Source organism: Canis lupus, chromosome 24 (assembly GCF_003254725.2).
Source record: "Canis lupus dingo isolate Sandy chromosome 24, ASM325472v2, whole genome shotgun sequence".
In the NCBI taxonomy this organism is placed as follows: domain Eukaryota; kingdom Metazoa; phylum Chordata; class Mammalia; order Carnivora; family Canidae; genus Canis; species Canis lupus.
This window is the reverse complement of record NC_064266.1, coordinates 23,818,819-24,329,873: the sequence shown is the minus strand read 5'-3', so window position 1 is coordinate 24,329,873 and position 511,055 is coordinate 23,818,819. Positions and strand designations below refer to the sequence as shown.

The 511,055-nt window shown below is 43.7% G+C and overlaps 14 protein-coding genes, 5 long non-coding RNA genes and 2 pseudogenes across 56 annotated transcripts in view; 12 read left to right on the top strand and 9 right to left on the bottom strand.

Annotated features, from left to right (window-relative positions):
- The first annotated feature begins 10,373 nt into the window (after positions 1-10,373).
- On the top strand, positions 10,374-17,498 carry FAM83C (family with sequence similarity 83 member C). 2 transcript variants are annotated; one of them, XM_049100560.1, is made up of 5 exons: positions 10,374-11,172; positions 13,574-13,741; positions 13,954-14,078; positions 14,603-14,733; positions 14,896-17,498. In XM_049100560.1, the coding sequence occupies exons 1-5, from the start codon at positions 10,660-10,662 to the stop codon at positions 16,191-16,193; spliced, it is 2,235 nt and encodes a 744-aa protein (XP_048956517.1). In that variant the 5' UTR covers positions 10,374-10,659; the 3' UTR covers positions 16,194-17,498. The 2 variants fall into 2 exon arrangements, with proteins under 2 accessions (XP_048956517.1, XP_025325612.1); XM_025469827.3 differs by having other exon boundaries at positions 14,603-17,498.
- Positions 17,499-18,437: 939 nt separating this feature from the next.
- On the top strand, positions 18,438-25,261 carry EIF6 (eukaryotic translation initiation factor 6). 2 transcript variants are annotated; one of them, XM_049100564.1, is made up of 6 exons: positions 18,438-18,724; positions 19,134-19,219; positions 21,487-21,662; positions 22,213-22,389; positions 22,814-22,995; positions 24,980-25,261. In XM_049100564.1, the coding sequence occupies exons 1-6, from the start codon at positions 18,453-18,455 to the stop codon at positions 24,987-24,989; spliced, it is 903 nt and encodes a 300-aa protein (XP_048956521.1). In that variant the 5' UTR covers positions 18,438-18,452; the 3' UTR covers positions 24,990-25,261. The 2 variants fall into 2 exon arrangements, with proteins under 2 accessions (XP_048956521.1, XP_025325616.1); XM_025469831.3 differs by having other exon boundaries at positions 18,530-18,994.
- On the bottom strand, positions 22,419-25,712 carry LOC125753542 (uncharacterized). The gene is made up of 2 exons (XR_007405626.1): positions 25,330-25,712; positions 22,419-23,300 (listed from the first exon to the last, which is right to left on the bottom strand). It is a non-coding gene; the product is annotated as an uncharacterized LOC125753542 (long non-coding RNA).
- A 25-nt stretch (positions 25,713-25,737) lies between these two features.
- On the top strand, positions 25,738-26,867 carry MMP24OS (MMP24 opposite strand). The gene is made up of 2 exons (XM_025469832.3): positions 25,738-25,854; positions 25,932-26,867. Exon 2 carries the CDS (start codon positions 25,935-25,937, stop codon positions 26,124-26,126), a length of 192 nt encoding a protein of 63 aa, XP_025325617.1. The 5' UTR covers positions 25,738-25,854; positions 25,932-25,934; the 3' UTR covers positions 26,127-26,867.
- Positions 26,803-69,483, bottom strand: MMP24 (matrix metallopeptidase 24). Its single transcript, XM_025469829.1, has 9 exons — positions 69,283-69,483; positions 51,295-51,443; positions 47,245-47,361; positions 44,928-45,232; positions 37,241-37,402; positions 35,295-35,509; positions 33,131-33,269; positions 31,449-31,715; positions 26,803-29,496 (listed from the first exon to the last, which is right to left on the bottom strand). The coding sequence occupies exons 1-9, from the start codon at positions 69,481-69,483 to the stop codon at positions 29,159-29,161; spliced, it is 1,893 nt and encodes a 630-aa protein (XP_025325614.1). The 3' UTR covers positions 26,803-29,158.
- On the top strand, positions 37,964-54,221 carry LOC125753541 (uncharacterized). The gene is made up of 3 exons (XR_007405625.1): positions 37,964-38,037; positions 40,866-40,977; positions 46,443-54,221. It is a non-coding gene; the product is annotated as an uncharacterized LOC125753541 (long non-coding RNA).
- Positions 69,484-96,434: 26,951 nt separating the features above from the next.
- Positions 96,435-120,026, bottom strand: PROCR (protein C receptor). Of its 3 annotated transcripts, none has more exons than XM_035705973.2 (5): positions 119,351-120,026; positions 100,369-100,517; positions 98,024-98,275; positions 97,339-97,617; positions 96,435-97,092 (listed from the first exon to the last, which is right to left on the bottom strand). In XM_035705973.2, exons 2-5 carry the CDS (start codon positions 100,445-100,447, stop codon positions 96,977-96,979), a joined length of 726 nt encoding a protein of 241 aa, XP_035561866.1. In that variant the 5' UTR covers positions 100,448-100,517; positions 119,351-120,026; the 3' UTR covers positions 96,435-96,976. The 3 variants fall into 3 exon arrangements, with proteins under 3 accessions (XP_035561866.1, XP_025325610.1, XP_025325611.1); XM_025469825.3 differs by lacking the exon at positions 119,351-120,026 and adding an exon at positions 100,719-100,803; XM_025469826.3 differs by lacking the exon at positions 119,351-120,026 and adding an exon at positions 100,638-100,721.
- On the top strand, positions 118,866-147,630 carry EDEM2 (ER degradation enhancing alpha-mannosidase like protein 2). Its single transcript, XM_025469824.3, has 11 exons — positions 118,866-119,071; positions 119,267-119,377; positions 121,203-121,242; positions 124,901-125,006; positions 130,894-131,019; positions 133,521-133,732; positions 135,483-135,624; positions 136,906-137,030; positions 141,990-142,134; positions 145,089-145,210; positions 147,072-147,630. Exons 1-11 carry the CDS (start codon positions 118,965-118,967, stop codon positions 147,567-147,569), a joined length of 1,734 nt encoding a protein of 577 aa, XP_025325609.1. The 5' UTR covers positions 118,866-118,964; the 3' UTR covers positions 147,570-147,630.
- An 8,744-nt stretch (positions 147,631-156,374) lies between these two features.
- Positions 156,375-157,646, top strand: LOC112673384 (60S ribosomal protein L21-like). The gene has a single exon (XM_035705981.2). It carries the CDS (start codon positions 157,144-157,146, stop codon positions 157,624-157,626), a length of 483 nt encoding a protein of 160 aa, XP_035561874.1. The 5' UTR covers positions 156,375-157,143; the 3' UTR covers positions 157,627-157,646.
- A 303-nt stretch (positions 157,647-157,949) lies between these two features.
- On the bottom strand, positions 157,950-174,352 carry LOC118352286 (uncharacterized). 2 transcript variants are annotated; one of them, XR_004809187.2, is made up of 3 exons: positions 174,077-174,352; positions 164,135-164,646; positions 157,950-158,706 (listed from the first exon to the last, which is right to left on the bottom strand). It is a non-coding gene; the product is annotated as an uncharacterized LOC118352286 (long non-coding RNA). The 2 variants fall into 2 exon arrangements; XR_007405624.1 differs by having other exon boundaries at positions 158,051-158,703.
- A 43-nt stretch (positions 174,353-174,395) lies between these two features.
- On the top strand, positions 174,396-243,641 carry LOC112673852 (transient receptor potential cation channel subfamily C member 4 associated protein). Of its 2 annotated transcripts, none has more exons than XM_025469815.3 (19): positions 174,396-174,734; positions 187,670-187,798; positions 191,088-191,204; positions 197,710-197,767; positions 200,003-200,058; positions 202,478-202,606; positions 209,127-209,334; positions 216,370-216,555; positions 227,965-228,131; positions 232,188-232,319; positions 234,300-234,358; positions 236,338-236,439; positions 237,520-237,603; positions 238,572-238,662; positions 239,663-239,803; positions 240,534-240,642; positions 241,269-241,381; positions 242,315-242,521; positions 242,732-243,641. In XM_025469815.3, the coding sequence occupies exons 1-19, from the start codon at positions 174,567-174,569 to the stop codon at positions 242,867-242,869; spliced, it is 2,394 nt and encodes a 797-aa protein (XP_025325600.1). In that variant the 5' UTR covers positions 174,396-174,566; the 3' UTR covers positions 242,870-243,641. The 2 variants fall into 2 exon arrangements, with proteins under 2 accessions (XP_025325600.1, XP_025325601.1); XM_025469816.3 differs by having other exon boundaries at positions 174,519-174,734; positions 227,989-228,131.
- On the bottom strand, positions 198,575-199,236 carry LOC118352294 (40S ribosomal protein S29-like; annotated as a pseudogene).
- MYH7B (myosin heavy chain 7B) lies at positions 243,605-284,517 on the bottom strand. Of its 10 annotated transcripts, none has more exons than XM_025469806.3 (43): positions 284,386-284,517; positions 282,594-282,708; positions 266,367-266,531; positions 264,968-265,074; positions 264,643-264,786; positions 264,067-264,223; positions 263,735-263,762; positions 262,594-262,690; positions 260,361-260,384; positions 260,094-260,186; positions 259,905-259,968; positions 258,853-258,951; positions 258,249-258,352; positions 257,971-258,109; positions 257,549-257,667; positions 257,308-257,457; positions 256,977-257,147; positions 255,578-255,757; positions 255,357-255,489; positions 255,193-255,269; positions 254,676-254,763; positions 254,358-254,475; positions 252,674-252,797; positions 252,432-252,568; positions 251,485-251,740; positions 250,364-250,606; positions 249,625-249,801; positions 249,374-249,519; positions 248,940-249,030; positions 248,471-248,860; positions 247,716-247,842; positions 247,504-247,622; positions 247,216-247,412; positions 246,736-247,085; positions 246,445-246,569; positions 246,214-246,329; positions 245,359-245,755; positions 245,154-245,279; positions 244,882-245,052; positions 244,693-244,797; positions 244,515-244,610; positions 243,910-244,047; positions 243,605-243,828 (listed from the first exon to the last, which is right to left on the bottom strand). In XM_025469806.3, the coding sequence occupies exons 3-43, from the start codon at positions 266,455-266,457 to the stop codon at positions 243,817-243,819; spliced, it is 5,826 nt and encodes a 1,941-aa protein (XP_025325591.3). In that variant the 5' UTR covers positions 266,458-266,531; positions 282,594-282,708; positions 284,386-284,517; the 3' UTR covers positions 243,605-243,816. The 10 variants fall into 10 exon arrangements, with proteins under 10 accessions (XP_025325591.3, XP_025325592.3, XP_025325593.3 ...); XM_025469807.3 differs by having other exon boundaries at positions 284,376-284,438; XM_025469808.3 differs by lacking the exons at positions 282,594-282,708; positions 284,386-284,517 and adding an exon at positions 266,780-266,804.
- Positions 284,453-311,034, top strand: GSS (glutathione synthetase). Of its 3 annotated transcripts, none has more exons than XM_025469820.3 (13): positions 284,453-284,558; positions 287,555-287,689; positions 292,967-293,112; positions 295,779-295,854; positions 296,143-296,282; positions 296,967-297,083; positions 300,510-300,590; positions 300,691-300,768; positions 303,385-303,451; positions 306,808-307,002; positions 307,504-307,585; positions 309,320-309,509; positions 310,485-311,034. In XM_025469820.3, exons 2-13 carry the CDS (start codon positions 287,561-287,563, stop codon positions 310,606-310,608), a joined length of 1,425 nt encoding a protein of 474 aa, XP_025325605.3. In that variant the 5' UTR covers positions 284,453-284,558; positions 287,555-287,560; the 3' UTR covers positions 310,609-311,034. The 3 variants fall into 3 exon arrangements, with proteins under 3 accessions (XP_025325605.3, XP_025325606.3, XP_025325607.3); XM_025469821.3 differs by having other exon boundaries at positions 284,534-284,796; XM_025469822.3 differs by lacking the exon at positions 284,453-284,558 and adding an exon at positions 284,834-285,106.
- Positions 301,633-303,388, bottom strand: LOC112673856 (ubiquitin-conjugating enzyme E2 N-like; annotated as a pseudogene).
- Positions 311,035-311,457: 423 nt separating the features above from the next.
- ACSS2 (acyl-CoA synthetase short chain family member 2) lies at positions 311,458-356,034 on the bottom strand. 3 transcript variants are annotated; one of them, XM_025469818.3, is made up of 19 exons: positions 355,762-356,034; positions 350,287-350,482; positions 325,728-325,819; positions 325,429-325,532; positions 325,096-325,168; positions 324,737-324,812; positions 324,463-324,577; positions 323,574-323,612; positions 318,795-318,932; positions 317,680-317,850; positions 317,241-317,374; positions 316,915-317,047; positions 316,777-316,833; positions 316,509-316,589; positions 315,272-315,380; positions 313,672-313,740; positions 313,157-313,333; positions 312,481-312,555; positions 311,458-312,335 (listed from the first exon to the last, which is right to left on the bottom strand). In XM_025469818.3, the coding sequence occupies exons 1-19, from the start codon at positions 355,937-355,939 to the stop codon at positions 312,208-312,210; spliced, it is 2,145 nt and encodes a 714-aa protein (XP_025325603.1). In that variant the 5' UTR covers positions 355,940-356,034; the 3' UTR covers positions 311,458-312,207. The 3 variants fall into 3 exon arrangements, with proteins under 3 accessions (XP_025325603.1, XP_048956516.1, XP_025325604.1); XM_049100559.1 differs by lacking the exon at positions 355,762-356,034 and adding an exon at positions 355,245-355,264; XM_025469819.2 differs by lacking the exon at positions 323,574-323,612 and having other exon boundaries at positions 355,762-356,032.
- Positions 356,035-360,296: 4,262 nt separating this feature from the next.
- On the top strand, positions 360,297-384,414 carry GGT7 (gamma-glutamyltransferase 7). 6 transcript variants are annotated; one of them, XM_025469805.3, is made up of 15 exons: positions 360,297-360,516; positions 367,911-368,146; positions 368,506-368,657; positions 369,864-369,981; positions 370,844-370,911; positions 371,124-371,197; positions 371,501-371,697; positions 373,718-373,805; positions 375,345-375,472; positions 375,646-375,734; positions 378,146-378,295; positions 378,414-378,531; positions 379,242-379,379; positions 380,529-380,621; positions 383,638-383,700. In XM_025469805.3, the coding sequence occupies exons 1-15, from the start codon at positions 360,348-360,350 to the stop codon at positions 383,698-383,700; spliced, it is 1,881 nt and encodes a 626-aa protein (XP_025325590.1). In that variant the 5' UTR covers positions 360,297-360,347. The 6 variants fall into 6 exon arrangements, with proteins under 6 accessions (XP_025325590.1, XP_025325588.1, XP_025325587.1 ...); XM_025469803.3 differs by having other exon boundaries at positions 360,298-360,516; positions 380,529-380,628; positions 383,638-384,414; XM_025469802.3 differs by having other exon boundaries at positions 360,298-360,516; positions 369,864-369,993; positions 380,529-380,628; positions 383,638-384,414.
- Positions 384,415-391,912: 7,498 nt separating this feature from the next.
- Positions 391,913-483,055, top strand: NCOA6 (nuclear receptor coactivator 6). 11 transcript variants are annotated; one of them, XM_025469793.3, is made up of 17 exons: positions 391,915-392,104; positions 406,860-406,934; positions 418,610-418,712; positions 420,257-420,329; positions 423,967-424,248; positions 429,596-429,751; positions 434,743-434,865; positions 447,414-447,542; positions 448,229-449,092; positions 451,153-451,263; positions 453,625-454,741; positions 457,587-457,708; positions 461,319-464,309; positions 467,253-467,321; positions 470,389-470,425; positions 474,265-474,413; positions 482,485-483,055. In XM_025469793.3, exons 5-17 carry the CDS (start codon positions 424,014-424,016, stop codon positions 482,526-482,528), a joined length of 6,147 nt encoding a protein of 2,048 aa, XP_025325578.1. In that variant the 5' UTR covers positions 391,915-392,104; positions 406,860-406,934; positions 418,610-418,712; positions 420,257-420,329; positions 423,967-424,013; the 3' UTR covers positions 482,529-483,055. The 11 variants fall into 11 exon arrangements, with proteins under 11 accessions (XP_025325581.1, XP_025325578.1, XP_025325575.1 ...); XM_025469790.3 differs by having other exon boundaries at positions 451,117-451,263; positions 474,268-474,413; XM_025469786.3 differs by having other exon boundaries at positions 451,117-451,263.
- Positions 483,056-484,148: 1,093 nt separating this feature from the next.
- Positions 484,149-511,055, bottom strand: part of TP53INP2 (tumor protein p53 inducible nuclear protein 2) — a 32,981-nt gene continuing 6,074 nt past the window's right edge. The window contains exons 2-4 of one of the 2 annotated variants that reach the window (XM_025469797.3): positions 488,654-488,828; positions 487,999-488,287; positions 484,149-487,499 (exon numbers count right to left, since the gene is read on the bottom strand). In XM_025469797.3, coding sequence (XP_025325582.1) covers positions 487,247-487,499; positions 487,999-488,287; positions 488,654-488,777 — 666 coding nt within the window. In that variant the 5' untranslated portion in view covers positions 488,778-488,828 and the 3' untranslated portion in view covers positions 484,149-487,246. Of the gene's footprint in view, positions 487,500-487,998; positions 488,288-488,653; positions 488,829-511,055 lie in introns of those variants that run through there. The other variant, XM_025469798.3, reaches the window with a different exon arrangement.
- On the top strand, positions 487,880-510,211 carry LOC112673849 (uncharacterized). 3 transcript variants are annotated; one of them, XR_004809188.2, is made up of 3 exons: positions 487,880-488,009; positions 503,655-503,820; positions 509,995-510,211. It is a non-coding gene; the product is annotated as an uncharacterized LOC112673849 (long non-coding RNA). The 3 variants fall into 3 exon arrangements; XR_003145077.3 differs by lacking the exon at positions 487,880-488,009 and adding an exon at positions 488,818-488,956; XR_004809189.2 differs by lacking the exon at positions 487,880-488,009 and adding an exon at positions 498,802-501,829.
- On the top strand, positions 492,663-494,979 carry LOC112673847 (uncharacterized). Its single transcript, XR_003145074.3, has 2 exons — positions 492,663-493,088; positions 494,736-494,979. It is a non-coding gene; the product is annotated as an uncharacterized LOC112673847 (long non-coding RNA).

The window sequence follows — 511,055 nt, the reverse complement described above, 5'->3', positions numbered from 1 at the left end:
AGAAGCAGGCTCCATGCAGGGAGCCCGACGTGGGATTCGATCCCGGGTCTCCAGGATCGCGCCCTGGGCCAAAGGCAGGTGCTAACCCGCTGCGCCACCCAGGGATCCCCCAGAATTGCAGATTTAGAAGAAACTTTAGAGGTCACTTAGTCCAGCTCAGGTCCTGAACTTGACTCCTCTTCTCAGCATTTCAGCTGGCCTATGTCCATACAGGCCGTTTTTTAATACCTCTGCCTGCAGAGCCAAATCCTGTCTCCATAAGCTGAGTAATCATCAAACGGTGCAATTTGCAATATGGAGCTGCCTTTTAGAGAGCCGAATTGTATCTATCAGGTGGGGGATGTCCCAAAGCCCTCAATTCCAGCTGTCAGCATCTTTCACCCACTACACACCCCCTTCCCTTTCAAGATAAAATCCAGGTCCCTGGAGGCTGCAAGGCTCTTCTTAATTTGACCTGTGTTTGTTTCTGAGTCTCTAATTAATTTTTTCTCTGAGCAAACTGAACCGCTTAGGGTTACCTGAAAAGATCACGCTGTATGTTTCCTCCACCTGGCATCCTCACTTCCCCTTCTGACTAGAGAAATCCTATGTGTGCTCAAATACCCACCCCCATTACGTCTTGTCTGCCCCAGGTGGAAACTATTATTTTTTATACCCACTCTCCATCCTGCATTGTGAGCTCCTTCAGAGTGGGCACTGTGTTTGGGTCAATCGCCTTTGTTTTTCTAGTGCCCTAGGAGTGCCTGGCTCACAGTAGGCATCAGTATAAACTTTGACAAATGGAAGAAGGAATGAATAATTAGATCATCAGTCATTATCAGTACAAGCCCTATGAAAAAATCCCTTTCTGGATCATTCTCTGACCTATAGTTCAGCTTATTTTAGCAGTTCAGTATGAAGTACCTCCATTGACCTTTGCATAGAAATGAAAGCTAAATGTTCATTCTGTAGCTGCTTTTTTCTTTCACTCTCTCTTTTTTTAAGTAGTCTTTACACCAACATGGGGGTTGAACTCGGCGACCCTGAGACCAAGAGTCACGAGTCACATGCTCCACTGCCTGGGCCAGCAAGGTGCCCCTCTAGCTACATATATTTCTACTGTAAGTTGTTATTATACAAAACAAGTGAAGGATATTTCTTGCTCTCAGGGAGATTGCTCTTTAGAAATAATTGTAATTTATTTATATTCTGTATACGTCCATAAAGGATCACAGCAAATTAAAAGACACCATTCTAATAAAACTGCAAAGTGATTAAAACAAAATTTAAGGGGATCCCTGGGTGGCTCAGCGGTTTGGCGCCTGCCTTTGGCCCAGGGCGTGATCCTGGAGTCCTGGGATCGAGTCCCGCGTCAGGCTCTCGGCATGGAGCCTGCTTCTCCCTCCTCCTGTGTCTCTGCCTCTCTCTTTCTCTCTGTGTCTATCATAAATAAAAATAAATAAATCTTAAAAAAAAAACAACTTAAAAGATAAGATGCAAGTATTAGGAAGTGGGGAGAGAAGTAATCATGTCAGAAAACCTATACTGCTAATAACCAACTTTCACAGGATTTTTGGGGTAATTTATAAAGTAGTTTTAACACATTGTCTCACAGCAGTCCTGTAAAATAGGTATCCTCATCGTTCTTACCGCTTTTCCATGGGTGAGGGACTAAGGCTCACGTCATCTGGGCACAGGAAGAACCGGCTCAGAGTGCCCCAGTTTCCATCTTCCAACCCCGGGGCCCTTGCTCTCTCCCCATCCCACACTGCCCCCCACAGGCCAGTGAGGAAATCTGCAACTGAGTGTAAAACCTTGCTCTGAGTTTCCTGGGAGCCAAAGACAGAAATGGGAGTCAAGGTTCTAAGTATCTTGTTACATAAAAGGAAGTATACTTATTCATCAGAAGAAAGAAATGTTTCAGAGAAGAATATATTACAGGGGTTTTAAATGAGATACACTGAACAATGCAGTGAATAGTACCTCTAAGATTGCAGTTTTGCCCAAAAGTTTGAGAACTGTAAGTATTGCTGTTTCTTACATCAAGCTGAGATTAAAGCCAAGGCCCCAGTTCAGCTGGATTTTTTTTTTTTTTTTTTGCGTTTCTGTTCTGTATTAGACACTGCTTAGTATTTTTACTTGCTATCTCTTAATCTTCAGTGACAAATCTGTGTGGTGGTATTAAATTCCTGTTACCATTGAGGGAAACTACATGAAGCTCAGGGTGGCCCAAACTGACTCTGCATGCAGACTCAAGTGGTTCTGAGACCAAGTCCGATGCATTTAGTTTTAGAGAAGTACCAGATGGGGAAAGGGGCCGTTGTGCCACGGTTAAAAAGTAATAGGAAGCCTTAATTGATATTCCAGCTGCATGGGCTTGTGTGGACAGATTCCCAAACTAACAGGAAAAATCAGAACAAGGGGGTTAGACATCAGAAAAGCCCTGAAGGGACTCAGGACATAAAAGGAGGGACAAAGTTTAGGAAGGTGGAAAGAAAAACAGGAAATGAGCTACCTAGAGGAAGGCACGGAATAGGAAGCTTCTTCAGACTCAAGTGGACCAGCTGAGTGGTTTGTTAAAGGCAGATAAAGGTTGCAGAGAGCCTAGTGGGGGACAGCCTGGGTAATGCTGCACCTGGTAGGCATTCTGGGTAAGGACTGTGACCCTCTGGGAGTGAAGATGTACAGCAGTGTGCAAGGTAGATTGGCTCAGTCAAGAACTAGCCATCTAGGTTTGGGAGCCTGGGGGGTGATTGTAGGGATTCAAAGGGAAGCTCAAACCCCAGAGGTGTTTCAGAGAAATCATGAAGACTTGATGCCTCCTGGCATGTGGAGCCTGAAGAGAGCAGCCTAGAGCTCTCCTGGGAACAGGGGATGGCGAAGTCAGGCAGAAGAGGGAAGCTCAAAGAGAAGAATCCTCTGTAGTGTTTTTTTTTTTTTTTTTCTTCCAAGTGCTAATTATATTATGGGATAGACAGGGCAGGGATTATTGCCCCATCATGCAATAGGAGGACAGGTCCACTGATAAGCAGCCACAAATTGATGCAAGGTGACCCTGTGGCAAAGCCAAACAATCTCCTGTCTTTTGAACCCTACTCCATTGCTTTTGGTGTATGTAGGTTGTATCTGTATGGGAGCCAGTCTGGTGGAAGGTGCTCCAGGGAAGGCAAGAGAGGGACTGGACTTCAGGGGATGATTAGGAGGGAGGGGTCTTTAAGGGCTTTGGTCTTGTCTTGGGTGTAGTGTAGAAGGGGCACTTGAAATCATGAAAATGGATGAGCTTCCAGAGGTGAAATGTAGGGAGTGAAATGACCCACTACCAGTCAGCGACTGGGGTGGGTGTGGGAGAAAGCATTCCAGGGTGGGGTGGGGTGGGGCAGGTGGCAGCAAGTGTTGGGGAGGGAGGAGTAGGAGAAGTAGGAACTATGGTAGGAAGTAGAGGCTGGAGGAGAAGTCAGGGGAGAGGAGAGCTTCTAGAAGGAGGAGGTTCTTAATGCTGCATCCTGCAGAGTAGGGGCCAGGGAGTAAGTGAATGAGGCTTAAGGGCTTTAGAGATTATGAAGAGTTAAGAAAGGGTATGGCAGCAGCTGTGATATCTTGGTATGTGGCTAGCTGAAGAGAAATGGAGAAAAATTGGGCAGGAGTTAGGAGAGTAGGTAAGAAGGTGTTTTCAGCACAGAAAAGAATAGGGTAAGAACTAAGGTGTTTTCAGCACAGAAAAAAGCTGAAGATGCACATGGGGGTGAGAGGGAGCCTGATTAAATGTAAAGCACTCAGTGGAGTAGGAAACTTCCTTTTTTTTTTTTTTTCATGTTAAGTAGGAAACTTCTTGTAAATGTTAGGAATTATTAGATCCCTCTGGACATGGGAGCCTGGTCTTGAGAGCAAGGGCCTGCCTTTGGAGGGGAGGAGGGAACTCTTTTCTGAAACCAGATATTGGAATATAGACGGGGACAAGGGGTTTCTGAGGTGAGGGCTGAGAGGGAAAGGCCAGCCCTTTCTGGTCTCGGTGCCCAGGAAACCTAGAGTTATCAGCTGTTGGGGTGAAGGGGAAAGGAAGGGGGGAGCCTGGCAAGTTTGTGGACAGAGAATGAGATAGTCACAAAATGTTTGAACTCTTCCCTTGGGAGCAGTCCTCCTGTACTTGTTGCCCTGTTTCTATCCACTTCTAGCCTTCCCACAGCATCCCACTATGGCTTGCCCACCCCCACCACTGGGTTTGGCCTTAGGGAGGGGTAAACCAGACCCCAGGCCCCCCAGCCATGATCCTCTACCCACTCACCCTTGCTCCAGTGTTAACCACCCATCACAAGTCATCTGTGGCTTCCAGGAGACTTCCCCTGAGCCATGCTGGTGAGCCTAGGACCTGACATTACAGGTCAGGTCCTAGAGATCCTAACTGGAGAAGTCCCAGGAAGGGAGGCTTCAAGTACTGACTTGTAATGTTAAGAAGTGATGGGGGAAAAAAACAAAAGGTAATGGAATATGTGAGTGCTAGAAGAGACTTGGTGACCTCCAACTCAGCCTTCTTACTTTACACATGAGAGGCTGAGGTCCTGAGAGGCTGACTCAAGGTTTCACAGTTGCAAACCAGAACCATAGGTCTTGCTGGCTTGTTTCTTTCCTAGTTTTATCTCTCCTTGTGACCAGAAATGGCTCCTTCACCTCCCAGTCACCATCTGAGAAAAAGCCTGCCTCAGGGCTGTACACTAGTTGGGGACAGGGGAATGGAGACATGGTTCCTCTAAGGTTCCAGATTGGGTCATGAGCTCTAAACCCCAAAGCACTTGGTTTATACGTTGGTTTAACCTGTGGCTTATAATTATTTATGAGTCTGCCTTCCCCACTAAACTGCGAGTTCCTCCAGGGCAGAGACCAAGTCTTACTCATTTTTGTGACCACAGTCCTGGCCTAAAGGAGGCATTAAATACATGTTGGGTAAACTGGATGGACTGGGGGGGGGGGGTGCTGGATAGGTTGGGGAGGGTGAGGTAGCTGGACCAATTATGTTGGGGGCTTAAGAGATCACCAGATAATTCCTCCTTCTCTCAGTTCAAAATAAATTGAGAAATAAGACATAAAAGACAGACATGAAAAAGTGGTTTTACCAGTATTTCTGACAAAGCTGATTAGAGAATGTGGCCAAATGTGCTTGTTAATGATCTAAAACGTGGGGCACCTGGGTGGCTCAGTCGGTTGAGCATCTGACTCGATTTCAGCTCAGGTCACGATCTCGGGGTTGCGCGATTGAGCCCACATCAGGCTCCACACTCAGCTGGGAGTCTGCTTCTCTCCTTCCTCTCTATCTGTCCCTCCCCTGGCTCTTGTACATATGCACTCTCTTTCTCTAAAATGAATAAATAAATCTTTAAAAAAAATAATCTAAAACTAACCATGCTGACCTCCACCCCCAAAAAGAGCAGACCTCTCACTCCCTGGTACAGGGGCAGAACTTTATCTGGAAGTTTACCATGTAGATCAATGAAGAATATGCTACCTTTGCTACAACAGAACCAAAAAAGAGAGGGAGGTCGGTGGAAAGATTCAGCCCAGCTCCTCCTAAGCCACCAATCAGACAAGCCTCCTCCCTTGGAAAGGAAGGGTGAGTGAAGAGAAAAGAGGGGGGTGGTCTCACATTTCACCCTGAAGGAAAGTAGAGTGGGAATTCCCTTCCTGTATGGAAACATTAGTGAGGACAGATCTCCCACCATTAGATGGAATGAGGTGGATGAATGGGTAGAAGGGAGGTTGAGTGAAGGGAAACCCCATCATCACAGTGTCTGTGATACACAGCCAGCTTTCCAAAATAGAATGCTCAAATTCTTATTCTTGTGGTCTGCCTGCCAGAAGGCTCACCTGTGTGTGGAGGTGAGGAGAGGCCATTGCCTCCTATGAGCTGAAATAAGAGGCCAAATCTCAGAGCCACAGTCCACTGACACAACCGGAGGGCCATGTTCACATTCAGGGCCAGCCTTTGGTCTAGAAAGGGCCCAAGACTGACTGAGGAGAGCTTCCCTTGCTGGTTCATTTGTCTTCAGTGTCACCGAGCCCCTGCCCTTTTGTGCTTGAGAAAGCTCTAGAATCCAGCATGTACTAAACTACTGTTCCTCTCAGTCAGGCACTTGCCATAGAATAGCCCATTTATTCCTTATAAAAACCTGGTGAAGGAAATGATGTTGGTCCCATTTTACAGATTAAGCCACTGTGACTTGACTGTTGAATTTACCCATTAAGTCACAGAGCCAGTGGGACCTCCTGAAGGCCTGTGTGGGTGCTCAAGAACTGAACCACACCCATCTGGGTTGTTTCTAGGAGTCTAGTGCTTTGGGCCTCTCCCCCTGGGAGGTGGGGGGAGGGTTGCTTCCTAAGTTACCCTAAAACACTGCTCTAGGAATCTTGCCAACCTTGTGCTGTCGTCCGTACAACAAGAACCAGCAACTTAGCAAGGCCCTCTCCAGTGTGGCTCCAGATGGCCTTTCCACCAGTTCTTCCTCTGCGCCACAGCCCCCATCTTCCTTCGATAGTCACAGCCTCAGCCTTCTAGTCCTCCCGCTGGGAATACCCTGCTTGCCATTTTGCACACCCGTAAGTCTTTCTCATCCTTTGATCGCCAGCACTGGGAACATTCACTGCTTCTTCCAGTGTCTCTAGGTCATATGTCACTTCACCTTGATTTAAAGGATTGGGTATACCCTGGCTCTCCTACTACCCCTGGCTGCTCCTCCCAGGAGTATTGTCTCCCCTGACCCAGAAGTGCCACATAAAAGGTGTGTGGCAGTGTTGGCATCAGAGCAGCCTGCAACTGAGGGGCTGCAGCTCAACCTTTGCTCCTACTGTCCCCACATGACAGTCACCTGCCCAGGTACCACTTGGCTTATAAGAGACAACAGACAGGGCTAAGTGCCCCCCAGGATGGCAGAATGATGCCCAGCAGGCGCTGACACATCTCCTGGACATGACATCTTTCTTCCTTTTAATAACAGTTATTAAGGGGCCTGTGCCAACACACTGAAGTGAGGGGCTGGGCTTTGCTATCTGTATGGCTCGTATCGCACTGGGTCTCCACCCCTAGGCCCAGCCCCAAGGCCAGGATACATCGGTTGTTTGTATTGGCCTTGGATTGCCCTTTACCCGTTCAGCCCATAGAAGGGGCAGCCAGTCTTGCAACCTGGGGAATTTGATTTGATTTACACACTTTTGTGATCAGGACATCAGGGATACCTTAGAGCCTTTTCCACTTCAGTTCAGTCTGCCCATCCCTGCTTCCTCAGTTGATCTCCTTGTATATACACCCAGTACTGCACTCCAGAGTTAAGGTCAGAGACTTCCGAGGCTGCCCAGACACTCCCGAGGCTGCCCAGACACTCATGCACACAAATAGATCTGTACCCAGACATGCACACAAGTACACCTAGACACATGCATACTTTGGTAAGCATACACTGATATATGATTATTTAGACAGCCAGGCAGACATACAAACATCACAGATAGTATGTTCATGTACCTACATGCACAGGTAGTTCTGCATGGGCATGTGTAGGTACATTGAGTTGAGCCATATGAAATTACTAGTATTCAGTGTTGTTGTTTTCTTCCAAAAATAGAATCTAGAAGTGCCTGGCTAACTCAGTTGGTAGAGCATGCGATTCCTGATCTCAGGGTTGTGAGTTCAAGTCCCACACTGGTGTAGAACTTACTTAAAAAAGGGGGCACCTGGGTAGCTCAGTTGGTTAAGTGTCTGCCCTCAGCTCAGGTCATGATCCTGGGGTCCTAGGATCAAGCCCTGCATCAGGCTCTCTGCTCAGTGAGGCGTCTGCTTGTCCCTCTCTCTCTGTCCTTTCCCCCTATGTGTGCTCTCTCTCAAATAAAATCTTAGAGAATCTGCAGCCTCAGTGGTGCAGCAGTTTAGCGCCGCCTGCAGCCCAGGGTGTGATCCTGGAGACCCGGGATCGAGTCCCACATCAGGCTCCTTGCATGGAGCCTGCTTCTCCCTCTGCCTGTGTCTCTGCCTCTCTCTCTCTCTCTCTGTGGTTCTCATGAATCAATCAATCAATCAATCAATCAATCTTTAAAAAAAAATCTTAGAGAATCTAATACAAAGTGGGCATGGAGAGAAATATAAAAAAATCTAGAGCCAAATTGTACACTCCTGTTTAAGCAGTATTATTCACAATAGCCAAAAAGTGGAAACAACCCAAGTGTCCATCAGTGGAAGAATGGATAAGCAATGGGGTATATACACACAATAGAATATTCAGCCTTAAAAAGGAAGGAAATTCTCACTCATGCTCCCACATGGATGAACCTGGAGGACACTGTGCTAAGTAAAATATGCTAGTCATTAAAAGACGAATACTGTTTGATTCCACTTACATGAGATGCTTAGAGTGGTCATATTTATAGAGTCAGAAAGTAGAATGGTGGTTACAAGAGGCTGGGGGAGAGCTGTTGTTTAATTAAGGGTACAGAGTTTCGACTGAGGAAGATGAAAAAGTTCTGGAGATGGATGGTGGTGATTGTTGCACAACAATATGAATGTACTTAATTATACTGAACTGTATACTTAAAAATGGTTAAGATGGTAAACTTTATATGTATTTTACCACAATTAAAAATGATTTTTAAAAAGCCAAAAATATGTATCATCAGATAGATGTGTAAATACTGAGGGACAAACAGGAACACAACAACGCAGGAAACATGCTGCCTCCCCTCCCAGGAGCACATCTCCAACCCAGATAAGGCCCTGGTTCTCCCGCTAAACAAATCTGGAGATAAGGCCCTAATGAAGGCCCTGCCTCCTTGGATATCCCCACAGCTCATTACCCTCCCACAGTCTGGCTCTGCTTATTCAACCTCCTGCCCCTCATGCAGCCTCCCCTCCCCTAGGGAAGGGCCTCTTTAGAGTACCCAGTGTTCTAATTTCTGCCCCTGCCCCTGGAATGCAATAGAATGGCCCAGCATTTCACCTTTTGGCCTTACCCTGACCCCTGGACTCCTCACTTCTAGGCTCCTCAAAGACAAAGCACCAGTCCCATTCATCTTTGGTCCCAGGACCCAGCTCAACATGGGAACCCCTAAATCCCTCTGCCCCCTGCCATGAATGTGTTAGGCCCTGTGTGAAGCTCTGTGGACATAGGACCTGTGTTTGGTCTGAACATGATCACAGACCACATAAAGCAAGTGCAATCAGTATGATACAAGGTTGTGAGACATGGTCTTTGGTCTCCTGCTCTCCAGGCCATCCTCATCAGAGCTCGTTTCTCCTTAGAAGAGGAACACCTTGAGCTGGCACTGTGCACCATTGTGACCACTTCTACCTGGCCTGCCTCCCTAACTAACTGCCATCCGCTGACCTCTCTTCTCCAGAACAAATGCTTTTACTTATGCTACTGAGTACTCTGCAACTGTGGCCTTTCTTGGAGGCAAAGAACAGAAACCTGCCTGCTCTTTTTGCCTTCTGACCTTGCAGTGTGGCCCCTACATCCTCTGAAACCTTTCTTACTAACATTTAATACTCAGCCCCTGAGTTGGGGAGGAAGGCTGCGGTGTGGCCCACACAAGGCCAAGAGCTTCCCTGGAGTTGAAGGTGTTAGAAACATAGCTATCTGGAACAGCATTTCTCCGGGGTGGGCCTTGGCCCACTGCCCCCTGTGCACTGGGGTATGTATAAAAAGCAGGGTCCAGAAACCTACTCAGACTTTCTGGATTTGAATCTCAGATGCGTGGAGCCTGGAGATCTGCATTTTAACTCTTCCCGGCTATTCTCGGGGCCTAGGGTGAAAGCCACTGCTCTAGATCCTTGGAGGATGGCCTCAGAGCCAGGGTGGGGCTTGGGCAGGGAACTGTGTCAGTTATGGAGGTAGAGAGTGGCAGAGCCACTATGGGAGCAGAGAGGCCCAGATGGGGTCAGATAGGTGATGATGTCCTTGACAGTTCTGTGTGACACTCTGTTGAGTTCTTACTTAGGGCCTGTGTGCAGGTTGTGCCAAGGTTTGTGATATCCACCATGGTTTGGGGTTATGGTTAGTCTCTGAATTAGCATTTGAATCTGCTTACATGAATTTAATCAAAATGTGTGGTCTGCATATGTCAGCCTATGCTCTATGTCTATGTGTCAACTGTCAGTATGTCAGCCTGTCTGCTTGTGTTTTCACATCTTTATCTCCCATGTCTTGAGTCATTTATCCACTCTGGTGTGTATGTGTGTGCATACTTGTGTGTGTGTGTGTGTGTGTGTGTGTGTGCATTTGTGTCCCTGAGCAGGCCTGGGTCCCTCTGGACCATAACCCAACCTCCATGGGGGCTCTGGAAGGTCAGGGTTTGGAGGGAACTTGTTCCAAGCCTGGTGGGGATGGGGCAGGTGATACTGGGGTGGGGCAGGGTGGGGGGTGGGGGCAAGAGTGTGTGCTAAGGGCCTAGCACCACCATTTCCCTGGGCGGGCGAGTCTCAACAGCAGGCAGACAGGTGAGGCTGACCTGACAAGTTCTAGAGGCCAGGGGCAATGGGGCGGAGCATGGCTCTGACTTAGGGTGGCAACAGGTTGGGGGCCCTGGCACATTCAGGGCCGGTAGGCAGGCAGACGGTGGTTCTACTGGTGTCTCTCCTACTACAGCCAACCCTAGGGTGCAGGCCATGGAGCCTGCGGGAGGGTGAGGACAGCCAGGTGGGCAGGCATGTTTGGAAGCCTAGGGCCGGGGGACTTGGGAGCCCAGGGCATGGCAGGACCCCTGAGGGGCCGGGTGGAGGAGCTAAAGAGGCCATGGTGGCGGGAGGCCTCACCATTGGTACTCCAGCACAGTGAGGCTGCTAGGCTGGCAGCTGATGCCCTCCTGGAGCGGGGCAAAGCTGCCTACCTGCAGGTCATCTCTGAGGAGCGGGAGCTGCCCTTCCTGAGTGCTCTGGATGTGGACTACATGACCAGCCATGTGCATGGGAGCCCTGAGCTCAATGAGGCCCAGGGATTGGACGGCTCAGGGCCTGACCGCCTCAGCCTGCTCTCTGAAGTCACTTCAGGCACTTACTTTCCCATGGCCTCCGACATAGAGCCCCCGGACCTGGACTTGGGCTGGCCTGAGGTTCCACAGGCCACGGGCTTCAGCCCCACCCAGGCTGTTGTCCACTTCCAGCGGGACAAGGCCAAGAACATCAAGGACCTTCTGCGTTTTCTCTTCAGCCAGGCCCGCACGGTAAGGACTTTATCTCTTCAAGCATTCATTTCACAGATGTGGAAACTGAAGCCCATGGAGGGAAGGGGACCAACCCAAGGCCATACAGCAGTTTAGCGGCAGCATTGGGAGTAGAACCTCTGCCCTGGAGGGTAGGTGTGTATTTTATTTACCTTGGTAACCCCTTGACACTCAAGAACATTAGTCTACAAACACCACAGAAATGCATGCAAAATTGTGCATATGGCAGGGAAGGATCTTCAGTATCTTTCTTGGGAGAGGGTCCATGGCCTTCATGAGATTCTCAAAAAGGTTTATGATCCCAGACTAAGAACTCCAACCTTGGTGAACATTTGAGTCACTTCCTTGACTTGCAGGGGAGGAAACTGAGGCCAGAGAGAGGCTAGAACTTGCTCAGGTATGTCCAGTCAGTAGGTGAAATAGAGCTCAGGGGGAGAGAAAAGGGGCCCTGACTCAGGGCTGGGCGCATGTTCGGCCCTGCCTCCTGGTGCATGTTCCCAGCCGCACCTCACCCCTTGCCTACTGCATCTCCAGCTGGGCCTGAAGCAGGAAAAGGGCACTGGTGCCTGGGCTCAGCATGGCATTTGAGGGCTGGGCTTTTAGTTTTGCACCAAAAGGGAAGGGGAATGAAGGCTTCTGGGCTCAAGGATGGGGAGTAGGGGCTCAGGAGAAAGAGACGCAGGAGAGCTGGTACAGGTGGTCAGTACCTGGGAAGTCTCCAGCCACAGACTAACACAGCTCTGTTCCTGAACCCTGATCTCTGACTCAAGAGGCAGGGTATGGATCAGATGACCCCAGGAAGGATTTGAGGTGAGTTAGACTCAGTGTCTTTGTCTGGGAGAGCAACCCAGAGGGTGCCTGCTGCAGAGATCAGGAGCCAGCATGCTGCGATCTCACGGGTACCTCCAGAGCCTCCCTGGTAAACCTGCCTGTGCCCCAGGCAGGGGAGGGCCAGGCCTGATTGGCACTGGGAATGCGGTTATTAGTGAGGTGGCTGCTGTCATCACTCCTGCCCCTTTGATGTTTCCTGCCTGACCTTGTTCCCCCTGTTCCTGGCCAGGCCTGTGCCAAGGAATAGGGCATCCTCCACTATACTATACCTGCACTTTGCCTCCTTATTCCCATCTAGACCCCACCACCACCCCCTGGGCCAGGAGCCATGCTTCCACTCTGGGCTGCCACTGACTCTCAGAGTGACCTTGGGAAGTACTTCCTTTTCCTGTGAGCCAATATCCTTGTTTGTTAAGCAGGCAGGAGGAAAGGAACATTTATTGAGTGCCTGTCATGTGTTGAGTATTTTCACATCTAATCACAGAATGAGGACATATAGGTATCATTGTCCTCATTTAACAGATGAAGAGATTGAGGCCTGCAGAGGTAAAGCCACTCACCCTGGGCCACATCACTAGGAAGTAGCAGAGTGCAGATTCGAACCCCATTCTGTCTGGCTCCAGAACTGGAGTGCTTTGCCTTGTACCTCTTGCCTCTCAGCCTGGATAAGGAGAGGCGGTTCTTTTTTTTTTTTTTTTTTTTTAATTTAATTTATTTATGATAGTCACGGAGAGAGAGAGAGAGGGGGGCAGAGACACAGGCAGAGGGAGAAGCAGGCTCCATGCACCGGGAGCCCGACGTGGGATTCGATCCCGGGTCTCCAGGATCGCGCCCTGGGCCAAAGGCAGGCGCCAAACCGCTGCGCCACCCAGGGATCCCAGGAGAGGCGGTTCTTACAGCACATATATGCAAGGGAAAGAAGGAGCAGTTGGGGGCTTGACAGTGGGAGGAGTTTTTCAGGGCTTCTCTGAGGCAGCCCATTATATGAGGAGACCACAAGCCCCAGCCCCACAACTGAGCAGAAAACTGGGTTCCACCTGTCGTGGATGGAAGTGAGGGAGTCTGTGGGTATAAGATACCACACCAGACCTCTGCAGCTTCACAGGGAAACTGAGGCAGGTCTAGCAGAGGGTTTGAGGATCCCAATAACTGGCTTGTAGCTCCAATTCTTGAGGAAGGAACCTCTGACAGAGTAGGACTGGAACTAGTGGGAGAGTATGAGGGCCTGCGCTGGGAATCGGGGTCTGGCTTCTGCTCTGACTCCCTTCCCACCCTGGGCCTCAGTCTATCCACAGATATCTTTGAGAAGCTCGTGACAGATAAACACTCTGTCCTCAAAAATATGCACACTGAAACTTTCAAACATATCCTGGGTGTTCAAGACAGTGGAATCTCCCTGTGTCTAAATTAAGAACCCCTGAGCTAGGTTATTGCTAAAAGCCCTTCCAGTCCAGATGTTCTCATAGGCTCCAGCCTTCTGATTTTAAGCCCAGGTCTCTTTTCCTGGGACCCCAGCTCCTACCCCTGGGCAATGTCCCGGGCAGGGCTGAGTTTCCCCTACGTCCCCCAGGTGATAGCTGTGGTGATGGATGTATTCACTGACATGGAGCTTCTGTGTGACCTCATGGAGGCCTCGAGCCGGCGTGGTGTCCCCGTCTACCTGCTTCTGGCTCAGGAGCACCTAAGGCACTTCCTGGAGATGTGCTACAAGATGGACCTCAATGGGGGACACCTGCCGGTTAGTGAGGGACGGGGCAGTAACAAGGGAGTGGGGCGGGGATCAGGGAGGGCAGAAGAGTCAGGTGCCCAGGAAGCATTGGGGGTCGATGGGAGTGGGCAGCTGAGTTCCTTTAGCTGTTTAACAAAGTTAGAGACTGCATGGGATTTGGACATGGCTTGAGCCCCATTCTCTCAAGGTCACCACCCAACTTCCCTTTCTCCTTGGCCCAGAATATGCGTGTGCGGAGCACGTGTGGGGACACGTACTGCAGCAAGGCAGGCCGCCGCTTCACAGGGCAAGCCCTGGAGAAGTTTGTTGTCATCGACTGCGAGCAGGTGGTGGCAGGCAACTACAGGTGAGCATGTGGGACAAGGGGCTGCCACCAGCTGGTGAGGGCACCTGGGATCTGGCAGCTTGAACTTGCCTCCATCCACCCATCCCTTCCAACAGGGACTGAGCACCTGCCACGTGCCAGGCACTGTGCAGGGCTCAAGGGATAGTGTGGGAAACAAGACAGCCCCAGGCAGGGCCCTGGAGGAGTTCTGTGGAAGGATTGCTTTAATGCCTTTGGCATAGAAAATGCCTATGGCACCTGAGAACTTGAGGGACTTTGGGGAATCTTGCCCCCGGTCCACTTTATAGATGAGCAAGTTGAAGCCCTGAGATGGGAAACCATGGACCCAAGTCCTCTGAGCTGAGCTTGGACAAGCACAGACTCTGAAGTCAGGGCTCTCCACTGCCCCCCCCCCCCCACCCCGCACCCCCCTCACTTGGGTCCTCATGGTGGTGGAGTTGTCTTGGTATGCTCCCGTGGTTGTGACCTCTGAATAGCCCCAGGGTCCTGCACTTTGCCTTCTGACCCTGACCCTCTGCCCCCAGCTTCACCTGGCTTTGCAGCCAGGCCCACACTAGCATGGTGCTGCAGCTAAGGGGCCGCATCGTGGAAGACTTTGACCGGGAGTTCCGCTGTCTGTATGCCGAGTCTCGGCCTGTGGAGGGCTTCTGTGGTGGTGAGGATCTTGTATCTCCTAGGGTACTGTGTCCTCCTCCAGTGGCCTTGGGATTTGGGCCCGGTGTGCCAAGCCCCCCCTCATCCTCACCCTCCAGCATCAGCCTCAGCAGCATCAAACGCTCACCTCTAATGGGCCACTCTTCTTATCTCGCTCCACCAGGTGGTAGTGGCCTCAGTGATACGGGTAGGGGGTCCTCATCCCTGAACCCTGCCCGCCTTGAGGCCAGTGGCCAGACCTCTCTGCAACGCCAGCTGTCAGACCCGAAGCATGCCTCCCTACTGGGGCCCTACAGATCCAATCTAGGCAAGCTGGGGGCATCCCCATGGTCACAGTCCTCTCCTGCCCTCAACCACAATGGTCACAGCCCCTTGACCCTAGCAGTGGGGTCACCTCTGCTTGCTCGCCAACGCCCTCTCCTCCCCTTCCCCCAGGGTGTTGCCACCCTGTCCCGGGTCCCAGAGAATGGGCTTCTGGGAAGCCAGGAGTCTAACCCCCAACGAGATCGCTGGGTACCTAGCACAACCCTGGAGACAGTGCAGGAGAAGAAGGTGTCTTTGAGTCAGAGCCATAGCCAATTGGATCTCCTTGTCCCCTTCCCCAGAGCCAGAGAAGCTGGAGACCCTGATTCTGGGGTTAACCCCAACTCAGACTCCCTCTGGCCTAGAGAGCAGGCCCCAGAGGACAGGAGGTTGTCCCCAAACCAGAGACACAACCAGCTGGATCTCCTGCCCCAGTCCCAGGGTGCTGGGAGTATCTCTGAGTCAGGTTCCCCCAGACCTGGCAATCAAACTCCAGAGGATAAGAGGCTGTCCTCAAAGCACAGTCATGGCCAAATGGACCTCCTGGTACAGTACCCCAAGGCTGGGGGCTCCAGAGCATCCCCTGGAGCCAACTCCTCAGCTAGGGCTGGCAAGCAGGGTCAAGATGAGCAACGACGGACCCTGGGCCACAGCCAGCTGGACCTCATCACAAAGTTTGGCCCATTCCGAGGCGAGGGGCCTGGGCCCAGTGGTCTCCCCATACCAAGTCCTGCTCGAAAGGCTGGAGTAGGCTCTGGGGATGAGAAGCGGCTGACCTTGGGCCACAGCAAGCTGGACCTCATCACCAAGTATCATCAGTTGCAGGGCACTAGGCAAAGACCTGAGCCTGGCCTCCCTGAGGGCCCCACAGGTGGACATCACAATGGCAGTAACAATGGCCCATTTGGGGATGAGAAGCGGCTGACCTTGGGCCACAGCAAGCTGGACCTCATCACCAAGTATCATCAGTTGCAGGGCACTAGGCAAAGACCTGAGCCTGGCCTCCCTGAGGGCCCCACAGGTGGACATCACAATGGCAGTAACAATGGCCCATTTGGGGATGAGAAGCGGCTGACCCTGGGCCACAGCAAACTGGACCTCATCACTAAGTACAACAAATCCAAGTTCAAGCTGCTCCGAAGCCGCTTTGAGTCCTAGTCCTGCTCCCAGCAGGGACATATCCTTCTTCCATCTACTTGGACTTTAGGTTTACTGAGGTTCCAGACTCTAGGGTGTTCAAACAGGGGCTGCATGGGGAGCATTTAGTGTCTAGAAGCCCATATTAGACATTCATGGGGCTCAGGAGTCTTGCTTATGAACACACCTGCACACACACACACACACACACACACACACACACAGATGGAACCCACAATATTTACCATTTGCCACTGCTGGGCACTTCACACTGGCTAATTCTCATTCTTCGTCCTCACAACCTCTTACAAGATAGACCTCTATTAGGTAGACATTTCTAAGGTCACAGGTATTATATTTTCTATTTTATAAATGTGGAAGCTGAGGCCCAGAGAGTTTGATGACTTGCTTGGGATCAAATCCAAGTCAATGGCAGAGCCAGGGCCCAAACCCATGTCTTTGACTCTTAAGATTGTGTTTTTGCACACCATTGTCAACAGTTCACATGTCCCCATGTACACAAAATACACCACAGAGATGCCCCAAATGCCTACACAATACACTGACAGGGTTCACACTCACAGACACACACTAAGTACACAAAGGTCCATGTGATAACACTCAGAATTCTAGTTATACTCAATAAATGTTATATGACTAAATGAATGGCTACACAACATATATGCATTCAGTGCACACTGAAGAACCCTCAGGATCCACAAACAATAAATATGTATATAACCACACACATAAACACAGAGGCATGCACACACCAACCAGTGTCTTCTTTGATCTTAGCTGTGTACCTGGCCCTGTACTGAGCACACCACAGGACTGATAAGTGAATCAGGCGCAGTCCCTGGGAGACACGGATTAAAAGCATAAACCAAGTCAAGATAGAACTGTATCTCAACAGAGGCTAATCAGTGACAGGGTGGTAGAGAAGGGCAGAGAGTGGTGGTGGTGGTGGAGTGGTGAGCAGTTTCAAAGTGGTGAGCAGCTTTTGAGGCAGGCCTTGAAGTATGGGGAGGATTGGACAGATGAAGAAGAGGAATTCCTGGCATATGGAAGCAGATGAAGAGAGGCCAGGGAGAGGACTGGAGGAGGGGATCTGAGATGAACTGGGGATGATGTAGAGGGCATGGATACTCAGACTCTGACACGTGCACATGCATGCGTGCACACGCACACACACTCATCATCATTTTGCTGAGTGTCCCTAGAAGCACAGGCTCTGACAGGTTGTATGTTCTTTTCCTGAGCTCATCACCTGCCTGGGACAATCTACACGGTACAAATCAATAAAAGCAGACATGCTGTGACCTAGCAGCAGCCTGGTGTGTGCTGAAAAAGGTGGAGTTTTGAAGCTGCATGTTGAGGGCGGAGAAAAGGCACCATTTGGTCCAATTATGGAGGGCTCCCTGAGGGAGAGTGGATGGCTGCTGAAGGGCTAGGGGGAGGACAAGGGCTCCAGGACCCCTCTATCTTCATTGTAACTTTTTTAAAAAGTTTTTTAAAAACTTATTTATTAATGAGAGACACACACACAGAGAAAGGCAGAGACACAGGCAGAGGGAGAAGCAGGCTCCATGCAGGGACTCGATCCATCCGGGGTCTCCGGGATCACACCCCGGGCTGAAGGCGGCGCTAAACCGCTAAGCCACAGGGGCTGCCCCATTGTGACTTTCTAAGAGGCCCAGGGGCATTTTGTGGATACAAAATGTAGATCAAGTTCATCTCATCGATGAGAGCAGGTCCCTTGACTGCCACCATTTATCTTGGGGGCAGAAAGTGGTGCATGTGATCAAGCACATGCAAGGGGCAACACACCATTGTCCATCTGGCCTCTCCCTAAGACCCGGTTTCATCCGTCCTCCCCTCTCTTCAATACCTTCTTCAGCCTGGTTTCTTCTACTTCACTGGCCACGCCTCCTCTCCAGCCTTTGTCTTGGTCTCATTTCTCCCCACTAGACACCTCCACGGGTGACCTCGTCCACCCCAGGCTTCGGCCCCAAATATCAGCCCTTTACTGTCCCCTGGGCTCTAGATCTGGCCTCGACGTCTGTCTCGCACCTCACACTAGGCACGTCACCTTCCTCACCCCTGCCCTTCCTCTTAGCCTTTACTTCAACAGATACCTCCATCATCCACTCGTCAGGTATCTGCCGGGCATCCCTGGCTCCTCCTCTCTTACGCCTCGCATCCAACCAGCCACAGGTCTCGGTCAGTTGTATCTCCGAAAAAGCTCCCGAATGAATGAACGAATGAACCGCGGGATGGATGAATGAAGAGCGTGCTTGGGGCGGGGCCGAGGTGGGGTCCCGACCCGACCGCTCGAGACCTTCGAGTCCTCCTAGGGGGTGGGGCTACGGTGGCCGCCTGCGTGGCCGGGGCGCCGAGCTCTCCCGGAAGTCTCCCTGGGCGGAGGCGGAAACGGAAACCTGCTCAGGACCGAGCCGAAGCTGTAGCCGCGTGCGGGGGCTGCGTCGGCTGGCGAGCTGGTGTGGAGGGACGCCGGAAGGGACGGGTCCCGGCTCCCCGCGTCGCGAGTGGTAGGGGCCGGAGGATTCGGGGCTACAGAGCCCAGAAGGGCCCAGTGGGCGGGACCCGAGGTTTGAGGGGCCCAGAGGGGCGTGGTCGCAGCGGGGCCGAAGGGGCCGAGGCCGGGGAACCCGGATCCGGGGCCGGGAGAGGATCCGCAGCCCCTTAGGCCTCATGGCGGTCCGAGCGTCTTTCGAGAACAACTGTGAGATCGGCTGCTTTGCCAAACTCACCAACACCTACTGCCTAGTGGCCATCGGAGGGTCAGAGAACTTCTACAGGTGCGACGGGAGCGCCGGGACCCGCGCGCGGGCCAGCGGGGTGGCTGGATGGGAGGGAGGTTGCTGGGAGTCGGGGGCTCTGGCAGAGTGCGGGCTCACGCCCCCCAGCCCCGTGACCGCTGAGTCCATGTCCCCACAGTGTGTTCGAGGGTGAGCTCGCCGATACCATCCCCGTGGTGCACGCGTCCATTGCCGGCTGCCGCATCATCGGGCGCATGTGTGTGGGTAAGCCGACTGGAGCCTACGAGAGTCTTTATTGTAGCCTCGGAGGGGACCCCGAGTGACCCTTTGATTTCCAGGTTTTCATTCACTATCTCCAGATAGTGACTAGAGAATCCCCCAGACCTGGGCCAGACGCAGTTTAAGTGTTAGCAGATGAGGGACCATCACTGGAGATGGCTTCTGGATCATAGAATAACATTAAGTGTTTTCACTCTTACACTTGATTTCTCTCCTTCTTCACGAAGACCCTGGCAGGTAGGCATTATTGCCTAATCTGATTAATGATGAAGCTAAGATTCAAAGAACCCAAGTGACTCACCAGGTTCCACACCTAGTTTGAGGGAACACTGAAATGTCATTTCTCCCTTGCCATTGACTCTGGGCAAGTTGCTTCCTCTTTCTGAGGATCCAGTTCTGCAACTACAAAATGACAAGCTAAAATTCTGGGTCATCCTAGAATTTCAGCTATCCATTTAAATCTTAAATTCTCATTACCGTTTCTCTGAGTGGCATCCCTATCCTATTCCCCACAGTCTCATCACTGTTGACTCTGGCCTTTGGTCCTTTCTTTGAGCTGGATCAGTCTCACTGTCTCTCCTTATTTCCTTATTGTCACCTGTCACTCCTTCTGGCTAGTTCTGCTCATTGCGGGGTCATATAAGTTTGTTTTTATTTTTTATCAAAGCCTGATGACCTTTGCCTCTGAGTAACACTCTGGTCCCTTATCATGACCTTTGGACTTTCTGCTTGGTGGGTTTTTTTTGTTTTTTTTTTTTTTGTTTTGTTTTTTTTTAAATGATGTGTGTAACTGAGAGTTCAAAAGTTCAGAGTTATGTTCTTGCAGAGGTAGGCAGAGGTTTAGTTATTGTCACAATATAACTGTAGTTCTTTTTTTTTTTTTTAAGATTTTATTTGAGTGAAAGAGCACAGGAGTGCGGAGGGTCAGAAGGAGAAGCAGACTCCTTGCTGAGCCAGGAGCCCAATGTGGGGCTCCATCCCAGGATTCTGAGATCATGACCCAAGCCTAAGGCATTTGCCTAACTTCCTGAGCCACCCAGGCACCCCTGTAGTTTGTTGTTCCTCCTCCTCCTCCTCCTCCTCCTCCTCCTTCTTCTTCTTCTTCTTCTTTCTTCTTCTTTCTTCTTCTTCTTCTTCTTCTTCTTCTTCTTCTTCTTCTTCTTCTTCTTCTTCTTCTTCTTCTTCTTTCTTCTTCTTTCTTCTTCTTCTTTCTTCTTCTTCTTCTTTTCTTTCTTCTTTCTTCTTTTTTTTTTTAATAAATTCCTGAGAGAGAGAGGCAGAGACAAAGGCAGAGGAAGAAGCAGGCTCCATGCAGTGAGCCCGACACGGGACTCGATCCCGGGTCTCCAGGATCAGGCCCTGGGCCGAAGGCAGCGCTAAATCGCTGAGCCACCTGGGCTGCCCAGTTTGTTCATTCTTATTGCACTTTGTAGAAGTATACCACAGTTATTCATCCATTGTGTTGACAGTTGGCATTTGGGTAGTTTTCAGTTCTATCCTGAATAGTGTTGCCAAATCTTTCAGTGACACATGGACATGTTTCCATTGGATATATAATACCTAGGAGAGGAATGGTTTGGTCACAGGGTATGTGAATATTCTGTATGGTAGGTGATATTAGATAATTATCTGAAGTGGTCGACCAATTTATACTCCTGTTGGTTGTTTGTATAGTTTTACCAACACTCAGTATTGGCATTCTTTTTAAAATTTTAGCCATTCTGGGAGGTATGTAGTGTTACTTGAATTTTTTTTTTTTTTTTTTAAGATTTTATTTATTTGTTCATGAGAGATACAGAGAGAGAGGCAGGACATAGGCAGATGGAGAAGGAGAAGCAGGCTCCCTCCGGGAAGCCTGATACAGACTCGATCCTGGGACCCTGGGATCACACTCTGAGCTAAAGGCAGACGCTCAACCACTGAGCCACCCAGGTGTCCCTCAGTTTTTAAGTAGCAAAGTATACAACCAATGCCAAGAATTTTTCTTGCTGGTCCTCGTTCCCCCTGGTTGATGATGGCAAAGTGGGTGGGGTATGGTGGGATAGATTCTTGGGCTCTCTCTGGCCTGCCCAGTGAAACTCCTGGTCCCCCTGGGTGTTGCATGGATCAATAGGTTGGTGGGCCGGGATCTGGGCCTAAAGCTCCTGGGAAAGCTAACTGGGCTGGATTGTATCTTCAGCCCCCAGAGTTCAGCAGGCATCATGTGTATTTGTGGTCCATCCTTGCCCCACCCCTAATTTGGATCTCTGTAGGGAATAGACATGGCCTTCTGGTGCCCAACAATACCACCGACCAGGAACTGCAGCACATTCGCAACTGTCTCCCAGACTCAGTGCAGATTCGGCGGGTGGAGGAGCGGCTCTCAGCCCTAGGCAATGTTACCACGTGCAACGACTATGTGGCCTTGGTCCACCCAGACCTGGACAGGGTAAGGTAGCCCGATTTGGCCCAGGATTCAGAGGTCCAGCCTAGTCAATGGTTAGTCACTGTTCTTGCCTATGAGGCAGGACTTAGGGGTGTCTTTTGTGGTTTGTCTTTATACTTGGGCTCTCGCATTTCAGGCACTCACTGGATAGTGATGATAGAGGCCTTCCATGGTGTGGTCAGTGCCAGAAAGAAGCTGAGGAGGGTATTAATCCTTCAGAATCAGGAAGATGGACCCATCCTATCCTGCAGCCAATGCCAGAGAGATAATTGACAGTTGAACTCTTGAGTGTGGGTTGAAGGGAAGAGAGTGATGTAGAGACCAGCCCCTGTGTACTCAGGGCATGCACAGATATTAGGGGGCTCTGTAGCTGGTCTCTACTCTGCTCCAAGCTATATTCCCTCCTTTTTCTGTGAGAAGCTTCCATATGCAGCTACCTAGCAGAGGAGTGAGGGGCTTAGGAAGTCAGGCCATGGGTGCTTCTGAGCATGGAGGGCCCTGGTTCCTTGACCTGCAAGTTCCGGGTCCTGAGTACCGTGCCTTTGGCTAACAGGAAACAGAAGAAATCCTGGCTGATGTGCTCAAGGTGGAAGTCTTTAGACAGACCGTGGCTGACCAGGTGCTAGTAGGCAGCTACTCTGTGTTCAGCAATCAGGGAGGGCTGGTACATCCCAAGACTTCAATTGAAGACCAAGACGAGCTGTCCTCTCTTCTTCAGGTTCCTCTTGTGGTAAGCATTCCTTTCTCTGACCTCTGTCTCCTGTTGAGATAGCTCCTTTGCCCAAGTGTTAAGGATCTGAGTTTTTTTTTTTTTTTAAAGTAAAGAACTTTATTTTTTTTAATTTTTATTTATTTATGATAGTCACAGAGAGAGAGAGAGAGGCAGAGACACAGGCAGAGGGAGAAGCAGGCTCCATGCACCGGGAGCCCGATGTGGGATTCGATCCCGGGTCTCCAGGATCGTGCCCTGGGCCAAAGGCAGGCGCCAAACCGCTGCGCCACCCAGGGATCCCCAAGGATCGGAGTTATTACCTGTCACAATTTGCAGTTGGGGCTGCAGGTCAGGGAGCAGGTTTTGGGGGAGAGTCCTCATGAGAGAGTGGCAAGACATTGGTTTTTGGTGCCATGATCCACACCGAGCCATCCCTTGGCAGGCAGGCACTGTGAACCGAGGCAGCGAGGTGATTGCCGCTGGGATGGTGGTGAATGACTGGTGTGCCTTCTGTGGCCTGGACACAACCAGCACAGAGCTGTCAGTGGTGGAGAGTGTCTTCAAGCTGAACGAAGCCCAGCCAAGCACCATCGCTACCAGCATGCGGGATTCCCTCATTGACAGGTGTGTGGGCCTCTCTTCTGCCTTTTGAGGGTAGGGGAAGGAGATGCCACCCGGAATGGGAGCCACAGTGCATTCATACTGGTAGGTTTTCCTCCTATGGGAGGGCCCACCCGCACACTACTGAGCAGTCACCGGGTACGGTCAGCAAGCACCGCCAGAAAATCTGGTCATCCTCAGCTTTGAAGATTCAGCTTAATGTCCCCTCTCTGGGCAGAGCTTCCCTTTGGGCCATCTTATTTTCTCACCACATTGTTTTGTAGTTTGTGTCTGCTTGTGTGTCTTGTCCCCAGCCGGCAGCCCAGAGCCTGTGACAGAAAGGGGCTGTTTACAGAGGAAAGGAGGGGTCCCTGAGGGACTTGTTGGGGGTGGGGATTGCATCAAAATCACAATCATCTGGATTTTTGTGGGTTAAGGAAAAGTGGGTTCTTCAGCCCTAACCCTGGAGAGTCAGGTGTGAGGCTCTGGAATCTCTTTCTCCTTTAGAGGAGCAGCAGATGTGGATATTCACCCTTCCCATTGAAGATTCTATTCTTGTCAAGGCATGCCACACCCGAGGATCAAGGGAGTCTTTATGAGGATAGAAACCCCATAGTAGAGCAAGTACCCAGTAACAGACCCTGTACTTACCCACAGGCAAAATTACTGTTCTTCATTCATTTATTTACCTAATGTGCACTGAGCCCTGTTCCCTAAGTGGCTCAGGAAGCTCCATTGAGACACTCTGGTATCCTGGAAGGTTTTGTGGAGGACAGATCATTTAGTCTGGGCCTTGGGGGAATACAGTCTTGGCCTGTATTTGAATACGCAGAGATGCAGTGGGGAGGCCCTTCAGACAGACCCTGAGATGGGAAAGTCTAGGGAGTTTGAAGGGGAAAGGTTGTACTGTTGTAGTGGCAAAGACCCTGAATGCCCGCATCAAGAAGTTTTGACTGTAGGGCTGTGATTTTGACCTTTAGACTATGTTGCAATACTTGTTAACGTAGATTCCTGGCATCTCTCCTCACTTAGTGATTGCCTAGGTCTGGAGTGAGACCCAGCCATGTGTGGTTTATTTTAATAAGTTTCTCTGGGTGATTCTGATGGGGAATCAGAATTGGGAGAGCAGTTGAAAGGGTCTGAATAGGAAAGCGGTACCAGTAGTTTTTTCATTTGTTCAGTAACTTTGTTTTGAACATCTGTACCAGGCACGATGTTATGATAAGTAAAATATACCCTCCCTGTCCTTGTGGAATATAGCTTGCAATGACAGTTTGTACACAGTCATTTAATTAAATAACAAACAAAAAACCTCTTAGCAGGCTAAGAACAGAAAAATTTCTGCAACATATTTGGTACCTCCTAAAAAACTATAGCAAATGTCATATTTAATGGTGAAGCTTCAGAAACTGCTCTTAAAGTCAGGCAGAACTGCCCACAGTCCCCAGCACAGGTCAGCATTCTGGTGTCCTAGCTCATGCAGTTAGATAAGGTAAAGAACTGCGTACTGGAAAAGAAGAGCCAAAACTCACTGGCCTCCTTTGGTTTTGAACCCATTGATTTGAGAGCTCACAATGACTGGGTCGGATAGGTGATTAGAAATACATACTCTTTTATAATTGTACACATAATTACTGCCTCCAGGAAGAATGTCCTGGTCCCATTCCTGCCACTGGGGGATTTGTGGTCTGGGCATGTCCCTTCTCTTTTGAATCCCCTTACTGCCTCCTCTGATGTTTGTTGGACTTGACCTGAGGTTCTGGTTTATGATCAGTAAGTTTGATTAAATTACTGAATTGAGTGGGGAAGGAGTTACTTTTAGTTTTTAAGTACTGAGAGCTCTACACTGGATTGTAACTCAAGGAAGCAGCGTAATCTGGGGCTCTGAGTGTGGCTCTTTGGGGCTGAGCTGGAACAAAGGGGTAAGGGTGGAGGCAAGCATCTTAAGAATAAAGGGTGAGGTGTGCTCTGAGAAGCACCTACTGACAATGTTCCTTCTTCTCTCTAGCCTCACCTGAGTCACCTTCCATGCTGTTCTGTGGGCTCGTGGCGCTGGACTTGGAATCCCTCTGTGCCCCACCCAATCTGTTTTGGATGCTGACAGGGAGTTGGCAGAGAGCTCACTGTGACTGAGTGGCTGGATGCCCAGCTCTTCACCTGTGCCCATCTCCTGAACCTACAGTTACTGTAAAAATCTGCCATATTGTGCTGTCAGGCCTTAAAGGCTCCTGACTGCTCTGTTTCCTGCACTACCCCCATTAAAGGGCAGCTGCCTCTGGCTATTCTTGAATGTGTTGTTTGGTCAACCCTCCTTCTGTAGCATTGTTCTGGGGGAAAGTAGGTAGGATGCACACACACCCTTCAGTTGCAGTCGCCCACCCTCCTTTCCCCACGATCAGGATGGGTGGCTCCCTCCCAGGGCAAGAAGAAGCACTCTCCACTGGAGTTCTCTCATTTTCCACAGAACTTCAGCCTCATACTTCTGGGCTTCAAGGGATGGGGATCTGTTCCAGCTCTCCTCTGGGCGGGATGAGGAACTGTAGGGAGTCTGGGGCACCGGGCTACACGGCAGTCTTGTCTTCTTGGGCCGAGATGGAGAGAGGTTGCCGGCCTGGCCGCCCGGTGCCCTGGACGTCCTCTGAACAACTTACTTCAGTAGCTCCAGTGGGTCTGGAGCCGGAAGCGCCCGGATGAGTCATTTGTGTCTCGGGGCGGGGCCCCCGGGACGGAGGAGCCGTGCTGGCTGGTGGCTGGTGGGCGGGGCCGGCGCGTGGTGAGGTCACACGTCAGGCGTTCCCGGCGGCGGCGGCGGGTTAGCGCAACACGGACCGACGCTGGGCGCGGCGCTGGGATACCGGGAGACCCGCGGCTCGGCGACGCGAGGTGAGGGACCGGACGGGGTGGGGCGGGGCGAATGGGTGGTGTGCGGCTGACCTGCACCTGACGACCTCTCTTTACAGACCATGGGCGCTCGGCTGAGCGGCGGCCAGGGCGCCCCGGAGCCGGTGCAACCCCAGCCCGAGCCCCAGCTCCAGCCCCAGCCCCAGCCCCAGCCCGGGGCGCCCGAGGCTCCTGAGCGGCCTCAGCCTGAGCCCGGTCCCTGGGGGCCGCTGGACGATGTGCGCTTCCTCATCGCCTGCACCTCCTGGTATTGACAAGCCGCCCTCCGCAATTCCTGCCTGCCGTCAACTGTCGTTCTGTCCGCCTCACCTGGCTCATCTCTGTGTCTCTTTCCACCCCCGGCGCCCAGGAGACCCTCGGAGAGTCGAGGAGGTCACGGAGAACCATAGGCCACTGGCTCGCCTCTAGCTCCCCCCAAATTTGTTCACTTCCCGGCCTGCACCCAAACTTTCGTGTTCACCCCCACTCCGCAGCTTCTTCAGTGGTCTGGGTCCTGGGGCAGCCCTCCCTGGCCCTGGCTTCCAGATCCAGGCCAGGACTCCTGGTAAGACCTCAAGACTGCCAACCTGACCTCCTCTGGTCTGTCCCTTATTGCTGAGAATGAAGCTTATGCTTTTGTCTTTAATTATGGCACCATGTGCCTTGGCTTCAGAGAACACCTAGTTACAGTGACCCTCCCCATACTCCTCCTAGGAGACGTTGCTCTGTCATCCTGGATCCCAGTGAGGCATTATCGCGCTGTGTTCCAGGAACCCCAGTAACTCTGGGGTCAGCCTTTTAGAGAGAGGAGATATCTGATCACTGACCTGGCAGATGAGAAGTGTGGGACAGAGTGTGTCCCAAAGCACCCTGTTCCCCTTTTCCCAGAAGCTTCTTAAGGCCACTCCCAGAACCTGATCCTTGTTTTCACATCCCAGAGAAACAACACACTCTGTATTTTTGTTTTATTTAGAAATGATTTAAAAAACATTATACAAAGGCTGATCAGTTTAAAATGTGACTGACACTGAAATGCTGTGATGTTCCCCAGGCCGAGGGGAAGCTGGACTCTGGGGTCCCCAGTGCTGTGCCCCTCTGTCTGTCTGCCCTGTCCTGGGGTGATGGACAAACAGATGACCACAAGACAGGAGAATCCGAGATTGGAAACCTCCAGGCTGAGCCCTCTCCGGGCCTGGCCCTGCATCCCTCACATCTGCAGCCTGCGCTGCCTGCCTCCATCTCCTGCTCTTTCTCAGCTGGCCTTGGTAGTACCAGGAGCCAGTGGGGAGCCTGGGGAGCCTAGAGCTTTCAAGAAGTGAGAGCACCAACCTGAGGAGTGGAGAGGGACTTAAAAGGGGAGAAAGGAGGCCAGGAAGAGATGGATAAAAGAGACCCTTCTGATCTCATCTTGGACCCTAGAGGCGTCCATAGGTGGGGACCCAAGGCCCAACCAGCCCACCCGATGGCCTGGGCGAGAAATAACCTCTCTGTGCTTTATTTGAGGGCACGGTGAGAGTTACCCTAGGCTTCCCAGGGCCTGCACGAGTTTCATGTGAGTGGACAGGTATGAGCTAATAAAGTGCTTTGCAAAGTATAAAACACTATACAAACCTATGAATCACTAATATCTCTGCAGTTGTTCCCCACCCGCCCCAGGGAGCCCGCCCTTGGCCAAAATGAGAAAAAACAGAAAGATGATGACAGGGAACACAGTGGACCCACAGAGGTGCCTCTGGGACAAGAGAGATTTTGCTCAAGACAGCTCCCAGGGCAACAGTAGTCCCTGTCTGCTACAGGTTAAGCCAACCCAAAACCCAGAGGCCACAGGGTAGGAGCAAGGTCCATGCAGACTCAGAGGGCCAGGATGGCATCTGAGGCTCCGCCAGCACCCTGAGGACTGATTCCTCCTTTTGGCTTTGGCAGAGGGCCAGTGGGCACCACTGAACCCATTGGTCTTGCCTAGGGCTTTTCAGAGGCAAAAAGGCTGCCTCCACCAGGTTGGAGAGAGGCAAGCTGAGCCCTAGGAATTTCTGCCAGAGACGGTGAAAGGTGGGCCCCAAGCACTGGGACTGCTACCAGTTGGGGTGCCCTTTGCAAAGAGCAGTGCAGGATGGGCCCAGTGAGCTAGGTCAAGCAAGGGCCAAGCTTGTATAAACACTGCTTCCAGGCTGAGATATTGAGTTGGCCTCAGGGTACCTGGGAGTTTGGGCTCTGAACACTTGAGAAGGCTGCCCTGGGCCCATTACCCCAAAGCCATGAGAATGTTGGTCTGGAGCCATTTCTGCCTAACCTACCTAGTCAGGTTGAGCCCCAGGCCATAAGCAACAGAGCTGGGGACTGGGGGAGTGGGGAGAGGGACAGGGGAGTGGAGGATGGTCACAACTCAAATCAGCCTCCAGAAATGGGGTCAGCTCTTGCCCAGCCCTTCAGCCTCATGAGCAGAATCCAGCTCCTGGGGTGTCTGGGCACTAGAGTGGCCTTAGCAGCACCTTGGTCCTTATCTCCTGGGGGAGGGCCAGCCATGCTGGCCTCATCACCAAGATAGTCACCTCTAATTCACCTAACGCCTCAAGCAGCCTTTGCAGAATGGGACTTTTAAAACAGTAGTGACAAGACATTTAAATATTCACGATGTGACTGCTGGGTCCTTGTCAGACCCAGCTGGGCCACAGCACTGCCTGCAACATGTGACCCTAAATCCTAGGTCTCAGAGGAGACCCTGATGTGTGGAGCAGGTTTCCTGAGGGATCTGCTGAATGCCAGCAGGGGAAACCCAGGCTTTTTGCCCACCATGTTGGCAGCAGGAGTCTTATAGCCTTGGAGGACAGTGGGGTGGGGGTAGGGGGACATCTGACCAGCAGGTGTTGGCAAAAGGGGACCAGGATTGGTGGCATCTCCCAGATGGGGCTGAGAGTGCTAGTGCTGGCTTCCACAGAAGGTGCTGGGTCCAGCCAGGAACGGAGCCGTGGTGCCTCATTGATATACCACAGGATTCAGTGACCACAGGGCCTCCTCCTGGCATGGTCCCTGCCTCCTAATGGGGCCTGGCCTATTCCCTCGGGTAGGGAGCAGTTTACCCAGGACAGAAGGCTGGCAGCTGGGTGCCAGACACCCACCCTGGGGCACAGCCACCATCACTCCCTGCCCCACGCTCAGCCTAGGCCAACATACCTACCACTTCAGCTGCATGACCCCTGGCCTAGGGCCCTGCTGGCCCAGGTGGGCAGTGGCCAGAGCTGTGCCTCAGACCCTGATGAGGAAGGGTCTGGCTGGCCAGACCGAGTGGACAGAGAGGGCTCTGGGCTGCTCACACCCACTCCTGGACTGGCCGCTTATAGTAGGTGACAGGCTGAGGGCCTGCCTTGTTCTTGAACTGGAAAATGGTGTAGACCAGCACCAGGATGCAGAGGGACAGGATGCAGGGGATGACCACGGCCACGGCATTCACAGAGCCTGGTACGTCGTTGATGGTCACCATGATGTCCACATCATCCTGGGGCAGCCGCCGCTCCTTCCGCCGCTCCACCTCCTTCTGGTTGCAGCCCATCCAATCACGAAGGATGTTGCGTGGGTAACCAGGCTCCACACTCAGTTTCTGGTTGTCAAACTTCCAGTAGTCCCGGCCCTTGTAGAAGTAGGTGTAATCTGCAGAAACATGGCCAGCATCACCACTCCCAGACACTTCCCTGCACCTACTCTGACCCATTGTGAGAGGGCTTAGGGTGCTATAGCAGCATGGGAGAAGGGCATCTCTCCTGCCCTGGAGTCACAAGAGGAACTCTGAAGGAGGATGGCCATATCAAGGGGTGGGAGCAGCATGTTGGAAGGCTTGAAGTTGGGAGGAGGAGAGTGCTTGGCACACTCTGCAAGAGTGTGGCAGGGTCACAGAGTTGCAGAGAGGTGTGCCCAGGACCTGGAGCAATCTAGCCTGTCATCTCAAAGGTGCTAAGAGGCCACTGAGGGCTTTATGTAGAATTGATAAGTCCCAATTTGTGCCTCCCTGCCTTAGCTTGGGATCACACTGTGCCTATACCATCCCCCACTGCTGCCCACACACGCAGGGGTGAGAGCAGCTCCCAAACTATGGCTTGGACAGCACTGCCTTCATAGTTCTAGGGCCTCAGTCCAGCTTCTGCTTGAGGCAAGGGAGGCAGGGAGCAAGGTTTCTCATTTTGCTGACAGCGGACACCACCTTGTCACAGTTATCATGGATTTTCTTTGGTTTGTCACACATTACAATACAGGTGCAGGGTGTCTGGGACCCTGCTGGGGAAGGGCCTAGAAAGAAAAGAGGTGGAGGGGCTGGGCAGGCTCCCAGCAACAGCCTTCAGGGCCCAGCCAGTCTACAGATAGCAAAGCAACTCACTCAGACTCTCCTATTGGACAGCTCCCCACCCTGGGACTTTGACTGGCCAAAGTCCTTGATGTCACCTGTCTCTGAGGCTCCCAGAAAGTGAGAACACGTGTGAAGCATCAGGTACACAGAAGACCCACCAAGTAGCAGCTCTGCCCCTGAGACTTCTGGCTTTCTTACCAGTGACATCTCCTTGGAAAGCCCTTCCCAACAATGCTCTCTAACACGCCCTCTCCCCTCTCACCGTCCCGCCCCAACAAGCTCTTCCACTGCACTCCCTTCCCTTAGAGCGTTTGTTGCCACCTTAGTTCTTTTCTGCCTCTAGACTAGGAGCCAGGGATGCAATGCAAGTGTTGTTCTCTGCTCCTTCCCCAGCTCTCCCACACAAGCTTGCTCTCAGTAATTACTGTGCAGTGAGTGAATGACTCCTGTTGTTCTACATAAAATAAAACACACCAACAAGATGATGTCAATGATAATAGCAGCTAAAACTCACGTGGCAGGGACCATGTACTAGGTGTTTGTCTAAGTGCTCTACTTAATTTATCTTATTTAATTCTTATAAATGCTGTCGAGATAGGTACTATTATTACCCCCCATCTGATAGATGAGGATGCTGGGAAAACTTAAGTGGTTTGCCCAAACTCCTAGTGAGTGGTGGAGGCGGGACGTGAAACCAGCCAGGCTCCAGAGTCTGTGCTTTTGACCAGATCAGGGGAAATGTATTTAACAAACATTCATGAACTCCCACTCTGCACCTGGCAACACCCAGCCCCTCTTCTGGAGAAGCTTGTAGTCTGGTGGGAAGCTCCCAGCCTAGCCTCCAGGAGGAACTTAGGAAATGTCTCATAAATAGAAAAAGGCTTCTCTCTCCATCTGCCTGCCCTAAAGCCTTATAAACAAGCACCTTTGAAAGCACCCATATCCATCATTGCTTTTCAGATTTGATAACTCAAGGAACCCCTAGAGTACATCTGAGCACCACTACTTGAGAAACGCTGTCTGAAGGGGTGAAGTCAGTCTGTGAAAACATCTCTCAAATGTGAGTCACCCCTGCAGCTGAGAAGTGTGACTTGGTAGCTGGTAAGAGAATGAATTGACTGTGTGAACCTGGGTAGATATGAGGCAGTTGTCTTTAACATCAGGCACCTTTCTCAAAGATGCCCTGAGAGTATGCCCATGGGCCCTGTTGAGACCCACATAAAATCACACCACCCCCCAACACAGCCAGGTCCTTACGTACATCCTTCCTTGCTGATGAAAGCCCCTTGGGGAGCCTGTGGGATGCCCTTCCAAACAGTGATGGGCTTCGGGTAGCCAGGGTCTGTGGCCCGCCGCTCCTCGCTGTAGCGCCAGTACCGTTCACCTTTGAAAAAGTAGGTCTTCCCCACAGGTTCCCAGCGCAGAGCCGTATCAATGCCTTCTCGGGGCAGACAGCTCCCCAGTTCTCCCAGGCTGTGGGGATACCCCGGCTCCACCGTCACCTCCTTAAACACCCAGTACTTGTCACCTGTAGCCAAGAGAAGCCCAGGATCAGCTTTCCCTGGTCACCTAGCACCAGAGGTCATGGTTAGTGCCACATGTCCATTTTCTAGGACTGAAATCATTCATAGCCAGAGTGTCGGAAACAACTGAGGCCTGCTCCACAGCCTCTGTCTCCCACAGAGCAAGGAGGCAAGAAGCCAGAAGCCAGCCACCACAGATGCTGGGCAACTGGCCTCCTGCTGCCCAGCCTCCGTGCCCCACCCCACTGTTCGCTCATGTGACTTGTCCTCTCTGGGGTATCCTCAGCCACTGCGGTGGCTTCACACATATTAGTACTCCCCAACCTTCCATCAGTGACACCCAGCTCTGAGGGCTCACAGCCACTTCCACCAGACCTGAGCCCCACACCCAGGATCCCTGATCCCAAGCACACCAGCCTCTGAGCATTTCCACATTGGCTTCCTAGAATTCCTCATCACCTCCACAGGGAGGTGTGCTACTTCTCTCATCACCTTTCTGCCTCCTGGTCCCCAATGAGAAGCCCTGGCCTCACCTTTGACTCTTTCTTTCCTTCTCTTCTCAGTGTTCAGCCTCTCATGACGTCTTTTGCATCTTAACTGTCCCCACTCTGGCCTCACTGGTCTTCCCCAGTGTGGGCCTTGTCAACTTGCTCCCCTCCTGTGCAGCAGCTGACTCAGAAATGGCCTCCCCACCTCTGCCCTCTGGCTCTCCACTGCTCAGAAACATCTAGTGGGTCAAGACTGCATTCTGGCCTAGAAACCAAGACTCCTCAGGATGCTCCCCAACTTTCCTTTCCAGGCCACTGCTCACCACTCTCCAATATGGGGCTCCATGGCTGGTCAGTGGAACTTCTAAGCTCTTCCAATGTACATGCACATTCCCACACTACTCTGTTACCCAAGCTGTCCCTTCCCCTTGGATTGCTTTCTTCACATCTCAGTATCTGTATCTTACCCTTCTGAGGCTGGGCCCACCTCAAGATAATCAAAATGAAGCAACCTAGCACCAGATGGGCATGCCATACAAGCTAGCTCCTCAACCCCCTTCCCTGACCCCTTCAGCCTGTGACCTCCTCCCAACCAACTCTTACATAACTGCGGAGATGGCCTCCGATGGAGTACTGCATGGTCTTTAGGTGTCTGGACCATCCTCTGCTTCATGTGGGTGAGCCTCATTATCCCACCAGCTGGGCACACACAGACCCTTAGCAATCACTTTGTGACTCGATTCCCCCCAGACTGCGCTTCACCTGCCTGCACCTTCATCTGTCCTGTCAGAAGCCAGTGTCTCTGTTAGGGCTAAAGAGGTCCTTGGAGAGCATCTGCTTTTGACCCCACCCCTTCCAGTGTACAGATGGGGCAAGGAGGTCCCAAAAAAGTCAGGGAACTGTCCCAGGTCTCTCAGCACAGGCTGTATTACCTTTGAAGAAGACAAATCTTCCATCAGCCCTTTCATAGGCTGCATCTATCCGGGCAGGCAGGCCCTTCCAGAACTGCTCTATCTGCATCGGGTAGCCTTCTTGTACCCGGTTATTGCGCAGGCGCCAGAACCATCGATCCTGGGGATTAACAGGAGGAGAAAAAGGCATAGCAGGCCCTGCCTCAACCTAGTGATCTCTGCCCTGGGGCTCAAGCCTCAGTAACCCCAAAGCTTCCCGTGGGCCCAGCCTTGGAACCCTCTGTGATGTCTATCCATCTACTACTAGCTTCCAGTGCCCTGAGGAAGACAGGATGCCCATTAACTCTTTTCATATAAGCCTCCTGATGGCTCTGATGCCTGAGGGGCCATGAGACAGACAACAGACAGGCCTGGTACAGGGATGAGGTGTGGAGGAGCTGGAAGGGATGATGCCCAGGCCTGGAGTGGCCACATGAGGGCAGCAGAGAGTCACTGACATCAGCCAGCCCCTCCCCAGGCTGGCCACTCCTCACCAGCGGGCTCCACCCAGCAGTGCGGGGACCCTGGGAAGCAAGCTGTGGGAATCCCTCAAGACCTGGGTGTGAATTTGGATTCCTCCACTCAGAGCCACATGACCGTGAGCACAGCACTTCAAGCGCCTCACCTTCAAATGGGGGTAATGATGGGGATCAGATGAGAGATTATGGATCAAGTGCCTAGAACAGCACAGGGTACATAGCTGATGTTGAATAAATGGCAGCTCAGTAGGCCAAGAGTCTCATAAAGCCCTCTTCTCGAAACTAGTGTCTTGTGTGTGTGCAGCACAGTAGGCAGTCTGGGAAAGGCCTATTATCACCTACCAGGACCTCAGTTTTCACGTTTGTAAATGGGGATGATAAAACCCAGACTTGCCTAGGAACAGTTCAGTGCAGGGGATCAGAATGCAGAATAATGAATGTGATTCGTAAAAGCTGGCATAAAACCTAGGAAAGTTTATTTTTTAAGGTGTTTTACAGAGTGTTCACACTGAGTTTTTTAAATCTTAGTTTGACTTTCACAAATCTGCCAGTAGATCTGAAATATACAGCATATTAAGGAAAGCCAAATGACTTTCCTAGATCTATGCTGTGAAAGGCAGGATTGACGTTGGCCCAGGTTGCTTGATTCTTGATCAGCACTCAAAGCTTGCTTAGAAAACTTGAGAGGAGTGGGGCAGCCCCCCACAGCCAAGCAGTGTGATGGAGAGGCTCTGGCCTCTTCAGTGGAGGATTCATTGTCCTCGTGGCCAGTGTGTGGTCACCAGGCTGTTTTCAACTGCCAGCCTCTCTGGGGATGGCCTCGACCTCACAGAGCTCTCCCAAGGTCATACCCTTTCTCATCCAATGACTGAATGAAACAGGGGGTACCAAGCCTCAGCTATTTGGGGCTGGATGTGGGAGGACTCTGATGGGCCATTCCAGCTCCAGAACTCTCTGTGGGAGCAGCCAACTCTGCAGTGAACCTAGTTGCTGCTTATTTTCTCCTTCCGCCCAATTTGCTTTCTTCCCTCCTTCCCACAAATGTTGATCCCAAAGGTGCTTCCTAATCAAAATCCTGCATTCCAAATACGGTCTCAGAATCTGCAACACACCAACCAAACAGGCTGCCACCTGGTCTGTCCATGGCTGAAGTGACAGGAATAGGACAAGTGACAAGACATAGCCTGGCCAGCTTTCTATCAGGTATCCCTCAGTACTGGCCTCTCAGCCCTGCCAGGATCCAGAGACAGACTCAGTCACCCCGTGCCAGCCCCTACACCAAGCTGCTATCTTCACTGTCCTGTGCTCCTTCGATCTTCATACATCCTTCATTAGAGAAATGACTCCCAGCTTTCAGATGGAGAAACTGAAGTCCCTAAAGGAGGTGACTTGCTGAAAGTCACAAACCAAAAGCAGGTCTCCAGCACTTACTTTCCCCCAGCATTACCCCTGGGAAGGTGTAGGATTATCAGTTGACCTGCCTCCCTCTTAGAAACAAGTCAATTCACCTGGCAGCACCAGAAAGGGACCCCATGTCCTGGCCACTGGGCCAGCTGCCATCCAGGCCCCAAATGGGCCTAATCCCAGAGCGTCCACCTTCTCCTGCTCTGCAAAAGGGGAAGGAGTGGGAGGGGACCATCCAGGTGTTGCCAGTCAACTGGCCTTACCTTAAACACAAACATCTCACCACGGAAGAGTGCCACCGTGTTGAAGTTGCCATCACAGATGTTGGGTTTGGCACCCGGTGTGGATGGCCGGTCCCCCAGGGGCGGCCGAGGGGGCCTGGGCTGGCGTTCATGCTTCCTCTCGCTCGGTGAGTGGATCCTGCGGACCGGGAGTGTGGGGAGTGGTCTTGTGGGCTCCAAGGGCTCGGCTGGAGGTCCTGGAGAGAGGGACTGCATTTTAGACAGAGCCGGCCATTCCCTGCCTCCCCTGTCAGGGCCTTGTCACCACCCAGGCAGCTTTGGGATCTGTCTCCCTCCGGCCCCCTGTTCCTTCTCCCATTTTTTTTACTCTCCCCCAATCTTTGAGAAAATAGATGAAAATCACCATTAAATGGAACTCTCATCTTTCCACCTCTAAATCTCGTGTCTTCTATTATATGAGAGAGCATGTCCTTTCTTAGGTTCTGTGTCCCATACCATCTTCCTCTGCCCTCTTCACACATGCCAGCCTCATTCTCTCTCCCCTTCTTCCTTATGCTGCTCCAAGACACCTTCTGCCCTGTCTGTCAAGATCTCCAGTGACCTCCATGTTGCCAGATCCAAGGGTTACTGACTCAAACTCTGATATGCATCTGAATTATTCAGGGATCTTGATAAAATTCAGATTATGACTCAGAGGGTCTGGGGGTGGCTTGCAATTCTGCATTTCTTCAGGCTCTCAGGTGATGCCAGCGTTGCTGGTCTGAGGCCCACACTTGGAGTAGCAAGATCATAGAAGCACTTTTCCAGGAGCCTGTACTGACTTAGGTTTCTTTCTACTTCATGGGCTGTTCCTTCTCTACCTCCTTTGCTGGCAGCCTTTCCTCACCCACCCTACTCTAAAGGTGAGAGTGCTTCTGGGTCCTCTTCTCTCTGTATTTGTCCTAGGTCAATGTTCTCACTTGGGCGGCAAAATAAGATCACCAGGAGAGCTTTTAAAACTCTTGATGCTTAGAAGGCACTCCAGACCAATTAGAACCCGGTCTCTGAGAATGTGGGCACTTTTTACTGAAATTCCAAGGTAATTCCAACAAGTCCCCTAGTTAAGAATCACCACCCTGAGTGATGTCACCTAGGTTCATGGCTCCTCTATGTTGGAGCTGTCCAATGGGACGTTCAATGATGGTAGAAATATTCTATATCTGTACTGCCCAATACAGTACCCTCCAGCCATACGTGGCTGTTGAGCACTTGCAATGACTAGTTGTTAGTGTGACAGAGGAACTGGATTGTTATTTAATTCTAACTAATATAAATTTAGTTAATATAAGTTTAAACTTCAGTAGTCACATGTGGCTAGTGGTTAAAAATTGGACACCAAAGATTCCAAATCAATATCCCAGCCCAGATCTCTGAGCAACAGACTAGTAAATCCTTTCGCCCTCACAATTAGAAAAGCCAGAAATCTTGGTGTTGTCCTTGACCCTTACCCCCATATTTGATCTATCAGCAAATCCTGTCCAGTCTACTTTCAAAATCCCTCCAGTCCCTACCTCCCCTGTTTGGTCCTCCACTGCTTCACTTAGAAGATCCTGCTCATCCTCCACGGTTCTGGTTGGGGCCATCTGTTCTGTGAGGTTCTCAGGGCCTCCAGAGGGAGCCTGGGGGCTGAGGTGCCTGTGCTAGGCTGCAGTGCATTTGCTCAAGTAAACTGGTCTTCCCATTCAACTGACTTGATAAGAACAAGACCTTCGCATACCAGTGTGAACCAAGAGCTAGGAGGGAGGCATAATAGCAGGACTTTCATATCTTATCAAGATACCAGTCTATTTCTAGTTCTGTCTTGTTTATGAAAAAAACTCTGTGGTGTGCTGATGGATGTCTGTGCCCCCCACACCCCACCCCTCAGGCAGGTCATCACAGTCCATCCCCAAAGAAGGAGCCATGGCTCCCTCTCCCCTGCCACGCACCATAGATCTTCTGGATGCCCTGGAGATCATCCTGAGGCAGTTTGAAGTTGTGTGTCTCCATGTACTGGTAGAAGGGCGCCATGATGGCGCTGGGGTCATTGGAGTGCTCCAGTCCCAGCGCGTGGCCCAGCTCATGCACAGCCACCAGGAAGAGGTCATTCCCTGTGGAGAGGGGGGTGGAGAGGTGCCCAGGGCACCCACTCGTATCAGTCAATCCACTGCTTCAGCAAACACTAAGCAAAAAAGGCTTTGTGCCAGGCTCTGTGCCAGACACTGGGATCTAACAGAAATCATACACAGTCCTGCCTTTTGGAACTCTCCATATAGGGGGTGGATTTGGAGAGAGAAACAAAATAAGTGCGATTCATGTTCCAGGTACTTTAATAGTAAGGGTCAAGAGAGGATTCTGAAAAGGGAGGAGTGACTTAAAGATATTCAGGGAAAGCTTCAAAAGGGTGAAGTTTAAGTCGAGTCTTAGAAGGTAAAAAGTTAGGAGAATGGATTCAGAGTAGGAGAGGGAGGGGTGGGGGTGGCATTCCTGGCAGAAGGAACTCTATAAACAAGATCCAGGGACAAGCAGGCTCATTCCACTTGGCTCTGGAACAAAGCACAAGGGGAGGGCAGAGAGAGATGAGGTCAGCCAGGCTGGCAAGTGGGGCTCTGTGATGCCACGCAAAGGAATTTGGACTGGCTTCTTAGCCAGTGGGGGGTTTAAGCAAGAGTGGGGGTGGCAACATGATGAGTCATTCTGGCTGCTCTGTGGCTGGAGGAGGAATGAGAGGAGAGGGAGACCAGAGGTAGGGCGTCGGTGGGGCTGGTTTGGAAGCTGGTGGAAAGGTCTGGGTGAGAGATGAAGAGGGCCAAGCCAGGGGAGGGAGTAGGACAAGCAGAGGGGAGGTCTGGGGGTGGCAGGCTGACAGTCTGCGTCAGGAGGTCCAGGGGCAGGCAGGCCTGAGTGCGGGGCCCTTGGCCCAGTCCAGCAAGACCTCAGTCCTGAAAGAACTGAACCATGGCCAAGATCAAGGCAGGGACTCAAATGTGAGTGAAAACAACAAGATCCAGGTGCTGAAAGTGGGACACGGGATCCTGAGCACAAAGCTAAAGTGGCAACATGGCACAGTGGTAGTGAGTGTGGGCCCCTGAGCCAGATGGACTCCTTCATTCCCAACTCTATCTACCCCCACTAGCTCTGTGAGCTTGGCCAGAAGGTCTACCCTCTGAGCTTCAATGTCTTCATTTGTAAAATGAAGAGATCATACCTACTTCATAGGGTTTTTTGAGGATTGGATAAGATAATATGTGTAAAGGGCATGGTGCTGCATAGTAGCTGTTGTTAGCATACATAAGATGGAAGCTTGGTGCCTGGAATAAGCCCATTGACCAGAAAGGAAGCACAAGGCCAGTGGGGTTCCAGCTACCAGATATTCTTAGGCCAACTCCTCGGAGCCTCTGGATCGGGCTTGGGACAGAACAAGGCCTGATATTGAGGAAGGGGATTAAGTAACTCCAACTTTGGGGAAGGAACAAGGAACAGGAAGTTGGGTGGGCTGTTATACCAATAGTCCTGATCCATGTCTGTCTAGTTACAAACTCTTGCTTGCCTTGACCTCTGGTATTTGAGCTCTGCCTCTCATTGCCCAGCCCTAAGGCAGGTTGCAGCTCATTCCTGCCACCTTAAAGTCCAGGGGAGGTTGCCAAGAGCCCAGGAGGTGGTCAGGAGTTCTGGTGCCTACTTTGGCTCCAGTGTCACTGGCAAAGTTGCCCAGTCCAGCCCAGTTGAGGGCCCTGTAAGGGTCAGATGGGGCTGGGAATTGTCTCTGGCCTTTCTGGTTAAGGTCTTGGGAAGAGAGAAGGGTTTTATGGGGCAGAACCAGACGTGTGCATGCCTGCCTCTCTGCTGACACCACTAGTGTCTTCAGTGAAGTTGGGATGGGCAAGATCAGTGCAAGGTTGGCCAAGAGCCTGGGGCTGGCCTTCTGCTGGGGAAGGGCAAGCTGGCAGGAGGAGACCAGGCCGCCCCCAGTTCCTTCCTCAGGTCCTGATTTCTCTGGCTGCGGGGAAGGGTGAGCTCATCTCTCAGCTCCATCCCAAACAAAGGCAGCTACTAGAGCCAGCGGAAGGCAGCTCTGCTTCCTGGGGGCTGGTCCTGCCTGGCTCAGCTCCTGGCCTGTTCTTTGACCTGGGACAAGCTGTTCGGGCCTCTTGTCTCCTGACCAGTCTCTTTCTCAGGGGGCATCCACAGGGATCTCCGCTGGGAACCAGGGAACAGGGCTCTGAGAAATTGGCAAGACTCTAAACCTTTGTCCTCAGCCTGTGTCTATTACTCTGGTAGCCTCTGTGCCTGGGTCTCTGCAGAGAACAGGAGGAAGCCCTTGAAGGGAAGAGGATTGTCGGTTTATTCCAGGGACCAAAAGGCAGAGAGGAGCTGGGGAACTGGCATCCCAGTGCACCTGTTCTGTGGGGGCTACTCTGGGGAGATGGAAAGAAAGGAGAGAGAGGCAGGGAAAAAAAAAAAAAACAAAACCCTGGAGCTTGTGAGGGGAAGAGCATAGGGATGGAGAAGATCCCAGTACTTAGTGGGCAGGAGACTGTTAGGGTCTTCGCCCTCCAAGAGGGTGAGAAGCAAGGAAGCAGAGTAGTCAGAAGTGCAGTCTGAGGGAGCCAGACTGATGTGAATCCTAGCACCGTCATGTTGCGGCAGTGGGACATTTTAAATCTCTTCCTCTGTGAAATGCAGGGAATATCTGTAGCTTCATCCTAAGAATGGGGGTAAAGTCAGTGAGGCAAGGTCTGTAAAACACTCAGAACTACAGGTCACTATTAACTAGCAGGGTCACATTGAACTGTGTGTAAGGATCACCATCCCCAATAGGGAGTGCTCCTATAGGTTGGAAGCTCAGGTCCTAGGGCCTCCTAGCAAGTACCCAAAACTCCTCTTCAGCTACTCAAGCATACCTTGTCTTTGCTTCATTTCCTTTGCTTGGATCTCCATATTTGGTAAACCCTATCTCATTGACCCCTCCAATGCTGAAAGGTTATAACATTTCCCTTGGCCTCTATTCTTTTGCCAATGCTGTCCCCTCCACCCAGAATAACCTTACTTTTCCTTCAAAGTTCAGCTTATTGCCACATCTTCCAGGAAGACTTCCTTGATCTCCCCCACTGGCAGTGCGTGCATCCTCCTTTACTCTCTCAGTTTATCTGAACCACCTTTATGGCACTGACCCTTTTCCACTGTACGTTACAGCCACTAGCACACACTCTCTTCTGCCCCAGGACTGTGAGCTCCTTGAGGGCAAGTCTTGTGCTTGACAGGGCTAGGTGACAGCAGCCAGATGGAACAGTGCCAAATGGTCAGTAATTTTCCATATGTGGTCCTTGGACCACCTGCAGCAGAATCACATGGGGCAATTATTAAAAATTCAGACTCCTGGGTTCACACCTGGCTCTGCCACTTACTGTGTGAATTTTTATGACCACTTTGAACTTTACTTTCCTCATCTGTTAAAGGGAGATTATGGTCCCTGCCTGGTCTAATTCCGGGTGGGAAGAGTCATAGAAGTCACTGCAGACGGACTCTACTCTGTGAAGGGCTGGTTTCAATGACTCTTCCTATCTTCCTCAGGGCTGGGCTCCCTTTTCACCAGAGCTTAGTGAACTCAAATATCAGTGCTTGACTCAATGAAGCAGATGAGGACCGAAGGTGCCTGGAAGCAGCCCCTGAGATCAGCTAGAAGGTACAGTGGGCCAGACTTTGCCAGACATTGCCCTTCACAGAGACTCCAATGACATGGAGAATCAGAATCACCCCTCTACCCTTACAATCCAGTGGTTCTCCAGGAGAGCCTTTTAAACATAGATGGAGGAGCTTCTGATTCAGAAGTTTGGGGTTAGGACTTAGGCAACATTTTTTTCTTTTTTTTTTTAATAAAGTCCCACAGAGGATCCCTGGGTGGCTCAGCGGTTTAGCTCCTGCCTTTGGCCCAGGGCGCTATCCTGGAGTCCTGGGATCGAGTCCCACGTCCGGCTCCCCGCGTGGAGTCTGCTTCTCCCTCTGCCTGTGTCTCTGCCTCTCTCTCTCTCTCTCTCTCTATGTCTATCATAAATAAATAAATAAATAAATAAATAAATAAATAAATAAATAAATACATCTTAAAAAAAAATAAAGTCCCGCAGGTGAATATTATAGTGATTGGATCAGGCTGACCCATCTGGAGCAGCTGCTCAACCTTAGAGCCTCTAACAGTGGGACAGCCTGCATCATCTGTGCCTCCTGATGGCAGTGCAAGAGGGAGGACATGGACCTCTTAGGAAGCTCTTGCCAAAAAGTGAGTCTAGTCACGCCTGTAGGTCTATTGGCCAATATTCAAGATATAGGAGGAAGGGAGATGTGTTAAAAGTGAATCCGAATCTCATCGAGCCAAATGACTACTCAGGACAAGTGACCTGGTTTCTTCAGCAAATATTAGCAGAGTCGGGGGGGGGGAAGCAAGCTGACTGCTGTAAATGAAAATGGCTTAAGAGACATGTCAACCATGTGTGACATGTGGATATTATCTGGATCTGGATGCAAGCAATCAGCTTAAGGACATTTTTGAGGTAATTTTTGGAAAAAGACCCAAACTGGGAATTGGATTTTAAGAAATTATTGATAATTTTGTTGGTTTTGGTAATATTTTTGTGGTTGTGTTAAAAATAACCCATTAGATGTATATCCTAGAGTATTTACAGGTGAAATGATATTGTGCCAAGGATTTTCTTTAAAATATATCAGCCAGGAAATAACAGTGGCAGGGGGAGGGTAAGGTGAGATGGTAGTGACATCATATGGGTAATTGCCAAAGCAAGGCAGTGGGTGCCTGGGGGTTCACATTATCATTCTCCCTTCTTTTGTGAGTTTGAAGTTTTCCATATGGAAATTTAGAAGAGAGAAGCAAACCAATAAACACAAAGTTCCCAGGAGGCTCCGCTTACTCCCGGGCTGAATTTATGTGGAAATTAAATGAGATAATATTCAGGTGCTCCATAAATCTTGATTCCTTTCATCTCCTTCCAGAAACTGTCCTAGGGCAACCCTCTGCATTCCATTTTACCTGTCAGGGGCCCATTGCTGTGGTCAGGAGCTGCATCTGAACAGTTCATGTTTGGCTTTCCAGGACATGGAAAAGTCCTGACCCTTGTCCAAAGAAGACATGGGCCATCTTGGATGATCTATCAGAATTGGCAGCTGTCCATCAGGATGTGGTGGGACAGACAAGAGGATGCTGGGATAGCATCCATCTACAGGTCCCAGCTCCTTTCCACATAGACCACCAGAAATTCTTAGGATTTTGAGACTGGGCCCAAGGTCTTCAACAGCAAGGAAGCCTTGCAGGCTGTACAAACCTCAGAGCTGGGAAGGGGACAGGGTTGTTAGGAGTGTCTTTCCAGTGCCTCCTCCAGCCAATATCCCTTCAAGAAAGAAGTCATTTGCCTCTATAAGGGATATAACTAAAATCCTGTCAGCTGACAGTGCCTGGCACATAACAGGACTCAAAAAGGTTAGTTTCTTCTCCTTGCACTTTATCAGCACAGACAGCCATTCATTGACACGGATTCAAGAATCAAAAAGGGGAGAAAGAATAGCTGTTCAGAAAGCCAAGAAGCACACAAGAAAAGAGATAACCAGACAGAGGAAATGGTCCTGGATAGGAAAGAGGACCAGCATTTGAAGAGGGCAAGGGACAAAGAGAAATTTAGCAGTTTCATATCTTTGCTGAGGCTGAGCCTTGGTCAAACCACAGATAAGCCAAGAGCTGCCGATCCCTGATCTACACAATGGTCTAAAATGTTCTCAAGGAGGCTGTCCCCATCCACAGACACCAGACTCAGCCTCTGAAGAAATGCGCCTGTAAGTGTCTGCTCTCACCCCGAAGCACAGCCAAGGAAAAAGAACTTGTGTTTCCCAAACGTGCCTAAGTTTAAAAATCAGAATGCTCAGGGGAAGGGCCTAGGAATCTGTTTATAACAAGAACCCCAGGTGATTCTTATGATCAGGCAAGTTAGGGAGATTCTGGGGACCAAGACAGTGTTGCTCAAGGTGATGGGACACTTATATCAGAAGTCCCTGGGGAATTTATTACACCAAGTGCAAATTCTCCAGCCTGACCCCAGAATCAGAGAATCTGATTAGCAAGAGGTTAGGGGCCTGGAACCTGGAATGTGCATTCTTTAAAGTTCTGAGTGATTCTGGTGTGCCCTGCAGTTTGAGAACCATGGAAACTTAGCTTGGTAGCTAAGAGTGTGCTCCAGAGGTGCCTGGCTGGCTTAGTCAGTAGAACATGCAATCTTGATCTTAGGATCATGAGTTTGAGCCCCACATTGGGTGTAGAGGTTACTTTAAAAAAAAATAAAATAAATAAAAATTAAGAAGTGCTCTGGAGTCATAATGCCTGGGTTCAAAGCCTTATTTCACCATTCACAGACTATGGGACTATAGGAAGACTATTTAATGTTTCTACATACCTTGGTTTACCTATATGTAAAATGCGGTTGATAATAATAATATATACATATTACATAGTATGTGGAAAGCACTTGACATGGGCCTTAGAATATAACTTGCTAATCGTTATCTCTTTCATCTAAAAGCCAGAATCCTCTATCCCTTTCTCCTCCAGCCTCCCTCTGCATTTTCTTATTTTCTTGTTATCTCTGCCACATCCTTCAGTAGTCCGCTTTGTGACAGAGTTACTTATGTACACATTGTTTCCCCCACTCAACTGTGGACTATCAGAGGGTAGAGACTATGTCTTTTTTATTTAAATGTTTGGATACCCACCTCCACCCGAGCCCCAGGCTGTGTATCATGTTACACTAGTGTTGGAGGGGGTCTTAGAGATCACCTAATCCAGTCCCTCACTTTATATACAAGGAGACTGAAAGTGAATCATTTGCCCCTTACTCACACAGCCAAGTAGTTGAGCTGTGGTTTGAGACCTAGTGCTGTCTGCTACCAGCTATGCCACTTCAGTCCCAAGCCCTTTATCTTAAAAATGGGCGTAATCATGTACACTTGCCTCCTTACTGATGTACTAATGATGTACACTTGCCTCCAAGTGCCTTAGGAGGAAATACTGATGAGGAACTCTTTTGCAAGCTGAAGAGTATTATTACTAGTACTGTACAATAGGACTCTGGCTCCATATAACATTCATTGAGTTACAGTGGTGAATAGCAAGTTATCCAAGAATACTAGAGTGATTACGGGGCCCATTATTCAACCGAGAAGTTGACATAAAGGAGAGAGAGTCATGTCATCTTGTAAGATGGTCTTTGAAGCTGTTACCAGTCAGGCCAGAGCCTACCACTTTGAGACCCCCACTCTCAGCTTTAATGATATTTTTACCTTTTTTCTCCAGCTTCTGATCCATTACTTCTTCTTATTCATGGCCTAACCCCTTCCTTTTGACTCACCCCCCCCCCCCCTTTAGATCATTTACTAAGTGATCTGACCCATCTCCATGGATGGATCAGTGTTGAATATTATCAGAGAGCTTAGTTCCCACCCTCTTAGGTTCTTAGTTCTTGAACATGAATCTCCAGAGCAGGAAACTCATCTATGGCATCCCCAGCTCTTCCTCAGGGCTTCCTTCCCTGGCAACTGAATAATCCAGGACTGACCCCCTGTCCCCAGTCATGGCCTTACCATCATGGTTGGCATTTCCTAGTGTCCACGGCTCATCTGAGTCAAAGTGAGTGTCTCCTCCAATCCCTGGGCCAGGAAAGTAAGCATGGGCTAGGAATCCCCCTTCTCCATCAAACGGGGAGCTGTCACCATGGAAACCAGAAGCAAAGAAGATCATGATGTCTGCCTCCTTTCGGTCACTTTTGATCTCATGGTAGGGCACTTCTTCAAAGGTCAGCGGGGTCACCTTCTGCCACACATCAAAAGCCTGGCGAATCGCTTTCCGTGTGTCTAGCTCACCCACTTTTGGAGTGTAGTTGTGAATGCTGGTGAGAGAGGGGAGGGTCATTAGGGAGGAACAGTCAGAATCAGAGGCTTGTAGAGTTAAAAGGGACACCAGGGACCATATGGCCTACTCATCTATAAATTTTGAACCCTAGGATTCTGCTGAAGTACCCCTGGGGTTGAAGAAGACGCTGGGTGGGCAAGGCTCTGGGTCTCCACTCCTGCCTCAGTCAGAGCAGCTTCGCTCTAATTGATGTTTTATATGTGATCTCTCACAAAATTTGTGTTAAATACAGAATTCCTTTCCAATGTGCAGAAAAAAGTTGGTGGGTAGCATTTTCTAAATTTTAAGTTTTTCTCCAAATACATAAAATATATTTATAAAACACTTATAAAAGTTATAGAAATATTTAAACATAGTCCCAGTCTAAAAGTTCTAGAGTTTGAGTGAAACATCCCTTTAAAAAATATTTGGTACTAATTACTTTGCTTGTCTACTTCTTGTATAAGCTACTGTTTGTCTATCTGGGAAGTTGGTATAGGTGGTATCTGATTTAGTTAGTTATAGACTTAGTGATTTAAGTTTACAATAACTGTATTGAATGGTTCTCCATAACAGAGCATCACTACTGAATGCTCTGCCCCATGAGCACCTGGGTAAGGATTATTCACCCATTCTATAGGTAAGGAAACTGAGGCTCAGAGAGGTCAAGTGATAGAAGCTAAGGTTTGAAGCCAGTTTCTCTCTTAATTCATTTTGTGTCTTCAGGAGAACTTAAGAGTCTATCCAGTTTCATGTGTGTATATATATATATATATATTTTTAATTGGAGTTCGATTTGCCAACATATAGTATAACACCCACTGCTCATCCTGTCAAGTGCCCCCCTTGGTGCCGTCACCCAGTCTCCGCAACCCCCCGCCCACCTCCCCTTTCACTATCCCTTGTTCATTTCCCAGAGTTAGGAATCTCTCATGGTCTGTCACCCTGTCTGATATTTCCCACTCATTTTCTCTCCTTTCCCCTTTATTCCCTTTCACTATTTTTTATATTCCCTGAATGAATGAAACCATATAATGTTTGTCCTTCTCCAATTGACTTATGTCACTCAGCATAATACCCTCCAGTTCTATCCACGTTGAGGAAAATGGTGGGTATTTGTGGTTTCTAATGGCTGAGTAATATTCCATTGTATATTAGTCTATCCAGTTTCTAATTCAGATTTTTCTTATGTTTCTTTCTCTTGTCAGATTTCTGAAAAAACTCCAGTTCTGGTCTCTATAGCTCATCAGCAGAAGAGCCTTTCATCTTCAGCTTTCAGAATTTCTGTCTTAGATCCTACCCCTGAGTCAAGGGCATCTACCTGAGATGGAATCAGAGCCTTAAGATGTGCCAAGCAGAGCCCACCTGAGCCTGCTCTATGCCTGGCCTTTGCCTCAGCCCCACTCTGAACCCTGATGTCTGAAACTGCTGTGTGGGACTCTATCATCCCTGTCCTTGGTCGCTGGTCTGACTTGGAGACTGATCCTCCTCCACCCTTGGTTTCCCCAGACAGTTCAGGAGTTACACTGTTATAATTCAGTTCCCAGTTCTTTATATTCCTTAGGAAACAATGGGAACTCAGCTGGGAAGTTCAGGTGAAGTCCATCAGGCTAAGTGGAGAAGGGATCCAGGTCAAAGGAAGTGAGGTTTGGCAAACAGTCATCGGGAGAGTAAGTTCAGTCCCGTTTTTTTTTTTTTTTTTTTTTTTTTTTAATCACAGCTGAAAGTTGCTGAACAATCCCTACCCCACTTTCTAAAAACTGTAGGAAACAAGACACAACTAATAAGCCCCCAAAGGACCAAATAAACCTAAGTTGGAGACACAGCATCCTCTGGAAACCACAAGGGTACAAAGTCCTGGGCTCTCAGCCCCTGGTCCTGATGCCCACATACCTGGCTCTCACCCTGATCTCAGACCCACTGACAGTGTGAGCCTCTGAAACTCAGGCAGGGACAAAATTGAGTGTGGGTGGGGCCAAAGCCAGAGAGGAGAAGAGGGAGTCTAAGCACCTGTAGGTGATGTGTTTTTGCCTCCACTTCTGTCCAGTCAGGGCATAGCGCTTGTTCCTCCGCCTACGGCTTAAGTGGGGGTGATCAGGGACACCACATCGGGGCTTCTTCATCCACCTGGGCAGAGAGAGGACACACACACACATATACTGTGGTCACTGAACACTCTAGGAAGGCATTGCAGAGTTCCCAGTCCCAAGCTAAATGGTAGTGTGCAGCTGCATCCTGGATTCTGGGGCCCTGGCTCCGATGGGTTCCCCCATAGGAGCACAATCAGCTGATTACTCAATTCATTCACTTACAACTGACTATGAAAGCACAGGGCTTTCAAAGCACATATTCAAGCCTGGGGTTTGGAGACTTGCACTTGATAGTTACAGTCCCACCATTCATCATAGGAACCCAGGCAAAGGAATCCTTGTGAACCTCAGTTTCCCCATCTACAACATGAGAATTCTAGCTCTCACTGTTAGGTTGTAGTGAGCCTTAAGGGAAGGAGTATATGTGCAAATACCCTGTAAATGGGATTAGATCACCTGAGTCCCTGGTTTAAAAGTTTCCAATGATTTCCCCGAAACCTTAGAATATTTTATTGCGAGCTCCTCACATTGGCCCCCAGCAATCCACATGATCAAGCCCCTGTCTCTGGGTGGACATCTATATTCCCCCTCCCCCCATACAGTCAGCCCCAGAGATCCTGCTGTGCCTTGCACACGCTAAGATTATTCCCACTTCAGGATCTTTGTTCTCTTTGCTTGCAGTGCTCTTCTTCACATGGTCTGTTCCCTTACTTCTTTAAAGTCTCGCTCTGATGTTACCCCTTCAGAGAGGACTTCCCACCCTACCTGAAATAGCTTCTCCCTCCCATCCTATCACTATCTGTTTATCCTGCTTAATGTTTCCTCTTAGCATTGATCATTGCCTGAAATAGTATCACATATTAGCTTTTTTGCTTATTCTTTGTCTCTTTTAAGAGATTCTAAGTTCCATGAAGCTAGGAACCTTGCCTGTACAAGTGCCTCATGCAGATGTTCAATAATGATTTGCTGAATGAATGAGTGAATGAATCAGAACTTCTCAACAGTAGAATGGCATAGCTCATAAGACAGCAAATTCCCTTTCACTAGAGTTGTTCAGAAAGTGACTAAACAACTGTAGGACTTGGAATGGAATTCTCTGCAGTGCTCAGTACTCTGTGTTGTGATTTTAAATCTATTTCGTCTATTGCCTCTAACAAATGGCAAATTCTTTGAGGACTCGGATGGCATCCTATTCATCTTTGCGTCCCCAGAAGCTAGCCCAATGCCTGGAACTAAGTAAATCCTGATAACTGTTTGTTGTCAGGTTAAGTTCACATGAGGGAACGGTAAGCCTGGGACATTACTGGGGATATATAATGGGGTCCAGGCCATCCTTGCATTTTATGTTGGGCTGGCCTAATGACCAACTCACTAAACTACTGCTGGAGATTACTGCAAGGGGAAACAGTCTGTCTCTATGCAATTGTTGAAAGCAGTTGCCATTGGCAATATAGACAAAAGGAGACAAACTATTTTAACCAAATATTAAAAGCCCCTTGAGGGACTTAACCAGGTCTTACTCATCTTTGCAGGTATCATATTGCCTCAAGTGCCTCTACTCAGAAATCAATACTAAAAAACATAATAATAACAATATCATGTATGGTATAAACATTTCTAATTTTTAGTGTTTGGGGTTCTTTTAAAGAAATTTTTTGATCCTCAAAGCAACTCTGTGAGGTGACCAGAAATGATTTATCCTAGTTTTTGCAGGTGAGGGCAAAGATATACAGATAAATGGAGTAACTTGAGGATTATAGCAATGAGGCAGGACTGGGACTTAGTTGAATGAATAAAATAGTAATTAATGCAACTTAAACAAAACAAGCAAACAGAAGCTGGGGCTTTTCTTTTCTCATGCTTAGCCCAAGTTTGGGCTCAAGGATTTGTTGAATGAAGGAATGTGTGGCATTTCCCAAGGTAGGCACTCAAAATGTAGTACTTTAAATAGTTGCTCTGGCTTTCTTTCCTTGGCAGTCCTTGGGAAGAACTAGGAGCCACCCCTGCTACAGCAGCTAGGCCTGGAAGGGCCCCCAGGGAGGAAACAGGCCCAGAGCAAGACAGTGACTGCCCAAGGTCACAGAGCTGGAACAGAAACGAGTCTCTAAATTCTACCCCCAAACAGCCTCTCCACTCAGGTCTGGGTTTAAGTGTGAGTGACTTTTCCCTTCTCGTGCCTCTGAGACAGCATTCCCTGCCTTCCTACAAAAAAGTGGGAGCAGAACTGCAAGTGGGAAATGCCATTCTCCTCCCTCAGATCATTCCCTCTGCCTCCTCCTCTCTCCGTCCACCTGCTACTCTCTGAACCCTGTCCAACAGGCCTGGGGCTTTCTGGAACAGAGTAAAACCCAAGGCCAGGTGGTGCCTCAGCAGAGACACCAGTGCTCCTGCCCCAGGATGCACTGCCATGAGGCCTGCACAAAGCCCTCAAAATAACCTCTGTTTTGAATATGGCTGGGATCTTTGCAACCAGCTCACTCCTGAGACCACAGAGCCATGGCATCCACTGTCCTCATGCCATCAGAGCAGCAGTCGAACATACTGTCTCAGAAGTTCACAATCTCGCAATCAGAGAATCTAAGGAATAGAAAATGTTCATATACAATTATAAAATCCTAAAACCTCAGACTCAAGTCAATTTTAACAGCTTAGAATAATGGGATCTAGAATTTGAGAGTCGTAATCCAGCACTCCCCTTCATAACTGAACAAGCTAAGGCCCAGAGGGATAAGTCTCTCAAGGAGTGACTCACCCACAGGGTGAATCTGTCCTGAATCCACAATCCCCTACTACCTCCCAGCACCCCACCTTGGGGCCCTGCTCCCTGCTTTCACCTGGGCTCAGGACCCCAGCCCTCACTGCCTCCTTGGGACCCTTCCCCAGCTTACTTCCATGCCTTCCAGGCAATGGCAATGGCTTTCCTTGTGTAGCTTTAATGACTTTTATGGCTACTTCTCAAACAAAAGTAAAGATGCTTAATTCTCTCCCATCTTCAAACAAGTAAAAATCTATCCACTTCTAGCTACCCTCTATTCCTCCTTCACTGTTAAGCTTCTAGAAAGTTTTGCCTCCACTTGCCATCTCTACTCTTCATCTCCCCTCCTCCCCACTGCAGTCTGACATTGTCTCCACTGTTTCAGAGAGCCTACAATGGTCCCCTCACTGCCAAACTTGGCCGACATTTTTCGGTCTCCTAACTGATCACTCTGCAGCAGCTGGCCCATTGACCATCCCCAACTTCTGTACCATGACACAGAGCCCCTGGTTTCCTCCACCACTCTGGCTGCTTATTTTTAGCCTGCATCCTGGGTTCCATTCCCAGAGCTCATCTCTTCCTCCTCTTTGTACTCTCACCAAGGAAACTTGACAGCCTCAAGGCCTGGCTTCTTTGTTCACCTCCTGAGCATCTCCCTGAAAATTAGTGTTTCCTTCTGAGTTCTCGACTTCTGCAACCAGATGGTTGTATCTTTCACAACGTGGTGAGCCTCTGGAGAGCAGAAATCATAGGATCAAGTCCAATGCCTGGCACAAGTAGATATTTGGCAATATTTGATAAATGGAAAAAGTAGAATGAGTTGCCAACTCATTATCATTCAGGAGCTCTTTGTATCAAGTGAGATGTGTACATCTCAGAGAAAGCCAGAGGGGTGACTTGAAGAGCCAAACGCTATTAGAGTCAGAGGAGATTTAAGACCATCTCTAACTAAACCCTCTCATTGTGCTGACAAGGAAACTGAGGTCCAGAAGGATTAAGAGACTTATTCAAGGTCACACAGCAAATTTAGGGCCGAGTAACCTCCGCAGCTCACCCAGGAAAAGGAGCTTTGGGGTATTCCCTCCCAGGATGATACTGCTGGAGTGAAAGATAGGAGGGCAGGATGGGCATGGTATATCCACGGGGCTGTGACAAATATAAACCCAAATGTAAGTCTGGAAAATTCAAAGGCACAATGCCCTATGCAGTTCTTACTCGATTGTTGTCTGATCCAATACACCGGTGACTGGGATCCCATAAAACTGCTGCATAGTGGAGACTGCTGACTGTAAGGCCTTCCCTGAGTGCAGCGCGGATGCCCGTGAGTCATAGGGAAGCAGATAGCCATATGACTTTAACCAGTTCTGAAAGACACATGAAAGAGAAGGACGCATTATACTGGGGAAGGCTCTGTTCTACCTGGGCAGAGATTTGCCCTTGAAACTAGGGATCATTTTACTGAGGGGACCTATGGACTCATGCTCTGATTGCTTCCTCCTGCATTCCCTCCTGCACACACTGGTAAATTAATCTCCAGAAAACCCGGCTCTCGTTGGCTTTCTCCCTCGCTGTAAAGCTTTCATCGGATCTCTACTGGCTACAGAATAGAGATTAAATTTGCATTCAAGTCTTTCCAGTACCCTGCCTCTTTACTCATTTATTTATTTTTTTTCTCTTGACTCATTTATGCAGTGGTTTCCACTGATATGGGACTAGACATGTAAGAACACAAGAATGCTTCTTTCTCTGAAGCAGAGTGGCCTGTTAAAAATATGTCATCCAGAAACCATTGTGTCTAAAGTCAGTCTGTTGAAGAATCATATTGTAGAATACTTACTGGCATGAGATTATATACAATCTTTATTGCTAACCCCTTCAAAAGAGCAAAGCATCATAAATAAGTATAAACAAAACAATGCATTATTTAATTTAAATGTAAATACATAAATGTATACATAGAAAAAAGCAGAGAAGGGCATACATAAAAAATAAAAAAAAATAATAGCATGGTTATGTAAGAGAATTTCTTGTTTTTAGGAAATATCCACTGAAGTTTTTTGGCTTATATAATGGTGCACGTCTGCCACTTTTTCTTAAACAGATTCAGAAAAGAAAGAGAGAGAGGAGGGAGGGAGAGGAAACAAATGTAGTAAAATGTTAAGAATTGGGGAATCCAGGTGAAGGGTATTCAGGAATTCTTTGTCTTATCCTGGAAACTTTTATGAAAGTCTGAAATGATATCCAAAAAAAATTTTTTTTAATAAAAAAAGAATTCACCATGAACATCCTCTGTTACAGTATCATGGGAGAGCATTTTTGTTTTCTAAGTTTTATGCATGGAGTCATTTCAAAAGGGGAGGGACACTTTAAAAGTGCAAGAGCATCTGAAAGTAGCTTGAATGAAGAAGCTCAAACAGACAATGACTCTAAAGGATAGCAGAGTAGAGATAATTATTCCCACTGACGTGTGGGGGATGGAAGAAACCAGAGCACCGGGAAATATCTGTGACATCAGTTGGAAAATGAGGCAAGCATCCATGGATCTCCTGAACCCATAAGCACTTACAGGAGCACCCCTATGCTGGTCTCTGAGCCAGATAGAAGCTACAGTCCATCCTCAGAGGATTATCCTAAACACCAAGTGATTTAATGAGGGAGAAAGAATTTAGGAAACAGTATTATTCCCTTTGTAATTTTTGCTTCTTGTTTCTATATGAAGTCTTCTTGTGGATGTGCCTGTTATTACAAGTCAAAGCAAACAGTTTGGGGGAGGAAGCAGACCAGAAACTATAAATAAGTTATTATTTATTTCATCTAAGGTGACTATAACATTTTTACTGCCTTGTGATAAAATGCACCTGACCAATTAAAAACGAAACAGAATAAAGTCTTAACAGCAACAGCAGCACGACAACCTTACCTCTTTCATACTGATACCTAGAATGGGTTTTTCACTACAAATTATGGGACAGGATATCAATACTTCTTGTACTTTTCCAAACATTGAATCTCTTTGATGCTTTTGTATATTTTTCTCTGGCCCTGGCATACTGCTTAGTTAGGGGAAAATCTTTCATCATTTTAAGGTTCAGCTCATAAATTACTATCTCCGGAAGACTTCCCTCACTCCCCAAACTAAGTTATTTTCTTCCTCTTTTGTGCTTCTCAAATTCTCTATTATAGATAGTACAGATCTTACAATATTGGGCTCTAATCATTACCTGATGTGTCAGACTCTGAGTGCCTTGAGGGAAGGGTCTGTGTTCTACTCATTTCTTTATATCCAGTGCCCAGAAGTGCCTGACACACAGTGCCACTCATCATGTCTGCTCAACAAACATTATTGTGCACTTACTACATGCCAGGCACCGTGCAAGGCTCTGGGGATACAAAGATGCATAGGGAACTCACAGACCAAGAAGTAAACCCACCATGAAAACACAGCCCTCAAAGTCAGGTGTGTACAGGGTTCTATGGGAGAACAAAAGAGAGATATCTTCTCCCCATGGGGGTGGGGATGAGGAGAGAAGGGAACTCAGGGGAGACTTCCAGGTGGAGAGGGATGGGAGCAGTATTGAGGGACACTGCATGTGCAGTTGTGGGAGGGGAGTACGGCACATTCTGAGAAGTGTTTCAAATGACAATTGGGGGAGAGGAGTATAGTGATGGGGGGGAGGCTGGAAGTAGGGAGTGGAAGGAGAGGATATGTAATTATTTATTCACAAAGTAGGCAAATTACACAGAATCACTTGTGACTTGACTATGGCCTAGGATCAGCCAAAAAGCTCAAGTAAATCACCTAGAAATGGATATGACAGGGCAGCTAAGTTACTCATTGTTCATCCAGGCGCTCCAGCTTCTACTCCCGGGTTAAATTATGTCATCAAAGCATTACACCCATGCACCATATCCTCTCAGCCAGAATGGCACATTATGTTCCCTTTTTTAATGAAGAATTATTGGGTTGAATAAACAGGGCATATAGTGGGAAAGAAGCACCCAGTCCTGAGACCGAATCTTGACTTCACTGCAGCTGGATGATACCGGCTAAACTGAATTGCACTTTCCTTGTCTGTAAAATGTAAACAATGATTCCTCCTCCACAGGATTGTTGTTAAAATAAAATGAACAAATGCACTTGACCTATAATCACTCAAAGGTGTTTGCTATTGCTTGGGATGGGGTCCTTGTTATGTTTTGTAAACTCAAGGTGGAAAACTTGGTCTTTGACTCCTTTGCCTTGAATTCTAGTCATCCCAACCTCCCACATTCTCCCTGGACCAAGGGCCAGTCTTGATGGGTCCCATGGTGGGCAGTAGGTGTTATGGTCAAGTCTGCTTGCCACTAGTAGGCCTGTGGCCACGACCATCTCTCACACCACACAGGGAACACTACTGTCAGAGAACTGACAGCTGGCTTGACTTGTGTACTCTTCACTCTTCACTCAACTTTCTTAGGCCCAAACACAATTGCTTTCTGTCAAGTTTTAGCTTGAGAAAAATGTTTTCCCTATAGGAGATTTGGTATGTTTTCTGGATTCAGAAAGTGGACATTGGGTGAGCCAGTGATTTTCCCTCTTGGCCTTTTCCCCAAGAATCCATCAGCCAATTGTATGGCTTCAATGTGGATTGCAGTGATACTGGGAAGTAACACTTTTTTCATCTTTCCTACCACCAAGTTATGTCTCATCCTTAAAAGTCTTACTTAAAAACTTTGTTTCAACCTATAAGCTATCTCAGACCCTTCCAGAAAGGGGGGTGGTACAAATCTAAACTAAATCGACTTCCTCCTTATCTGTGGAGTCTATCCTCTAGAAACCCAATGAAGATGAATTAAGGCATTTGGGAAATGGCTGAGGATCTTTGGACAGATCCCACTGACAAACCAGGCAGCCAACTGAGGAATTTTTTGAGCACCCACTTCTGAACTACCATAGGAATTCAGAACCTTCTCCCCTCTTGCCCTCATTACTGTTTATGGTAAAAGATAAGAAACAGGGAACTCTGAGTATAAACCTACTCCAGCCTTTGAACACTTTGGGGAATTGAAAGTAGATCCTCCTCAGTGAAGGGCAACCTGGTTTACCCAGCTCCTTTTCTGGGATACACAAGCAAGGAGGCACTCAGGGCCGAATAGGATGTGCTATGAAGGTCACAGAGTCCAGCTCAGCAGCATCAGGAGTTAGGCTCTAAGGATTCAGGTCCTAGGCAGATGTCTGGGTCAGGACTAAACACTAAAATGGATCAGCCTTCTCTAGGCTCTGCTTCCCTCCCAGGTTCACTAGAAACAGTCCTCAGAGCTCAGGGGTAGACCTCTAAGAAGGGAAATGGGATGGGGAGGGGCTGGTCAAAGGTCCAGGCCAGGGAATAGGGCATTGAGATTGGATCTGTACATGCGTGCATGAGAGGCTGAGAAGCTAGGGACCAGATAATTCCAACTTCTGCTGCTTAAGCCAGTCTCTGCCACTCACTTGCTTCTGCCACTGTGTGACCCAGGCAGTCCATCTGACTTCTCTGGGCAGAAGCCCCTGGTATTGGTACAAGTCTTATATACTCCAGCCATACCAATTCCAAAATATTCCTTGCCCTTGCATACTTGCAGGCTGTTTCTGCTGCCTACAAAGCCCATTCTCTGTATGTGTGTTAGCAAATTCATCCTTCAAGGTCTAGCTGAAATGTTGCCTCCTTTGGTAAATCTTCCTGAACTCTCCCTAAAGAACTAGTGGGTATCCTCCTTACTCCTGCAGTGCTTTCTTCTCTACCACTCTGAACACAGCTACCACAGTGTATCCTACCTGTTGCATGATATGTTCTCCCCACTAGATTGAGTTCTTGAGAAGCAGACTGTTATGTTTATTTTTGTATCTGCTGCAACACTTAGAACAGTGCCTGGCACAACAAATCATCACTGGATGAACGAATGAATGAATGAATGAACAAACAAACGAACAAACAGTTGGTCCAGGAGGCATTGCCTGGGTACCAAGGAAGGGATTTCATCTTGGGAAGGCTTCCTGAGTAATACATATAAAAAAACAACAAGCACAGTTCTTGGTATCTGTTAGAGGTTGAAAAAAACATTTGCTGAAATTCAGTCTATTGTGGTTTGAACTTCTTTGTTTGATGAGGCAATAGGCTCCATTGTCCCATCTGAAAAAAAAGATAAAATTCACTAAAGGAAAAAAGCCTCATTCAGTTTTAAACACAATGACCTACCTTCCGTCTTTTTACACCTGGATCCATTAACCTATCACCAGCCATGTCATAAGTCTGACCTTTATAGCTCAGTTAACCAACTCTAAGATGTCTGTCACCCTTTAAGTGCTGAAAAAGGTGTAAACCCAGAGAAGAGTGAGAAAAATCTCAGAGTGTGAGCAGGGACCAAAATAGCTGGGCTGAACCAAAGATTTAGAGATGGCAGACAATACGTGTGATTGATTTGCTGGCCAGAAGGCGGGATTTCAGTTCCTGAGAAGCCAATGCTGAGATATTCGGTAGTGGCAGGCAAAGGAGAGAGCAGAAAATAACAAGGAGAAAAAACATAGCCCGAAGAGGAAAGAGAGCGGCAGACAGCAGAGGCGGTGGTGACATTAGAAGTGGCATTGGGGGCAGCAAGAAGCAGATCAGCTGGCGGTGCTGCTGTTCACTCTTGGGAAACAGAGAAAGTGGTGGAAGAGGAGAGAAAGATGGATCTGTTAAACCAGCATGGCCTCCGGGGGCTATTCAGGAGCATTGCACCTGTATAGGTGTGATGCCAATTCAGACTGCACAGATCTGGAGAAGGAGCAGGAGAATGATTAGGATCAGATGTTTGGTCAGGATCACAGCAGGCTGGAAGGTATTATCAGAAAGGCCAGAGAGGAAGTCCACAAAGAAGGACCAGGCAAGAAGCGTTAAATTTGGAAACATGAGCAAGAATGAGGAAGAAAGAATAAAAGACCCTGATCAAAGAATCTGGGTAGCTGAGGTCATAATCTAAGATGATGACTGAGTAACAGGAACAAGGCATGACCTCAACACTCATAGGAGGTCCAAGTCCCATCCTAGAGGCTGTATATGCAGAAGGACAGTGACAAACAGGAGTGTGACTAAGGGAGAGTGGCTGGGAGAATGAAGGAACCACTCATGTGAACCCTGTCCTAGGAGGGAAAAATGAGGGATGTTAAGACTGGAAAAGGAGGAACGGCAGGGGACATGCCAGTCTTCGTAAAGCCAACTGACTACGGATGAAGGAGATTTATTCTGGTTGACACATTGGGCAAACCAGCACAGGAGATTATAGGACATAGATCTTGACTCATGATAGGAAACAACTTTTAAACAAAAGTGTTATAATTATAGCAGCAATGATTATAGCAGCTATTACCATTGCTGCTATAATTAGAATGCCAACTATATACCTGTATTAGAATGCCAACTATATACCTAGCATTGCACTGGCACTCTAGAATGTAATGACCCCACAAGATAGGAATTCCCCCCAATTTGCAGATGAGGAAACAAGTTCAGAGAAGTAATCATTCAGAGTCACAAAGCTAATAAGTTGCAGGATTCAAACCCAGATGTGTTTGAAACCAGGCATTCCATATTGTCGGACAACTTAGACAGGCACCTCTTTCCCCTCCCAGGACATCCTACAACTCACAGTCCTAAAGAGTGATGTCTTATCTCACATCGTAGTGAGCTCCATACCCTTCTGCCATGACCCAGGTGCCAGAGCACCACCACGTACCCAGTTATCCAACCAGAAGCCTCATATGACCCATGACTCTACCCTCTCCTTCACAGCCCACATCCATCTTTTACCAAAGAACTATTGGTTCTACTTCCTAAACATCAGATGGGCTCCGTTCATTCGTTCATTCATTCATTCATTCATTCAAATATTCAAGGACCTACTACTATATACACAGTGCCTGGTACACAGTGCTTGTGTGTTGGCTCTGGGATAGAACAGCAAACAAAAACATTCTTGTTAATTTCTAGTTACAGTCTAGTGGAAGAGCCATGGGGCAATAAGTGCTATGAAAAATAAAAGCGGTTGAGGAGCTAAGAGGGATGAGACAACCATTTTATAAAGGATGGTCAGGGAAGGTGGCCCCATGAATAGAAAGTGTCATTACCCACAAGTCTTCAAGGGCTTTCCATCAAGAGCTTTCCAGGGAGAGGGAACCAGAGGTATAGTGAAAGGGTACAATGTTTCACAAGATTAATAAGTTCTAGAGATCTACTACTATACAGCGTAGTGCCTATAGGTAATGATATACTTTAAAATTTTGCTAAGAGGGCAGATCTTAAGTGTTCTTAGCACAAAATAATAATAACAAATAATGAGGACAGGAGGAAATCTCTGGAGGGGATGGATTTGTTTATGGCATAGATTGTGGTGATGGTTTCATGGGTGTTTATCTTCAAACTTGTTAAGCTGCCTACATTAAATATGTACAGCTTTTTGGGTGTCAATTATACCTCAGTAAAGTGATTTTTAAGAAACAAGAGCCTTAGTGACTTGGTCCCTGACTACTCCTGCCACCTTTTTTACCATTCCCCACCTGGCACTCTGTGTTCCAGTGTGTTCCAATCTTCCAGATACTTCCATACATTGTTCTATCTGAATCACACTCCTCTCCCTGGGGAGGCCTTCTTTGACCCCTTACTTATCACAGTTCTTATCATGCAATGTTGTTATCACATGCTGTTAACTGGTCTCCTTTTATTGACTACACAGTGCCAGAGAGCAGGGCCCATAGTCTGTCTTCCCTACAGTACCCCTACACCTAGCACAAGGCCTGGCTTGGATACATATTTATTGAATGAAAATGAGTAGAAGTGTTCAGGGAGAGGGGAAACACTACTATAAAAAGATTTCCATATAGAGCTGCCTTGACTATTCTCTAAGGGTCCGTTCAATGCTATATTTTGTTTTAGGGAAAGCACAAGGCATCAGTCAGTAGTCTTCCAGGTTGAGGATCAGAGTGAGCTGGTTTCCTCATCTGGGCAGGTAGACAGAAATGGCCTTGACTGCTGAGCAGTGAGGAGTAAGGCAGCTCGAGAGGACATGTAGGATCATGGTTAAGAATGTATGCTTACGGGACAAACTCTACTCGGTTCAAATCCTAATTCTTTCATTTTCTTGTTATATGACCTTAGGCAAATTATTCAACCTCCCTTCTGCTTACTTTTTCCATCTGCATCATGTCATTAGCATGTGCCTCATGGAGTGGTTCTGGAGATAAAATAACAATATATGGTATTAAGTCCTCCGTAAAAGATAGCAATAATAATTACTATTGTCTTCCTAGTAGATGACAAGCAACTCTAAACACCTCACTGTATGTAGCCCCATCACCAAGGCTGTGTCCCTCAGTGTACAGTTCTTGAGTGTCATGGGCTGTCAGCATTGCAGGATTCAGGGAGCTTGTTAAAAGTGCATATTCCTAAAAAAAAATAGTGAAAGGGAATAAAGGGGAAAGGAGAAAAAATGAGTGGGAAATATCAGAAAGGGAGACAGAACATGAAAGACTCCTAACTCTGGGAAACGAACTGGGGGTGGTGGAAGGGGAGGTGGGCGGGGGGTGGGGGTGACTGGGTTACGGGCATTGAGGTGGGCACTTGATGGGATGAGCATTGGGTGTTATTCTATATGTTGGCAAATTGAACACCAATAAAAAATAAATTTATAAAAATAAAAAAAATAAAAGTGCATATTCCCAGCTCTGAACGTAGACCCTACAAAACCAGTGTGAGGCTGGAAACTGGGAATCTGCATTTTTAAAACATGAACACCTAAGGTGACTCAGTTGCCTGCTAAAGTGTAGAACCACTGCAGTAAGGACCCATCATTGTCAGGAGTGATGACCTTGTGCCAGGAAGGAATGGGCATGCTGTGTGCACTATCACCTCTAATGTACCAAGGCAGGAAGCATGTCACCCATTTATAAAAGCCTTCTATTAAAATTAGCTCAATAGCCAGGACCTGCTCTCTGTGACTTGGCTCTGCCATCATCTCTGGGTTCTTCACCTGACATCTCCAGGCTAATCCTAACTTCAGGGTTCATCAGCACCCCAACATTGCGATTCCATTGTGTTGTTGTATATTCACATCAAGAGTGGTCTAAGATCATCCTTCCCCATCCATTGCTGTTAGTTCAGTCCTCACATCTGGGTTTTTGCCTTGGTTTCCCTGTCTACCAGACAGGGTAGATCCCAAGCTGAGATTCCTAGGACCCTAATCTGTTTCTCAAGGTCTCAGATTCCTTGCCTGGTTCTCAGTCTTCTCCAGAGAGTGAGAATCTAGTACCCGTACACCTGGGAGTTGGGTAGAATCCTATCTGAAAAGATAGGTCACTTGGGGCCAAGATATCACTACATGCCAAGTATTACCTAACTTTGCTCTTTCCAGCTGAGCGTCCTTGAACAAATGACCTCACTTCTTTAAGGTTCATTTTCTTCATTTGTTAAACAGAGGATGATAAGAGAAGGCTTGTAAGGAGGATCCAGTGAGATGATGCACTGTGGTAGGTAAAATAATGGCCCTCCAGAGATGGCTACATCCTCATCCCTGGACCCCATGACTATGTAACCTCACATGGCAAAGGAGTCTTTACAGATGTGATGAAGGTAAGGATCTTCAGGTGGGGACAGTATCCTAGATTATCCAAGTGGGCTCGATGTAATCACAAGCTTCCTTGTAAGAGGGAGGCTAGAGGGTCGTGGTCAGAGAAGGAGAGGTGCCAACAGAAGCAAGAGTCAGAGTGGCATCGTTCTGGAAGGGGCCGCCAGCCGAGGAATATGGGCAGCCTCAAAAAGCTGAGAAAGGCCAGGTACAAGTTCCCTCTTGAGCCTCCAGAAGGAAGCCAGCCCTCCAGAGACCTTGCTTTTAGTTCTGGTAAGTCCTGTTTCAGACTTCTCACCTCCAGAAGATGAGAAATCTCTGTTACAAGCCACCAAGTTTGTGGGAATTTGTTTCAGCAGCAATAGGAAATGAAAACACGAATGCGAAGCATTTAGCAAATTCTGGCTGGTAGCAGGCATTCTCACAATATTGTTGTCTGTCTTCTGGCTCCCATACTCTCTGGCCAGAGATGGACCACCATCCTTGGCACTGCTGCTAGCCCAGTCATGGAGTGGTGATGCCTCAGAGATCAGCCCCTACCATCAAGTCAATCCCCCAGCTCCTATCTCACCAGAGCCCTGTTTCCTTTCCACCATACAGCTGAGGTCCTAGCCTGGCCTCTGAGCCGACCTCGATTACAACTAATTTTTTAAAATTTCAAACTTGAAGGTTTAACCATTCAGGTATCTAGAAAATGCACTGGTCAACATACTTTGAAACCATCTGATTTAATACACTTGTTTTGCAGAAGAGCAAGATAAAACACAAAGGGAGAAATGACTTTTATCCAAAAACCACAGAGCAAGTTGATGGAGGAAATGCAGCTAGCATCCCTGTCTCCTAGGGAGGGTTCTCTCTGTCATGCTACACCCTCCACGCTGGCTCTGATTTGCCTCCAAGCACTGTCTGTTTTTTGGTTTTGTTGTTGTTGTTGTTTTTGCACTTACAGCCAGTCTAAAAAGGGCGCTCAGGATCGCCCACAATGCCCAGCTTAGCTTCTTGACAAACACCTTAATGGTGCAGCGTTACCTCTTGGCTGCCACCAGCTCTTGAGTGGGTGGTAAGTGCACTAGCGGGAACTCCCTGGCGCTCTGCTCCATGTCCTTGGCCCATTCCCAGGAGGCCACCACAAGCCAGACAATCACCATACCCAAGGAGATGGCACATTTGGGGTTTTGGGTCAGCACTGGGTTGTCCAAGTTTTCCAATTTTGAGGAGGCCTCCTCCCAACACCAGGAGAGGGACCCTGCTCTTATTCACTCTCTGAGGAAGGAGGAGGCCTCACCTTCCTCACCCGTTCCAGGGCCTTCCTGCCAATCTGCCAGAGTTTTCTGTCCCCTGGGGTTTGACATACTGATGAGTTGAGAAAAGGGAAGAGGGAAAAGAAAGATCATGGTCAGGCCTCAGTTTTTCAACTGTAGCAGGCAGATGCTGAAGTAGATAACCCCTAAATAATTATATAGAGTATAAAATATATAGTAATTTCAATTTGATTGGATTGAGCATGGAGACTGTCTCTGGTTCCTTGCTGTCAGTTTTAAATCTAGGCTCCTTAGCACAGAACTCAACAAGCTTCACAGTCTGACCCAACAACAACAGTATGTACCTTTCTAGCCTTATCTTCTGTCATGCATGCCCTACCCTTTTAGTGCCCACCGCAAAGACTCCCCCTGTAGCTGCTGATGATCTTCTTGTGTCGACTACACACATTCTGTGCCTCTTTCTGTCCTTCTCCATAGAATGCCTTTCCCACATGGCCTCTCCAAGATGAACTATTAAATATCCTTCAAAATGCAACTTGATTGCCACTTCATCTGGGAGGACTATCCAGGGCATGTGAGGTCTTCCTCTGGGCTCCCAGTGGCACTCTAGGCACCCCTCACTCACACTGTCTTTCACATTACATTGTAAATACTGTTTTACCTGCCTGGGGGCCCCACTAACTCTGTGACTTACAGCCTGGTGAGGGAGACAGACCCTGAAAGACTCAGTGTTTCACTGAGTGGAATGAAGGAGAAAGAGAAGACATTGTGGATGCATTTGACAGGAGATCCAGGCTGTGATGTCAGGGACAGCCTCCCTGGGGATGTCACACCTCAGTGGAGAACATGTGTTTGAGCAGAAGAGAACTAGGTGAAGGTGGAAGAACGAGCACCCCAGAAGAAAGAATGTCTTATTGAATTCCTGAGATGGGAAGGAGCCTGCCCATTAGAAAAAGAGGAAGAAGGCCAAGGTGGCCAGACTTGAGTCAGAAGGTGCCATATGTAGAAAGAAGCTAGCAAAATGGGAAGGATTCGGTCATGTAGGCCCTCACAGGCCTTTTTAGGCAGCTTGGTGGGTGCCAGATATAAGGGGGTTCATAATACCGTTCATTCTACTTTCATGGGTGTTTGAGATTTCCCATAATAAGAATCAAAAGGAGGAAATGGTAGTAGAGGAGTAATAGTAGCTAGTCTTCATCCTAAAAGCCATTTTAAGCGAGGTGAGTGTGAGAGTAGCATGATCAGATTTAAAAAAAATTTTTTTTTATTATTAAATACTTCCAGCACTCAGAAAGGCATAAAAATAATAAAACATATCTTAGATAATCGTCAACCAGCTTTGTTAAATCTTAGCTCTGGCCACATTTGCTTCGGAGATAACTGACCCCTGGGTGGATTTATTTTTAAAAGGTCACTCTGGCTGCCATTTGAGGAAGGATTAGAGGCAGGCAAGAGAGGCTGAGCAGGTGGGAAATTTCTGAAGTCTAGATGGGATAAAATAGAAGTTCAGACTACGAAGGAGGACGTGGAGGTAGAGAGAAGTGGATGCACAGAAGATCTGTGCAGGAAGAGGGACCGCTGGGGCTTGGTCATTGATTCTGTTGAGGCAGGTGAGATGAGGAAGGGCTGGCAGATGACCCCTATCTCTCTGGCCCAGAGCTTTTGGGGCACAGAGAACAGTGTGCCCATGAGTGTGTATGGTACAGAATTGAGTTTTTAAATTATTATGGCTAACAAAGATTATTAATCACAGTGCCTGTTTTTCTCTATCTACTTTGTTATAACAGCCCATATGATCTTTGAGAAAATGTTGCCTTTTATATATATGGCTTTGCCGTTTTGTATATGTCATTAAAGCGTAGTTCAAAGTTGCCTTTCAAAATGAATGCATGGAATAATGATGAAGGAAAACTAGCAAAGGATGTGGATAGAATCAATCCTGAGGTCCAGAGAAACCAAAAGCTTTGTTCCAAAATCTCTCAGTTGGGGAGGGAGCTGGAGCTGGGGTTTGCAACTTCTATACATACAGACACTATTCCCTAAGACAGGTACGCAGATCTAAGGTATGCTCGGAAAAAGCTAAAGGCATGTGGTCAGAGCCAGCACCCAGCTGGCTCAGGAATGGGCCTCAGTCCCTCCACCTCTCTACCGGGCTCCGAGCAGGTCACTTTTCTGCTCAGAAACCTTTAATGACTCCCCTCAGCCTCTGGACAAAAGCCAGTTTCACAATCTGCTCTCAGCCTCCCTGTCCAGCCTCTTCTCATACACTCTTACTGGAAATAGCAAGTAACGCGATGCCTCGGGCACATCAAGTTATCTGCTGTTTCCTGAACATGCCATGCACTTTTGTGCAGCTTTGGTTCGTGGTTTTCCTTCTGTCTGGACTGTTCCCTCACCATTGTCTGTCCTTCTCTTCCCTCAACGGTTCATCTTTAATACCAGCCTTCTTCCTACAACATTCTCTGAGAGCTTCATCTCCTCCCCACATGGTGCTCCCCAGCCCTCATTTACGCCTCTAGCATGCATTCATTTGTTCTTCAAAAAAAGGCACTGACTTTTGTGTATGAAGCATGATTGAGAGAAGCTGGTGGGGGCACAGACAATAAAATCAATTTTAAAATATTTAGAATGTGCCAAGGGCTGTTCCAGATACTGAGGAGATACTGGCTGCAGTCTATTAAGAACCAGTTCCTTTCATTTTGAGTTCAAACTATACCATATGATAAGGCTAGGCATGTCCGAAGATCAGTCTCTTTAGTACAGTTATAATTAGTTTTCTTTGCCCGGAAACTACCCCTTTCAAAGACAAGTGGGACAACCCTGAAAGTGGGAAAGATTGGCAACAAAGGTATTGCAGTAATCTATAACAAGCATGCAGACTAAGGACAGAAAATCCAGCTTCTAGTCCTAGCCTCTTTATTAGCTACATGTGGGTCCCTGGGCAAGATGTGGATAGGTCACATAATTTCACTGAGTCTCTATTTGCTCATGTATAAAATGAGGACAATATTTTCCCTATCTTACTCGTGGTGTTACCAGGATCAAGTGGGGCCACACATATGACAGCATCTGCAAAGTGCAAAGCACCTTTCAGATTCAGTTATGAGACTGTTAAAGTAATAGGAAAAACCACAATAATAATAAGAGAAATGAATTTAAAAAGCAGCAGATGAGATTCAGGTTAGGTAAAAGGGAGAACTTCCTAAAAGTGAGAATTTTGGTTTTTTTTCCAGACAAGAATGAACCTATCCTGGGAGGCCATGATCATATTGAAAGAAATGTTTGGTGTAGGAATCTGTTAGTGTTTCTTAATGGACCTGCTCCACTGCTAGACACATCGGGGCTCTAACTTGTCTTGACTATAGGTACAAACCAAAGAATGCTCTCCATCTACAGCAGATCCCTCAAAACTGGTCTAGAGGGTAGGAGTCCATGATGCCTTCCATCCAGGCGTCACACTACAATACTTGTGTGACCCATGCTGATCAGCTTGTCTCTTTCTCCCTGTACTGACCTTCCTCAGAATCGCATTGGAAAAAAGGAGGACCAAAACGCTATTTGTGAGATATTCTACTCAGCTAATAATAAGAGAAAGGGATGCTTTAAATAAACCAAACACAGAAAGCCAATTAGAGAATCAGTGGGGTCCCCTAATGTGCAAAATACAAAAGAAAGACTCAGAATGCAAAGGAGAAAACAGACTGAATGAGGTGGGGATTTTTTTTTTCATTTTGTCTTTTGGTAATGTTAGATCAGAGATGTAAAATCAAAAGCCAAAGATAGTGAAAATGCTTTCAACTAAGAAGTCAGGAGACCAGAGAAAAGTTTCAAGTTCTGAATCATCTACTCTTAGATTTAGAGTCCTTGGGTAACTCATGGTAATTCAAGAAATGTCTATTAAGTACTAGTATGTGCTTATTTGGTGACCTCTAAGATCATGGCCACCCCTTGGTTCCTCCTTTTAGTATGTCACTACCACTAGATGACAACCTACTGAGCAGGTTTTCAAGGGTGAAATTGTGGGATCACTGCCACCTCTATTTCCCTTTTTTTTTTGGCCACCTCTATTTCCAATGAAGGAAGGACAGGTGGGCAATGAGTCCTATCCCTAAGAAGCTTTTTAGAAGGGACCTTAAGACCCACCTGTCCATAAGCATCTATTTCAGATTCATGTAACTTTTTGGCACAAGGGATAAAGAGTAGAATCACCAGATGCTCATTGAATAATTGACGATGAGCATTGGAGATTGTGTTATATGTAAAAACATAAGATGTTTTTAGGCCCTGCCTAAGAACTGCAACTTTTCCTCCCAAATAATGTTTACGTATTAAAAAAAAAAAATTAAATGGCAAACTGGCTGGGTCTGCTTCAAAGTGTTGCCCTAAAGAGAGAGGAATAAATAACTAGAGAAGTCAGGGAGTTTCCTAAAGAAGTGGGATTGGGATGAAACTGTAAGGAAAGGTCACAGATGGATGTGTGGAGGTACAGGTACAAATGGCATGTGGATGTGCAGAGAACCATGGGTAATTTGTCTTAGGATAAAGGAGAGACAAACTTGTCTGGAGTAAGAATGTGTACCTATGAGCAGTGGGAAAGGCAGCCTTCTAGAGAGGAGGTTGTTTGGGTTCAGACTCCAGAGGACTTAAAAAAAAACAGCAAGAGGAGTTAAACATTATCTGCTGGCTGAAAAGCAACCATATTTCTGTAAGGTTTCAATCATGTGAGCCATTAGTATTCAATGAAGGGATAATTAGGTGCAAATTGTTGAGAGAAGCAGTGGATATATTCTTCTATCTTTTAGAAATTTTTGGACAATATATTAGACATTGAAAATGGAGTCATCATGGAATTAAGGGTGTTTTTTTTTTTTTTAAATCAGGTCACTTGGAGATAGGAAACAATAGAAATAAAAGGTCACTTCTCTGAATGAAAGGAAATTAAGAGTTCAGGGGGCCCCAGGAGACCATGCTGGGACTTGTCTGATTTAAATTTTTTATAAGTGATCCAGAAGTAGAGCAAAGTGAAAATTTCAAAACTGCAGATCATCTTAAACCTTTTCAGGTAGAGAAATGCTCTGCCAAAGGAGAGAGAATCGAAGGAAGATACTGAGTGGGATGCAAAATGGTAGATAAACATCAATGTGAGGAAACGTAAGGTAATGCACTCTGATAAAAATAATCCACGTACAGGGTGTTGGGTTCCAGGCTATCAGTTTTGACACAGGAAAGGGATCGGAGAGCTACTGCAGATTGTTTCCTAAAGGCAGTGTCCTAACGTGTCCGGGTCAGGAAGGCTGACAAAGATATAGACAGAAGCGGGAATGGACCTCAAAACCAAAGAAGAAATCATCCTTCCTTTGTGCAAGACTACAGAGTCCCACATCTGGGACAGTGGTCAGGTTTACATCTATTGAAAACGAGGGCCCAAGGATATCTAAAAAAAGGCAACTACAATGACCCAGAGGATGAATGTGGCTTTTCTATGGGTGGCTGGTCATAGGGGGTAAGCTCAAGCATGAAAAGACAAAGGCTAAGAGAGGTGGAATAATCAAAGCCTGTAAAGCTGATAAGGATAAGGTGTGGGTATACATAACCTTTCCTCCACATCCTGACATACTTAAGCAAATAGCCTCCTCTTAATGCTTGAAATATCACAGGAATAAAAGGGTTTCAGAGTTAAGATCAACTAGCCCTATCTCTACATCAGAGATGATAGAATTCAAGCCTAGAGAGGGCAAGGAAATGGCCGCAGGTCAAGAAGCCACCAGAGGGCAAGGTCAGATTAAAGCCCAGGCCTCCTAAAGTCCAGGCCAGGGTCTTCCTACCTCACCCGTTGCACTCAGGAAGACTAAGGGAATCTGGCATTTTATAGGGTATAAACTTATGAAACACATTACTTTGAGATATAATAAAGCTGAAAACACAAACAGGCGAGAGAAAGTTTCCACTAAAAGTCAACCAGCAATAAGATCTTTGAAAGACAACTACCAACTGGGGCAAAAGAGACTTTTTTACACCCCCTAATTTTTTGGGATCATGTACCCGTTTGACAATCTGAAGAAATATAGGTATTCTTTCCTAGAAATATACATATGCATGCATAAACACAATCTTGCACAAAATTTCCAGCCCCCTGAGTCCCATGCCCAATTAAGAATCCCTGTTCTGGCATATTCTTCTGAACAGACTGCCTGCTTCAACAAATGCACTCCATCTCTCAGGATAACTGAGGCAATCACTAATTTTCCTCAGCAAAGAACTCTGTCCTAACTTACTACTTATCATGTATTAGAATGGCAGACCTCCAGGTTGGAAGAGACCAGAAAAATGATCTAGTCCTACTGCCCCCCAAGCCCCTCCTCTGTGATATAGAATAGCGTCATGGTTAAATATGTGGTGACTAGAGTAAGCCTGTCTAGGCCAGAATTCCAACTCCATGGCTCCATAGCTGTGTGACCTTGGGCAAGTTACTGAAGTTCTCTGAGTGCGTACCCTCACCTGTAAAGGGGGATCATAGAGTAGTCATGAGGATGAAATGAAATTATTAACATAAATCATAGCACCAGACCTGGCTCATAGTGAGTGCTCTGTAAATGCTAGCTGGCATTGTTGTTGTTATTATGCGTGTAACCGTGCAGGTTTTATGCATGTATCCATCCAAGCCCCTCCCGGAGGTTTTGCTTGCACATGTCAGTGATGAGCAGCTCACCGCCTCCTAAGCTGGTTGAGCAGCTCTGATTGTTACAAACTTCTAATATTCAGCTGACATTTGTCTTCTTGCAACCCCTACCCCCACCCCTGTTGACCCTAATTCTGCCCTGTGGGGCCACTCGGAGCGAGTCTATCCTCCCTCCACGTGACAGCCCTTCAGATACGAAGACAGTGATCGCAGCGATCGAGTCCTTCCCCCGCCCTCCCGTCCCCCACCCCCCATCCTCTCTTCTCCAGCTTGAACATCCTTGGTTTCTTCTCCCAGCCCACAACATACTGGCTGCGCTTACTATTTACTCCGAGGCGTCGTACGGTTTCCCTCACACATAGTCATGCAGGCCACACACCCCACCGCCACACAGCAATCCCGACCCTCCTGCTCCGCCCCCGCCCGCCGCCCCTGTCCGTGGTGCTGAAGCAGCTCCCGGCCCCGCGGCCCTTCCCGGCCCCTGCGGCGGGCAACCCCCGGCCCGGCCCCCGGCGCCGACCCCGCGCGCCACCCCCGCGCCCCCGGCTGCAGGCGCGGCCCGGCCCGGCCCAGGCCCGGCCCCGGCGCCGCCCCCCGCCCTGCCCGGAGGCCCCGCGCCCGCGCCCCGGCCCGGCGCGCCAGCCCCACCTGCCCGGCGAAGGGCGCCTCCGCCTCGGCCGCCCGCGCCGCCGCCGCCGCCGCCGCCGCCGCCCGCGCGGCGCCCGGGAGGCAGCAGAGCGCGGGCAGCAGCAGCAGCAGCCGCCCGGGGACCCGCCAGCGGCTCCAGCGCGGGGCACGGCCCGGCGGCGGCGGCCCCGGCGCGGCGCGGCCGCCCCGGCTCCTCGGCATCCCCGCGGCGGGGCCCGGCCGCCCGGCTGCGATGGCGGCGGCGGCGGCGGCGGCGGCGGCTCCGGCTCCGGCCGGGTCCTCCCGCTGCAGCCGCTGCGGAGCCGCCGAGTCACGGCGCCGCGGACACGCGCCCGGCCCGCCTGTCTTCGCCGCCGCCGCCGCCTCGGCCGCCAGCGCGCCCCCGCCTCCGCGCGCCCCGCCCCGGCGGGGGGCGGCCAGGGGCACCGGGGCAGCGCCCGGGCCGGACCGCGGGGGCGGCGGCTCCAGGCCAGCCCTGGGGCACCGGCCGGGGAGCGGCGCGGGGGAGGGGTCTCAGCGGCCAGAAGCACAGCTCGGGAGGGAGGGTCCGAAGGGGTGGGGACGGAGCAGGGGTCTAAAGGCAGCCCTGAGGGAGGGGGAAGGGGCTAAAAAGCAGTCCCGGAGCCAGAACTACGCGATGGCTCCGAGGGAGATATACTGGGTTGGGGGTCCCAGGCCAAAAGACTAGCCCTGGAGGAGGGGGGCCCTGGAGGAGGGGGTCTGGGAGACAGCCCTGGGGGAGGGGACTGAGGAGACGCCCTGGGTAACCGAGGCGGGGGAGGGCGGTGGCCCCGGAGGAGAGAGTCTGGGAGGGTGGTCTTGAAAGGAGGGCAGGGGTGGGGGCGGGGATTAAGGAATAGATTTGAGGGGTGTTTGGGGGGAGCAGCCCGGGGAGACATTAGGTGAAATTAAGGTGAAGCTCAATCTCTCACCGCCCCCCTCAGTTGGAGAGAGATCAACTAGTTGGGAAGATCATCTTTCATCCAAAACAACCCATATGTATTGAACACTTTCTATATATACGTAGGGCTCTGGGCTACTTGGGACTTAAAAAAAAAAAAAGGCTGATTTCCTGAACTGTAGAGGTTTATAGCTTGGTGAGAAAACATAAGTGCAAAGAAACACAAGGGCAGCAAACACCAAGTGTCTAAAAGGATACAAGCAGGTGCTCCAGGGGTCAGGAGACATGTGATGGGGGACAGGGAAGTCAGGACAGGTGTTACCAATGGGGTGGAGGGACTCTAGCCGGGCCTTGAGGAAAGGCTGGATTTAAATAAGTAAAAGGGAATGGTGAGGGCCTGTCAGGTAGGAGGATGACCCTGTTCGGGATGTGTCTGGGGCAGTAGATAATTTCCCTGGAGCACAGGGATCCTATAGGAAAGTGCTAGGGAAGTCAAGGAAGTAGAAGACTATGAATTCTAGGATAATGAATTTGGGAAGAAAAATGGGGCTGGCGGTGGTTGAAGGCTTTTTAAAACAGGATGGTGGGGATCCCTCTGTGGCTCAGTGGTTTAGCACCTGCCTTCCACCCAGGGTGTGATCCTGGAGTCTCCGGATTGAGCCCTACATCAGGATCCCTGCATGGAGCGTGCTTCTCCCTCTGCCTGTGTCTCTGCCTCTCTCTGTGTGTTTTTCATGCATAAATAAATTAACATCTTTAAAATAAAAAAATTAATTAACATCTTTCAAAGAAAGAAAGAAAGAAAGAAAGAAAGAAAGAAAGAAAGAAAGAAAGAAAGAAAGAAAAAGAAAGATGGTGTGTGGAAAATGGTGCTTTGTGGTTACCTGGTCATTTGGAGACGTGGAAAGGGAAGAAGCTTTAGAATCAGACCTATGTTCAAATATTGGCTCTGTTCCATTTTTACAAAGTGATGCTGATATTACTCCATAAGGTTGTTCTAAAGATGATGTGCTTGGTATTTAATAAATGTCCCTAAATATTAGTGCCCTTTTCAGTGTACAGAATAATGACCAGAGGAAGCAGAGAAATGAGTTGGGGATGACTACAATAGTTTAGATATAAAGAAATAATGATGACAGTAATAATTAACATTTATTAAATGCCTAGTATATACCAAACATTGGGCTAAGCCCTTTACTGTGTTATAGCTCACTTAATCCTCATAAACAAACCCTATGAAACAAATACTATTATTACCTCCAATCTAGAATAAGGAGGTAGAGGCTCTGAATAAGTGCCAAATTTGCATAATTCATAAGTGGGAGAGCGGAAAGCAATCTGACCTCAGAATACATTTTTTCTAGGATAGAATGGGGGAAGAGATTTAAGAGATACTGGACCAAAAAGGAGGAAAGGAGTTTGGAGTGATGACAAGTCCAGGAAGACGGTAGTGTCTTCACAGAAATGGAGGTATCATAAGGAGAAAGATGGCAAAGAGTTTTAGGCTTGCTGAGACTGAGGCAACCATAAGATCCCTGAGATGGGTATAGGAATGAGTTCAGATGAGAGTGGAGAATGGATATTTTAGAAACCTCAAAGTCAATATGATAGTTGAAACTGAAAGATTGGAGAAAAAAAAGCAAAAGGCTGCAGACCCTGTGTTGAGACATATATATTCAGTCTAAAGAGTGCTCAAGACTGAGCAACTGGGGTTGTGGAGTATAAGGGAACAGGGAGGAGCATTTCAAGGAGATGAAGAGGGTTTGGCAGTATCAGGGAAATCACAGAGATTGAAGACTGCATACACACCATTGACTTTCCTGCTCGCAGTCTAGCAGGGAGATAGGGACATAACTAGGCATGTGATTTCATGCTAAATTATGACAGAGATGGGAAGGAAGTGTTATGGAAACATTAAAGAAAGAGCAACAAATTACTCAACGTTGGAATCTTTGGGAGAGGGTACATTTCAGGAGGAAATACTACATTCATACTGGATATCAAGGATGGTAGACATGGGTGGCAGTAGGTAATTAATGATAAAGAAGGAAGAGATTGGTATAAGCAAATGGATGCTTATAGAATGTAATCCTGGGATCCCTGGGTGGCGCAGCGGTTTGGTGCCTGCCTTTGGCCCAGGGCGCGATCCTGGAGACCCGGGATCGAATCCCACGTCGGGCTCCCGGTGCATGGAGCCTGCTTCTCCCTCTGCCTGTGTCTCTGTCTCTCTCTCTCTGTGTGTGTGACTATCATTCATAAAAAAAAAAAAAAAAAAAGAATGTAATCCTAAGATAGCTTAAGATAGGTCTCTAGTAGAAAAGGTCTAGAGACCATTGTGAAACCAGACCAAGAGGAGGTTTAGAGGCTTCAGAGTAACACTGTAAGATGGACTACTTGGGCACTGACTGCTCTTTTTCCTTTGCTCATGGAAAAGGCACAGGACTTAGAGTCAAATACCAGGATTCAGTATTGGCTGTCAGCAGTTTGTAGTGCACCTTTGGGCAAGTCATTTAATCTCTTTAAGCCTCAGTTTCCTCATTTGTAAAGTAAAACTAGTGACCCTTCCCTCTCCGCTTTATTAGGAGGACTCCACAAATGGTTGGGATTCACTTTGTAAACTATATAGTTAACTGAGCAGATGTTAGGAGAAACTTAGATCTTGATCATTTTGTCAGGATGCATTATACCAGTACCAGAGCTTGCCATAGGGAAACTAGGTTCCTTCTCTCTTCACCTCCCATCTTATTTCTTTATTCAACACATATTTATTAAGTATCTTTTGGGTGCTAGCTGAGCTGGGGATATAAAGATTAGGTTACAGTTGCCTTTTTTAGAAAGATAGTCAACTGGGGAGATAGACACTTATATAGATAGCAAGAAGATAGCATGATATGTGTATAAGAGAAAAGAAAAGTATGATGAAAATAAAGAGGAGGGAACAGCTAGTTGTCTAGAGATGGCAGGAGGTGAGATGGGCCTTGGATGACCAGAAATTTGCTATTATAGAGTGCAAAAGGAACTGTATACCCAAAGGCACAGAGATCTATATCTATATATCTATATCTACATCTATAAGCCATGGTAAGGAGTTTGGGCTTTATGTTCTAGGCTAGCAATTCTCAGAGTGTGGTTGAAAACTTTTCAGGGGGTCTGTGAGATCAAAACTATTTTCCTAACAATACTAAGCATTGTTTGTCTTTTTAACTCTCATTCCCTCATGAGTGGACTGTGTGGTTTTCCTGAGGCTACAGAACAAATTGCAGAGGTAGACATGAGACTAAAACTACCTTCTAGTAAGTCAGATGGTAAACAGCTTTTCAAAAATATAAAGAACTACCACTCTTGGGACACCTGGGTGGCTCAATGGTTTGAGTGTCTGCCTTTAGCTCAGGGCGTGATCCCAGGATCTGGGATGTAGTCCCACATCTGGCTCCCTGCATGGAGCCTGCTTCTCCCTCTGCCTGTGTCTCTGCCTCTCTCTCTCTCTCTCTCTGTGTGTGTCTCTCATGAATAAATAAACCTTTTTTAAAAAAAAGAACTACCACTCTTCTCACTAATTTTTTTTTTGTTTTGGAAATCAGCTATTTTTCATAAAAGTGTTATTTATGTCAACCGTTTGTTACTGTTATTGTTATTTTATTTTTAAGATTTTATTTATTTACTCATAGAGACAGAGAGAGAGAGGCAGAGACACAGGCAGAGGGAGAAGCAGGCTCCACGCAAAGAGCCGACATGGGACTCGATCCAGGGTCTCCAGGATCACGCCCTGGGCTGCAGGTGGCGCTAAACCGGGGCTACCCCTGTTATTGTTATTTTAAATGAATTAATATGTATATTTAAACATTTCTCAGCTTTGATTCCTAGTGTGGTAATGATCAATAGATTTAATTCACATAAACACAAGCTCTTTGGAGTCCTCAATAATTTTTAAGAGTGTAAAGGTAATCCTGAGACTAAAAGGTTTGAAAGCTCTGTTCTGGGCACCTGGACCTCACCAAAGGGTTTTGAATAAAGGAGTGATATGATAACATTTCACCAAATTGTCCAACAGATATTTATTAAACACCCTGATGTGCCTGGAATGATTTGAGGTGCCAGGATAGAGCAGTAAATAAATCAAATCAAGCTCTCTGCTTTCACAGAACTACATTGTACTAGTGTGACAGACAACAAACAAAATAATTAATATATAGTATATTAGATAGTAGTAACTGTTGAGAAAAGCAGGGAACTAAGATATGAAAGCTGACAGGTGTGTGTGTGTGTGTGTGTGTGTGTGTGTGTGTGTGTGATTTTTGGATAGAGTGGCCAGGGAAAGTCTCAGTAAGTAAGAGGGTTTTCAATAAAGGCCCGAGGAATAAGAGAGTGGACTATGCAGGTAAGTGGGAGAAATGAACTCAGGCAGAGAGAACAGCAAGGGGAAAAGTTCTGAAGCAAGAGCATGGCTAGCAAGTTTGAGGAACAACATGGAGACCAGTGTGGTTGGAGTGGAAGAAGGACGAGAGTACTAGGAGATGAAGGTTATGAAAAGGAGGGTACATTACTTGAAATTAAAAAAAAAAAAACAATGGAAGGTTTTGAGAACAGAAGAGACATCTTCTGACTTACCTTTAAGAGAATCACTTTGGAAAAAAAAAAAAAAAGAGAATCACTTTGGTTGCTGCACTGAGAGCGGGTTGAAAGGCCACAAGTAGAAAAGCTAACTGGCAGTCATTGCAATAGTCTTGATGCGGGATGATGGTGGCTTGGACCAGGGTCCAAGTGGGGATGGGAAATGTAGCTGGATTCTCGATAGATTTTGAAAGTTGAGTTGACAGAATGTGGCAACGGATGGATATGAGGTATGAGGAAAAAATGACACCAAACATTTGAGTAACTGGAAGAGAGGAGTTGCTATTATCTGACACAAAGAAGACTGCAGGAGGGACAGGTTTGAAGAGAACTATCAAGAGCTTGGTTTTGGACACATGAAATGGGACATTTCTATTATACACTCAAGCGGATGTGGCAAGTAGGGGGTCATATGTGGGTCTGACTTCAGGAAAGAGGTCTAGACTGGAATATGGACTTGAGGGTTCTCAGAATAAAGATAGTATTTTTTTGTATATTTTTTATTGGAGTTCAATATGCCAACATATAGCATAACCCCAGTGCTCATCCCATCAAGTGCCCCCCTCAGTGCCCATCACCCAGTCACCCCATCCCCCCGCCCACCTCCCCTTCCACTACCCCTTGTTCGTTTCCCAGAGTTAGGTGTCTCTCATGGTCTGTCACCCTCACTAATATTTTCACTCATTTTCTCTCCTTTCCCCTTTATTCCCTTTCACTATTTTTTATATTCCCCAAATGAAGGAGGCCATGTAATGTTTGTCCTTCTCCAATTGACTTATGTCACTCAGCATAATACCCTCTAGTTTTGGGGATTCCTGGGTGGCTCAGTGGTTTAGCGCCTGCCTTTGACCCAGGGGCGATCCTGGAGTCCCGGGATCGAGTCCCGCGTCGCGCTCCTTGCGTGGAGCCTGCTTCTCCCTCCTCCTGTGTCTCTGCCTGCCTCTCTCTCTATGTCTATCATAAGTAAATAAATATTTTTAAAAAATACCCTCTAGTTTTATCCACGTTGAAGCAAATGGTGGGTATTTGTCATTTCTAATGACTGAGTAATATTCCATTGTATATATGGACCACATCTTCTTTATCCATTCATCTTTTGTTGGACACCGAGGCTCCTTCCACAGTTTGGCTTTTATGGATATTACTGCTATGAACATTGGGGTGCAGGTGTCATGCCATTTCACTGCATCTGTATCTTTGGGGTAAATCCCCGGCAGTGCAATTGCTGGGTTATAGGGCAGACTTATTTTTAACTCTTTGGGGAAGCTCCACAGTTTTCCAGAGTGGTTGCACCATTTCACATTCCCACCAACAGTGTAAGAGGGTTCCCTTTTCTCCGCATCCTCTCCAACATTTGTGGTTTCCTGCCTTGTTAATTTTCCCCATTCTCACTGGTGTGAGGTGGTATCTCATTGTGGTTTTGATTTGTATTTCCCTGATGGCAAGTGATGCGAAGCATTTTCTCATGTGCTTGTTGGCCATGTCTATGATGGAAAAATATTCCATACTCATGGATTGGAAGAATTAATATTGTGAAAATGTCAATGCTACCCAGGGCAATTTACACTTTAATGCAATCCCTATCAAAATACCATGGACTTTTTTTTTTTTTTTTTTTTTTACCATGGACTTTCTTCAGACAGTTGGAACAAATAATCTTAAGATTTGTGTGGAATCAGAAAAGATCCTGAATAGCCAGGGGAATATTGAAAAAGAAAACCAGAGCTGGGGGCATCACAATGCTGGATTTCAAGTTGTACTACAAAGCTGTGATCATCAAGACAGTATGGTACTGGCACAAAAAACAGACACATAGATCAATGGAACAGAATAGAAACCCAGAAATGGGCCCTCAACTCAGGTTCAACTAATATTTGACAAAGCAGGAAAGACTATCCACTGGAAAAAGACAGTCTCTTCAATAAATGGTGCTGGGAAAATTGGACATCCACATGCAGAAGAATGAACCTAGACCACTCTCTTGTACCATACACAAAGATAAACTCAAAATGGATGAAAGATCTAAATGTGAGACAAGAATCCATCAAAATCCTAGAGGAGAACACAGGCAACATCCTTTTTGAACTTGGCCACAGCAACTTCTTGCAAGATACATCTATGAAGGCAAGGGAAACAAAAGCAAAAATGAATTATTGGGACTTAATCAAGATAAAAGCTTCTGCACAGCAAAAGAAACAGTCAACAAAACCAAAAGACAACCTACAGAATGGGAGAAGATATTTGCAAATGACATGTCAGGTAAAGGACTAGTATCCATGATCTATAAAGAACTTATTAAACTCAACAGCAAAGAAACAATCCAACCATGAAATGGGCAAAAGACATGAACAGAAATTTCACTAAAGATAGTATTTAAAAGCTGAGAGATCAGAAGCAATTACCCAGGAAATGAGTGTTCTGGTGACTACATCCTGAGGGCAATTCTAATATGTCGAGGTTGGGAAAATGAAGAGGAATCAAAAAGACACTGAGAAGGAACAGGCAAAAAAAGAAAACCAGAATTGTGAAAAATCTTGGAGACCAAGTGAAGAAAGTGTTTTTTTTTTTTAATTTTTATTTATTTATGATAGTCACACACACACACACACACAGAGTCAGAGACACAGGCAGAGGAAGAAGCAGGCTCCATGCACCGAGAGCCTGACGTGGGATTCGATCCTGGGTCTCCCGGATCGCGCCCTGGGCCAAAGGCAGGTGCCAAACCGCTGAGCCACCCAGGGATCCCAAGAAAGTGTTTTAAGGAGAAGAGAGTAATCAACTGTACTAAATGCTGCTTACAGATTGAAACATGAAGATTAAGAAATGGTAATTGGATTGACCAATGGTGAGCTATTGGCAATTTTGAGATGAGCAATTTCGGTGACTTGTAGGGGTCAAAAATCTGGAGTAAATTCAAGGGGTAAATTCACAGTAAAGGAATTGAAAATGTTGAGTACAAACATCCTTTGCAAGGAATTTTGCTACAAAGGGAAGGAGAACATGTGGCAGCTGGAGGAGGAGTAGAGTCAGAAGAGGGTTGTTTTTGTTTGTTTTTGTGATGGCTGAGAAACTGGCTGAGAAAGATCCAGGAGAGAGGGGGAATCGCTGCTGCAGGAGAGACAGGAGAATTGCAGAAGCGAAGTCCATGAGTATGCAAGTGTACAAGTGGAGAGGTTGACTATAAGTTAGGAGAATTCATCCACAGTAAGAGGGGTGGAAGAGGGCCTTTAGGAGTATAAATTTGATACCAGTGTGGCGTAGGGATTAGAGGGGAACTTGCATTTGTTGGTTACTTACTTTTTATCCAGCATGTGGGGGATATTTTCCTCACAACAGTCCTCATGTATGAGGGAGGTAAATTATAAAGCTGTTGCAACAAGGCAAGAAAAGTTGAGGATTGAATTAACGTTCCTGAAGTCCAAGACACCGTGTTCTTTATGGTCCAGTGGAATTTTGTTTCTAGATCACATTAGTGATATCAGAATGCCTTCTACTCAATGACAAAGATTCTTTGCTTGACCAAACTTTCGTCAGGCTTCTAAACCTCCTAGGCCCATCTGTGCACTTGTAAAAATATAGTCTTAGTAAGAACTTTGCTAACTCAATTTATCCAGAACCCCTCCCCCTTCAATATTCTGGTCACCTTGATATCTGATCAGGTCCCTCATCCTCTACCATCTCCCAGATGATGTCTGATCACCCTGGCCTGTCTTTAGCAAGAATCCTGTTAGGTCTGCTTAGCAGAATCCTCCTTATCCCTGATGTTTCTTCTTAGTAATTTTCCATCACCTGATCCCCACCCTGCTCCTTGACTATAAATCCCCCCTTTGCTCATGCTATATTCATATTTGAGCCTAATTTCTCTCCCCCACTGCAAAATTCTATTGCAGTGGACCCTATACCTATGATGATACTCCCTCTCCCACAAATAAAGTTTTCCCTGTGTCATTGAATTTTTTTTCTTTAACACTGGGTATGAAGAAACTAAACTGCTAGGCCAACCATAGGGTAGAGATCGTTGCTTCTCATAAGGCAGGAAACAGTTGAGCAAGAGTCTGCAGCACTGGGCAACCCTTGGTGTTGGAGTGCCCTACACGTGAAGCCAGACAAATTTCCCCAAGAGATAAAGACAAAAAGAAAATACAGGAATAAAAAAAAAGTGAACTTCTCATTTGGGATCTGAAAGGAAATACAGACATGAGGGTGGAGAGCACTATCCAGCTCAAGCAGTCTCCTTGGCTTCTCTCCTTCCTCTGAATTCCCACTATGGCAGCTAATATGTAATGAGGGCCCATTACTCACAACACAATTTATCTAGGTTACATCACTTAATCCTCACAACTGTCCTATGACGTGGATTCTAAGGAAGAGGTGAAAAGAAAACTGGTTAACCCAATGACACACCCAGAAAACAGGAAAACTAAGGAAAAATCCCAAACGTCTGACACAAGAGTTTATGTCTGTAACTCCTTGTACATTTGCTTATTCATTAATTATGTCAAAGATTCTATAAACATTACTAAGCAGCCATTCTGGAAGGTACTGGGGTGAGTAAGACAGTGTTCAGGTAAAAGAGCTAAGACTTGAGCACATATAAGATGTGACAAATAACCACAACACATTACAAATGTCATACAGGATTTCAGAAGAGGGCGAGGTTGCTCTGGCTGGGGAAAATCACAGAACTCAAGGAAGGCTTCACAAAGGAAGTAGCACTTGAGATGAGCTTATACAAGCAGATAATGTTTTAAAACTAATTGTTTTTTTTTTTTAATATTTATTTATTTGAGAGAGAGAGGGAGCTTGCGAACAGGAGTTGGGGGAGGGGCAGAGGGACAGAGAAAATCAGCAGACTCCATGCCCAGCATGGAGCCTGACTCCGGTCTTGATCTCACAACCCTGAGATCACTACCTGAGTCAAAACCGAAAGTCAGACCCTTAACCACCTGAGCCACCCAGGCACCCCTAAACTAATTTTTTTGTCTGCAATATACACCGCACATTACCACGCATAAACAATGGAAGACCGTGTAAAGTTTCAGCTGTCAGAGATGGGAAGGTAAAGGCACAGAGGAAGGAAAGAGTCTGATTGTTCAGGATGCAAGGAAGGCCCAGTTCAATTCCCCACCTCTGTCTCAAAATCCAGCCTCAAGTCCAATGACTTAGGGGTATTTTCCCCTTACAAATGTATTCAGAATGATATACATTCAGTGAAACGCTGTGAGGCCATTTTTTAAAAAATGAATTACTTTATGAACTGATGGGAAATTATTTCCAAAATGTAATATTAAATGAAAAAAAAAAAAAAAAAAAAAAACCAGGTGCAGAATCCAGTGTAGAGCATGCCATTATTTGTGTGATAATGGGGAACAAATGTGTGTATGTGCGCTCTTGCCTGTTTACATGTAAAATATGGAAGGATACCCAAGGGCACTGATCACGGTAATTGCCTTCCTGGAGGGGAACTATGTGTCTGGAGGGCAAGATAATAGGGAAATTTGTCGCTGTCTACATTCTTGTGTCCTTTGACTTTTTAACCATGTGGATGTTTTACTTATTGAAAAATCAACAAATATGAGTTGAACTTTTAAAAAAGTAAGTATAATAGGGGCACCTCGGTGGCTCAGTGATTAAGTGTCTGCCTTTGGCTCAGATTGCGATCCCGAGGTCCTGGGATCGAGTCCTGTATCGGGCTCCCCAAAGGGAGGCTGCTTCTCCCTCTGCCTATGTCTCTGCCTCTCTCTCTGTGACTCTCATGAAGAAATAAATAAAATCTTAAAAAAAAAAAAAAAAAGTAAGTGTAATAGTCTCTAAAGGCCATTCTCTGAAAAGAGGGCATATATTATAATATGAAGGTAGAAATTAAAGCAATTCACTTAGGTGAGCAATTTCAAGACTTCAGGACCTGATCTGCATGGCAAAAATTTTATATATATATAAACATATATATAAACATATATATATATATATATATCTCAAATAAACAAACAACAAAATAGGTCATATATTTACTATTAATTTTCTTAACATAAGACAGCTCTTAGAAACCAGTAAGAGAAGAGCCTATAACCCAGTTAAAAAATGGCAAAGGATAAAAATGTGTTTGATGTTAACAAAATATAAACAGAGTTATACTCTATTTTTTTAATGACCAACCTCATTTGTAATTAAAGAAAGGCAAATGAGAACAATGAGCTCTAGCTTTCTCACCAACAAGACTGCAAATATTAAAAAATTGGATGTTACAAAGTGTTAATGAGGGTATAATAAAAGTACCTTTGGAAGGGATATAAATTGGTACGCTTTCTTTGGAGTGCAAATTAGCAATGCCTGACGACCTTGAAAATGAGCATACCTTTTGGCCCATCAATTCTAATTTTGAGAATTGATCCCAGATAGATAATCCTCATACATATACAAGGACAAATGTACAAAATTATTCATTGCATCGGTCTTTGTAATCACAAGAGATCAAAATCACCCTAAATATTTTACAATTGGAGAACCTGCTGCATCTAAACAGAGGATACTAGGTAGGTGTTGAAAAGAACAATGTGGATCCCTATTGCTGTTGTGACAAGATGATCTTAATTTAGCCCCTCATTATCTCTTATTTGGATAACAGGAATAGCTTCTCCACAGGTCTCACCACTTTCATCTTGTCCCCTTGCAGGACCTGCTACATAATTGGCAAGGCCCAGTGCAAAACGAAAATGCAGGGCCCTTGATTAACCAAAATGCTAAGAATTCCAGGAGAGTGACAGCAGAGCATTGGAACAAGGATGGGGGCCCTTCTAAGAGTGAGCCCCTGGCTGACTGCCGAGGTCAAGCACCACTTCAACACTGGCCACAAACATGCATGCTGCTCTTTCTGCCTAAACCAGCTTTCCACTACCCTCTCTTTTTCTAACTGATGCACTGTCTGCTTGTCAAGAAATAATTCAAATGTGACCTGCTTTGAGGTTTCCTTGACCCCTCTTACCCAAGACTCTCTTTCTTCATTGCTCCCCCAGCTCTTGCACAGAGCCTTATTCACTCTTCCTTAACAATGAATCACCACTATTTGTTTAAAAGTCTCTCCCCAAGCTTCTCCAGAGCTTGGCCTGTGGCTTATGATTTTGTGGTAACCCCAGCACCTCACCCATTAGCACATGGGGTTTGAGAGAATGAATGAATGGGAGTGGATAAATTTGGGTGGGTGCACTAAAAAATCAGTCACATCGCTTCCCAGTTACACCTTACCTGCATGTTGCTAAATCTGTCTGGACTCTAATCTCCCTGAGGGCAGCAGGCCCTGATGGCTGGCTCTTGCTTCTAAGAGTCATAATATAGTTTAAAGATGGTCCTCTGGAGTGATGGCAGTTGCCTGAGCCTGAAAGCCCTTGGAGGATCCCCCAAAGCGCCCACACCTACCTCTGAATCTCCTTATACAAGTTCAGGTATTTAAAATGGGGATCTATAAATAGAAAAAATAAAATAATAAAATAAAATAAAATAAAATAAAATAAAATAAAATAAAATAAAATCGGGGTCTGATTTCATCAGGGCCAGCTGGCTCCATTAGTCAGTTCCAGGTTCCAAGAAACTGATAGTTTTAGATTGTCCCTAATCCTTTGCAAATCTGGCTTTCAAATGGAGGGATGCAATATCCCTATGATATATGAAGATTTTCCAAGAGGTAGTTATGCACTGGTACTTTTTTTTTTTAAGATTATATTTATTTATTTATGAGAGTCACAGAGAGAGAGGCAGAGGCATAAGCAGGAGAAGCAGGCTCCCTGTGGGGAGCTTGATGCAGGACTCTACCCCAGGACCCTGGGATCAAGACCTGAACCAAAGCAGATGCTCAACCACTGAGCCATTCAGGTGCCCCTGCACTGGTACTTTCAAGGGAATTAATTTCCATATCTTCAACTTCCATATGTACTCTACCTGAGGAAGTTCCTTGGAATGAGGCTCAAAGCTGGCTTCTCCTCCCCCCCCCGACTTTTTTTAAAAAAGATTTTATTTATTTATTTATTTATTTATTTATTTGAGAGAAAGATTGTGTGTGACCATGAGTAGGGGAAGGGGCAGAGGGAGAAGTGGGCTCCCTGCTGAGTGGGGAGCTCACTGGCTACTGTGGAGCTCGATCCCAGGACCTGGGATCTGACCTGAGCCGAACCAGATGCTTAACTAACTGAGCCACCCAGGTGCCCCACAGGCTTTTCCTTCCTAACTGTAGTTCTACTAGTTTTCACAAGAAAGGTATATTCCTGGCCCATCCTGAATCTTAATACAGTACATTGCCTGAGGCAATAAAAAAAATCCTGGAGGTAACAAAGGGACTTTTAAAAATATCAGTTTCAGGGTACCTGAATGGCTTAGTAAGTTAAGCGTCTGCCTTCAGCTCAGACGAGGAGTCCTCGGCCCCTCCCTCAGTTTGTGTGTGTACGCTCTATCTCTCTCAAATAAATAAATAAATAAATAAATAAATAAATAAATAAATAAAATCTTTAAAAATATATCAGTTTCAGGAAAACATCTTGTAATTATAGGGTGACATCATTTATCAAAATTATTTTGGGTGGTATGTGAAAAAAAAGAGTGTGAGGACTACTTGTCCAAGGCAACACTACAGTGGCCTCTGGAGTGTTTTCTAGGAGATCCTGAAACTCCAGGCCTCTGAAACTGGGCCTCGATTTCACCAGGCCAGCCAGGTAAATAACTCCTACTTGATTTGATCATAACTTTCACCACACAGTTGGTAGTCTACCTCTTGAAACACACTCTCCTCTTGGCTTTGGGATTATCACACTCTCCTCATCTTCCTCCCTGCCTCTCTGGCTCCTCATCCCAAGCTTCCTGGTCTCATTCCATCCCCTCCAACTGAACTTTTAAATCTAGGAGTTCCTCATGGCAGTGATAAGACTTCTTCTTACCTCCTGTTCTTTTCTTCCTAAGAGATTTCACCTATTACCACAGTTTTTTTTTTTTTAAGATTTATTTATTTATTCATGAGAGACACATACAGAGAGAGAGAGGCAGAAACACAGGCAGAGGGAGAAGCAGGCTCCATGCAGGGACCCCGACGTGGGACTCGATCCCGAAGGCAGGTGGTAAACCGCGGAGCCACCCAGGGATCCCCCATTACCACAGTTTTAAATACCATTTGCTTATTCCACATCTATACCTGAATGTCTCACAGGGTTTCCAAACTAAAAAAGGCCAAAGGCAAGCTCATGTTCTTCTCCCTCCCCCCCTTTTTTAAGATTGTATTTATTTATTTATTTATTTATTTATTTATTTATTTATTTATTTGAGAGAGAGAGAGAGCAAGCGCATGAGTGGGAGGAGGGGCAGAGGGAGAGGGAGAGGACTCCCGCTGAGGAAGGAGCCCAAAGCAGGGCTGGATCCTAGGACCCTGGGATCATGACCTGAGCTGAGGGCAGATACTTAACCAACTGAGCCACCCAGGCATCCCCCCCCAAGCTCATGTCTTCCCATGCAAAATCCCATCTGCCCAGTTGGTGCCAAAGGCCTGAGAGGCATCCCAGATACCTCCAAGCCAATGAATAATCTACTCCTATGGATTACACTTCATGCTAGATTTCCCTGATCCTCCAGACGAGGCTACACACCCCTAGTCTACACTCCACTACAGCACCTCCTATTTCATGGTGCTTATCCAAATTGTAATTACATAATTATTTGTGTAATTATATCTCCCCCCCTACATCATAAGCTCCATATGCACAAGGATCATGTCTGTCTTTTTTCTTTTTCTGGCACATGATAAGATCTCAATAAACATTTTAAGTTAACAAATGTAAACAAACTCTCAGATTGGGACACAACTGTGTGATTGTCCTGGCAGTTTAGCACCTAATGCTGTGTGCACTGTAGGGGGCAGCAGAGTATAGGTAATGGAGAAAGTTCAGGCCTCCATAGGAAAAAAAGTAACTGGATACATCACTTAACCTTTCTGAGACTTTATTTCCTTCTCGGAAATCAGAGTTAATTATCTTTTTCTTGGACCAAAAGAGATAAGTAGATATCAAAGGGCTTTAGTGCTGTTCAAAGAGAAGGGAATGTTATTAGACTCAGTTATGATAAATATTTGTTGAATAAATGGAGGCAAAGAAAGAGGATCTTATTTACACTGTGGAACAGATGTGAGCAGAGACTTGACAGGTTCAGAAGGGAGAAAATGAAAGCTCAAGAAGACACTGGCTTACATCCAGAGCCAGCCAGAGGCAAAGCTGTGAAGTCAGCACAGTGTGTTCTTGGCGCGCTCTCAGCTCTGCTCCCGGATCGCTGTCCTCCCGCTGCCCGCTTCAGCCTCTCGTGCCCGGTGGCTGTGCTGGCCTGCAGGACTTTCTTTCCCTTCCCTCCTATCAGAGCACATCTGTCCTGAGTCCTGACCCCTCAGAGGCCTGCTCACTGCCATCTGCAATGACAGCTAGGTAACACAGTGAGTAGATCCTACTAAAGTGCTAACGGCAGGTAGTATGTTATTTTACCACTCCCAGTAATAGGAGGTGGATGTTCCTGAGACAGAAACATAAGTGGCTGATGATAAAACTTCAAGTTCTATGGAATCAGATGAAATGAAAAGTTAACAGGGATTATGGCAGGACTTAATCTTGGGCTCAAGAAAAATAATTCTACAGATACAGAACCTGTTAGATGTGACTTGATAGTAATAGGAGGAGAAAAACTTTAAAAATTCATATATATATATATATACATATACATATATATTTATATAAATTAATTGTAATTTACATTAGTAAAACTTACTTTTTGGTGTAGAATTCTGTGAGTTTTGACAAATACAGTCATATAACCACCACAACCAAAATACAAGATAGTCCATCATTCCCTAAAGATGTCCATGTGGTACCCTTTGGGAGTCAAGACCTTCTTCTGCCCTGAAGTCCTGCAACACTAATGTGTTCCCTATCCCTATGGTCCAATTTATCACGTGTTCCTTGTATGAATTTCACTTTAATGTTGCATTTAAAAATTCTGTCTAACCTAAGGTGACAAGGATTTTTCTCTTTTGCTATCTTCTAAAAGTTTCATAGGTTCACGTTGAGGTCTATATCCATTTCAACTGAATTTTTATTTTTTATTTATTTTTAAATATTTTATTTAAATTCAATTTGCCAACATGTAGTATACCAACTGAATTTTTATTATTTTTTATTTTTTTCCCAACTGAATTTTTAAAATAGAAAATATGAGGACGAAAATGTCAAGGTTTACATTTTTGCATAAGAATGTCCAGTTACTCCAGCATCATTTATTGAAAAGACAATAATTCCCCATTGCACTTTTGTAAAATAATCAATTGGCCATATTTGTGCCAATCTATTTCTGGACTCTATTCTGTTCTATTGATCCATGTGTCTACCCTTTTGCCAATACCACACTCTCTTTATTAGTGTATAAGTGTAGTAAGTCTTGAAATCAGATAGGGTGAGTTCTCTACTTTTCCAAAACTGTTTTAGCTTTCTAGTTCTTTTGCATTTCCGTATACATTTTAGAATCAACTTATTGATATCTATTAAAAAAAACTCTGCTGGGATTTCATCTGGGGCTGTTTTGAATCTGTATTCCAATTTGGAGAGAATTGACATCCTAACAAAAACTGAACCATGTTCAATTAATAGAATAAATTGAGTAATAGAACAATTAATTATGTTCTATTACTCCATTTATTTAGGTCTTCCTTGATTTCCTTCATTGGTATTTTATAGTTATCAGCATAAGGATCCATCATATATTTTGTTATATTTATCCCTACGTATTTCATTACTTTGGTGCAGTTATAAATTATATTGTTTATTTTTTTATTTTTTTAATTTATTTTTAAAAAGATTTTATTTACTTATTCATGAGAGACAGAGAGGACGCAGAGACATAGGCAGAGGGAGAGGCAGGCTCCATGCCTGGATCGCGCCGCGGGACTCGATCCTAGGACTCCAGGATCACACCCTGGGCCAAAGGCAGGCGCTGAACCGCTGAGCCACCCAGGGATCCCACATTCACTGATTTTTGATTGTTGCAATTTGGGACCAGTAAACTAGGGTGAAACCATAGGCAAGTCAGGAGAACAAAGGAGAGGAATGGTACTTTACAGAGAAAAGAGGAGGAAGTTGGGAGGGATTACTTTGAAGGAAAGTCCATTTGAGCAAAGTGAGAGTTCAGGGTGGTGATGGCTTCTCATTGGGGGAGTTGTGGCAGTTTCTTATTGGCCTGGTTATTCTTGGGCCAGGAGAAAATCTTCCAGCCTCTTGCCTGGAGCAGTAAAGCAGGCTTTCTCTTGCTGGGAATGCAAGATCTGTTTCTTCACGTTAGGATCCGCAATGGACAGTGTTGGTAATGGGTGAGTGCTCCCCCTGCTGGCCTCCCGGTCCATTTTTAAAAAGAAATAAATTTGGGCAGCCCGGGTGGCTCAGCGGTTTAGCACCGCCTTCCGCCCAGAGTGTGATCCTGGAGACCCAGGATCGAGTCTCGCGTCGGGCTCCCTGCATGGAGCCTGCTTCTCCCTCTGCCTGTGTCTCTGCCTCTCTCTCTGTCTCTCGTGAATAAATAAATAGGATCTTTAAAAATAAATAAATATTTATTTATTATTTACTATAAATTTATTTATTTGTTTGTTTGTTTTATTTTTAAAATATTTTATTTATTTATTCATGAGAAACACAGAGAAGCAGACATAGGCCGAGTGAGAAGTAGGATCCCCGCCGTGAGGCCGATACAGGACTCCATCTGGGACCCTGGGATCACGCCCAGAACCGAAGGCAGTAGCTCAACCGCTAAACCTCTCAGGCATCCCTATTTACTTATTTTTAAAGACTCCTTTTTTTTTTTTTTTTTTTTAATTTTAGAGGGAGAGAGTGAATGAGCAGGGGAGAGAGGCGGGGGGGGGGGGAGGTGTGGAGAGAATCCTAAGCAGACTCCGCACTGAGCATAGAGCCCTACCTGGGGATGGATCTCATAACCCAGAGATCAGGGCCTGAGCCAGAACCAAGAGTAAGACCCCGTTAGCCCACAGAATCACCCAGGTGACCCCCCTCCACCCCCTCCCATCATTTTGAATGAGATTTCCTTCATTCAGTTTCACAAGATTGGCCAGGAAATGAGAATAACATCTGCCCTTCTTTCCCGATGAACTTGTTGGGTGGATCAGCCAAATTTTTAACGAGATAATAGAATAAAAATATTTCTATAACTTTTCTAAACTTTTCTAAAACTGCATATAAAACTTTTTCTAAAAACTTTTTCTAAAATTGCAAGTGAAGGATTAGTAGTAGTAAGAACCTGAGATAGGATGAAATAACTTCCTTTCTCAAAAGTCTTTAGTTCATTCATTAATCTAGCCATTTGTTGTCTATCTTCTAAATCCCTGTGGCTGTTCTAGATATTAAGAATATGAAGTTGAACAAAGGTATTATTTCCCTAGACAAAGAAATGGATAACCTATAGTTAGCCTATATAATTAAGTATAACTTCTTAGCCTGCCATTTTTTTAAGATTTTATTTATTTATTAATAAGAGACAGAGAGAGAGAGAGAGAGAGAGAGAGAGAGAGAGAAGCAGGCTCCATGCAGGGAGCCCAATGTGGGACTCGATCCTGGGTCTCCAGGATCACACCCTGGGCTGAAGGCAGCGCTAAACCGCTGAGCCACCCGGGCTGCCCTCAGCCTACCATTCTTAATCTGATACCCAAGTGTTTCATCTCATCTCCCACATTTTCTTCCATAAACTTATTTCAGAGCAGCCCCATCAGACCATTTACCATTCCCCAAATATACAGTGTACTTTCACCCCTTGGACTTTGTGCAAGAACCCACTCATTATTCACTTACTGAACAAAGATGTACTGGGCTCTTTCCTTGAGTTAGGTATTATGCTCAGTGTCAGGAACATGTTAATAAATAAGATATTATTCTTCCCTCAAAGATCTTAGCCTAAGAGGGAGAAACCATCTTTCTCCTTTCCACCTAGTAAAATTCTCTTTCTTCAAGGCCCAAATGAAATATATGACCTCTCTGCAGCTTTCCCTGATCCTTTCCCTCAATACATAGCTCATAATTACTTTGTACCTTTTTCATTTCTTGTACATATCTTCCTCTAGACCATAAGCTCCTGGGCAGGGATCATGTTTTACCCCTTTCTGCATCCCTGAGAGCAGTTAGAACGCTTTGCATCAAATTAAGCCCCAGCAACAGTTAGCTGTATTGGGTACAAAACTCTAAACCTCAGGCTGCCTGACAGGAGGCATAAAATCAAAAGATAAACATTAAACTGAATTACAAGGTAGAGGAACACAGAAATACAAGCCACACAGAAGGAGATTTTTAGAATACACTGCAGAGCCACTTGTTTATATTTATTCCAGATTTGTTTAATTCTTGTGTAAACTCCAACATGACCTCCAGGAGTCTGTCAGGGGACAGGCCTAAGCCAAATATTCTGAGGTTATTCCGAGAACAAGGGCACTTTTAGGACACTTCTAGTTGCCCAAGTGCCAGCAGTCTGGACTTAGGGACTTAGAATCCTGGTTATCAGAGCAGGAAGGTATCTTAGAAATTACACATTCCCTTTCAGAAAGGAGCACTGACTTATCAACCAAGGTCGCACAGCTATGAACAAACATTCACATGGATAAGCATGAGCACATGAGCTTTCTTTCTTTCTTTTTTTTTTTATGATAGTCACACACAGAGAGAGAGAGAGAGAGGCAGAGACACAGGCAGAGGGAGAAGCATGCTCCATGCACCGGGACCCCGATGCGGGACTCGATCCCAGGTCCCCAGGATCGCGCCCTGGGCCAAAGGCAGGCGCCAAACCGCTGCGCCACCCAGGGATCCCCGCACATGAGCTTTCTATTCACTCTATTCACTCTCTATTTCTATTCTATTTCTATTCCGTGTTGTAGAATATCCTGGACATGAGGATCATACTTCTGGCCCTAAAGGGTCAAGACATACTCAGCCTACTGTTCTCCTGACTTTACCTCTCCTGCTTTTGGATATGGATATGAGCTTTCCAGAGAATCCCGTTACTCCTCCTTCAACTTGGGCCTCCTGCCCCCTCCCAGGGCATGGGGTCACAGGAATAGCTCAGGAACATGTTAGAAGTCCCAGGCTCTAGTTCCAGCTCTTGTTCATGGGTATGCTACTTGGTCCTTCCCAGCTTCAATTTTGCCATCAGGACAAGGGTGTTCAGGTCTAATATTTGATCATTTACCTCCTATTCCTCCCTGTGGACACAGTGGAAGGTCCATCACACTGTGGACTAATCTAACTCCAGAGGCTCTCTCACTCTCTCTTTCTAATAATTATTAGCATTTTTAGATGGCTGCTGATCTAAGCAGGTATTGTTTTCTTTCTTCATATTCAAGATTGTTTTCTTGTTACCCCTTTGTAATATTTTTATTGAAATGTAATTCATATGTCATAAAATTCATTCAAAGTATACAATTCAGTGGGTTTTTAAAAAGATTTATTTATTTATTTGTGTGAGAGAGAGCAAGCAGGGGGGAGGGGCAAAGGGAGAGGGAGAGAGAATCCCAAGCAGACTCCCCACTGAGCATGGAACTCAAGATGTGGGGCTCGATTCCATGACCCTGAGATCATGACCTGAGCTGAAACCGAGAGTCAGACACTCAACTGACTGAGCCACCCAGGTGCCCCTCAATTCAGTGTGTGTTTTTTTAAACTAAATTCAGAACTGTGCATCCATCACCACAATGTAAGTTTAGGATATTCTCATAACTCCAAAAAAGAAACTGTGTATCCTTTAGTCATGACTCTCATTCACCACTCCATTCCCCCAGCATTAGGCACTGCTAATCTACTTTCTGGATCTATGGATTGCCTCTTCTGGAAATTTCATGTAAGTGGAACATACAAGACAAGGTTCTTTGTGGTTGCTTTCTTCTTTGGTTTATAATGTTTTCAAGGTTCATTCATATTGTAACATATATTAGTACTTCATTCATTTTCAGGCAACATAATATTCTGTTGTACACACATACCATACCATTTTGTTTATCCATCCATCAATTAATAGACACTTGGATTGTTTTCACATTTTTCTGTTATGAATAATGCTGCTGTGAACATTCACATACAAGTATATTTATAGACATGTGTGTCCTATTCTCTTGAGTATGAGAGTGGAACTGCTGAGTCTTATGGTAACTCTCTGATGAATTTTTAGGAACTGTCAAATGTATTCCAAAATGGCTACACCATTTGTACATTCCCACCAGCACTGTATAAGGGTTCTACTTTTTCCACATCCTTGTCAACACTTGTTACTATTGTCTGTCTTTTTTATTATAGCCATTCTGGATGGTGTGAATTAGTATCTCATTGCAATTTTGATTTGCATTTCCTTAATGATTAATAATGTTGAGCATCTTTTCATGTGCTTATTGCCCACTAGTATATCTTTGAGGAGTGTCAATTCAAATCCTTTGCCTATTTGTAATTGGGTTATTTGTCTTTTCATTGCTGTGTTGTAAGAGTCCTTTCTATATTTTGGATACTAGATCCTTATGAGATATGTAATTTACAAATATTTTCTTCTATCTTGTGGAGTGCCTTTTCACTTTATTAATAGTACCCTGGGAAGCACAAAAGTATTTTTATTTTGGTGAAGTCCAATTCATCTATTTTTCTTTCTTTTGTTGTTTGTGCTTTTTGTAACACAGCTAAGAAACTATTGCTTAATCTAAGACAAATATTTACACTTATGGATTTTTTACAGATTTTATTTTTAAGCAATCTCTACATCAAATGTGGAGGTTGAAGTCACTAACCGAAGAACAAGGGTTGCATGCTCTACCAACTGAGCCAGCTGGGTGTCCCAAGAATGTTATGGCTTTGGATCATATATTTAGGTCTTTGATCCATTTTTTAAAAGATTTTATTTATTCATTAGAAACACACACACAGAGAGAGAGGCAGAGACATAGGCAGAGGGAGAAGCAGGCTCCATGCAGGGAGCCCGATGTGGGACTTGATCCCAGGACTCTGGGATCACACCCTGAGCCAGAGGCAGACGCTCAAACCACTGAGCCACCTAGGCATCCCAAGGCATCCCATTTTTTTCTTTGATCCATTTTTTAAAAAGTATTTTATTTATTTATTCATAGGGACACAGAAAGAGAATGAGAGGCAGAAGACACAGGCAGGGGGAGAAGCAGGCTCCATGCAAGAGCCTGATGTGGGACTCAATTCAGAGTCTCCAGGATCACGCCCTGAGCTGCAGGCGGCGCTAAACCACTGCACCACTGGGGCTACCCTCTTTGATCCATTTTTTAAAAAATATTTTATTTATTTGAGAGAAACAGGGAGAGAGTGAGAGAGTGAGCATAAACAGAGGAGGGGCAGAGGGAGAAGCAGGCTCCCCTCTCTTTTATTTTTTAAAGTAGGCCCCAGGGGTGTCAGGGTGGCTCAGTTAAGTGTCTGACTTTGGCTCAGGTCATGATCTTGGAGTCCTGGGATGTAGCCCTGCACTGGGCTCCCCACTCAGCGAGGGCCCTGCTTTTCCCTCTGTCCCTGATGCTCGCCCTGCCTGTGTTCACTCTCAATCTCTCTAATAAATAAGTAAAATCTTTGAAAAAAAAATAGGCTCCATACCTAGTGTAGAACCCAACATGGGGCTTGAATTCATGATCCTAAGATGAAGAATCAGATGTTTAATTAACTGAGCCACTCAGGTGCCCCTAGAATTCTCTTTTAAATTTCATTATTGGATTGTCCATTGCTAGTGCATAGAAATACAGTTGATTTTTAAAATTTTATTTATTTATTTATTCATGAGAGAGACAGAGAGAGAGACAGAGACACAGGCAGAGGGAGAAGCAGGCTCCATGCAGGGAGCCAGACATGGGACTTGATCCTGGATCTCCAGGATCACGGCCTGGGCCAAAGGTGGCGCTAAACTGCTGAGCCACCCAGGCTGCCCTACAGTTGATTTTTATATATTGATATTGATTTCTGCAACCTTACTAAACTGGTCTATCAGATCTAATAAACAAGGTTTTTTCTTGTGTAGATTCTTTAGGATTTTCTATATACAAGATCATGTCATTTCTGAATAGGTATACCTTCACTTTCTTCTTTCCAATCCAGATGCCTTTTATTTCTTTTCCTTGCCTGAGTCATCAGGCTAGAATCTCAAATATAATACATGTTGAAATTAAGTAGAAAAAGGAGAAATCCTTGTCTTGTTTCTGATTCTAGGGGGGAAAGTTTCAATATTTCATCAAGTATGATGTTAGCTGTGGGATTTTATTTTATTTTACTTTAAAGACCTTATTTATTTATTCATGAGAGACAGAGAAAGAGGCAGAAACATAGGCAGAGGAAGAAGCAGGCTCCCTGCGGGAAGCCTGGTGCAGTACTCGATCCCAGGACCCCAGGACCATGACCTGAGCCAAAGGCAGACGCTGAATCACTGAGCCACCCAGGTGCCCCAGCTATGGGATTTTAGGTAACTTTTATCAGGTTGAACAAGTTCCTCTATATTCCTAGTTTGTTGAGTGCTGTTATCATGATAAAGTATTGGATTTTATCAAATGCTTGTTCTGCATCTATTGAGATGATTGTATGGGTTTTGCCATTATTTTATTTATATGGTGTATTATACTAATTAACTTTCATATGTTGAACTAACTTGGCATCCCTGAGATAAATCTCACTTGATCAGTGTATAATCATTTTTATGTATTGCTAGGATTTAGTTAAGGATTTGTCTTCTGAGGTCTCTTTGTGGTTTTAGTGTCAAGATAAAACTGACTTCATAGAATGGCCTGGAAAGTATTTCTTCCTCTTTTATTTTTTGGAAGAGTTTATCAAGGATCGATGTTAATTCTCCTTTAAATGTAGTGGAATTCCCTAGTGAAGTAATTTGGGCCTGGGCTTTTCTTTGTAGGAAGTTCTAAAATGACTAATTCAATTTCTTTATTTATTACATATTTATTTAGAGTTTCTATTTCTTCTGCATCTGTGTCAAGCACTGTCTAGGAACTTGTTCATTTCATCCCAGTTATCTAATTTGCTAGGCATATAGTTGTTCGTAGTATTCCTTATAACCATTTTTATTTTTCTAATGTAATTTCTGTAACATTTTTGTAATTTGATCTCATTTTTTTAATCAGCAAGTCTACCTAAAGTCTTGATAATTTTATTGATCTTTTCAACAAAAAAGGTTTTATTGATTTTCTTTATTGTTTTTCTAGTCTCTATTTTATTTATTTTCTCTAATACTTATTATTTCCCTTTCTCTGCTTGATTAAGGTTTGGATTACTCCTCTTTTTCTACCTTCTTTAGGTGGAAAGTAAGATTATTGACTTGAGATACTTCTTTTTTATATAGGTACTTACAGCTATACATTGCCCCCTAATCTTGCTACATCTCATAAAGTTTCCCTTTTCCCCTCTTGCGGCTAAGGCAAGGGCAACATGATTTAGGCTTGGTCATTTGGATGTTCCCACCAAGACTTTGAATCTTGAATAAATAGTATAAAAACACAGGGGACAGAGTAGAATTCATTTAGGATAGCAGCATGCAGTGGTGAGGGAGGTAGTGGTTCCAGCTGTGGTCTCCTTACCTAAACCATTCCTGTGCTGTGACTTTGGCTGAGATTCCTGGTTCTATTTTCTGAGCTTGATTAGCTAGCCTTCCTATCAAACTGAGGATTACTTGATAACCTCCCGATATGTTTATTTCTTTTTTAAGTTGGCAGAATTGGTTTTCATTGATGGAAACTAAGAATCTTGGCATACTGTTGTGATAAGGGTTGGGGAGAAGGAGAAAGCATAGGTCTTTCACTTTTCTCTTTGTAAAACTTTCTTTGTAAATTTCTGTGTTGTATTGCTTCTGTTATTTAAAAAGATGCTTTTTAAAATTGATAATCTAAAGCACAAGTGGGTGAAGGAAAGTGGTAGGATATAAAATTTGAAACTTTGGATGAGGCCAGATTGTACAAAGCCTTGAATATCATTTTGCGGATTCTTAATTTAGCTCACTAAGTATTGTGGAATTCACAAGGCAGAACAATGATGACATGATCAAATCTATGTTTGTTTGTTTGTTTATTGCCATGTAGATGAATAAGAACTCAGAGAAGTTAGAGACCAGGAGAATAGTTAGGAGGAGGCCACTGCCATAGTCCACGTACAAGATTGAGAAATTTTCTCAATCGAGAGAGAGAGAAAAAGAAAGGAAGAAAGAAAGAAAGATTGTCAGTCACAGGTTGGGTTTTCCAGAAGCAGATAGACAGTTTGAGGTAGAAGATACTAACTAGGAAAAGGAAGTAGGATTGAATAGAGGGAGAAGTCAAACTGAAATGTACATCTGACAGAGATCCAGCTCACCTGACAAGGAGCTCTGGAGTGAATACTGCTTATCAGAATTGTCCTGCAGTGGGCCAGAATGGCTGAACCTCTACACCCTTGCTTTCCTCAGTCACCAGATGAGGACAGCCCCAGGAGGAACATGACCTCCCGCAGGACTGTTCCCTGCAGGTGAGGCAGACACTAAAGGAAATGAAGCAGCTGGAGGCTATCTGCTGCCTCAACTCCCTGTAGTAAAATGGCTAGTCTTTCTTTGAAGGTAGAACCTCATGGTACACCCTCATGCCTGCCACAGAGAAAGAGACGAGTGACCATATCTTGAAAAAAAGCAAGACTGTGGAAATAGAGTATTCTAAAGATACTATATTCTGTAGGTGGGGATGAAGAGGGAGTAAATACAGGTTAACACTGAGGTCTCTACACTAATATGATTTGATAGTAATTCTGTTTAACTGATAGTAGACATAGAGGAGAGAGAATAGGTTTGGGGAGAAAGATAAGGAATCTAATTTAGAACATGTTGACTCAGAAATGTCTGCAAAATATTAAGGTGGAGATGATTTTCAAGAATCAATGCAAATGTGGGGGTCTGGAGGTCAGCAGCAGGTGCTACATTTATTGAGCATACATATGTTATATTATTTGTGTATTTTTATTTCATACTCATAATGTCTCTATGAGGTAGGTGCTATTTTTATTATACCATTTTTGTATATTTTATTATACCCTTTGTTTATGAGGAAACTGAGACTTGAGGAAGTTAAATGCCTGACTCAAAGACGTAAAACTCATGTCTGATGACAAAATGCCTGCTTTCAAAGACAGGATTATACTGCTTCCCCATGAAAAACACAGATAGATGGCATATGAAGCCATGGGAATTAGTAGGTCATCCACAAAGGGTACAATTTAAATGGGAACAAGAAAAGCCAAAAAATGGAATTCTAAGGAAGCCACATTTCCAAGGTGAATTGAGTAAGACGACAAAGGCAAAAGGATCTACTGAGTGGCCAGAACAGTTTCTAAAAATTAGAAGTATGGTATCTCAGAAGTTAGGGTAAGAAGAGAGTTCTAGTCCACAAAGGGAAATGTTGCATATATCAGGTGGGATGAAGAGTTTACAATTGAAGGTCATTGATGATCTTAGAGCAGTTTATAGGGAAGTCAGGCTGTAGTGGTTTAGGAGTGAGCTAGAGCTGAGGAAGTAGAAGCAAAAGGTATAGGCTAATTTTCCAGAAGTTTTGCAAAGTAGAGGGGGAATAAATAATGCCATATACATAAGTAAGGAATTTATTAATAATATTATTAAGTAATTGATAATTCTCTGTTCCCATATTATTTCTATTTTACACGTTCACCATTTCTCTGGATATCTCTGTCTACCTCTATTATACCAGCATCCCTTTCCAAGTCTGCCATGCCTGGAAGCATTGAATGTTGTTTATTTTGGTTGTGGATAGACTTCTTGTATTTATTAGGTGGTTTGAATGTCTCAGGTGATTCTGCCTTTGAAAGATGGGCCATAGACCTCCTCCACCCCCACCCAACTCCATCATCTGTTTTCCACAAAGATAAGAATTCGCTTCTCAGACCAATTCAGCAAAGCATGCAACTTCAACTCTGTCTACCTAACTTCCTCCCTCTCCTTCCCCGCCCCCAAATTCTTGGTGGGCAGATCAGGGAGAGGAGCTGCCACTCCAAACCTTCTGGGATATAACGTCCCAGATGGGGAATCTCTTTGGTTTTGCAGTAAGCTGAGATCTTTCCTTGCCAGCCTCATCAGTCCAGCTCTTTCTCAGAGGGGGCTGGAGAGTGATCAACACCGCCGTCCACCTGTGCACAGGAAGATGCCTACAGCCACACCAACGATGATGAAACTGCCCACCAGGACACCCAGGACCAGAGAGGTGTAGGAGCGTCCTGTTTGGCTCCCTGCAGAACATGCACAGAGTTAGCCTGAAGAAATACCTCTGAGATTCTTGTCCATGGTTTGAGTCAAACCCTAAAGGATTTCTACCCAAGGAAGAGGGCTAGTTCTCTTAAGTGACATAAGCTGTATATACTCTGTCTCAAACCCCCAGCCTTGGGCCTCCTGTTGCTCAAGGTATCCATCCTTTAGGTCTATCCATTTGCATGGAACCCACTCAATACACAGGCCCATTCCTGATCCCGTCATACCTTTTGAGTTTTTTGAAGCATTGTGTTCCTGCACGTACTGGACACAGGTGTCTTGCAGGAATTCTCGCAGTTCGTACCGAGTACGATTGTAGGAGTTGAGCTGATGCAGAGTGTAGGTGACCACTCTGGAGGGTACCTGGGGCCCTGCCACCCATAAGGCTTTCTCTGGCTGGAAACTCACAAAGGCGCTCTCATTCACAGCCACTTCAAAGAAGACGTGGGCTGGAGAGCCCTCAGGAGGCAGCTCACAGCCCAGGGAGCAGCGAATGGTCAGAGGAACTGTGGATGGGGAATTCAGGGTGAGAGTGCTGCGTAGGAAGGGCGCCAGGTGTGGGAGGAAGTCCACCAAAATGGGGTTTAGGGTGGATCAGGGACAGGGTCTAGCAACAGGTCAACCCCGAGGCCATGCAAGAAGAGGGCCTGACAGAGGGCCCGCAACTTGGACACTCACTCCTCTTCAGGCTCCCACCCTGCGATCAGCGAAGGCAGGTGCCTGACACCTGGGCTCCTCAGAGCGGGCCAACCCACGAGGCGCCGGCTATCCAAGAGACCCTCCTGGAACCCCGCCCCTTACAAAAGGCCCCGCCCCGTTTCCCCAAGGCCCGCCCTCATCGAGTCCCTCCCACAGGCCTCCCCGCCCCTCGCCCGGGCCGCCCCGCCCCCTCCGCGCGCGAGCGCCGCTCACAGTTCACGCGCCGCTCCTGGTGCACCAGCCGCACCAGCAGGTTGAACTCGTCCAGGTAGGTCTTCAGGCGGCGCTCTCTGCGCGCCCAGCTCTCGGGCTCCTCCAAGGGCTGCAGCTGGAGGATCGTGACGTTGGTGCCCTGGCCTTCCAGCACGTGCGTCGTTAGTCCCCCCAGCGACGCGTTGCCCCGGTGCCACACTTGATAGGGGTCGCGGAAGTAGGAGATCTGCAGCATGTGGAGGTTCCGAGGGCCTGAGGATAGGTGTCAGCGCGTCAGGCCTTGGGCTGGCGTGAAGCTCAGATAATAATCCCCTACCAAAGGCGGCCGCCCACCTTCTCGGCCATTCATGAACTATAAAGTGTTCTTCCACCCATCCTCCCATAACCCTGTCAGGAGAGCAGGACAGGGATTATTATCTCCGTTTTACAGATAAGGAAACTGAGGCTGGAAAGAGCAGAAGCCATTTGCCCCAGGGTAATCCAGTCAGTGGAAGAGCCACCCCGATCTTTCTCACCCCTAACTACCCCCATTTCCGGTTGGTCAACAAATCCTGACCTACAATAAAATCCCATTCCATCTCCTGTTCTCTCCTGTCCTCCGCCACTGCCTTACTTCAGGCCTCATGGGTTCTCATCTGGCCTGGGGTAGTAACGTCCTTCCTCATCCCTCTGCCCTCATTGTCAGTTTCACTCCTTCCAATCTGACCTCCATCTTCTCCCAGAAATAAGATTATGCCCTTCTCCTACTTAAAATGCTCCAGTGACACACTCCCCTATCACTAGTAATAGTAATAATAGCTGTTAAGTACTTATTATGAGCCAAACACTGTACCTACACACATTATTATCTTATTTGTGCTTTCCTCCCATTAGCTTAATGCAGTGGCTACTGTTATTAACCTCAGTCCGTAAGGGAGCAGGCTAAAATGTTTAGCAGAACCAAGGTTTGAGCACAGGCTGTGTGAGTCCAGCACTTTTAACCACTCAGCCATATTGTCTCCGCATAGGAGAGCTGTCCGCAGAATGACATCCAAAGCCTTTAGCTTGGCATTTGAGGCTGCAGGAGACCAGGTCCCATCCGCCTTCTCTGGCCTCTTCCTGTCCTTCGATATAGTAAAGTACTTGGAGTTCCTCATGCTGCCTTTTGGTTAAAATCAATAGCATGTCAGGGTTGCTCTGCCTCCAGGCAAACTTCTATTCGTGCTTTAAGACCCCATTCTGTTGCCCTCTCCTTGGAGAAGTTTTCCTAATGCCTCTCCTCTTTACCTTCCCAGATACAGTGGGTCTGTTTCAATGATCCCAGATTCCACATAACTGTCTCAAAATACACAGACTATTCCAGGCTCCCCTAGGCTATAGAATCATGTCTGATTATCTCTGCCTTCTACCCCTATTAAAGGCCTGGCACAGGATTGATGCCTCGAGAATCCATGAGGGAATGAGTCTGGCGTTGTCATTCTGTGTGTGCATGTGTGTGTGTGTGTGTGTGTATGTGTGTGCCTTGTCCTTTGTTTGCATATGAAAATTTATGCTCTCTGTCTGCAGATGTGAATAAGCAGATCTGCGTGGGTAACCCTAGATAAGGCTCTTAACTGCCCTGTGCCCAATTTCCTCACCTCTAAAATGGAGAGAATCATACTGCCCACCGTAGTAGAGATATCTTGGGGGTTAGATGAGTCAGTGCATGTATTAATGGTAGTGAGCGCTCCCAGAATACTGGTGAATTGCTCCCTTTTCACCAGTATGGGAAGACTGGAGCAGGAAGGGGAAGAGGACGTGGGTCCCTGTGCCATCACAGGGCAGGGCAATAATTCCTTTCTTTGCTTATACAGCTACCTGTGAGTTCTCCCATGGACCATGGCTTCTCTTCCCCAGACTTTCCCCCGCTGCCTGCCACCCGTCTTCCACCTTCTCTGATCTATTTTGCCTTGCTTCCCTCAGCCCTAGCCTCTCCGGTGGCTTCCCATTCCTTCCACCTGTCATCTCTTCCCAGAGTCTCTTCCCGTCTTCCCTGGACTCAGCAAATCCACATCACCCTCAGCACTCCCTCTCCAGACTCATCCCTCTTCGCAGGGCTAATCCTCTTGCCCTTTTTACGCGTCCCTTCCCATTTCTCCAGTCCTGTTTCCCCAGCCTCTTCCATCACCCCCCTCCCCAGGCCAAACTGTATCTCCTCACCTTGGCTTTGGGACACAAATCAGTCCCCAGGACCCTTCCTGCCCTATAGAGAGATCAGGCTGGCTGCAGGCACCAGCACTGCAGAAATATTCCTCTGGTCCTCCCCCTGTACCCAGGCTGCGAGTCTCCAGAACCATCCTGAGGAAGGAGATGTGCCCCTGACTCACCATCTGAGGCTTCCTGGCTACAAAAGGCCCAGCTGGGCAGGAGCAGCAGACACAGCAGTGGCAGCAATGTTGTCAACATCCTGGCGCTGAGGTTCTTACCCCACCTGGGATCCTGACTCGGCAGGCAGGGGGCTCAGGCTGGCTGCAGCCTAGAGGGGAAAGAAGTAAGGACTGTCTGGAAGGGGAGGAGGCTGAAAGGAGGAGGCTGGAAGGTGGCCAGGGGATAGGAGGAGGAAGAGGGCGGCAGGCTTATAAAGTGTTATTCCTACCCTGTCTCATTTCCTACTAGGGGGCTGGCCTCCCTCTTGCCCTTCCCCTGCCCCACCCTGCATCGGCCCTCATGCCCAGACCTGCTTTTCCCTTTTCTCTGGGCCTCTTCCAACAGGGAGCGGAAAAAGGGGGTGTCAAGTTCAGAGAGAAGTTCTGCCCTCGCTGAGTCAGGGGGTGGGGCATCTGCTTTCAACTTAGAGTGGACTCTAGGGTGTAGATAGAGAGATCAGCAGGTTACTGATGGGGAAACTGAGGCCCAGAGAGGTGCGGAGACTTTCCCAAAGGAAGTTTATATGTCATGGTGGTAACAGATGGGGATTAGAGTTTAGTTTACCAGCATGCTGGCTACATTTTATCAGGATTTTAAGTAAATAGTAATTACACAATCAGGGATCTTACTCTCAGAAATACATAGTTACAAAATGAGTATAAAACAGCTCACTACAGTGCTGTTTGTAGTAGGAGAGAATTATGAACAATCTAAATCTCATCAGTGGATTTGTCACTTAAAGCAATATTTTTCAATCTGAGGTCACAATCTACTACTGGATAATGAAAACAGTTTAGCGGGGGTCTTGTTTTTGTTTTTATGAAATAGAACAATAAGGATTTTCAGTACCTCGTCTTGGATCAGAGTAAGCATTATTTCATGAAATATTTGTTCAGTTGTATACATGTGTGTTTCAGTTTTGTGCTTGTATGTTTCTGTGATGGATTTTGAACAGCAGTTTAAAATGTATTTCTTAAAAAAATAAAATAAAATAAAATAAAATAAAATAAAATAAAATAAAATGTATTTCTTACTCTGGGAAGCAAGTGGAAAAATTTGGAAGTCACCCCCTGAAACTATGGTAATCCATATTGTGAATACTATAAAGTAGTTTAAAAAAAAAACCTCCCCTCCCTAATCTCCACTCTATTTTCATATTAATATTACCTGAAATTATATTATTTGTTCATGTACATGTTTATTATCTGAATGTCCCAGCAGAATATGAGCCCCAAGAGGTTGTCCATCTTGTTTGCTACTGTGCTTAGAATAGACCACATAATAAATAATAATAAATATAAATAATAATATCAGCTAACAGGTGACTGAATGAGATAGTTAAGATATGCATAAATCTCTAAGAGTAAGTTGCAGGATATTAGGTACATTAGGTTTAGAACCATTTATTTGTCAACCACATACATGACAACTAAACAACCTATTTCTTTATGAGAGTAAAAGAATCTGAAAGGATGTACATCAAATACAGCAGTGATTTATCTCTAGTGATTTATTATCAGAGAGGAGCCTGAGGTTAAAAGTATATATGTGTGTATGTGTAGGGGGTGTTTGTGTGTGTGCACATCTGTATATGTGTGTATATGAGTGTGTGTATGCATGTGTATGTGCAAGTATGCATGTATATATGTGCAGTGTGTAAACATGTGTGTGCATACATGTCTAAATGTGTATGTAGGTGCTGTGTGTATGTGTTAGGGATGGCAATTCTGTGGAAGGCCTTTTCAGTCTATTTTGTGAAGGGTTTTATCACTCTATCTGTATTGTTTGAAAATTTTGCACCTAAAATGTGATGATATAGCTTATGTTGAATTAAAAATAAAAGTTTAAGTAATAAATTATGGTGGAAGAAGGTGGCATATCATCTGAGTTGATGTACTGACATGAGACATTGATAAGTGAGAAAGGGAAGTGTGGAATGATGCACAAGTATAATTCCATCTAGTTTGGCTTAAAAGCTTACTTCCGTCCAAGTAATACATATAATTCCATTTTCATATTTTAAAAAAATCTATGTGTATATCTGTGTATTGGTATTTACATAGGAAGAATACGGGGTGGGGGTGCTCTCAATAGAGATTAGCTTTGGGAAATGGGATTGGGTAAAGGGCTGAGGTGGGAGTTTTACCTTCTTTGTTTTATACACTGTTCCTTGGGGGAAGAGTTGATGTCATAGTGGAATCAGGGCAAACCCTAGTCACATATCAGGCTCCCATTCTCTGAACCGAATATATGCAATTGTCCATGCTCACCTCTCGATCATTTTCGACGAGCTTAGAAATAACCAAGTCAGCTTGCCAAAATGGTCTAGTCAAAAGAAACATGGTGGGCCTTGTTTTCCTGGACTGGGACTCAGGAAAAGTAGATGTCCTTAAAATCACTGCCAGTTATACTGTCTTGGCTTTTACTAAAACAATTATTATAAAACATTCCATATTTGAAGAAGTTTTTTCATGCCTAAAGAATTTTATCACAAACATATTTGTCCTCACTACCCAACAGAAGAAATAAAATATTCTCTCACTGCCCCATCACCAAAGAAACCATTAATCAGAATTCACTAATTCTCATTTCCTTATTTCTGGATACTATATTACATGTGCATATATCCTTATACAATATGTAATGGTGGTTTGCATATTTTGAGCTTTGTATAAATAACAATGAAGTGCACTTATTCCTCCACAACTTACTTTTTTCACCTAATATATTAATACAATTCATCCAAGTTGTTATATGTAGGTCCATTAATTTTCCCTGCTTTATGATGCCATCTTATGAATATACCACAATGTATTTATCCATTCTCCTGTTACAGTTTTTTCCCCATTTTTTGCTATTACAAAGTGTTGGTAATGACTTTCTTGTATGTTTTTTCTTTTCTTTTCTTTTAAAGATTTTATTTATTCATGAAAGACACAGAGAGAGAGAGGCAGAGACATAAGCAGAGAGAGAAGCAAGCTCCCTGCAGGGAGCCCGATGTGGGACTTGATCTCAGGACTCCAGGATCATGCCCTGGGCTGAAGGCAGGCGCTCAACCGCTGAGCCACCCAGGTGTCCCTTGTGCATGTCTTCTTGGGCATATATAGGAGAGTTTTTGTAGGTGTAAACATGGGAGTAGAATTGCTGAGTCATAGGTATATTCATATTTAATTTTACTAAAAATTGCCAAAATGTTTTACAAAATGGTTGGGCCAATTTACATTCCCAAGAGCGCACAAGGATTTCCCTCATTCCATATCCTTGCCAACCCTTGGTATTGTCATATGGTTGGGTGTAAAATGGCACTTCATTTTGGTTTTACTGTGCTTTATCTGATTCCTAGTGAGTTTGCATATTTTTGCTTCTTTGAGACCCTGGAGGATGCCTTGGGATGGAGAGTAATAAAGTATATGATTGAACCAATTTATTTATTTATTTATTTATTTATTTATTTATTATTTATTTGAACCAATTTAGAATTGAGTGCTGTCCCTCTGATCTATGCAGGTATGGCCTGCATCACTGGGGTTAACATGGTCCACACCACCATCCACAGAGCTAATCACGGACAGGTCTTTTCCACCAAGCTCAGATCTGTCACAGACAGAAATGACAACAAAATAGTTACATCCCAAGCACCCTCCATACATACCAGTACCCCAAAAATCAAAGAGTAGAGGTAACGATTATTATTATAGCCAACATTTATAGCGGACCAGGAACTGTGTTAAGCTCTTTACATAAATAATGTCACTTTATATGCCAGTCCTTCAAAGTAGGTTTCATTAATATCACCGTTTTACTAATAAACTGAGGCTCTAAGAGTGTGACTTACCTAAGGTCACGCAGCAAAAACTAAAATATGAACCCATGTTTCTCTGATGCCAAAGTTTGTGAATTCAACCACCACATTAGTGTCTCAAAAGTTTTCGGGGAATCACTCTCCATCAATACATTTTTTGGGGGGATCCCTGGGTGGCTCAGCGGTTTAGCGTCAGCCTTCGGCCCGGGGCGTGATCCTGGAGTCCCGGGATCGAGTCCCACATCAGGCTCCCTGCATGGAGCCTGCTTCTCCCTCTGCCTGTGTCTGCCTCTCTCTCTCTGTGTGTGTCTCTCATGAATAAATAGATAAAATCTTTAAAAAAAATACATTTTTTAACACATACTTCCAACACTCCTGAATATTTATGTTATATACAATATAAAACATGCCAAAAATTCATACTGGGTGCTAGGCCTTTATCGTTTTCTCTGGGGCAGATAGCACCAGGCTCATTGTCTCCATGTTGCAGAGGAGATAACTCACGTCCAGAAAGGCTAAGTAACTTGCCCACCGTCACACATCGTGAAAGCGCAGAGGAGGGATTTGAACTCCAAAACAAAGAGGTACGGGTTTGGGTACAGGGAATGTGAAGAGAGTGTTGGGGGTGCAGAAGCTGGTGAGTGGGGCCAGCTTGAGGGCATCCCCCTTTCCCCTTCGACACTCAGGGTTGGGATGGGGAAGGGAAAAGACAGGTTGTAGAGTCAGAGCCTATACTAGGCAAGGCCTGGGTAGGCAAGGGGCAGAAAATCACAAAGCAGAGTGGGCATAGGGCCAGCAGCTGGATTTGACTGAGATCTAAAGAATGAAGGTCCTACTGAACAGAGAGATGTGAAGGAAGCCAGTGGTAGCATTTCCCACTCCGGAGAGTACATGCCACAGGAAGATAAGGGAGACAGGAAACTGAGTGGGGGGGCCACTGCGGGTGCAGCCCCAGTGGGTGACGAAAGGCTGGGTTGAGCCAGGGACTGGCGGTGTGCCCAGCTTGACCTCAGAAGCCCAGACCTCTCCCTCCCCTGTTAGCTACTGGACACAGGCAGTTTAACCAACCAGACCCAACTGATAACAACAGAGTGTGGTCCTTTCAGAGATCACCACCTGCTTAGGATTGGAATAGTAACATGTATTGAGAGCTTACAAATATGCTAGGTGCTGTATGAAGTAAGCAGAATATATACGTTTTGTTTTCACTAGGGCTCTGTGAAAAGTATAAAGAAATAGCCATTATTCGCATGCATTTTATAGATGAGGATACAGAGGCAATGAACGGACCTGTCTGTTAGTTAAAGAAAGCATGTTTGGCTCATGACCCAAACATGCTTTCTTAACTAGTAGACCATCCTATAAGGATAAATGAAGTGACTCATTACCAAGTGCCAGAACACAGTATGTATTCAGTAGGTGGGAGAGATTTGGAAAGGGCTTGGCTTGGGTGGGGCAGCAAGCAGAAGTGACCCTGCAGCGGGAAGTGACCCTGAAGCAGGGCAGTTGACGTTAGGTATAATTCTGAAGGAGAGACAAGGAATAGATATGAATCTTCCTTAAAATTTTCCCCTGTAGACACTGACACACCTCAATTTAGGGAAGATGAAAAGAACCCTGTAACGTCAGAGTGATTCTAGCTCTTGCTGCCCCAGCAAGTGGTGGGAGCCTGGTATTCCTGGCTCAGCTCCTGTCTATCTTTCCAGCCTTATCTTTCCATGTACTCCAGTCTCAGCCAAATCTGCTCCTCCTGATTTCCTGAACAGAGAGCACACAAATATTTTTTCACTTTTTAAATCTCCTTTTTAGATAAACAGAAGTTCCTAATTTTTAAGATGGTCAATGTTATAAATCTTTTCCATTAGTTCATGTTTTTTCTGCCTTGTTTAAGAAATCCTTCTCTAAGGAGGATTTGGGTACAGGGAGTGTGAAGAAAGTATTAGGGGTGCAGAAGCTGATGAGTGGGGCCCAGCTTGAGGGGCATCCCCCTTTCCCCTCTGGGATCATGAAAATGTTCTCCAGTTTATCTTCAAAAGCTTTATAGTTTTATCTTTTACCTTTAGGCGTACGATGTGAAGTACAGGTCAAGATTAGTTTCTTTTATGTGAATATCCAAGTTTCCCGACGGCACTTGTTAGAAATCTGCCCTTCCTCAATGATCGGCAGTGATATGTCTGACTTACAGTAAATGTGTTTATTCTGTTTCAATAGCCTATTTTTCTCTTCCTGCACCAGTGTTATGTTATCCTAATTAGTATAACTTTATAATAATACATCTTCATAGCCTGCAAATCAAGTCTCCCCACTTTGTTCCTCAAGAGTGTCTTGGCTGTGTTTATATGTTGAATTTCTATACATAAATTTTAGAATCACTTTATCATGTTGATAGGATTTTAGTTGGTATCATGTTAATGGGTTGGGGGAGATTGATGTCTTCACAATGTTCACATCCAGTGCATTTATTTATATTTTCTTCGGTGACTCTCGGAGTTTTATAAGTTTATCTCTAGACATCTTGCCCACGCTTTGATAGATTCACCGCCCCCCCCCAGCCTTTCATATTTTAAAATGTTATTGAAAATAGTATTTAAAGAAATGCCATGGGGGCACCTGTGTGGCTCAGTGGTTGAGCGTCTGCCTTTGGCTCAGGTCATGATCCTGGGGTCCTGGGATCCAGTCCTACATTGGGCTTCCTGCAGGGAGCCTGCTTCTCCCTCTGCCTATATCTCTGCTTTTCTTTCTGTGTCTCTCATGAATAAATAAATTACATCTTTAAAAAAATAAATAAAAGAAATACCATGTTCTAATGGCTTATTGCTGGTATAGAAATATGATCATTTTATTGCATTGATTTTGTATCTAGAAACTTTAATAAACTCTCTTATTTATCCCACTAATTGTAGATTCTTTCGAATTTTATGTGTGCATAGTCCTATCACTAGTAGATAGTGACTTTTATTTTTTCCTTTTTAATTTTTAGAGTTTCTTTTTATGGAGGGCAAGGGAGAGAGGGAGAGAGAGAATCCCAAGCAGGCTCCATGCCCAGCGCAGTGCCTGATGTGGGGCTCAATCTCACAATCCTGAGATCCTAACTTGAAATTAAGAGTTAGATGCTCACTTGCCATCAGGGAAATACAAATCAAAACCACAATGAGATACCACCTCACACCAGTGAGAATGGGGAACATTAACAAGGCAGGAAACCAAAAATGTTGGAGAGGATGCGGAGAAAAGGGAACCCTCTTACACTGTTGGTGGGAATGTGAACTGGTGCAGCCACTCTGGAAAACTGTGTGGAGGTTCCTCAAAGAGTTAAAAATATACCTGCCCTACGACCCAGCAATTGCACTGCTGGGGATTTACCCCAAAGATACAGATGCAATGAAACACCGGGACACCTGCATCCCGATGTTTCTAGCAGCAATGTCCACAATAGCCAAACTGTGGAAGGAGCCTCGGTGTCCATCGAAAGATGAATGGATAAAGAAGATGTGGTCTAGGTATACAAGGGAACACTACTCAGCCATTAGAAACGACAAATATCCACCATTTGCTTCGACGTGGATGGAACTGGAGGGTATTATGTTGAGGGAAATAAGTCAATCGGAGAAGGACAAACATTATATGGTCTCATTCATTTGGGGAATATAAATAATGGTGAAAGGGAATAGAGGAGAAGGGAGAAGAAATGGGTAGGAAATATCAGAAAGGGAGACAGAACATTGAAGACTCCTAACTCTGGGAAGCGAACTAGGGGTGGTAGAAGGGGAGGAGGGCAGGGGTGGGGGTGACTGGGTGGCGGGCAGTGAGGGGGGCACTTGACAGGATGAGCTCTGGGTGTTATTCTGTATGTTGAAAAATTGAACACCAATAAAAAACAAATTTATTATTTTAAAAAATAAGAGTTAGATGCTTAATTGACTGAGGCACCCAGGTACTCCTAGAGTTTCTTTTTCTTAACTTATTGTTCTGGCTACAGCCTCTAGTACAACGTGAATATAAATTATTTTTTCAAGTATTCTTATGATTTTCCTGGTTTAAAAAGGAAAGCTTTCACCTTTTACCAAGATAATGTTTTCTGTATTTTTTTTTATAGGTACCCTTTACTGGATTAAGTAAGATTCCTTTTATTCCTAGTTTACTAAGTTTTTATCATAAATGTTTCGAGTTTTTCAAATCCTTTATCATAATCTAATGAAATGATCATGCAAGTTTCTATCTTTAACTTGTTAATGTGGCAAATGCATTAAGTTTCTAGTGTTAAACTAGCCTTTGCATTAGTGAGATAAGAAACAACTTCTTTATGAGGTATTATCCTTTTTATGTATATTCTACTCTTTAGTTGTTTTTCTCCAGACTTCTCCAAATTCTCCCCGTTCCTTCAAAGCCCTGCTGTGACACCACCTCCTTCAACCTTCCCAGGGTGCTAGAAATGATCTCTTATTCTTCATTCAAAACCAATAGTACTTTATCTCCCGTTATAGCTACATTGTCACTTTCTAAATTCTTTTCTTTAAGATTTATTTATTTATTCATTCAGAATAAGAGAGAGAGAGAGAGAGAGAGAAGTGGGCTCCATGCAGGGACTCGATCCAGGGTGTCCAGGATCACGCCCTGGGCTGCAGGCAGCGCTAAACCGCAGCGCCACCGGGGCTGCCCACATTGTCACTTTCTATCTCTTGTCTTCTCCCCTTGACTATAAATCCTGGAAAGCATCGTTGTGCTCTCTTCTCAGCTTATTCCCTCCTTCCAGGACCCAGAACAGAGGTGGTATGAGTGTGACATAGGATGAGGACATGGGCTCAGGTAAAGCTGCCTAGGCTTGTATCTCAGCTTTGCCACTTGCCAGCTGTTAGATTTAGGGGACACCACTTGGCCTCTCTATCAGCAAAAGAGGAAGAATAATAGTACCTGCTTCACAGAGTTGTTGTGAGAAGGAAATGAGCTAGTATAAGTGAATTAGTATAGCTCTGGGCACATATTATTTATGTTAGCTTACTGATGTAGTCATTGCCACTACTCACTATGCTTTGGTTGCTCTGAGCCTCTCACAAGTTATTTCTCAAAGCTTCTGTGAGCCATCTTCTCTTATTCCTCTATTTCCTCTAATGTGGTTCACATGCTGCTTCATTCTTTTATTCAATGGGCATTTATTGAGCACTTACTGTGTGCTAGGACCTGGGACATATAAGACCCCCACTCAGGAAGAAGACATCAAGTAGGATATATATATATATATATATATATATATATATATATATATACAAGCAATAATAATACAGTAGGATAAGTACTAAGGGAGGTAGATACTGGGGCTGAGAAGTATTGGCATCGTCTAAGTTATGAGAGTAGGGTCCTCTGATTTAGCCTGGGGGTCAGAGATGACTTCTCAGAGGAGACAATACCTAAACTGGTCCTACAAAACAAGTGAGTGGTGGGAGTGGGGAAAGGGCAGAAAGTATGGGGAAAAGTTGTTTCAGAGAGAGGGAGAATAAGGTGCAAATAATATAATATGAAAGGAGAAATAATATGATATGCTCGAGACACTGGTACTTAAGGATGGCCGAAACAGAACAAGTGTTGAGGAGGCAGATGTGATGTGAAGAGGTAGGCTAGAGTCTAATGAAGGTCTTTCCTACTATATTGAGGAACTGAGACTTTAACTTGAGGTGATTCTCATCCCCTTCTTTGTCCCCCCAACACCTATTAGAGTAGGTGCTACATACTTCCCTAACTTCTGCTCTTCATTGCCCTTAATTATTTCCATAATATTTGTCTGTTTAAGCATCTGTCCGCCACACCAAAAGCTGTAGGAGGGCAAGAAATGTGTTTTAACATTACTGCATCACCAGGCTAGCAGAGTAATTGGCACATACTAAGTCCTCAATAGATGTTTATTGGATAAATGAACAAATAAATAAGACATCCAGGGAAGGAGAGAAAATTGTAACTCGCAAAATGCCTGGCACATAATTGGCCCTTAGAAAATTATCTAATCCGGATCCCTGGGTGGCGCAGGCCCAGGGCGTGATCCTGGAGACCTGGGATCAAATCCCACGTCGGGCTCCCGGTGCATGGAGCCGGTTTCTCCCTCTGCCTGTGTCTCTGCCTCTCTCTCTCACTGTGTGCCTATCATAAAAAATTTAAAAAAAAAGAAAATTATCTAATCTTTTTTGGGGGTGCCTGGGTGGTTCAGTTAGTTGAGTGTCCGACTCTTGATTTCATCTCAGGTCATGATCTCAGGGTCATGAATCAAGCCCGGCATTAGCTCCCTGACTAGCAGGGAGTCTGCTTGAGGTTCTCTCCCTCTCCCTCTGCCACTCCCCACCCCCATCTTTTTCAAATAAATAAATCTTAAAAAAATGAATAAATATTTTTAAAAAGAAAATTATCTAACCTTTTTTGTGCCTCAGATTTCTCTTCTGGAAAATGGGGATAAAATAGAAATTATCTCAAAGGGGTATCATGGGTCTGTGAATTGCTTAATCGCAGATCTTATATTTAGAGTCAAGGATAATTCTCTGTATGTTAAAAATATCATTCTCATACAAATAGACAGTGAGCATGGGTCAAAGTTTCATTTAGCTCATTAATAAAGTGACTAGCAGGTTGACAAACCCAGTTCAAAAGAGAATATAAAAGCTGAAGGTTTTATAGTCAATGAAAAAGAAAAACATTGAAAAAATGAGGTTGCTAAATTATATACAAAATGGATTAATGTCTTATAGGATACTAAAACCATAACCTATAGGATTGTCTTCACTATAGACAGAAAAGGAAATCATCACAACTTATTGCTTTACAGAATTGTAAAATGTCTGGGCTCTAATCAATTGTGTAAATAATGTTAAACTTCTCTTTAGGAGTGTCTCTAAGTAGACTTGCCAGTCAGTGCTTTATTATGACATTAAAAGGTGACACAAGGCTGCTAGCTGGCCAAGTGGGTAGAGCATGCAACTCTTGAACTCCAGGTTGTGAGTTCAAGCCCCATGTTGGGTATAGAGATTACTTAAAAATAAAATCTTCAGGAATGCTCGGTTGGCTCAGCAGTTGAGCATCTGCCTTCGGCTCAGGGTGTGATCCCGGGTCCCGGGTCCCAAGCCTGCATCAGGCTCCCTGTGAGGAGCCTACTTCTTCCTCTATCTATGTCTCTGCCTCTCTCTGTGTCTCTCATGAATACATAAATAAAATCTTAAAAAAAATAAAATATTTTTTATAAGTCACACAGTCATCTTTTTATTTCAGTAACATGTTTAAGATAGTTTTTCTTAACACTAATAAGTTCAATTTAATAAATGCTATTGTCATTAAGATTCTCAATAAATGTTTGCTGAAAAGATTTTCATTTGATTAGACTTTTCCCTTCTCTCCAGAAGCAGAGTTTGGGGCCTATAGAGAAGGTTGGCTGAGGGTGGGAACACTGCAGGATACTTATGCTCTTCCCTCCCTCAACCTGGGGTAGTATCTGAGTAATTCTGTATCACCAAAGGGCAGAGAGAAGTGCCTGCTTTGGACATCAGTAGAGGAGATACCTCCCCCCATAAGGACATATTTTATTTGAAAGAACTGGATATTTCCAAAAGGCAGTGAAGTAGACACCATGGAAAAATCAGAAATGTGTTGAACCACTATCCATTTATTTTTCCCATTTTTTTTTAGTTTAAAAAATTGTAGTAAAATACATATAACATAAAATCTACTCTTAAACCATTTTAAGGGTACAGTTCAGGAACATTAAGTGCAGTCACATTGTGCAACCATTACCACCATCCATCTCCAGAACTCTTCATCTTGCAGAACTGAAACTCTGTACCTATTAAACCATAATCCATTCTCCTCGTCCCAAGCCCCTGGCTACTACCCTTCTACTTTCTGTCTATGCATTTGACTACTCTAGGTGCCTCATATAGGTGGTATCATGCTATATTTGTTCTTTTGTAGTTGGCTTATTTAACTTAGCATAGTGTCCTCAAAGTTCATCCATGTTGTAGCATGTCAGGTTTTCCTTCCTTTTAAAGGGTGAATAATATTCCATTGTATTTATATCACATGTTGTTTATCCATTTGTGGATCAGAGGACACTTGCACCACTTTCACCTTTTGCCTATTGCCTCCGTTAATTTTACAGTGTAGGATTATTTTTGTTTTAAATTGCACATGAAGGATGGATACCATTTTCAAGGCTTGGGATATCAAAGATTATAATCCGGCCCAGGACCTGGGGCTGACTGGATTATGAGACCATCTGCAGTCACTTCTTGATTCTAAACTTTTGTCTAGGGGATCCCTGGGTGGCGCAGCGGTTTGGCGCCTGCCTTTGGCCCAGGGCGCGATCCTGGAGACCTAGGATCGAATCCCACATCGGGCTTCCGGTGCATGGAGCCTGCTTCTCCCTCTGCCTGTGTCTCTGCCTCTCTCTCTTTCTCTCTCTGTGACTATCATAAACAAATAAAAATTAAAAAAAAATAAATAAACTTTTGTCTAAATACACCCAGGATGGCAAGGTTTCTGTAGGCAAATTTAGCCATAAGCCTGAGTTTACTTGGAACATGAGCACTGTAAAACATGTTCTGGGGCTCTGACCAAGGAATCACTGTTTTAAATGCATGGGCATGCTGGATAGAGTGGAAATTCAAACATGTCTAAAAAGCAACAGATGGAAAATTTCCCAGGGATAAACCAGTTATTTCTTGGCAGTCCCAAAGTATGTAGTGTACAAGCTCTTCCCTGGGAGTCAGGAGAATCTGCTTGAACCGCATGGCCCCCAGATGCTAGAAAAGGAATTCCCAGATGCTTCCTTGCTAAAAGTAGTCAAGAGAACTGGGTGCCTTGACTTCCAGCTTCAGGGAATTGAATTTTTTACTCTGACTTTTCAGCAGAAAGAAAGGGAATGTTGAATGTAGAATCATATGAAGCTAAAGCCAGAGGACATTGCAGAAGTCAATCAAATCTCTGTTTTTTATTCTGAATTGGCCTTTTATCTATACATCTGTCATTAATTTCATCATAGACTGGGGCCAAATCTTAGTTCTTCCATTCATTCAATTTTTAAAACCTTGTTTCCATTTTTTTAAAACCTGATAATTATGATAATAACACTGTCTCAGAGGATTGCAGTGAGGATTCATGGTATTAATACATGCACAGTACTAAGAACAGTGCCTGGAAGATAGTAAATTACTATATGAAATAATTTCGCCAGAGAACTACTTGCTATTGTCAATATATTTTGGCCATTTTCTTATTAGCATTCTTATGGTTATTATTCAGTTGGAAAATAGTCAAATTTCATTTAGAGTGTTGTCCTATAGTTTTATTCTGCTATGATTATTTCTGGGGGGAAATTCTGCAGTTGATATGTGTGGAATTTTGTCTTCCAATTTGTTTTTGCAATAACTCTGCATGAATCTGTTAATATTTTCCTTCTGTTGAGAGGCAGTTTCATTCTCTCACTTTCCAGATATGGAAACTGAATTGCCACAGGGGAAAACAACTTACCCAAGATCACATAGGAATAATGGCTAAACCTAGTAATAGAACTAAGGGCTTCTGACCACTAATCAAAAGCTCATTCTGCTTGGCACAGAGACCAAGAACATTCACCTTGGGGATTGATACAATCTGAGCATCCTCAAACTCATTCACCCACAGGAAGACTTGAACACTCTATGATTCCAGATATTTTCCAATTGGCATTTTTCCTTTTTATTGAAATTGCAAGCACTTCAAGAGAAAGGACTGTGACCTGACTACTTTGGAATTTTCATTGTGCATGAATTTTCATTGTCATGCACTGTCCTTCAAACTCCTGAGGACAGAAACTATTGCCTATAATATCTTGGATTAATAAGGGCAGATGCTCTGATACTATATATAGAATACCTGGAAGACTCCAACAAAAGACTGCTAAAACTGATAAATTCAGTAAAGTCGCAGGATACAAAATCAATGTACAGAAATCTGTTGCATTTCTGTCACCAATAATGAAGCAGCAGAAAGAAACATTAAGGAATCAAACCCATTTAAAATTGCACCCAAGACAATAAGATACGTAAGAATAAACCTAACCAAAAAGGTGAAGGACCTGTATTCTGAAAACTATAAAACGCTGATGAAAGAAATTGAAGAGGACACAAAGAAATGGAAAGACATTTCATGCTTATGGGTTGGAAGAACAAATATTGTTAAACTGTCTATATTACCCAAAGCAATCTACACATTAATGCAATCCCTATCAAAATACCAACAACATTTTTCACAGAACTAGAACAAACAACCCTAAAATTTGTATGGAACCAGAAAAGACCCTGAATAGCCAAAGCAATCTTGAAAAAGAAATGCAAAGCTGGAGGCATCACAATTCTAGACTTCAAGCTATACTACAAAGCTGTAGTAATCAAAACAGTATGGTTCTAGCACAAAAACAGACATGTAGATCAATGGAACAGAATGGAAAACCCAGAAATGGACCTATAACTATATGGTCAATTAATCTTCAAAAAAAGTAGGAGACAATATCCAATGGGTAAAAGAATGTCTCCTTAAGAAACTGGACAGCGACATGCAAAAGAATGAAACTGGACCACTTTCTTATACCTACAGTGTAAGAAATTAAGAGTAAAAAAAATCAAAAGTAAATCAAAATGGATTACACGCAATAATTCTTTTTTAAGTAGACTGTATGGGAAAACTGGACAACAATATGCAAAAGAATGAAACTGGACCACATTCTTACTCCTATGGTGTAAGAAATTAAGATTATATTCAAAATGGAATACAGGCAATAACTTTTTTTTAAAGTAGACTGTATGCCCAGTGTAGGGCTTGAACTCATGACTCCCAGAACAATAAGAATCACATGCTCTACTGACTGAGCCAACCAGGTGCCCCAGGCAGTGACTTTTTTGACATCAGCCATAGATATGTCTCCTGAGGCAAGGGAAACAAAAATAAACAATTGGGACTACATCAAAATAAAAGGCTTCTGTACAGTGTATACATATATACTATCATATAATATATATGGTATAATATAATAATAAAATGGGATATTACTCAGCTATAACAAAGAATGAAATCTTGCCACTTGCAACAACATGGATGCAGCTAGAGTATTCTGCTAAGTGAAATAAGGCAGAGAAGACAAATACCATATGATTTCACTCATATGTAGGATTTAAGAAGCAAAACAAACAAGCAAAGGGGGGGAAGAGAGAGGGGGGGATGGTAAACCTAAAAACAGATTCTGAAATATAAAGAACTGATGGTTCCCTTAAGAGAAGTGGGTGAGGGGTTGAGTGAAATAGGTGATGGCGATTAAGAAGAGCACTTGTGATAAGCATCAGGTGTTGTATAGAAGTGTTGAATCACGGGGATCCCTGGGTGGCTCAGCGGTTTGGCGCCTGCCTTTGGACAAGGGATCGAATCCCACGTCAGGCTCCCGGTGCATGGAGCCTGCTTCTCCCTCTGCCTATGTCTCTGCCTCTCTCTCTCTCTCTGTATGACTATCATAAATAAATTAAAAAAAATAGAAGTGTTGAATCACTATATTGTACAGCTGAAGCTAATATTAAACTGTACATTAACTGTAATTTAAACAAAAACTTAAAAAGAAACATATGGGAAAAATAGGGGCAGTGTTCAATAAATGGAACTAATAAAGATATCCTTCCTTGTTTTTAAAGAGAAATAGAGGGGCAGGGAAGAAATTAATATGTGCCAGTCACTGTCCTGAGAAATTTCACTTCTATCCCATTTAATCCCCAAAATCTTTTAAGGCATTGTCAAGTTCCATTTTTTGATCAGGAAATTAAGGTTCAGACAAGTTAGGCAACTTACTCTGAATCTCTTCACAATAAATGTTCAAGTTTGACACTTCTCTGGTGGACTATAACCTTCTAGAATCCAGTAAGATAATCACAGAGTAATAGGTAAGTCAGGAAGGAAGAGTCCTAATGCTTTCCAGAGACGTTTTTTCTCATGAGGGAGAAAATCAGCCACATAAATTGTGATAATATAAGTCATGGTTGTATTTTTCTGTATTTTTCTACAGTGTAGAAAATGCATATTTTCATCAAGCTAGAAAAAGAAAGGAAAATTATGAGTAGTTCAAACTTGCTCATAAAAATAAGAACTAGCATTACCAAATCCAGCAACCTGCCCCCTGCAAAAAAAAAAAAAAAAAAAAAAAACCATCTTATCCACACTAGAATTTTGAATAAGAAACAGAAAATCAGCTATAGGATGTATATGGGGAAGGATGATGAGGCCTCGGGTAACTTTTATAGCACAGAAAAGCTCAGACCTAGAAAATGCTTAGTATGTGTGCTAGCCTGGAAAATAACCCCTAAAGATAATTCATTAGGTCCTAATCCCTGGAATTTGTACATGTCATACCATTCGGAAAAGGGGTTTTTGCAGATGTGATTGAGTTAAGGATCTTGAGATGGGGGGCAGTTATCTTGTATTACTCAGGTGGCGCCTAAAGGCAATCACAAGTGTCCTTATAAGAGACAAAGGGAGGGCATAGTGAGACACATCTACAGAGGAGAAGGCAGTGATGTGAAGGTGGAGGCAGAGATGGGAGTGCTATGGCTGCAGGCTAAAGAATACAGCAACTTTCTCTTCTCTAGGAGAAGCTGGAGAGAAAAGAAACATTCTTCCCTTGAGCCTCCAGAGGGAATGTAGCCCTGCCAACATCTTGATTTTGGCCCAGTGAAACTGATTTCAGACTTCTGGCCTCCAGAACTGAGAGAAAATCAATTTCTGTTGCTTTAAGCCACCAAGTTTGTGGTAATTTGTTACAGTAGTCACAAGAAATTAACGCAGCGCTCCTGTGCTGTTATCCAAGTCTTAGTTTACTATTGTCTCCTTTCCCTACCATCTGGCACTTCCAAGAAGAGTTTCCAAAAACATCTTTTTTTTAAAAAAATGTTTCCTCTGCCAGGCCCTATGACAAGCAATTTATATACAATAGCTCACTAAATCCTTATAATCCTATTAAGGAGGTACTAATATTATTCCTATTTTGCAGATGAGTAAAATGACACTCAGAAGAAAAACTGGTGGAACCATATTCTTAATAGGTTATGGAGCTAGTATTCCAACACAGGTTTGCTCAATATAAAGCCTGCACTTTATTTTTTAAAAAGATTTATTTGTGGGGGATCCCTGGGTGGCTCAGCGGTTTAACACCTACCTTCAGCCCAGGGCGTAGTCCTGGAGTCCGGGGATTAAGTCCCACCTAAGGCTCCCTGCATGGAGCCTGCTTCTCCCTCTGCCTGTGTCTCTGCCTCTCTCTCTCTGTGTCTCTCATGAATAAATAAATACATTTTTTTAAAAAAAGATTTATTTGTTTGAGAGACAGATTGTGAAAGAATGGGGAGAGGCAGAGGGAGAGACTGAATCGTCAAGCAGACTCCACACTGAGCACAGAGACTGCCGCTCAGTCTCAGGACCTGATTGTGACCTGAGCCACAACCAGGAGTCCGATGCTTAACAGCTGAGCCACCCAGTGCCCCTAAAGCCCGCACTTTAAATATCTATGCTGTACTACCTCAAGCTAAGGTTAAGTCAGAGTTTTAATTTTCATATCAATTGATGGTATTTTGGGACGTCTATCTGAGGGATATTTTCACCAAAGGAGATTAAACTCACCTTCATTCCAGTCTGAGGAACTTAGCTGCCATTTCTATCTGACTTTCCAGCAAAAAGGATGGCTAATCCTATATAGAAAGCTCTAGTTAAAATGATCTCAGATATCCATTTGCCCAAACTCCTCGTTTTTTAGGTGAGGAACTCTGGTCCAGATAAGAAGAGGGTCTTGCCCATGATTACACAGAGAGGCTTAAGTGGTAAAGTTGAAATTAAAGTCCAGATCTCACTTCAAACCCAGGATTGATTCTACTGCACATCACACTGCCCGCAAACTCATGGGTGTTTCTATGAGCTAAAGTGCTGACCAAACTTTGGGACTTGACAAAAGGAAAATGGAAAAATGGGTTTCAAACTTTCCCAAAGCTATAGTGCTCCAGGGTCTTCATTCTCATCTGGGATACTCTACAGGGCTGCAACCACTGAGATGGTCAAGGGGATTGGGAGGGGGAAACTTCTGCGCTTGGATGGAGACTGAAGGCACCATTATGAGGTGTCCTTATCCCCAATGCGAGGACAGGAAGGGCAAGAATTCATTAATTCCTAGAACTGAAAGGGATTTCTGGAAATCTCTGAGGTAGCAGCTTTGGACAAATAAATGGAAATAAGTTGTACCTCACAGAATCATCAGGGAACTTGCCTTGGGAAATTTCATATGCCTAATAATGGTGAAGTCGGAACATTATTTCATCCAGTTTTTACATAGGGGCACTCAACAAATACTGAGTCCCTGCTGTCCTCTGTCTTTATGCTTACACGGAAAAAAAATAATGCATTTAAAGTGTTCAATACAGTCTTAGTACACAATAAGTGCTCAACAAATGCGGTTACTAAAACATTAATTAATAATAGTATCTGTAGTAGCCACTATCTTTCAGCCACGTTAATTTTCCACTTCAGAGACTGTAAGTCCCAAGATGCTCTTTGCCTGGCTTCTGCCTCCCATTATATTCTGGGACTTGTAGTCCGGAAGTGGGTGACTGATTCCTCAGCGCGCAGGCGCAGTGGCACGGATTCCCGGAACAACCGGCAGAGGCTCCCAGGATGAGCGGGTGGCGGTGGCTGCTGCTGCAGCGGCGGCGCTGACAGGACACGAGCTCTATGCCTTTCCGGCTGCTGGTCCCGCTCGGCCTCCTGTGCGCGCTGCTGCCCCTGCACTATGGTGCACCAGGCCCGGATGGCACCGCGCCCGACCCCGCTCACTACAGGTGAAGGGGGTCAGGCTCCTCGCCCTTGCAGAGTTGGGGAAGGGGAAGCGCAGACCCGGTCCCTTTCCTTACTCTCGGTCCCAGGACCCCCACCCTGATTTGCTCGGACCCCGCCACTGGGCTCAGGTGGTGCTTCCCACTTTCCGCCCTATTTCTTGTCCTTTCCCTTGCCTTATTTCTTGTACCCCGCACCAGGGAGCGAGTCAAGGCCATGTTCTACCACGCCTACGACAGCTACCTGGAGAATGCCTTTCCCTACGACGAGCTGCGACCTCTCACCTGTGACGGGCACGACACCTGGGGCAGGTAGTGCGAGTGGAGGAGCAAGGGGGCGGCTGGGGTGTGGCAGTCCGGTGCTAGGCGGGCGGGTCTGATGGGGCTGGTGGCTTCACGGTCTCCTCGCCAGTTCCGGAAAAGCTCCCAGCGGGGGTGAGGCCGCGTTCCTTCCAATTCAGGCCAGCACCGCCAGGATCCACCCAGCCTCCTGGAAAGTTGGATCCCACCGAGGAAAAAGCCTGGGTTAGGCTGGTGGACTGGACCTCTGGGCTCCAACCACGACAATAACAGGCGCCAGCAGTGGGGACTTGGACAAATGGACAAATCTCTGGAGCCCTAGGCTATCGAGTAAGGGCTCCAAGAAGTCAGAAGACCCAACCCCTTCATTTTATAATTGGGCAGACAGGCCCAGGAGGGGGTGTAACTCTTCCAAAATTGAAACTTAAGATCATTTGTTGTTAGTGTAACTGAAACACACTCACATTATTGACTGCTTCTTGAGATTTCAGCTCAAAATGTCACCTGAGCATCAGCTTCCTTAACTACCCACCCCCTACAGGTCACTGTCACAAATCACCTTATTTACTTACTTGCTTATTTATTTTCACTTCGCACTCTATCATTTTCACTTGAATGCTAGTTTGTCTTTCTCACCTCCCCTAGAATAAAAATTTATGAGATGGAATTCTCTGTCTTGTTCCTTGCTGAGCAAAGAATCATTGCATTTAGCTGAGGCTGACATTGATTAAACACTGTGCCAAACATTTTACTTGTGTCTTCTCATTTAATTCTCTTATCACCCCTAGGAGTTAAGTGCTTAAGTGCTGTTTTTCCCATATAACAAATGCGTATGCTGAGGACTGGAGAAGTTAAAATTTGTGTTGGTTTTCTTTTTTTTAAGCCAAAAAAAAAAAAAAAAAAAAAAAAGCAAATAGCTAGTTGAAGCAGTACAAAATCATATGCAATAAAGTCTCTCCCATGCTTTAGAATTCTAACCACTGTTGACTTTCTTGTGTATCCTCCCCAAAATATTTTCAGTTTATGCCATCATATAAGTAGGTATATGTGTATTTTTTAAATTAACTTTTTAAAGGCATAACTTACGTATAATAAAATGAACCCATTTAAAGCATATTGTAACCACTGTCACAGTCAAGATAGAGTACATTTCTGTCATGCTAAAAAGTTCTCTTGTGCCTTTTTACAATTAATCCTTCTGCTACCACTGGCCCAAACTGCTTGTCTGCTGTCTATATGACTCTTTGAAAATGCATTTAGAAACATACCCCAATGCCTATTCTATTTCTTGTCTTTTTCATTTAACTATATAATTTGAATATTTTAACATTAGCCTGTAGAACTCTTGATAACAACTTTTTTGACAACTTAATGGTTTTGTACTGTTTAAGTATACTATAATTTAGATAATCATTCTTCAAAACTGGTGTATGTTTGGGTTATTCCTAGCTTTTTTGCTATTCTGCACAATACAGCCATGAGGATTCTCAAACATACGGCTCTGTACACATTGTGATAAATTCTTAGATGTGGAAAAACTTGTGTCCTTGGCTATACTCTTATACTGCCTCCCTATGGCAGAAAAGAATGTTAGTGGATATAGGAGATGTGGTTCACCACAGAAGAGGTAAATCAGCCAATCCTCCCAGGTACATTAAACGGGTCAAAACTTCTTGGCAATTTTCACTATGGCTTCTCTGTTGTGACCGGAAGCTGGGATGGACAGAGGTATCACTGTGCCTCACTTAACTAGTTTTGGGGCACCTGATCTGGGGCAGCCTTAATATCTTGTGTTTGGTTTTCTTACTAAGCAGCTGGGATTTCTGTCCTTTTACAGTTTTTCTCTGACGCTAATTGATGCCCTCGACACTTTGCTGGTAAGTGTCTTGATGATTCCTTTTCCTCATCACCATTGTGTAATCAAGATCCTTCCTCTTTTGGCAGCTTGACTGTGGGTGAAAAACAAATTCTTCGCCTAGTCCTTTTATTTTCATCTCAGGATTCTGAACCATGAGTTTCTGGTTGCCCAGCCAGACAGAGGAAAAGGATGAGTAAATTCCAAATGTACTCAGGATCATTTACTCAGCAGACATTTATAGAGGACCTGTTATGAACACAGCACTGTGATAGGCCTGTATAACTTGTGGGCAATACAGAGACTTTGAGACCCTCCTTGTTTTCAGAGGCTTATATTCTTTATTTTATTTTTAAACTTTATTTATTTATTCATGACACACACACACACACACACACACACACAGACATAGGCAAAGGGAGAAGCAGACTCCATGCAGAGCCCGATGTGGGACTCGATCCCAGGACCCTGGGATCACACTCTGGGCTGAAGAGGCACTAAAGTTCTGAGCCACCCCGGCATCCCAGAGGCTTACATTCTAATTGGATATGTTCAGTGAAAAAAAAAATAGTAGCAGTAATTAGTTAGTATGTTATGTGGAGGCTTGTGATAAGCACTTTATAAATGTAATCTAGTTTAATCCTTCCAACAATTCCATGAAGTATGTTCCTTTACTCCTTAGCATGGGGAAATCTGATGCTTAGAAAGGTAAAATGGGTTGGCCGGGATCCACAGCTATGAAATGGCAGGGCTAAGACTTGAGCTTAATTCTGTATGACTCCAAGTCTTAACTCTCCTCCTTAAAAAGGTCACAAGAGAGAATTTAACAACTTTCTTCCTACTTTACTCTTTCTGGTTGTTTGTCACCCCTTCTCACTTTTATATATTAACAGCACTTACATGATTGTGATCACCTTGTAGATACAGTTTTGCTTTTTCTAAAAATGTTAATTTGTATGTACTTGTCCATCAGATATTTATTAAGGGCCCCCTGTATGCCAAGCACAGCGCTCAGCCCTGGAGTTATAGTGACAAGTTAAAATAGACATGGTCCCTGCTTTCCTGGAGTCTATGACTTTAGTGAGGGAGACAAAGAATCAAAGAATAACCCTTAAGGACATATAATTACAAACTGAGGTGAGTGCTCCAAGGGAAGGGAACGTGGTTCTGTAAGTGGACATATAACAAAAGAAGCGGACCTAGACTGAGGAGGTCAGGGAAGACTTCCCTAAGGCTGTGAAATGACACTTCAAGTTGAGATCCGAAGGAGAAGCCAGTGTCGACTAGGGAAGTGGGAGAGGACAGAGGGTTCCAGGCAGAGAGAACAGCCGGCCTGCACGAGGGCCTCCTGGCAGGAGAGGCATGCCGTGCTGGGACTTCAGCAATAAGGCTGACACAGTGAATTGCAGACGCAGTGAATTGAAGGAGGGCCAATGTGTCTGGGATATGGAGAAGGAAATGCAGGAAGCAAAGTGGAGCTGGGGGCTTTGTGGGGTGCCAGATGATGGAAGCCCTTGTTCACTATGTTAAGGGTTTTGATTTCTAATTTGAGAGCAATGGAAAGCCTGAAACATTTTAAGTAGAGGGCAGGAAATGCAGAGATTTCTGTGTTGAGAAGATCACTAAGTGCAGCATGGAGAGATTTGTGTAATCATTCAGTGAGCATTCAGTTGAGTAATCGCTTCATAGACTGTGCTTGGCACCCTGGGGGAAGGCAGGAATGAGTGATGCTCCTTCCCAGGCAAAGATTCTCTGAACATAGCAAGCAATTGATGCCCTAAGAGTTGTGGGGGTAAAATTACTGGAGTCTTTTAAAGGATGAAGAGATTCATCTTAGCTGGAGGGACCAAAGGGTTCCTTCCTAGAGAAGTGACATTCGGACAACCAAAGCCAGGTTGGATTTGGAATGGGAAGACATAGGATGGAGGGCTTTCTGGGAGAGGGAGCAACATCTCTGAAGGCAAGAAATTGGAGAATCATGGTACAGTTTTCCTAAAGTAGATGAGGATAGCTTAGATGAAGATGAACAGTGAGAAACATGGTCAGAAAGGTAGGTTGAGGGGCATCTGAGTGGCTCTGTTGGTTCAGCATCTGCCTTCAGCTCAGGTCATGATCCCAGGGTCCTGGGATCTAGCCCTGTGTCAGGCTCCCTGCTCAGTAGGGAGTCTACTTCTTTCTCTCCCTCTGTCCCTCCCCCTGCTTGTGCTTTCTCTCTCTCTCTCTCTCTCTCATAAATAAATAAATAAATAAATAAATAAATAAATAAATAAATAAATAAATAAAATCTTTAACAAAGGAGAAAAAAGAAAAGTAGATTGAGTCCAAATCACTGAGTGGCTTGACTGCTGAGATAGTCAGGATTGTTTTGGATCCAAGTACCAGAGACCCAGTTCAAACTGATAGAGACAAGAAGGGAATTTACTGAGTCAAATAACTAAAAAGTCCAGGTAAGGGCTGGCCTCAGACTCAGCTGGATCCAGGCATACCAACAATGTCTTCAGGAATTTCTGTCTCTTATCTCTGCCTTCTTTGTTGGCTGTGTTCTCGGGCTCTCCTTATGTTGGCAGAGTAGCCAACTGTAGCTCCAGATTTACTTACCACTCAGTAACCTGTGTATGTGGGTAGAATCAGCCCTTTTGCATTAATTCCAGGAACTAAGTCTCATTGATCTGTCTTGGGTCGCACACTTATTCCTGAACCAGTCACTGGCCGAGGAATATAGTACAGTGGTCCAGATCAATTGCCTATTCTTGCAGCTGAGGGGGTAGGATCAGCCTCTGCCAAATTGCAGGAGCGACTGTGGAAGAAGAGTGATTCCTCGAGGGAGAATTAGGGTACTATATCAGAGTAAAAGGTGTCAGAATCGCATTTGGCTGATGGTTTAAATGAAAAGAGTTTAGTTTCCTCAAGTGAAAGCAAGTCTAGAGGTAATTTATAGTGTGGGGTTGGCTGTTCAACTGTGCCATCAGAGACCCGAGCTCTTTGTATGTTTCCGTTTTACCATCAGTAGAGTATTGGCTTTCATTTTCATGCTTAATACCTCAAGCTCTAAAATGGCTGCCACAGCTCCAGAAATCAAGTTTGCTTTCAAGGTAGAAAGAAGAGTAAACACCATGCCAGCAGTGTCTGTCCTTTTTTATTAGGAAAATAGAAGCTTTCCCAGAAGTGCCCCCACTAGACTTATCAAGGCTTAGCATTGGCTAGTAACACAGTCACCTCTAGCAGCAAAGAAGGCTGAGAAAGCAAGTATCCGGATTTCTAGCCTCTACAGTGGTAGGCTACCAGGGTAAAGGAGATTGGAAATCAGTGTTGGGCCAACCAACCTGCAGTGTTTTCCACAAGGATGAATGTGATCGGAGAAATTTAAAAACAACAGATACTACTGCATGTTGAGCTAGGATTTCTTCATGTGGTCTGCAGTCTATATTGTTTCCATTAAATAGGTACATAGTGACTCTTGAAGTGGTACCTAAGAATTTAACCAATCTCTTGGTATAGGGTTTCCGTGATTTCTAGATCTTAGTGTTTCCTTCTCCTGTCACCAGTTCTAGGACAGAAACTGTAGGTCTTAAGTTGATTAAGTGAGGGCCACACCAGTATAGGATCTCAGACTTGGTCCAACATCTTTGGTGCCTTCAAGCCTGAGAAAACCTCACTGTCAACTCTCTCTTCCCTTCCAGATTTTGGGGAATGTCTCAGAATTCCAAAGAGTGGTTGAAGTGCTCCAGGACAATGTAGACTTTGATATTGATGTGAATGCCTCTGTGTTTGAAACCAACATCCGAGGTAAGTGCCTTTGGAAGAAGAGAGAGTGTAGAGTTTTGCCTCTTTGTAAATGAAGAGGTGGTAAGTAGGATCTCAAGGGTTGACCCAGCCAGGGCACTTGACCCAAACTGGTGACTGACAGAGATCTTCTTCCCCCCTGGACAGTGGGGTGTAGAGGTCTCAGGATCCCCCATCAGTTTTGTACATTGAGCAGGGGACAGAGAATAGACTAGAAAGAGATTTACCAAAGAGACTCCCATATTTAACATATATTGGTGCGAGGCTTATAGCCATTAAAACAAGAAGGATGTAACCCTTGCCTTCTTGGAACTTATTGTTTAAGAAGTGCTATCCAGGGGATCCCTGGGTGGCTCAATGGTTGAGCGCCTGCCTTCCGCCCAGGGCGTGATCCTGGAGTCCCAGGATCGAGTCCCACATTGGGCTCCCTGCATGGAGCCTGCTTCTCCCTCTGCCTGTGTCTCTGCCTCTCTCTCTCTCTCTCTGTGTCTCTCATGAATAAATAAATAAAATCTAAAAAAAACTTAAAAAAAAAAAAAAAGGAAGTGCTATCCAACAGAACTTTCTATGATGCTGAAAATATTTTGTATTCATGTTGTCCAGTGTTGTATCTACTAGCCACAGATGGCTATTGGACGTTTAAAATGTGTATACTGCAACTAAAGAACTGAATTAAAAAATATATATTTCATTTATTTATTCACAAGAGGCACAGAGAGAAAAGCAGAGACATAGGCAGAAGGAGAAGCAGGCTCCCTGCGGGGAGCCTAATGTGGGACTTGATCCTAGCACCCCAGGATCATGCCCTGAGCTGAAGGCACTCAACCACTGAGCCACCCAGGCATCCCAAGAACTGAATTTTTAATTTCATTTAATCTTAATGAATTTAAATTTAAATAGTGACAAGTAGGGGCTCCTGTGTTAAGCAGTCAGTTAAGCATCTGGCTCAGGTCATATTCTCAAGGTCATGAGATTGAGCCCTACATCATGCTTTGCACTCAGCAGGGAGTCTACCTAAGGCTCACCCTCTTCCCCTCCCCCACTCTTAAAATAAATAAATCTTTTACAAAAAGAAATAGTGACATGTGGTTCATAATTAGTACATTACACAGTGCAAGTCTCAGGCATTATTTTCCAAAGCTGGCTGTCCATCAGAACCACTTGTGACCTTTTAAAAAGTTGAAATGTCTAGGTTCCACTCTAAACCTAATGAGTTGGGATTTCTGGGTTGGGTCCTAGCATCAATATTTTTAGCAGGTTTCCAGTGACTCTTATGAAGCTAGTACAACCCTTATTTTCAGTGAACCCTGAGACCACCAGTGGCTTAACAAACTGTCACTTCTGGAGGCCAAGTTCTATTTTTCTCCTTTATTCTGCATGTGTTTTGCAATGAAACTTGTATTGCAGATATGTGATAACATTTTTACAAAGATTAGGGAGCAGAAGGACAGCATGATATAAAATCCTGGTTTTAGGATCAGACCGGAGTTTGAGGCTTTGCTCAGTGCTGTGTTTCACAGCTTCTGAGCCCAGTTTATCATCTGTGGGTTAAGATTCCCTTACACCTTTGTTGCTGATATGAATAAAATTATACCAGCTTTCTTTTGGTTGGCATTTGACCAGGATCTTTTTCTACTCTTCTGCTTCCAATCTTTCTGTATTTTTATGATCAGATAAATCTTTTGTAAATTGCATATTATATTTGTCTATCCATTCTGACAATCTTTTAACTGAAGTATTTAATCCATTTACATTTATTATAATTAGGTATTTGCATTCATTTCTGTGGTATTGTTTTGTGCTATTTGTCCCATCTTCTCTGTGTTCTTTTTCACTCTCCATTTTTGGTACCTTCTTCAGATTGATTTTTTTAATTCCATTTTTCTTTGATTAATGTAGAAATTATGCTCAGTATCTATCTTTTTAAGTAGTTTTCCTGGAAAAATTGACAAACATAACAAAGTTTAGAGTTAATGAAAATCTTTATTGTCCTGAATAATACCAAATCTGGTTCTGAGGATATACTGACCTGTATGCTATAGTTATGTATTTTAGTTTTTTGTTTTAAGCCCTTCATACATTATTGCTTTCTATATACAGTTGAGGTTTTGGATTTACTCATGTATTTGCCACTTCTTTGACCATCTTTCCTTCCTGTGTCTCAGACTTTACATCTATGATCCCTTTCCTTCTACCTGAAGTACTTTCTTTAGAATGTCCTCTAGTGCAGGTGTGCTCTTGGCAGATTTTCTCAGCATTTGTTTGTATGAAATGTCTTTATCTCACTGTCTTTTTGGGGTCTGTATGATTCTAAGTTGATGGGATTTTCTCTTAGCACACCAAAGAAATCTTTCCATTGTCTTCTCATTTTGTTGTCATTTTTAAGAAGTAATCTGTCAATCTAACTGTTACTATCTTGCAGATGACCAGTTTTTTTCCTCTTTTTTAAAATTTAAATTCAATTTACCAACATATAGTCTAATACCCAGTGCTCATCCCATCAAGTGGCCTCCTTAGTGTTTATCACCCAGTTACCCCAACCCGCCATCCACCTCCCCTTCCACAACCCTTTGTTTCCCACAGTTAGGAGTCTTTCATTTTTTGTCTCCCTCTCAAATTTTTCCCACTCAGTTCTCCTCCTTTCCCTTATAATACCTTTCACTAATTCTTATATTCCATGTATGAATGAAACCACATGATGATTGTCCTACTCCAATTGACTTATTTCACTTAGCATAATACCCTCCAGTTCCATCCATGTCAAAGCAAATAGTGGGTATTCATCTTTTCTGATGGCTGAGTAATATTCCATTGTATATATATACCACATCTTCTTTATCCATTCATTTGTTGAAGGACATCTTGGCTCCTTCCACAGTTTGACTATTTTGGACATTGCCACCACAAATGTTGGGGTGCAGGTGTCCCGGCGTTTCACTACATCGGTATCTTTGGGGTAAATATCCAGTAGTGCAATTGCTGGGTCATAGGGTAGCTCTATTTTTAACTTCTTGAGGAACCTCCACACTGTTTTCCAGAGTGGCTATACCAGTTCACATTTCTACCAACCGTGCAAGAGGGTTCCCCTTACTCCACATCATCTCCAACATTTGTTGTTTCCTGTCTTGTTAATTTTAGCCATTCTCACTGGTGTGAGTTGGTATCTCATTGTGGTTTTAATCTGTATTTCCCTGATGGCAAGTGATGTGGAGCATTTTTTTATGTACTTGTTGGCTATGTATATGTCTTCTTTGGAGAAATGTCTGTTTATGTCTTTTGCCCATTTCGTGACTGGATTGTTTGTTTCTTGGGTGTTGAGTTTGATAAGTTCTTTATAGATCTTGGATACTAGCTCTTTATCTGATATGTCATTTGCAAATATCTTCTCCCATTCTGTAGGTTGTCTTTTAGTTTTGTTGACTGTTTATTGTTTTTGGTTTTTGTTTTTGTTTGCTGTGCAGAAGCTTTTTATCTTGATTAAGTCCCAATAGTTCATTTTTGTTTTTGTTTCCTTGCCTTCGTAGATGTATCTTGCAAGAAGTTGGTGTGGCCAAGTTCAAAAAGGGTGCTGCCTGTGTTCTCCCCTAGGATTTTGATGGAATCTTGTCTCACATTTAGATCTTTCAACCATTTTGAGTTATCTTTATGTGTAGTGTAAGAGAATGATCCAGTTTCATTCTTTTGCATGTGGCTTCCCAATTTTCCCAACACCATTTATTGAAGAGACTGTCCTTTTTCCAGTGGATATTCTTTCCTTCTTTGTTGAATATTAGTTGACCATAGAGTTGAGGGTCCATTTCTGGGTTCTCTATTCTGTTCCATTGATCTATGTGTCTGTTTTTGTGCCACAACCATACTGTTTTGATCACAGCTTTGTAATACAGCTTGAAATCAGGCATTATAATGCCCCCAGCATTGGTTTTCGTTTTCAATATTCTTCTGGCTATTCGGGGTCTTTTCTGATTCCATACATATTTTAAGATTATTTGTTTCAACTCTGTGAAGAAAGTCCATGGTATTTTGATAGGGATTTAATTGAACATGTAAATTTCCCTGGATAGCATAGACATTTTCACAATATTTATTCTTCCAATCCATGAGCATGGAATGCTTGCTGCCCCCTCCTTTTAAAATCTTTTCGTTATGGAAGTTTTCAAAAATATATAAAAATAGAGAAAATAATATAATAAACTAGATATACTCATCACCCAGTTTCAACAATCATTATTATGTAGACTCTGCTCTTAAGCTCTTTTTTTTTCCCTTGGTGTTCTGCAGTTTTACTGTGGTATGCACAGATGTGGATTTATTTTTATTATCTTCTTGGGATTCCTGGATCTGAGAATCTGTGTCATTCACTAGTTTTTGAAAGTTCATAGCTATTTTCTTTTTAAGTATTGCCTCCCCCGCATTTTCTCCCTCTTCTCTTTTTAGAACTCCTGCCAGATAGATGTTGCACCTTCTTACTGTATCCTTCAAATCTCTTTGGTATATTTTAAAAATAATTTTGTCTCTTTATATTGCATTTTGAGTAATTGTTTATGGACTCTGTCTTCAAATCCACTAATACTCTCTTCAGATATATCTTATTTGCTATTAAACCTATCTATGTAATTTTTAATTCCAGTTATTATATTTTTCACTTTTAGAAATTCCATTTGGTTCTTTTATAAATAGGCTCGGTCATTTTTATAATTTCTTGCTACTGACTCATCTATTCCAAGTCTTTTATTTCTTTACATTTCCACATAATTATTTTGTAATCTGTGTCTGATGGTTCCAATATTTGATGTATTGATGTCTTGTTCTGCTATCATTTCTGCTGGTTTGTACTCCTAATGCTTTGTTTTTTTCATATGTTTTGTGATTTATGTAGATTTTAATGTACACTCATTACCCAGGCTTTATCTCTGGGCTCCTTTGGGGTCTAGATTGAAGGTGGGTTCTTCCAGGTAGAGTTTTGGCTTACTTTTGCCGTTTGGCTAGAGGCACTACTTACCAAAAACTGCTTTATGCTAAAGGTTTGAGTTTTCCTAGACTACTCAGTGTGAATTCAGGCATAAAACTTAGTATCATCCTGTAGTTACTAATTCTTAAGGAAATTTGCTCCCCTCTCCCCCTTCTTTTTACTTGTCATCAGGATTTGAGGCATGTGACTTTCCTTACTATATGCCAGAGGAGGTGTATAGGGTTTATTTTGAATCCTCCTTACATAGATTATACGATTCTTTCAGATCCCAACTTAATGGAGGTATCTTTTATCAGACTTTCCACTTTAGGCCGGTTCTGCCTTTGTTTCTTATTCCCCCTCTGACAGGAGGAAGGAGAAACTGAGGCTCAAGGTCACCAGTTTTTTTCAGTGAGAGGACCCTTCAGGATACCTGTATAGCTATGTTTCCAGATACAGAATATTTATGTCTTTTATAAGTTTTCAATATTGTGTCATATATTCAAAAAGATGCATTAATATAATGAAGAAAATAACTACTCTTCCCTCCAGCCCCCAGGTCTTGGAGGGATTGGGTGACCAAGTGGAGTAAGCATGGGCTTTGGACTCAGACAGACCTGGCTCTACCACCTACTTGATAGATGACCCAGGGCAAGTCACTTGGCATCTCTGAACCTCAGTATCTTCACTTGAAGAGGGGACAGTAGTACCTAGTGCTTACAATAGGAATGAAAATCAAATGATAGCCATTGTTCTCATGACCCACCAAGAGAAAAAAGTTTTGTAAACTTAACACTGTACCAATATATGGGATTAAGGGACTCTTTCACTAGGTGGCTCTGGCCCCTTCCCAGCAGCCACCCAACAGAGTATGGAGGTTTAATATACACCAGGGAGACTGGTCTTTGGGACTCTGACACTTGTGTTTTGTACTCTCTGTAGTGGTAGGAGGACTTCTGTCGGCCCACTTGCTATCAAAGAAGGCTGGGGTAGAAGTGGAAGCCGGATGGCCCTGCTCTGGACCTCTCCTGAGGATGGCAGAGGAGGCAGCCCGAAAACTCCTCCCAGGTAAAACCCACTCTGACATAGGGGAGAAAGGAAGTCTAGTAGGTTCTGCTTCTCTTGCTGGAGACAAGAGTGGCAGTGCTGAGTTATTTTCAGCTGTTCCTTAGCCAAGCATTCGCTATTTCCACCTCTGGCCACCCACCATAGAAATTAGGAGAGTTCTGGGCATTTTGAAGGCTTGCTGGGACCCTGGCCCAAGATGGATGAGCTGACCTCATTACTGTTGGCAGGGTGCCATTGAAGGCCAGCCTAGTGAGTGGAAGGCTCTTGATCTTACTTGAATAAGCCATTTTGCATCCTCCCAGGCCCACACACTGCTGGAATAAAAGGGTTCCAGAGAAGAGCCTCAATCTGTGCATTATTAGGAGCCCCTGTTCTGGACTAGCCCATGTCTTGACCAAGCCACTCTTCTCTCCCTGGTTCAATTTCCCTATCTATCAAAAGGGGAATCATGATTCCTGTTTGCCTTGCACATTGGCTTTTGGAGAGGCATAAAATGAGGTCAGAAAGAAGAAAGTGCTTTGGAGAACCTCAAACACAACTGAAAAGCAAGGGATTTGTTTTGTAGCTAAGCAGTGTCCAAGGCTGCAGGCCAAGCCTCAGTGGGTCTGGTGGGGCAGTAGCTGAGCTCAGCTGCATCAGCTGGATGCTGCATTCTCTTCAGGGCGTGGTGGAGACTCTGGGGCTGTTCACACCCAAACACATCACCCTAGGCTTTTTTTTTTTTTAATTCATGAGAGACACAGAGAGAAAGGCAGAGACACAGGCAGAGGGAGAAGCAGGCCACCCACAGGGAGCCTGATATGAGACTCGATCCCAGGACTCTGGGATCACGCGCAGCCACTGAGCTACCCAGGTGCCCTTCACCCGAAGCTTTTAGCAACATCTCAGCCATCACAGTTCTCCTTTTCTGGAGGAGAGTGGAGGAAAATGAGCGAGCCAGGTTCAGATCCACTCATGGCTTACGGCTCATAGCCTGAGTATCTCCTTACAAACATCATATCCTGTGTGATTCATCTGTATAGCACACTGCTTGGTTGCCTCCCCCCCCTTTTTTTTTTGGTTATTAAAAATCATTTTGTATTGAGAAATATACATATTAGAAAGTACATAATGGAGCAAGCCCCAGTGTGTCTGCCACTCAGGTGAAGAAATAGAGTTTTGTCACTCTCTGTCCTTTTAACACTGTCTGACTTTTCTGAAATATTTCTTTAAGCCCTGTGGTTATGATTTGTATTCTCCTTGCTTGTCACTTGTGCCTGCCACATAGCAAGTTTGTCACTGACAATCAAGTGGCTGGACCTTGCAGTTCTTGGAAGTTTTGATAACTTTGTTCACAGTTTGGTGACGCACAGGCTGCTCTGGGGTTATTTGACCTTTTGGCCTAGAGAGGAAATCTCTGCCTCTGGCTATTTGTATAATTCCTTGCCTTGAATCAGAAGGCACCAGGGTGGAATGGGCAGAGCATAACAGAGTGGGCGCGTGGCAGGCATTCCCGTCCTTGCTCTGTTTGGCTCTCTCTGTATGACCTTTGAGTCACTTCCTTACAGACATGACTTTTCCTACCTATAAATTGGGGATTGGACCACTTCAGTAGTTTAGCGATTTTTATCCTTTAAAAATATTATAATAGTTTACCCCCTAAACTATTTAAAGCAGGGATCTCAAACTACCTCTTTTGGGACTGCTTAGAGTCTGCAGATAAGTTTCATTTGGTCATAATTGTGTTTGGAAAAGTATATGAGGGGGATTGGACAAAGGTGGTCAAAGACACAAACTTCCAGTTATAAATAAGTACTGGGGCTGTAACATACAACGTGATGACCATGGCTAACACTGCTATATGATATATTTGAAAGTTGCTGAGAGAGTAGATCCTAAAAGTTCCCATCACAAGGAAAAAAACAATTTTTTTCTCATTCTATCTATATGAGTTGATGGGTGTTAACTTACCGTGTTCATCATCTCACCATGTAGGTAAGTCAGGTCCTTATGCTGTACACCTTAAATTCATGCTGTGCTGTATGTCAGCGATATCTCAGTAAAACTCAAATTAAAAATAGTCACATGTATGAATGGCTTCTAACAGGGCATGCTCTTCGGTGTACCACAAGCCCCACCACTTCCTATGGCTTAAATCCTGTGTGCTTCACACTATTACCTGCCTGGCCTCTGAAGGCATCATGTAAAATACATAAAAGTGGAGCTTCTGTAGCTAAAGTGGACATGTTAGGTGTGGCATCCTAGAGCATAGCCCACTGCTTTCCTCCTCATCATGGGCAGGAGCCCGAGGGTCACATTTTGACCAGTGCTTGACAACATCTGGGTTAGTTGGCCACTAAGGACCTATAGTCATGGCATCTATCCTTTCCTGGCTCAGTGTCTAGCAGATCACCTAGGAGATAAAGAAGAGAGTGCTAGCTAAGGCCTCAGGTTTGGGCCTGTGTTGAACTATCCCTATATCCCTACTCCTGTGTGTGGGTCATTATTTTGTGATTATTCAGCATTTCAGACCCCCACTGGCATGCCATATGGAACGGTGAACTTGCTTCATGGTGTGAACCCAGGAGAAACCCCTGTCACCTGTACAGCAGGCATCGGGACCTTCATTGTGGAATTTGCCACCCTGAGCAGCCTCACGGGTGACCCCGTGTTCGAAGATGTGGCCAGAGTGGCCCTCATGCGCCTCTGGGAGAGCCGGTCGGATATTGGGCTGGTAGGTCGGCTGCCTCCCTTTCTGTCTGAGTCAAGTCAGGCACCTTAGCCCCTGCTTGTAAGACTCATGGCTCCTAGCAAGAAGTTGCAGTCCAGCCAAAGGATATTTAGGATGACCTCAGCAGTGGTCCAGGACTTAGCAGCAGGACACTGAAAGTCAACCAAGCCTCCAATTCAAGTTTTGGTGCAGGGTAAGAAAGCATGAGAGAGAGCATATTCTCTAGCAGGGAAAGGGGGCTCTGGTGAGGTTTGATTCCTTGAGCTACTCTGATTTCTAGGAAGTGGGTCAAATGCTTTATGCCCATGACTCAACATGGCAACCTTAGATCACCAGCCCATCTGGCCCTCACTTTTACTATTTATGTTTGTTAAACTATGTTTCTTAGAATCCTAATGCTGAGAGGTGTTGAATGGCTGGCTGTTCTATTAAAAAAGTAATTCCTAGTCAATGAAGTTTGAGGGATACTGCATATTGCAGTTGACCCTTGAGAAATGTGGTTTTGAACTGCATGGGTTCACTATACACAAATTTTTTACAATGCAGTACTATAAACATATTTTCTCTTCTATATGATCTTCATAATAACATTTTCTTTTCTCTGGCTTACTTTATTATAAGAATATACTACATAATACATATAACATACAAATATGTGTTGACTGTTTATGTCATCAATAAAGCTTGCACTCAAGAACAGGCTATTAGTAATTAAGTTTTTGGACAGTCAGAAGTTATCTACAGATTTTCGACTGTGTGGGGCTCAGCATCCCAGTCCGTCTATTGTGCAAGGGTCAACTGTAGTGTCTTTTTTTGGAGAGTCATAATGAACTTGGATAGGTTAAATGTTATGAAATCCAGTGGTAAATAAATCTATTCAACTTTGCTTGACTCAACATTTTCTAAACTTATTTGACCCCAGAGTTTCCCTTTCTTCTCCAATACCTATTATCCCATGGAAATTGAACACACTTTGAGCCAGATGATCTCTAAGGTTGGTTTCAGCTCTTAAATCAGATAATACAGTGAAACTAACAATAACTGAGCCAGAGCTGTCCAGGAAATAGCACTAGATTTAGTCAGAATTGGATTTGACCCCTGGCCTTGCTATATCGAAACTGTGTGACCTTGGACAAGTCACTCAACCTCTCTGATCCTCAGCTACTGGAGCAATGATGTTGATGTATTAATAGTTCCTTTGGTGAGTCATTATGACTTGGAAAGACTGAGTTGTCTGAAAGTGATTCAGGCAGGGACACATTTTATGCAAGTCTGCTTCTAAGCTTGAAGAGTAAAACCTGTATGAGGAATCCTTGAAAATCTCTCAATAAGATACCACTCTGGAGACCTATAGTAACTCCGTTGGTAGGTCTAACACAAGTAGATTTTTCTCACTGGAACCGCAGTAGACTCCATATTTTCTCAGCCCTTACCATTTCACTGGCCTGTCTTCTGACAGTGTCTCTTTCCCTCTGGGCCTTCTCTGGTATCTGGAGCCTGCTCTGCTTGCCTTAAGCTGGAAGTTCTAGGACTTAATGCTACTTGGAGCAGTTCTCAATCAGTGACTGATACTGATGAGAATTTGTGGCCTCCCAACCCCACACCCGATAGCTTACCTGTCTCCCTTGAGCACTAGGGTGCCTGCCTTGTATTTGACTGGCTAGTCAGGGGTATGAGGAGATGCCTATTTGGTCTTGAGCCCTCTTTTCGGACTCTCTCTCTCTTTCTCGATCTCTCTCCTTCTCCCTCCCAGGTTGGCAACCATATTGATGTACTCACCGGAAAGTGGGTGGCACAGGACTCAGGCATCGGGGCTGGTGTGGACTCCTACTTTGAGTACCTGGTGAAAGGAGCCATTTTGCTTCAGGATAAGAAACTCATGGCCATGTTCCTAGGTAAAAAGGGTGGGGTAAGGAGGCTTTTGCCAAGACTTTTTCTCATTGACATGTGGTTTATTTATAAACTTTCAATTGCTCCCAAGTGCCTACAGAATCAGTTCTGAGTACCTCAGTCTTCATTCAGAGCCAGCATGGACTTGCACTGCCTACTTGATGTTCATTATACCTCTTAAGGCCTTCCTGCAATAACCAAATGAACTATGCTGTGCTCTCTGTGTGTGGCCCTGTATTTCTTATTTCCTGGCCATTGCACATGTGTTTCCTTTGCCTAGAAAACCTCTTTTCCTGTCTTCATGTCTCCGAATTTTATTCACCCAGTAGAATTGTCACCTTGACCACAAAGTAGCTTGATCCCTCCTTAGAATTTAGGGCCTCTGCACCTTTTGTGCAGTCAGCTAACATCCACAGTTAACAGCTCTTCCTACTGAATACAGTGTCCATGCCTTATTCATTTTATTCTTCCCATAGTGCTTTGCATGAAGTAGGTAGTTGATTAATGCCTATTGAATAAAAGCATTTTACCCTTCAGGCCCTTGGACACTAACAGTAATGAAATTGAGGAATTTCTGGGTACTTAATAATAGTTATTATTATAGATACCATGCATTTATTCAGCAGATGTTTATTGAGTATGTTGATATGTCAAGTGCCATGCCAAGTGCCAAACATGGACTATTTTATTTAATCCTTACAACACTGTTTGAGATTGTCTTATTTATTTGCATGTGTATTTGGTACTTCACTTAGATGATAATTTATTGTGCATGTTTGTTATGCACTATCCTAGTGTTAAGGACTCTGCAATGAACAAAACAAAGTCTTGGCCTTCATGGATTTATAATCTAGGGAGAGGTATAAGTCCAAGTTCCCACTTGAATGGAAGTGCCCTGGGACCTACATTTTGTCTTGTTTGCCACCCTCTAGGTACCTTGTCCCTAGCAGATGTGCAGTGAATATTGTTGAGTGAATGGATGAGTGAATAATCCCATGAGGTGTATACCATTACTTTCCCCACTTTAGAGATAATAAGACTGAGGCTTAAAAAGGAAAACCTTACCCAAGGTCACAGCTAGCAAGTGGTAAAGCTGGAGTTGGAATTTGAGTCTGGAAGTTTGGCTCTAGAACCCATGCCCCTTCTTCTGTGCCTTGTTTCTTCCTAGTCTCTTTGAAGCTACACCGTCATATGGTCTTTCAAAAGTTTAAGTCCGTGTTTCTCTTGTCAAGACCTGCCTTTCGTCTCTATAATCACTGATGTGTCTTATTGCATCTCCTCTACAGAATATAACAAAGCCATTCGGAATTACACTCGCTTCGATGACTGGTACCTGTGGGTGCAGATGTACAAGGGAACTGTGTCCATGCCAGTCTTCCAGTCCCTAGAGGCCTACTGGCCTGGTCTTCAGGTAGGAATGATCAGAGGGGTGGACATTCTTCTCTGGAACTGACAAAGCAGGATCATTCTGATATATAAGTCAAATAAGGTATTTCAATTGCTTGAGTACTTGGGTTGGAGACAAAAGAGAGACAGAGTGAATCAGACAGACTTAAGATTCTGCCAAGCTGAATTTTCCAAAGGGAGCTTTAAGGTGTCAGGAACTGAGCTTCCAGTTTGCTGTGAAATGTGATACCAGTTAAAATAAACTAGAAAGTGTCTTTCAAGGCTGGGCAGTAACATCCATTGGCAACAACTGTTTGTCCACTGGACATTTCTGTCAAATCTCCTCATTCTTGACAGTAGGCCTGAGAAAGGGCCTGAAAGCAGCTGGGGCCACTCTGCAGGCTGTCATTATTGTTTTCCATTACATGATGAGATGGAGTCACAGCTGGGAGGGCGGGATCTTGGAGCCCATCTAACCAGCCCCCTATGTATACCACAATATTTTTATAAGCCAGTTTCTTTTTTTTTTTATTTTAAGAAAAGGTAATATCGTATAGATGGTGGTAAATTTTAAAAGCACACAAAGGAATACAGTAAAAAATAAATCTTGGGCCCCCATCCTGAGACACCCCCCCCAGTCCAGCTCCTATTACCATTTTTCTGCATATTTTCTAGAAATCCATGTGCATAAACATATGCATATTTATATCTACATTTTTTTCTTTATGTAGATAGGAATATGTCATGTACTTTTTCACTAAATATGTCTTAGAGATCATTCTTTATTGATACATATAGGTCAGTTTTACTTTTTTAACAGATGCATATATTCCATTAAATTGATATACTGCAATTCATGTAACTAGTCCTACATTGTGTATTTTTAGCCAGCCTACTTATCTTACAGATGGGGAAATAGGCTCAGAGAAAACTTGTTGACAATATTTAAATATTGGTCCAGCTCTTCTAAGATATTCAAGTTTTATTGGTTGAGTGCCCACTAAAAGAATTGAAGAACTATGGAGTCCCTTATGTGTTTTTAATCTTATGAGTTTAAATAGTTGTATACCATTCCTTTTTCTCCTCAAACTCATATTTTCATTCTCCTCCTCCAATAGGATTTTATCCTAATTGTTATATTTTTTGCTGGATAAATTTTATGGACACCCTCTTATGTCTGTGTAATAAAATTCCTGTGTACCTAGAAATTTAAAATAACTTTAAATTTTCCTGTGACCGTATGCTCTGAGTATTAAATTTGTTTTCTTCTTGGTTATCATTAGTATGTAAATGATTAAAGCAACATTAATAGCTTATAGTTTTCAATAAATAAGAAACATAAAGGCAATTTAATCAGAAATACATTTCTTAATGAGATTTGGAGAACTTTTTTATTTTTAAGTTGTTTGTATATTTGTGTGTGAATAATACATATTGCTAAAATGGGACATGGTTATGTATCAAAAGTTTTATTCTTGTTTTGATTTTTTAGATGTCGGTGCTGAGGAGACTTATGCACATAAATAAGTAGATTTTGATTATTACAGTGTCATTACATTTTTTTTTTTAAGAGCATGAGGAAAGGAGAGGGAAGGGAGTAGGGAGAGGGAGAGAGAATCTTAAGCAGGCTCCATGCCTAATGTGGAGCTGGCGGGGTTCCATGTCATGACCTGAGCCAAAATCAAGAGTTGGACACTTAACCGACTAAGCTATCCAGGTACCCATCATTTGGTTCTTTATAATCATTGACTTAATAGATTGAACTGTATAAAACTGCCAGTATTCCACTCTTTGACCTACAAAAATGGCAATACTATACATACAGTTCATTCTTTATGTAATGAAAATCTTGTAATCTGTTATCAGAAATCATTTGTAATGATCCCTTTGCTGGCAATTTGTCCAGTTCCTCTTCCAGTTTTTTGAAGGCATAGTATTAGAAACCATCTGATATGCAAAAGAATTTATTATGCAGTGGTTAGAGTCATTCCTTTTTTCCAATAACTACACCTAAATGTAGTTAATTTAAATGTAACCTAGTTAGGTGCTCAGGAAGTCCTTATTCCCCAGAACAATGTTCCACAGGAAGGTTAGAGATTGCTGGTGGGTACACTTTGCAGGCAATAAAATGGCAGAAGGATGACTGTGAAAGAAACCATGAAAATAGATAGCTTGCCTTTGTGTTACAAGCATTTTTTTTCAGGCAGATCCAGTTCAGGAAAGTAGAGGATCTGGAAATCTATTGCCTTGAAACTATTTGTGACTACATTACTCTTGGGAAACTTTGTACAACTCAGACATATCATTGATCACACCCTTTGACCCTGTGAAATTCCATGTCTGTGCATGTTCCCCAAGAAAATAATTCAAGAGGGAAAGATGTGTCATGTATACAGATATTCCTAGCAGCAAAGTTCTTGACAAAGAAAACCTAGAAATGATCCAAATGCCTGAAGAGGTAGTGAATAAGAATTAAGAAAATATGAGTGAATGAAACATACCATTGAACCATAGTGAGAAATTAGAAATGATACTTATTTTTTTTAAGTTTGATTCTTTAAGTAGATTTAACAATAACAAAAATACACATGAAGACATTATGTGTAAACTGATTACAACTGTATAGAGTTTGTACATTAAGGAATAGAAGAAGACAAAGAGTTTGGTTTTGTACATCAAGGAATATAAGACAAAAATATAAATGGCTGATACTGTAAGATTAAGAAAGAGATTGTCTTCTCATTCCTGTATGTTTTAAAAAAAATACTTATATCACTGAATAGAATACAAATTGGAAAGATAGATATCAAAACTATGTTATCTGTGTGGTGAGGTTTAGGTGACTTTTTTATACCTTTATTATTCAAATTTCCTAAAATGAAAATTAAGAAAATAAAAGAGAGGGTGTGATTAGCAAGTGTTTCATCTCCATTGGTGTGGTACTTTTTCCTGACTTGACCAGGGATCATGGATTCATTCTCTGTGAGAGTATAACACAAATAGGGGCACCTGGGTGACTCAGTCAGTTGAACATCTGCCTTTGGCTCAGGTCATGAACCCAGAGTCCTGGGATCAAGCCCAAGCCCCGCGTTGGGCTCCCTGCTCAGCGAGGAGCCTGCTTCTCCCTCTCCCTCTCCCGTCCCCTACTTGTGCTTTCTCTCTGTGTCAAATAAATAAATAAAATACTTAGAAAAAAATATATATATACACACATATAACTAAGTTTATTGCACATCTAGCCAGTGCCTTGTAGTCTGGCTGGCACATAGAGGTGATAAATATTTATCAGAGAATAATTTAGGTGCTAGGCACTTTACACACAATTATCACAACACACTCAGGTGAACATTGCTTTATAGATGAAGAAAGGAGGCTCTGATATGTGCAATTTGTTCTTCATTTATTCAACAAATATTTGAATGCCTGCTGTATTCCAGGCCCTGCCCTTGTGCAGTTTATAGAATGAAACACAAAAGAAAAAATTAAGCAGACAAATGCATAAAATAATAAGTTGCCCTGAAGGATACCAAATGAGAGGCTGAAAAAGAGTGTTGGATGGGGACTTAACTTGGGAAGACCTCTCAGAAGTGTGATACCAAAGCTGGTATCTCACAAATCAGAGATGGGGGATTATGTTCCAGACAGAGGAAATGTCATGTGTGAAGGTCCTGAGACAGGAAAGATTTGGGTGTTTCTCAGAAACAGAGAAGAGTGGTATGGCTGCAGTCTAAAGGAGGGAAGCCCCTGAGAAGCCCTGAGGTCTGGAGTATGTAGTAAGGCAGTCACTCTGGCTGCATCAGGGAGAGTACACTAGAGAGGGACAGGAGGGATGACGAGTGGTTAGAGCAGCTAGAAGACTGTGGGGATGATCCTAACATGAGATGCTGGTGACCAGACCAAGTAATGGTGCTGGAGGTACAGAGAGAGAAATCTTGCTGTTTTAGAAATGGAATTGACAGGAGTTGCTGATGGAATGGATGGGGGTGGGGGAAGGGAGCAGTCAAAGATGACCACCATTTGCTAAGTGCCATTAACAAAGAAGGGTGAGGTGACACTAGGGAGGCAACTTTGTGGGAAAGTGAGGGAGCCAAGAGCTTTGTTTGGGAAATGTTAAGTGTGTCCTATCCACGAGGCACCTGAAGGAGATGTCAAAAAGGTCAGCTATTTCTCTGCAAGCTTATGTTACTATTAATAGCTGTTTAGCAACAGCTGGTAAAATGACAAATGCGTATACTTTCCAACCCAGCAATCCTAATTCTGGACATTTGTCTAACAGGTAAATTTTGCACATATCTGAGGTGACATGTGTACAACGTTATTTACTACACTATTGATCTAACAAATAGCAAAACATCAGAACCCATCCAGCTGGCTGTTACTAAGGAACTAGTTAAATTGTGGTCCAAGCAGTGGAATACGGTGCAACTGTATAAATAGGAGGGGGAGCTTTTTATGTACTTACATGGAAAAATCAAAATCTACTGTTTAATGCATAAAAGAAAGTATAGAACCACATATTTAATAAACTATTTTTTATGTGGGGAAAATAATATAGTCTCATACATATTTCTGTTTACAAATACAAATTGATTCAGGATATAGGGTAGGAGTGAGACTTAGTAAAATCAACCTTTTTCCTATTCTTAAAATTTTGAACCAGATAGCTGATTTACCTGTTTACTGGTTTAGTAGCCGGTCTTGACTGAGCAGAGACTTTGAATACAAACTAAACTCTGCCCCTCACAGTAACTTAGATGCTTTGTGTTTTGCATCGGAGAGATGAGGTTCAGAGAAGGTAAGTGTCTGGCGCAAGGCCGCACAATGAATAAATGGCTGACTCAGTTTGATCGCAGGCTTTTGTGATGCCAAAGCCTTTGCTGTCTCTTCCCTGAATTGTATGTGGGGTTTGGTAGGTGGAGTTTTTTTTGTATGTGGGTTTTTATGCCTGGTAGCTGCCTGCTTGACAACCACTTCTGTCCTCCAGAGCCTCATTGGGGACATTGACAATGCTATGAGGACCTTCCTCAACTACTACACTGTATGGAAGCAGTTTGGGGGGCTCCCAGAATTCTACAACATTCCTCAGGGATACACAGTAGAGAAGCGAGAGGGCTACCCTCTTCGGCCAGGTAAGCCACATCTCTGGCCCATCACAGCACCTGCAGTCTCTGGTTCTTGGAACCCCAAACCCTCATGTGTCTGTGAGGCTCCATAAATTACAAGTGTTCACAAGCTAATGCTTTTCCCCATCTGATGCTTTCAGTGGCTCTGGATGATTTTATTTATCCATATATTTTCAGATAAGGAAACTGAACCCTGGTGGGTTGAACTGGCTTGTCCAAGACTAAGTATAGGAGGTAGGACGGGAACCTGGGCCTCTTAACTAAATCTTAGGCTCCTTCAAACTCGGGCAACTGAGTGCAAAAGGAAGAGCCAGGTTGACTCCTTTTGGGTTCTTGCCATCAGAATTTCAGAAATGTAGACAAACTTCCTAAGTCACTGGGTCAGGTGAGTTAGGCTTCTGGGGTACAGAGTTTTAGAACTCGGAAATAGGCCTTAGGAATGAATCATCTGGTCTCATCCACCTCCCCAAGTGCAGCTCAGAAATCAAAGCACAGAGAAGGAAGGTATTCCACATTTGATAACTGTCTTAAAGTTCCCTTCCAGCTCTGACCCTCTGATTCACTGCAGGGAAGGTAAACACTGCAAGGAGAAGGGGAAGGGGATGGGGAGCAGAGGAAGGAAGCTTAGTCAGCACACATAGTCATCCCCCACTCTGAAATGGGTTACATTCCTATTGTTGGACTCTTCCCCCCTTCCCACCTGAATGCCTCTGAGCTGTGGGACAGGCCTTCTGGCGCCTTCTGCACATTCTGCCCTCCTCTACCCCACTTCCTTCCTCCTCTAGCTCAAGAGATTGTCCTGGGAGTTTTGGAGGGGGATCAGAAGAGGAAATAAAACAGCAGCTACAAAGAGCGTTAGTCACTTTGATTCCTCAAGGCTACTGTTCTCAGTATTTCTCATGCATTTATTCTCACAGCTTTTTCTTCTCTTTTAAGAGAAAACTCTCAGAGGTGCCATACCCAGTATTACCAATAGATAAAATGAAGACGGTTTGGGACTAAATGTGGGATGTAGGCTTGTACATTCTCAGAGTTAGAAGGAACCTGAGAGGCCTTCTAATTGCAATTCCCCTGTCATTGCCCTGGCAAGCAGTTATCTGCTCTTGTTCACTTAGCACCAGTGACAGGGAGCTCACTGCTTCCAGAGCACCCTGTTCCATTTGCAGGATAGGCTGGCAGGAGGGCATCAGTGGAAAGTAAGGCAGCACAGCCAGGAATCCAGTAATGCCTTAGTCCAGTCATCCTTCCTACCCCACAGAAATAGTGATTGGCCAGTGTCCTCCTCTGTATGCTCGCTCTGGTATGTGTATCTGATCAGCAGTATTGAGGCACAGTACTTGGCCAAAGGTCTCTGAGGGCCTTTACCTCCCCACCTAAGTCCAAATCTAAGCCTTGGGCTGCCACCCTGTTCTAGAGAGTTGGCTGATATACAAGAAATTAATGCAATGGCAGCAGACATAGGCCCATATCTGAGGAAGAGAAAACAAGATGGCTAGCCCTGGGTGCACTGAGCCAGCCAGGTGCTAGCAGCAGAACAGGAGGCTTCCCCGGAGGACTCTTTTCTTTCTTTGAACATACACAGTGTTCACTTATCAGTAAATGTGCCCCAATCTGTATCTTTGAATATGAGCAGTTAAATTAGCAATTGTCCAGAGACCCATGAGATAAAGGGAGAGAAAGCTTGGAGAGAACTGGGAGACAGCCATAGATCTTTTTTTCCAAAAGTAAGAAATGGAGTTTGCAGTAATAAATCAACAGGAGAAAAGTGCTGATCGAGGTCCAGGAGGAAGCAGGGGAGGAGATTGGGAGGAAAGATTGGTCTAGGGAGGGAAACGTTCTCTCCTCTCTGAGAAAGACAGATGAAGAAATAGAAAAGTCTGTTGAGCTGTACCCTCCCCCCAGTTAGGCCACTCTGGAAGTTATATCTTTCTTTTCCATACTAGCTCTTCAGATATTTGAAAGCAATTAACACATCTTTCTGTTTTCTTTTCTCCAGAATAAACTTTCTTAGCAGATAGACTCCTGTTGGCTAATATTCATCCGAAAGTGGGCCCCATGTCTGAATGCCAGATTCCAATTGTGGTTGTAGAATTGAACAGGGCTATCACTGTGTTCCAGGCCCAGTGAACGGGTGGCTCTTTCTTTGTTAGATTGAAGATTGACTCTTGAATATCTTAACCGTCTTTTTGTCCATCCCATCTCAGAAAGGGCCTCATAATGACAGGCTCTTACTCTTAAGTTTTAGAATTAGGTTAGGCTGTGAGTGACAGAAAGTGAGTAGTAGCTTAATTAAGACAGACATTATGGGCGCCTGGGTGGCTCAGTCAGTTAAGTGTCTGCCTTTGACTCAGGTCATGATCCCGGAGTCCTGGGATCAAGCCTTATGCAGGGCTCCCTGTTTAAGGAGGAGTCTGTTTCTCCCTTTCCCTCTCCCCCTCCCTTCTGCTTATGCATGCTCTCTCCTTCTCTCTCTTTCTCTCTCAAATAAATAAATAAAATCTTTTAAAGAAAAAAGATAGACATTTATTTTTCCTTCACCTCTGGCCGTATATGGCTCTTTATGGTGTCAGGGACCTTAATCCCACACCTGGCTGCTGGGAAGAGTTGTCAGTCTGAACAGTTGTGTGCTTGGCTATAGTTAAGGATTCTGTTACTAAGGAAGAAGGGGGGCACAAATATTGGGAGACAGGGAGTAGCCTTTGCTACCTCCCTGTCCCAGAACCTGACTGCCTCTCTCTCCATTAGGATGGGAGTCTATAGACAGTTTTAATGCTGATCTCCACTAAGCTTCAGGCTTTGGGGATATTGGCTCTGGAAACTCAGCATTGAGGAAGCTGTCCCATATTCCTCCTTGTTGGGGCCTGGTGGATAAGGTATGGAGGGGAGGAGTCTCTCACTGCCCAAAGTGGGCCTTCCCTGCTCAGCTCCTGGATGAGAAGGGTCTGCCTCGGACTTTACAGAACTCATTGAGAGCGCAATGTACCTCTACCGTGCCACGGGGGATCCCACCCTCTTAGAACTCGGAAGAGATGCTGTGGAATCCATTGAAAAAATCAGCAAGGTGGAGTGTGGATTTGCTACAGTAAGTGTTTCCGTGGGCCCAAGAGCTGAGAAATGTCTCCCCCTGCTGCTAAAGAGCCTCTGGAATGTTAGTACTGAAGGGACCTCCGAGATGTACACATGACTTTATTTGACAAGGGTAAATTTTGTGAAAAGTTTTGTGGAAAGGCCTATAAGTTGAATTCTGGAAGGGAAACAGAGTCCCATAGCTGTATATTCAAACCTGGAGGTCCTTAATGAAATAGTCCTAGTAGTTTCACAGATGCTTACTGAATGTCTTTTGTTCGCCAGGTACTATGCTAGACCAAGGGTCCGAGCAATGAAAAAGACCAAGCCCCTGAGCTGACAATTTAGTAGGAAAAACAACGAACATGTATCTGAGAGACAGAAAGAAGGCCAGTATGGTTGGAGTGGAGTGAGCAAGGAGGGAAAGGAAAAGAGAAGTCCCAGAGGGAGGCAAGGGGTAAATCATATAGGTATTGCATTTTGTTCTGCTGAAAATGAGAAGCCTTGGTAGGATTGACTGCAGAGCAGTGACATGATCTGCCTTGTGTTTTAGAAAGATCACTCTGGCTGCTCTGTGGAAAAGGGATTGAGAGGGTCAAGGATAAGAGCCATGTCACATCCTTAGAGGGACCCAAGCAGGCAAGCTATAAATAAATCACCATTACAGACATGTAAAAACCAGATGTGTAAGAAAATTGTCTGGAAGAAAATTCACCAAAAAGTGTTTAGAAGATTTTTAGGGTATGGGATTAAAAACAGGTCCCCCCCGCCAAAAAAAAAATCCTTTTTCAAAATTTTATAAAGTGGTTATATTCTGTAAGTAGAATATATATACATCTATTTAAAGAAAAGTCCTACTTATGTAGAGGAAAAATAAAGCAATGATATGTTTTAGTGTCTAATATGTTGTATTTTGTGAAAAGCCAAAGTGGATAAGTCCACTGGGGACTTCGTAAGAACATTTGACTTATTTCCATGAAAATGAAAGCCCTCTGGAGCTCTTCCAAGGAAAATGATGGGAATAGGCGTCAGACTCCTTAGCCTTTGACAAATAATCACTCTTGGTACATCAAGTCCATATTTTAGTTCCATTTTTTTGGTGAAAAATAGATGTCCACTGAGTATTCATTTTAAGAGCATGTATTTCTAATTCTGAGATGAGAAAATAAGTGTAAGAAGTAAACTTATTCATCCATGACTATAAACTTAACATGAATTTTTCTTCATAAAGACTTCTAATTAGTTGTTACAGTGGCAAAAACTTGGTAACCACCTCAATGCCCATCAAGGGGGAGTAGTGAAGTAAATGATGCTACATTTTTTACAATGTCATTAAAGGGGATGAACACATCTGTGTATGTCACAACAAAGGTAGGATAAAGGGGAGAGAAATTGTCATGTGGCCTCGGGAGGTTAGGGAGGACCCTGTGATGAGATAGTATCTGAGCAGAGACCTCAAAGCAGTGAGGGAGCAAGCTGTCTGAAGGACAGAGTGCTCCAGGCCCAAAGAACAAGCAACGTGGAGCACCTGGGGTGGGAGTGCGCAGGCTTACCAAGGAGGGAACAGCAAGGCCATTGGCTGGACTCTCCAGAACAAGGGAGAGAGCATGGAAGAGGGCAGAGAGAGAGCAAGGGACAGGCCACGAGGACCTGTAAGGACTTTGATTTTTAGTCTGCATTAAGTAGGATGTCCGCAGAGGGTTTTCACTGGAGGAGTGATAGCTGAGACTTAGTCTGTGACTGTACTTTAGGGTTGCAAGCCCTGGGGTTGGTGCTCAGCTGCTCAGTAGCAGGGCAGAAGTTCCTAACGCAGCCCCCTGGCCCTCCCCTTCCTGGGTGATGCTGGTTCTGACTCGCTTCCCTCTTCCTCGCGGCAGATCAAAGATCTGCGAGACCACAAACTGGACAACCGCATGGAGTCTTTCTTCCTGGCCGAGACTGTGAAATACCTCTACCTTCTGTTTGACCCCACCAACTTCATCCACAATAACGGCTCCACCTTTGATACGGTGATAACCCCCTATGGGGAGTGCATCCTGGGCGCAGGGGGTTACATCTTCAACACAGAGGCACACCCCATTGACCCCGCAGCTCTGCACTGCTGCCAGAGGCTGAAGGAAGAGCAGTGGGAAGTGGAAGACTTGATGAGGGAATTCTACTCTCTCAAGCGGAACAGGTCGAGGTTTCAGAAAAAAACGATGAGCTCGGGGCCATGGCAACCTCCAACAGGGGCAGGCACGTTCTCCTCACCTGAAAGCCAAGACCAGATGAGGGAGAAGCCTGCCAAGCAGAAGGTCCCGCTGCTCAGCTGCCCGAGTCAGCCCTTTACTTCCAAGTTGGCATTACTGGGACAGGTTTTCCTGGACTCCTCATAACCACTGGACGATTTTTTTTTCTTTTGTGTTTGAACTATGACAATAAATCTGCTTTTGACAATTGTGTCTTTTTATTTTACATATCAGATTGTCTCAAGAGATTTTGTTAAAGAAAAGATTCATGGCTTTAAAAAAAAAATTGTGAATCTAATTTCTTTTTCTCATACAGGTGGAGAAACAGCTAAACCCAAAGTCAGTCCACTCGACAGATACCAGGGGTTGATGGTTGGATCTCTCTTCCTTTCAAGGCTCCCTCTTCCAGTATTTTGGGGGAGGGCCTTGTTATGAATGTGTTTATCATACTCTTACCCCAGCTGGTGTTTCTGCCCTTTAGCAAGAACCAGTCTTGTACACACTCACCAGCCCTCGCGCCAGCACAGGCATCCAGTGTGGAGGAGGCGAGGTTTTTATTCTTGGGAAAACTAAATTCTAGCAGAGAGAAATAAATTAGTAGATAGTGTAAAATCACATTGTGGCAAGTGCCATAAATATAATAGGATATATGCTAGAAAATAATGGGGAGAGGTAGTCTCCGTTAGGGTAGGCAAGGATGGCCTCTGTAGAAGTGAGTTTTCAAACATTTAATTATGAAAAATTGACAATAAACAAGTGTGGAGAACAGAATAACCCCTAATCCACGCTAGACCATCTTATCCATAAGTATTTCAGAATGAACCTCCAAAACACACCATAAAAATCAACAATTGTTTCTTAATAATCTCTGAGTCTCTATGTTCAATTTTTTTATTGTTTTACAGTTTGTTTGGATCAGGATCCAAACAGGATACATGTATTTGCAATCAGATGATCCATTTTTGAATTTTCTTCTGGTCTATAGGTGTTCTCTTATTTTTTAAAAAATGAGTTTTGTTGAGACATAATTTACATATAATAGATTGCACCCAGTTCATACATTTTCATGTTTTGGCAAACTTAGACACCCATATAATCACGACCACAATCAAGATACAGAGGAGGGCTCTCCCACAGACTTTTCTGGGATGATGGAATGTTCTAAAAGAACAATTAGAATTATTGTACTATCCCATAGAGTAGGCACTTCGTGTGCCTGTTGAACTCTAGAAATGTGGCTCTATGAGTGAGGAACTGAATTTATTAATTTTTAGCAAACTTTATGTTTTAGAAGTTATAGGCTCACATCAGTCTTAAGCAGAATGTATAGAGATTTCCTATGTACCCATTGCCCCCATGCCTGCATAGCCTCCCCCATTACGGACATCTCCTACCAGAATGGAAAATTGTTACAATCAATGATCCCGCACTGGCACATCATTATCATCCAGAGTCCATAGTTTACCTTAAAGTTCACTCTTGGTGGTGTAACATTCCTGGGTTTTGACAAATGTGTAATGACATGTATTCACCATTATAGTATACAGAGTAGATTCCCAGCCCTAATTTTCTCTGTGCTTTTTCCCTATTCACTCCTTTCTCCCCCCAACTCCTCGCAACCACTGATCTTTTTACTGTCTCCGTAGTTTTGCCTTTTCCAAAATATCCTGTAGTAGTATGTAGCCTTTTCAGATTGGCTTCTTTCACTTAGTAATATGCATTTAGGTTTCTTCCATGTCTCTTAGTGGTTTGATAGCTTGTTTCTTTTTAGAACATTGTCTGGATGTACCAGTTTATTAAACCATTCACCTACTGAAGCATCCTGGATGCTTCCAAGGTTTGGCAAATTATGAATAAGCTGCTGTAAACGTCTGTGTGCAGGTTTTGCATGGATGTAAGTTTTCAACCCCTGTAGATAATTATCAAGGAACATAACTGTTGGATCATATGGTAAGAGTATGTTTAGTTTTGTAAGAAACCACCAGACTCTCTTCCAAAGGGGCTGTGCCATTTTGCATTCCCTCCAGTAATGTATGACAGCATTTCTGTTTCTCCACATTCATACCAGAATTTGGCATTGTTAGTATTTTGAATTTGATTGAATTCAAATTCATTTGAATTTGATTCTGATTGGTATGTGGTAGTATCTCGTTGTTCTAGTTTGCATTTGCCTGATAACACATGATGTGGAGCTTGTTTTCATATGTTTTTTTGTTTGTTTGTTTGTTTTTGCCAACTATGCATCTTCTTTGGTGAGGTATCTGTTAAGGTCTTTGGCCTGTCTTTTAATCAAGTTTATTATTACTCAGCTTTAAGAGTTCTTTGCATATTCTGGATAAAAGTTCTTTATCATATATGTCTTGCAAATACTTTGTCTGTGGCTTGTCCTTTCATTCTCTTGAACTACCTCTTATTTTTATTGAAATTCATTTGTTGAAGGAACCACATTGTTAGTCCTACAGAATTTCTTTCTTTTTTTTTTTTTTTTTCAGAATTTCTGAAATAAAGAGTTTTGCTAATTGCATCCCTGTGCTGGTCTCTGATATGTATCTCTGGGTTTTGTTTTTGTCTTCTTTTTCTTTTTTCTTGGTAAATTGATATTAAGACCTAGAGGCTTCATCAGATTCAGATTTTTAAAATTTTGTTTTTATTTTGCAAGAATGGTTCATAAGTGGTGTTGTATACTTCAGTCAGGGGCACATATGTTTGATTGTCTTTATAACAGTTTTTTTTTTTTTACTTTTTTCTGTTCAAGTATAATTACTATAGAGTGTTATATTAGTTTCATGTGTACAATATGATTCAACAATTCTATACATTTCTCAGTGTTCATCAAAATAAGCATACTCTTATATATTTTTTATATAAAGTTTTTAATCTTAATAACAGTATAGTTAACAGACAGTGTCATGTTAGTTTCAGTTGTACAATATAACAATTCAACCATTCTATATATTAGTCAGTGCTTATTAAAGTGCACTCCTTAATCCCCATCAGCTATTTCATCCATCACCCCACCCACCTCCTCTCTCGTAACCATCAGTTTGTTCTCTATAGTTAAGAGTCTGTTTCCTGGTTTGTCTTTGCCTCTTTCTCTTTCTTTTTTCCTTTGTTCATTTGTTTTGTTTCTTAAATTCCACACATGAGTGAAATCATAATGGTCTTTATCTTTCTCTGACTGACTCATTTTGCTTAGCATTATATTCTCTAGCTCCATATATATTGTTGCAAATGACAAGATCTCATTATTTTTTATAGCTAAATAATATTGTTTTATATACATATATATCTTATATATATCTCACATCTTTATACATTCATCAATCAATGAACACTTAGCTGCTTCCGTATTTGCTATTGCAAATAGTGCTGCAATAAACATTGGGGTGATTTAGTGTTTTTGTATTTTTTGGGTAAATGCCCAGTAGTACAATTACTAGATCATATAGTAGTTCTGTTTTTAACTTCTGAGGAAACTCCATACTGTTTTCCAGAGTGGCTGTACCAGTTTGCATTCCCACCAGCAGCGTAAGAGGGTTCCCCTTTCTCTATATTCTCACCAACATGTTTCCTGTGTTGTTAATTTTAGCCATTCTGAGGTGTGAGGTGATATCTCATTTTAGTTTTGATTTGTATTTCCTTGGTGATGAGTAATGTTGAGCATCTTTTCATGTGTCTAGGGGCATCTGTATGTCTTCCTCAGAGAAATGTCTGTTCATATCTTCTGCCTGTTTTTTAATTGGATTATTTGGGGGTTTTTTGGTGTTGAGTTGTACAAGTTCTTTATATATTTTTGATACTAAACCTTTATCAGATATGTTGTTTATGAATACCTTCTCCCATTCCATAGGTTTTCTTTCAGTTTTGTTGATTGTTTTGTTTCCTTTGCTGTGCAGGAGCTTTTTATTTTGATGTAGTCCTAATAATTTCTTTTTGCTTTTGTTTCCTTGCCTCAGGACACATATCTAGAAAGAAGTTTCTATGGTTGATGTCAGAAAAATTACTGTCTGTGCTCTCTTCTAGGGTTTTTATGATTTCATGTCTCACATTTAGGTCCTTAATCCATTTTGAGTTTATTTTTGTGTATGGTATAAGAAAGTGGTCCAGTTTCATTCTTTTGCATGTTGCTGTCCAGTTTTCCCAACGTCTTTTGTTGAAGAGACTGTATTTCCCCAGTGCTTATTATTTCTTCCTTTGTCAAAAATTAATTAACCAGGGCAGCCCGGGTGGCTCGGTTTAGTGCTGCCTTCAGCCCAGGGCATGATCCTGGAGACCCGGGATCAAGTCCCATGTCAGGCTCTCTGTGTGGGGCCTGCTTCTCCCTCTGCCTGTGTCTCTGCCTCTCTCTGTGTCTCTCGTGAATAAATAAATAAAATCTTAAAAAAATTAATTAACCATATAACTGTGGCTTTATTTCTGGGTTTTCTATTCTGTTTCTTGACCTAAAATAAAATAAAAATAAAAATAAATGTTTTTAAATAAAAAAAATGCTGTTGGTATTTTGATAGGGATTGCATTAAATGTGTAGATTGCTTTGGGTAGTATAGACATTTTACAATATATTTCTTCCAATCCATGAACAAGGGTTGTGTTTTCATTTCTTTTTTTTTTTTTAATTTTTATTTATTTATGATAGTCACAGAGAGAGAGAGAGAGAGACGCAGAGACACAGGCAGAGGGAGAAGCAGGCTCCATGCACCGGGAGCCCGACGTGGGATTCGATCCCGGGTCTCCAGGATCGCGCCCTGGGCCAAAGGCAGGCGCTAAACCGCTGCGCCACCCAGGGATCCCTGTTTTCATTTCTTTGTGGCATCTTCAATTTCTTTCATCAGTATATAGTTTTCAGAGTACTGGTCTCTCACCTCTTTGGTTAAGTTTATTCCTAGGTATTTTATTTTTGGTGCAGTTGTAAATGGGATTGTTTTCTTAAGTTCTCTTTCTGCTGCTTCTTATTAGTGTATAGAAATGCAACAGATTTCTGTACATTGATTTTGTATCCTGTGACTTTACTGAATTTATCAGTTCTAGTATTTTTTTGGTGGAGTCTTTAGGGTTTTCTATATACTAGTATATCTGCCAATAGTGAAAGTTTTACTTCTTTACCAATTTGAATGCCTTTTATTTCTTCCTGTTGTCTAATTGCTGTGGCTAGGACTTCCAGTACTATATTGAATAAAACTGGTGAGAGTGGACATCCTTATCTTGCTCCTGACCTGAGGGGGAAATGCTCAATGCTTCACCATTGAGTATGATGTTGGCTGTGTGTTTTTCATATAATGCCTTCATTATGCTGAGATATGTTTCCTCTAAACCTACTTTGTTAAGAGTTTTTAATCATGAATGAATGTTGTACTTTGTCAAATGCTTTTTCTGCATCTACTGTGTTCTCCAAGACAATTCTTAATATGTATAATTTTCTTTCCTCTCCTTTGCTCCACTTGGTTAGTTTCCATTACTGTCTTCCAGGTTGTTAATTTGTTCCTCTGCTTCCTCTAGCCTCCTATTTATGCCATCAAATGTATTTTTTTAAGATTTTATTTTTAAGAGAGTGGTCTAGTTTCATTCTTCTGCATGTGGATGTCCAATTTTCCCAGCACCATTTATTGAAGAGACTGTCTTTCTTCCAGTGGATAGTCTTTCCTTCTTTATCGAATATTAGTTGACCACTCTCTTGCACCATACACAAAGATAAACTCAAAATGGATGAAAGATCTAAATGTGAGACAAAATTCCATCAAAATCTAGAGGAGAACACAGGCAACACCCTTTTTGAATTCAGCCACAGTAACTTCTTACAAGATACATCCACGAAGGCAAAAGAAACAAAAGCAAAATGAACTATTGGGACTTCATCAAGATAAGAAGCTTTTGCACAGCAAAGGATACAGTCAACAAAACTAAAAGACAACCTACAGAATGGGAGAAGATATTTGCAAATGACGTATCAGATAAAGGGCTAGTTTCCAAGATCTATAAAGAACTTATTAAACTCAACACCATAGAAACAAACAATCCAATCATGAAATGGGCAAAAGACATGAACAGAAATCTCACAGAGGAAGACATAGACATGGCCAACATGCACCTGAGAAAATGCTCTGCATCACTTGCCATCAGGGAAATACAAATCAAAACCACAATGAGATACCACCTCACACCAGTGAGAATGGGGAAAATTAACAAGGCAGGAAACCAAAAATGTTGGAGAGGATGCGGAGAAAAGGGAACCCTCTTACACTGTTGGTGGGAATGTGAACTGGTGCAGCCACGCTGGAAAACTGTGTGGAGGTTCCTCAAAGAGTTAAAAATAGACCTGCCCTACGACCCAGCAATTGCACTGCTGGGGATTTACCCCAAAGATACAGATGCAATGAAACGCCGGGACACCTGCACCCCGATGTTTCTAGCAGCAATGTCCACAATAGCCAAATTGTGGAAGGAGCCTCGGTGTCCAACGAAAGATGAATGGGTAAAGAAGATGTGGTTTATGTATACAATGGAATATTCCTCAGCCATTAGAAATGACAAATACCCACCATTTGCTTCAACGTGGTTGGAACTGGAGGGTATTATGCTGAGTGAAATGAGTCAATCGGAGAAGGACAAACATTATATGTTCTCATTCATTTGGGGAATATAAATAATAGTGAAAGGGAATAGAAGGGAAGGGAGAAGAAATGGGTAGGAAATATCAGAAAGGGAGACAGAACATAAAGACTCCTAACTCTGGGAAGCGAACTAGGGGTGGTGGAAGGGGAGGAGGGTGAGGGGTGGGGGTAAATGGGTGACGGGCACTGATTGGGGCACTTGACAGGATGAGCTCTGGGTGTTATTCTGTATGTTGGCAAATTGAACACCAATAAAAAATAAATTTATTATTAAAAAAAAACACTGCTAAATAAACCCTGTATGCAGCAGCCTGGAAAGAAAAAAAAAAGATTTTATTTTTAAGTAATCTCCACACTCAATGTGGGCTCAAACTCACAACCCTGAAACCAAGAGTTGCATGCTTCACCAACCGAACCAGCCAGGCACACCCATCATTTATTGTGTTTTTCATCTCTAATTGTTTGTTTTTTTTTCTTTTAATCTCTATGTTAAGGGTCTCATTGATGTCCTCCACTCTTCTCAAGTTTGGTGAGTATCCTTATGATCATTACTTTAAATTCTCCCTCAGGCATATTACCTATATTCATTTTGCTTTGGTCTCTTGCTGTGGTTTGGTTCTATTCTTTCATTTGGGAGATATTTCTCTGTCTCCTTATTTTGTCTGACCTTCTGTTAGGAAAGTCAGCTACTTCTCTTGGTCTTAATAGCCTTATAATGAAGTCTTGAAGTACCCTGGAGTGCATTGTCCCCTGTTCCCCAGGGCCTGGCACTTCAGGAGTGTCTACTATATGTGTATGTGCTTACCTGTTAAGTCTTGGCCTCTTTTCCCTTCAATCCAGTTGTCTGCAGAGGCTCTCTTTGCCTATTGTGGACAGTGTTTGGTCCCCAGCAGGAGTGAGGCGCGTGCAGTGGTCTGCTTGGGAGTTGAGACCTTCCCCCACTGCTGCAGGAACCGCGGTCCCACAATACCTGCGTTTTGGGAGATGTGATGTTGGCAAGGTTTGCCTTGGTCTTCAGTGTAGGACTGAGGCAAGCATGACTGGGAAGAGCAGATCGACTGAAGCATTGGCAAGTGGGCTTGGCATAAACAAATTAGGTAGCCAGTGTCTATACTGCACAGGTTCTCACATTGGCTGTTGTTTATGCTGGAGGGTGGGGGAGGGAAACCCACCTGACAGGTTCTTTGTTCGTGGAATCGCCTTGTGATCCCTGGCTTGCCCTCAGATGAGCAAATCATTCTCCCAGCCATATGCCCCTGGCGTTTTTTCAAACTGCTGGTTCCGCGCAATATCTGCTTGGGCTGTTTGTCCTCCTATCTCTTTAAGAGCAGAGACTCTGCTCCCTAAGGCCTCTTGGCTCTCCTACAGCCAAGCCTATGGACTTTTAAAATTCCAAGCTTTCAGTTGATTGGGTTCCTCAGGTTTTCAAAGGCAAATATCTTTTTTTTTTTTTAAGATTTTATTTATTTATTCATAAGAGACAGAGACAGAGAGAGAGAGAGAAAGAAAGAGAGGCAGAGACACAGGCAGAAGGAGAAGCAGGCTCCATGCAGGGAGCCTGATGTGGGACTCGATTCCCCGGATCTCCAGGATCACGCCTGGAAGTCAGCACTAAACCGCTGAGCCACCCAGGCTGCCATTAGAAACGACAAATACCCACCATTTGCTTCGACGTGGGTGGAACTGGAGGGTATTATGCCGAGTGAAATAAGTCAGTCAGAGAAGGACAAACATTATATGGTCTCATTCATTTGGGGAATATAAAAAATAGTGAAAGGGAATAAAGGGGAAAGGAGAGAACATGAGTGGGAAGTATCAGAGAGGGAGACAGAACATGAGAGACTCCTAACTCTGGGAAACGAACAAGGGGTGGTGGAAAGGGAGGTGGGCGGGGGGGTGAGGGTGACTGGGTGACGGGCACTGAGGGGGGCACTTGATGGGATGAGCACTGGGTGTTTTGCTATATGTTGGCAAATTGAACTCCAAAAAAAAAAAAAAGAAAGAAAGAAAGAAAAAGAAAAAGAAAAAGAAAAAAAAAAAAGGCAAATATCATGGGGATTTGTCCTCCACATTGGTGTGGCTCACTGGTGTGACAGTATGTTTTCTGCCCTTCTCCATACCACGGTGGATGACTCCAGTCCGTTTCATTCCCAGACTTCATCTTTGCCCTTTCAACCTTCTTAGATGTGGCCTCCTCTCAACCATTTAATTGTGGAGTTTGTTCTGCCAGTCATCAGGTTATTTTCTGGGTTATTTACACTGATGTGAATATTATTAGTTGTATCCCTGGGACAAGGTGAGTTTAAGGACCTCCTACTCTACCATCTTCTCAGGGGACACTTTTTATTACTCTTTTTTTTTTTTTTCCAAAAACAAATGTTTGCCTTGGTTATTTCTGTCAACTGTATGTTTGTTTTCTGTTGTCCTAATTTGGGCTTTTATTTTATTTCCTCCCTCCTGCTTTTTTCAAGTGATTCTGATTAAGTTGCTTGTTATTCTGGCATAACCTAGTGCATGGGATATCTTCCATTTGCCCCTCTGGATGTACTCTCCCCTCTTCATCCCAAGAGGGTAAATTGTTCTCCATTCCTGCAATCCTTGTATGAACTACATCAATGGGCTGGCTTGTTTGATGTCTGGCTTCCAACCAGAATCACAGTGAGGTGTCCAAGCAGGAGATTGGAGGGAGAGAGTAGAGTGTGGTCAAGACATTTATTTATTCCCCTGTCTCCTTTTTGGCAGGGTTGCTTCAGGCTGGCTAGTTTCTCAGTTGAAGATCACTGTTTTTCTCTCAACTCTTTCTTTTCTTGTTAATGATAACCTTTCTAATTCCCTTGTTCCCTCAAGCTAGGGATGGTAATGACTATGCTATTACTAGCCCCAGATTGCTGAGTTATCCCTTGTGGTTTTCCTATGCTCTACCCATACCTTTATAAATAGTCTTTTTAGTAAATCCTCCTCTAAACTTCCTAATTTGAATGAGTCATCTGTTTTCTCTCAGGCACCTGACTAATACACCTAGAAACCTTTATGACTGGTATATGTTCTTAATTTAAAGTCTAAAGTTAGGCTTCCTTTCGGCCGGAACCGCCATCTTCCAGTAATTCGCCAAAATGACCAACACAAAGGGAAAGAGGAGAGGTACCCGCTATATGTTCTCTAGGCCTTTTAGAAAACATGGAGTTGTTCCTTTGGCCACATGCATGCGAATCTATAAGAAAGGTGATATTGTGGACATCAAGGGAATGGGCACTGTTCAAAAAGGAATGCCCCACAAATGTTACCATGGCAAAACTGGAAGGGTCTACAATGTTACTCAGCATGCTGTTGGCATTGTTGTAAACAAACAAGTTAAGGGCAAGATTCTTGCCAAGAGAATTAATGTCCGCATTGAGCATATTAAACACTCAAAGAGCCGAGATAGCTTCCTGAAGCGTGTGAAGGAAAATGATCAGAAAAAGAAGGAAGCCAAAGAGAAAGGTACTTGGGTCCAACTGAAGCGCCAGCCTGCCCCACCCAGAGAAGCACACTTTGTGAGAACCAATGGAAAGGAGCCTGAACTGCTGGAACCCATTCCCTATGAATTCATGGCATGATAACTGTAAAAAAAATAAAAGACCTCACGATTGTAAAAAAAAATAAAAAAATAAAAAAAAAATAAAGTCTAAAGTTAGGGGTGCCTGAGTGGTTCAGTCAGTTAAGCATCTGCCTTTGGCTCAGGTCATGATCCCAGGATCCTGCTCAGCAGAGGAGTCTGCTTCTCCCTCTCACTCTGCCTTTCCTTGTGTTCTCTCTCTTGCTCACTCTCTCAAATAAATTAATAAAATTAAAGTAGAAAGTTAATCATTAACATTATATTTCTCTTAAATAAGAAAAAAAATTAGATCAGCAAGGTTTCAGGATACAAGATCAATGCACAAAAATCAGTTTATTTCTATACAATTGCAATTAACAATACAGAAATGAAATCAAGAAAACAATCCCATTTACAACAGCATAAAAAAGGATAAATTACTTCGGAATAAATTTAACAAAAGAAGTATGAGAAGATTTACACAATGAATACTATGAAGTGTTGTTAAAACAAATTTTAAGAGACCTAAATAAATGGAAAAATATTTCCATGTCCATGGGTCAGAAGATGTAATAATATTAAGATGACATTACTATTATAGATTCACTGCAATCTCCATCAAAATCCCAGCTGCCTCTTTTAAGAGAAATCGATAAGCTGATTCTAAAATTCATATGGAAATTCAAAGGCCAAAAATATCTTAAAATAATCTTGACAAAGAAGAACAAAGTTGGAGGATTTACACATCCCGATTTCAAAACTTGCTACAAAGCAGACAGTAATCAAGACAGTGTGGTACTGGCAAAGGATAGACATATAAGTTGATGAAATAGAACCAAGAGTCTGGAAATAAACTCTTATATTTATGGTCAGTTCATTTTTGAAAAGGTGCCGAGACAATCTAATGGGGGAACACATCTTAAACAAAGGTTTTGGGGACAACTGGATACCTACCTGCAAAAGAAAGATGTTGGACCCTGTTTCACACCATATAAAAAAATTAACTCAATGACTCAAAGCCCTAAATAGGAGCTAAAACGATTCAATTCTTAGAAGAAAACATAGGCATTAATCTTTGTGCCTTTGGGTCAGGCAAGGGCTTCTTAGACGACAATGCAAGCAGCACATGCAAACCAAAAAAACAAAACAGATAGATTAGATTTCCTCAAATTAAAGACGTTTGTGATTCAAAGGACACTATCAATAATGTTAAAATACGGAATGGGAGAAAATATTTGCAGATCAAAATACCTGATGAGGGGCAGGTGTCGAGGTGGCTCAGACCTTTAAGCATCAGACTCTTCTTTTTTTTTTTCTTTTAAAGATTTTATTTATTTATTCATAGAGAAAGAGAGAGAGAGAGAGAGAGGCAGAGTCACAGGCAGAGGGAGAAGCAGGCTCCATGCAGGGAGCCTGACGTGGGACTCGATCCCAGGTCTCCAGGATCACACCCCAGGCTGCAGGCAGCTCCAAACCGCTGTGCCACTGGGGCTGCCCTAAGCATCAGACTCTTGATCTCAGCTCAAGTCTCCAACTCAGGATCATAAGTTAGGGCACCCTGTTGGGTTCCACACTGGGCATGGAGCCTACTTTAAAAAAAAAGTCTGATGAAGGTCTAGAATCCAGAATATGTAAAGAGCTCTTACAACCCAATAATAAAAAGACAACCCAATTTAAAAAATGAGCAAAGATGATGGACATTTCTCCAAAGAGGTATGCAGATAGTCCGTAAGCACAGGAAAAGATGCTCAACATAATTAGTAATAAGAGAAATGTAAATCAAGACCAAATGAGGTATCACTTCACTCCCACCAGGATGGCATCTTAGTCTGCTTGACTTTCTATAACAAAATAGCATAAACTGAAGGGCTTATAAACAATGAAATTTATTTCTCACACCTCTAGAATCTTGGAAATCCAAAATCAAGGTGCCAGCAGATTATGTCTGGGGAGAGCCTACTGTCCTAAATTGCCATCTTTTCACTGTAATCTCACATGTCAAAAGAGGTAAGAGATCTCTTTGGGGCCTCTTTTATTAGGGCACTTATCCCATTAATGAGGGCTTTGCCCTCATGATCTAATTACTTCCCAAAGGATCTGCCTCTTAATACCATCACCTTAGGGGTTAGGATTTCAACATATGAATTTGGGAGGACATAGACATTCAGTCTGCTGCAGATGGCTATAATAAAAAACATGGACAAACAGATGTTATCAAGGATATGGAAAATTTGGAACCTTCATACATTGGTGGCAGGAATGTAAAATGGGGCAATTGGTTTGGAAAACAGTTTGGCAGTTCCTCAAAAAGTTAAACATAGAATAACCATATGACCCACCAATTTCACAATTTCACTCTTGGTGTATATATATATATATATATATATATATATATATATATATATATATATAATACCCAAGAGAAATGAAAACATATGTCCATATGAAAATTTGTTCACTAATGTTCACAGCAGCATTATTCGTAATAGCCAAAGGTGGAAGAAACTCTATGTCCCTCAACTGATCTGCAGATAAACAAAATGTAGTATATCCATACAATGAAATATTATTCAACCACATAAATAATTGAAGTGCTGATAAATATGGCAACATGAATAAACTTTAAAAATATATTTTAAGTGGAAGAAGCCAGATGCATATTGTGTTGTTCTTTTTTTATGAAGCCTCTAGCATAGACCAATCCATAGATACAGAAAGTTAATTGGTAGTTGCCAGGCACCAGGGGGAGAGGGCATGAGGATTTACTCCTAGTGGGATAGGTAGGGTTTTTTGTTTTGTTTTGTTTTGTATTGCTTTGTTTTGTCTACCATAAGTGGACTTTTTTGGAGGGTAATGAAAATGTTATATAATTAGATGGTGATGATTATTACACAGCTTTGTGAATATACTAAAACTCACTGAATGTACACTTTAATGGGGAAAATGTATGCACATGTATATCTTAATTTTTTAAAAGACAAAAAAAAAAAAAGGAAAAGAGAACACAAATCACCTCACAAAGTGGCAGCGGTTTGCAGGCACAATGTGGTCTAAATCCATACTTGGAAAAAAAATTACCAAAAAAAGCCCCCACCCCAAACCATTCTGCATGCAGAAAGCAAGCTATTCTTGTTTACATATTTTTGAAAACAAACTTTCTTGCTATATTAACGTGCTGGGGTTTTAGAACAGTGTTCTTGAGACTTGGCTTATGATCCTTAGTAGGTCAAGGAATAAATTTAATGCATCACAACTAACTTTTACAATAATGATATAGAATGAATTAGAAAGTATCAGAGTGTGTCACATAGGTCTTTGGCAAGAACCAAGGACATTGGCACGATACTGAGACTAATTGCTTCATATTGTGGGAGAGAGACGGAGGAGATGTGAAAAATATACCCACTGGCTAAAAACAGATTGTTTTATTCAGCACACTGGCACATAACTTGATTTTCTGGTATATGATTGTCAATATGGCCATTGCCTGATAATGGGAGAATTAAGTATTTTAAAATTTTATATCATAATTTGAAATTAGTTGTAAACTGAAGTGTGGGAGAATTTTATTGATTTTTGACAACGTTGTCATGACTTTTTTTTTTTTTAAGATTTTACTTATTTATTCATGAGAGACACACAGAGAGAGGCAGAGACATAGAAACAGAAGAGGCTCCCTGGAGGGAACCCAAAGCGGGACTTGATTCCAGGACCCTGGGATCACTATCTGAGCCAAAGGCAGACGCTCAACCACTGAGCCACCCAGGCGCCCCACATTGTCACGACTTTCAACTGATTTTGGTTAGGAATTTATAGCGTGGTTTTTCAGAAAGTTCATATCTGGAAAATGTTGACTGTTGACAAATGTAGTTTTTTTAAAACTTTTATTTATTTATGATAGTCAGAGAGAGAGAGAGAGAGAGAGAGAGACAGGCAGAGGGAGAAGCAGGCTCCATGCACCGGGAGCCCGATATGGGTCTCGATCCCGAGTCTCCAGGATTGCGTCCTGAGCCAAAGGCAGGCGCCAAACCGCTACGCCACCCAGGGATCCCCAAATGTAGTTTTTTAATTGAATTAGTTCAAATTGCCCTCAAATAGGTTGTTTTAACACTACAAAAAATGAGAATGAGAAAGTGAAAAATATGGGATGAGTGAACAGTGATATTAAGGAAATTATCGACATAATCAGCCAACAGTGATTTCATTTGTGCCTCATTAAAAAGAAAGTATATTTATTTTAAAGATTTATTTATTTATTCATTCAGAGAGAGAGAAAGAGGCAGAGACACAGGCAGAGGAAGAAGCAGGCTCCATGCAGGTAGCCCAGTATCACGCCTTGAGCTGCAGGCGGCGCCAAACCGCTGCACCACCGGGGCTGCCCTAAGACAGCTTTTATTTATTTATTTATTTTTAATTTTTATTTATTTATGATAGTCAGAGAGAGAGAGAGGCAGAGACATAGGCAGAGGGAGAAGCAGGCTCCATGCACTGGGAGCCTGATGTGGGATTCGATCCCGGGTCTCCAGGATTGTGCCCTGGGCCAAAGGCAGGCGCCAAACCGCTGCGCCACCCAGGGATACCTAAGACAGCTTTTAAAAAATAGTTTTATCAAGTGTGAAAACCAACAAAATGACATGTAATAATGTTTCGTTGTAATAATATTCTTGCAAATGAAAGCTTAATGCCATCAAAATTAAAAAGATACTTGGAAACATGACATACTGAATTAGTCCCTTCAGTATTTTCAAAAAAAGAAAAAATATATATAATGAGATGGGCAAATTTTCTGAGCCACGATAGAGCTCGAAAAAGCTTTATTATTATTGTATTATTATAAAATATTATTGTATTGTGTTGGGTTACATAATACATGCCAACAGTGAATATTGCTCACAGGGTTCCTGAAAAAAAAAATTATTCTTGCGGCATGTATTTTGGTCTGTTCAGTTTTTATGGTAAAACAATTGATAAAAATATAGCTTAGAAATAATATAATTTCTCCTCGAACCTGTACTGTTGTAGAACTTTAGAAGCAATGCTTATTAGGCTTTTACAATCTGGTATTGATTTTGTGATCCAAAAAAAAACTTGAGAAAGATAAGTTGAAAACTGCACAATAGTTTAGGCCTGTGGTGAATTTGATTAAGGCCATTTTAAGGAGGGTTTTGTTACATTTAGTTAGCCTCCTCACACAAACTAGACTTAAAATATTTGCAGAATTGAAAGGTATAATTTTGGTCACCAAAATTAGTCTGTAAAAAATGAAACTAGGGCAGCCCCGATGGCCCTAGCGTTTTAGCGCCACCTGCAGCCCGGGGTATGATCCTGGAGACCGGGAATCGAGTCCCGAGTCGGGCTCCCTGCATGGGGCTTGCTTCTCCTGCCTGTGTCTCTGCCTCTCTCTCTCTCTCTCTCTCTGTCATGAATAAATGAATTAAAAAAAAGAGAGAGAGAAAAGAAACTATAATAAAGTTATTTAAGAATTATTTAGAAACATCTAAAAACAGTTACTTGGCATACTCTTTTATGTGTTGTAATTCCTTGGATGACAAAGACATTCTGCTGAAATTCTTGTATATATTGAAAAAAAAATCAGTAGAGGTTGTTAATTTTGTTAAAGAAAGCTGAGAAAAATACCCAATTCCTTGGAAAAAAAAAAACCACCCACAAAATGTTTTCAGGGATTAGAACTGATCATACCACTTAGTTTGTCATATCAAAGTTAGTTGGTTGTCTTAAAGGAAAGTCTAAAGCAGATTATAAGAATACAGGAGTGAAATTTGTATTTTTCTAACTGAAAAGTAATCTCATTGGACAATCTTTTCGAAGTTGTTTTCTGAGTAACAGTGTTGGGCCTCATTAACTGATATGATAAAATACAAAATACTTTGTATTTACTTATTTTATATGATATTTTTTAAAACATTCTTAGAGAATTAGAATATTCATGAGAAGACTGTTCCAATATTTCAAGGCTTTCTAAGTATTCCAAATGACATTATTTCTGTGGTAAGCAAGATTTTAATATATATGCCACTAGACCCGTGGTTCTCAAACGTGGTCCCCAGCAACATGAACATCTCCAGAGAACTTGCTACAAATGCCAAGTCTTGGGCTCCACCCACAAACCTTCTGAATCAGAAAATCGGGAGGTGGGAACAGCAATATGTGTTTTTGAAAGCCTTCCAGGTAGGGACATCTGGGTGGCTCAGTTGGTTAAGCATCTGCCTTTGGCTCAGGTCATGATCCTAGGGAGCCTGTTTCTTCCTCTGCCTCTGCCACTCACCCTACTTGTGCTCTCTCTCTCTCTCTCAAATAAATAAATAAAATCTTTAAAAAAAAATTCTTCCAAGTTAAAAAAAAAAAAAAAAGAAGAGAAGAGCCTTCTAGGTAATTCAGATATAAGCTCAAATATGGGAAACTAGGGTATGAGATTTTCCCAATATCATTGCAACAAATTGATGAGAACTTATTAATGAAAGCAGGTTGAATTAAGTGAAATAAAATTAAAGATTTTTGTTGCATCTCACCTCCTGTGTTGGTATTCATGTTCTTTTAGTCTCTCCAGTCATTCAGAGAATGTTACTTCTTTTTTCTGGTCTTTAGAAGAAATTGTGTATTGTTGGTATTATTTCTTCCTTAAAGTTGAGTAGATTTCACACCATTTGGGACTGGACTTTTCTTCATAAGAAGATTTCTATATTATAGTTTCAATTTCTTTAATAGTCATAGGATTATTCCAATTTTCAATTACTTCTTGTGTCCTTTTAGGTGTGGGTTGTTTTGTTTTGTTTTGTTTTCTAGAAATTTGTCTATTCCATCTAAATTTTCAAATGTATATACATAACATTGTTTATATCCTCTTATGCATCTTCTTAATGCTAAAGAATCAGATATGATGTTCCCCTTTTCTACTTTTGATGTTAATTCTTGGTTGGAATCTATTCTTTTTCTTCTTTACACGGTCTGTTCTAATTTGATTGATTGCTTTCCAGGACTGCAGCACAACAGTCAGTCTGCAATTTCTTTTGATGTACTGCAACTTAAAGAAAAAAAACAAAAACAATGGTTATATAAGATGTTAATATTAAGGAAAGCTGGGTGAGGATGTAAGGGAACTGTACTATCCTGGCAACTCTTCTATTAACCTAAAATTATTCCAAATAAAAATTTATTTAAATAAAAAACAGAAAAATGGTATCAATCATCCACTTATTCATCAAGTTCCACTCAGAAGGGTTTTGGGTTGTTTGTAAGACTCAATCCACCAGAGAATTAGAATTTGTTGCCTCGGAGGAGGTGCCAAAGAATTGTCCTAAAGGCTCTGAGCCAGTGGCTTTTACTTAGGTGTTTCTTTTTAAAAAGACATTCTTTTGGGTTGTTTCCAAAGAAAGATTTCAAAAAGAGATGGAGCCTTTGCAACTTTATTGGAGTAATTATACAATTCAAGGAAACAAGGCTTTGAATGTGTTTTGAACAGTATTTATGTTCAGAGGGGAAAATAGTAATGATTGCTTTATCCTTCTATCAGATGCAATCTGCCTAGGAAGGAAAGAAACCATTAGGACTAATAACAGAAAAATTACTACAAAGGTTTGTAAGCAAGGGTTAAATTGTGAGAGCCTGACAAGAAATCCTCCAGAGTTCTGAAAAGGGCAGCAACTCAGTCTTAAGGAAAATGTGGGATTTGCTGAGTGGGGGGATCCTACCCTTAGCATGACAGGGGGCTCTAAGGATCCTAGTCTTCCTGGAAGATGGAGGGCATGTGGAGGAACCATGGGATCTGGGGTTGAATGCTAAAAATGCCAGTTGGAAGCTGCTGAAATTTACATAATCACGGACAGAAATTTTACATGATAAAAATAACGTAATAATAATATTTGGGGGGCTTATTTTGTGCAGGGCCCATATTTTGCAACTTAGAACAATCCATTGAGGTATTTTCTCCATATGCACATAAGCAAATTGAAGCTTCAGAAAGTCAAGTACAGTAGTTCCCTTCTATCCTGGGTTTCACTTTTTGTGCCAGCTTAGTTACCGGTGGTCAACTATGATCTGGAAGCAGGTGATCATCCTTCTGAGTATTGTTAGAAGGTCAATAGTGGCCTGACAATATGTGACAGTGCTTCACTTCATCTCAACATGTAGGCATTTTATTATCTCACATCATCACAAAGAAGGGTGAGTACAGCACAATATAACGTGTTGAGAGAAAGACCACATTTATGTAACTTTTATTACAGAATGTTGTAATAATTGTTCTATTTTATTACTCGGTATTGTTGTTAATCTCTTAATATGCTTAATTTATAAGCTAAGTTTGTGACCACATACATTTATTTATGATTGCATATATTTCATTTGCTGTGAAAATTTGTTTATGAATCCCGTTTCATGACTCTTTGTCGACAAATTCTTGACACAGTGTCTGGAAGCACACATACTACTTCTTTCTTAATGTTATTTGTTTTTCTTTCTTCCCTTTGCATTTCTATAGTTTCTGATACATAGTAGTTGTTAAGTAAACTAACTTGGAGGCCAATCCAAGAATCCTGGGGCAGAATTTGTGTGTGTGTGTGTGTGTGTGTGCGCGCGCGCACATTTTTTGGGGAAGAAACCATTCAAGCTTTTATCATAAAAGGGTCCTAAGCTTCTAAAAAGCTAAGAGCCACTGTTGTAGATTAAAGAATGACTGGCTCTGGAAATGAGGGGAAAATCTACACCTATGGGTATTGAAGCAGAGGTCTCGAGAGACTGTATTTAATGAGCTCAGATCAGATTACATAGCTGGACAAGTTCAAGTCTCACAGGGGCTATTTAAAATTAGGATTGTCCCGGGATCCCTGGGTGGTGCAGCAGTTTGGCGCCTGCCTTTGGCCCAGGTCGCGATCCTGGAGACCCGGGATCGAATCCCACGTCGGGCTCCCGGTGCATGGAGCCTGCTTCTCCCTCTGCCTATGTCTCTGCCTCTCTCTCTCTCTCTCTCTGTGTGACTATCATGAATAAATAAAAATTAAAAAAATAAAAATAAAATTAGGATTGTCCCAGAGGATATCAAAAGGACACAGGAACTGGCTTGAAAGGACCACCACTAGTCAAATTTGAGGCAATTTGAGCATTAAAAAGAATAATGAAAGAGAAATCAAAACATACATCCCCCAAACTTGTATAAAAATGTTCAAACTTGTATAAATTTGTATAAAGATTAGCTTTACTCATAATAGCCCTAAACTAGAAATAACCCAAATATCCACCAACAAGAGAATGGATAAACAAATTGTGTGTTTTCATACAATGAAATACTTCCCAGAAGTAAAAAGGACTGGACCACTGATACAATAGAATATGGATGAATCTCAAAAACATGCCAAGTGAAAGAAGCTAAATACAAAGACTGTATGTTTCTATTGACATGAAATTCTGGAACAGTCATAATGAACCTATGATGAAAATCAGAAGAGTGGTTGTCTGGAGGGCAGGAGTTGTCTGGCAAGGAGCATGATGAAACTTAATGGAGTGATAGAAATGTTCTATGACCATTGAGGTGTTGGTTACACGGGTATACACATTTGTCAAAATTCATCAAATCAAGCACTTAATACTGTGCATTTCACCATATGTAAATGATAAGGAAAATAAATTAACAAGAGTAAAGGACTGTAACACATTACAAAAAAAAAAAAAAAAAGGCAGCCCCGGTGGCTCAGTGGTTTAGCGCCGCCTTCAGTTCAGGGCCTGATCCTGGAGACCCAGGATCGAATCGGGCTCCCTGCATGGAGCCTGCTTCTCCCTCTGCCTGTGTCTCTGCTTCTCTGCCTGCCTCTCTCTCTCTCTGCCTCTGAATAAAAACAAAACAAAACAAAACAAAAAAAAAACAACACATTACGCTGTGAGTTCATAGTGATACCCCAGATAAGAAATGGAAGAGCTGCTTTCCTTAGGAGAATACGATCTAATAAAAGGGAAAGAAATAATAAAATTACAAAATCACAATTTTGCCACCGCTAGCATGTAATCCAGGCAAGATTGCCAAAAGATGATAAAAACTACTGAGTGAAAGTTGGGGAACAGAATATTCTCAGTCTTGAAGGGCAGTTACTTATTAATTACAAAGTAGGAAATGTACCTTTTTTGTTTTTGTTTTTAGATTTTTTTTAAAGTAATCTCTACTCCCAACGTGGAACTCAAAACTTGCCACCCTGAGATCAAGAGTTGCATGCTTTACTGACTGAGCTGGCCAGGTGCCCTGAAAATGTACCTTTCCAGTAAAGACATTTGGTAGATAACCACATAAGCGAAGAGATCAAACTTGGCATTATCCATAATAGGATAAACTTATGTTATTTCCTCCCGATGTGAAGCAATAGGAAAGACATGTCATCACCTTTGTAGTATTCTTTCTAAAAAGTTGAGCCCTAATCTAATCATGGGAAAATAGCCAAGAAGATCCAGATGGTAGGACATTCAGCAAAGTTGGACTCTTAAGAATTTTCAATGCTATGAAGGACAGAAAAGATGGGGGACTCTCCTAGATTGAAGGACACTAAAGAGACAAGGCGTTCAAAAATCATGATCCTTGATTGAATCCTGGATTGAGGGGGGAGAGACTGTAAGGGAACATTCTGGGGGCAATTGCAGACATTCGAATATTAAATATAGGGTAATGTTATACCAACATTAACTTTCTTGGGTATGATGATGTCATGGTTATTAAGAGCATGGCCTTGTTCTTGGAGATATATGCTAAAATATATCTATATATATGTATACGTATGCAGATTGATAGGGAAAGAGAGAAAGAGTAGATATAATAAAACACAATGCTAACAATTGTTGAGTCTAAGCAAAGAAAATGTATGTGCATTGTATCACCCTTTCAACTTTCTGTAGATCTGAAAATTTTCCCCTAAAAAGCTGCAGGAAAATAAGAGAGTGCAAATAAAGTACTTGGCCAATGATAAATGCTCCAAAAAAGGGTAGGTCTTACACAAGAATATAAGCTCCATAAAAGCAGAGACTTTGGTTTTTTATTTAGCACAGTATTCCTAGCACCTACATCAGTGCCTGGCACTTACGATGGTACTCAATTAAAAAAAAAAAAAAAGATGGTACTTGATAAATAGTTTTTAAACAAATCACTGAGAGATTGTACATTAGAAATGTTAAGATTAAAAAAATATGACTGAAATACCACTCCAGGACAATGTAACTACATGGGACAGCTGTTTCTGTGGTCTGAGTATAGCTGTGTCAGTTGTTTTGATTAAAATGACTTTCCCAGGATTAAAAAATATTTTAAAAAATTGCCCCAGAAAAGCTTTCTGCCGAACTGAGTTTGGTAACTCATTTACAAGAAGTAATAGTCTCTGAGTAACATCAGCATGTTTGGTTAAACCATTTGGGATTACTATAAAAAAAAAAAAAAAAAGTACCAGTTTAAGACCTTCATTTTTTTTAAGGCTGACCCAAATTGACATCAACTGGCTTCTTATAAGAGGGGTACTATGCCCTCTGGTGGTAAGAGATACACATCTAGTTTCTCCGAGAAAAGCCTGCAGAACAGAGATGAAGTGGAAAAAATGCCTTTACTCAGAGATTTCTGAAAACTTATCTCCTGACTTCCTAGACACATGGTGACCTTAAAGACTGAATTTAACGTGATAATTTTTGACTCCATGAATAGCCAGCTTTGGGGAATGCCTGGGCCGGGCTGGACCGAACAAGGTACAAATTTAGGAATGGCAGAGGTGACTTTTGGTAGTTGAGTCGAAGCTTAGGTGGAAAGACTTGTTCCCAGCATGGTGAGTGTCAAGAGAAACCTGAAGGGCCATTTGAACTGTGAAATTTGTCAGGATTCTATTTCCTCATTCATTCTGACAAGGATGAGCGTATACTCCACCACATACCTTGGGAAGAACTCTAGGCAGAACCCTGGGCTGTGATTGTCCAGGGAAGGCTGGGTTCCTGCCCAGACAGCTCACCAATGCCCAGTGTGTATCCCTGGAAATGCCTTTTCTTTTTTCTTAGTTTCTGACATTAAAAAAATTATTTTTCCTGAGTGTAAAAATAATTCATGGCTGATAAAGAATAAGTAAGTGGCATACATATGCAGTGGAATATTAGCCACAGAAAAGAATGAAATCTTGCCATTTGCAACGACATGGATGGAGCTAGAGAGTATTATGCTAAGTGAAATAAGTCAGTCAGGAAAGACAAATACCATATTATATCACTTATATGCAGAATTTAAGAAACAAAACAAAGGGGAAAAAAGAGAGAGAGAGAGAGAAAGTGAGAGAGAGAGAGAGAAAGAAATCAAGAAAAAGGCTCTTAATTACAGAAAACTAATGGTTACCAGAGGGGAGGAGGGGAGGGATGGGTTAAATAGATGATGTGGATTATGGGGAGTGCACTTGTGACAAGCACAGGGCGATGTACAGAAGTGCTGATTCACTGTATTGCACACCTGAAACTGTTACACTATATGTTAACTGGAATTTTTTTTTGCTTTTTTTTTTTTTTTTACAAGATTTTTATTTGAGAACAAGAACAAGAGTGAGAGCGAAAGCAAGAGAGGGAGAACATGAGCAGGACAGATAAAGAAGCAGATTCACCACTGAGCAGGGAGCCTGAGGCAGGGCTCGATCCCAGAGTCCCGGGATTATGACTTGAGCTGAAGGCCCAACTAACTGGAATTTAAATAAAAACTCTAAAAAATGACACATGACCTATGTAAAAAATAATAAAAAATATTAATAAAGTAAAAATCACCTGAAATCTGTCTGCGTTGTGAAAAACATCATTGGCATTTTTATTTATTATTTATTTATTTATTTTTAAAGATTTTATTTATTTATTCATGATAGTCACACAGAGAGAGAGAGAGAGAGAGAGAGAGGCAGGGACACAGGCAGAGGGAGAAGCAGGCTCCATGCAGGGAGCCCGACGTGGGATTCGATTCCGGGTCTCTAGGATCGCGCCTCGGGCCAAAGGCAGGCACCAAACCGCTGCACCACCCAGGGATCCCCATCATTGGCATTTTTAAAAAATATTTTATTTATTTATTTAGAGTGAGCAGGAGAGAGAGGGAGAATCTGAAGCAGACTTCTCGCTAAGCCCAGAGCCCAGCTCGGGGCTCAATGTTATGACTGGGAGATCATGACCTGAGCCAAAACCAAAAGTCAGACACTTAACTGACTGAGCCACCCCCCACACCGCCCACCACATCCACCCACACTTGATATTTTTGATGTTTCTTTTAGGTAATTCTGTGCATATAAGCACACAGAGTAGGAATGTTGACTATTGACTTATACATTAATGGGATCATAATATGCCTATTCCTTTATAACTTGCTTTGTTTTTCTTTCAGTGGTGAGCATTTTCCTATCCAGTTATAAATATATACTCTTAAAAGTTTTTAAATGTTAAATTATGAAAGTTTTATATACTCATAATAAAATGCAAATAACAATATAAAATTAGGAAAATGAACATTCTTCCCCCACCTTCTAATCCCATTCCCCAGTGATAACTACTTTTAACTATTTTGTGCACAGTCTTCTAAATTTTGCAATATATACATAAATTATATAAGTAGATACTTTTTAACATAAATGGGATCACATGATACATGTTGGTCTTCAATGGGTTTTTTCATTTCATGACTGTGTCTTGAACATCTTCCCATGTCCATGTGTATGTAATAGCTGCAGAGTATTCTGTATAGATACATTTAGTCACCTTCTGATGATATTTAGATTGTTTTCAATATGTTGATATAACTGCCTGAGTATTCTTTTATTCATTTTTATTCTTTTTTTTTTTCATTTTTATTCTTTTTTTTCATTTTTATTTTATTTTTTTAAGCCTAATATAGGGCTTGATCTCATGACCCTGAGATCAAGACTTGAGCTGAGATCAAGAGTCAGATGCTTAACTGACTCTTAAGCCACCCAAGTTCCTCATCACTGGCTATTCTAGTAATATATCTTGGTATACCTCTTTCATTGTTGCTAGAACATAAATTCCTGGAAGCAGATCAAAGGATATGCATGCTTAATATTATTTGAAATCTTAGTATTTTATTTTGTAAACAATGATATTCAATGACGCTACTATATTTCAATTTTATTGAAATATTAGAATCTATTTAAACATTCTATTTTATGGTGACGTTTCTGTTTTTACAACCACAACACAATAAGCATTTTTGTATGTGATCATGATATCAAATAATATTAGAAGAGATGCCTAAAGGAGTAATTACTGAGTCAAAAAGTTTGAATTTCTTTTTTTTTTAAAGATTTTATTTATTCATGAAAGACAAACAGAGAGAAAAGCATAGATATAAGCAGAGGGAGAAGCAGGCCCTCTGGGGAGCCTGATGTGGGACTCTATCCCAGGACCCCGGGGATCATGACCTGAACCAAAGGCAGATGCTCAACCATGGAGCCACCGAGGTGCCCCCAAAAGATTGGACTTCCTTTAACTTAATTCACATTCCTAAAAATTGTTTTCCAGAAAGATATAGCAATTTATGTTCTGACCATTAACATTCTACTATTAGTAAAATTGAGGATGGGCATCTTTTTGCACATTTACTAGTCATTGACTTTTCTTCTGTGAATTGCCTGTTCATTTCTATTTTTCTATTGGGTTGTTAATTCATTGACCCAATAAACAAATATTTGATCACCTGTTGTGTTAAGTACTATTCTAGGTGCTGGAGATGAATATGACCATAAACAAAACAGACCAAAAATATACTCTAGTCAGAAGTAGGAGTGCAAAAAATAAACAACTGTATGTCAGGTGGAGATGGTACAAGCAAATAAAGCAGGTAATAAGATTAAGAGTGTAAGAAATGCTATTTTATATGGGTGGTCAGGGAAGGTCTCCCCTTGAACAGAAGCCTGGAGTACATGAGGAAGCAAGCTATTCAGAGCTTCCTGGGAATGAAAACTTATGGCAGAGGGCACAGTATGTTCTTTGTAAATTCTGGATATTAACTCTTTCCAAGAATATCTCTTGCCTCTCATGGTTGTTTATAGTGTCCTGTATGGAAGTTTTAATATTATTGAGCTCAAACTTGTCAAACTTTTCATATTCATGATTTCTGGGTTTTCTGATTAAGAAGAACTTTTCTACCCCCAAATAATAAAAGTATTTTCACAGATTCACTTCTATTATTTTTATGCTTTGATTTTTTAACAGCTTTGTTGAGGTATAATTCATGTATCACAACATTCACCCATTTTGAGTTCACAATCCAATGATTTTTAGTAAATTTAGAGTTGAATAATCATCACCACTATAGTTTTAGAACTGTACTTTCATTTCACTTTATATATAGCTTTTATCTATTTATTTGAGAGAGAGAGAGAGAGAATGAGAGTGTGCACACACACATGCACATGTGTGGGGAGAGGGGTAGAGGGAGAGAATCTTCAAGCCGATTTCTTGCTGAGTTCTGAACTGACTTCAGGCTCAATCTCACCATCCTGAGATCATGACCTGAGCCAAAATCATCAGTCAGGTGCTTAACCAAGTGAGCCACCCAGGTGCCCTCGTTATATATAGCTTTTAATATGTCTGAGATTCATTTTAGAATGTGGTGTGAAGCGAAAGACCTAAGCTTTTCTTTTTTTCCCTATTGATTTGAAATATCCTCTTTACCACATGCTCAACTTCCATGTATCCATGGACCAGTTTCTGGTCTTCCTGTTCCAGTGGTCAAAAAGAGACAGGGTTTTATTTGGTCCGTGGAGTTTTCAAAATTTGGGAACTTCACATAAAAACCCAGATATTTGGCTTTTCTGGAAAAACCAGAAGCTCCAGCAACTATCTGCTGGAAGCCAGTAGAGACCAATCATTTTAGATGGACATTGTTGCTTGCCCCTTTCCTTTCCTGGGAGGGGTCTTGTAACATAAACAGCAGGCATGTATGGGGCAAACTGGGATAATGGTCACCATGCCTGCTGTCCCAGCATAATTATTAATTGTGTCTCTTTTCTTTTAAAAGTGTTATGGTTTGGGTGATAAATAAGACACAATCTCCACCATTCCTCATTGCATTACACCGAGGCATTCTTTCATTAATGGTACAAGACCCCTTTCAGGAAAGGAAAAGGGGAGGCAACAATACAATTCTGACACAGAGGCTTGCCAAAAGAATGATTACATGGGCTCAGAGTAGAGAGAACATATTGTCTGGTGGGGAGAAATTAGGACAAGTTTCCTCTAACGAAGGATAAGAGGTCATAATTTACCGATCCCTTTCCATTATTTCACTTAACTTCACAACCTACCCACTTACACAACTTCGTCAATTTATTTCTGCATGGATTTTGTTGTCTTCTGCTGTAGCCTGCATTCCAAAACAGGGACCTAGTTAGTCTGTTTTGCTCACCACTGTATTCACAGTGACCGGTTCTGGCCGAGCACAGAGCAGGCCCCTAGGAACTACTTACCGGCTGAACACGTTCCCAGGAGCTATTGATCGAAGGAACTAAAAGAAAATTAAGGGGCAGAGAGCCGAGGTCCCTCTGCACCGAGTCAGAGGCCGAGAGAGGCAGGCAGGAATCAGGCTAGGCAGCTTGATTCCTGGACTGGAGCCCAGGATTTTTCCTAGCCAATTGGCTGTAACCTCCCCAAACAGGCAAGAAATGGGAGAATGCGCACGCAGAACTTGTCTTTGACCTCGGGGCACCTCGCTGAAATGCTGGACCGAGCGGCTCCAAAAGCAAGTGCTCAGAAAACTCCACATCTGTCTTTCTCACCTGCCCCGCCAGCGAGCAAGACTACATTTCCCAGAAGGCCCCGCGGCGCGCACGGCCCCTGCCACGCGGCTTGCGCCTCCGCCGTCGGCCCACTGGGGGCGCTGCGGCGACCCCTCCGCCGTCCCGTAGAAATCTCCGCGGCCCCGGGGCCGCTTGCTTCCTGTTTGTCGGACGAGGAGACATGGCGGCGGCGCCGGCGGCTGCTGGGTCTGGGGCCGGCCGAGGGCGACGGGCAGCGGCAACGGTAGCGGCTTGGGGCGGATGGGGCGGCCGGCCGCGGCCTGGCAACATCCTGCTGCAGCTGCGGCAAGGCCAGCTGACCGGCCGGGGCCTGGTCCGGGCGGTGCAGGTACGAAGCCGGCCCGGAGGGGCGGGGCGGGGCGGACCGGGCGGGAGCTGGCGGGGGGCCGGAGAAGAGGCCTTTCCAGGCCGCCGCAGTATGGGCCCGACCCCTCTTGGCTGGCCGCGGGGCCTTCCTGCAGGCTGTCCGGATGCTGTCAGCCGCCGCGGGGCGGTGGGCAGCAGCCGGCTGGAGGGCCCGGTTAGGGGCCGTGCGGCACTGGGCTGCATCGGGCATCGATGGCGTGTACCAGCCCGGGGCCGGGCTCCTGGATCCTCCCAACCCTGCGCCACGTCTACACATCTGGGAGACCCTGGACGAGTTTGCTTTAGCTTCTAAGGGCCTCGAGTTTCTCCCCCGTGAATTGGGCGGTGGGTCATTATTGCAGCCCCCGAACGGTTCTCAAGCCTATCATAAATGTCATTCTCTCAGAGAGGCCTTTGCTTGACACTACCCCCCACCCCGGTTCCAAAATAGGTCCCCATTGTTATTCAGTCACAGCCCTGAATTCGTTTCGCTCACATTACTTTCTTAGTCTGTAATTACATATTTCTTTGTTGTCTACCCTTTTTCTCGCCTGTATCCCATGTTCGGCTGAGCTCCAAGGGTGCAGGGACTGTATCTGTTTTGCCGACGTCGAACGTCATGGTTAAGAGCGAGGACTTTGGAGTCAGGCCTGGATTCAGAGCCTTGCTTGAACAAGTTACCTTTTGGTGCCTCGGTTTTCTCATTTGTAAAATGGAGCTGATAATTAGTAACCTGCCTCCTAAGGTGCAGTGAGGATCAATGGAGAATTTGTGTAAAGCGTTAAGTGCATTTTTGTTGCTTAGTAAGACTTGAAGGATAATCAGTTAATGCTGTACTTGGTATCTGGCTTATAATAGGGGCCCAATATATGATTAGTACTTTTTGAATGAATGAAGGACACTGCTTTAGGGTAAGGCAGGATGAAGAGACCTAGGGTCTTCGCTACCCCCCACCCCCTTCATTCCCAGAACTTAGGTTGCAAACACACCTGTAAAAAAATTAATTTAAAGACAGCTTTTGCATATAAAAACTTTTTGAAGGATACACAAAAAACTAATAAAGTGGTTGGTGGAGTGGGTGGCAATTGAGTAGATGGGGGAGGGATTGGGAGTGAGATTTTTCACACTATACTACTATATAGCCATTTCAATATTACTCCTATCATTAACAGGACAAAATAAAGATAAAAACTAGGTGGTCTCTGTGTTAGTGGGTTACAGATGAAGAACCAGTTCTGGGTGAGCAGTATTTTCCTGAACATCAGATAATCATAGTTGAGCAACTTTTTCCCCCTTGCGTTCTTCTCTATCTGCCTTCACATCCTGGAAAGACTTGCTCTTTAAACCAGAATGCTTTACCTAGCTGGGTTGTAGAGACAGGCAGAAAGGGAGCTAACTCACCTTCACTGAGTACCTACTTCAGATCAAAGATTGTGCAAGTATACAATGTCTTCATTTAATCTTCAGTCTTTTGAATGAGGTGTCAGGACTCCTCTCAACACAGATGAGGCTCAGAAAATTTAGGTGATCTACTAAACACCCATTTTTTTTTTTTTAAGATTTTATTTATTCATGCGAGATGCAGAGAAAGAAACAGGCTCCTCATAGGGAGCCCAACTCGGGACTCCATCCCCAGACTGGGATCACGCCCTGAGCGGAAGGCAGTCGCTCAACTCCTGAGCCACCAGGTCCTACTCAACACGCATCTTGCAAATCCTTTACATTCTGAGGGCAGTAGGGAGCCACAGAAGTCATTTGCCGTAATAAATGAGGCAATTTAGGACACTTAATTTGTTTGCAGTGCTGGATGACTTGGAATGGGAGAGGATTGGAGAAGCTCACCAGATAGAAGGGTGCTAGAATATTCTTGAGCCTGGTTTAGGCTGATTATTGTGGTAATCAGTAGTTGTATGCAGGTGTGAAAGCTCTTTTAGAGGTAGGATGGAGAGATCTTCCTAAAACTCTCCTGATGATAAAGTGGGGAATTTCATCTTTCAAATGTATCCTTTCTTGGTAACTTTATCTCTTCCTTGCCCCCCACACTCCCTTTCCCCACATTAGAGGTAAATTCTTTCCTCAAAGGTATTTCCATATCACAGTAAGCAGGTCCATTATGGTATATAGTATACTGGGAGAGACCAGATTGGAAAAAAACCTTAAGTTGTGATGAACAAAAAACATGAAGTTTCCCATTTTACCCATTTTTAAAAAGATTTTATTTATGTATTCATGAAAGACAGAGAGAGAGAGAGAGAGAGAGAGAGACAGGTAGAAACAGGCAGAGGTAGAAGCAGGCTCTATGCAGGAAGCCCAGTGCGGGACTCGATTCTGGGATCACACCCTGAGTCAAAGGCAGACACTCAACCGCTGAACCCCATCTTACCCATTTTTTACTTGTACAATTCAGTAGTGTTAAGCATATTCACATTGTTGTGAATCAGATCTCCAGGATTTTTTCACTTTGTTAGTCTGAAACTCTTCCCATTAAAAAAAACTCCCCTCCCACCCCCTTGGCAACTACTATTCTACTTTTTGTTTCTAGGAATTTGATGACTTTCTGTACTTCATAGAAGTGAAATCAAACAATATTTGTCTTTTTGTGACTAACTTATTCCGATTAGCTTAATGTCCTTTGTCCATATTGTGGCATGTAACAGGATTTCCTTGAAGAAGACCAGACTTTGAAGAAAGCTGGACTTGGATTGAACCCTAGTTCCATTACTTACTAGTTGAGTGACCTAGGTTATGTTATTTAAACTTCCTGAACCTCTGTTTCCTTATTTCTAAAAAGGGAATCTGATGTTCGTAGGGGTGTTCGGAAGAGTAAGTAACATCAGATGTCTAAAAAGCTTGGCCAGCGTGAGGCAGATAGTAGATGTTCAGTAATAGTTGCCGTCAACTTGTAGCTATTAGACTGGGCTTCTTAAGGGATTTTGTGTCTGCAGAGCCTGAAACAGTGTTAGGCCCTTGATATCCAGGACTCAGAAAATTGTTTGAATTGAAATACTGTTTGTGAGAGCTCAGTCTTCCTCCTCCTCAATCCTGTCTCTGCTCCTAAACTCATGGCTTTAAAGAGTTTTTAGAGTCAGATAGCCTAGGTTTGAATTCCAGCTCTGGTACATACTTGCTGTCTGTGTTTGGGCAAGTTACTTAATCTCTTTATGCCTTAGTTTCTTCATTTGTAAAGTAGGGCTAATTATGAGACCTAGTCTGTAAGATTGTAGTAAGGATCAAGTGAGTTTATACATATAAAGCACTTAAAATAGTGTTTTAAAACATAGTAAGCATGCTATAAAGGTTAGCGAATATTGTTTAACAAATACTCTATATCCTAAATGGATCCTAAATCTGATTTCCATCCAGATTTCTCTCGTTAGCTCCAGATGGGTATATTTAAATATCTTCTCAGCACCTCCACTTAAATATCTAGTGGGCATCTCAAACATAGTATGTCAAAATTCCTGATTCCTCTTCCACCAAACCTGATTCTCCCCAAGGCTTCCCCATTTCCCTAAATGGTTCTTAAGTCTGGGAGAAGACTGCAGACCACATGATTTAGAACAGACCTGTGCTGGGTGGATTTTAGTGTGTCTTACTTTTTCTCCCATTTAATTTGTCCTCTGTCAAGGTAATAAAAGTAATGCTGGTGTAATGCTTTAGTACTTATGGATCCTTTGTACATTTATCAGCACATTTGATCCTTTCGGTAAATTAGATCCTACAAATCCCTTGCTTGAGGTGCCTGGGTGGCTCAGTCAGTTAAGCGTCTGCCTTCACCTTAGGTCATGATCCCAGAGTCCTGGGATCTAGCCCCACATTAGGTTCCCTGCTCAGAGGGGAGTCTGCTTCTCCTTCTGCCCCTCCCTCCGGTGGTGTGCATGTGCTCTTTCTCTCTCTCTCTCTCGAATGAATGAATGAATGAATGAATGAATGAATAAAATCAATCTTAAAACCCCGACAAATGCCTTGCTTAAAGCCTCCAGGGGCATCCCACGCAGTTAGAATCAAATCCATGTTCCTTACAGTGGATGCACCAGACCTGCATAATCAGTAGGAATCGAGGGAAAGGGATACAATAGGCAAGCCTTGGGCTCAACGCAGAGTAACTCACACAGGTCATGACCCACCACCCCTAGAGCTAGTGCTTTTGTTTGGCAGTATGATGACAAACTAAATTATGGCATCCTCATTCTCTTTCCCAAATCACAGTCATTGCTTTCTTTATGATTACTGGCATATCTAAATTCTACATGAGTGTTCACGCTTTTTCTTGAGATTGACGCCTTTTTTTTTTTTTTCTTTTTCAGTAGGCACAGCTTGTTTTAGCCTCAGCCTATGCATTAGTATTTGTGAAACCTAAGGGTTTAAGTTAATATAGTCTTGCCTGTCAAGGGTAATTTGGGATTGAAAAACCCCAGGATAGGATAAATTCTCATAAATTAAAAATAATAAATACTATTCATTTTAACAGGAAGTTTTTATATTTACAAGCCATAAAATTCACTCCTAACTATATTGAAACAAAACAAATCCCATTAAAGTGGACACAGGGATCCCTGGGTGGCGCAGCGGTTTGGCGCCTGCCTTTGGCCCAGGGCGCGATCCTGGAGACCCGGGATCGAATCCCACATTCGGGCTCCCGGTGCATGGAGCCTGCTTCTCCCTCTGCCTGTGTCTCTGCCTCTCTGTCTCTCTCTGTGACTATCATAAATAAATAAAAATTTATAAAAAAAATGGACACAGGTATTCCTTAGTTAATATTTGTTATTAGAATAATGTAACGAAGAATTTCATCTTCGTGAATTATTTTAATTTTTTAAACATTTTTATTTATTTATGATAGTCACAGAGAGAGACAGAGAGGCAGAGACACAGGCAGAGGGAGAAGCAGGCTCCATGCACCGGGAGCCCCGAATGTGGGATTCGATCCCGGGTCTCCAGGATCGCGCCCTGGGCCAAAGGCAGGCGCCAAACCGCTGCGCCACCCAGGGATCCCCGTGAATTATTTTTTAATACGGGTATTTATTTGCACTTAATATTATAAGACATAAGATATTTTACACTTAGGACTAAACAAATAAGATAAACATTTATGTTTATGGAAGTCAGCCATTATTTATTTATTTATTTTAAAATATTTTATTTATTTATTCATGAGAAACACACAGAAAGAGAGAGAGGCAGAGACACAGAGGGAGAAGCAGCCTCCATGCAGGGAGCCTGACGTGGGACTCAATCCCAGGTCTCCAGGATCACGCCCTGGGCTGAAGGTGGCGATAAACCGCTGAGCTACCTGGGCTGCCCCAGCAATTAATTATTTAAAAAGAAAAGCAGTAAAGACAAAATAAGTCAATGAAAATTAAGTGCCTGGAAATGTCACATCCACTGAGCTGGTTGACAGCTTAGGCAGCATGATGTAAAAGATTATCACTGCTATAAACTGTCAAACCACAAGTACTCCAAGAGAAGAAACCCATACAACACCTGCCAGTAATTCAGCTTTGAAGATGACTGGCTTGGTGGTTCTTTCATCACAGTACTCAGCTGTTCACAATGAAAACATCCAAATGATTATTTTTAAATTGGAGTAAATACCTTGTAAGACAGAATAGAAGTGGTAAAAGAAATTCCTTGTGTAGTTGAATATTTGGAATACGATAGGAAGGCACTTGGGTGGCTAAGTTAAGTGTCTGCTTTCTGTTCATGTCATGATCCCTGGGTCCTGGGATCAAGCCCCATGTCATGCTCCCTGCTCAGCTGGGAGCCTGCTTCTCCCTCTCCCTCTGCCCCTTCCCCCTGCTTGTGTGTGTGTGCACTCTCTCAAAAAAACAAATAAAATGTTTTTTTAAAAAAAGGGAATATGAGGGCAGCCTGGGTGGCTCAGCGGTTTAGTGCCACCTTCGGCCCGAGGCATGATCCTGGGGGATCGAGTCCCATGTCGGGCTCCCTGCATGGAGCCTGCTTCTCCCTCTGCCTGTGTCTATGCCTCTCTCTCTCTCTCCTCTCTCTCTCTCTCTCTCTCTCTCTCTCATGAACTAAAAAAAAGGGGGGGGGAAGCTCTCTGGCTGTCATGAGCCTTGTAACTAAAAATGGCCATGACTTGCCCCACTTTTCACCCCCAAATTCTACCCTCCCCACACAACCAATGTCCACACTGTAGCTATTTGTTTTGCAGGGGAAGGGTCCTACAGGAAACAAGATAGCCAGTATTTCTAAGTAACATGCTTTTAAGGCTATTTCTTGACTTTCTAATTTTAGACATTATTTGTTAGACATTATCTGTTTTCTTCCCTTGTAAAACTAGGATTTAATTCACAACACCTATGCCACATATTTCTTTTTCATCCTACTAATGTATATATCACAATTTGGGCTGTTGGTGTTAAGTATTTATATGATGATCACGATGATAACATTGTCTACAGTGGAGCCATAGAGTATAGTGTTTGCTTTGTATGTTATTTTGTTTCTCTTTGAGTTAAAAGCCACCATCCACCCCCCATTTTTTGAATTGAGATCTAAATATAGTAAAATGCATCCTTTTTAGTGTATACAGGCATACTTTTTGTTGTGCTTTGTCTACTGCACTTCAAGAATACTGTATTTTTACAAAATAGAAGATATTGGTGCCATTCTCCAACAGCATTTACTTGATGTCTCTGTCACATTTTGGTAATGTTCACAATATTTCAGACTTTGATCATTATTATAATGATCTGTGATCAGTGATTAAGACTGAAAGATCAGATAATGGTTAGCATTTTTTAGCAATAAAGCATTCTGTAATAAAGGCATGTACCTTTTTTAGACATAATGCTATCTCACATTTAATTGACTACAGTATAATGTAAGCATAACTTTTATATGCACTGGAAAACCAAAGAATCCATTTGATTATTGCAGTGGTCTGGAACTGAACCCACAATGTTTCTGAGGTATGCCTGTAGTTCTATGAGTTTTGATGAACCCAGTAGTGTGACCACCACTACAGTTAGGCCTTTTATAGACTGTAATTGCAATGGAACTGTACCGTAGGTAGCCTTTGAGTCTGGCTTCTTTCAGTAGAATAATCTCGTTCTTTTAAAATTTGCTTGCTTTTGTGTGCTTATAGTTTAGTACCAAATTCTAAAGCTTTCTTTTTGAAAAAAGAGATCCTTCTTGGAATTCTCCATCTTCCTCCAGTTTGGACTAGTTCCTTGCTAGGACAGCTATACATCTGAATTCTTGGGATTTCCCTTCACCAAATTCAAAGTGTTTTATGTTTTTCATGTTTTTTTTTTTAAATTTTTATTTATTTATGATAGTCACAGAGAGAGAGAGAGAGAGGAGAGAGAGAGAGGCAGAGACACAGGCAGAGGGAGAAGCAGGCTCCATGCACCGGGAGCCCGACGTGGGATTCGATCCCGGGTCTCCAGGATCGCGCCCTGGGCCAAAGGCAGGCGCTAAACCGCTGCGCCACCCAGGGATCCCTTTTTTTCATGTTTTAGATATTTGTTTCATGAATCCTGTCTTGGGGGAGTGCATTCTCTAGTAGCCTCCTAAGAAAATGTACATGAGAGGTGGCTTTTTTTAAAGCTTGCATGTTTGAAAATGTCTTTTATTTTTATACTTGTATATTAAGTTTAGCTGGGTATAAAATTCTAAGTTGGAAGTTATTTTTCCCTTAAAATTTTAATGGTGTTATTCCATTGTCTTTAAGCATTTGGTGTAACTGTTCTGTTTCCCATTCCTTCATATATGACCTATTTTCCCACCTCTCACCCCTTGAAAGGATCATACTTTCTCTGGCATTTTGAAACTTAGTCATGGTGACAGTCTTTCTTTTTATTCATTGTGCTGGACATTTTGTGTAGATATACATTAAAATATGTAACAACTAAAAAATATATAACAACTGTAAAAAAGAAAGTCATGCCTATCACCTGACATTAATTTCCTCTACAAAATGCACTAAATGGGGATGCCTGGGTGGCTCAGCAGTTTGGCTCCTGCCTTTGGCCCCGGGTGTGATCCTGGAGTACTGGGATCGAGTGCCCCATCAGGCTCCCTGCAAGGAGCCTATTTCTCCTTCTGCCTGTGTTTCTGCCTCTCTCTCTCATGAATAAATAAGTAAAATCTTTTTTTAAAAATACACTAAATGTTCTCTTGGGGGTCATCCTGTTTTCTTTAATTAAAAAAAATTTTAGGGTCTTCCTATTTTTAAAAGCCATTTTCTTTCCTGTGATTATGTTGGGCTATGATTGTTTTGGAGAACTTTATGGAATAGGGGAGAGTTGAGTTGGTTCTAAAGAATGAGTAGAATTTGCACAGAGTGGTGGAGATATTTCTGGCACTAAGAACAGCACTGAGAAAGTCCTCCCAATTGGCCATTAGAAGACAGGGAAGAGACAGTGAAATGTTTGTATGGGAGATACTGCAAGATAAGTGTAGATATGTTGGGAATGGAATGGGGAAGGTAATTAATATTTATTGAGCATCTGCTGATGCCATTGTTCAGAGATTTATTTATTAAATATTTGACCTACAAAAACCTTTATAGTAAGTAATACCATAATACCCACATATCTACTACCAAATTTATGATAGTACCAATATATTTAATGTCCCTTTCATCTCATTCCCTCCCTACCAGAGGTAATATATGTTTTGAATAGATAACATATGCACATACACATACAGGTTACAGAGAAAAATAAGTCTCCCTTGCAAATAGCCCACTACCCCCTCTGCTAGCACTTTCCAGTTTTGCCTCCAGAGGCAGCTATGGTTACTGATTTCTTGTGTATCTATATAGAGACATGTTAAATTTAGAAAAGTAAATGTTTCTATATATCTTTTTTTCTTATACAAGTGGTATCATACTGTATATACTATTGTGCATTTATCTTTTTTTGCTTGAAAATGTATCATAGAGATCCTTCCATAATCGGTACATACAAATTTATTTTGTTTCAGGCATTTAAAAAACTTCTTGTGTTGAAATATAACATAAAAATGCACAAAAAAATGTGTACAGCTCAATGAATAATAAAATCAAATATGTAGCAATCAACCAGATGACCTCTGTACCTCTAGTCTACTGCTCTACTTTTCTTTCTCTCCAAATGAAGTTAGTAGCCTGACTTCTAACATGTATTTAGGTATAGTTTTTATGCTTTATATAAATATTTGTTAGATTCATTCATGATGATAACGCTGTAGTTCAATAATTTTTATTGCTGTATGATATTCTGTTAACACACCACAGTTCATTCCACCTTTGATGAGTATCTGAGATCTTTCCAGTTTGGGGCTTTTATGAGTACCACCACTTATATGTGTATTCTTGTACATATCTCCTGACGCATATATGTGCAATTTCTTTTGGGTCTATACTTAGAGGTAGAATTGCTGGATTATAGGATATGCATGGGTTCAGCACCAGCAGCTATTACTGAACACTTTCCCAAGCGATTGTACTAGTTTATATTCTCACCAGCAATGTATGAGAGTTCCTGTTGTTTCATGTTCTCACTAATTCAAGCATGGTGTTGCCAGTCTTTTTAAATTTGGCCATTTTACTGTTGTGTGTTGGTATCTCCTTATAGTTTTGGTTTGTGTTTCCCTAATGACTAATGAAGTTAAGCAGAGGTCTGTTGGCCATTTGGACATCCTCTTTTGTGGATGGCCTGTTTAGATCTTTTGCACATTATTTTCTTTTTATTGATTTGAAATTCTTTTCATTTCCTGGATATGAGTCTTTATAGTGATGTTTTATAAATATTTCTCTAATTTGGTGGCTTGCCTTTTTAGTCTCTAAAAAGATATTTTGATGAACAGAAGTGCTTAATTTTAATATAGCTCATTGTATCACTGTTTTCCTTTATGTATAGCGCTTTTTTTTAAGTTTTATTTATTTTTTTAATTTTTATTTTTATTTATGATAGTCACACAGAGAGAGAGAGAGAGAGAGAGGCAGAGACATAGGCAGAGGGAGAAGCAGGCTCCATGCACCGGGAGCCCGACGTGGGATTCGATCCCGGGTCTCCAGGATCGCACCCTGGGCCAAAGGCAGGCGCCAAACCGCTGTGCCACCCAGGGATCCCTGCATATCAGTTTTTATCCTGCAACTTTGCTGAACTCCTTTATTAGCTCTAATAGGTTTTTTAAAAAAATATTTATTTATTATGTATGATAGACATAGAGAGAGAGAGAGGCAGAGACACAGGAGGAGGGAGAAGCAGGCTCCATGCCAGGAGCCGGATGCGGGACTCGATCCCGGGACTGCAGGATTGTGCCCTGGGCCAAAGGCAGGCGCCAAACCCCTGAGCCACCCAGGGATCGCCTCTAATAGGTTTTTTTTAATGTGGGTTCCATAATATATTCTATATACAAGATCATAGGATGGCAAATACAGTTTTATTTCTTTTCCATCTGGATGCCTTTGTTTCTTTTTCTTACCTAATTGCTCTGGTCTGAATCACTAGTACAGTGTTAAATAGAAGTGATGAGGATCAGCATCCTTGTCTTTTTTTCTGATCTTAGTGGGAAAGCATTCAGGCTTTCACTGTTCATCATGATGATAGCTGTGGATTTTTGGTAAATACCCTTTATCAGATTGATTACATTGATTAATTTTCATATGTTGAACCAACCTTGTATTCCTGCAATATACCTAGCTTGGCATAGTGTATAATCCTTTTTATATGTTGATTTGGTTTGGTAGTGTTTTGCTGGGGATTTTTGTATCTATATCCATCAGAGATATTGGTCTATAGTTTTATTGTGTTATCTTTGTCTAGTTTGAATATCAGGGTAATAGAATGAGTTAGGAAGTGTTTTATGGAAGAGTCTGTGAAGAATTTTTAGTTTCTCTTTAAATGTTTTGTAGAATTTACCAGTGAAAGGTCTAGACTTGGGCTTTTCTTTGTGGGTAGTTTTCTTTCCCTTTTTCTTGTTAAATCACTGATTCAGCTCTTAGGTCAGTTTCAGTTGTTTTTGTCTTTCTAGAAGTTTGTCCATTTCATCTAGGTTATGTAATTTGTTGGCATATAATTGTTCCTAGTACTTCTTTATGAACGTTTTTATTCTCATATGGTTGGTAGTAATGTCCCTTCTTCTTGAATTATTTCAGTCAGTATTGAGTTGGTCATTATAACTAAAGTTTTAATTTTATTGATTTTTTTTCAAAGAACCAACTTTTGGTTTTGTTGATTTTTCTTGATAATTTGTTTTCCATATCATTTATTTTTGCAATAGTATTTTTTCCCTTTGTTTCCTTATGCTTGTTTGGAGTTTGATTTATTCTTTTTTAGTTTCTCATGGTGGAGGTACAGATTATCTGAAATCTTTTTCTTTCCTTCTTTCTTTCTTTTCCTTTTTTTTTTTTTTAAGAGATTTTATTTATTTGTTCATGAGAGACACAGAGAGGCAGAGACGGGAGAAGCAGGCTCCCTGCAGGGAGCCCAATGCAAACTTGATCCCCAGACCCCAGGATCACATCCTGAGCCGAAGGCAGATGGTCAACTGCTGAGCCACCCAAGCATCCCTCTTTTTCATTTTTAATGTAAATGTCTATACCTGTAAAATTGTAAACACTGCTTTTACTGAGTCCCATGAAACCATGTTTTTTTCTTTTTTTTCCTTTCGAGGAAAGATGGTTTCCCATTGTTTTTGGACTTGCCTTGATTTGAACTAGCTTGAATGATAGGAAATTGCTGATATTCAGTCACTCTTTTACCTACAGAAATGATAATGCCCTTGATTCACTCACACAAATTACTCTCACAAACATTTCATTACCTCTCTATTACTTCTGTATTTTATTTTTACAATCTGAGAAAACAGGCTCAGGAAGGATGATGGTATTTGTCCCAAATCATAGGACTGATGTGCATCAGGATAGACTAAGATATTATTGAAGACTTGCATGTCTTGTAATAACAGTCATAAGGTGCTTTTGATGTGATTGAGAGTGTATATGAAAATAATTCACATCTGGCCCCTGGTTAATGATAAGTCCTAAGAGTGTTAGTGGAACTGCCATAATTGATTAATGAACCTGTTATTAGACTAGAAGGTTATTGCTCATTCCTTCAAACATTTACTGAGTCTCTGTTCTCTGCCTGGCATTCTTTGAGAGAGAGAAGGTGGGCATGATAAATACAGCCTGGTACCTACTCTGAAGGAGCTTGTGGTCTATAGGAGAAGGGGGATAAATCAATCAGTAGTTATGATACAAAAGAAAAATGTTAGACAAGGCTCCAGAGGAGGGCACTTATTCACTTAGAAAGGAGAGAAGAGAGGGGTTCCTAGGTTGCTCAGTCAGCTGAGGATTCAGCTCAGGCCCTGATCTCGGGGCTCTCAGGTCATGATCTCAGGATCATGGGATTGAACTCCATGTTGGGCTTCTCTCTCAGCATGGAGTCTGCTTGAGACTTTTTCCCCTTCCCTCCCCTTCTGCTCCTAGTGTGCATACGTGTATGCATGCACTCTCTCTCTCAAATAAAATCTTTAAAAAAAAGAGAAAAAGGGTGGGGGGAGAGGAGAAGACCCAACAAGGAAAATTTCTGGTTATGTAGCTTACACTTTGAAGAAGGAGCTTTCCAGGTAAAGACAGGGAGAGGACATTTTAGGCAAGGGAGAACACATGCAGAGAGACATAGAGAATAGGTGCATTTGGAGCCTGGAGTGTGCATGGGAAAGAGATGAAACGAGAGGAGAGTTGGTGATAGAATATAAAGGCTGCTGTGTCACCAGGCAAGGAGTTGGGCTTTTAGCTTATAGGCTGTTGAGCTTTTGAAAGTTTCTAGAAAGAGACCTTTGAATTTTTTGTCCTGGGTGTGTTTAGGAGGCAGCTGCTTTCCTTTGCCATGCATGCTAGTAGTTCTTTTGTCGCCGGTAAAATGTTCCTTTTTCTTTTTTTCTTTTGACTCACAGTTCACGGAGACATTTTTGGCAGAGAGGGACAAACAATCCAAATGGAGTGGAATTCCTCAGCTGCTTCTGAAGCTGTATGCAGCAAGCCACCTCCACAGTGACTTCATTGAGTGCCAAAACATCCTCAAGGTAATTCTTAGGGGCCTTGGAAGGGCTGCATTCAAAGCCTCCGGGTGACACAGATATCTTATTTTTTTTCCTTTAGTCTACTTTGTAAAATAGTCTGTTTTTAATGTGTAAGCTGTAGAAAATTTGGGAAGTTCAGGAAAAGTACAAAGAAGAAAACAAAAGTCCACTATAATCCCGCCACTCAGAGATAATCACCATTAAGTTCTCTGTATATATCCTTCTGGACTTTATTACACTTATTTTGTGGCAGTGCTTGCTTAATTTGGGAGGCCAACACTAGGTGCTGGGATTGGGATGACATTCTTTTTTGAGCAGGATTTAAAAAACCCCATATTGCTAAAGGTTTAAGGAAGTGGCCTTGTGGTTGTTGATCGATTATGAACAGGATAAGAAGATAAAGGAACTGGGATTGATAGTTGGGAGAGAAATGGAAGAGTGCAGAGAGACATGCCAAGGCACTTGGTCTCAAAATTTGAGTGTGGGAAAATTGAACACCAATAAAAAAATAAATTTATTATTAAAAAAAAATTTGAGTGTGTATCACCTGGAAGGCTTGATAAAACAGAGTGCTGGGCCCCATGCACCCACCTGGGGTATCTGGTTCAGTAGGTCTAGAGTTACTGTATCCAGACTTTAGCTTTGGGGGGGTGAGTCCAAATTTGAATTAGATCACCAGTTCTAGCTACAGTTAAAACCCATACAAATTATAGTTGATTATAATGAAACTTCATAGAATGTTCATCAGAGGTAAAGTTTTGATTATTATACCATGTAAGTCATTCTAAAATATAGTAGGCAGCAAATAAGCTTTACCTTTAAGAAGAGATGTTTTGTCTGTACAACTTTTCTGTAAATTGAAAATCATTTCCTTTTTTTTGAAAATCATTTACAAATAAAAGTTTAATTAAAAAAAGATGTTTTGAAAAAAAAAGATGTTTTGTATTCTTATAAGTCTGAATGGGATAGAAATAATTGTAGTCTTTTACATTTCTTTGAAAACACTTTGCAAGGAATTATAAATTATTACACTTGATTCCTGCAAAATTTCTGAAATATGGGGTAGAAGAGAAATGAACATTTGTGAGTGCTTGCAGTGTGGTCACTATTTCTTTATTCATCCAGCACTTACTTATTTGAAGTCTGTGGACTAGGCATATTTAATTCTTGATATTTAAGTCTCTATGACATGCATGATATATTTGTTTTAGTCCAGAATACTTTTGATTGCAAGTGACAGTAACCCACTCAGACTAGCAAAAACGATCCTTTATTGTTCACATAACTGGAAAGCGTAGGTGTGAATTCAGGGGCTCAACAGGATTAAGCTGTTCATTTCTTATTTTGACATCATGTGTGGCCTCATGTTCCTCCACATGATTATAGTTCTAGGGTGACGTTTCTACAACTTGGGTCAGCCACCAAACGTGAGGGGGATGAGAGACTATTGACTAGGCCTGATCACCTGCTCCTGGGGCTAGCACTGAGGTGCTTGGTGGCAGCCCTCACACAACTCTGTGGAAAGTGGGGAGAGGCCTCTTCTCCCAAGGAAATGGGACTTTTACTTGGAGAAAAAGAGATAGTGGGCAGGCAAATTCAGAAGTCTTCTACAGTTCCCTTTTTCAGTTGAAAGAACAGTCTCAGCAATAACTCACTCAAAGCCTGTGGCTGTTACATGATGAGCCCAGATTTGTCTTACTCCTAAGACCAGCTTCCACTGTACCATGTTGCTAGCAGAAATTACATCCCAGTTTTTTTTTTTTTTAAGATTATTTATTTATTTGAGATAACACGTGTACAAGCAGGGGGGAAGGCAGAGGGAAAGGGAAAAGCAGACTCCTTGCCAAGCAGGAAGTGCAACGCAGGGCTCGATCCCAGGACCCTGAGATCATGACCTGAGCTGAAGACTGACACTTAACTGACTGGGCCACCCAGATGCCCTACATCCTAGTTTTATAGTTGAGAAAAATGAGACCCAGAGGAAGTGGTTCAATCTTTAGTAAGTAGTTCAGTCACTAATTACGTGAGCCTGGGCAACTTTGTGATTTTACTTGTCACCTATAAAATAGGTAAAACTATACTCACGTCATTGAATTACTTTAAGGATTAGATGGGCTAATGTATAAAAGCCCAGTGCCCAACATATAACAGGTTGTCTGCAAGAGTTCTGCTTTTTTTTTTTTTTTTAATTTTATTTATTTATTCATGAGAGACACACAGAGAGAGAAAGAGGCAGAGACACAGGCAGAAGGAGAAGCAGGCTCCACTCAGGGAGCCCGATGTGGGACTCGATCCCAGGTCCGTCCCCAGGATCACGCCCTAGGCTGAAGGCGGCACTAAACCGCTGAGCTACCTGGGCTGCCCTAGTTCTGCTTTTCTTGATGTGTGGTACCTAGACCAGCAGTATCAGGATCACTTGGGAGTTGTTATAAATGCCCCACTCCAGACCTATTAAATCAGAAATGCTGCAAGGGGTACTTAGCAGTTTGGGTTTTAACAAGTCCCTCAAGTGATTCTGATGTTCACCATTGTGTGAGATCCACTGCTCTAGCCTATTGTGTTCCATCTTCCCTCAAGGTCCCTGAAGAGAGAGCATGATGAGTAGCGTCCTGGATTCTTCCCACACTCTAGCTCCTATTTCACTCCATATAATTATTTTTTTCTTCAAACTCTGGAGCTTTTTTCTTTTTTTTTCTTTTTTCTTTTTTCTCTTTTCTCTTTCTCTTTCTGATTATTTATTTATGAGAGACACAGACTGAGAGAGAGAGGGAGAGACACAGGCAGAGGCAGAAGCAAGCTCCTTGCAGGGAGCCTGATGCGGGACCGGATCCTGGATCCCAGGATCACGACCTGAGCCGAAGGCAGGGGCCCAACCGCTGAACCACCCAGGCGTCCCTGGAGCCAGATATCTTAGATTTAAATCCTAACTCTGTCACTTACCAGCTGTGTGACCTTGACAGCTTTTTATCTCAGTTTGCTTATCTGTAAAATTAGGATGATAAATTACTGTTATCTCATAGGTTTGTGAGGATTAAAAGAGATCATACATGAAGTACTTAGAACCATACCTGGTACATAGTAAGTATTAAATTATTGTTACTATTAAAATTAAAATTTTGACCATCATACTAGCTTTTTTGTAAGATTATTTTTTTCTACAGTGGTTCATTGGGGGCTATCTTTGGGCTCGTGGGCATTCAGGTTGTGACTAAAATGCAAACCAACGTTTTGGTGTGTGGTTCCTCTTGAATACTAAAACTGAAAGTCTCTTTGTATACTTTTTTTGAACTAGGAAATTTCTCCTCTTCTCTCCATGGAGGCTATGGCATTTGTTACTGAAGAGAGGAAACTTACCCAAGAAACCACTTATCCAAATACTTATATTTTTGACCTGTTTGGAGGTGTTGATGTAAGTAGTTCATTATTACTACTGTTTAATGGCTTGAGTATTTAACTCTTGAAATTAGAGAAAGGAGACATTGCAGAATTTATAGCAAACACTTCAGAATTTTAATCTTTAGATGCTCAGGGACACTCACTTGTGTTGAAGCACCATAGCTTTTACATTAGAAGAATGATTTATTTGAGTTGATAATATATCCACCTTTTTTCTTTTTTTAAGGCTCAAAGTAAAAAGTGTGTCTCCTACTTCTCCCACCCCTTCTTCAGAGGCAGCTACGATTTCAAGTTTTTCTGTGTCCCTCCAGAGATGTTCTGTTTTAGCGTGCGTGCATGCGTGTGTGTGTATGTGTGTGTATGTGTAAATAACCCCCACTGTCCTCACCTTACATTTTTCTACCCACATAAAGGTGTCGTTCCCTATATACAGATATACTACTCTGTACCTTGCTCTTTCTGTGTAGTTCTCTAGCTTGGGGATAGATTCAGTATTTATAAATCTGCCTCATTATTTTAAATAGCTGTATAGTATTCTCTGGCATAATTATACTGTAGTCTATTTACCCAGGCCCCAATTGATGGGCATTTAGAGTTTTCTCACACCTTTCCTTTTACAACGAGGTTGCAGTAAATGTTTTTGTGCATGGGACTATATACCTATGGGATCAAAATATATGTGTGCTTTATTGTTTATAAACTCGTTGATTATATACCTGGGAAGTTTTATCGGCTTATATCTCCAGTAACAAAGTGTAATAGTGTCTGTTAGTCCACATCATCACCAACACCATGTATATATGTGTGTTTTTATGGACTGTATTATCTAAGTCTTGCTTACCAGAAGAGTACACCAGTAATTATCACCAAATAAGTTCATCTTTGTCACTAGCACTCAAATCATGAAATGGAACATTACCAGCCCCCAGCAGCTTCCTTTACCAAATAGTACATTTTAAGTAAATTTTAAATATTAATTAAGTAGATATGAGAAAAAGTGTATTTCTAGAGTTTCTTTTTTTTTTTTTTTTTTTTTTATTTCTAGAGTTTCTTAAGCTTTATTGAGATATGGTTCACATACTGTACAATCCACCCAGTTAAAGTTTACAATCCAGTGGTTTTTGGTGTATTCATAGATACACACAAGCATTACCACAATCAATTTTAGGATATTTTTATCACCCCAGGAAAAACTGTATGTTTTACCTATCACTCCCCTACACACCTCTATCATAGGCAGCTTTTATTCTACTTCCATCTCTATAGATATCTCTATTCTGGACATTTCATCTGAATGGAATCATGTAATATGTGGTCTTCTGTTACTGACTCCTTTTACTTAGCTTACTGTTTTCAAGTTCATCTATGTTGTAGCATGTATCAGTGTTTTGTTCCTTTTATGGCTGAAGAATATTCCATTGCATGGATATACCACATTTTGTATATCTGTTTATCAGGTGATGGACTTTTGGACTTTTGTGCTTCTGTCCTTTAGCTGTTAAGAATAATGTTGCTCTTGGAATGCCTGCGTGGTTCAGTGGTTGAGCATCTGCCTTCAGCTCAGGACATGATTCTAGGATCCTGGGATTGAGTCCTGCATCAGGCTCCTGGCAGGGAGCCTGCTTCTCCCTCTGCCTATGTCTCTGTCTTTCTGTGTCTCTCATGAATAAATAAAATAAAATCTTAAAAAAAAATGCTTTTCTTAACATTTACACCCCACTTCTGTGTGGACACATGTTTTTATTAATTTGGGGTGTATACCTGGAAGTGGGTTTGCGGGGGCACATGGTAACTCTTAAGTTTAATCTTTTTGAAGACCTTTTAGACTGTTTTCCAAAACAGCTGCACCATTTTACATGCCCACTTATGGTGTATGAGGGTTCTGACTTTTCCATATCCTTGTCAACATCTGTTATTATCTGTTTTTTATTATAGTCATCCTGATGGGTGTGAAGTGGTATCTCACTGTTCTTTTTTTTTTTTTTTTTTTAAGATTATTTATTCATGAGAGACACACAGAGAGGCAGAGATATAGACAGAGGGAGAAGCATGCTCCCTGCGGGGAGCCTGAGGCAGGGCTCCATTCCAGGACCCCGGGATTACACCCTGAGCCGAAGGCAGGCGCTCAGCCACTGAGTCACTCAGGCGTCCCTCTCACTGTTCTTTTGATACAGATTGTCTTGATGGTTAATGCTGTTGAGCATCTTTTTATGTGCTTATAAGTCATCTGTATGTCTTCCTTGGAAAATATCTATCTCCTTTTCCCATTTTCCTTTAAAAAGATTTGTTTATTGTAGAGAGTGCTGTACCATGTACCACGTGGTGGTTGGGGAGGGGTAGAGGGAGAGACTTAATGCAGACCCCTGCTGAGCGCGGGGCCTGACACACAGCTTGATTTCACAACCCTGAGATCATGCATGACCTGAGCCAAAATCAAGAGTTAGCCATTAAACTCACTTAACTGAATGAGCCACTCAGGCGCCTCTCCTTTTCCCATTTTTTAGTTGGATTGTCTTATTCATTCTGAGAGTACTTTATATAGTCTCTTCATAGTTTTTAAAATTTGCATTCTTCTATGAGTGGGATTGAATATCTTTTCATGTGTTTATAACTTGTTCTTTTTATGCCAGTTATCTCTTAGTAGCTTTTATATCCTTTTCTGTTTGATTATTGGGTCTTTCTTTTACTGATTTTCTTAGTTGTTTGGGCTGCCATAACAGACTGTCATAGACTGGGTAACTTATAAGCAATAAAAATCTATTTCTTATAGTTCTGGAGGCTGGGAATCCATGATCATGACACTGGCAGATTTGGTGTCTAGTGAAGGCCTTCTTCCAGGTTGCAGATTGCCAGCCTCTCCCTGTGTCCTCAGTGTAGTAGGAGGGGCTAGGAATCTCTCAGGAGCCTCTTTTAGAAGGACATAATCCTATTTATATGGGCACTGCCCTCCTAACCTAATCAGCTTCCAAAGACCCCCCACCTCCTAACGATACCACATTTGGCATTAGAATTTAACATGAATTTTGGGAGGACACAAACACTTAGATGGTAGCACTTTGTAATTACTCATTCTTAAAGGTCCTTTGTTATATGTGTTGTATTTTTCTCCCCAGATTTGAGAAATGAAATTAACCTATGGTTATGAATTTAACTTATGGTACTTCTAAATGTAGAGGGATTTACTTTTTAAGTTATCAGATTGCTTGGTCTTTCCTTTTATGGCTTCAAAGCTTTTCTTGCTTTTCCCTCTGTTGGATTATAAACTGTGTCTGTATTTCTTTGTAATATATTTAAAGTTTTTATCACATACATTTAAATTTTTGCACCATGTAATGAATGAGGGCCTGGGATCCTACATTTTCCCCCCAGATATCTGTCCTTACTCCTTGGGTGTTAATGGTCATTTTGTATCCTGATCTGGGTGGTGACTGTACAGGAATGATCACTTTGTAAAACCCGGAGTTGTACGCTTATTGTTTATACTCTGCGGTGGGTGTCATGTTTTATTGCAATTTAAAAACCATTTCCTGGGCAGACCCGGTGGCGCAGCAGTTTAGCTCCGCCTGCAGCCCAGGGCGTGATCCTTGAGACCCTGGATCGAGTCCCATGTCGGGCTCTTTGCGTGGAGCCTGCTTCACCCTCTGCCTGTGTCTCTGCCTCTCTCTCTCTGTGTGTCTCTATGAATAAATAAATAAAATATAAAAATAAATAAATAAATAGATAAATAAATAAATAAATAAAAACCATTTCCTTAAGATGCCATTTGTTGTGAAAGTAAAGATTGTTACACATTTGCACCCAGAGCATCAGCCTTAGCCTTTATTCCCCAATTGTTGCTCAGCATTGCCTCTCCTCAACAGCTCTAGTGGTCCTGTAGTGCATACTTAATGGCCAGCTTGAGGGACCCTTCACCTCTGAATGGCTCATCAGGGAAGTTATTTAATAGAAACCAGTATATTTATGGGAGGAAAAAAGAATAATGTGGGTCTCAGGCCTGATGTCTGTAGGCAGTGAAAATGTGACTTTCTGTTGCAGATGACTGTCATGGACAACTTTGCATCAAAGCTTCTGATTTTGTGAAGTTTTGGTCTGCTTTGGAGAAGATTAGCTTCTCTAGGAACTTCAGTCTGTTCATAACTAGGAGCTTTTGCTTCGGTCTTTTTGCCCTTCACTTACCTTAATTTGGGTGCATTTGTTCTTGTTGAACTCCCTTGTCATCTTGCTCCTGAAAGTATTTTTGAGACAGGGCTCTTTATTTCTTACTCCATCAGTCACTAGCAAGGCCCCAAAGTAACCTTCTCTTCAGTATGCTGCCCAAAGCTCAGCTGAATTGGAATAATTGGGCGTGCTGCTGGTTAGGCCACTCCTTTGTCAACCCTGACCTGACAATGAAAAGTGTATCTGAGAGTTTATAAAGTCAGATGCGTTATAGGGTCAAGTAGGTAACTTAATGGAGCGAGGGAGGCCCAAGTAAGATGATCAGATCAAATGCCTGCGGGGACTGTGGAGAAGTGGAGAGTGTGGCTCTGTTTATGGAGAAATGACTCTTTCATGACTATGGATTGCTGTTGCCCTGGGGGACGTGGGAAATCTAGATTCTTGAGTAAAATCTCCCAGCTTTTCAGTAGTTGTAGACCAAATGAAATGTCTGGGCCAGGTGTAATCCATAGCTTGGCGTTCAAGGACTTTTAATGTATTCCTTGACATAGTTCATCTTTCACTTGAAGTGAATTTATATTCTATACAGTTGAGCATCTTACACCTTTTGATGATTGTGAGAAGTGGGGCATCTCTTGAAAACTGTGTAGTATGCCTTAAACCTTAAAGATCATTACCCATTTTGCCTCGTTTACCTTTCTATAAATCTCTCATAAAGACGTAAGTCAAAATGAGATGAAACTTTGTATACGAAGATGCTTAGTGTGGCTTCATATATATAGTAGTTAAAAGTGTCCCATCAGAAGGAAGATAATTTTCTCTATAAGGTCGGTGGTGATATAGTTGATTTTCTCTTTTATTTTCTATTTTTTTAAAAGATTTTATTTATTTATTCATGAGAGACACACACACTCACAGAGGGGGGCGGGCAGAGACACAGGCAGAGGGAGAAGCAGGCTCCATGCAGGGAGCCCAACACGGGATTTGATCCCAGGTCTCCAGGATCACGCCTGGGCCGAAGGCGGCCCTAAACTGCTGAGCCACCCGGGCTGCCCCTATTTTCTGTTCTTTACTAAATTAGTTTTTACTCAAATCCTTATTTTTTCTTCTTCTGCTTGCTTTGGGTTTGTACATTTTTTTCCAGTGTCTTGATGTGGATGATTAGGTTATTGGTTTGAGATAATTCTTGTTTTTTATTTTTTTAAAAAATAGGTACTTAAAACTATAAATTTCCCTCTAAACACTGCCTTAGCTCTAAGTTCTACTGTATTCATCTCTCTCAAACTATTCTCCAGTTTTCTTTGTGATTTCTCCTTTGACTCATTTATTAATAAGGATCTTTTTTTATTTTCCACATTGGTAAATTTCCCAAGTTTCTTTCTGTTATTTTTAATTTGATTTCATTGCGGTCAGAGAATATACTTTGGTAATTTCAGTCCTTTTAATTTATTGAGGCTTGTTTTTTGATCTAATATAGGATTTATTCTGGAGAATGTTCCACGTGTGCTTGAGTTGAATATGTATTCTGTTACGAGGCAAAATGCCCTACAGATGTCTGTTAGAGTTTGTTGGTTTATAATGTTCAAGTCTTCCTATTTCTTTGGTGATGTGTAATTGTCCATTATTGTAGGTGGGATATTAAAGTGTTCGGTTATTTTTAAATTGTCTGTTTACTTTAGTTCTGTCAGCTTTGCTTCATGTATTTTAAGGCTCTCTTGTTAGATGTGTATGTTTATCATTGTTCCTACTGGATTGATCTTCTTTGTAATAAATTGTCCTTGTCTCAACAGAATGGGTTTTTAAGTGTATGTTTATTTTAAGAGTTTAAGCAGCAAAAACTACGTGTTGTGTTAAAAGTATATAAAATGAAAAATGAATGCATATCAGCCCCATCCCCCATAGAAATTCGTATTAACAGTTTATGGTATATTTTTTGAAATTCTGTTTTATTAACCTATGTCTGTAAAATAACACAAATGTTCTTTAAGCAAAAGAGGAATCATAGTGATAATGTTCTATAGTTTTTAAAAATTAAAGCCACATTGGATCCCAGAAATTACCTAGTTTAACGTGCTTATTTTTTAAAATGAGAAAGCTGAGGCCATGGAGGGACATTGACTTTCTCAAGATGACATGAGGACTAGGTGGCTGAGCTGTGACTGGTTTCCTGACCCTTGGTATAGTGCTCATTCCCACGAGCCTCACTGCCTTCTGGCCATGTTGGGAACAAGAGGGTCTTTTAGTACTGTGACAGATACATAGGCTGTCAGTCATCATGGCAAAGGTTGTTTTATAAGTTGTGCTTGGACTTAATTTTGCAGATTTTTATTGAAAATTTTTTTTCTTTTTCAAATATGTAGCTCCTTGTAGAAATTCTTATGAGGCCTACAATCTCTATCCGGGGACAGAAACTGAAAAGTAAGTATACTTGTGAGCCACTGGTCCTCACTTCCCAGCTTGCAGATGTGACTGTGGTTCCGGGGGCTTCTTTCCCCTCCTAGCTCTACAGTGGTGGTCTGCTTTTCATTCAGTGGCAGTATGTGCTCTCCACCCCCAACTAAGCAGCTTGCTTTCTTCATTTTGTACTAGGTAGTGATATAGATCTGGGACTTTAAATGAAAAAGTATGAAAGCCACTGGGCTAAAAAAATTGCATGTTTGTAGTTCCTAATAGTCTGTGGGCCCAGCTTTTATGTTTTCTCTGGAAATTCTTATTTTTCCTATTTAGTTAATTGAGAGAGTAAAGAATAATCTGGTAAGATCATTTGTTTTATTTTCAAAAGCATATATATATTTTTTTGTTGTGGTAAAGGTGATATGTGCTCTTGGTAAAAAGTTTAGTCATTACCAAAAATGATAGAGATTAGAAAGTCAAAGTGTTTTGGTAGCATGTTATTTCTTAAGCTGGATGATGGTTCTATGGGCATTATTCTTTCATTCCTTTTTATAATTTATACTTGTTACAGTTATTATTTTTAGGTATTCAGTATTTAAAGAAGAAAAAAAAGTAAGAGCACTCTGGCACAAGCCAGAGATCACAAAAATACATACATACAGGCCAGAGATCACTTTTAACATTTGATGAATACCCTTCTACAAACATCACATACATATCTTTTTAATTGAAGTATTTTTATGTAAATACAAGGAGTTAGCATGAAGGTAGGTATCCTGGGTATCTGCAGGTAAGGTAGGTATCTTGGATGACCTATTCAAAGAAGTTCACTTAATCCAACTCGATGAAGCCTATGGCCTTCGAGTACTGACAGAAACACTGGTGGCCCATACTGAGGCTGTTTCCCAATCAGACTGTGTCGGTTTGAGTAGATACAGCAAGAAGGAGAACCCTAGCCAGACTTCCTATGATAGGTCCAGGAGAGCTGCTGGGGACCTACCTTGGTCCCTCGGGTATAACGAGGCAAATGGAAAAATACATATTTTTGTTTAATTTAAAATATTCCTGCCTTAACTCAAAACATATTATATAAGACCTCGTTTGTATGTGCAGCACTGGTTAAGAAGATTCATATTTGTCTTTCGATGTCTCAGCTTTGTACTCTATCTAAATTGGTTCTTCATGTTCCCTGTCTACCCTGATAGCAAGTAGCATCTTGTAAATACTTGTTGGTGTACTTACTCTCTCTGCCTCCTATTAAGTTTAGAGACTTTTTTTCTTTTGCTAACCACTGTGTATTCTTCATTTGCTCTAGAGTAGGTGCTGAATAAATATTTGATGAATGAGTAAATTGCAGTTCCCTTTGAAAATGAAAGGTCTAGAAATGCAGAGATACACTGATCTGGTATTCCAACCTGCTCTGAAGTCAAGAGATAAACCAAAAAGCCCCCACAGGTTGAAAGGTAGTGATAAGGGATATGGGACATCTGCATTGTCTCCAGATTATGCCAGATAACCCTTCTGGTCAAGCTGGCTTGGCAGGGCTGCCCATTGACCTCTCAGAGGGAGACCTAACATTTTAGAGTTTGTGGCAGTGTTGGAATGAATGGAAACAACTTTTAAAAGTAAAACTAATGCCGAGCAAAAACACTCTTTTGATAATTCATACTCAGTTTTATTCTCTTCAGGCTGAGGGGTCATAAAAATTACTTCCTTTTTGTTGTATTCCCCTGTTCCTGCTCACAGAAAAGTAGCTAGTTCTTTGTTGGAGTTTGTAGGTCAGGCATTAAAAGCCATTTCCCCAAAAGAAATAACAAAAAAGAAAACAAAAACACACTTGTGAGTCTTTAGTAAAAGTGATACCCTTGTTTGCTGCTAGTAGAACCACCAGTGGAAATTTATAATGTGCAATCAGGAAGTTTATACTTTGGATTCTAACATTTCTGCTTTTGGAAATGTATCATGGCTATTAAAAGATGACACCACAGTAGGTTCAAAGTATGAAGACTGTGGAGCTTAAGAAGAAAATGGCTACTGCATCAAACCCAAAGTCCGTATACAAATTGGTTTGTAGGTTCTGATAGGCATCCTGAAAATCTTTGGTAAACAAGATTTAGTACACCTCTTTGATAGAGGTATACTAAAAGGAAGATAATCATCTTGGAGGAGATTGTGAGGAACAGTTCTTAGGTTCAAAAATTTAATTACAACCATCTTTTCAGTGAGAAAAATAACCAATTATTCCCCTTTCACTTTCAGTAAGTGATGAAATGTCCAAGGATTGTTTGAGCATCCTGTATAATACGTGTGTCTGTGTAAGTACGCCTGTTCTTGGGGCCTCCTTTTTTGTCCCCACCACATTTGCAGCGCTTGAGAGGGGAAAGTTCAAGTGGGGGTGGTGGACATGAGAGCTATCCTCAGACATGCAAGAATTGGACTTATGTGGGCCTAAGAACCAGGACCAACAGGTAGAAATTGTAGGGAGGCAGAATTTCGTAGAAATTGTTAAGAGTTAGGGCTGCTCCAGCAGGTAGTGATCTCCTTTAGCCCTGGAGGTGTCCAAGCAGAGACTGAACAATCCTTTACCAAGTCGATACATACACTGGAAGAGTATGTGTAACCTTTAAGGTTCCTTTTAATTCCATTATTTATTTCCATTCCTTCATTTTCCTTGTTACAAAATAAAACCAGAACTAGAAGCCCCACCAGTGTATTAAGCAGGAAACTCTGCTTGTTTGACCCCTGAGAAGGAAAGAATGGTGAATAAAAGAAGCAATTTGGTAGAAAGGAAAAAGCCTAGCACTTAGTGCTAGAACTGGGTTTGGAGTTCTGGCTCCTGGCTCAGTACTTATTAATTCACCTCTCTGAGCTTTAGTTTCTTATCTGTAGAATGCAGTTAGTAATCTTATTAACATTGTAGGCTTGTTGTGAGGACTAAGTGAGATGATAGATGTGACAGCACTTTGTAAAGCAATATACAGGTGCTAGTTTTTGTAAAACACAGTACCTGTCTTTTAGGAACTTATGTGGTAACGTGTAAGCAGTGAATCATAATACACGCCAGAATGAAACAAGTGATCCTATAGAAGTGAAACCTGTATGTTATGAAAATACAATGGAACATTTAATTCCATGTCATTTCTTGCATCATTCAGAAAGAGATTTCAGGTGTTCTTGTAGTAATATGTAAAATCTACCAATATCATAAATCATAAATTTATAAGTAGAAGAAAGAAAAGTGTAGAACAAGGTGAGGGTATAACATGTATGCAGGAATTGGGCTGACCATGAAATCATCTGTAGTATGAATGGGGCACAAATTTGGGTTTAAACTTATTGGCCAAAAAATAAATAAATAAATAAATAAAATAAAAATAAACTTATTGGCCAAAAAAAATAAAAAATAAAAAATAAAAAATAAAAAAATAAACTTATTGGCCAACACAAATAGAGAAATAAGTTTCATTTTTTTTCTTTTTAAAAAAAATTTTTTTTAATTTTTATTTATTTATGATAGTCACAGAGAGAGAGAGAGAGAGGCAGAGACACAGGCAGAGGGAGAAGCAGGCTTCATGCACCGGGAGCCCGATGTGGGATTCGATCCCGGGTCTCCAGGATCGCGCCCTGGGCCAAAGGCAGGCGCCAAACTGCTGAGCCACCCAGGGATCCCGGGAAATAAGTTTCAACACTTAACGCAATTCAGCATCTTTTAACAACACAGCACAACAGAAATACAGCATGAGCCTACTTAGATTAAATTTTCTTATAGCCACATTTTTTTTTAGAAAGAAAAGAAGTAGGAAGAAATAAGTTAATTTTAATAATATATTTTATTTATTATAGTATATCAAGGCTATTCCAACATGTGAACAATGTAATTATTAATGGGATATTTACCTTACTTTTTTGTACTAAGCTTTCAAAATCCACTCTGTTTCTTACATGTAGAGCACATCTCAGTTCAGACTAGCCACAATTCAGGTGCTCAGTAGCCACGGGTAGCTAGCAGGCAGAAAGGCATGGACAGACCTAGAAGATAAAAGTAAACTAATTGTTCAGCTAACACACAACTATTCTTGCAACTAAGGTCAGTAAGAACTTGTCCTTCTTTTAAAAGATGACCTATGTATGATATAAATACTCCCATCATTGGCAACTTCCATATAGCCATTAGTTTATGAGGCTGTTCGTTAATGGTACCTAATGTTAATTAGCAATATTCCATCAAAACACAGTTCATTAAAAAAAAAAAAGTAAAGGAAACAAAAATTGGAAGAACATAGAATAATATGGTTCAACTCTGTGCTGATCTGGCTTAATTCCAGGGAGTAGGCAGAAACCAAGAAATGTCTGAATGGTGCCTGTTTGGGGGTGGAAACTTGTGCGAATTGTGGCTAACCTGGAGTAGGCATGACCTGCCTGAAGACATTTACATTCCAAATTTAAAACATACTGCTGACCAAATAAAACTTGGCCTACTGGGTGCTAGTTTGTAGCTTCTCATTTAGTTACTAGGCAGACATTAGGTCAAGAACCTATGATGAACCAACCATGACCCACCCACCCCCATTCATTTGCACACAATGTTTTAGTGATTTAAGGCCTCTGCCAAGAGTTCCTGTTGTAGCTTGGACTTGCTTTTCCAATGTCTAGAAGGGGGAATACCTTGCTTTTCATGTTTTATTTTGTGATTATAACCTATTCTGCCTTTTCTCTCCTTTTTTCTTGTGATAGACGGAAGGAGTTACAAAGCGTTTGGCAGAGAAGAATGACTTTGTAATCTTCCTGTTTACATTGATGACGAGTAAGAAAACGTTCTTACAAACAGCAACCCTCATTGAAGATATTTTGGGTGTTAAAAAGGTGAGCTATGTTTTCCAGCAGGTGGATGACCAGACAGTGGAGGATGTCTCAGACAATTGGGATTCTCAAACCTGAATGATCTACAGAGCTCTTTTATTTATTTATTTATTTTTTAAATTTTTATTTATTTATGACAGTCACAGAGAGAGAGAGAGGCAGAGACACAGGCAGAGGGAGAAGCAGGCTCCATGCACCGGGAGCCTGATGTGGGATTCGATCCCGGGTCTCCAGGATCGCGCCCTGGGCCAAAGGCAGGCGCCAAACCGCTGCGCCACCCAGGGATCACACAGAGCTCTTTTAAAACAACATTCTTCCATATTCCTAGTATTAACTTTTTTCTATTTACTTAATATATTCAAGTACAAAACTAGGTTATATTCCTCCTTCTAATGGGTTTTAAATGACAATAAAACTTAAACAAGTATGTAAATTGAAATCAAAATAATGATAAGACTCAAAAGCTCAGATTGACTTTGTGAATTTAATGTGATGACTAACATTACTTTGCCAAAGTCAGATTGCCCCTCACTAATTATTTTGATGCAAGATCTTTGTAGCATACTTAAATTGTTATATGCTATGTGATGACTCCATTTTCTTACCAGTTTTCGATACTTGAATGCTGTGAAACGTTCATTCTTTAGGATATGTATTCCTGGGTGGTGATGTTTGACTTTCACTTATTAAGTCCACTTCTGTTTATTCTTATTAGTCTTCAACAGTTATAGTTTAATTGATACCAGCATAGAGGACGCAGATGTGAACACTGACATCCTGCCATTTGGTTGTAAGGTGGACATTCAAAAGATCCATAATATGCTTTAAAAACAACAACAACAAAAACAAAAAGGGCACCTGGCTGGCTCAGCAGAGCATGTGATTCTTGATCTTAGGGTCGTGAGTTCAAGCCCCATGTTGGGTGAAGAGCTTACTTACAAAAGAAAAAAAGAAAGAAAAATGAAAAACAAAACAAAAAACTGTGATTGAAATGAAACACTAAATTAAAAAATTATCATCAAGAACTTACCCCAAAAAACCACATCTATAGACCTCTGTTAGATAATCACTAAATTACATTTTTGAGCAATGCTTGTGAAGATGTGGAGCTTACTTTACTTCCCCAGTCTTAGTTCCACTGCTCTGTTGGTTGCAGGCTGGCAGATTTCTTCCTCTTACTACTGAGGAGGCAGGAGCAGCCTCTTAAGAGTTGCTGTTGCAGGGGAAAGGCTACCGACGTGCATTGTGGTTATCCCAGCTTTCATTTCTGTCTTTCTGCTGCATTTTCCCCAGGCCCTGCCTGTCATGCACAAGCAGAAGATGCACAAGTGGCCCATTGTCTATAGGAACACACTGGAGATGTGTGCAGGTCCCAGACAGATCCTTTGTACCCTCTGATGAAAAGGCTTTGTTATTTTTCCAATAATTGTATGTTCCAGCCAGTGTGTGAAAGGGAGCTTCCAGGGCGGAAACACCAGACTCCCTGGCAATCTGAGCATGAGAGTCTAGGATTGCTCCTTCATAACTTTAGCCACTTGTTCCTCGTGACCTGACATTCATTTCTCTGTGTGTTACCAAAAATAGTGAGGAATTCTGCTAGACATGGTTAACCTTGGTGCGGTTTGAAAGAGGGATAGACACGGTAAAGAAAATGGGAACCTAAGCCACAAACTGGGAAAAGATATATGTAACTCATTAATAAAGGATTGGTATTCAGAATTTATCAAGAGTTCTTACAAATCAACAAGAAAAAGACAAATAGCTCAGTAAAGAAAAAGGAGGGCAATGATATAAATGAGCATTTCACAAAAGAGATACGAATAATCCATAAACAGAATGTGCTTAACTTCATTGATGATCAGGGAAATGCAAATTAAGATTACAGTGAGAGAGAAAGAGCAAGTGTTGGTGAGAATGTATATCATTGACTTTTCCTTCTTTGGCTGGCTGGCTTTCTTTCCTTTTTTTTTTTTTTTTTTTTAAAGATTTTATTTATTTATTCATGAGAGACATACACACACACACAGACAGAGAGGCAGAGACACAGGCAGAGGGAGAAGTAGGCTCCATGCAGGGAGCCTGATGTGGGACCCGATCCCAGGACTCTGATCCCTGAGTCCTGAGCCAAAGGGAGATGCTCAACCGCTGAGCCACCCAGGTGTCCCCTTTCTTTTTTCTTTCTTTTCTTTCTTTCTCCAAGCCCAATGTGGGGCTTGAGTTCACAGTCCTGTGCTCAAGGCCTAAACTGAGATCAAGAGTCGGTTGCTTAACTGACAGAGCCATCCAGGCACCCCGAGAAGGTGTATCTTTGGAATCACTTATATACTGCTGATACCTTTTTGTTTTTGCAGAATCTCTTTATTTTTCCTTGTTTTCTGCTTGAATATGTGCATACCCTGTGACCCAGCACCTAGGGAAGCACTACCCTGAGGGCTGATGTGTCATTCTTGTGCCTGGGTCACCTGTGCCCAGGCATGTTTGTGGATAAACTCAATCCCAGCACAGTAGTTTTTAGAAATGAACATACTACATCAAAGCCAAGAGGTCACGAAATCAGTTTATTCATTGGGTCTGCCAGCTATAAAGAAAAGATCAAAGTGTGTCATGTAAGGGTATTGTTTCAGTTTTTGTTACATTATTTATATATTCACCTATGTATGTTTTATTGGGTTATAATAGAAATTTTTTCTTATTCTTGGACATTGTCAATGTAATTTGGAAGCCACTGCCCCAGAAAAACTTCTGCACATGTACATCAAGAAATGCACAAGAATGCTTATATTATTGTTTCAGAGTTAAAAACTGAAACCAAGTCCATAATCCATCAATAGGAGAATGGATAAATGTTCTCTAATCATATAGTGGATATTAGAGAGTAGTGGAAGTCAATAAGCTGTTACTACAGGCAACAACGTAGCTAAATCATAGAAATTGATAGAAGTCAGTTGCAGAAGACTATATAGTTGTTTGTTTTGTTTTTTTAGAGAGAGAGTGTAAGCAGGGGAGGGACGGAGGGAGAGGGAGAAAGAATCTTAAGGCTCCACAATCAGCATGGAGATACCAGTGCAGGGCTTGATCTCATGACCCTGAGATCATGACCTGAGCCAAAATCAAGAGTTGGATGCTTAACTGACTGAGCCACCCAGGCGCCTCTAGTATATCATTTTTATTAAGCTCTGAAATAAGCAAACTCATATAAGGCTAAATAAAATTCAGGACTGTGGTTACCTCTGGCAGAGAGACAGGAAGATGTGATAGGAAAGACACACACAGCTATTCATTTGGTTATACTTCATAATATATATTGTATGTATTAAGTGTTAAAATATAACACAAAGTGGGGTTGGAGGGCTATTGGACCTGGTTTGTGACCCATACACTAAGACAGGGCTAGAGGAACAAGGCTGAAAGTTACAGTTTCCTCTAATAACAATAACTAACATTTGTTGTGTCCTGGTGAAGGAGAAGGCAAAGGTGGAAGAAGCTATTCCCACATACCCCCTCCATAGCAAACTCCTGTTCTTCATTACCAGAAATAAGAGTGGAGGCCGTGGAGGCTTCTAGGAATAATTCACTTATTCAGCACACATATACTGAGACCCTTACTTTACCAAGTCTTATGTGCTGAGGCTCTGGAAAGAAAGTAAGACATACCTCTCCCTCAAGGCAATGTGAGTTTATTTGGAAATAGTTGGAGGAATAGGTAATTACAAGGTCCTGTGATAAGTGCAGTGATAAATACCTAGTCCAGTGAAAGTGAATTATTGAGATGTAGGGTAGTAGGTTTTATCTGAGGAATATAAGAATGTTTCAAAAGCAGAGAGGCTCATGTAATGCACAACATTTGCAGATTTTAAAGAAGAAAGAAAAAAGATATAACCAAGTAACAGAAAGCATTTTATAGAATCCAGTAGTTATTCATGACAAAAGCTCGGAATAGAAGGAAAGTTCCTTAATATGATAACAAAACTTACAGCAAATATTAAACTTAATATTGAAACTTCGGAAATACTCTTCTTAAAGTAAAAAAAAAATAAAATAACACCTGCTATTGCTTACTCTAGATAATTGGTTACCTGTGCACATACACAGTAATTGAGAGAATTACACAGTAATTCCTATAAGAATGTTTATTGCAATGTTGTTTAATAGTGAAAATTATAGTCTACCTAAACATACATATATACACATATATGTTCTTTTATGTGTATATATATATGTATATATAAATTTAAAAGAATCGTTAAATTCATTGTGGAGTAAAACAGTGAAGAATGAATGAATTAGCTACTTCTATCAGAGTAGTTAAATCCCAGTGTTAAGGGGCACATGCTGGCTCAGTCGATATGGCATGTGACTCTTGATCTTGGGGTCATGAGTTCAAGCTTCATATTGAGCCTAGAGCCTACTTAAAAATAAATACATGTTTTAGAAAAAAAAAAAAATACTTGTCTGAAGTGACCTAAATTTTAAAAAAAAAAATCCCAGTGTTGACTAAAAAGTAAGGTATAATATTAACTATATTCCCCATGCTGTACTTTTCATCCCCAGGACTTAATTATTTTATAACTAGAAGTTTGTACCTCTTAATCCCCTTGACCTATTTTGCCCATTTCCCCCAGTTTGTTTCCCCCATTTCTGACAATCACCAGTTTGTTCTCTGTATTTGGGACTTTCTCTGTTTTGTTTGTTCATTTGTTTTGTAGATTCCACATATGAGTGAAATCATATAGTATTTGTCTCTCTCTGATTTCACTTAGTATTATACTCTCTAGATCCATCCATGTTGTGGGGCACCTAGGTGGCTCAGTGGTTGAGCATTTGCCTTTGGCTCAGGTCATGATCCCAGATCCTGGGATTGAGTCCTGCATTGGGCTCCCTACAGGGAGCCTGCTTCTCCCTCTGCCTATGTCTTTGCCTCTCTCTGTGTGTCTCTCATGAGTTTAAAAAAAAAAAGAGAGAGAGAGATCTCCAACCATGTTGTTGCAAATAGCAAGATCTCATCTATGGCTAAATAATATTCCATTGTATATGTAAAACCATGTCTTTTTTATCCATCATGTATCAGTGAACACTTGGGTTGCTTCTGTATCTTAGCTTATTATAAATACTGCTGTAATAAACATAGGAGTGCATATATCTTTTCAAATTGTTGTTTTTGTTTGCTTTGGGTAAATACCCAGTAGTGGAATATCTGAATCATACAGTATTTCTATTTTTAATTTTTAGAGGAGCCTCCGTACTGTTTTCCATAGAGAGTGCATAGAGAGTGGTACATTGTGCCAACAGTGCACAAGGGTCCCTTTTTTTCCATATCCTAACACCTGTTATTTCCTGTCATTTAAATATTAGTCATTCTGACAGATATGAGGTGATATCGCTGTGGTTTTGATTTGCATTTCCCTGATGATCAGTGATGTTTAATAACTTTTCATGTGTCTGTTGGCCTTCTATATGTTTTCATTGGAAGAGTGTCTATTCAGGTCCTCTGTCCATTTTTAATCAGATTATTTTTGATGTTGAATTGTGTGAGTTCTTTATATATATTTTGAATATTAGCCCATCATCAGATATATCATTTGCAAATATCTTCTCCCATTCAGTTGGTTGCCTTTTTGTTTTATTGGTGGCTTCCTTTGCTTTAATACCATATATTTTTATGGAAATATTTATAAGAGCATGTATGGGAATAATAAATACAGTTCAAAATAATGATTACCTCTGGTGGGAGAGATGGGACTGCAACTAAGTAGGAATATACAAGGGCCTTCAGTTAGAAATGACAGATACCCACCATTTGCTTCAACGTGGATGGAACTGGAGGGTATTATGCTGAGTGAAGTAAGTCAGTCAGAGAAGGACAAACATTATATGTTCTCATTCATTTGGGGAATATAAATAATAGTGAAAGGGAAAATAAGGGAAGGGAGAAGAAATGTGTGGGAAATATCAGAAAGGGAGACAGAACGTAAAGACTGCTAACTCTGGGAAACGAACTAGGGGTGGTAGAAGGGGAGGAGGGCGGGGGGTGGGAGTGAATGGGTGACGGGCACTGGGTGTTATTCTGTATGTTAGTAAATTGAACACCAATAAAAAAATAAATTAAAAAAAAAATTAAAAAAATAAAAAAATAAAAAAAAAATTTTATTTCTTAAAAAGAAAACATCTGTAGGAAGAATGGCAGTTTATGAGTGATAAAACTTGTGTGGTAGGCATTTCTTTTCTTTTTTAGATAGGCAGAATGACCCATATGAGCAGAGGTAGAGAAATAAGAACAGTGGTATTCAAAGGGGTTAACCCTCAACCAGTCCTAAAGGGTATGTTAGTCCCATTTGGCAGTTGAGCAAAGACTTAGAGAAGTTTCATAATTTACCTATGTTTGCACAGCTGTAGTTTGCAGAGCTGGGATTTGGACCTAAGTGGTTTGGCACCAAGTCCCATTCTTAGGGGAATGCAAAGGGAAGGACACATCCAGTCTCAAATGAACTGAACATGCGGATTGTTTTATTTGTGTCTCTTGTAGGAAATGATCCGACTAGATGAAGTCCCCAATCTGAGTTCTTTAGTATCCAATTTTGATCAGCAGCAGCTTGCTAATTTCTGCCGGATTCTAGCTGTTACCATTTCAGAGATGGATACAGGGAATGATGACAAGCACACCCTACTTGCCAAAAATGCTCAGCAGAAGAAGAGCTTGAGCTTGGGGCCTTCTGCAGCTGAAATCAACCAAGGTAAAGTCTCTTAAGTTTTCAAAATTTTGAGATTGTGGCTCTGAGACCCTTTCATAAATTATCTGCTCTTTCAGTATCCCTAGAGATTGATTTATGTGAGAGCTCCTAGGGTCCACTTAGAGTATGTAAATTTTGTGTATATCTGTTCATTATTTTAGGAGGCTAAGTCCATAACCTTTATCAGATTTTTGAATGGATTCAGAATCTCAAAAAAGTTAAGAACCAGGAGCACCTGGGTGACTCAGTTGGTTAAGCGTCTGACTCTTGATTTCAGCTCAGGTCATTATCTCAGGATCATGAGATCAAGTTCCATGTCTGGCTCTGCACTGGGCATGGAGTGTGCTTAAGATTCTCTCTTTCCCTCTCCTCCGCACCATCTCTCTCTCTCTCTTAAACAAAAAAAAAAAAAAAAAAAAAAACCTTGTTGATCAGAATTACAAATACACATACCTTTTGATCACTAAGCCTTTTCTGGGCCTTTATCCTATAGGTATATAGGATGTGATATATACAAGGTCATTTATTGCAAAATTGTAGTAACAAAAGACCAGAAACAAGACTACTTAATTTCTAGAATATTTATCTAATGGGAAATTTTATAATTTTTAAGAAAAAAGAATGAATATCTGTGTACTGATACAGGAAAATATCTCCAAGATATATTACTGTTAAAAAGGGAAATGCAGAGCTGTGTGTATAGTATGATACTTGGTGTGGTAAGCAGAGACGGGGGAATATTTGTTCACATATAGTATGCATAAACTGAAAGCAGGCACAAGAAACTGAAAATAGTTACCCGTTGGGGGTGGCTGGAAATGAGGTAGATGACAGCAGTGGAAGTAAGACTTCTTAATGTATTATTTTATATATTGTTTGATTTTAGAACCCTGTGAGTATGTTAATTACTTCCCTACCTATTGCTTTTTGGTAGCAAGAGAACTTTTTCTATTTCTATACTGGTCTAAGCAGATTTGGGGGAGATTTGGCATATATCTGTTTTCGTTGTAAGAGTATAGATGATCCACATTTGAACTAAAATATTTATGTGTCTTAAAAGCTCGTTCTTGAACATGAACAGCCTGCAACATATAGCTTTGTGCTATATGTTGGGTTAACTGAATAACCAAGGTGAAATAATGAAAACTTAGCATTAAAAAGCAGAAATAGAGAGTGATGATCATCCTGTGGCAGCCCTGAGGATGCTTTGAAAACAAATACTTCGTTTCTGAAGTCCAGTTGACTGGATATGTGATTTCTCGGGCTTAGCTCTGTAGAATTGCTAAGTGCTACACAGCAGCCTCCCTTCTAAATACTGAATATGAATCCTCTGTTAACTTGGTGAACATTCTGGTTTTAGTTATGAACACTAGATGGTCATGACTGTATTTCTAGGTTATTAATAAAATTTTACATGTTTTAGTCATATGTAAAAACAGAACTATATGAACTCTGTGGACCCAGGTTGGTGGTTCCCTCCAGGCTGGTTTTCCTTCCTGAATCCATAGATCCAAGGCCTACCTTGGTCTGTGTAGGCTTTTCTTCCCCTCCCTCCTTTCTTATGACTTTTAAGGAGTACTCATTTTAGTAAATCATAAAATATACATTCCTAAAAACGTGTGAATTTTGTTATGACTAAATTATACCTTAAAGCTGATTTAAACACATTGACAGGGATGCCTGGGTGGCTCAGCAGTTTGATGTCTGCCTTTGGCTCATGGTGCGAGTCCCACATGGGGCTCCCTGCATGGAGCCTGCTTCTCCCTCTGCCTCTGTCTATACCTCTCTCTCTTTCTGTCTCTCATGAATAAATAATAATATCTTTAAAAAATAAAAAATAGACAAACTGACAAAAGGTCACATTTGTAGCAAACATTGAGCTAACTGCATTACCTAGAAATGATTTTATTTACTCCTCCAAGCAGCCCTATGAAAAAGAGATTAGCATCACCATTGCATAGCTTGGGAAGCTGAGGGTCATAAAGGTTCGTCATTGGATACTTGTGTGTGCTGGGGGCACTGAGTCACTTTCATCTTAGTTTCCCATTTAAGGAATCTGTTCTGGAAGATTATTTTTATCCTGTTGGTATCAATTACCTTCACATACCTGTTTGTAAGCTGCCTTAAGTGAAACTAGCATTGCCCATCATTCTTGGAGGTTTTTTAGCTAGTTGGTCTTTTAGTTCACAGAGAGTTAACCCTAAACTCAGATTTCTTTAATTTGGGCATTTAAAAAAAATAGTCTTCATAAAATGTCTAAGTTCACTTGTATACCTATGTGGCTGACCCATGAGATAATCTATATGTGATGTCTGCTTGTAGCTTTTGGGTTAAAGCTTTAATAAATGTATTTTAGCACATGATGTACAGGGTCTGACCTTTCCCAGCTTTCTGACCATAACTTCTGTTTCCCTGCCCCCCACCCCACACACATTTTTCTCCAGCCACATGCCCTGGGAAGGTCAAGGTGAACATAATTAAATCACAAGTACAGTGAGAAAAGATCTTAGTTCTCAGTGTTGTCATGCCTTAATTGAACTCCAGTACTAAATAGTTTTAAATAGAGGCATGTGTAATAATCATCCCAGGCTGCTATAACAAGATACTGTAGACTGGGTGGCTTAAAAAACAGAAGTTCATTTTCTCACTATTCTGGATGCTAGAGGTTCGAGATCAAGATGCTGTTGGCATTGGTTTCCGGTGAGGCCTTTCTTTCTAGCTTGCAGTGGACTGGCCTTCGCACTGTGTCCTCAGGTGGTCTTTTCTCTGTATGTACAAAGAGAAAGAGACGCCTGGTGCCTCCTCCTCTTTTATAAAGACACCAGTCCTATTGGATTAGGGCCCACTGTTATGACCCCATTTAATTACCTCCCTAAAGGCCCTGCCTGTATCCAGATGCAGTCATATTATGAATTAGGGCTTCAACATAGGAATTTGAGAGAGGGGACACAATTTGGTCCATAATAGTATGGAAAGTGGACATGTTTTTGTTTTGTTTTGAATAAACTGTGGCTGTTTTCTTGCCCAGCAAAATAATGATTTATACTGTCTTCCTGGAGATCCTATAATAATAAAAATGTTTGAGCCCTTTTTGGATTTCTCAGAATTACCAGTTGTTCTTCTTTTCATTCAGATGGGAACAGATGGTTTCATTGGGGGGGAAAAAATCATTCAAAAATTTAGTCAGAGATGTAGATGAAGTCACAGGCCAGATAATTATCAATTTATAGGTGACCCTAAGCTAAGAGTTGCTTATTTTTGTAACACGTGAGCTAGGACAGAATTCAGAATCCTCTCAGCTGGAAAGTAGGGTCAAAACTGAGGAGGAAAGTTTACGGGAATATTTCAAAATACTGATGTTTTTACAAATATGAGGAGAGAAAAGGTTTGCTTTTGCAGAAATTCTCAGAAGTTGTAGGTGTTTCAGTTGTCAACCAGTATAACATTAACCATAGTGTGTGATCACTGTCAGTAAGGCTGTGCGAGTTACAAGGACACTGTGACACTGGGTACCAGTTCCCTGAGGTTGTGTATAATTTGATGAGCATAATTGGGCCAATGATTTTTTTTTTTCCTGGGGAGAGATCCCCTAGCTTTTCATCACTTTTTCAAGAGATGAATGATTCACAAAGGTGCAGGAATTTCCAGGGTGGGGGTGGGAATCCCAGAACCCTGAATGCTGGGGAGTTCACATCTGAGGGGCTGTGTTGAGTGTGCAGGGTAGGAAGACTAGGTCTTAGGAACTGTCTTGTGAGGAATAGAGAAACTGCAGCTATTTATCCTTGCAGAAAAGAGTTTGAGAGCAAAAATCCAGCTTTGGAAAGATTTTCATATAGAATCCACTCTTTATTTTTGGGGAAAAGTACTATGTATCTAAAGTTTCTTAAATATATATGGGTCTATCGTAGAAAGTTTGTTTTCTTCCTTGTGGCACCCTCTTATATTTTCTCACATGTCCCTCCAGAGAAATTCTGTACATGTCCAGTCAGGGGGATGGAGGAGGGAAAGAGATTGGCTTCTCCCTATCTGTATAGATGATAGTATAAAATAGGCACCATTCTGCCCTTTGTTTACTTTATCTTGCACAGCATTTTATTCCAGTACATATAGAATTATGTGATTCCTTTTTACAGCTAGAGTATTCTAATATTTGGGTATACCACAATTTATTTAACCAATCCCTGATAGATGGAAATTTGGCTTATTTTTAAATCTTTGTTCCTACAGATAATAGCCTTGTGTTTGGAGTATGATGTGCTAGATAGATATTTCCCTTTTAAGCTTTGATAGATGTTCACAGGTTAACCTTCTGAAGAACTTACTGGTTCATCTTCCCCCACTCTATACGCTGTTCCCAGTACAACACCTTTTTTAAACTTCTCAAGCCAATAAGTGAAAAATGATATCTCAAAACAAAAAAGCTATCTCCATGTATTTTTTCTAAATTGAAGTGAGTGTCACATAACCAAATAAACTGAACAATTCAGTGGCATTTAGTATGTCTACAGTTTGTGAAAGCACATCTCCATCTATTTTGAGAAATTTTCATTACCCCAAAAGGAAACTGTGTACACATTAAACAGCTGAAATTCACCATTCTCCCCAACCCTGGCAACTGCCTGCTTTCTTGTTGTCTAGATATTTTAGAAATGGAATCCTACAGTATGTGACTTTTGGTATCGTGCTGCTTTCACTGAGCATGATGTTTTTTAAGTTCATCCATGCTGTAGCACATCAGTGTTTCATTTCTTTTTATGGCTGAATAATATCCATTATTTGTACATACCACAATTTGTTTATTCATTCATCTGGTGATGGACATTTGAGTTTCCCCATTTTGGCAATTGTGGAGTAGTGCTGCTGTGAATATGTGTGTATGTGTATGTACTTGAGCACCTGTTTTCAGTGATTTGGGGAATATACTTAGGAGTAGAATTGCTGGGTCATGTGGTAATTCTATTTTCAACTTTTTAAAAAAAGGATTTTATTTATTTATTAGAGATTGTGCAGGAGCATAAGCAGAGGGGAGGGGCAGAGGGAGAAGCAGACTCCCCACTGAGCAGGGAGCCAGACATGGGGATTGTTCCCAGGACATTGTTCTCAGGATCATGACCTGAGCTGAAGGCAGACATTTAACTGACTGAGCTACCCAGGCGCCCTTGTGTCCAACTTTTTGAGGAAAAGCTAATTTTAATATAGTTTTAATTAGCTTTTTTAAAAAAATGAGGTCAGACATGATAGTCACTAATTTATAGAGGATGGAAAGGGGGTTAAGATTATTTGCTGAGCTCTGTGCTGGAACTGAATTTATATGACTTTGTATAATCATAACTAATTAGTTTGTTGTAATTGTAGTTTTATTTTTGAAAATCTTTAATATTCTTTTGAATATTACTTAAAATTTTTTCATTTAAATTCTTCACACAGAGACATGCGTATGACACATACGACATTATAATAATACCTGTTTGGGCAGCCTGGGTGGCTCAGCAGTTTAGCGCCGCCTCCAGTCCAGGGTGTGATCCTGGAGACCCGGAATCGAGTCCCATGTTGGGCTTCCTGCATGGAGCCTGTTTCTCCCTCTGCCTGTGTCTCTGCCTCTCTCTCTCAGTGTGTCTCTATGAATAAATAAAAAAAATCTTAAAAAAATAACCAAAACATTTAAAAAATAATAATAATACCTATTTACCCATCACCTAGCTTCACCTGTCAGTACCTCTTTATCTGTATCCCCATTCACTCTTCCCTACTCTACTTTGAATTATTTTGAAGTAAATCTCAGATATCATGAAATTTAACCTGCATATGTTGCAGTGTTTACACAAGATAGTGACTCTTGTTAAAAATAACCCTGACACCATATTATACCCCCCAAATTAATAGTAAAATCTTGCTGTTATGAAGTACCTATTAATTCAGTTAGATAATGCGGTCACATGGTTCAAAAAAAATCTACAGATTCGAAAAGGCATTCATTGAAAAGTTTCTCCATCACACTCTTATTTCCAGTGGCCTAATTCTCTTTGCCTGTGGCAACCACTGGTGTTTTCTGTCATTCCAGGAAAATTTAATACATGTATAAGCAAATACATAGAGATGTTAGTCCTTATTTTTAAAGAAGGTTAAATGATAGATCAAAGATCTACCACTTGCATTCCCCTGCCTCCTCAGTTTATTATGTTCTCTTATGCTGATCAGAATTTCCATTTTACTATTGTGACCAAAATGGGATTAGAGAAAATAAGAGTTGGGTGATTATTCAGTTTCGTTCTTTACCTTAAAAACAAAAAACAAAAAAAAACAAACAAAAAACCCCTCCTTTCTTCCTGCTAGTACATGTTTGTTACAGGAAAATCAAACTAGAGAGAAGTGGTTTTAATAGCGTTTATATCCTCTCTTACTCAGGAATGGCCACATAAACATCTTGTTGTAAAACCTTCATTGTTTATATGTATATTCTGTGCATATTTTAAAGAAGCAAATTTTTAAAGAAAATGGGTTTAAGCCAGTATTGTTTAGTAATTTTTTCTCTAGCAAGTAGATTTAAACATTTTTTTGAGTCACTCTATGTAAAGATATATGTCTTTGTTCTTAGTGTTTGTCGTATTCTATTGTAGTGGAATTTATTGTGTTTAACAGACATGCTGTTGATGATCATCTTTACCATTTTGCTGTTGCAGAAACCACATCAGTGAATATCTTTGTACATGTGATTGGTTATTTCTTTGCAGGAAATCCCCAGAAACGAACCTCCTGGCTCAAAGACATACAGGTTTAAGAAATTAAAGTGATTCCAATTTATATTTCCTCCAGTAGATGTAAGAGAGCCTATTTCCCTGCACCTGCTATTGAACTTGTTTCTGTAACTTAAGTACTATTTTACCTTGGCTTAGCATTTCATTTTGAAAGGAAACTCTGACTAGCTACTGTCAGATTAAAAATCATTCCTATCATGCAGGTAAGGAACAGGCCCTTTATTCAGAGCTTTAGAGCTGGTTTCTGTTTTGAAAATGCACTATTTTATTCTCTCTTTGGCAGCGGCCCTTCTCAGCATCCCTGGCTTTGTTGAGCGGCTTTGCAAGCTTGCAACTCGAAAGGTATCAGAGTCAACAGGCACAGCTAGTTTCCTTCAGGAGTTGGAGGAGTGGTACACATGGCTAGACAATGCTTTGGTGCTGGATGCCCTGATGCGAGTGGCTAATGAGGAATCCGAGCACAATCAAGGTACTTGGGGTCCGTTTTCTATGAGGTGGGGACCTTTCCCTTAGACTCCTTGGAGCCATTCTTGACCTCTTTTCCAAGGAGGATTAATTAAAATTTGCTCAAAGAAATTTCTTTAGGGAAGTCCTAGATCATAACTGTTAAGATACTTTTGAAAGCTGATGACAGAAACCTCTTTGAACTCTCTCAGTGGATATGAAAGCAGAGAGAAGGGACTGGCTGAATCCAATAACCAGACCATTTTTAGGAACTCAGAGAGTCCTTTCCATGTCTCCTCTTCATTCTCCATGGTTCTTTGGTGTTCTCTTCTCACTGTTCTAATGAGTAGGCTCTTAGTTTCATCAATAGCTTCGTGGTAAAGGGCTCTGGCCCATCTTGGGTCTGTTGCTCAACCCTGAAGCATTTGATCCTAGCCAGCAGGATGGGGTCAGATTGTACAAACCCAGGAATTCTCACTGTAAAAGTGAAGAGGAGTTCTATTTCAAGGATGGCAGGGTGTGAAGCTCTGTGGACCTCCCCATTGCAACTATAAACAAAACCTATAAACAACAACAAAAACCATCCATGTAGGGCAGCCCGGGTGGCTTAGCAGTTTAGCGCTGCCTTCCGCCCAGGGTGTGATCTTGGAAATCCGGGATTGAGTCCCACGTCGGGGTCCCTGCATGGCGCCTGCTTCTCCCTCTGCCTATGTCTTTGCCTCTCTCTTTCTCTGTGTCTCTCATGAATAAATAAACAAATAAAATCTTGTAAAAAATCCATTTAAATTCTATGGAAGTTGTTCTAAGAGCATACAGTAAACAAGGAAATCTTTAAGATAATCTGCTAAAATTCAGAACACTGAGAGTCTGTGACATTTGAAGTTTTGCTTGTTGGAGGTTCCACTGTAAGCAGATGTGGCCAAAAAGATAACCCTCAACAGGACATGATTCCCAAATAAGGAATATGATATTTCACTGTTGAGGAGGAGGGCAGACCTACCAGCTTTTCTCAGCCCCTCCAATTCCAAGTTGGAGAGGCTGAATTCTTGATGACTGTACCCTTCAGGTCAGGGGCTCCCCAATGCAACTTTATTAAGATATAATAGATTTATGGCATTGTATAAGTTTAAGTGTATAGCATGTTAATTTGATATATATTACAAAATAATTATGGTCATAGCATTAGCACCTTATCCCATCACATAATTATCATTCTTTTTTGTGGTGAGAACATTAAGATCCACTTTATTAGCATCATTCAAATAATATTAGCTATAACGACCATACTGTACATTGGATGCCCAGAACTTGTTAATCTTATAACTGAATGTTTGTACCCTTTGACCACTATTGTCCTATTTCTCCCAGCCTCTGATAACCAGCATTCTATTGTTTCTCTGAGTTAGCTTTTTTAGATTCCACATATAAGTGATATTATTATACTCTCCGACTTATTTCATTTAATTCACTTATTTCACATAATGCGAGGGGCTCCTTTCCCTTGCCCGCCCTCCCACCTCTGTGCTACACTCAGTACACAAGCTATGTTCTAGGCCTGGCAAGCAAGAATTTTCTGACCATTTTGCCCTTGCCCCAACTCACTGTAGGACAGAGATTCCATCCAGGGAGAGAGGGAAGTTGAGAAGACTAAGTGTCTGTTGACCCTCTCAGAGTAGTGGTGCCAAGATTTTGCCAAGAGGAGAGTTAATAGGCAAGAACAGAAGGTAGGGAAGTTCAAACCTAAGAGTGTTCTCAGTAACAGTCTAGATTTTGGTGGCAAGCAAATAAAAGTAGGCTGTTCACTCTTAAATGAGAACAAAGTTAAACCATAGGCTGGGTAGTTTACCAGCAAGAACCAGACATACAACTTAGCAGAGCTCTTCTGAGGTCAAAATAAACCTCAGATTAAAAAACTACCTTTGCCCAATTTTAATTGGATTAGACTTTGGAGTACTTTATGCCCCAAGGCATTGTCAAAAGTAGAGCATTCAGCCAGGAATAGTGGAGTCTGACAGCTGGGTTCCATACCAGATGAGGTAGAAATCTTAACAGAGAGATCAAGGAAAGTGCCATAGAAAGCCCTACTAAAACACTCATCCAGGGAGACTGTAAACACACTACAGCTGCACTTCTGAGGCAAAACAACAAAGACCTGACTAGCCCACCGAGAAATAGGTTTTATTGAAATAGGCTAGCCAGGTCACTGAACAAAGAAATAACAAGCCCTGAACAGAAGGAAGGGTAATCAGTATCCAGAGTTGCTGCATTGTTTACCTAAAATGTCAGTTTTTAATAAAGTTTATGAAATATGCAAAGAAACAAAAAAGCATGGCCCAGACACAGGAGAAAGCAGGCAACAGAAGTTGGCTGTGGGAGGGTCCAGATACCAGATTTAACAGAGACTTCAAAGCACTCGGTGTAAGGATGGTCAAAGAACTAAAGGAAGCTATGCTTAAAGAAGTAGGAGCAGCTTGAGAATCTGTGACAACATCAAATAGAGAATATCAGTAAAGAGATATAAAGGAGGGATCCCTGGGTGGCGCAGTGGTTTGGCGCCTGCCTTTGGCCCGGGGCGCGATCCTGGAGACCCGGGATCGAATCCCACATCGGGCTCCCAGCATGGAGCCTGCTTCTCCCTCTGGCTGTGTCTCTGCCTCTCTGCCTCTCTCTTTGTGACTATCATGAATAAATAAATAAAATCTTAAAAAAAAAAAAAAAAAAGAGATATAAAGGAGAGCTAAACGGAAGTTCTGTGGTTATTAAACTATAAATAACTAGAATGAAAAATTTGCTGAAAAGAGCAGGAAGAATATCTGAAGAAATAGTGGCTGAAAATTCCCCAAACTTGGAAAGCATTAATGTATCTATCTGAAAAGCCCAAAGAACCGCAAGTAGCCTGAACTCAAAAGATTTACACCCAGACACATCATTATAAAAATACTGAAAGACAAAGAGAAAATCTTGATAGTAACCAGAGAAAAACAACTCTTCATTTTCAAGAATGTCTCATAAGATTTATAGCTGACTTCCTGGAAATAGTAGAGGTCTGAAGGCCGTGGGATGCCATGTTCAGAGTGCTGAAGGAAAAACTCTCAACAGCAGAACTTCGTTTCACAAACACAGGTGAAATAAAGAAATTGCTAGATAAAAACTTAGAGAATTGGTTACTAATAGATTCACCTTATGAGAAATACCAGGGGAAATTCTTCAGACTGAAAGCAGTAACCTCAGACAATAATTTAAATATACACAAAACAGTAAAGAGCATTAGTAAAGGTAATTACATAATCATCAAAGACAGTATAAATACATATTTCTTCTCCTTTCCTTAACAAATTAAAAAAGCGTTTATGTAAAAACCATATGTTTATAATGTTGAATCTGTGACATAACAGAGTAATACACTTGACAGTAACAGCACAGAGAAACCAAAGTTGTGGGAGCTTGGGTGGGACTAAAGTTGTATTGCAATAAGGAAATTATACAAGATGGTAACTTGAATTAATAGGAATCAATGAAGAGAACCAAAATGGTAAATAAGAGGGTCAGTATAACAAATTCTAGTAATATTTACTTTCTTTTCTCAGCTTGGTGGACAGACATAAAATTATATAAAGTAATAATTACAACATTGTTGTATAACAATGTACGCAGTGTATGATACAATATGTTGTTGAATGGTTAGCGTCTGTAGATGTAGTATGCATGAACAGTAATAGCACAAAAGGGGAGAAGGAATAGAGCTGTAGAGGAACTCAGTATAAATCTGAAAAGATTTATCAAGTTAAGATGTATGTGGCAAACCCTATAGAAGCTGCAGAGAAAGTAACTTTAAAATACAGTGAGAAAGTCATTAAAGGAATTACAATGTTTATACCAGAAGATATTCACTTACTACAAAAGAAAGTGTTACAGGAGAAATAGAGGAATTAAAAACACATGAGATAGGTGGAAAACAAAAAGTAGAAAGGCAGAAGTAAATTCAACTGTTGTTAATAACCTTAAATATGAATGGAGAAAAGCAGTTCATCCCAAAAGCAGATTGCCATATTGGATTTTAAGAAAAGATCCAATTGTACGCAGCCTATAGGAGGCATACTTTTTCTTTTCTTTTTTCCCTTTTTTTCTTTTTTCTTCTTTTTAAGTAGGTTCCACACTCAATGTGGGGCTTAAACTCAAAACCTTAAGATCAGGAATTGCATGTTCTACTGACTGAGGGAGCCCCCACAAGGCATACTTTTTATTCAAAGATAAAAATAGGTTGAAAGTAAGGGATAGAAAAAGATGCACCCTGCAAAGAGCAACCATAAGAAAGCTGGAGTGGCTAATACTAAAAGAGACTTTAAAACAAAAAAATGTCATCAGAGATAAAAAGGCTATTTTATAACAATAAAAGGGTGAGTCTGTTAAGATATAGCAGTTATAAACATAAAACATGTATCTGACAGCAGAGCCAAAAATAAATGAAGCAAAAACTAACATTTAAGAGAGCAATAATGAGTTAAACAGTAATAGTTGGAGACTAGAATGCCCACTTTCAATAATGGAGCAAACAGCTAGACAGAAGATCAAGAAGGAAATAGAAGACTTGAGCAGCACTGTAAACCACCTAGACTTAACTAGATGCATATAGAACATGCCACCCAACCCCTGTAGAATGCATATTCTTCTCATGTGCATATGGAACATTCCCCAGCAAAGACCATACACAAGGCCATCTAAAAGCCTCAGCAAAGGGAATGGGATTAAGATTCTACAGACCATGGGGCAGCCCAGGTGGCTCAGCGGTTTAGCGCCACCTTCAGCCCAGGGTGTGATCCTGGAGACCCGGGATCGAGTCCCACGTCGGGCTCTCTGCATGGAGCCTGCTTCTCCCTCTGCCTGTGTGTCTCTCTGCCTCTCTCTCTGTCTCTGTCTCTCTCTCTCTCTCTCTCCTGTGTATTATCATGAATAAATAAATCTTAAAAAAAAAAAAAAAAGATTCTACAGACCATGTATTTCAATGTATTTCAACCCCAGTGGAGTGATATTAGCAATCAGATGTTAGAAACATGCGGAAATTCAGTGATAAACTTCTAAATAACCAATGGTTCTGAGACAAAATCACAAAGAACATTAAAAGGTATTTTAAGATGAATGAAAATGAGGACACAACATACTGAACTTAAGGAATGCAACTAAAACCTGCTAAGGGAGAAATATATAGCTATAAATGCCTACATTTTAAAAAACGGAAAAAATAAAATCCCAAGTCAGTGGCCTAATTTTTCTCAAGTTATTGAAAAAAGAATAGGCAAGCTATATTCTCAAAGCAAGCAGATAGAAAAAGTGATAGAATTGGAGTAGAAATTAATGAAATAGAGACTAGAAAAACAATAGAAAAAAGCTACAAAACCAGAAATTGGTTCTTTGCAGAGGTCCACAAAATTAACCTTTAACTTCACTGATTAAGAAGAAAGAAAGAAAGAAAGAAAGAAAGAAAGAAAGAAAGAAAGAAAGAAAGAAAGAAAGAAGAAAAAAATCTAAACCACTAAAACCAGGAATGGAAGAGAAGGTACATGACAACCTTACAAAGATAGAAGGGACTCAGGGAATACTGTACACAACTGTGTGCCAACAAATTAACAGCCTGGATAAAATGGACAGTGATGAGAAAGACGAAAACTCCTGCAGCTAACTTGAGAAGAAATAGAAAATCTGAACAGAAGAAATAGAAAATCTGAACAGAACTATGACAAGAGATTGAATTAGTAATGAGAAAGCTACCCCCCCTTCCCCCCCAAAAAAAGCCCTAGCCTACATGGCATCCCTGGTGATTCTACCAACCATTTAAAGAATTAACACCAGTATGTCACAGACTTCCACAAAATAGAGGAGGAGGAGACACTTCCTAACTCATTTTATGAAGTCATTATTAGCCTGATACCCAAACACGGCAAGAAAATCACAGACCAATATCTCTTATGAATATAGTTGTAGAAATCCTCAAGAATATACTAGTAAACCAAATATAGCAACATACAAGGATTATACACTTGACCACATATATATACACACACGAGTAAGGAGGATTTATGCAGGGTTGATTCAGTATATGAAAATCAGTTGATATATATACCATATCAGTAGACAAAGGACAAAAACTTTGATCATTTCAGTAGATGCAGAAAAGCATCAGACAAAATCCCAACACCCGTTCATGATAAAAACACTCAAGCTAGGAATAGAAAGGAACTACCTCAACCTGTTGTTAAAGGGCATCTACAAAAACCTGCAGCCAGTATACTTCATGCCCAGACAATGAAACCTCCCCTACTAAGATCAGGCACAAGGGAAAGATACCTGTTCCTGCCACTGCAGCTCAGTGTTGTTTTAGGGGCTCTGACTAGACAGGCAGAAAAGAGACATGGAAGACATTGGATTAGGAAGAAGTTAAGCTGTCTCTTCACAGATGACATGATCTTACATAGGAAAAAAACTAAGGGGGGATCCCTGGGTGGCTCAGTGGTTTGGTGCCTGCCTTCAGCCCAGGGCATGATCCTGGAGTCCCAGGATCAAGTCCCACGTCGGGCTCCCTGCATGGAGCCTGCTTCTCCCTCTGCCTGTGTCCCTGCCTCTCTCCCTCTCTCTGTCTCTCTCTCTGTCTCTCTATGTGTGTGTCTCATGAATAAATGAATAAAATCTTTAAAAAACAAAACAAAACAAAAACCCTAAGGAATCCAGTAAAAAACCCCACTAAACTAATAAGTGAGTTCAACAGAGTTTCAGAATACAGTCAATATACAGAATTCAGTTGTATTTGTGTACAGTAGCAATGAACACACCAAAATGAAAATTAAACCATTTATAAGAGCATCAAAAAATAAATAAGGATAAACTTAACAAATGCAAAACTTACTCTGAAAATTACAAAACATTTTTAGTACTAAATTAAAGAGGACCTAAATAAATATAAAGTATCTCATGTAAATGGATAAGAAGACTCGGTATTGTTAAGGTAGCAGTACTCCATGTGTTGGCCTATTCGTCAGTCTACAGATTCAACACAGTCCCTATCAAAATCCCAACTGGCTTCTTTGCAAAAATGGACTAGCTGCAGACCATATATCTAATAATAGTAATAAGGGACTTGGGAAAGAACTCCTCTAGCTCAGTGGTAAAAAGACAGTACATTTCTAATGTTGGCAAAGGACCTGAATGGGTATTTCTCCCAAACAAATGTCCAGATAGCCAATAAATACATGTGAAAAGATGCTCAAAATCATTAACCATGAGGGAGATGCAAATTCAAACCATAATCAAATAGTATTTCATACCTCTAGGATGTCTGTCATTGAAAAGACAGATGATAACAAGTGTTGGCAAGGATATTGAGAAATCAGAACCCTCATTCTCTGTTGGTGGGCATGTAAAATGATACAGCTACTTTGGGAACAGTCTGACAATTTTCAAAGAGTTCCTCAAAAGGCTAAACAGAGTTACCATAGACCCAGAAATTCCAGTCCTAGTTATATTTTCAAGAGAAATGAAAAATGTTGACATAAAAACTTATACGTGAATACTCACAGCTGCAGAATATGGAAACAACCCAAATGTCCATCAGCTGTTAAATGGGTAACAGAATGTGGTCTGTTCATACACTAAAATATTACTCAACAATTTAAAAAATGAAGTACTGATACGTGCTACAACCTGAATGAATCTTGAAATCATTGTGCTAAGTGAAAGAAGCCAGACACAAAAGGTCACGTACTATATGATTCCGTTCCTATGAAATGTCCTAAACAGGCAGTTCCGTAGGAGACAAAATACTTTATTTATTTATTTATTTTACTAATTTTATTTTTTATTGGTGTTCAATTTACCAACATAAAGAATAACACCTAGTGCTCATCCTGTCAAGTGCCCCACCCAGTGCCCGTCACTCATTCACCCCCACCCCCCGCCCTCCTCCCCTTCCACCACCCCTAGTTCATTTCCCAGAGTTAGGAGTCTTTATGTTCTGTCTCCCTTTCTGATATTTCCCACACATTTCTTCTCCCTTCCCTTATATTCCCTTTCACTATTATTTATATTCCCCAAATGAATGAGAACATATAATGTTTGTCCTTCTCCTATTGACTTACTTCACACAGCATAATACCCTCCAGTTCCATCCACGTTGAAGCAAATGGTAGGTATTTGTCATTTCTAATGGCTGAGTAATATTCCATTGTATACATAAACCACATCTTCTTTATCCACTCATCTTTTGATGGACACCGAGGCTCCTTCCACAGTTTAGCTATTGTGGCCATTGCTGCTATAAACATCGGGGTGCAGGTGTCCCAGCGTTTCATTGCATCTGTATCTTTGGGGTAAATCCCCAACAGTGCAATTGCTGGGTCGTAGGGCAGGTCTATTTTTAACTCTATGAGGAACCTCCACACAGTTTTCCAGAGTGGCTGCACCAGTTCACATTCCCACCAACAGTGTAAGAGGGTTCCCTTTTCTCCGCATCCTCTCCAAAAAATACTTTAATGGATGTCTGGGAATGAGAGGTTTGGTGGCAAGTGGGTAGTCTGCCAGTGAGTATGGGATTTCTTTTTGGGGTGATAGAAATGCTCTAAAATCAGTTGTGGTGATGGCTGCATAACTGTGAATATGCTAAAAACCACTGAATTGTACACTTCAAGTGGGTGAGTTGTATATGAATTATAGTTCAAAGCTGTTTTAGGGGGGAAAATGAGGGATGCTTGGGTGGCTCAGTGGCTGAGCATCTGCCTTTGGCTCAGGGCTTGATCCCAGGGTCCTGGGATGGAGTCCTTCATCGAGCTCCCCACAGGGAGCCTGCTTCTCCCTCTGCCTATGTCTCTGCCTCTCTGTGTCTTTCATGAACAAGTAAATAAAATCTTAAAAAAAAAAAAAAATATGAGTGCATGTGCCCCCGAGTGCAGTATAGACACACAGAGGGTGGAGACCCCTTGAATCAGTTTTGCGGAGCTGAAGACATGTGGAGGGAAGCACAGGCCTCTCAAAGTAGTTTGCCCATCCTCGTCCTTGGGAGTTAACCTTGTTGTTAAGCTCTGGCCATTGCTTTAAGAACTGCATTTTTTTTTTTTTTTTTTTTTGAAAATACTTATCCCAGAGACTTTCTCGTCAGGCCTGTGCAAAACCAGGCATGAAAGACGGGCAATGCCTCGGGGAAGAGTCCGAGCTGCCTGTGTTTCTCTTTCTCCACAGACGTTTATTACTGAGGAGGGCTTGTGTGCCATTCGCTGCGCCTGCTCCTCCCGTAGGCATCCTGTCCTGCAGTCAGGCCCTGAGCCCCCTGAGCTAGGTGATGAGGACGCCGAGGCTCTCGAGGCCATGCAGCAAGTGTGCAGCGGAGGCAGGATCTACATGATAGCTCTTCAGATTCTCTCCACAAATCAGTTGACTCTTAAACTGTTCTGGGAGCTGGGCCAAGGAGTCCCAACATGGAAATTGAGTAATTATGATTTTTCTCCCAACATGCAGGAAAATATGTGTTTTTTGAGATAAAATTTTCTCAGCTCGGTTTTCTCCAGTAGATTTTTCTTCAATCTTTGCCCACTGCCACTTTTAGTTGCAGATTAAAAAGAAAAAAAAACAAGTAGCAAGCAAGCATTCACAGAAAAACTCAAGTGTTTTACTTCCATTTAACGTATACTTATGTATTCTTTACACATGTCAGGCATTGTTTTCAGCACTTTGAATATATTAAATCCTTTCATCTTTGTGACATGGGTAAGAGATCGGTACTGTTGCTATTTTCCCAGTTTTACAGGTGAGGATGGATACTGAAGCATGGTGACATCCTCCAGTTTACCCAAGGCCACTCAGCTGGTGAACAGTAGAGCTGGGGTTCAGACCTAGCCAGCTGGTTGGGGTCTATGCTCTTCATGCCTGGGCTGCGCTGCCCTTCAGTCTGACTTTACTCAACAGCTGGTCGTCTCCTGGAGTTTATATTAGTGACATAATATGGCTGGAAAAAATAATTCCATATCTGTAGGGCAGAGTAGCTTGGGTTCTTGTGTCATGGTATCACCCTGCAGAAGTCACCAGACTTTTTGCATGCACCTTGCCCAAATATTATTTGATAACCTCTGCTCTGTTCCATATAGTTTTTCTGGCCCTTTGCAAAAGGCCTCTAGGGCAGCAGTTCCAGTGGGAGCTTGGAAGGATCTTAGTAGTTACTGCTGCTTCATCCTTTCAGTGTAAAGATGAGGAAAACTGAGGGGAAGTAAACCCTAAGGTCTCCTGACTCTGCTAGGTCTCTGTTAAAATAATAGGGACCTAAGAGGAAGGCTTCCCCCAAGAACCAGGTGGTGGGTGTTTCTTGTGTTCTCATTTACTCCACACAGCTACCCTGTAGACAGACACCCTGGCTGTCCATGGTGGTACTACTGTTACTTCCCTTCTGCAGGGCAGTCTGAGGCCTCATGAGGAGATGACTTGCCCAGTGTCACATGGCCAGCAAGTTGAAACTCCAGAGCCCTCAGTCCTCACACTTTGCTCTGCCACCTTCCCATGAATACACCTCACTGGCATGTGCATGGCTCATTGAGACTTGTTTGTTAACTGGGTAGTAGAATAAATGTGATGGTTTACTGCTGCCCAAAACACGATGCCTGGCACATCGCAAGTGTCCCAGAAATATTACTTTGCTGCTGCCATTGTTATTAATAATGAAACTGAGTAAAATGAAAGTCTGCTGGTAGATAATGCGTTCATCTGTATCACTGATAGCAATTGTAGTGCCAACTCTGCCTTAGAAAGTTGAACCTTAGATGGTTCTTTGAAAAAGAGAATAGTCTTGGAAAATGGTCCTTCTCAGTCTTTCAGTGCTTCCTCATAGAATCTAGGCAGAGGAACCAAGTGCTTAGAGTCATTTGTGGCCTGAAGAGAGTTTGGCACAGTTTGCAGTTTAGGTAACTGTCTGGGCACTTAGGTGGGGGGCACTCTCTGATGGTGGTGGGAGAAGGGATAGATCGCATTACTGTGTTGGCTGTATCACAGCATTTTGCTATGTTAAAGTTGATGAAATAGAATGAAACCGCAGAGTTAGTTTTTCCCCTTTTTTGTTGAGGTATAATTGACATACAGCATTACATTAGCGTCCAATGTACAACGTAATGATTTGATATTTGTATATAATGCCAAATGATCACTGTAGTAAGTCTAGTTAACATGTCACCATACATACTGAATTATTTTTCTTGTGATATACGAAGTCAGTTTTTCTAAGTTTCTAAGCTCACCTGACCCCTATCGGCCTGGAGGGGTTTTTGTGGCTTTCAAAGTCTCTATCATGGGTTCAGGGGCCAGCCTGATGGCTCTGTTACTTCAAGTCTGTCCAGAGTGGTTTTGAGGGGGTAGAAACATGTTTCCTAACAAGCAGTGACTCAATCCTCTCTCTCGGTGGCTGTCTCAGCCTCCATTGTGTTCCCTCCCCCAGGGGCTTCTGAGGAGAATGGCCTCCCTCACACTTCCACCAGGACCCAGCTGCCACAGTCAATGAAGATTATGCATGAAATCATGTACAAACTGGAAGTGCTGTATGTTCTCTGCGTGCTGCTGATGGGACGTCAACGAAACCAGGTGGGCCCCTCCCACCATGCCTCAGAACAGGGGGAATGGGGAGCAAATGCTTTCTGGGCACTTGTGGCATGCCAAGTACTCCATTAGGCCACCTCTCAGGACGGCTGTCTCTAGTCCAGCAAAACATAGGGCTCGTTTTCCTTCTCTCTGTTTTACACATCAGGAAACTAGTCTCATTCCAGAGTCCGCAGTCTTTTCCACTGTACCTTGCTGTGGGCAGCATTTCTGGGCAGAACATTGGTGCCCAGGGCAGCAGCTGGTGACTTGGCCATATTACCTATCTTGTTAATGTGAAGAATAAAGGGTCAGAAGATTACCACCCTGTAGATGCACTAGAAGAGTTGCCAATCTGATGGGGGTTTAGGGTGATGGACCAGAGCCCAGAGCTGGGTCAGGTTATAAAAACTAGACAAGGATGGGGGCTCCAAATGTGCTGGGGTTCCCTGAGCCTTGAAACAGTTCCAAGAGGGAGGAGCAATGACCTATAATCTACAAAAAGAGAAAGGGCTCTGGAAGTATATAGTGCTCCTTTTCAAGATAAGGGAGAAATAGTTTTCTCCACTAGCTAATTGTCCTGTGGATGAAAAAAATGGTGGTGGCTGGTGGTGGTGGTGGGGCGCTCAACAGTTCTTAAGCTCCTTTTTGAGTCAGACTCTGGACCATCACAATAGTTCTGTGAGACAGAGGCAGTTACTGCCATTTTGGTTAGGATAGCCAGGGAGAAGACTCACTGAAAAGATGATATCCCGTAGGGGGATGTTCTGAAGAACATGAGGGTGCTGGGCATGCTGATCCCCAAGGCAGCCTGCCAGGTAGAGGGAGCAAACCCTGAAGTGAGAGCGTGCCTGGAGGGTTGGTGGAACAGTAGGGAAGAGGGGTCATGGACTGGAAATAAGCAGCAAGGGGGGCAGGGAAGGACTGCCGGGGCCAGATAGTGTCAGGCTTTCATAAGCTGTTTTAAGGACATTAGTGTTTACTCTGAGTGATGAGGAAGTCATCCCTCTGGCTGCTGTGTGAAAGAGATGACAGTAGCCAGGACCAGCATGTTGGTGGAGGGGAGTGGTGAGAAGTGCTTACATTCTGAATATATTCTGAAAGTAGAACAAGTAGAATTTGCCAAGTTTGGATGTGGGCATGAGAAAGGGGTTATGGGTAACTTCTTTAACTCCTTCTAAGGTTTTTGGCCCAAGCAGGTTGGGGGATGGATGGGCCATTTATTGAGATGGTTAAGATTGTGAGTTAGGGAGTTGGGGTAGGGGACAGAGGTATAGAGAGAAAGAAAGGCAAGGAATACTGTTTGAACAAGTTAGGTTTGAAGTATTTGTTAGAATCGGCACCTGGATTACCCATACCTGGAGTTAGGCGAGAGTTCCGGCCTGGAGATAGAACTTGGGGTTGTCAAGTTGCAGCTGGTATTTAAAACCAGGACCCTGGATGAGATCCCACCCTGACCTCCACAGTATCAAAGCACCTTCCTTCAGTATAGAATATATTTGTTATAAAAGAAATAATAGTCACTGTACTTTACATGTGTTGAGTGCTTTTACCTTTTTTGAGGCACTTCACAGTTATTCATATTTGAATTTTCAGGTATTTGGTAAGTTATGAAACAGGTGGTGACTCTCTTCTCTCTTGATGCTTGAAAAAACCAAGGTACAAAAAGGACTATGCTCTCAGGCTCCAGGCATCGGTAGAACCAAGATTTAAACTCCGTCACCCTGACTCTGCTTTCTGTACTCTACCCCATGACTGTCCCCTACTCCCTGAGCTTTCCTGTTCCAAGTCTTTATGAATTAGTCACTGTCGTCTGTAGTTAAACTGTATGATTACAGCCACTGCTTCCTTGGAAGGACTGTAGGCTGGGCTCAGGATCCTGTCCACCTGAGAACCAGTGTAAAGCTGGCACAGCCGCCTTTGCACAGTCAGCATTAACTCGTTCCTGCTGTGTGACCGGCACTGTGGGGATATGGTTTCATGGACCTCGCTGAGATGGGGACAGCAAGGGGAAGGGTTTCCCTGGCCAGGTCTCCCAGAAGGCTCCTTCTTAGAGTGTTTATTATTGTGCATTCAGACCAAGTTCTCTGACCAGTCTTGGTATGGTTGAAATCACTATACTGGAAACTCTCCCTAGAAGTCAGAGGCTCCATTTCTCTGGTGCTAAAGTAAATAATCCATGCAGTACTTCCTATACATCAGGCCCTGAGCTTCCCCCACATTACCTCATTGAATCCTTTCAACAGCTTTGTTATCCCTCATCTTTTGTCAAGGGACTCAGGCTCAAAGAAGAACGCTACCCAGAATCCCATCTTTTTTAAGTTCTGGTCTCTTGAGATATATGCACACCTGTGGTGGGTCTGAAAAAGTCAGGCTTTAGGATTAGAATACCTGAATTAGGGTGACATTTCCACCACTTGCCCGAGTTGGTCCTGCTCAACTTCCCCTTCCCCTTGTAAAATGGGAATTAATAAGCGCTGGCGCTGTGCTCAGGACTTTACATACCTTTTCTGACCTTATCCTTACAGTAGCCCTGAGAAGTAGTAATAGCTTTGTTTTCTGTAAAAAAAATATTTTTGATAGGTAAATAATTCATAGTTCTATATTAAAATGTATAAATAGGTATCAAGCCTTTCTCTCCTCTGATCCTGAACAGTTTGGTTCTCCTAGGAAGCATCTAAATTTTACCAGTTATTCATGTATCCTTCTAGAGACATATTATGCTTATAACAGCAAATATATTCCTCTTTTTTTTTTAATGCAGTCATGTACTTATATACGTATTTGCTTTCTTAATGTTGAATCTTGGTAAATGTTCACTATGTGTGAAAAAAAACGCAATTCTTTTTTTACTGGTACCTTATACCCCTCTGAATGGATATACCATAATTTATGCAACTAATCCCCATTAATGTGAGTATAGATTATATCTATTTTGTATTGCAAATAATGCTGCCATAAGCAACTTTGTATATATGTCATTTAGTACATATGTGGATCTGCTTGAGAATAAATTCCTAAAAGTAGAATCACTCATCAAAGGGAATATGCATTTGTAATTTTTAGAGGTATTACTGAAATGTCCTCCTCCTTCTAGTGTTACCTCCAATATGCCCCCTCACCAGCTGTGTATGAGCATGCCTGAGGCCCAGCTCACCAACACAGTAGTATTATCTTTGCTAATCTGAAAAAGTGAAAAAGTGGTTGTGATTCGAATTTCTCTTAGTATTTTAAGTGCAGCTGAGCACTTACCATATATTGAAGAATATCTTGTATTTTCCGGTCAGTGTCTTTTGCCCACTTTTTCCTAAGGGTAGTCTTTTTGTTTCAGAGATTTGTAGGATTCCTTATGGAGGAAATTCGCTTTTTACCTGTGATGTCAGATTACCAGTATCTTCTCCATTTTCCTATTTGACTTAGGACTTATTGTGAATTTTGCCATAGAGAATTTTTAAAGTTTTATATGGTTGAATTGAATGGTTTTCTGTCTTGGCTTCTAGATTTACCTAATATACTTAATACTTTAAAAAGTCTTTCTCAAGTGTGATCTTTCTTCTTTTTTTTTTTTTTTTTAGTCTTTGCATAGATTTTCCTAGGCTATTGAGCATTTAAATTTTTAAAATATGTTTATTTTGCCTCCAGTTGAAATTTATCCTACTCTGAAGGATGAGAGGGTTATTTTTATTTTTTTAATGATAGGAGGAGGGAACAAGCTAGGATTAAGAAATTTGATTGAGGTTACAAATTTTGTATGTGCTAGAGCTGGGAGTCAAACCTAGGGCTTTCTGAATCCAAACTTGTGTTCTTAAGAAAGGACCCATCGTATAGTGGGACTCCTAGGAGTATTGTGGGGATCCGTGAGCAGAGAATAAAAGTGTATCTGTGCATAGTGGGAGTGTGGTGAGAGAGGGGTAGGCTCAGTGGGTTATTTTCTTTAAATCTCAACAGTCCCTACTGATCATTTTCTTTCCTAAAGATTATTTTGTGCATGCCAAGCATAAGGCTTTGATGGATCTTGGCAGCACATTTGTCATAATGCTTTTGCCTTCCCACTCTATCCAGGTTCACAGAATGATTGCTGAGTTCAAGCTGATCCCTGGGCTCAATAATTTGTTCGACAAGCTGATTTGGAGGAAGCACTCAGCATCTGCCCTTGTCCTCCATGGTCACAACCAGAACTGTGACTGTAGCCCGGTGAGCAGGGGAATGACAACAGATGGGCTTTACTTGCCAGGGGTAGTTGTTTCAAGATCTGCTGTTGACCCTTTGAAATCTCATTTTCTGAAAGAGCAGAAACTGAAAGTTTATATAAAGTCTGTATAATTTTATTTTTATATATTTGTTTATAATTTATTTCTGAAGTCTGTATAATCCTGTAAGTGGAAGCTGCTTGGAGAAGGGTCTGACCCACCCCTCTACCTGTGCAGAAATCCCTTCTGAGGCCCTTGGGCCAGCTTTCTCTTGTATACCTCTGGAATGGGGTGCTCACTTTCCTCCAGGCAGGGCCCTGCCACCCCGTGACCTAGTAGCAAGTTTCCTTCATTCTGTACTCTACCCCATTAATATCATCCATCCACTGGTAGTAGTTTTGCCCTCTGAAACCATGCACCACCAATGTCCTGCAGCCAGAAAGGGATGCTTTGTGTGTGTGTGGGGGAGGGGGGGATAGTTAGGGGCTCACTGCAAGCTGCTCTGCTAGTGCCATGGGGAGAGCACAGAATAGAGTCAGGAGGCCTCTGTGCTGCTTGGCTTGTTGGGAGAGCTTAAACAAGTCACTGAATCTCTGAGCCTGTTTCTTTTTTCTTTTCTTTTTTTTTTTTTTTAAGATTTTATTTATTTATTAATGAGAGAGAGAGCACAGCAGAGACACAGGCAGAGGGAGAAGCAGGCTCCATGCAGGGAGCCCGATGTGGGACTCGATCCCAGGTCCCCAGGATCACGCCCTGGGCTGAAGGCGGTGCTAAGCCGCTGAGCCACCTGGGCTGCCCTCTGAGCCTGTTTCTTGCAAAAGGAAGGTCCCACTCCCTTGCCTGCTGTCCTCATAGGCCGTGTGGAGGCTCAGTAATCACCTCAAAAAAGGGACAGTATCCTGGGGCTTTATAGTGCGGCACAGCCGTCAGTGCTGTGGGGCCTCCCTGGTCTCTGGGCCATGTCCTGTGAACTTTCTGCAGTGCCCTGTCTGCCAGCTTACTGTCTTCCTCTTTAGCCTTGTTAGATTTTGCTTCTCAGCCCCTCCATCTGAGTTGTTAATTTCAAGTGAACATATTGTGCATTTTGAAACATCTGGCTCTTTGTGAAAAACTACTTGGTGTTATTCATTATGTTAATGTTCTGTTGCATTCTATCTCTTTCATTACTTGTAACATCTTTTTTATGGTCTCAGATTGCTCATGGGGTGCTAATACTTGTATTTGAGTCATCAGACTCAACTCAGGGTGGAATGTGGCCTCATGTTCTGTAATGTAGCCTGGGTCCTGGAAGTATTTCTTTAGAGCACTTGGCTTTTGTCTGCCTGGTACTTTAGGGGTAAGTCCCAGGGCAAGTGCTCATCATGTTGAGTGCCTTGGCCCTGGAGATGTGAGCCCAGAATCCTTTTCCTGGGGCCTCCCTTCCACCACCACCAGCACCCTGGCAAAGACAGGTGTCCTTGCTAGCTCCCTGGGCTGGTAAGTTTGGGAGTTTCTTAAACCTTCTTTCACTGAGTGTATATACTTCCTGGACTTTACATGGGCTCAGGTTTTCTTTCTAGTCCCTGCACAGCATTAAAACTCAAACCCTGGATGAGTGAGTGTCATTTCCACTTCTCCATCCTACCCAGAGCTGCCAGCCATCAACCATCTGCTCTCGTGCTTCTAGCTCTGGGCTCAGTCCTTTCTTCAATTCCAATTCCTGCGCATTTTCCTTTGTTATGAACTTAACCTCCCATGTAAAAGAATTTCCATGATTTTTTTACCCAAGATGTCCGCAGAGTAGGGGTTAGCAGGAAGGATCCACATTAGCTTAATCTGCCGTTGGCCAGATGTGGAAGTCAGTAGAGGGTTTCTGACTAGAAAAGTCCTCCTTGTACATGAGGACACAGGCTCAGAGAAGCAAAGCCACACACCCAGGCTCTCACTGTAGTGTTTTGGCTTCTATTGTGGTGATGATTTTAACAATGATGCACATATGTTTTAGGACATTACCTTGAAGATACAGTTCTTGAGGCTTCTCCAGAGTTTCAGCGATCACCATGAGTAAGTATAAGCTGTTCCTGGAAGGAGGGTTGTTGCGCCAGCTCCTCTCATCTCTGTGTCCCCTCGACCTCCACTCCGGAGGACCTGGGAGCCACAGGAGCTGCTGCCACTGTGGTTACCGCGTGTGGCCACACTTGCACAATGCTGTACCGAGAGCTGCTGTTGGCGCAGCTCTCCCCATGTGCCGGCCTCCATGCTGAGCTTCCTCTGAGCCCTCATGGCCACACGAGGAAGTGAGTATGGGTGTTGCTGGCCCCTTGTGACCCTGGGAGTCAATACATCTCTCAACTGTCTGCCCTCCTAAACCGGGAGCGGACAGCTTGGCTCTTCACGGGGACCTCAGGTGGGCAGAGTGGGCTGAGTGTTTGCTTATCGGACAGGTGGACTGTTCTTCACCCACACAAGGAGATGTACCCTCTCTCATTTTTTAGAAACACATTCTGCCCTCTCATGTTGTATTTTTCAGCCTTCAGTGGTGAATGTACAGGAGAATGATTCTCTGGTATAGGGGGAATAGTGTAGGGGAGGAGTGCATAGCAGCTGACCCTAGATCTTGACACTGGGGAGACAGCGTGGTGGGGACTTTGGTGAGCTGGAACACACAGGCAGTTACTGCTCAGCTCTTGCCAACTGTTGGTATACAGGAAACTGGGCTCACTATTGCACAGCTTCTGAGTTTTTCCCCCAAAGGAAGCTAGAAATTAAGATTTACGTGAAAGGTCCTGATTTTAAACATTGGCTTAAATTCTTTTGAAACATTGTATAAACTACCAGAACGTGGGTGCCTGAGGACAAATATGGCCAGGCGCCTCTACTTTGCTACTTCCGTCTGGATCATGTTGACCTTCCTCTTTCAGAGGTTCTCTGTCTGAAGGACTTAAGCTCCAGGAAGTAATGTGAACCCTCTGAAAAATGGCACCAGTATGTTCTGACTGTGGACTTTTTTTCTGAGGAAGTGGGTCCCTAACTTTCATCAGACTCTTGAATCTGAGCACTTGTAAGTGCTGGGCATATGTGCTAGCATTTGTATGGGCTAGGCTCTGGGGAGACAGTGATAGGTGAAAGCCATGACCCCCACTCTAATGAAGGGTACAGTCCTGGAAGGGAGAAGGATAGTTATCAGAGAATTACACCACTGAATGTATAGTGACAGATAGGGATAGTATTCTGGTAGAGGGAGCGTGGTTCTGTGAGAGAACATTTGACAGGGGTCATGAACTGGCCAGAGTGTGGTTAGGAGCTCTCTCTGCAGAAGTAACTTGTTGGCTGAGACCTTGACGGTTGGTAGTGAAATTGGGTGAAAAGGAAGAATGAGAGGCTGACTGTTCCAGAAGAATCCCCAGTAGGAGGGAGCGCCATGTGTTCAGGAAGGCCAGTGTGGCAGGTGATGTGAATGAAGGTGGGCTTGGCTCAGAGTGAGACTGCAATGGTGGTTGGTTTCAGCCAGAGGGCCTTGTGGGTCATGTTTGTGGGCCCGGATTGTGTGTGTTCTAAGGCTTGTGAAATTGTGGGGGCATTTTGACTTGAGAGTAACATGGTCAGGGGGTCCTTTTTCTAAAGATCTCTCTGAGTGCTATGTGTTGAGAGACCATTTGGGAACCTTGTTCTGTCCACATGGCTGGAGTGATGCGAGGCCTAGAGGTGAGGGAGGCAGGCCCCCTGGTGGCAGTGCTGTAATAGGGCCAGGTGTGAAGCAAAATGATGAGTTGGATTTGGATTTCATTGAGTTGGAAGTGCCTTTGAGAAGTCAAATAGAAATGTTCAGTGGCAAACAAAAGGCCCGGAAATGTTGAGGGAAGGGGTCTTGTTAGTGAGAGGGGCAGAGGATGGAGCCAGGGAGGCTCCCTGAGCCTGAGCCTCAGAGGCAGGTGGGGTCAGGGGAGGACACTTGGCAGAGAGACTCTGATTCTCACCACAGGAAATGGGAAGGTGGCTGGCCCGGTGCCTGTCCTTTATCCCTTTCAACCCATTTGTTTCAGGAACAAGTACCTGCTGCTCAATAACCAGGAGCTGAACGAACTCAGTGCCATCTCTCTCAAAGCCAACATCCCTGAGGTGGAAGCCGTCCTTAACACTGACAGGTAGGTGAAGTGCAGCTCTGGCCCACAGCCTACCCTGGCTGCATGCCTGCAGGTGTGGTACTTGTCCTTTCTCATTCACATGTAGCTGTATCCTGAGGGTTCCTGTGTGTCAGGCACTGTCCTCACATCACCTGCATTACCTCATTGGGTCCCACGGCAGCCCCAGGAAGGAAGCACCGTCATTACCTCAACTTTACAGAACGGGGAGCAGGGCCTTGTAGAGGTCACCTGCCAGAGGTTATGTGTGCTCTGCCCACTCCTTTGTCAGTCACCTTTGCTGATATGCTTCTTCCTTGTCCGGTACCAAGTCCCATTAGCTGGGTTATGTCACCTGAACAGCAGAGAGGTCACAGGCTCACGGGGGTCAGGGCAGGGAGGGCTGTATCCAGCAACAGAAGTCATAATTCTCAGCCTCTTTTTTTTTTTTTAAAGCAGGAGAAATCTGTTCAGATGAAACTGCACAGTCCATAATGTCTATAGAGGATAAACGTAGAGCCATTCTATTGAAGAGGGAACTTAAGGGCCCAGACTCCTGCCTGCTTGGCCCTCTTCCCCCCCCATGATGCAGCCCGAGTCATTTCCTCATCAGATGTCTTTATCAGACCAGGAAGCTGAGGCCCAGGGACACAGGGGCTTGTCGGAAGCCAGCTGGAACTGAACGTGGGGCCCAGGGTACTCCGTCTCACCCTGCTGGCACAGACTTTACCCCATCTGGCAGACTCTGCTGTGGTGTTTCAGACTCCCTTTGGTGTAACCAGCCCCCCTCCAGCAGTTCTGAGCACTGACTTTGGGTTTTTCTGGCCTCTCATCGCTTGCTAGTGGGTCTGGGAGGGAAAGCTGGCCTGAGATGTGGTGTGAATCCACTTGGCTATTCACTTCTAAGACTGCAGGCGTCTTTGGGGTGCTCTGGGCCCAGATAGAGGTGGGGGAGGATATCCTGCTGGCTTGGAAATGTCCCCAGGCTTTTTTACCCATTTAAAGCAGCAGAGAAACCCAACCCCAGGACAACAGTCCTTCAGCCAAGTGGGACTGGGCCCTGTCAGCCTCAGGTCTGCCACCAGTGTCCCTGTTTTGTTCCAGGAGTTTGGTGTGTGATGGGAAGAGGGGCTTATTAACTCGTCTGCTGCAGGTCATGAAGAAGGAGCCAGCTGAGTCCTCTTTCAGGTAGGTCTGGGGACAGGCACCTGCCACTCCTGAGGGGCCCAGAAACTAAGTGTTTCTCAGGTGATTAGAAATACCTCATTTGAGTTACCAGCTTCCACCCTGGACATCTGACTACTATGGGGGAAAGGGGGTCTGACTCAGTAGGTATGTGAGCTGCTGCTGCATACCAACAACATATTTCAAGAACTGACCGGGCATTCACCAAGTGCTCCTCTGTGCTGGCATTGGACAGGTGGTAGGAAGCTACAGCCCCTGCCCGTGGGAGTTCCCTGGGTTGCGGCAAACAAGCATGAAAAGAAACCTGTTTGAATGCACTGTGAAAAGGAGCAGAGCTGGGATCTGCCCTAGGAGCTGAGGGTGCAAAGGAAATCCCCTTTCCCAGCTGGAGGCTGGTGGGGTGGGCATGGACAGGAGGGCTTCTCAGAGCTCCTCCAGCTCACCTAAGAGGAGCCGTGAAGGCTATGGACAGAAGCAGTGGGTAAGGAAGGCATTCTCTCAGGCCTAGGGTTGTGATGCATCAGTAGGCTCTGTGCCCTCATAGGACCCCTGTCACCTCAGCCTGACTTGTCCAGACTTCCCCTCACTGATCCCAGCCTTACCCTCTATGGCCACTTCTTCCCATCCAAAGTCAGTTTGGTGTCCCATCTACATATGTCTGTCTGGTTCCCTCAGGCCTTCCCAGCCTCGCTTTCCATTGTCCCTCTCTCCTTCTGAAGGGTCAAAGCCTAGAGTGACTTACTGTAGCCAGCCCTTTGATCCTAGATCCACCTTCTCTGAGACACATCTTCTTCCACACAGAACCAAATAGAGGACTGTTCCCCACTGAACTGTCTGCCCTGTGAGGACCTATCCTTGCTGTGTCCCTGATGCCTAGTATGAGGCCTGCCACCTAGATGTTCAGTAAATGTTGAATAAGTCCAAAGGCAGCAGACATCTCCCAGCCCCAGGGGTCAACATTTGGGTCGCAGGTTTTGGCAAGCCCGGGCTGTGGAGAGTTTCCTCCGAGGGACCACCTCCTATGCAGACCAGATGTTCCTGCTGAAGCGAGGCCTTCTGGAGGTAATGGCCTGGAGGAGCCAGGGTGTTGGGTGTCCCATTCCCCCCGCAGCCCCATGCATTGCTCTCCTTCTTGAGACCTAGACAGGTGGTCAGGCACAGACCAAATCTCTTTATTTTAAAATGCTAATCCAGATTGCCCTAGGACTTCCTCTGAGTTTCCAGCTGTGGGTCCTATAGGTGCTTAAAACGGGTGATGGAGCTGAGGGTGGCCATGGAAGAGGGGGAAGAGTCTGTTGTTACCCAATAAGGCCTTTTGACCCTGAGGATATTTTGCTGTTGACCAAAAGTTAATTTCCCTTTTGTAAAATGGCCTTCAGAAAGAGCAAAATTTGCTAAAGACAGGGAACAAAAGGGCCAAAGATATAATTGGTTTTAAAAAAAATTAAGGATACAAACAAACTGACCCATGAATTGTAAATGGAATTGATCCAAATTAGCGTAACTGCAGGAAAATGAAAATAAAAAATGGAAACAGTTGAACTGTTACAGAAAACTTTATTAAGTTAAAATGGCTTTATGTTCCTGACAAAAATTCATTGATTTTAGTATAAACTTTTTTATTCATAAATATGCAGACAAACCATGGGGTCAAAATGTGTCCTCTGCCCTTAAACCCTGTGCTTCGGTTATTCGAATGGCCTCAGTGCTTAGGCAGTGGCCTGTGTCATATCTGGAGACAGCTCCCCTCGCCTGCAAGCAGGAGAGGTCCTTACTGCCTACCCCAGCCCGCCCCAACCTCCTAGTGAGGTGCCATAGGCCTGCCCTCGCAGCTCCCAGCATCCCCAGATGAGACTCTGGACAGGGGAACAAGTTCCATCAACTGACGCGGATGCCTACTGGAAGCAGGTGTCATGTGGTTGAAGCTCCGTGCCTGGCCTTGGTGGGAGGCAGGCAGTGGGCATCTTGGATGAGCACAGCCTGGGGGTAGCAGCCACATCTGCCTGTTGGCCCCAGGGCTCAGCCACCTTCCTGCCTTGATCCTGTCCTCTCCCACCCCCAGCACATCCTGTACTGCATTGTGGACAGCGAGTGCAAATCGAGGGATGTGCTCCAGAGTTACTTTGACCTTCTTGGGGAGCTAATGAAGTTCAACGTTGATGCATTCAAGAGATTCAACAAATATATCAACACTGATGCAAAGGTAAGATTAACCCAGACTCCGTGGGGTTTGCTGTGTTGTTCAGAAGTTATCTTGGAGGGATGCCTGGGTGGTTCAGTTGGTTAAGGGGCTGGCTCCTGGGATCCAGCTCCAAGTCAGGCTCCCTGCTCAGCAGGGAGCTTGCTTCTCCCTCCCCTCCACACCCCGCGTGCTCACTCACTCCCTCTCTCAAATGAATGAGAATACTTTAAATAGTAGTAGCAATAGTAATCTTAGAGGCCTGGCCCTTGCCTGTCTTCAGGTGCTGGTTTTAAATTGGAAAATACTGGTGAGTCAGTGGGCAGTCCTCACCGAATTGCCATTCACCCCTGCTCTGTGCCGTGACTACGCTAGACCCTGGGTGTACAGGGGTGACCGTCACAGTTGCTGTGGGCCAGTGAGATGGTGCAAGCAGGCATGTGATGTGGTGGGTGCCAGGACTGGGCCTGGTGTGTTAGCTTTATGGAGCATTTGACAGAAACCCAGCTCGGACCAGTTGAAGTGAAAATGAGAGGAATCCAGTCCCCATCAGTGGAGAAAACACTGCACTTGGTGTCCCATGGGGCTGGAGGGCAGCCTACCCAGGTTGTCTGGGCCTTGGTCTTATCAGAAGCAACTGGGCCTGGTAAATGGGGGCCCCTCGAGACAAGTGCACAGCCTGGGCCACAGCTGCCTGCAGCGGGACCCCCCCCCCATCCCCCACCGCCCATCTGAGGCTCGGGCTCCTTTCCAGTTCCAGGTGTTCCTGAAGCAGATCAACAGCTCACTGGTGGACTCCAACATGCTGGTGCGCTGTGTCACTCTGTCGCTGGACCGATTCGAAAACCAGGTGGACATGAAAGGTAAGAAAAATCCCTAATGCCAGGGCGAATCAACCCAAGGTGGACCCACTGGTGTCAAACACTCAGCATCTGGCAAGGAGACAAATGGCTAGAGGCAGCTGCCCCAAATGCCCACGTGGCCGAGGTCAAGGTTGTGGCTCCCTGGGAGATTTTCCTGGCTTTTGACTTTTCTCTGTCTTCTGTGCTTCCTTTCATGAGACGTACATTTTAATAAAAGTGAAGAAACTATTTTTGCAAGTAAAATGAAAACACCTCCCACCCACCCCCCACACCACCCCATCCTGCCTGGAATCTTCTGGAGTGAGAGGCCTAGGTGGTGAGCTGAGGGGAGGGCAGGCCTCATGAGGCAGCCCTTGCACTGACTATGGGAAGAGGTGGCGGTCAGCTCCTAGTGGGACTTCCTGAGACCATGGGCTCAGCCTGGGAGGCAGCACAGCTGGAGACATGTGTTCCCGCTGCAGCTACCCTCTCCTGTGGTCTCTTTCACAGTGGGGGCTCCCAGCTCCAGAGTCCGGGCCCCAGCAGTGGGAGGGGTCCTGGCTGGAAGCCTGAATAGCAGATCGCTGGGCCTGAGCCATAGACCAGCTTCCAAGCCTGCCAGCACACCTCTGCTTCTCTGTCCCCAGTTGCCGAGGTCCTGTCTGAGTGCCGCCTGCTTGCCTACATATCCCAGGTGCCCACGCAGATGTCCTTCCTCTTCCGCCTCATCAACATCATCCACGTGCAGACTCTGACCCAGGTGAGATGCTCTGTGGCCCCACACTGGGAAAGAGAGATTGGAGACCGTTTCCCTCATCCCAGAGCCCAACGGTTGATCTTTCCCACCTTCACCCTAGAAGCATATCTTGATCCATCTGTTGGTTCCTGGGAAACCCTGCCAGCTATTCTGACGATTTTTTCCTGACAGGGATCAGTGCCCCATTTTATAGACAGGGCCTAAGGAGGGAACAAGTCTCCGGGGTCACGGATGGGTCAGGATTGGCACTGCACTGCATTCTTGACTCCCAATCCAGTGCTCTTGGTGCCCCTTCCAGGCTTTGGAGTTGGACTTGATATTGCCTCCCACCCCCTCCCTAACTAATCATGGCTATCCCTTCTGTGTCTTCACTCTCTTTTCTAAAATGGGGGTGATGCTGTAGGCTCAGAGGTGGTTCTCTGTTCCTTCAGCTAACATACACTGCGGCTGGGCACTGGGCTGGGGCTGTAGTGAACCAGAGAGCGCGAGCCCCTTCCCTTGAGCCGCCCCCAGCCTAGTTCCGAGCACAAGTTAGGGAGTGAGGTAGCCGCACCTAAGGCAGGCACCCCGCCCTACCCTGGGGATCGAAGCTCCAGGAACCAGAGCTCCCAGGAGGAAGCAATGCCTGAGCTGACTCTGGAAGAGGAGCGGCCTCTCACTGGACCAACGATGATGACCCCACCAGCGTGGGGATGGGTGGTGGGTGGCAGAGGGACAGGAAGGTGGTCAGGGCAGCCCACTGGCGGCCTTCCTTCCCCCGTCCTCTCAGGTGTGTGCCGGGGCAGCTTGGGGCGTGCGTGGCCTGTGAGCTCTGCCAGGGCCCCACAGGGTTGGGGCGTGGGCCACCCTTCTCCCTGCCGCGTGACACCCCAGGTCCACTGGGGGCCACTGGGGCTGCCTACCCGCACCTAACCTGGATGGCCCGGTGCCCTGCAGGAGAACGTCAGCTGCCTCAACACCAGCCTGGTGATCCTGATGCTGGCCCGCCGGAAAGAGCGGCTGCCCCTGTACCTGCGGCTGCTGCAGCGGATGGAACACAGCAAGAAGTACCCCGGCTTCCTGCTTAACAACTTCCACAACCTGCTGCGCTTCTGGCAGCAGCATTACCTGCACAAGGACAAGGACAGCACCTGCCTGGAGAACGTGAGTTCTCCCTCAGCCCTAGCAGTTGGTGCATGTGCTGTGGGCACACAGCCCCAGGGCCCCTCCGAGGGGCATCCAGGGTGCGTGGTCCCCGCCTGGGCCATGTTGTGGGCAGCTCTTTGTCCCCTTACCGAGGCCCTCCCCACGGGGTGCTGGGTTCAACCTGGGTCCTCCAGGCGCTCCCCCACCAGCCCCACTCTCTTTGCGCAGAGCTCCTGCATCAGCTTCTCATACTGGAAAGAGACCGTGTCCATCCTGTTGAACCCAGACCGCCAGTCACCCTCTGCCCTTGTCAGCTACATTGAGGAGCCCTACATGGACATAGACAGGGACTTCACCGAGGAGTGACCTTAGGCCAGGCCTCGGGAGGCTGCCGGGCCAGGGCCAGTGTGGGTGAGCGTGGGTACGTGTGCCACACGCCGTGCCCTGTCCACGCCCCCACCCCCCCTCTCGCCTCCCCGCTACTCTGCCTGCCCCAGGTCTTCAGGTCCAGGCTTGGTGGGAGGGAGCATCTAGAAGCCCCAGGTCCTTGGGGAGCCTCGGTTCCCTCACGATCGCCATAAGGACAGGGATGCTGTGCCCACCCTTTCTTCAGAACCCTGGGGCCCTGGCCCACCCAGAGGTAAGGGAACTCTTAAAAATAGCTCTGTCTGAGCTCTTGCCCAGTCTCTTGGCTGTCAGTCCTGGGGTGGGGAGGGAGATATGGGCACCCTCCTCCAATCTGTGAGCCAAGCTTGCTCCGGCCTTTGGACCCAGGCAAAGGCTTCTGAGCCCCTCCTCCCCACCAGGCAGGGGTGGGGGCTACCAGAGGACGCTGCCTTCCCCCACCTCTGCCCATTTGTCCCTCCCTCCCTTGTTTTCCTTTAGCACCTCTGGTTCTGTTTGCTCACTGGCCGCTGTGTTCATCCCAGGGGGTTCCCCTAGAAGTGAGGGCCTTTTTCTTCCATCCCTTGCGGCACAAGGTGGCTGTGCCCTGCCCCAGAGCAGCGTCTCCTGCCTGAGCCCACACACACAGGAGCCTGGCTAGGAGCACACCCTGGGCCCCTCCTTGTGTTGCCAATTTATTAACAACAAATAAACCGATTAAATGGAGACTATTAAAGAACTTTATTTTAAATGACTGATGTGGCCCTGACTTTTGTCCAAGGACCATGTGTTCCTTTCTTCTCCTGAACCTCAAAGAAGGAGAAGGCAGCCAGCTGGAGCTGCAGACGCGAGCATTTATTCTGGGGACAGCGGGGCTTGGGGCTGACTGCGTGAAGAGGCGGTGTCTGCAGAGCCCAGGAACTCAGGCATCACTCCTTGTGCTGAGGGGATAGGAGTGGCTGAGCTGCACACCCCCCCTTCCCCCCAGGCAGAGGGCAGGGGCGCCCCATGCAGCCCCTCACCTTGGGCCCCAGGGCATCCCGGGTCCGTGCCCGCAGCTTGTTGGCCTGGGTTTCTGCCATGTCTGCCCGCTCCTCTGCATCATCCAGCTCGTGCTGGGCCTTGCGGTACTTGGCCAGGTTGGTACTGGCCTGCTGTTCCTGGGGGCACAGGCAGGCCCAGTCACCCTTCGGTAACTGAGACAGGCTCAGTCTGGTCCCCCCGAACCTCCAGAGGGGGCTGGCTTCTCCTGGTCCTCAACTGCTGCCGCCACCACCTCCTGCTCCCGTTTTTCCCCTTCACCAGTACCCATGGCAGGAAGGAGGGGGTGTGAGTGCTTCTTCCAGAGGTGCACAGAGGGGGAAGGCATGGCAGGGGCGGGGTCGCCCCAGACACAGAGCTGGGTTCTGTCTCCAGCCAAAGCGCTTAGTGAATTGTCCCTCTTCGCACTGGGACAGTCAGGTCACTGTCCTTTAGGGACAGCCTGCCTACACACAGAGCCACCCATGGCCGAGAGACGGAGTGGGGCTGACCACCGCTGCCATCTCTGACTATGGAGCCTGGGAGTGACGCTGCAGTTGAGTCACAAACTTCCAGACTCTGGCTGCCCAGATTCCAGGCCACTCACCGCCTCCTCAAACTGCCGTTTGTAGCTCTTGACTTTGCTCTGCAGCTTCTCCACTAGGTCCTGCATGCGGGCCAGGTTCTTCCTGTCCTCCTCAGCCTAGGCAGGCAAGAGCGATTCAGGCCTCACACCAACCATGCCGGCTCTGGGGTCACCCCTTGAGATGGACCTAGCCACCCACCTGGTACACGAGCTCCTTGACCCGGCGCTCATGTTTCCGCACCCCTTTGAGGGCCTCAGCATGCTTCTTCTGCTCTGCATCAAGCTCGGCCTCCAGCTCCCTCACCTATGAGCACCAGAGATGGGCCCACTGCCCGGAGCCTGGGCTGGCCCACCCTGCAAGGGAAAGGACTGGAAGGAATGCACACACCTTGGCCTCCAGCTTCTGCACCTGCTTCTTCCCACCACGGAGGGCAGCTTGTTCCGCCTCCTCAAGCCGGGCCTGTAGCTCCCGTACCGTCTGCTCCAGGGTCTTCTTCATCCGTTCCAGGTGTGCGCTCGTGTCCTGCTCCTTCTTCAGTTCCTCCGCCATCATGGCCGCCTGTGGGTGGAGCGCGAGTTGGTGGGGGAGGTGGCATGGTCAGGAGGTGAAAGTCTAGGTGAACTCCACTCCAGCACCCCACGGCCCCAGCTCGGACTCACATCGGTGATGGCCTTTTTGGCCTTCTCCTCGGCTTCCCGCCTCTCCTGGGCAGCCTCCTCCACCTCCCCACTCAGCTGGGTCAGATCCACCTCTAGCTTCTTTTTCTGGTTCAGGAGGCCTGTGTTCTGGGGGGGAAGCAGGGCCTCAGAGTCGGCCTGCTGCCCTGAGTCAGCCCTCAGCCTCCCTGTACCCTTCTGGGCCCACCTGCGAGTGCAGGAGGTTAAGGCGCTCGGTGGCCTCCAGCAGCTCCTGCTCAGCCAGCCGCCGGCTGCGCTCGCCCTGCTCCAGCGCAGCCCGCAGCTCCTCCAGCTCTGCGGCCAATAGTGCCGCCCGCCGCTCTAGGGCCTGTGCCTGTTCCCGGAGCTCAGCCACCAGCCGCTGCTCCTCGTCCCGCCCCGCCTGTTCCTCCTTGAGTTGGGCCTGCAGCAGCCGTGTGGCTGCCTGGGCCTCCATGGCCTGGCGGGTGGCATGGCCCAGCTGCAGCTCCAGGTCGTTGAGGTCGCCCTCCATCTTCTTCTTGAGCCGCAGCGCCTCATTGCGGGCCCTGGTCTCTGCATCCAGGGATGCCTGCAGGGACTCCACTGCCCGCTGATGGTTGCGCCTGTGGGAAGGAGGAAGGGCAGGAAGGGTCTCGGCCTAGGAGAAGGGGGCAGGTACAGGCACTGGACCTGCTCTTACAGATGCCCAAGGAATGCTGCAGACGGGAACCCATTGTGGAAGTGACCTGTCCCCACCCCATACCAGCACCCCCAAGTAAGTTCATTGACAAAAGTGAAACTCCAGCCAGACGCAGGCTGAACCTGGGATCTACCTGCATTATGGAACCTTGAGCAAGTCCTTTAGCTTCTGAAGTTCACTCTAGACTGGGGACGATAGTCTTGCCCTTGACAGGCCCAGAGGAGGGGCAAACTTTTAAGTGTCGGCAGGCACAGAGGGGCCTGGCAAACACTGCTAGCCTGCCTTTCTCCTGCCCTCAGGCAGCTGGGATGGGAGAGGTGTCCACCCCCAGAGGAGGAGTGGAGCCCCGAGTGTGGTGGATAGGGAGGACTCTAGCCAAACCTCAAGTTAGTGCACTCCTCATCTTTCTCGGCCAGTTTCCGGTCCACCTCAGCCTTGACCTGGGATAGCTCCAGCTGGATCCTCAGAGTCTTGGTCTCCTCCAGCTCTAGAGCTCCCTGGAGTGCAGAACAGGGAGGATTGCAGGGAGGGGTTGCAGAGCATGCGTCACAGAAGAACAGAGGCCTGGGGAGCAGGCCAGTGGCCACCCCAACCCTCTGGTCAGCCCCTAACCTCCGCCTCCTCCAGTGCGGCCTGGAGTTCACTCTTCTCCCCTTCCAGAGCCTTTTTGGCTTTCTCCAGTTCCTGGATGCTCTTCCCGCTGAGGCTGACTTGGTCTGTGAGGTCACTGATCTCCTCTGCAGAGTGAACAGCACAATGAGGTGCGATGCCCCAGCCTTCAGCTCCAACCCAGGTCATTTCATTCACTCCTTATTCCAGGGGAACCCCGCTGGGGCACTGCTGCTGACCCCAGCAACACAGCTCTCTGACCCGAAGCAGGGGCGGGGGAGGAGGGCAGCGTACCCTGCAGGTTCTTGTTCTCCCGCTTGAGCGTCTCCAGGGCCTCCAGCGCCTCCTCATGGCTGTGCCGCAGCCGGAAAAGCTCAGTGCCCAGGCCGCGGGCCTCCCTCTGGGCAGCCTCCAGCTCCCGCTGCGTCTCCTCCTCCTGCCTCCGCCTCTCCTCCAGTGCCCGCTCCAAGTGCCGCTGCTTCTTGTCTAGTGCAGCAGCCGCTGAGGTGGCCCGCTCCAGCTCAAGGGTCACGTCCTCTGACTCCGTCTGCAGTCGCAGCTTGGCCTTCTCCAGGGAGGAGCACTTGGCATGAGCAGCCTCCACTCCCTCCTCTGCTTCCTGCAGCCGCAGTGCCAGCTTCTTTCTAGGCCACGGGAGCCGATGGTGGGAGGCTGGCAGCAGTCCCCAGATCTGCCCCCCCACCTGCCCCCTGATGGCTCCGAGGCTTGGGCACCACCCCTTCGTGGTGTCGGGCCTGTGGGCAAGACACTCACTTGGCCTCCTCCAGCTCCTCGGTCCTCTGGATGGCGTCTGCTTCATACTTGCTCCGCCACTGGGCCACCTCAGCATTGGCCTTGGACAGTAGCCGCTGCAGCTCAGCCTGGGCCTCTGCCTCCTCCTCGTGCTGCTCTCGCAAGAGGTCACAGTCGTGCCGCAGAGCCTGGACAGCATGGGCCAGCGCACTCTTGGCCTGCAGGGACCTTGGGAACCTCAGCACAGGGCTAGGCCAGTGGCCCTAGTGCCCACCCTGCCTGCTTGGGGGCAGCCTGTGACTGGCCCACCTTGCTCTCCTCTTCCAGCTGCCGCCGCAGTTCCTCTAGGCTCTGGGTGGCAGAGGCCTTCCCCCGGCTCAGCTGGCTAATCAGAGACTCCTTCTCCTCCAGCAGGCGGCTCAGCTCCCCTGCACACGAAGGAGTGAGCCCGCAGGTCATTTGGCCCCTGAGAGGGGTGGCCCCAAGGCCCTGGGGTGGCCCAGCTGAGCCCCTGGCCTCACCACTCTCGGTCTGCAGCCGGCCCCGCTGAGTGCTGGCATCCACCAGCTGCCGCTGCAGCTCTTCCACCTTGACCTTGGCCTCACTCAGCTGATCCTCATAGGTCCGGCACAGCTTCTCCGCACTGGCCTGGGACCCAGGATCAGGAGTCAGAACACATTTGCCCATCACCAGCAGTGTCCCAGGCTGCCAGTCGGAGGCTGGGACCCTGGGGTCGGGAACTAGGAGGCTAGACACGGGCCCGGGAAGCAAATGGAAAAGCAGAACCCCCAATTCAGGGTCAGAGAGTCTGCTGGACCACGGTTTATTTTATTTTTTTATTTTTTTGGACCATGGTTTAAAAAGATGGGTGTCAGAAGTGAGAGGGCCAGGGTGAGTCTGGGATCCTAGAGTCAGAGGTCAGCTGTCAGAACTGGTGGTACAAAGGTCAGGGGTCAAGGTTGGGTGCTGGGTTTGCGACAAACAAGATAGAGATCAAGGACTGAGACATTAAAATTAGATGCTAGGTCACAAATGACCTGGAGTCAGGGCACAGAGTTTATTAGGAGTTAGGGTTTGAGGTCAGGACTGGCGTGGGGCTAGGGCTGCAGGACAGGTGAGTAGGTCAGGGGACAGGATCAGGTCCAGGGTCAGCGCTGGCAGGGGGTGGCCAGTGGGTGGGGTCACCACCGGAGTAGAATCAGCTCAGAGTCAAGCTGGTATGGGATGGGAGCTCAGCAGGCGGGGTTGGAGGCTGGGTCAGGAAGGGGGCGGACACCTTGCCACGGGCCAGAGTCTCCACGTTGGCGCCCAGATCATCCACCTCCATGCGGAGCTCGCTCTTCTCCTTCTCCAGCTTCTGCCGCACCCGCTGCAGACTGTCCACCTGCTCGCCCAGCTCAGCCGCGCTCTCGGCCTGCTTGCGGCGCAGGGCAGCCACGGTGGCCTCGTGCCGCAGCGCTGCTTCCTCCAGCTCCCGCCGCAGCCGGCCCAGCTCGGCCTCCCGCTTGCGGCACCCCTCCCGCTGCCCCGCCGACGCCCCGCCAGCCTCCTCCAGCCGCTCGCTCAGCTCCTCCAGCTCCCGGGCCACTTCGGCCCTCTGCTTCTCCACGCGGGCCCGGGCCGCCCGCTCGGCCTCCAGCTCCTCTTCCAGCTCCTCTGCCCTAGCCTGGGGATGGGCAGATGGCAGCAGTCACCTCCATGGGCCTCTGGCCCTGGCCGTTCCCACCCCCGTGCCCCATACACACCTGCAGTTCCTTGATCTTCTTCTGTAGCTGCGCCCCAAGGAGCTGTTCATCCTCCACCCGCAGGTTCAGCTGACTTAACTCCGAGTCCTTCCTGGAGGTCGTGCGAGGTGTGAGCCAGGGCAGGGCCGACCTTCCATCAACCTTCCTGGACGTCCCCCCCGCCTCCCAGCCCTCCCACCTCCCTGCTCCCTGCCTGGGGCACCAAGCCCTAAGGGGCCTCACCCCACCCCCGCCATCCCTCTCAAATCCCCAGCCTGGAGCCTGCCTACACCCTAGTGATCCCCGCCTCCATCCTCCATCCTCCATATTCAACTTTCACAGGGATGCAGAAGTGACCATAGAGTCCAGAGGTAGAAATGGGGCACAGGCTTCGGAGACTGCCTGCAGGCCAGGGGGTCAGGTCTGCTGCCCGCCCCCCCCAACCCCATCCCTACTTCTTGAGCTTCTCCTCCAGCTGCTGTTTGTCCTGGGCAGCGTCTGTCACCGACTCCTGCGTCAGTTTCAGGTCACCCTCAAGCTTGCGCTTCGCCCGCTCTGTGTCCATGCGCAGCTTCTTCTCTTGCTCCAGGGAGCACTCCAGCTGTGAAGCCAGAGGGGTGGGCAGGCTCAGCCACCAGGCATGGCAAGCCATCGTCCCAGCTGCTCCAGCCCCATTACACAGGCCTCTACTGTGGCCGGGACTCACATCTTCCACTTGCTGCTCCAGCCGGAGCTTGGCCTTGGCCAGTGCGCTCACACGGTCCTCCTCGGCCTGCAGGTCACCCAGGGCCTGCTGGTGGGCCTCCTGCAATGCCTTCTTTTCCTTGGTCAGTCGGGCCACTGACTCGTCCAGGGCCGCCATCTCCTCTGTCAGGTTCTTCACCTGTGCCAGGGTCATCGTGAGGATGCCCCTCCCACACTGTGGTCCGAGAAGCCACCACACCAGGTCACAGTATCCGCCCCTTCCAACTAGAGGGCCTGGAGCAACTCACTTCACCCTGAGCTTCAATTATCAATAGATGCCAATTTCCTTCAGTGTAACATGTTCTAGACAGTCCTGGCTTCCCCTGGGAGCACCTGAGCAAGCAGCCCACTCCCAGCCTCCTTTCCCCTCCCAGTGCCCCAGCAGCACATGGCATCAGAGGCCTCTAGGCTGCGGAGCTGGGAAAGCAGCTTCCTACCCCTCAAGAGGCTTGCTGGCCAGGATGGATGACAAATGCCAGCATCTGCAGAGCACTGCCATGTGCAAAGCCCGGGGTGAGTGCTAGCAGAAGCTGGTTACACACTGAATTCCCCCACCACTCTAACAAGGTAAGTACTGCTATGAACCCCATTGGGCAGATGAGCAAACTGAGGCCCACAGAGAGGAAGCAAGCTGCCCAAGGCCACCCAGCAGGCATGCCCTCGAGCCGGGAGAGAGAGAGAAGCCCCAGCCAGGCCCACACCTTGTTCTCTGTGGCTTGTTTCTCCTTCTCCGCCTTGGCCAGCGTCAGCTCCAGGTCATCAATGTCCTTCTTGAGCTCCGTGCACTCATCCTCCAGCTTGCGCCGGCGGGCAGCCAGGTCGGCGTTCACCTCCTCCTCATCCTCCAGCCGCTCACTCAGCTCCTTCACCTTCGCCTCCAGCTGCACCTTGGACTTGATCAGCAAGTGGCAGCGCTCCTCCGCATCTGCCAAGTTGTCCTGCTCCTGGAGAGGGACGTGGGGAATGAGCCAGCCAAGGGACCCCAGGCTAGGACCTGGAGCAGGAGGTTCATGTGCCTGGGCAGAGGTCTGACAGCCATGCGAACTGGGCTCTGGGGAACACGAATGCCTGTGACCTTCCTGCTTGTGGCCCCAGGGGGCTCAAGGGTGGTAGAATGAGAGTGGGCTTGAGGAGATGGGAGGGCAGGGGCAGAAGTGGTACCCTGGAGAGGGGAACCTCCATCACACAGGCTGGGGACAACCCAGAGGGACATCCCAACAAAGGCTCTAGGGGAGAAGCTCTAGGCTGAGGCCTTCTCTCCCACCTCAACCTGTTTCCTCACCACCTGGCTGCCTCACACCCCCCTGCACTAGCAGCTGAATTTGGTGACCACACCCTGCCTTCCCACCACCATGTCTCCAGAGCCACCATGAGGCCTGGCACACAGGTGAGACTCAAGGTTTGCGGCAGGAAGGAATGTCTCTGTGGCTTGGGGAGATTCCAGACCCCAGGTCCCTGCCACCTGGGTTCCCGCAAGCAGGGAGCAGGGGTGTGTCTCAGGGAGGGCAGGGGAGAGGGGGCTCCACCGTGGCTCCAGCAGGGAGCCCAGAGAGCACTGGTTCAGGAGCATCAGGACACATGGACAGACTCTGGGGTGGGGGGGGTGGGTCGCTAAGCATGGACGTGAGCACACCAGCCACAGCTCCCAGCACATCTGGGACTGGGAAGAAAGATCCAGATCCAGAGCACCCACGGTGTACCAGGTACCCCCTGGCCGGGGAGGGGGTGATTATGTATTTCCTCAATGCAGCCTGGGGTTCTCTGGGGTGCCAGGGGGCACAGGTCACCAGGGGAAACCCCTCTCTTCCCTTCTCCCACTCACTGCCTGCAGCTGCAGGGCCAGGTCGTTCTTCTCCTGGGTGACACTGACGTGTGTCTCCTCTAGCTCCTGGCGCTTGGCCTCCGCCGTGGCCAGCGCCCCTCGCAGTCCCCGCAGCTCTGCTCGCAGGGCTGCCAGCTCCTCCTCTGCCTGCGCTGAGCGCAGCAATGGCTTCATCTTGAAAAAGAGCTTCATCCATGACCAGTTCTTGACAGCGTTGAAGGCACGGATATTCCACTGGATGGTAAACAGCGCGTCCCTGGGGAGGGAAAGCCACGAGTGGCTGGGAGGCTTGGGGCTATCCCCTCAGAGGGCACCTGCCCTGGGCGAGGCTCCTACTCAACACTTAAGCATGTGATCTCTTTTCATCTTCCCAGCAGCCCTTCCAAGGGGGTCTAATGCCTCTGCTTTATAGGTGAGGTCGAGAGAGAAAGAGGCTGAAGGGCAGATGGCCTGCCTCCAGGCCAAGGGCTCACAAGCCCTAAATGTCCTGGTGCCCTTGCAAGTGTCCTGAAGATACCAGGAATGTACCCAGATACACTGTGGGCCCTGGGGCAGTCTTAGTTGGTCTCAGACTCACATGGCCCTTCTGCTGCTGCTGGAGATAATCACAGTGCCCACCTCCATGGGAGCACTTTAACCAACATAATGCAAATAATGCCTCTTGCCTGGGACCTGGCACTTAGAGTCTTGGAAAACATTGCAGGTCATTATTATCGTTTGGGCCACACTCTGGGTAGCCTGCAGTGGAGAGAAAGGTGCTCTTGCCCCACTTTTTGAGGGGAGGAAATGCAAACCGGCCCGTGAGGTGCATAAAACAGAACCTTGCCCCTTCAGAGCCACCTGGCCAGCCCCGGGGGATAAGCTGACCCAGATGACAGAGAAGGTGAGTGTGGCGAGCCTGGGGGTCCTGCCCCCATTCCTGGCCCCTGCTCCCATCCCACACACACCTGCCCCCAAGCAGGCGCTGGTATTCGAGGCGCATGAGGCGGCCCCGGCTCCGTGCCTGCAGCAGTGTCAAAACCTTGGCCAGACGCTGGTCACGAAGCTCCTCCAGAACACCAAGGAGCCCAGCTTTGAAGAACACCTGGGGTTAGGAGACGTACCAGGTGTAAATCCCAACTGCCTGCATGGCTCCTGTCCACTGTGACCACCCACACCTCGGCCAGCCCTCAGTCCTATGTGCCCTGACCTTGGTGTGGCCAAACTGGTACTGGGTATGGTCAATGTCCAGGGAACCCAGGAGCTTCTCTGTGGCCTTCCTGCTGTCCATGAAGGTGTCATCCGGGATGGCACTGGGGTTCAGGATGCGGTACCTGGGAGAGCAGGGAAGCACTGGTGAGGAGGAGGCCAGACCGGGAAGCTTAGCAGAGGCTAGACAGAGGCTCCGGTGGGGGGGGGGGGGTCCCAGCTGAACAAGCCAGCAGGGGAGCATGGTGGCAACAGTGGGGGAGAGGTTGTGTGTGAGCACATTCTGCTTAAAAACTATGGGTTGCATTTAAATGCATTCTTTTAGTTCTCTAAGAGATTGTGTTTACAACAGGCATGCCGCACTTTCAAGAATATAAAGGTGATACAGTATGGTGTATCAAAGCTCAAGGAACATTTGAGGAGAATCTGAAACAAGAACAAGGGTTCCTAGCACGCCCACGGCCAGGGGTCTGGGTGGTGGCCACACTATGAAGGCCAGAGAAATCCGAAGAGCCCTCCTGAGGGGGCTGGTGAACAAAGCACAGCTCACTAGGCTATGGGCTATTTCACAGCCATAACACAACGAGTGATGCTACATGTCCCTATACATTTGTCCAAACCCACACAATGTCCACCACCATGAGCAAACTCTAAACTACAGACTTTGAGTGGTTATGGTGTGTCATCAGCTGTAACAAATGTCCCACTCTGGTGGAGGATGCTGATCCTGGGGGAGGCCTATGCATGTGGGGCGGGGGTTACAGGTACATCGGAAATCTAGGTACTTCCCCCTTCATTTTGCTATGAACCTAAAATTGCTCTAAAAAAAATCAATTAAAAGAAGAAAAAGGTGATGGTTCAGACTTATGTCTGCTGACAAGGAGCATTCTCTTTCTTTTACATGAGAAAAACTCACAAAACAAGGGTTGGAGGAGAGAGGTTGACAGTGTGCACACACACGAGAAAGTACGTGTGTAAGCATGCCCGCCACACTTGTGTCTGTGTGTAGGGATCGGTCAGTGTGGATGACCATGGGGACTTCAGGAGAGAGAGGGAACTGTTGGCGCCTAGAACTTAACAAAATCAAACTTGGGGAGGGGAGGGAGCGCACTGGCTGGTATCACATGAAGTCTAGTCTATGGGGGCCCCTCACTCAACTCCCAAATCCACACTTAGCTCGGTGTGCCCCTCTTCGACTTCTCTTCTCTGACATCTGCTGAAGACATTTCAAACTTGACTTGTTCAAAGTGGAACTCAATCCACTATCCCTCTACCCACCCCCCAAAAAAAACCAAAAACAAAACAAAACAAAAAAACCCCGTCTTGGTATCTCAGTAAATCTACCACCAACTCCCCAGTTGCTCAGGCTCAAAACCTGGGATCATCCTTGTCTTTTTCTTATTCCCTATCCAATCTACCAACATGGCCTATTGGCTACACCTCAAACACTTACCCCAAGCCACCCAGTACGCTCCCATCTCAGCTGTCCCCATCTCCCCCAGAGAAGCCTGCCCAGTCATCTCCCTGGTCCCGGTGTTCCCCTCAGGAACTGAATCTCAGTCCTGGGACCCTGGATCCATTTGGCTTGGTGTGTGCCCTTCCCATTCCCTCAGACCGCTGCCTCCACCTAGGGAGGAGCAAGGGGGCTTTGGGTAACAGGGAGGCATGGGCAGGGAGACACCCACCGCTGCCTGAAGTCGGCATAGAGCAGCCTGTTGGGGAATCCTTGGCGACAGATCCGGATCCCCTCCAGAACCCCATTGCAGCGCAGCTGGTGTAGCACTAAGAAGGCATCCATGACCCCTGGACATGGGGACGGTTAGAGGGTAAGGTTAGAGGGCCATGAACACCCCACCATGCCCCAGAGACAGACCACCAGCCCACACATGAGCTTCCTATGAGACTGGTGTGGGCCGGAGGAGAGGGAAGACCCAGCTTCTAAGTCTGCCCTATCCCCTCCCTCTGATGCCCCCACACCACCCACCCAGCCTTGGGGTGACTACCTGGGGTCTTGTTCTCATTGGGGACAATGCAACGGACAAAGTGGGGCTGTGTGGCCCGCAGGTTGGTCATCAGCTTGTTGAGGTTCTCCTGGGGGTGGGAGGAGAAGGCACAAGAGGGGCAAGAAGCAGAATTGGAAACCATAGCGGATCAGCCTGCTAAGGACTGGAGAGCCAGGCGTCTGAGCATGCCTCTGCACACCTGTCCTTTCACTCAGTTCCTTGTGCCCCTCTTCCCTCTTCTGCTTGACTGGGTCCCTCTCACTGTCACCGAAGCCTTCACTCCCCCCGCCCCATCTCCATTCTCTCCCATCAGTCCCCCCACCCAGTGGCCCCACAGCTCCCTGCCCAGGCAGCGTGGGGACGGGAAGCAGCACAGACTTGCTGTGATGTTCACGTGGAGAGGAGTTAAACATCACTGCAAGTCTTAACGGCCGCCCGCCCAGGGTGCAAGGGACAGAGCAGGGTCAGGGATGGAGCCCAGCGGGGGAGGGCCTGCTTGGGCCGGCCTGGGCCTCACCTTGTGCAGCTGGGACACAGTCTGGAAAGACGCTGCCTTCTTACGCTTCTCCTTCACCCCAGACTTGGGGGGCTCGGCTAGGAGAGAGAGGGGACCCGGTCACTCCAGGGGATGTCACTCTGGGAGGACCCGACAGGATGGCGACATTGTCCTTCTGTACTCACTGGAGCAGGAGCCTGCGTAGTTCTCATAGAGGGTAGCCAAGAGCTTGTTCTGTGACTTTTGGAAGATAGGGACCACCGTCTCATTCAGCGGGTCCTTGTTTTTCTCCAGCCAGCCCACGATGCTGTAAGGCACCTTGCAGAGACCAGACAGGTGCTGAGCAGGGAAGGGGGGTTGTGCACTAAGAGCAGGGAGGAGGGCTGGGATTCTGACAGGCACCTACCACGCCTGCGTAGTGGACCACCTCAAAGTGGGCCTGGTATTTGCGCTTCTTGTCAGGCCGTGGCTGCTGGAAATTGGGTGATTTCCCCGCGTGATTGTCATACAGCTTTGCCCGAAAGCTGGCGTCTGAGGCCTTGGGGAACATGCACTCCTCCTCCAGGATGGACAGGATGCCCAGTGGCTGGGGACAGGGAACAAGCCTGAAAGGCTGCCCTGAGGCCAACCCCATCCTGGCTGGGCCAGATCCCCATATCCTAGAGCCCCTTCTTCTGGAAGCCTCCCCATACCCCTAACCCCCTGCTGGGAGGAACAGAAACCAGACAGGTACCCAGGAGTCCTGTCTTCTAAAAGAGAAGTTTGTGGTTTGGCTGCCAGGCCCCTTCTCCAGCTCTGGGCTGTCCTCTGTGCTCCCAGGGGCCCAAACCCAAACTAGCACCTGTTGCCACTCACGTCCCGACGTCTGTGCTCATTCTCTCTCTCTCTCTCTCTCTCTCTCTCTCTCTCTCTCTCTCTCACACACACACACACAGTATAATTTAAAAAAAAAAAAAAAAAGGCAGTTTAAATTTTGGCTTCCTCACTTACTACCAGGGGGCCCTTAGGCCTCAACTCCCTAACCTGCAAAGTGACAAAATGAATACTTTCAGTGCTGATTTCACAGCAAAAAGCTACTGAGCACCCAAATGTGCAGATAACAGAAATGCATAAAAATCACCTGCTGCATGAACTATTGCTGCTTATTCAACAACGTTCAACATTCAAAACACATTTTCAGAGAAAAACTAAGATGAGAAACAAATGTGGGTCTATGGAAAAAATGTACGCCCAGGATAAAGGGTTTGGAGACTCACCAAGGTGCCCAGATACAGGCTGTACGAGGCACAGATTTAGTGGGAAACATTTTTTTCCCTCTTCTGATTTTTCAAATTTTCTTTGATTTCTTTCTTCTCGTCTTTGTACAATGGGGACATAGGTGTGACCAATCAAATAAAGAAGCCAGTGGACCCAGTCCTGCTGCCCCCAGGGCAGTTCTGAAGGTCCTAGGAAACTGTGGCTGCAGTGGAGCCTTAGGAACTGCAGTCGTGCGTGCCCATGGGGCTGCTGTCAACAGTGCTGGGGTGCACGCTCACACAAACTCACCAACACACATTCACACCACCTCCAACACACATTCACATCACCTCCAACAAACCTACTCACATCCATGCACGCTGCCATTCACACACACAAATGGAAATACAGTCATAGCCACTCAGATACACAAGCTCACATCAAAGCACAATCACACACGCACATGTATGCTTGCACACATTCTCTCACCAGCCAGCACACATTTCCTCCTGCCCCCTCACCACACCCACACTCCTCTTTCCTTGCAGTGACTTTGGCCCAGGCCTCACCTTCTCGATGAGGTCAATGCAGGGCTGCAGGTCCAGGCCAAAGTCGATGAAGACCCAGTCGATGCCCTCCCGTTTGTACTCCTCCTGCTCCAGCACAAACATATGCTGGTTGAAGAACTGCTGTAGCTTCTCGTTGGTGAAGTTGATGCACAGCTGCTCGAAGCTGTTAAACTGCAAAGGGAGGTGCAGGGCTCAGCGGTCGGGGACAGGGAGACCCACAGAGGATCGGCAATGTGCATGACTTCACCCCCACCTCCAGGCAGAAGCCCAGGGCTCCTACCCCTCCCCACCCTGGGAAGAACAGAGCCCAGGGGCGTAAGCCTGCTCTCACCTCAAAGATCTCAAAACCAGCGATGTCCAGGACTCCGATGAAGAACTGACGGGGCAGCTTGGTGTCCAGGGTCTGGTTGATCCGAGACACCAGCCACCGGAACAGTCGGTCATAGGTGGCCTTGGCCAGAGCCCCCACGGCAAACACCACCTGGAGGTGTGGAGAGGCTGGGCTGGGACCTGACAGGGAGGGGTCCCTGCCCCAGCTGTCCCCAGGTGGGCTTGGCCCACAAGCAGCTCACCTGCTCCACACTCTGGCCCTTGGTCACATATTCATTCCCCACACGCACTCGGGGGTGCAGAAGGCCTTTGAGGAGGTCCCCACTGCTGACCCCCATGAGGTAGGCAGCCTTGTCAGCACCTGGCAGGGCAGACGACTGGGTTGAGGAGGAGGAGGCTAAGAATAGGCGCACTTGGGGGCTCTATGGGCCTCTGCCTGGGGTCAGGAGACAGAGGCTGGGAGAGGTTGAGTTCAGGGCAGGTGAAAGATATGGCTGGGGAGGGTGGTGAGGGTCTGGGGTTGAAAAGTCAGGGGTTACAATCAGAGCCAGGTAAGACTGAGGCCAAAGGCTGTGGACAAGGGTTAGGGGTAATGGTCATGGACAAGGCACGGGAATCAGGGTCAAGGTGATGACCAGGTCAGACCAGGGTCAGGACCCCTCACTCTCAGTGCCGTCAGCCTCAGCCTGTTCCTCCCGCTGTTTCTGTTTGAACTTCATGTTGCCAAAGTGCAGGAGGGCCCCCACGATCTTATAGCAGGCACCCTTCTCATCTCCACTGAAGCCCAGGATGTCCATAGCATGCTGTGGCAAGGGAAGAAGCATTAGAGAGGTCCAGAGGGCGGCTAAGGGAAGGGCACGGGAGCCACTCCAATCTCTACCCAGCCTCACACATCCCTGCGCCATAGGCACCCGCTCGGCCCCTCTCCCACCACAGATGTACATCAGTGGCCATGAGCTCTTCCCCATCATCCATGTTGTCCACGGTGATGACACCCTGGCTGCAGAAGTGGTAGTCATAGGGGTTCATAGACAGAAGCAGCATATCTGGGGGATACGGAGGAGCAGAGTGGGTTTGTCTGTGTTCACTCAGCTGTTGTCCCAGCCCCCATCCCAGCACAGTAGGTCCTGGGGCCACCCTGCAGGAGACTCTAGGGCCCTCCCAGGACTCCCCGTAGCTGAGTTTCTCACCCCCTCCCCCATGCTCGTGGCTTTTTTTCTTTGTGGTTCTCTGAGGAATGAGCCCAGGCCCCATGCCGGGTGACAGGGCACAGGGAGGACCACACTCTGCCCTTTTAGGGCTTGCAAGAGAGGGGAACTGCTGGGCCGAGACAGAGCCAATGCTTCCCCCTTGGTGCTGGATGAGGCCTCTCCAGACCCAGGACACCAGAAGGGACAACCTTGCCAGGGCAGTGATACCAAGGGGCCTGTTCTCCAGTACAAGGAGAGAGCTCAACAATAACCAGAAGTCCTGGCTAATGAGCAAGGGGAGAGTCCCAGTCCCCCCGCGGGCTCTGACTCCCACTCTATCCATCCCTGACCCTCACCCTGTAGCTCTGGCTTCTTCCCCGAAAGGATCTGGTAGTAGACGTGGTAACCACGCTCACCAGGCAGCTGGAAGATCACTCGGGACTTCTCCAGGAGATCTGGGAGAAAGAGGGGCACTGGCCTACCATCCCCTGTACCTCCCCAGAGTGGGTCACCCCATCTAGGGCTGAGGGGGCAGGGAGGAGGTACCCGTGAGGGCCAAGGGTGTGGAGAGAGGCACCGTGTCCACACAAGTGCCAGACGTACTGAAGGGTGTGTCTCTATCAGCGTATGCGCAGTCATGGGAATTTGTGTCTGTAGGTCTGTGTGTCTGTTGGGGGGGGGGTCTGCATTTGTCCTTTTTTTCATCTGTGTTTTCATTCCTTCACCCACAGAACACGCTCCTTCCCTCCAGAGCAGACCTGGTGTGTTGGTGTGTGAGTTTGCAAAGTAGTCAGTCAGGGAGTGAATTAAAAGGCTCCCTGGTCACACACCTGCACTTATCATCAAGGTCTGGCCATGCATCCCAAGGTGGGGAATGGTCAGTGTGGGGCCTCTCTGCACATGCAGCCTAGGACCTGGTGTCTGAACAGTGCAGCTCAGTCAGGTGGGATGGGCAACAACCCCCAAGAGACAGGAGGGTAGGCTTCCAAGAAGGACAGGGACTCTATGTGTACATGAGTCTGGGGCCGGGGGGGCAGAAAAGGACTGAGATGGGGTAAGGACTGAATCACAAAGCTCCTGACTGGCCCTATAAGGATCTGCATCTCCATTTTAAGGTAATAGAATCTAGAAAAGGTTTTTAAGCAGAAACATAATGTGATCACATTAGTGTCTGAGAAAATATTGCTCTGGCTATAAGATCAAGCAGAGGAACAGAGGCTGGGAGGCCATGTGGAGGCTGGTGGAACGTTACAGGTGAGAGTAAGGTGGCAGAGGCTGGGCAGTGGCCAGGGGATGGACAGAAACAGGTGAGAGCCCCAGGGACTTGAGGATGGATCCTCAATCCAAGCAGAAAGATCCAGGTCTCTGTCCCCCATCCCCACCTTTTCCCACCTTCCCCTAGACTCACAGCTGTCGATATCTGCAGATGCCAGCTTCCCAGAGGGACCAAAGTGAATGCGGATGAACTTGCCCTATGGGCAAAGGAGTACACTCAGCTGAGGTCCAGCCACCCAGGGGCACTAGTTGCTGAAAGCTCCCACCACCTCCAACTCCCTGCTGCTAACCCCCACCCACCTCTCCCATGGTGGACACTCACAAAGCGGGATGAGTTGTCATTCCGCAGGGTCTTGGCATTGCCAAAAGCCTCCATAGCAGGGTTAGCCTCAATGATTTGATCCTCGAGGGTGCCCTGGTAACAGCAGGGTGAAGGGCCCGTCAGCCCTGGTGCCACTGAGGGGGGGACCAAGGTGCCCAGTGGTCCTGGATATCAGCCTATCTTGGACCTCTGGTGGGGAAAAGGAAAGGGGGCTCCCCAGGGCTTCATTATCATTGCTTGCCCTACTCACACTGACCCCATACTTACCCCAGTCTTCGTAGCCAGAAATTGCTGGAGAGAGAAGGAAGACAATGTTAGAACATATGAGGTCTCATGAGGCCGGCGGATGGGGTGGCAGTGGTTAGCAGGACAGTGAATGTTAGTCACCCAAATGTGTAGCCCCCAACCCCACTCCCAGAACCTGTCAGCACTGTTAGGAGAAATGCTAGAAAGTGGGAGAAGACCTGGCCCTAGTCAGGAGCCTGAGGCAAGGGACTATGTCTCGGGATCTCCTCCTTGTAGCCTTTCCCCTCCCCCAGTTGTCTCTGGCCTCTTCTATATCCCTTCATTTTCCAAACTCCAAGAAGTGGCCCCTGCCCCAAAGCCCTAGATCTTCCTGACTAAAATCTACTCCCCTTTAGAGCCCAGCTCAAATGCCCACTTCTAAGGAAGGCTTCCCTGTGCTCTGATGCTAGAAGAGTCCTCTTGCTGCTCAAACCTTCTCACCCCTCACTTCCCCGGGTGAGAGTCCTTCACCCTTTTCCTTTGTATTGTATGAGCTGCACCTGCGTACTATTAGACACGATGGCCCTGCCAGGTGCAGATTATTGGTCCTAATTTGCAAATGAGGACAGTATGACTCAGAGCAGGGGCATGATCTCCAGGCCGTGTGGTGAGTGAGGGGCAGGGTGGGCACTGGGCCCAGGCATCCTGCCTCCTATGCCACCATAGCCACTGCAGGTCTCGTCTAGAGGGACTTTTTGGATGGCGAGGATCTCCCTCCCCTCCTCTCTTGGACTCATCCTTGTTTTCTGTCCATGTCCCCTTCCTTCCCACCCTGGCTCCCTACAGCCTGGGGAGGAAGGGAGACAAAGGAAGGAATGGATTCTGGAATGCCCAGTGCCAGGCCACCAGAGTACTAAGGTTATTCACTCACCTCCAGGGAGCCCAAGACTTAAAAATCCCCCCAGAGACATGGCTGGAGGGACAGAGGCCGGGGGGAAATGGCAAGAGCCCTCCTCCTGAGCTCTGCCCCACACACTCATGTCCAGGCCTTTTGGACAGGGCTCTCTATGGCAGACGTAGTCAAATTTGGGGCTGAGAGAAGTGGGGGGGCTGATGAGGCTTTTAAGTCCCAGCATCCAGGGACCCTGTGAGCCAGCCTTTCTTTCCACCTCCCTTGCCTGACACCCCCATGCTCCACTGTGCAGGTTTCCTTTCTGCCCCACCCTTCCCAGCTGCACCCCTGCCAGCTCTGACCTCTCCCGTTACTGGACCAAGCCCCAACTTTCTGCAGCATCCTCAGAGGCACTGTGGGGGGTTCCAAAATGGGGTGAGGGAGGGAGGGAGCAAAGAGCACCAAAAAGTCAACAGCAAAAACAAAACAACAAAAACAACCACCACAACAACAAAAAAACAAAACTGAAAGGAAAAACAAAAACAAAAGCAAGAAAATCAAATGGGGAAAAAGGAAAAAGCAAAAAGAAAAACAACTTTAAAATGGAAAAAAGCAACGAAAAAGAAGAAAGAAAAATGCCCCAGAATAAAGCAAGGCTTAACAGGACCAGGAGTGGGGGCTGGGTGGGAGGTGGCCTTGGGCTTCTGGAAAGAAAAAGCAGCCCATTTTGGGGTGGAGGGGCACACCCAGAACTCTGAAGAGCTGGCTTTGGGGGCTAGGAATGAATGTTATACCAGAAAACAAAAACAAAACAAAATATTGGTTCCCCATTATTTCAGAAATTTCAAAAATCCGTACAGAAATCACAGGGTGAGAAATTTCCCCCTGACCCTGGCTGTTGGGAATGCCAAGTGCCCTTGGCTCTGGTTAGATTCCATATAAGCCTGCTTTTTGATTGACAGGTAATTGTGTCTTTAGAGCATGAAAACCAAGAAAATAATCACTTCATAGTAAAAGCAGCCTATTTGGTAAACTTTTTGAAAATACAAAAGTCAGGATGGAAGGTAAAATTACAGAAGAAGTTTAGGAACAACTATGGTCCAGCCCCTCTGTGTTACAGATAGGGCCATTGAGGCAGGCCCAGAATTGGGTCCCATGGTATGGACGAGGCGGTCACAACCTCTCTCCTGGTCAAGTCTTGCTCAGGCCAGAGTCCACCACCAGGGTGGGAGGCTCAGGCAGGGCTAGAGGCTCTGGGGAATCAATTTTTAAAAAAAGAATTAAAAAAAAAAAAAAAAAAAGAGAGAGAGAGAGAAAGAAAAAAAGAAATAGTGAGAAGCAGTGGGAAGAGTGGGGAGCGGCGCCCGTGTGGGCGAGTCTTACGGCCTTCTTGCCCGGCCCGTCTCCCAGGGCAGCGACGATGGCAAAGTACTGAATGACCCGCTTGGTGTTAACCGTCTTACCGGCCCCCGACTCTCCGCTTAGACGACACAAACAGGAGTCACCAAAGCCCATCTGGCCACTCTAATCGCCCCCACTCCCCAACACCCCACCCCTCAAGCAGGGCCACTCTTTCCCCCACCCAGCTCCCAACTCACGACCCCCAACTCAAAACCCTCCAGAGACAGATCAACCCTCAGAGGTGCGGAGTTGTTTACAAAGCAAGCCAGGACAGAACATCCATGTGAGATGAGAACACACGTGATGACGCCACTGTCTACTGAGCACTAACTTCCTGCCAGACACTGGGCCAATTGCTTTACCTGTCCTGGCTCATTTAAGCCCTTAGAATCCTTGTAAGGCAGGCACCATTATCACCCCTATTTTATGGGTAAGGAAATGCGACTCAGGGAAGTTACATAAATGTCCCTGCTGTGTGCCAGGCACATACATTAACTCACTGAATCCTTACAGCTCTGCATGGTAGGTAGGTAGGATTGTTCTGCTCTATGAGACTCAGGGGCCCAAGGGTACCAGCAGGAAGTAGACATGTGAGAATTTGAACCCAGATCCTTCTGATTTTACAGGCCTTGCTTTTAACCACCCGGCTGCATACACACACACACACACACACACACACTCTCTCTCTCTCTCTCTCACACAATGTCCACACTGACTTGGCTGGACATGAAACTGGCATGTAAGAATTCCACCACTTTCTCATGGGGGCAAATGAAAAATCAAAGCAAGATTCAGAGACAAGGAGATTGTAAGGAGGAAAGAGAGAGTAATCTCCTCCCTCCCAATGAGCCAGAATCATAATTCCCCAAAGATCAAGGGGACTAGGGGAGTATCACAGCTGGTTATCACCCTGGTGCTTCCCTTCCCTGGTCACCAGGACACAATGCATCTCCCCCGGGCTGGGGGCAGAGAAAACGCTCTAATTTAGCTTCAGCAGGATGCCAGCTCCAGGTGGTAAAATAAAAGCCCTGCCCTAAGCATTTCGGGGAAATTATTTTAGTTGCACTCCCCTCCTGCCAGGTGGCCAGCACTTCCCACCACACCCCCAGAGCCCCACACTCACGTGATCAGCATGGACTGGTTCTCTCGGTCTGGAGGAAAGGGGAGGAGACAGAGAAGTTAGCCAAGGTGAGGAACCAGCCACAGGTGGAACACTGAGTATCCATGGCACTGGGGCAGCCCCTCCACCACCCAGGGCCAGAAACCAGAAGGACCAGGTGGGATGTCCAGACTGTGGCCAGCTCCCACTTGGAAAGATGGGTCGCTATGCTGGACACTCCAGCAGGATCAAAAGGAAAGCAGTACACGTGGAGGGAAAGGGGTCCTTTACAGAGGCCTCACTGGAGCAGGAGAAGAGGTCTTGGGTGAGGGGAGAGGAATCAAGGCGGCTCTTACTGCGCAGCATGTCATTGTAGGCGTTATCTGCCACTGCATATATGTGGGGTGGGGCCTCCGAGCGGCGCTTTCCCTTGTAAGCAGCCACCACGGAGGCCGTGTAGACCGGGAGCCATTTGTAGGGGTTGATGGTGACACAGAAGAGGCCCGAGTACGTCTGAGGAGAGAATGTAAAGTGGATTATTGGAGGCCAAGTTCCCATCCTCTGGCCCCAGCCCTCACGAAACCGTGACCCTTGCCACATGCGCCAAGGAACCACTTAAAGTGCCCCGCCACACCCTCTGTGGCTCTCCTAGCCCGCAGCCCTGCTCCGGCCCCCCGCAGCCCGGGGCCCCACCTCCACATTGCCGCGCCAAGCCTCCCAGCGGCAGCCCCACCCCTACACTCCTGGAGCCGAACCGCCCCCAGCCCCGCCCCAGCGCGGGGCCCCGCCTTCCAGGGCCGTGACGTCACCCTACCCCCGCTGGCCCCGCCCCTCCCCCGGGCCCAGGGCCCTCGCGCAGGGCCTCTTCCCCTAGCCCCGCCCCTGCCGCTATGGCCCCACCCCCGCCACACACAGCCTGGCCCGCGGCTCACGTAGATCATCCAGCGAGCGTAACGCTGGCGCAAGTTGTGCAGTACTGCTGCCTCGTTGAGGTGCGTCATCATGGCCATGTCCTCCAGCAAGTCAAAGCGGGGAGGGTTCATGGGCTGCAGCTCTGCTTCGCGCACCATCAGCATCTGTCCGGGAGACCATATCGTGGGAGACCTTAACGTGGGGTGGGGTAGTAGGTGGGCAGGAACCTACTGACCTCAGCCTCTTACCCCTGTGCCCTCCCAGACCCCCTTTCATTCCGTGCCCGCTAGCGAGGAGCTGCACCCCCGGGGACAGAGAAGTTCGTCTCAAAGAGGGGAGCCAAACCTTCTGGTCTTTGGTCTCCACGTTGACTCTGCCCCCAGTAGCCTCCGACTTGATCTCCGCCTCCACATAGGCATCCTGTTCATCAGGTACCCAGACCCTCTTCCTCCCTGGTTAGGGGAGAACATTGGGGTTTGAGAAGGGCTGAGGCACATCCAGGGGTGGGGGGCCAAGCTAGGGTTCTCAAGCCATGTCCATAGAGCTGTGCCCCTCCCATGAGCCCCTTGGTCAGGATGCAGAGAATACAGAGAAGATCCTTCCAAATCCAGGTTCCTGGAAGCGCAGAGCTGGGAGAGTCCATAGGGATCTCTTCAGAGGATTCCCTGACTGAGGTAACAGTCCCTCACCACCCTGGATTAGCACTTGGGTTCAGATTCCTGCCTTTGCCATATCTACCCTGCGACCTTGGGAAAATCCCTCGTTCTCTCCGTCAAAGGCAAAATGTTATGGTCATCTCCTGACATTCCACATGGAGCAGCCCACAAAACCAGGCACATAGTCCTGGGGGGGGGGGTTTGCCTCCCCCCATTTCGCTGCAGACTCAAACCTACTGCTCCTACTTCTGTCTTGTGTGCATTCCTGCCTGGCCAGTTGGCCCCCAAACTTTAGGGAGCCCATGTTTCATGGTGGCTAAAGGCACAGACTCAGACTGCAGACCGCCAGATTCCATTCCCTATCCTGCTACCACCACCAAGTATCTTAGTCAGGACCAGCTACATAACTTGTAGGCCCTGGGGTTAAAGTGCAGGCCCCTGGTTAAAAAAAATTATTACAAATTTCAAAATGGTGATAGCAGAGTGTTAAATCAAACATGAGGCCCTTCTAAGGATGATGCCCTGTGCAACTGCAGAGGGTGCATGCCCATGAAACTGGCCTTGGCCTTGGTCCCCACCTCCCCAGGTTACTGAGATGGCACATGGAAAGTCATCCACTCTGGGCCTGGCACAAAATAAGCACTTGATACACATTGCCTATTGTTATTATTGTCCTATGAGCAAGCCAGGTCATAAATAGTAGTCTTTATTCCTGTCTTTGGCTTTGGCTCTATGGAAAGCACTAAAAATAACTCTAGCACAGGTTTTATGGACACTAGCCTACATACATACCAATCACTCCCACCTTAGGGGCCTCGGGCTCCAGCCACAGACACTGCTCCAGCAGACAAGGAATACTGTCCCATTTTACAGAGGAGCAAACTGAGGCTTGCTCGCAAACATGCAGTGATGTGCACAGGGTCTCTGAGAATGTACTGTTAGGACCCCAGACTCTGAGGGAAAGGGCCAGGGCTAAGGCTGTCAGGCCAGAGTGCTCCCTCAGCCCCGAGCTCAGTGCCAGCCCTCCCCAGTCCCGGTCTGAGTCCATAAGGGCCACACTGTGGCTGGACCATTCTGTCTTCACTTACCATCCCACGGGACAGTGTGCACCTTCATCAGGTCCTGATAGCCCTGGCGGAGGTAGCGGGCAGACTCCCCAAGTTCACTCACATCCATCATGGCAGTGGCACTGAGAGGTGGAGGACGAGGGACTAAAAATCTTGGAGGTTCAAGGCAGTCCAAGGCATCAGGCACTGGAAGACGGCAGTGATGGAGGAACTGAGGGACCAGGAGCCCAAAACTGGGACATGATTCATATGGCCTAATACTCAGTGGAGTCCCCATCTCAGCCTCCCTGATGAGCCCCCAACACACACACACACACACACACACACACACACACACACACACACCAGTGCATCCTTTCCCACAGATACAGAGACTCGTGCCCACCCATGGGGACCCTCACCCTTTGGTTCCAACCTCAACCCTGATCACCCACCTCAGCACCACGGTGAGGGCTGGGAGCTGGGCTACCCCTTTTATTGCCACAGTCAAGGTCAGCGGAGGAGAGCTATGTCAGCAATCTCCACGTGTCACAGCCCCCCCAGCCTGGCCACAGGACACAAAAGGCAAATTCCCTTTTATCTCTACCAGCACAGCCCCTGGGCTATTTTTACCTCCCATTGTCATGGGATCACAAAGGCGGAGAGAGACACTCTTACTAAGAGATAGGGAGGCTGGGATTCAGAGACCAAGGGGGCAGGGACAAAGCCATGAGAGATCTGGGAAGACTGAGGAGCTCAGAGAGAGAAACTGAGTCAGTCACAGGGAGTCTGATCCACCCAGAAAAACACTCACACCCTCAGAAACAGAGAGCAAGGAGACTCAGAGAGAGGAAACTATGGAATGCCTTCTGGGACTATTTGGCACAATTCTCTTCATACATCCAGGGAAACTGAGGCCCAGAGAAAAGAAAGCACTGGCAAGTCTCACAGATAAGCAGTAGCAGAGATCAGATCAAAAAGAGAAGCACAGAAAGTGAGACATCCCTCTCCAGTACTTGCATTGCGTCTCTTTCCTCCCTACCTCTGTCCCCATCTCCCCAGGGTCCCCTGGGGAAATCACACATGAAGAAAACTAGAGCAGGGACCACAGGCTTAAAGGAATAATTTGGCTGAAGAGAAAGCAAAATGAGGAAATTCAGAACACCTAGAAGACATTCAAGATTCACAGGAAACCAACTTCTCACTGTTAGCCCTATCCTGCACCCCACTCTTAACAGGGGTTGGATGTGCTGGCATTCAGTCTGTCTGGTACGGGCTTCGGAATACATCAGGGCGCTTCCAGGCTCTCCTGTCTATCACCCCATTCAGGCCTTTGTGATACCACAGAATTTCAGAGTCAGAGAATCCAAGGATCCTGGAACCTGAGACAGTGGACGTGTAGAAGTACGCAGGTCCAGAGCCAGGATGCCAGCTAGATGTCAGGCTGAGCTCACGCAGAGAAATCCTCTGTACCAACTGACTACCAATTCCAAATACGCAGATATATCTATATTCTATAAAAGATATAGAAATAATTTCAAAGATACATTTCAACTGTATATAGTTCAAAACAGGTAAAACTAATGTAGGAGGATAAAAGTGGTAGTCCTTTGAGGGAGAGTAATGAATGGATGAGGCACGAGAGAAGCTTCTGGAATGCAGGAAACACTATATACTGAGCACAGCGGTAGCTACACAAGTGTGTTTACTCTGTAAAACTAAATGAGCTGTACATTTAAGATGTCCATACTTCAGTGCATGTATGTGACACAAATTTTGCAAAAAGTGCATGGCCAAATTTGGCAATGTCTATTAAAATTACTTATGCTCTGATCCTTTTAGGAATCAATCCTACAGATACTTCTCCATGTTATGAAATGATACAGGTCTCCTTTGGGTGACATTTAGGTTGTTCCCAGTCTTTTTGCCATTATAATCAGGGCTACAGTGAATATTGTCACATACAGTCTGAGTTTTTGCAAAATAAACACACCCAATTCAAGAAACAAATTACCGACACCTACTCCTTTTTTTTTTTTTTTCAGATTTTATTTATTCATGAGAGACACACAGAGAAGAGGCAGAGACACAAGCAGAAGGAGAGAAGCAGGCTCCCTGTGGGGAGCCTGACGTGGGACTCAATCCCAGGTCCAGGATCACACCCTGGGCTGAAGGCAGGCGCTAAACCACTGAGACACCAGGTGTCCCAGCACCTACTCTTTCAATCACTACTCTTTTACCTACCATCCTGACTTTTAACGTCACAGATTAGTCTCCAAAAATTTTTTTTTAAGATTTTATTCATTTATTCATGAGAGACACAGAGAGAGAGGCAGAGACATAGGCAGAGAGAGAAGCAGATTCCCTGTGGGGAGCCCTGATGTAGGACTCGATCCTAGGACTCTGGGATCACTTCTTGAGCCAAAGGCAGACATCTGCTCAACTACTGAGACACCCAGGTGCCCCTATTTTACAAAATTTCTATGAATGGAATCCTATATTATGCATTCCTTTCTTCTTTCTTCTTCTTCTTCTTCTTTTTTTTTTTTTTTTTGTGAGGATATCACTCTGTTTTAATTCTCTTCATAGAACTTAGGTTGTTTCTTGCCTGCCTCCCCACAACTAATGGGCAAGAGCTTGGTCTATACCCCCAGCACCTCACAGAACACCTGCACATAGTAGAAAGTCAATAAATCTGTGCTGAGTAAGAGTATGAACCAAACTTGATAGTTTAAGATGATAGGGTTTTGATCTCCTTATGGGGTCAGAGGCTAAGGGACTATGCCTGAGCAATTTATAGAAAGTCCAGAGGGTGGGAAAAACCCTGCTCACTGTTTGAAGATGCTCAGAAGGAAGGGCTTCTTTCCTAATACCTGAGCAATAGAATTAGCCCAGAGAACCAGAACCTCTAACGAGCCTAGCTTATACCAAACATGATGTGAGTCTGAATTCTAGAATTACCTGCTCAGTGTCTAAACCTGGGGCTAAGAAACCAACCAAAAGAGAAGCACCTAGGTGGCTCAGCAGTTGAGTGTCTGCGTTCGGCTCAGGTTGTGATCCTGGGGTTCTGGAATCAAGTCCTGCATTGGGCTCCCTGCATGGAGCCTGCTTCTCCCTCTGCCTATGTATGTCTCCACCTCTCTTCCTGTGTCTCTCATGAATAAATAAAGATAATCTTTAAAAAAAGAAATTAAAAAACAACAACAACCAAAAGAAATGGGTTTTGAATTGCCCTCTAAGTTTGCTTCTACTGCACAGGGCACACCATCCTGCTGCAGTGAGCTTACAGACAAAAATGACAAAACACCGGGGAGACCCAAGACACACCTGAGAGAGGCACCAACTGCCACAGTCTGCAAGGACTTAAATTTGGGACCAACCTTACATATGTGAAGAGCCATCCTGGAGCAGAGGAAGTCCATGTGATTTGTGGTGGCCTCAAGAGCAGGCCAATGGGGTAGTTACAAGGGAGCAGTTTGGATATACACACAGAAAAAGGGGCTTTCTCACCCTCAGAGCCAGTCAGCCATGGAAGAGGCTGCCTGGAAGAAAATGAGCAACAGCGTTCCTGCCAACAGCAATGGGGAATCATGCAGGGCTTGAAGCTTTGGATTGGGTAATCTCAGAGATCTGCTCCAACTTCAGGACCCTAGGATTCTAGAACCTCCAGAAGCTTCATTTCTTCATAACCACCCTCACATCCCAACTAACCCACCCAGAGTAACCAGTGTAGACAGTCCAAAGTCCTTCTTCCTGCCTCTTCTTCCCAGGATTACGAGTACAGAGTCAAGACATGGGTGCACCTCAGTTTGTAATCCTGAGTGTTAGAATCCAGGAGCAGAAGACTTGAGGCAAATATGACAAAATGTACACAATGCTTTGTTAATTGTTCTCTGTACTTTCCTGTATCTTTTATTACCTTCCCCCTTTTTCATCTCCAATTAGACAGCAGGGCATAAGAAATTAGGAGTATCAGGGCTGAAAGAGAAATCATCTCATCTAGACCTTCAGGTGAGCTGAGGGCACAGAGGCCCTGATAGGGACAGAGGGAGCCCAGGCCAGACTCTGGGATTCCACTCCCAAGGTTAGCTCTCTAGCCCGGCACATGGAAACCCATAAAGGAAAAAGCAGCTACTGTGAGGACTGGCATGAGGACAGCTAGGTCACCTGCAGCCTGGCCTACAGTGTGTCTACCTTCCTGGGCTGCAGGGCCTTTGACTGGAAATCGCTCTGAGAACTGCAATCTTCAAGGGATTTAATGAAGGTGCTGATGGTGCAAGAAAGTTCAGCCTCAGTGCTCCCAGGCCCCTAGACCCTGAAGAGGAAGGGCAGGATCCAGGGTAGACAGTAAAGTGGCCAAAGACAGAGACAGGCAGTCTTAGGATATAGGGGCGTGGGGGCCAAACTGGGCATCAGGGTCGAGGTGCTCCCAGTTTCTGTCAAAGGCCTCAGATCAGCAGTTGCCAGGAGTCCTGGAGCTCACAGCTTAGTAGCAGCCAGAACTGGAGGCAGCTACTGAGCCAGGGCTATTTGGGGGAGACTCCCATGAGCAATGAGCTGATAGGACAAAGCCCAAAAGGGACATCATACCTCCAGCCTCTCTTCTTCTAGCCCAAAATGCCACTGGAGGAGCTGAGTGTTAGAAAAAGCAAGGGCAGACAGGGAGACAGAGAAGACGTGATTTGGGAGCCATACCTGGCCAGAAATGTATCGGTCACCAGTGCACCTCAGTGCCTGGAAGTCCTTCTTTGATAAAGATGCTGAAGGACTCTTCAAATGTTAGTTCATCTGGGAGAGACACATGAATCCAATTCGACAGGCATCTGGCAGCTTCTGTGTCCAGGATGGGAACACAATACTCCTTGTCCAGGAAAGGAGAGACACCCAAAAGAGGTGTCAGAGTGGAGGCGTCTGAAGGACAATAAGCAAGTCTGACACCTAGACGGGCCAGGAGAGGGGCATGACGACCAGACCCCTTCCCTCACAGAGCAGCAGTCAATAAACCAGCAAATATGTTTTCCAGGGTAATTAAAGATGGTGGCATGGGCTCTGAAGGTACTATAGTAATGCATTGGAGGGTCATGGGGGTGTACACTACTCAGATTGGTCAGGAAGGGCCTCTCTGAAGAGATGACGCTTCACAGTGAGACATGAAGGATGGGAAGGAGCCATGCAAAGAGCCAGAGGAAGAATATTCTGAGCAGAAGGAACAGTTAATACAAAAGCTGTGAGGTAGAAAATAGCTTGGTGTGTTTGAGGCCCTGTCACAAGGCTAGTGCAGCTGGAGCGGGGAGCAGAGATGGGGGGAGGGTTTTACAAGGTGAGGTGACAGAGGTAGGCAGGGACTGGGTCACCGAGAGTCTTGTAGGACTTGGAAGGGACCCTGGACCTCACAGCAGGTACAGCGGGAAGCTGTCAGGGCAGGAGAGTACGTGGTTCAAGTGTGAATGCTGACCGCCCCGGCTGCCATCTAGAGAATGGGCTGGAGGCAGCAAGGAGGCCCTGGTCATCCAGATGGGAGGAGGGCACCGAAGGCAGAGGGGAGGGGACGCAGAACAGGAGCCCAAACTCCAAGGCCGGAGCAGCCCCCCAGGGAGGCCAGGCCGATCAGAGCAGTTGAGACTAGACTGTGAAGGGCTTCAGAAGCCAGATCAGGGTTTGGCGCTTTCTCCTACAGGAGCTGGGGAACCATCAAAGGCGTTTGTACTTTATGTTTCTCATCAAAGAGCTCTGAGCAAGGACATCTGACAGCGTGGTCAGATTTATGTGTTCACAAGATCCCTGTGGCAGCTGGTGCGGAGGAAGGACCTAAGGGATGACACCGGTGGCAGGAAGACTGGCTTAGGAGGCGGCTGCCATAACGGTCCAGACGAAAAGCAGTGAGGCCCCAAAGACCTGGGGGCTGCCCTGCTTGTCCAAGGCTTGTCCCCCTCCTGGGGCCCTGGCAGCTGCAGAGGCCCCGAGTGGGCCCCAGCTCTGATGCTTGCGCAGAAACTGCCAAGAGGCATCAGGGCTGTTTATCCGGAGGAGAGATGCCTCAGCGTGGATTTAGGGCTAAAAGGTTACTGGTGGGGGGGGAGAGTGGGGGGGACCAGCTGTCCCCCATCTTCACAAAGGACACACAAGGGAGGGGACTGTGGCTTCTGCTGCAGCAACAGGGAGGGAGGTTAGACACGTGAGGGGAAATGTCCTGATAGGCATCAGAGGACGAAAGGACCCTTCAGAGATCATGCAAACCAACTCTCGCACTGAACAGCTAGGGAAACTGAGGCACAAAGGAAGAGACAGATCCTTGTCTGAGGCCACATAGTGAATGAGACCTATGGCTAGAGCCAACAGCACAAACTGCCCCTTCCAAAGACCCCAGGGGCCTCCCGGATCCCTCCCAAGCATACCTCAGACTGCTCTAGAAGAATCTGGGATGTGTTTGCCCCAGAGAGAAGTGTGCGTGGGAAGCCCTCTTGGAGATAAAGGGATGGACAGAAAGACTTGTGCTGGACTCAAGCAGTCTGGAGCTCTGGTTTGCTGCATCCTTGAGTTCAATCTCTGCCCTAGGCCCTCACTGTCTCTGCCCACGCCCCCACCACCCCCACCAGTCTCAGTGTTGTCTGCATTTGGTGGGGGTCTCTTGTAATTCTCATAGCCTTGGTCCTTCTGGGTCACCCTGTCTTTCTCTGCCCTCTGAGACTCCGTATTTCTTTGTCTTGGCCTCTGACTCAGTGTCCCTAGGGCTGAGCTGGACTGGACCAAACTCCCACCTACTCTACCTCACTGGTAGAGTGCCCCCATGTAGACAATGCTCGGGCTCAGTGCCCAGGCTGGAACAGGTGACAGCAGCTGTGGATCTATCTATAGCTCCCTTGCCCTTCAATTGTTCCCAACTTCAAACAAGGGCTGGGGCCTGGATTATACAGGCACCCCCCACCAGCCTTGCTGAAATAGATCCCAGGGGGCCGGGGATGAGTGAGGCTCATGGGGGCCATGTCATGATCTCTTATAAGTATCTACCTCTGTTTGGACTTGTAGCTCTAGGCTGTGAGGCTTTTCAGCTCAGAGGCTGTGTGAGGAGAGGACCAGTGGCTAAGGGAGCAGAGTGTGTGCAAACAGCAGACCTGTACGTGGGTAGGTGAGCATGTGTGACAGGTGTGTTTCCCTCCTCCTGCTTTGGGTGACAAACACCCAGGAGCACAGGATGCCAGTTCCACAAGGGCAGAGACCTAATCTTTTCCACTTTCTGCCTGAACTGGGCCATGGCGAGTGTTCAACATATATTTCTTACCTTGGCCTTTACAGAGAGGGACGGCATGCTATGTAGTGAGAGGACCCAAGTATGAGAGGCAGTGTAGGGTAGTGATGAAAAATACCTTCAGTAAAGTCAAACTGCCTGAGAATCTGCCAATTACCAGCTATGAAATCTTGGGAAATTAACCTCTTAACAATGGAAATTTGTTACAAAAAAAAAAAAAAAAAAGTACCTACCAACCACACAGGATTCTGATGAGTATTTTGAGTTGTAACATCTGAAGTGCTTAGAATAGTGCATGCCACAGAGGAGAGACTCAGTAAGTTTTACTATTTCCAAGATACATCATTAAGTGAAAGAAGTGAGGAAAAGAATAGATGGATATGGTATCACTCTGTAAAAATGGGGGGAGAGAAGAATCATATATTTGTGTGCCCACCTATGAAGGGACCACCTTTGCTGGTAAGAGTGGTTGCCTCTGGAGAGCGGAATAAGTGGCTGAGGGCTAGGGAAGGGAGGGACGCCATTTTTTTTCCCCCTTATTTACCCTTTTATACCTTTGAATTTTGAATCATGGGTATTAATTACCTATTTCTTAAGGATTTGCTAAGTGAATATGGGTCACTTCCTTGAACATGATCCTTGAAAAAGAATGCTCCTATTCTGTGCCAATGGGGAAGGCCTGGGTGAGGGCCGGGCTTCAGGGTGCAGGCTCATTGCCCTCACCCCTAGGTCTGAGTCTCTGGGACACCCTCTTACCCCCAGCCCAATAGCAGGCAAGGTGTATCCATGCAAAACCATCCCAGAGGGGTGCCTAGGTGGCTCAGTGGCTGAGTGTCTGCCTTCAGTTCAGGGCATGATCCCAGGGTTCTAGGATTGAGTCCCATATTGGGCTCCCCACGGGAAGCCTGCTTCTCCCTCTGCCTATGTCTCTACCTCTCTCTCTGTGTCTCTCATGAGTAAATAAATTAAATTTTTAAAAAATAGCAAAAAGTAGACCAGAGGGAGGTTTCCCAGTTTCTAGACCAAGCAGCAGCAGAGGTGGAAGGGGCAGTGGAAACAGGCTTCTGCCCTCTTCCCTGGCCCCAGCCCCCAACTCTTAAGGCAAGCTATTCTTGGAGGCCAGATAATGCCAGCAGTTGTTGCTGCCCATATCAGCTTCCAGAACCACCAGCACTGAGAGGCCCAGTGCTCCCCCCACCCCTGGTGTGTTGGCCTCCCTGTCAGGTGTGGGACTCTTGCCGCTTTATCCCCTGCACCACACACAGGCCGCACATGTTCTGGCCACCACAGGTAAGGAAGGGGACTGGGTAGTAGGCTCCTCCAAGACTCCCGTTGCCCAGCAGAGTGCAGGGTATCCCCCTAGGAGTCACAGTGCAGATAGACACTCTGGCCCAAACCCCTGATCTAAACTATGCTTAGACTATGAATGGAAGGGGTGGGGTCTATGGACACAGGCTAGACAGGAGAGCTAGGGTGAGGGGAGGGCGGAAATGGTAGCAGGGAGAGAGCCTGGGAGGGCCAGTATATGGAGGAGGGAAAAAGCCAAAAATAGGTCTGGAGAAGAGATGCCAGAAGAGGGTCTGATAGCACTGGCTCTGGAATCAGACTGTCCAGGTCTGCTTCTACTTGTTATGTGTCTACTTACTTTTCTTCTTGGAGCTTTTATCAATTTCCATGATAAAATGGGCATAACCTTATTTCTTGTGGTTGTTATGCAGAGTCAACGATAGAATACATGTAAAAAGCTTAGCCTGTGACTGACATAGCTAAGCACATCTAGATGTCTGGTGATTTTATCCTTAGCTCCATAAGAGCAGGAATGCTTCTTTTTTCAGCTCTGCACCTGCAGGGACTAGACTGGCACACATTAGGACTGCCTCCTCAAGTCCTTGCTCTGCCATTCACAAGCTAAGTGACCCAAAGAAAGTTACTTAACCTCTCTGAGCTTTGGGTTCCTTCTCTGCAAAATGAATAGGTGAAGAATACCTGCCCTATAATGTTGCTGAGAGCAACAATAAACTGAAGTGCTTATCCCATGGTAAGAGGTCAATAATGTGAACATAGGAACCCTGTGACTATGGGTATGTTAGGGTAGTATGGTGGACAAGCCTTGGGTGTGCCACTCTGGGGATGGAATTTGAAGCAGTGCCCATGGCAGCAACATTCTGGAAGAGACATTCTAGTGGGACCACCATGTGGGAACAAAGTCCCAGAATCTCCTAAGACCATAGCCATACTACCTCCAAAATCTTGTGCCACAGCCCAGGCTTTCCCTAAGAATCTTAGTATCAGAACAGGCTTATTCCAGCCAGGGTCAGCTTCCCACTTAGTTGAGTACAACAAACACCCTCTGATGTCCCCCAGATCGGGACTGGTTCTGGTCTTGCTCCTAACGCCCAGGGGTCTGTCTAGTAGAAGAGACAGAAATGGAGGAGGCACGTTAATAACAATAGGCACAGGGCCTCCTAGGGGAGGAGCACTTAGCCCAACCTGGTAGAGCAGAGAACAAGGGAAGAACATCTGTCCTTCTCCAAAGGCCAATTAGAGGTGGAGTGGGAGGTTAGGGTGGGGTGAGTGCACCTCTATCCTTACCCTTATAATCATCATCAGTCAGCTCAGGAGGTAAAGGATAGAGAGAAGCTCAAAGAGTGAAATTCAGAATCCAACCCAGTGGGTCTGCCCCGGATCTTCTGAGGTATTATGGTGACTCCACATTCCTCCACATCTTAGAGTGTACTGCCCACCTCTCTGTGGAGCTGGATTGCAAACTTAAGGGCAAGAGGCCTCCTTGCACATAGCCCTCAGATTTTTTTATATGGGTTGAAAATGCTGTTGTTACAAATATCTCTACTTGTCTTGCCACTGAGGACCTTAAATTTGGGCCTTAAATTTCATTTTTTAATGGAAATTCTTTTAGGTAACTATATATTCACAAGCAATTATAAGAAATAATACAGAAAGATCGCCTCTATTGATACTGATACAATCCCCAAGCTTATTCAGGTTTTCCCAGATTTACATATACGTGTGTGTCTGTATGTGTGTGTGTGTATTCAGTTCTTTTTTTTTTTTTTTTTTTTTTATTTATTTATGATAGTCACAGAGAGAGAGAGAGAGAGAGGCAGAGACACAGGCAGACGGAGAAGCAGGCTCCATGCACTGGGAGCCCGATGTGGGACTCAATCCCGGGTCTCCAGGATCACGCCCTGGGCCAAAGGCAGGCGCCAAACCGCTGCGCCACCCAGGGATCCCTGTGTATTCAGTTCTATATGATTTTATCACCTGTGTAGGTTCACAGATTCACCCCCACAGTCTATATTCTGAACAGTTTCAGCAACAAAAAGGTGTTACCCTTTTATAACTACACTTTCCTCCTTCCCATTGTTAACCCTGCAACCTCCAATCTGTTCTCCATTTCGAAAACTGTCAATTCATAAATGTTATATAAGTGAAATCATACAGTATGTAACTTTTAAGATTGGCTTTTTTCCACTCAGCATAATACCCTAGAGATTAATCTACATCAATAGATTGATGTCGCCTACATCAATAATTTGTTTCTTTTTGTTACTGAGTAGTATTCCATATCACAGATGTACCACAGTTTATTTAAACTTTTACCTGTCGAGGGATATCTGGACGTCCCTCCTGGACAGCCCTCAGTTGGAGGAGCTGTCTCATCACCTGTGTCCTATGGGGCTAAGGGCACCCATATCCTCCAAATTCTTGTTCCATCTGTCTAGGAGCTTCTTGAGACCCGGAAATGGGCAGATTCCATCCTGCATCCCCAACAGCTAGCATAGGACTTTGTACAGAAGAGGTGCCCATATGTGTGTGCCAAATGGGCTGTGTCCACCGGGATAGTGACACCTGCCTCTCAAGAACCACCTTCTCCAGGGCCTCTCACTTTGCTTCCTGCTGTCCCCTTCACACCAGGCCCAGTGGATACCATGACTTGTGTTTCTCATTCACCCAAGCTTGGGCTTTGCTCTCCTGGCTTTATCTGAGCTAGGCTAATAATACGTTACAGTGCTTACAAGTTCTGGAGCCAGACTGAGTGAAAACTCTCAGTTGCTTTGTCTCTTTGGTTCCCTGTTTGTCATCTATAAGGCAAGAATAATAACAGCACCTACTCCATTGGAATTAAATGAGATAATAATCATTTAAAAAGGCACAAGGCCTCACATAGGAAGCATTTAATACACAGTCATTACTATTCATTATCCTTATCATCACCCCCAAACTCAGGACCATAAACAAGAGAAATACATACCACCAATATAAACACAATGAGAAGGTTCCCAAAAAAGCTCATTCCTAAGGCTGTGGGACCCCATTCTCATCCTTACAAAATTCCCTCCTGGCTTCTCTTTCTCTCTGCAGCTCCTTCCCTTCTTGGTGAAAGTTCAGGGAGATGGAAGGGCAAGACTATAGCCTCTTCCTGAAGAAAGGGTCCCATCATTGATGTCAAGGTGAAAAACGCCTTCTCTCATATATATATGGCGTTGTCAGGCTCACCCAGCACTTCCCAGCTCCAGAGTCTCCCTATAAACAGCCAGCACAGTGTAGGCCCAGAACCCTGCCACCATCTAGCCACAAGCAGAATCACAAGGGTAATTCCTCAAAGCCCTGCATCCATTTTGCTTTAATACACCTATGCATTCAACTATGTACATATTTACTGAAAAATAAACTTTGCTATTAATCTGGGAAACTTCAAAGAAATACCATGTCATACCCACTAGACTGGCAAAAACAAAAAAGCCTGACAATACTGAGTCTTAGTGAAGATGTAATTCCAATCCAACAATCTAGCAATTCTAATATATTACTGGCAAGAGTGCAAATTTATAAAACCACTTAAAAGAGATATTTTGTATTATCTAGGAAATCTGAATATGCTCATGATCTTTAACACACTGTACAAGGAGGCAGTGTGTTAAAGGCATATTAGACGGTTTACCATTTGTAATAATAAAATACAAGAGACAAACCAATAGACCATTCACAGGGGCGAAGGTAAACGAAATGTGGCTTTTATGCAGTGAACCTATGGAGCAGTGAAAATGAATGAACTAGTCACTCTTATCAACATGGATGAGTTTCCCAACATAAGGCTGAATGAGAAAACAAGCTGAATGATAATATATACAATGTTACCAGTTAAAGTCCAAAAAACAGGAAAAATAGCATCAAGTATTTAGAGACACATATACCTAGTATAAGGATTAAAAATGCATTGGATCTACCTCACACCATATATAAAAATTAATTAAAAATTAACCAAAGATGTACATGTAAGAGTGAAAACTGTAAAACTCTAGGAAGACATAGATATAAATTCTCATGATTTCTGATTAGGCAATGGTTTTTTAGATATGACAGAGCACAAGCAACCAAAGAAAAAACAGATGAATTGGACTTCTTCAAAATTAAAAAAAAATGTTTTTCAAAGGACACTATCAAGAATTTGAAAAGACAACCTACGGAATGGGAGAAACTACTCCTGATAAGAGACTAATGTCCAGAATATATAAAGAATTCTTACAACTCAATAATAAAAATATGACCTAATTTCAAAATAGAAACTCTCTTTTATTAAGTGAAAGAGAAACTGAGTCAAAGACTAGTCTAGGAGTAGAATGATGGTTACCAAGGGTTGGTTGGGAGTAGAGAAAGGGGAATTGTTTAATGGGTTCAGTTTGGAGATGCTAAGACATTCCAGAGATGGATGATGGTGATACCTGCACAACAATGTGAATATACTTGATGCCACTGAACCATACTTAAGTGGTTAAAATGGCAAATTTTAAATACCTTTCATTATAATAAATTTTTTTAAGTTAAAAACAATAGGTAAAAGATGGGAATAGACAAAGGAGATATAAAAACAGCTGAGAAGCACTGCTCAATATCATCAGTCATTAGGGAAATGCAACCTGAAACCACAATATGACACTACCTCACACCCACTGGGATGGTCATCATCAGACAGATAAGAATGAGAGGTAAGGATGTAAAAATTGGAAGTCTCAGACACTGCTGGTGGGAGTGCAAAATAGTGTAGCCATTTTGAAAAATGCTCTGGCAGTTCCTCAAGAAGTTAAACATAGAGCTACCCTGTGAACTAGCAAGTCCATGACCAGGTCTATTCCCAAGAGAATTAAATACAGCTGCATAAAAACTTGTATATGAATGTTCATAATAGCATCATTTATAATAACAAAAAGGAGAAACGGCCAAAATGCTCACCAACTGACAGCCGAACTAAATGTGTTATCTCCACACAATGGAATACTAATCAGGCATAAAAGGAATAAGATATTGGTATAAGCTACAGCATGGATAAACCTTGAGAACATAATGGTAGGGCACCTGGGTGGCTCAGTGGTTGAGCGTCTGCCTTTGGCTCAGGTCATGATCCTGGGGTCCTGGGATCAGCCCTTCATCAGGCTCCAACCTCAGCAGGGAGTCTGCTTCTCCTTCTCTCTTTGCCCCTCCCACCACTAGTGCTCTGTCTCAAATAAATGAAAAAAAATCTTAAAAAAAAAAAAAGTGATCTCTATACCCATTGCGGGGCTTGAACTCACAACCCTGAAATCAAGAGGCACATTCTCTACTGACCAAGCCAGCCAAGCACCTCTCCCCATGGGTGAAATGAGAGCTGGATTAGAAGCTTGTTAGTAGAAAATGTCTAAGTGTCCTGGGGCGATGGGAAGGAGTGTGCCTTCCCTTTATCAGCCCACAGTTTCAAGAATTCCTTATGCACAATGAGAACACAGACCTGGAGTCAGCCCTGGTGCCATCAATCATCACAAGTGGGCCTAAAGTAAAGCCCAGCTGAGTCTCTATTTCTTCTCAGTAAAATAGGGACAGTAACTTCTCCCTCCCAGGTTTATGGTGGGGGGTGTAAATGAGATAACACATATAAGGTGTCCGAGATAGGCCTGGCACACAGTAAATCCTCAACACATGGGACAGTCCTCACTGTGATTCCACAGGCATTTCCTGAGCAGCACTGCTGGGCCAGACCTGTGCTAGGGGGCTAGAAGACAGAGGAATTCCACTGAGTGACCAAGTGATGGCCCCCAGCCAGGTGGGGAGACAGCCTCATGAACAATACCAGGCAGGGTGATGTTATTGCTAAAAAGAGACAGCAGCCACGTGTACACATGCAGACCATGTGCACTGTAAACCCCAGGGCGACAGATATGTTCCAATCAAGAGGCCCAATACAGGCTTGGCGAGAGGCCCTCATGAGGTGGGGGAGGTGGGATGGAAGACACACAAAGTGAAGGGACTGGACTCCCTTCACACTGCAGTGTAGCCCTCCTGGTCTTGTTTCACCTAATTCAGACTCAAATGTTCCCACAAGCCCCAAGAGCAGAAACTCAAAAGTCCGCTTTGGGAAGCCTGAGCTCATGGTACACACCTAAGTGCATGTGTGGGGGCACAGTGGCTAACAGTGGGAAGCTGCATGATCTCTGGCAAGCCAGGACACTTCTGCAAGCCTGCAAGTCCCCAGCTATAACATGGAGATAACAGTACTGATCTCACAGGGTTGTGGTAAAAAGTGAGACAACAACTGTGAAGCCATTAACCAAGTAGCTGGCACCTGGTGAACAGATTATTTAATAAAGATTTGCTATAGTTAAAAAAAAAGATTTGTTATAGTTAGGGGAAAAAATAGATTCCATTTTCAATGGGAGGGCAATGGGATTCAGGGCAGTGAGAACCCTTGCTCATAGTTACATGGCCAGTTTAGGAGTCAAGATCTGAACCCACATCTGACACATCAAAGGCTCACTGCATCATAATCTCCCTCTGCTCCAGAATCTTCAGCAGGCCCGCTGCAGTCCACTAAATGGAATCTACCCTTGCCATGGAGTGGGGAACTAGCAAAGGCTTGAGGCTAGAGAGACCTCAGGAAAAACTCCCCATCCCTGGGTTCCTTGATCTGGGACCCCCAAGTGGGCCCAAGGAGACCTGTGAATTCCTCCACATGGTTTGCAAAAAGTTTGTGTCTAGGAACACCTGGGTGGCTCAGCGGTTGAGCATCTATCTGCCTTTGGCTCAGGGCATGATTCTGGGGTTGGGGATTGAGTCCCACATTGGGCTGCTCTGAGGAAGCCTGCTTCTCCCTCTGCCTGTGTCTCTGCCTCTCTCTCTGTGTCTCTCCTGAATAAACAAATGAAATCTTAAAAAAAAAAAAAAAAAAAGCTTGTGTCTAATGGAGATTCTCGAAGGAGTGTATCACCTCAAAAGTAACAAACTTCTGACTTGACCTCACGTGGCACGTTTTCTTATCTACCCAAAGAAGATGCAGTATCTACCTTGAAAGGCTATGAAGGGATTAAAGAAAGTAGTTTATGAAAAGTATGTGAAACATCCTAAGTTTTCACCTAATGTTGGTTACCCTGCCTTCCTCTCCCCAGCTTATTGCTATCATTTAGCAAATGTCATTGAGCATCTACTATGTGGCAGATACCACTCCAGGTGGTAAAGTGGTAAACAAGACAGATGTGCCTGTTCTCGTGGAGCTCACATGATGGAGAGAATCAGACTAAATTAATAATTTCAGACACTAGTAAGTGCAATGAAGAAAATCATAGAATAATGTGATAGAGATTGATGGGGCAGGGGTGGCATCTGCAGAGGAAACATGGGAATGACAAGAAGGAACCAATTATGCCAAGATTCAAGGGCAAAGCATCAGGGCAGAAGGAGCAGGAAAGACAGTCTCACTTGAAAGACCCTTGGCTGGGCAGCCCGGGTGGCTCAGTGGTTTAGTGCCGCCTTTAGCCCAGGGAGTGATCCTGGAGACCCACATCGGGCTCCCTGCCTGTCTCTCTCTCTCTCTCTCCCTCTGTCTCTCATGAATAAATAAATAAATAAAATCTTAAAAAAAAGAAAGATCCTTGGCCAAGAGCCCCTAACTCCCAATTGCACCACAAACTGAAAAAGTCACGTAACTTCTGAGGCTCAGCTGCCATGTCTACAAAATGGGAAGAAATGCACCTTACCTGCCACAATGTGGGGGCCTCCACCAAAGGGCTGTTAAGGTCTGGGATCTTCCCCAACTTTCACCAATAGACACCTGATATTCATCATTTTGGCACCCATCTTGGAGGCGGGGACCTGCACAGATAACCCTGGGTCATGATTTTTAATTTTTAAATTTCATGCTGCACAAATAGTTTCCTTGGTTCCTGGTTAACATGGTGGACTTTACCTGCACCTGGGGCCTATTATCATAACTGCTACTTTAGACTCTCCCTCAGTTATAAAGGCAAACAAGGGAAGGGCATCATGGAAACACTGTTATGCCCATAATCAGACCAGCTATTGCATCCCTCCCACCAACAAGATTGGAGGACTCAGTTTGTCCTGTAGACAGAGAATGTACAAGCTTTATTTAAGGAGCTGGAAACATCATGGCCCCTGGGTTGGGCTTCTGATTTATGATCATTTGTAGTTCTCCTTCCTAAATGTCTCTTTAGCATGTCCCCTTCTTTCCATCTCCTGAGCCACTACCTCACACCTTAATACCCTCTGAGCATGCTCTCTGGCCTTAGTATCCCCTCTTACAAACCATTTGCCACACTGTAGCCAGCACCTAAAGACCAGGTCTTTCCTCTACTCAAAATCTTTAGATAGCTCCCCATCACTCCCTGGACAAATGCCAAGCTCCGTAACCTGGCATTCAAGGCTCCCTCTCCAAGGCTGAGCTCCTAACAGTCTGCTCAACCCCCAGGCCCTCCTCAGTATCTATACCAAACTCCTCACTGTCTCTAAAAAGAGCATAGCTACACTCAGAATTATTTGCCTTTGCTGTTTCTGTCCCTGCTACTTGGAACACTGTCCTCCTTCCTGCCTCTTACCTCCACCCTTACTTCTTTCACTGCTTATGCATCCCTACCTACTCCTCAAGACCCCCAAAGCCTTCCCTGATTCCCCAGAAAAGTACTGTTTACCAGTCTACCTTCTTAGTCAGATGTGAAAAGTTGGGGTTCTTAGTTATGATTAATTTCCCAGAGCCCAGACAGGAATTCAGGTTAAACTTAAAATTCATATGAAGTGCTTCACATTGAGAAGATCCTATTACAACCCAGAAAGAAGGAACAATTAAAAGAACTGGAGGGCTGCCAAGAGGCAAGGTGGGAATAGGAATCAAGAATCTGCCTTCTCAAAAAAATCGCCCCAGATACTGATGCAAATGATTTGGACATTTTGAGACAGTATGTTATCCTCAAACATTCCCAACCTAAAAACAGTTGGAAAAGGGGCACCTAGATGGCTCAGTCAGTGGAGCCAGTGACTTTTGATCTTAGTTTTGCGGGTTCCGACCCCACGTTGGATGTATACTTAAAAATAAAATCTTAAAAAATAAAATAAGATCTTTTTTAAAAAATTGCCGGAAAGAGGAAAATCCTTTCTTTGGCCTCTATAGCTTTCCCAGCAGTTTCCCTCAAAGTTAGGTGGTCTTTTCTGGGTGGAAAACAGAAGCCTGGGTTCCAACACTGGCTCAGCCGGGAACGTGCTAAGGTTCCCTGCCTGCGTTGGTCTCGGCCCCTTTCTGGACCTCCCTTATCACACTTGTCCCCATAGTGTGTCCCCGAGGTAGTGACTGTCCCATTCTGGGTATCAGTTTCCCCATCTTACAATGGACGTCACCAGTTCTGACGCCCTACAAGTTCTGCAAACCCTGAACTCCGAGCGGACACAGCCTAACTCCTCCCATCCTTCCCAAGGTTCTGTCCATCTGGGACCAGACGACGAACCCCTATAGACCAGGCTGCCCTTACACGGACTGACCCTTCCCAGCCGCCGTCCAGCTCCACAGGCACCGCTCTCCTCCCCGCCCCGCTCTTTAGCCCCCACTGGCGCGGTCTGCGCAAGCGCATTGGGTCACATCGAGGCCCCGCCCCCTGGACCTCGGGTAACAGCGCGAGGGGCTTGAGTACCGCGGAAGGCAGGACGACGAACTAGTAGGTTGGGGAGCGGCAACGGCGGCCGGCAAGGGCCACGTTTCCTCGGGAGGACAGATGTGAGGGAGGGGTCTGGCCAGTGATTGGAACCCTGAAGGCGGAGAGATGTTGCAAGTCAAACTCCTCGTAGAGAAGGGGAAACTGGTGTCCACCGAGGGGGTTGGGCTGGTGCCTGTGGACCCCAGATTTCCCAGATCTCCGTACTCCAGAGCAGGCCGGTGTCGGGGACAGGGTGCTGGTAAGCCAGAGCCCGAGTTTAAAAAAAAAAAGAGAAACTGGGAACGATTAGAACCAAACTTTGTCTAGAGTGAGAGCGAACGGGCCCGTGACGTGGGGCAAGCCTGAGCAGGAGACGAGCGTCGCTGCCCCAGGCCTCGCGCAGGCACTGGCCTCGCCCTTGGGATAAAGTCCGCCCAGGTTTTCTAGCGGGATTTTTAAGACTTTTGTTGATCTGGCCGCAGTCTGTCATTCATTCATTTAACATTCACTGAACACAGTAGTAGGCGCTGGAAGGAGAGAAGTGAGCAAGACACACAACTATTCCTACGGTATGGAGGGTTGGGGTGGGGGGGAGGACTAATGGTCTGTAGAAGCCCTGGGCGGAGAGCAGGGACAGCTTCTGACACTCAGTCATGAAGGCTGGTCAGGAGTGATGGGGAGTGTTCCAAAAAGAGAAGCCTCCAGCGCGTGCCTAGCCTGGGAGCCGTAGAGAGGCAGGTGTATCCTGGGCACTGAAGATTACCTCTCTCTCAGTCTACTTGGTGCCCAGGGAAGAGATGATGGTAGCCAGAACTAAGCTGCTGCCAGTGGAGGTAGAGAGAAATCAAGGGATTCAAAGCATTCTATATTCATAGAAAACTACAGAATTTGGGGAGACAGGGATGTTGGAGAGAAGTATGTACAAGGCTTGAGTGCTTGGGTGGGATTCATCAGAGGAGCAGATTTGTGAGGGAGCCAACAAATTCTATGCTGGTTCTGCAGAGACAACCCCCCCCCCCCCTCGTAAGCAGTTGGTTATTACAGTTTGGAGGTCAGCAAAGTACCACTGTGAAGGTATAGATTTGAGTGCCCTCAGCAAAACAAAGCCACAAGGTTGAGACTGTAGAATGAGAAAAACAAAGGGCTCAATCAGCACTTAACATAGTGATTATGTCTTCTCTGTGTGTGTGTGTCCTCAGTACCTAGTCTAGGGCCTGGCATTAGATACCATTCAGTAGACAAGAGCCCAGCAGCAGGCAGGGATATTGGAATCCCAGAACTGGGAAGAGATAGGGGCTAATGGAGGCTTCTGTTGCTCTAATGACAGAATCGTAGATTCGTGTCCCGACTTTGCCACCCAGCTGCTGTGTGACCTCCTGATAAGTCTTCCACCTGTAATGTGGGTATAGCCAAAAAAGAAGTCCCTATGTTTAGAGTTCCAAACTCTGCTAAGAAACTACACACAGACTTTTCTCATTTAATCCACAAGGCAACCTTATTTATGAAGGAAGTAATATTACTAGGCTCAAACCCAGATCTGACTGATCTCAGAGCTTTATTATGACCCTGTGACTGCTGTTATCTATGTTGTCAGGACCCTCTTGAACTCACATAGTCATTTTCTTTTGAAACGTTGTGCTGAGGCCAACAGACTTTCATGATTGGTTTGGCACCAGTTCTGTTATAGGGAGAGGGAGGTGGAGCTAAATGTGATGGAGGTTACTTGTTGTTCTCTAGCTCCCTTTTTGGGGTGAAATGGGTAGCCATGTTCTTTTCCTAAAATCAAGTAACAAAAGGACAAAACAAAATGATTGATTAGGATCTTCTTTTTTTTTTTTTTTTCCCCGCTCCCCTCCCCCCTCCCAGCGGGTCTGGGGGCGCAGCGGTCGGGCCGGGCCGGGCCGGGCCCCGCGCCCCGCCCGCGGCCCCGCTCCTCCCCGCGCGGCCCCACTTGTCTTATTCAGATCTTCTTAAATCCCTGAGGCCTGCTGCAAAATCAGTGAGTAAAAAAAAAGTGGTTCATACTTGTGTGTCTCCAGACAGCCAGTTGGACTCCTCCTCCTATTACACTGAGCATTTGTGTTTGGTTGTTTCTATCCTGCCAGTGTAATTTCTTAAAATATTTTGTCTTGGTGCGGTGACCATAGATGTCCGTACAAGTAAAGTAATTATGTCCTGCTAGTGAGTTTGCTTCTGGTTAGTATAAGGAAGGAGTTTACCTTATCTGCATTTCATAGTATTCTACAAAATCCTCCTTCTACCCACCCTTCCCACATTATTTATTTGAGATCTACCAGCATGGGTCGTGAGCTAGAAGGGAAATTTAGAAAACATTTTTTGTTCCACTCCCAGTGTGGAGCCCAACGCAAGGCTTGAACTGATGACCCACGGATCAAGACGTGAGCTGAGATCAAGAATCAGACGACTTAACCGATTGAGCCACTCGGGTGCCCCAGAAGGGAAATTAATAATCTATTGTAGTGGTTTTAAATTTGGTAAAAATACAGAGCATCAGCTCTTCTCTCCCCTCAGACCTCTTGCATGAGAATCTCTGATTGAGGCTTAGAAATCTGTATTCTTTACCAGGGCCCCAAGAATATTCAACCAAGTTTGGAAACCACTGGTCTACTCTGTACCCCTAGGAAATCTACAGCTGCAGGGAAGGAACTTACCCAATCACATATGACATTGGTGCCTCTTTCTCCAATGAAAAGCAGTGGGCTGGGAGTCCTGAGATCTGGGTTCAAATGCAGATTTTACCAGTCATTGCCTTGGGCAAATCATTTCACCTCTCCTAGATTCTACTTCCTTACTGTGAGAATAATGCCATTCTTGTATTAGGAACCATAAGAGAGAGTGGCAGTCTAAGTGCTTTGTTAAGCTTTCCATTTTTCTTGCACTTGTGGAAGTTAAGAGCTGCCATCCAGTGTTCACTGCCTGTACCACAGTGCCAGTTTCATTGGTTGCCTGGCCCCAGGCCATCTATCACCAAGCCTTCCCCTCCCCTTCTGTTGCAGGTTAGGATGGCCACCGGCTGGGGGAGCCTCTTGCAGGAGGAGCAGCAGCTGGAGGAGCTGGCGCGGCAGGCTGTGGACCGGGCCCTGGCAGAGGGAGTATTGCTGAGGACCTCACAGGAGCCCAGGTCCTCTGATGTAAGTCCCTGACTTCTCCCCATGCACGGACCACACTGCTCTGGATCCTGATGCTCACTATCTGGTCCCTGCTGTGCTAACGGCTGCTCCTCTCAGTCCGAGACATCTCTTTCACTTTATTTTATTCTTACCAATAACTAAAATTGATCTCTAGATATATGTATAAAAAGTCGCCTGCTAGAGTAACCAAACTGAAGTCTGGGGTTTCAAGTGTGACTTAGGCAAGATACATAACCTCTCTCAGCTGCGGTTTCTTCAGATAACAAAAGAGATAATAATGGGACCTACCTTATCAAGTTTATAAGAGAATAAGAAGATAATTTACGTGAAGCACTTTGCCCAGGGAACTATTATTTTTTAAGACCCCCTAATCACACTGCAGGGGGTATATCCATACAATTGGTTTGTGTATATCCTTCTCTGTGCATTTATATACATATATGGGTATATAAAGAAATATATGCTTTTCTTTATTAAGTTTATTTTTTTAGTAACCTCCACATTCAATGTGGGGCTCAAACCCACAACCCCCAGATCAAGAGTCAGGCACCTCAAAATATATGGTATTCTAAAAAACAAATCGGATCATACAGATAATGCAGACTATTCTGTGATGTGTTTTTTTTCATTTAACAATCTGTTTTAGAACTCTCTTCAACTCCCTCCAGTAAAATTAGCTTCATTCTGATACATGGTGTTCCAGGTATGGCTGGATCACAGTTCAACTTTCCTCTATTTAGGTGATTTCTGATGTTTTATGGTTACAAACAGCACTCCAGGGAACAGCTACATACATGTCTGTTTGGGGACCTTTATGAGTATTTCTGTAGGGTGGGTAGATGAAAGTAGGACTGCTGAGTCCAAATCACATCTTTTAAAAGTCTCATCCTTTAAAAAAGAAAAAAGTCTTTATTTTGTGACTAGGTAAGACATTTTCATGGTTCACAATTAAGAGGGCAGAGTTTACAGTTTAACTCTCCCTCCCACATTCACCTGTCCTCTTGACCTGAAGGCAGGTTCTTGTTTATTCTTTCATATAGTTTACAAAAAACAAAAAAAAAAGTATGTATTTCTTTTTCCCACTTTTTACACAAAGAAGTATCCTAGACAACCTCTTTTGTGCCTTGCTTCTTTTTACTTAGTAGCATACCCTATGACAATCCATATGAATAACCAGAGAGCTGCCATTATCTTTCTTTGCCAACCTGCATCCTTTTTCTTCTCTGTGTGCCCAGAACCTAGTTAAAGGGCCTAGTGGAAAGTCCAGACTCAGTAAATGTTTTCCTAGGCCTGAGTGAATGAGAATGGCTGTCACCTAAGGTAGGCCGATATTGTAGAAGGTCTGCCTCTGGCTTTAGGAATATGATTGCTTGCTTCATGAACCTTAACTTCTGGGAACTGCTTGTCTTAACCCAGGATTAAGCATATTTCCCTTCCAAGATTTTTTGTTTTATTAATCAATAGGTATTACATGAATGTCCAACATTTGCTCTTACTGGAAGTTAATGGAGCCCAAAAAAGGTACAGTCCTCAATGAGATTCCCAATACAGAGAAAACAAAACAAAACAAAACAAAACAAAAAAAAAACAGGAAATATGAGTGTGTGTGTGTGTGTGTGTGTGGTGTGAAAGAAAGAGATAGAGAGAGAGATTGCATTCCAAATCTTTAACAGGTGCCTGTTCTATGCAGGCCATTCTGCGCACTGAGGACACAGAGGCCCTGGCCTCTAAAGTGCATGATCTATTTGGAGAATGTGCCATAAGACAAAATGAAGTAATGTCAGTTCTATGAGGAAACATAGATAGCCTGCTGCACAACATTAGCTATCATTTACTGAGTATTTACTGTGTGCCAGGCACTATTCTAAACACTTAAGAATCACTAACTTATTTAAGTCTCACCACAGCAGAGATGAGGAAACCAAGACCCAGAAAGGTTAAGTAACTGGCCCAAGGTGATGTGAATGGTTGTGTAATTGGCAAAGCCAGAATTCAAACCCAAAGAGTTTGCTTCCTGTGTCCATGCTCTGAGTTTCCTGATTCTCTCAGGAAATTGTATGGGACACCTAGAAAAAGTAGCAACTTATTAGTTGTATTTGAGCTAGATCTTATAAAAAATAGAGAGGGCAAAGAACAGCATAGCGGACGCCTTGAATTTGGAAAAGGCAAAAATATTCCAACAGAATGCAGCTGAATGTGGGACAGAAGGCAGGCCAAAGTCATATAACCAAGAGACTTTGATACTGGGAGGAAGAGGAATGTGAACTTTATCCTATAGGTCGAGGCAACAGACTAGCCACGTGCAGACTGAATAGTAGGCTCCTGAAGATTTAGGGAGTTAATTTAAAAAAAAAATACATGAACAGGGTACAAAATTTAAAAGATATTCAGTGTAGAGTAAGTCTCCTCCCTCCAGCCACTGTTTCCCTCCCCAGGAACAAGCATTGTTAATAGTTTTTTCCACTAGTGTGTCTTTAAAAAGTTAGAGCCAATGTTTTTTTTTAATCAAGAAATTAAAAAAATAATCTAGATATCCAGTTTACCTTGAAAAGTCAGATCACGGGGCAGCCCGGGTGGCTTAGCAGTTTAGGGCCACCTTTGGCCCAGGGCGTGATCCTGAAGACCCGGGATCGAGTCCCACGTCGGGCTCCTGAATGGAGCCTGCTTCTCCCTCTGCCTGTGTCTCTGCCTCTCTCTCTCTCTCTCTCTCTCTCTCTCTCTCTCACACTCTCTCTCTCTCTCTCATGAATAAATAGGTAAAATCTTAAAAAAAAAAAAAAAAGAGAGAGAGAAGTCAGATCACCTAATAACCCTGCCCACTTTGCTACATGGCAACACTTGGCTAGTGGAGTTCTGGCCTCTTAAGTGAGATGGGAGCTCTTCTTCCTATCACTGTTTCTCTGACTCTGAATCAGAGTATTTCTTGTCATGCATGTGCTACAGTTGTTCTCATAGTAGAAAACTATTACTTTGTGTCTGTGTCTCTATAAAAAAAGAAAAAACTGTGTTTCAGCCTTTGGCCAATGCATAGCAGAAGTCAAGAGTTGCATGCTTAACCCAACTGAGCCACCCAGGTGATCCAGAGGGAAATCTTTCTTTAAAAAAAAAAAAAATTATTTATTTATTCATGAGAGACACAGAGAGAGGCAGAAACATAGGCAGAGGGAGACACAGGCTCCACGCAGGAAGCCCGATGCAGGACTCGATCCTGGTACTCCAGGATCACACCCTGAGCCAAAGGAAGACGCTCAACCATTGGGCCACCCAGGCATCCCAACCCGGAGGGAAATCTTATTAGAAAAAATCTTTAGGAGTTTTTCAGGCCAAATGAGACTTGTTGGAAGAGGCAGAGTTCTGAGTTTTAGAGCCAAGGAAATGCCCTTATAGTCATCACACATGCACTCAGGGTATTAGATCACTCCTTCTGTAGTCTGCAGTAATTCCCAGTCTAACACATAAAAGCTTCAATCTAGAAAAACCTTACTCTTCCAAATATCTTTCCCCAGTTTTGTCTTCTGAGATTCTGAGGAAGGCAATTATCTACCAAAATTTTAAATAGATTTACCCTAATTACCTGATATTTCTACTTTTATAAATTCACAATTTGTGGACTTTCTCATACACAAAATACCTAGAATGTATATTCTAGGATATTGATTGAAGCATTGATTATGGGACGCCTGGGTGGTTCAGCAGTTGAGCAGCTGCCTTTGACTCAGGGTATGATCCCATCATCCCGGGATCAAGTCCCGTGTCGGGCTTCCTGCATGGAGCCTGCTTTTCCCTCTGCCTATGTCTCTGCCTCTCTCTGTGTATCTCTCATGAATAAATAAATAAAATCTTTAAAAAAAAACTTGAAAAGAAGCATTAATTATAAAGGGGGGGAAGGAAATCACCTAAATGTTCATAATACAAAGCTAGATTCAATAAATTATTTTATATCCAAAGAATGGAATACTTAAAAAGAATGAGAATTCTTTATTTGAACACATATGGAAATGACTCTGAAATATTTATAAAGCAAAGGGCAGAACAATATATGTGTCATGTGCTTCTGTGTATATAAAGAAAGAAAAAACATATGTCTACATATAGTCTAAAGGACTTGTGAGATACTAGTATACCATTGGACTCTGGGGAGAATTGAGTCACTGGGCCCAGAGTGAGAGTGAGACATACTTTTCACTATGTATCTTTCTGTCTCTTTTGAATTTTGTATCACATGTTTGTATTATCTGTTCAAAATAATAATATCTTTAAATAAATATATAAATGCCAAGCTCTAATGCCATAAACTCATACTACCATAATGGCAAATTATTATAATAATAATTATTAAATTATTATGTTAACCCAGAGGTTAAACTCAGAAATTCTTCATAATATTGTCATAAGGTCATCTCATCATCTCTTACCCAAATTCTAGCTCATTTGTTGTTGTGAATCTCAGAAGGCATTATCCCTTTCTAGAAATAGTGTTCCAGATGGTTTGGATTTCCCAGTTCTGCCAAAGTTCAAAGAACTTTGCATTCTGAGGAATGCAGCCTAACTCTAGGCCTGGAAACCTGAGTCACCATCTCCAACACTTGGGGTGGTGGTGGGGGAACCATTTCTAACTTCTAAGGGGTCAAGGTTCACTTCTGCTGCAGCCCTACCAGCAGGACTCTCCCTCTCCCCCAACCACAAGGCAAGGGGACAGGTGTGAGCTCCTGGCATGAGGAAGGTCCTGGGTTTAGATAATCAACTGACTAGGAGCTGTGTTTTTGTGTGTGTATGTGTGTGTTGTTTAACAACCACCTTGGTTCAAATCCCTGTGCCATATATATATATATCTGCAGCTTAATATAATTTTGGACATGTTACTTAATCTAAGACTCAATTCCTTATCTATTTATTAAAAATAGTAATAATATCTGCCTCACATAGTTAAATGATGCATCCATGTAAGGTATTTAAAATAGTGCCTTGCACACAGTAGGTGCTCAATGACTTTTTACTTATTTTTTGTTTGTTTTTGTTTGTGGCTGTTTTGCTTCTAATTTTTCTGTAAAGAGATAAAATATTACAGAGTCTAAAATTTCCCTTTATACCCCTTCATCATCTTGTTTGTTCCCTCCCTTTCCAGAGGTAACCACTATTTTGTAGTTTGTGTGTCCTTAATAAATGTCACTTAAATGTCCTTAATAAATGTCACCACACTTTCCATGGGGTTATGTTTGCAGGAAGACAACCCATTCACAGGTGTTCTACCCCTGCCCACTCTTTCTCCTCGATCAGGTGGTAAGCTATGCCCCATTCACGCTCTTCCCCTCACTGGTCCCCAGTGCCCTGCTGGAGCAGGCCTATGCTGTGCAGATGGACTTCAACATGCTGGTGGATGCTGTCAGCCAGAATGCTGCCTTTCTGGAGCAGACTCTCTCCAGGTACTGGGTCATGGGGCATTAGGGGCCAGGATGTTGGAATCATGGGATTAGAAGACTGGGGAGCCATGAAGTATTGCTCTGGCAGTTGACTTGGTTGGGGTGGGGGACAGGTACCCCCCAGAAAAACAAAAAGTAGTAGAAGTTAAGCATCTGGCTTCTAATCCTGACTCTAATACTCACTTATTTATATGGCCTCAAGAAAGTCCCTTTCTTTCACTGGCCTCAATTTCTTCATCCGTAAAGTGGTGAGGTTGATCTAAATCTAAGATCCTTTCCAACACTGACATTCTGTGATTCTCTGATCCATGTCCCCCTGCTTTGAAGACTGAGATTTCTATTTGGAATTACGGAAGGTCAGTGTCATTTTAGAGAAAACAAAGAACAGAGAAGATTATTAAAGTCAGATTTCTTCTTTTCCTAAGCATTGTCTCTTTCTTATTACCTCAGGCCCCTTATCTCTGGGTGAGATGGGGTATAGACTGGGCCACACTCAGGGCATGAGGATACAGGACCCTTGAAATGGCTTACCCCATCCATCCCTTCTCTGTCTCTTCTCCCTTGATCTTTTTTTCCTCTTCAGACCCTGAGGCAAGGGAAACTTCTTTACTTTAGAATTAAATTCTTTATTTTAGAATTAAATATATATAAATATATATATATATATATTTGTATTACAGGTATGTATATATACTATATAGAGACTAGACATACATACTTGCATGTCTGATTAATTTCTAAAAGAAAGCAATTATTTTGTTACAGATAAATCTTTCTTTCTTAAGATTTTATTTTTAAGTAATCTCTACACCCCGTGTGGGGCTCAAACTCAAAACCAAGAGACCAAGAGTTGTATGCTCCACCAACTGAGCCAGCCAGGTGCCCCAGAGACAAAATCTTTTAAAAATGTGCATGTTGGGGGGCACCTGGGTGGCTCAGTTGGTTAAGCATCTGACTCTTGATTTTGGCTCAGGTCATGATCCCAGGGTTGTGAGATCAAGCCTGGCATTGGGCTCCATGCTGCATTTGGAGCCTGCTTAAGATTCTCTCTCTTCTTCTCCCTCTGTGACTCCCCTCCTCTGCTTGTGCTCTCTCTAAAAAAAAGTGCACATTGATAAGAGGGTGAACATGAGAAGGGATCTTATAGTAAGAGGTGTGGAAACCATTGACTTGGAGCTAAAAACCCAATGAGAAAAAAAAAACAAAAAAACAATGAGTTACGAATGTACAAACCCTACCACCACTTTCCCCTCAGATCTTTTTTGGGGTGGGTCTGGCTTTTGTTTTTTGTTTTTGTTTTTGTTTTTTGGGGGGGTCTGGCTTTTGTACCTGTGATTCTGGATTGTGGGATTTACGAGCAGCCTGATTTATGACCTGTGCCCTAAAGATGCAATTATGTGGAGACCGTCCCTGCAATCCATCTCTGCAATCCTGCCTTCCCTGTTTCTCTGTCCTCTGAAATACAAACCTTAGCTTGTAAGGAAATAGAGCTCCAGGAACACATGTGCTAGAATAGCAGCCTAGGGTGTGGGGTTGAAGGGGTGCACCTCTTTAGAAAAGGGAAAAATATGTCTCAGCTTCCTGGAGGCTGAAGCCCAGCTGGGAGCTCTCCTCACTAAGGGCTGGGAAAGGCCCTGTGAGAGAACTGGCTGAGGAACAGAGGAACTACCTGGCAGGCCTGTGCTATACGGGTTCAGTGGGGTTCTTGTAACAAGGTGAGCCTGTGATTCAGGCTTAAGCTGGCATGCAGAGACCACCCTGAATCTTGACAGACAACTGTAGTGTTGGTTACCAATGGGTGTCTTTTCCCGAGGTTCCAGAAAACCATACTGGGTTCCTACATCATGTCACAAGTCCCAGCAGCACACTGGGCCATGATGATGAGGTAGCACAGACATAGTCTCTACCGTCAAGTAGAGATGACACTAATCATCACAGAAATCAAATGGAAAATAACAACTGTAATCTGTGCTGTAGAGGAGAGGTCCACAGTGCTCTGAGAGCACATAGCAGGGGGATCTGATCCAAATAGGGACAGCTGCTCTGAGGGAGTCACATCATATGAGGACTGGCTGAAGAAAAATAAATGGATATTTAGTGTGAGTCAGAAGACTCTTTGGAGCACAGGACATAAGTGCTGTCTTTTAATCTCTGAGAGTTGCTGTGTAAGTGGTGGAAAAGACTTGACCTTGGAGGTCCCAGATTATAGGAGAAGCTACAGAGACTTAATGTTAGGTCTACCAGAAGGCTTACTAACCATCAGAGCTATACAAAGATGGAATGGTTCTATCACATGCCATTTCCTAGTTTCTCTTGAGCCCAGGCATTATTCACAGCTCAGTATGTGTCATATCTCAAGTATCCTTCACCACAGCTCTATAATTCTTTTCCTCTTCATCTTTCATTTTCTTCTTTTACAGATGAGCAAACAGACAGAGAGGGGTAATAGTTCTCTTAGGTTGCCTAGTAATGAGTGGTAGAGCTGGGATTTGAACCTAGCTCATTTGGCTCTAGAGCTGGGTTCTAAACCACTGTTCTCTACCAGGTTGATGTGGGTGTTCAAGTTTGGGTCAGTAGACCCAGAGATTCAGGAGGCAATGGACAAGGGTGGAACTACCTGACCTTTAAGCTCCCAAATAGCCTAGAAAATGCTCTTTTTCCTCCTCCAGCACCATCAAAAGGGACAACTTCACTGCTCATCTCTTTGACATCCACAAGCAAGTCCTGAAAGAGGGCATTGCCCAGGTAACTGTTCCCCACTGCACCCCAATCCAAGACTCATCCCTCCCTTTTTTGACCAGAAGAATTTGGTCCAGACCTTGAGATTATGGGACTCTGCCTCTCATTGATCCCCACTGGGTTTGTACATCAGTGACCAATCCTGGGATGACCAAAAGAATGATTCCACTGGGTTTTGGAGCATCAGCCAGCAACTCTGATCTCTATGTAGAATTCATGTTATCTGTCTGTTCCATGACTAGGCCCTCACTCAGCCCCTGGGCAGATGTATTCAGCCTTCAGTTTTCCCCACAGACTGTGTTCCTGGGTCTGAATCGCTCAGACTACATGTTCCAGCGCAACGCAGATGGCTCCCCAGCCCTGAAACAGATTGAAATCAACACTATCTCTGCCAGCTTTGGGGGCCTGGCCTCCCGCACCCCAGCTGTGCACCGGTGGGTCCCTTGGGCAATGCTGGGCACACTGGTGGGTTGAAAGCCTGATAGGCCTACAGGCAGGGGCAGGGATCTCCCAATTGTGAATGTGCCTTCCTGGGCCCTGGGTCATGTGTTTTCCCCCACAGCAGTTTCCACTTATAATTTGGTCTTAGTATGTCAAGGAGAGAAGGGACTTCATGGTTCATCTAGTGCCACCCCTTCATTGTACAAGTTAGTGTTCTAGTATGAGGAAACAGTATCTGAGGTGAGAAAGAGCTTTGAAGGCCTGAAAAGAGGTCAGAATCCATGGCAGAGTGGGATCAGAGGCTTCCCATTGGAAGGCTAGACCCTAGTAGCAACCACTTCTGGCCAGCAGTGATGCACCATGTTGCTGTAATTGCAGATGGTCTGCAGCAGGATTCCAGGTAGCAGGCATCTGGGGCTCAGGTAAAGGAGTTCCAGCCCAATGGGAAGCTGGTATAGAGTAGAAACACAGGGTCTCGGGGCTCTGGGTACATACACAGGGCCAGGGTTTGGGCAGTCCAGTATATTCCATCCTGAGGTGGATCCTATGGGAGCATGATGATAAGCTGTTTTTTAGTGTTCAGCTAATTCTCAAAGTGATGTTCCTGTGTCTGTGAGTCACAGGCAGAGGTCTTCCAGATCCATCCAATTACTGAACAGACATCTCTCTTCCAACAGACATGTTCTCAATGTCCTGAATAAGACCAAAGAAGCTGCCAAGATCCTCTCCAATAATCCCAGCAAGGGACTGGCACTGGGGATCACCAGAGCCTGGGAGCTCTACGGCTCAGCCAAGTAAGGGGAGAAAAAGTGACAGCAGATTCATTCAGGGCTGCAGCACCTGCTTCTTTGCCTGACATAATTAGGAAATGAAGGATTTTTTTTTCTCGAAATAGAAGTTTACACTTTTAAGCACCAAAATTATGTTAATGGACGTTTTGGGCTATCTTCTAAAATAAGATGTAGGCTATAATTTAATCTTTTCTTGTTGGCTAGAGGTCATCATTATCTGTCAGTGATTGCATTACCGTCACCAACTGCGTCTTGATGTAACATAGTGCAGAGGAGTTGCCTAGACTTAGAGAGGTGTCGGAGGCTGTTTGCCTGCACTAATGGCCCCAACTGTTAGGCTTTAAGCTCTTATTCCCTTTCTTCACAGCTTTTCTGTTTTCCTACTATCAGCTCTTACTTTATACTGCTGTCATTGTGCTTGGATTTGGAATCCTCCATTTCTATCCCCAGACCTTTCTGATTTGCTGTGGTTTGGGAAAGCAAATGGTCTGGATTGTTATGTGCTGTCTAATGAGTGTGAGGGCCTCTTTGATGAGTAAATGCATAAGCTTTGATTTAGGGATTTTGTAGTATCTGTTTTAACTGCTTAGAGGCATTTTTTGCTTCCTTGCTATTTCTCAACCATGTTCCAGATGTGTAAGGATGCCTGGTAGGTGACTTCTGGATAAATGAGGGGCCACTGTACCAACAGTTATTGCAATGTTTACATAGCCTTAATAGTTAACCCTTAATGAGCACTCCCTAGTGCCATGCTTTGTGCTAAGCACTTTATATGCAGGATCTCCTTAGAGGCTTCTATCAAACATTCCGAGGTAGATAGCACCCATCTCCCCTATTTTACAGATAAGGAAACTGAGGTTTAGAGAAGTGAAGTGAATTGTTCAAGGTCAAATGGCGAGTTGCTGGTAGAGCCTAGAGTCCACTTCCTCTAGAATTTGCATTCTTTTTTTTAAATATTTTTTTGAAGATTTTATTTATTTATTCATGACAGACACAGAGAGAGAGAGAGAGAGAGAGAGAGAGAGAGAGGCAGAGACACAGGCAGAGGGGGAAGCAGGCTCCATGCAGGGAGCCCAATGCAGGACTTGATCCCAGGTCTCCAGGATCATCCCGGCTGAAGGTAGCGCTAAACCGCTGGGCTGCCCTAGAATTTGCATTCTTAATCACTTCATTGTCTCTCAGAGAGCCACTCTGGGCTTGCTTAATCCTCACCAAGACTCAAGAAACCTTGGACTCTGAATATTTAGAAGGCATCAGATGGATACCTTCTCAAGTAGAACTCTTGGCTAAGTTGTATTTTAAGAGATGGAAGCCAGGAAGGGGTCAGCCAGGGAGCTGCTGACAGACAAATACTGCAGAGGGTTTCTCCAACCAGGCTGTGAAAGACATGCAAAGATTCATGTGCCCAGTACTAGGTAGGCGCTGATGGGTAGGAGCTGTGTGTAGACACCTAAGCTGGGACTAGCTTCCCTTATTTTGAAAGTAAGATAGGCACTCCTGCTGACCCAGCATGTGATCTTTGCTAAGTCCATTCTCTTCTCTGAGCAGCAGTTTCCTCATCTGTAAAATGGGGACGATAGTAACAATACCTAAAGGGGTGGGAGTGAGAATTAAATGAAATCATGGCTTTGAATAATGCTTGTAAAAACTGAGGGCTCAAAGAGGTAGAATACTTGCCCTAAGTCATACAGCTAGTAAGTTTAGAATTCATGTCTATCTATCTCTAAAGCCTGCTTTCTCTCTACTACACTGTTCTGCCTCCAAGAGGAATGGTCCCATAGTATAGATTGGAAAAGTGAGGCTCAAGCATTTATAGAGCAGGTGAATTTTCATCAGTTATCCCATAATTTTTGAGACCTTTTAAAGAAGCCTAGAAAATGATTTATGATTCCTATTTAGCATTTATTCAAACTCTTTCAAAACATTAGTGCCTGTGGTTAGAATTAGTAGGGATAAGAAAGGAGGATTCTTGGTATAAAATGTTGGGGGCTATGATCAAGTCCTTGCTGCCAGCCAGCACACTACTGCCACTTTACCTTCCTTAGCTGACAACTTTCCTAGTCCTGCTACCAAAAGACTATTCGGAACTGAAGGCAGGAGGTAGAATATGTTTTCTGAGTCTGGCTGTGATTATTTGGCAGAAGGCAGGCTGACTTAACCAGGGAATGCAGCTTCACTTTAACCTACAGCCTACAGGCTCCCTCCTCCGCCTCTTCTTGGAGGTGGGCCAGTCTGGGCCAGATGCCACTTTCCCACCCATGGGCAGAGCAAATCAGGCTGCATTATGAAAAGCAAGGCCCTTGGCCCTTGGGACTCTCTCAGGGCAAGAAGACTTATGAGAGCACCATTTCTAGCTTATCTCTCAGACACCGAACTCAAAGCCAAGACTCAGCTTAATGTCATGTCTGACCTTAAGACATTTTAGGCAAGGCAAGAGAGGAGGCATACTAGGACCTGTACTTCAGCCAAGTGGAAAGAAGTCAGGCACTGTAAAGAGGTACAGAAAACAGACAAACAGACCAGAGGCCAAGTACAGGAGGAAGGAATCCACACTTAGATTCCTAAGCCAAAATCTAGCCATCCAAGAGTCCCAGCAAGAATCTATGGGCACATAGCAATACTGCTACAGCAAAAATGGAATTTGGTTCTCCATTACTGCTGAGTATTGCCCCTCAAGATCACCTGGTGGGAGACTGGACCTGTCTTTAACTACTAAAAATAACCTGATTAGTAGCCAAACATTTCTCTGGCATTAGCTTCTCCCTGAGTTCTTGAGCTCCTGCTTCTTTAAGTATGTGGATAGCAGAGAAGAAAAGGTCACGTAAGCCTTGGTGACCCCATTAATACTGTGTAACCAAATGTGTCCCTATGTACATCACAGAAATGTTGGGAGGCCTCAAGAGACAATGCTTTATTTATAATTGGTGCTCTAGGGTTCTGTAGGATTCCACTGAGCTATTCTAATGTATCATACAAGAAACACACACTCTTTTTTTTATATGCTTTACAGTCTGTATGAGGGTCATTAGCCTCCAACTTCTAGCATTGTTCTTCTATAAAATATTCTTCAGTACTTTCACTTGTTTATTCTTCCAGAAAGATTTTAAAAATCATTAATTTAAGTTTTTAGAAAAAGCCCTCTTGGGTTTTTTAGATGATTTGAAACCTAAATTTTAATTTGCACAAACATCATTATAATATTTTATCTACCTACTAGAGAAGGAGCAGGAACATCTCCATATTTTCAAATTTTCTAGTTTCAGGAAATGTGCTGTATCCTCAGGTATTGCCTGAGACCCTCCAGATTTGAGAGAATACCTGCTCTTTCAGGGAAGCTATGTTCTCATTCTCACCCTGAAGGGGGTGCGATGGAGGGAGGAAGACAAGCTTTGTAGCCATTTCAATCAACTGTGTTTTCTCTTTCCCCAGTGCTCTGGTGCTACTGATTGCTCAAGAGAAGGAAAGGAACATATTTGACCAGCGTGCTATAGAGAATGAGCTACTAGCCAGGTAAGTAAAGGAGGGGAGATCTCCAGATATGGCTCCATGATTGTGCACAGCCATTCAGAACATAGCATCTATTCCCTCTGACTTTGGCCATCTTTCCCAGGAATATCCATGTAATCCGTCGAAGGTTTGAAGATGTTTCTGAAAAGGGGTCTCTGGACCAAGACCGAAGGCTGTTTATGTAAGTGTTCAAGGAGTATTCCCCAAGGATCTGAGGGAGGGCTGCTTTAGGAAACTCATCCTGAGCACTGGGTGTTATACTATGTGTTGGCAAATTATTTATTTATTTATTTACTTATTTATTTATTTATTTAATTTATTATAGTCAGAGAGAGAGAGAGAGGCAGAGACACAGGCAGAGGGAGAAGCAGGCTCCATGCACCGGGAGCCCGACGTGGGATTCGATCCCGGGTCTCCAGGATCGCGCCCTGGGCCAAAGGCAGGCACTAAACCGCTGCGCTACCCAGGGATCAGGCAAATTGATTTTAAATAAAAATTAGGAAACTCATCCTGTCAACCATTTCCCCCAGTAATCTTTTCTTCTGGGAGATGCAATGGTTTGCTTCCTTCTCTGAATTTTAGGGGCAAAATAACCCATCATCTCAGGAAAGTTTGGAGAAGGCTGGTCATGTTCAGCTTCTAAAGGGCTATCAGAGCTACTGACATTCTTGATAAGGGCCTTCTTAAAATAACCTTGGTTTTCATATGCCTCTGGGCTCCTAAAAGTTTTCTTGCTCCTTTTGGTAGCTGGTCTAGTCAGGCGTGGGCAGCTTGGCTGGGTAGTTAGGGAGGAAGAGGAATAGCTCATTCATTCTGATTGTTCTGGGAGCTGCTCTCTGAGCTCAGGCAAGACCTCAAGGGGCCTGGATTTGTGTTCCATGCCACGCCCTGAGCTTCCTTCCAGGGGACTTCCACAAAGTGACTTTAGTACCACTTAGTTGGGTAGCATTGCTTGCAACACACATATTTAGACCTTTATAGGTTGTTTTTTTTTTTTATTTCTTTTAAATTAAGAACCTCCATGAAATTTCACAATACCACTTGATATTTTCAAAATAGTGCTTTTATAACAAAGTCATTAATTTACTTTCTAGGTATATCAGACAATATCAAGTAAAGAAAAGGGAAAGAAATTTTAAAAGTCTGTGTATTTTTTTTAGAATAACAAAATATATTTTACTAAAACATAAGATTTACAGAAGTTTCCAGACAAGCCATACAAAATGGTCAGCAGTTTTTTCTTTAGTATATGTGCTGCCGAAGCGAGCACGGTCAGCAGTTTTTTCTTGAAGGAAAGATTCTACACTTGACAGCAAAGTCACAATGTTATTAGTGAGGATTGTGATGTTGTGATGTTTGTTTAATGTTCCCATTTTGGTTCAGACAATCAAGCTTGTCCATCTACAGCATCTAAATAAGTTATACTTGGCTAGAGAGCATATTCTAAATAACTGATTAACTGCTTTTAACCAATGCAACTTGATCACCATAAAAGGGAGGAAGGAGCCTATAAAATTAAAATAAACCTATCTTCCCCCCTCAAAAAAAAAATAAAAATAAAGAAACCCTGCAGCAAAGAGGGGCCACTGCTTTTAAATATTTCACAACAATCCAAGTGGTGCTTCTAGCCTCTGCTCATACTTTACAACAATGAATCAAGACAAGACATAGATTTGTCTTTTAATCATAGATAATGTGCATTGAATCACCAAAGGACTGAAGATGTCTGGGCTTTTATCATGCAATATTTCCAAGACTGTCCATTAAATGCAAACACAAAAGGAAGAAGTCTTGGCAGAACAGGAGAAGTGATGTACACTTGATGATCAGATCGATTTTAAATATTATTCATGGCATATAGCCTAGTCCATGCTCTAGCTCTATGGCTTGGGCTTTGTTGGTCTTCCACTGCTCTACTACATCATTTGCTAATGGATTATCTAGATTGGGAGCACTTAACAAAGCCTGGATTCATAGTGGAACTGTGTGGATCTGCAGTGCTAGGGACCACTTATCTTTCAAAATATCTAAACATATTCTTCCCAACTTATCTATATTAGGATGATAAATTTTGATCATGAAACATACTTTAGAGGCTGCTGTCGGGTATTCTTCTAGAAGGAATAGTTCAAGTTTAAGAAGTCTTAAACCTGCCTCAAAGGTGGTATCCTGGGGGCCAGCAATGAGCACTTGAAAATCATGGGCATTGTTCTCAACTGGTTCTGCTCTAAAGTCAGGAACTAGTTCTGCCAGCAAATGCTGGGTTTCATCGATAATCCTATGGGGCAGCCTGACCATCTTGTCAGATCCTGAGTTTGGCTTCTAGTCTTGACTCAAGGCAGTGTGTATCTTAACTAGACTCATACTTTTGCATCTGCACACCCTCACACCCACCATTTCAAAAAATCTCAGCCTGGTTTCAGCTACTTTAAGTAGTATAAAAATGTGTTTTGCTAGGTATGACATGATTCTGAGACTCAGTAATTTTTAGCCCATTAAAAAAAAATTATCCGATTTGATTCTATTTGCCTTCTTATTTCCCTCTGGCCTTCCTAGAATAATTCTAGATCGGGAATATTCTAAAGCATTTCTTATTGCATACCTTCATGTTTTTAGTGATAGAAGTGGTGGTATGGGTATCTATTTTCATTGCTTCCAATGAACTTTGGGGTAGGCAACCTGTGCAGACTGACTTTCAAAGAAGCCAAGCTCATTTTGATGCACCCTGAAGTACCCTGAACCAATGAACATACCAGTTATAATTTAACACAGCAGCTTTCTCCATCCTGTGTTCTAGGGACGGCCAGGAAGTTGCTGTGGTTTACTTCCGGGATGGCTACATGCCGAGTCAGTACAGTCCACAGGTTGGTATTTTGTTAGACCATTCTCTGCCTCCTAGGACTCACCGTCATTCCTCAGAGACCCAGCTCAGGCATCACAGAAACCTGGGTTTTTCCCTGAGCCCAGTTCTTCCTCAGGGAAACTGGTGTACCTCCCTGTTCTCTCACAACCTTTTTGTTACCTCTTACTCTCTACAAACACAATTGTCTTCTAGAATCTGAATCCTCAGGAATCCATGTTGCTTCAACCATTCACACTGTTTCTAGAAATATGCTGACAAATGCTTAACAGTCATGGTTATCAGAAGGAAAGCCCCAATTTGTAGCATTTGCTGATTTCTATGGTGTACTCCCCTCATCGCTAATTTCAAGCTACCCACCTTAACATTTCTGGACACAGAATTGAAAAGAGATTGGTACAATCAGCTCTGGCTAACTAATGCAAACCAATTTCATCATACCACTGACCATTTCCTTCCTGCCAACTCTTACCTCTCTCTTATCTGTGTAGGAAAGTTTTTCTATCCATTTATGTTAATGACAGTAATGATATCACTTTATCTTGCTATCATACCGTGTAGTTTCAAAATTACTTTCCATATCCATTATTTCATTTAATCCTTACAACTACCATCTGAGGTGTATAATTATCCCCATTATACAGACGGAGAAACTAAGGTTTGGAGAGATGCAGGGGCTTGTGTTAGATCCCACAGGAGGTTCCCAGGATTTCTGATTCTCAGTCTAGTAGCATTTCCAGTATATCATTCTGGAATATATCACCTCCCTCTGCCCCTAATCCACAGCATGCAGAAGCTAAGAAGCCCTGGTTTCACTTAGGAGAAAGAAGTTGGAAAATATCGTGAGCAGTATACTAGGGATCATGATCCTTTGGCTCTGCTTCTGTGTGACCATGGGCATGTTCCTGACCCTTTCTGGGCTCAATTATTTAAGCTGAGGAAACTATACTTAAAAATTGAGGAAGCTCCTTCCAGACATCTAATTCTTTGAATATAGGATTCTAATTCTTTGAATATAGGATTCTCCGTAAGGAATACCTATATAGGGAGCAGCTCCACAGAGGTGGAAGCTGTGTAGAAGGTACTTTCCTCTAGAAAGTGGTTAGAGTGGCAGGAACTTGCTGACTGGAGAAGAAAAAACTGTCCATTGGGAAAACAGATCCAGGCTCCAGGGGATTTGAGAGAAAGGGGCAAAGAAAACTTTAAAAAGAGAGAAGTTGAACTAATGGGGAAAGAAGTTGAACTAACAGTTGAACTAACAGGACTAACGGATGAAATTTGTGCATCAGGAGGAGGACATTTTTAGGGAATTGAGAAACTCAGATCAGGTTTAGAATATGAAGATAAAACTTCAAGGCTTAGTGACTTGGTAGGTGACCTCAGGAAAGCCCTTGCTCATTTCTGAATTTTGCTTCCCTGTTTCTAATATAATGGAGTACTTCTCTGGGTTTATCTCTGATGTTCTGGGCACCTGTAACTCTGCCTAGACTATCAGAGGTGGCTGAGATTATTAATCGAGACTGGCAAAGGTGCTGCAGGTGGAATGATTGTATCAAAGGGAGGACGGCATGGGTAGGGTGGGTGTTGTTCCTCAGGCAGTTGCCTTCATCCTGCTGTGGGCAGTTTGATGTGGTCTGGAGTCCGGGACAGTCTGTCCTCCCAGATATGGGGTCTAGAGCTGGGAGGTGTGGTCGTCTGCTGTTTACCTGCCTCTCACACCCCAAACTCCTAGCACATCAGACCATTCATCCTGTAATTAAGCACCTGCAGGCCTTTACTCATATTATTCTGCTAATCTGAGTATGCCTTTGCTATCGAGTCTGACCTGACTACTCAGATTTCACTTCTTTAAACAACAATAACAAATAATTACTGAGCATTTACAAAGCCCCAAGCACTGTGTTAGATACTGGTGATACAATAGGAAGTAAGACAGACAAGGGCCAGAGCTCACATTTTGGTCAGGGAGACAGTCATCAGGAAGTAAGCAAAAGTAGGAAAAAAAATTTTTTCTAGTTGAGGGAAACTCTTTGAATAAAACAATAGGGTGAAGATAGAGAATTATGGGGAAGCCTACATTAAATAGGGTGGTTTGAGCTGAGACTTAAGGATAAAAAGGATCCAACCATCCATTGGAAAAGCCACTGTTGGGGATTTACCCCAAAGATACAGATGCAACGCCGGGACACCTGCACCCCGATGTTTATAGCAGCAGTGGCCACAATAGCCAAACTGTGGAAGGAGCCTCGGTGTCCATCGAAAGATGAATGGATAAAGAAGATGTGGTTTATGTATACAATGGAATATTACTCAGCCTTTAGAAATGACAAATACCCACCATTTGCTTCAACGTGGATGGAACTGGAGGGTATTATGCTGAGTGAAGTAAGTCAATCGGAGAAGGACAGACATTATATGTTCTCATTCATTTGGGGAATATAAATAATAGTGAAAGGGAATATAAGGGAAGGGAGAAGAAATGTGTGGGAAATATCAGAAAGGGAGACAGAACATAAAGACTCCTAACTCTGGGAAACGAACTAGGGGTGGTAGAAGGGGAGGAGGGCGGGGGGTGGGAGTGAATGGGTGACGGGCACTGGGAGTTATTCTGTATGTTGGTAAATTGAACACCAATAAAAAATAAATTTAAAAAAAAGGAAAAGAATTCTAGGCAGAGGGGAAAGCAGGAAAAGCAAAGGTAGAAATGATGTTTTTGTGTTTGGCCTGTGTGGCTGGACTGTGAGAGTGGGATGGATGGATGTCAAGAAATTGACATGGTTGAAAATGGGACAGGAGGCAGATCCTGCAGTGTCTTGTAGTCTATGGTAAGAAGTTAGAATTTTATTTGGAATACAGTAGGTAGCTGAACTCACACAGAAGTGTCCCACCTCTTTCAAACCTCTTCATCCATTTTTCTATACCCTTGTACCTTTTATTTCCCTCTTTTTAAGATTTTATTTATTTATTCATGAAAGACACACACACACACAGAGAGGCAGAGACAGAGGCAGAGGGAGAAGCAGGCTCCATGCAGACAGCCCGATGTGGGACTTGATCCTAAGACCCCGGGATCATGCCCTGAGCTGAAGGCAGACACTCAACCACTGAGCCTCCCAGGTGTCCCTGTTATTTCCCTCTTAATTATAGTCTGTAACATTGTGCTAAATTTAGTGAGCTCCCCAAGGGCAAGAATCCTACATATCGGAAGAATCCACATCTGCCTCACAAAGATGTTGCAGTGACCCTGGGAATAATGAATGTGAAGATAGAAAGCATGATACCTGGCATCTAATGGATGCTCAGTAGAGATCAGCCAAAGTGAAATAAAGTAGAATTCCTTTTGTTTTCTTCCCTCTGCAGAACTGGGAAGCACGCTTACTGCTGGAGAGGTCATGTGCTGTCAAGTGCCCAGATATTGCCACCCAGCTGGCTGGGACTAAGAAGGTGCAGCAGGAGCTGAGCAGAATGGGTGTACTAGAGATGTTGCTCCCTGGCCAGCCTGAGACTGTGGCCCGCCTCCGTGCCACCTTTGCTGGCCTCTACTCACTGGACATGGTGTGTGAACAGCCTCTTTCTCCTACCACAGGCCTCCCAGGTGCCAGGAACCCAGAACCCAATGTGTTGGGGAAGCTGGACCTGGTAGTGGGCTAGACTTGGGTCAGTGATGCTCCGTGAGAACCCCTAGAGCCCTGGGGGGCGGGGGCTGGAATCCATTGTAAGATCCGTCAGCAAAGGTAGAGATGGGGGTAAGAGGTGGAAAGGGGAAGAAGGAGCTGAGGTAGACAACAAGAATTGGGGAGAATCTTTACGGGCTTTCCAGGTCTTCTGTTGTGGAGCCCTGCACTCTTGCACTGGAGAACAAGAGAAAGCTTGTTCTCATTGTACTTGCTGCTGGGTTTGTTAAGGGTCACATCCAGATAGTAGCATCTGTTCTGAAGGGGCTATCACTCTTCCCCCTCCTGCTGTTCCTCTGATGCTGCTCTGTACAACCAGCAGGACTGCAGCTCTTGCCTTTGGCTTAAAATTGCTGGTGACTGCTTTCTTGCCTCCTGCCAGGGTGAAGAAGGGGACCAGGCCATTGCTGAGGCCATTGTTGCCCCTAGCCAGTTTGTGCTAAAGCCCCAGAGAGAGGGTGGAGGTAGGTGGTGGTTTTGCCTTTGTAAGGCTGTTCATTGGAAGGGGGCTAGCAGGCTGTTACCAACGCTGATTGGCACTTGCTATGGGCATAGTCCCAGGCTCAGGGGACACAGGAGGAACTGACACAGGCCCTCATCTTGGACAATGTCCCAGGAGACCCTGTGATCAAGTGCTGTTGAGTGCACAGGAACCTGATTAATCATAACTGGAGGGTTGGACAAGTTTAGTCTGAAGTGCCTGTGACTAGATTGTGGGAAAGTGGGTAGAGCAAAATAGAAGGTGGGATATTTTACTGCATGTTTGAACTCCTTGAGAGCAGGGTCATGTCTGCCTCACAGACCCAGAGGAGATGAGTTTTGATGTTGGTCCTAAAGGATAAGTAGGAGTTTACCAGGTGGGAAAGGAGGAAGAGCATTCCATACAGAAGGAGCAGCCTCAAGTAGAGGCACTAACCCATGGAAGTGTATGTTGGAGATTAACAAGCAACTGGTAAGGCTGGAGTGCAGCATGGGAGATGGGAAGAGGCAGGGATTTGGGCTAGAAAAGATGGTTTGGGACATCATTATAAAGGACACTGGAAATATGTAGGAAATTGGATTTTTATCCTGAAGGTACTGAGAATCTGTTAGGTTTTTTTTTGTTTTTTGTTTTTTTTTAGATTTTATTTATTTATTCATGAGAGACACAGAGAGAGGCAGAGGGAAAAGCAGACTCCCTACGGGGAGCCTGATACAGGACTTGATCCCGGGACCCCAGGATCATGACCTGAGCTGAAGGCAGATGCTCAACCACTGAGCCACCCAGGCATCCCCCATTAGAGAGTTTTAAGGAGGGAAGGGACACACAATTGATTCAGGATCCATGTTTCAGCCATAGTGGAGCTTGTCCTGGGTGAGGGGAGATATTGGTCACAGAGACCATAGAGGAGGCTGGTATAATTGTCCAGAAGAGCAATGCAGAGGCCTAGGCTAGGGCTATACAGACTGAAGAGACATGTCTGAGTTAGTGACAGGTCTGGAGAGTGAGTTAAATATGACTCAGGGGTATCTTTCACTTGATAGGGAGAAGGAAGATCTGGGAGGGGCAGGTTCAAGCAGAAGTAATGAATTCTGTTTGGACATGCTGAGTTTCTTTTGGGAGCCCATGGGATATCCATGCGATATTTAGAATAGTGAGCTTAAGTTAAAGATTTGGGAGTTAACAAGTCATAGAATATAGAATATAGATAACAAGTCATAGAATATAGAGTTAACAAGTCATAATATAGAGTTAACAAGTCATAGAATATAGAATAGCGAGCTTAAGTTAAAGATTTGGGAGTTAACAAGTCATAGAATATAGAATATAGTCATAGAATATAGTCAAGAATACTTCTTCTGTAGTCTTAGAAGAGATCTTCCTGGAAAAAAAAGTTTGTACATGGAGGAGAGAACAAGGGTGGCGGATGGATTCTTTGGGAATCTCAACATTTAAGAGGAGCAGGAGCCAGTCAGGGAGGCTAGGAAGGAAAGCCATAGACAGGAGGAGAACCAGGGCAAGACAGTGTGGTAGAAGGTGTGTTTGTGTGATAAGGGCTGTCCTGTTAAAGTGACATTCCCTCCTTGGGATCCAGGCCTGCCTTGGCTTCCCTGAGCTGGTGTCAGGAACTGAAGCTGCTGACTTGACCACAGAAGTGGGGGCATAGAATGGAGAAGGTAGCCAGAGCGTCTAGGGTGACTGACCAGTGCCATTGCAGGTAACAACTTATATGGGGAAGAGATGGTACAGGCCCTGGAGCGGCTGAAGGACAGCGAGGAGAGAGCCTCCTACATCCTCATGGAAAAGATTAAACCTGAGCCTTTTGGAAATTGCCTGTTACGGCCTGGCAGCCCTGTCCAAGTTGTCCAGTGCATCTCAGAGCTAGGCATCTTTGGGGTCTATGTCAGGTAAGCCAGTCAAGAGGGTCTCCTCCTTGCCTGAGGGTCAACCAGACAAGCCTGGAGGGAGCAAAGGACAGGGAGCAGGACTCTTGGGCTTTAGTCCCAACTCTGCTGATCCCTAGCCATGTTACCTGTTTCCTTATCTAATAAACAAAGCAAAGGACACAAGACCTGACCACCTCACAGAGCTATCAAATGAAGCCCAGATGAGGAGTGCTTTGCAACTATAAAGGAAATTCCAAGTAGTATCAAGATGGATGAGAAAGTAACTCTGGACTAGGAGGAGACCCCAGGGAAGAAGAGAATTTGGGTCCAGTTTCCAAGCTCCCAGGGATTCTGAGGAAAGGTGGGACAGGCCAGCTAGAGGATAATCAGTGTCTTTGAAAGGTTGAGTGGTCCCTGGGTGTGGATTTGAGCTCTAAAGAATTAGGAAGAGAAAACTACTTGGGAATTTGTAAGGAATTGTTCCTGGTCAATTAAACCACTCCCTGCACTTCAAGATTAAGCAAGGTAGGAATACCAGATCCTACTATGCTCCCAACCATAGCCTTCTCTATATATAATATTTCCCTCTAACCACTTGCAGCATCTCTGCCTGCCACTTCCCCCTAAACCTATCACCACAGCCATCTTGAGAGAGATAGACAAGGAAACTTACAGCTACAGAACATGAAATATGAGCCTGGCATCATGCTAAGTGCTTTTCCTGCTTTATTTAGTCCTCGTGACCATCTTGCAAAGTGAGAGGTATTATCTCTATTTTAAATTGAGGAAATTGATATTTAGAAAGGCCGAGTGACTTGCTCAAAATCACAGAGCTAGTAATTTCTTTCCCAGCAAGGATACAAACCCAAATCTGATTCTAAAATCCTAGCACTTTCTTGGGTATAGTCAGCCACTCATCCACTGCTCAGGTGAGACCAGGGAGGGTCTTGGGGCTGTGTTGGTAATGAGCTGTGTCTCCTGCCCCTATTTCTATAGGCAGGGGAAGACACTTGTGATGAATAAGCATGTGGGACATCTGCTTCGAACCAAAGCCATCGAGCATGCAGATGGTGGTGTGGCAGCAGGAGTGGCAGTCCTGGACAACCCATACCCTGTGTGAGGGCACAGCCAGGCCTTGCCCAGACTTTGCTCAAGAGACCATCTCTCCTTCATACTTGTCATTCCTCTCCTAGCCCCTCTGAGGGGCTTCCCTCCCTGTACCTTGACAAGGCTGGTCTCTTCAGTTCACAGAAGGGTGAATGCTGAGTACCTTCCCCCAGCCCTCCCATCTAAGGACCAGAAAAGCTGTGTTTCCCTTAGGTGAGATCTAGAGGCCCCTAAATCCTCAGAGTGTGAGTATAGCTGAAAAGAAGCTGATTTGAGGTAATGGTCCATAACCCTGCCACCCTCCTGTCAGCCCCTCATTAGCCTTTCCAGCAGTTTCCAGTGTTTGACTTAGGATAGGACTGAGAGGTAGGAGGAGTGCAGTGACGGGGCATAGCCTTTCCCCACCTCTGCCTTAAATAAAATTACATTGCCGATTCTATGATTCCTTGGTTTATACATTTGGTGGGGGAGGAGCTATAATCTGGGTCAGCACATTTAAGGTGGATGAGAGCAGGGGAAATAACTTGGCTATAATCAGAGCCTCCATAGCTCCAGACCCTAGGATAGAACCCTGAAGTTCCAGTCCTTAGTGACTCACTAATGCTCCCACAGGATCATAGGAAACAATGCAACCATGATGAGACATCACGGGTGAACTGGCTTCGGTTGCTTTCCTGCTTAATTCAGGAGCTTGCCAAAGTGCCTATGAGTGAAACCCTGCCTAGATCTGCCCAAACCAAAAGTTCTGGAAGGATATTGGTGTATTCCTGAGAAAAACCACTCGCCTCCCCATCCCCCACACAAATCAGAGCAACTAGTAAGCATATAGTCTGTAAGATACTTAAGAAAATAAGTCACCGCCTTCTTAAAGTCACAGACTTTATTCCTACAACCACAGAGCCTGAGCATGACTATGGCAAGAAAAGAAGAGTTTCATCTGAGAGTGTCTCTTATGGGCATGATTGTTCATGGAAGGGTGGGAACAGAGGACAAGGAAGATAAGCTCTTCTGGCCTTGGAACAAAACATTTACTCCAGCAAAGAAGCAGGTAATCTGAAAACCCTCTAGAAATAACCTGTCTGTATATCCCCTGAAGCAAGTGGGCAGACAAGCACTGCCATCTGGCACAAAAGGGAATTCAGATCCAGAAAAGCAGCAGCAAAGTATTCAAAAAAATAATAATCAGTTGTTTTGAGACTCACAAACAGGAGTTTCTAAGGGCAAATGTATACCCAAGATAAATACTGGTGCTTCCTGAGAGAGCTGACATAGATTACAAAGCTGCCTCCCTGTTTCAGTCAACCTTCACTTGCCCTCTGCATACTTAATTTGGGTAAGGGATGTGGCCTTCAAGTTCCTGTTCTGGGCTCCAAGGGCTCCTATAGTCTAGGGGCACAGCAACCTGAGGCTAACCTGTGCCACATCTCATCTATCTGGCAGCCACAGGAAGTCGCCTCCACCCAAGAGCAAAGCTGGTCCTCGGTCCCAGACAGCTGGTCAAGGGTGGCATGGGTCAGCACTGGCCCTCAGCACTCCTGGATAGGGGCAGGGAGAGTGGACAAAACTTTGGAAAGCCAAGCAGGGGAAGCCTGGGTAAAGGGTAAGGTCTTGTTTACTGGATGGTCAGGCAGCGATGGTTGAAGAGCTGGCAGATGACAGTTGGGTCAGCCACAGTAGATGTGTCCCCCAGGTCGTGGTCATTCTGAGCAATCTTCCGAAGCACCCGCCTCATGATTTTCCCTGGGGGACCACAGCCTTCTGGTTACCTGGTAATAACACTGACCCACTCCAGCCCTGCCAAAAAGGCTTCCATCCACACACACTACACCACCAGTAGGCCTTGCCCAATCCCAAACCCAATCCCTTGAGGCCTCTGAGAACATACCTGAGCGGGTTTTAGGCAAGCCAGGTGCATTCTGGATATAATCCGGAGTGGCAATGGGGCCAATCTTTTCTCTAACTGTAACCAACAAATCATTAAGCATTTCTTCAGTACCCTTAACCAGGCTCCCAAAAACCAAGGTAGAGATGGCTTTGTTTCCCATCTATTTCCCTTTCAAGTCCCTGACCACAGAGTCATTCTTAGAGTCACTGCCTGTCTTTCTCTCTTTTTAACACATTGTCTTTTACTATCTCATTTTATCTTCATCTATTTTCATGGAACTCAAACTCTAAGTATCAGCCTGCTAGAGTTTAAATCCCACTTTACTACCAGTGTGGCCTTGGGCAAGGGATTTAACTTCTCTGAACCTTAATTTCTTCATCTTTAGGATGAGAGTAACAATAGGATCTATTTCACAGCATGATTATAGGGATTAAATGAATTAATGCATTTAAAGCACTTAGCCCAGTGGTGGCACAGAGAATTCTATAAATGTCAGCCATTAGTATCCTAGTAGAGAGACTAGTGGAGACTGAGTGGCAAGAGGACATTAAGCCCCTATGGTCCCCTGGGATCTGTTTGTAGTTTGCAGCTTGCTCTTGCTTCTCCCCAACAACTTGCTGTGGTAACTGGGCCATGAGGACAGACCCTATAGTCCCTGCTTAAGGAGGCTCCTCACTCTGCTTCTTGAGCTCCTCGGTGAGGGTGGGGCTGAAGGTGTAGCCATCGCACAGGGTGACAAAGCAGTAGAGGCATTCGCCCTTCACAGGATGAGGGTGGCCGACCACAGCTGCCTCTGCAATAGCCTCATGTTCCACAAGTGCTGATTCCACCTCTGCTGTGCTCAGCAGATGTCCTTATCAAGGGAAAGGAAGCGCCATCAGAGAGAGCCCAACTTCTACCCCAGCCCCTGTTCCATCTAAGCCTATAGGGCAGTCCTAGGCTGGTCAAGTGGGGAAGCCCCTTCATTTATGCCTCACACGACCTGCTTCAGTTGTCCCAACCTCCCCGTTCGCCTCCTCTAGGCACATTCCAGTGTTTATCACTCTTCTTCCAAAACCTGTACCCAGAACCTAATGCCACACTCCAAGCATGGTTTGGCCAGACGACATCCTGGCTGTCTTGGAAGGCTTTGGCTGGGACTTTGCTGAGAGAGGATGCTGATAAGAAGGGAAAATGGTCCCTGGCCCTCACCTGATACATTCAGCATGTCATCAATCCTGCCAGTGATCCAGTAATAGCCATCCTGGTCCCGCCGGCAGCCTGGAAAGAGAAGAAATGCACAATATAATAAATATCCCACAGTAGGATATATGATCCACGTTACCAAACTGCTACACCCACTAATAGCCCCCTAATAAGTCTTCCTGCTTCTACACTTGCCCCCGTAGTAGCCAGGCTCCAAGATAGCTATGCTGATTTCCACTTTCTGATATGCAGACTCCTGTGTAGTTCTCTTTCTCATTGTACTAGGGTTAGTCTGTGTGATCAACAGAATTTGGCAGAAGTGACGGTATGTCATTTCTGAGATTACACTATAGAAAAGATACCATGGTTATTCTCTCAGATGAGTTGCTCTGGGGGAAGTCAGCTGCCATATGTCATGAGTAGCCCTATGAAAAGGCCCACATGGTGAAGAATTGAGGTGTCCTGCCAACAGCCACACGAGTGAGCTTGAAGTATGGCCTCCAGGCTCAGTCAAACCTTCAAATGACTGCAGCCCCAACCAGCAGCTTCAATGAAGCCCATGAGAGACTCTAAATGAGAACTACTGGCAAAGCCACTCACAAAGTCCTGATCCTCAGGAATTTTAATTTGTTGTTTTAAGCTGCCAAGTTTGGGGGTAATTTTTTCCATTGGTAATAGATAACTAATATACTCACCTAAAGTCTATTCTCCGTAAATCGAAGTTATTTTCCAAACAATAAATTTGTTCTTATCACTTCTCTGCTTACAGGCCCAAAAGGTCTCCCCCACTGTACACTGGATAAAATCCAAAGTCCTTATCATGGCCCACAAGGCCCCACATTATCTACCTCTCCAACTTCACGTAACATTCTTCCCTTTGTTCACTACATGTCAGCCACACAGGCTTCAGTCTGTTCCTCAGATATTTCAAGCTGGTGTCTCTGTACAGAATACTCACTCTTACTCCAGATTTTCCCATGCCTCCCCTCCTCACCCTGGAGGGCTCTGGTCAAATATCACTTCCAAAAAGCCGCCTCTCACCATCCCACGTATGGTGGCCATTCCTGCAGACATTCTTTATACTGTTACCCTGTGTATTTTTCTTAATAGCATTTGTCACTAAGGTAAGCTTATTTACTCATTTGCTGAATCTATTGTCTGTCTCCCCTACCAGAATATAAGCCCCATGCTTACCTTATTCATGGCACTATCCCTTGAGTTTAGATCTGTGCCAGACATAGTAGGTGCTCAATAAATAGCTGTGGCTGAATGGACTGGTGGATAGAGTCATGGGCAAATATAGGTTCTAGACATCAGGATCCATATGACAGTAATTCACACTGCTACATGCCCATTTCTTTTAGCACAGGAACAATGGAAGCAAGAACCATCCTCATATATCAGGTGGTACCATGCTGAGACCCTCCATGCAACACTCATTCCTGTTCTTATAGTCTTCTTTAAATCTCTACCTGGATATTAGTCACTGACACATAGAATATGTTCCTCTGTTTTTCTTCACCCCTAACCAATTCTTCCTAAAAATGGAAAGGGAAAGTACATGTCGAGATGGGAGATATGGGAAGGGGAGATAGCCAGGGCTCACCATCTCCTGTCACATAGTAACCAGGGAACTTCTTAAAATAGGTCGCCTCAAAGCGTTCATGGTTCCCATAGACTGTGCGCATGATTCCAGGCCAGGGCTGCTTGAACACCTAGGGAGTGAGAGAGGCACAGTGGTCATATCTGCTACACTGTCAAACTGGAAGACAATCACAGTTTTGCCCAACCTGAGGATAAATGGCCTGAATGTCCTTCCTGAGAAGTAGGACAAAGTACAGGCTTTGGAGATAGACAATCCAGGCTAAGAATCCCAGCTCTGCCACTTACTAACTGTGTGACTTCAGGTTAGTAACTTTACCTTTCTAAGCTTCAGATACTCTTCTGTAAATCAGAGAAAATAATCTCAACCTCTCAAAGTTACTTGTGAGGACTGAATTAATGGTATGTGGAAGTTGTCTAGTACAATGTTCTGTTAGTGATAAGCATTTAGTAAATTTGAGTCTCCTCAGGAAACCAAGTCCAGTGTGATACAAATGAAAAAAATCAAATAAAAATGAATAAGTAATTATTGCCCCACTCAATAACATCCTGTGGCAGTAGATTGATGAGATGGATGAAATTCTAGGCTAAGAGTCAGAAAGCCTGGATTTAAGTCCTTATTACTAACTTGCTCCTAGTAAAAGTAAAGTGGGATGGAGGGCGGGGGCTGTACTTCCTACAAGTACTAGTACAAAAATCATAACAGCTAACATTTGTTAAACACTGTTAGGTTCTGCCTTCACACGGATTATCTAATTTAATTGATCCAGCAACTTGAGATACAGGTACTATATAACCCTGTTTTACAAATGAAACTTAGGTTCAACGGGGTTAGGCAACCTATCTGAGGTCACAGAAGAGGAGGAGCTAGGATTTAAATCCAAGCAGGCTGACTCTGGAGCCTATATGATTTTCTACTATGTTATGAAGACTCCTTTCACACTAGAATGTTTGTCAAAGGAAGAGTTAGCACTAAGTCTTCTGGATCCAAAAAGGCATCATCAGGAATCTTTGAGCAGAGCCCTTAAGAGCCAAAGTGGGCCAAAAGGCAGACAAGCAGGCTAAGTATCCAGAAGGATTTCCTCCAGGGTTTCACAGAGGATAAACCCTCAACCATGGAGCTTTAGCCATAAGCACCTACCAGTGGAAATAAGGTTCTAAACTCTGAAGCAAAGTACAGCATCCCTTGTTGTACTCTTTCCTCCCAACTCCTCAAAGACATCCAAGGGTCAGAGCCTCACCAGGTAACCTTCAGCTTCACCTTCCAACTCTTCCCCAGACTCATTCAAAATTGCAGGAGCTACACCAAAGAATGGAAAGGTCTAGAAGCAAACAGGAAACAGGACTTAAGGAGAAGAATGAGGCAACTGTGACTCAATTCTACCTCTCTTAAGGACCCCCAGAGCCCCAGGTTCTTCACACATATATTAGTCTAGTCCCCCACCCTCCACCTAGGCCAGAGACTCTACTCCTGCCTAGCATAGGATCAGCCAAAGGAGCTTCACTCACAGCAGAACCAGGTTTCATTGGTGTGGCACCAGGGAGGGGAGTCAGCATATGGCCACCCTGTAGAAGTCAGAGATTGGGGGTTTGAGTCAGTCTTCCCACACTGTCCCTGAGCCCCAGCCTTCTGAATCCTTTACTCACTGTCTCTGTCTGCCAGAAGGTGTCCACGATGGAACAGCGCTGAGCACCCACCACTCGGTGGTACCACAGCCAGGCCTCAGGGTTAATGGGTTCACCCACTGTGCCTAGCACCTGTAAGGATGCCCGGCTATGCCTTGGGCAGGGGAGTGGGGAGGAAGAAAGGCTCTGAGGACACTGAGAACCAGGAAGACATGCCCAGGCTCTTCTGCCCCCTCCCCTATTCTACACCAAGGAGTTGGAACAATGGAATGGAAAAGTCTGTACACAAAGGCCAGCACCTAGCTCTGAAGGACACCCATAGGGCAGCAACTGGGAGGGGGTCTCACCTGGTAACAGGCTCATCTCCAAACTTCATAAGCAGGCGGATAGCTGTGGGTGCTGTGTAGAACTTGGTCACCTTGTACTTGTCCACGATGTTCCATAGGCGGCTCACATCCGGGTATGTGGGAATCCCCTCAAACTGACCCCAGTGAAGGCTAATCATTCCCAGTCCTTCCCAACAGTCCTTCAATTCCCTTACCATACCCTCAGGCTCAGTATTTTGCCCTTTTGGACATAGCCATGTCTTCATTCCCTTACAGATAAGCCAAGAGACCTTCTTCCTCAGTATATACAACCCCCTCAGAACTCCTCTTTCCCCAGGGAACAGGTCATTGTGTAAGCCCCCTGTCTCTAGATCAAGTGGCCTTGGAAGACTGTCACCTAGGATCATCTTGTCCACCCCTAACTAGGCCAAGTAGCCATGAGTCCCAGCTCCCTTCTCACCAAAACACTGGTGGCACCATTGGCCAGTGGCCCATAGGTGACGTAGGAATGGCCGGTAATCCAGCCAATGTCTGCTGTGCACCAGAATACATCCTCCGCGTGGAAGTCAAACACGTACTTGAAGGTCGTAGCCACATAGAGCATGTAGCCCCCAACAGTGTGTACCACACCCTGGAGGAAGAATTTAACCTTGTGGGCCTTGGGCTCATTTCCACAGACCAACAAATGTATGCTGGGTAGAGCTAGAAGAAGATCCTCCTGAGATTCTGGCCCTGCCAGCACCCCTTTCATATAGTATGCATCTCTATTCTAACCCATTTTCTCCATGTTCCCATCTCACACACCATATACATGCAGAGTCAGTCATCATTCATATCCACACCCTAAGATGGGCTACTTGAATCACTCTTATACACATGAACACTTCTAGAGCATTCACATCTAAGAGTGTCTTTGTTGTATATTTATGCACACATAGTCAATTACACATTGACAGAGTGAGAGTGAGAAAAAAAATAATCTTCTTTGCTTAGTCTACCAATACCCCATCCCTTGGAAAGAGAGGCAAAAAATATGCTTCGAAAGCCTCACTGAGAGATACTCAAACATACAGAGAGTAAGAATTTAGGGATGATGTGAGTGGAAGATAGGGTGATATATCTTTTAAGTCAATACAGGAGTCAGAGTTTTGTTTCTGGCCCCCACACTGTGCCCTGGGAAGAATGAGATGTTAGTAGTGTGGCTTGTGAAAGGAACTGAACTCTAAGAGCTTCTAGCCTAGGGCCCCAAGAAGGGTCCTAGCCTACCCCTGGCCTTGAGTTCACAGTGCAGCTCTCCTTCAATCAAACCACGTGGGCATGGGCAAGAACACTGAAGTTAGACATATGAACTGATCCTTTTTTCCTTTTCTGGGGTGTGAAAGCCCCCACCTGAATTGTCTCACCCTGGAGCCTCACAATCTAGTGGCTGAGGATTTATGTCTTAATTTGATTTAGAAAAGGTAATGTGACAGTTTTGAAACTCAGGATTATTAAGTAAAAGTCATATCATCATATGCTTTTTCAGAAATTCACTTCTTAGGGTTAAGAACACAGTATACACACACACACACTTGCCTTGGGTTTCCCTGTGGAGCCACTGGTGTACAGGATGAAGAGTGGGTCCTCTGCATCACACCACTCAGGCTCACACTCATCCTCTGCCTCTTGCATGAGTTCATGCCACCACAAATCAACTCCTTGATTCCAGGAGATCTGCAGGGTTAAGAAGACAGGAATGGGCAGGAAAGAACTGTGAACAGCTCAAGAGAGGAACAGAGACACACCTACCTGACACCTGGGGTTGGGGGAAGTGCTGTCAGGTAGAGTTGCTGGGAGGAGGGAGGGAAATGTGAGGGTGGAATGTGACAGAGAACAGGAGCAGAACAGCAGGCTTCTTGGGTTAGCTTCAGAACAGCTAACACCCTGCTCCAGAGCATCCCTTACATAGTGTCAGTATGAGGATGGCACCTTGGTTGGTCCCTTATCATTCTTCAGTTCTTAGCTTAAATGTCACCTTTGTAGAGGGCTTCTTTCCCTGAACAATATCTGGTAGATTCCCAACCCCCCCCCCCGCTATTATTCTTGATCACTGTACCATATTTCCTTCCCATACAGCACATATTTCCAGTTATTTAGTTGTTTGCTTCACTACTGTCTCCTCAACTAGATAGTGACCTCTATGAGTGCAGTGCATGCTGTCTTTTTCTTTTCTTTTCTTTTTTTTTTTTTTTTTTTTTTATCCCCAACACCTAGCAAAATGCCTGGCACTTAATACACACCCTGTAAATTTTTGTTGGATGAATGAATACACACACACAGGCCTACATACAAACATATGTACTTAGGAAGCTAGTGGCTTATCAGCAGGGATGCGGACACCACCCAATTCAGAAATGCAAAATTAGTCAGAGCCTGCAGGTGAAGCGGGCGCCTGGCCCTGTTAGTATTGAAAATAGTCAACAGCTTTTAATCCAAGCACCTTTTCCTGAATGTCTAGACCTCATCCACATCTGCAGGTTCCTACCTGCAGCTCTACCCCCACTTTCACACTACTGGCAACCAATAGGTTTCCTATAGAGATATTTGCTTAAGGCTCCATTCAGCAGAAAACCTACTTTAAGTTGGTGGAAAAGGACCAATATGACTTCTTCTCCCGGTAGAAGGATGTCCTCCTATACTAGAGTATTTTTGATTACTACTTCTGGATCTGTCCTCCTGAAATTTTTCTAACCTCTCCTTGAAGTTATTTTACTTTCCTAGTTTTTTTTTAATAATAAATTTATTTTTTATTGGTGTTCAACTTGCCAACATACAGAATAGCACCCAATGCTCATCCCGTCAAGTGCCCCCCTCAGTGCCCGTCACCCATTCACCCCCACCCCCCGCCCTCCTCCCCTTCCACCACCCCTAGTTCGTTTCCCAGAGTTAGGAGTCTTTATGTTACCTTCCTAGTTATATCACCTCTTTGAACAGCCAGTTTTCAGAGTCTACTCTGTACTGAAGGAAGGTGGGATTCCCTGAACTTGTCCAAAAATTGCACTGGATCTCAGTCCCAGTTCGGCCACTTCCTAGCTATATATGACCATGGGCAAGTCACTTTACCTCAAGTTGGTCCTTTTTAAAATGAGGATAGTCATTCTTTCCTTAATGGTCTCACAGGATTTGGGGAACATCAAAAGAAAAGGGATTAGATAGTAAATATCATAACTTGAATTGTCCTGTGGGGTGGGAAAGAATGATGTCAGGAGGATAGAAGTGAGTTCAGTTCCACTGAACTCCTCTGGGAAATAAATTCAAGGGTGTGAAAATAGGAACTGTTTTGGGTTTGCTTTAGCCATCACAAAACCCTTTCATATTCATTAGTTTCTTGTATGTTCAATGGCCCTGGCTGGCAGGTAGACATGATAATGTAAGAGAAACACCCTACTCCCTATTCCCATTATATGGCTATATGCTAAATTATTCTGTATATATTTGGTTGCAAAAAAAGAAATCCCAAAGTGTTAAACATATACCTTGATAAATTATAAAATGACTCCAATCACTCTCTTCTTTCTGTACTATCTACCCCTTAATTTAGAGAATTTGAAGTGTCTGTCACATAAACATTATTAAGAATGACAAACCCAGGGGATCCTGGGTGGCTAAGTCAGTTAAGGGTCAGACTCTTGGTTTTGGCTCAGATCATGATCTCATGGGTCATGGGATCAATATTGAGCCCCACGTCAGGCTCAGCATGGAGCCTGCTCCAAGATTCTCTCCCTTTGCTACTCTTCCTACTCACAGGCTCTCTCTTTCCCCGTCTCTCATTCTCAAATAAATAAAAAAATCTTAAAAAAAGAAAAGAAAAAAAGAATGACAAGTCCAGACCAAGGCACCATTAAAAAGAAGAAGAAAAAGAAAGAAGAGAAAGAGGTTGCCCAAGAGCTAAAAAATACTAAAACACACTTTTTTTTTTTTTTTTTTAGCAGAATAGACATACGGATCTATACATACATTGACACATCAATACTTTTTTTCCTGCCAAATGATCTACTTGAGGGCCTTAATGTATTTAAAAAGAGTATCAATATTGCTTTGGGGAAATGGTCCTCAGTACTGATTTGAATTGTCATAGAAAAGGCACTAGGTACATATAAGGGCAAAGCATAGTTATGCTGTGGCAATAAGGGTATTCTCGTAATCTTAAAAAACTATTTCCCTTGTGGGTATGTGGGCGAGAAGGGCCAGTACCCCAGGTGTGGAACTGATAACTAGCACCAGGAAGCAGGTTGAGCTCAATTAATGGTGCAAACATTAGTTATGAATTGGGTGTGTGTCTATGAGGGCCCCACAGCTTTGAACCAGGAAGATTTAATTTACTGAAATAAGAATAGAGTTGGTCTTTGTCCTTGGAACAGGATATCCTCAGGGAGGGCAACTGCCAGGTGTGAGATCGGAATATGAGGAAGCCCATAGGTGACATGATTGAGGAGAGTACCTCCAAATTGTGCCAGGCCTTCCCTTGATGAATGCTTAAGGATGTTGGGATGAGGAGCTCTCCCAAGACTTCTGCAGTTTTGACTGCAATTATCAGACCAATAAACCTGGACTTTGTAAGCCTATTCCTACGGTCTTTGGGTTTTTTGGTAACTGATTATTTTCACCTCCAAGAAACAAAAATCCAGGAGCCTGTGGCTAAAGGTTTCTAGTATTAAGAACTATAGGAGTTTGGTGGGATCCCTGGGTGGCGCAGCGGTTTGGCGCCTGCCTTTGGCCCAGGGCGCGATCCTGGAGACCCGGGATCGAATCCCACATCGGGCTCCCGGTGCATGGAGCCTGTTTCTCCCTCTGCCTGTGTCTCTGCCTCTCTCGCTCTCTCTGTGTGACTATCATAAATAAATAAAAATTAAAAAAAAAAAAAAAAAGAACTATAGGAGTTTGGGACACCTGGGTGGCTCAGCATTTGAGTGTCTGCCTTCTGCTCAGGGCATGATCCTGGAGTTCCAGGATTGAGTCCCACATCGGGTTCCCCGTGTGGAGCCTGCTTCTCCCTCTCCCTGTGTCTCTGCCTCTGTGTGTGTGTGTGTCTCTCTCATAAATGATAAATAAAATCTTTAAAAAAAAGAATTATGGGAGTTTATTTCTTTTCTGGTTTCCCTTTTAGAAATGCCAGGCTGTCTGCTATGTTAAAAGAAATAAAAGCTAACATTAATAGGGTAGTTACTTTGTACCAAATACCTTATAGACAAAACCCTATCAGGTAGGTACAGTTATTATCCTTTTTCTACAGATGGGGAAACTGAGGCAAGAGAACTTAAGTAGTTGGTCCAAGCTTCTACAGTAGCATTTGAAAAGCTAGGATTTGAACCCAAGTAGTCTGGCTCCAGAGTCTATATTCTAACCACTGAGTTTGTTATGTTACATCTTTCAAGAGTAATCTTAGGTCTCTGCCTGACTTAAAAGGAAAGTAATGTTCCTTGGGAATCAAATCTGTCTCCACCATGCTATGAGAACAGAGAAAAAAGATAATATTTACTGAAGAGGTTAATCATAGAAGATTCAGAGTAAGACACCCTTATGAGGATGGCAAAAATCAGAGGAATAATGGGTTTTATGTTCTGTTTTAATAAAGGAAGTAGTTTTCTTTTAAGCATGTATTATCATCTCTCCATTGTTGATAAGGAAACTGAAACTCAGAGAGGAGAAGCGACTTGTTCAAGGACATACAGCTAAAAATCTGTCTCTGGACTCCAAGCCCAGCCTTTCTCTATTCTAATCTGCTTTGAGCCCCCACTTAAGAATCTCACATCTTAGAACCACCTACAAAGTAATTTTTATTCAACCTAGCATTTAATTATATCAGAGAGTTTATGTGCTGTTTATAAATCTCAAAGTAATATATAAATGTATTTAGGGATCTTCTTCTCTATTGTCCTATATAAAATTGAGGTTTTCCTTTGTGATATATATCTAAGTCCCCAACTTGATGGTGAATTCTCAAGGTCAAGTTCTGTACCTCCTCTACTCACTCTACTCTTATCTTCTAGGGCTCTGCTCCACCTAAGTACACAGTAAAAACTTTCTGACAAGTTACTTGGTCCTCTCTCCCACAAAGGTCCTAAACAGCAGAGTGCAATGGGATGCCTTGTTGCTAGCTCTCTGAGGTTCATGCTCTATGCCAGTTCAGAGAGATAGCAACAGGCATTTTGTTTCATGACCCTTCAGAGTAACTTAGATAGCAAAGGACCCAGGGGCAGAAAGAAAGGGGTTAGGTCTGGCAGCCACCTCAATGGGGAAAACAGGCAAAGAGCAGATGGAAACACAGACAAGCACGCAGAGAAGCAGTACCCAAGGCAGTGCAGAGGTGGATACCTGGGGCCAGATGCGCTTGGGTTTCTCTTTCAGCTTACCCTGTTAAGAGCCCATTGAAAGGGTGGTGAGCAGGGTCTGATTATAGGGTAGTAAGAGGGAAGGGTCAGTGTGTCCCAAGTCTCTGCTGCCTTTTCTGTAGGCTCCCCTCTTACTGGTCCTCCTAGCCTACATTTTCTTGATCTTGTTCCCAATCTCTATACACTTAGAACCCCTAATGCTCACTGGAATCTCTAATCTCCCTAGGCTAGACTACAGTCTCTCTAGCCCTGTGACCACTTGGGGCCCCCTCAAGTCACAGAATCTCAGGAACCCTTTTCCTTCTGGACCCTGGAGCTTTCATCCTTCATGGCCCTCAGACCTTTGGGCTTTTCCACCATTTTCACTAAAAGTGCTGGATCCAAAGCTAATAAGGGCTATATCTTGAGGGCCAAATCCTGGTCCTTCCATGGCGGGGGGCGGGGGGGGGGAGACCACAAAAGTAGCCCATTCCAAGACAGATACCAGTACACATAGTCACCCAAATCATCCCCTCCCTCCCTCCCTTTCTTCCTTCCTTTCTTTTTCCTTACTTTTTTTAAAATTGAAGATAGTTGATTAAGTCAGCCCATTTCTAACCCAAGCCCAAGCCCTGAGGGTCCCCTGTGCCCATCAGGATACCCCAATCAGCATAGAGTCCCCTTACAATCTCTCATGCTAGGTTCCCAAGGATGAGGGGCTCCCTATTGACACTCGAGGTCAAAGTCCCCCAGCTCCCTACCAGCCCTGCCAGAGGAGGCATTCCTAGGATTGCTCCCAGATGCTCTCAACATTATGATAAGGAAATGAAGCACATAAAGAACTTCCTGGGCCAATTTCAACCTGGAGGAAAGCATAGGAGTACCAGACTCACCTGCACATTTGGGCATGGCCTCTTAATGGGGGGGGATTGGCTGGGAGAGTCACCTGTGCCCAGCTCTGCCCGCCCCAGGTGCTTGACCACAATGCAGCATCTCACTCGGAAACCCCTAGAAGAAGGAGAAACCTGAAATGGTAGCTGGTTGGCTCAGAGAGAATTTGGCAGGACCCACCCATGTCCATCTAGGATAGAAGGGACAAAGGGAATCTGGTACAGGGGAAAATACCAGTTAACCCAGAGCAGTAGCCAACCAACCAAACACACTTACTTCTCCCGACACTTCTCCAGCGCCTCATCAGCCAGTTCCTTCAGGTTCACAAGCTTTTCCCCCCTGTAGAAGGCATCTTTGGGGAGCAATAAACATTCCAGGCCTTAGGAAGGCACCACACTCCTAGTCCCTTATCCCTAGTGAGCACAGTGTTCATGGAGCCCTTCCTGAGGTAGGTCTCTTGACTCTGGCTCTTCCAATTGATTTGAGCTGACAGAGGGTCAGGTGAGATGGAATCAGGAGATAAGGGTAGGCAGTCCCTACCCTCTATGCTGAGCAGTCGCAAATATCAACTAGCTGATTAGAGACCAAAACTTCAGGTGTGGAAGTTCTGGAAAAGGGGTGAGAGAATTAGTCACCTGTAGTAATAAGAAGGCTGCAACTGGAATCCAGGATCCGTTCACATAGAGACTCTGCAGAGAAGCCTGCAAACTAGGAAAAGGAAGAAAAACTGAGGGAGAGGAGGACCTAGGAATTAAATAAACCAGGAAAGGAGACATTCATAAAACCTTCAGGATTTCTAGGTTATGGTTCTAGAAGAAACTGGATAACTGATATGGAACTTATGACACAAATCTAAACTTCTTAGTCTGGTTCTTAAGGTCCTCTAGCATCCAGGCCCAACCTACTTCTCCAGAGCCCCATCCCTTCCCATCCCCTACTAGGTATCTTTTTCCAGTCCAAATTCCTACCACAATAGAGTGCAGAGCCCCAAGGCGGGCACAGGCCAACATGGCCACCACGAGTTCTGGTATCATGGGCATGTAGATGGCCACTCGGTCACCCTTCCGAATGCCTGCAAATAAAGGACACAGATCATGCACCATGGACACTTCCTGCTGCTACCTGCTTCTTCTTGTTCAGCTACTGCCCTTCCTCCCCACAGCTGACCCTATTACTACATTCCATCCATTCCTTGTCTACTTCCCCCAAGTCCTCAAATACCCCAAGACAGGACCCTCCAGCCCCCTTCTCATACCCCCATACTCACCCTGTTTTTGGAGAACATTGCTGAATCGACACACTTGGACCAGAAGCTCACGATATGTGATCTGGGTGGTCTCCTCTGGTTCATTGCCCTCCCTGAGATACATCAGAAAGAATTAGCCATTAGGGAATATAACCTCTTCCCCCAAACAAAAAATAGGAACAGTCATCATATCCATTCAGGAACACCAAGACTCCTTATGAATGTCCTGTGAGGGTGAGCTGTCTACTATAACACCTTGAACTGACTGGTCAGATACTTTGGCCTTTTAAGGCATACTTTATACACAAGCTGTGTGTCATTGGAAAATGCACTGTCCATCTGTGAGCCTCATTTAGGTTGGTAAAATGGGATGATGGTCCTTTCTCTTCCATCCTAGGGATGTATTAAAAGAGAGGGCAGCCTGGGTGGCTCAGCAATTTAGCGCTTGCCTTCAGCCCAGGGCGTGATCCTGGAGATCTGGGATCGAGTCCCGCGTCAGGCTCTTTGCATGGAGCCTGCTTCTCCCTCTGCTTGTGTCTCTACCCTCTCTGTGTGTCTCTCATGAATAAATAAATAAAATCTTAAAAAAAAAAAGATGATATTACAGATGTGATTCTTCTGGAGCACAGTGTCAAGACTGCATTGGTGTTATTCAAAGTGAGATTTCCAGGTCACTTGTACCTAGGGAACTTCAAAGACAGAGCCCCAATTCAGACCTACTGAATCAGAATCACAGCATCCACGAATCTGCCTCTTTATTACAAGCTATAAAGATTCAAGTATAGGGGATCCCTGGGTGGCTCAGCGGTTTAGCGCCTGCCTTCGGCCCAGGGCGTAATCCTGGAGTCCTGGAATCCAGTCTCACATCAAGCTCCCTGCATGGAGCCTGCTTCTCCCTCTGCCTGTGTCTCTGCCTCTCTCTCTCTCTCTCTCTCTCTCTCCCCCTCTGCCTACGTCTCTGCCTCTCTCTCTCTCTCATGAATAAATAAATAAAATCTTAAAAAAAGATTCAAGTATAAAGATTATACTTGTATAATATATACACAAGTATATATACAAATATACACAAGTATAACGATTCAGCTGCCAATTCTTTTTTTTTTAAGATTTATTTATCTATTAGAGAGAGAGAGAGAGAGAGATCATGAGCAAGAGGGGTAGAGGAAGAAATAATCTCAAGCTGACTCTGCTCAGTGTGGAGCTGACACGGCTTTATCTCATGACCCCAAGGTCACAACGTGAGCCAAAACCAAGAGTCGGATGCTCAACTGACTGTGCGTTCCAGGCACACCTCTGATACACATTTAAAGTTTTAGGGGCAACTGACTGGCTCAGTTGGTTAAGCGTCTGACTCTTGATTTCAGCTCAGGTCATAATCTCAAGGTTATGAGTCTGAGCCCCACGTCAAGCTCTGTGCTGGGTGGGGAGCCTGCTTAAGATTCTCTCTTGCCCTCTCCCTCTGCCCCTTCCTCTTCCTTCTAAAAAAAATAAAAAATAAAGTTCAAAATCACTACACTTTATCAACTGAGTTCTGTCTACCTTTTCAGCTTCACCTCGCATTCCTTCCTAGGCTTCAGCCTAGTTTCCTTCATGTTTGCTTCCTCGACAACTACTATGTGTTGTATATATGTATAGAAATAAGCACTGATAAGCAAGATCCCTGATAACATGGAGCTTATATTCCAATGACAATGCAAAAAGTATATAAGTAACACAGCCAAATAATTTCAGATCATAAGCATTATCAAGGATATAAAGAATGATATAATGAATGACTGACTGGAAATACTTTTGAAAAAAATATCTTAAGGAACTTTCAAGACTATATGTGAAGATTTAATGACCCCCAGCGTGTTTTTTCAATTTTATGATTTTTTTAAGTAATACATATATACAAATGGTACCACAAAAAAAGATATGTAATGAAAAGTATCCCTCCCACCTCTATTCCCTAACCCCATGCCTTGATTGGCAACCACTGTTGGTACTATGTTGTGTAATTTTCCAGAAATAGTCAATATGCTGACAGGACCACCCCTAATAGGTTAGAGACTGCAGGGCAACTGAACTAATGTGGAGTGACCAAGGTAATTACTTTAGAAGAAGACTATACTATTAGAATCTTTCATAAGATCCTTCAGATATCACTGAAGATGGAAATTTAAAAACTGAATTAAAAATTTTGAATTTTAATACTGTTCAGAAGAGAGATAAGCACCTCAGTCCCTAACCAAGCATGGATGGGAAGAGGTAGGAAACAGCTGTTTTAACCATGGAACAGATCTATTATATAAGCATTATATATATGTATTTATTTATATATTTTTGTTTTCTCTATACAAATGATGGTATACAGTACACACTATTCTGTATCGTGTTTTTTAATTGAGTATAATATACATCTAATAAACTACATGAATCTTAAGTATACAGCTCAATCATCTTGCTTTTTTAAAAATTCAACAATATACCTTGATAAAATTCTCCATCAAGACTTAAAGTACTGTTCATTTTCTTAAAAAAAAAAAAGATTTATTTATTTATTCATGAGAGACACAGAGAGAGAGGCAGAGACACCAGTAGAGGGAGAAGTAGGTTCCCCACAGGGAAGCCTGATCAGGGACTCAATCCCAGGACTCCAGGATCACGCCCTGAGCCAAAGGCAGACGCTTTAACTGCTGACCAACCAGGCGTCCCAGTACTGTTCATTTTCTTTGTCATCTGCATAATGTTCCACAGTTTGTATGTGCCATAGTTTATCTAACAAATAAATGTTTCAGTAAATATCTTTATTCAAATGTCATTTTACTCACTTGCAAATATATCTGTAGAATGAATTATTAGAAATGAAATTGTTGGAAGAAAAAGAAATTGTTGGGTCAAAGGATATCCGCATTTTAAATATTGATAAACATTAGAGGACAACTACTTTAAATAATGGTCATAGAAGGCCTCCCTCTGGGGAGGTGATACTGAGCTAAAAGACCCAAGTAATGAGAAGTAGTCAACTATATGAATTCTTGAGAAGAGTATCCTGGGCAGAGAGAACATCAAGATTTGGAAAGGCACTCAGGCAGTAAAGAGCTTGGCCTATTCAAAGAACAGTAAGGAAGCTAGAATGAAGAAAGTTAAGAATGAGAGTTAAGAAGCAGCTAGATCACATGGGGCCTTGTAGGCAATGGTAAAAAGTTTGAATTTTATTTTAACTAGGTTCCTCCTGGCTTCCTACACACAAAAGCTGACCTCTATGCTTTTGATGATGCCATTGCACCTGCTCAGAATGCCTTCCCCTTTCCTTCTGGCACCAGTACCAGCCCATCCTAAATACTGCAGGCCATTGCGCTCCCTTACTACCCAGAGTATTCAAGGAGATAACTAAAGCCCAGAGAGATGTAGTAGCTTGGCCAAGGTCAAACAATAATAAGTGGCAGAGCCAAGAATAGATCCTCAAGTCTTCTCATTTCAAGGCGGGACTCTTTTGCCTCATCATGTGAAGGACAGGGACAAGCAGGGAAAATTAGGCCTTGGAGGTTACACAGAAGATTACACAGAAAGAAGCCTCTTTCCAGCTCCTGGCTTGATGAGTCAGTTACTATCCTTTCCTTGGCTTGGCCCTCCTAGGGCTTAGAGGAGCCAAGCACAGAGAGCTCTCTAAAGTGAAAAGGAACACAGAGAAAGGAAGCTGGCAAGTGGCCCTGAATACCAGAGGCAAAAAGCCATTTCCTTAACTGGCCCACTGGTGAGTGCCACAGAAACTTCAGAACATCTTCAGTTATGGCTAAATGCCAACATATACCACACACCCATGCAAAAATGTCCCCACATGTGTGCCACATACCAGCTCACCTGTGCATACTTATATGTGCAAAATGACATATGCTAATATACAAAACATTGTAGGCATAAAAGCTGCCCATTTGCACAGAGAGGTACAAATAAGGAGAAATATATGAACCCAGGACTCAAACATGGACCTATCTACAAGTATATGCACCACATTTACATACCCACCTATGTGCACAGCTTGCCCTTCCCCAAACTCCAGCAGATCATTGTTTTATTTTCTTCACATAACTTTCCATTATTTGAAATTATCTCATGTATTTTATTTGCTTGTATATTACCTGTGTCTTTCATTGGAATATAAGCTCCACAGTAACAGAGAACTTGTCTGTTTTGTTCATTACTACATCCCTCGAATCTAGAATAGAGTCTGGTACATAGAAAGTACACAGGAACAGATAAGCACAAGCCTACACAAGAACTGCCTACTTGAGCCCACTTCTAGTTATACACACATTCACACACACCCACAGTGTACATGCCTCTCCAAGTTCTGGGCTCAAGCTATGCATAATTGATATAGGCATCTTACTTCTTCCAGTGTCTTCTTTCTCTGACATATACACCAGGTTCGGCTCCTGCCTCATTAGGAGGAGGAGGTGAATAGAATACTGGCCTACTGCAAGCTCCCAAGCCCTCTAGGATGTTAAGAATTCTTAAAAGAACATTCAGTTTAGTCTCCTAACTCCAAAAGGATCCAAAGAGACCATTTAATGTGCTCGAAGTCACATGGTGAGTTTGGCACGGAAGATCTCACTTTCCTTGTGATCTATTGATACTACCTTGTATTACATTTATTGGGGCTTTATATTTCCCATTACATCTCGGGTTCTTGGAGGGCAGGGATCATGTCTTCTTCTTCTCAATTTCCTCCAAGTTCAGCTGGCACAATAAATACTTAAGGTTCATCATTGAATTGCAGAAAACCTGGTAATTGATTAATGATAGGGAAGACTGGGACTCCCCTCTTTATATGAGGGACAGTCATTGGATTGGAGATTTTAATTCCCTAGACTAACAGAAAAGTAAGGTACAGGATTGGAGGAAAGAGCTGGGGGGGGGGTGGGAATAGGTGGGAAAAAAACTAGATTCTTCACAGAAACAGAGGGCAAGATCTAAACTGGTGGGTTAGACCCTCCAGAGGAGAAAAACCCAAATAAGAAAAAGAGTCAAACCTATTATCAGAGGATATAGTGGACTGAGCTGTTTAGCCTGAAGAAGAGAAGATAATGAGATACATGATAACTAAGTCTCAATATCTGTATCTTTGTTGCCTCCACTCTGGTTCAGACCCCCTTCATCTCTTGCCTGGATGGTCAAGACCCAAACTGGTCTCCCACTTCATTCTTACCCTCTTCCAATCCATATATCATCCAGAATAATCTATTAACAACAAACCAGATTACATCACCTTCTGTTTAAAATACTTTAGTGGCTCTCATCACATGTAGAAGAAATTCCAGACTTCTATGCATTGTATCTTCTCCAACTCATCTTGTGCCATTGTCCCATTCTACTCAATAGGCTCCAAACACATTATCAGTCTTCTGACTGATAGAATATGCCATGTTCTTCCCCCAGTTCTTCAAATGGTTTGCTCTATGTCATGTTTCAGATCACTCTAAGTAGCATCAGACCTTCCTGTTATTCTTCATCACAACACTGTCTCTCCTACTAGACTGTAAGCTTCCTGAAGGCACAGACCAAGTTGGTCTTATTCACTGCTGAATCCCCAGTGTCTTGCAAAAAACCCTGTATATGGTCAGTGCTCAGTAAATATTTGCTGAATAAATGAATGAACCTGAAGGATTGTTATGGGAAAGAAGTAGACTCGTGTTACGTAACTATAAATGAAGAGGTTGGGCAGCCTGGGTGGCTCAGGGGTTTGGCGCCGCCTTCGGCCCAGGGTATGATCCTGGAGACCCAGGATCGAGTCCCATATCGGGCTCCCTGCATGGAGCCTACTTCTCCCTCTGCCTGTGTCTCTGCCTTGCTCTGTGTCTCTCATGAATAAATAAATAAAATCTTAAGAAAAAATAAATGAAGAGGTGGGTCAATTGGGAGAGTTCAATGTAAGGAAAGCCTTTCTAACTGTCAGAACTGTCCAATGATAGAAGGTACTCCTTCAGGAGCTTCCTAACTGTGAAGATATCATATAGAATCTGGGATATGCAGGGATACCAAAGAGAAGACTCCAAGACATAGTTGGGACCAGGCAAGGCCAATGTGTCTCAAAGCATGGTCAGGCAGTGTTAATAATGCAAATTGCAAGGCCCCACCCCACATAGCTGCAGTACAGGACTGCACAGATTGAGCCAGGGAAACCCTGACACCTACTAGATCATTCTCCAGGGAGTGGGGGCCTTATAATTCTCATTTTATAAGCAACCCATGTGATTCATGTTTTCTGAAATTTGGTATGACCTTTAAGGCTGTTCCAACTTTGAAATTCTTTATGTAAAATTAAGAAATCATGTGAAATCATGTATTCTATTATTCATAAAGCACTGCACAAATATAAGGCACTCAGATGTAAGTATAACCTCAAGTCACTTTCCCTTTCACCAAGGGAGCAGGGAGTAGAAGCAACATAGCTTTACCAATTAGCAGACTAATGTCCCCTCTGGGCACTCCTGCCTTAGTCATGGTGAAGAGGGAGAAGGGCTGGAGGAGGAGGTGGGAGGAGGCACACTCCAAAGACTGAATCATAAAAAGGAATGACGTATTGGCACATGCTACACTTGTGAACCTTTATGAGATTATGCTAAGTGAAAGAAGCTAGAAAAAATCATCATGTTGTATGATTCCATTTACATGAAATGTCCAGAATAGTCAGAGCCATACAGACAGAAAATAGATTAGTGGTTGCCTAGGGCTACAGTGGGAAAGGCTGGAGGAAAATGAGGAGTTACTGCTAATGAATATGGAGTTTCTTTTTGGGGTGGTAAAAATGTTCTAAAAATTGGCTGTGATGATGATTGCACAACTCTGCATATAACAAAAATCACTGACTTGTATACTTCAAATGGGTAAACTACATGGTATGAATTATATCTCAAATATTATTTTATTTTTTAAAGATTTTATTTATTCATGAGAGACAGAGAGAGAGGCAGAGACACAGCCAGAGGGAGAAGCAGGCTCCATGCAGGGAGTCTGATATGGGACTCGATCCTGAGACTTCAGGATCATGCCCTGGGCTGAAGGCAGACACTCAACCACTGAGCCACCCAGGCACCCCTATCTCAAATTTTAAAATTCTGTGATTTTGATTAGAATTGTAATAACATACAGATTAATCTGGAGAAACAGCCATCTTTACAAATCTTCTTTTCCAGAAAGTTTGCCTCTTAGCACTATTCATTTATTCATTCATACTGTTCATTCGTTCATTCATTCATTCTGTCTCTATTTGCCTAAAGATGTGGCACTTACTTATTTTAACATTATAGTCATATATATACATCTGTTTCCTTCACTGGATTGTAAGTTCCTTAAAGGTACACAAGATATATTTTTTCTCCTCAGTACTAAGTTCAAAATTTGACACACAGAGGGTATTAAATACATAATTATGAAATGAATGGGTAAAAGAATGAATGAATGAACGAATGAACAAAGTTCTCTGCTCACATGACCAGCCAGATCCAAGCTGATCAGAGTGAGGAAACATGGAAAGAAAAAGACCACAGAGGATAGTAACAAAATAGACATGCTAGACAGGCAGGGGGAAATGGTAGACACAGAGGGAGAAGAGTATAAAACTTGTGGAATAGGATTTGGAAAAATATCAAGATAAATTTATTGAGCCTCTACAATGGGCTCAGATCTGGAATCTGCTATGGGAGAGACTGCAATAAGACCCTGGAGTTGAGATTCAGATTATAGGACTTATACTTTGCAGTCTAGGCTATTATTGCATCCTGTCCTCCTGCCAGCTATTTTCAGGCTTTGATCCAGGAACCTTGTGCCTGTTTCCCTTGGTCAAAGTGACTTTGGTGCCAGTTGGATTCTGCAGTTCTCTGTTGACAAGGCAGACCTGGGTCGGTATAGAAGGTAACCCTTTCCCTCTGCTTACATGCCTACTTATAGGAGGGAAATCATATATACTCTACCATACTGTGTCCCATGCTAGCCTTAAACAAAAAGGTGAATGAGGACAGTTCTCTCAGATTCTTTATTATCACAGAATTTGGAATACTGCCTAAAATAGAAATATGACTAGAGCAAAAAAAGAAAGTGGAAAAAATAACCAAGAGCACTATTTTTTTTTCCAAGAGCACTATTTTATACGTACATCAGGTGTCTCGTGTATGCAAAAATATTTATTACAATTGTTCTTTGTTATTTAGATAGAATAGCATGGTTGAAATCATTAGTGTTCAAGATAGGGTACTCCATTCCTGCAGGTAGTTGAGGAGGAAAAGTTTTAAGAAAGTAAGTGTCCAGATTCTCAACTTCCATATATAATCTTTCTTAACATTGATCTGAGTTGGTTCTTCTTTCCCACTTTCTCTTTCACAAATACACTCCTCTCACTTCATTTTAAAAAAAAGGTTGGGGGGACGTCTGGGTGGCTCAGCGGTTGAGCACCTGCCTTCAGCCCAGGGCATGGATCTGGAGTCCCGGGAGTACCACGTCGGGCTCCCTGCATGGAACCTGCTTCTCTCCCTGCCTGTGTCTCTGCCTGTCTCTCTGTTTCTCTCTGTCTCTCATGAATGAATAAAATCTTAAAAAAAAAATGGGGTGCAAAGGTGACTCAGTCAGTTGGGTGACTGCCTTCAGCTCAGGTGGTGATCCCAGGGTCCTGGGATCAAGCCTCCAGGCCCCACATCAGTCAGACTCCCTGCTCAGCGAGTAGTCCATTTCTCCCTCTGCTCCTCCCCCCACTTGTGCTCATGTGTGCTCTCTAAGAAAATCTTTAAAAAATTGTTTAAAATACCATCTTTCTCTCCTATCCCAAACATTGTGCCTATACAATGCTAAAGTTAAAAACAAAACAAAACCCTCAGATTCTAATTCAATAGGCTAGTGGGGTCCAGTAATCTGGATTATTAACAAGATCCTCAGATAATTATTTGGAGCCACCAGACCTATATTTATTGTTTACCTCTAATTCAATGTATGAATTTGCACAAATTTCTCCCCCCCTCTGAGCTCAGCTTCCTTCTCTGTAAAGTATTAGAGGGGAGGAAGGAGGAGAGAGAAGATTGGTATTAGGCTGGATAATTTCTAATATATCTTAAGACTCCTTGATTCTTATTTCTTCCTTTCAGAGCCAGGAGAATGGGCCCTAAAAGTTAGTTTCAGAGAAAAGAGGTTTTATTTACATAGGGGGCAGGGCGCAGGGCGGGGAACAAACTTAGCTGAGTTGGAGATCAAATAGAATTAAATAAATAAAAGTAATAAAAGTAAGGGGCACCTGGGTGGCTCCAGTCATGATCTCAAGGTCATGGGATTGAGTCCCACATTGAGTTCTGCACTCAGCATGCAGTCTGCTTGAGATCCCCCCTCTCCCTTTCCCTCTGCCCCTCCCTCTACTTATGTGCTCACTCTCTCTGTCTAAAATAAATAAATTTTTTAAAAAGTAAAAAAAAAAAAAACAAAAAACTGACATGCCTGTCTCACATGGTATTGGTGTAGATCCTTAAACGAGTATGGAATAAAACTACATTAAGAGGATAATCCTTTACCTGATCCTCACAGCTATTCTAACAATAGGTAGAAAAGGTATAATTATCCCCATTTTAAAGATCAAGAAATCCAGAGGAAGTGGCTTGCCAAGACTACACAGTGGGATTAAGGAAAATCTATAACCAGGTCCCAGTTTTCTGACTTCCAGCCTACAAATTTGTTCAACTATACTAATTTGGAGTGTACCTAAGTGGACATGAAGCCTCTCTCCTAAGAATCTCCAGGAGCACTGTGAAAAGGAGAGGACACTTTCACCCACTTTGAACTTTAGCCCATGGCCAAATCATTCACACCACAATCTCTCCAATATCCTGAGAACTTTCTGAAAAGACCCAAAACCTCTGACAAGGAAGTCTGCATATGTCTACCTTCGCAGTCCATGGCAGTGCTCAAATATCACAGAAGCACTTATACATTCATTTGCTCTTAGACACATGACCCTCATTCCCTAAAATAAGGCAAAGACATTGTCTCCAACATTTTCTTCATAAATAAAATTCCAGTTCACAGGCAAAAATCTTGCCCCACCCTCCCAGAATGTGAGCTCCATAAGGACAAGGACCAGATCTCTTTTGTTTATTGCTATGTCTAAGCATCTAATACATGCCTGGCACATATCATAAATATCTATACATTAATTTTTTTTAAACCTGCTGCTAGAAGCTAACAGATCACCCATGGAGCATAGCTATCCATAAGTTGGATCCTTACCTAACAGCACATACAAAAATTAACTCAAAGTGAAACGAGGGCCTAAATATAAGACCTAAAACAATACAAGTTTTAGAAGAAAACAAAAGAAAAATTTCACAGACACGACACCAAAAACGCAGGAAACAAAAGAAAAAATAGACATTGGACTTCATAAAAGTTTTAAAATTTCATGTATCAAAAAATACTATTCCAGACAGTCCGGGTGGCTCAGCGGTTTAGCACTGCCTTCATCCCAGGGTGTGATCCTGGAGACCCAGGATCGAGTCCCATGTTGAGCTCCTTGCATGGGGTCTGCTTCTCCCTCTGCCTGTGTGTGTGTGTGTCTCTCTCTCTGTGTCTCTCATGAATAAATAAATAAAATCTTTAAAAAAATACTATTCCTATAGTAAAAAGGCAACTCACAGCACTGGGAGAAAATATTGGCAAATCATGTATCTCATAAGGGATTAATATCCAAAATATATAGGTAACTCCTGAAGATCAACAACAAAAAAACAATCAACACAATTAAAAAATGAGCAAAGGACTTGAATAGACATTTTCCCAAAGAAGACAGACAAATGGCGAATAAAACATGAAACATCCCTAATCATTAGAGAAATGCCAATCAAAACTATAATGAGGTAGTATTAACAAGTGTATGAGGGCAGTACTCTCAGATCCTTTATTATCACAAGCTCCCTAAAGCCTAATGCATAAAATTCATACTGTTCAGCCTTGTCCTAGGTTCCTCCAGGGTCTGGGCCAACCTTAACTGATCAAATTTCAGCCATGCTGTTCTTCTAGGCCCATCTTCAGCTCCAGCTGAAGTTCTCTCAGCCCTTGGGCAGGAATGCTGCAATGACAGGGAAATGAATGGACAGGGCAAGAGCTCAGAAATTTTGAGCTTCAAGTCAAGCTTTGCTACTTTTCTCAACACTATACTTTTTATAAATTATTTCATTTCTCTGGGCCTTAGGTGCTTCAACTGTAAATGAGGGAAATATTTCAGTAAATGTACTTTCTAGAAATAGGTTTTATTATTCATTCTGGCTGAGAGCAAGAAAGAGGGTTGGAAAATGAGAATTGGGAAAAGCTTCACAAAGAAGATAGCATCTCAGATGATTATGAAAGAATAAGCAGGATTTAGACTAGCTCAGATAAGGAACAGCAATCCAGAGACAAGGAAAAAACATTAATTAGCTTAGGTATAGAAGCAGAAAAGCACAGGCCAGTCTACAGGCCAATACCAATCCTAAATATTTTCCTCATAAAGCTACATTTATTTGATATAAAGGACTATATTTTGTCCTATATGTTCTGACTATTGTCATGCAGTTAAATTATCTTTATTCTTAATTGAGTGATAGTGATATAAGGTGATATTTGCAGTTCAAAAAAATTCTTATTTCATCAAATTTTAAATTGCAAACTCTTGGGGTGCCTGGGTGGCTCAGTGGTTGAGCATTTGCTTTTGGCTCAGGTCATGATCCCGGGATCCTGGGATCAAGTCCTGCATCAGACCTACTACAGGGAGCGTGCTTCTCCCTCTATGTCTCTGCCTCTCTGTGTCTCTCATGAATAAATGAATATTTTTTTCAAAAATTGCAAACTCTTCAGGAGGTCCCTTCAGAGACATTGGTGAAATCTCTAAAAATCTGAATCATTTGGTATAAAAATATTTTTTTAAGATTTTATTTATTTATTCATAGAGATGCAGGGATAGAGAGAGAGAGAGGCAGAGACACAAGCAGGCTCCATGCAGAGAGCCCAACGTGGGACTCGATCCAGGGTCTCCAGATCACGCCCCAGGCTGCAGGCGGCGCTAAACCACTGCGCCACCGGGGCTGCCCCTGGTATAAAATTAAATAGCTATCAAATCAGTTAGACCTTAAGCTACATTTTATAGACTGTAACATTGAAAAGATAGAATGTTGAGGTCTTGAAAGTCAAATAAAGATGATTCTGGATTGAAGGAGCTTTATCTTACCTGGATCCTGGTGAGTTGCTGCAAGCAAGGTGCTACATTCAAACAGGAATGTGCATGGGCCGCTCTCAAGCAGCCTTATGGATCTTGGCCAGAGTCAAGTTAACCCTCCACACTTTATGTTTGTTCCAGAACTCTTATCTGCAAATCAGCTTCAGCTCTTGGTTGAGGGGATTTCCTGAAGGGTTTCCATGGAGTCACACAGGTTTTGTGACAAACCCAGCTCCTGACCACTGTTGTGTTGGCTCTATTCTCCCATCTTTACCTAAGCACAGACCCCGTAACTGAGAAAGAGCTGTACTTGTAATTTTTCTATAAATTTAGGCATATTTCAAAACTTTAAAGATTTATAATATAGAGAAACATAATATATAGAGTCCCAAAATGCTTTAATTTTATTCTGTAAGAAAAGCCATAAAGGCCACTGGATTAAAGGCCCGCTCCCTCACCTCAAAACTTTTTACCTACTAAATCCCAAGCCATGAAGGAATGGAAATGATGTTTGCCAGAGTGGCCACCTTGACAATCAGTGCCTACTGCTTGTCATATCATAAATGGAAGGGAATGAGAAGGTATTCCTTACTTTCATAAGCTTAAAATCCTTAATTAGAAAGATCCAAACCACCCATTATCTAAGACCAATCTTGGGAGACAATGATCAAAGAAAGCAAGAAAACGCAGTGTAGAAAAACACCAAAGGAATGCAAAAAGAAATAAGTGGGGTAAATCATGACATATTTCCTAGAAATAGTGGATTTTGAGCCAAGTTTGAGATAAGAGGGTAAGTGTTCATGGGAGGGAAAGAAGGGAATTTTGGAAAGGATAGAAGTCATATTTGGCTATCAGTCTTGAATCTCTCTGCCTAACAATGCCCTTGGACATGTGTGATATATGTGAGTATTAGTATCATTGCACAGTAATAAGTCTTTGCAGTATGTTTTTTCATCTTTCATCTCAGTTAGTCCTCACGGCAATTTTTTGAGATAGGCAGAACAAGATTTTCTATCCCATTTGAAAGGTCAGGAAACTGAGGCTCAGAATGGTGTCATAACTTGCCAAAGATCACAAAGCAATGGTTAGGACCTCTGACTGCAGATCCTCAGGTTAGGCTTTTTTGTTTTTGTTTTTAAATATATCTGATCAAGAGATTGATCTTTTCAAAATGTAACTCTGATAGGTCATATTTCTAATTGAAATTCTTTATTGGCGCCTTAGCACTTGTCAAACTGCGATTTTATATCTCTGTGTATGAAACACAAATTCCTGATCCTCCCCCAAATGTTTCTCCCAGTCTTCTTTCTTCTTCAACTAATGAAATTCCATTTTTCCTGTTGTTCAGACAAAAAATCTTTGAAATATTTTTTTAAAGATTTATTTATTTATTTGAGAGAGACAGAGCATGTGCATGTCAGAAGGAGAGAATCTCAAGTAGACTCCCCACTGAGCCAAGAGCCTGATGTGGGGCTCCATCCCATGATATGTGAGATCACAACCTGAGCCAAAACCAAGACTTGGAGGCTTAACCCACTGAGCCACCGAACTGCCCTAAAAACCCTTTAAGATATTCTTGACTCCGCTCTCTCCTATCCCACATCAAGTTCATCAGCAAATCCTATTGGCTCTGCCTTCAAAATATTCCAAAATCTGACCATTTTTCATGACCTCAACCTTCATCTCCATTTTCATATTTTGCCTGAACTGTCAGTGCCTTATTGTCCGTTTGCCTTTGCCTGATGCCCCTAACACACTGTTCTCAAGGTAGTATGCAGATTACATCTAGTAGATATTCAGTATAAAACTGTTTGGTGAGTGGATAAATGAACACATCTCAGCTAAGGAAAGGATGTTATTTCTTTGAGGTTTGCCCTTTAATGTCTTTAGCCCTTATAAATTATAAATTGTAGTCAACATTTCTAAAGCTATCCCTAAATTCTCAAAATAAACTGGCTAGACAAGTGGCAAATTGAATCCTGATTTGTCACTTGTGGCAAAAACACAAAGGCTGTGTACATAAGCATAGTGTCTACAACAGAGAATGTAAGTGTTCTGTCCAGAACAAGTTACAACTGCTACATGACTATCTAAGTCACTTCCACCCTCTAAGCCTCAACTTCCTCATCTGTTAAGTATTGTTGTAAACCATACCCAGGTTCAAAAAAACAAGGGAACAAATACAGTATAAAGGAAATATAGTTTATTATTATTATAATAAATAGAAAAGTCTTAGGTATTATAGGAGATTGTAAGTTGGTTAGTAGAATATGGCTGTCAATGGGACTAATATAATCTTAGATATGTAAAGTTAAAACAAAGAATAGTAACAGTTCCCTGTCCAAGGCAGACCATAGCTAGATATTGACCAACTAGAGTATGTCCAGAGGAGACTGACATGATGATAAAGGAATTGTCCAGGAAACCATATAATATATGGAATCTGGGAATGTGGACTCAGTATTACCTCATCCACAAAATAAGGACACTAGACCAGATCAGGGTTTTTCAAACACAGCTTTACAAATCCCTAGATGTTCTACATATATACCTTACAAGGATCTCAGTGACAAGGTGAAGGAGCCAAAAGAATGTGGTTCTGGTCCTCTCATTCATGTTTGAACCAGGTCAGCTCTACTCTTGCCTATTTTAGGTATAGGGCTCTTGGTAATAATGATAAAAATAGCTAACACCGTTTGCCAAGCACTAAACCCTTTACATAGATTATTCCAATTATTCTTCATAACAATCTATGTCATAGGAACCATATTATTCCCATTTTACAGATAGGAAAACAGGTTTAAAGAGGTGAGGCAGGGTGCTTGTGTGGTTCAGTCAGTTGGGTGGCTGCTTTGGGCTCAGGTCATGATCCCAGGGTCCTGGGACAGAGATCCGTGTTGGGCTCCCTGCTCAGTGAAGAGCTGCTTCCCTCTTCCTCTACCCCTCCCCATGCTCATGCTCTCTCTCTCTCTCTCTCTCAAATAAATAAATAAAATCTTTAAAAAATAAAGAGGGAGGCAACTTGCCCAAATAATAAGTATTAGAGTAGGGATTGAAATCCAAGCAGAGTCCAGAGCCTACTTTTGTTAATCACTATACATATAATTTTTATTTGAACGAAAAGAATCTAATGCCTTAAAAATACTGAAAATTACTGAATTAGATGATCTTCAAGGAATCTTGTAGATTTAAATTTCTATAATTCCACACTCAGCCTAGTAAAGGGATATAATAACCAGCCTCAAATATCTGAGATGTTTTATGGAAAAAAATAGGATTATTCTATGTAGCTCCAGAAAATAGAACTAAAGCCAAAAGAAGAAGATAGAGTGGAGAGAAAGTTATAGGGAAAGAATATACATAAGAACTTTGTAGCAGAGCTGCCCAACAATGGGACAGATAGTGAGTGAACTCCATGGTCTTGGTAGTGTTCCACAATCAGAATGATCACATATGGGTACTGCTGGGGATGGAGATATTAGAGCTACAATTCCTGCTTTGTTTAGGAAGTGAACTAAATGACCTCAAAGGATTAGAACTGAGAGTCTCAAAACTCTCATACAGAGGTTCAAGGTATCAGACACTGAGGATCATTATCAGTGCACAATTTCTCTCATACCAAATCCAAGAAGGAAGGCTATCCTCAGCTGCATGCCTTTTGTACTTATAGTTGTAAATGTGAGACTGCCCTAAAGCAAGAACCCAGGCTCCCACCAGACTACCTGCTACCTTCATGGGACAGGAAGCCACCACTGGGTTCCTCCCCTACCTCCAACCTTTCCCAGCTACCCTGTCACTGCAGTTCCCTTATATTTGTGACAGCAATTCTAAAGGTCAGTGCTAGAAGTAATTTATTCATCCCCTATGGATTTACAGCTGGGAAAAAGAAAGTTCAGAAAAGGGCATTATCTAAAGCCATTCTCATCATTTACTAAACACACCGGTATAAGAAGACCTAGACACAAACTCATGAAGTTGACAGGAGCTCAGTACACTCAATCAGGCTTCAAGACAGTCTCCATTTATTATATACTTATTATTACACATGTTAGCATATACGAAAATAATATATTAATTTGTAACATGTGATTTATTATACATTTATAATTCATATCCCTACTTCTAAAAAGTGACTAATGACTTGGACAATACAGCCTACTTGTCTCATTTTCACCACCTTAGGGAAGAATTCTTTAAGGTATCAAGGGTCATGAAACTCAGGAACAGGGGAGAGAAACAGATTAGAGAGCCACATTAAATGTGAAATCCTCCAGCTCTCCTCCACAATCAGTCCACCAGATTCAAATGGAGAAAGACTGTTCCTATCAACAGTTATTTCCCCATATGCCTCTATTAGCATAAAGCTTAGGCTACCAGCACTAGTACTGCCCCAGACAAGGGAGCAGACTCTCTACCTTAGCCCTTTAAACCTTCTAAAATCCCGCCTTTATTTCACCATTTCAAGAGAAGCCCAGCCCACCTACTGAGTCATCATAAAGTCCCTATAGGTTGAATTAGAACTTCTAAAAACCACTTCCTCTTCAGAGATAATCATAGACTCCTCAACTATTAGAGCCAGAAGGACCTTGCAGAGTATCTAGTTAATCCTCCACCAGTCACAAAAAGGGAAGGCCCAGAGAAGGGAAGAGATGGTCTGAGGCCATCTTCTTTTTCAAATGAGTGTTTTTCCATACCATGTATATTTTAATCAGTAAATATAGTATTGTGAAACCAGTGAAGACACGGATGGAGGACAAAAAAGTCCTTCCCTTCCCTTCCCATATCACTAAAAGGAACTCCAGGACATGGACCTAGGTAATTAGTAGAGTCCTTGGCTATGAATGCTAGGACAGTACAATGTAGGTCTGGCTTTCCATATCACCTTGACAATCTTTGCCCTATCAGAACATAGGCTTGTCTCACCTTTCCCTCTTCTCAAATATATATACACATACCTCACAGGTATCTGGAGAATTCTAAATATCACACTCTGGAATTCATACATGGGAGCAAACGGGATTCTGAAAGCAGAGTTTCTGTCCAAAGGTCACCCTAAAGTCATCTGCCTCTCTGGTTTCTAAGGATGGATTAATTACAGCCAGAGCCTATAGAGAGATGACAATGATTCAGCTGAGGATAAAGGGTGAGATGGCACAGAGATGAGGATAGCCAGGTGTAACCAAAAACAAACGGTGGAAGGAATGGACTGTAGTGTCTCTTTAACTACCCAGTCCCTACTCCTTGCACTACCCCTAACATCCTTCACTGATCCTTCATCCTTCACTTATCTCTCCCTGAATGTCTATTCCAGTAACTTTGTCACTGATCACTTTCTCACACATGTATACTAATGTATACTGTTAGCCCCTACTAACACCTCTATGGCCACACTAGGAGGAAGAAAGTACAAGAGAGGTTGAAACCAGTTTTGTTTGGAGGGCAAATTTAGCCTTTGGATCAGATGAGCATGTACCTTTGAAAAAGGTAAAGCGTTATATAGACTAAAGGGACTGTTGACTCTTCTCTCTCAACTTTCTGTCTCTCCACCATCTATCTATACATGCAGTTACCTATGTTGGTTTTCTTTCCTCCAAACCACTTTAAAATTTCATTTTTCTGTTCCATTCCCACTACCAGCATCCCAATTCAGGCACTTCTTCTGAATAACAAACTCCCAGCAATCTGGCTTCACATTTCCATTTCCATATGTATCCACATTAATCTTCTTAAACCCAGTTATGACCACATCATTCCCCTGCACTTAATCCTTCCATAGGTCTCAAAAAAATAGTCAAAATCTTCCATTCCTGGACCTCATCCACTGTTGAAGACAATCTTGATTCCTCTTTGTCTCATTCTCCAGACCCAATCCAAGCTAGCAAATTCCATGGGCTCTTCACTCAAAATAGATCCAGATTTTGACTACTTCTAACTACTTCAAAATACTACTATGGTATAAATCACCAACATTTCTCATTTAATTTCTACAATAGCCTCCTAATTGTCCTCCCTGCTTCTACTCTTGCCTTCTGTCTATTCTCAACACAAATGACAGAAAGATTCTAAATATACATCAAATGGTCATCACTTTTGTGCTCAGGATTGTCCAGGGGTTCCCTATTTCACTATAAATAAAACCCAAAAGTCTATATTGACTATCAAGGTCCTACATGATCTAGTGACCGGTCGACCCCATTCCCAATACTCTTTCTCTAGTTCACACTGCTTCAGCTACACTAATTTCCCAGCTAGTCTTCAACCAAGCAGCAGCACACTCGTACCTCAGGGCTTTTACACTTGCTCTTCCATTACTTGGAATATTTCTCCTTCCCAACCCAACTATCTGCATGATATACTCCATTTCCTTCCTAAATGTCTGCTCAAATGTCACTTTATTAGACAGTTCTTCCCTTATCAATCCCTACTCTTTGTTGTCATTCCCTTTTCCTTAATGCCACTCTGTAGTTTTCTATAGCACTTATTACTACCTGTCATATATTTATTGGCTTGTTTATTGTCTGTCTCCTCAAGCTGAAATATAACCTCCATGAAGACATAGATATTGTTCAGAATAGTTCCTGATATGTAGTGAGTTCATAGTAAGTATTTATTGAATGAATTATTCCCTATATGTACTCTTTACTCCAGAAAAATTTGGTCTTCTTACTGTCCCAACATAATAGTAATGATGGCTAATATTTTTTTAGTGCTTTCAATGTGCCAGGAATTGGAAAACATCAGTTTGTTACACTATTCAATCAATAACTCCATGAGATGGAAACTTTTATCCACATGTCATAGTTGAGTACAAAATCATAAGCTATTTAGTGTCAGAAACAGGACTCAGATTAGGTTGACACCAAAACTTATTCTTCTAATTTTTATCATAATGCCTCCCTACATGCTTTATCCCTTCTGTAAACTATTTGTGTAAGTGGCTCTTTGCAATTTGGCCCATAATTGCTTTCCAGCTGATTTATATAGGCCTATTTGGTCTTCCAAACAGAATGTCAATTCTATGAGACCAAGATCTGGGCCATTGAAACATGGTAACACATTTTATCTTATATTTGTAAGCAAATTAACCTAATGTTAATTCAAATTAATTTGACTAATATGACAAATTTCTCTTTTCAACTGTCACAGCCTATTGTTGGATAACTAGAATAATGAAGCAGGATCATATGGTGAAAAGAACAGCTGACTAGGAGTGAGGATATCTGGAGATTAGTCTCAGCTCTGTCTCCAAGGAGGTATACAACCCTTAAGTAAATCATTTAGCCTCACTTTAATCTATCCATCTGTAAAGAGAACTGGCCTAGATGGAGTCTAAATGGTCACTTCAAGTTCTAAAAATACTATTATTCCATGAACACCTACAATGTCAATGTCAAGCCAAAAGTAAAAGGCCAAATTCTTCTTTAATAATGGTTCTATTTTGGTTCTAAGAGCACTATTTTATCTGTGCATTATTTCAGAACATGCCACAAAACAAGCAATGAGCTATAAATGTGGTTTGCTAATGCCACTAGAACTATATAAATGACATAGTTTAGGTTGAAAGGAATGTAATACTGCAGCACCATAAGAAGTATATCAATTGGAGCAAATCACGGAAAAGATGTCACTTTAAAAAGCATTAACAGGGTGCCTGTGTGGCTCAGTCAGTTAAGCAGCCAACTTCTGATTTCAGATCAAGTCATGATCTCAGCGTCCTGGGATCAAGCCCCATGTTGGGCTCCACACTTAGCCTACTTCAGGACTCTCTCTCTCCCTCTGCCCCTCCCTCTGCTGCTCACACACAGGAATACACTCTCTCTCTCAAATAAATAAGTCTTAAAAAAAAAAAGCATTAATAAAAATTAGAACAGGAAGAAGGTAGACTCCAAAACAAAAGACTGTAGAGGAAAAAGAAGACTTCATAGAATAAATGATATGATAGAGAGTTTGAAAAATATTGAGTACAACATAAAGGCAAATAAAATGGTTGGCAATTTTTAACTTCAGAGAAAACAAAAACCTATGCATAAAAAGAAATGCAATCATAATATATTACTCTTCTGTAAACATTTATTTTAAATTAACTTAAAAACAGAGCTAGGTAGATGAGAGAAAGAAGTTGGAGAAATACATAAGAACCAAATTCTCATCAATCATACTAGGAAGTCATACTTTTTAAAGTATGCAATATAAGCATATTATTTTAAAATATAGAGAAAAAAGGGAAAGAACCATAAATCTGGCCTATTTTCACTTTTTTATAACAAATGTGACTTTTTTGTAGCTTGGTTTTACTTTATTATCAACATAAAATAATTGAATAATAATGGCCTAAGTAGTACTTGTCTCCCATTCCCTTACCTCTATTTCCATAATACCTAATATATGACTGACCATCCAATAATTTAAAAAGTTCTTGTTGGTTGAGTGGCCAATGTAAAAATGGGGTGAAGATGTCTTGTAGAGTTACAGAATTTTGCACTAGAAAAAAAATTTAGAAATTATATAATCCAGTGCTTCCTTAATTGGTATTCCATGGAATTCTGCTTCTTGTAATGTTAATAGCACACTGCAAAAAAGTGTTTGGAGCTCAAATAAATTTGAGTAATCTCATGTATAAAAAAATTAATCAGGTGCCTTCACTGTAGGAATTCTTAGGAGGCTTTACTGTTAATATACACTGGGAATCCCACAAGGGCAATGTATTATGTAGTGTTTCTTGGACTTGTTTCATGAATGAAGCCCCTGCTAATATCTATAGTAAGGAATGGTTTCTGGAGCACTCTTTAGAAAACACTGATCTAGTCTACTACCCTCATTTTACAAATGGGGAAAGAGAGTCTCTCTAGATTTGTTCAGGTCTGGATAGCAGAGAAATTAGAAGGAAAGGCTTCAGGATTCTGCAGCTATCTCCAGTGCTTGAACAACTCTAGCCTATGTTTCCTCAGCCTTTCATCACGTACCTGAATTACTTCAAACTAGGAAACAATGTCAGACACAAGTATCTCCTTTATAGATCTTTAAAGATTTTTCTGATCCCTAAGGAACTTAGGAAGTGAACCCAAGTGTTAGCTGGAGCTCAAGCCATAAAGTCCCAGGAAAAGAGCTAAAGAAAGTTTCAACAAACATAAAAGGCTAAGTTTCAGTGGCAAAGTAACCCCAAATTGAGCAATGGCAATATGAATAGACCACTCACATTTGTAGTGTATTCCAATAAGTATATAAATGCTTTTATAACATCATCTGATTCTCATAACAATCTAATGAAAAAAGACAAGGATGGAATTATCATCCCCATAATGGAAGAGGAAATGGACTCTCAGAGAGTTAAATGCCTTGCCTGTGTTATACAGCAAGCAAATGGGCTCACATTAGGGCTCATAACAATCTATCATACAAATTGGACAAATTTTGATTGGTACCAGTAAAACATCCAAGCTGGGCAGCCCAGGTGGCCCAGGAGTTTAGCACCACCTTCAGCCCGGGGCCTGATCCTGGGGTCCCAGGATCAAGTTCCATGTTAGGCTCCCTGCATGGAGCCTGCTTCTCCCTCTGCCTGTGTGTGTGTGTGTGTGTGTGTGTGTGTGTGTGTGTGTGTGTGTGTCTCATGAATGAATAAATAAAATCTTAAAAAAAACCAAACATCCAAGCTGTTCCTACTGGCTCACTTAAAAAGAAACAGATCAGAGGCACCTGTGTGGCTCAGTTGTTGAGCGTCAGCCTTTGGCTCGAGTTGTGGTCCCGGGGTCCTGGGATCGAGTCCCGCATCAGACTCCCAGAACTCCAGAACCAGGGAGCCTGGTTCTCTCTCCGCCTATGTCTCTGCCTCTCTTTGTGTGTCTCTTATGAATAAATAAATAAATAATCTTTAAAAAAGAAAAAAAGAGGGACTCCTAGGTGGCTCAGTGGCTGAGCATCTGCCTTTGGCTCAGGTGTGATCCTGGAGTCCTGGGATCAAGTCCTGCATCAGGTTCCCCATGGGGAGCCTGCTTCTCCCTCTGCTTATGTCTCTGCCTTTCTGTGTCTCTCATGAATAAATAAATAAATAAATAATCTTTAAAGAAAGAAAAAAGAAACAGATCAGTTCTCAAAGTGCTCATGGGTGGTGGCAGAAACAACACCCCGATTACTGGAACTTTAAGGTCCTATTTGGGTTCAGTATAGTAATACCACCTAGAAGTTATGTTGCTGGAAGGAGGAGGTCTTAAAAAGTTCTCACTGTAAGGGGGCACCTGGGTGGCTGGGTAGGTTAAGCGACTGACTCTTGATACCAGGTATCGGTTCCAGGGTGGTGCATTCAAGCCCTACATTAGATTCTGCTAGTGTAGAGCCCATTTAAAAAAAAAAAAAGTTGGGCAGCCTGGGTGGCTCAGCAGTTTGGCGCCGCCTTCAGCCCAGGGCCTTATCCTGGAGAACAGGGATCGAGTCCCATATCGGGCTCCCTGCATGGAGCCTGCTTCTCCCTCTACCTGTGTCTCTGCCTCTCTCTCTCTCTTTCATGAATAAATAAATAAATTCTTTAAAAAAAAAAGTTGGGGGGATCCCTGGGTGGCGCAGCGGTTTGGTGCCTGCCTTTGGCCCAGGGCGCGATCCTGGAGACCCGGGATCGAATCCCACATCGGGCTCCCGGTGCATGGAGCCTGCTTCTCCCTCTGACTGTGTCTCTGCCTCTCTCTCTCTCTCTGTGACTATCATAAATAAATAAAAATTAAAAAAAAAAAAAGTTGGGGCATCTGAGTGGCACAGTCAGTTAAATGTCTGACTCTTGGTTTCAGCTCAGGGCACGATCTCAAGGTTGTGAGATCAAGCCCTGCATCAGACTTTGTGCTCAGCATAGAGACTGCTTAAGTTTCTCCCTCTCTCTCTCTGCCCCTCCCCCACCATGCTCATGGCTCACTCCCTAATAAATAAGTAAATCTTAAAAAAAAAAAAAAAAGTTCAGGGGTGCCTGGGTGGCTCAGTCGGTTAAGCCCGTGGGTCCTGGGATCAAGTTCCACATTGGGCTCCCTGCTGAGCAGGGAGCCTTTTTCTTGTCCCTCTGCCCCATACTCATGCTTGCTCACTCTCTCTCTCTAGTGCTCTTTCTCTCTCAAATAAGTAAAATCTTAAAAAAAAAAAAAGTTCCCCCTGGGGAGGCACCATGATGTAGAGTTACCAGCAAGGAGTCAAACAGATTAGATTTGGGTTTGAACCCTGGCTCTACTACTTACTTACCCTCTTTATTCACTATTGTAACCCTCTGTGCTTCACTTCTTCACCTATATTACAAAGCTGCTGAAAGCTAATGTAAAGAATTAGAAGGATAGCATAGTGTCACAGTTATGAGTGTAAATTCTTTAACTCTACTACCTGGGTTTGAATCTCAGCCCTACTTCTTATTAGCTATATGACTTTGGATAAGTCACTTAACACTTAGAATTTATTTTCACATATGTAAAATGAGGAAAACAGTGCATTCTTGGTTGTTGTTAAGAATCAAATAAGGTATTTGTTAAGCATTTGAGCACAGTGTCTAACACTATAGGGGAATGTCGTTGAAAAGATATGACCACTGATTTACCTGACAGACCCATGAGTTGGACCTGTAGGAGGCTTCTTACTCCCTTCCATGTCCTTGGAAGGTGCGTTCTACTTGCTTTTCCTGTTCCCAGAGGCTATTTCAAGGACAAAGCTTTGCAATATGGTGATGTGGTGTTGAAAACACCTGCACAGTACTGAGCCCACTTAGGACCTCTTTACAGACTTTTAAGATTTGGAGGGCAAGTGCAGCAATCCATTCATCTTACTGCTGCCCCAAAACAAGCCTTGTATATAAGTTTTCTTTGCTTATTAAAACTGCCACCTACCAACCTGGAGTGGCCTGCCTCTTTCTTCAGTCTCTCTCTGCCCTCTGTTTATGGGAGCTGGTTTCAAATTACACCTGGGAAACTCCAGAAAGAACTGTGAACTAAGAGGTACTACATAGCTCACTCACAGACAATGATGACGACAGTGGTCCTGATAGGGAAAAACTCAATATCCATTTCCTCCCAAAGCAAAATGAGAAAGAATGCTACTCAGTCCTGTTTGCTTCCATTTACCCTCTCCCCTCTTTTCTCTCCAACTACAAGCCAAGAATACTAGACTAGAAATCAGGACACTTGGTTCTGAATGTTGGTTCAGTCACATACTAGTTGTGTGATTTTACGGAAGTCACTTAACTCACTTGAGGTATTTTTCCTCATCTGAAATTAACAATACCTTACTTACTCTTCCAGGTTGTTGCAAGCATCAAATAAGTTAATAGATTTTAAAGTACTTTGTGAACTGTGAAACACTATATAAATGTGAAGGGTGACTTTATCTGTCAGACTTCAAGATAGATGTTTTTACCAGTAAAAAGCAACTTTATCTCCAAGTTTTTTCTCGTGGACAATTCGATCTAGTACGTTGTAGCAGATATTAGTAGTTGCTCCTTTCATCCACTCAATGAAGACTTTTCCTTTAGTCACATCAAAATTGTACTGGAGGAATGGGCCAGGACACGAGGTCTTCCAGTAAAATTCCTTGGCAATGTCTCCCCAAAACTCTGCAACAGAAAGGAAAGCCCAGAAATCACTAAGATTCTCAGACATATTTATCCTCAGATGGCTTACTAGTCTATGACAGGAATAAGTCACAACTTCTCTGCCCTCCACTGTAGGACTTACCACCTAGATCTCTCCTCTATCGTCTAATCTTATCACCTACTACTTTCCTAACCTACCTTCTATTCCCATGAGCTAAATCTTGACTCAAATTTCTTCCTTCCCTCCTCAAAACTGCCATTCCATTTTTCATCATCTTTTAAAAAATATTTTATTTATTTATTTGACAGAGCGAGAGCACAAGCAGTTGAAGTGGCAGGCAGAAGGAGAGGGAGAAGCAGGTTCCCTGCTAAGCAAGAGGCCCAATGTGGGGCTCAATCCCAGGACCCTGGGATCATGACCCAAGCTAAAGACAGCCACTTAACTGAGCCACTGAGGTGCCCCCCATTTTTCATCATCTATTCAAATCATAGCCACCCAGTGCTATCATTGTGATAGCACTTAGTAATATTGCTAGTATATCACTAGCTATACTAGCAAGTAGCTAGTATCACTAGCTACTGTGATAGTAGCTTAGTATATTGTAGTCAATCAGTAAATTTTTTTAACAAATTAGTAAGTGAAAGGAAGAAATTCTTTACCCACAGAGTCTTCCAACATATGTAATATCTTTCTCTTAATTTGTTCATTCACTCCCGGCAATTATTTAATGAATATCTCTTTCTCCTACTACCTCTTGCCCAAGTGTTACTTGCTATGTGCCAAATGTTGCTTTAAGCTTTTTATATGTATTATCTCATTTAGTCTTGACCACAACCAGAAAAGGTAGGCTTCATTTTCATCCTCATTTCATTGATTTAAAAGTCAAGAGAAATTAAATAATTTGCCCTAAGTTAAACAGTTACAAAGTCAAGATGTGAACTGCCCTGAGAATGATAATTTTGCTAAAATCTAAAAGACAAATAAAAATTTTTCTTCATTTCCTCACCAGGAACAGAGTCCCATCAGATAGAAAGGAACCATGGGTATGTGTTAAAAGAAACTCCTTGAGGCTGAAGTACTAAAAGTAAGAGAAAGAATAGCAGGAATTGATGCACAAACTGGGCAGATCATGCAATCCTTCTGGGCATGATAAGGAATTTGATATTTATCCTAAGAGGAATGGAAAGCCATTGTAGGATTTCAAGGAGAGGGCCATGATCAGATTAATAATCTTAAAATATTCCCCTGGCTGTTCTGGAGACAATGTATTCAACAGGTAAAACATGTAATTGCAGAGTACTTAGGATATTGTCAGTACAAAATCAGGAGCTAGAAGGGAAGGAGAGACACACTTAGAATCATAAGAATGAAAGGAACTTTAGAGACTATCACCCCTTCATTTCACCAATAACAAACCAAATTCATAGAGGCAAGTAAAGTGACTTGCTCAAGGTTACGTGATTCAGTTTATACAATCTACTTGTTAAGATAAGACTAACACATGAAATACTTTAGAACATGCAAGACAGGATATAGTTGAAACCTAAATCACATGGTGTACAACTTGCAAACAATTTAGGGAATCCAAATTAAATCAATCCTAAGGTGCCATTATATACCTATAAAACTAGCAAAGATTTAAAAAAAAAGAGTGGTGGGGCAGCCCCGGTGGCTTAGCGGTTTAGCGCCACCTTTGGCCCAGGGTGAAGGGTGATCCTGGAGACCCAGGACCGAGTCCCACGTCAGGCTCCCTGCATGGAGCCTACTTCTCCCTCTGCCTCTCTTTCTCTCTCTTTCTCTCTCTCTCTCTGTCTCTAATAAATAAATAAATAAGATCTTAAAAAAAAGAGTGGCTCTGTAAAAGAGATACTCTTATATGATAATGGCATTGTAAGAAATTGTCATAATCTTACTGGATACCAGAGCAATGACTAATGAGAGCCATAAAACTTTTTATATCCTTTCATCTGCTAACTTAATTTTGGGGAACACACTACAAAAAAATGTCAAAGGAAAAATAAAGTGATTGCTAAAGAGATGTTTATAGTAACACTATAACATTGAAATTGGAAACAACCCAGGAGCCCAACAATTAAAAAAAAAACTGATAAAAACTAGTAATACTACTAGTAGTATCACTGAATACTAAATGGCCACTAAAGAGAGAGAAAATGGGAGGTGGCATTTTAGTGAATACCATTCCTGTACCAGTCATGGAGCTAATCTCATTGAATCTTTTTTTCAAAGAGATTTTATTTTTAAATAATCTCTACATCCAAGGTGTCTCACACTCAAAACCCTGAGATCAAGAGTTGCATGCTCTACTGAGCGAGCCAGTCCAACGCCCCTCATTAAATCTTTTTTTTTAATATTAAAACACTCATAATTGAAGAATTTTTATTTCATGTACTATGAGTTAGCATGAAGGTAGGTATCTTGGATATCTGTCAGTAAGGTAGGTATCTTGGATGACCCATTCAAAGTTTGCCTAATCCAATTTAATTAAGTCTGTATCCCTCACATATAAACAGAAACACTGGCAGCCCATATTAAGGCTGTATTTCCCAATTAGACCACGCTGGTTTGAGCATAGGTGGCAAGAAGAACCCTGGCCAAACCTCCTAAGATGGCTCCAGGAGGGCTGCTGGTGACCCATCTTGCTCTCTCAGATGCAATGAAGCAAAAGGCCTCAATGAATCTTTATATGGCCCTATGAAGTACACATTAATTATCCTACTCTTATGAGAAAACCAAAGAAAACCAAAGCTCAGGAAACATAGGAAACTCTCCCAAGGACCACATAGCTAGAAACCAGTATACACAATCAGGTTGGTTGTTACAACTACATCAAGTACATGTATATACTCAAAAACATTTTTAAGTGATAATAGTAGGCATAGATTAGGTAAAACTATTTATGAACCACATTTATGTGTATCAATAAGAATGAAGAAAACTGAGTATTATGAGCATTTAGTTTTGTTTTGGGGGGTTTTGTTTTGTTTTGGTGGAGGTGTTGAAATCTGGAGGTTTTGCTGACACATATTCTAACTACAGAAGAAGTTCAGAAGATTAAAAGATGAGCATGGACTGAATGATCAGGGAGTTGTGTAGAATTGGTGGAATTTGACTAGGTAGAGAGGAGCAGAAAGAAATAGGCAAAGGCAAGGAGATAGGAAAAAAACCTTTGTGTATCCAGTATATCAATGAGAATGACTTGTCTAGAATAAAAGGTGTGGTAGGGAATAGCAAGAGGTAAGAATAGAGAAGTGAGGTAAAGCTAATTATCCAGACCTTGAAAGAAAGGTAGAATTTTAATCTGAAATTGGAGGAACCATGGAACTTGAAAGTTTTTGAAGTGACATATGAAAGTAGTATTTCCAGAATATCAATATAATAGTTTTTATTTTAGATAACTCTAAAGAGAGATTGAAGGTGGATGAGCCCAGGGGACAGGAGAACCAATTAGGAGGCTGCTTCCTTGAATTAAAAGGTTCTGCGGGAAAGGAAGAAAAGGTAATCAGAGACATTTTGAAAGAGTATTTAACAGAATTTTGTGAAATTCTGTCTGTTCAGACTGTGGGGTCAGGGAAAATGAAGAGTATAGCTATCAGGAGTATAGATTCTGTAGTCCAGACTACCTTAGTTCAAATCCCAGATCCACTGCTATGTAGCTTTGTGACCTTGTGCAAGTTAACCTCCCAATGCTTGTTTTCTTCTTTATATAATGGGGATATCAGTCTCTACATCAAATCAAACAGGATGTGTGCTGAGTATGCAGTAAATAATCTTAAATGAGATATGTAGATAGAAAAGAATCTATCTATGGTTGATAGATCTTTTTAGAGGAGAAGATGATGAAAGAGATTTAGTTTGGGATACTGCCATTGACAGGGATTAGAAAATTAAGATGAAAGCAGATTTGGGAGAGAAAATTGGTAAATCCCAGTCACAGTCATGTTAAATATGGTCTAACATCAAGGTGTGTGAATAAAATGGTCTACAGACCTATGAAATTTGGGATCAACGCATAAGTGGGATCCTGGGCACAGGGGTAAATATATAGAAGTTATTATTATAGAAATAGACATAAAACAAATGAACTCATGATGGGGAAAAAATATAGAGAAGGAAGAGAAGTGAAAACAGGTCTGAGGATTCAAACTTGGACACTGCCTGTAACAGTCAACCACTCCACGCTTGATTCAATCCTGTCTTGCATTACTCAGTAATTGTTTTGTCCACGTTGTTCTTATTGTTATCACACTAACCACCATTTATTGAATGCCTACTGTGCATCAGGCACTCAATAACGTAACACTCATCACCTGCTTTAGACCTCAAACAAACCTAGAGGCAAGTATTATCTGCATCTTGCAGACAAGAAAAGGAATCACAGGTTTAAAACTCTGCTTAAGACCACACAGTGAATGAGCGGTAGACACAGGATCTAAATCTAGATTTTTCTGGGTTTGATTCATTGCCCACGCTCATCCCACTATCAAACACAGTGCTGCCTCCCAACTCCTTGACCCCTTACCCGGACTGAGGGCAAGAGCAAAGAATTTTCCTCACACATTCTTAAAGACAGAGGCCTATCTCAAAATTTCTGAGTTATGAAAATCCCAGCCTAACTTCTTTTTTTTAAACGTGGCATTTTAGTGACTTGTTCAGTCTTACGTTGCGTAATTTTCACTGGGATTTATGAAACATGAAAAACAGATCTGGAACTCCGTTACTAATTTAGGGGACCCCAGGATGGGAACCAGACCGGCTACTGACCCTCAACAGTTGAGACTAAGTCACAGGGTAAAAGGTGTGAGGAGGCAACAGTTGAATTGGCGTGCAAGTGAGCAAAGAAAGTTGTGTGGCTCTTCTTCCCTCAAGGCGCCCCTTCACCTCTGAGAACCCATCCTCTCGTGTTTGGAACTCTCCTTTTCTCGTGGAACTTTCGCTCTCCTCAAGGAAGCCCCATCTCCTCACGAAATTTCCAAGTTGCCAAGGAACTCAACTCCTAGAGAACCCTCAGCTCCTCACAGAACCTCCTCCTCCCCACAGAAGCCCCGAGTCCTCCCGGAACTCCTTTTCTATCTCCTCCAAGAACCTCATCTCTTCACGGAGTTGGGAAATCCCAACTCCGCCAAGGAACCCCTATCTTTTTTTTTTTTTTTTTTTAAGGAACCCCTATCTCCACACGAAACCCTCGTTCCCCACGCACAGCGCCCATTTCCTCACTCGTCTGGAAACCCCACTTCTCCCCTCACTGACCCTGCCCAGGGCCGTCCGGGCCCCGCCTCACCTCGCGGCTGCTCCACCGAGCGCCGGTGCAGCTCGCGGTAGCGCTGCAGCGACGGGACGTGCGCGGAACGACTGACCTCGGGCGGCGGAGACCAACTCCGCACCCGGTTCCGGGTTCCAGCCTCCTCCCGCTCCCCGCTCCCGCTGCCGCTCCGGCTCCGCTCCTCCGGAAGCCCCATAGCGTCAAGCTCCAAGAGCTGTAAGAGCCTTCACCGTCGCTCCTAGCGCCTGGGCGAGGAAAACAGGCTGGCCGAGGGGCGGGGCCTTATGCGAGAAGGAGAGAGCAGGCGGGCGGGGGCGGGGCGGAGGCAGACCCGGCAGTGGACGGCTTGGAGGGGCGGGGCCACGCCCGATATGGGCGGGACCAGGGCTAGCAAATAGGGAGAAGTCGAATATTGCTTGAGGGCTAGGGGCGGGGCTGACTGCGGAAGGGGTGGAGCCGTAGAGTGAGCAGAAGGGGCGGAGCCGGGAGTGACAAGAGAGGTGGAATTTTGGAGTGACAGAGGAGGGGAAGGGCCAGGCGTGACAGTAGAGGAGGTGGGTCCTCTCGTCATGGAGTGACGGGGAGTGGCGAGGCTGGATGTGACAGGAGAGGAGGGTGGATCATGGAGTGACCGTGGTCGGGTGGGGTCTTGGAGTGACAGATGAGAAGTTGGGTTAGGGCGGGGCTCGAGCCGGAAAGAACTGGGCAACGGAGAGGAGTTGGATCAGGCCCATAATGGAGCCGCCCCGTGATCTGATTGCACAAGCCTGTCACCCCACCGAGTTGGAAAGCCAGGTGGAGTAGGGTCCTTTGTGGGTGACAGCCTTCCCCTCTGAGAACTATTCCCCAATTCTGAGTAAACCCTTCCCCTCTGTCCCCAGGAAAAACTCCTCCCACATTGCTGAGGGCACGGCCTGGGGACAGGATGCCCTCTCTGCTAACCTTGGGACCAGCTCAGATTTTCTCCCACCCCAGCCCAGATTTTTTTTTACTTCTTCACTCTCCCTGCCTCCGCAAATTTCCATCCAGAGGTAAATTACAAGACAAGTGAAGACTAGGAGGCCCTTCAGGTCGTTGCTAATGAACCCACCTCCTCATTGCACAAATGGTAAACTCAGGGAAAGGAAAAAACTTTTGCAACAGAGCAAACAACAACCAGGTTAGGGCCAAACCTAGGTTTCCTGACTCCCCTTATCAGGCTGAAGGTAATACTTGTAAAATATTAAAGTCTATGCAAAACAGAAAAAATTGCTCACACCCTTCTTTCCTTCCCAATCTCTTTACTTCAAGAAACCTCTCCCACCTGCCACAACTGGGTTCAATTACTTCTGGCTTCCCTCCATCCTTTCTACTCCAGAAAAGTGAGGCCAGGCAGCACCCTCCATCTTCCACTTACACTCACCACCAAGAAGGGCCCACCTCACCCATCAGTTGACAAAATAAGCTATCAAAACAGGAAAGCTCCTTAGATATCTAACTCCAAGAGTAATTCTGAGGGTCAAAGAAGGCAGACCTCACCTCCTGAAGCCTACACAGGGCTTGTTATCCCATCTGGCCCAGGCTTTCTTCCCACCTACTCCCTTGTTCTTTGCCCAGCTGACCACAAGTCTAACACAACCTAAACTGAGAAAAAAAACTCCCCATGGTCAGACCTACTATCTAGAACCTATCCAATTCTGAAAGGAAAGTCTCAGGGCTCCTACTCATAGAGTAGACATGGACCCCACTGAGGAGACAGATATTTCATCAAGAAGGCATTAACTGCACTGAAGGGGGACACACTTTACTGAAGGGACTCCTTTAAGGGAACACAGATCTTGCTGAGGGATGTCAGATCTCACTGAAGGGCTGTGTACCCTGCTAATAGGGCCTAAATGGCATTGAAAATCTCTGATTCTACTGAGGGGACATGGACTTCCTCTTAGGAGATACAGAAGATATAGACTTAACTAAAGAGACATAGACCCCACTAGAAGACTCAAATCCCACCAAGGGGCTTCTCACTACGCTGAGGAAATGGACACCACTGAGGGAGCACTGACCTCACTTAGTGGAGAGAGGCGCTACAGGGTGAGGTCAGAGTTTACTGAAGCATAACAAGCCCTACAGACCTTCTGAGGAGAACCTCTCTGTAGGGAGAAAGGCACAGGCAATGGACACACAGTCCTACTATATAGACAGTCATTCTCCTTCCTTCCTTCCTCAGCCCTGAGCTCTGGTCAGCCCTCTCCTCTCTTCCCTCCCCAAACCCTTCTCCTAAATCCTAAAGCTGTTCTCAATACACTGCTGCCTCCTGCTGTCTACAGATGGCACTGCAATTGCTGGGCCTATTGTAGAATTTCACAGTTCCGCAGTTATTACCTGTGAGCCTAGATCCTGGGGATGGGGAAGGAGAGGATGTGTGCCCAGGAGCTTGGCCAGCCCCTTCCCTCTGCCTGTGGACTATGCAGCAATAGAAATTTGGGCAAGAGGCCTCACAAGAGAGGGAGCCCCGCCATCCTTAGAGATGGAGTAGTCATGTAAAGTATAATGTAGCTGGAATTCCTCAGGGTGGGAAGAGAATGGACTGGGTTGGACGAGATGAGAACTCATGAGATTAAGGAAATAATAATAACAATAATCATAATTATGGCATTTATTGAGTAGATGCCACATCTTATACTAAGCACTGTCTAACATGTTATTTAATCTTTGCAACTATCTGAGATAAATACTATTATTTTCTCCATTTTACAGATGAGGAAACTGATACTCAAGGAGATTAAATCTCTTGCCTAATACCTTTTTTTAAAGGATTTTATTTATTTATTCATGAGAGACACAGAGAGAGGGGCAGAGGCATAGGCGGAGGAAGATGCAGTCTCCATGCAGGGAGCCTGATGTGGGACTCCATCCCAGGACCCTGGGATCATGCCCTGAATCAAAGGCAGATGCTCAACCACTGAGCCACCCAGGGGCCCCAATATTATATCTTTTTGTTCACCATTGTATCCCCAGTCCTAGCATAGAGCCTGGCACATAATAAGTGCTTAATATAGCTTTATTGACTGATCAAGTAGTCAAAGATGTTATTGCTACCTTTATTGTTTAATCTTAGCTAATTAAGATATTTTCCTTTCTAGTCTATTGGATTCATATGTTGAGATTGCTAAATTATGTCTTTGGTAAAAAACTAAGGCTAGCAACTTTGATAGATAGCTCCTAGAATGCCCCTCTGGTACAGTGAATGATCTTAGAGTTCAAAGAGAGAAATAACCACTGAATAAATCACTAAGCCCTGTTGGGGCCACATAATCATTTTTGAAGTAGCTTCCACTTTTAACTGATTTGAATTTTTGATAAGCAATTTTATTTGGAATTTTAAAGTTAATTTATCTATGAGTTTCTTGTAGAAAACTGATCTAAATGCATAGTGTTGTCAAATTTATTTTTCTGCATTCTGTTCATATATGTATGCATTTTCTACTTGGTTGAAATAATCTTGGTATAAAATAAAAAGGTTCTAAATCCATTTAATAAAAAATAAATAAAAATAAATCTCTTGCCTAATATCACAGTTTGTAAGTGGTAGCACAGGGAATAGAACGCAGACACCTAGACTACAGAGATACATTTCTCTCCCATTTATCACCCTCCCATACACACACACACACACACTCCACCCCACTCCTGCCATACCACAACCACCATTATTTCTCTCTCCAAGTGTCCCTCCCTGGCCACACCAAACCTCTTAAAATGACGGTAAATATCCAGATTCCAGAGACCCCATCTCAGCCTATAAATCATGATCTCTAGAGAGAAATCTGGGGGTCTGCTTTTATTTATTTTTTTGGGGGGGGTCTGCTTTTAAAGATCCTAACGCACACTCAAGTTTGGACTCACTGTCCTATGCTAATAGGTAGGGGTCCTAGAAGGGGTTGATTGAAAGAGGAATCTGAGAAGTTTTGGGGGTCAGGGGGGAGATGTGACGTCCGAGGAGAGACATCTGAGGAGGAATCTCTAAGTGAAGCAGTCTGGGGATGAAGTAAGGGTAGGACTGTGTGTGTGTGTGTGTGTGTGTGTGTGTGTGTGTGTGTGTGAAGGACAAGTCTATTGAAAGAGGGGTCTGGGGTCGGAGGAGGAGTCTGAGATCAAAGTCCAAAGAGGAGTCTGGGGCCGAGGACGGGTTCGCGGTCAGTGGAAGAAGGTCTGTGGGCTGAGGAGAGAGTCTGGGGTCTGAGAAGGATTCTGGCTCAAACTGGACGGAGGAAGGGGTTTGTCCCTTGGGCTGCATAGAGTGTCCCTAGCCACTAAGGTCGCGCTTGCAGCGCTCTTCTCCACCCCCACCCCAGCCCCCGCGCGCTCTCAGGACCGCTCTCCAGGCCCTGTGCGGACCGCGCACCGCCCACCTGCCGGTCCACTGCAGGCTGACAGCGCTAGCGGGAGGGGTGCGCAGTCAGACCCCGAGGCCCGTGGGGCTGTGGTGAGGCGCCCCCTCCTGGCTGCCCAGGAGCTCAGGCCCCGCCCTCCACCCCCACCCCCCACCCCCCCCACCCCACCCCCCCCCGCTCCCGCCGCACCACTTCCGGCAGGCGCTGCGTTGCTGGGGGGCGCGGGCGAGGATGGCGGCGGAGAACGAGGCCAGTCAGGAGAGCGCCCTGGGCGCCTACTCGCCCGTGGACTATATGAGCATCACCAGCTTCCCGAGGCTGCCGGAGGACGAGCCGGCGCCCGCGGCCCCTCTGAGGGGCCGCAAGGACGAGGACGCCTTCCTAGGAGACCCCGATACCGGTGAGGCCCGCTGGCCCCGTCCCTGCCCCCTGGGACGTCCCCGGTCCTTCATCTGCGCGGAGCATCACCTCCAGGCTCCATCTCCCTAATTCATCCCCTTCCTCCTGAACCTCTCCCTTCTCCTCCCATGTCTCTGTTCATTAGTGGGGATGGAGATGCATTTTTGCCTTGGAGGCTTAGGATGAAACAAGGGAGAACGGTGCCAGGAACTGCAGTAGCAGGGGTTGGGGTTACCTCTTGGGAAGAACCAACTAATAAGGAAGGAATGCTGGAGAGGAGAGCCTAGGGGACAGCTGTGACCACCTAGAAGAGGGTGTCCGTTTGTCACAAAGAACAAGATAGGAGAAACCAAGTCAGACTGCAGCAGGATGGGTAGAGGCTAGGTCTTCAGAACTTCCCCACAGCCATGGATTGTGGGAAGGACAGACCTTAGGGAGAAGCTGAGAATATCTTCGTGTTCCGGAAGGGGTAAAGAGAATGTGATTTCCCTTTGTGAGCGCCGGGTATTGGGAGACAGGGGGATGGACTGCATGACCTCTCAGAGTCCTTGGGGACCAGAGTGCCTCTGCTGCCCTGTGGATTACCTCACCCCTCCGGAGGCATGGATCAGGCCAGGATGTTAGTAAGGTACCCTGCCCCCTAGGAAACAGGCTCCAGAATTTCACTGTGTTCTCAGCCTTTGAAGAGACTGCAAGGGGTGGGAGGAGGGAGGAGGGAGACAGGGCTGGGGTGGGGGGAGACCTGAGGGCCAAGAGCTCTCTGAGCATTTCTTCCCTAGGGCTCTCCCTCCTATCCATGTGGCCCAGCTCTATCCTCCTCTCCATTCTTCATCCTCCATCCCCCGTCCCTCTTTCCCTCAACGTCACTTCCTGGCATTAGAGCATCCTTCTGCTTCACTCTTCCTCCCAGTGCCTGCACTTGAGCTCTCTCCCTCACCAGCCTGGCAGATCCTGCCTCTCTGACCCAGCCTTCTCTAGCATGGCCCTTCGATAGCTATTCCCAGCCTGATAGCCTGAAGTTCTTTCCCTCTCCACAATTTTCCAGTTATCTCGTCCTTCCTAGCAGCCCCTGACAACCTAACTAGACTGTACGCTACCTGGAGGGAGGAGTAGAAAAGGCTGGGGAGGCTTTTGGGCATCAGATGTCCACGCTGCAGATCAAAACTTCTTTTCTGGAGGTAGTAACCCTGGAATCAAGAGGTAGCAGGGAAAGTAGTGAGAAGATGTGTCCTGGTGGATAACAGCCTGAAACCAGGCCCTTTATTCAGGGGTCAGGAATGCTACTTCTGGTTCCAGCACTACCTTGACTCACTGTATGACAATGGGCACATCTACCCTGACCTGAGCCCTAGTTCCCTCTTCCAGCTCAACTAGGAATGCCTATCTGTCCTAACCCAGAGATTGGAAGCCCCTGACATGTTATCTCCTGGTTCCCTATAAATGTCTTAACATTTATCAAGCCTGTGATTATATGAACAATAAGCCTTATGAGGACAGGATTGTGACTGCTTTGTTCACCATCCTTTCTCCACCTTCCAGCATAGTGCTAAAGGCTCAATAAAAATTACTGAATAAATAAATGAATGAGCGATCTCAGGATGAAAGAATTACAGGGGAGAGTTCTCAAACCTCAGGGAGTACCTTGGAGAATTAAGACAGGTTCCACTCTCATCTGTACAAAAATCCAGCAGAGACCCTTGTCACCTGAGCTTCTGGGACTCTGCACCTTATGTCATGGTTGTGCACTCATGTTCCAAGTACCCTTACCATCATACCTATGTAGTAATTTCAATGCTGTGTCTCGGAGTACTGCTTCTAAGCCCCAAGGCTCCTTTTGCCAGCTGGACTAGCCTTTTGGCAAACATGATCTCCTATGTTCTCAACCTGGAGGTGCCATCTCCTGGCACTGCCCCATCCTCTTATCCAGGGCCTTGGTTGTGCCCAGCTAGCCTTTAGCCTGCCACTCCCCAGAACCAAGTACCAAGTACCCCGCAGCGGACCCTGTGGGAAATAGAGCTAAATGGTGACCACTGTAAGGTTGGGGAGAGTCTTGGCTCTCTTCTGAGCTCCGGGCCCATGAGTTCCTCTCTGTCCCAGGCATCTGCCTCTAGATGTCCTGCAAGTGCCTCACCTTCAGGATGTTCTATGCTGAATTCATCATCTCTTCCCCATAATTGTCCTTCCTCTAGTGTCATTCTCCATTAATGACACTGCCATTCATCCAGTCTCCAAGGTAGAGAAGCCCAGGAGCTACCCATGACTTTCTTCCTTCCTCTTACTTCCAAATGGTAATCAGATGCTCTCTGTCCTCTTAAGTGTCTTGCAATCCATCTCGTCATTCCTGCTATCACCACTGTAGCCTAAGCCCCCATCCTTTCTTACCTGTATTACCCATAGGCTTCTAGCTACTCCCTACCCCCTCTCTGTCCTCTGCTCCCCCAACCCCAATCCACCTACCACCCTGAACTTCTGATCATGTCATTCTTTGGTTCAAAAATCTTTAATAATTCTGCCCTTAAAGGAATAAGCAAGTCAAGGATGACCTTAGTTTCCAGCCAAGACCTCTTTTCTGAGCTCTAGACTTACCAGGTCAACTCTGTTCAGGATTTTTTTGTCATAAATTCAGTTAAAACTGAGCTAATCCTAAAAGAGAATTTTATTGGGTAACATAACTGAAAAATTCAGGGATATGGTGCCTCAGGCATAACTAGATCAAGGTACCTAAAAAAGAATTGGCTTTTGTGTTTTGCTTTGCCTTCCTTTTTATGGATTTCATCTTTAGAAAGCCTCTCATTCTGTGGGGGCAAGATGCCCCCAACAGGAATGGGTTTAAACCTTACCATTTTAGCAACCTAGACAGAAGGAAAGCTTTTCTCTTTCCAATAGTTCCAGCAATAGAACTAAGTTTGTGTCTCATTGACCTGGTGCTGGTCACATACATATCTGTCTCTCAACCAGTCTCTGTAAAGAGGTACCTGTTCCAAAGGGCTACACTTATACACTCACTCTTACTCTGTTGTTTTCTAAAAGAAAATTGAATAGAAACAGCATCTAAGCAGATAAAAATCAGATGCAAAAAAAAAAAAAATCAGATGCATACTAGGCTATTTGCCTCCAGACAACTCCTGTTGGTGTCCCATAAGTTTATAATTGCCAAAATTAAACTCATCATATTTCTCCCAAAAGACTTGTTTCTTCTGATTCCAAACTAACCTTTTCCCAGTATCCTGCTGTTGCTCTTACATAGGAGTAAAATCAATGGTATTATTGCCCTAGTGCCTACATGGTAAGGTACTCAGTAAATATTTTTGTTGAATAAATGAATAACTTAATGATTGATGGGCTAAAAAGTCTTGATTAGGTCCAACTCTGATGGAGCCATATCACTTCCCCTCCTGGTCTCTCATAGCTGATTGGAGAAAACAGATTTAAGGACATGTACCTGGAAGTATCAACTAGAATTAGCCTATAAGGTTGGTTTTTGAGTGTGGAAATGGCTCCCAATGCCTTGTGGAGCAATGGAAAGGAGGTTTTGAGTTACTCTTGCTTCTGCCATTGATTCATTTTATGACCTTACGTAGGTAATCTCACCTTTTCGAGCCTCAGGTTTCCTCATCTGTAAAATGGCGAGAGTAGGCCTATCTCATAAAGTTATGGAAATGCTTCAATGAGGGAATGTATGTAAGGTGCTTGAAATATAGTCAGCATCAATAAATACAAGTTCAAAGCCATTTCCTGCACTTCTTTTGAAACCTCTAGGGACCATGAAGAGTTCTACGCCCATGGTAGATATTTCACATCTGTCTGTTGAATGAATTCCAGTTTTATTTACAGACTGTGTAAATGAAGTGCTGGTGCTGAGAAGTAGAGGCAAGTATGATCAGCTGAAGGAGGCTTCCAGAAGACAGGTTTCTTTTTTTTAAATAAAATTTTTAAAATACATTACATGTTTATGGTCCAAAAAAAAAAAAAAAAGAAAAGAAAACAATGAAGGAAAGTAAAAGTCCTCTTGTCTATTCCTATCTGCCCACAATCTTTGCTCTTTATTTAAAAAATATATGTGTTGGGGATCCCTGGGTGGCTCAGCAGTTTAGCGTCTGCCTTCAGCCCAAGGTGTGATCCTGGAGTCCTTGGATTGAGTCCCGCATCAGGCTCCCTGAATGGAGACTGCTTCCCCTTATGCCTGTGTCTCTGCCTCTCTCTCTCTCTCTCTTTCTGTCTCTCTCATGAATAAATAAATAAAATCTTTTTTTTTTTTTAAAGAGAAAATAGTGCCTGAGTCGAAGGCAGGCGCTAAACCACTGAGCCACCCAGGGATCCCCAAATAAAATCTTTAAAAATATATATATGTAGATAGATAGATAGATAGATAGATAGATAGATGATAGATAGATTTAGGAGCATCTGGCTGGCTTGGTCGATGGAGAGTGCAACTCTTGATCTTGGGGTAGTGAGTTTGAGCCACATGTTGGATGTAGAGATCACTTTTAAAAAATAAAATATTAAATATATATATATTATTTTATTTATTTATTCATAAGAGACAGAGAGAGAGAGAGAGAGGCAGAGACACAGGCAGAGGGAGAAGCAGGCTCCATGCAGGGAGCCCGATGTGGGACTCAATCCTGGGTCTCCAGAATCAGGCCCTGGGCTGAAAGCGGCGCTAAACCACTGAGCCACCCAGGCTGCCCCTATATATTTTTTTTAAAAAAGGAAATCTATATGTAGTAAAAATTTCAAACAAGAAATCTTCCCACCCCATCTCATTCCTACCTTCAGTATCTTTCCTCAAAAGTAACCATCATAAGTATTTTCTAAAAATTATCTCTAGACGTATGTGGCTTCTTATTTACACAAAAGGGGGGAGGGTGAATTATGGAAGGCCTTGAATGCTAGGTCAGGGAGCTTGGATTTTTTTTTTTTTTAAGATTTTATTTGTTTATTCATGAGAGACACACAGAACAAGAGAGAGGCAGAGACACAGGCAGAGAGAGAAGCAGGCTCCATGCAGGGAGCCCCACGAGGGACTCAATCCCGGGTCTCCAGGATCACGCCCTGGGCTGAAGGTGGCGCTAAACCGCTGAGCCACCGGGGCTGCCCAGGGAGCTTGGATTTTTATCATGTTGGCATTGATGAGCCATGACAGTATTTTATTTTATTTTTTTTGTTTTTGTTTTTGTTTTTGTTTTTCCATGACAGTATTGTATTTTATTTTATTATTATTATTTTTTTATGATAGTCACACAGAGAGAGAGAGAGAGAAAGGCAGAGACACAGGCAGAGGGAGAAGCAGGCTCCATGCACCGGGAGCCCGACATGGGATTCGATCCTGGGTCTCCAGGATCGCGCCCTGGGCCAAAGGCAGGCGCCAAACTGCTGCGCCACCCAGGGATCCCAGTATTTTAAACAGGAAAATTTAACAGTCGATTTTCAGCATTATCCCACAGACTTTTTTTTTTTTTTTTTGAGATTTTTATTTATTCGTGAAAGAGAGACAGAGAGAGAGGCAGAGACACAGGCAGAGGGAGAAGCAGGCTTCATGCAGGGAGCCTGACATGGGACTGGATCCCAGGTCTCCAGGATCAGGCCCTGGGCTGAAGGCGGTGCTAAACCACTGAACCACCCGGGGTGCCCTCCCACAGACTTTTTATTTTTTTATTTTTTTATTATTTTTTTTTCCACAGACTTTTTAAAGGGGTTATACTCCTAGTGCATAATAGCAGGTACTCAAAAAATATTTATTGAATGAGTGAACTTTTTATTTTTATTTTTTTAAGATTTTATTTATTTATTCATGAGAGACACACACAGAGAGTGGCAGAAACATAGGTAGAGGGAGAAGCAGGCTTCCTGTGGGGAACTCAATGCGGGATTTGATCCCAGGACCCTGGGATCATGCCCTGAGCCAAAGGCTGACACTCAACCACTGAGCCACCCAGGCATCACAATTAATGAACTTTTAAAAACACATTGTACATACAGTAAGGGTATTAAGGTCAAGGTACTAGGCTATTTCTTTACTGTTCACAAATATCCAGGACCTTTAGGCCATTTAGAGAACTGGTTTCAAGGCTAATATATAACCCAGAAGAGAGAAGCTATGGATGGAAGAAGGTCTCAGCACAGGCCAAGGTAGAAAAGGAATGGAAATAATTAGAGAGTGCCTGGTAGGCATCGTCTCATGGAATCCTTGTACCCATTTGGCCAGTTAGGGATTAACTCCATTATTAGGATAAGGAAAGTGAGGCTCATGACTTGAAATGACTCATTCATAGTCACCCAACAAGTAAATGGCCTTGAGGTCTCCCCCATCTCCACTCTTACTGTCCTCAGATTCATTTTTCATATAGCAGCCAGAGGTATCTTTTTAAAATATAAAACAGATGGATTCCAGTTCTTGCTTAAAACTCTGCACTGGCCTCCCATGGTTCCTAGGAGTAGATCCAAGCTTCTCACTAGGCCCACAAGGCCGGGTGCACCTGGTCTAGCCTCCACCACACTACTCTTTCACTTTGCTCATTATAACAGAGCCACCCAGGCCTTGGTTTAGTTTTTGGGTTTTTGTTTTGTTTTTTCCTAGTGCATCAAGCTTATTCCTACCTTAGGGCTGGTTGTACCTACTGTTCCTTTCTGGAACACTCTACACACTCACCCCTTGTTCTACATATGACTAGCTCCTTCTCATCCCTTAGTTCTCAGCTTGAAAGTCACCTCCACTGAGAAGCCTTGCCAAGTCCCAGCCAAGTCCCCAACACACATCATTATTCTCTATCATTTTCACCCTTCTTTTTCTTCATAACACTTGCTACAGGTAGTAATGATATACTCCTTTGTTTACATGTTTATTTTCTTTTATTCCACTGGTCTGTGAACCCCATGAGGGCACCAACTGTCTATTTGTTTCCCCTAGCATCTACCATAGGACCAGACCCATAGCAGGCCCTCTGTATTTGCTGAATGAGTGAATGGACAAGCCAAGAGAGGTTGGAAGCCAGTGTCTGTCCATTCAGTTTTTGTAGCTACTTCCTTGCACAGAAGGCTGGGCCCCAGCTGGGGCAGGATCTGGTTTCCAGGGAGGGCCCAAACCCCCTCCACTCCAGGAAGTGTTATTTGCCCTGAGTCCTAGGTCCTGGCTGGGGCTCAGATCCCAGGAAGTTTGGTATAGGTAGGGGCCTGGCATCCAGCCTCCTGTCACCCAGCCGAGGATCTCTCTCTCTACTCAGCTGGGACTGCCACGGTCCCGGTTCTGGGGTGCGTTGGGCAGACGCCAAAGGGCGAGCAGTGCTGTCCAGTGGGGTTTGCTTGGGCGGGGGGAGGGCGCCGCCGAATAGCACCGCCTGGAGGGCGGGCAGGGCCGGGTAAGGTGCCCAGACCCACCTGGCTGCCGCCCCACAGACCCGGACTCGTTCCTGAAGTCCGCGAGGCTGCAGCGGCTGCCATCCACATCGTCCGAGATGGGCAGCCAGGACGGGTCACCGCTGCGGGAGACGCGCAAGGATCCGTTCTCTGCGGCAGCTGCCGAGTGTTCCTGCCGCCAGGATGGACTCACAGTCATTGTCACGGCCTGCCTCACTTTTGCCACGGGTGTCACTGTGGCACTCGTCATGCAGATTTACTTCGGGGACCCTCAGGTGAGGGAGTTGGGGGGCAGGAGGAGGAAACTCTAGATGAGGGAGTGGGGAAGTGCTTGTGGAGACCTTGGGAATCGCATTGAGGAATGGCAGAGTGGGGGAGGAGGCCAGCAAATGAAAAGGAGAGAAGACAGAGGGGAGAGGAAGGTCCCAAAGGGAGGGGTTCAAGGTATGAGCAGGACAGAACAAGGAAGGAACTTGATGAGGTAAGAGGCACTGGAGACAGTATGGGGAAAATCATAGAGGACCAGAAGGCGGGGCTCCCACCCCCAACACCTGTGGGGGTTCTGGGGTTGGTGATGACTTACGGAGGCAGGGGGCTCCTACTGCCCCCACCAAGTCCCCTTTCCCTCCCCCAGATCTTTCACCAGGGTGCCGTGGTGACTGATGCTGCCCATTGCACATCACTGGGCATCGAGGTGCTCAGTAAACAGGGATCTTCTGTGGATGCCGCTGTGGCAGCAGCCCTGTGTTTGGGAATCGTGGCTCCACACAGTTCTGGCTTGGGCGGGTAAGGAGCTCCCAGCTGTGGAGGTTGGGTTTCCCCGGGTCTATTTCTGTACCCTGGTCTGTAGGCCTCATCCTGGTGGTCTTCGAGTTTGACCAGAGGGGCAGCTGGGCCCTAACTCCTTGCATTTTGTCTTTCTACACCCAATTCTACCCCCTTCTCCTTACATGGAGTCAGAGGAGGTGTTTTCACAAGCTTTTTTTTTTTTTTTTTTTTAACTGGGGAAAGGCTTTTATAAACTATAAAGTGCACAGGTAGAGGTATAGTTTATTTATTAAGGCAGAGTACTTGAACTTTTACGGTTTACAAATCCTTAAAACAAATCCTGTGAGCATGATGAAAACCATGGACCCTCTGTCCTCTGAAAACAGGCTGAGAACTCTTAGAACTGGCCACTTATGGGCCATACCCAGTGCACAGATTAGTTTGGTTTCTACACTTAAACTTTAAAAAATTTGTTTGCCATTGTTAAAAAAGTTAAGAATTTTCATAAAAATCCAGATTTTCAACATCTCTTAAACAATCAGGAGACCCGGTAACACTCTGTCCACATACCCACATGGCTGCAATTATCTGGGGCTAAATAGCATGATGGGGCTTGTGCTGTCCACTTGGCCATAGTTCCTACCACTCCCTATTGCTCGTCTTTCCTTATTATGTAACTTTGGTCAGGCCAACCATCTCAGATGCAACTCCCATCTCAGATGGAAATAAGTCACAGAAAAGGGACAAACTGACAAAGTCCATAGCTTGGCTCCTGCAATACCAGCCCTGCAGGCCCTACCAAAGAAATCCCCCTTTTAGTGCTATACAGTCCATCCTTACATAATTCAGTCCTGGGAGAGGGAGCCCGGGCATACCATAGAGGCAGGTGCAGGAAGTTGGCAGGGGTCCATCTGTGTGGTCTAGGGCGGGGCAGGAGGTAGAACATCTTGCTCTTCCAGTCTCTGAGTTTTCCTTAATCAGGGATTAAAGTCTCAAGTAACAGGCTAGAAGAGGTCCCTGGTCTTTGGGTCCCCAACCTCCTTGATTTCATTCCCCGCCCTTGTACAGTGGCTGAGTCTCTGAACCCCTGCTAGAGGGGGCTCAGACATCTGACTCCTGTGACAAACTTAGCCTACAGCCATCATCACTGGGGATTAAAGGGTGGGAGGTTAATTGTTTAGAGGGGTAGTATCTTATCAACCTCCCCTTCTGTGTCTCTCCCAGTGGGGGCGTGATGCTGGTACATGACATCCGAAGAAATGAGAGCCACCTAATTGATTTTCGGGAGTCTGCACCAGGGGCCCTCAGGGAAGAGGCCCTGCAGAGATCTTGGGAAACCAAGGTGGGGACCCTGGTGAGAAGAGAGAATCCAGGGATGGTTCCCCTTCACTGCCTTTCTGCTAACCTAAACATAACTTTGCTGGGTAATTATTATGGAAGTGAGGAAAAGAGTGAAGCAGGGTGCTCTTAAGGTTATGAGGGAGATAGGCAGCCCCCCAAATAAAATAATGAAATCATGTACCAAAAGATCTGTATGGTTGATAACAGGCAATACAGCAACACCTTACTTCTCTGGCAACCTTACCTATCTGGAAGCCTGAACAGCCTAAGAGGTTGCAAAGTTCCTGCACTATAACTCACACATCTCATTCGGAGCCTATTGACTATAACTCTTCCAGCACACACATATTGGAAGAGTAAAGAGTAACTGCTAAAGGCAAACCCACCATCCACTGAGAGCAAGGGAGGAAATAGAACAAACTTGGGAAAAACAGGTATTTGGTACAGTGGCAAAAGCCAAGCACATGCCTGAGTTATCACAGCTGAGTAATGGTGGTGTGATCATGAAAAGGTTAAATGAAAGTCCCTTGTCCATTATTTTAAAAGCCAGGAGTAGATATAATCCAATGTAGACAGGTTTCCATCTTAATTGGTTATGTTTTGGTTCTTTAAAGGGTTTTCTTAATTTATAAATCCCTCAATTATGATAGATAAGGAAGCCTTTCTGCATTCGCTGATAGTAAGTCAGGGAAATGGGAGGAATGCCTTCTTGGGGAGAGCTTGTCCCTCCTCTGGGATACTTGGCCTGTGTCTTTCCCCTGTGCCAGCCCCCATCCCTGGCTTGGGGCTCTGCAGAGTTCAGCCCAGCCCCCCCCTTCCAGTGACCTGGTCTCCTCTCTCCCTCGCCTGCCCGCCTTGCCCAGCCTGGGCTCTTGGTGGGGGTCCCCGGAATGGTGAAGGGGCTACATGAAGCTCACCAGCTCTATGGCAGGTAAAGACCTTCCCCCTGGGGGCCAGGGGCCCCTGCCTGCATCTCTCCTTGGGTGGCCCTCTCCTACCTTCCTGGATTTTTTCCTTCCCAACTCCCCCACCTAATATCCCCTTCCCTTGCCAGGACTCACCTTCCCAGGACCCCCCTTTCCCCCAGGACCCCTCCTCCTCCCCCCAGGATCTCCTCCACCCCCTGCTCTCCGGCCCCCCCAGGCTGCCATGGTCCCAAGTCCTGGCCTTCGCAGCAGCTGTGGCCCAAGATGGCTTCAACGTGACCCATGATCTAGGTCAGTGGGGCCTGGGGGTGGGGAGAAAGGCATGAGATTGATGGGAAGGGAAGAGGGAACTTCAGAGATTTGGGGCCCAAGCCAGAAAGTACCTCTCTTCCATTTGCTCCCTTAGCTCCCTCCCCACCCATCCTACCCTCATAGGGATTAAGCTTCAAATGAGGGGATCTGGGAAGGGCCCATATACACCCCCTACCTCCCCCATAACAGGCTTGGGGGGCCAGAGCTCTTAGGGCCAGCCACTCAGCCACCCACCTATAGCGCATCTCAGCCTCCTGCCCAACCTCTTGTCCCTACTTGCAGCCCGTGCCCTGGCCGAACAGCCTCCGCCCAATGCATCTGAGCGTTTCCGTGAGACATTCCTGCCGTTGGGCCACCCGCCACTACCTGGCTCACTGCTGCGTCGGCCTGACCTGGCTGCAGTGCTGGATGTGCTGGGCACCTCCGGCCCTGCCGCCTTCTACGCAGGAGGTAATCTCACACTGGAGATGGTGGCCGAGGTGAGCACTTGGGGAGCCCTCTGCCCTGAAGGTCCCTACTGCAGGGACGTCTTCTTCCCTTTCCTTCCTTTTCTGTCTTTCTACATAAATTTACTGGTGATTCCATTTACTTAGGATTCTATAATAGACAAAACTAACTTCTGGTGGTAGGAATTAGATCAGTGGTTGTTTGGGGGTGGGAGCAGCTGATGGGATGCAGCACAAAGAACCCCCTGGGATGATGGAACTGTGAGAGATGCCCTTGGGCCCCCTAGGGCTAGTGCCAACCTGTACAGGGTCTTGACCTGTCCTTCCCAGGCCTGGCAGAGACCTAGGATCAGCCTCAGCTTTCCTGAGCCCGCAATCCCATCCTGCTCTTGGGTTTTGTAGGGACTAAGGGAAACCCCTCCTTCACTGGTGACTGTCAGGCCTGGGGATATTGACACAAGGGCTTACCAACCAACCAGAAAGACTTAGTCTGAGGTAGTAATGGGTTCTGAGAACTGTTGTCAGTAATTCAAAACCCCTAATAGAAAATTATGTTCAAGATAAGGATACATAGACCAACTCTGTGATTCTCTCATCAGTATCTTGGGGTGATTATATGTATCTCTACCATTCAGTTGTGGGAATTAAATTGGTCTGCCATTCATTCTACATTCACAGAGTGCCTGTTTGGTGTCAGACCCTGTGCTGGGCACTGGAGTTATGGCTATGAGATAGACACCAATCTCAAATGGACTTAACTGGGAAGTCCAACAGAGTACTGGCTATGGGTCTCCTGGATCCACAGCTCCATCCACTTTGCTAGGCAATGGTCTGTCTGTCTCTCTTTCTGCCATGACTCTACTTTCTTCTGTTTGAATTCACTCTCTGTCAGATCTCTTTCTCTCCTGCTCTGCACTGGCCATCTTTCTAGCAAATTATCCCGGAGAAAGAGCATGCCTCATTACAATAGTTACAGTAAAAGCCTCCAGGTTATATCTTATCAGCCTGTCAGAGGTCTTATGACTATCCCCAAACCAGTCCCTGGTTTGGAAAAGGAACGCTCTGATTAGCCACACCTGGATCTTCTGAAGAAGGAAATGGAGGAGACTCTGACAAAGACTATCTGAGCTTTAAAAGAAAAAAAACCCAAAGTGAAATTTATAAACTTGACCAATAAAGGAACACATACCATCCAAGAAATTCGGTGTGTAGTTCACTGAAGGTGGATTAGAAGTCAGAGGTTTCAAGTACTAAAAAACACAAAGAGAGTGAGAGAGAGAGGATTCCTAGTGTTTATGCTAATTTAGGAATGAAAATTAACCCTGCTGGAAAGGATGGAAAAAGCCCAAGGGTTTGTACAAAATTGGTTCATTGATCAATAGAGTGCTTGGTTACATGCAATGAGCGTCATTCCTACCAGGATATCCAGAGTTCACAGTTTTGGAGTAGCTTTAGTTAATTGTAGTGAAATAAAGAATTTGATTGTGATATCTTATAGGCAAATTATTCTGTAAATTGAAAATGTTCCTTTTTTTTTTAAAGTAATCTCTACACCTGATGTGGGGTTTGAACTCAGGACCGCAAAATGCTCAGAGTTGCGTGCTCTATGGACTGAGCCAGCCAGGTGCCCCAGAAAACATTCCTTTACGTAGACAGAGAATGTAGAATGTTCAAGGCATGGAGTCATGAGTTCAGAAACTGTAGGTCACTCTTGGTGGCTGTATAGAGCTCACTGGGGAATAGCAAGACATGAGGTGGGAGAGGTGGGCAGGGGCCAGATCACAAAGGGTCTTGGATGCCAATCTAAGGAGATCATTCATAGAATGTCTGATACATAGCAGGTGCTCAGTGGTAGTAGTTTTTCCCCTTCCTTTTTTCTGGGGTACCCAGGGCTAATGGGGTCCCTAAAGGCCATGATGGAAATTTCATAAGGCACAAAAGTTATGAACATCTAATCTGTCTTTGATTCAAACATATACCATAGGCCAAGCCCATATGCTCACTGTGTAATGTATGGCTCACAGCTGTGGTGGGGTCATTCTCTCCCCTGCAGGCCCAGCATGCAGGGGGTGTCATAACTGAGGAGGACTTCAGCAACTACAGTGCCCTCGTGGAGAATCCTGTGTGTGGCGTGTACAGAGGTGACCTCTCTCCCAGCTCTCAGGGTCCCTGCTCAGGGGAAGCCTCCCAGTCCATGGCTACTTCCTTTTGGCCTAGAGACTCCTCCCCATTTTTCAGGAGAGAAACTGAGGCAGTGAGCTGCCTGGGCAGCCAACTGTTGAAGCAAGCCAGAGCCAGTCCACCTTCTGAAGTAGTCATGGAGTCAGTTACCCCAAATATTTAGGATATGGGAAGGGAGGTCTGGTCAGAGGGTCAGGCCTAGAAGTTGGGGTTATGGCCATTGACTTTCTTGTTGGGCTCTATGTTGCCTCAGCCCCACTCCCACTGCCCTGTACTTCCTAAGAAGAATTTATAAGACCAGAGTGCATCTAGCTTTGTATTGAACAAACTTTTCAAAACAATTATAGACCTGTCCCCCCATTGTGTCAAAAGGAAACTGAGGCCCAGTGATGGAATGAAACTTAACCTACCAAATTCAAACTAGCAAGGAGCCTGGAAAACCAAGCTTATGACATGGGTGAAGTCCATGTTTGCTGAACCCAAAGTGGTGGGTTCCTAGGTCCCTCAGAAAGTTCTCGGGTTCTTTCCTCTCTAGGAGGTCTGGATCACCTCAAGCCCCAGGACAGGTCACCTCTGAGTTCAGGTTTCCAGGCCTCACCCTCTACCCTGATTCTTCTACCAGAGGTGATGGTATATAGAGCAGAAGAAGAGCATAGTTTTGGAACCAGGAAGACCTGGGTTTGAGTATTAGCTGTGCCATTCACCTTGAACAAGTCACTTCCCACTCTGAGCCATGGTTCCCTCCTGAAAATGGAGATAATAGTAGTGCTTACCTCTCAGAGTCCCCATGAAGATTTGAGATGATGCAGTCCTGATCAGAGTGGATACTGAATGCTTATTTGATTTTATACTTATATCCTCCCCAGCCTGGGTCCTCTTGGCAATGCCAGTACCTTGAGTGCTCTGGGTTTCCCTTGTCTCCTGTAAACAGGACCAGCTGCCTCTCTGTGCCTCAGTTTGTTCACCTATAAAATGAGGATAATGACATTACCCATTGTGAGGATTAAATGAGTTAATCAGTTAATGTTAATGTTATGTGTCACATATTATCATTATTCCTTCAATGTCCAAGCATCTAATAACAGGGGCCTCAAATAGGATGAGGAGGTTGCTGCTCGCACAAAGTTTTGGGGGTGGCCCAGAATAGTATCCTGCCCTGTGGAAGGAGCTAAAAGGAGACACATGGTTGTTTAGGACTCTGGACATCTGGACACCTGCTCTGCACACATCATGACTCTGGGAAGACTACAGAACTCTTAGACCTTAGTTTCCTTGTGCAGAAGAGGAAACTGAAGACCAGTGTTCTGGGTTGAAGTCCTGGCCCTGCCCTTTACTTGCCATGTGAACTTATGTGGGTTCCTTTGCCTCTCAATGCAGTTTCCCTGTCTGATGAGGGGTCAGTGCAGTAGTCTCAATCTATGTGATGGTGGAATGTGGAGATGCTTTGACCCCTCCCCTGCCACCTGGTCATTTCTTTTTTCTTTTTTTTTTTTTTCCAGGCCACCTGGTTCTCAGTCCCCCACCCCCACATACAGGTCCTGCCCTCATCAGTGCTCTCAACATCCTTGAAGGCTTCAATCTCACCACACTGGTGTCCCGGGAACAGGCTCTTCACTGGGTGGCAGAGGCAAGGCCAACCCCTCTACCCTGCTCTGGGTCTTGGTACACTGGAAGATGGGTCGGGGGGGACGGGTGCTGCCATGAGGCAGGACTAACCTCCAAGTTTTCTCACATGAGGATCGTTAGTGTGGGTACTGGGAGGAGCCTGGCAGCCTCTTCCACACCCCATTACATTTTCAGACCCTGAAGATCGCATTAGCCCTGGCCAGCAGACTGGGAGATCCTGTCTACGATTCTACCATCACTGAGAGCATGGATGACATGCTTAGGTGGGTCCCAGGGCAGGACCCTCAGGGCACAGAAGTGGTGGTGGGTGTGAGGAAAGGATCAGGTGAAAAGCAGCTAGTAAAGCAATAAGACCTGGAGTCCCAAGTCAGTTTCAGCTCAGCTCCCGCTCAAACTAGTTGCCTCTCCCAGAACCTACCTCAGTTTCCCCATTTGTATGATGAGTTAGCCTGTGTCATTTGGCTCTCAAAGCTTTCTGACTCTAGCAGGGCACATATCTGTGCCCACCTGTGCCCCCTTTTTAGTGGGAAAAGAAAGCCTAAGAACAATAAAAAGTCTTCAAGCAAATACCTGAGGCAATGGGGATTTTGATTATACTGTATCTACACTCGCAGCATAACATCCTATTAAGACTGTGGGCTCTGGCCAGACTGCCTCAGTTCAAATCCCAGCCTCACCACTCACTAGCTTTGTACATTGGGCAAGTCATTTAAATTCTGTCTCAGTTTCTACCAGGGTGTCTGACAATCATGGTGCCAAACTCATGAGATTGTGATAAGGACTATTTAAGGTCATATATGCTAAGTGCTTAGCACGTTGTCTGGCACAAAATAAATATCCAACAAATAGTAGTATTTATGGGCAATAGGGGTGAGTAAGAATGGTTGCTATTTAATTGCTACTCTGATGGACTGAAAGGCTAGCTTAAGGAAAAATCAGAAACCAAAAATATAGTTAGCATAAATTTGTAGTATTACTCAAACAACTCTATGAACTAAGTTGAAAACAACGAGACAAGACGAATAGCTTATAATTAAAAAGCAAAAGGAACAGCAACCAAAAACAATAAGCAGCTCAAGGCCACAAGGATGGGGGCTAAAAACAAAGCCCCTGTCCACCCATGCAATCCACTTGAAACAAAGCCCTCTGTTCCTCTTCTGTGTGGCCTCCAGCCTCTATGGTCGAAATGGGAATGAGAGTCTTCGGTAATCCTTGGTAACTTGTCATTCTCTAATCAACTAGAATCACCACACTGACAGTTATTCAGTAAGGAACTCTCAGCCAAACTTTAAAAAGTCTGGAGAACTGCATGTTGTTTTCAATTTAGCTCTAAAACACACACACACACACACACACACACACATACACACACACACACCTATATTAAATTCATTCAAGTAATTCTTCCAATAAGTAGTTATTAAGGACTTACTGTGTACCAAGTCTTCCTGTGCCTTGAAAACAATTCTTTTTTTTAATAAAGATTTTATTTATTTATTCATGAGAGACACAAAAAGAGTCAGAGACATAGGCAGAGGGAGAAGCAAGCTCCCTGTGAAGAGCCTGATACGGGACTTGATCCCAGGACCCGGGATCACAACTTGGGCCAAAGGCAACCACTGAGCCACTGAGGCATTCCAAAAAATTCTAATAGTAACCAAAGATCCCTGTATACAAAACTCTTCTCTAACTAAACTCTTTTTTTTAAGATTTACTTATTTATTCATGAGAAGGAGAGGCCTAGACATAGGCAGAGGGAGAAGCAGGCTTCTCACAGGGAGCTGGATGTGGGACTGGATCCTGGATCCTGGGATCACAACCTGAGCCGAAGGCAGGCACCCAACTGCTGAGCCACCCAGGCGTCCCTCTGACTAAAGTCTTAATAAAACTTCAGTTAACTACAAATATTAGGTTAAATTAATTGTTTGTTCATTCAAAATCAGTATTATCTGAACATCCACTATGCCCCAGGTATTTTCAAAGAGAAGATTGAGTAAATAAAGTCGCATAACTAAAAGACTCTTGATTCAAGCATGAAATAAAAGTTGGCTCTAAAAGGGAATCTGGGGGGACGCCTGGGTGGGTCAGAGTGGGGATGCTCAGCTGAGCATCTGCCTTTGGCTCAGGGCATCGTCCTGGAGTCCCGGGATCAAGCCCCACATCAGTCTCCCTGCATGGAGCCTGCTTCTCCCTCTGCCTATGTCTCTGCCTCCCTCTTTCTGTGTCTCTCATGAATAAATAAATAAAATCTTAAAAAAAAATAAAAAGGGAATCTGGGGATACCTGGGTGGCTCAGTGGTTGAGCATCTGCCTTTGGCTCAGGGTATGATCCCAGAGTCTGGGGATTGAATCCCACATTGGGCTCCCTGTGGGGAGCTTGCTTCTCCGTCTACCTATGTCTCTGCCTCTGTGTGTGTGTCTCTCATGAATAAATAAATAAATAAATCTTTAAAAGGGAATCTGGATAACACCTAAATGAACTCAAGTCAGTTCAACAACGATTTCCTGGATATTTCCCATATGCTCAGAATGAGAGATTGCTCTTATAGACATAATAGTCCAGTGGAAGAGAGAGACATTAATCAAATAATTGCACAAACAGGCACCACAGTGTGGTAGGTGGCATGTAATGAGAGCCTGCTGTGTATTAATCTTCTACCCCTTGTCTTTTCAGCAAGGTAGAAGCCGCTTACCTCCGGGGCCACATCAATGACTCCCAGGCGGCCCCTGCCCCACTTCTGCCTGTCTATGAGCTGGATGGGGCCCCCACAGCTGCTCAGGTGCTGATCATGGGCCCTGATGACTTCATTGTGGCCATGGTCAGGTATGCCAGCTCAGACATAGAACCTGGCAGTGGGGATTATCTGGTTCAGGAAGAGGTGGGGGCTAGATGGGAATGAGGGTAGCCTCAGGGCTCACCTGGCCCTAACCTCTACCCCCAGCTCCCTGAATCGGCCTTTTGGAAGTGGCCTCATCACTCCATCGGGGATTCTGCTCAACAGCCAGATGCTAGACTTCTCCTGGCCCAACAGGACTGCTAATCACTCTGCACCCAGCCTGGTAGGGCCTTGCTTCCCTCCTCCCATGGGGACCTTGAGGCTAGGTCTCAGCAATGTGGCTAGAGGTACAGCAATGTGGCTGCCCCTTCCTCTCTACTTCCTCTAGGAACTTCTAGTATAAAGAAAAGGAGCCTAAACAAGGTGTTCACTTCATCCCCAGCCCAAGTCTAGGGCTTGGAGCCTGATGGGCCTGAAGAAACCTCATCCCACTCTGTCCCTGTCTCACTATGTGACCTGGGGAAAGTCTTGCCTCCTCTGTTGGCTTCAATTCCTTCACCTGTACCATAAGGATATTAACCCCCATTTGATGCTTTGGCATTTTTCAGCACAATGGTCTATGATTATGTGATGCTGAGCTGATGGGGCTCAGCTTCTTGTTGGTCAAAGGAAGAAGGAGATAGAAATTATGGTCTAGTTGGAGGCCAGTAATCTTCTCCCCTGCATACTGGGTCCCTGGCAGGACAACAAGAGATAGAGATGACCAGGGTGGAGATTGTTTTGTTCTTCACTTTAGCTATCTGTCTTGGCTTGGCCTCCTCCCCAACGACCCATGATAGCCTCATAGCAAGTCAGTGGGCCCACTATCCACCCTGGTTATCCAGGGACCCTGCCCATTTCAGAGACAGCAAGCTATTACCTGGGAAGGGACCAGTCTCCCATGAAAATTTCCCCTACCTGTTATCCCCTGTGCACTTGGTCCTCTGACAACAGGAGAATTCGGTGCAGCCAGGGAAGCGACCACTGTCTTTCTTGCTGCCCACTGTGGTCCGGCCAGCGGAGGGACTGTGTGGGACCTACCTCGCCCTAGGGGCCAATGGAGCTGCCCGGGGCCTCAGCGGCCTGACCCAGGTGAGGTTTTCTCCATGGTAGGTCCTTTGTGGCCAGCAGCCAGGGTGTGGTCTGAACTGTAATGTCTTTATGTCTCTGGCTTGTTCTCATCCCTAGCTCAACCAACATAGGCTGAGGCTACCTTGTGACAGGCCCATCCTGGGCACTGGGGACATAGGCTGTGCTGAGTTTCTTAGCCAAAATGGAGCCCTAAAGCTCCCTGTCCTCCAAGTTGCATGGAAAATCATGGGTCAGTGGAACTGAGAGGTAATATAGAATCTAGGTTGCCTAGGTCTGTCAAAGAAACCTCAAGTCCTATGATACCTCTACTTAGGATCTGAGTATACAAGCAGGCCTCTTTAGGGTCTGAGTTTGAAAGGAATTGCCTACTCTCCAGAATGTCTCACAACAGTTATACAAATGTTTTGAACATTTGATGTATGTGCCAGGCACTTAATTTAGCAGACGGTGAGTTAAGTAGCCTGAACTTTGGAATCAGATAGCCCTGGGACCCGGCCCAAGTGCTACCAACTTCCAACTGTGTGATTTTGGGGAATTCACTTAACCTCTCTGAACCTCAGTTTCCTCATCTGTAAAATGGAGACAGTAACAACAGCTAGCCTCTATGGAGTTCTACTAAACACCAGGCATGGTGTTACATGTGCTTGCTCTTTTAGTCTTCCCAACATTTGGAAGAATCCTTATTTCCACTTTGTATATGAGGAAACCAAAGCACAAAGAGGTTATGAAGTTAGGTCCAGTGAATAAGAATGGGAAGGCACTTTGGTTTGAGAGCCTACACACACTCCTAACCATTAAGCTAAAAATCCCCCGCTTTGTGCCCTAGATGACCCGGGCTATTAACCCTGTCCTGGCCAGGGAAAAGGGAGGAGAGCTCCAGACCAGATTATAAGAGACTGCCAGTGGTACCTCTTCTTTGGCTCTCTCTAACTCTGGAGCGAATTACTTTCCCTTTCTGGACCTTGGATTCCACCTCTATGAAATGGGGACAGTCATTACAAGCCTACCTGGTCTTCTAAAACTCTTCAGATAATACCCCGAGTGTAAGGGTTCCAAAGAGTAAGAAGTCTGGCCCAAGGGTGAGACCTGGGGAGTTCTGAATCCCCATTTCTGGGGCAGCCCTGACTTTTACCTCTTGCCCACGCACAGGTTTTACTGAATGTCCTGACCTTGAACCGAAACCTGAGTGACAGCCTGGCCCATGGCCGTCTGCATCCAGACCTGCAGTCCAACCTTCTGCAGGTGGACAGTGAGTGCAGAGCAGAGATCCCCATGGGGTGGACAAAAGGCCGGTGGAGAAAGGGGCTTCTCCCCAGGGTGTCCCTGCCTCCATCAGTACAACTCCTGCCAGTGAAAGTTTGGTTACTTTCAACTACTCCTTTGGAACAGTGAAAGATGTGGGGCTTGGAACCAGTTCTGTCATTTCCTGGCTGTGTGGCCTTGGAAATTCATGTGTCCACTCTGAGCCTCAGTTTTCTAATTTGTAAAATAAGATACAGTTGCTCATTCTACAAACCATTCATTCAACAGTTTGTATTGAATACCTAATGTGTGCCAGGCATTATCCTAGGTACTGGGGATACAGCATTTACAGGCAAACAGGAAAATAAGTAATCCAAGAAATATGAAAAAGTGAAATAGATGCTCTGCAGACTGACGTATAGGACTGACTTGATGACTAGGGAAGGCTTCTCTTTGGTGACATTTAAGCGGAGATCTGAAGAGTAAGAGGGAGCCCACCATGCAAAGAACTGGGACAGATTTTGTAGACTAAGGGAATGTATGCAAAGAATTCAGGGCAGAAATGAGCTTGGCATGTTTTAAACGTAGAAAAAAGGCCAGGGTGAGAGTGAGATGAAGTCAGAGAGGCAGGCAGGGGCCAGATCATGGACCTTGTAGATTACAGTAAGAAAATGGACTTTCTTCTAAGAAGTATGGGTGCTTAATTTTAGACACAACTTAATTTCGTAGATGGGAAAGTATGTGCAGCTTTGAAGAATTTTTATTACAACAGATGTATCGATGTATTATTATGCAAGTCCAAAGGGGATAGAACATTGAATGAGACATAGTCTTTGCCTACTTGGTATTATCATCCCCATTTTATAGATTAAAGAAACTGATGCCCATGGAATAAGTGGTAGAATTGAGATTGGAACATATACCTAGCTGATACCAAAGACTCCGTTCTTCATAGCGTATCTCCTAGACTGAAGCACTTTAAAAGTCACAGACCTAAGTCCTCAGCAGTCACACCCTGTGGTTTGGCTGGTAATACTCTGGATCCTGGATAATGATAATAACTTCTGGACTCTCCTGAATGTGAAGCTCTATGCTAAGTTACTTAGTGGGAGGGAGGGGGCTTTGATTCATCCTAGCCCACCTTAAGGAACTCACAGTCTGAGACAGGAGCATGAAGAGTAGAGGCTTGGCAAAGAGATAATTTCATCCACTGAGGGCTCTGGGAGGCTTTATGAAGGAGGTGACAACCGGCTGGGCCTTGAAGCCTGAGCAGGTATTTGGCATGTCCAGAACCTAGAACGTTCTGGAAAAATGGGCAAAAGTCAGAAAAAATAGCTCAGAGAGCAGCCAGGGGCCTGTTAGACTAGAGACATTATTTCCTAAACTTTAGAATTTATCCAACACCTTCATGAATTTTGCCCCATTTTTATACCATCTGAACCATTATTTACATATATGCATCTATAAATGGATTTCCTTCTCAAAATAAGTGTATTTTAAGGGTAAATATTATATCATAATCACAAATGGAAAAGTAGCATCATTTGCCACAAATAAAACTAAATCGCTATAAAAAATCAACTATTTGTAGGTTTTAGGTGGATATTGTTTCCTCAGAAGGTTCTGGGGCCTGCTTTCTCTGTTGAAGAAGGAGGTTAGAAATGTTAGAGGCCAGACTAAAACTTAGTCCTTGCCATTATCCAAAGGATTGAAAGTGAAATACATTTCTGACTTGGTTATTCATTGCTATTCAGTGTTATATCTTTACCTCAAGAACTACCCTAAATTATCTCACCTGAAGAAAGGAGAAGACCAGATCTTTATTGAGGAATAGTAGGAGGTGAGGTTACAGGGCTTATCATGGAGGTCCATGTTAAGAAGCATGGACTTTATCCACTTGAATGGAGGTGGAATAGACCTGAAAGGTTTTATGTAGGGGAAATGGATTAAACAGGGTGGGGGGTGGTTAAGTTGGGGAAACAGCAACTCTGTTGGGCCAGGCAAGAAATGGCAAGGACCTGAACTTACATAAGAAGGTAGGGATTTTTTCATTCATCCATGTAAAGGCACTGAGGATCAATAGTAAACAAGACATCCTTGCCTTCCAAAAGCTTATAATCTAATGGAGAGAGACATAGTAAATGAATAAATAAACAGGTAACATTAAGTACTTTGGAAGAAAATAAAGTGAGGTAAAGATGACAGGGCTGCCGTTTTAGATAGCGGTCAGGGAAGTTCTCCCTGAAGACTGGAATGAAGTAATGAAGCCGGTTTTGTGACTATCTAGGAGGAGAGCATTCCAGACAAATAGAACAGCAAGTGCAAAGCCCTGAGGCAGGAGCATGTTTGGCCTACCTGAGGGACAGCAAGGAGGCTAACGCAGAGTTAATTAAGGGAGAGAGTGGAAGGAAGTGAGGAGTTTAGAGAGGTAGTAAGGTCCCAGATAATGTTGTGTGTTAGAGTCCTTGGTAAGGACTTTGGATTTTCTTCTAAGAGTCATCAAAGCTGTTGGAAAGTTTTGAGAAGGGGAAGTGAGTGGTCTGACTAATGGCTTAAAAGGATCCCTTTGGCTCTCTGTGAATTGGTTGTAAGGAAGCAAGACTGGAACCAGAAAGACCAGTCAGTGGGCTATGCCGTAATGACTGCGACCTGGCTATCCTGACAAGTAATGATGGTAGCTTGGCCCAGGCAGGTGGAGATGAAGAGCCCACAGCCCTTTTTTGCAATATTAGGAATGACCATATATTATTTATCATGTACTATATGCAAGGTTCTAAACTCAGTGCTTTCTATGTATTATCTCCTTTAATCCCTATCACAGCTACATGGGGTAGTTTCTCATATAATCCCCATTTTATGCATGAGGAGGCTGAGGCTCAGAGAGGTAAGGCAGTTTGCCCAAGGTCATGCAGTTCTTCAGTGGGCATCCAGGACCAGGACTCAGATCTGACCTTAGGACTCCTAAGCCAGTGCTCTAAACACTCTGAATATGTACATGTTGGGGCATGGTTTTCAGGTGAGTTCACAGAGGAAGAGATTGAGTTCCTGGAAGCCAGGGGTCACCATGTGGAGAAGGTAGATGTCTTATCCTGGGTCCATGGCAGCCGAAGAACCAACAACTTCATCATTGGTGTGAAGGACCCTCGGAGCCCAGATGCAGCTGGAGCCACCATCCTGTAGAACAGCGGGGTGGGGCAGGGGTCTCTGCTCCCCCCCTTTGCATGTTCCTAGAGTCCCTCCTCCTCCCAGGTTTGGTCTCAGGGGGACCCCAGGGATGCCCCAGATCATGGGCCAGAGAGGGGATGCTTAACAAACCCTATCCCAGAGTAACTGGAAAATTCTCTATCCAGAGGCCTGTGGTGGTGGTAATGATAGTGGTGATGGTGGTGGTGGTGGTGGTGGTGGTGGTGGTGGTGGTAAGTGTCCGTGTTCACAACCAGGCAGGCAGGACCTTGTCAGGCTGTCTGTCTCTTTCCCTCAGCCATGCTGGCCCTGAGCTTCAGGATGTGCTTGCAAACCCTTCTCAAGGGTCCTCACAAACCCAACATCTCCAGTCTGGCCTGACCTGGAACTTGTCTTCCAGCTCCCTTCTCCTGTCCCCAGCCTCATTTCTTAAATGACTAGGATTTTTTTAATGGACCATCCTGCGGAGAGGGTGCTCCTCTCTTCCTCCCACCAAGTTGAGGTGGGGTCTTGCATCTGGGGGACCCCACATTGTGGGTAGGGGTGGGGGTGGGGACCAGCTCAGGGGCTTCCATTTGCAAAGGGGAATTAAAGAAAGACTATTGCTTAACCATGGCTCCGGATTGATTTATGTTTGGCTCTGTTGGGAATGGGAGGAAGTAAGGTGGTGCAAAAGTAGCCACAGCCATTTGTTTCTTATATTAGATATTTTGGGTATTTCTTTCATATCTGGGTTAAGATATGAAGCTTCCTGATTTAAAAACTTACTGCAGGAGTGCCTGGCTGTCTCAGTAGGTACAGCATGTAACTCTATCTTGGGGTCATGAGTTCAAGCCACACATTGGGCCTAGAACCTACTTATGAATGAATGAATGAATGAATGAATGAATGAATGAATGAATATTTTTTAAAAGGTGAAAAAATTTTAATATACTACAAAGTTACAGTAATCAAGACAGTTTGGCACTGGCATGAGGCTGAACATACTGATGGAATAGAATTGAGAGTCTAGAAATAAACCTATATATCTATGATCAATTGATTTTTGATAAGGGTGCCAAAGTCATTCAATGGAGAAAGAATAGTCTTTTCAACAGACAGTGCTGGTACAATTGAATATTCACATACAAAAGAATGAAGGTTGACCATTATCCCGTATCACATGCAAATAGTAACAATGGATCAAAGACATAGGAAGGGGGCACTTGACGGGATGAGCACTGGGTGTTATTCTGTATGTTGGCAAATTGAACATCAATAAAAAATAAATTTATTATTAAAAAAAAAAGAAAAGAAATATAGGAGGAAATCCTCATGACTTGGATTTGGCATTGGCTCTTAGATGTGACACCAAAAGCACAAACAACAAAGTAAAGAATAAATTGAATTGCAACTAAACTAAAAACTTTTGAGCATTAAAGGACACTATCAAGAGGGTGAAAAGACAACCCCCAAAATGAGAGAAATATTTGAAATCATATATCTGATAAGGTCTAGTACCCAGAACATATAAAGCACACTCAGTTCAACAACCCAATTAAAATTTGGGCAAAGAACTTAATTACACAATTCTCTAAAGAAAATATTCAAATGACCAAAAAGTCCATGATAGGATGCTCAATATCATAAGTCACTAGGGAAATTCAGATCAAAACTACAATGAAATAAGTAACGCTTCACACTCACTAGGTTGGCTATAATATTTTTTAAATTATTTTTTAAAGGGAAGTATGTGTTGATGAGGATATGAAGAAGTTGGAACCTTCACATATTGCTAGTGGAAATGTAGAGATGCTGCTGCTGTGGAAAACAGTCTGACATTTAATAAGAATTACCATATGACCCAGCAATTCCACTCCCAGCTATATACCCCTAAAGACTTGGAAAGAGGTGTTCAAACAAAAAACTTGTATATGAGTGGTTCCTAGCAGCACTATTCACAAGAGACAAAAGGTGAAAACAACCCAAATGTCCATCAGTGGAGAGTGGATAAGCAAAATGTGGTATATTCATACTATGGGTTGTTATTCAGCTATAAAAAGGAATGAAGTACTGATACATGTTATGACATGAGTGAACAAACTCTGAAAACGTGATGCTAAGCGAAAGCAGCCAGACACAATAGGTCACATATTGTATACCATTTACATGAAATATTCAAAATACACGATATTGTAGAGGCAGAAGGCAAATTAGTGGTTGTTTAGGGATAAGGGAATGGGAGTCAATATCTAAAGGGTGTACAGATTTTCTTTCTGAGGCGATAAAAATGTTCTAAAAAAATGGACTGTGGTGATAGTTGCACCTGTGATTGTACTAAAAAAGTATTGAACTGTATACTTTAAATGAGTGAATTGTATGGTATGTGAATTCTATCTCAATAAAGCTGTTTTTAAAAGACAGGATTTGGGGGCTCCTGGGTGGCTCAGTGAGTTGGGCATCTGCCTTCAGCTCAGGTCGGGATTCCAGGGTCCTGGGATGGGCTGAGTCAGGCTCCCTGCTCAGCCTGCTTCTCCCTCTCCCTCTGCCTCTCCCTCTGCTTGTGTGTTCTATCTCTCAAATAAATAAATAATCTTAAAAAAAAAAAAAAGGCAAGGTTTGGCAATATCTACTAGAGCTGAACACATACAAATTCTATGACCCACCAATCCTAGTCCTACAATATATCCAGTAGAAAATTGTACAGATGTTCATCTAAAGACATACAAGAACACTCATTGTAGCACTTTAAAATATTGGTCTAAAGTGGAAATTCACCATCAGTAGAATGGATAAATTGCAATATATTCAAATAATAAAATGTTATGCAGCTATGAAAAGTACAAACTACAACTATTATGTAACAATATAGATGAATCTCAAAAACATAAAATTTAGCAAAAGAAGCCAGACTCAAAAGAACACACTCTATGTGGGATCCCTGGGTGGCGTAGCGGTTTGGCGCCTGCCTTTGGCTCAGGGCGCGATCCTGGAGACCCTGGGATCGAATCCCACGTCGGGCTCCCTGCATGGAGCCTGCTTCTCCCTCTGCCTATGTCTCTGCCTCTCTCTCTGTGTAACTATCATAAATAAATAAATAAAAATTAAAAAAAAAAGAATGCACTCTATGTGGTTCCATTTATATAAAGTTTAACACCTGGCATGCCTAATCTATGGAGTAAGAAATCAGAATATTGTTTACCTTCAGGGGCATGAGTAATGACTTTTGAAAAAGGAGCACTAAGGGACATTTGTGGAGCTGCCAATGTTCTTTCTATTTTTCGATTTAGGTGTTGGGTAGATAAGTGTTCACTTTTGAAAATTCATCAGGATTTTCACTTTGGACCTGTGAATTTTTATGTCTTTATGTTATATACTAATAAAATGGCTTAAAATTTCAGAATATTTTTGAAAACAGGTTTTTAAATCCTAAGAATATTTCTTTCTTTCTCTCTCTCTTTTGTCACTTCTTAATACTCTTCGATTTTTTCAATTGTGTATTTATTGCTCTATTTCTATTTCTCAATCTTTTTTTCCTAATACAAGATATTGCTTGCCCAGATAAAGCTTTTGTTATACAAAGTAGAAGTGACTCCTCTTTAGGGCACCTTTGTTTCCTGTTGTCTGAAATTGAGCTGATTTTGTAATAACAGGGCATTTTACTGCCATCTACTGGTAAAATTATCACAATAAAGTTCTAAATTACAGTGTTTACCAGAAGAGTACCCGCTTAGATGTGATGTCCTCTTTCTTGCAAGACACAACTTACCCAACTAAATGTGGTAAACTTGTTGTTTGGTACGGTTGTCATGAACCCCACAGAGAGTGGAACATTGACACTTTTTAGATGGTTTTGTTCTTTCTTTTTATTCCTGTGATATTGTTCTTAAAGACATGGTTGAAGTATTCACTGCAAGAGCTTAAGGTCATTTGAACTAACATGTGAAAGCAAAAGTTCAATAAATTCTAATCAATGGGTTTATATCAAAGAACAATTGATTTGCTTTTTCTTTACCCAAGTCTGAATCCAGAACAATCCTGGTTATCTTAGAATTGCTTTTCTTGCTCAAAACATTCTGTGAAACAGCCTTATACACTTTTTGGAGGCCTCTGGGAACCTGGCATTGCTGAAGCTATCAAAAGTGCCAGGTACTCTTCTAAACATTTAATATCTATTAATTCATTAAACTTATATTCTTTATCTGTAAGATGCCCTTATTACCCACATCTTACAGATGAAGCACAAAAAAGTTCATTTATATTACAAGTGATGATATTACAAAAATAGTTTCTTTGGGGAAGCTTACAGTCTATTAGGGACACAAAACAAAATAAAAACTACCTAAGAAAAAAAAAACCCATCTAAGATTTAAGAAACAAAGGGGAAAATTCTTTGGACCCTGTTCGAAAAGTCATTTTTCTCCTTTTGGTCCTGGTTTCCTGACCCGTATAGCAAGAAGGTTGAATTTTACCAAGCTCACTTAGCTAATAAATGGCAGAGCTAAAAACTGAATTTGAGTATTTTGATTTCAGAGCCCAAACTTGTGATCTATGCTATATTTAGTGCCAGTTCATGGCCTGTTTCTGTCCCTTTGCTGACTTCCTGTAGGCAACAAATATTTATGTTGCCTATGCTTCTGCTATTTTCACTTACAGGATGTGTAGGTGCCCAAGTGGGTCTCTGGATCCTACCTCCTTGCATCCTTGCTAATCCCAGAAAAACTTATGACCCTCAGCTTAAGGACATGGGTAACAAATTAAAGATGAAGATGGTGGCTCAGGTTCTGGCATGTTTGTGGTGTTTCTCTTTTTTCATTGTCATAAAACACATAACTAATTTCACCATTTTAACTATTTTTAAGTGTACAGCTTTGTAGCATTAGATACATTCATTGTTGTGCAACCATCACCATCTTCCAACTTTAGAACTCTTTCATCTTCCCCAATTGAAACTCTGTACCCGTTAAAAAGTAACTCTCCATTTCCCTATCCTACTAGCCCTTGACAATTCTTTCTTTTCTGTTCTTTCAATTCTACATTATTCTTTCTGTCTCCATGAATTTGACCACCTAGAAACCTCCTAGAAGAGGAATCATATAACGTCTTTCTTTTTGTGACTAGTTTATTTCACCTAGCAAAAGTCTTCAAGGTTCATCTATTATGTAGCATACGTCAAAATTTCCTTCCTTTTTAAGGCTGAATGATATTCCATTGTATGTTGTATATACCACATTTTGTTTATCATTCATCTGATAGACATTTGGGTTGCTTCTACTTTTTGGCTCTGGTGAATAATGCTGCTATGAACATGATTGTACAAAATCTGCTCAAGTCTCTGCTTCTACTTTTTTTTGGGGGGGGCGGTAAATATCCAGAAGTAGAATTGCTGAATCAATGGTAATTCTGTGTTTAACTTTTGAGGAACCTCCAAATTGTTTTCCACAGCTGCTGCATCATTTACATTCACACCAGCAATGCATAAGTGTTCGAATTTTTCCATATCTTCACTTGAAATTTTCTGGTGTGTGTGTGTGTGTGTGTGTGTGTGTGTGTGTTTCTTTTATAATGGCAATTCTACTGGGTGTAAAATGGTCTTGTGGTTTTGATTTGCCCTAATGACTAGTGATATAGAATGTCTTCCTGTGCTTATAGACCATTTGTATGTCTTCTTTGGAGAAATGTCTATTCAACTCCTTTGCCCATTTTTAAATTGGATTTTTGTTGATGTTGTTGTTGAATTCCTCAAATCTTTCAGAGCTTTCTTACCTCTAGAAATTGTTGTGAAACTTGGAGGTTTGTGGATGATGTCATTTGTCTTTAGGCTGGCTTTTGTCAGGAGCTTTATCTAACTTGTTTCTCATGAAGTCTTTTGGATTAATTTGTTCATCAAGTAACTAATTAATTTTATCATTATCCAAAGAGTCACTCTTTGGGTATGTCAGATTTCTAGGCTAACATAAAAGAATATTTGCATATATGTTTATATGCAAGAATTGTCAAACTTGATCTAAGGTGCTAGAAATCAAAATAGTGATGCCTCTGGGAGAGCAGGTCTTGACTGAGAGGGGACATATAGGAGGAGATAAAAAGGAACTTTCTGGGTTTATAGTTCTTGATCTGGGTGGTGGCAATGCAAGAACACAGGTAAAAATTTATTATACATATACTTAAGATGTTTGCATTTTGCTGTATGTAAATTATACCTCACCTTTTAAAAGTCAAAAGAAAAAGCTTAAAAAACTTTTTTCCAGGATTTTAAAAAAGATTTTATTTATTCATGGGAGATACAGAGAGAGAGAGAGAGAGAGAGAGAGAGAGACATAGGCAGAGGGAGAAGCAGACTCCAAGCAGGGAGCCCCATGCAGGACTCAATCCTGGATTCCAGGATCACGCCCTGAGCTGAAGGCAGACACTCAACCACTGAGCCACTCAGGCATCCCTTTTCCAGGATCTTGTAAGTCCTTTTGGTATTAATTTCCTAGGCTCAAGGGCCTAAGATGCCTTCTTGTGGCAATCTGTGCTTCTCTTTTTCTTTGCCCTCTTGGTTCCATCACCTAGCATAGTGTCCAGGATGCACAAATACAGCAAATATTTATTAGCACCTCCTGTGTCAGGCACTGTGCTATATGCTGAGGAAATGGTAGTAAACAAGATGGATAAAGTCTCCCTCCTTATGGAGTCCACAGTCTAATGGTGAAGACAAGGAATAAACAACCTAGTGTGTCTTATTGAGGACGAAAGAACCTGTCTGGGGAATGGTCAGGGAAGGAGACCTTGAGGTAGTGATGTTTGAGCTGGGATCTGAAGGCTGATGAGTTATCAAAGTAAGGAGAGTATTTCAGGCACAAGGATCAGCACGTTCAAGGGTCCTGAGAAAGAAGAAAGTATAATGTGTGAAGATCACTGTAATCACAGCCGAGAGAGAAAAGAAGAGCTCCCTAAGATAAGTCTGGAGATGTGGCAAGGGCAACAGTAAGACATCTATTTGGCCTTTATCTTAAGAGCAATATGGACCACCAAATAGTTTTAAATAGAAGGGAGACATGATAAAATTTCTGACTTAGAAACATTAGTCTGACAGCAGGGTGGAGAAAAGATTAAAGGGGAGCCAGGGAAGATGTGAAAAGGCCTTGGATCACTATTGCACCAGTTCAAGCCCACAGTGTGTGCTCAATGGAATGAAAGGACTCCAGTCTCCTTTTCTGAGATGAGATCAGTATGCCTGACCAGTTGTTTACAACCCACCGGCTCATCTTCTCTCTTCTGTGATGCTCATGACAGACTCTTAGCTCCCATTTCACAGATGAATAAGCCGAGATTCAGAGGCAAAGAAAGTCACATAGCTATCAAGAGTGAAAGCCAGGGATCCCTGGGTGGTGCAGCGGTTTGGCGCCTGCCTTTGGCCCAGGGCGCGATCCTGGAGTCCCGGAATCGAATCCCACGTAGGGCTCCCGGTGCATGGACCCTGCTTCTCCCTCTGCCTGTGTCTCCGCCTCTCTCTCTCTCTCTGTGACAATCATAAATAAATAAATTAATTAATTAATTAAAAAAAAAAGAGTGAAAGCCAGTTCTGAATCCAGGCCTGTACGACAGACATCAATTCCAGTACTGGACATTTGGGGAGAGGGAAGGAGCCACATTCTCTTGCACCTACTGAGCTTACTAGCATGATGGTGATGGGAAAAAGCAGAGAGGGACTTATAGGCAAATAATAAAGGCTAAAGGTTATCTTTATCACCGTTAACGTTATTGGACACTATGCGTCAGGCATTGTGCCAAGTGCTTTCCTTGTCTTCATTTCCTCTTTGCAAGCACTATTATTATCCCCTTATTTCAGATATGTAAACTGAGGCTTGGAGCGCTGACTTGCCCAAGCACACTCAGCCAGAGGGCTCCTATAAGGCTGTGCACTACTCTGAAACGGAGCCAAGAGCCACTGATGATATTAAGGCTCCAGGAGACAGAAACTCTCCCGACCCGGGCACTAAGCTCTGCACGCAAGTGAGCGGGCGCGCGCTCCGCCTCGCGCTCTCGGGGACGTTTGGCCACGTGACCAGGGCCCGCCCCCGCCCGCCCCGCCCCCTCCCGCGCTCCCACCCTCTCTCCCTCCCTCCCCCTCCCTCCCCAGCCCGGTCCGGCCCATCCCCCTCCCCGCCGGCTCCCTGAGGCCCTGCCGGGTCGGGCTGCGGGCGGCCGGGCGCCGACGGCCGGACAGACGGACGCACGCGAGGACGGACTGACGGACACACGGAGGGCGGCGGGCGCGCACGGCCCGGGCCGGTGCTCCGAGGCCCGCCCGGGAGGGCTGGGGCCGCGCTCAGGTGAGGTGACGGCGACGCGGGCCCGTAAGGGGTGGGCCCGCCGGGCGTCTGGGGTCCCGGTCCCGCTGGCTCCGCGGGAAGGAGGCGCCGCCCGGGCCCGGCGCGGGAAAATGGCGCCGGCCGGCAGTGGAACACGGCTCCTGTGCGGGCCCGGCCCGGAGCCGCCCCGCCCGCCGCGCTCGTGTCCCCGTCGCCATGTTGGGGAGCGGGCCCCGGGCCTGCGGGCGGGGGTGCTGCGGGGAGCGGGGGCCGGCCGGGGTTGGGGAGGGTGCGCGACGCGGGGTCTAGGGCGCTGAGGAAGTGCAGGGCCGGCTGGGGTCTGCACGGGGTGGCGCTCCAGGCCAGAGGAACTGGCGGGAGCCGAACGTGGGGTCGTGGCTGGGGGTCGAGAAGGGACACTGAGTCCAAACGGAACTGGGGCCAGGGTCCTTGAGGCTGGAGGCCAGGACCGGGGAGTTTAGTCAGGCTATTCACGTTCGGGACCTCGGGGCCGGCAGGACCCAAAGGGGCGTGGGGTCCACGCTCAGGCTGTCAGAGCCGGGACAGTTCTTTGTGGAGGCGCGGAGGGTGGAGGGGGGAGGCTGTGATTAGAAATATTAGAAATGGGGGCCCTTTGGATACAGGCGCGAATATGAGATTGGAGCGGTTCTCTGAGTCGCGGGGCCGAATTGCAAGTCGTCCAACTCCCAAGAGACTGAGGACATATGTTCCCCTAGCATGTTCCACTCCCAATTAGGAAGAGCAGTGGAAAATAGGAAGACTGATGAGAAGAGAGAAAAGGGAGGCTGCGGTTCGGGTGCAGGAGCTGGCCAGCATAGGGTGGAACTGGTTGGCAAGAAGAAAGAACCTCCGTCAACTTAGGGAGTTTGTGTGTGTCTTTAAAAGGAGGGACCGGGCTGTTTGTGGGCGGTGACCCAAGGTGTCTTCCCAGGAAGGGGACAGCCCACTGTTTTAAGAGCAGGGTCACCTGGGGAGGTCATCACAAAGGCTTTTTTTGAAGCCAGTGAGAATGGTGTAGAAAAATGAATGTGTGAATGAAAACTACAAGGGTCTTAGAGATCACAGAACAACTTCAGAACGTGTAAGGATTTTAGCTGAGCCAGATAAAGTTGACTCCTCAAGATCTCACAAGTTCCTGGCTCTGGAGGTCCACCGCCTTAGTGGAATTTGTTAGCTCTGAGAAAATTGTTAAGGAGAGCTATAGCAGCAAATATCAAAGAACGGTTACTCTGTTTTTGTTTTGGTAATTAGTTTGTCAGTAGAAAGACTGAAGAGGAATACAAAAAAAGTACTGGTAACCAGCTATTTGATCATTTCCAGCCTACCTGCATTTGTGCAAAGAAGTTATCTTCAGAACCCTTTTGACTTCTAACTTTTTAGAGTTTTAAGAGATGCTCCTTCTGTTCTAGGGGTTTACAGCAAAGGGACACCAAAAAGTGAAAAAGATAACAGTGAACAATGGTACACACCCAGGATTTCTATCTTGATCAAACTTTAATTGAAGTTTGATCAAGATAGAGAAGAGTTCAGAGTTCATATGGGTTATGGAAGAATTCTGAGGGAAACTATGAAATATTATGAAATAGTAGTTACAGGCTCCCATAAAATCAAAAAGGACTTTCAACAAAAAGGTTATGAAAATGTACATAGCAAGTAAGATTTTCAATATATGTCCAGTGCGTTTATACTATATATGTGTGTGTGTGTGTGTATATATATATATATACACACACACACCCCCACACACACAGCATCAAGATTCATTTGTTCTGGATCTTTTTTTTTTTTTTAAATTTATTTATTTTGAGAGAGAGCGTGCGGGTGCTCATGAGAGTGGGGTGAGGGGCAGAAGGAGAAGCAGACTCCCCGCTGAGCAGGGAGCCCAATGTAGGGCTCCATGCTGGAATTGCGAGATCATGACCTGTGCTGCAGACAGAGGGTTAATCAACTGAGCCACCCAAGCATCCCTATTCTGGATATTTCTAATGCAAGAAGGCCTGACTTTGTGCAGTAGATCCCTCTGCCATCTAGTAAAACTGCTCAGAATGATAATAACCCCTCTCAGAATAATATTTTTAATTGAGTAAAACAAAATACACTGTATTATAGAGAAAACCATTATATTGAAATACCAAAATACACAAATTATAAAATAGTGATATAGATATACTTTATCAATACATTAAGAAATCAGATCTAGTGATGGGTGTGATAATTACAATTTTAACACATGGTGAACATAAATAATATTTTGAGATATCAGCAACAATTGTAATATAATGTAAAGATATCTGTGGTAACTGTGACACAGTTACTGTCATAGATACTGCTAATATTAGAGTGGTTTGTTGCCTACAATTTATATTTGAAGAAAATGGTAACTTTCAGTTAGAGGTTAGTGAAAATAAATAGGTGGGGTTTTTTTCCTATCCAAGTTCACAGACCCCTCTGAATTCTGTCTGTGGATTCCCATCTGTGAACCCCAGGTTAAGAAACCCTACTCCTACCACCAGGCATATCTTCTATTCAGCAGACATTTACTGTGCACTAAGATATTCTAAGCATTATGCCAGGCTCTAAGGATTCAAAGGTCTTTAAGGAAGGGTCTTTTCACTTTAGATATTCAATCTTATGAGAGAAATGAACATATAAACAATGATAGTTCAAGATGGTGAATGCCAAAGCAGTGTCAAAGGTTGTAAAAACATAGAGGTGGGCAATGTCTCAGTTCTAAGAGTCAGGGAAGGTTTTGTGAAGGGGTGATCCTGAAAGGTGAAGGAGTTTGCCAGATAGAGTTGGGAGAAAAGAGCTTTCCAGGTAAAGGCATGCACGTTCAGGGAATATAGTTGAATGTGGCTAGAGCATAATATATGTGTAGAAAAGTGGTCAGAGAGGAGATGAACATTTGTTTGGAACCTGGCTTCTTCTTAGCAAAAGGACTTTGCTAAGAAGTTTGGACGGAATCTTTAGCTGATAGGGAAGCATTCATGGATTCCAAGGAGTAGAGTATGTGATTTGGTTTAGTTTTAGGTGATAAATGGATGTTCTTTGTTTTTGTTTTTTTTTTTATTATTATTCATTTATGATAGTCACACACACAGAGAGAGAGAGGCAGAGACACAGGCAGAGGGAGAAGCAGGCTCCATGCACCGGGAGCCCGACGTGGGATTCCGGTTCTCCAGGATCACGCCCTGGGCCAAAGGCAGGCGCTAAACCGCTGCGCCACCTAGGGATCCCAATGGATGTTCTTTGAATGGAGAGTGGATTGGAGAGCACGGAAGAAATAACGAGGGCCTAGTCAAGACAGAGGCTGTGAGCTTTGAACAAAGTTAGAATTTTCAGGTATTGATAATTGCCATTGCACATGGTAAAAGAAAAGGAATATTTTAGATTTTTGGTTTGGGCTGATAGCTGTCAAAGAGGTTATAAAAAGGGTGAAAGGAAAATGAAGCAACAATTTTCACAGATATTAAGGGAGAAGTTTTTTGGAGTAGAGTAATAGATTGGGAAACCATTGTGAAGCTATCAAGTGTGGTATGGTTTTTGCTTAAGGAAATCAGGTAAGTGTCAGCAGACATAAAGCAGGGAAAGTATTCCTAGAATGTAGGAAAATCACAACCATCTATATCAGGGTCAAGAAACTATGGGCCATGTCAGATTTGGCCCACCACCTATTCAGGTAAATAAAGTTTTATTGCAACACAAGCACAGTTATTTATGTATTGCCTTTAGCTGCTTTCACCCTATCAATGGCAGAGTTGAGTAGTTTCACAGGGAAGATATAGTTCACAAAGCTGAAAATATTTACTGTCTGGATTTTTACTAAAGATGCTTGCCAATCTGATCAGCATTTGAAGATTGGATGTTCAACTTCTGGTTTGCCATCTAGTTCCCATATAATGGAGAATAACCATCTTGGCTTTGTCCTTCTGGCTGGGTCCCTTATGTTTCTGTGTATCTGCAGTATGACATAGATCCCTCAATATTTTATATTGGTCAGTGATGCCAAGGTCTGTTCTGGGGTCTGCTGTGTGGCAACTGTGGTAGTGACAGGTTTTCACAGCTTAGACCATGCTGAGGCTTGTGCCATTTTTCTTTTGGGTTGTATTTTTCAAAAGATTTCCTTATATTTTCTGATTAGTAACCTTTGTTGGTTATGTGTATTACAGATATAATTTCTGAGTTTGTTGCCAATTTTTTAAATCTCTTTTTCTTTTGTTAAAAGAAGTTGTGAATTTTCACAAATCTATCCATCTTTCCTTCCCCCGAGATTTCGGAATTGTTCTTTATGCTATCTTCTTGAATCTCCACTATTTTGTCTTTGATGTTTAGATCTCTAATCTATCTGGAATTGACTGTTGATGTGTGATGTGAGGTAGGGTCCAGTTTCATTTTTTCTCGAATGTATACCCAATTATCTCAGCACCATTTATTTATTTATTTTTTTTATATTTTTTTCTTTATTTATTTATGATAGTCACACAGAGAGAGAGAGAGAGAGGCAGGCAGAGACACAGGCAGAGGGAGAAGCAGGCTCCACGCACCGGGAGCCCGACGTGGGATTCGATCCCGGATCTCCAGGATCGCGCCCTGGGCCAAAGGCAGGCGCCAAACCGCTGCGCCACCCAGGGATCCCACTCAGCACCATTTATTGAATGACACTTTGTTTTCAAATTGTGTGCTGTTTTGGTGGAGTCTAAGGTCCTAATTCTAGCTCTGTTGCTTGCTTATTGTGTGACCTTGGACAGGTTGCATAACTTCTTTGTGCCTCAGTTTCTTTAGCTCTTATGTGTTGTATGTATATTGAATATATGTATATATGTATGTAGCTAGATAGTTAGCCAGTCAGCCCAACGTGGGACTTGAATTCACCACTGCAAGATCAAGAGTCTCATGTTCTACCTACTGAGCCAGCCAGATGTCCCAAGTTTCAACAGCTTTTAAAATAAGGATAATAAATAGTATTTATCTAATAGGGTGGTGAGGATTAAGTGAGTTAATTCAGGTAACCTGTGGAATGGTGTAGCACCTAGGAAGTGCTCAATAATGTTAGCTGATATTTAGCACTGTTGTTCATTTCTGATTTCCAGCACCTGACACAGAGTAGGGGCTCAATGTACTCAACACAATTGTCTGTTTAATTTGGTTTTAAGGTCAAAACAGAATGGTTGAGAGATAGGCTGAGTGTTATAGGAGATGCTTTTAGTTGCTGCAGTTTTAGCTGCTACCTCAGACTTTGCTGGGATGGAACTTCTCTCACCCCATCTCTTCTTTTGCAGAGAACTTCTGTAACAGGATGCAAACCAGGAGTCTGTGATTGGATTTCACCTGCCAACATGTTCCGTTTGGCTCAAATTTACACAGATTTCTGACTTACCTTGAAAATTTGAAAGATCTGTCAATAAACTCATATTCTCTCATAGCAAACTCATATTCTCTCATAGCAACGGAGTAAAAGCTAAAGCTTTTAGATATGATGTGTGTTTGTTTTCTAGTCCCCTGCAGTCTTCATTTCTCCCTTATTTTGCTCATTTACTTTTATTGCCCTGTAGGCATTTGATTTTCTAGTTCGTACTTCACTGAGGTTTTAAATATTATGTTTCCTGAACCAGTAAATGATATGTTGGGGTAAGGGTCAGGATGGTCAGAAATTGACAGATGAGTTTGTGGGCAGGTAAAAACCAAAGTCTTTTTCTAAGGATGAGCCATTCTTAATCATAATGAATAAAATGATCATTGAAATTAAAAGATGAGATGAAATTAATTTCAAATCACTGAATAGGCATCTACTGTGTGCTGGGTACATTAGAAATTACCACATTGATGGTAGAAAAGAAAACTAGCTGGCTAGCTTTTATGAAACATTATAGAAGAGAGCCCTTTTTTTTTTTTTTTTTTTTTACATTTTATTTATTTATTCATGAGAGACACAGAGAGAGAGGGGCAGAGACACAGGCAGAGGGAGAAGCAGGCTCCATGCAGGGAGCCTGATGTGGGATTCCATCCCGGAACTTCAGGATCACGCCCTGGGCTGAAGGCGGGCGCTAAACCGCTGAGCCACCCAGGGATCCCAGAAGAGATCTTTTTAATTGTTATGTGGAGCTGTTTTCCAAGAGCTTGGTTGGGTGAGACAAAGGAAAAACAAGAATTCATTCATTTGCCAAACAGTTATTTATTTATTTATTTATTTATTTATTTATTTATTTATTTATTTATTTATTTATTTATTTATGATAGACATAGAGAGACAGAGGCAGAGACACAGGCAGAGGGAGAAGCAGGCTCCATGCCGGAGCCCGATGCGGGACTCGATCCCGGGACTCCAGGATCGCGCCCCGGGCCAAAGGCAGGCGCAAAACCGCTGAGCCACCCAGGGATCCCCGCCAAACGTTTATTGAGCCCTACCTGGTAGCCCTTCTACCAGGCTAGAAGTATGCAGGATACAAAGGTGATTCTAGTCAGGTTTTTTGTTTTTTGTTTTTTTTTAATTCTAGTCAGTTTGTCATGTATGGTATAGGTAATGTGTTATGAAGCTAGAATATCAGAGAATGGTACCTGAAAGAGGTAGCCTTTGAGTGGAGCTACCAAGATGGTGTAGCAATATGTATTTAGGAGATAGTAAAGAGTACAGTTTGGTTGGAGAACAGGATTGTTATAGAGCTATGGTTGGAGTTCAGGCTGGAAATGGAGATTGAACAACAATAGCAGTAATAATAGTAGTGGCTCATATTTTTTGCATGTGTATTATTTACCAGATAACTTACCAAGCATTTATTAAGTAGTATTTCTTTTAATCCTCACAACAACTCAGTGAGATAGGGCACTAATTTTTATACCTTTATTACAGATAAACTGAAGAAAGGAGCTAACAGTTATTAGGGAGAGAATCTGAGTCCAGGCAGTCTAATTACAAGGCCTATGTTAGGCTCTGTATACTGTAAAAGTAAATCAGGGAAGACTTTATATACTTTTCAGTTCCAGACTGGGAAATTCAGACTTGATTGACTAAGTAATGAGGAATCATCAAAAGTTTTTATCCATATGGTAACATAATGAAATCTGTACCTTAGGAAAGTAAGCCTGTTAGTGAAGTGTAGGAACAACATGAGGAGAAAGAAATATGGAGCTAGTTTACTCTCTTCCTTATCACTAGATCAGTGCTCCTTCAGAGCTGACCTAGTGTCTATTTGTCCCTTCCTTCAGCTCTACTGTCTACCTATTGTGTTGTCTGGTACATTTATTTTTTAAAATCTAATCTTTTTCTACGTTACTTTATTCTAAAAAGGACCTGAGGTAGTTGCCTAGGAGCTCAATAATCATTTGCTGAGTTAATTAATAAACGACTAGAGGTATAGGTAGATGTATACATAAAGGGAGTAGTATGGCTTTGTTGGAGTAATGCAGCCCTAGAATTTGGTGATATGCTATATTTTATATAAAAGCCCTATTAAGCAAAAGCCTGGAACCACATCTTTAACTTGTGAAGAATTGTAGTCTATTAATGATGAGTTAATATTAACTATGTCAGTTAAAAAGCTAAGCTCATAGAAACAGAGAGGATGGTGGTTGCCAGGGCCTGTGGGTAGGGGAAATGGAGATATGTTGGTCAAGGCATATAAACTTCCAGTTTTAAGATGAGTAAATTCTGAGGATCTAGGGTACAGCATGGTAGGTATAGTTAACAATAATGTATTATATACTTGAAAGTTGTGAGAGAGTAGATCTTAAATGTTCTTGCCACACTGGAAAAAAAAAAGGTAATTATGTGGAGTGATGGATGTGTTAACTAACTTTATTGTGGTAATTTTGCAGTGTATATGTGTATCAATCTCATTGACATTTTAACACAATGCTATAAGTTGATTATATCTCAATAAAGCTGGGGCGAAAAATCTTTGTTAATATTATCACCAAATTCGGGAACCCTGGGTGGCGCAGCGGTTTAGCGCCTGCCTTTGGCCTAGGACGCGATCCTGGAGACCTGGGATCAAATCCCACGTCGGCTCCCAGTGCATGGAGCCTGCTTCTCCCTCTGCCTATGTCTCTCTGCCTCTCTCTCTCTCTCTGTGTGACTATCATAAATAAATAAAAAATTAAAAAAATATATTATCACCAAATTCAGAGGGTATTCATACTTTATGTTTTTTTTTTTAAGATTTTATATATTTATTCATGAGAGACACAGAGAGGCAGAGACACAGGCAGAGGGAGAAGCAGGCTCGCGGCAGGGAGCCCAATGCAGGACTTGATCCTGGATAGGACCAGGATCACGCTGAGTCTAAGGCAGATGCTCAACCACGGAGCCACCCAGGCGTCCTGCATTCATACTTTAAATAGATATTTAGGGGGCTGCCTGGGTGGCTCAGCGGTTCAGCACCTGCCTTCGGCTCAGGGTGTGATCCTGGGGTCCCAGTATCAAATCCTGCATCGGGCTCCTTGCTTGGAGCCTGCTTCTCCCTCGGCCTTTGTCTTTGCCTCTCTCTCTCTGTGTCCCTCATGAATATATAAACAAAATCTTTAAAAGATAATAAAAATTTAAAAATAAAGATAAATATTTAGGTTTGTATTTAACATTAACCAGCTACAACCACCACTACCCCTCCCCCCCAATCCAATGCACACAAAAAAGCAACAAAAGCTCCCATTAACTGGCACCTTTACCAATATTGAACCTGTTGGGGCAGCCCCAGTGGCTTAGTGGTTTAGCCCCAGCCCGGGGTGTGATCCTGGAGTCCCAGGATCGAGTCCCACGTCAGGCTCCCTGCATGGAGCTTGCTTCTCCCTCTGCCTGTGTCTCTGCCGCTCTCTCTCTCTGTGTCTCTCATGAATAAATAAAATCTTAAAAAAAAAAATCGAACCTGTTGGATATTAGTTCTATAGTACCATTTGTGTATATTTTCTAAAGACCAGACAACAGCAGTTTCTCACAGGAAAAAAATAGTTGCAAATTTGTGAATCAGATTCCTATTTTGGATTTTACATACGAGAATTGTTCATTAGGTTAAGTCCCTGGTCATAATTTTAAATTGTATATGAAAGTAAGACTGTATCCCTTCTATAAAATACAGACTTAAAAAGTTCAAACACTTTGAGAAATCAAAGACATTGTGATTTACCATCAAATGCTAATATAAGTAAGAAGATTTTAGGTAAACCAGCATCTGGCTAGACTTAATAAGAGACCGATCAATAAACCCAAATAATGGACTTGTTAAATATTCTTTCCCATTGTGAATATTAATAGCAGTATTTGCATATACATATATGCACGTATCCATGTAAAATATATTGATATAATTGATATAAATCTGAATCTGGCATTTTCCTAAAAAAGATGAGCCTTCAGCTGAGTTCTTTTAGATTATGTTCAACTCTTTAGTGTGTGTGGAAATGACTCAGAAGCATTGTAATCAGAATAATTAAGTGTGGAGGAAAATGTGATTGTGATAGTATTTATTGACTGCCTACCAGTGTTAAGAGGTATATCCAGTTGGTGAATAATCAGTTTCTGCCTTCCAGGAAACTAATTCATCTGGGAAAGTGATGTGAACATATAAAAGGAGGGGGAGCATAAATGTTTTAAATGAGACTATAAGTGCTATGGAAATTCTATGGAAATTCAGGAGAGGGAGAGAGTACTACTACCAATTGGAAGATCAGAGAAGACTTTATAGAAAAGGTGGTATATTTCCTAGGGCTGCTGTAACAAACTACCATAAGCTGGGTGGCTTAAAACAACAAAGATTTATTCTCTTTTGGTTCTTGACACTAGAACCTGAAGTTAAGGTGTCATTAGAGCCATGTTTTCTCTGGGACTTAGGGTGGAATCCTTCCTTGCCTCTTCCTGGCTTCCATCAGTTCTTGGGGTTTGTTTGTTTTGTTTTGTTTTCTTTCCTTTTTTTTTTTTTTTTTTTTTTTTTAAGATTTTCATTTATTTGAGAGAGAGAGAGAGAAAGAACGAGTTGGGGGAGGGGCAGAGGGACAAGTGATGGGGCTCAGTCCCAGGACCCCAAGAAATCATGACCTGAGTCAAAGTCATTTGCCTAACTGACTGAGCCACCCAGGTTCCCCAGTTGTTGGTGTTTCTTGATTTGCAGCTATATCATCACAATACTCTCCGTGTCTCTGTGTCCAAATTTCCCTCTTATAAAGAACCAGTCAGGGGCATCTGGGTGGCTCAGTTGGTTAAGCATCTGCCTTCAGCTCAGGTCATGATTCCAGGGTCCTGGGATCAGCCCCATGTTGGCTATCTGCTCAGCAGGGAGCCTACTTCTCCCTCTCCCTCTGCCTGCTGCTCCCCCAGCTTGTGCTCTCTCTGTCAAAAAAATAAATAAGTAAAATCTTTAAAAAAAAGACAAAAAAAATAAAAGACCATAGTCATTGGATTAAGGGCCTACTCTACTCCACTCTGACCACATATTAACTAATTATATCTGCAGTGATCCTATTTCCAAATCAGGTTATATTCTGTGATCCTAGGGGTTAGGACTTTAATAAATCTTTTTGTGGGATACAGTTTAACTCGTAGCAGTTGGCATGATACAGAGGTGCTACAGAGGCATTAAATTAAAATTTATTCAATAAGTAGAAGGGTAAGATTGCAATGAGTTAAGGAGAGAGGAACCAAGGGCATGATGGACATAAGAAAGCAAACATGAAATGGTGAGAAGTCTGTTTTGTTGGTGTGTTGAAGAGTTGTGAGGAGATGAAGCCAGAGTAGTTTGTTAGGGCCCTAGATGGCAGATCTAGGACATTCAAATGTTGCTGAGTGGGTAGTATATGGGAACAGGATGGCACTGCAGAATTTTGCAATATGGTGGGTAACTGATTCAAGCTTTGGATAGCTAATTCAAGCTTTAGGGAGATTCTCTGATCAGGTGATCATGAATAAGTAGACACCCCAAATCAAAACAGATGGTTGATGATTTAACACACCCAGCCTCCCTCATTTGCCTATGCCAGTAACTTTACCAGAACAGTCAGGAAATTCCTCTTATGTAAAAAACAGCACTAGCCAAAACACCACAACAGCACACTTTGAGGATTTTATTCGCCTCTTGGTCAGTCATTCGTCGACATTGAGATACATTAGCTCTTTAAGATCTCTATTCAGAGGCCTCTCCATGGATTTCAGATTAGTAATTATGTCACTCTTCATTTTCTTTCAAACTTTTCTTCAAAATCACCTCTTTTCCATGATTTTTCTCAGAACTCTCTTCAGTCTTTCCATATCTTTCTTAAACATCTGACTAATGGAAAGAATGAAGGAAGATTGTGTACTGTCCAAGCCAACAGACAGATGTGATCAGGTAAAATTCAAAATAGTCTGTAGGCTGAAAGACACCACTTATGGCATCTAACAATATGGGGAAAATCTCTTTGAGCCTCTGACTTATTTTGTTGGTTTATATTGTGCTCAGTTAAATTAACTATATTTGTGTTAGGAAGAGTAGTTCTAGGAATCTGAAATTTCATATTTCACAGATTTATCTTTTGTTTCTTATACTAAAATGTCAGAATTGAAGTTTAAAAAATAATGTTAATATTCCCTAATCCCTTAAATGTCCAGTATTCCTACCAGGAACAAACCAGTGGTCATTACTGTATTGAAATGCCAGTGTTGGGCAGCCCGGGTGGCTCAGTGATTTAGCGCCGCCTCCCACCCAGGGTGTGATCATGGAGTCCCTCAATCGGGTCCCGCGTTGGGCTCCCTGCATGGAGCCTGCTTCTGCCTGTGTCTGTGCCTCTCTCTCTCTTTCTCTGTCTCTCATGAATAAATAAATAAAAATCCTTAAAAAAAAAACAAAAAACCAACCAGTTGTCAATACAGTAATGACAATGTATTTGACAGGCTTTTTGTGGATTCTTTCAGGGTACTAAGTTTCTATGATTTCATTGGAAGTTTGCGTAAATTTTCCCTTGAGAGCCCTGAACTTGGAAACAAGAAGCATGTAGTAGTTTTATAAGAAATTCATAAAAAAAAAAAGAAAAGAAATTCATGAGATGTAAGAAGGATGAGATTGGATCTTTAGTTGTGCTATGGCAAATCATTTTGGCAGTTCACGTTTAACTGTTTATTTAGATACTTTATGAATGCCTTATACATTATCCTGAAACATTTAAGGCTATGTGGTTCACAGGCCGCTTATTGTAAGTACTACAAGTGTAATATCCAGATTTAGGCATTCATATAAATGTTATTTAAAATTTCTCATTCTACAAAATTTTGTTTCTTATATAGTAACTTCAGAAACAGGAAAGTACCTACCTATCCTGACTGATATATAATAAGTAGTCAAGGGTAGTTGAACAAATGCATCCATTGAAAGTATTCAAATTCTGTATTTGAAATTATGAGGGACTTCTCTGCACATATTTTCCATTTAAAAAATAACTCATGGGGGTGGCTGGCTGGCTCAGTTGGTGGACCATGTGACTCTGGGTCTCGGGGTTGTGAGTTCAAATCCCACATGTTGGGTATAGAGATTACTTAAAAATAAAATCTTTCAAAAAATAATAACTCATGGTCTGTAAGTTTGAAATTATTTCACTTGATCTTAGCCAAAAAGCCCAGAGTGATTGAAATGATTTCAAAATATAAAGTTAAAAAAAAAAATCCATGCAAAACAGTCTCTTTGGAAAAAACAAACAAACAAACAAAAAAACAGTCTCTTTGGTAACACAGTGAGAATATTATTCCTAGCTGTCCTTTTTAAGATTTTTTTTTTAAGATTTTATTTATTTATTTGAGTGAGAGCAAGAGAGATCACAGAGGGAGAAGAAGCCAACTCGTCAGTGAGCAGAGAGCCCACTGTGGGGCTCGATCCCAGGACCTAGAGATCATGACCCGAGCTGAAGGCAGATGCTTAACTGACTGAACCATCCAGGCACCCCTAAGATTTTATTTTTAAGTAATCTCTATACCCAACATGAGGTTTGTAATTAAAACCCCAAGATCAAGAGTCACATGCTCTACTGACTGAGCCAGCCAGGCACCTCTATTACTAACCTTCTGTCAGAAGGAAAGGTTTGCACCCAGACAACAAATCACTTCGCACAAGCTGAAGATATGCTTGTGTTTATGAGACAGAATCCAGAAGAATTCTGGGATTCTTATTTTACAAAGCTGTTTATTTATTTAAAGTATAGTTGACATACAATGTGACATTAGTTTCAGGTGTCTACTATAGTGATTTGATAACTCTATAAGTTGTGCTATGTTCACCGCAAGTGTACCTGTTATCTGTCACTATAAAATTCTATTTATTGTAATACCACTGATTATATTCCTTATGCTGTACCTTTCATCCCCATGACTTATTCATTCCATAACTGGAAGCCTGTGCCTACCTCCCACTCCCCTTCACCCATTTTGCCCACCCCCCAACTCCCATTACAAATCTATTTCAAACATTTGAATGGAGATATTCGTTGTTTAAAGGGAAAGCAGATAGAATAATTAAATTTCTTGGTAAATAGTCCTTGAGTTTTCTTAAACAGAAGGAACTCAAGATCCTGTTTAGCTCTAGCTTAGTGATCCATCCTCTCATTTTATTTTATTTTTTTTTGTAAATTTTTTTTTTTTGTAAATTTTTATTTATTTATGATAGTCACACACAGAGAGAGAGAGAGAGGCAGAGACATAGGCAGAGGGAGAAGCAGGCTCCATGCACCGGGAGCCTGACGTGGGATTTGATCCCGGGTCTCCAGGATCGCGCCCTGGGCCAAAGGCAGGCGCTAAACCGCTGCGCCACCCAGGGATCCCCATCCTCTCATTTTATAATTTAGGAATCCAAAGAGATATTATCCTGCCCACAGTCATACCAACTGTATGGGAAGATTACAACTAGAACTTGAGGCACATGTACTCTGCTATGCTTAGCCTCGCTTTCTTTCCATTCTGTTACCCTGTGTTTCATTTTAATAAAATAACGCTAGTCTGTTCTCAAGATATACTCAGTTAATTTTACTAATAATCATTTGACATTTGTATTGAAAACATTATTAAAAACAGATTCTGCAGTTAGGAAATCATTGCATGGGCATTAGGCTTTATTTAACTTCTTTTGTGGATGGTGCAGCAGCTGTGATAGTGCATGGTTGCGAACCAGGACATCTATATTTTCTATTTGCTTGTTTGGTTTTTGCATTGTCATTTGTGATGAAAATTTTTTCAGTGTGTAAGTAGAAGAGTAAATGTTAAATTAAAAAGTATATTACCAAAAAAAAAAAAAGTATATTACCATCTGCACATTTATAGTTTTACAACAAAAGTGTAGGAGAATGACAAGAAGGACTTAGTCTGTAGCTAACATACATAATCTAGGGCAAATCATGTAACCTCTGTGGGACTGTTTCTGCTACATACTTCATTCATTAGAATCATTTAGGGGTACTGCCCAAGAGAGATTTATTTGTTTTTTAATATTAACTAAAGTATAACACATACAATGCAAAGTGCACAAATCATAAGGATAATGAACACACATGTATAACCACTATTGATGTATTTTTAAAAAGCTTTCTTAATGATTATGAAAGCTTTCTCTTTTAAAAACCACTGGATTAAGACTATGAATAATCTCTTGTCTTTTAACAACTCTTTTTAGAGTGAAATTAGCAGAAACAATGGTAGAAAATAGGAATTTGGGCAGTTACAAAAATATATTTTAAACAAGTTCATTGGGCTTACGTATTTAGTCTTTTCTTCTGATGTTTCTCTTCTTCCTCTTTGCTCTTTTCCCTTTCTGTCTAGGTCCTGGATGGAATGGAGAGGGGTCCTACTGAACGTCTATTATCTTTTCTGAGAGTGGTCAGAGTTCTTAAACAGGTCTGTTGTTTATATAGAACACAAATGCAATCTTGTTTTATTAAAGAAATAGATTTCAATTTATAAGAAAAGTATTGAAAAAAAAAAGAAAAGGATTGAATTAGCTAGAAATAGAATTTACTTTTTAAAAAAGAAGGCATTTTAATCTCTGATCTTTAATCATTTTAATGTCCGTGGGGCATTTTAATTTGGTAAGCTACATTTGACATGTGAATTGGACTGAGGGCAATGGAATTAAATAAGATCCTCTTATCAGAAAACCAGTTTCTTAATAAAAAAGCAAGTGAGCTTTGTCTTTTTAAGTTATGTTGAATATATGTAATATGGTAAAATTCTTTATTGGTTTCATGAGAAGCACTGAGAAAAGATTAAAAGTGAATATCTTAGTTGTCTATGATTCTGGAGGGGAATGGAGGCATGAATAAACCCAAGAAGAAAAATAATTATCTGGCCCTCTTTCTTATGTTTTCAGAATTCATAACATTGGAGGTGGGGGGAATGGTACCTTGCAATCTGACTCAGAGAAAGGCAAATGCGTAGAGTGTGGGTTTTGTTTTGTTTTCCCTTTTGTCTGTCTCTGTTACCAAGAATGAATTTTAACATTATTCAGTCAGATAAAAACTCTAGCTTAGTGATTTTCCAAACTTCTCTTCACATTGGACTCACCTGTGGAACTTGGCAAATTATCAATGCCTTTGTCTCCCTTCCTTCCCTACTCTTCACTCTATTGTGATTTAATTGGCCTGGGGCTATGACTTGGGTTTTTGAATTTTTAATTTTTTAAAAATGTTTTATTTATTCATAAGAGAGACAAAGAGAAAGAGAGGCAGAGACACAGGCAGAGGGAGAAGCAGGCTCGATGCAGGGAGCCCGATGGGGGACTCGATCCCGGGACTCCAGAATCAGGCCAAAGGCAGGCGCTAAACCGCTGAGCCACCTATGCATCCCAGTTTTGGAATTTTTTTAAAGATCCATAGGTGATTCTAAAGTACAGACAAGTTGGGGAACCACAGCTTTAGCTAATTAAAGCAGATTTGGCCACTGTTGCAACTTGTGACCTTTTTTTTACCTAAATATTTGTATAAATACATAAAAAGGGGGTTAAATATTTTGATTTAAGAATCCAGTACCTTGAGACACCTGGATGGCTCAGTGGTTTAGCGCCTGCCTTCTGCCCGGGGCATGATCCTGGAGTCCCGGGATCGAGTCCCACCTCGGGCTCCCTGATAGAGCCTGCTTCTCCCTCTGCCTGTGTCTCTGCCTCTCTCTCTCTCTCTCTCTCTCTCTCTCTGTGTCTCTCATGAATAAATAAATAAAATCTAAAAAAAAAAAAATTTGTGTCGAACTACAAAAGACCTTGAATAGGCAAAGCAGTCTTGAAAAAGAAGAACAAAACCTGAGATATCACAATCCCAGATTTCAAGATACTATGAAACTATAGTAATCAAAACAGTGTGATACTGGCATAAAAATAGACACAAAGCAGAGAGCCCAGAACAGAGAGCCCAGAAATAAGCCCGCAATTAAATGGTCAATTAATCTGACAAAGGGGGCAGCAGGAATATGCAATGGGAAAAAGTTTCTTCAAGCAGTGGTAGGGAAACTTGATAGTGATATGCAAAAGATTGAAACTGGACCACTTTCTTTCACCATACACAAAAATAAGCTCAAAATGGAGTAAAGAACCTAAATGTGAGACCTGAAGCCATAAAAATCCTGGAAGAGAACAGAGGCAGTAATTTCTCTGGTATCAGCTCTGGCAGTGTTTTTCTAGATATGTCTCCTAAGGCAAGGGAAACAAAAGCAAAAATAAACTATTTAGACCACATCAAAATAAAAAGCTATTGCACAGCAAAGGAAACAATCAACAAAACAAAAAGATAGCCGCTGAATGGAAGAAGATATTGCAAACAACTTACCTGATTAAGAGGTTAGTATCCAAAATATATAATGAATTTACGCAGCTCAACACAAAAAACCCCAAATAATCCAGTTTAAAAATGGACATAAATAGACATTTCTCCAAAGAAGACATCCAGATGACCAACAGTCACGTGAAAAGATGCTCAACGTTATTCATCATCAGAGAAATGCAGATCAAAAAACCACGATGAGATATCACCTCTCACCGGTCAGAATGGCTAAAATAAAAAAAAAAAAAAACAAGAAACACAAGTATCAGAAAGGATCTGGAGAAAAAGGAACCGTCATGCACTGTTGGCAGAAATGCAAATTGGTGCAGCCACCTCAAAATATTAAAAACAATTAGCATATGATCCAGTAATTCCACTACTGGGTATTTACCTAAAAAATGTGAAAACACTAATTCTAAAGGATATGTGCACATCTATGTTTATTGTAGCATTATTTAAAATAGCAAGATTATGGAAGCAGCCCAACTGTCCACCAATAGATGAGTGGGTAGGAGCACTGAGTGGCACAGTCAGTTAAAACCTCTGACTCTTGGGACACCTGGGTGGGTGGCTAAGTGGTTGATTGTCTGCCCTTTGGCTCAGGGCGTGATCCTGGAGTCCCGGGATTGAGTCCCACATCAGGCTCCCTGCATGGAGCCTGCTTCTCCCTCTGCCTGTTTCTGCCTCTCTCTGTGTGTCTCTCATGAATAAATAAAACCTTAAAAAACAAAAACAAAAGAAAACAAAACAAAAAAAACAAAGAAAACCTCTGACTCTTGGTTTTTTTTTTTTTGTTTTTTTTTTTGACTCTTGGTTTTGGCCCAGGTCATGATCTCAGGGTCATGAAATGGAGCCCTGCCTCGGCCTCCATGCTCAGCATGGAGTCTGCTTAAAGTTTTCTCTCCCTCTCCCTGTGCCCTTCCTCCTACCTCTTCTCTCTCTCAAATAAATAAATCTTTTTTTTTAAATAGATGAATAGATAAAGAAGATGTGATATATATACACAACAGGATATTACTCAGCCATAAAAAATAAAAAGAATGAAATCTTGCCTTTTGCAACAACATGGATGGACCTAGAGGGTATAGTGCTAAGTGAAATAAGTCAATCAGAGAAAAACAATACCATATGATTTCACTCATATGTGGAATTTAAGAGACAAAACAAATGAGCAAAGGAAAAAAGACAAAAAACTGGACTCGTAAATATAGAAAACAAACTGCTGGTTACGGGGGAGGGGGATGAAATAGATGAAGAGGATTACGCTTATTTTGATGAGCACTGAGTAATGTATAGAATTATTGAATCACTGTATTGTACACCTGAAACTAATATAACATTGTATGTTAACTACATAATATAAAAAATATATATCAAGAACTCTTATAACTCAATAGTCAAATATTCCAATTTCAGAAATTAGCAAAGGATTTGAATAGATGTTTCTGCAAATTATGCCAGTGTCAAATAAAAACGAAAATATGCTCAACACCATTTGGCACCAGGGAAATGCAAATCAAAATCACAGTGAGATACCACTCATACCCACTAGGATGGCTATAATCAGAAAGGTAATAACAAGTCTTGGTGAGGATGCAGAGAAATTTAAACCCTTGTACACTGCTGGTGGGAGTATAAAATGGTGTAACTGCTTTGTAAAACAGTTTGGCAATTCCTCAAAAAGTTAAACATAGAATGTAGGACCTAGCACTTTTACTCCTAGCTGTAAATATATAGCCATATACATATGTATATTCGAGAGAAATGAAAACATATCCATGTAAAAGCTCATATTACGAATATTCATAGCAACATTATTCATAATAATGAAAAGTGGAAGCAACTGAAAAGTGAATGGATAAATAAATAGGGTATTTTTTGGTAAGGGATATTTTTTTTTTTTTAAATTTTTATTTATTTATGATAGTCACACAGAGAGAGAGAGAGAGAGAGAGAGAGGCAGAGACACAGGCAGAGGGAGAAGCAGGCTCCATGCACCGGGAGCCCGACGTGGGATTCGATCCCGGGTCTCCAGGATTGCGCCCTGGGCCAAAGGCAGGCGCTAAACTGCTGCGCCACCCAGGGATCCCTTGGTAAGGGATATTGTTTGGTGATTTTAAAAATGTTACTTGCAGGATCCCTGGGTGGCTCAGCGGTTTACGTGCCTGCCTTCGGCCTAGGGAGTGATCCTGGAGTCCCAGGATCCAGTCCCACATCGGGCTCCCTGCATGGAGCCTGCTTCTCCCTCTGCCTGTGTCTTTACCACTCTCTCTGTCTCTGTCTCTCATGAATAAATGAATAAAATCTTTAAAAAAAAATGTTACTTGCTCCAACACCTTCAAAATATGCGAAGTGAAAGAAGCTGGTCACAAAAGATCAGTTATTATATGGTTTCTGTTATATGAGGTATCTGGAATACACAAATGCTCTTTGATCTAGTCTAAAACTCTTTACTATTTATTTATTTATAAATATTTTATTTATTTATTCATGAGAGACAAAGAGAGAGAGAGAGAGAGGCAGAGACACAGGCAGAAGGAGAAGCAGACTCCATTCAGGGAGCCTGACATGGGACTTGATCCCGGGTCTCCAGGATCAGGCCCTGTGCTGAAGGCGGCACTAAACTGCTGAGCCACCTGGGCTGCCCCTCTTTACCCTTTAATAGGAGAACTTAACCCATTAAATTAACAACAGAATTGTTGAACATATTAGCAGAATTGTTCATAGTACTCAGATGAAGATAATGGTGACTAGTAATAGTTCATTTTTATTTCATATCTTATAGATCTTCCTTTTCAATGATTTTTTTAAAAAATAGCTTTTATTCAGTGCTCTTTATTCAATAAGTAAGCAGCATTGAATAAATAGAAAAATAATATAGAAAGGAAAAAAAATCCCAATACCAAGTAATAGATACAGTTAAATGTCAAGGATAAGGAGCATAGTATTCCATTCCTTACTTAGAGGATTTAGGGTAGTGTTAGGGTTATGAGTTAGAAATAAGGTTAGGGTTAGCAATCATTCAAAATATCTGTAAAGGAGTAGAGACGACGATAAGTGGCCAATTTCTGATGACTGTGTAATTGTAGTACGGCTGGCTAGTCTTGCACCTTTGTAGACACTTCTGGATGTTGGGTATTAAAGGCCCAGAATTCACACTCTTCATTTGTGCTTAGAATTTGTCTTCCCATGGAGGCTCTAAAGCTGAATAGGAAAAACCCATTTAACCCATGGTTATTAGAAAGGAACTGAAGGCTATTAAGTACCTGAACATTTGAAAGATGTTTGAAAAAGAATGGAGGACAGTAAGAGGTAGAATTTTGTCTGAACAATTAGAAGTTTATGATTAAAAAAAATAGCATTGATGCTAATCATATTTATAACAATTTTTTTAGACTTAATGTTTAGCTGATTTCATCCCGTCTCAAGGTCTTTGTTTTTGGTTAATTATTATTAGATAATATTTTTATGAAAAGTATCTGATAAAAGTATCTTTATGTTAGTTTCAGACTGAATGACTGCTTGGTCAGGGAGAGGACAGAATTATTAGGTCACATTATTTTCCACTCCTAATTTTTTACTATTTTGCCATTGACTTCTGATCTTACGAAGCAGAAATCCAAGGTCAGCCTGATTTCTGGTCATCTGTGTATGACTTCTTTATTGCTTTGTGGGTTGATTGTGGGACATTTTCTTTATCCTTAAAATCTAAAAGTTTGACTAGAAAAAAATCTAGCTGTCATTATCTTTTCAGTAATTTTGCCTGGTATTTTATGAGCTCTTTTGAGCTAGAGATGCAGAACATTTTTTGACTCAGGAAAGTATTCATTTCCCTTTTAAAAGACCTTTGATTATTGGGGCCCCTGGCTGGCTAAGTGGTCTGGATCTCAGGATTGTGAGTTCAGGCCCCCTGTTGGTCATGGAGCCTACTTAAAAACAAACAAACAAACAAACAAAGCTTTGATTATTGTTTCTGTTCATTTGTTCTCTATCGATCTTCTTTCATAATTTCCATTACTTTGTCCTTTCCATCTCTATTATGGAAGTTTCTCAAATTGTCATCCCCATACATCTAATTAAATATTCTGTTCTTATAACTTTTAGTAAAGATCTGAAATCTGAGGTGACATATTTACTTTTTTACGTTATTTTTCTTTTGCTTTTTCCCTCTATTATTTCCACTTTTGTATCTCAACTACTTCTTTTCATTCCTGTCTAGGGACTTTGATCTCTCATTTTAATGTTTTATCAAATCTATTGAGAATAATGTAGTTGATATCTAAAATTTAACCTGTTCCTCCTTACATATTAACTTTCTGAATTACAGGTGCAGAGTTTCTCTTATGTGTTGGAATGTTCCTTTCCCTCAGTTATTCTTCCTTGAAAAAGGATAGGGGTGTATAGGTCTGGTACTTACCAAATAAACAAGATAGATAGGTACCTCACTGGCTGCTTGCTGGCTCTATAAGTTGCCTTTCCTTTCAGGTGTTAAGCTAAAGAACTAATCAGTGATAGTTTTGGAATACTTTTTGTGTCTAGCAGTCATTTATGTTCCTCCTATTTGACTGAGGGGACAGGAGCAATGGGGGTGGGGGATATCCCTTTCTGTAGCCTGGGTAATTTGACTTCAGAAAGGAGAATTTGTTTTTGATAATTTGAAGCCTAAGCTACAAATACCTGTGGTTCCTGAATGTAATGCTCCTAAGGCTTTTGGTTGGTCAAGTCTTCCTTGTCTGTCTTCAAATTCCAAGATGTGTGTGTACTACTTTGTATGTTATAGAACCTGAAATAGAGAGGGGAAGCCATGGGCATGTAATAGTGCTAACTATTCTAAATGGGTCTGTCATGCGAGTGTAGGTATCATCTCTGCCATTGCTTACTCTGGAGAGCTGTTTTATTTTTTAAAATTTTTTGAGAGATTTATTTATTTGAGTGGGGGTGGGGTGGGAATCATGCATGTGCGCAGGGAGTAGGGAGGGGCAGAGGGAGAGGGATGGAGAGAATCATAGCAGACTGGGCTGAGTGTGGAGCAGATACAGGGTTGTTCAATTTCACGACCTTGAGATCAGTACCTGAGCTGAAACCAAGAGTGGAATGCCCAACTGACTGAGCCACCCAGGTGCTCCTGGAGAAAGCTGTTTTACAGCAGGTAGCTGGAGGGATGGAGCCACACATATGGGAGTCAGTTAAAAATCTGTTACCTTCCTGCCTGGCTCTTCTGTTGGATTTCAAGTCCCATTCCTGCCTTGGGCATTAAAGTAATTTTTGGGTCCAATGATTCTTTGAGCTGCGCAGTCCTAATTTCCAGTGTTGTTAATAACTTTGACTCTTATTGCTTCCTTAAGTATAACAATGAAAATACCATTGAAAAATTAGGGTGGAGGCAATGATAGAGATGAACCAGGTATTCTTAGGTAGCCTCCATTTTAACTTCCAGCTTAGATTAACTTTTTGAAAGGAGGGAGATGAGAATAGTGTGGACAACAGCCACTAGTGGAAGAAGAAAGAGTTAGAGACCTTGCACCAAATGATTTCCAGTTCCTCAGGGAAGTATGATTAACATTGAAGTCAAATAGCCAAGGATTAAAATAGTTATAGTGTCCTTAGATCTGGAAAATGTTAGCTCATCATTTTCTAAATGATAACATAGAAGCTAAGAAGGGTTTAAGGGACTCCAAGGTCATAGAAAGGACATAGAAAAGGGACTCCAAGGACATAAAAAAAACCAAGATGGAATACAGGGTGGTATAGTTCACTTTTAGATTCTATATAGTTATGTTTTGTTTGATTTTCTCACAAATAATATGGTTTGTATTACATAACAAATTTAAAGAAACAATCAAATTTTCTTTTTTTTTTTTTTTACAATCAAATTTTCTAATAAGCAACAGAAGAAAAAGCTCTCATTTCTCCGTCACTTTTTCGAGCAAATTCTTTTTTTTTTTTTTTAAGTCTTTTCTTTTTAAAAAGATTTTATTTATTCATGAGAAACACAGAGAGAGAGAGAGGCAGAGACATAGGCAGAGGGAGAAGCAGGCTCCATGCAGGGAGCCTGACGTGGGACTCCAGGATCAGGCTCTGGGTTGAAGGCAGCGCTAAACCGCTGAGCCACCCGGGCTGCCCTCTTTGAGCAAATTCTTAAGCCACATTCCCCACCTGACTCAGTTTCCTCATATACAGTAAATTAAATAATGTATCAAAAGTGTGGTTTTTAAACTTTGGCTACATATTAAAAGTCAGCTGGCCACTGTTTCAATGCCCAAAACTTAGGCCACAGTACATAGTATATGACTCAGGCATTATTTTTAAAATTTTCCCAAATATTTTTTTAAATTTCCCAAATGGGGGATCCCTGGGTGGCTCAGTGGTTTAGTGCCTGCCTTCGGCCCAGGGTGTGATCCTGGAGTCCTGGGATCGAGTCCCACATCTGGCTCCCTACCTGGAGCCTGCTTCTCCCTCTGCCTGTGTCTCTGCTTCTCTCTCTCTCTCTCTCTGTCTCTCATGAATAAATAAATAAAATCTTTAAAAAAAAATTTCCCAAATGTATAGCCAAAATTGAGAGTTACTGCAGTTCTTTCAAGGCATATACTCATTTGATCTCAGATATTCTGACTTTAGTCATTTTGGAGTATTTGGGGCAAGTATTGACCTGAAATAAACTATATCACTTGGTTTTGGTATTTCTGCTAATTGTTCATTGTCTGGGAATCACCCTGGTAAAAAGAGAATTTAGTATATGGTGGAAGAGGCGCTGAACTTGAGGTTAAAAAACCAGACCACATGGGACTGGATCCCGGGACCCTTAGATCATGACCTAAGACCTGAGCTGAAGGCAGACACTTAATCAACTAAGCCACCCAGGCACCCAGGATTTATTCATACCCTCCCAGGATTTATTTATACCCTCCTCCCCAGCTTTTTAATATGAAAAATTTCAAACATATAGAAAAAATACAGTGATAATAATTTGCTGTATCTGCATCATGTCTGTCTAGCTACCTGTTTTTGCTGAATACTTTGAAAATAAGTTGCAGACATTATGACACTTTATCCCTAAATACTTTCCCATGAATCTCCTAAGAATTAGGGCATTTTCTACACAATCACAAATAATATTACCACACTCAAGAACTTCTGTTTTAAGATTTTATTTATTTATTTGAGAGAGAGAGTGAGCATGAGGGTGGGATGGGCAGAGGGAGGGAGGGAGGGAGGGAGAGAGAGAGAGAGAAGCTCCCTGCTGAGCTCAGAGCCTGACGTGGGGCTCAGTCTCAGGACCTTGAGATCATGACCTGAATGGAAGTCAGATGCTTAACCACCTGAGCCACTGAGCCACACAGACACTGCTGTTTGTTTTTGAAATTTATTTATTTATTAGAGAGTGCACACAAGCACATGTGCATGTGAGGGCAGGGGCAGAGGGAAAGAATCTCAAGCTGACTCCTAGCCAAGCAGGGAGCCCAACAAGGGGAGTCTGACAGGGGTCTTAGTCTTAAGACCCTGAGATCATGATCTGAGCCAAAACCAAGAGTTGGAGGCTCAACTGACTAAGCCACCTAGGCACTCACACCCAAGAACATTTTTCAGAATGCCCTAAAATCTTCTGTAACTTCACATTCAGTTTTCCCCACTGTCTAAAAATTTTCTGGCTGTTTTCTTCAAGGTGTGTGTAGGTAACATTCATGCATTGGATTTGGTGGTTATATTTCTGAAGTCTTTTAATTGAGAATTGGGTTTTGAAGAGACCAGATCACCTTTGTTGTAGCAAATCCCACATTCTACATCTGATTATTTCTTCATGCATGTAATCGAATACTTCGTCATGTAATTGTACTCATTGCTCTATCTCCTGAATTTCCTATAAAGGAGAAATTAAGTTTAAAGATATGTTTAGATCTAGGTTAGGCATTTTGAGTGATAATACATTGTAGATGATGACTGGTACTTAAGGTTACATCACATCAGGAAGCATAAATAAAAGGTCTTACTCTCCAGGGTGCTTGGGTGATGCAGTCAGTTAAGCATCTGCCTTTGGCTTAGGTCATGATCCTGGGGTCTTGGGCTCCCTGCTCAATGGAGAGCCTGCTTCTTCCTCTCTGTCTCCCTCTGCCTGCTGTTCCCCCTGCTTATGCTCTCTCTCTTTTTTTTTTTTTTAATTTTTATTTATTTATGATAGTCACAGAGAGAGAGAGAGAGAGAGAGAGAGAGAGGCAGAGACACAGGCAGAGGGAGAAGCAGGCTCCATGCACCGGGAGCCTGACGTGGGACTCGATCCTGGGTCTCCAGGATCGCACCCTGGGCCAAAGGCAGGCGCCAAACCGCTGCGCCACCCAGGGATCCCTGTACTTCTAATACTTGTAGGGTTTCATTTGTTACATTGAAGTTTTGGGTCCATTTGGAGTTCTCTTGATATGAGTTATAGCTCTAATTTCTTTTTTTCCCTACATGGCTACTTACACCCATTTAGTGAAAAATTAATTTTTCCCACCTTCATGAGATTCTAAAATTCCATATCCATTTTGATCAGTTTGGGGGATGTTAGTCTTCCATTGGTCTTCCATTTGTTTATATGCCAGTACTACATACACAGTTTTAATTACTGAGGCATTATGTTTTGATATCTGGTAAGGCTTATCTCTTTCACTGCTCATTTTTTTTCAGGTTTTTTTTTTTTTCTTGTTTCCATATGAACTTTAAAGTCAGCTTGTCCATTTAAAAAAATAAGTTAGCATTTTTTATTGGGATTATTAAATTCTAAATTATGGAGAATTGATGTTTAGGAGTTTTTTTATCTGTTAATTTGGTGTCATTCCATTTGTTCAAATTTTTTTTTTTATTTGGAGCCTTCGTTAGTATTTTAAAATTTTCATCTTGTAGCTGTGCATTTTCTTTTTAGTTCACTCCTAAATATTTTATCTTTTTTTGCTGTTGTAAATTAGATTTTTTCCCCCAGCTACTGTTGATCGATTGCAAATGTAATAAAAACTATTGTTTTCTGTGTATTTTGTACCATTCTACATTACTGAATTTTTTTAAGGTTTTATTTATTTATTCATGAAAGAAAGAGACAGAGACACAGGCAGAGGGAGAAGTAGGCTTCCTGTGGGAGCTCGATGTGGGACTCCATCCCAGGACCCCAAGGATCATGACCTGATCCAAAGGCAGATGCTCAACTTCTGAGCCACCCAGGCACCCTTACTGAATTTTTTTATTTTTTCTGTTTCCTTGTTGATTTTCTAAGATGTTCAAGAATACAAATACAAATATCATCTGCTAATAGTGATAATTTTATACTCTTTTTCCCAATTTTTTACTATTAGTCTTGTTTCATTTCATTGACTTTATATCTCCTGCACAGTGTTTAATAATACCTAATGGATATCTGTCTTCTTCCCAGCTTTTCCCCATTAAGCAAGCTGCTGACAACTTAGGGTCAAAAAGATTTATTTTGTCATATAAAGGAAGTGTTTGTAATATTCCAATTCGTTTCTTTTTAAAGATTTATTTAAGGGAATCTCATATATGTCCCTGAGTTTTGAATCCATAGTCTTTGAAATGCTTGTTGAATAGTGGTTTAATTTCAGAAAAAAGATATATGTTGTAGACTTAATGAAAATTCTGTTTTAACATCATCTGAAGATGTCTAAGTTGACTTGGCAACTTGTGATACTTGCATTGACTTCTGTTACAAAGATGTCACCTCTGTAATTTCTAATTTCTGTATAATACTGAAACTTTATTTTCTCTCTCTCTCTTTTTTAGAATTTTTATTTGGCTGCTGCCTTGAAATACTGGCCCTAAAAATGCCAGCTTGTTTGGACTTAGAAGATGACCTGGATAAATGATAAAAATTAAAGACATTTTGGTAAGTGAAATATTATGTAAAAGAGTAGTTAAGGCTTAGCTTAATTCCTTGCAACAGAATTACTCTACCAAAGTCACATAGCAAATAAAAAAACTGTTTCCTTCATCATCTGGCATATTGTCAAAGGAGAAGGTGGTCTTTGGGATGCCTGGGTGGCTCAGCGGTTAAGCATCTGCCTTCGGCTCAGGGCATGATCCTGGAGTCCCAAGATCGAGTCCCACATCAGGCTCCCTGCATGGAGCCTGCTTCTCCCTCTGCCTGTGTCTCTGCCTCTCTCTGTGTGTCTCTCATGAATAAATAAATAAAATCTTAAAAAAAAATTAGAAGATGGTCCTTCAACCAGTTGTGGGAGGCATCAGCATGTTTAATGAAACCCAAAATTCACTGAGTTGAGTGCTTTCTGTTCTTCTGGGGTTGAAACCTTGATTTCTTTTTCTTTATCTTAGAGTCCACAGGCCTCTCAGGAAGCACATCATAACTTTTTTTTTTTAAGATTTATTTATTTATGAGAGACAGCACAAGTGGGAAAGGCAGAGAGAGAGAATCTCAAGCAGACTCCACACTGAGTGAGGAGCCCAAAGTAGAGCTCAGTCTCATGACCCTGAGATCATGACCTGAAGTGAAATCAAGAGTCGGACACTCAACTGACTGAGCCACCCAGGTGCCCTGGCACATCATAACGTTTAAATGCATTTTAAATATCTGGTCTCTGCCAGCACTATACCAAACCCTGCATAATTCACCCAGACCTAATGTTGGACTAGTCAATCATATAAGTCATAGAAATTGAAAACTGAAAAGAAAGAAAAAGAAAGAAAGAAAGAAAGAAAGAGAAAGAAAGAAAGAAAGAAAGAAAGAAAGAAAGAAAGAAAGAAAGAAAGAAAAGAAAGAAAAGAGAAAAGAAAAGAAGAGATTGAAAACTGATGGCTGAGCCTTATGCAACTACAGCATGTTTCATTTAGCCTGCAGTATTTTCCAAAAATGTAAAGCTATTTTTAAATTCTGGAGATATTCACTGAATATATGGATTTTAGTCTTTTCTTAAAATTTAGAACATCTACTAGTGCTGGGCCTGTACAACCCCTCCCATCTTTCCAAAAAGAAAGTAATAGGCTAGAGAAGAGTAGTGGCTGCTTAGCATGGATGGGTTTGTGAGTTTCCTGTTGCCCAGATCATTTATACAGTATGCGCAAATGCATTTAATATCCAGTGTACTTCTCTTATTTTATTTGCCTGACCCCTGTGAGTATGGGAATTTATGATTTCCGATGTACAACATAGGGCCTTGTCTTTTGTTTAAATGGCAGCCAAGTTGATAATCTGAATAACCTGTGACAGTCTTTTACTCATTATTCAGCTACCTACACCAGTCCTTTATCTTCAGATCTAAATGTAAGTCTGGTGCATATTAGCAGTTATATGTATAATATATCTGATATATAAATTCATGTACTTAAAAGTAACAAGTTATAAGTAATACAAATTTATATATTTACAAATATACATGTTTACGTATATTTATTTTTAATCCTATGATTTGGAAGGTGTTCATAAGTAAGCTTCTAAGCCATCCTGATGTCTGGTGGAGTTTTACCTCGGAGCAGTAGTTTGTTGCTGGTATGCTTGCTTTTTTCTTTTCTTTTAAAAACATTTTTATTATGAACAATTTCAAACATTTTTAAAAATTATACTATAAACAATAGTATAATGAACACCTATATACCCATCACCTGCATTTAACCTTTATTAACATTTTGCCATATTTGCTTAATCTATTTTTCCTTAATTATTTTTGTAATTTTTTTTTTTTAAGATTTTATTTATGTATTTGAGATAGAGAGAGAGAGCAAGAGGAGGAGCAGAGGGAGAGGGACAAGCAGATTCCCTGCTGAGCTCAGAGCCTGACTTGGGGCTCAACTCAGGGCTTGACCCAAGGACCCTGAGATCATGACCTGAGCTAAAATCAGACACTTAACTGACAGAGCCACTCAAGTGCCACCCTTCCTCAATTAAAGTAAAACATAAGCATTATAACATTTGACTCCTGAGTGCTTCAGTATGCATCTCTTGAACAGTAAGAACATTGTATTGTATAACCATAACACCATTATGATCACGCCTAACAAAATTAGCAGTGATTCCCAGGATGCCTGGGTAGCTTTGTTGGTTAAATGTCTGAGTCTAGATTTCAGCTCAAGTCATGATCTCAGGGTTATGATATCCAGCTCCTACGTCAGGCTCTGTGCTCAGCAGGGCATCTGCTTGAGATTCTCTCTCCTTCTCCCTTTGCCCTTCCCCCTACTCTCTCTCTCTCTAAGTCAATCAATCTTTTTAAAAAATTAGCAGTGATTCCCAGGACGCCTGGGTGGCTCATTGGTTAAGCGTCTGCCTTCAGTTCAGGACCCTGGGATCAAGTTCTGAATCAGGCTCCCCACAGGGAGCCTACTTCTTCATCTGCATCAGGCTTCCACAGGGAGCCTACTTCTCTGCCTCTCTCTCTTTGTGTCTCTCTTGAATAAATAAATAAAATCTTTAAAAAATAAAAATTAGCCTTCATGGCATGATTGATGTCACCTTTTTGGAAGACTATCAAAATCCAAGGTTTTTAGTTGGCTTCCTTCTTTCCAGTTAAAGATTCTTTTGGAAAACATATCTTAAATTTGAAATCCTTCTTGCAGTCATCCCAACTATGGAATAGCTACTAAATAGCTCCAGTATTTTAGGCAGTCTCAGCAGTTATCAGCAGTCATTTTCCTAATGAACAGCAGCTTTTAAGCCCTAAAGCTTTCTTAGTCTTGTTTATTTACCTCTAAAGTTCTTTAAATCTGTGAAGTACAGATGTTAGTTGACTAAAGGCAACAGTATTTATGAGGGATTTCTTGAACGCTATTGTTTTTTAACCACTCAAATCACACTATTCTTTTGTAATAATCACAGTACTAGAAAATGATATACTTGCCAAACTGTAAAGTACTCTGTTCGAAGGATTGGGTTTTGTTTTCCATACTTAAAACAGAGGAATTTTTTTTCCCCCTAAGATTTTAGCTTAAATTTGTTTTGGGAAAGTCTTTATTCTTAAGAAGTTTAAGTGACTTTTAAAATAGAAAAAGAAAAAAAGTTAAACAGTTTTTAAAAGTTGATACATTTTTTCCATTTGTGCTGGTAATATAACCATGTTACAGCATAATTAGCTTTGCATATCCGCAGTGACTTCTAGTGTATTTGGAAAATAAGAAAAGAAAATTTACCAGTGATCTTACCAACCTAGAACAATCACTGCATTTTTGTGAATTTCTTTTCGGCTCTTTTTCCTTATCCATCTTTTAAAAAACACAAAGTTGTAATTATAGTTTATGTAAGGAATGTTTTTAAGTTAGAAGAGTTGTATGAGGTTCTTATGTTTCTTTCTTTTTTTTTTTTTTTTTAAGACTTATTTATTTATTCATTCAGAGAGAGCGAGAGAGAGGCAGAGGGAGAAGCAGGCCCCATGCTGGAAGCCCGGATGTGGGACTCGATCCCCAGTCTCCAGGATCACACCCCAGGCTGCAGGATGCAGGAGGCGCTAAACTGCTGCGCCACTGGGGCTGCCCGGTTCTTATGTTTCCATGTCATTCTTCATATTCACTCACTTTTGGGTTAAGAATGTGATCTTCAGGCCCAAAGCTAATGAAGAAAATGGCCACATAATGTGATCTCTAGTACATGTACTCTTTGGTAGAGAACGTAACTGAAAATAGCCGATAATGTGATTTTTCTAGATCTAAAAATTTGTTTATTCATGAGAGACACAGAGAGGGAGAGAGAGAGAGAGAGAGAGAGGCAGAGACACAGGCAGAGGGAGAAGCAGGCTCCATGCAGGGAGCCTGACATGGGACTCGATCCTGGGTCTCCAGGATCAGGCCCTGGACTGAAGGCGGCACCAAACTGCTGAGCCACCGGGGCTGCCCAGATCTAAAAGTTTAAAAGTAATTTAGTTCTGTCCAGGACAAAGTTCTTTCCCTCCAGAAACATGGGTTAACCACTTCTTTTCCTTTCCTAAAAGTATTTAAAAACATTTTTTTGTTTGTTTTTTCCTGAATTATTATTTTTAGCCATATAACTACTAATAACCCTTTAAACATTGTTTTATTTTTTTTAAAAGATTTTATCTATTTATTCACGATAGAGAGAAATAGAGAGGCATAGACACAGGCAGAGGGAGAAGCAGGCTCCATGCCTGGAGCCTGACGTGGGACTCGATCCCAGGACCCCAGGATCACGCCGTGGGCCAAAGGCAGGCGCCAAACCGCTGAGCCACCCAGGGATCCCCTAAACGTTGTTTTAAAGGGTTCTCAAGACTTTAGGATTTTAAGTAGTCCTCTGGATTTTTTTTTTTTTTTAATTGGGTCAAGTTGTGCTTTTCAGGTTAGAGAAAGAGAAAGGCTCTAAAAACATTGGCACCTCTGAAACTTTTATCGGGATAGGAATAACAAGAGTCTCAGGGAGCCCCTTGCTCAGTGGGCCAAAGACTTACATAAATTATTCTCCAAATATAACTTGTTTTATTTTCTTGTGATCTCTGTTCCCTCTCCCCATATTATAGGCTTACCAAAAAGTAGCCTATGACATAATAGACATAGAAATTATAATAAAAGGAACTTTACTTAAAACTGGCAAAGTTTTATTTCAAGTATTTTTTTAAAAATTATTTATTTGAGAGAAAGAGAGAGAGAGAGTGAGAGGGAGGGGAAGAGAGAGAGGGAGAAAAGCTGACTCCACCCTGACTAGAGTCTAACATGGGACTTGATCCCATGACCCTGAGATCATGACCTGAGTTGAAATCAGGAGTCCGACGCTCAACCAACTGAGCCACCCAGGTGCTGCCCCTATTTTAAATATTTTTAAGAACTAGTTATTAGGGGCACCTGGGTAACTCAGTTGGTTGAGCATCTGCCTTTGATTCCGGTCATGATCCCAGAGTCCTGGCATCAAGCCCCACATTGGGCTCCCTGCTCAGCGGAGACTCTGCTTCTGCCTCTTCTGCCTGCCACTCCCCCTGCTTGTACTCTCTTTCTCTCTCTCTCTCTCAAATAAAGTCTTTTAAGAAAAACTAATTATTACAGAATATCTTAATTAGTTTATCCTCTTTGTAATTTCTTAATTTTTATTACCTGGCAAATAAATTATAGTTTTCACAGAACAGTGGGTTATACATTGTTGATTTTATTTTATAATTATGCACTTATAATACCTTTTTAATTTTCTTTTTTCAAAGGTTTTCTTATTCTCCATTTGGCATATGCTACTGGAATAATATTCACCATGGTTTTGGATGACCTTCCAAACTTAGAAGACATCTATACTTCCTTGTGTTCATCAACAATGGAAGACTCAGAGATGGATTTTGATTCTGGACTAGAAGATGATGACACAAAAAGTGAGAATATTTTGGAGGATTCCACAATCTTTGTGGCCTTCAAAGGAAATATAGATGATAAAGACTTCAAATGGAAATTGGACACAATATTGGAGAATGTGCCCAATTTGTTACACATGGGTAATTTGCTTTAATTATTTTCTTCTCGTTACTCTTTTTTTAAAGTGTTTGCTCTTCTGTAATTTTCTTGAGTTTTACAAAGTAAAACTATACTGGATTGAAAGGCTGATTTTAAGTGCAGGATTAGAATTTTAGAATTTTTTTAATGAGGTATAGTTGACATAATATACATTATATTAGTTTCAGATATACAACATACCATTCCATATTTTTATGTATTGTGAATGATCACCACAATAAGTCTAGTTAACATCTGTCACCATATATAGTTACAATTTTGTTTTCTTGATTTTTTCAAAATTTTTTACTTAATTCAATTTGCCAGTATATAGTATAATGCCCACAGTTTTCTTGTGATGAGAATTTTTGAGATATATTCTCTTAGCAACTTGAAAATATGCAGTAAAGTATTACTAATCATAGTCACTATACTGTACGTTACATCCCTATGACAACAACTGGAACTTTGTACCTTTTGACCCCCTTTACCCATTTCACCCACTCCCCACCCCTCATCTTCAACCTCTGTCAACTACCATTCTGTTCCCTATATCTACGAACTTGGTGTTTTTGGTTTGGTTTTGTTTTGTTTTGTATTTTAAGATTCCACATGTCAGTAAGATCTTACTGTATTTGTCTGCTTATTTCACTTACCATAATGCCCTGAGGGTTCATCCATGTTTGTTGTAAATGGCAAAATTCTTATTTATAGCTGAATAATACTCCATTAGATATATATATATATGTGAGATTGATATATATTATATATATATTGATATATATAGGTTGATATATATATATACATATATATGTGTGTATATATATATATAATGGGTTTATGTATTTCCTCACATTTTTTCACATTTTCTTTGTTCATTCATCTATCCACAGACATTTAGGTTGTTTCCATATATTGCTTTTATAAATAATGCTGCAGTGAACATGAGGGGTCTAGATATCTTTTTGAGTTATTGGTTTTGTTTTCTTCAGGCAAATACTCAAAAATAGAATTGCTGGATCATATGTTTTATTTTTAATTTTTTTGAGGAAACTCCATACTGTTTTCCACAAACTGGCAGCACCAGTTTACATTCTTACTAACACTATGCGAAGGTTCCTCTTTTCTCTACATCCTTGCCAATACTTTTTTTTTTTGGTCGTTAATAACCATTCTAACAGATATGAGATGATACCTCATTGTGGTTTTGATTTGCATTTCCATAATGATTAGTGACGTTGATCACCTTCCATCTACCTGTTGGTCATCTACATGTAGTCTTTGGAAAAAAGTCTATTCAGATCTTCTGCCCAATTTTTAATTGGATTGTTTGGATTTTTGCTAGCAAATTGTCTCATTTCTTTATGTATTTTGGATATTAATTCCTTATCAGATGCATGATTTGCAAATATTTTCTCCCATTTAGTAGATTACCTTTTCATTTTCTTGATGGTTTCCTTTGCTCTGCAGAAGCTTTTTAGTTTGATGTGGTTCCACTTGTTAGTTTCTGTTTCTTTTGCTTTTAGTGTCACATTTTTAAAAAATTGCCAAGACCAATGTTAAGGAGCTTACCACCTATGTTTTCTTCTAGTTTTATGGTTTCAGGTCTTACATCAAGTCTTTAATCTATTTTGAGTTAACTTTTGTGTATGGTATAAGATAGTGATCCAGTTTCATTCCTTTGCATGTGGCTGTCTAGTTTCCCCAGCATCATTTATTGAAGTGACTGTCCTTTGCATATTCTTGGCTTCTTTGTCATAAATGAATCGACCATATATGTGTGGGTTTATTTCTGGGCTTTCTATTTTGTTTCATTAATCTGTGTGGTTTTTTTTATGCCAATACCATACTGTTATTATTACTATAGCTATGTAATATAGCTTGAAATCAGAGGTAGAATTTGTTTTTAAATAAAAAATGCTGTTGTATTACTTTTAACTACATGGAGAAACTGAACATGATAAGGTATTGCTTAACATAGTAATCCTTAAATTATCTGCTCTAATGTATAGGAGTTAATTCTTAAGACCCATGTTTATTTATTGTTTTTAACACTCCAAACTTCAGTTTCCATTCCTTCCTTCAATACTGGAGCTTGAAGGCCCCTTAAAGCTTAAAAAAACTTTTATTTCATGGTTCTACTTAAACGTACATGAAATATGTTTTCTTAAGTTTTATTTATTTATTTTTAAGATTCTCTTTTATTTATTCATGAGAGACACAGGCAGAGGGAGAAGCAGACTCCCTGTGGGGAGCCTGATGCAGGATTCGATCCCGGGACCCCAGGATCATGACCTGAGCCAAAGGCAGACACTCAACCACTGAACCACCCAGGTGCCCCATTTTCTTAAATTTTAGATGAAAGGTTACCCAGCTGGCAGCTTGCTGTGTTATGGCTCTACTTTCGTTTTTTTTTGTTTTTTTAATGTCTGAATTTCATTGCCGATGCTTTTAAAATTGAAATATTTTACATACAAATCCAGACTTTGGATTTAGCACTAAAAATGAAAGATCTATAAACACTGAACTCTCTTTTCCTGATGGTGCTCAGGAGCAGCTTCTATTTAGGGCAGGCCCTCATCTCACATTGCTCCTCTCTGGCTTCTTCATACATTTAGACCCACATGTCTGGGTCTTGTGGGCATTTGTGTTTTTGAACCTTGGTTTAGATGTTCTGAATCATTCCTGGTTAGAAATGATTTCCATTTCTTTCTACTCTCATCGACAAAAAAAGCCTAGATTTTATTATTTTCTTTTTTAAAAAAAGATTTACTTATTTAATTTGTGAGAGAGGGAGCACGAAGGGTGAGGAGAGAGAGAATCTCAAGCCGACTCCACACCGAGCTTGGAGCCCAAAGTGGGGCTCAATCTCAGCACCCTGAGAGCATGACCTGAGCTGAAACCAAGAGTTGGATGCTTAACTGACTGTGCCACCCAGGCACCTCTAGATTTTATTCTTCTATCACAAATCCTGATGTGATCAAGTAGTGATTAGAGTTTTAGGCTTAAAAAAAAAAAAAAAGAGTTTTAGGCTTAGTGTTGTTTTTCTTTTCCTTTGAGATTTGATGTTAGGAGGAAAGCTGTCATTTTCTCAAGGGCTTTGTATGTGTGTTTTTTCTGTGTAAAGCATAGTATTAGGGAATGTTATGTGTTAAAGTTGCAGTTACTGCCATCATTGTCACCATAATTATGGTCAGAATATAATATAAGAGCTTTTCCAGCTTAGAACAGCATACATGAAATTAAATATATATTATAGTTGTAATTTATCATATTACACAGGGAAAACTGTGTGAGTGAGCATGAAATTGTTCATTGCTCTTAATTATTCACATTTTTTCTTGATTTAAATTGCTGAATCAGGGGCTCTTGGCTGGCTCAGCTGGTAGAATTTGTGACCTTGACCTCCAGGTTGTGAGTTCAAGCACCACAGTGGGGCTTTAATTTTGCATTACAAAATAAAAGGTAGATAGATAGCTGAATCAGTTTATTTGTGGCTTTCAAATAAATTACCAAACCCAGATTTATGATGTTATCACCAAATATAAGATTGTATTCTTGGTCCAAAAGTATATTAAGTCAAATCTTCTCAGGTATGATAGAAGTTAAAATTTTTGATAAAATATAACCATTTTATAGACAAGGATTTTTAAATAACCATATCACAAATAGATAATACCATAAACAAATTTGATGTTTGTTTAAACTTTGTATAAAATTCTAGTACTCTTTAGATTGAGAAGAAGCCCTATAGTACCTAACACTCCATGGAATCAGGATCTCTAGCTTTCCTACTTTTTGCTATTCAGAGGCATAAGTGTCATGGAAAGTAAATTGACCTGAGAATCAGAGCTGGATGTTAATGCCATCTCTGATGCTGGTAGGTGACCACAAGATTCTAGGCAGATCACAGCCTCTCTTGGCCTCAGTTTCCTCATCTGTAAAATAGACTTGAACTAATTATTGCCTAATCCTTTCTAAATTTCTGTGGTTGTATTACCTCACTGCTCTTAGCAAGTAGTTTCTTTTTTCCACATTAGAACAAGTGAACTCCATGTTTGGATAAGTTAACTTTCAATGTATAGTGGTATTGGAGCTAGAAGGGGCTTTAGGCAACATGTAGGTACTTTCCTCGGTCTGTAGGTAGATCTGATTTGACAACACATATACCTGTATGACCCATTTCCTTTATATCGAAATGCAAACTGAATAGAGGATACCAAAGATTTAATTTAGCCAAGTTCATAACAAAAGGGAAAATTATGTTGTCTGGGTTGTTGAAAAAAAATTTTTTATCAGCTAATTGGGACTGGGATTTACTTTTCCATCTGTAAAACACAATTACAAACAACACTTAACCTCCTCTATTAACTTTTGTATATTCTTTCAAAAACATGTCCTGCACCTGGGTGGCTCAGTGGTTGAGGGTCGTCGACCTTTGGCTCAGGTCATGATCCGGAGTCCAGGGATCAAGTCCTGCATCAGGCTCCCAGGAAGGAGCCTGCTTCTTCCTCTGTCTATATCTCTGCCTCTCTCTCTGTGTGTGTTTCTCATGAATAAATAAATGAAATCTTAAAAAAAAAAAGTCCTAAAGTTTGCATTGACTTTTCACACTTGTTGAAATGTAATGTTTTCATATCCTCACTGAAGCTTTGTTATCAAATTACATTGTTTTTTTTTTCCTTCAGGGTGCTTCAGTAAAAATTATACTCTTAAAGCAGGGGAAAAAATTTAGATCAAAAATGACTTAAACCCTTCTTAAATTGAAGCATTTATAGGACATTGGAAGAAATGTTTTCTCCCTCTCTGTGACTATCTTGCACAGAGATACTCATTAATATTTAAATATGAATATGAACTGGCATAATCTGCATCCCATTTTTTACAGAATTTCACTGAAATTTGAGACTACATGGTCTCATGATGCCAGTTCACATACATTTAACTGAGTCCAGAACTAGACCCTAGTCTATTCATTTAAACTTATCTCTCTTCTCTCTTGCATTCCCTTCTCCATCTTACTGCTTTCCATGTATTCAGTGTGTGTGTCAGATCCTATTCTAGGGTTTGGACATATATTTTCTCATTTAGTACTCAAAATCTCATGAAGTAGTTTTTACATGAAGAGGAAGGTAAGTTTCAGAAAACTTAAATAATTTGTTCATGGTCACCCAGGTGCTAAGTGGTAGAGCTGGGATTTGATTTGAAATCTACCTAATGCCAAAGACACCTCTCAAAGCTACTGCAAGCCAATGCTCTGCCTTGTTCTTTTGCTTTTGGTTTGTTTGTTTCATGTTTTCTGGTGGCTAAAAAATTACTAATATTAATTTGCTTTCTTTCATGACCAAGAATCCAGCAAGCTAAAGGTACAGAAGGTGGAGCCCTGGAACAGTGTGCGTGTGACATTCAACATCCCCCGGGAAGCAGCGGAGCGGTTACGGATCTTGGCTCAGAGCAACAACCAGCAGCTTCGGGATCTGGGGATCCTCTCCGTTCAAATTGAAGGTGCCCATCTGGACCCAAATCATAACAAGAGTAGGATGTAGAATTTTCTGTGCTGCTTGTCTGTTCCTCTCGTGTTTCAGAATGCCAGGTAACTCATGTAACCTGTGCTTCACATTGCAGCACCATAGGATAAAGAAGAATTGAGGCTTTGTCTGGATTCTGATGCTTTAGCATCCACAGTCTCAGACTCCATTCCCTTGCCTGATTTTGTCTGTCTGTCAGATTTGGAATTTATTGGCACCCTGACCAGGAACTGATTTGTCTTTTAAAGAATATATAATTTCATTTGTTTCCTTCAAATAAACATTAGTATTTTTTTCTTTATCTAACAGAGATTAGGAGGCCCTGAATAGTCCTTTTTGTAGCAGTATTCATTTTTCAAATATTTTGCCTTAGTGGTCTTTTCAAAATGAAAATACGCTACACACACACACACATACACACAGCTTAAAATCCCTGCTATGGCTTGCTATTGTTCACAGAATAAGGACCAAACTTTATACCAAGACATCATGGCTTTGCATGGTCTGACCTCCACCTTTCTCATCCAATCGTAACTCCTACAACTCTCTTCTCTTTGCTGTCTGTTCAAGCCTCTTTAGCTGCAGCCGTTTGCATTTATGTTTTCTCTATGTCCCTTACCATGCCCCCTCCTCTTACTTAACACTTACTCAGCCTTCAAGTTTATCAGCTTAAATCATCTTGAAAATATATTTTCTGAACTCCTTGATGAAGTCAGTGTTCTTTATGTGCTCTCACAAAAGTCTGGGTTTTTTCCTTAGATCATTTATGTCACACTTTCATCAGAGCAATTATTTGATTATTATTTTATTCCCCCCTAGATTGCAAGATCCAGTAGGGCAGAGGCTATGTCTGGTTTTGCTCACTATTGTAGCTCTGCTTGCCTGGAACATGTTAGGTTCCTTGGTAGACATATGTTGAATGAAAACAAGGAAAGTACACACATAATAGCACCACTTTGCTTTAGCACTTGGCATACAATGATAAGAATAATATGGTCCTTGCTGTTACGAACTCAAAAGAAACTCCTGACTTTAGTTAGGGAGACAAACCTGTGAGAGATATATAAGTACCAAGTATGGGGGAGCACAGAGGAAGTTAGAAATGATTATATATGTATTTTGAGAAATGGGGTAAACCCCATCATTTGATAAACAAGGGAATAGTGGTTTAAATAACAATCCATCTATTATGAAAAAAAAATTGGATTATCTAAAAGGATCCAGAAAAGTAAAATTTATTCACAGCAATCTGTAGGATATTGGATGAACTTTGGGGAAGAGTGGGAGTAAAACAACTATTGCCTGCAATAAAACTAGATAGGCTGCTTATGTTTTATAGAACATAGAAGTGGTTTCTTAAAAACTAAATGTTTTATAGTCTCTGTTACCTATTTATGTGAGTTAAAAGGGCTTTGAACCTTATGTGGTAGTGTTTCCTACTGGAGAAAGGAAACACCAGTTTCTTCTTTTAATCAGACCTACGTCCTATAAGTTCTTTTTAAAAGGATAAAATGCGGGATCCCTGGGTGGCACAGCGGTTTAGCGCCTGCCTTTGGCCCAGGGCGCGATCCTGGAGACCCAGGATCGAATCCCACATCAGGCTCCCGGTGCATGGAGCCTGCTTCTCCCTCTGCCTGTGTCTCTGCCTCTCTCTCTCTCTCTCTGTGACTATCATAAAAAAATAAAAATTAAAAAAAAAAAAAGGATAAAATGCTGGCTCCTCTTTATTGTTAACGCTGTAGATTAAAGCATAAGTACCATCAGGGATGTAAAATAGATAACATATATTTCAAGAAGTTATGAAATTCACAAATGGCAATGATTATCACATTACAGGAAAGAGTTCTTTAACTTTTTAGGAAGTACATATGTGTTCCAGGTGATCTCCTTTTCTCCACACTCCCTCAGAATTCAGACAGAATCTAAAGTGGTGGCAGAAGCTTTGCTTTTGTAAAACTGGTAACAAGCTGATGCCTTTGTATATTGTAAGAAGAGATGTTGCCACGCCATGGTGTCTGCTGCAGGGGTTCAGGGACAGGTTATTCTCCCAACAGCCTATTTTCCATTGAAGAACACTCTCTGTACCCTTCCTTTTCTGAGTTTTAGCCAGGGAGTTGGGAAGACATCTTTTTTGAGGACATTTCGTGACCCCTCCATTCATGGTGATTTAAAGCAGAAGTCTGCAAACTTTTTCTGTAAAGGGCCAGAGAATATTTTTGGCTTTGTGGAACCTAAGACCGCTGTCACACAATTCCAGTCTGGTTGTAGTACAAGACAGCCATAAGCAATATGTAAGTGAATGAACATGGATGTCTTCCCAGCAACACTTTAATTATTACAGGCAGCAGGCTAGATTGAGCCCATAGGTTGTGGTTTGCTGACCCCTAATCAGCAAGTTTGGGAGCCTCATGTGTGTTTCTTTGATACCAGTTAGCTTATATGCAGTTGGCAATTAGGGGAATGATAGTAATATAATGTGGAAATTGTGTGTATTCATATAAACAAGACAAGGGAAGCTGGAATAGTGGAAATAGATGATTATCTAAAAGAAAAAAAAAAAAAAAACCTCAGCTGCTGCATAGGTGGGAAGTCCTTTCAGCTCTATTTTAAGATAATTAATCTGAACTTACATTCAGATACCTTTCCCCAGAAGTGCATCCCCAGACTTAGCTTGTGACGTTTTACTTCCTCCTGAGCTTGCAGCCTCATTGGTTCAGGAGCTCTACTGCATCTGCATTATCTCAGCACCTGATTACAGCATTGACACCGTAAACGTTTCTGGATATGTTGCTTCCATCAGTTACTGTTTTTATTAGAGTGCTGGTTACAAAACCAATAGCGTTTTAAGGTTCCAGCAACACTTTTTCCCATAAAAGCTATTTTCAGCATGAGATTTGACAGAATGTGGGATTTTCCAGGAATGTATTCATCATATAGAAAATGCCTGTAATTCTTCGTAAGGTTATAAGATGACAATTCATAATATATTTAATAAATAGCCAATGAGTGCTATTATGTATCAGACACTGTTCTGTGTCTTAAGGGTATAATTAGGGTGGCCATATAATTTATCAACCAAAATGACACTTTTGAGAGTAAAAAGGGTGCTATTAATAACTGTCCCTGAACGATAGATAAAAGGGAACTAGGGCAGATTTATGGTTACCCTTGTACAGTGATGGGGGAGGCAGACAAGAAATCAAGTGAATGAGTAAGTCATTACTCATTCGGGGATATGGACTGAAGATATAACAAGATGTTCTGATAAGGGTGATCTATCCTTGGATAAGGCAGTTGGAGGTCTTTTGGGGCCTGTGATACTTAAGAGTACATGAAAATTGAGAAGTTGGCTTATGTGAAGAGAGCAGGAGAACTGTTAGAGACTGAGGGAATGACATGTGCAAAGGCCTTAAAGTGAGAAGCAGCTTTGTGTGCCTAAGAAACTATAAAAATATGCCACTAAGGCTGAATCCTTATTTAAGTAGAAAATAGTGAGTTGAGGTTAGAGAGGCAAGGTCTACATCTGGGCTGTTAATTGTGGTAGCCACCAGCCATCTATGGATTTTGAAGACTTAGCACTCCAAAAAAAAGAACATAAAATATATCATTAACTATTTGTATTAGTTATATGTTGAAATAATAATACATTGAATATACTGGGTAAATATATTACGGTTAATTTCACCTTTTTTTTTAACCTTTTTACTATGGTTTCTAGAAAATTTAAAATCATATGTGTGGTTCATATGTCCATTTCAAAAATAATACACTTTCTGCTTAGAATGTTTTAGCAGTTTTGGTATATTAATAGTTCCTTCTCTTCATTGGAAACCCTCAAGATCTGTAGTCTCTTTTTTTCCTTTCATTCCTGACTCCCATAGGCAATTTAGAGTATCTGATAGTTCCTGGTGATTGGTCCCTTATTAGTAGGATGTTTGTGCCCTATGACCAGTCTACCTGCCTGGTTGAAATACTGAATACATAAAGGTGACTTTATCAGTGACAAGACAGAGGAAACTATTGTGCTGTCATTAGCTTTCTGCTTTGTTATCTGTTTCTATAAACCAGGACCCCACGGTATGGAATGATGCCAGAAGGATGCGGATCAATACAAGGTTTCCTTTCACTTCCTTAACCGCCAGCTAGCTATACTCTATCTGTCCACTAGGTGGTGATGTCATCCAGAGTAACAATAGTCAAACTTTTGGATTAAGTGCAGGAAGTTTCCTGAAATTTGTTTCTTTTTATAATTAAACCAAGTGGAATTTAAGTTATCTCTAAGTTTAGAGTTACCTCAAATTAATTGTAATGCTTATAATTATGTTACCTACCAGGATATTGTGAGGTTCAAATGAGATAAAATCTTGTAAGCATTAAAAACTGTACAAATGTTGGTTTGATCATTAGATGCTGTAAAAGTAGATTAGTAGCAACCTACCTACTCTTTATTGCATGAATATCTCTAATGGATACCTGTTTATGTTGCAGTTGTTGAAAGGGAAATGATGTTTTGCTCACAAATATACCATCATATGTTCTTTCTCCATTAAACCTATTCATGTCTCTACCTTCTGATTGTAAATTCCCGAAAGGTAATCTAGGATTTTGAGAATTTGAGAGCATTTTCTTCCTTCTCACGCTCATAGACACACATGCACACATGCATACACCATGAGCTACTTGAACATAGATACTCAGAGTTACAAGCCATCTCCTGACACTATCATTCACAATTGCCTATCTGCTAGATTGTGAGGATTGTTATGTTCTCCTTGTTCTTCATGTAAATAAACCTACTCAAATGAAGTTGAAGGAAGACCTATATAGTATTGAACTTAAACCTTTTGTGGTGGTAAGCTTACCATAATTCTTCAAAAACACAAAAAACTAAAGTTCTTGTGTACCTGTTTTTAAGCAACATTTGCATCTTATTCTGATGGTTTCCTTTTTATAACCTATCATTTTCAGGGGAAGGTGCTATCAACCTGGCTTTGGCTCAGAACCGAAGCCAAGATGTGAGAATGAATGGACCCATGGGAGCCGGAAATTCAGTTAGGATGGAGGCAGCATTTCCCATGGCCGGTGGTCCAGGTGAGGTCTCCCGTTCAATTGTAGGACATTTTACTGGTTTACTTGTTTCTCTTTATTTGCTAATGTATAATCATTTGGGTCCTGCAAAATAGATGGGGGTTTCTGGCACATCTCTGTTTTCTGGTTTAGGAAAGTAAGATTTAAATCTCTCTTAGGAGGGCAGAGTCACAGAGCATGGGTTCATGCTTAAAGGTAAATACATGAGCACTGAGCTGTGCAGGAAACATTTATTAAGTTCTTTTTAGACGACAGGACCTCTGCTAAGTGTTGGAGATATACATGAATAAAATATTTTCTACCCTCAGAATGTTTATAGCATAGTAGAGAATGTAGTTTTCCAACTCCCACTTTCTCTGAGGCTGAGAATCTGTGACCTGAGAGTTCTTGTGTGCTTACATGGAATCTGAAGAAGCATGTGAAAGAATATGTGTTTTTGGTACTTAGAAATTGAAAGAGTTATAAATTATTTGCTAAATTTTCCAGTAAAACAAATTTCTTCTTTAAAGATTGAACTCAATATTCTGAGTCACAGAATACTAGAATTGAGGAGTGCCTGGGTGGCTAAGTCGATTAAGTGTCTGCCTTTGGCTCAGGTCATGATCTCAGGGTCCTGGAATCAAGCCCTACTTCAGGCTCCCTGCTCGGTGGCATGTCTGCTTTTCTCTCTCCCTCTGCCTGCTGTTCTCCCTTCTTATTCTCTCTCTCTGTCAAATAAATAAATGAATAAAATCTTAAAAATATATATATTAGAGGAACGCCTGGTTGACTCAGTGGTTTAGCATCTGCCTTCAGCTCAGGGCGTGATCCCACAGTCCTGGGATTGAGTCCCGCATCGGACTCCCTGGAGTGAGCCTGCTTTTCCCTCTATGTCTCTGCCTCACTCTCTGTGTCTCTCGTGAATAAACAAATAATTTCAAATTATTATTAAAAAATATATATTAGAATTGAGTTGGCTTTCAGGGTGTGTGGTGGGTCAGTCAGGTAAGCATCTGACTCTTGATTCCAGCTCAGGTCATGATCTCAGGGTTGTGAGATCAATCACCCTGCATCAAGCTCTGCACTGGGCATGGACCTGTTTGGGATTCTCTCTCTCCCTCCGCTCCTATCCCCCTAAAAAAGGGGAGAAATTGAGTTGGCTCTCATTTAAAGCTGAGGAAACTCCAGGGGCACCTGGATGTCTCAATCGGTTAAGTATCTGCCTTGGGCTCAGGTCATGATCCAAGGGTCCTGGAATGGAGCCCCAAGTAAGGTTCCCTGCTCAGTGGAGAGCCTGCTTCTCCCTCTCCCTCTGCCCCTTCCCCTGTGCATGTACACACACTCTTTCTCTCTCTCTCAAATAAAAATCTAAAAAAAAAAAAAAAAAAAAAAAAGAAGCTGAGGAAACTCTCTGGAGCTCACAGAAAGGAAGCAGTTTACCCTGGGTCAAATCGCAATAGGCTAATATCACAGATCTAACTCCCAGTCTAGTGCTCTTTGCACTACACTAGTGGCTTTCAGACTTTTTCTGCTGCAAGACCTTTTATTCAGATAAACAGAAAAGCACGCTGCTGCAGTTGAAGCAGAGTAAGTAACCACCTGAAACTATACCCAGTCATTCACCTCCCTTACCTAGCACAGTAGCTCATGAAGAAATACAGTAGAACGGAGAGGCTCAATTTATAAACCATTACTGAACTTGGCCATATAAAATTGAAACTAGATTTTTATCCTGGCAGTGCCATTTCCTGGTTACCCCACACTAGTCCCTACACCTCTCTAAGCAGCAGTTTCTTCACCTAAAAAATGAGGTAATATTGCTTATAATCTTTTGAGCTCGTGCTTGAAGTTGGATGAGCCCTGAGCCATGAAGCTGATGTTTACAGAGTTCCTGTGATATATCTGGACCTGTGCTATTAGACTGTTATGGAATACCACATAGTAGATGTACCTATTGTAGGGGGTCAGTAGTTATAGTTCTCCACTAAAGTCTGAGCATTTGGTATTGTGGTAGCTTGATGAGAGATAATCAGTGATGCTCTTGCCAGTACTAAAGAACCAGAGTGGAAAGAGTCTAGTCAAGTTGCATATAGTTAGTGAAAGAATAGATCTAGGATGAGGAGGACCAATAGTCAGAATAGTTGAAATTTTTCCAGAATTGGTGAAAGATGTGAATCCTCAGAAATCCTGACCAATGTAAATAAAAATAAATCCACATTTGACACAAATTGTAAAACTGTAGAACATGAAAAACAAAGAGAATGTTAAAAACAACTCAAAAGACCAGTTATTTACAAATAAAAAGCTGTCAGATCACAGCTGATTTCTTAGCAGCAACACTGAAAACCAGGAAACCCTGAAACAATATTTTCAAAGTGATGAGAGAGTAATTGACAGGCTAGAATTTTAAACCTACCTATACTATAAAGAGTAGTATAAAATAGATATTTTCAAAGACACTAAGAGAAGGTACCATTAACAGACTCTTGCTAATTTGAACTGCTCAAGAATCTACTTCAGAAAGAAGAAATTGAACCTAAAATGGAAGAAATAAGATCTAGGAGGAATGCTGAGCTAAATAATTGGTCAACATGGGTTAAATCTAAATAAATATTGGCTCATTTAGCAATAATGATTGTCACATGTTTAGACTTTAAGTCAAGTGTGTCTTGACAAAAGATACCATTAAAATAATAGAGGGGCACCTGGGTGGCCTCAGTCAGTTAAGCATCTGCCTTCGGCTCAGGTCTTGATCCTGGGGTCCTGGGGTCCAACCCCACATCAAGCCCTACATCAGGCTCCCTGCGGGGAATCTGCTTCTCCCTCTGCTCCTCCCCCTGCTTCTGTATGCACACACACTCTCGCTCTCAAATAAATAAATAAAAATAAAATAATAGAAATAAAATGTATAACTTCTAAACTAGTAATGGAGGGGTAAAAAGGGAGGACATGTTGGAAAAAATCCAAGAAAATTAGGAAAATAGCACAGAAACAAATAGGAAAACACCATAGAAAAAGAAGGGGTAAAGAGCTGGGTGGGGGGAATCCCTGGGTGGCTCAGTGATTTAGCGCCTGCCTTCAGCCCAGGGCATGATCCTAGAGTCCCGGCATCGAGTTCCACATTGGGTTCCCTGCATGGAGCCTGCTTTTCCCTCTGCCTGTGTCTCTGTGCCTCTCTCTCTCTCTCTCTCTCTCTCTCTCTGTGTGTGTCTCTCATGAATAAATAAATAATAAAATCTTAAAAAAAAAAAAAGAGCCAGGGGTATCATTAAAAAAAAGAAAAAAGTATCATAAAATGATAAAATGAATCAAAATATACTAGCAATTAATAGTAAATGTATTGTGAACACTGATAGAGATAGTGATTAATCAAGTTGAATAATAATCTCAGATTTAGTTATGTGCTCTTACAGGAAGCACATAAAACATAAGGATTTGGTTTATAGTTAAAAGGATGGAAAAAAGATAATCCAGGTGAATATTAACCAAGAAAAGAGATATAACAATATTTTCATAAGATAAAACACACTTAAGATAAAAAAGCATTACTGAGGATAAATAGGGCTGCTGTATGATATAAAATGAAGTAGTCATCAGAAAGACAGCTAAACTTTTATGTACTTAATAACCTAGCATCAAGATATATGAGGCAAAAGTGGACAGGATTACATGGAGGTATCCTCTTAGGGAAGATATTAACAGACCTGTGTTAGTAATTAATGTATGGAGCTTATTTTGAAAATTAGTAAGGATAACACTTGAATAACATAAGATAGTTTACTATAATGGATATATAATTCAAAATTTCTTAATATTTACAAGCATAAATGGAACATTATACAAATTGATCATGTATTTTTCTAAAATCAACTTTCAGTAAATACCAAATATTGGGGAGCACCTAGGTGGCTCAGTGGTTGAGCATCTGCCTTCGGGTGAGGTCATAATCCCAGGGTCCTGGGATCGAGTCCCACATCAGGCTCCCTGCAGGCAGCCTGCTTCACCCTCTGCCTATGTTTGTGCCCCATCTCTGTGTCAAATAAACGAATATTGGTATCGACAGATCATAGTCTTTGACCACAATACAGTTTTTTTTAATTTATTTTTTATTGGTGTTCAATTTACCAACATACAGAATAACCCCCAGTGCCCGTCACCCATTCACTCCCACCCCCAGCCCTCCTCCCCTTTTACCACCCCTAGTTCGTTTCCCAGAATTAGCAGTCTTTACGTTCTGTCTCCCTTTCTGATATTTCCCACACATTTCTTCTCCCTTCCTTTATATTCCCTTTCACTATTATTTATATTCCCCAAATGAATGAGAACATATAATGTTTGTCCTTCTCCGATTGACTTACTTCACTCAGCATAATACCCTGCAGTAGCATCCACGTTGAAGCAAATGGTGGGTATTTGTCATTTCTAAAGGCTGAGTAATATTCCATTGTATACATAAACCACATCTTCTTTATCCATTCATCTTTCGATGGACACCGAGGCTCCTTCCACAGTTTGGCTATTGTGGCCACTGCTGCTATAAACATCGGGGTGCAGGTGTCCCTGCGTTTCATTGCATCTGTATCTTTGGGGTAAATCCCCAACAGTGCAATTGCTGGGTCGTAGGGCAGGTCTATTTTTAACTCTTTGAGGAACCTCCACACAGTTTTCCAGAGTGGCTGCATCAGTTCACATTCCCACCAACAGTGTAAGAGGGTTCCCTTTTCTTCGCATCCTCTCCAACATTTGTGGTTTCCTGCCTTGTTAATTTTCCCCATTCTCACTGGTGTGAGGTGGTATCTCATTGTGGTTTTGATTTGTATTTCCCTGATGGCAAGTGATGCAGAGCATTTTCTCATGTGCATGTTGGCCATGTCTATGTCTTCCTCTGTGAGATTTCTGTTCATGTCTTTTGCCCATTTCATGATTGGATTGTTTGTTTCTTTGGTGTTGAGTTTAATAAGTTCTTTATAGATCTTGGAAACTAGCCCTTTATCTGATATGTCATTTGCAAATATCTTCTCCCATTCTGTAGGTTGTCTTTTAGTTTTGTTGACTGTATCCTTTGCTGTGCAAAAGCTTCTTATCTTGATGAAGTCCCAATAGTTCATTTTTGCTTTTGTTTCTTTTGCCTTCGTGGATGTATCTTGCAAGAAGTTACTGTGGCTGAGTTCAAAAAGGGTGTTGCCTGTATTCTTCTCTAGGATTTTGATGGAATCTTTTTTTTTCTTTTGTTTGTTTGTTTGTTTTTTTGTTTTTTGTTTTTTTTTTTATTTTGATGGAATCTTGTCTCACATTTAGATCTTTCATCCATTTTGAGTTTATCTTTGTGTATGGTGAAAGAGAGTGGTCTAGTTTCATTCTTCTGCATGTGGATGTCCAATTTTCCCAGCACCATTTATTGAAGAGACTGTCTTTCTTCCAACGGATAGTCTTTCCTCCTTTATCGAATATTAGTTGACCATAAAGTTCCACTTCCGGGTTCTCTATTATGTTCCATTGATCTATGTGTCTGTTTTTGTGCCAGTACCACATTGTCTTGATGACCACAGCTTTGTAGTACAACCTGAAATCTGGCATTGTGATGCCCCCAGATATGGTTTTCTTTTTTTAAAATTCCCCTGGCTATTCAGGGTCTTTTCTGATTCCACACAAATCTTAAAATAATTTGTTCTAACTCTCTGAAGAAAGTCCATGGTATTTTGATAGGTATTGCATTAAACGTGTATATTGCCATGGGTAACATTGACATTTTCACAATATTAATTCTGCCAATCCATGAGCATGGAATATTTTTCCATCTCATTGTGTCTTCCTCAATTTCTTTCAGAAGTGTTCTATAGTTTTTAGGGTATAGATCCTTTACATCTTTGGTTGGGTTTATTCCTAGGTATCTTATGCTTTTGGGTGCAATTGTAAATGGGATTGACTCCTTAATTTCTCTTTCTTCAGGCTCATTGTTAGTGTATAGAAATGCCACTGATTTCTGGGCATTGATTTTGTATCCTGCAACGCTACCAAATTGCTGTATGAGTTCTAGCAATCTTGGGGTGGAGGCTTTTGGGTTTTCTATGTAGAGTATCATGTCATCGGCGAAGAGGGAGAGTTTGACTTCTTTGCCAATTTGAATGCCTTTAATGTCTTTTTGTTGTCTGATTGCTGAGGCTAGGACTTCCAGTACTATGTTGAATAGTAGTGGTGAGAGTGGACATCCCTGTCTTGTTCCTGATCTTGGGCGAAAGGCTCCCAGTGCTTCCCCATTGAGAATGATATTTGCTGTGGGCTTTTCGTAGATGGCTTTTAAGATGTTGAGGAATGTTCCCTCTATCCCTACACTCTGAAGAGTTTTGATCAGAAATGGATGCTGTATTTTGTCAAATGCTTTCTCTGCATCTAATGAGAGGATCATATGGTTCTTGGTTTTTCTCTTGCTGATATGATGAATCACATTGATTGTTTTACGGGTGTTGAACCAGCCTTTCCCAGGGATAAATCCTACTTGGTCATGGTGAATAATTTTCTTAATGTACTGTTGGATCTTATTGGCCAGTATCTTGTTGAGAATTTTTGCATCCATGTTCATCAGGGATATTGGTCTGTAATTCTCCTTTTTGGTTGGGTCTTTGGTTTTGGAATTAAGGTGATGCTGGCCTCATAGAACGAATTTGGAAGTACTCCATCTCTTTCTATCTTTCCAGTTTTAGGAGAATAGGTATGGTTTCTTCTTTAAACGTTTGATAGAGGGATCCCTGGGTGGCGCAGCGGTTTGGCGCCTGCCTTTGGCCCAGGGCACGGTCCTGGAGACCCGGGATCGAATCCCACGTCGGGCTCCCGGTGCATGGAGCCTGCTTCTCCCTCTGCCTGTGTCTCTGCCTCTCTCTCTCTCTCTGTGTGACTATCATAAATAAATAAAAATTAAAAAAAAATAAACGTTTGATAGAATTCCCCTGGGAAGCCATCTGGCCCTGGACTCTTGTGTCTTGGGAGGTTTTTGATGACTGCTTCAATTTCCTCCCTGGTTATTGGCCTGTTCAGGTTTTCTATTTCTTCCTGTTCCAGTTTTGGTAGTTTGTGGCTTTCCAGGAATGCGTCCATTTCTTCTAGATTGCCTAATTTATTGGCGTATAGCTGTTCATAATATGTTTTTAAAATCGTTTGTATTTCCTTGGTGTTGGTAGTGATCTCTCCTTTCTCATTCATGATTTTATTAATTTGAGTCTTCTCTCTCTTCTTTTTAATAAGGCTGGCTAATGGTTTATCTATCTTATTAATTCTTTCAAAGAACCAACTCCTGGTTCTGTTGATCTGTTCCAAAGTTTTTCTGGTCTCGATTTCGTTGAGTTCTGCTCGAATCTTTATTAACTCTCATCTTCTCCTGGGTGTAGGATCTATCTGCTGTTTTTTCTCTAGCTCCTTTATGTGTAAGGTTAGCTTTTGTATTTGAGTTCTATCCAGTTTTTGAATGGATGCTTGTATTGCAATGTATTTCCCCCTTAGGACTGCTTTTGCTGCATCCCAAAGATTTTGAACGGTTGTATCTTCATTCTCATTAGTTTCCATGAATCTTTTTTAATTCTTCCTTAATTTCCTGGTTGACCCTTTCATCTTTTAGCAGGATGGTCCTTAACCTCCACGTGTTTGAGGTCCTTCCAAACTTCTTGTTGTGATTTAGTTCTAATTTCAAGGCATTATGGTCTGAGAATATGCAGGGGACGATCCCAATCTTTTGGTATCGGTTCAGACCCGATTTGTGACCCAGTATGTGGTCTATTCTGGAGAAAGTTCCATGTGCACTTGAGAAGAATGTGTATTCAGTTGAGTTTGGATGTGAAGTTCTGTAGATATCTGTGAAATCCATCTGGTCCAGTGTATCATTTAAAGCTCTCGTTTCTTTGGAGATGTTGTGCTTAGAAGACCTATCGAGTATAGAAAGAGCTAGATTGAAGTCACCAAGTATAAGTGTATTATTATCTAAGTATTTCTTCACTTTGGTTATTAATTGATTTATATATTTGGCAGCTCCCACATTCGGGGCATATATATTGAGGATTGTTAAGTCCTCTTGTTGGATAGATCCTTTAAGTATGAGATAGTGTCCCTCTTCATCTCTCACTACAGTCTTCGGGGTAAATTTTAGTTTATCTGATATAAGGATGGCTACCCCTGCTTTCTTTTGAAGACCATTTGAATGGTAAATGGTTCTCCAACCTTTTATTTTCAGGCTTTCTCCAACCTTTTATTTTCAGGCTGTAGGCTGTTCTAAAATGAGTCTCTTGTAGACAGCAAATAGATGGGTCCTGCTTTTTTATCCAGTCTGAAACCCTGCGCTTTTTGATGGGGTCATTAAGCCCGTTCACGTTCAGAGTTACTATTGAGAGATATGAGTTTAGTGTCATCATGATATCTATTCAGTCCTTGTTTTTGTGGATTGTTCCACTGAACTTCTTCTTAAAGGGGAATTTTAAGAGTCCCCCTTAAAATTTCTTGCAGAGCTGGTTTGGAGGTCACATATTCTTTCAGTTCCTGCCTGTCTTGGAAGCTCTTTATCTCTCCTTCCATTTTGAATGAGAGCCTTGCTGGAGAAAGTATTCTTGGTTGCATGTTCTTCTCATTTAGGACCCTGAATATATCCTGCCATCCCTTTCTGGCCTGCCGGGTCTCTGTGGAGAGGTCTGCTGTTACCCTAATACTCCTCCCCATAAAAGTCAGGGATTTCTTGTCTCTTGCTGCTTTAAGGATCTTCTCTTTATCTTTGGCATTTGCAAGCTTCACTATTAAATGTCGAGGTGTTGAACGGTTTTTATTGATTTTAGGGGGGGATCTCTCTATTTCCTGGATCTGAATGCCCGTTTCCTTTCCCAGATTAGGAAAGTTTTCAGCTAGAATTTGTTCAAATACATATTCTGGCCCTCTGGCCCTTTCGGCGCCCTCGGGAACACCAATTAAACGTAGATTTTTCTTCCTCAGGCTGTCGTTTATTTCCCTTAATCTATCTTCATGGTCTTTTAATTGTCTCTTTTTTCCTCAGTTTCCCTCTTTGCCATCAACTTGTCTTCTATGTCACTTACTCATTCTTCCACCTCGTTAACCCTCGTCGTTAGGACTTCTAGTTTGGATTGCATCTCATTCAATTGATTTTTAATTTCTGCCTGATTAGCTCTAAATTCTGCAGTCATGAAGTCTCTTGAGTCCTTTATGCTTTTTTCTAGAGCCACCAGTAGCTGTATAATAGTGCTTCTGAATTGCCTTTCTGACATTGAATTGTAATCCAGATTTTGTAACTCTGTGGGAGAGAGGACTGTTTCTGATTCTTTCTTTTGAGGTGAGGTTTTCCTTCTAGTCATTTTGCTCAGTGCAGAGTGGCCAAAAAGCAAGTTGTATTGGGAAAAGGAGAAAAAGAGAGGAGAGAAAGAAGGAAAGAAAAGAGAAAGAAAAAAAAAAAGGAAAGAAAAAAGAAAAAGAGAAAGAAAAAGAAAGAAAGGGAAAAAAAGGGTGGGGGAAGCAAACAAATCAAAAAGCAAAGCAAAACAAAAACAAAAAACAAAAAACCCACGGGGGAGTATCTTCTGATTCTGTATACTTTAAGTCCCTTGACTTCCCTTGGAACTTGTCCGTCTAGCTGGTCTTCTGGGGGAGGGGACTGTTGTGCTGATTTTCAGGTGTTAGCACTTGGGGGAGCTGCTCTGTCCCCTGCCTGGTGCAGGGCTCAGTGGGGGTTGTTTACCCCGTGAGGCCCCTGGAGGAACAACTCCAGTGGCTGCCGCAGCTCTGGAAACCTGGATTCAGCTCCCGCAGTAACTCCAGAGTTCTCGGTCTGCAGGGCCTGGAGGCTCCGGGGCGGGGCCGCTGATCTGCTCAGCTCGGGGCAGGGGCGTCCTTGTGGTCCTGGGCCCTCCGGGCCTCTGCCTGTCCCGGGGAGGCCGGATCCTGGGCTGTGTCTTGGGGCCCTGTGCTCCGGCCGCGCAGCCCCCTCCGCGGAGCCGCCGCCCGAGCCCCTCCGAGCTGCTCCCGCCCCGCAGCCCCCTCCGCGGAGCCGCCGCCCGAGCCCCTCCGAGCTGCTCCGGGTCCCGTGTGCGCGCTGCAGCCCTTAGGGAGCTCGGCGCAGTTGCTCTGTTACTGTCCCAGGGAGCCTCAGGGCATCCCCTCCCTCCTGGGGTCCTGCTCCCACTCCCTGCGAGCCCCTTTCCGCCAGGGAAGATTGGTGCAGCTCCTGCTTCTCCGTGACGGGGCTCTCCTGGCCTGGGGACACTCGCCCCGCCTCAGCCCGGCTCTTCGTGGGGCCCCTCCCCCTTGGAGGCCTTTTCTTTCTTTCTTTCTTTTTCCCCCGTCTTCCTACCTTGATAGAAGCACGAACTCTTATCACTGTAGCATTCCAGTTGTTCTCTCTTTAAATCTCAGGCCGAATTCATAAATTTTCAGGATAATTTTAAGGTTTTCTAGGTAATTTGGTTGGGACAGGTGATTTGGGGACCCTACTCTTCCGCCATCTTGCCCCTCCTCTGACCACAATACAGTTAAGTCAGTGGCGAACAATCAAAATATCCCGTATTTCTAGAAAATTTAAAATACATTCTGAATATGCACGATTTTTTTTTTTTTTTGAATTCCTAATAGTCATAGAGAGAGGAGAGAGAGGCAGAGACACAGGCAGATGGAGAAGCAGGCTCCATGCCGGGAGCCCGATGCAAGACTCCATCCCAGGACTCCGGGATCACGCCCTGGGCCAAAGGCAAGCACTAAACCACTGAGCCACCCAGGTATCCCCTATGCACGATTTTTTAAAAAGCAGTCATGATGGATAGCAAAGAATAATTAAAATGGAATAATGAGTGGTACGCCTGGGTAGCTCAGCGATTGAGTGTCTGCCTTCAGCCCAGGGCATGGTCCTGGAGTCCCAGGGTCAAGTCTCATATTGGGCTCCCCGCAGGGAGCCTGCTTCTCCCTCTGCCTGTGTCTCTTTGCCTCTTCTCTGTGTCTCTCATGAGTAAATAAATAATCTTTTTAAAAAATGGAATAATGAAAATAGTATGTCTCAAAATTTGTAAGATGTAGCCAATATTGCATGTGGAAGAAAATTTAAGCCCTCCAATAACTGTGTCAGAGCAGAGCATGAATTGAAAATTAAGCTAAGTGTCTGATCTAAGAATTGAGAAGAATAGCAGAGTAGTAATAATTTAGGAGGAAAGAAATAAATATAAGAGCAGAGATAAGTGAAGTATTAAAAAAACAAAACAGGGCAGCCCAGGTGGCTCAGCGGCTTAGTGCCACCTTCAGCCCAGGGCCTAATCTTGGAGTCCCAGGATCAAGTCCAGAGTTGGGCTCCCTGCATGGAACCTGCTTCTCCCTCTGCCTGTGTCTCTGCCTCTCTCCCTCTCTCTGTGTCTCTCATGAATAAAGTCTTTAAAAAAATAAAAGAACAAAACCAAAGATGTTTCTTTGAAAAAAATAATTAAAACTGATGAACATGGTCAAATTTTAAAAAGAGAAGGCATAAGCAATGTAAAGAAGGGGGGGTGGGGGAAGTGTATACTTCAAAAGGGCAAATTTTATAATATATGAATTATTTCTCAAAATGGAAAAAAGTTGTGAATAACTTCATGCTAATAAATTTTAAAGTGTCAGAAAATTAACAATTTATTTTATTTTATTTATTTATTCATGAGAGGCAGAGACATAGGCAGAGGGAGGAGCAGGCTCCCTGCAGGGAGCTTGATGTGGGGACTCCATCCTGGGACCCCGGGATCATGACCTCAGCCAAGAGCAGATGCTCAACCACTGAGCCACCCAGGTGCCCGGACAATTTTCTTGAAAATATAATTTAACCAAAACTGATTGTAAGAAAACTTGAAAAATCTGTAACTATTTAAGAAATTGAAATAATTAAAAATCTGTCTTCCTAGGAATCAGTTATATAACCCAGGCCCCAATAGTTTTCCATGTGAGTTTACTAAACATTTAAACCCAGGGATCCCTGGGTTCTGTAAAATAGATCACCGTTATAGCAGTCCAGATGGATGGATCTCAAAAAGTAATATTAAGTGAAAAAGGAAACTGAAGGGATCCCTGGGTGGCGCAGCGGTTTGGCGCCTGCCTTTGGCCCAGGGCGCGATCCTGGAGACCCAGGATCGAATCCCACATCGGGCTCCCGGTGCATGGAGCCTGCTTCTCCCTCTGCCTGTGTCTCTGCCTCTCTTTCTCTCTGTAACTATCATAAATAAATAAAAATTAAAAAAAAAAAAAAAAGGAAACTGAAGAAGACAGAGTGTGGTACCACTTACACAAAGATTAAAAGCATACTAAACATGCTATAGTTTACCTACATATGTAGAAAAGATAAACATGTATGGAACTATTAAATTCCAGTTATAAGAAAGGGAATGGAATGAGATTGGGAAGGAAGGGGGGGCTTCTGTGTCTATATATGTATCTGAAGGGAATGGGGCAAAATGTTACGTAACAAGGTAGATGATGGGTACAGAAATTTTCCATACCTTTTCATATCCTTGAAATATTTAATTTAAAAACAAATGTGCCAATTCCAGTACTCTATTCTAGGGATTTTCTTTTTCCTTTAGGACTAATAAGGATGACCAGCCCTGCCACTGTTATGATACCCCAGAGTGTAAATGTGTCATCTTCCATGATGGCACCAGGCCCCAATTCAGAGCTGCAACCCAGGACTCCTCGCCCTGCTTCTCAGTCAGGTAATGACCTCTAATCTTTGTGGATTGAAGAAGCTGGACCTAGTTGCAGAGATTATTAGAAAATTCAGCTGTCCCTGATATCAAATTCGTATGCCACCAATTCTTTACAAAATCTTTCCTGTTTCTTCAAGCTAAAGGTCATCATTTCCTTCTCAGAATTTCTCATTCTCTTATCAGTTATAACCCAACACTCCTAAAAATGGATACCTTGGGCTATGTAGTCCTGCACAATACTTCATGGCAGAGAATTCTGTAGTAAGTTTGGTAAGGGCATCATTGTTTACCCTCTCTCCTAGAGATTCAGAATTAACCTGTTGGAGGCACTGAAAGTCCTGCAGCAAAGAAACTTGTCTAAGATGGTTAGGTTCAATTGTTACCAAAACTAATTGACTATATTTTGTTTTGTTTTCTTACAACACTAATAAACATAGTTCCCCAGAATATGCTTTAGAAAACACTTGTCTGCATTTTATGCTGTTATATCCACTTTTGAACCATAAACTCTTTCTAGGCAGTAATCTCTTTCTGTCATCTTGGTATGTTGCTTTGCATATAGAAGGTGCTCACAAACATTTCATGAAGGTACCAGGGGACTTTGCTCTCTATATGCAGAATTGCTAAGACTACTACTGTAAGATCTAGGTTGTAGTAATGTAATTATTGCTTTGTTGACTGTCTTTAAACAGATGCAATGGATCCACTCCTCTCTGGGCTCCATTTACAGCCACAGAATCATCCCTCAGGATCTTTAGCTCCCCCGCACCACCCAATGCAGCCTGTCCCTGTGAACAGACAAATGAACCCAACTGGTTTTCCCCAGCTGCAGCAGCAGCAACAGCAGCAGCAGCAGCAGCAACAACAACAGCAGCAGCAGCAGCTACAGGCAAGACCCCCACAGCAACATCAGCAGCAACAGCCACAGGGAATTCGACCCCAGTTTACTGCCCCAACTCAGGTGCCTGTTCCTCCAGGCTGGAACCAGCTGCCTTCTGGAGCCCTTCAGCCTCCTCCAGCCCAGGGTTCTCTGGGCACAATGACTGCAAACCAAGGGTGGAAGAAGGCTCCCTTGCCTGGCCCAATGCAACAGCAACTCCAGGCAAGACCATCCTTAGCCACGGTACAGACACCTTCCCACCCTCCCCCTCCATATCCCTTTGGCAGCCAGCAAGCCTCACAAGCCCATACAAACTTTCCTCAGATGAGCAACCCAGGCCAGTTCACAGCTCCTCAGATGAAGAGCTTGCAGGGAGGGCCCTCCAGGGTCCCAACCCCCCTGCAGCAGCCCCACCTCACCAACAAGTCTCCTGCCTCCTCACCTTCCTCCTTCCAGCAGGGATCCCCTGCATCCTCCCCAACGGTTAACCAAACTCAGCAGCAGATGGGACCAAGGCCACCTCAAAATAACCCACTTCCCCAGGGATTTCAGCAGCCCGTCAGCTCTCCCGGTCGGAATCCTATGGTTCAACAGGGAAATGTGCCACCTAACTTCATGGTGATGCAGCAGCAACCACCAAACCAGGGGCCACAGAGTTTACATCCAGGCCTAGGAGGTGAGGAACACTGAAGCTATTTGTGTTGGTAAATTTACTAGAGATAGATCTTAATAGAACTTCAGTATTTAGAGTTAATGGAGGGAGGATATAATTATTTGGCTTTGTGGATATAGTGGTGACACTTAATATAAATTAGTTAACTTGATATATTATGCAGCATCTTACTGGTTACATTTAAGCTAGCCCTCTGGATAAAAATGCAGGTAAAATTCAATATAGAGATTTCCATTTTGTTTTTCAAATTATTTTTACTTGATCTTGGACTAGTAAATTAAGATGTCCAGAAGAAACATGCATTTTATTAGCTTAAACTATTCAGCTGTTGAAAAAAATTAAGATTATGGAATAGAGCAAAAATGAAAAGATAAATACAGGGTCTTTGGGGAAAAGTCCCTTCAAGTTTCCAATTTTGATAATCTTAGTAAAGTAGTAAGCATGGTATTTGTTATATTTGATTAAAGTGTTAAAGGGGAGTAAGTTCAGAAATCATTAACTTTTATAGTTTTATAATGCCAATGCCTGCTCCTTAGAGAGGGAATTCCACCAGTTATACCTAAAGGAGATTTATTTATTTATTTTGTAAGGTGCCTCTTGTATGAAGAAAAAGCAATGGAGCTTAATGTGTGAGAGGTAAAACGATTACAGTAAAACTTATCCATCTCCATGTTTATTATTTATTCTTATTAATCATTGATCTAGTGCACATGAATGTGCTTGGAGCTTTTCAGTAAGGTATAGAGAGTGTCAGTAATACTGTCATCTGATAAACATGTCCCCACCAAAAGACACCCATTGCCTACCCAGAAAAAAAACCCTTGCATCTTCAGTGCAACATAGCAAAGGCATGTTCTCATGGTTTCTGGTGAAATTAAGTTGCTCATCAGTCTTTTCACTCTCTTGTAATTAATTTTGCTGACCTGCAGGCTATAATATTTGAATCCTAAGAAGTTTTTAGAAAATGCAAGAATGTTTTAGTTCCAAACTTCACTGTTCTGGGCATCTAGCCCTGGATCAGTGGAAGCTGGGTAGTCCCTCCTGCAAATGTGATTACTGATTTAATTACAGTGGAAGCATGCAAATGGGGACTTGTCACTGCTAAAGAAAGGACAAATGCATATTTGTCTACAAAGTGTTTTTCAGGACATTGAAAATTTGGTCCTTAAAAATAAATGGACTAATACAAAATTTTTTAAGTGAGCTTTAGGTCTTGATGCTTTCATAGAGCAGATGATGTGCTCACCTAGGTGATCTGGCCACATCAAGGCCTACATTATAAACAATGAGTGGGTTCTGAGATCCTGCTTCTTACAGATCTATTTTCTGAAATTAAACTTTCATATAAAAGGAAGTAGTACGTTTGTAAGATTCCATTAGAGCATGGCTTTTGGTACCATAGCTGTTGGAATTACAACAAACCTTAAAAGGGGAAGGCATGATGATGATAGCTTCACTTTGAAGCTCCTCCTATAGATTGTTTCTAATCTCCTATCTCTTCCCAAGAGACAAGCACAATATTGGAGGAAAATCTCCACAAAGGAGATTGTCATCCATTTCCCTTAATGGAAAAAAATCACCTATTATTAATATCAGGACCCAGCTCTTTGTTTTATAGTACTTTTGATCAATTTGTTTGAATATAAGAGAATTTAGCATATTCCTTTGGTGCCTGTGTGAAAGTATGTAAAGTTTTGGGGTCTGTTGTATTATAGCGAAAAGTGAGCCCTAAACCTTGCTGTGACGTGGCCTCAGATCACATTTAGGGAGCAGATTGCCATCTCTTCCTTGGCATGTTCTAAGTGTAAATTTTTAGTATTTATTTTTCATCTTGACAATGCTCATGTAAGAGATTGTGTTGATTTTTTTAACCATCTTTCCCAACCTTATTATTAAAGATCCTACCAGTGTGACAGAGAGCTAAGCCAGTGGAGACTTCATGCAGCTCATCCTTCCTTATTCATTCCACATCTAAGCAAGAGTATAAATTTGCTAGGTAACTGCCTTACTCATTGTTTTCTATTAAGGAATGCCTAAACGCCTCCCACCTGGCTTCTCAGCAGGACAGGCCAATCCGAACTTTATGCAAGGTCAGGTGCCTTCGACCACAGCAACCACCCCTGGGAATTCAGGAGCCCCTCAGCTGCAAGCAAATCAAAATGTCCAGCATGCAGGTTTGTTTTCTGTGCTTTATTTAGCCAGGTGTTTGAAAACCAGACTCAATCAATATAGCTTTAATATAGATTAATAGATATATTAATATAGATTTAATGCCAATAGTGTATATAAGAAGAAATTTTGGAGAAGAAATACAATGGAGCAGAATGGCTAAAACAAATTTATAAAGCAGTATGTATGTGCCCAGACCTCAAGTTTCTGGTTGCTTAGGTCACATGACTAATCTTCTTGTCCTTTCTCATTTAGGCAGTTTGGACTGAAGTAGTACAAAAATTTTCTGTGGAGAACTCCCCATCCCTACTTGGAGTTAATTTAGTTATATGGTTCCAACTCTAATTGTAAATCACTGAGGAGCAAGAAAAATTCTAACTTAATTTTTTAAAAAGTTCAGACTATTTTTTGAAGGGTAAGAGAAGAGTAGGGCAGTCTATTTGACTTTCCCCATCTGTTAATGCAAAACTGCATTCCTGAGTTATGTGAATTCATGAGTTTTATAGGAAGTTATAAAAAAGCAATAAAATCATTAATAATTCTTCCACCCAAGCACCAGCTATTTTATATCTTTATATGGTGCCTTCCACATGCACATATTGCATGTGGAATAAAGAGAAAGGCAGCTTTCTCTATTTATCATAAGACAGTCCTACTCTTGTTTCTCATTTTCTGTTCTCTTACCCTACTTTATTTCTCTTGTTAGCTTTTACTTCTTCCTGAAAAAATGCTTTTCTGCCTGTTACTGTCTCTTGCTTACTCCAAAGAATCAGGGATTTGGTCTATCTTGTTTACTGATATTACCTTAGCACCAAAAGTGTCTTGTACATATTAGGTACTCAAATAATTATTGATTGAATGACTATACACTTGCATACAGTGTGTGTAGTATATACAATGGCCATGGAGTTCAAGTTAAGAGTTTCTAAGGCTGGGGGCATCTGGGTAGCTCAGTCACTGGAGCATCTGACTCTTGATTTTGCTTGAGTCGTGGGATCAAGCCCAGGCTCCCATGGAGCCTGCTAGGGATTCTCTATTTCCCTCTGCCCCTTACCTGGTTCACTTTCTCAAAAAAATTAAAATAAAATAATTTTTTAAAAAGAATTTATAAGGCTAGTTTAGAAAATCTTCTTTGGGGTTCAGAAAAACTCTGGGTAATGTGAACAAAGGATAGTTTGTCACCTGCCTCCCTGGCTGGAGCTTGGACTGATCTCATAACTTCATTATGGCTGCCACTTTCTAGTTCTCACTCTAAAGTGACAAATAAAAAGAGAAATAAAATAATCTAGAGGGTTATTCATTAAAACCAGGGAGATAATGCAAGCAACTATAGGAATATCCCAAAGACCCAACAATAAGAAAAAACTGCAGGAAGCCAGTGTCTAAATTAGAAATAAAGAAAAATAAATAAAATATATTAGAAATAAAGAGAAGAGTAGGACATGTCCCATGTGATCGACCAAGGACTGCCACAGGGGAGTGTCAGTAAAGTTTTAACATCCCTTATTTTTTTTTTAAGATTTTATTTATTTATTCTTGAGAGAGAGAGAGAGAGAGAGAGGGAGGCAGAGACACACACAGGCAGAGGGAGAAGCAGGCTCCATGCAGGGAGCCTGACATGGGACTCGATCCCCGGTCCCCAGGATCACACCCTGGGCTGAAGGTGGTGCTAAACTGCTGAGCTACCCGGGCTGCCCTTAACATCCCTTATTAACTGTTCTCTGCCTGCATCTTCTGGGTTGTCTGTCAGTTGAGTCCCACCAGCGGCTCAGTTTCCAAATTAGGATTAATTTTTACCATATCAGGACAGAGAAGACCTGTCCTCAGGACATACTAGGTCTTCTCTTCTTTCACATGCAACATCCAGATACCACACATATAATCTTTCAGAGTCATTCACTTTCCAGGAAGCATTTTTAATGTCTTTTCAACATTGTCAAGGTTTTCCTAAGAGAATGCATCACATCATTGTTTCCTAGACTAATCTAAAGCAGAGCTTATTTCACTAGCCTACAGTGCTTTTCATTAATTTTTTTCACCTTAAAGTAGCTACATGTCAGTTTTAAACAATTAGATGCTGCCTTTCTCTTTATTTAATCTGAAAGAGAAAGTAAGCTATTCATCTTCAAAATGTTATCTTTAAGTACCAAATAGGAGTAAAGAAACATTGAGGATGTGAACAATCATTCCACAGTCATATCTCCATACTTAGAAAAGCCACAGAAAATATGTCAAGCACAGCATATATGTTTTTGTTGGTCAGTGGACATATGGGTATAAGGGATGTTTTTCCAATTAATAATTTGAATATCTTAATATCAATGACTATTTCTTTCTGAAACTGTCCTCTCTTTTTCTTTTTTTAGGTGGCCAAGGAGCTGGTCCTCCTCAAAACCAGATGCAGGTGTCCCATGGGCCACCAAATATGATGCAGCCCAGCCTCATGGGAATTCATGGCAACATGAACAGCCAGCAGGCTGGTAGTTCTGGGGTTCCTCAGGTGAACCTGAGCAACATGCAAGGCCAGCCTCAGCAGGGCCCACCGTCTCAGCTGATGAGCATGCACCAGCAGATTGTGCCCTCCCAGGGCCAGATGGTCCAGCAACAAGGAACCTTGAACCCTCAGAACCCTATGATCCTTTCAAGGGCCCAGCTTATGCCTCAGGGCCAGATGATGGTGAACCCTCAAAGCCAAAATCTTGGGCCCTCGCCCCAAAGGATGACCCCACCCAAACAGATTCTTCCCCAGCAGGGCCCACAAATGATGGCACCCCATAACCAGATGATGGGGCCTCAGGGGCAAGTTTTACTCCAACAGAACCCAATGATAGAACAGATAATGACCAATCAGATGCAGGGGAATAAGCAACAGTTTAACACTCAGAACCAATCCAGTGTCATGCCGGGACCAGCACAGATAATGAGGGGACCAACTCCAAACATGCAAGGAAACATGGTGCAGTTTACGGGACAGATATCAGGACAGATGCTGCCACAGCAAGGGCCTGTGAACAACAGTCCATCTCAGGTTATGGGGATTCAGGGGCAGGTCTTGCGACCACCAGGGCCCAGCCCACACATGGCCCAGCAGCATGGTGATCCTGCTACTACAGCAAACAGTGATGTCAGTTTGTCTCAGATGATGCCTGATGTTAGCATGCAACAAAGCAACATGGTTCCCCCCCACGTGCAGGCCATGCAGGGCAACAGTGCCTCGGGAAACCACTTCTCAGGCCATGGGATGCCTTTCAATGCACCTTTCAGTGGAGCACCCAATGGAAATCAGATGTCCTGTGGTCAGAATCCAGGCTTTCCAGTCAATAAGGATGTCACACTAACAAGCCCATTGTTGGTCAACTTATTGCAAAGTGACATCTCTGCAGGCCATTTTGGGGTAAACAATAAGCAAAATAATACCAACGCAAATAAACCGAAGAAGAAGAAACCCCCTCGGAAGAAGAAAAATAGTCAGCAAGATCTAAAGTAGGTTGTGATAGTTTCACCTCAAATCTTATTTATTTCTTTGTGGACAACTTTTTTTGATGAAAAATTTTAAACATATAAAATGAGAACAATATGAAATCCCTGTGCTTCAACAATTATCAGCTCATAGTCTATCTTGCCTTTATCTCCCCATTACCTTTTTGATTATTTTAAAGCAAATACGACTGTAACTATTTCAGTACCTATGTATCTCTGAAAGATAACGATGGTTATTGGTTGTGGTTTTTTTTTTTTTTTTTTTTTTTTTAATGAATACCACTAACACATAGAAAAACTAATACTACCCTCATATTCTCACATATTCAGTGTTCAGATTTCTCAAATTATCTTAATTCTTTTTTTATAGTTTGTTCAAATAAGGATTCAGACAAGGTTCATACACTGCAATTGACTGTTACATGGAGTTTCAGGGGGATTGTGGCACACAGAAATTGAAAAGTAGCCAGTGCTACCACATTGCACCTCCACAAAGCACTTCAGGCTTGTAATGGCTGTTGGGGAGCAAGAAAGGCCAAGTATGTTTTAGAAATGAAAGCAATTTATGGAGACCCCCTGCTGTCTCAAATAGAAATAGTTCTTTCAGGATGCTTGGAAAGCTCAGCCAGTAGAACATGCAGCTCTTTATCTCAGGGTCATGAGTTCAAGCCCCAGGTTGGGTGTAGAGATTACTTAAAAATAAAATCCTTAGGGGCGTGGGGAAAAAATAAATAAAATCTTTAAAAATAAAAAATAGATGGGTCACCTGAGTGGCTCAGCAGGTTAAGCATCTGGTCTTAATCTCAGCTCAGGTCTTAATCTCAGGGTCATGAATTCAAGTCCTGTGTTGGGCTCCATGCCCAAGGACATGGAGGTAACAAAGAATTAACTTGGACAGCTTGGGCCCAGCATGGAGTCCACTGTAAAATAAATAAATAAATAAGTGATTAATTAAATAAATAAATAAATGAATTTTTATACAGATACCTTTCCTTTTAAGGATCTCCATTTTGTTTTTTAAAAAGGGCGGGGGGCAATCATCCCTAGAAGCTTAAAACCTCTTTTTAGGTTGATTGGACCTTTTAAATCAGTTCCCATTTAAGTAAAGGTTCTCCAGGTGAGTTCTTTTGCAAGATCACAGCAGGAGGGAAATTAATTTATGTGTCATGTCTATAAGCTAGTTGTTAGTCATGTTTTTGGCTTTGATAAAATGTTTCCAGAAGGAGTATTGATTAAACTGGATTTTCTGCCTTTAATCATAAAATTGGAATTCAGAGGCTCTTGTTAATAGGGAATAGTGACTAATGAATATAAAAGGGTTGATTGAAACAAATTGCTAGAACTTTGGGAGAGTTTAAACAACCATAAATGTTCAATATAAAACCGACTGTCTCCAAGCCTTCCCACAATATTTCTCTGATTGTACTCTAATATTATACCATACTTGCTGGTTCTTGAATCTTACAAAAGTCCATAACTATATTAACAAACTATATTTAAAAAAAAAACTATATTTTCCTGAATTCAGACTTCAGAAGACCTGTAATTATCTAATTTTTCTAGTAGCTCTTTCTAAGTTGAATTATTTAACTGCTATCAACCTGCTATCCTAGGAGGCTGTTTATTCCTTTCAGTATCTAGGAGTAAAATTGCAAGGTTATTCAGTTGTTGTTAGTATGTATTTTAGCTGTCTTCATCAGCCCTGAGGGAGATTGCTTACTTCTTGGGGCTAGAAATTGTGAAAAGGGCCTTATATAGCATCAGGGCTACTAGGAAAGGGAGACAGTAGTTATAAGAATACCTGCTCCTAACTCTACCAGTAGCTCACTGTAGTACCATGGGCTTCTTAAACCTCTCTGGGCCTTTGTTTTCTAATCCCTAACATGAGGTAGCTGGACCAGATATCTGAGGGGTTTTTTTAGCAGTATAATTCCATGAAAGTAGAGACCTACAGTATCCTTATAATTTGAAATGATAGAGAAGTCATAGGAGGAACAAATTGATGTAGGCATCTTGATGTGCTAAAGGACCCCCTTCAAGTTCTAAATTGCCTTGTACTAGGACTTTTTAAAATGGATTTAACGTAAGGCTTAGAAACTATACAGAATATAATGAGATCAAATGCCATCTAAAAGTGGGTGATCAACATCAGGGCAAAGAGAAACTAATGATAAGGAAGAAAGGTGCAGCTACGAATAAGATTGCAAACCAAATGGTATTGAGCATGCTGGTTCTTTGAGAATTTAGGTGTTAGTAGTAACATTTTTTTTCATTTCTTTTCCCCCCACTAAACCAGGTAAAAATGAAAGCATCCCAAAGCCAAGGGGATGTCTGCAAATATTCATTCAGCAGAGTTACTTAGCTTTGTTCTAGCATTCTCCATCTTTATTCTCTGAATACCATTTTTATCAGCTAACCTACAACTTCTTGCAAGGTGTGATGAATTATCTACAAAAAAAGAAATAATCTGGACTTCCTGGTTCACATTGATAACTACACCAAAGATAGGGTGGTTTCACAGAAACAGTACTTTATAATGTTGATAACCCAAACTATGATGAGGTCTTAAAACATCTAAGGAATGGATGATGACATGAAAATTATTATGTCAGAAATTTGTAGAAAGCACTTTGAGTAAATAGCCATACTATTAAATTAAGTAGATTTTATTTAATGAAATTGCTGGATTATTTTTATGCCAAATATTAATATCAAACTAGAGAGATGTAAGTGATGGTAAGGTTGATAATGCAAACAGATTTTAGTTCTTCAGAAATAGGTAAGAGGTTAAGCTACTTGCATGTATAAACTATGCAACTTACTCTCAAATGTGTAATTTATTTTTTAGTACTCCAGATACTCGCCCAGCTGGGCTGGAAGAGGCCGATCAGCAGTCATTGCCAGGAGAACAAGGAATTAACTTGGACAACTCGGGCCCTAAACTGCCAGAATTTTCAAACCGACCACCAGGTGATAAAATGTTAGCTAAAGATTATATACTTTTCATCATTTATACAGCAATACAAAGTTTCTTTTCAAGGAAACATTGTATTTTGTCTTCTAACTAGACTTCTTTAGAGATAAGATATATCTAATATTTGGAAACTTTGCCTTGATATTAAACAAAAATTTCAAATATAACTTTTGAAGGCTTGTATATATATGTAGTATATACAGTTGACCCTTAAACAACACATGTTTGTATTGCATGGGTTTACTTACATGAAATTTTTTTTTCAGTAAATACAGTCCTGTAAATATATTCTCATGATTTTCTTACATTTTCTTTTCTCTAGCTTACTTTACTTATAATACAGTATATAATACATGTAACATAAAATATGTGTTACTGAACTGTTTATGTTATCAGTAAGGCTTCCAGTCATCTGGTAGGCTGTTAGTAGTTAAGTTTTGGAGAGTCAAAAGTTATACACAGATTTTCAACTGCATTTTCAACATTGTTCAAGGGTCAACTATACATACACCGCTTACTTCATTATTTTAAGTCCTCATAAAATCAGACTGAAATGTGAAATGCCGCTTTATTCTTGTCAGTATCAAGGTTCTAGTTGGCATCAAAATAGAGTAAGACTAAATGGGAAGATATTTTCACTCTAATTCTGCTTGCCTGCCTTTCCTGCAGCCTTTCTTTCCTACTAGGGTTTTCTCGAAGCAGAGAACAGGATTTACAATAAGATTTTTTTATAGCAGTTTTATTATGAATCGTTAAGCATAAAAACTATGAGTACTAAAAAAGACATTCATGTACCTACCACCCAGCTGAATAATAAATAGGAGGATCAGTATTGTTGAAGCCCCCTGTGTTGTACCCTTTTCGGACTATAAAATATCTTGTAAATGTTGAAAAGGAAAAAGCTCCTAAAATTCACTTATTCCAACCTAGGTGTTTAGAAGAACTAAGGCCAGCTGCCACACTATCTCTATACTTGTTACTCTTGGCCTGAGCAGTGATGTGTAACCTTATTCCCCTATGACCCAGTTGAAGACACACAAGCCTGTCACACTTAGGTCACTCTCCCCTATGTTTTATTTTTTTCCTCACTAGTTATCCCACTTCCTTTATGGTATAGAAGTGAGAATGACATTATTTTGGGGGATAAACTTTATATTTAAGATTTTATTTTTTTAAAAATAAATATTTTATTTATTTATTCATGAGAGACACAGAGAGAAGCAGAGACATAGGCAGAGGGAGAAGCAGGTTCCATGCAGGGAGCCCGATGTGGGGCTCGATCCCTGAACACCAGGACCACGCCTTGAGCTGAAGGCATCTGCTTAACCGCTGAGCCACCAAGGTGTCCCGGGGATCAACTTTAATCTTCCATTAATTTATGTATTTTAAAAATGAGTCACAAAAGAAGTAAATACATCATGATGTCAGTACTTTGTGTTATTTATTACAAATTGTTTGGGCACACCACACTTCCAGTCAGTGAGTTGCAGCAGCACAGTTGAGGTGGGGAGGTCACCAGTCTTGGCAGGTATATCCAGAAGGTACATTCTTCCCTTAGACACATCTGACTTCTTATACGAATCCCAGGAGTCCTCACACATATCATTGCTTCCTTTCCGTACTTTGTAAAGTACGAACCTATAGGCTGAATTTGACCTTTTATGTGTTTGAATTGTCCTGCAGTGTCTTAAACCAAACAAAAACCTGAATTTAAATGCCTTTAAATAACACAAAAAATAAAAAATAAACAGAACATCCATTCTGTTCAGTTTGGCTCTGTCCACAGAACTACTACGTATGTCTTGTACCAGCCTACTTCTCTTTTTCACTACTGGCCTGGTGCCTAAAGGCATATGAATTTGCATCCTTTGATTAATAAACACCATGTTTGGTTATGTTATAGATACCATGTGTGCTCTGGCTTTCCTTCTCCACCATTCTGTCATAGCAACCCCAATCTGTTGTCTTACCATTAGTGTCCTTTGGACTGCTGCCTCCGGCTTCTAGAACCTTTATAGCAGCCATGCCTTCAGCCATTACTTTTGAGAGGCTGCTGTATTATCTATTATGCTCTCTTTGGTATTTACTGTGCAGCCTGGTGGGCTGATTTAAAGATAAAAGACATTTGTGTCATAGCCCAACAAAAATGGGCTTCTACAGAAATGACTATTTTAATAGGGGAACCCAAGTTAAACCTGTAGAAATGCCATATATTATTGGCTCTATAAATGGAAAGAGGTAACTTGGGCCTAAAATAGAAAAGGATTTTTTAAAAATCTTCAAAACTGAATTCTTCACATTATACTCATTGGTACCATGGAAATCTTTGGCCAGAAGACCTTAATTAGCTATTGACTATAGGGTCTGTGACCCTGTGGATCAGCAGCATTTGATAGCTGCTCGGTGGAAATCTTCAATCATCATTTCTGCTGACTGCCAGAGCCAACTGTTCTTATTCCTGCACCTTCTTAAAACTTTCCTTACATATTTTTGATGCAACAATGGAATAATCTAGTTTGTGAAACCATATCCCAGCTATATCCCCACTTTTTCCCATGGAACCACCTTTATTCCTGGTTAATGATTTTTCCTTTCTGCTGATTGTATAAGGCTTTAGTTCTAAAATGCCAAGTAAAATCTTCACAAGAGAAAGAATCATTTGAGCTCTTGCCTTCTGAAAATCTATAAGGCATTGTCCCTCAGAGTTCTTTTCCCGAAATTATTTTTTATTCCTGAGGGCAATGCTTCTGGCTTGGTTATTCTCCCATTGTGGATTCATAGAAAATATTTCTCCAAATAGAGTTTTAACATGTAAGAAAGTAAATGGAAACTAATATCCATTAAAAAGAAATCTTCAGTGCCTTCAATTGATTTTCAGTGTGTATATCACCTTCTATGAGCTCCTACATTAAACTGATTTACATCAGAGGGTCAGTTTAATTCAGTTGGGTTCCCCGAAGAATTGAGCCTGAAGGATGCAGCATGGTATATGAAGCCAATGGACTGGAGTAATTTTAAATCCTTTTTAAGGAATTGAATCCTAGCATTTTATATTTTACTTCTATTGAAAGAATAAAAAGGCTATCTTCAGTGCTGGCATTTTCACAAAATCAGACTGTAAAATTTTAATCAGTGATAACAGAAAAAGTGAATCCTAAATACCTTAATTCATTTACAAGGACAGTGGGATATTTATTATGCCCATATGAGAGCCCAAGGCTGGGTGCTCAGCTCCTTGCTGTCAATGGGAATTGTTTTCATTTCCTCTGAATGAATGGCTGGGACTGACTCAGCCACTGTGAGTGCACAGCACCCCATGCCTGTCTATTAGAACAGTCTTAGTGCAGAAGGGCCTCACTGACACCCTGAAGACTGAGGATTTCCGGGTTCTTGATGCTTTGCTTTTTGCTTCCTTAAGCAGTGTGCCCCTTCGCTTATGTTGGATAACAAAGAGGCTGCCCCTACCCCCTTGGGAGTGGGCATGCTTAAGCTGTTTTGTGCACTGTCTGTCCTGCCTAAGATGAGTATTGCTTGGCTATACTCTAAAGGTAGCAAAGCTTTTCTTGCCAAAAATCTAATTTCCCTGGTTTGGGGGGCTTGTTTTAGGTTATCCTTCTCAACCAGTTGAACAGAGGCCACTTCAGCAGATGCCTCCTCAGCTCATGCAGCATGTGGCAGCCCCACCACAGCCACCACAGCAGCAGCCACAGCCACAACTGCCACCGCCGCCACAGCAGCCACCGCCTCCCAGTCAGCCACAGTCTCAACAGCAGCAGCAGCAGCAGCAGCAGCAGCAACAGATGATGATGATGCTCATGATGCAGCAAGACCCCAAATCAGTTAGGCTTCCAGTCTCCCAAAATGTCCACCCCCCACGAGGCCCCCTGAACCCAGACTCCCAGAGAATGCCCATGCAGCAGAGTGGCAATGTGCCTGTCATGGTCAGTTTACAAGGACCTGCTTCCGTGCCACCATCACCTGATAAACAAAGAATGCCAATGCCTTTGAATACTCCTTTGGGAAGCAATTCAAGGAAAATGGTATACCAGGAGAATCCCCAGAATCCTTCTAGCTCACCACTGGGAGAGATGTCCTCACTCCCTGAAGCGAGTGGCAGTGAAGTACCATCTGTCTCAGGAGGCCCAAACAACATGCCTTCACATTTAGTAGTTTCCCAGAATCAGTTAATGATGACAGGGCCAAAACCCGGACCATCGCCCCTTTCAGCAACTCAAGGTGCAACTCCCCAGCAACCCCCTGTAAATTCCTTGCCCAGCTCCCATGGCCACCATTTTCCAAATGTGGCTGCTCCAACCCAAACATCTAGGCCTAAAACACCAAACAGAGCCAGCCCCAGGCCCTACTATCCTCAGACACCCAACAATCGCCCTCCCAGCACAGAACCTTCAGAGATCAGTCTATCACCAGAAAGACTCAATGCCTCCATAGCAGGACTCTTTCCCCCACAGATTAATATTCCTTTACCTCCTAGGCCAAATTTAAACAGGGGCTTTGATCAGCAGGGCCTGAACCCAACAACTTTAAAGGCCATTGGGCAAGCACCTTCAAATCTTACCATGAATAATCCTTCCAATTTTGCTGCCCCACAAACTCACAAATTAGATTCTGTGGTGGTGAATTCTGGAAAGCAGTCTAATTCTGGAGCAACAAAACGGGCTAGCCCAAGCAACAGTCGCAGGTCTAGTCCTGGGTCCAGTAGGAAAACCACCCCAAGTCCTGGGAGACAGAATTCAAAAACCCCTAAACTTACTCTGGCCTCTCAGACAAACACAACCCTGTTGCAAAACGTGGAGTTGCCAAGAAACGTATTGGTCAGTCCCACTCCTTTGGCCAATCCCTCTGTACCTGGGAGCTTTCCTAACAACAGTGGGCTGAATCCTCAGAATCCTACCATGCCTGTGGCTGCAGTGGGGGGTGTTCTCGAGGATAACAAGGAGAGCTTGAATGTGCCTCAGGACAGCGATTGCCAGAATTCCCAGGGTAGGAAGGAGCAGGTAAACATTGAGCTCAAAACAGTCCCTACCCAAGAAGTTAAAATGGTTGTCCCTGAAGATCAGTCTAAAAAGGATGGGCAACCTATGGATCCTAACAAACTTCCCAGTGTTGAAGAGAACAAAAATTTGGTGTCTCCTGCTATGAGGGAAGCACCGACATCATTAAGTCAACTTCTTGACAACTCTGGAGCTCCTAACGTGACCATTAAACCCCCTGGGCTTACAGATCTGGAAGTAACACCCCCAGTAGTTTCTGGGGAGGACCTGAAAAAAGCATCTGTCATTCCCACACTGCAGGATCCGTCTTCTAAAGAACCCTCTAATTCCCTAAATTTACCTCACACTAATGAGCCGTGTTCAACCCTTATGCATCCAGAATTGAGTGAGGTCAGTTCTAATGTTGCACCAAGCATCCCTCCAGTAATGTCAAGACCTGTCAGCTCTTCCTCCATCTCCACCCCCTTGCCCCCAAATCAGATAACTGTTTTTGTAACTTCCAATCCTATCACAACTTCAGCTAACACATCAGCAGCTCTGCCAACTCACCTGCAGTCTGCACTGATGTCAACAGTTGTCACAATGCCCAATGTGGGTAGCAAGGTTATGGTTTCTGAGGGACAGTCAGCTGCTCAGTCTAATGCCCGGCCTCAGTTCATTACACCTGTCTTTATCAATTCATCCTCAATAATTCAGGTTATGAAAGGATCACAGCCAAGTACAATTCCTGCAGCCCCACTGACAACCAACTCTGGCTTGATGCCTCCCTCTGTTGCAGTTGTTGGCCCTTTACACATACCTCAGAACATAAAGTTTTCTTCTGCTCCTGTACCGCCTAATGTCCCCTCCAGTAGTACTGCTCCAAATATACAGACTGGTCGACCCTTAGTCCTTAACTCACGAGCCACCCCTGTTCAGCTTCCTTCCCCTCCTTGTACAACTTCTCCAGTTGTCCCTCCTCATCCCCCTGTCCAGCAAGTGAAAGAATTGAATCCAGATGAGGCTAGTCCTCAGGTGAGCACCTCAGCAGATCAGAGCACTCTGCCCTCTTCACAGTCAACCACAATGGTTTCTCCCCTTTTGACCAATAGTCCAGGCTCCTCTGTCAACCGGCGAAGCCCAGTCTCATCTAGTAAGGGCAAAGGAAAAGTGGACAAAATCGGCCAGATTTTGCTGACCAAGGCATGTAAGAAAGTTACAGGCTCTCTTGAGAAAGGGGAAGAGCAATATGGTGCAGATGGAGAGACCGAAGGCCAAGGGCTAGAGACTACAACTCCAGGGCTCATGGGAACAGAGCAGTTACCCACAGAGCTGGACAGTAAAACCCCAACACCCCCAGCACCCACTCTGCTAAAAATGACCTCTAGCCCTGTGGGCCCAGGCTCCACCTCAACAGGACCCAGCTTACCTGGCGGTACTCTCCCCACCAGTGTACGCTCGATAGTAACCACTCTGGTACCCTCTGAGCTCATCTCCGCTGCGCCGGCCACAAAAAACAATCATGTTGGCATAGCACCTGAGCCACTTGTGGGTGGCCTAGTGGAGGAGAAGGTGGGATCCCATCCAGAGCTTCTGCCCAGCATAGGTATGTACTTGGGGCCTGGCATCATCTCCTCGTGTCAGTTTTTTGATGACCTATTCCACAAAAGAAAGCCTTTTTTTTCTTTTCTACTTGGAGGAGGAAAAGTGAGCTAAATAGCAATAGTGGTAGTTTAATTTATTGGAAGTACATTGGGAAATACAACTTTAAAGCCTATGTTAAGTTTACATTCATTAATACGGTTCTCTCTCAGCTCCTGAAGTGATAGGCCTTTCATTTATATAAAGTTTTTCATTTTACAAAAAAGCATCTTTATATATGTTATCTCGTGTCATCTTCATACCAACTACGTCAGGTAGCCCTAACCCCATTCTGTGGGTGAGAAGATTGCAGCTCAGAGTTCAGTATTTTCACAGTCTATACTGTGAACCTCCAGTTTAACATTGTCCCTTAAAGGTGAATAGCTGTTTTTGCAAGTTCCCCTTACTGCAATATTGACTTGTTCTCCACAGTTTCAGAGCAGGGTTCTCATGGCCCCTTCTCATTGTACTCTATCAGAAGGGACTATTCCCTTCTGACTGGCTACTCCAGAGGAAAGCTTTTCAAAAACCCAGGTCTCATGGTAATAGACACAAGAGACACAAAGTGGTTGAGAGACAGGCAGGCTTGAGTTAACATCACAGCACCAGCATCTACCAGCTCTGGGTTTAGGAAAGTTACTTGACTATTTAAACTTGAGTTTCCTCCTTACAACGGTAGTTGTAAGAATTCAGTGAGATAATGCATATAATGTGCTTAGCACAGAATACAGTAATAAATGTAAATAATTGTTGTTATTGATTTCTCTTTCAGTCTCTTTGTAAATTAGGCCATTCCAATTTGTGTGTATCTAGATTATTTCTCATGTACAGTTAAGGTGGGCAAATGACAGGAGCTTCGGTATCCTTAAACCTCCCCTCCCCCCTTCACATCCTGCCTCTCAAACACATGTTCCTTTTTATGTGAGGCCTAAATGGTAGAGAAGCTCTGTTTCCACAGAGTGGAGCAAATCACACTGCCAAAGCTGAGAAGCACCTTTGCTGTATCCTAAGCTAGCTAATAGTGCCTGTCTTGTTTAATGCATCTAAAAATTTTTGAATGGTAGCACTTAGGTGGAGGGGCAGAAAGAACTCAAGCTTCAGGGTACAATCAGAGTTCAATTTCTAGTTCCACTGGTTACCAATCACAGTTGGATAAATTCCTTAACCTCTTATAAGCCATATACTTCACATGTAAAATGGAGGCTATAATTCCTACCTCCCAAAATTTATACAAAGATACAGGGAGAGTACTTAGCATAAAGTGGCCAGTGCACCACCTCACTCAGAGCTTTGGAAAAGGTAATTCCCCTTTTCTCTGCCTCTTTAGTGGGGGCGATACAGGGAGGGATAAAGTCCCTTAAAGAGTTCACTGTCCTTGCAGAAGACAGACTTCATAGGTATGGGTGCTCTAGGTTTCTGGTTCTAGTTCTATGGAAGTAGGTGACCCCTAAGAATGAAGAAACCTGGTGTGACTTAAATATATTCTCTTTACTAAATGTTTCTATTGTACTTCCTTTCAGGGAACTTTCCCCCTATATACCAAGAGAATAGTGGTGAAGTGATTAAAAAAATATTTTTATATGTATCATATATAATCCTAGAGAAATAGATGAGCTTTAGGGAGATGAACCTGCAAGTTGGGGAGAAAATTTTGATTTTAGTAAGAATTTTTCCATTGTTTTTTAAGGGGCTTCTGGGTTTTTATCTTGAAAATGTGAGAAACCAATATTGGAGGTAAAAGTAGAAGTTAAGGTGTAGTTTTAAGCTTTTATCAGGTAAACATCCAAAATAAATTCTTAGCACAAATGCATTATTGACTAAGGGAGAGAAATCTACAAAAATCCGCAGTTTTACCTGCTTGCACAATATCCGCAAGCAGGTAAAACTTACTGTTACAGAGTTTATCTAGGATGTTAGATTGAAATGTCAAGATGGGAAGACATAATCCTTGAGTGACTGTGGCATATCTGTGCCGTTGATCTTTACTGTATGATCCAGTAAGCTCCCATTCTAGAGCACATTGTCCTGTTCCATTCCTCTTCAAGGACCTAAGTACTCTTTGTCCTCTGAAGCATAATTCTGATGTTTTTCTGTCTAATGTACCATCAGTTTTCTCAATCTAGAATTGATCTCTTTTGCTTTTGATTCCCATAGCACTTTATACTTTATGAGTCTTCTTCATATAACATTCCATTGCACTCCAGTGTACCACATGTGTGTATTTTATCTTTGTTTGATACTGGGCTGTGTTCTGATGGGCAAAAAGAATAATTGGTCTCCAAAGGTGCCTGGCACAGTGCCTTGCCTCTAGTAAGTTCTTGGTAGCTGTTTATTAGATAAGTAAATAACATATCAAATGGTTTATTCATCAAGTATGAATTGAATATGTGCTTTATGACTGTCACTCTTTGCCAGCTGCTGTAGAAAAGTGTAAAAAATTGTGTGATTCATTTCAGGTTTCAAGGGGTATAATCTTTAGAGGGGTGAGAATTTTTAAATACTAACACAGATGATATAATTGTTCCTCTGGAAGTGGTTGGAGTTGCCTACTAAGGTATGCTTTGGAGTTTTTCAGAGTACTGGATAGAACATGACCCTAAAAAGGAAAAATCATGGGTGCTTTTAGAAAGGCCACCACCTTGGAAAGGTGCTCAAGGAAAGGCCACCTCCTTTCCTTGATCTTTGTACACACAATAGGGAAAAACAAATATCCCTGGTGGTGGTCTATGTTACTGTGTGGTATAGTAGCTAATTTTAGATAAGTTTTGAAATCTCCTTTCAAGGCAATTGCAAGTACTGCCCTCCAAGAGGACGTGTATTTGAGCAGTTACTTAGCTCTTAATTTAGTCAATGCTTTCTGTTTTGTTGAGAAAAGAAAGTAAAGGCCTCTTTTTTTTTCTTGCCTTAGCCCCATCACCGAGTTTAGTCTCAAAGGAAACTACAGCCACAACACTGCAGGGGTCTGTTGCCAGACCAGGTAAGGGGTGCTTTGGAAAAACTCTGAGTGGAATGGATTACATGTGAAGGAACTGCTTCTCTCCTCAAGGTGCCAGGACTCTCTTACCTACCTGCTTCAGAGCAGACTTCAGTTGAGTGGCAGAAATTGTGCAGTACTATTTGAGGTTATTTTCCCTGGACCACCTTGCTGTCTTACGCATTCCTGGTGTCAGCCAGGGAACTCAAGAAGGGCTTGCAGTGCCCATTGTCTGTCTGCCATCCAGCTATGGGGTGGTTTCCATTGCACAGTCTGCCCTGTTCCATGACCCTAGCACCCATAGCTGGCAGCTGACTGGCATATGGCAGTTAGCTGGCATGGTAAGCATTACTGCACTAAGCTAGGAATTGCATTTTCATGACAGGAGCAGAGGCTTGTTCTGGAAACCTCTGCTACAGTGAAGCAGCCATTCCCCAGGGAATCAGTCATTCCAGTCATCTCTGGATGGCATTATATTTCTTCCCCATGACCAAGAAATTGCAAATAGCACTAGGGATGTTGTTTCTGGAAGGTGGAGTCCATTGTAATCTGAAAATAATCATGGAAATGCTGAGTCAGTTCTGAATGCATGAGGATCTTGATGGCAATAACAGCACTGCCTTTATAAGCAAATAAATAGGCCAAAACAGATCAACATCATAAATATGTTACAGTTTAGTCTTGCCTGGCCCTTTGTCACTGTAGGTATGGAGGGGTACCAAAAAAGCCAACAAAAAAATGAAGTATGACACTTTCCACAAGGAGGTTAGAATCTCATTTACAGTACAGTTCATACTTGACAAAATTTGTAAGCAAAAAACGATACTACCATGTTTAGTTTTCTAGGCCTAAGCCAGTGAAATTAAGGTATAACTTGTGATTTTTTAAAGGATTTTTTTATTTTATTTTATTTTATTTTAAAGATTTTATTTATTTATTCATGATAGTCACAGAGAGAGAGAGAGGCAGAGACACAGGCAGAGGGAGAAGCAGGCTCCATGCCCCGGGAGCCCGATGTGGGATTCGATCCCGGGTCTCCAGGATCGCGCCCTGGGCCAAAGGCAGGCGCCAAACCGCTGCGCCACCCAGGGATCCCTAAAGGATTTTTTTAAAGGCATCTCTGTACCCAGTGTCGGGCTTGAACCCACAACCCTGAGATCAAGAGTCACATTCTCCACCCACTGAGCCAGCCAGGCACCCTAACTTATGATTATTTTAAAATGGGCTTCATATGGTATGTGCTATGTTGTGTTCTATTGCACACTCTTTAGTAAAATCCTCTGAAAAGAATGGATGAGCTAAAAAACATTTCAGCCCCCAGATTTTTCCTTTGCTACCAACTGCCCACATGATACCTGACATTGTGCTAGGTACCTGAGAAGGATAGGAGTGGAGCAAATTATTCACAGAAGGGTTTAGATAGTAAAATTCATTTTTGGAAAAAAAAATTTTTAATTTTTTAAAATTAATTTTTTGTGAGAAAAGGAGCAACTAGGAAGAGGAAGGGAATCCCATTTCCTGCCCCAATTCTTTACTCCACAAAATTGTTTTATCATATCCTCTACATCTTCCTCAGAATAATTGGCCAAAGAATCCTGTTCCTTTTAAAAAGTTTCACTTAAATGAATCTCCTTTAAATGCCTCCAGAGACACTAATTGCCTTCACCAAATTCCTTTGATCTGTGCTTATGTGAATTAGCTGTGACCGTGCTAAAGTTCTCAAAAGCGTTTCATATGAGCAGATTAGTCACAATTTTTATGTAATCAGTCTCCTTCAAGCTGTTTTCATTTTTGAGCACATATTACCTGAGTTTGTATGCTCCAGCAAGGCAGCAGAGACTCAGTGAGGTGGTGTCTGTTTCATGTGGAGGGGTTCCCAGATTTTATGGGTTAGATATGGGGAGCTAAATAGCAAATGAGAAGCAGAGATTCCCTCATCTTGCATTGAAAGCAAATATTTCAGCCTTGTCACATTAAGGCTGTATCAACATGAGCATCATAGCAATAATAATGATAGCTAATACTAAGTTATTACTAAAAGCCAGGTGCTGTACTGAATTTTTGTATGTATTATTTCACTTAATCCTCTTAATTTTGAGATGGGTAAAGTAGTTGTCCCCTTTTTTCAGATGAGGCATTGAGCACAGAGAAATCAAGTAATTTGCTCAAGGTTACTTGGCTAATAAAGCAATGGGGTCAGAATTTTAACCCATGCACTCTGATTTCACTGCCTTCGGGGAGGTTAACATGTAATCAGTGGGATAGATTAGACATGTACTGTGAGTCTGTGGTGCTGAATTCTCCAAAAGAGGGGACAGGGATAGAGCTGTGGAAGCTCAGAAGTGGGAGAGATCACTGCTATCCTGTGCATCAAAGTCTTTTGGAGAGATGGAACTACTTAAAGGCATATAGTGAAAGAAGATGTTTTCAGCTGATGCTGAGAAAGAAGTGCCTGATAAACCCCTAGAATGCTTATTTAAACAAAACCCTGCTAGACAAATTACTGAGATTTTTCCTTTCTTGGAGGGCATTGCTGGGAGGTTGAGGAAGAGAGGAACATAATGGAGTCTGTAAGTGTTATCTCAAAGCAAAGCAGTCTGCCCTCTAAAACTCAGTGAGGAAGTCCTTTAGAAGAGAATGCATCCTGAGTAAATATTTAAGACATATTTGAAGATTACTGTCTTTAAAAACAAGTGTCAAGAGGGTGGAAATATTTTAAGAATGAAAAAAATCTCTTCTTCATGAGAGGAAGAAGCTTATTTTACTAACCTAGTTATAGTTGGGTGAAATATGAACCAGTGTGAATTTAGTTCTGTTGATCTAAACAGGATTATTTCAATGTAGAGTAGAAGTAAAAGTAGACCAAGTTAAATGTCTTATGCCCCAGACAATGGAGTTGTGTCCCTGCCAACTCTGTCTCTGTACCATGTAGAGTGAGAATCCTGCTGGGCACAGAGACATGTTAGCATAAATAGGGCATTCCGAACTCTCATAGACACCTCTCTTCTCCCAGTGGACATAGACCACAGGAGCTCCCACATCTCATTTCTGTCCTTTGTATTTTTCACAGAACTCGAGGCAAATGCTGCCATAGTCGCTGGACAAAGGTAAGACAATCATTCTGCAGGCTTAGCATGAAAACAGCCTAAGCCTCTTCCAAGGGTGTTGGCTTTTATTTTTTTTTTAAGATTTTATTTATTTATTCATGAGAATACACAGAGAGGAGAGAGAGAGAGGCAGAAACACAGGCAGAGGGAGAAGCAGGCTCCATGCAGGGAGCCCCACGAGGGACTCAATCCCGGGTCCCCAGGATGACGCCCTGAGCTGCCGGCTGCGCTAAACCGCTGAGCCACCGGGGCTGCCTGGATGTTGTTGGCTTTTAAACCTCTCTTCACCTTGGCCTTTTCCTTCACTCTTTGTACCAGTCTGTTTTCCCTACTAAAGTGGGAGAGTTATCATGAGTCCTAACCCCTCAGAGGTATCATTTCTCTTAATAAAACTTGGTGGCTAAGTTTTTCCTTTTGTATTTTTTTGAAAACTGAATGAGAGAACATGTTCAGCACTCACCATAGTAAATAGTAAATGTTCAGTGTGTAGGAGCTGTTGCTATATTGTCATTAATAATAGTCCTTGCAACACCTTCTGAAGTATAGCTGTTTGATCCGCCAGGCATAAGAGAGAGAAAGCTAGTTTTAGGGTCTGACCCTAAAACTCATGCTTTTTTTGTTAATCTCCAAGCCCCACAACCTAACAAAATGAAATAACACCTGTGGCTTCAACCTCATTAATAACTCCATGCAGAGAACTATTATTTTTCAAAAGTCATTCCTTTTTTAGTGTACTAGTATGTTGGATGACATTTTAGAGAATTTATCATATTTGTACTACTTTGTTATGAAACAGTCTTCACAATCATATTCTCATGTAATCCTGTCAATCCTGTGAAGTAGTCATAATAGCCAACATTTATATGAATGCATTCCATGCCGTGCACTGGGCTGCAAGTTCCTGAAGTGTATCATCTCATTTAATTTTCACAATATCTATTAGGGAAGCAAATTCTGTCTTAGAGATAAGGAACCTAAAGCTCAGAGAAGTTAACTAAATTGCTCAAGGCCACACATTTAGTAAGTGGTGCAGCTGAAATTCAAACTCAGGCACTCTGACTCCAGAGCCCTCAGACTTATGTGTTGCAGCAGACAAAATGGGGATTTATTTATTTATTTATTTTTTTTTTTAAAGACAATGGCTTAGAACATGGGTTCTTTTTTTTTTTTTTTTTTTTTTTTTATGATAGTCACAGAGAGAGAGTGAAAGGCAGAGACATAGGCAGAGGGAGAAGCAGGCTCCATGCACCAGGAGCCCGACATGGGACTCGATCCCGGGTCTCCAGGATCCCGCCCTGGGCCAAAGGCAGGCGCCAAACCGCTGCGCCACCCAGGGATCCCCAAAATGGGGATTTATAAATCAAGAATCTGAAGCACAGAGAAAGTTCAATATCATGGCCAGTAAACATATGTGTAACACTTGATCCCTGTTCTTCTGCCTCCAAACTTACTGATATTCCTACTGCATCATCCTGCCTGCATTTTTATTTGGATTGCACTAATATTTGACGCATACACCAACTGTATGGCTACAGAAAGAACATAATCAGACCAAAAATATCTTGTGGAAAAAAAAAAATATCTTGTGGATGTTTGTTTCCAGTGCTGGAGACAGCTATGGCTTTTGTTTTGCCAAGGAGAAAGAGGCACTTGCTTTAGGAATCTTTCTTCCTCAGAGGCTTTGACCATTTTCTGGGCTCTTAGCCCGAAAGCCATCCTTAACATCTCTAAAAGGATGTATAGATACCTCTTGACTCCTAATTCCACCCCAGCTCTAGCCCTGCTGCCTCTTCACTTACCTTGGCTAATGGGTCAGTTGTTAGATATAAAGCAAGGTAGCGAACAGTATGGCCAGATTCCCAGCCATAGTGCCACTAGTAAAGGATCCTCAGACAGGAGTGAACAATGGAGGGGTAGGGATTGTTGATAGGCCACAGATCATGTCTCTAAGGAGCTCCTGATCTAGTGGAAGGCAGAAGATGTTAAAATAAAATATGCTGTATAATCTGATGGATGCTCTAGAATGCCAGCTACAGACTGAACCAAAAAGAAAACTTCACATGGGGAGCAAGGTCATGGAAGACTTCCCAGAAGAGGCATCCCTTTCACCAGCTTCTTTTGTTTTCTTAGTTGTACTGCTTTTGTTTCAGTTCCATGCCTTACAAGCAAATTTTTTTTTAAATTTTTTATTTATTTATGATAGTTACAGGGAGAGAGAGAGGCAGAGACACAGGCAGAGGGAGAAGCAGGCTCCATGCACCGGGATCCCGATGTGGGATTCGATCCCGGGTCTCCAGGATCGCGCCCTGGGCCAAAGGCAGGCGCCAAACCGCTGCGCCACCCAGGGATCCCTGCCTTACAAGCAAATTTAATCAGCTTTTTTTCCCTAATGATTTGACGTGCTTTTTTTTGAACCATGAAAGTAGTAAAAGTTTATTAAAGAAAATTTGAAATTCAGATCAGAAAATTAAAAAGAAGAAAACTACCAGTAAACCAGTATTGCTGTGATTAAAACAATATTGTATGTATTTTAGTTCATCTTCTACTTCTCTTCAGAGTATGTATACAGATAGTATATTATATATAAGTACTATATCTGATATTTATATATCTAACATATAGTATTTATATATAAGCACTATACACTATGCACACACACATATATCTCACACATTTATTTTATGGGGTTATGGATATATACTCAACATGTATTGTGATGAAAATGGGATTATACTATTCATAACATTGGTAACTTTTTCCCCACAATAATGTATCATGAAAGTTTTTATCATTAAATAAACCTACATGATTTTTCATGACTGAATATGGATGTGCCATCTTTTTGTTTTTTAATCTATTGTAAAGCATTTACATCTTCTGTCTTCATTAGTATAAATAAAATACTTTGGCATCTTTGTGTGTGATTAGAGCTCTGGAAAAAGATTTGTTTCCTTAGGCACCTAGAGATAGAATTGCTGAGCCAGAGGATTACACCAGGGTTTCTCAGTCTCGGCATTATTGATAGTTTGGATCAGATAATTCTTTTTTGGGTGGGGTGGGAAGAGCTGTCCTGTGCATTATAGAATGTTCAGTGGCATGCCTGACCTCTACGCAAAAGATACCAGTAGTATCCCCACATTAGTCATGGTAATCAGAAATGTCTCTAGACGTTGCTAAATGTCTCCTGGGAAGCAAAAAAAATACCTCCTACTGAGAACTATTGGGTTATGTAATTTATACTCTTATCAGGAGTTTCTGTCCCCATACCCTTTTTTTTTTCCCATACCCTTAATAGTACTGCATATTACCAATTTTAAATCTCTGCATACTAAAAAAGGGGGATTGAAGTGGGGGCAATCAGTATAGCCAGCAATATACTGTGAATATATCCTGATATATATTCTATAATGTGACTTATACCATGCCATTATCTGACTATACCAGGCTCATAGGAAATGCCAATATGTATTAGTAATTTCCTAGATTTTAGATACTGTTACTTTTTGAAAGAGAATATTGTTGTTTTAGAAAAATGGATGAGGAAGTTTGGGAATTTTTGTTCCAAATTCTTAATTTCTATTACCTGTTTTTCCGCAATTGCACCAGCAATATGCTTTAGTATTTTATTTTTACTAGTGTAACAAGCCAAAAACTCTTAAATTGTCAGTAATATAGAAGGTTTTTGTGTTTACTGTCCCAGGATGGAATATTTTCTCTTCAGAATGACTGTATGGTTCGTAAACTCCTGCCTTATGAATGAAACTCTATTGGAAGAACCCTTTTTTGTGTGTGACTTGATTCCCTCACCTCTTTGGAAACTTTGTGCTTTCCCCTGTCAGCAGTGAGCCCAAAGAGATCATTGAAAAGTCCAAAACCCCAAGCCGAAGAAACTCCCGCACCGAAGAGCCAACTGTGGCTTCTGAAAGTGTAGAAAATGGACATCGCAAGCGATCCTCTCGGCCTGCTTCAGCCTCCAGTTCTACTAAAGGTTAGCAGGGAGGTGTGGGTGCTACTGTGGGTCAAATAGAAGAATGGGGTCTTTATTACCACAGCAGAGGACTTTGTCTTTCATCATTGCTTCTATTACTTTAACTTCTGTTTGTTTGTCCTTCCTTAGTTCATTTACCTCTGTGTTTTCTGTGTGTATACACAGCAGCAAGCATTGTTGGGGGGTGGGGGGGAGGGAAGAAAGAACATAACAAGGCAGATTGACTCATGATCACTACTTCAGATAGGTCCTCAATGTGGCCCACCCATCTTTCAGTGGTCAACTCTCTTTTCCACTCCTCTGGCCTCTACATTCCTCTTTCAGCAGAGACTCTACCTCTCCACAGAGAAAATAGAACTGCTTCAGCTCTTGCTGTCAGGACATAAATCTACCAGGATCCTCCTTTGTTCCTACTATAGTAGAACAGCTGTCCCTCCTCAAGTCTAAGGCCAGTTACTCCACTTGTGCCTCTTTGATCCCATCTTCTCTAACCTTGTCAAGAACCTTACACTACCAGTTTCTCTCCTTTGTTGACTGATGTCTCCTTTTTGAATTCAGGCTGTCCTTGGCTTCTGTGACCTAGAGCTCTCAATTGTTTTCTCCACTTCTCTGGCTTTTCCTTCTCAATCTCTGTACCCAGATATTAGATGTTGGTCTTCCTCACCCTTCAATCCTTAGTCACCCGGTCTCTTCAACTCTTCTCTCCCTAACTAATCTCACTCATGCCCCTTCTTAGTTACAACTTTTCACAGATGACTCATGAATTTGTATTTCTAGTACAAACCTCTAGAAATCTCAGCTGGATGTACAACCTTAACAGGACTTCAAATTCAAATGTCTGATTTCACCCACAGTGTCAGGTCATTTGTCAGTGTTCCCCACCTCAGGGAATGGCACCACCATCTGTCCATTGGGCACATTCTTCTTGGCACTTCTCTCCCTTATCCTCACAGAAAGCTGCTGATTTTATTTCAGGTGACCCAAATTCATCCATTTTACTCCATCTTCATTGCTACTCCAGCTTAAAACCCTTCAGTGATTCACACTGTAATTAAAATTCAAGTCTAAAAGCACCAGCATGGGCCACAAGATTCTATGTAGTCTGGCCCCTGTCAGCCTCTCCCAGCCTCATCTGACTTCCCTCAGCAACTCAGATAAGCCGCTCATCCCTCATCACAAGCCTGTGTGTGTGTTATACCCATTGCAGGGAATGTTCTTTCTTCCTTCTTCTCATTAACTTCCTACTCTTTCTATCTAAATAGAAATTCCTCACTGCTATGAGGAATCATAGTACCATGTTCTCCTCCGTAACATCACAGCTGTAACTTTATGTTTATTGTGTGATAAGTAATGAATGTATATACTCTGTTAGGGCAGGAGGCATCTAGTTTTGCTCACCATTATATCCTTGGTACCTGGTATGCTGCCTAATACAAAGAGGCATATAATCAGTAATTATCAATAACCACCTATCAGATATATATCAAGTACTTATCCCCAGGCCCTGGAGATATAATGGTGAAAAGACAGAGACTCTTCTTCATCATATCAATTATGTGCCAGCCAGAAAGATGAATACAATGCATTAAATGCTAAATACTATGATAGCAAAATTACATGATACTGTAGGAACCTATAACTGGGATGTTCCTCTGCCAAATCAGAGGCTTGCTGGAGAAAATGATGTTCAAGCTGAGACCTGAAGAATGAAGAGGCATTATGTAGGCCATGGGAGTTAAATGAAATATTCTAGGCAAAAGGTACAGCATGTACAAAGGCCCAAATCTGAGGAAGGGTATGATACTTCATCCCCTCAGGAAATGTGCTGAGCTTGACTAGCTCATATTAGGCAAGAGCTGGGATCCTGGTGAAATGCCTCATATCAGCAGAGTTGCTGAGAAACAGTCAAGTACTGTTGGGATGCCAGCCTGAAGATGAGGGCAGGTTCTGGTGCACCAACACCAGACACTGACCTGAGACTTCAGCTGTCATTGGCAGGTTGTATTTCTGGGCAAGAAGTTCACGGTTCCGGGATCCCTGGGTGGCACAGCGGTTTGGCGCCTGCCTTTGGCCCAGGGCGCGATCCTGGAGACCTGGGATCGAATCCCACGTCGGGCTCCCTGCATGGAGCCTGCTTCTCCCTCTGTCTATGTCTCTGCCTCTCTCTCTCTCTCTCTCTCTCTCTCTGATGACTATCATAAATAATAAATAAAATTTTAAAAAAATTCACACACAAAAAAAAAGAAGTTCACGGTTCCTCACAGAGCCGGTGGGAGTAGGCCATAGGTTTACAGATCACATACAGGTAAAGTAGAGATGTAAAAGTTACCTTATCTCAGCCCACCAGAGGGGGAGGGGTCTTCTTTCCTTTCCAAACATCCTGTCTGTACCACTGGCAGGGTCCTCTTAGGTATCCCCACTCTGATACAGAAAGGGAACTAGCAACTTTTCTTCATTCTCTCCAGGCAGAGATTTGTTTGGAAGGAAGCATTCCTTTCAGTATATTGAATACTAAACTTAGACCACTAAAGGGAAGTTTCTTAGAGTTCTATGGGAAAATCTGCTTCCTCCCAATTCATTGTATTCTTTTGGCCCCTCACTCTCCCAAAGGTTCGAGGTCTTCTGGGCTATAGAATATGGTATATAAGTACCTTTAAAGCAGGAAACAAGGGCAGCCTGGGTGGCTCAGCCATTTAGCACTGCCTTGAGCCCAGAGCATGATTCTGGAGACCTGGTATCGAGTCCCACGTCGGGCTCCCTGCATGGAGCCTGCTTCTCCCTCTCTGTGTCTCTCATGAATAAGTAAGTAAAATCTTTAAAAAAAATGTTTAAAAATAATAAAGCAGTAAGCAAGTGTTGACCTTTAAAGATGTCGCATACCAGGTTTTTGGAAGCTTCACCTGAGCCCAGATCTTCAAGAGAGTAAGGGTGTCATTTACAGTGCACCAGAAAGAATTAATCAAAGGAGCAGCTCGGACAGTTAAGAAGAGATGCCCAAATTAAAACCAGTCTGTAGAGAACTGCCAGCCAACCAAAGATGGAAAGTTGGAACCTATTTTAGAAGGGGGTGGAGAATAGGCTTGTATACTTAAACTGGACATTGTCCCAAGGTGGTAGTAGTCATGTCGGAATGCCTGCCCCATCCCTGCTCTGAGACTTAAGTGGCTTAGGAAAGGCTATAATGACTTGAAAGCTTTGTGATTTTGCATGGAGGGGTGCTGGGTAAATAAATGTCTCCTGAGATCTCGGAGATCTGGCCAAACCCCAGAAACCACAGTCATGTACAAATCTTTACAGCATCCTCAAGCCCTCAGGCTTTCAGTTCTGAACTCCTAAGGTAGGTAAGTTACCTTTTAAATCCAAAGTCAGTACTGTAGCTGTTCTGATTTTTAAGTGTTAGAGCGCTTGGATCTGGATTAAAGACTAAATATGCATATTATTTGCTATGTAATATGCTGTGTTGTACCCAAAACCCTGAAGTCATAAAATAACTTCTTGTGATTATATTTGAATCCATACCCAGGGAATGATCATAAAATATCAGGGTGGTTTCCAAAAACCTATGCGACTCAAATTTGGAGACACATGTAGTGCTGGGTACCTGAAACCTCTTTCTGCAGCATCAATACTTCTTAAAGTTTTGAAGGAAGAAAAAGGTTTGCCTTTTTGCATTCATACAATTTGGGTCATATATATACAAACAATATCAGAAACCGTCTGTTTTTCATGAGAATCTTGAAAGCTGAGAAATATGAGTTTATAATGAGAAGTATTGGCATATTTGTATTGTCAGAGCACCAGTGACATTAACCATGCTCCTGCTGTGAGAACAGTTTGCTAACGTCATGTTGGCCAAGGCCTACTATACTGCCAGATTGGAGCAGGTGGGACAGATTATTTCTGGGAAAGTCCAGAGAGGCCTACATGGTTGATAGGTCACCTCTCTAACCTGTTGTTTGGTTTTGGTTGTTGGGCCTTCCACCCCCACTTTTAATTACAGACATAGAAATTGACTCTCACAAATCAGTAAGCTTCTTTTTAAAATTGCACTTGATCAGGTGTGGTGTTAGAAAAATGCACATGAATAGTTCTGCTTCCTGACATGATGTATTCCCTATTAACACAGAAATGATTTTTCTCGTTTTCCTTCCTTGGCATTTGTTATTTACTCTTCTGTTCATAATAGTGTTCATGTTATATTTTCAACTGGGAAAAAAGATCAGTAGTTAAAAATGAAGTTCAATGCATAAGTCTGAAACCAGGGAAGATATGCTAACATGAAGGAAGTTCAGAACAACCTAAAATCAGCAGCAGTAGTGAGTGTCCCTGGAGTGCCTTAAGATCCCACTGACAGCAAAGTAGGGTGAGAGCCCTACCCTACCCACAACCAACTTGAGAAGCAACAATCTAAAAAAAATCCTTAAAATGGAAATTTTATTGTGGAAATATAAATGAGCACAATATGGGAGAAAACTCTGAACAATAATGCCTGAAACTGTACTCTTGTAGCATCATTCAGAAACCAGCCATGAAAATTTTGAAATTCCCAGAATTTTTTACAAAAATAGAAATCTTAGCTAGAAAAAAAAAAGAAATCTTAACTAGAAGTGGTACAGTAAAAGACATAATGAAGTGAGCAAGATCAAAGTCATTTTATAAAATTCCTTGAAAGGTAAAGGTAAACTCCACATAACAGAAGACTTAATAGATCTTGCACTATAGGTCTGTCCAAATTTGCTTACCGTCAAAATGCGGCAACCAGGGGGAGAAAGTGCCCATATCAAATTATAAATGTAAATGCCTTCCAAGAGTATATATGGACAACCATCTGAAAGACTTATTGACCCAGTTCTTTACCATATAGTTGGTTCAAAATATTAATATAAATGGTGTTTACTGTGTTAGTCTTTGGACTACTTTTATATTTGTGAAGACATTAATTTGTAAAATCATTGGTGGTTTAAAAAACAGGGTTTTTCAACAATATATGTAAATTTTATTTTGCTAGTATGGTATTGGTTTAGGGGTTCTTGGTAGTGGGATTATGCACAGTCAGATAAGGTAGGCAGCCTGATGTTCACCCCGCATGTACCATCAGCTACTTCATTACTTCCCTAGAATTCCTTCCCTTAAAGAGTTTACTTCTAAATTCTCTTATTGTGTTCAGTGGAATAGTAAAAGTGGGAGTAGAATATTGAACTACAAAAACAAAAAACTCATCTTTTCAGACAGATTTATAAAGACATCAAAAGTGACATTGCCCTTTTGCCTAGATTGCCTAGATTTATCCAGAGAAGGTGATAAGAGACTTCAGTAGCAGGTTAATAGAGTTTTTTTCCTTCATGGAAGTGTAAAAGTACATCCTACACCATTTTTCTCACCCACCCCTAACCCTGGTATCTAAAAGATTATTTTTTGTGGTTTCTAACACAAACCACTTGTTTATTCATGGCCCCACTCATTGATTCATCTGCAGAAGCAGAGTCAGTCTGCCAGATCATTGGGTGCTTTGAAGCAGTGACAGATGGGAAAAAGCAAAGAAAGCGGGGGGGGGGGGGGGGGGGGGGGGGGGGGGCAGTCTGAGATTGCTTTTCTACCTTCCCCCTTCTCACCTGTTTTCCCAGCCACATAGGTGTTTTTCAGACACATCACTTGATCCTTCATATCACAACAAAGGAGAAGCTCCCAAAGTTGCCCTAATTAACATATCTAAGGATGAATACTCCATCAAGATATAACTGGGGGCACCTGGGTGGCTCAGTGGTTGAGCGTCTGCCTTTGGCTCAGGACCTGATCCTGGGGTCCTGGGATCGAGTCCTGAATCAGGCTCCCTGTGGGAAGCCTGCTTCTCCCTCTGCCTATATATGTCTCTGCCTCTCTCTCTCTCTCTCATGAATAAATAAATAAAATCTTAAAAAAAAAAAAGACATAACTCTGTAGGGGCGCCTGGGTGGCTCAGTCAGTTGAGTGTCCAACTGTTGGTCTCAGCTCAGGTCTTGATCTCAGGGTTCTGAGTTTAAGCCCTGCATTGGGCTCTGTACTGGGTGTGGAACCTACTTTAAAAAAAAAAACAACAACAACAAAGAAACTCTGTGTATTTTTACTCAAATGATAAATTTACTACAGTGAAAATGAAGCCTGATAGTTGGGCTAGAGAGTTGATTATAGGGAAGTTTGGGGTGTGTGAGACTCTTATTTACATGAAATTGAAGAACACCATTATCCACATCCTGTCAGAATGACTCCTCTGATGAGCAAAAGACTAAGGAGTAAATCAGAGAGACTGACTCCTCTACCACATGGCAGAAGCAGCATGACCTTCCAACAAGCAGATACACATACTGAAATTTCCACCAACAGAAGCCCCAAAATAATTGCATAGGTCACTTCTTGGAAAGTCATTGAGACCCTCTTAGCAATTACTATAGCTAACAGTAACATTTTTGCTTTTTGTATCTGCATCTTAAGTTTGGGCTCTCAAAATATACAAAAGAGAAAAGAAAAATTGCTTATAACACTGAACCTGGGCAGCCTGGGTGGCTCAGCGGTTTAGCGCTGCCTTCAGCCCAGGGTGTGATCCTGGAGACCCGGGATCGAGTACCACCTCGGGCTCCCTGCATGGGGCTGATTCTCCTTCTGCCTGTGTCTCTGCCTCTGTCTCTCTCTCTCTGTGTCTCTCATGAATAAATAAAAATCTTAAAAAAACAAAAAACCACTGAACCTAACTAACATGCAGCATCAGAAAATTTAGGCTAGGGATGCCTTGGTGGTTCACTCAGTGAAGCGTCTGCCTTTGGCTCAGGTCGAAATCCCTGGTGCCGGGATCAAGTCCTGCATCAGACTCCCTGCTTCTCCTGGAGCCTGCTTTTCCCTCTGCTTCTCTCTCTCTCTCCCCGCTGTCTCTCATGAATAAATAAAATCTTTAAAAAATAAAAAAATAAAATTTATCCTAGTTTCCAGAAATCAATAAAACTGATTCATCTGACATATTGTGTTAGGTAGAAAATATTTTATCCTTAATGGGAGAAATGTTTTAAAACATTGATTTCATATTAAAGCCAAAAGATGGAGCCACCTAGGTGGCTCAGTGGTTGAGTGTCTGCCTTTGACTCAGGTCATGATCCCAAGGTCCTGGGATCCAGTCCCACATCAGGTTTCCACAGGGAGCCTGCTTCTCTCTCTGCCTATGTCTCTACCTCTCTCTCTGTGTCTCTCATGAATAAATAAAATATTTTTTAAAAAAGCCCCCCCCCCCAAAATCTATGGAGCAGCATGAAGAATGAGGGTGAATTTTTAAGAGCTATATAAGATTTTTTTTTTTTTTTTTTGCTATATAAGATTTTAAAGACATGTTTACATTTGGAGAGCTTCGAGCTATTTCTTGTACTCTGCTGTAGAAGACTTTTGTGAGGAAAAGGTTTTTTTTAAGGTTCATTCATTTATTTTAGTGCAGAGGGGCAGAGGAAGAAGGGAAAAAGAAACTCAGACAGACCCCGTGCCAAGCGTGGAGCCTGATGCAGGGCTCTATCTCAAGACCCTGAGACTATGACCTGAGCCAGAACCAAGAGTCAGCCACTCAACTGACTGCGCCACTCAGGCACCCTATGTGTAGAAAAGTTTTTGAGAAATATGGTTTAAATATGGAGTAAGATTGAGTTGATTGAAGACACTGTGATAAGAGGAAATAAAGGAATTAAAACATACTTGTTCCCTTTATGCCACTATCATTCAGTACCCCACCTCTTCCATGAAGCCTGCAGGCTCTCCTGGGCTCAGAGCAGGCTATGGCTTGCTCTGAATTACTTCTCTACCTGTATGTATCCACAGCCTTGATGTTCCTGGCTAGGCCACCATAGACACTTAATGACCACAGGTTGTGGTCGTGTTAATTAGAAACTTTGACTATAATAAGGCAAAAAGAATCACTTACTGCAAAACAGTGGTTTGACTCCAAAAGGGATTCAGTCCAGTAGGGCCCCACTTAGGCCAACCCTACTTTGTGTGGACTGCCTAAACATCACTGCCATAAAGAATTGCCTCAGCTGAGTGTGTCCTTCCTTTTCCCCCACAGACATAACCAGTGCAGTGCAATCCAAGAGAAGAAAATCCAAGTAAACAAGCTGGATGGCGACTTGATCCTTGTAAATGTGTGTGAATTTTACAAAAAGCAATTTTGAGCTGTGACTTTTTAAAATCCACTTCTGTACAGTTAGTCATTTTAATAATGTGGCCCTTTTCCTAGTCCTTGCAACCTGTTTCGTAAAGTGCAATGGGGAAAGCAAAGTTGTTGAACCCTTTTGGTGTTGCAAGATGAAGTTCAAGGTTTCTAAAATGTTGCCATGTATTGAGAGGAGCTAATGCAATTATGTTATTAGTTTTCATATTTCCTAAGCAGCCTTAGTACAGGGTGAGCATTTTTAGATCTTCTAATGATGTATTGTGCTGTGGAAGTTATGTGTGTGAATAGCAGTAGTGGGAGCAAAAGAAATCTTTTCCTTTGGAAATGTTGTAAATAATTTTATTATATAGTGTTTTGGATGTATTTGTTGTAGAAATGGACCAGTGAATAAAGAGAATCTAAGGGTTTGTACAATGTGAAATACTGAATGTGTTAAATAAATGTCATTGTCCTAGAACATAAATGTATGTTATTGGTAAGGGATTACTGGGTGAGCACGCTCTTTCTTTGGACCATAAATGAATAGTAACAGCCTTCTTTGTAAAGTAAAATCCAACCTTGTCCTTACTATACCTGCTTTGAAGAAACTAGCCCTTTTCATCACTGTACCAGGCACTTTGATAAATGTTGGTCAAATTTGTTTTGGTTGCAAATAACAGAATCAACTTAGGATCAAAGACCACCCAGGATTTTTTAGGGAAAGGAAGCCACCCATAACCCGGATACACTTTTTCTCCACCTTGTAGTGTTTCTCCAAGCACAGAATGTTAACAACTATTAACATTCTCCTCCATTCAAGAGATAAGCCCAGACTGATGAGCAGGATTCTTTGTAACAGTATCAAGAATCCAGCCCATTTTAGATCAGCTTTCCACCTTCAGTCCAGTTCTGTGGTTAGATCAGGGCAGTTCCCACATCAAAGTGGTCATTTTGTGTTATATACTTTATATACTTCAAAGATGCCCACTACTTTCTACCCTTTGGGTGACCTATTTCTCATCTCTCTCAGGCTTAGGGCAGATTTCTCATCAACATGTCCAGGTTTTTCCCTTTCCTGGCTCAATTCCTACCCAAAAAGTATAGTCTCCAAACCTGCTGCTTCTACTCCCACCCTACTCCCAACCCTCAGGAGAGACTGATGCTTGGGGTTGGGCTCTGTCCTTGTGTTGGTCTGGGCCTCAGCCTTCTGCTGCATCTTCTGGAACTAGACATGGAGTCCGTCCCTGCCCCTGCAGTGTCTCCTTGCCCCTGCCAGAACCTAATGTCTGAGACCAAAAGGATGTCAGTGATTCTGTCATGCTCTCATTCTCATCCGTGTTTCAACTGTGTCTATATATGCCTTGGCTTATAAGGATCCTCCAAAAGTAGTTATTTATGAGTCAGACCCCACAATTGTCTGGCTCCATTCCCAACAAGCTTATCTTCCCTCTTCCTCTGGTGTATGTATGACACACAACCAGAACTAAAGCCAGCCTAATAATAATCCCTGTGCTTGTACCGTGCTTGAGATCGCAGAGTGCTTCTACTTTAGCTCTACTCAGACAGAAAGCATAATATGCTTTAAATAGATTTTTATTTGTTTTTCTTTATATTAATTTTTTTTCTCCCATAGAGGAATAACATTAAAATCTAACAATCAGAATCCTGTTATACACATACACAGGCATGCCACGTGACTGGATCGAGGTGGTTGTGTCCTTGAGTCTGTCAACATGTCACAACATGGTCAACCACAGTCTTCTCATTTCAGCCAGTCTAACACAAAACAACTAAGAGGGATACACTCAACTTGTTGGTTCCATGTGGAACTAGTGGCAGGGGAAGAGGGAAGATTCAAGGGGCTATGGTGTGTCTGCATTCAGTCCCCTCACATAAAGCCACATGGATCTGAGGAGGCATCCAAGAGCTCTAGTGGGGTCCTTGTTGCACCTAAGACATTATAAGTCAGAACAAATTGATCAGGGCTCCAGGTGGGGGCTGGGAAGCAGGCGTACCCCAAAAGAGCAGCAAACTGCATTCATACACACACAGTTCCCTCCTGGGGCCAAACCGGCAAAAGCTGGAAGGTGACAACTAGCTTGAAGGGAGCACTCAGACATATTGAGGAATAACTGGACGTCGCCCTTTGATGTCTTAGGTCTCTAGAAACAGGGGTCCCTCTGACATACTCCGTTTTGGCAAAGTGCTGGTAGTATTGACATTAATTAATACAAACTTCTCCAGGGTCTCTGAAAACATCAGTCAAGACAGACTCTCACCCCCTCCTGTCTAAGGTTGCATAGGACTTTGTGAATTCTAGTTCCCTCACATATTCAAGTTCTGTGGTTTAAAAAAAATCCTGAAGCATGCTCAAGGTGAAAGGCACATACACAGTCAATACAGTATGACGAGGTCTGATGCTTCAGGAGTCAGACTAGCAGGAGACTGAGTAGTGTTGGTTCTTAGAAATCTATACACAATTAAAATATTGCCACTCAAATGCTACAGAGTCTATAGGAAAGTACAAAAACATGTGAGCCTTACCACCAGCCAGGTGATGGGATTGCAGGGTTCTAGAACTACAGGAGCCTCCAGAAATATGTGTAAGGGAGGGGCCTTTTGAAATTTGAACCAAATGCCCTATAACTCACTCTCCCCAACCCCTCCCCCTCAAAGGATCATGGGAACTGCCCAGGCTGAGCCAGTGTCCCAGCTGGCAGCAAAGGAGTAGGCAGGAAGAGATGGAGGGAGTTTCAGCTCTCAGAAGTGCTGAAGACCCTAAGCTGGCTGTGAAGTGACTGACCACTGGGTAGCTGGAAGAATAAACACAACTAGGTTGTAACTGCAGGAGAACCTTGGTGAGAAGAGCAAGGTTGTCAACCACTGGGGCCCTAATGGGACTTTGATCTGTCTTTACTGTAGATTTGGTTTACTTCCTTGGATAGGAAGCCCCAAGAGGAACTTCCTCTGCCTCCATCCCAGCAACCATGGGGCTACCCCCTCCCTTATCCATATACTCAATTTGAGATTTGGGGCTAGAGAATCAGGGAGGGCAGATGCCTTTACCCTCATGGGATTGCAGTTTTCCAACCAAGCCTCAGCTTGGCTTTGAGGCCAAGAAACCTGGAATTGGAGTGAGGGGGAAGACCTAGGTTAGTATGTAACAGGACATCTTAAAAGTTTCAAGGAAGAAAGAGCACGCGCTAAAAAAGGACAGAGGAAAAGGGAAGCAACTCGGGGTATCCCAAGAAGCTGTTGCTGGTGTCTGAGCCCAAAATTCACTCCCACCACAAGAAGGGCAACACTGTCTGCCTGTGTCCCCTCTTGTCTCACCCAGGGACTCAGGTTCTTTCCTCCAGTTACTTACTGGAGGAGAGGACAAGGGGAACCATAGGGCACCCATTTCTCCCCATCAGACTAGAAAGGAAGAGCCCTGGGGTAGGAAATGAGAGGCCCCCTGTAGGCCCTGAACCTGGAATCAAACTATTTGGGGTTTGGACCAGTGGGGCTCCTGGCTTCCTACTCAGGAGTGTTTATTAGCCATCCTGGGCAGAGTGTGAAATGAAATACACGGCCAGAGGCAACATGAAGGCTGAGCTGTCACTCTTGGGATGGCTTCACCCCACAGCTTGTCCTCCCCAGTGTCATTCCCTTGTATTCTTACTCTGGGGGATGCACTTTCCCTGCCTAGATAGAAGCCCTCTGGCCTGCATCTCTCCTAAACTAGTTCTAGCACCTTAGGCATGTGAACAGATGGCCAGGATGGCAGGGCCTTGCCCAGCCAGCCTCTACTCCTGGGGTGACATGTTGTGGGTAGGGCAACAAAATACTAAGCCCTTCAGACTTGGGGGCATGCAAAGGGGTGGATTTCTGGAAAAGATTTGGGAAGTGGGATGATCAGAAAGGGAGGTGGGGGCAGACTTCAGGCTCAAGCCCAAGAGGAGGGCTTAGCCTCTCAGAGCAAGCACAGTGCCAGTTCCCATGGTGCCCTGCTCCCTACAGCTTCTTAATCTGTGTGTCTTGTCTACATTTCCCGTAGGCTGCCTCTTCCTTCAATTCCCTCCACCTTCTCCCTCTAACACATCTCACAGTCCTGTTCCACATACTTTACCTTTCCGGGCCTAAACAACTCCACGGGGAGAGGGAAGGGGGAGACTCAAGGCAGAACCCTTTGGTCTCGGTGCCCATTCCCCCAACCATCTGGGAGGGAACTACTGGGAATGAATAAGGGAGGAGTGAGCATAGATAGTGCCAAAGGTGAGATGGGTGAGGCTTGTAAAGTGGGAGTGGAAGGCGGGGAGTGAGCTAGATGTGGGAGGAGAAGATAAGAGCGAGCGGAAGGAGGAGCGGGCCAGAGGGCAAGGGTGTAGGGGAATATCAGGGCAGAGACGGGGACAGGAGCCAGAGAAGGAATGAAGAATGGAGTGTCCAGGGCGAAGGAAATGGAGGAAATGTGGAAATGGGGCCGGAGGGGGGTTGTTCTGAGGCGGATTAGAGGATCAGACGTGCGAAAATCGAGGGTGGGGGGAGGCTGGCACCCCACCTCGCTTGAGGGAGGCTGTAGTGTCCAACCCAGGTGAGTTGCGGGCGCTCCTCGAGCAACACACTGGCTGCGGCAGAGGGGCCCCACAGGAGTCGGGAGCCGGTGAGGGGTCTGTGGTTCGGCGGAGGATCCTCAGTAGTTGAACTGGCGCTGGCACGGCTGGTAGACGAAGCTGCCCTGGTGCTTAGGCCGGCGCGAACGGCTCTCGCGGGCGCGGTTCTGCCGCTGCACCACCTTGGCGCTCAGCGCGTGGCGCTCGGCCCGCTGCCGGGCCCGCTGCAGCCGCCGCGCCTGGCCTGCCTTCTCCAGCAGCGCGGCCCGTGCCGGCAGGGGGGCGGCGGCGTGGCGCAGGGCCCGGGGCTCGCGGCGGGCGGGCGCCAACTCCCTGCGGGGACACAGCAGGGCTGGGTCAGGGCCCGACCCGGCGCAGCGCGGTCTCTCCCGCCAGCGGGGTGCCCAGTGCCCTTGTTCCGAGCCAGCCTGGAGACGCCTCCTCAGCGCCGACCCCTGCACCAAGTAAGCCGGACTGCGGGGAAGGCGGGGCTCCCGCTGTTCCGGCGCCTACCTGCGGTGCCAGGCTCAGGAAGCCCCCAGCCCTTCGGCGCAGCGGCCCCAACCCCTCCACCAGCCCCGCCCCAAGCCTCGGGGCCCCGCCCCCCGGGCCCCGCCCCGGGCCCCCCCTCTCTGCTAGAGCTCCGCCCCCTCGCCCGCAGCCCCGCTCCTAGCCTCGTCCCCGCCTCCGGCCGCGAAGCCACGCCCCCGAGGCCCCGCCCCTGCGGCGCCGGGCGGGCTGGCTCCCGGGCGAGCTCGCTCCCCAGGCCCCGGTCCCGGACCTCCCAAACACGCCCCTCCAGGTCTCCAGGCCACGTCCCCGGCCCGCTCACCCTTCGCTAAGGTCGGCGTCAGGCAGGGCAGCGTCGGGGTGCGGGGAAGGGGGCCCAGGCTCCAGCACTATGGTGCTGCCGGTGACGTAAACGGACATGCTGGGGTGCTCGATGAGGAGATCCTCCAGGGGGCTGCTCTGGAGGCGGGCGGGCCCGGTTCCGGGCCCCTCTGCAGTAAAACAGGCGGGAGGGGTAACAAACCAGCTCTCGTCCATCAAGGAGGGCGCGGGCGGGGGGCGGCCTGCGGGGGCGGGGGCGGCCTCGGGGCTGGGTGGGGCCGCGTAGCTGTCTACGGGGCGCGGGAGGGGGAGCCATGCGGAGCGGGGGCGCAGCGGGGAGGGTCACACACACACCGGACACAGGGGGGCGGGGAGAGAGAGGGCATCGTTAGTCAGACCCGCAGTCCCGCCCGCCGCGCCCACGGGGCACCCACGGGCCGGGAGTCTCGACCGGCTGCCCTCGGACACGTGAGGTGTGGGCCCCAGCGCTGCGCTGCCAGGAGGCGGCCTGGGCTTTGCAGGGGACGGGGCCCTGTTACCCCGCCTTCGGCGTCGCTACCTTAGTAGGCCGGGGACTCCCCTTCCCCTCCGCTGCTCGTCCGTCTGCCCTTTCACCGGCCCGGGAATCAGAGCCCTGGCCCCGACCCAGGCCTCACCCGGCAGGTCAATGATGAGCCAGCCGTCCACTTCATCCTCCTGGGACACGAAGGCTCGGGGGCATTCGGGGTCCTCGGGGGGCGGGGGAGCACTGAAGAAGAGGCTGGTGAGGCGCTGGAACATGGCGGGGAAGCGAGGCGGCCTCAGGGGGGCGCCCTACGGCAGTGTAGAAACCTGGGAGGTGCAGAGAGGGCGTCAGAGCCGCCAGACTTTCGTCTAAGACCACCTCGACTCATGGCTGGGGACCCACCCCCAGCCCCCAGAGCGTCGTGTGAGTACAGCGGGGGAGTGTGCACGTGCTGGTAAGTCCGTCTGCTTTCAGGTTTTTCTATTTTCTGTGTGACCTTAGAAGTTACTTAACTTCTGTGTGCTTTAGTTTTCCCTTCTGTCCAATGCCAATGATAAAACACCTCCTTCTGGGCCCTTATAAGAGTTACATGAGCTAACCATAGTATCCTTCTCTGGGCTCTAATAAGAATTAAATGAGCCAAACACAAAGTGCTTAGAGCCATATTAGGCCACAGAGTGAGCATTCAATAAACTAATCAACTATTTATTATTATTATTATTATTATTATTATTATTATTATTATTATTGCATGCTCTTAGGGATATGGGAGGGGTGATACATATGACCAGATTCTATCAGAAAAGGTCTCCAAGCTGGACCTTGGAGTTCTCCAAGCAAGGAAGAAACAGTCCAGTATTGATTACTTATGATCATCATCATAATATAGCTAACATTCATGTGCTAGGTACTGTACTCAGCACTTTACATCACATTAACAGGTACTTCTCACAACTCTAGGAAAAGGGTCTAATTATTATCCTTTTACAGATAAAGAAACTGAGGCTCAGAGAGGTAAGGTAACTTGTACAAAGTCTCCAGCTAATAAGACACAGAGGTTGGATTCAAACCCATGCAGTCAAATTCCAGAGGCAGCACCATAATTACATACTCCATTGCCTTTGCTGGATTAGACATTAGATTAGGCATTTTTAACTTGATGGCCAAGGCATTTTTCTGGGAAGAAGTTTTCATCATGATTTCTAACATCACTCCTTGACCCCAAAGATTTAGAACTACTGGAGCCTCTGAGGCTTGAATAGTGTTGGCTGGCAGAAATCCCACAGAACCACTACCATGTGATTGCACAGCTCTCATTTGTGCCTGTCAGACAAGGTTCTAAGATCCTATTCCCCTGGGCCCTCCCCCCTCTGACCCTCTATACCTAAACTCCTGCTCAAGGGCAGCATTCATGGCTAGGAGGAAGATCAGGTTCCTGGCCCCAGAGAGGCAGCAGGTCAGTGGGAGGTGATGATGAAGGGAGGGCCTGTCAGCCCCCAGCAGCCCTTAAGGATGAGCACTGAGGGTTGAACCAGGACCCAACCCCTCAATCAGCCCTTCCCTGGATGAAAATGAGGGAGGAGACTCCTTGCTCCAGGAATGGAGACACCAAGGAGGTAGCTATAGATCTGCCCTTCTCCCCACTTAAGCCTACCTTAGGACTAGGCCTGGCTAAGTGTCCCCTGGATGTCCCAAAGCTTGAGCCTCCACATCTGTCCCCTGAAGATGGTTGACCATTTTGCTACTGAGACACTCGTCACTTTCCTGTAGGGATGTTTCCACACTTCCTGTAAAACTCCCTGGGGGCATGTCCACTTTTCCATTCCGTGAAGGCATTCTACACTTATTGCTAACCCACCTGAAGTATTTCTATGCTTGTTGCTACCTCGACCGTTCCCTGGGTATGTTTTCACACTTGCCCCCAGAATCATCCAACCTCTATAAACTGAGAGTATTTCCACATTTGCAGACCCACAGTGGCCAGGCTCCAGAAGGAAGTGTTCCTAGGTTCTGGCTTTTCCGGTGGGAGATCTACAGAGATTATAAAAGCCAAGGCACCCCCAACTAGTGTCTGCCCAGCAGAAGTCACATATCTCAACCCATCTCTTAACCACAAAGAGTTAGTGACTCAGTTACCAAAAATCCAGAAAGTTTGGCCCCTCCTGAAGGAAGGGAAGATTGGAGCCTTGATGAGTCACACCCTCCTTGCAAAGACTGACTAGTTCAGTGAGGAGATGAAAGGGAAGTTCAGAGCTGGTGCAGGCTCATCATATTCACCTGGCCCATTTTACAACCTGAGAATCATAGGAAATAAGTCTATCCAAAGACACACAGCTAGATGGTGGCCAGGTACGTCTAGCCCCAGGTCACTAAATTCCATCCAGAGTATATACACAATCAGGAAAGCCTCAGCAAACAAGACCCAAAAAGATAATGATGCAGAGGAAATAGCGAAGTCAGAGAGGAGTCAGAACTTATCAAGTCACTCCTCACCTCAGAACCACTCTGCCCAGCTGTAAAAGAATTTGGAGTTCCTGACATCAAGATTCATCATGCAGTTACAACAACGCCCACTGTATAGCAGAACCTGCTCTGGGTCTCCTCAAATTATACACAGATTAAGGTAAAGACGGCTCAATGAGGGGAAGCTCCCTGCCTGAAGTCACAGCAATTAAGTGACAGACCCAAGAGTGACAGCAGCACCAGCCAGCCAGTGCCCGCCCCCTCTGATGACCACTGGGGGAGCCTCCCGGATTTTCTTTCCCATCTTTGCCAGCTTCCTGGTTCTCACATTCCCAGCCCTGCTCCAGGGAGAACCATTCCCTTTAATAACTACAGCAGCTGTGCCCAGAATAGCACTTGAGCTCCACGCCATGTCTACCCCACCCCATCCTTTAGCAAAGCCCAGGCTGGGATGGGGCTCCTGGCCCAGTCTTTGGGCCCATCCACTTGGAAAGCCAGCTCTCCTTCTCCTACTCCTTTGTCCTGCCCCTCTCTCTGTAATCACCAGTTCTATGTCAGGTCATGTCCTTCTTAGCTGACAATACTGGGAGTTGGGGAGGTAATAAAAGGCCAAACAGAGGGAATTCTCACACTCCACCCACCCCAACATCAGTCCTGGAGACACCCTGATGCAGCTAATGACTCACCCTTCTGTGGTCAAAACAGCTGGGAGGCAGCGATTTTATTGGGTCTGGGACTCCAGGGTACACAGTGAGGGTCAGGGCCACAAAAGGAGATCAGTCTCCAGAGACCTCCAGGAAAACGATCCAGGAATAAAGGGACCTAACAGCCCCATCGAATTTGGATGGGGCTGAGCCTAAGGTAGAGTCCCCAGTGTTAGGAGGATGTGTAACTCAATACTTGTTTTGAGTTCCTACTAGGCATGTGCCATGGCTAATGCATCTGTCATTCACTAAGTAGGCTTGCCTCTAATTGTCTTCACGACCTCAAGTAAGCAACTTCCCCTCTCTGGGCCTCAGTTTTCCTTCCGTGAAATGGAGTCTGAGACCCCTTGTTTGGGGGCAGGGAGTGACATCAGCTAAGGCACAGCACACAACAGCGATTAGGAAGATGTTGTGGTAGTCCCCGGGGATGCAGAGTTTGGAGCTGGAGAGACGGTATTCCACCATCTGGCGCCGCCCCCGACGACCTAGAACTGGAGCTCTGGGCTGCCCCTGAACTCTGAGGACCCTCCAGCGCCGCCCGAACCCAAGGAGAAAGTATGGGATCAGAGGCCTGACCCCAACACCTGGGTTAGCCTAGGAAATTGCCGAGGCCCCTCCGGTCCTGCTGCCTTTCAGCGTCCCTCACCCGTGGGCCCAGCCCCGACCCAGCGCCTACTGGGTCAAGGGAGGACAGGCGACCCGAGCCGGGGGGCGGTGCCGGCCTTGGTGACGTCTCAATGTCATATGCAAATAGAGAGACGTCACGGTGTACCGGCGTGCGGCAGCCAATCGGGAGATGGGAGTGCAGCCCGGCGGCCGCCGGCGGAAACAAAGACCCGGGAGACCGCGGGGCGTGTCTCGGGACGCGGGACCCCCTGGGCCGAGGCCGGCCGGGACTCACCTGGGGGGGGGGGGGCGGCGCGGCGGGCGGAGGGGCTCTGAGGTAGTTGTGCGGCGGGGCGTCCTGGCGTCGGCGCTGATCACAGGCAGGGCTGCATCGCGGGGGCTGGACGGGGAGACGGGGAGGCGGCGGGGCTCCGGCTCGGAAGCTCGCGTTTGCTGCGCTCGCCCGCGGGGCTTTGAGGCTGTGCGGCCGCTGCAGAGCTCGCCGCACAAATTAGAACGTTCAAACAGCTGATTGTGACGTCACAAAGGGGCCCGCCCGCCTCGCGTCACCGGCGAGCGGAGCAGTGGCCAATCCCAGGCTGCGGACACCCCCGCTCCCTCCCCCTCCAGGATTCGCTGGCTAGTGGCTCCTGCCCCGGAGCCCGACTCAGAGCCTCGGGGGGCCCTCCCGGGGAGGCCACTACTGGGACCTTCGACTCCTTGCTGCAGGACTACCCACAGACCTCTTCACGAGGAGGATCCCCATCTTCCGGCATTCTCTCCAGCCATCCCAGCGCCCTCCCACTGTCCCCCGTATCCTTTCGGTGGCATCCTCCTCTATCCTTGCCCCCCATCTACCCTTTTGTCAGCTCCACCATCACGTCCGTGCACCTCCATTCTCCCCACCAACCTTCTCCCTGCTCTCCCTCCTCTTCTGTCTCATCTCCTCACCCTACACGTTATCTGCTTTTCTACTCTATTTTTCCTCAGCTGGGCAGGCTTGAGAGGTGGGGACGTCCCCTTTCCCTGGTTCCGGGGGAGCACCCAGGGATGCAGAGGAATTGGCTAGGCTGACGGGAGATTTTGCAGAGTGGGACTCGGAGAGACATTGCCCTGGATTGAATAGTTCATCTAGAGACGGCTCTGTACTGGAGCGTTTACACTTTATTTAACCACGACTGGACAGAAAAGTGACAGGACAAGGAAATTTAGGCTCACAAATCTCTGTCAGTATGTGGATTTACTTTCTTTAAAAAAAAAAAAAGATTTTATTTATTCATGAGAGACACAGAGAGAGGGAGAGAGAGGCAGAGACATGTAAGAGGGAGAAGCAGGCTCCATGCAGGGAGCCCGATGTGGGACTCAATCTCGGGACTCCAGGATCACACCCTAGGCTGAAGGCGGTGCTAAACCGCTGAGCCACCCGGGCTGCCCTTTATTTTCAATAATTCATTCAACAAACATTGAGTATGTGCTATTGCTTCCACCAGACCACTAGCTGACATTCACTAAATACTGAGTGCCAGGCACTGTGCTATAGCACTTTATATGTTTTGATCTTCACAACAACCCCAGAAGTGAGTATTATCCTCGTTTTGCAGTTGCGGACACAGACTCAGAGAGCCTAACTGACTTCCTACAGGTTGCAAAGCTATAATAAATACCAGAATCAGGATCTGAATCCATAGTTCTGGCCCCAACCCTCTTCACTCTCTGCATACATCAGATTGTCTAAACCCCAGAGTGCCTCAGCCTCCTCAGGGAAATCTGGGGCCCAGTCCTGACTGCCCCAAACTTGCGTGTGGCTTCAAACAGGTCATGTTACCTCTGTGGGCTCCAATTTCCTTTTCCATTAAATTTAACATATCTGAGCTTCTAGAGAGTCTTTCCAAAACTCAACCCTCAGGCTTCTGCCAATCCCAGATTCTAGACCTCCAACTTTCCCAATGCCCTGGGAAATTCTTGAAGAGAGACCACAAATGTGCATCCTCTGAATCTCCAGGGCCAGAGGTTCTACGTTCTCTCTCAGTAGAGTAAGACTAGCAGGGGTGGGTCTGAGAGCTGCCCATCAGGCCCAAAAGGAGGCAGGGAGTAAGCTAGGCGGGAGCTTCATGTTCTAGTGATAAAATCCTGTCCCAGCCTAGTCTGAAACTCCACAGGGACTCCTAGAAGGAGCCAGGAAATAATACCCAGAGGTTTCTGAGGGGGGAGGAGAGAGAGCAGGGTTTTGACCTTTGGAGTGATGTCCCCAAAGTGTCATTCTGTGCAACCCTAAGCCTCTGCTCTTTACAACCACTTCCTGCTAACCTTATATCCTCTCTTGACCTCGTTACTGACTTAAACAAAATAAGCCCTAACACGCCTCTCCCATCACACCGTTTCCCTGTTCTAAAAACTGCTGTGGCTCCCGAAGTATCACACTCAACACAGCATTTGTGAACTTTCCTAAACCAGCTCCAGCTCTCTCCAGCTTCCTCCCCACTTCTACCTGCAGCGTGTGCTAATGTCAAATTCCTGTTTCTTCAACACTCTCCCAAAGCCCCCAGAGCCCAGGATGCCCTCTTCAGATCTTTCTGAATTTATATATTTTCTGTCTTTGGGACTCTACTCACCCTTTCTTCCTCTAGACAGCCTTCTCCACCCTTATGTCCAGAGCTACCTTGATAGACACTGATTTATTTGTTCAATAAATAAGCAGTGGTGATGACTGTGTGTGTGTGTGTGTAGTGTATCTTCCCAAATAGATGATTGGCATCCAAAGGGAGTACGTAATCTCTGTCCATATACTATCCCCACCCAGCCTATGCTGGGACTGACAGAGTAGACTCTAAACAAAAGCTTAGCAATTACAGCTCAAGACAGTTGGCTGGTAGGGGATCCCTGGGTGGCACAGCGGTTTAGTGCAGGCCTTTGGCCCAGGGTGCGATCCTGGAGACCCAGGATCGAATCCCACGTCGGACTCCCAGTGCATGGAATCTGCTTCTCCCTCTGCCTGTGTCTCTGCCTCTCTCTCTCTCTCTCTCTCTGTGACTATCATAAATAAATAAAATTAAAAAAAAAAAAAAGACAGTTGGCTGGTACAGGAGTCTTCACCTGGACCCTCTACCCTGGTATAAGAAGCATTCTATTGGGACACCTGGGTGGCTCAGTGGTTGAGCATCTGCCTTCAGCTCAGGTCATGATCCCGAGATCTGGGATTGAGTCCTGCATCGGGCTTCTTAAGGGGAGCCTGCTTCTCCCTCTGCCTGTGTCTCTGCTTCTCTCTGTGTCTCTCATGAACAAATAAATAAAAACTTAAAAAAAAAAAAAAGCAGCATTCTATTGGGCACAGGATTTTGGTCCTCCAAGTCCAGAGAAGGGGCTCCTAGCTTGTACTCTGATAATCCTAAATGACCTGGATTCTGCTCCTAACCTTAGCTGAACCACATGTATAGGCTGTTAGGGCAGATCCCAGTCTTCCATTTCTCTGTGGAGTCAGAAGGACCTATGGAAGTAGAGGGTTTCAGCCCAGTGGAGTCCTCTCCTGGAACCCCTGGACCCATCACTCTCCACTGCAGATTTACTATCAGGGCTGAAGGACACCTCAGATCTTAATTCATCCAAACTCCTTATCTTATAGTGGAGAAACTGAGGCATACGGAGGCATAAAGAAGTCAAGGCACCTACTTAGAATTATAGAGCAGCAGAGACATCTACCCTTCCTGGTTGGCAGGCAGTGGGGAGCTTAGTATGCTGGGATCCTGGTCTAGGCCTGAGGGCTGTAAAAAGAGGCAGTGGGCACCATGCTAGGGGTAATCCTGGAGTCTCATTTCTAATTAGATAGGAAGTACCAAAAAAAAAAAAAAAAGGAAGTACCATTGCTGGATAGACATGGAATCTACACATACACATGAAGGCATCCATGTACAAACATACACACATGTGCACATGGGCTCACACCCATGGAGTTAACAGATGCCCAAACCCTTCCAATTCCTGCTCAGATATAAGCACCTGCCCAATTTTATGGGCTCCAGGATTGGAGGTCAAGAGGCCACTCTTCTATTCCTGTCTGGGCCTGGGTTTGCCCTCACCAAGCCCTGGGGGCTCCCCAATGGCTTGGCGCCCCCTAGTTCAAAGGGCAGAGATGTGTCAGCCTGGGTGTGTCCTTCACGAGACCTTGCGTGTACTTGAAGGTGTGTCCGCTGGAGAACCACCTCACCTTTGGTCTCTCCTCGCCTTTCCCCTCTCAGGTTGAGGGCAAGGCTGAGGCAAAGACCAGTGGGTAGCTTGGAATCTGAGTCAAAACCCAGAGCCCTGATCACTCTAGAAACAGAGCTTTCCCTTGCCCTTCATTAGCCCCAGAACTACAGTTAAATGAAAATATTAATTATGATACTATTGGGATTTCTGTGTGCCAGGTACTATTCTAAGTCCTTACCTGTGTTTTAATTAACTTAACCCTCACAACAACCTACTCATGTAGATAATATTATTCTTTCCATTTTACTGGTGAAGAAACTGAGATAAATGGGGAAAAATTTAATTGGTAAACCCAGTTAGGGCAGATATAATTCCCCAATTCTCCCCATAACAAATTGACCTATACTTTAATCAGGGGCCATATCCCCAGAATTTTTATTCAAAAAGGGTTGTTGTTCAACTCAGAGGTGGTTAAACTGAGGGTGGTGTGTGTGTGTGTGTGTGTGTGTAAGAGAGAGAGACAGAGAGAGAGAGAGAATACCATGAAAAAGACCTTGGCCAGATTGTCAGTAAATCCAAGTTTCAGTTCTGGTCCTTTCCTGGGCTCACTGCCTGGTGCCCTGGGCAAGTCAGTTTCCCCATCTGCAAAGTGGCTGGCCCTGCACTTCCTAAATATTACCTCCAGTTCCAACCTTCAAGCAGCCAGTTGTGTTTGTTTGTCCTCCCTGGAGGAGGGGATAGTCAGGACAGAATCCATTTCAGGAAGAGGAGTCAGGTGACAGGAAGTGAAATATCCAGCTTAGTTTTTGTCTACTTAACCGAGGTGTGAGGATGGGGTGGTGACTTAGGGGTTCAAGTGTGGACAAGTACCCAAGTGAGCTGCTCTGGTGCAAATGCCCTGCATGAATTCCCACATTTAGAACTTTTGAAGGGAAATGGTTGCATCCCTCCAGCTTTGAGGCTGGGAAGGAGAAAGGAGACAGTGGGGTTCTCTCCTGCTGAGGCAGCCACTCTTCTAGGAGCAGATGGGCTCCCAGCAGCTCAGGCCACTGCCCTTGCCTGCTCACAATTCCTCCTTGGCTCCCTCCCATGTCTAGGCTGAGGCATGCTCTCACAGTACCTGGTACACAGTAAACATTCAGTAAGTACTGACTGAACGGGTGAGTGCAGCTGCCCTCACCCACTCATTTAGCCTTCTCTGTCAACACACACACACTCTTACACCCTCTGCAAATGACCACACTCCAAACCACCACCAGCTTTCTTGCTTGCAGGATTTGCTCTTGCAGTTTCCTTGGCCTAGGGAGCCCTCCCCCACCCCTACCTAATCTTCCTGTGTCTAGACTCTCTCTAATCTCCAGGATTAATGTAGTTAGCAGCTTATATTTATTGACCATTTACTGTGTGCCTATAACTTTCCAAGATGGACATTGTTGCTATCCTCATTTTCCAGATGAGGAAATTGAGACTCAGACTCCTGAGACCCAAGATAGTGTTTCTGTGTATTCAATTCTGTCTAGAAATATTGCATGTACCTCTGTGTACACACAATAGTAAATAGCATAAAAATTATAAAGCCTCTGTGGGGAAAATGTACAGCATTTTTCTTACCTAACATGAAAACATTTTCTTGAGTAACAAACACTACCATCAACATAGGAGCAAACCGCCATGTTGTGGAGATGGCCACATGACAAGGACCCAGGAGGGGCCTCTAGAAGCTGAGAATGGCTCCCAGATAACAGAGAGCAAGAAAATAAGGATCTCATTAATATGGGCTGCAAGAAGAGGAATTCTTCCAACAACTTGAGGGAGTCAAGAAGCCAAGGTTTGCCTGTTTCAGTTTTCAGATGAGGACACAGCAGGTCAACACCTTGATTTTCCCTTGTAGGTCCCTGAGCAGAGAACCCAGATAAATTGTGCCTGGACTTATGACATATAGAACTGTAGTTAATAAATGGGTGTTGTCTCGGGCTCCTACATTTATGGAAGTTTGTAACACAACTAATAGAAGACTTCTACACATGCGCTGTAAAGTTTTTTGCATGAAAATTAAGAGGCAGCTTGAGTTACTAATCTTACTCTATCTAGTACATTTTATCTTAGTTTAAGCATTTTTGTGAAGCTTGTAATAGTGCTATAAATGGGAAGAAATCGTTTTTTTCAATATTTTTGTTTTGCCAAAATCATAGAGTTGAAATTGAGTAACTTGATTATATAGGATGCAACTCTATATATATATATATCAGGGTATATATATATATATATATATATATATATATATATATATATATATCAGCACTTCTTCCATGAAGCTTTCCAAGATCTCTTTGGGAAGAAGTAACCTATCCTAGCTCAGAGCTCTCAAAACACATTGTCTGTCTCTTAGAGCATTACACAGTTTCAACTAATTCACCACACTCAGGAATACCTAGCTACTCTCTGGGAGACAGACATCTTTTCTATACTTGAGAATCTTCTTCAGTGTAAACAGAAACATAATCAGAAACATTATAATACAGGGAGAGGGCAGCCCCAGTGGTGCAGCGGTTTAGCACCGCCTGCAGCCCCGGGGGTGATCCTGGAGGCCTGGGATCGAGTCCTGCGTCGGGCTCCCTGCATGGAGCCTGCTTCTCCCTCTGCCTGTGTCTCTGCCTCTCTCTCTGTGTCTCTCATGAATGAATAGATGGAGTCTTAAAAAAAAAAAAATTATAGGGCAGCCTCGGTGGCGCAGCAGTTTCGCGCCGCCTGCAGCCTGGGGTGTGATCCTGGAGACCCGGGATCGAGTCCCACATCGGGCTCCCTGCATGGAGCCTGCTTTTCCCTCTGTCTGTGTCTCCGCCCCTCTCTCTCTGTGCCTATGAATAAATAAATAAAATCTTTAAAAAAAATTATAATACAGGGAGATAAGGGCTATGGCAGTGGGTAGGACAAGATGCTAGGGGAATAAAAAAGAGAGAGAAAGAGAGAGAGAGATTCAAGGAAGGCTGCCAGGAAGAGAGGACATCTGAGGTAGGCTTTGAAGGATGAGTAGAAGCTTGCCTTGGGGCAAATGGGTTGAATGGCCCAGAATATGGTTTCAAATTAGGAGCCTACACCCTTGTCTTGACTCTGCTTCTGACTTTGGGTAACTCTGTCCCTCTGTGGACCTCTGTTTGTACAGTGAGGGTATTAATGGGGAATTCCTTTGCCTGCTCACCTGTTTTCTGCCCATGGCTTTTTAAGGAGAGTTTTATCTTGTCTGACTGCTCTCTTTTGAGATACAAAACTGGGATAACAAGGATGACAGAGACTGGATGGAAAGGCAGGAAGGAAAAAAGAAAAGCAAGGGTGTGGGTAAGGGCCTATGGGGGACAGTTTTGGATGGAAGTGACAAGTTTGGTGAGTGAGTGAGAGGCAGCAGTGTGGCATAAGAGGATTAGTAAGAACACAGGAAATTCTAAAGATGTTCACATAGATTAGAGACCCCTTGATGTCTTTCAAGAATTCTAAGTAAGAAATAAATAAATAAATAAATAAATAAATAAATAAATTTTTAAAAAAAGAATAAGTAAATGTTAGAGTCATTTTTAAATTACTTTTGGGAGTTAGATGATTGTCCTTGGACTTAATACATTTTAATTAATTTCTGAAACGGTTAGAATGCATACAATTCAAAATCCCAGAGAATAAAAAGATATAGGTTTCCTTCCCATTTCGGCCCCCAGCACCCTTCGATCAACTTCTGCTCCCCCAGGGGTAACTGCTATTATGAGCTTCTTGTGTGAACTGTCAGTAATATTCTTTGCACACACATATGTATATGTATGCACGTATGTATATGTATATATGACCTCCCCATTTTGAGCACAAATGATAGCGTACTGTGCATACTGTTCTGAAATGTGTTTTAAAAACTTGATATAACATGGAGATCAGTCCCTAATAGTACTTACAGAGATGCTTCTTGTTTGTTAATATTAAACTACGTAGTATTACATTCTATCAAAGTAAGGGTAGATTGAAGTTGTCCATTCAGTACTCTATAGCTGAACATTTACTTTGTTTTCAACCGTTTGTCCTTTATACTGCAGTTCTTGAATGTGACATTGGAGGCTAAGCCTATAAGGACCATGTAGGGCCCTGGGATTTACTTGGGTTATATAGATATTTGAGCTCAATGGTGTCTTTGAAAGATACTTATTCATTCTCTGGATCAAGCTCTTCCCACCACCCTTTCCCTTGGTTCTACCCACCCTACCTTCTGGGCCGAGAGTAGAAGCCTCAGCCCTTCACCATAACCTGCTCTCTGAAGTCCTCAAAACCCCTTCTACTCCATAAAATCTTCTTGGCCTGATTCCCTTGTTTCCAGCCAAGAGTCTGCCACAAGGAGCTTTGGGCAGAAAAGCCAGGAATAGAGACTCTGATTAGACTGGAAATATTTATTAATCAATTCCTGGACTTGCCTGGGGTCTCCCTGCTTATTTTCCATCTGCTTATCTGGTTTTCTGTGGATTTTGTTCTCTGTTTCTGCCAAAGGAGTTGTCTGGGTCTCTGTCATAGGGCAGGACCTTACTTGTGAGCCTTAAAAAAAATGTGCCATCTAGGGATCCCTGGGTGGCTCAGCGGTTGAGTGCCTGCCTTCGGGCCCAGGGCGTGATCCCAGTTTGGGGATCAAGTCCCATGTCAGGCTCCCTGAATGGAGCCTGCTTCTCCCTCTGCCTGTGTCTCTGCCTCTCTCTGTCTCTCATGAATGAATTAATAAATAAAATCTTAAAAAAAAAAAAGTGCCATCTTGTAGAAGAAACCCTTCCACCTTTAATGTAATTGCATGGAATAGTTATTTAGAGATCATCTAGTGCAGTAAGTTACAGATGAGGAAACAAGCAGGGATGAGGGAGAAGTGCTAGCCCAGGACAATCAAATGAGCAAGTAAAAGGGACAGAACAGAAGTTTGAGGCTTCTACTTCCAGTTATTACCTCTTCACCCTCTTCTTCAAGAGTTCAAACTCCGTCAACCTTTATTCTTTCAAAACCTAGTATAGGGATCCCTGGGTGGCGCAGCGGTTTGGCGCCTGCCTTTGGCCCAGGGCGCGATCCCGGAGACCCAGGATCGAGTCCCACATCAGGCTCCCAGTGCATGGAGCCTGCTTCTCCCTCTGCCTGTGTCTCTGCCTCTCTCTCTCTCTCTCTCTGTGACTATGTGACTATCATAAATAAATTTAAAAAATTTAAAAAAAACAGTATATAAAGGTAACAATTGCAGTATATTCGAACAATGGACTACTACTTGGCAATAAAAAGGAAAAGCCATAAAACCTGCAAAAAATATGGATGAGCTTCAAAATATGATACTGAACAGAAGAAACCACATGCCAAAGAGTACACATCATGTAAGTCCATTAGTGTGAACTTCTAGAACAGGCAAAAGTAGTATGTATACTGACAGAAGCAGATCAGTAGCTGCCTATGGATGGGTGGAAGAACTGATACAAAGGGGAGCAAAGGAACTTTCTGGAGTGGCAGAAGAGCTCTATATTTTGACTGTGGGAGTGGTTCCATGGTGTCAAAATTCAGTACACCTCAACAAAGTTGTTTTATTTTTTTTAATAAATCTTTTTTTTAAGATTTTATTTAAAATAAAATAAATAACAAGGGATAACACCGGGGGCTGCCCAACAAAGTTGTTTTAAAAAGAAAAAAAGGGGGGCGGGGGAGGCAGCCCCAGTGGCCCAGCGGTTTGGCGCGCCGCCTTCGGCCCAGGGTGTGATCCTGCATGGAGCCTGCTTCTCCCTCTGCCTGTGTCTCTGCCTCTGCCTCTCTGTCATGAATAAATAAATAAAAATCTTAAAAAAAAAAAAAAGAAACATTAAAAAAAAAGAAAGAAACATTAAAATAGACTTACTCAATTTAAGAAAATACAAATGTGGGGCACCTGGGTGGCTCAGTGGTTGAGTGTGTCTGCCTTTGGCTCAAGGTGTGATCCCAGGATCCGGGGATCAATCCCACATTGGGGTCCCCTCAAAGAGCCTGTTTCTCCCTCTTGCCTACGTCTCTACCTCTCTTTCTGTATCTCTCATGAATAAATAAACTCTTAAAAAAAAATACAAATGTGACCACTGACACAAAATCAACATTGACCAATTCATTCGAGAAGGACAAGTTTAGCAGTTCATAACCCTTAAGCCAGATGTTTTCCATCTCTGAAGTGATGTTGTCACACATTTTGGTCAGAACACCATTTTCTTTAGACTTGTGTTCAAGAACTTCCTCTGTTTCATGACAATCATTCCTGATTTGGATTGGACTTTAAAAAGCTAGTGACTAGGGGCGCCTGGGTGACTCAGTTGGGTAAGTGTCTGCCTTCAGCTTGGGTCATGATCTCAGGGTCCCGGGATCGAGTCCCTTGTTGGGCTCTCTGCTCAGTCAGGAGTCTGCTTCTCCCTCTTCTGCTGCCCCTCTCTCCCATTCATGCTTGCTCACTCACTCTCTCCCTCTCAAATAAATAAATAAAATCTTTTTTTTTTTTTAAAGGAAAGACTAGTGACTAATACCTCTTTCCTCTATATCTGGGTGATTTATTGGCTCAACAGATTAATTTTTCTTCTGCAAGGGCCTTCACAGCTTTTCCATTCTGTGTTCAAGAAAGAAAAATTATTTGTATAAATATTAACAATCATGGCTAATGTTTATTGATTGCTTTTTATGTTCTAGGAGGTATTTGAAAGGTTTTTCATGTAATATTTCTTTTTTTAAAGGAAGGTCTGTATTTTTTTTTTAAGATTTTATTTATTTGAGGGATCCCTGGGTGGCGCAGCGGTTTGGCGCCTGCCTTTGGCCCGGGGCGTGATCCTGGAGACCCGGGATCGAATCCCACGTCGGGCTCCCGGTGCATGGAGCCTGCTTCTCCCTCTGCCTATGTCTCTGCCTCTCTCTCTCTCTGTGTGACTATCATAAATAAATAAATAATAATAAATAAATAAATAAATAAATTTCTAAAAAAAAAAAGATTTTATTTATTTGAGAGAGAGAGAGAGCATAAGCAAGGAGGAGGGTCAGAGGGGGAAGGAGAAGCAGATTCTCTGCTGAGCAGGGAGCCCCATGCAGGGCTCAATCCCAGGACTCTGAGATCACGATCTGAACTGAAATCAAAAGTTGGATGCTTAACCAACTGAGCCACCCAGGTGCCCTTATTTTTATTTATTTTATGTTTTTTAGAGAGAGAGGTTGGGAGAGAGGCGGAGAGAAAGGGAGACAGAGAATCTCAAGCAGACTCTCCACCAGTGCTGAGCTGGATGCAAGCCTGACATGGGCCCAGTCCCAGGACTCTGAGATCGTGACCTTAGCAGAAATCAAGAGCCCACCAACCGACTGAGCCACTCAGGTACCCCACGCTCATCTGGTTCTGAAGTATGATATGGCATTGACAATCAACATGACTCAAGAGTGATAGTGAAGCCCTTTTGCCTCAGGATCCCTTCCTCACTGGTACCAGAAATTCTACCATTATTGCTTCTTCCCTCACAATATTGCCATCTTTAGATGCCTCATACAATACAACTAGTTGGGGCACCTGGGTGGCTCAGTCAGTTAGGTGTCCAACTCTTTTTTTTTTTTTTTAATTTTTATTTATTTATGATAGTCACACAGAGAGAGAGAGAGAGGCAGAGACATAGGCAGAGGGAGAAGCAGGCTCCCTGCACCGGGAGCCCGACGTGGGATTCGATCCTGGGTCTCCAGGATCACGCCCCGGGCCAAAGGCAGGCGCCAAACCGCTGCGCCACCCAGGGATCCCAGGTGTCCAACTCTTGATCTCACCTCAGGTCTTGAACTCAGGGTCATGAGTTCAAGCCTCACATTGGGCTCCACACTGGGCATGGAGCCTACTTAAAAAAAAAAAAAAGAAACTAAAATACAACTAGTTGAGAGAGCAGGACACTAAATCCCTACATGTCTGGTTGAATGGATTTTTCTTTTCTTTTTTTTTAAGATTTTTCTTTTTTTTAAGATTTATGTATTTATTTATTCATGAGAAACACAGAGAGAGAGAGAGAGGCAGAGACACAGGCAGAGGGAGAAGCAGGCTCCATGCAAGGAACCTGATGTGGGGCTCGATCCTGGGTCTCCAGGATCACACCTGGGCTGCAGGCGGCGCTAAACCACTGCGCCACTGGGGCTGCCCTAAGATTTTTCTTAAAATCTTATTTATTCACGAGAAACAGAGAGGCAGAGACATAGGCAGAGGGAGAAGCAGATTTCCTGTGGGGAGCCTGATGTGGGACTCAATCCTAGGACCCAGGATCATGACCTGAGTCAAAGGCAGTTGCTCAACCATTGAGCCACCCAGGTACCCCAGAATAGGTTTTTCACTGCACTCTCCACTGAGTGGACTAAAAGAGAAATACAGATTGGGAGGTGGGAAATGGCAGGGCAGGGCGTTGAAGGAGATGAACAGAGAAGAAAAAAGGTTGGAGCCAGATGTCCCGGTTTTCCTGGGATGGCCCTGCTCAACCTCAAATTGATGGGGCCCTCTGGAAATACAACCCTATAGCCAACTGGCTCTGGTTCTTAGCCCAGAACTCTGGGGACAGAGAGCCAAGTGGGTGAGAGGTGACAGGAGGGGCTCTTTTGAATAATGCTGGGAGTAGCTCAGGTACCTCCTTCTGAGCCAAGGTATCCTTAGGGAAAGGCAAGTAGAGACAAAGTATGAAATGCATCCTTCTCTGAGAAGAAGGAAAGCAGCCTTACTCTTTTGCCTTGGGGTGGTTGTATTCTATCCAACTGAAGTCTATTTTTAAAAATTAAAATGTATTGGGATCCCTGGGTGGCGCAGCGGTTTAGTGCCTGCCTTTGGCCCGGGGCGCGATCCTGGAGATCCGGGATCGAATCCCATGTGGGGCTCCTGGTGCATGGAGCCTGCTTCTCCCTCTGCCTATGTCTCTGCCTCTCTCTCTCTCTCTCTCTGTGTGACTATCATAAATTAAAATAAATAATAAATAAATAAATAAATATATATAAATATAAATAAATAAATAAAAATTAAAATGTATTTTAAATGATGCAACAATTTATATAAATATTGTATAAAATCCAAACAAATGTTATAATTTAAAAAATTATAAAATTCAAACAAGATAAAGTTAAGGTCCTTTGACCATCCCTCCAATTCAAAAGACCTTCCATCACTGCCCTAATTTGGAGTATATCCTTTCCTTTTTCTACACAACACGCATATATATATTTACATATAGGAAGCATTCTGTTTCATTGGGTTTATTTTACTTCTAGTTTTAGAATTATGCTTTATATTTTTTACTTACTTAATTACAGGGCCATAGTTCAAAATTCCAAAGGTTCAATAGGGAATAGAGTAAAAATCAGATGTCCTTCCTTCCCCTTTTTACAACCATCAAGTCTCTTCCCTAGAAGCAACCACTAATTCGAGTTTCCTGTTATAACTTCCAGAGGTATTCTATGCAGTTAAAATCTAACATATACATACACACACACATATGTACATATACTACATTGAATATATATTATACATTGAATATATTGAGTATATATTCAATACATATATATGTATATTTCACACAAATAGGGACACTGTTCTGCACCTTGTTTTTTTCACTTTACAATATATCTTGTAGACCTTTCCTTATCATTGTGGAGAGCAGCCTCATTCTTTCTTATACATGCATAGTATTCCATTGTATGTATGCCTGATATTTCTCTTTTCCCCTGTGGAAAGAAAGGTCATTCTCAATATTTTATTTTTACAAACAATGCTGCAAGTAATATTTTTATCCATTACTTTGCATATTTATTTGTAAGATGGATACCTTTTTTTTTGTGCGCGTGCATGCACACACACGAGAGAGAGGAGGAGAGAGAGAGAGAGAAAGAAAGAAAAGAGCATGTGCTCAGGCACACACAGTGAAGAAGGAGTGGAGGGAGAGGGGAAAAGGGAGGGACTCCCAAGCTGACTCCCCGCCAAGCACAGAGCCTGACTTGGGGCTATATCTCATGACTCTGAGATCATGACCACAGCCGAAATGAAGAGTCAGACACCCAACTAACTGAGCCACCCAGGCACCCCAAGATGAATATCTGCTACTGGGGATTAGTAAGGTGAGATTATTTTAAAAGTTTCAATAGTATTTTAAGTGTTGATTGATATTACCAAATGGCTTCCAGGATGTATTGATTTTTTTTTAAGATTTTATTTATTTATTCATGAGAGACACACACAGAGAGAGGCAGAGACACAGGCAGAGGGAGAAGTAGGCTCCATTCCATGCAGGGAGCCTGATGTGGGACTCGATCCCAGGTCTCCAAGACCACACCCTGGGCTGAAGGCAGCGCTAAACTGCTGAGCCACCCGGGCTGCCAGGATGTATCAATTTTTACTGCTTATAAATTGTTTGTTTGCTCATTTCTAAGTAAATATGTCATATTATATACTCTGTCCTGAACACTCATTTTTCACTCAGCAATATGGAGTTCTACCTATGTCAATACACATAGACACATAGATCTACCTCATTAAAAAAAATACTGTTTTACAGTTTCCTGTTGTATGGCTATAGGTAGCTTATTTAACTGTAGATAGCTTTTTTTTTTTTAAAGATTTTATGTATTTATTCATGAGACACACAGAGAGACAGGCAGAGACATAGACAGAGGGAGAGGCAGGCTCCCCCCCAGGGAGCCTGATGTGGGACTCAGCTGGGACCGGGATCACGCCCTGAACCAGTGGCAGATGCTCAACCACTGAGCCACCGAGGCATCCCTGTCGATAGCTTACTGATGGACATTTTGGTGATTTTCAATTTTTTGCTGCCACAAACAATGCTACAATGACTATTCTTGTGTGAATAGAACAGATTCAGAGAAATGATTTATAAGACTGATCGGTATACATATTTCAAATATCAACAAATGCTGTCAAATTGTTCTCCCCAAATGTGCCAGTTTAGATTTCCACCAATGGTGTATGAGAATTTTAGATTTACAAATGGAAGTGGCCTATGAGCTTCCTTCTGATCATAGCTTAAAGTTTCAGTTATCTCTGGGATCATCCAGGCCCTGAGCTCCCTTCCACAGAATGTGAGTGGACAAGCTGAGTGTTGGGAAGAATGAACACAGACTAGAGACAGTCTGTCTCTCATTAGCCAGGAGGTCACCTAAGTAATACAACCTCTCCAAAGCAAAGGCTTTGGGAGAGAGTGAGCTCCTCGTCACTGGAACTGTCTGAGTGAAGGTTTGGTATCAACAAACACTCTGAGCATTTATTCTGTGCCAGATTTTGGGCTGGGTGACTTGACTCAGAGATGTGTCAGACCCATTTCCTGCCCTCCATGATAATCACTGAGAAAATAGACAAGTAAATGGTGATAATTCTGTCTACTAAGTATTGAGTTGGACTTCCTTTTCTGACAATATCTGGTACTTCCTGTTATAGAACACATGGAAATCCAGAAACAAAAACAACAAACATCCTTTTAAATTCACAACTGAACCTGCAATAGTTCAGGTTTTAACAGTCTTTTAGGGAGATGAAAACTTGGGCTTACAAAAAGTTTGGGGTTGGAACTGAGACCCTAGAAGGGCTACCCCCACAGTGAAAGATTAGAGTAGAAGAAGACAAACTTCTGACTACTAGCAAAGGAGACAAAAAGAATATGTGTCCATCTTGACCTTGTCTTTGGTTGGAGGAAAGAAAATATCTCCCAAGAATTTAAAACCACATGCCTGCCCTCGAGGAGTCTGGGGTTCATATTCATATCACCTGCAAGTCTGGGAATCCCCAATGCTGAGAAATTAACATAAAAGGAGACCTACTCTAAAACCATCTCTCAGATGCCTAGCAGGAACAAATGCAAATCCTCTTTGAATCTCCCCCACACCCAAGTGCAAGGTACACAGAATTCCTGTATATAAAGTTCTTCCAAATAATTAGCTAATAATCCACAAGCAAACAATCCACCATAAGTAAGATTCAGTAGACACAACAAATAAGACTGCCAAAAACTTCAGACACCAGAATTATCAGACAGTAATTATTAAGTGCAGCTTAGAGGCAGCTGTTAAGTGCTTTGAGAGTATAGAGAAATAACTGACTCCTAGATGGAACCAAAGTCTTCAGAGAGATGGAAACTTGAAGAATGGGTCTTGAAAGATAAGTAGGACTTTGCCAAATGAGGACAGGTGCTACTTGGGGTAGCCAGTGGGATGTACAAAGTAGAATGTACCAAGGAAATGACTATTGATCCTTTAGTTTCTCAAGTGTAAATAGGGCAGAAAAGTGGGATGAGACAAGGGAGGTAGGTAGAGGAAGAGATCATACTGGCTGTCCTAAGGAAAGCCAGTCAAGGTGTTTTTTGTTTTGTTTTGTTTTGTTAGTTTTTAAATGTATTTATTCATTCATTCATTCACAGAGAAAGAGGCAGAGGAAGAAGCAGGATCCACACAGGGAGCTTGATGCAGGACTCAATTGCATCAGGACCCTGAGATCATGACCTGAGCCAAAGGCAGACACTCAACCACTGAGCCACCCAGGTGGCGTGCCAGTGAAGGGTTTTAAGTGAAGAGTTAGTGATATTCATTTGTTCATTCATTCATTCATTCATTCATTCAACAGTGGACATCAGATATAAAGAGTGGGTTGTAAAATGGAGAGTAAATGCAGCAAGAGATCAATTAGGAGAGTATATTAGATCTCTAGGTGAGATATGCTGGTGGCTTAGACCAGGGTGGTGGCAAGGAGATGGAGAAGAGTAGGTTGATTTGACCAATGTTTAGGTCAAGGCTTGAAGGTAGATTGTATATAAGGGATGGAGAAGTAGGAGGTGTCAAGGCTGATTCCCAGGTTTTTGGCTGAGCAACTGAAAGATGGGTGGTGCCATTCACAGAGATAAGGAATTAAGGAGGAAGAATGAGTTGTTAAAGGAAGATCATGAGCTCAGTTTTAGATATTTGGAGTTTAAAGTGGCAATATCTAGTTTGATACAAACGTCTGAGTATCAATAAGTGAAATCTAGGCTAGAAATAAAGATCTGAGAGTCACCAAAATATAAATGGTGATTAAAGCCAGGGATGTATAAAGCCTGTTGTAATGAAGAGGAACTTTTGATTGCAAGGTAACTACGGATCCAACTCAAACTGGATTAAACTAGAAAGGAAATTGGGTTGAAATGTTTAGCAATAATTGCCTTCAGGCAAGGCTTCATCCAGTATCTCAAATAATGAAACCAAGATCCAGTCTTCTTAATTTTTCCGAAACACTTCCTAGGAGTTGGTTTAATTCTTGACAGTCTCTCTCTTTGTGATCACGTGCTAGTGTAGGGAACCGGCTTTGTCTTGGCACCCTGGAGGCCTTGCATATTCACGTAGGCCATACAGGCAAAGGTTTGAAAAGCTTATCTTGACAGACTGCCTCATGACCCTCCCAGAACAGGAGAGGATGTGAGGCTTATAAGATGAGGCCATCTTCTACTTGTTTCCCTCTCTCCCCTGGGAGGCTGTCCATGAGACAAGTTTTCTTACTGTTTCCCAGGTTCGAGAGGCTTATGGAACTTTCTGCTGCACCTTATTCAGAATGGACCTGCAGAAATATACAACCTGTTAAGCGAAGTCTAGAGCTGGCTCCTCAACCACAGGGCACCCACAACTTTTGCTGCAATTGCTCAGCCCCTTTTGATTCAGTATCATCCTTTTTGGTATGTAGAACAAAGATCCTGGGGAGCTGGCTTATCCTTCTTGCTGTGTATGTAAATAATAAATTATTTAAATTGAAAAGTGGCTCATTGTATCTTTACCTGTAGAATAAGTTAGGCCTTGGCCTTGGCTTTGCCATATCTTGTCTTTTTTTTTTTTTTTTTTTTTTAAGATTTTATTTACTTAAGAGAGAGCACAGAGGCAGAGGGAAAGGATGAAGCCGACTCACCATTGTGCAGGCAGCCTGATGTGGGGCTCAATCCCAGAATCCCAAGATCATAACTTGAGCCAAAGACAGACGCTCAACCAACTGAGCCACCCAGGTGCCCCTTGTCTTGCACATATAAACTGCCAGCTGCTTCTGGGTCTGGATGTTTCCACACTCAAACTTGGCAGAAAAGTAAAGACTTATTTCCCCAAATGGCTGAATTCAAACTTCCAGAATTGAAGTTTGTTTGTTTTTTTAGCTCTTATTGACCTGATTTGGGTCATATGCTCATCTCTGAACCGATCACTGGGGCTAGGAATTTGGAATGTATTGGTTAGTTTGAGCCATTTAAAGTTCATTCCTGGAATGGGGTTGAAGTCAATCCCACTCAAACCACATGGCTGAGGATTCAGTGTCCTATTAGGAAAGAGGGGAAAGGAAAGGTGGGATGGAAGCCAGGAAATGGCAAGCAAAGACCATTATCCCTATTTTCTTTGCCAGAGCAAGGAGGTCTGTGCATATTTGGGGGAAGGGCAGGGAGGTCTGAGTGCATGGTTGTGGAGGGTATGGCTCCTGAGGCAGGAGAGGGATTCAGAGACAGGAGGCTGAACAAGAGGAAGCCAATCTTTAGCCTTTGGGTTGTAGTTCTAGTTTATACCTTGGTCTTGTTTTCCTAACAGGATGGCCTTTGC

Coding starts and splice junctions, on each gene's coding strand:
- MMP24OS (XM_025469832.3), top strand. CDS start 25,935: ATGGGCGCTCGGCTGAGCGGCGGCCAGGGCGCCCCGGAGCCGGTGCAA.
- GSS (XM_025469820.3), top strand. CDS start 287,561: ATGGCCACCGGCTGGGGGAGCCTCTTGCAGGAGGAGCAGCAGCTGGAG. Junction 287,690..292,966: donor AGGAGCCCAGGTCCTCTGAT/GTAAGTCCCTGA, acceptor CTCCTCGATCAG/GTGGTAAGCTATGCCCCATT. Junction 293,113..295,778: donor CTGGAGCAGACTCTCTCCAG/GTACTGGGTCAT, acceptor TTCCTCCTCCAG/CACCATCAAAAGGGACAACT.
- EIF6 (XM_049100564.1), top strand. CDS start 18,453: ATGAATGAAGAGCGTGCTTGGGGCGGGGCCGAGGTGGGGTCCCGACCC. Junction 18,725..19,133: donor GGCTCCCCGCGTCGCGAGTG/GTAGGGGCCGGA, acceptor ATGTCCCCACAG/TGTGTTCGAGGGTGAGCTCG. Junction 19,220..21,486: donor CATCGGGCGCATGTGTGTGG/GTAAGCCGACTG, acceptor GGATCTCTGTAG/GGAATAGACATGGCCTTCTG.
- PROCR (XM_035705973.2), bottom strand. CDS start 100,447: ATGTTGACAACATTGCTGCCACTGCTGTGTCTGCTGCTCCTGCCCAGC. Junction 98,276..100,368: donor TAGCCAGGAAGCCTCAGATG/GTGAGTCAGGGG, acceptor ACCTATCCTCAG/GCCCTCGGAACCTCCACATG. Junction 97,093..97,338: donor TGCTTCAAAAAACTCAAAAG/GTATGACGGGAT, acceptor CATGTTCTGCAG/GGAGCCAAACAGGACGCTCC.
- MMP24 (XM_025469829.1), bottom strand. CDS start 69,483: ATGCCGAGGAGCCGGGGCGGCCGCGCCGCGCCGGGGCCGCCGCCGCCG. Junction 37,403..44,927: donor AGGAAATGCCAACCATGATG/GTAAGGCCATGA, acceptor CCCTCTCCACAG/GGAATGACCTCTTCCTGGTG. Junction 29,497..31,448: donor TTTCATCAGCAAGGAAGGAT/GTACGTAAGGAC, acceptor ATGTTTCTGCAG/ATTACACCTACTTCTACAAG.
- GGT7 (XM_049100553.1), top strand. CDS start 360,348: ATGGCGGCGGAGAACGAGGCCAGTCAGGAGAGCGCCCTGGGCGCCTAC. Junction 371,698..373,717: donor CACTGGAGATGGTGGCCGAG/GTGAGCACTTGG, acceptor TCTCCCCTGCAG/GCCCAGCATGCAGGGGGTGT. Junction 375,473..375,645: donor CTCTTCACTGGGTGGCAGAG/GCAAGGCCAACC, acceptor TTACATTTTCAG/ACCCTGAAGATCGCATTAGC.
- EDEM2 (XM_025469824.3), top strand. CDS start 118,965: ATGCCTTTCCGGCTGCTGGTCCCGCTCGGCCTCCTGTGCGCGCTGCTG. Junction 119,072..119,266: donor CCCGACCCCGCTCACTACAG/GTGAAGGGGGTC, acceptor ACCCCGCACCAG/GGAGCGAGTCAAGGCCATGT. Junction 131,020..133,520: donor AGCCCGAAAACTCCTCCCAG/GTAAAACCCACT, acceptor GTGATTATTCAG/CATTTCAGACCCCCACTGGC.
- FAM83C (XM_025469827.3), top strand. CDS start 10,660: ATGTTTGGAAGCCTAGGGCCGGGGGACTTGGGAGCCCAGGGCATGGCA. Junction 11,173..13,573: donor TCTTCAGCCAGGCCCGCACG/GTAAGGACTTTA, acceptor TACGTCCCCCAG/GTGATAGCTGTGGTGATGGA. Junction 13,742..13,953: donor TCAATGGGGGACACCTGCCG/GTTAGTGAGGGA, acceptor TCCTTGGCCCAG/AATATGCGTGTGCGGAGCAC.
- MYH7B (XM_025469806.3), bottom strand. CDS start 266,457: ATGATGGATGTGAGTGAACTTGGGGAGTCTGCCCGCTACCTCCGCCAG. Junction 258,952..259,904: donor ATCTGCAGATATCGACAGCT/GTGAGTCTAGGG, acceptor TCTTTCTCCCAG/ATCTCCTGGAGAAGTCCCGA. Junction 255,270..255,356: donor CTACGCAGGCTCCTGCTCCA/GTGAGTACAGAA, acceptor TCTCTCTCCTAG/CCGAGCCCCCCAAGTCTGGG.
- LOC112673384 (XM_035705981.2), top strand. CDS start 157,144: ATGACCAACACAAAGGGAAAGAGGAGAGGTACCCGCTATATGTTCTCT.
- ACSS2 (XM_025469818.3), bottom strand. CDS start 355,939: ATGGGGCTTCCGGAGGAGCGGAGCCGGAGCGGCAGCGGGAGCGGGGAG. Junction 324,813..325,095: donor CAGCCTTCTTATTACTACAG/GTGACTAATTCT, acceptor TGCTCCCCAAAG/ATGCCTTCTACAGGGGGGAA. Junction 324,578..324,736: donor CTGGAGAAGTGTCGGGAGAA/GTAAGTGTGTTT, acceptor TCCTTCTTCTAG/GGGTTTCCGAGTGAGATGCT.
- LOC112673852 (XM_025469815.3), top strand. CDS start 174,567: ATGGCGGCGGCGCCGGCGGCTGCTGGGTCTGGGGCCGGCCGAGGGCGA. Junction 202,607..209,126: donor ATATTTTGGGTGTTAAAAAG/GTGAGCTATGTT, acceptor TGTCTCTTGTAG/GAAATGATCCGACTAGATGA. Junction 239,804..240,533: donor ATATCAACACTGATGCAAAG/GTAAGATTAACC, acceptor GCTCCTTTCCAG/TTCCAGGTGTTCCTGAAGCA.
- NCOA6 (XM_025469786.3), top strand. CDS start 424,014: ATGGTTTTGGATGACCTTCCAAACTTAGAAGACATCTATACTTCCTTG. Junction 470,426..474,264: donor GCCATAGTCGCTGGACAAAG/GTAAGACAATCA, acceptor TTCCCCTGTCAG/CAGTGAGCCCAAAGAGATCA. Junction 474,414..482,484: donor AGCCTCCAGTTCTACTAAAG/GTTAGCAGGGAG, acceptor TTTCCCCCACAG/ACATAACCAGTGCAGTGCAA.